This window comes from Vulpes lagopus, chromosome 6 (genome assembly GCF_018345385.1).
Source record: "Vulpes lagopus strain Blue_001 chromosome 6, ASM1834538v1, whole genome shotgun sequence".
Classification (NCBI taxonomy): Eukaryota; Metazoa; Chordata; class Mammalia; order Carnivora; family Canidae; genus Vulpes; species Vulpes lagopus.
This window is the reverse complement of record NC_054829.1, coordinates 67,268,266-67,844,981: the sequence shown is the minus strand read 5'-3', so window position 1 is coordinate 67,844,981 and position 576,716 is coordinate 67,268,266. Positions and strand designations below refer to the sequence as shown.

At 35.1% G+C, this 576,716-nt stretch overlaps 1 protein-coding gene and 1 long non-coding RNA gene across 6 annotated transcripts; one reads left to right on the top strand and one right to left on the bottom strand.

Moving 5' to 3' along the window:
- Positions 1 to 155,262: 155,262 nt before the first annotated feature.
- On the bottom strand, positions 155,263 to 303,793 carry NOVA1 (NOVA alternative splicing regulator 1). 3 transcript variants are annotated; one of them, XM_041759138.1, is made up of 5 exons: positions 303,303 to 303,793; positions 301,405 to 301,548; positions 190,942 to 191,108; positions 180,915 to 180,986; positions 155,263 to 158,334 (listed from the first exon to the last, which is right to left on the bottom strand). In XM_041759138.1, the coding sequence occupies exons 1-5, from the start codon at positions 303,436 to 303,438 to the stop codon at positions 157,330 to 157,332; spliced, it is 1,524 nt and encodes a 507-aa protein (XP_041615072.1). In that variant the 5' UTR covers positions 303,439 to 303,793; the 3' UTR covers positions 155,263 to 157,329. The 3 variants fall into 3 exon arrangements, with proteins under 3 accessions (XP_041615072.1, XP_041615073.1, XP_041615075.1); XM_041759139.1 differs by lacking the exon at positions 303,303 to 303,793 and adding an exon at positions 256,333 to 256,434 and having other exon boundaries at positions 301,405 to 301,517; XM_041759141.1 differs by lacking the exons at positions 301,405 to 301,548; positions 303,303 to 303,793 and adding an exon at positions 255,340 to 255,719.
- An 886-nt stretch (positions 303,794 to 304,679) lies between these two features.
- On the top strand, positions 304,680 to 568,221 carry LOC121493355. Of its 3 annotated transcripts, XR_005988460.1 has the most exons (7): positions 304,680 to 306,223; positions 306,868 to 306,917; positions 370,237 to 370,360; positions 507,159 to 507,216; positions 538,251 to 538,343; positions 565,996 to 566,081; positions 567,043 to 568,221. It is a non-coding gene; the product is annotated as an uncharacterized LOC121493355 (long non-coding RNA). The 3 variants fall into 3 exon arrangements; XR_005988461.1 differs by lacking the exon at positions 538,251 to 538,343; XR_005988459.1 differs by lacking the exons at positions 507,159 to 507,216; positions 538,251 to 538,343; positions 565,996 to 566,081; positions 567,043 to 568,221 and adding an exon at positions 374,991 to 375,226.
- The last annotated feature ends 8,495 nt before the right edge of the window (positions 568,222 to 576,716 follow it).

Below are 576,716 nucleotides of genomic sequence, written 5' to 3'. Positions count from 1 at the left end.
GGCTCAGGTCACGATCTCAGGGTTGTGAGATGGAGCCCCACAATACCATGCTGGATATGGAATCTGCTTAGGACTCTCTCTCTTCCTCTGTCTCTACCCTTGGTGTGCATGCAAGTTCTCTCAAAAAAAAAAAAAAAAAGTCCCTGTTTTCACCACTGTGGTATACTAGCTTAACATTTTTATATAATTTTTCATAAGAACAAGTCTTTTTTTTTTAACCATGCAGATTGTAAGCTCTTTCAGAACACTGTTCAGGCATTAGTTTTATTTCCTCATTGATTAAAAAGGTTTTACTTAAGGGCAATCTCCCAAGATTCTTTCAACTTCTGCCACTATCAAGTTTTCTGCTTTGTAAAATCCTCAGCATTGGAAGAGCTTCCATCAACATGATAGGGACTCAATAAAATACTCAAAAATGACTTGTTTAATTAATGCATTAAGCCCCCCCACTTAAGGAAAAAAATGTCATAACATCAATAAACAATGAAGTCTTCATCTTACTTGAGGAACCCAAAATACTTAAAATGAGAAGATGAATTCAGTTGTTTTTACATTTCATTAAGGAACAAATTTGCAGAGTATTTTATGAGATGACTATTCTAATTCTTTTTAAATTATAGCACTTCCTAGTTTGTATATATCACTTTCTTTTCATAGTCTAACTTATTCTGTCCAAACCCACTTAACATTCCTATTCCTACCTAACATTTTGCAAAAGGCAATGATTCTCAGTGATTAATATATCTCAGATTATACCCATTCTGTCATCATTGTATTTTTGAATCACAAGACCTTTACACAATAAGCTATCATTCCAAAATGATCTCAAGTAACAATTAAAAAATTCCAATCCATTCTGTGGTGCCAATGTATTACATTTCAACATGTTCTATCAAATATTTTAAGAACAAAACAATATTTTTCTGAAAACATTTAGGCTTGTGTCAGTGCTTGAGTCATTTTATCCAATACTCTTGATAATCCAGTAATGAGAATTCTCCCAAACTAAACTGACTTGTTAGTCTCATAATCTCTGTTTGGCTGTAAATAGACAATAATAAGATGAATTTGTGCATAGCAGAAGACCACTGCCTGGCCAAGATTGACATTTAATATTTTTTTATTTTTTTATATAAATTCATTTTTTTATTGGTGTTCAAGATTGACACTTTAAGTAAAAATAATTAGTTGCCCAAGGATTAAATCTGACAGAGATTATATTTCTACTTCAAAAAGAAGAATGTAAACCATAGAGAAATAAAGTTGACCCAGATCACAAAGTCCAAAGATTCTCAGGGAGATCATCCTTAGTAATCAACAACTACAAGCTCTTCAAAAACAGAAGCTGTTATATATTAAATCTTAGCTATACATCAAATTCAGGAACTTTCCTAATGTCTGGAATAAAGGGGCACCAATGTAACCACCTGTCCATATGTGAGAGGCCATTTTGGGTTAGTGAGGGGAATTTGCCAGGAAGTGTGAGAAAGAGACCACCCCCCACCTTACAGACCTCTCTTCAGGGGGCAGAGTTGCCATAGTAACTCAAGAAATCATATCCAACCCTGAAGGTCAGGGCTATAAAGTCAGAGGATTTAACCTAGTTAATTCACGACTCCCTTTAATATTGAAATTGTGCTACTTGGAGAAAACTTTACACTCAGAAGCATCTCTTTGTGGTCACAGTACCATGAGTACAAATAGACTGATCATTCATTTTTCAAATTTGTTGCAAGTCTGAAATACATAATAAATGATCCGTTAGAAAATACATATTAGTTACATAGTTATTTGAAAGTATCTGAATAATGCTTAAGTTTTAGGTGTTCTTTTATTTAAGTGTTTTCCCCTTGGTGAGATCAATAATCAATCTTGACATATACTCTCACTTCTGTATAGGACCACTGTGCTGGCCCAGCTTTCTTCCATCATATAACCTCAATAACATGAGACACTGCTATATTTCAGGACCTAAAGCTTTTTAAGGAAAGTTTCTGGAGTTGGGCTATTCAAACCAAACAGCAAACATTAACACTCAATTGCCTTAAATTCTTAATTAACCTCACACTCCCATAGACTACTGATACTTTCACACAAATGAAGTGTTAATTGGTATGCAGAAATTAGGAAATAGCAGGCCAACAGTTTAGTATCTCTTTCAGAATTTCCAACTAGCTCTGGAACTAATTCCTTGTTTTATTTATATTGAGCCCTTTCATTCCTTCAGACATGAGCTCTGGGGAGCCTATTCCCTAAGTCATTTTCTTAGAAATATGCCTATATTCTGAAAGGAAATCTTTTGAGAAGAGTGCTAAGAATATGAAAGAGAAAGCAGGAATCAGAAAGAAAAGGCATAAAAGAATATCAACAGAATCAGATAAACAAAGCAGGTGGAGTCTAGAAAACAAGAAAGCTCTAGCTGAAAGAAAATCTCTGTCAATTCAAAATAAAACTCCCCAGGCTTATTCCAGGATTCAAACATAAGTACTACATCTGTGGCAAGGAGCAGAACATTATTAAAATTTTAATATTCTAACACAATTTCTCTCTTCTTCCAGAATACCTAATTCCCATTTCCCTTATTACCTGCGTTTGAGAAATACATTAATTTTTTCTAAGTCAATTTACATTTTTATAAAATGGTATAAAATATCTTTCCTTAAATATTTATTGGAAAAAAGTTTCAGAGAAGTAGAGTTGAGACAGTAATTTGTTTTTATATTTAATCAAAAATTTCCTTTTCAAATGAATAGATAATCCAAGTTAAATATGTCTATTGGCTATTAGAAGGGTGAAAAATGGTGAGAGTGCACTCATAGAAAGAGTATTTGGTATTGCCAATAAGCCCTGGGTCTTTATATTGTTTAAGCTTGATTTTTTGTAAAATTAGTATAATAATACTACATTTCCAATTTCAAGTTTAAATGAGGTAATAATACATGGTACCTGAGCAGGCAATAAATTCACAATAAATGCTAACATAAATATTACTATTATTTTTATTGTCAGTATTATGGATATGGTTAAAAAGGTGTTTTTCTAGAGAAAAGGGGTAATAAATATAAAGTTCATTCTGATTCCTTCTATTCTTCACTAGTTCCAAAATTAGTTATATTACACAGGTAGAGTAAAGCTGTTGAAATTCAGTAAGGCTAAAAAAAAAAAAATCAAATTAATGTTTTAGTAACATTTAAATTTTTTTAAAAAATTATGTCTCATTAGACTGACAGACATACAATGATTGATTGTTCCCCAGGCTCAAAGACCTCAACACTTTAATAATATCAAGATTAAAGGAAAAATAAAACCATTATTTTTTATTAGATCTAAGATATTCTCTATTAGAGATTTTTCACCTGGTCAGTGTGAACTACCCCTATCTGGGTCTCCAAATGAATTGCTGCTTTGGTCTCATTTGTTCATGAAATAGAGTATATTTAATTTGGATACTTATTTCCTTAGAAACCTCTGCCAGAACTATTTTCCTTAAAACTCTCCAGAACTTCAAAAGGAAACCTATTGAGATACAAAATAGGAGGGGATCCCTGGGTGGCTCAGCAGTTGAGCCCCCACCTTCGGCCCAGGGTGTGATCCTGGAGACCAGGGATCCAGTCCCACATCAGGCTCCCTGAATGGAGCCTGTTTCTCCCTCTGCCTGTGTCTCTGCCTCTCTCTCTCTCTCTCTCTCCTCTGTGTGTGTGTGTGTTTGTGTGTGTGTGTGTCTCTCACTAATAAGTAAATAAAATCTTTAAAAAAAAAAGAAAAAAGAAAAAGAAAAGCCAGAGAGAAAGGATGACAAAGGTAAAATACATTTGAGAATAAAGGCAGAAAAATAAAAGGTGATAGAAGAGTCAGGATGACAAGAAAGCACAGGGCCTGGGGCGGGGGCGGGGATTGGTCTAGACTCAACACATATTGCATAAGCTGATGGTAAAATTCCAACCCATCTGCAGGCATAGCACAGATATGGCAAAGGATATGGCAGATTTCTAATCAATGGAATTCTAACATGCTTAAAGCTCTATGCTCAAGTTAAAGTAATTTCAGATTCAAGATATCTTTCCAACAAGATCTCTTACCCAAAGCAAATTATCGGCTAAGAACTTTCCATTTTTGCAACACTCTCTTTTAACAGCTTCTATAATTTCCTGAAGAATACATAAACAGAGAACTCAGCTGGATGAGAACCAGCTGCATGAATTCAGTTCTTGATTGATCTCCTATTCCCTCATTTTGCCCCCAAGGCAATTCTAAGTATTACAGGGACAAACAGAAAAAAAGAGAGAGAAAAGAAAGTAAACAAGAGATAAAGAAATATGTGCTATACCGAGGTCTCTTAGGTATAATTCTCCAATAAAAAAGAATAGAGGAGAATTTTAATAAGTCAACTGTTTTTAACCATTTCATAATTACACAGTTCCACACATAAAAACCATCTGAAAAGAGGCCAGCATTACCAGCAGGTCACACAGAAAAGATAGGATTTTAGGTGAGGAAAAAGATGTACTTGTTAAGGACAATTCGGCAAATCACAAACATCTGGAAAGGGGCGCTCCAGAATGTTTGATTCTCAAGATCATGACTCAGTGTCTTGCTACTGCTAGCGAAGTTTTCATGCAAGGTTGATGTTATGAACTGAATTGCCTCCCTCTGATATTCTTATGTTGAAGTCCTTACCCCCCAGTAACTCAGAACGTAACTGCATTTGGAAATAGGTTCTCTGAAGAATTAATCAAGTTAAGTCATTAGTAGGGAAAGCTCTAATCCAACATGACTGGTGTCCTTGTAAGAAGATAAAAGGAGATGAGATGAGGACACAAGCATCCAGAGAGGAGACCACATGAAGACACAGGGAGAAGAGGACTATCCACAAGACAAGGAGAGAGACTTCAGGAGAAACCCACCTGCCAATACCTTGATCTTGAACTTCCAGCCTACAAAATCAGGAGAAACAAATTTCTGTTGTGTCAGCTACTCATAACACTGAATTATTCTGCTAAATGGCAGCCCTTCCAAATTAATACGGTTTGGCAAACGTTAGTATGGTCAATTCTTGTTTGTTTGTTTGTTTGTTTGTTTTTTTCTCCCCTAAATCAGGAATAGTACATAGGTTCTCCAGCTAATTTTTCTCCCTTTCTGTATTTCCCAGAAACTGAATAGGAATTAAAAGAAAAAGGAGTTTGGTGAAAGACTTGTTCAGGGAAGGTTATTAAAGAAAAAATATTTCTCTCCTCTCCTTGAATTCCACTTAGAGTTAGGAACTCTCTCTCCATGCTCATATTATTAGTATATTATAGCTCTTTCCTAGATCAGGAACTTTCAGCAAGTAGGAGCTTTTGCAAGTCTATAGCTGCCCTTATACTGCCTGGTACATGGTAGTCTCAGTACCCGGGGCAGTGCTTGATACACACTGGGCATTTAGTAGATACAACAGGTACTCAATATTTGTTGAATCAGGGAACTCCACCCCATAATCAAATTTCCTATTTTTTATTTATTTCTTTTACTAATGTGGAAACAAAACGTAAGTGACTTTTCTAAGATCACACCAGTTTTGGTGTTTGAAGGGACCCAACAAATCACATTCCTCCTTTCCTTACTTCTGAACCATTAATCGTGACAAAGGAGTCTAAAAGTAGAGGCCAGAATGTTGTCTTTTTTATTAAGATTAAATTACAGAACATGGTAGAGGTGTGTAAGAACCAAGGTCTTCCTAATACAGAAGTCTAAAATTAGATTTTCCTGTCATCCTCAGACAACTGGATTGGAGTGATCATCACATAAAATATACAACATAGAGGAGAAACCAAAAATGACTTATTCCTTAGCAACTGGATCCTATAGAGAAGTAGTAAGAAGTGGCTCTTTGAAACTCATGAACAAAATAAGCCACATTTCATCCTCCTAGACCTTAGTATGCCTGAGAGTTAAGAAAAATCAGGAGAGTTGCTCTAGTGGAGCGCCCTCTCCAGGGAAGGAAATGCCAGGAGCAAGTGTTCCCCAGCCCCTTCCTTCCCAACTAGCACTGTATGTCCAGCACTCACACTCAGACTTCCCTTACTACATTTGCCTTCTTATAATGATTCAGCAGAATTGAGAATAAAAAGAGGGGCAATCTACCTTGAGTTCAGAAGTGTCTAGATTTTAATTGTGCCTTTAAAAATTTCTCTGCTGCCCTAACATAAAAGCTGTATTATATACAAAGCTCCACATTTGGTACATGATAGAAACCAGATAAAGAGCATAGGGGCCATTTAAGAGATCACAAAAAGACTCAACTCTGGAGCATTTCTGACTGGGTACAAATATGAAAAGGAAGAGATTGGAAATGAGGGTTGGGAATGGAAAGAGATTGATAGTTGGGGAAAGGAAATCTTTTTCCTAAGATTTCCTAATGCAGCTGAAAATCTGCATTATTGCAGCAGCTACTTGCTATTTTCAGAAATAAAGAACAAGAAAATTTGTTCTTTGGGTTGTCAAACGATCCTTCCAATTAGCCCTGAGAGCTATAGTAAGGAACTATTGCCTACCACCACCAGTGTGCTGGTAAATGTTTAACAACTGGCTCTTGGAGTGGAAGGGGCCCTGATTTGTAGCATTTGCTGATTTCAACATTTGTTGAATTTGTAGCACTTGCTGATTTCAGTGGTGTAAATACTCAAATGATGGCCCATTCCAAGCTCTCACATGACATCAACAGCTCACAAAATTCCTGAAAATTTAACACTCAGCTTTCACCAGTCAGTACCAGCTTGGTCCAGAACACTACTGCCAACAAACAAAGATGCCAAGGGAAGAAAAGCTCCCCTGGAAAGGGTACAGATTGCCAGCTGAGGGACTCAGCCCTGTAAAGATCAGGCAAAACAAGACTCTTGGGAGCCCCCAGAGTTATCCAGGGAAACACACGAGTCTCATCCTTTAGTTCGGAGACAGACTGCATTCTGGCACACTGAGGAACAGGTCTAGGCTCAGGCTGAGGGGTAATCTTACAGCTCTTCCATCATTTTCTAACTCCAGACATTTGAAATAGGAAAGGATTTAAACAAACCAGTGGGTAGAAAAAGCTATACCATGAAGAGACATTCTCCGTCGATAATAGCAATACCGATCTCAGCTACTATTCTAATGCTGCCAACTAGGACTTGTAGTTTTTACTTGTCAACCACCTCTGTGGTTACTGGATGCTAAGACTGACAGAAGTAAGGAACAGCCAAAGTAATTAGTAGAAATAATACACTGAACATTTCAACTGACCACATGCTGAGAATGCTAAAACTCCTAATTTACAGCCAGTGTGTGTAAAATGACTAAATGCAAGCATTTTCCATATATAAAAGGCTTATATATGCACAGAGGCACAGGATGAAACTTTAATTTTAATCGTACTTTTTTTTTGGTTCTAATTAAGCCAATTGTGGATCTCTTTGTGGGTGCACAGTGACTTTCCTTAGGTAGTTAATTAGAGATGGTGTCTGACTGAGCACAATGGAAACTCGAAAAGGTAAATTAAGATTGGAAAAACCTCAGATGACAGAAGAGATTACAAACGCTATTAAAGATTTAGCAGCAGGAGGGGGTAATGGGATGCAAACTTTTTACAATTCTGGGATATTTGCGTATTAGATTACTATTGTTATACTTGGAAATATGGGGAAGAATACAGAAAGCAGATGAGGAAAGAGTTTTTGCCTCCTTGTGATTTGATATTATCTTTCCTAAACAGTGGTAAATTGCTCTCTCACTCTCTCTGTCTCTCATGTTTAAAACATGGTCAATAAAGTCCTCTTTATTTTTTAAAATTTTTGGATTATTCCACCCTTTGGAACACCCACCCTGCATCTTTTGCAGGTATACCTTTTAAATCTGAACTCAGAGAGTTCCCGTGCAGTTTCAAGATTTTATTTAGGTGCTTTGTGTAGGAGCATTTTAAGAGGTGGTTAGACTTGCAAGGTTTTCAGGTCACGCAGGTCACTCACACCCATAAAGCTTGGGCTTTGGAGCTAGACTGATGAGCTCAGATTATAGCTCTGTTTTGGTTGCCTGTAGAAGCTGGAGCAAGTGATTCAATCTCTGAATTTCCATTTCCCCCCTTTGAAATTTGATAGTAATATGTTGTGAAGTAATCCTTGTGACTTAATAGTAAATAATTTTTGTTTAATCATGTAAGTGTCTAGCTCAGTGCCAGGACCAGAGCAATTGCTCAACAACTGTTGAGTATCCACCCTTCTTCTAAACTTTTCAAAATCTATTTTCCTAATATCTAGTACTACCTAATCTAAGACTATTAAATTCTGTAATTCCATATTTTTTTAAAGATTTTATTTATTTATTCATGAGACACACGGAGAGAGAGGGGGGCAGAGGGAGAAGCAAGCTCCCTGCCGGGGAGCCCGATGCAGAACTGGATCCCAGGACCCCAGGATCAAGCCCTGAGCCAAAGGTAGAGGCTCAGCCATTGAACCACCTGGGCATCCCTGTAACACCCGATTCTTTAACAACTATTAGCAATCCTTTAACGATCTATGTATGGCTCCATATTGATTAGAAGCAAATCTAAGGCAGATGTGAAAAATGTATCTGAATCTCCCCACCCCCGGGGGTTGGGGTTGCAAAGGCAAATCCTCTCCCACCACTGATCTTGGATAGCAGTTGGTTGTTTCTGCCACGCTCTGAGTAAAAAATGATCAACTAAGCAAGACAATAATTGATCAGATATTTTGTTTGAGGCAGAATGCGGCTTCAGCTAATGTCTGAGTGGTGGCATCTTTCCACTAATAATACAGCTGAGATTCTATATCAGAACAGAATCATGCTATACCTTAAATTTATAGGAATTTTTTCAACCTTATGGCTTTCTCTACTTTTATTATTATTCAAATGTCTTAGAGGTCTTGATTTTTTAATTTATTCTAGGAAATTTTGTATTTTTTTCTTTCTTACATATTCCTTTTGTATGTTGTCTTATTTAAGGATTTATGGGTTATCTGTCCCAACATCAAGAATTGGTGATACCTCTCTCATGAGAATATTTAGCATGTTAAACTTAAGCACACTTTATAACTTCTATCATATATTGACATTACACCTGTCTGAAGCTATTGGCATGGTTTTTTATTCTTCTGTGAAACATTGCTCAGACCTTTCATTATTAATTCATGATATAACCAAAGTTTTACAAGTTTACCTACTTCTATTTCCTCATTAATGCTTCCCCTCAAATTCCAGTTTAAAAGATTTTGCTCAAAACAAAATCTTTTTCTAATTCCATTGCCTGGGTCCCCTAAGTGATGATGCAGATCTACCACATTCTGACATGTTGGGCTCTTCTAAACTTTCTTGTTCATTTTCTAAATTCACAACATAAAAATCAACAAAAAAATTACAGTACAACCTGCTTCCTCCTAACCTTTAGCTTCCTCAGAGGACTTCTGATTTGCCAAGAGAATAACCAGAAAAGTTCCTGAGGTCTCATTTAATCGGTCAAGCTGGCTAGTAGTCCGTGAGTTTTAAAAATTTCACTGGGCTCTCCAGCAAACCTCAGATATATGCTCAAGGAATACCCCACTCAGCTTTTAACAAGTCATCTCAAAACTGGATGCAGCAACCTTGTGTGCCTCTGCAGGAAAGATATCTGATGTCCATACCTGCTCATTACATTTGCAGGCTCCTGTGAAAATTCCTTATTAGTCTAATTCGAAAGAACAGACTGGCTCAGGGCCTTCCTTCCTCCTCCTCAGCCTTGGTCTTCCATCCAAAAGCCACTTGACACTGGTCTTCATTCTCTACTGTCTATGCAGAGGATGTGGTTTTCGTTTGGCCTAGCTTTCTTGGATTTCTTATTCCAATTTATTTGAGAGTAATGCTACTTGCACTTATTTACAAAGAACCTGCAGCACAGAAAACAGTTCTCCTTCTTTTTACCTGCTTACCTAGCTGCCAGACTTCCATTTATAACGTGTTTAATTGTTCCCCACCCGAGGCAGAAATCCCATGTGCCGCTAGCTCAAGATTTGGAAGATTTGCCTCAGTTGTGCCTATTACTTCAATTTTTTGCACAAAAGAAGAAACGGAAATATATTTCAGTTCCCTGCCCTCACACACACACACACACACACACACACACACACACACAAAATCATGCCTTGTACACTTGTCAAGTGTTTAATGGCAGCCAAACACTGGATCAATTCACTAAGGAAAACAGGGAATTTACCTCTAAAGACTGGTCACTGAAAAATAGATAAGATGTTGAGCTATGCAGTTTATCACTGGCACACAGCCTGGAACCAAAAACAGAAAATGTTGTGGACAAGTAACACTTCATTAAAAATTGAAAATATATTACTCGCATCAGTAGTACGTTCCTTTCGGCTGCTTACACTGGGCGTGTAATCTCTGTGACAGTGATCCTAGTGAAGCAGGCCGGGCCGTTTTGCAGACCAGGGAAATTACATGAGCTTCTGATGATATTTCCCTCCAAATTATTTATGAGAGAACAATAGCCAGGAATTTGAAGCGATGGTTTGAAAAGGGCATTTAAGGCTCAGAGGATAGCCAGACTAGCAATCTCAGACACCTGATTTGCACAAGCCAGTAGTCTGAATTAGGTTTTAAGGGAAGCTTTCTGTTAGTGGACATCCATTGCCAGAGATGTGATTTTCCTCTGTGCTTTCCTGGGCTAGTGTGTTGGGGTTTATATTTGGCATGAGCCACTCTGAAATTAGCCAGAAAGAGTGCTACAAAGAGAAAGACTTGTACTATGAGCTCAACAGCAAAATAAAAACAATAGCAGTGTCTCAGGGCTATTTTCTTAGAGATTTATTGGGCCTTATTAAATTTGGAAGCAGTCAAGAAGAATACAACAGCTGTTGTGAATCTCAAACAAAAGCAAAACAGCCTCTTCTCTGTTTTCTTCCCATGTAGCATCCCTGTAAGCTGGTAAACTGGGCAGGATCTTACTTATGCTTACCAACTGGAAAACAGTGTTTACATATACAATGTGATACCAATAAGAATTATCCAAGAGATTTGTTTTGATTAACTTCTCATTTCAGGGCATTTAAGAACAGCTTATATTAAAAAAGAAAAAAAAAGCTGAACTATAAAGCTTTCAAAACCTGATTTCCACAAAGCCAAAAGACTTTGGAATTGTTTTCTATGCTATCTCTGCTCTTCTCCACACACCTAAAAGTCTTCACTATGCAATTCTAAGAACTGATTAAAAGGGATAACTGTGATATCTAAAAAGAGGCTTAGGCCTCAGGAAAACTGGAAACAACACTAAAGCAAACTCCCAGTTACTCATTTGAGAGCAAAGGTTGGGGTACAATCTGATTTTGAAATAGTAAAAGAAAACAACAAACAAAAACACCCCAGCAAAAAACGAAAACATTTTTCTATATGAGGAGTATCCAGCATGTGACCTCATGGTCAAGCAGAGATCACCCAGGATCTTAGGGAAAAATGTTTTGTTAATTATATCAGTATAGATTAGCTAATAAGGAGTAATGTCTTTTCAGTAACAAATCTGAGTTTAGTCTAAATATGAGAAAATGAGTTTACTTGCTACACATGATAGCATCTACACATGATAAAAAGGGTTGAAAGGACTTAACAGATAATTAACATTTACAAGAAAAACATCAGCACAAGAATTAGGATTCTAGGCCAGCACACGAGGCTCACTGCATGCTGTGATGGGAAAGTAATCAGGGAGGTGCCTTGGGTTTGAGGCATTAATGAATAAAGAGTATAGGAGAAGCTGGATTGAAGTCTTATGTTTGAGTTTATTTTACTGCAATCTATGGCTGTGCCACTTTATCAGCCAAGATCCACTCAGAAGACAAAACTCATACCTGTTATTTGAACTGTGAGTGAAGAATGTTAAGCTCAGGTATTGGAAAACTCTAAAGTCAAAGAAAGGAACACAAAGGTATCAAAGAGGGATCCCTGGGCGGCGCAGCGGTTTGGCGCCTGCCTTTGGCCCAGGGCACGATCCTGGAGACCCGGGATCGAATCCCACGTCGGGCTCCCGGTGCATGGAGCCTGCTTCTCCCTCTGCCTGTGTCTCTGCCTCTCTCTCTCTCTGTGACTATCATAAATAAAACAAACAAACAAACAAACAAACAAAGGTATCAAAGAGACAGTAACAGCAGGAAGCAGCTACTACTGCAAGGCTGGGGAAGGAAGGAATGGGGTTAAAATTTGTATTAAAAGTTAGAAGCTTGAGATGCCTGGATGGCTCAGTGGTTAGGCTCTGCTTTCATCTCAGGGCGTGATCCTGTAATTCGAGGATCCAGTCCCACATGGGGCTCCTGAGGGGAGCCTGCTTCTCCCTCTGCCTATGTCTCTGCCCCTCTCTCTGTGTCTCTCATGAATTAATAAATAAAATCTTAAAAAAAAGAAAAAAAGTTAGAAGCTTGGAGAATGGAGCCTTAAACGCCACCAGAGTGTGGGGATGCTGAGTCTATGGGGAGGGGTCTCTGACCAGCCGGTACCGGTGTCTCCATTACTCAAAGAAGAGACTATGCAGGGATCCCTGGGTGGCGCAGCGGTTTAGCGCCTGCCTTTGGCTCAGGGCGTGATCCTGGAGACCTGGAGACCCTGGATCGAATCCCACGTCGGGCTCCCAGTGCATGGAGCCTGCTTCCCCCTCTGCCTATGTCTCTGCCTCTCTCTCTCTCTCTGTGACTATCATAAATAAATAAAAGTTAACAAAAAAAAAAGAAAGAAAGAGAGAGACTATGCAGCTGGAACCTAGCTTTTTGAGAAGGAAGCAGCCGCCAGCTGGGGCCGTATCTCTGACAAGGTTCAATGAGGCTCGTTTGGGGGAAGTGTTAGAAAAACAGCAGAACCGAAATACCTGCTGCTATTAGGAAAAAGTGTTGCTTCCAGAGTGAGGAAGCATCACTAGGATAGCAATGACAGGCGCAAGAAACAGAATCAGGAATAGAAAATATAGGGGAAAGAGCCTGTCCCTTCTTGTGTCCTCCAGGTTCTGGTCTCTCTCTAGTGCCTCCTACAGGCCAAGTGCAGCAGGGAATCAAATGGTACAACAAGAATGCAATTCAGAGTACCAACCCCAGCCTCCCAAAGCCACAGGTGGCTGAGTGGGTTTGATGCTGCAAGACCTTAACTTAATAACGGACCCAGGCACTGGAACTTGACAGAGATTCACTGAACTGCTTCCCCAAATCAGGCACTTTTTGAAAGCAGATATTTCTTAGATCTCCAACTTGTTGGCTCACCAGTGGTTCACAGATTGTATTTTTTCCTGATATGATAGAGTAATTCAACACAATGAACTTGAAACTGCAGGGGGAAATGTAAGAACATTGCTGATTTGTTCCAGGAAGTGAGTGCATTCACACTCAAACCGTTCATGTGGATTGGGCCAGTGCCCACTGGAGGCTCCATTCACTTCCACCGTTAAACTTTCCTGTAGTCAATGGAACCGTGGTTACTGAAGAAATGCAGGGTTATTTACTGGAAATGCAGTCACAAATTCGGGGAAGATTCACAATCTTTGAGCATGAATCATGCTTTAAGTTTCCATGATTGCTTTTGGAGTGTGAACCTCTCTGTGTGACTGGATTGTCAAGTATCTGCCATATCAGTCCAAGATGATTTTACTCTGCCTGGTAGAATTAGGTCTATCAAAAAGACAGAGTATCCTGCAACTTTGAATAGAGACAGAAAATTCCAGAACTCTTCTGTAATTGTTGGCTACATACCCACCTTTGACTCTGTAAAAGCATGTTCTCTTTTTTAAAAATAATGAAACTAAAGCTTATAGCCATCTGGTCATTATACAACCAAAAAATAAGACATGTCCTCAGAATCTTAAGAAAAGTTTACTTTATTAAATGTCGACCAGAATTTTTGTTATAGTTTTGAAACTTCAATAACTAGCCACAGAGTTACTCTTATGTATGAACCAAGTGGACTGGGCAGCCCGGGTGGCTCAGCAGTTTAGCGCTGCCTTCAGCCCAGGGCATGATCCTGGGGACCTGGGATAGAGCCCTGCTTCTCCCTCTGCCCGTGTCTCTGCTTCTCTCTCTCTTTCTGTGTCTCTTATGAATAAATAAAGAAAATCTTTAAAAAAAATAAATAAACCAAGTGGGCTATTTTTGATGAACCGGTTTTGTGTTACTTAAATCTACATATTCTATATTTGCTGAATATAAACAGCCACAGTAATGGACAAGTTCACAGACAATGCCAGAATGTTGAGGCTACACATGCTTCAGCATTCAGAAGCTTCTCAATATTAGGGATGCCTGGGTAGCTCGGCAGTTGAGCACCCAGCTTTGACTCAGGGCATGTCCTGAAGTCCCAGGGTTGAGTCCCACATTGGGCTCCCCTTGAGGAGCCTGCTTCTTCCTCTCCCTGTGTGTGTCTCTCTCTCTCTCCATCTCTCATGAATAAATAAATAAAATCTTAAAAAAATAAAAAGAGAGAGAAGAAGCTTCTCAATTAAAAAAAAAAGTAGTATGGCACAAATACTCAAATGCCATTTGAATATTCACATTAACCAAGATCAATACACTATAAACAGTCTCATGTCTATGCATACCAAATCAGGGCTTATTACCAGTTAGTACCAGATGAGCTATAAGGAAACCTTTTGATTTTTAGAACATGCAAGGTTTTGGAATTATGAATAAAGAATTGTATTTATAATCACTGTCAAAATATCTACATTTCTAAATATTTGTCTATTCAATCAAGTAACCTCTAAATATGCCCTTGAGGAAGCTTCATAAATGTGATTTTTTAACAAATAGAAAAGACTTTAGCATGTCTGTATGCAAGAAATCAGTTGAGATTCAAAATATAAAAGGTAAAAGTAATAGATGTCAAAAGAACATGAAAAAATAAAAAGAGAGAGATCCTTCCTCTGTTTTCCTTTAGCCATCATCTGCTGAGTGACTTCTATATGCCAGAATTGTGCCAGATATGGAAAAGACAAAGAAACATAAGACCCAGTTCCTGACATTTTTCACTCTAGCTAAAGAAATGCATAAAGTATGAAAAATAACCCTAGAATGGAAATCCATAGATGTACAGTGGAACAAAAAGGATGAAATAATTGATTCTTTTGAGAAAAAACGAGTCAAAATATTTCATCGATAGATGATACCTGAAAAATAAATAATTAGTGTCCCGGTTGGATGTGGGAGAACAGAGGCGAGGTTACTTTTAGTTAAGAGGAAGATTTTGAGTTGGTGCACATGGTTGTGAGACAGTGTGTCACTAACAATATGATCAACAGCATCGATGGAGTCCTCAATATCCATGCAAAACACTTCTGAGTGCCAAGTATATGCTATCCTTGCACTGCACCATATGGTAGCGAGTAGGCACTTGTGGCTCTGGAGCACTTGAAATGTGACTATTGACTAAGTAACTGAATTTTTCATTTTATTTAACTCTCTTTTAAAGTGTATTTATTGGGGGTGCCCTATCTGGCTCAGTTAAGCATCGCCTTTGGCAAGGGTCTGGATTCCAGGGTTCTGGGATGGAGCCCTCCCGTGGGTTCCCTGCTCAGTGGGGAGTCTGCTTCTCCCTCTCTCTCTGCCTCTCCCCCTGCTTGTGTGCTCTCTCTCTTTCTCTCTTCCTCAAATAAAATGTTTATTACTATACTTAAAGTAACCATACTAAACCCATTATATATTAACAAATAACATATTTCTTATAAAAATAATATTTTCCAAACCACTCAGAGATATCCTACCCTGAGATTATTTCTACCATGCTCATATACCCATTTCCTGGTTGAAAAAAAAAAGAGGTTGAGGAAGCCTGCTGCCTTGGCATCTGATGGTAGGCTTGAAGTCACTGTAGTTCAACAAGGATGGCAGTAAGAAAGAAAACTAGACACATAGCTTGGAAAATCTAGGACACCCTGGAACACATGCAGACAATTGGAACTCACAAAGACAAACTACAAACCATATCTATCTCTCACCATATCGAACCCCAGTGATGCAGATGGCAGGCAGAGAGAGCTGCACACATGCCTGGCTCAGGACTCAGAGAAGCTGAAGGAAGAGATCTAGCTCATCCACATCGAAGAGGTGACCCAGCCTTCATGAGCTTCAACAGCACTTGGAGCCTTGCACCAACCTGGGGAGCTGGGGCCAGCCAATTTTTTTATTTATAAAAATACATAGTAATAGACACAGAATTTATAGGCCATGAAGTTAAACACTTTTAGACTTTGCAGGTCACATGGTCTGTGGTCACTCAGCTCTATCATTGTAGCATGAAAATAGCAGAAGACAATATACAAACAAGTGTGTTTGGGTTCCAATACGACTTTATTTACAAAAACAGGCAGCGGGCTGAATCTGACCCATGGGTGATGCATGATGTGCCAACCATGCTTTAGAGTATAAAGACAACTATTTTGCATTCACATTCCAAATCCCGCACAGATTTATCTAGTGGTCAATGCTGAACTTGAAACATACAGAGAAAAGAGGCCTAGGAGATCTATTTCCACATCAGGAATGTTGACATCTCTATTAAAATCACCAAGCCGTGTTCTCAAATTGTTTGCAATTATCATGAGTTACTCCTATAATTAGGGGAAAAAATAAAAAACCCCAACAACTCATCAACATTATAAAAATATACCTGTGATGTATAGATAAGACACTATTGGTGTCTTTCCGGCCCCAGGGGGTGGGGGGCTGGGGGGGGGTGGTAAATGTTAAGGCGAGGACATGTGTCTAGCCGAATCAAGGAACTTTCATAAGGAATGTCACAAGAGTGATGAACTCTTCAAAGCACTCTGCCTTTCACAGGATAATTCCCACTGGGATAAACAATTCAAATGGGAATCATTAATTCAAAGGTTTTTGGAGAATGCTATTTTACCTCATTCTGTCTGATATAATGTGTATAGCTCAGTGTTTTTTAAAAAATAATTTTTTAGCAGCACAACACTTTCTTCAGATGAAATCTTAATCAGAAGTGGGAATAAATAAAACATAAAGGGGAGCTTCTATGTGGAAGTGTAAAGAAATGAAGAGATTAAAGTTGAACACCATCCAGTTGAAACCATACTGGTGAGGGGAGGTTATTTGCATTACAAAGGTAATTCACTACAGGCCTCACCATTTTTCTTTTTTATACAATTAAAATTTTACTACGTTAAGGTACATCTATTGGTTATCATAAGCACTCCTCTCAGCCTCGGCTGTACGCTGGCATCTCTTTTGCCAATGTGGGCAAGTAAGAGAAAACAGGGAAGAGAAAATGAGAAGCATGGGATCAGGGCAATGATGCTTTAAAGATGAAAGGTGAAAGTTGTCATGTTTGGTTTTTTTTAGTAATTTTTATTTAAGTGATCTCTACATCCAATGTGGAGCTTGAACTCACAACCCCAAGATCAAGAGTCCCATGCTTGACCTGAGCATGCCAGACTGAGCCAGCTGAGTTTAGCCAGGCGCCCCCATACCTTTTCTTAATCCTGATATTAGCTTTTGTCCTGATAAGTCAGGTTACCTTGATATCCTGGTAGATCAAGGTAAAGATATTCCTATACCCAGATTTTATTAGTACTCTCCAAAAGGGAGGCAATTTTAAGGATATGTCTAAAGACTATCATTTCCTGTAGTCTCTAGTCACAAGGGATACATCAACGAAGATGTTTTTAAGGAAGAACCATCCTTAAACAAAAAAAATTCTGATAGCACTACAGAACACAGACGACTTTCTGAAAAGGCACCTAAAGACCTGAAAATTCTATCTCCACATCCTCTAAACACCTAGTAGATCTGCAAAACAATTTGTTTGATTGACAGGAGAGAACTATTTCAAATGCCAGTGGGTAGCCTTCCAGCAAACAAGGCTACAACAAGAATGTTTTCCCCCTACTGCTAATGGCTAATCCTGGCACTGAGGCTTCGGCCGCTGCTTCCCAACATGGGTATCCTTTTCGTAAATGTGCCTGCCACAGCTTGCCTCAAACGGATATGGTGTCAAGATGCAGAGAAAAGAAATGAGTTTAAGAAAGAGAAAACTGGTCTCTATTAACATCGTATCCATGAGGGTGTGGGGTAGAGTCAGCTGGAAGGGCACAGAGGCCTTTGCCCAGACAGAAAGTCCATTTGTTCACTGTGATAGCATAACTAGCTTCTGAAGATGAAATATCCTAAGGCTCTAGGCCCCATCTATGTTAAGTATAAGTGCAATTCTCTTTTATTAGTGCTTTTTTCTTTGTGGGCTTTTAATCTTAAGAACAGAAATACTCAGAAATCAAGGATGACAAAATATCTTAACCAACATGGAACTTATATAGCTGCCCATACCCTAAGATGAAACCATAGAAGACAACAGAGAGCCGCTAAGCTTAGAAGTCATCTCAAAGCCTCTCCTCAAGGAATTAAATAGAAAGTATAATAACAACCATCTAGAATGATACTGTAATGCAAACCAAGAACATGATAGAGGCTACGTAAGTTGCCCTTCTCTAAAGGCCAGTTTTCTAAAGGAGGCTTTGCAATATTTTCTGTACCAATTATTGATATGAAGAGTATAAGATAAAATTGGGTCAAATCTAACAGACACTGTAATCAGGTAAAACTAATGCATGTTCATAAAAATTGGAAAAATATATACTTCTTTAGTTTCAAATGCCTACAAGAAATGGTTAAATGATCTCAGGAAGTAATATTAACTTTTAAAAATAATATATGTCAGATGTTTTTTAAAGGTTAGAAAATTGGTACTTGTCAGACCAGAACAGGTAGGAAATTCAGAAATATGCACACCATCCAAAAGCACTATATTATGTGACTTTGGCATTCTTCCACTAATATATAATTAAATTACATTAGGCATTTATTGAAGCCCACTATGTACCCAGCATTGAACTAGATGCTAGAAATAGAAATACAAATGACATTTATTTCTTGCTCTCAAAGTGGAGCTCATAATTTAATGGAGGAGATAGAATGCATTGAAGATTGAATACAGTGTTGAAATTCCTATTTGGCTGGGCTCACTTGGTAAACCGTACTATGGAAAACTCATCTTCCTTATTATGCCACTTCTGTACTGAAGTGTTAAAAATGTCATGTTATAAGTTTTAAACAACTAGTATGAACCAAGTACTCTGGAAATGTTCCAAACACCATGGAAGGGTTTTGTCAAGGTGGGAAAAACTGAGCAGGGCCTGGCTCAGTGAAAGGCATTTACTCAGCTGAGAAGGAAAGGAGGAAAGGGGAAGTTGGGAGAGCATGATCTATGGGGATCTAAGAATATGACACATTAGAAGAAAGATAGCCCATTTTGAACAGCGTCTAGGGATACATGGAAGGGATGGAGGAGCGGCAAGTAAATAAAGGATTGCAATCAGAGCCTAAAGAAGCTAATTCATCTTTGACCTAATAGGTTTCACTGATGGAATAAATCTATTCTGAATTTTATGTTTTTAGATTTGACAATGACACAGTTCTTTGTTTTATTTAGAGTCTTTCTTTTCCTGAATGCCTCCATGTTTATTTCCATTTCATGATAAACACACCATAAAGGATAAATTCATAGCTATCCATACTGACTAATGTATTGATAATTAGTCCAGTAAGTATGTGTTAAAAAATAGTAAGAACTTGAAGACAAAAGTTCATGGATCTTCTAGTGTATTTCTATTTGGAAGGTTAAAACAAGGCAAGTATTAGGTAGAAGGGACTTAGAGTAGTAAGGGGCACCTGGGTGGCTCAGTCGGTTAAGCAGTTGACCCGTGATACATCTCAGGGTCCTGAGATCAAGCCCCGCACCTGGCTCTGACTTTAGCAGAGTCTGCTCCCTCTTCCTCTGCCCCACCTCCTTCTTACTCTCTCTCTCTCTCTCAAATAAATAAATCTTCTTTAAAAAAAAAAAAAAAAAAGAACAATAGTGAAAATGGAGAAAAAAAGACAAAGTAGTGCTTTGAAATAAGAATCAAAATTAGTATAAAGAGAAGTAGATGCCCTACACTACAAACCTGGGAAAATAGAACTCCCCCCCTCCGCCATTGGGAAAGCTAAGACAAAGTGAGACAAAGCTGTATGAATAGTCTTTACCTCCTTTGCCACCCTTCCATGTTCGACACTGTTGACACATGACAACCTCTCTTGCTGGCTGGCTTCTAGTTAGATTCTGCTGCTCTGAGGTTAGATACTGGAAGAGGAAAAGGAGGGGAAATGACTCTTTCCTTCTTTCAAGCCTTTCTTTCAAGATCACCTTTGAGCACTTCTGGCACCCACAGTGCAGAGTCTCTTCCTCAGTCCTGGTTCCAGTAGTCACATCCTCTCAGCAGTCCTAAAACCTGGCTGCCGGGAACACTCTTGGCATCTCAGATCAGGACTTCCCAAAACTTGCTCCAAGGTTCAAGCACTGACTAGGTGGTCCCTCCCTGGCTGCCAAGGTGTTTTGCACATCAGTCATATGGCAGAGAGGTGTCCCTGACCTCTGAGAACACACCACTCTTCTCCTCCCAGACTTAAGGAAATTAGCTGAATTCTGCATTAATCCCTGGATTATATTACCTTCCCTTTTTTGTTCTCTTAGCTCCTCGACACACTTGTAAACAGCCACCTATGTTAAATCACCTCTATTTGAGAAACAAAACACCATTTCTCTTTTACTGACTAGACTTTAAGTTGTCCAATACTTGTTACCAACAGTGGGCCAAGAAACAGATTCACCAAGATTAAATTCTTAGAGTGAGTTACTGAGCTACGTGACTTTAAATGCTGAGATGTCATAAATCCCACAGGCAAACAGGATACTGGTAATCTATGGCATGCATTAAATCATGATTTCTTAAATTACCAACTGAGGGTAGCCCAGGTGGCTCGGTGGTAGTTTAGCACCGCCTTCGGCCCAGGATGTTATCCTGGGGACCCAGGATCAAGTCCCACATCGGGCTCCCTGCATGGAGCCTGCTTCTCCCTCTGTCTCTCTCTCTCTCTCTGTCTCTCATGAATAAATAAATAAAATCTTTAAAAAAAATTACCAACTGAGATTATCTGAGATGAACTGCCTATAGAAGGCAATAATTTGGGAGAACAGTTGGGTGTTATATTGAATTGTTTTGGTAGTAATGGTGATTTTTAAGTACTATCAGGTGAGATGTCTGCTTTTGGAGAGTTTACAGAAATAAATCCATAAACACAGAGCTTTAAACTCCCAGAACAAGGCATGATCAAAAATTTGTCTAAAGTATCCCTGAAAAAAAATCACTTACTTATTTTAGTACTAGGCAGATATTAGATTACTAATATCATTATTATTATTATTAGATATTAGATTATTAAAGTTGAAAATTAAATTAAATATCTAGTTATGCAGGATGCTGTATTATAACATAACTTGAACTCAGACCTTTGGAAAGTTTGTTATTTGAAAGGAAAGGCATTGATAGGAAAAGACTAGGGATGCTGAGACTTAAAATGGAAACCTTTCGGTGGATGAGAAAAAATCTAAAATATATGAGCATCCCTGGCCAAGCAGAAGAAATGCCTCCCTCCTTGACTAAAAACACTAATCTTCTCTTGCTTGAATGAAGATAAGCTAGCAAACCTTACCCAAGACAGTTGCCTTGCAAGAGGATAACTATTCTCCTTAAGATGACTACACCAGCCATCATTGCCGTTATATCCATAACTGGAATCTGTTTGTGTATTCCCCAACGTGAGCAAGTACAAAATCTGACCCAGGAAAAAAGAAACACCAAAACATTTACAACAGTTCTCTAATTTCTATCAGCAGATATCTGGAAAATATGAATGGACTAAATTAAAAGGGTGGTAACCCAAGGAGACTAGAATATAATATTGCACTGGACCAAATTTTTTACTCTGGATTCACTTATCTGAGACACTGAAATTAATGTGTTAACTTGAACAACTAGAAATGGTTCTGATAGTTGGCTTTGTTAGTTGACAAAACCATGACTTGGTGGTAACCTATATTCGATATTTAGATGAAAAAACTTCCCTAGCATAATATAGAGAAAGAAATCCAGAAATCTAGGCAGATGGAAATGTTAGCATGGATTTACTATATATGATCCATCCTATTTCCCACTTCCCACTGTCTCTCAAGAGGTCCCAAAAGACATTCATTTTTGTAAACACTAAAAAATGCATTACTGTGAGAGGATCAACATCATTGAAAAGTTTTATGGTGTCTGTCCTCTGAAGACTAGAGATGATAATGCTGAGAGATGTCCCACTGACCTGAGTTCCCTGATTTCAATGGGAAACAAGACCTAAAGTGGCAGAGGCCAAATAACAGAGAAAAAATGAGTATACTTTAATGTATGTATGAAATCCCCGTTTGGATAAGAACATTCTGTGGTAGTTAAAGAATTATGGTGTTTTTAGAAATGAAATAAGTAGATTAGTTAATCTATATATCCTAAAAAACTCTAGGAATCCTAAATGTCAGTGTGATACCATGTGTCAAAGCAGGAATTTATGATGCTAAATGTTATACAGAATTTGGGCCTAGATTTTTTTATAATATGTTCAGATACCCATGATTATTTCCTTGGCTCTAGAATATATAACTGAAATAGTCTGGTAGAATTTTCACATTGACTCCCTGACCCATGGAGTGAGACACCCCAGAATATTAAAGCAAAAGCAACACCCTATTTTCCCGGAAATTGACAAAATTACTGTTATCATTAAAACTTCAAAAACGTAGCAATGATGATACCAAACAACTCCCAATATTACCATCTGTACAAAGGACAGGTCGATGTTGAAGAATAACTGTAGATTGTGATACATTTAATTATGTGCTGGTTCTAATTGCATCTGCTCCTCTATAAGCAGGATCTTCAGATACGGTCGAGGTGTGAAGCAAATCAACCCAGAAATTAATTGTGCTATTTCCTCTACACCAATCATAAAGAGCCACTAGAGCAATTTTTTTTTTTTTTTACTAGGAAGGATCCACAATATACCTTCATTTGTGGGTTATATCAACCCTCCTACTCTTTGTAATCTGGTCTTAAAGGACCTTGATCACCTCAACACCCCACAGATACAATGTTAGCGAACTAAATGATATCTAACCTTTATTTTTTTTTTATATTTTAAAAGATTGTATTTATTTATTTGAGAGAGAGCATGCACACATGCAGAGGGATGGGGAGGTACAAAGGGAGACCCTACACTGAGCTCAGAGCCTATCGTGGGGCTAGATCCCAGGACTAAGACCCTGACCTGAGTCAAAACTAAGAGTCCATCACTTAACCAACTGAACCACCCAGGTGCACCCCCTACTAACTTTTAAAATGCAATTGTGGATGTATTATATTCTTTGGAACTGTTTAATTTGTTGGACCCTGGCTCACGGGTGCCAACGTGTCCCGGTGGACGCCCCAGAGACTCAGACCCCAGACAGGCAGATGCAACTAGCAAGAGGGTTTTATTGGACGTTTGCGCAAACCGGCTCTCCGCCTCCGAAGAGGAAGAGAGCCCCGATTAGCAATTACAGGTATCTTTTAAAGGCAAAAGGAAAAAAAAAAAAAAACCGCTTAAAGACAAAAGAACCTCAGGAGTCGCATAGCATTCAGGTTATTGATTTCACAGAGGGTCAACATGAACCTATTCAGGGACATTCCAATCAGGGTGTGGGGGGAAATGGTTTTCTTATTGTAAACAGAATGCTTTTAGTTGCTAAAATTTCAGGAAGGCGCCTGGATGGGCTGCCTCTGGATTAGGGCTGGCCCTACTTACAAGGGGGGAGGTTTCTTCAAATTAGTGTTCATAATCAATTTTTCAAAGGTATGTTAGGAAGAAAAGGACAACTTTCCCTATTTCCTCCATGAAAACTAATCTAATTTTTTCACCTCCTTACTGGTTGCTTTTTGTAAGTAAGTTATACTTTCTTAAAAAATCATTATTTTATTTATTTTTATCTTTTTCTTTTTTAACCACTAGCATGGGCTGAGAGATTAGTTAAGTTTTCTATTACATGTATATTTCTTTATCTTGTAGTTTTTGTTTTATGAAGTAGAGACATTTGGCTCACAGATATTCAACACTATTATATTTTTGTTGTGAATGGCTTTTTAACATTACAGAGTGTTCTTTGTCTCAGTTAATGCTTTTTGGCCAGAATTCCTCCTTGACTAATATCTTATGATTCCAGCTTTGCCTTTGTCTTGTATAATTTGTTTTCCTTTTATTTTCAATCCTTCCAAATTACTTTGTTTTAGTTATTTATCATGTGATATTGTGATTTATAAGAAATGTATATTTGGTCTTTGTTCATGGTTCCTGACTCAAAGCTCCTAAAACCCTGAGAATTTCCTGTGATAACAGCAAAAAGGTGTCTTTTGTTTTGTTAATGAGGTGCTTTTTGAAAAGCCCTTAGGTAACCTAAGGATGGGGGGTGCTGGTTACCAGGAGAAACATTCAGGTGATTAGAGGGTTGGAACTTTCAGTACATTCCCCCCTCCCGCCGCCCCCATCTCTAGGGAGGAGGGAGGGGCTGGAGATTGAGTTCATTTATCAATGACCAATGACTTAATCAATCATGCTTATGTAATGAAGTCTCCATAAAAACCCAATAGGACAGAGTTCCAAGAGGTTACAGGTTGGTGAATACATGGAGATCTGGGAAGAGTGATACACCTGGAGAGAGCATGGAAGCTCTGAATCCTCCCCCCATATCTTGCTTGCCCTATGCAACTCTTCCATCTGCCTGTTCCTGAGTTATATCCTTTTATAATAAACCAATGATCTAGTAAGCAAAATGTTTCTCTTTGTTTGTGAGCTGCTCCAGCAAATTAACCAAACCCAAGAAGGAGAGGTCTTTGGAACCTTCAATCTATAGCTGATTTGCCAGAAACACAGGTGGCAACCTGGACTTGCAATTGGTATCTGGCAGGGGTGGGTGGGCAGTCCTATGGGACTGACACCTTAACCTTTGGGATCTAATGCTATCTCTGGATAATGTTGGAATTGAGTTAAATTGTAAGACATTCAGCTGGTATTGGAGAATTGCTTGTTGGTGTGGGGAAAGTCCCTACCACCCCCCACATCCATACAAACACTCACATGTTGGAATTGGTGACCAGATCTTTAATGTATGAATAGAGAGAGAGTATGTTTATATATATTTGTATAAAGTATTTTGTTTCCTTGAAAACTTTTTCTGAAACTATGTGAGTTAGGTTCATTTATATTTATTGATATGAAAGATAGTTCTGATCTTATTTCTACTGTATAATTTTATGTTGTTCTTTTACAGGTTTTTAGAGACCAAAAGTAGTGGTCTCCTTTCTTATTTTTTTTTTAAATTATTTTATTTATTCGAGAGGCACAGAGAGAGAGAATGAGGCAGAGACACAGGCAGAGGGAGAAGCAGGTTCCATGCAGGGAGCCTGATGTGAGACTCCATCCTGGGTCTCCAGGATCACACCCCAGGCTGAAGGCAGCGCTAAACCGCTGGGCCACCAGGGCTGCCCTCCTTTCTATTTTTTATGTGTAGTTCTTCTGGTAGTGATGAAGGTTTGTCCTTTTGTTCTAATCATTATTTCATAATTATGACTTTGCATGATGTCTCTACTTATCTATGTCTTTTGGCAGTACTTATTCCTATTTTGGATAATGATAAAATAGTGTTCCATTTAATTTCTTCTTCTCTACTTCCTAATTTTTGTTGATAATGTTAACTGTATCAATATTTACGTTTATATTTTTAAATGCATCTATAATTACATTACTGGTTTTCTAGCCTTGATTTAACCCCTAGCTAGCTAATAGAGCACCTTTGTAATCAGTGATCTTATCTTTCATGTTTTTCTTCCTTTCCAATTTTAGTTAGCTGTCTCATTCCTACATATATAAGCACATAACTTTCACATTCTGTTCTGTCACCATAAGCCTCACATTTGAGTCCTGGTTTTATAGTTACATATGTTCAATACTCAACAAAATAATGTCATGAATTCTTTTGCCACAATTTCCCCAGCTAGTATCTTGGTTTAAATTAATTTTCCAGTGGTTTTTCTCAAGAAAGGCTCATGGGAAAATATTCCTTGGTTTCTTACACATTCAAACTTGTTTATATGAGGTCTTTATACTTTAAGAACATCTTGGTTGAATTAAAAAAAAAAAATCCTTGGCTCACAATTTCTTCCCTTGGGTATTTTGTAGCTTTTCCCCTCTGTCTGTTGCTGTGGAGAAATCTATGGATGGCTAGATTTTTTTTCCCCTCACAAGTGTCTTGTGCTTTTTATACCATTGCCCAAAAGATTCCTTCTTTATGTTTAGAGTCCAAGTAATTTACTGGACCATGTCCTAATATTGAGTTTTCTGGGTTTTTTTCTCCCCCTGCATGAAATGCAATATATAGATTCAAGTGGTTTTTTTGTTTTGTTTTATTTATTTTTTTAATCTCAAGAAAGACTTTTTGAATTGTATCTTGAACTTATCTTCTGTTCCTTTTTTTAAATTTTATTTTCCAGATACTACAGCTATGCATCATTAGATACCTATTTCCTGTCTTCTAGAATGTCATTTTCTCTCTAATCTTTTAAAGTTCTTTCTTTAATTTTGCATGGTTTTGTTCCTCTTTGCTCAGCTATTTTGGAAAGATTTTATGTGTATTTTCATGTTTATGAATTTTATGTGTCCCCTAGTTTTAATGAAGATAGAGAATGTGGGTCTTTTTTTAATTTAAAAAAAACTGCTGTGGATTTTGAGTAATTTCCAAAGAGAGATGGTGTCTTATGAATTACATTTATATAAGAAGGCCCTCTAAGCATTTAAATTAAAATCAGTAACAATCTATAACCATTGCTATTTAAAGTTTTACTGCACATCTCAGTACACAGTAACTAGTGAGAAAAAAATGTCACAAAGATTGAAAAGGAAAAAATAAATGGTCATAACTCACAAATGTATGATTTTCTATGCTTATAAATTATTAAAATTAATAAGAGTTTAAAAGAAGCTAGATAAAATACCCCCAAGAAATTAAATTTCATATCTGTACTACAAAAACAAACAGTACAAAAAAACAATTCAAGAAGTTTACAGTAACAAGAAAATATATAAGGTACCTAGGAAGAAGTCTTAAAAAATATAAAGAGGGCACAGACCTATATGTAGAAAATCATAAAACTCTACAGAACAACAGTAGAGACCTAAGTAAAAGACAGTCATGATCTTCATGGTTAGGATAACTCAATATAAAGAGGCAAAACTTGCCCACATTGAGCTAAATTTAATGTTATTAAAATCAGGGGATCCCTGGGTGGCTCAGCAGTTTGGCACCTGCCTTTGGCCCAGGGCTTAATCCTGGGATGGAGTCCCACATCAGGCTCCCTGCATGGAACCTGCTTCTCCCTCTGCCTGTGTCTTTGTATCTCTCATGAATAAATAAATAAAATCTTTAAAAAAATTATTAAAATCATAAGCATGGCTGGATCTTATAAGGAGCTCTATAATCAATACTAAAATGCATATGGAGTCCTGAAGAAGAAGAAAAAGGGGAAGAGCCTTGCCCTACATATTATCAAGACATTAAAATTTACAGTAACATAGTATGGTGTGATATTGGCATAGGGATAGACAAATATCCAACAGAGTCTGGAAACATGCCTATATACATAAATTTGTTATATGACAGAGGTTGCATTGCAAATCAGTGAGTAAACGAGGGACTGTTTAATGAATGGTGCTGATATAATTGATTGTCCATATGGAAAAAAATCTATTGTACTCCTACACCAATTCCAGACAGATTAAGACTTACATGTAATAAGTACAACTCTTTCAAAACTCAGAAGGTAGTACACAAGAATATCTGTATGACTTTAGAATAAGGAATGATTTCCTAAATAAGGCACAAAAACTATTAACTACAAAAGAAAAGATAATAAATACAACCACATTAAAATTTTAAAACCTACATTCATCAAATGACATAATTAAAAAAGTAAAACAATAAGCCACAAAACAGGGAAAGATATTGCAACACATTTAGCCAATAGGGGGTTTTTCTCCAATAAATCAATAGAAAGAACAATCCATGTAACAACATGGAAAAAGCAAATCACAGACTATACACAGTATATAAGCATTTTTAGTAAAGCTCTAAAACAAGCAAAAGAAAACAAATTCTGTTTAGAGTTACATAGATTTGGTATACAATTTTTTTTTCAAAAATAGGAAAATCAATAAAAAGTGCAATCAATATAGCAGTTACCTCTAAGAAGAGGAGATGAAAATGGATAAAAGTGGGAGCATATAGATAAATAAATTCAATGATATTGATCATTTTTAAGTTCTTTATGTGGATAATGCTTCCTGGTACTTATAAGAATTTAAAGAAATCCTTAAAGATATTTTTGTATGCTTTATATCTTAAATATATACTACTTACATCCTTCTTAAAATTAATTATATTTTTGAATTATAATATATACATAGAAAAATGCATAAATCATTAAGTATATGGGTCAGTAAATTATCACAGTGTGGTCACATCCACTTAACCACTATCCAGATTAAGAAATAGGACATTATTATCACAAACCAAAATCCCCCCTTATTTCCCTTCACTTCCTCCCCCAATAACCAATCTCAAATATTCTTTTATATGTATGCAATTGTATACAAAAACTATCATGAAGAATTTTAAGCAGGGAGATCATGCTTCTGCTGAAATCAATTATTTCTAGGAAAATTTTCATTTTCAACCAGGTAAGAAATTTTATATGATAGAGAAGGAAGAGGACACCTAACCTGCCCACAAATCAAACTACTATACTCTAATAGTCAAAAGGGTGGTAAGATAATAGTTAGAGTCCCCCAATATTTCCAGGGAAACTATTATTGTAGTCTGGCCTCAAGAAAAGTATGAGATTAGGACTAAAGCCTTTTCTGCGCAAGAGCTTATCAATGTTTGAACACAACTGTACTATGTCCCCAAATCTTCTCTTTTCTGAGCTATCTATGCTCTAGTTTCTTTAGCCATTCTTTATGCAAGTTCCATTTTTATAGAACCTTGTACCATATGGGTGTTTTCCTCTGGGCATATGGCAATTTGAAAATGCCTGTCTTAAAAACATGATGCCAAGAACTAAATCCAATATATCAGCTGTGCCCATTGCAGAATCCACTGGGACTATTATCTTCTTGGTATTATGTAGTATTAATGTAGCATAAACTTATATTAACCACTGTTTTATACCAGCCTTTCTTATCTCCATGCTTTGCCTTGTCTCTCTCTCTCTCTCTCTCTCTCTCTATATATATATATATATATATATATATATTTTTTTTATTGGAGTTCGATTTGCCAACATATAGTATAACACCCAGTGCTCATCCCATCAAGTGCCCTCCTCAGTGCTCGTCACCCAGTCACCCATTCCCCTGCCCACCTCCCCTTCTACTACCCCTTGTCCATTTCCCACAGTTAAGAGTCTCTCTTGTTTTGTCATCCTCTCTGATATTTCCCACTCATTTTCCTCCTTTCCCCTTTAATCCCTTTCACTACTTTTTACATTCCCCGAATGAATGAAACCATACCATATAATGTTTGTCCTTCTCCAATTGATTTACTTCACTCATCATAATACCCTCCAGTTCTATCCACGTTGAAGCAAATGGTGGGTATTCATCGTTTCTAATGGCTGAGTAATATTCCATTATATACATAGACCACATCTTCTTCTTCTTTTTTTTTTAGACCACATCTTTTTGATTTTCATCTTTCAGTGGACACTGAGGCTCCTTCCACAGTTTGGCTATTGTGGACATTGCTGCTACAAACATCGGGGTGCAGGTGTCTCAGTTTTCACTGCATCTGTATCTTTGGGGCAAATCCCCAGTAGTCTTTGCCTTGTCTCATTACATGATTGTTCACCTTTGGTCTTTTGTTTGTTTGCTTTTTTAAAGATTTTTAAAATTCATTTGAGACAGAGAGATAGAGAGAGAGAGAGAGAGAGAGAGAGAGTATGAACAGAAGGAGAAGCAGAGGGAAAGGAGAAGCAGACTCCACACTGAGCCAAGAGCCTGATGTAGGGCTCAATCCCAGGACCCCAGAGATCATGACCTGAGCCCAAGGCAGATGCTTAACCATTTGAGCCACTCAGGTGCTCCAACTGTCCATCTTTGATAGTCATCTCCTAATGTTTCTGTTTGGGAGATTAATTGACATTGGATCCTAAATGCGTGTGGTGACTGCTTTCCAATTAAAACTAATCACGTGTTATTTTGTTTTCAAAAAGTCCCCTGAGAAAAAGACAACGATTAATATTTCCATTCAAGAATTAGAGAAACCAGAAATCAAGAATGTAGGCAACTTGCCCTGAATCAGGTTTATTAAGTGGTAGATCCCACTCTTGAGCCAACATATTTTGGATCTAGGGTTCTTTTCCCTGAAAGATACTGTATTTCTTACACTAGATTTTTTTAAACTAATTAAACTTATCTTTTAAAGATTCATTAACTATAAAAGACCTAGAATTGAAAAACGTGTCCGGAGAAGAATACCAAAATCAATCACTTTCATAACAATATTAGTGATCCCAAGAATCGTGCAGAGAGAATTATAATAGACATTTTGATAGTGTAAGTCACACAACACACGTCACGGAAAATAATTAGATCATCTTGGCTTCAATTTAGGAAATTGTCAAAGATTTCACAACCCTCTTAACTTGTAATGCAACTCACATGCTGATGTTTCTATCCATTGCAAGAAATAAAGCAGACTGAGATTGGGCAATGGAGTTTGGGTTTACTGGAGGAAAGCCTGAAACAGATGCCTCATGCAACAGATTCCTCAGAGGCAGTTTTACAAGGAAATGTGGGACAGGAGCAGTGCCCTGGAGCTTGTTTAAAGGGCAAGTCTGTGTACATGAAATGTAACAAAGTAGATGTTTCATATATCTCAATAGATATACCGTGAAAGATTGCAATGATCTTTGTGACTTTACCAGTCATCAGGGAACTAAAGGTGATAGATGGTTCTTCAAATTAAAGAAATTTAACTTGAAAATTGAATATTTCTAATTAAAAAGAAGCATAATGTACTAGGATGGACAATGAATAGAAACCAGAGTGTGTCCTTGGTCAAGTCATTTCCCTTTTCTAGACCTTTATTTAGCATCTCTAAATTAAAGTGTAAAAAAACACCAGCAGAACTTTCTTCAAAGAAAAACTGCTAGGAACCTCCCAATATACCCAGATAAAACTGGGGCAAAGGGAGAATGGAAAACCAATGGAGTCCTAAGGTCCAGGAAACAAACGAAAAACGAAAACACGCTGGAATAGTTCCATAGAGCTCTAAGTTCCAATAGCACTAATACATCACACTGTCTTCATTAATTGAAAATGAGTCTATGTAGTGCCCTGTAAGCATTGTACAATTGGGTAAGAACTGGCATAAACAGTCCTGGATGGTCTCAGATTTGTACTCAAAAGGTGACTTCTGGCAGCTGTACATGTTGAAAGAACAAACAAATGAAGGCGGTTTGGAAACTTTCAGCTCAGAAAGACTGACCAAAACCTGACCAAAGAAACAGCCCGTCCTGTGACTGCCTATCTTTGCCAGCAGCACTCATTCATTGCAATTCTCCTCTTCCAAGTTTTTGTTTCCTAGTATTATCAGCAAGTCTATAAGCCAGATCCACAAGCTCAAAATTTCTTTTTTAAAAACCTTAAGAGGCTAAACAGAGATAACAACATATGTTGTCTTAACTCAAATTTCCTCCAGTAAACACAACAGCTAACTGCAAAATTAGGCTTTGGACTCCATCAAATCTAGCTTTGCCAAACATATCTGACATTTTGCTCCTAGAAAAATGGATTACTTCATTTTTTTTTACATTTTTAAAATTATCATAAAAATAGCAGAACCAGAAATATTTTGATTAGCTCCCTGAAAACCAGAATTTTCAGTGAATGAAAATATTCTCATTCTAATGGCTAGAAAGAGTGATAAAAGAGAGTAAAAATATCAGTTTGCACGTGCTGGCTCCATTCACATTGAGTTTCCTAGTTGGTTTGAAACATAAATACACTCCAACTTATTAACTCCAGCCCTCCCTGTATGTGATTTCATATGCCTAGAGGAAGCAAGCAGAGCCAGGATTCAGCCAGGACTTGCATCTGTGAGGTCTGAGTAATTCACATACAGTAAGCACTCGGAAAAGGCCAAGGGATCCATTTCCCCATCAGTGCCAGGGGCACTGGCGGATTCTGCTTAGCACCAGTAGGACCACCTGGACCCCTGAGAAGTCCCACTTAATTAAGACGTTAGGTCCTAACGTACTGAAGAAAGCTTCCTAAATTCATGTGTGTTGAGAGTGAAATGAGGATTTCCTCACTGAGACATGCTGAAATCCGCTTTCAACTCGCTTTTGTGTACAGCAACCTGCACTGCGTCAAGTGTCAGCCCAGCCTTGCTAACTCGGTTAGAGGGAGGGCCAATAACAACACTCAGCTGATTATAAAAGAAAGGGAAAAGGCTGAACGATTATAGAATTCTTATAATGTGCATAGTGTTATTATGGCACTCTGCCCAGGGCTCATCAAAGATAAATGAGGTTTGAAGAGTGGATTTTTTTTATGTTAAACTTAATAGACATTCCCTTTTCTTTCTTTCTTTCTTTCTTTCTTTCTTTCTTTCTTTCTTTCTTTCTTTCTTTTTTTTTTTTTTTAAACTGGCAAGGGAATGGAAAAGACATCAAAGCAGTTTTCCTATAAATCTATACGAAAATGAATTTCAGAGTCAACTTTTCTGCTTTTATTACTTACGGTGTTTTTATTTTTTTGGAAGCTGAAAGGGAACATAATTCAGTGCCTTTCAAATTGCTTTGGAGAAGAAATATAATAAATCCAATATATATGGAAAAGTTTATAGGGTTGGGGTTTTATTTTTTTGCTAAATATATACAACTCTGAGATCTCTCTCTGATATTAAGATTGTTTTCTAAAAAATTTCTTCCAAGTTTTTTTCATGCATATTTCACTAGATTTCCTAGACATTTAGTTATTTATAATTCTGAAGCCCAATGACAGGAGACAGGGTTTAATATTTTGTCTATGTGAAGCTGTTGTCTTTTCTAAGCTGCTACTCCTAAAATTCTCATCCAGGCTTTAAAATACAATAACAATCTCTCATTTTAGTTTCTACGGCTAAGAATTTTGATGGAAATAGGAAGGGGGAGAGTGTCCATTAATATTGCAACATCAGCCTTTGAATGGGCTCCTTGTGTGTGAAATTATATTTTTATGACACTTCTCTGGTTTTGTTTGAATCAGCTCGATTGAAAATCATCTTGAACCCAATTTTTATCCAGTAACTGCCTCTCAATACACATTACTCTTGTAACTGTTAAAGATTTGTTGGTTCAGCTTTTTAGGCAAGGCTATTTGAATGCACAAGGGGGTTGCCAGAGTGTTCTTATGGCTATGTCAGAGTTAAACAAATCCAAAGTTGCTGAGTTCCATCAGTGGCTAAATCTCCATTACAAAACCAGTACTTTCAGAGAAAGTTCCAAGTTCACCATCCAAAAAAAGAACTTAGAGCTAGTCACATACGGTTAAATCCAAATTAATAAGTCAAAGTGCCCATGAATTTAAAGAAAGTTTTTTTTTTTTTTGAGTGGAAGGTAGCCTCAGAGCTGAGAGAAATCCTTCTGAATCCTAGGTAAGGATCTTAATTGTTCCTCTGACTGTCTGAACACTGGGTTCATCATTTTATAAATGGCCCACCATGTATAAAAACAAATACCAGTTACCAGACACATAGGATTCATACCGGAAATCATCAGCTTTCCTTTATCTGTTGGACCCAAGAGGATGCTGTCTGTACTGATTGGAAGAATCATGGGTCAGAGACAAATATTTCCCTAAGTTTTCTTCATTCACCTAAGTTGCACTTGACTTACTGGGGGGGGGGGGGGGGGCGGGTAGGAATTAATAGACATGGATAAGAACATAGTAAAGAACTCCAGTGCTTTATAACAGATTCCAAATCATGAGCACAGCAATGAAAACTTTAAATAGGTGCTACAGAATTGAAAAACATTTACCTTTTGGAAAGCCTACCTTTCTTGAGTCTGCAGAACAAAGTTGGCAGTCATTCAGCAGTGCTAATGGTAGGGAAACTATCCCAGATTTAGAACGGTGCTACATATATGGCTCACAGGATCCTTCCTGGCGGACTAGACCAATGTTTCTCAACCTTGGCTAAACATTACAATTGCCTATGGACTCTACAACTCAAATTGTTCCAAATTAGAGAGGGGTATGTTTTTAAAGTTCTCATGTACAAAGAACCAAACAAATTGGAAATTTTATAGAAAATTTTCAGTTTTTTTACATTTAAAATATAATGTATGCAGGTTCCCCACCACTCCACCACACATAATAGCATCCCTTTCAAAAAAAGGAAGAGTTTTCCAAATGCATGGAAAGAAAATGATGACAGTAGTAATCTGGTAAATAGTAGGAGAATTTTCCCTTTTCCTATAATCTCCACTGCATGTAGCAGTGCTATAAAATTTAATACACTAAGTTAGATATGCAGGGAAAAGACATTTTCTTGATTGTGTCTTTGGTTCCTTCAAGATAACATCCTCTGGTTAACAAGGGAAAAAAAATATGTATTTAGTAGAAGTTTAAAGCTTAGTTTGATTGAGTAATCAAAGTCATCCTCTCAGATAGTATTGTCTTTTTTGAACAAAACAATGAAAAATCTTAATTTCACAGATGTCAATCCTTATTCCCTGCTTCTTCTCCCAAAGTGCTAATTGAGAATATATGGTGTCAGCCTGTGCCTTACTGACATGAGACAAAGGGTGAAGGGAAACTCTAGTATCATATAGGTCCCAAGGGTACCTGGATAGCATCATCTGGTCTCTGGCAGGATAGCCCATGTGCACTGTTCATCAGATAGCATACTTGCATTGTGCTCACCTCTGGCTAGTGAATACTTTGATGTGGCTTTGGTCAACACCCTCATGCTGACTTGGCTTTTTTCATCCTTGATTTCTATAGGCTCTCGGGCAACTGCAGTATAGCCCATCCAACCTCACAGCTTCATAATCCAACCCTATCCCTCTTCTGTAGGTTCAACTCATCCTGCCATACTTTTTAGAAGGCAGCACTCCTTCCATCTCTTTGTTTTCTTCCTGAAAATCAAAATTATTTGATATTAAAGAGATGTTGGAATAAAATAGAATAACATTCAAATATACTTGATACTGGGAAGACTCCAATTTCATTATTTTACTGCAAGCTTCCCTCACTCATTATTCACGTTTTCCTGTCTTACCTTTCTTTTTTTTTACTTCTATTCTCTCTTCCTCCCCTTGAAATTTGAGGATACAAAAGCTTCTTAGAGTTTATCCTATTGTTTAGCTAAAGAGGAAAAAATGGATTGCATTAGTTCTTGTTTTTCCTAGGTCAAGGGTCAAAGCACATGGCAGGACAAATCCCAAAGAGATCTGCCTGCTTGAGACTCCATTCTGTTATAAGAGGAGTGAGAGCTTTTTGAAGCAAAGTGTGTGAAGTTAGAAATACAGAAGTTACCATATAGTTGACATATGTGGATATTTAAAATTATCTATTTAAACATGGGGGTGAGGTTTGAGAGTTATTTTCTGAAAATACTGTCTTGGGGAAGAAGCAGAATTTGTAAAACTGGACACTAAAATTAAATGGCTATTAGAATTTTCAAGGCTATATTTCTTAAAATTCTAAGCAGTAGAAAAAAAAAACCTGTATTCCTATGGTTGATTATTTATATAATTTTAAATTGCACTTTTCTAAAAATATCATAATCTTTCAGAGAACATAACACTTTCGGCAGAAATGCAGTTAGAATTTTAGTAAGATAAGCATATAATAATGTGTGTGTGTGTGTGTGTGTGTGTGTGCATGTGCGTGTGTGTGTGGTGTCTGTAAAGAATGAGATGGAATTAATCCTGGCTGAAAATAAGGAAGTTAAACTACAAAATCATTCAACGAGTCAATATCATGGTGCAAATGAAAACTCTTTACATATTTACTTATTTAAAATCACCCCAGGGTGCAGACTCAAGCAGTAAGAATTAATTAGACTATACAAAATAGAACACCAATGACCAAGAACAATTCAAATCAACTAAAGATGAATTTTTAAATATCTCACTTGTTATCCTAAAAATTTGTGTACAATGCATCTATCCAACCAGCACAAAAAAAACAATGTTTTTCATTGTACATGTTCTATAGTCCATTTTTTGTGGCTCTGGTCTATGCCTCAATTTCTCCAGCTATAATTTAGAAATCCTAAGAAAATACTTTCTCTCTAGCTTCCTCATTGAACCCTCAGTATGGAATTATATTGATAAGGTTTAATACACTATTTGCCTTTGATTTTTTGCTGATAAAAATCATTATATATATATAAAAGCATTATATATAATCACTGTATATGATATATATGACATATTTTATATATGTATATTATATACATAATGTCCACATATCTTTTAATGACCTGAGTTTATGAACCTCTCAAAGTAGTTCCTAAATGCCAAGAATTTTCTTAATCACATGACAAGTTCTGGTTTACTTATAGCTCTACACTAAAAACATATCTTTAAAAATATATAACTGGCTACAAAAATGTCATGAAGGTATCAAATGTCTCTGTTTATCACTGATAATGACTCATAGGAAGAATAAGTTGTGTTCATTGTAAGACTGTCTTTTGATGTACCCAGCTTCTCTATCACTCACCAGAAACCAACCTTAAGGAAAAGAAGTCTTAGGGGGATAAAACAAAAACAAAAACAAAAACAACTAAGAACACATAACTGCAAGATGCACTATTTTCAAAGGATTGCATGGAGTTTCCCGAGCATGCCGTCATTTGCCATGTTCACTGAAAAAGGCTAGGAACAATGGTATCTATCTGCCACCAAAAAGGAGATGCAGACTCAACTATGTGATAAATGATAAAGTCATCAAGTTAGTAAAGCAGAGGAGGACCTGAGGGGGAGGTGTTTTTCTTTTTTTTATCTTTATTTATTTATTCATGAGAGATGAGAGAGAGAGAGAGAGAGAGAGAGAGGCAGAGACACAGGCAGAGGGAGAAGCAGGCTCCATGCAGGGAGCCCGATGCGGGACTCGATCCCAACACCCCAGGATCAGGCCCTGGGCCGAAGGCGGGGCCAAACTGCTGAGCCACCCAGGCTGCCCCTGAGGGGGAGCTTGATGCGATTTCTACATCCTAAGAGATTAAGTTTGCTCAACATTGAAAGAATGAATTTAGGTGCGTCAGATGGTCCCCCACAGTAGGAGGGAGCATGAATACAAGGCCCTGAGGTCCCTTCAACAACTATATTTCCCACTATTTTTATTATCTCAGTAATTCTGCCAATTTCCTTAGTAGGCTGGTGTATGATATTAATTGGATCTATTTTACTGAAGGAAAAACCCCGGGAAAGGCGAAGTGAAATTATGTGTTTAAGGTCATATGAGTCATCAGCCAGGCCTAGAATGAGACATCTATGCAACTTTCATACTAATTTTAGTGTTTGTGGTCTCTCTGATAACAGAAGTTGCAGGATGATTGAGCTCTAGACCCGGTTTTCTCTAAGTTGATCTTTTTTTTTTTTTTTTCAAAAATACTAATGTATTAGAAATTAGTCACAAATGAGCAAACATCATGCATGGCTCCCTAAACCAATTAACATGTCAGGTCTAATTTACTGTTAGACAAATAATTTGAAATATTTGCAAAAGAGCAGCATGAGAATTTATTCTCTGCAAGTAGACAGAGATTTCAGTAAATTCTTGATATTCCTTGAGGGAGCTCACAACCAAGAAAGAACCACCATTTTTTCCTGCCTCAGATGGTGTGAGTAGAGGACAACGCTGGGAAGCTTCACAGATTCCAAAGCCTAGTTATTAGGAAACAAACATGCCATCAGGCTGATAAGCAAACTAGCCAATCAAAGAATTATCTAACCTCGTCATAAAGCTCTGCAGATAGAAGACGAAAATCCTTTAAATGTAGGTTCTGGAGGTGGCAAAATGTTTTCTTTGAGTCTTAAATAGGTTTCTTCTACTACAGTTACAGCCTATTTTTTTGAATTCTGTAAAATGTAATAACTAGAGAATCTATAATTTCACATACAGTTCCTAAAAATATTAACCAAACTGCTCCCATTTTGATTATAGAAAATCTGGAGATATATCATAGTCTCTATCTGTATGATTATAGGCTATTGTCTTTCTACTGTTGGCCTATATGGTTTCCTGACATGAACAGGTGGTCAGCTAAAGGTCAGATTTAAAAGGAACTGAAAGGACCATCAGATCAATAGACATCTTTCTTACCATTCTCTCATAGTGTCAAAAATGGCCATCCTATTTATTTTGGGTAAGGCATGAGAATATCTTGATTAAACAGAAATACTATCTAAAGTGAGTTAAAAGCTCAGCTATTACCCAGAAATTATTATCTACTATTTAGATAATTAGTTAAAAGACTTATATGATTTAGAGGTGTTTTGCCTCCCCCCCCCCTTTTTTTTTTAAACAATGTTTAATTAACTTTAGTCACATTTTGGGCTCTGGAAGTCTGGGAGGGAGACAGAACAAGTATATTTTAAGGGAGGTTGAAGAAGATTCATCACACCCACATGGAAATTTCCAAGAGGCTTGAGTGAGTGCTACTATACCTATTAAGACTCCCCTAAGGGAGACTAAAGACCAGTGAAAGAAGAATAGAAAGATTTTGAAAATAATCTCACTGACTTTATAGTTTTGCCTAATGTTGGTCATAGGTGTTATATATTCTTAACTGAAAGAGCAAATTACACGTTGCACACAATGAAGGTAAAATTCATTGTTTTCTGGTTTTCTTCATTTTAGCTCCAAGGTTTTTAAAATTGTGCAGGTAAAGGAAAAGGAGCCAGATGCTTTTCCGTTTATTTCTTGTCCTCTCTCCATCCATTTCCTCCAACCCAATGATTTCCTGTTGTTTCCATTCCAGGTCCACAATACCGCTTACCAAATACACATCCTTTTTTATAACTTTATCTTCTCTGACACACGTTAGTCTAGGAGATTTACACATCTTGTCAGAAAAATAGAGTGAGAATCTACTGACTTCCAGACCTGAAATCCAAATCCTCACACTGAAGAAAAGGGAACACACTTAAAAAAAAAAAAAAAGAGGCCCAGAACAGTATAAATTGACATCACTCGTAGTTTAAACTTCATCTCTTAAGTCCCTATTCCTTTCTCTCCTTAGTGACAGCCCTAAATAGTTACAGAGAACAAGGTTTCTGGAGTAATTTGGACCATAAAACCAGCAGTTTCAAAGGTAAAAGAAGGAAGATTTCAAGGTAAACCTAGTGAGTTCCCTGTTTCCTATTCTTCCAACTCTCTAAGACAGTCAGACTCTGGAATCTCAGCCCCAGCCACGTGCTTAACCCAACCTCCTCTTATTGTGTACAGAGCAGTGCCTGTCATTAACTGGCCTTCTGCTGATTGGCCATAGGGGAAGGGCTGTCAGGCTGACACTCCTCAGGTCCTTGTTCCTTGATGAAAGTTCACCTCAGGCATTTCGTTAACTACTCCAAAGAATAACACAGGAAGTAATGATCAGATATACTCAGAAATAAAAGCCAAACACATTGTGTACTAAATAACGTTGGACTATTAATGTCAACATTACCCTGAATTTGCTTAGCTCACAGTGAGTGTTATGACATTTTCTCCATTGTCTTCTGTGCATTATTTACATTTTATCAAGCATCAGTGCAGTGCTAGCTATGAGTAGACCCTCACAGGGAATTGAGTGGCAGCCATGTAAGGAACTGACATCATTATAGCATGAAAAACATTTAATAACTCGGTTAATGGCTAATAAAGGAAAGCTTAGATAGAACAAATAAATCATATTGCATTGAAAGATGAGCTTTTAAATGGCCATTTTTCATTAGTTTCCTTTCACATAAGGGCTCATCATAAATTTAATCTGGAGAAAAAGGAAAAGAAGCCACAATGACCATCACCATCTTAGTGGATGCTTAATAATGAGAAAAAAATTATCAAAAGCAGTAGGCCACTGTTCTTTCCCTTGTGTCTACGTGTCCAGTAAGATCATTTAAGTATGGACATTCCATACTCCCATTTGTTCTGCTCAAAAGCACAGAGTCATTTTTTAACTATTCTTTTCAAGCCAGATCCAGTACATCAAGAGATTGGCTCCATTTTTAGAATATACCCATAATGTGGAAATGATATGGATATATTGTAGATTTATACGTGTCATATCCATGTATGCTTACTCATGCATGGATATAATGTGGATGTATTGTGAAGCCAGGGCTTCCTCCTTAATATAATTGATCAACTTTGTAAAAACATTATTCTGAGAAATAGTCAACAGGCTTCATCAGATGGCCTGAGAGATCAACAGCACAAAACATTTTAAGATCTTCTGACTTAGAAGATCTGAGGCCAGTTTCTACAGAAAGCTAATGTTCCAGTTATAATAATCACCACCTCAGCTGTGAAGGAAGGCCTTTTGTTTTATTAGGATATGAACCTTACATTTTAATTCAAATAATCTTACGATCGATTTCACCACTTCCCTAAGACTTTCTGTCTTTGCTCTACATTCTTAAATATTCTTAAAATCATTTCTCATTCAGAAAGCTCTCCGGGGTATTATACATTTTTAAATATATTTATGACCCTGATCTCAGAACATGCCTAAGAACCTGGGACAAACTTTGAATCCAATGTAACTACTGACATAAAAGGAACGTAGACATCCAATCCCAAGCAAGGACAACTACCCTTAGGTCCCTAATGCTCAAAATTTAAATGATTTTATATATCTTTTGCCAATGTGTGGGAGGAAAACTTCCACAGGGGGCATTTGACCACCCACTGTAACTCCACAGAACACTGTTAGCATTCCTTACCAGAAACCAACTTCCTACATCTCTTCAATATTCAAAGAAGCCTGAAATTTCCTTCAGAAATTTTTGTATGGTTACTAAAACCAGGGCCTGTTTTCTATGTGTGTTTGAGTTTTCTATTAACCTTTTATAGGTTCTAGCTTGTTTTCCCACAAAAGCTTATTTCTCTCATCCCCTTCCTCCATTTTAATTCTGATGGTATATGTTTTGCAGCTAGCTTCCTTACGATTGCTAAAGTGGCCTATGAGTTCAATCTCTTCAGTTTAAATTCTATTTGTAACATGCATTTTCTACATTTAATGTTTCCCCCTATTTTTTGAGCAGTGTTCAGCAGGATGTGTGTGTACATATATACATTTGTATGTATGAGCTATAAGCGACTAAGATCCCTGAATAACTGTAGGAATTATCCATGGTTTATATGCCACATCTTAAAAAAAATCACTTCCTGGCACCCTACAGTGTGTGAGCAGGAAGACTGGTGCTTTGTCTTTTCCATCATATGGTTTAATATATAAAAAGTTTCAGTACCACTAGGTAGCTTTGACTTTAAGCAGCTCCAATTTAGGCATGCATAGATGTGACATATATTAAAATGGAACAAATTATATGGAAAATTTAAGTAGAGGCTGTGGCCACATCTATGATGAAGATGGCCAACATTTTTCATTCTAACTTTTTGTGTTCAGCTAACGTCGAACTTTATAAAGAGCTCTAACTTAAAGAGAAATCTTCCTTGTCCTTTTCTTGGCTAAAGATGATGACATTTTGAAAAATTTGATAAAAATTAGCTCAGCCAGTATCATAACTGAAGAGAAGCAAAAGCCCATCTTCTGATAGTAAACTCACGAGCCAATCAAATGTCAACTGACCAATACGGCTGAAAATAAAATGTCAGAATTGGTAGCCCTTGCTGAAAACATGGCACTTTTAACTAGCTGTCAAGAACAGGACTCAGGAGTGACTGTGGACATTCTGTGTACCCGGAAGTTCACTCCAGAAATCAAATAAGTAGATGTGCATTTCTCCTTCTGCAAAGGAGAGACTTACTCAAAAATCATACACACCTGAGTCCCTTGTTTTCCTCCTCAGAATGGACCATCTTCAGGGGTCATCAATATGGCAAGCTCCCTGTCATCAAGAGTGTGTGCTGTAGGCTCTGAACACCTGACACCAGTACCAAACACACACACACACATATCACACACACCATGCACACAAGGGCCCCATGGCCCCCACTCCTGCACCCTCATCCCCCAAAGCCAGCATGTGCTCTTGTTACTAAGTATAGTCAATTTGTTAACTTGTTCATGGGCTGTTTTTCTTACTCTCCCCTGAGGATAGTTAGTGCCTTTGACTCTCTCATGGTTCAAGTTCAGCATTTCCTTGCTGGACCCCGGCCCATTTGTTAATTCCAAGCTGAACAGCTCTCTCTGCAGGTCCCTAAACTCAACTCTGTTTTTCTATCTCTCAACTCTTGATTCCCTTGATTCTCCCCAAACCAATTTTAATCAAGTTTCTTGCTCTAATTTTTAAAAATAATACCTCAAAAAGCAACACTCTGCTGCAAATCTGGCTGAATAATCTAGTTTGTCCTAGCATGATTCTTTGCTCTTCTTATTTCTACTTAAAAAAAAAAACAACTCATGTTAAAATCAATTGGTTCTGAAAAGGATATTAATCTCTTTCTTCTAGAGCCAGTCACATTTTCACTTCCCCTATATCTTATTCTGAGTTTTACCTTTTTTGTAAGAAATATCAAATACGGATTTCTCAGCTTCATTGTCTTTAAGCCCATTAAATCACTATTCTTTTTCTCATATCCAAAGGGGGTTACATTTAATCCACCCAAACTGAGGACCAAGGTGTTCATCAGGCCACCCAACCAATGTTCTTAGAAGTTGAAAATGCATTTATGGTTTTATGAACTAGTCACAGTGCACTTAAAAAACTCATCAAATTCTGCTTATAATTTGAATTTTACCACATAGTTTATCTTTGTTGTGAGTACTAATATTAATACACTTGATTATTATAAAGCAAGGCCCACCTGTAGCTAATTTACAGTACTTTGTGACACTAAAGATAAAGGCATCACTACCCACGTCAACTCTGCTCTGCTCACTTTGTAAGCTAAGGATTCTCAAATGTTTTGGTCTCAGGATTTCCTAAAATTCTTAAAAATTATGGAGGATCCCAAAGACATTTTTTTTAAAAGATTTTATTTACTTATTTATTTATTTGAGAGAGAGAACACATGAGTGGTGGGGGCAGGGGTAGGGATGGGGGTGGGTAGGGCAGAGAGATTGGGAGAAGCAGGCTCCCCTCTGAGCAGGGAACCAGACCTGGGGTTTGATTCCAGGACACTGGGATCATGACCTGAGCTGAAGGCAAATATTTAACCAAGCACCCAGGTGCCCCACAAAGACCCTTTCTTATGTTGGTTATATCTATTAGCATTTCTCATATTAGAAATTAAAAATAAAAAAATTGAACATTTATTAATAGCTCAAAATAAGAATAAATATGTTATATGTTAACAAACAACATACTTCATTAAATATCACTATATTTTCCAAAGGAAAAAATTAGTATGAAGACAAGCATTGTTTAATATTTTTGCAAATTTCATAATTTCTTTAATGTCTATTAGTAAAAGACAGCTGGAAACTCATATCTGCTTCTGCATTTAATCTGTTAAATTTATTAATTAAAATTATTTATCTTTATTTTTATTTGATCTTTAATTCATTAAAATCAATTTTAAAGATGTGCGAGACACTTTATATTGCTTTTGGAAAACTCTACTGCACATACGTGAGAGAATAAGAGTACAAAAGACAAATAACATTACAAAAATGTAGGTTTGACAATTAGGACCTCCTGACAGGGTCTTGGGGCTCTCCCAAGAGCCCCCAGACCACACTTTGGAAACTGCTATTTGTTCTAATTGGAAGTAAAGGCTAAAGAAAGTAGGGCAAAGTAGTGGAAATTGTCATCGTAGAACAGCTTACTGTAGCTTACAGAGAGAAGACAAAGTTATGTTAGGGATGGAACAAATTCGATGGTGGTTAACTGGCCGAGTCATGCTGAGATATTTTTCTTGGGCTCAGTTATAAATAGGGTTGGAAGACTTCTTTGATTTAAGGGATGGGTGATGTGGTGCAGTAGAATGCTGTAGGAAATTTAAGTCTGTCCTTTCTTGTCTCTCTGCATTTCTGTGGGGAATGATCACCACCTTCACCTTCTACTGGCAAAGGCTACCCTGTCTGAAAAAGTTCTATTTTGCCACATCATAGTACCAGATTATTTTCTTAAGGATACGATTATACTTGTCTCTCAGCGCCAAGCACCACTCTGCCCCTTTGTTCGAGACTATAGTGGGAAAAAATACTCATCTTGCATAGGAAACACAAAAATCAAAGCAACAACACAAAGCCAAGCAAGCAAGCAACACATTGACACAAAAAGCCCTTTCATAACCTTCTTGTAGAAGAAAACTCTGGAGCACCATTTGGTTTCATTAATTTCCATTCAATAAATTCCAACTTGACATCATAATTTTCTATTGCCTTATTTCTCCAGTCACTACTTTGTTTTTTGCTATGGAAACAGAGAACACCTAAATAAATCTACCCACAACAGAAATCAGATGTTTTGCTGTGAACATGGACGATGGCTTTCTCTCACCCTTTGATCTTTCTCTTTGTAGGCTTCTGATCCCAGGGAGGACAATGCTAGTGGGGACAGTGATACTTCCCAAACTTGGAGATGAAGGGAGGGCCTCGACTGTAAAATGGGTCCTGTTATGGGTAAATGGGTACAGCTCTCTTTCCATAGCTACTCAGAAGTCATAGGAAACATTGCATATGTCCTACAAAGTCCACTTGCTGGTCCTGGTTTTTTAGTAATACATTTAGAAATTAGTTTCTCCACTGACAAATGAATACACAGAGAAGTTTTTTCCGATAGTCCTCATAAAGTGAGTAGTAATAGATACTTAAAATTTTTAACTATTAAAATCATGTGTGTGAGTGCGTGTGTTTGAAAAAGAAAGGAGAGAGAAAGTGAAGAAAAAAGGATGATTTTGTTGCCAGGATTAAGAAGCTATGTCAAAAGGGGCACCTGGGTGACTCAGTGGTTGAGTGTCTGCTTTTGGCTCAGGTCATGATCCCGGGGTCCTGGGATCGAGTCCCACATCAGGCTCCCCACAGAGAGCCTGCTTCTCCCTCTGCCTGTGCCTCTGCCTCTCTCAATGTGTGTCTCTCGTGAATAAATAAATAAAACCTTAAAACAGAAGAAGAAGAAGAAGAAGAAGAAGAAGAAGAAGAAGAAGAAGAAGAAGAAAGAAGAAGAAGAAGAAGAAGAAGAAGAAGAAGAAGAAGAAGCAGCAGCTATGTCAAAAAAGATTGACCAGACTAACTTACCAACACCATATTAAGGCATGGGCTAACAAAAGCCAATCTTTTGTTGAATAACTTATTGTAATAAATTGCATTTGGAAGGCCTCAGATTTCTTTTTTTTTTTTTTAATTTATGATAGGCACACAGTGAGAGAGAGAGAGAGGCAGAGACACAGGCAGAGGGAGAAGCAGGCTCCATGCACCGGGAGCCCCACGTGGGATTCGATCCCGGGTCTCCAGGATCGCGCCCCGGGCCAAAGGCAGGCGCCAAACCGCTGCGCCACCCAGGGATCCCGGCCTCAGATTTCTATACAAACTTTTCAACCAGATCTAATTGGACGTGCTACTCACATAGCCAGGGGCATTCTAAAAAAAAAAAAAAAAAAAAAAAAGCAGCGGATCAACACCATTTTAAAAGTCAGAAGTCTTTTCTCACAAAGGAGTATTTTCCAGACATTATCTTCAACTGCCAAACATGATAAGGAAGGTCTCCATCTCTCTTTTTCCCTTGATCCTACAGTCTTCCTCCTTCTTTCTATCCCTCCCTCCCTACCTCCCTCCCTCCCTTCTTCCCCCTTCTTCTCACTCCATTCCCTGCCAGTCCTCCACCCCACCCCAGCCATGAGTGAGCACTACATTGGAAGCAAGTTATATAGTAAATGGCTTATCAATCAGCTGTGTCCTAGATATTGTTGTTGAAGGAAGCAGGGATTTGATAACTAAGCTGGTTCCCAGGTAAATAAGAAAATGTTCAAATATGTGTCTGAAGCTTTTGTTAAACTAGGTAGTTACAGGTAAGAATTACAGTACATATGACCGCAAAAACATCTTTTCAGCCTTTTTCCTAACCTATGAACTTTTCTTTTGCAGCAACCCTTGCTTTGCCAATTTATCTGCCTGATCTGAATAATTAGCAATGTTGACATAACCACACTCCAAGTGACCACCTTAGATAGAGATATTTAAATGAAGCACAGCAAAGTCTTCTCTAACCTTTCTTCTTCTCTCTCTCATTCCCACTCACCACTACATCCTCTCCAGATACTGGAGTGGATCCAACAAGTGTCTTATGAAAATAAGAGCTAGGATAAGACATCAGCAGTTTCAAGTGAGCAAAGTAAAGTTTGAAACTGAGAAATAATATATAAAAGTGAAAATTTGTCTTCTAGCATTTTGTGTTTTCTCTTCATAATATTTGCATTGTGTGCAGAGGATTTGCAGTATAGAAACCTGAATATTTTGATTAATCACAGAAAATATAAGAAATGGCAGAGCTTGCCAGAGGAAACTGAATACATGAAACATTCCAAATGTGTGGCAAAAAACCCCAAATATTGATGTATCCTCAATATTCTTAGCACGTATAGATTTTGAATGAACATTTTATTTTCTTGTCAGTGATTCAGAATTTCCACTGCTTCTGTTGAGCAATGAGGGAAAATCATGCCAACTGGGAGAAAGCTTTATTTTAAGTTTGAAGGCATGAAATAAGGACTAAGAAGACAATTGTACACCTGTTTTCAAGAGTAAAAAGGCATCTCAAATCTGCTTTGCTTTTGAAAATTTGGCCAAGGAGTGTATTTCAAAGGCCCAATAGCCCATAACATTATTCCCAAGGCTCTGTGCTCTCTGCCTAATTGGGAGTCTACAAATTTGCATAAGCATGATACTTCATGATTAATGCATAAGACCCAGCATGGAGCACAGTATCAATCCGTCTGTGGAGGTTTTTCCCCCCACTGAAAACAATCATTGTTCCTAAAATATAATCCATCAAATTTGTAGGTATGACTGCATTGTAGAATATCAGGCTACTTAAATGCCATGACAAAACCTTTACAGAATTGTAAACTTCTTCTGTGTAAGAAAGATGTTTTAGTTTAAATGCCCACGGCCTTGGGGCCCTGAGACCATCATTGTTGCCGGAAAAGGTATATTTGCAAAATGAAGTGTCAAGCCAACAGATTTTTTCCTATTTGGCCCAGACACTGAATTCAAAGGGAAGATTATTAAAATAAACACCTTATGATTATGTTTGGATTACAAAATAAGCCATAGCTCTCCCCCTTTGGTAGCTTCAAACACTAACCAACAGCAGTGATGACTTCTAGTGTGAGGACTCCACAGCCATGAGGGGAAACTTAGTCAACAGCACTCCAAGGCAGTGTACTTCAAGAATGAAGTCAATTATGTATGAGATGGACTGGCCCCCCTTTAAGGAGTACAACTCCTTGGTGTGCATCTGGCTGTTCTAAAAGGTGTTGCCTGTACCTTCCCTGGCTGGGTTGCTTAATTAAGCAGGAATCGATTCCCATGGGGGCCAGTGGGACTGTGAAGTTCGCCAACAGATCCCAGTGTGCCGTGGGAATCCATGTAAGAGATATTTGGAGAGACCTCTTTCTAAAAACATCTGAGATGGGGACGCCTGGGTGGCTCAGCGTTGGAGTGTCTGCCTTACGCTCAGGGCCTGATCCCGGGTCTGGGGAGTGAGTCTCACATCTGGGTCCCTGTGAGAAGACTGCTTCTGTCTCAGCCTCTATCTCTGTGTGTCTCATGAATAAATAAATAAAATCTTAAAAAAAGAAAAAGAAAAACCCCTGAGATGAACTTTTTAATGTTTAAAAATTAATATATAATTCTGAGGGGGAAAAAATGAACTGTTTAGAATTTTATGAAATTAAGAAACAGTCTGACATCTCCCTCTTTTCCCACGCAACTTCCCAGGGATGATCTCTTAAATGAGGTGTGTATTCTTCTAGATGTTTTATTTTAGATGCACATGAATGTGTTGTTGTGTATGTCTGTCTTTGTGTGTGTGTGTGTGTGTATCTTTACAAACTTTGGGGTAAAACTGTACTATGCATACTTAATGTGACTTGTTTTTCTGCCTCACAGTAGTTCATGAACTTTCCTGCAAAGCACATTCATGCTTATCTCATTCTCCTTAATAATTCCTTGGTATCTTGTATAGTTTACCAACACACAAAGATTCTCTTGACATCAAGTTTGTTTGTTTGTTTTTAAATCACTACAAACAATGCCACCTTTTATTAATTAATTTTTTAAAGATCGTATTCATTTATTTGAGAGAGAGAGAGAGAGAGCACACAAGCAGGGGAAGCGGCAGGAAGAGGTGGGTTCCTCTGTGAGCAGGAAGCCCAAAGTGGGGCTCCATCCCAGGACCCTGGGATCATGACCCCAGCCAAAGTCAGGCACTTAACAGACTGAGCCACCCAGGTGCCTGCCCAACAGAAAATTTTTAATATTTGTGCTCAAAATATGTCGGTTAATTTTCTTTTATAGTTGATGAGTTTATTCTAAAAGAACTTTCTTCAGTCAGATTATAAAAACAAATTTACTCATGTGCCCTTCTAAATATTTATAATTTTCTTTTTTTTTAAAGATTTTATTTGTATTAATTTATTCATAGAGACAGAGAGAGAGAGAGAGACAGAGACACAGGCAGAGGGAGAAACAGGTACCATACAGAGAGCCTGACGTGGGACTCGATCCCGGGTCTCCAGGATCACACCCTGGGCTGCAGGCAGTGCTAAACCGCTGTGCCACCGGGGCTGCCCAATATTTATAATTTTCATTTATCATTGCGTTTTTTTAGTAATTTGGAATTTATTTTGATATAATGAGAGAAGTAGGGATCTGGATGTATTTAAATTTGTGTCATACAAGTAGCTAATTTGTGTCATACATGTCCTATTACTGTACATTAAGAAGGGCATATTTTCAGATTTGAAAGGTCAATTGCATCATAAGCCAAATTCTCATATGTACACGAGTTTATTTTGGACCTCCTGCTCTGGTTCATTGTCAGCAGGTTTATTCCTGCATCAGTGCCATACAGTTTTAATTACTGTTGCACTCATGACACATTTTATTCTTGGATACAGTTAGACCACCCATATTACTTTTCTTTTTTGATCTCAGTATTCAGCGAAATTTATGTTTTAGAATTATTTTGTTAGAATCAAAAAATTAAAATTAAACATTTTGGTATTTTGATGAGAATACACATATGGTTTTAGTTGATTAATTTGCAAAGGATTGATATCTTTGAAATGTTGAGCTTGCTAACCAAAGAGTAAGATACACCTTCTCATGCCTTCAGTCTGCTTTCTACACCCTGGTCAGTGTTCTAAAGTTCTCTTCATCCAGGCTTGCACATTTTCAAAAGCTTTTCTCTGGTTTTATTTTTCTCCTTGCTTTTGTGACGAAGATATTTTCTTTCATATCAGTGATTGTTTGTAAAATAAAAAACTAATTATTTTATAGATTAATTTTGTAACCAGGCACTTTATTAAATATTCATATTGTGTCTAATAGTTTTTCAGCTGATTCTTTGGGGCTATTTAAGTACATTACCATAAGAAACAAATTTGTCTCCCTCTTTGGAAAATTTATACCTGTTATTTCATTCCCTTGTTCTCCTTCGACATATTGATATGATAAATGACTTTGAGATGAGCCCCAGTTACTCATGATTTATTACTTATAAAAGTATTCATTAAATTCTGTTTTTATTTTAATATTTTATATAACGTTTTATTTAGAAGTTTTGCTTTGACGTTCATTAATAAATCCAGTTTGACATTTCCTTTTTATGCTGTGTTTGTCAAATTATGTGATCAATTTGAGCAGGCTTTATAAAAGCCTGCTCAAATGCTTACCTCTGTATCTGTCAGATTCGAATAAGAAGCACAGAAAGCATTCAAGATATTTCCTGTGGAGAGGGAGCTGAAATAGGAAATTGGGTCTCAAAATGTTTGGTAGGGCTGAAGAGCAAGATATCACCCTGAGATCAGGACCTACAGGTTATAGTTGCAGGCCCGGAAAGAGAGATATCCACGTATTTGTATGACCACCACTGCCTTTGGACTCTGCATCACTGCTACTGTGGAGCCTGCTCATACCTGCCCTGGACCTGCCACCATTGCCAGAAGGAGAACTTTGCTTTTCCATTCCTCTCCCTTCCTAATCTTATATTAGTGCCTCCAATTGGCAGAATTAACCAGAACCCTGCTAGCAAAATCCTTGCAGAAGAGAATTCAGACGGTCCGAGAAGAGGCTGGATACCAATAAATAATAAATAGCACACCATTTTCTCAATGTGCTGGGATCATGTAGATAACATTGGAAATTATCTATTCCTTGAAGGTTTGAAAAAATCAACTGTGAAATCATTTGGACTGGTATTTTTGCAGGAAATTTAATAGTCTTAATTCCCTTGCATGGATATATTTTTTTTCTGCCTCATTTCATAATAAATTTAGTAAATCACATTTTCTTACAAAATCATCCATTTCTGTAGGTTTTCACACTTATTTGCATAAATTTGTGCTTTATAATTTATCTTATGTTTTTCTGCATCAGGAGTTATTTCTCCTTCCTTATTTTTTTACAGTAGGCAGATTAATGCCCTGTCTCTCTGCCCCTTTGCCCAATGCCCATGCCCTAATTCCCAGAGTTTTTAAATATTATGTTACATGGCAAAAGAGAAAAATTTGTGCATGCAAATAGGACAAGGCCATAGACCTTGAGAAGGAGAGATTTTCTTGAATTATCCTGGTGGACATGATCAAAGCACAGAAAGAAACCTTTAAAGGCAGAGAACTTTCTCTATAGTTAGAGAAAAATAGAGAAAATATAGAAAATATAGAAAAATAGAGAAAATAGAGAAAAGAGTAAAAAAATATGGCAGAAGGAACACGGCAGGAAGAACATGGGGGAGATTAGATGTGTGAGAAGGATTTGATGCACAGCTACTGGTTTGAAGCTGCTCAGAGAGTCTCCCCACTAAAAGTCAGCAAGGAGACAGTAACCTACAACCACAAGCAAGCGAATTTTGCCAACGCTTAAATGAGCTTGTAAGCAGACTCTACCCCAGAGCTTCAGAATGAGAGTCCAGGTTGACTTGATATGTTCATTTCATCCTTTTGAGCCCTATGCCAGAGGAACCAGATGATCACCTAAGCCTACCTATACTTCTGACCTACAGAATTGTGAGATAATAAGTTTGTGTTGTTTTAAGCCACTTTGTAGTAATTTGGAAAAGGAGCAATCGAAAACATTCATTTTTAATTGTATATATATTTGTGTTTTTCCTATTTTGCTTCTTGATTACTTTAGGCAGCTTTATCTAGTTTAGGTTTGGTTTTGATTTTTCAAAGATGCAATTCTTATATTTATTCATTGATTCTGCCTCTATTTTTTCCAGTTCAATAATTTCTGAGAAATTGTTTCAAACTTAGCTTTGCATGCAAATAGAATCATATCCTATGTATCCTGCCATGATTTGCTTTGTTTCCCTCAAAATTATGTTCCTGAGATTTTTCCATGTTCTTTTTTTTAAAAAGATTTTATTTATTTATTCATGAGAGACAGAGATACAGAGAGAGAGAGAGAGAGAGAGGCAGAGACACAGGCAGAGGGAGAAGCAGGCTCCATACAGGGAGCCCGATGTGGGACTCGATCCCAGGATCCCAGGACAATGCCCTGGGTTGAAGGCAGGTGCTAAACCGCTGAGCCACTCAGGGATCCCTCCATGTTCTTGTAGTAGATGTAGTTTCTTCTTTTACACAGATTTCTAGCATTCATGGAATGCATCCACAAAGAACTCATTCATTCTATACATGAGTGGTATTTGGGTATTTCCAATGTCTCTGTGTTTATCTGTTTTTACTTCTAGAAAATGTGCTGCTACAAACATTCTTACACTATGTCCTGGGGCTCACGTACATCTTTTCTCTAGGGCGTATCAAGGAAGCAGGGTAGTTTTGATTATTTACAAGATAATACAAACTTTTCCAAGATGGCTGTGCAGATTTATATTTCCACCAGCAAGGCCTAAGAATTCTGATTGCTTAAACCCTTGCCAACACCATCTTTAAGGTGTCTTTTGATAAACAGGAGTCCGTGGTTTTGCTTGAGTCAAATTTATCCAATTTTTTCCCTTATGTTGTACCCTTTTTTTTCTTATTTAAGAACCTTCTTTGCCTAAGATATTACAATGATTCCCTCTTTAATCCATTTGAAATTTATTTTGCCATAAGCATAAAACTGGAGTCCAGTTTCTTTCTTTTCTCATGTCTAATCAATTATCCTACCACTATTGAAAAGTCCAGACTAGGATAGATTGAAAGGTCCATTTCTCATTACTGACCTGCAATCCAACTCTGTCATAAATCAAATTTCATTATATAAGCTATTATGTTTAGAGATCATCTACTCTATTACACTTGTATATTTGTTCCTCCTGTGCCAGTATCCTATGATCACAATTATTCTAGGTAACTATAGCTCTGGCAAGGCAAGTCTCTTTCATCTTGTTCTTCTTCAGGAGTGTTTGAATATCATCCACCCCTTTTTCTTTGGTAGAAATTTTAAATTCCTTGTCAAGTTCCATTTATAAATGAGTTATATATATTATAAATGCATTTATGCACACATGTGCATAAAACCATTCACACAAACTTCAGATTTTTAGTAGAATAACATTACATCTATGGATCAGATTATTTATCCTTGAGGCACATTTCCATTTTCCGAATTTAAAACCTAGGATTTTTTTTTCTTCTGTAGAGGAAGGAGCTTAAAATTCAATAATCTTCCCCAGTATATATATATATATATATATATATATATGTGTTTATGTGTTCTTTGACAACAGTTTTTCCTGGTAGAGAGTAACATGTTTTTGACATACGGTATCATATTTTCTTTCATTTCAAGGGGAGGGGGTTTCTATCACATCTTTGAAAATAGGCCATTTTCTTCCTACATTATTCTGTACTTCAATTATTGACACATATAATCTCTAATTTCTGACCTCCGTATGTATAACAGCCTCTTTTGATACTATTTCTCTATCTTCTCTGCTCTCTTTTGGCTTATTTTCCTAGGAATTTCCCCACATTAGTGATTTGATTGGTACCCATGTTGGTTCTATACTGCTCTATTTCTAATTTATAAAGTAATCCAGTGTTGTAGTTCTTTTTATTGAAGGTCTTATTTTTTTTATTATTGGCTTAGCAATATCCCCTTTCAGTTTACACTATCTTCCAAATTGTTAGTCTTTTTACTCTTTTCCCTCATGTATTTAGTCACCTTAAATTTGACAGTTACCCCATTTGCTGTGGGAAATTTTGTTTTCTGTGACACATGTTCTTCTGGGATGGTCACCTTACCTGCAATAATTATATATTTTCTCTTTTCTCTAGGCTTTTTAAAAAGATTTTATTTATTTATTGGGAGAGAGCATGAGCAGGGTGGGGGAGGGGATGATGGGGGGAGAAGCAGACTCCCCACTGAGTGGGGATCCCAACATGGGGCTAATCCCAGGACCAGGAGATCATGACCTGAGTGGCAGGCAGGCATGCACTTAACTAACTAAACCACCCAGGCGCCCAGCTTTTTTTTTTTTTTTTTTATAGTTGCATGTTGTTTCTTTCACCATGCACATATTTATTCAAAGCTTCCATAGTAGCTATTGATTGTAGCTTCCTCAACACCTCTTACTCTGCTTTTGAAATGTGTAGTGCTCTGCTCTGGAAGTGGACCATGATTATTTTAAACCAATTAGAGCTTTCCCATTTCAGGTGTCAGAGTTATTGGTCACAGGGATTATGTCCGGTAATTGACACTGAACCCAATTTGTGCCAATTAGTTCTAAAAAAAATGTTTCCTGGAGGGTTCAGATCTAGAATGTTTCTCATAACTATGAGAAAGCTAGCAGTCTACAGCCATCTCCTTTCTTCTACAGAATTGTGTGCACGTGAAGTCTAGAATTACTGCAGCCCTTTTGCTGCTATGAGGGAAGACTGATAGCAGACGCAAAGGTGTCTTTGATGACAGATTTGAACCCCCCCCCCAAAAAAATCCAGAAGCCTAGCCCATTTCTGGACTTACCAGCGAATGAGCCAATAAGAGATTTTGATTGTTTTAGTCTGTTAGAAATAGGGTTTCTTCCATTTACAACACAAAGTGTCCAAATCGATGTAACCGTTCCTTGTAGGCACGTAGGTGAATTGTCCTTGTAGCAATCCCCACCCTCTTATGGTCCTGGTTACATGCTGCTGTGGTTGCTTAAACTCAGGGCTCTAAATGATGGTTTGTGTTCTATATGCTACTCTGTATTGTCTGTTTTTAAAAAAATTCTGGACCTGTTCTTTGTGTGTATCTCTGCATGCATGTTTTTATTGAATATTATATACCTTGTATGAAAATGTGTACGGTCTTAAGATAATGTCATCTGTCATCTCCCCACTCAGCTAGGGAAAAAAACAAAATTCCTTCATCTAACCCATGACTGAGCTGAGACTGGATTTCAGTTTTAGTAAGCCTCAATCTACCTCTATTCCCTCTGTCCCCACAGTCCTGGAGAACAGCCTCTTAGAGAGCCTGACCAAAAGCCTGGGATTAAGGCCCTTCTTCAACATATCTTGAACCCTATTTATCCCCTCTCCTTGAGGCTATGAGCCTGTTAACAACTCGACACTTTTCAACACATTTTTGCTGTGCATCTTACATTCTAACACTGAGCAGCTTAAGAATTTAACATGTTCCTGAGGCACCTGGTTGGCTGTCAATTAAGTGTCCAACTCTTGGTTTTGGCTCAGGTCATGATCTCAGGGTCTGGAGATAGACCCCCGAGTCAGGCTCCATGCTCAGTGGGGAGTCTGTTTGAGATTCTCCCTCTCTCTCCCTCTCCTTCTTTCCCTCTCTCTGCTTTCCCCTCCAATAAATAAATAAATAAATAAATAAATAAATAAATAAATAAATCTTTTCCTTTTTTCAAAGAATTTAGCATTTTCCAAAAACAAAAGGCCGGGGGTCAGGCTTATTTATTTGTGCTTTTCTTTATTTCAGGAACATGGACCTTTGAGCCCTAGCTGCTTTGACAGCCCTGAAATCTGAGTTTTTCTCTCCAGCCTCACACAGTTGCCAAAGCTTTGCCAGTTCCTATGTCTCTTAGTAAGAGCTACCCCCAGGTTCCCACATACAAACCTAGCTAATTTCCAGAAGGGACAAATGAAGCAAAAAGTTCTTAGTTACCTTCTCTTTGTAATCATGGTCCCTCAAATACTGACTGGTTCTCACCATCTCCTTCAAACAATTATTTGTTATTTTTTTATCTGATATTATGGTTATTCTCTATGTGAATGTTTGGTTGATGCCAGCTGCTGTCTCACGTGTGGAAGGGCAAGTCTCAACTCTGAACTTCTCAGAACCTCTACTTTTGTGCCTCATTTATTTTTCCTGGCTTATCTCCCACTACTCTTGGCTTCAGCAGCACATCTAAAAATTGTAGAACACATAATCATATAATTGTAGAACTAAAAGAAAAAGATTATCTGACTTAAGTGTTTTATTTTCCAAGGAAGGAAACTGAGACCCCAAAAGATTGTCTTATCTCAGACCATGTAGCACAACTGGTACTCTAGCCCAAGTACACTTATCCCTGTAGAGGAGCTAGCAGAGCAAGATAAAGAGCAAAGCAGAATTGAGAACGGCAAGCTTATCTTCATGCTTCACATCAAGAAGAAATATTTCAATTCCTTTTTCCAGTGAGTCACATCTGTTGCTTTCTAACACATACCTCTACTGACACCACACTTGTCTTCTAGCATAAACTATGATTTTTTCCCCAGTTATTAATTATAACTGTCATTCCTGAGCACAGAGCCAGAGGTAATCATCATGTTGAAAACTAAGCTGCTTCTTATAGCAAGAGTGAGGGAATTTGAGAAGATATCTATAAACCACCTTCCAACCTATTTTAGAAAAAGAAATCTATATCTCTCATATTTGATAGCTAAGCCTATAGGGCTACCAGCAGGATGGTCATATAACTTATTGTCTAAATGGAACATTTTCTGAGAGTGATGGAAGATGCTAATTACACCAGGACAACAGGCATAAACATATACCAACCTGGGCACCTGGGCATTCTAGTCACCAGGTAAAATATCTCTGACTTGTAAGACCAGTTCTTTCCTTTACTTCTTTCTAAAATTTTATTTATGTATATATTTTAGGGAGGAGGGCACAGGGAGATGGAGAGAGAGAATCTCAAGCAGATGACCCACTGACCGTGGAGCTCAACACAGAGTTCCATCCCAGGACCCTGAGATCATGACCTGAACCAAAATCAAGAGTTGGGCACTTAACCAACTGAGCCACCCAGGTGCTTCAAAACCAGTTATTTTCAAATACTTCCCTCAGGGTTCTAATCACTTTTATATGTAGAAGCAAAGCATTCATTGCCCGAGAAGGCATTCCTTTAAATCAATAGACTATTATTTAGAAAATTTTTATGTTTATAGAGAATACAGAGAGCTCCCATACGCTCCCTGACCCTCCAATTTGCTTTCCCCTTTATTAACATCATGCACTAGTGTGGTGTATTTGTTATCACTGATGAACCAATAAGAATACATTTTTAACTAAAGTCCATAATTGGCATTATAATTTAATGCTTATGTTGGTACATTCTGTGAGTTTTGATAAATGTATAATGTCATGCATCAAACATTACAATACCATGCAGAATAGTTACACAGTCCTAAAAATCCCCTGTATTCCATTTATTTATCCTCTCTCCCTCTTTCTAAGCCCCCGGCAACCCCTGATGTTTTTACTGTCTCCATAGTTTTGCATTTTCCAGAATGTCATATAGTTGGAATCATATGGTATGTAGCCTTTTCAAATTGGCTTACTTCCAATCATTCATTTTAAAATTTTAAATCTTCAGTGGTAAATGGAATTTCATCATAATGAAGAAGGCAGAGCATATTTCAAATGACATCATAGGCTTTAAAGATTTCTGTACAAAAACTTAGGGAGAGAGGAGGTATTTTCTAAACAAAAATAGAAGTCTGTAAGACAAAGTAAATGAAACAAAAAGAAAAGCCACAAATTAGAAGACATTTATGATCCTTACATCTAAAAATAGATTATAATCCAAAATATATAAAACTTCCATGAATTACTAAGGAAAAGACAAGTAACCCAATAGAAAAAAAATGAGCAAAGGAATTAGGAAACACACACAAAAAAAACATGACTTGTTGATAAAATATTTAAAATTTTTCAAATTCACTAAAAATCAGGGACATAAATATTTAACAATGAAACACTATTTCATATCCATTAGGTTAACAAAACGAATAGCCTAGTAATACTATGAAAATATGCACATTGAAATATGGAAACTTTGGTGAGAGTGCAAACTGGTACCACCATGGTGGTGAGCAATTTGGAATTCCCTTTTAATGGTACACATACCTTAAGATCCAGAAATCTCTAAATTCTTAGAGACTTATCTTAAAGTCTCTCATATGTACGGAAAAGGAGACATATAAAAGGTGCTTACTGCAGAAATGTTTGTGACAGAAAAAAACATAAACACCCAAGTTGCTCTCAATTAGGAAATGCAATGTAGCTTATTTATGCAATGAAATACTAAACAAGAATGTAAATGAATGAATCAAATGCTCACATCATGATGTTAAAATGAAAAAAGAAAAGTTGCCTATTAAAACATGGCATAGGGATCCCTGGGTGGCGCAGCGGTTTGGCGCCTGCCTTTGGCCCAGGACGCGATCCTGGAGACCCGAGATCGAGTCCCACGTCGGGCTCCCGGTGCATGGAGCCTGCTTCTCCCTCTGCCTATGTCTCTGTCTCTCTCTTTCTCTCTCTCTCTCTGTGTGACTATCATAAATAAATAAAAAATTTAAAAAAAAATAAAAATAAAACATGGCATAATGCCCCCACACCAACACACAGATTTATATACATAATTTTTTAAACCCAAATAATATTTTTATTATAAAAGGCTAAAAGGTATAAAAACATTTGGGAATATATATTACAACTTCAGAATAATTCTGGAATAAGGAGAAGAAAAGGAATGAAACTAAAAACTTTAAACATAAATATTCCATAGGATTAATCGCTGTATTTAAAGATGGAGATGTGAAATGAATTTTGCAAAATATTAAGTTATTTAAATTGATGGTTGATATATAGATGTCTATTATACTATTTTCTGTACATTATTTTTTTCTTAATTTGTTATGTCTCATATTTAAAGGATTGTGAAAGGTCTAACCTCTTTTTCCCCTACACTCCCTACCAAAGCTGCTAATTAAGGGGAAAAAAATGCATTGTACAATGGGATACAGAAAAGGAACACAGAATATTATTTGGAAAAAAGGAAGTCATGAAATTTTTTTTAATAATAAATTTATTTTTTATTGGTGTTCAATTTACCAACATACAGAATAACACCCAGTACTCATCCCATCAAGTACCCCCCTCAGTGCCCATCACCCATTCACCTTCACCCCCCGCCCTCCTCCCCTTCCATCACCCCTAGTTAGTTTCCCAGAGTTAGGAGTCTTTATGTTCTGTCTCCCTTTCTGATATTTCCCACACATTTCTTCTCCCTTCCCTTATATTCCCTATCATTATTATTTATATTCCCCAAATGAATGAGAACATACAACATTTGTCCTTCTCCGATTGACTTACTTCACTCACCATAATACCTTCCAGTTCCATCCACGTTGAAGCAAATGGTGGGTATTTGTCGTTTCTAATGGCTGAGGAATACTCCATTGTATACATAGACCACATCTTCTTTATCCATTCATCTTTCGATGGACACCGAGGCTCCTTCCACAGTTTGGCTATTGTGGCCATTGCTGCTATAAACATCAGGGTGCAGGTGTCCCGGTATTTCATTGTATCTGAATCTTTGGGGTAAATTCCCAGCAGTGCAATTGCTGGGTCATAGGGCAGATCTATTTTTAACACAGTTTTCCAGAGTGGCTACACCAGTTCACATTCCCACCAACAGTGCAAGAGGGTTCCCTTTTCTCCGCATCCTCTCCAACATTTGTGGTTTCCTGCCTTGTTAATTTTCCCCATTCTCACTGGTGTGAGGTGGTATCTCATTGTGGTTTTGATTTGTATTTCCCTGATGGCAAGTGATGCAGAGCATTTTCTCATGTGCTTGTTGGCCATGTCTATGTCTTCCTCTGTGAGATTTCTCCTCATGTCTTTTGCCCATTTCATGATTGGATTGTTTGTTTCTTTGGTGTTGAGTTTAATAAGTTCTTTATAGATCTTGGAAACTAGCCCTTTATCTAATACGTCATTTGCAAATATCTTCTCCCATTCTGTAGGTTGTCTTTTAGTTTTGTTGACTGTTTCCTTTGCTGTGCAGAAGCTTCTTATCTTGATGAAGTCCCAATAGTTCATTTTTGCTTTTGTTTCTTTTGCCTTCGTGGATGTATCTTGCAAGAAATTACTGTGGCTGAGTTCAAAAAGGGTGTTGCCTGTGTTCTCCTCTAGGATTTTGATGGAATCTTGTCTCACATTTAGATCTTTCATCCATTTTGAGTTTATCTTTGTGTATGGTGAAAGAGAGTGGTCTAGTTTCATTCTTCTGCATGTGGATGTCCAATTTTCCCAGCACCATCTATTGAAGAGGCTGCCTTTCTTCCAGTGGATAGTCTTTCCTCCTTTGTTGAATATTAGTTGACCATAAAGTTCAGGGTCCACTCCTGGATTCTCTATTCTGTTCCATTGATCTATGTGTCTGTTTTTGTGCCAGTACCACACTGTCTTGATGACCACAGCTTTGTAGTACAACCTGAAATCTGGCATTGTGATGCCCCCAGCTATGGTTTTCTTTTTTAAAATTCCCCTGGCTATTCGGGGTCTTTTCTGATTCCACACAAATCTTAAAATAATTTGTTCTAACTCTCTGAAGAAAGTCCATGGAATTTTGATAGGGATTGCATTAAACGTGTAAATTGCCCTGGGTAACATTGACATTTTCACAATATTTATTCTGCCAATCCATGAGCATGGAATATTTTTCCATGTCTTTGCATCTTCCTCCATTTCTTTCAGAAGTGTTCTATAGTTTTTAGGGCATAGATCCTTTACCTCTTTGGTTAGGTTTATTCCTAGGTATCTTATGCTTTTGGGTGCAATTGTAAATGGGATTGACTCCTTAATTTCTCTTTCTTCAGTCTCATTGTTAGTGTACAGAAATGCCATTGATTTCTGGACATTGATTTTTGTATCCTGCCACGCTGCCAAATTGCCGTATAAGTTCTCGCAATCTTGGGGTGGAGGCTTTTGGGTTTTCTATGTAGAGTATCATGTCATCGGTGAAGAGGGAGAGTTTGACTTCTTCTTTGCCAATTTGAATGCCTTTAATGTCTTTTTGTTGTCTGATTGCTGAGGCGAGGACTTCCAGAACTATGTTGAACAGCAGTGGTGAGAGTGGACATCCCTGTCTTATTCCTGATCTTAGGGGAAAGGCTCCCAGTGCTTTCCCATTGAGAATGATATTTGCTGTGGGCTTTTTGTAGATGGCTTTTAAGATGTTGAGGAATGTTCCCTCTATCCCAACACTCTGAAGAGTTTTGATCAGGAATGGATGCTGTATTTTGTCAAATGCTTTCTCTGCATCTATTGAAAGGATCATATGGTTCTTGGTTTTTCTCTTGCTGATATGATGAATCACATTGATGGTTTTACGAGTGTTGAACCAGCCTTGTGTCCCGGGAATAAATCCCACTTGGTCATGGTGAATAATTTTCTTAATGTATTGTTGGATCCTATTGGCTAGTATCTTGTTGAGAATTTTTGCATCCATGTTCATCAGGGATATTGGTCTGAATTCTCCTTTTTGGTGGGGTCTTTGTCTGGTTTGGAATTAAGGTGATGCTTATAGGCCTCATAGAACGAATCTGGAAGTACTCCATCTCTTTCTGTCTTTCCAAACAGCTTTAGGAGAATAGGTATGGTTTCTTCTTTAAACGTTTGATAGAATTCCCCTGGGAAGCCATCTGGCCCTGGACTTTTGTGTCTTGGGAGGTTTTTGATGACTGCTTCAATGTCCTCCCTGGTTATCGGCCTGTTCAGGTTTTCTATTTCTTCCTGTTCCAGTTTTGGTAGTTTGTGGCTTTCCAGGAATGCGTCCATTTCTTCTAGATTTCCTAATTTATTGGCGTATAGCTGTTCATAATATGGTTTTAAAATCGTTTGTATTTCCTTGGTGTTGGTAGGGATCTCTCCTTTCTCATTCATGATTTTATTAATTTGAGTCTTCTCTCTCTTCTTTTTAATAAGGCTGGCTAATGGTTTATTTATCTTATTAATTCTTTCAAAGAACCAACTCTTGGTTTTGTTGATCTGTTCCACAGTTCTTCTGGTCTCGATATCGTTGAGTTCTGCTCGAATCTTAATTAACTCTCTTATTCTGCTAGGTGTAGGATCTATCTGCTGTTTTTTCTCTAGCTCCTTTATGTGTAAGGTTAGTTTTTGAATTTGAGTTCTTTCCAGTTTTTGAATGGATGCTTGTATTGCGATGTATTTCCTCCTTAGGACTGCTTTTGCTGAGTCCCAAAGATTTTGAACAGTTGTATCTTCATTCTCCTTAGTTTCCATGAATCTTTTTAATTCTTCCTTAATTTCCTGGTTGACCCTTTCATCTTTTAGCAGGATGGTCCTTAACCTCGACATGTTTGAGGTCCTTCCAAACTTCTTGTTGTGATTTAGTTCTAATTTCAAGGCATTATGGTCTGAGAATATGCAGGGGACGGTCCCAATCTTTTGGTATCGGTTCAGACCCAATTTGTGACCCAGTGTGTGGTCTATTCTGGAAAAAGTTCCATGTGCACTTGAGAAGAATGTGTATTCAGTTGAGTTTGGATGTAAAGTTCTATAGATATCTGTGAAATCCATCTGGTCCAGTGTATCATTTAAAGCTCTCGTTTCTTTGGAGATGTTGTGCTTAGAAGACCTATCGAGTATAGAAAGAGCTACATTGAAGTCACCAAGTATAAGTGTATTATTATCTAAGTATTTCTTCACTTTGGTTATTAATTGATTTAAATATTTGGGAGCTCCCACATTCGGGGCATGTATATTGAGGATTGTTAAGTCCTCTTGTTGGATAGATCCTTTAAGTATGATACAGTGTCCCTCTTCATCTCTCACTATAGTCTTCAGGGTAAATTTTAGTTTGTCTGATATAAGGATGATTACCCCTGCTTTCTTTTGAGGACCATTTGAATGGTAAATGGTTTTCCAACCTTTTGTTTTCAGGCTGTAGGTGTCCTTATGTCTAAAATGAGTCTCTTGTAGACAGCAAATAGATGGGTCCTGCTTTTTTATCCAGTCTGAAACCCTGCGCCTTTTGATGGGATCATTAGGCCCGTTCACGTTCAGAGTTACTATTGATAGATATGAGTTTAGTGTCATCATGATATCTATTCAGTCCCTGTTTTTGTGGATTGCTCCACTGAACTTCTTCTTAAAGGGGAATTTTAAGAGTCCCCCTTAAAATTTCTTGCAGAGCTGGTTTGGAGGTCACATATTCTTTCAGTTCCTGCCTGTCTTGGAAGCTCTTTATCTCTCCTTCCATTTTGAATGAGAGCCTTGCTGGATAAAGTATTCTTGGTTGCATGTTCTTCTCATTTAGGACCCTGAATATACCCTGCCAGACCTTTCTGGTCTGCCAGGTCTCTGTGGAGAGGTCTGCTGTTACCCTAATACTCCTCCCCATAAAAGTCAGGGATTTCTTGTCTCTTGCTGCTTTAAGGATCTTCTCTTTATCTTTGGAATTTGCAAGCTTCACTATTATATGTCGAGGTATTGAATGGTTTTTATTGATTTTAGGGCAGGATCTCTCTATTTCCTGGATCTGAATGCCTGTTTCCCTTCCCAGATTAGGAAAGTTTTCAGCTATGATTTGTTCAAATACATATTCTGGCCCTCTGTGCCTTTTGGCGCCCTCGGGAACCCCAGTTAAACATAGGTTTTTCTTCCTCAGTCTGTCGTTTATTTCCCTTAATCTATCCTCATGGTCTTTTAATTGTTTGTCTCTTTTATCCTCAGTTTCCCTCTTTGCCATCAACTTGTCTTCTATGTCACTCACTTGTTCTTACACCTCGTTAACCCTCGTCATTAGGACCTCTAGTTTGGATTGCATCTCATTCAATTGATTTTTAATTTCTGCCTGATTGGATCTAAATTCTGGAGTCATGAAGTCTCTTGAGTCCTTTATGCTTTTTTCTGGAGCCACCAGGAGCTGTATAATAGTGCTTCTGAATTGGCTTTCTGACATTGAATTGTAATCCAGATTTTGTAATTCTGTGGGAGAGAGGACTGTTTCTGATTCTTTCTTTTGAGGTGAAGTTTTCCTTCTAGTCATTTTGCTCAGTGCAGAGTGGCCAACAACAAGTTGTATTGGGAAAAGGAGAAAAAGAGAGGAGAGAAAGAAGGAAAGAAAAGAGAAAAAGAAAAAAGAAAAAAGGAAGAAAAAAAGAAAAAAAAAGAGAGAAGAAAAAGAAAGAAAAAAAAAAAAAACCACGGGGGAGTATCCTCTGATTCTATATACTTTAAGTCCCTTGACTTCCCCTGGAACTGGTCCGTCTCGCTGGTCTTCTGGGGGAGGGGCCTGCTGTGCTGATTTTCAGGTGTTAGCACTTGGGGGAGCTGTTCTGCCCCCTGCCTGGTGCAGGGCTCAGTGGGGGTTGTTTACCCCGTGGGGCCCCAGGAGGAACAACCCCAGTGGCGGGGCCAGCTCTGCAGCCCTGGAGTCAGCTCCCGCAGTAGCTCCGGGGCTCTCCGTCTGCAGGGCCTGGATGCTTCGGGGCGGGGCCGCTGATCTGCTCAGCTCGGGGCAGGAGCGTCCTCGCTGTCCTGGGCCCTCCCGGCCTCTGCCTGTCCCGGGGGAGGCCGGATCCTGGGCTGTGTCCCCGCGCCCTGTGCTCCGGGGCCTGCGCTGTTGGATTCGCTCCCGCCCCGCAGCCCCCTCCGCGGAGCCGCCGCCCGAGCCCCTCCGAGCTGCTCCGGGTCCCGCCCTGCGCTGCATCCCTTAGGGAGCTCGGCGCACTCTCCCCGGGGCGCAGGTGCCTGTTAGTGTCCCAGGGAGCCCGAGGGCATCCCCGCCCTCCTGGGTCCTGCTCTAACTCCCTGCGGGCCCCTTTCCGCGGGGAAGGTTGGTGCAGCTCCTGCTCCTCCGGGACGGGGCTCTCCTGTCCTGGGGACACTCGCCCCGGCCTCAGCCCGGCTCCTCGCGGGGCCCCTCCCCCTTGGAGGCCTTTTGTGTCTTTATTTCTTTTTCCCCGTCTTCCTACCTTGATAGAAGCGCGAACTCTTCTCACTGTAGCGTTCCAGCTGGTCTCTCTTTAGATCTCAGGCCGAATTCGTAGATTTTCAGGATGATTTGAAGGTTATCTAGGTAACTTGGTGGGGACAGGTGACTCGGGGACCCTCCTCTTCTGCTCTCTTGCCCCTCTCCGGAAGTCATGAGATTTTTAATTCCTGTCTCTTATACTTGCTGGACATGAATCCCTTGAGCAAGTCGCTCCACTGTTAACCTCCTCATTTATAAAATGGAGATATGATACTACTAATAATATTAATATCTACTTCAGAATTTGGAAGGAATCAAATAAAAAGATGAATGTGAAAACATTTAGTAAGCTAAAAGTCAAACATTAACTTCCATTATTGTTATTAAGTATTGTAAGACAGAGTTAAATTGATGGGTTGCACCTTTTTATTTCTTCTGCCTGGGTTCTGGTAGACATGTCTATGATTTAGAGGTGACAAGAATAAATAACAGAGCAAAGAAAGATGAAATTGAAAAGGGATATATAATTCACAAACTATAAATATAACACTAATATATGTTACATATATTATACATAATATATAATATGTACATATTATATAAATTATACTTTATTATATAAATATAATTTTTATTATCAAGAGCCTATTTTATTTTAAGGTTTCAGACCGGCGTCAGATTCTCTTACACTTACCTGCAAAAATTGCCAAATGTTGTCGGTATGTAACATACAAAAGTAACACATTTTTTAGATCTTTGGAAAAGAAACACAAAAAAATTTTCAGTGTTTAACTTGGTTCTTTTTATTTTAATTTAGAATAGTATTACAAAAAAAATTTTAGTAAAAATTAAAATATTATTACAAAAATTTTATTTCTGAATTTTTTTCCGCTATGATTAGGTTTTCATTGTTTATACCTCACAATGCATACCATGATACAACATTTTGAAAATATACATAAATACAAATAAGAAAAGTGAAATATCCTAAAATTATAATTATCCTTTGCGGTACTTCAGATATAAGTTGTGAACCAAAATAACAGTTATAGTAGTAGAAATTAAAAAAACAAAAACTCAGTTGATTAAACAAGGATCATTGAAAGAGCAAGACTTTAGCATCATATTCACTTGCTTTTTTACCTCATATGTTTTTCTTCACATGTCCCCTTCCACTGCTTCCTTTTGCATTCTCTAGGGCAACGACGTCAAAAAGTCCAGGGATTCCTATGATGATTCCTTGGGGTGTGGGAAGAAAATACTAGGTTTTTCTATTTTTTACCTAAAGCTAGAGAAAAAATTGAGTTTTACGTTTAAGTAATATACAAATTTATTCTGTACCCTTTCTTGGTCTGCACATCAGATGTTCAAACATGTCAGATTGGCAAAGCAATCTTGCAGAAACAGTGAGAGTTCTACAACACGGAAGCGTTGATGTTGTAGTACTGACATTTTAATTTACTTTCAACTTACTCCAAGCATCATAGTACTTAACAAGTGGATTTCCATATCATATTATCTCATTTTAACAAAAGCAATTCTCACTGCATGACACAGGGCTTGAAAGGATTACTGCAGAAAACAATAACGGACATAAATTAAGAGTAATCCTAAAAATGCAAACACAAGCAAATCTCAGGCAAATGGAAGTACAAACCATTCCCTATTTCTAGAACCTTGTCAGCTGCATTAGGAAGTATAAACAATGAACATCTAATCACACCTGACAAAAAATCAAAAAGTTTCAAAATTATAAAGACTCTGAAATAAGGATTTACACCCATATCTTCCCAAGATATATATTATGCTTTGAGATTCTGGTTAATTATAGTCAAAAAGAGGATAACAGAAAAACATTGTGAGTTTTTTTTTTTTTTTCAATTTTATGGAATCTTTTCTTATTTCTGTTTTTGTATATGTTTTAGGAAGTATACAGTGTATGAATCCAGTGTGCCACATTTATGACATGTCATAAACTGGCATGTTTGGGGGGGGGGTTGTGAAGTCAAGAGATCTATTCTGATGTGGTATAACCAAAAGTTTTTCAAGACAATTATACTTAACTAGTCCTCTTGACTTACATTTTTCCAACTCATCCTGCACACTACAAAGAGGGTGCTTTCTAAAATCAAAATAAATTGATTATCTGTTGAGTGTCCATCATATGCCAGACCTTGTGGTGGTGGGTACTCAACAAACATTTACTGAATGGAGGAATAAATGAATCGGCAGTGAGGGAGTGGGAGAGGTGAAGAGATGAGTTTTGGAGTCTCAATAATTTGCATGTTGGCTCTAGTAATAAGCAAAAATGAATCTTAATAACATGGGCATAATGAAAATTAAATAAATGGTTTTTACCATTCCTCTTAAGTTTATTTTCTCCTTTGTTTTTAACTGATCTGTCTTCTAACCATATTCTGCTCTATGTTTTTCCCATTTTCTATCAATTAACTATTAAAAGATTAACTGATAACAGTTGTAACTATTCCTAATATTATTTTATTTTTATAAAACCTCTTACGTAATAAAAACCACAAAAAGTAGAAATTTCGGGCACTAATCTCTGGCCCAAGGGATACATAGTTTAATGTATTTGGCTCTGTAAGAGTTGTTTTCTCAAAGCCCTGCAAGTCGCAAGAGGTTGGTAGCTGGCTGGCCAGTTATTTTAAGAGAATAACCACTGCATGATAGAGTTTGGATTCCTTAGTCAACAACTCATAAAGTTTGGCAAATTACCATGGTCTTTAAAATATGGGTGACTATACATTTACCTGGTTCTCTTTTTTTTTTTAATTTTAACCAATTATGAGGAAAATCACTTAATGTCACTCAAACATTCTGTGTCCTAATCCATCTGAAAACAGCGTATACTTTGGACTATTCATTCTCTTTCATTTGATGCATTTAGGGTTTTATATCAGGTCTAACACTTCCACACAACTACTGTATTTGACACAAGGACAGACAACTAGAAGCTAAGACAGTTTCTACATCTTTTCTGAAAAGATTTATTTATTATCGGAGAAGCCATTGTAGTCTTGTATCACAATATATCTAAAATATGAAAAGCTCCATTCACTCTTGCTATCCTTCATTTTGCTTAGGCTGAAATCGCAGCCTTATAGCTTACTAATAGCATGACTTGGGCAAGTCACTTTCCTCCATTTCCTCATCTGCAATATGAGGCAGATGAGAGTATCCCACCTATACATATTGAATAAACCAGTGGATGTAAAGAGTTGTGAAAAGTGCCTGTTATGTAGTGATTGTAGTGTAAACATAACCTCGTTGACGTTTGTACTTTTTTCACTGATGTATCTCCAATACTACAACAGTGCCTGGCACAGGGTAGAAGTTTCATAAATACATGTTAAATAAATGAATGACAAAATATAAAGCAATTAGCCATGTGGACAGATTTACGTAATGTATGGAGTTGTAAAATGAATTATGGTTGGGTCTCTCAGATCTAAATGAGGGCTGCTCAGTGACAGCTGAGGACTCCCAAGGCAGACAGGAAAACAGTGGAAAGGAAAGTGTGAAGGCTAAAGGGAAACATGGAGTCTCTCTCCTCCCCAGTTCTCTTAGAACAATGAAATAAATGTTTTGAGACACTGGGAAGTAGGGAGACCAGGAGAACAGAATATAACTCCCCACATAGTTGAGCCCATGCCTATTCTTGCCAAGGGTCCAAAACAAACATTGGTAATGACCTAAACTGACTTTGATTTCCTGCAGGCTAAGAAGTGTGCCAAGAGAAGTCTTGACAACAGATTTGGCCCAAGAAAACCATTTTGATAGACATCAGCATTTTGGTGCTATCCCACCTCCCCTTTGAACGCCAAGCTTCTTCACCCCCCACTGCCTGTGCTCCTCAGCACCTGGCAAGGGTTCTTTTCTTTGACGAACTCAAGACCCTCTTGTGTTCTACCACTTCACACAATGAAAATCCACCTGCCCTGAGTCTTATTATTATTATTATTATACTGTTTCTGTTGATTGCAAAGGAATCAGTCTCTGCTGAGTTGGCTCATATCCATGATGAAAAGCTGGGAGTGAGGTTTGAACACATAGAAGGTCCTCCATGTTAAGGAAGGCCTTCCTAGACTCTCAAAGCACGCTGCACTGCCAATAATCCAGGCTTCTTAATGCATACCCGCCTGTTTCTGAATATAATCAAATAAGGAGATAAGGAGAGAGATGAGCCTGGACAGTCAGAATATGACCTAGAATAGCGTTCAGATGAGGCCCGCTGAAGAGTAGAAGAGTACAGCACACGCGTTTAAAGTGGACCTATTAAGAATAATGATGCACCATCTGAGAAAGTTTGTCCTCCTGTGGAAGGGAAAATGTACCACTACATCAGTTTTCCGAGCAAAATTTATTTAGAATCTGGTGATTATGAGTTCCTTTTCACAGTTGCGTTTGTATTTGTGATAGAAATTACAGCTGGACTATTTGCTGCGACTCATAATCCTAAGGGCAAATACTGTTGCTGAGACGCTCATCCCCACATCCAGAATGAATTAGGCACATGTGCCTGGAAATAAGGACACTATCAGCCTGAGGCAGGATTCTAGCTCAAAGACAGGCCCAGTAGATGGGAGAATCACCACAACCATATACTAAAAAGCTCAGACTCACTAGAAACCATTTCTAATCCTCAGAAGACCTTTGTGAAGTATTTTCATCCTTATTTATCAGGGGAAAAAATGGTAGCTCTGAAAGTTAACTTACCACTAATCGAACCCACAACTTACTAGCTCAGTGCACAGTCACATCATAAACATCCCTCCTACCTAATTCAGATGATGAGAGGATAAAGCAAGATAACACCGGTAAAAACACTTGGAAAATTAAACTGCTATATAGCCATGAGAAGCATTATTATGTACAAACTTTTCTTGGATGGGAATAGACATTAAAATCTTGCCCATGTGCAAAATTGTTCTTAATTTAGGAAGTTGTTCAACCCTGTTTTTAGCCCCAGGATTCTATGTTTCTATGTATGAAGAGGAAAATGAAATATAGTCATGCAAGAGGCTATTTCTTTAATTTTCTGGATTGTCACATTCATTCAGCATGAAATTTTCTACAGAAAGTCAATTTTGGAAAGTTCCAAACTTAATTAGATCTTGCAGTTGTGATCTTCATTATAATTATCAAATACTGAAGAGCTAATAAAGGATCAACCTCTGGGCTGCAGAATAACCTAATCTATTCATACCTCAGTGACGTCCTGAATTAGAACCGGGGGCTGATGAACTCCAATGCACCAGCCAACCAACCAGAGTTAGCAAATTGCAATACACAACTGAGCCTTGATCAGACCGAGATGAATACATGATATGTAAAATAATCCAATAAAGATTATCAATAATACATGGGCAATTCAGATGAGACATACAGTGGTGTAGTAAGTCTAATTAAGAGCATTTCTATGATAAACTGAAGCCCTATCTCTTGTTATCATGTAATTATTCATTTGAGTCTATTGTTACTAGAACAATGAGCAGTGAGCATCTTCCTTATTAATGATCCTTCTTCCTGATACTTGCAATTTAACCAAATAATACATAGCACCCTTTTAATATTCCAAAGGGTATTTCAATACCCAGACATTCTCTTTAATGTAGATTCTGTCAGAGACAGAGTGGTAGATTTCAGATCATTTGTTTTGTTTTGTTTTTTTTTGTTCTATTTTGTCTTTTTTTCCTTTTTGAAGATTGCTGCAGACACTTCCCAGAAGCATTTCTGTAACTTTTCTTGGCTAACAGCATCTTATAAATCAATTGTACCACAACAGAGCCATTATTCTAGCAGTACCACAAACTCCATTGACTCCTTCAGGTCCTTAGCACCTTGATTTAGTAACACCTCTGCAATTATCTCCCATACTTTTTCCCTCCCCCCAAATTTTTAATGTTTAAGAGCCAAAGGAGTAACCCAAAAATTGCACAGGAAACATTCTAACTTGACTAAATGTATTCATGGACATCAGTGGAAGCTTAGACTTTAATCTGAGGGGAAACTTTGAAGATTTGAAAAGGACTGGAGAAAAAAAGCCACAATTATTCTAAAATTTACCTTTTCTGGGATCCCTGGGTGGCGCAGCGGTTTAGCCCCTGCCTTTGGCCCAGGGTGTGATCCTGGAGACCCAGGATCGAATCCCACGTCAGGCTCCTGGTGCATGGAGCCTGCTTCTCTCTCTGCCTATGTCTCTGCCTCTCTCTCTCTCTTTCTCTCTGTGACTATCATAAATAAATAAAAATTAAAAAAAATAAAAAAGATTTATTTAAAAAAATAAAAAATAAAAAAATAAAATTTACCTTTTCTCCCCTAGAGGTAGAGACTTTACAATTGGAAAAACTAGTTAAGTCTATTGAATAAGCCATTGAGTTGTGCCTATACTGATTGTTTTTCTAAATGTAAAACAAGTGAACTGAATGATGTCTAATATAGGTAGACTAAAAGGGTCAAGCCAGGAGCAACTCCTTAATATTTTATCCTTCTGAGAAGTGAGTAGGAAGAAGAGGTTAGAAATTCTTAGGGGAGAGGGTCATGGCACTTTCTTTGTATATGAATAGAACTTCGTATATGTCTGAACTGTATTTTGATTCTCTGCAACACATATGGCTTGTTTTGTGTTGCTTGTATTTGTGTATCTGTCTGCTTGTTAGAAGTATTCTTTTATTCTTGGGAAAGCATTGAAAAGTTGCCTGTGGGAGCTAAAGAGAGAAGAAAATACCGAAGAGGCTCTATGAAAAAATTTCAGATGTTCAATGAGCAGTATTACTTTGGGTCCAAGAAACAAAGTATTCCTCAGATCCAGGTGAAAGACTGTCCCTCCCATCTCTATACAAAATCCAACTGTATATACCACCCTGAGGAGCAGCAGCTTTAAAGGAAAGGAATAAAGCATCCTTGGCATGGACATTGGCAATCTCATAAAAGCTGTATCAGAAATGGTAAATAAGGAAAGAGAAAGAAAGAAAGAAAGAAGAAAGAAAGAAAGAAAGAAAGAAAGAAAGAAAGAAAGAAAGAAAGAAGAAAGAAAGAAAGAAAGAAAGAAAGAAAGAAAGAAAGAGAAAGAAAGAAAGAAAGAAGAAAAGAAAGAAGAAAGAAGAAAGAAAGAAAGAAAGAAAGAAAGAAAGAAAGAAAGAAAGAAAGTAATCAAGCTGCTTTTGCTACCTTTCAGGGGAGATGACTTTCACCAAGGGCAGATTTAGTAGAAGTAGAAGAACATGACAGATCCCTAAGATGACAGTCAGCTGTCCTGGCTTGTAAGCAAACATGAAGGGCCGATATGGGAACATATCTAAATGAAAAGGTGAGATTTTGTTGGTAGGAGATACTGGAATCAGGCAATACATCTACTTAGTTTCTGAAGTGATTGTAACTGGGCCCTAAAGGTTAGTTGTAATCTTCATTTATAATCATAGGAGGGTTTCATCAATGATTCCAACCAGATTTTCTAGTCAATCTTTATATGTATTTACTTGAGTAAATTCCAAAAAATGGGTAATCTACTAGGCCAAAACATTTTTTATCCACCATCAGTTTCTCTCAATGTCTGAATTTCAAACATTCATGTTTCTAGTGCTTTTCTTTTTTTTTTTTTTCTAGTGCTTTTCATTAATTTAAAAGTATTTTACTCTTCTTGTGAATAAGCCACAAAAACAATTAGTTATTTTGTTGTATTCAGCCAAACTAACCTGCTTGCAATTCCTTGAACTAAACTCACATTTTCTACTCTTGCTGGAAAGAATGTTTTTCCTTTTCTTCCCTGTATATCCAAACCTATCTAATTCCTCACTTAAAATCCAACCCATCAAAAAAAAAAAAAAAAAAAAAAAGGACCAACTGATGATAAATTCCTTCTGTCTCCTCATAACTAATTAATTTATTCATTCAGTATATATTTTAATATAGATGACAATGAGCCAAACCTTCATTAGGCACTCACCAATGCTTTTTGGGTTGTCAGTTATCTTGTTATATGTCTGATTTTGTCCCTTTCAACTAGATTATAACCTATCAGGAAAGGGGCAGTGTTTCACTTATCTTTGCTCACTGTTTTAATGCCTAATTTCTTGGAGGCATGCAACAAAGTATGATGAATTTGACTTAGATTTTAGTCTTTAGGTAAAAGAAAATGGTGGGCAGCCTGGGTGGCTCAGGGGTTTAGCGCCACCATCGGCCCAGGGCCTGATCCTGAAGACCTGGGATCGAGTCCCACGTCGGGCTCCTTGCATGGAACCTGCTTCTCCCTCTGCCTGTGTCTCTGCCTCTTTCTCTCTCTCTCTGTGTCTCTTATGAATAAATAAATCTTAAAAAAGAAAAGAAAAGAAAAGAAAATGGCAATTGAATTATATATTTCTTTAACAAGGGTTAGAAGACAATACTTACCATTGATTGAATCCCTTTTGTGTATCAAGATCTTTTCAAAAGTGATCTCTAATCCTTATGGCAGTCCACCAAGATAACATTTGGTAGACCCAATGTGTCTATGAGGGAAGAGATACTTGGAGAAAAGATCTTACCCTGGGTTTCTCTCCTGGCCAGTTATAGACCTGGCTCTGAAATTCCAGCCTCAATGATTCTTAAAAACCAATTGAATTCTCAGCTAGGGAGAGATTCTGTCTCTGCAGTTGTCACCATGACAGTTTCCTTTATAGATGAGGCAAGGTAAATGCATCTTAATATCATTTGGAAAATGTCATAATCATCCAATTCTTTCTGTTCTTTTGTCTTTTTATATTTCCTTAGCTAAGATTCCAATGAGATGTATCCTTTTTAGAAAGCTGAAAGCCAAGAAACAATAAGTATAAATCTAAGTCGGTAAAATAAAACCACTGAATAAAGGAAAAAAAGTTAATAAAAAAAGGAAAAACCTTCTCTAATCAGTGAACATATGCTAAATAATGAAGTGTTTTCTATATTGCTTTGGCATAAATTTATTCAAGACTACCATACATATCAAAATATTGTATCTAGGTTATAATGATTGGATTTGTTATAATTGTTTCGAAACTGCAAAAACATACAAAGGCATTTTATATAATCAAGATGTATACATTGAAAAGAAGTGAGATACTAAATTGATTTTCAAAATAGCTGCTGCTCTTCATATATGATAATACAGTAATAAGATGGAGATTAAAGATTAAGTAAGATTTTTACCAATTTAAAATAATTCTTGATTATTTATGGTGGAGCATTTATAATTACTGATCATTATTTTTAATGAATTTCTTTTTAAATGGAGACTTTTAAAATGACTGCTCTGTTGCCAATACCTGCAGAAAGTTAACCACGAGGTCTTCAGTGCCTCAAAAGATCTAAGAAGAATGACATAACTGATAAAGGGTTAGTATCCAAAATCTATAAAGAATTTATCAAACTCAACTCCCAAAAAAAATAATTCTGTTAAGAAATGGGAAGAAGACATCAAGGGACATTTGTCTAAAGAAGACATACAGATGACTAACAGATACCCGAAAAGATGCTCAACATCACTCATTATCAGGGAAATACAAATCAAAACCATAGTGAGATCCCACCTCACACCTGTCAGAATGGCTAAATTTAAGAACACAGAAAACAACAAATGTTGGTGAGGATGTGGGGAAAGGTAATACTCTTAACACTATTGGTGGGAATACAAACTAGTACAGTCACTCTGGAAAACAGTATAGAGGCTCCCCAAAAAGTTAAAAATAGAAGACCCTATGACCCAGCAATTACACTACTAGGTATTTACCCAGAAAATACAAATATACTGAGTCAAAGGGGCACATGCACTCTGAAATTTTTTTTGAAGATTTTATTTATTTATTTATGAGAGTCAGAGAAAGAGAGAGAAAGAGAGAGAGAGAGAGAGAGGCAGAGACACAGACAGAGGGAGAAGCAGGCTCCATGTAGGAAGCCTGATGCAGGACCCGATCCCAGGACCCCAGGATCACGTCCTGAGCCAAAGGCAGATGCTCAACCGCTGAGCCACTGAGGTGTCCTGCACCCTGAATTTTATAGCAGCATTATCAACAATAGCCAAATTATGGAAAGAGTTCAAATGTCCATCAACTGGTGAACAGATAAAGAAGTGGAATTTTTTATATATGTGGAATATTACTCAGCCATCAAAAAGAATGAAATCTTGCCATCAGCAAGGTCAGGGATAGAGCTAGAGTGTATTATGCTAAGTGAAATAAGTCAGAGAAAGTCAAATGCCATATGATTTCACTCATATGTGGAATTTAAGAAACAAAACAGATGAACATAGGGAAAGGGGGAAAAAAGAGAGAGGGAGGTAAACCATAGGAGACTCCTAACTATAGAGAACAAGCTGAGGGGGTTGCTGGAGGGGAAGTTGGCAAGGGATGGGCTAAATGGGTGATGGATATTAAGGAGGGCACTTGTGATGAGCACTGGGTGCTATATGTAAGTGATGAATGACTAAATTGTACTTCTGAAACCAATATTACACTATATGTTAACCAACTAGAATTTAAATAAAAACTTGAAACAAACAAACAAAAAAATCCAAGAAGAGATGGGCTGTATTAGGTATATGCTTGGTGAGGGGAAATGGGAAATGATTTGCAGTCCCCAATCACAGCATCTAAGGAGGCACAGAAAACTTGGCTCTATTTGAATAATTTAAGTTTTGCCACTCAAGGACTCTGACTCAATGGGTAAAACTAGGAAATAATTACCTCAAGGTCAATGATCCCAAAATGTAGGAAGAAGACAGTGGCATATTAGAATTACCTAGGGATCCTGGGGACATTTTACCAGGCTATTCTTAGTTCTCCAGAGATTTTGGTACACTCACATTCCTGCCAGTAGCTATTTTTTGTCAGAGTGATTCACTATTCTTAACGCTCTGGTATGTTAGAGATGAAAAAGTTATAGCTTATAATTACTAGTCTAGTCACTAGGGAAATGTGTAGCCAAATGAGTGCCATGGGTAAGAGAATCCAGGTTGCAGAAAATGATGCTGATTTGAAGCAGTCTATATCCTTAGTCCATACTCTACAAAGGAGTAATTGACAAAAATAACAGGACACCAGACCCAGAATGAAAGGGCTCAGGCAATTCCCAGCAGTTTGTGTCTCAGGAAACAAAAGATTTTAGAAGACTGAGGGTCAGAAGCTTTCACCACAGACTCAGGACATGTAATTCCCAATTTACCAAATGTTGCAAAGGGGTCCTATAGTATATTTCTGGGCTTGATGGTAGAGAATTAAATATAACTGATTCTGTAAATTGGAATAGCTGAGAAGGGCTGAGAGAGACAAAAACTTAGAGATAAACAATACAAACCCTTGATTATGATCATTACTATGACAACATAAAATCTCTGGGCAGTAAAATATTATTGTAAAAATGTATGATAGGCCAGAAAATAATGTTTGCTGTCATTACTTCTATACAAAATTTCCCTGGAGGTCCCAGGCACTGCAAAAAGATAAGGTAAAATGGAAATAATTATCATGATTCAAAGGAAAACCAAAATTATTCATTACAGGCAATATGATTTTCTTTTTTTTTTTTTTTTTTTTTTTTTTATATGGCAATATGATTTTCTATACAGCAAATCAGAGAGACTCTAGAGATAAATGATGAGAACTAATAAGAGAATTCAACAATGATACTAGATACAAGATAAACACACAAAGAACACCTGTGTTCCTGAATCCCTGCAACAACCAATCAGAAATATTCCATTCATTAAAGAAACAATAATCATTAGATATGTAGAAGAAAAAATAACAAAAAAAAATGTGGAAAACATGTATAAAGGAAATTAGTTCAGAAGATAGGCCTAAATAGATGGGGCTATTTACATATACTATCATAAGCATGCCGACTCTTCCCAAATTAATCTCAAAAATCAACCAAAAATTCTGAAAAGGGGTATCATAGATTTTGAAGAGCAAAGAAAAGCCAAGAAATGTTTAAAGATAATATTAGAGAGAACTGAAGACTCATTCTACCATATGTAAAGACTTACCATTAAGCCACAATAATTTGATAAGGTGTTTTTGGCATAGATGTAGATAAATAAGCCAACAACCCAGAAATTGCACCAAAACAATCAAACTGTACAGACTTAAATAGTTCTCCCCCAACATACATGTCCACCTCAGAATATAAACCTATTTGAAAGTAGCTAGCAGATGTAAACAGTTGAAATGAGGGCATACTAGAGTGGGCTGGGCCCTAAGCCAATGACTAGTGTCCCTATCAGAAGGTCATGTGAGGACAGAGACAGGAGAGAATGCCATTTGATGATGGAGTCAGAGATTGGAGTGATGCAGCTACAAGCCAAGAAGTGCCAAGATTGCTGGCAACAACCAGAAGCTAGGAAGAAGCAAGGAAGTATCCTCCCCTAGAACCTTCAAAAGAGAACATCACCCTACCAACACTTTGATTTAAGAATCCTCACTCTCACAACTGAGACATTTTTGTTGTTTTAAGCCATGCAGCTTGTGGTAATTTGTTTTGGCAGCCCTTGGAATCCAATACACAAGCAAACACATATACTAGAGATTTACAGAGCTGCCACATTCCATAGCTCCAGGGGATACCATTTACATTATATTCTATATGCTCTAGGATTGTGCCATTCATGTAGAATATGATACGAACGGTACTACCTGAAGTTGCACATAGCAACAGCTCTCTTTATATAGGAGAGAGGAGACAATACAAATTAATGTGAAAAAGGTTTAACTTTTCAATGATATGTGACAGAACTGAGGGATACTCATGTGGAAAAAGATAAAGTCCAAACCTGGTGTCACTCTATGCAAAACATAAACAAACAAACAAAACTAATTCTAGACAGATGGATGGTCTAGATAAGGAAAGAGAAAAATGTAAATTTTAATTTATAAAGAAAATATTAAATAGCTTTATGGCATTGGGGTTGAGAATTATATCTTAAGCGAAACAAAAGAAATCCAAAACATTATTTTGGTAAGTTTGTTTATATTGAAATTGAAAATTTCTGTATGACAAATGACATCATGAACAAAGTAAAAATACAAGCAACAGAACAAAAGATATTTGCATTATGTATCCCTTATCAAAGAGGAATATATTTAAAGAAACAAATATTAAAGAATTCCCATAAATCAATAGGAAAAGGGAAATTAGGTAAATAAACCAAAAGAAAAAAAATCAGCAAAATATATGAGCAGGTAAGCGGAGAAAAGACATCACATTTATGAAAAAGATGTTAAATATTTTTATGTTGAATAAACCTGCCCTATAGTCCAGTAACCTCACTACTGGATGTTTACACACAAAATACAACACTAATTCGAAGGAATATATGCACCCTTATGTTTATCACAGCATTATTTACAATAGCCAAATTATAGAAGCAGCCAAATGTCCATTGATAGATGAATGGATAAAGAAGATGTATAATAATAATAAAGAATGAAACCTTGCCATCCACAACGACATAGATGGACCCAGAGTATAATGCTAAATGAAATAAGTCAGAGAAAGACAAATACCATATGTTTCACTCCTATGTGGAATTTGAGAAACAAAACAAAGGAGCAAAAGGAAAAAGAGAGAGAAAGATAAGCTAAGAAACAGACTCTTAACTCTTGAGAACAAACTGGTGGTTACCATGGGGAAGATGGGTGGGAAAATCTGAAATGGGTGATGGGGATTAAAGAGTACACTTATCATGATGAGCACTGAGTAATATACAGATTTGTTGAATCACTATATTGTACACCTAAAACGAATACAACACTGTATGTTAACATATACTGAAATTAAAATTTTAAAAACTTTAAAAAAATAAAATAAAGTAAATTTTAAAAATACATTTTTATGTTTAAAGAAACATTTATTTAAATACATGAAATTCTATTTTATATCCTGAACATTAAGAACAATTAAGAAAAAAAAACAACTAAGAAGTCTGATAACACTAATAATTTGCTAGCATATGGACACATGCAAATTCTTCTACATTGTTAGTGTATGCCATTTACATCACTGCAACACTTTGTAAGGCCATTTGGCGATATCTGGAAAGTTAAAGGTGTACGTTGCCTATCTCCAGCAAATCCACTTTTAGGGGATCCTAGAAGAGTTTGAACAGGGGCATAAGGAATCATATAGATAGAAGGAATTCATTGAGTGCCACTTTGTAATGGGAAGTACTGTAAACAATATGAATGGTCATCCATAAGGGAGTGGATAAATTTATAACTGAGTATGTATTGTCTGCTTACATGATTATTGTATATTTATAAATGAACTACATTTACATAGAATAAGTCTCTAAATAATAATATTGATTTTTTAAAGGAAGCTGTAAAAATACATACTGTATAGCATCACCATGTAAAATATTAAATCTTACAAAATAATTCTAAACATAGAAAAAATGTATATTGTTTTTGGATAAATATATATGTTTTAGTGTTATAAACATGGACTGGAAGGATACATACCGAGTTCAGGATAATATTCACTTTTTTTTAAAGATTATATTTATTCACAGAGAGAGAAGAGGCAGAGACACAGGCAGAGGGAGAAGCAGGCTCCATGCAGGGAGCCCGACACCAGACTCCATCCCCGGTCTCCAGGATCACACCCCGGGCTGCAGGCAGCACTAAACCGCTGCTCCACCAGGGCTGCCCTAATATTCACTTTTGAGAAAGATGAGCAAGGAATGAGAATGAGGTGCTTTTAATGAAATACGTAATATTTTGATTATATTTGTAAAATCTAAATGAAATATAAAAAATATTAACATCTATAAACTCTGGTGTTAGGCAGTACATAGATATGTGATACATAATTTTCTAATCTTTTAGGATGGTTGAAATATTTGGTCAACAAAATAGAGACAAAGAAGAAAAGGAAAAGGAAGAAGGAGACAGGAGGCAAGAGGAAGAGGAGGGAGGAAAGCGGACATGGTCTTTGGACACAAATAGCCCTGCAAGCTAATTGTAGCAAGCCATGTGGTTTAGTAGAAGGAGCTTGGCTGTGGGCTCAGATAGACTTAATTCTAGCTTTTTTCAGCTTGGACAAGTTAACTATTCTAGGACTCCATTCATCCACGTATAGGAGGGACAGATTAAAATTTAACTGACCGTGTTCTGTGAAGACTAGGTTACGGGAGGTATCTAAAATGCCCTATGCAGGGTCCACCAGGTACACAGAGTGCTCCATGAATAATAGAGCCTCCTCTCTCTCCTTTTAAGCAATGGGAAACAGTAAGTTCTGTGCAGGAAGTATACCACCTTAACTCACCGGATGGAACTCGACTCCTCCTTCTGAGGCAGTCTTTTTTTTTTTTTTTCATCTCAGTAAAAGTAATTTTGAAAAGAGATTAAATGCCTTTGGCATGAACAAAGATGCAGACTATAGAGAAAATTGTAGGGCTTCAGTCTCCACCAAAGTATCCATTATAAAGGTAGGTGAGGAAGTTCCCATGGCTCTGCATTTAAGCTCAAACCACTTATTTAAGGAGATCATGGCACAGGCCCTTCACCTTTGGTTGTTAATGACCTTACTTTGAAGTACTGAATGGAACACGCGGTAGGGTCAATTGCAGACTCAATGACAAGAATTAAAGCGCAAAGCTCCCTAATGAGATCTGTGCTTATTCCTTGTGGTTCAAGGAACACTTGTGGTTAATAGTTTACAGCCTACAGGGTCAAACCCCTTGCAGAAGCAGAGTTAACTTAGGCATTCCCTGGGCTGTATAAACAACACTGTCTGTAGTAGAAAGCTTGACCCTCCTTTTATCATGCCAGGAAATTCTTGGAATGTAGCCACTGCCTGATATTTATGGTTCCATAAGCATTTGACTCTGAAAAGTCTCTAATTCTGGAAAACGACCACTGATCAGTTGTTAATGCACAAGCAGTAGGAAAAAAGTCACCCCTTAAAAGGAGAGAGAGGACAAAAGGAACAGCTTGTGAGGCTAAAAGTATGGCAAGTATGACGTCTACCTATACAGGAAGTGTATATAAGTGTATATGCAACTTTAATACATACATACATACCAAGGTCCTATATATGTATTTCCACATATAGACACAAAAATGGTAAAACACATGCTTAAACATATAAAAAAATTTTTAATTTTCTTTTGTATAAAAAATTGTGGCATATAATATTTATCAAAATAGTAGAATAAGACAGCCTAAATTTGCATAGGCTTCTGTCCCTGTGTAAACTTACTTTTTTGAGCTCTTTGGGCTGAAAGGAACCTTGAGAAGTCCTTTCATCCATTTCCCTCTTTGCATTAACAAGGATCTTCAGGGAAACCCAGAGCATTGTTCACCTTATCGTTTAAAAAAAAGAAAAAAGAAGATTTTTAAAACTTCCTTGGATATATGTATCTCCATGTCTAAAAAAAAAAAAAAAAAATCATCCATTTTGAAATTCCTTACCAATCCTTTCTAAAGGATTTTTAAATTAAGCAAAGAGAATCACATAAGATACCTAATAACTGAATCAGAGGTAGTGGTTTCATACATTTTCCAAACATCTTGTCTCCAAGGTAACCTGTTCCTTCCTGACAGGCTGGAGGGCTAGAGACAAGTGAGAAGATGGAAACATGATGAAGTCGCATCCAAGGATGAGGTGGCCACTGGCTGATGGATCGATTCCGACAAGAATAAAACAATTCATAGAAATCAATGTCAGTGGCCTGCAGGTGCATCTCAGAATTGCTGCTGCGCTAGAGATGAGTTGCAAACACTGCATTCTTTTCTCAGTAACACTAACATCCAGTAGTCAGATACTACCTTTTAAGCCTGAACTCCATGGGGTGGGGGTGGGGGGGCGCCTGAACTCCATAATAAAGTCACCCAGAGATCTTCAGCAGATTATTCTGGTCTATATAATCCAGGCAGGTGATGAAGAAATCAGAGGCATATTGGTGGAAATAACTGGCATCTTGCTAGGAATTTCTGGTATTATTCAAAGAAATGTAGAATCTCCTTTCCAAGAGTATTTGAAAATATCCAACCATACAGGATGCTGTCATCCAGGAAGTGCCCCAAGTTTGAGCAGTGGAGACTGGTTAAAATAGTACTGTTCAAGGTGGAAACCACCCCAAACCTGGCCCCGTGTCATGCATTCAGCACTTTTGGCAAGTTAAAAGACCCAGGCAGGGTTTGTAAGATAAAGATACTCAGTTCTCAACCCAGCAGTTAATGAATTTATACACATTGCCCCTTTTCTGCTTCAGGGCAGCCTCCAGTACAACCCCTGTGTCTCCTTCCTAACACCTTACTCCTACCTGCACTACCACCAGCAATGTGAAGACACAGAGCTCCCAGTCTGAGTGAGTTGGGGCATCCTGGAGACAGCTGGCCTACAGAGGCAGAAAACTCAATAATACCAGCTATTTCTGGGGCAGCCACTATATACCTACATACTGGACACTGGGCTGCATGTCAATATTTCATAAGATCCTAATGAGGGAGTATTATCATTATCCTTTGTAAAAAGATTTTATTTACTTAAGAGATAGCATGAGTGTGGGGAGGAGCAGAGGGAAAGAGACAAGCTGATTTTGAGCTAAGTGTAGAGCCTGATACAGGGCTTGAGACCATGACCCTGAAATCATGCTCTGAGTGAAATCAACAGTTGGACGATCAACTGAGCAACCCAGGTGCCCCTATTATTATTTTCATTTTAAGAAGAAGGAAACTGGGGCTTCGAGAAGAGAATTTATTGAAGGATATGCAGTGAATAAGAAGAGCTGGAAACCTAACCTTGGGACTTTTACCTTGAAGTTCATACTCTTTTTTAAAAAATATATTTTATTTATTTATTCATGAGAGACACACACACAGAGAGAGAGAGAGAGAAAGAGAGAGAGAGAGACAGGCAGAGGGAGAAGCAGGCTCCATGCAGGGAGCCTGACGTGGGACTCAATCCCGGGACTCCAGGATCACGCCCTGGGCTAAAGGCAGGCGCCAAACCGCTGAGCCACCCAGGGATCCCCAAAGTTCATACTCTTAATACCATATTCTACTGCCTAAATGTAATAAGACTGCCACCAGCTAGATGTGGAAAGTCAGGCCAAAGTCTCTCTGAATCTCAACCTTTTTATGCATAAAAAAACCTCTTCTTTTTTTCAAGTGAATTTTAAGAAGTCTATGTGACACACCCCGGCTACTTACTGGCATTAATAAGCAAAGGAAGAAGGAGGGGGGGGAAAGGTAAAGTGACTTAAGAAAGAAAGATGAGAGCTAAGAGTGTGAGGGTGAGAAAGGGCCTTTGTTATGTTAATGAAGAGGCTTTGGAAAGCTCTAGATCACCTAAGTGGAGGCTGGTCATCAGAGGAACCAAGTAATTAGAGGGTTGGAACTTTCATTCCCATCCTCCTAACCCCCAAGAAAGAGAGAGGGGCTGAAGGTTAAATCAATTGCCAATAGCCAATGACTTAATCCATGTTGTCTACATCATGAAGCTTCCATAAAGTCCCAAAAAGACAGGGTTCAGAGAGCTTCCGGGGGATGAACACGTGGAGGTGCTGGGAGAGTGGCCCACCTGGAAAGAGCATGGAAACTCTGAGCCCTTTCCCCATACTTGTCCTGTGCATCTCCCCTATCGGGTTGTTTCTGAGTCATAGCCTTTCGTAAGAGACCATAAACCGAAGTTCTAGTAAGTAAAATGATCATCTGAGCTCTGAGAGCTGCTCTAGCAAATTAATCAAATCCAAGGTGGGGGGTCATCAGAACCTCCAATCTATAGTGGTCGGTGAGAAGCACAGATGCCTGGGCTTGCAACTGGCATCTGAAGTGGTGGTGGAGCACTCAGGTGAGACTGAGACCTCAACCTGTGGAATCGAGGCTATTTCTGAGTAGATTGTGTCAGAATTCAGTTGCATTAAGGGAGACCCAGCCAGAGTCCACAGAATTGCTCACTTACTGGTGTGGAGAAGTGCCTCCTAACTACATACACACACTGGAATTGGGTCCGAAGAGCACAGAAGACCATTCCTAGCAGTGGGGATGCTATATACAAAAGCCCTCAAAACAGGAAGAAGTATGAAAGTGAGAGGCACAAGGCTGGAGGGTCCTGGAGGTTATTCTAGGGAGTTTTTGGGTGCAACTCTATCCCATCCTACTAATTCAAAAGATATTGATCTATTGCCTAAATTTATCAATACTAACAAGATTCTTGGAAACAGTAATGAAAAGCGTCTGATGTAGAAACCTAGAGATGTAGAAATTGATTGAGGGGGAGTGTGAAAATGCTTGGGGAAAGCTCAAGTTTTAAACAGTTTAAGTTATTACTGTGAGCAGTGTTTGAAGGAGGGGAGGTGCTTTGTTTTGTTTTGTTCTTGCCCTTCTCTCTTTCACTGGAGGAAATACACAGCCTGAGGTGGCTGGTGGTAAGGCATGTTATTCCAAGAAGGAGCCCTGAAGGTTGTGTGGAGCTCTAATGCCAGGCTCCTAAAATCTTCATTAATTCATCCAACAAAGTTTTATTAAATGTGTGGCAGTCACCGACACCAACTGGCCTTGTGATCCTTGCTAATGATACCCTGTTATTTTGTGACATTGTATTCTCTGCCCCAAACAGTATGCTCAATCGCACAATTCCCCAGCCTCATTCCCAGGCAGGGAAAACCATATGACCCATATGGAAAACCATCTGACCCAACAAGACATAAAGGGAAGGTATCTGGGGAAAAGAAGGCTTACCTGATACTAAAGTGCCTTGCAAACCTCCAACTATAGGGGACAGAGCTGACTGAGGCCCCATCTGCTACACTGTAAAATTTATCTCAGTGTTTCCCAGGAGTCCATGCTATCCCTGTCTGCTTCCAGATCACAACCCAATCCATCAGGGACATTCTTGGGAGACTGGAGACTCCTGACAGGTAACTGTGACCAAGGGCTCCCTGACACTCTTGCCAAACCGGATTACAATCTAAAACACACCCAACCAACTTTCCTTCTCTCTCTTCCACTCGAAGCAGACTTGTATTGTGATCTGACAACTCTGCTATACCCCTTTTCCCACTTTCTCTTACAGGCATTTCATGGTGAATCCAGTTTTGGCATCTGCTTCTCACAGGACCCAGACTAAGACAGAAAATATGTAATGTATACTGTTATAAGAAAATCTCCAGGATATATTGTTAAGTGAAAAAAATCAAGGTTCTGAACAGTATGTAAAATGTGCTACCTCCTGTGTCAAAATGACGAGGAAATAAGAATATTATGAATGTGTATCTGGTTTTGAATGCAAATAGAGTAGTTATTTATGATGGTGAGTTGAGTAGGGCTTGGAAAACAGATGGAAAATGGAGAAGAGAGGGAGAGATTCTCTATATTTTTATAAGCTTTTTGTTTTTAACTAAGTGACAATATTATGTATACCTTTTTTTTAAAGGATAAAAGAGTCAATGTCTTAAGAAACTAATACGGATTTACTGGGTTCTGGTTGCTCTGGAACGTGTGACACATATTCTTAATAAGGCAATTTAAGAGTTGGAAAAGCTTTTTGTAAGCTATAAGAAGACATCAATTACTCAATGCCGTTGCATGCTAGAGCCCCAAAGCAGCAACACTCCCTGAGAAGCTGAGAAAACTATTTAACACCCTTCTAACAGGATTCCGCCACCACTCACGGTACACACAGCCACGTCAACAGAGCCTCTATTCAGAATCTGAAGCTAACATCTTCTGAATCGATTCCTGCCTATAACTTTAAATACGTGGTCATATAACCTTTCATTCTAATCCACAAATCCTAAAGATGGCAGGTTTCATGATGACCTGTGTTCATTTCCACTCCAAGGAGGTGATTGTGTAACAAGAAGCAATGCTGTTTCCCCTGGTGGGCACACCATCAGGAGCTGTATGATGGGCTTTCTCAACCACCTCAAACCGGCTTGCAAGACTATGATACTTTAAGAATGGATGTCAAATTATTGATAAAAATGCTTTATTAATAATCTTGCTAAAAGTTTTATTAAAGCTTGATAAATATTCAGTGGTAGTGTTTGGAGAAAAAAAAAGTGTTTATGGTCTTTTGTGCCATTTCACATTAGGATTGATGGGAAAAAAATATTTGATTGGGGGAAATGGGGCAGATAACTTATACTGTCAAGCTTAAATCTTTCAAAATTTCAGTAATTCATCTAGTATATTTGGGAAAAGAGACTATAGATGGTTTTAAGAGTAATGGTATAGGAAATTTAGACTACAATTACTCTGTTTTTCAACCCTCTAAAAGTTATCCATCATGTTTCCAAACAGGAATCCTATATATTATAAAGTAGCTGTGTTCTGTAAAGAAAATTTTACCATCTGGAGCTCATTTCCCTATTAACTCTGGTGAGAACTTTAGAAGGTTTTTGAGATGGTATTGGGAATAAGGGCTACTCTTTATTGAGCTTCTACTATGTTCTAGGCCCTATGTTAGAAACTTTACATATATTATGTACAAATTTCATAACTATATTACAAACTAGGTATTATCTTTCCTTTTTTTAAAAGATGAAGTTCTGAAATCAAGTATCCCTGATGGGGCAGAACAAGATTCAAACCAGATTGCCCTGGCAGCAAAACCTATACTCTCTCCCCCATGCTAGTCGCCTTACAGCACAGACAAGGGGCATACACCCCTCACAGTATCTGCCACAAAACATATGATGGGAAATTGTTAGTCTCCTTGGTACTTGTTTTTTATTCTCTAAGCACAGAATTCACCCATCTATCCAGAAGTTGTCCTGACAATTGTATTTCTGTCCACCCCAGTTGGATTTGTGGTGGATCCAGGGAAGCCCAGCGGGTGGATGCATTCTTCCATGTCATTTGGGTAATATTTTCCAGCCAGATTAGAACCAGTACCACTGAGTCTTACTCTTTGAGGTGAGGCCTCTACATTATAGGGAAGACAGCCCTTCAGGATGACTTTCTCCACCAACGTCGGAAAACAAATGTTCCCCAGGCAAGGCTGTTCAGCACACCTCGTGGGCATCACCATGGCCCAGCTCTGGGCCAAGGCTTCCAAGGAAACCTCAGTTGGTGATGTTAATAAGAGCCCCAGAGAGTTAAAAGCACAAGAATGAAATACCTTAGAATTCCATTGTTGGGACACTGGAGACCTTTATATGGTATTTCACTTAAACTTTTACTATATAACACATTGATACATGGCAATAAGAAAGAAAACACAATCCAGAAGGTGTGTTCAACATGAAAACTAAGCACATTGGTAATTATTTTTTTTTGCATATCCTTCTATCTTAAACTCTGTAATCATGTATAAAGACATGTTCTTCATATAATACTCATTATTCTCCATCTTTTCACTTCACGATCTTTGAGATTTTGCTATATAAATGCATAAAAATTGCACCAGTCAAGGTTGCCGGTCATAAGCAACAGAAATCTGTCTGATTGAAACAGATGACATTTATACAAATTAAAATGAACACTTTCAGAATTGAGAAGGCCTGAGTACTAGGTACAAGGCCCTCCCCACAGGGGCATTCTGAAACTTCCCTGTGAAGCTGGCTACTTTGCTCAAAGCCCCACTGCAGGGTGCTTGGGGCCAGCAGGACTTCCTCAGGTGACATCTCTGAGGCTGCCCAGGCACCATTCCTCCTCCAGAAACTTTGCCTCTGCTGCCCCTGCAGGAAGAATGAGCTATAACCTCTATCACCTGTCTTGTCAGAATGGACTCTTCAGTCCTGCTTCTTGGCCTCACAAGCTTCCACTTGAGAGTCTATGGTCGTTTGTTCTGAATAGAAGAGTCTAATATGGGTGCCCACATCACAGTGAAGGAAAACTTTCCAGAAACCACAAAAAGCCACAGCCCCTTACTGGTGAAGATCTTTCCCCCAAATTATTATTTTAAGGCGGTGTCACTGGGAACATATTGCTTTCAAGTCAGGGACCGGCTGTATACCTTAAAGGCTGGATTCCTGGAGAATAGCTGGGGAAGGCAGGAGAATGAGATTTCTTTTGCTGAATCTAACATTTAGCCCTACAATGGGAGTAATTCTGCATAAAAGTGTCTCCGTTATAAAAGCTCTCCAATTATTATCATAATTTTATCTCCTTCCAACCTTCTAAAGTGGGAAAATGAGGAGACATAAGACTGCGCCAGCTCAACAGCAATACCTATAATTTAGCATTTCTCATCATGTGCTTTGACATCAACAAAATATGTAAAATTGGGCAAATAGAGAGAGATGCCTTCATTTAAGGTGGAGTTGTGTTTGCAACATGCATGCAAGCATCCAGATTGGGTGCAGGGTGCTCATAAATCAGTGTGCTCAAAGTGGGGTTCCCAGGCCAGCAGCATGAACATTACCTGGCAACTTAATAAAAATGCAAATTCTTTTTTTTTAAGATTTTATATATTTATTCATGGGAGACACACACGGGGGCGGAGGGGGGGGGCAGAGATACAGGCAGAGGAAGAATCAGGCTCCACGCAGGGAGCCTGAGGTGGGACTCCATCTGGGGTCTCCAGGATCAGGCCCTGGACTGAAGGCTGTGCTAAACCGCTAAGCCACCCGGGCTGCCCTAAAAATGCAAATTCTTGAGGCCCCCCTAGCAAGTCCCCCAAATCCACTTGTATTTATTCATTCATTCATTTTTAAGATTTATTTATTTGAGAGAGAGCTAAAGCATGATCAAGCAAGTGAAGTGGCAGACGGGGAAGAATGGGGAGAGAATCTCAAGGAGATGCCCCTCTGAGCACAGAGCCTGACTTGGGGCTCAGTCTCATGACCCTGAGATCATGACCTGAGCCAAAACCAAGAATCCCATGCTCAACTGACTGAGCCACCTAGGCACCCCAACAATCTACTTTATTATTTTTTTAAAGATTTTATTTATTTATTTATTTATTTATTTATTTATTTATTTATTTATTTAAGGGAGTGAGAAAGGGAGAGCACAAACCCCAGGGGAAGGAACAGAAGGAGAGGGAGAAGCAGGCTCCCGCTGAACAGGGAGCTCCAACCCAGATCCCGGGGGATCATGACCTGAGCCAAAGGCAGATGCTTAGCCCACTGAGCCACCCAGGCACCGGAACAGTCCACTTTAAAGAGACTTCCAGGTGATTCTAATGCAGGTTAAGGTTTAAGAAGTGGGCTGTGTAGAGAAAAGCTGCCGGACTTCAGCTGTTATCCCTCCTATGGCACTCTCTGCATGCAAGTGGCCTTGCAGAAGACAGAGAACTCCCTGCCCCCCAAAAGCAGCCCAGGTAATGATAGTGCCTTGGATAAGCTTGCCCTCCCTAGGACTCAGGGTAAATTGCCAAAGCAAATACCTGGAGTGAATTTGACTTTCACCCAAGCTCTTGAAAGTTTTGCTGTGGCTTTAACTCTGACATACCTATTTAAGAAGGGGGAGTTCAATGCATGTGTATTTACACATCCACATACACGTAACTGTGTCCATCAGTAAAACCACCTGCAGAGCAGAGCTGTCCAAAGGAAGTGAAAGATTTGCCTCCATTAAATTTGCTCACTGTGTTGCAACTGTATTTTTGGACTTCCCTTATCACAGCATGACGTCCATTTGCACAACCACATTTTTTCAGTGACTGGAAAGTGATCGCCACAGCTTGGCAGCCTATACTGCCGCACGATCATTTATTTCTCACAGCACTCCATCCTGGACGTTCTCATTGAGCACAGAGCCTTTGAAGTCCATGGTGCATATAATACAGCTGACAGTGGATTGGATTGGAGTCCATCTAAATAAAGCCCAAGCCTGAGCAGGCATCAAAATATCTCCCCCATAATTGGCAAGCACTATTATTCTACTGAACTTTTTTTTTTTTTTCAAGAGAGACATTTTCTTGGCTACATATTTTATCGACTTTTGCTATAATGATTTTCTCTTTACTTTTGAAGGTGTTTTGTTTTTTCTGAGTCAAAATCTTCTTCCACTCTAACAAGCTCTCCAACTTTGCCTCGGTTTATGTTTACCGATTTGCCCACTGGAAGAAAACAGGTAATATTTTAAATAATTTCTCAGGCTTTTTGACCTATGAAGATCGCTTTGGTCTCCCTTGAGCTTTTCCATCTAATTTGCTTAAATCCTTTTTAAATTGAGGTTCATTTACTTAATGTTCGATGTCTGCATTGACTTCCTAAAGCTAATTTCAGAAGGCAGGGGCAGTTCCAGGAGAGAGCTTCTTCTCTGAATGGCCTTATAAAAATGAGAGAGGACTGGAGGGAAATTTGGAAACATGGAGACCAGGGATGCTAATTTATTGTAATGGTAACGTAGTAAACACCGAAAAAGCCACAACAATAACCCATAGCTTTCTACTTCTTCCCTTCACAGACGCAAAGTTAGGATATGAAACATTCTGCCTATGTGAGTATGTTTAACTCTGTGTTGCAATATAAGTAAACCAAGCCTAAGAAACACCTGGGGTAATTTAATAATAAAGCAGGACACAGAGGATGCTAACAGTTGGCACTAGGGCATAAAAACACAGAGAATATAAAATGTAATAGCAATTTCAAAATGTAATACAATTGCATGAAAATGCAATTAAATCAGGTTGGATAAATAGCTTCCAGGATATAATAGCAAGAAGAGAGAGTTCATTTCAATGAAGTGAAAATGGCAAAAAACTGAATAAATAATTTAAAGCTGGAAATGAAAAAAGTTCCGAGTGGAGTTTAGGAGACAATTGAGCTCCTGTGACCTTGTGCAAGTCGGTTAACCTCCTGAGGCTTTATTTTCCTTATTAGGAGAAGGAGGGGACATGAGGGAGGGTTAGACTATGTGATCTTAAAGGTCTATTCAAGTTCTAAATTCCCCTCCTGGGCATGGGAGGGAATGGAAATGTAGGGCATCAACACAACAACATTAGTGGCTCTGGAAAAAAAATGCACTTACACAAACTGTAAATTTGGGTTTCATATGAAGCATTGATTTTTTCTGCTGAGATTTCTTGTTATTCTTTACAAAAATAAAAGATAAGAACAAATGCCCTCAATGACTGGATTTCCCTGTTTCCATCTTAGTCTGGCTACAGTTTTCCCTTTTCTGGGGTTACAAAAAAGGCAGTCTGCATACAGATAAAACAACTCATGTGGATAATGTGGATAATGCTATGCTGAAGTTTTGGGCTCACTCATTCTCTTCCCTTTCTACCCTTCTGCCACGTTTCATTCAACTGATCCCCCCAGGGTAGGAAAGTTAGCTGGGTGCTAATCAGTGGACAAGGAAAGGGGAACCGTATGTTATTGCAACCTGAATGGATCATGGATCATGGGTCAAGCAAGCAAGGATTCCAGTGAGGGTTGTTAAGAGATATAATTCATTTAACTACAAAGACATGGTGAGGGAAAGAAATGTCCTCACGCAACACATAGACATCAATCACAGAGGCTAAGGGGGAAATGTGTTTATAATGCTTATTTATAATGGAGGATAGTCAGCAAAGGCAGGGAGGGGCAAGCCACAACCCCCACCCCCACCCCCACCCCCCATCCCAAGAGGAAACTACCTTTAAAAGGAAAAAGACCTCATCCTATTATTCTACACCACTCTGGAAGGAGCCCTCCACCTTTTCCCACACAAGCAACTACTTGATAGGTAGATGAGCAAGGGAACAAAACCTGATTGGGTTTTTAGAAGGTTAATCATATTAAAATAGCTCGCCAACAATCTCATGAAAACTCCTAGACTTAGAAACTCCAAAGGCAGTCCTCTAAGGTCCCCTCTGCCTTCCAGAGCTTTGTATTATTACTCAATAAACCTTGCTTGGCTGCCCACTGCTTTGTCTGGTCTACCTCTTCATTCTTCCAAGGGATGTGACCAAGAACTGTGGGCACTAGAGGAAAAGAAATCCTGAAACATTTATATAAATCTATGGGATCTTGAGAAAAAACAAAGAGGTGTCTTTTGGGCCATATTATGCTTTAATAGAAATAAAAAAGCAATCAGTTCTTTGTTCTTCATCGTCACTGGAGGATAGATTGACTTGAAAAGGATTTTCTACCCTTCTCTACTCCCAAGTAGCTAATCAGCAAACATGAAATTTAAGCCCAAACTCTGTAAATGAAAGGCTGTTGGCTATGTCCAATGGTTTAATACTTCAATTCCTGATTAAAAATGCATCTATTTTTCAGTTATGTGATGATTCTAACTGCTGAAGATGATTTAGTAGCATTAATATTTTCTTCTTCGTTGAAGAAAGACAGAGGGTATACTGGTGATGGGTGTCACTGCAAAACTATAGGGAAGAGATTGGGTGATGAATCCTGACATCAGACTACCTGAGTTTGAATCTGGTCTGTCACCAGCTAGACCTCAAGACCTGACCTGTGCTTCCCACATGTCTGTACTCACCTGTCTTTGTCCCACATTTTTTCTTAAGCCCCTCTTCCATATTCTCTATTAATTCAGGCAAATGGAAAGTGAAAACCACCCCTTGAGTTGTAGCATCATCCCTGACAAGACCTTCAGCTGGCACAGACCACCCAGACCAGTTGGAGAGAACTCACATTAGTTTGGATATAGGTTCCTTCTTAGGTATGTGACCCAGGCAACATACCTAAGTATCAGTGTCCTCAAATATAAGGTTGGTAATATTAACAATAGCACCATTCCCATAAATTTATTGTGGTGATTAAATGAGCTGCTAGAAGGCAGATGTTTGGAACAGTGCCTAGAACATAGTTAAGTACCCTGTGTGAGCAATTATCACAATAAAGAGGCTCTGGGAGGAGTTAACAATAGCAATAAGAATAGTCCTGTATCTTAATTCCAAGACTCAAATAGTTCTGAATTATGTGCAAAAGTCACAATTACAGAATATCTGTCTAATATCGTGTCTTTCTAGACACATATTCCCCATCCCCAGTTGTATTATAGATTATTTGCAAAGGAGTTTGAAAAGGAATCCTATGAGCATACATTAGGAGCTATTGTTGGTGTTTTGCTTAATGGGAACCAGACTGGGGAAATTATAGTACATTCCCAAAAGAGACACTTGAGCTTGCCTGGTTCTTTTCAGGAGGCAATAACATACTCAGGTTACCAAGGATTACAGGAGTTAATCTTACAGGAACACAAGGAAGAAATACAGCTCAGGAAGATGTCTAGTTTTAGAAAACAGAGCTTATGAAGAACTGAATCATCATTCAGAACAGAACAGTAGTCTAGAGGTCTCCTTTTCTCATGACTCAGCTTCTCTAGCTCCAATTTCTTTTTCCACTTATTTTCACTACTAATTGAAAATCCCCACAAAATACAATTAGTTTAGTTACGTTTTGTTTGTGTGGTCTGCTTTTGTAGGAGTAAATGCATCCCTTGGACAGTATTTCCAATCCAAAGCCTCCATAATTTCCCCCTCTACCTTGTTCATAGTCTTAAATTCAGTCAGTAGTCCCTGGTCTAATTGGTTGTGCTCAGTAAAAGAGTCTTGTGGTATAAAGCACAGCAAGTCATATGCAAAGAATGGCTCCCTTGTTGAATTTTTCAGAAGGTGGAGATGTGAGTGTGGCAGATATTCATAATGTCATAAAACATCTTTCTAGTGTGAGACCCACAGCATTTTTGAGAGTTTGAACTCAAATTAGGTGCCACATCTTGCCTTATTGATCGTGATAGGCCAAAAGGCTAATATAACTGGCCTATAAATTATTTCTAATTCCTCACTATTTTGTTTATTTCTCCAAGGCCACAACTAACTGAAGTAGGTGCCATGGCACTAAAACTAATGAAGAAAAAAATCCTAATAGCAGTAGCAGGAAAGCTTTGATGCAGATGAGTTATATAGGACTTATAATGTATAAACCAAGTTATATGTATAATGTATAACCAAGTTATATAGGATTATAATGTATAAACCAAGATAAGGTAAGTTAGTAAGCCAAAAATAGCTAAATTACTCCTAAGTACAAATAAATATTATTATGCAGAAGGTTCTTTTCAAAACAAAAAAATCTGCCTCTTAAACAAGTCGAAACTTTGAAGTATAGGAAAAGCCAAAACAAACAGACAAACAAACAGGTGCAGGCTGTGCCCATATTACTAATAAGATTACCTTTCCGGGTTTCACTTGTGTTCATCTCTGAACCAAGTTTCACAGGGTTTCAAGATATGCAAAACTCATGAGATTTGTCCAAGTCAGAAAGCGAAAAATTTACACACATGAAGACACTGAGTATTGTCACACTGAATTTGTAATTTATAATTATATTATGAATAAGTACCTACATGAACAACACAGTTTGTGAATTCTCTAGGACAGTGATTTTCAGTCCTAGCTCTAGCTTAGACTCACCCGAAAAGCTTTTAAACCGTGATGATGGCAGGAATATATGATTTAATTGATGTGAGGTAGTTCCAGACATTGGTATTTTTATTAAATGGGAACATTTATCAAAGTTCTCTAGGATTCTCATATGCAACCAGCACCCAGTGAAGCAGAGGGGATTCCTGTGTGCCCGAAGAGCCTGAGAAGACTGCCAGAAAAGGCTTTAGAAAAGACCTTTAAAGGATCCTCTGGATATAAAAGAGGCAAAGTCTATTCTAAGACAAGGTAAGTTTGAGCAAAATTGAGATTCATGTTGGGATAAGTGATTTGTTTTGTGACTATGTGAGGTAGTTACAGTGGAGCAGGATAATAGAGAAACACAAATAACAAATTGAGAATTTGGAGCTTAACAAACAAACCAGGGAGGCTAAAGGAGAGACAGTAGAAGCCTTCAAAGAAAAAGCCAACAAGACTCTGGAACTGGTTAGATATAATTGCTAATGGACTGAGACATCATCAATTCACTATTGCTTTGAAGATTATGAAACATTTTTTCACTCTGAGGGACTCTGATTCCACTCAAAGCTCAAAAAATATATATAGCAAGTTAATGTTTGTACACCTAGAGCATTTAGTTAATGCTTGGCCACAATGTCACCCCTGGCTGGTGGGTTCTACTCTGAAACAGTATACCCAGTCTAGGAAGTCTTTAATAGGGGAGTCAGGAAATAAAAAATAAATTACAGTGATTTCCTATCTTTCAAGTTCATCTAAAATGAGTAATATCTGTACTATACATCATGTACAAGGACATATTCTTTCTTGAAGCTTTCTGTGTCATTTATAATTGAACTTCTATTTGGGTGGCTTTTGGTCTAGGTGCAATATCAGAAGACAGCAATCTCATCTTTATGAAAACCTTGAAATTGTATGATAGAAGGGAAGTAGCAATGGATTTAAATCAAGTTCTCTCATCAAATAACTGTCTGGACTCTGAGCCACTCAGTTAACCTTTTGGGACTTCAATTTCCTCATCTGTGAAATCAGGAAAGTGACCCAGATGATGTCTAACAATCTTTCTAACTCTAAAATTCTATGATCCATTTGCTCCCCTAAATTCTCTTTCACTGGGGGTTAAAGGTTTCGAAAATAAATATTCTTTGGCTTATCTACTTCTCTTAACATTTTTTTTATCTCCCAGAATTTCTGTTTTCTTTATATTTAACATATGTAAAAGCAAATATTGTATGAGTTTACTCAATGTACTCAAGGGACCTGAGATCAGGGTCATCTCAAAACTTTCCACAGTAAACAGTCAGTTGTGCTGCCACGGCCATTGTTCCAATCTCATCAATATCTCCTTTTCTGGTACAGTCAGAAGCTAAGAGTACATGCTCTAGAAATGCCATTCCTTCTGATTTTCCATTTAGGATTTTTCTAAGTGTTCCTCCCCTGCCAAGTATTTTCCGGGTTCCATGAAAACAAAAATATTGCCTTCATTCAAATAGCAGGAATTTTTGACACTCATTGCCTGGATTGTGACAAAGAAAAGGATAAAAAAACAAGACAGAGTACAGCAATCATTCAGAAATGTTTACCATGACCATAATATAGTACAGTTAGAGCATTCTTACTGTATAACTGCCAAAGTGATTTGGGCCATTGAAAGTATAATAGTGTGATATTGTAATTTGTAATAAGCAATATATGTTTGACAGAGCTCCTAAAACCCTTGGAATTTCCTAAGTGAAGTAAGAGATAAGGGTGCTTTTTTGACAGGTAGACAGAGGATGGGGTAGGGGGGCTTGTTGCCAGGAGAACCACCAGGTAATTAGAGGGTTGGGAGTTTCGATCCCACCTCCCACCTTCACTTTCACACCCTTAACCCCTGGGAAAGAAGGGGAGAAGGACTAGAGATTGAGTTCAACAACCAATGGCCAATGATTTAATTAATCATGCCTATGTAATGAAGCCTCCATAAAAACCCAAAAGGACAGTGTTTGGACAGTTTCCAGACTGGCATACGTGGAGATTTTGGCAGAGTGGTGCCCTGGAGAAGGTACGGAAGCTCCAAGCTCTTTCTATGTACTTCACCCTATTTACATTTTCATCTGGCTATCGATTCATATCCTTTAACATCCTTTGTAGTAACCTGGTAAATAAAATGTTTATCTGAATTCTGAGAGTCACTCTAGCAAATCAGTTGCACCTGAAGAGGGGTGTCATGAGAACCTCCAGTCTGTAGCCATATGGTCAGAAGCATAAGTGATAACCCAGGTTTGCATTTGGCATCTGAATTGGAGGACAATCTTTTGGGATTGAGCCTTTAACCCACGGAATCTGATATTGTCTCCTGGTAGATAGTGTCAGAATTGTGTTGAATCGTAGAACACCCAGCTGGTGTCTAGAGAATTGTTGGGTGTGTGGAAAACCTTACACACACAAACACATACACACACGTGCACACATGTTGAAATAGGTGATCAGAACTATTATAAGGAGTAATGACAAGTTAGGTCATGCTAAGTTATGAAACCCCATAATCAACAGCAAAGGTTTCTTTCTTGTTCAATCTACATATACTCTGCATATCATTTGCATATGAACAGCCAGGCCAACAAAGTAGCTCCCGTACCAAATGGTTACTGCCAGAGTGCCAGAACAGACCAAGACCCTCAGAGTTTGCAGCAGCAAATAAATGCTCAGCTCCAAAATGACACACAGAATTTCCCTTATAATGCATTGTCTAGAACTTGTCACAAGCCCCTTATATCCGCAAGGGCCCAGGAAGGGCAATCCTACCATGTGTTTAGGAGGCAGAAAGCTGGAAATAATCAGAGTGGCACCAAAGACTACTCTAGAATGTAATCTTAGAGATAATTTTTTTCACATACTAATCTCCTAGAGGAATCTGAAGATTTGAAGTCCTACCCTGGTGCTTAGGAGAGTTCCTATATGTCAAATAAATAAATTTTAAAATCTTAGGCTCTAACTCTTTGAGAATCATTTGTGATTATCATTATATTATCATGTCCATGGCTAAGAAGCCCTGAAAAAAAAACAGAGTGAGGCTAGATGGTGATGGATTGGCTTCAACCAGTATGACAGAAAAAAATCCAAATTTTTTACCCACCCTTCAAATGTATTACCCAGTTAGCATTTCTGTATGCAGTGAACAGCACATTTGAATTGCCTTACTTTTAGAATAAATTCATGTAAAAACTCATTAGAAAAAGAAAAGGTACTACCTAGGTAGACATCATTATTTTGTTATTTCATACATCCTATTACACAGAGTTTATATTTTCTGGAATGGAAAAGAAGCAAGATGTGAAACCTCACATTCTGAGCTGGTCTCAAATATGAGAAAACACAGAGAACTGTTTGTCTTTAGCATTAAACCCACAACTCACAAGGACCCAGATATTTGTTGTGTCATTTAGCGTTGAAAGAGTAAAAGCTGAAGGGTAACCATGAAACTGATTTAATCAATATGATTAATATGGAGATTCATGCTATTTCAAACTTTTAAAATCCATATTGTAATAGCAATTTAGCTGGACTAATTTTCTTCATTGATTAACTGTAGATTAATTGCTCCTTTTCTTTTTCATTTTGCATGATCTTAGAAGTGTGAGTCTGGTTAAAGAAAAAATTCCTTTTCCCTATAAGGAAATAAATGGCTCAGTCTAGAAGAAAATACAGGAATAGTTGACTCCAGTGCTTTCTTCTTAGAGTTCCCTATATTGTCTGGTCTGTTGCTCTTCTTGTCCTCTTTTTCCTTGAGTTCTGATGGGGCCTTAGGGATTCCAACTGGCTTCAAAGAAAGGTGATTTCTGACAAGGAATACTGAGCTCTAGATACTCTCTATTCATCTTCAGTTCAACATGCAGTCAAAGACAGAAGCCCAGGTTAACATTGGAATAGTTCGCAAACCTACATAAATTTCTAGATTTAAATAATCCTGGGTCAAATGATGACACCTCAGGGGCTGGGATCCTTAGTCACTTATAGAACCTGTCTTGTTTCTTTCACTTCCTAAACTCTTCCTTTCCCCCATTCACTTTAACCTTTCTCTTTGTAAAAACATTTTGTTATAATTGATACATGCACATAATATATGCAATGTAAATATATAATTAAGCAAAATAATGAAATAAATATTCATGAACCGAACACTATAATTAAAAGTAGAATGTTATCAATCTCACTATACTGCCTGGGATCTTCTCCCCCCATTATCCTGTTTTCTGCCTTTCACCACCATCACATATTTTGTGTTTATTGTTTTATTGCTTTTATTTATAGTTTTACCACACGCATAAATATCACTAAATCAATAGTTTTCCAACTGCAAGTTATGACTATAAAATCAAAATAATGAGTCACTGCCAGAATTTGGTTTTCATCATATATAAAACAATGGAATGGCAATTGCCACAGTACATTGGATATGGTAAGGGTAAGTAATACATGTGCTTGTATGTGTGTGTTTGTGTGTGAAATTATTTCTTACAGTGGTCCATGAATCACAGTATAAAATGGATTTCTTCTTTTGGCCAATTGTCAAATAGTTTTAAAAACACTGCCCTAAACACTATATTATCAATTCTGTTTGTTTTGACCTTTATAAAAATTGAAAAATGTTGTATGTATATACTTTTTAGTTATTTGTTCTTTATGGTCTAGGATTCACTTATGCTAATTGATTTTTACTGCCAAATAATATTCTATTGTGGGACTACAATGCAATTTATTTATACAGTCTTCTGTCGCTCATCGTTTGAGTTATTGCCAATGTTTCGTCACAACAAAAAGTGCTGTTGTGAATATTCTTGTGATCTCCTGATGTACTGGTATAATTGTTTCTGTAGAGGATATAACTAGAAGCGGAATTGTTAAATCTTATGGTGTCTGCATGACGTTGCATATGATAAATACAAAAATATCTTCTAAAATAATATCTTCCTTTGTGTACCTTTTGCTTTTCTATTCCCATATGCACCCAGAAAATACCATCATGGTCTAGAATTCACAGCACTGCACTTGTACTCTGAAGCTACACTGACCCTGAAAGTTTTTTCCTAATGCTTTAATCTGTCACACATGGAAGGCGTTTTCCTGTCTGAGCAATGAAATACTTTCTTTGAAATGGATTCTTTTGTAATTCTGATAGAGGTCAGCTCAAACAGCTCTGGGCCCCTGAGAAGTACCTCCCTGATCCATGATCTGTTTAATTCTCAGGAAAAGTATCATACAACTAGCTGCCATTAAACCAAGCCCTGTCCCTAAATTTAACTTGCTCTCCCTAGTATTTGTCAAGAACTGCGAAGGGTCTGAGACTTGCAAAATAGTAAGATACTCCACTATAGTTTCATGGATGCTGGCAGAAGACATGAGAATCCTGGGTCATAAACAAAGATGTTTCTTACTCACAAAATAGCAGTAGCCAGAGTATCATCAGCATTTTCTTGAAGGGGTACCCAAGTCCCAATTCCCGCAGGGCAACTTGAAGAGGAGTAGGTAACACCTGAACCGGCAGTGGGCTGCATTATAGAAGAGGAACTCTCAAGTTAGGGAACCTGAATCTCTTATATATAATATAATAAGCATGGCTGTCCATTGTTCCAGAGTGGTATACTATTATCTATTATCTTCCAAGGCTGAAAGTAATCCTACCATTTGCTCCAGAGAGGGACATTATTTCTATTTTCCAAGGATGTTCACTCTACAATATCCCTAAAAAGATAGTACAGAAAAAGCCAATCAGTTCCTCTGATCATAAGACATGCAGACATATGGGAGATCCATGGAGGATTGTCTCTCAGTAGTATTCTGTAAGAGTATTCAGGTCTAAATGTCCTTGGAGAAAGATATCAACTTACCTGCATTAAATTACTGTCATCCAATTTTAAGAAGGACATTTCTATGTCATTGGTTTTTTTTCTAAATCCTCTCTATATTAGGATGATCTAGACTATGCTGTAATAACAAACACCTCCCCAAATCTCAGAAGTTTAATATAACACTTTTTAGTTTTCATATTAGTCGGCACAAGGCTCTGTCCCATACCATGACCCAAACTGATAGAACATTACCTTCTTTTAGATGCAACATGTACAGCATCATCTCTTCAATTGCCCTGACATCAGAAGAGAGAAAGACTCATGCATAGGCTTTTCACTGCCTTATTCTGGAGGTGACACATGTCACATTTTATTAGTCCAGATTGTTTACGTGGTCATATCTAATAGCAAAGGTGCCGGCAAATGTAGGAGAACTGATGAATTACTGAGTGAGTACTCTTCTCTCAGCCACGCTTTATTTGACCCTCCAAACATTTTCCTACTTTCTGTCTTATGAGCAATTCCAATATACTTCTTTTTTTAAAAAAAGATTTTATTAATTTATTCGTGAGAGAAACATAGAGGCAGAGACACAGCAGAGGGAGAAGCAGGCTCCCTGTGGAAGCCTGCTTCTAGACTCGATCCCAGGACTCTGGGATCACACCCTGAGCCAAAGGCAGATGCTTGATCACTGAGCCACCCAGGTGCCCCTCTAATCCACTTCTTAGCTTAGATTACTAGATGTGCTTTGTCTAGGTTCTATAGGAATCTTTTTGTTGATATGCTCAGTCCTCAGAACACGAAATCACAATCCTATCCCTATGTATTTTTATTAAATGGGCTTTATGTTTGTCATTCTTTACAAATCCTTTACAAAAATATACTTTCCATCAAAGAGAAAGGAAACTTACTCCCTCAGAATGAGTTTCTACTGGGTTTGATCTCTTACTGTGTGCCATATATTAACCTTGGCTTCAGGAATAAAAAGATTAAAAAACAAAAGTGAAAACCAGAACTCTGAGAGTCCACAGGGCAATGAGAGAGACACACATTAGCCAATGCTGCACAACAACATTGTGGGTGGGATAGTTGCTGGAACTGACTTTGGGAGCTCAAAGCAGAAGGTATGTAGCCCAGGTCAGGGAATTTCGAAAAGACCTGATTCTCCAGGAAACAGTGGCATTCTCTCACACCTCTGCCCTTGGGCCTGTTATTCTTTACCACTAGATTGGCTTTCCAGCCACCTTGACTTTTTCTCCTAAGCATAAGTGGCTATTCCTTGTCCTTCAACATTCAAGCGACTGTTTTTAAAATGCAGTCCTGAGCATATCAGGACTGAGCATATCAACAAAATGAGCATGATGAAGTACCAAACCATACTTTGTTTGGTATGACTGGGAGCGAGTGAGTATTATGTGAGTATTAGGAAGTTATAGGAGTTGCAAATGGATAGAAGAAGCAGAACAGATTCTGCATGAAAACAATGGGGAACTATTGAAGGATTTTCAGTATGATGGGCGTTTTGTATTAGAATGATCACTCCGACAGTAAACTGAGGGATTAGAAGTAAGTGAGACTGAGTCAGTAGAAGTGATAGGAAGATTTTACAATATCCCAGACATTAGAGGCAGTGTGGATAGAGAGGACAAAGTGGATATCTACAATGTTAAATAGATACACTATCAGAGCATGGGAGTTAAATGGAGATTGGAGATGTGAAAGAGAGAAGACTTAAGTGTAACTCCAAATCTCCAAAGTAGAAGAATACAAATTTTAATTTGAAAACATAAGTTGGCTCTTTGATTGGTCGCTATGAAACACTATGGCATATAGTCTTGTGTGGAGCTCAGCTGAGGCTGTGAATGCTGGTACCACCCCGGTCCAGGCAGATGAAGAGAGAAGAGAAAATGGAGATCAGGGATACAGCAGCACCCTAACTGAGGAAAACCACAGTAAAACTGTGTCTACCACTAGTATAAACAAGCTCCTAGTGCACTTATGAGTTAAACAATATAAAATATTTGAAAAAGAATCACCAAAATACTTTTGAGATATTTTGCCTGGCCAACTTTCACCTCCTAAGCATGCTGGGCATGAACTCCATGATGAAGAAAATCAGAAAGTTAAAGTAAGTAGCAAATTGAAAGCACTGTTAGTCACTGGCAAACACTAAACATATTTTATACTTCCAAAGCTCTTGTCTTCTCTGGTGTGCTGCTGGAATAATCATGATAAACCTCACAAAAGTCCCAGGAGGTAGGAAACGAGCGTGGCAGTACTCTGTAGCATTCTTGTAAATAAGAACAGATGCTCATCCATCCACAAAATCATTCTGTGCCAGACTGCCTTAGGTCATAGGGTGGTTGAACAAAGGAAATCCCAGGTTTCTACCTGTCCCGGCTCAAAGACATTGGCATTAGATGTAACTGCTGTTGAACCAACTGGAGTCAGGAAATCTTGCACAGAGTAACACCTTGGGATATTTGAACTGTGCCAAGGAGCTCAAAGCACATCTGAGTCATTGATTCACTAACACCAGGAAGTCCTTGTGGGATAGGAAATGGTTTTGTATACAATTTTAAAAGATCTGAAGCCTTAAAGTCAGCAAGTTAGTGGCCAAGCCTAAATCCCAGTAAAGTCTTCTTTTCCTAAACCCAAATACCTGGCACTATCAGAGAAGTACCTAGAGGGATCTTGGAAGGTGCATGTTTTAGAAACTCCCCCCATGAGCTCAGTCACATCCCCAGTTTGCTTGGTGTGAAACCATTTGACTCATTCTCTAAAATGGCTCAGAGAGGTGACCTTGTCGGCACTACACTCCCCTTTCTTCTATCCTCTCTTGAACTACTGCTGTTCCTTTTAGCCTGGTTCCAAGCCAGAGATCCTGCTGTTTTTACTGGAGGCAGAAAATGAGCAAGAAGAGTGACAATTTCCATCAACAAGTACCATGGGATGTTCACTTGTTGCTTTGGCCTGGCACCTCATGACATTCTGAGCTTCCACTTCACTGCAGTAGGGATTCTGATCACACTATCCTGCCTCCAAGGCATATTCTGTGGTTACTTAAGGACTAATCTAAAAGCAATTAAGCTCGGTTGTCTCAGAGTTTACAACTTTTGATAGAACTTTCTCAAAATATACCTTTCAAAAGAAGAAGAAGGGGATCCCTGGGTGGCTCAGCGGTTTAGCACCTGCCTTTGGCCCAGGGCATGATCCTGGAGTCCTGGGGATTGAGTCCCACATCAGGCTCCCTGCATGGAGCCTGCTTCTCCCTCTACCTGTGTCTCTGACTCTCTCTCTCTGTGTCTCTCAGGAATAAATAAATAAAATCTTTAAAAAAGAAGAAGGAGGAGGAGGAGGTGGTGGAGAAGGAGAAACATCACTTCTTTAAAAACAGAAGAGTGGAAATCACATCAGTCATTGTCTGTTTCTACTCAGGGCTGAAAGTGTTCTTGCAAGTATCTTTTCCATTGTGCTTTTACATAGTGTATTATGCCACTACGTCAAATCCTCTTTTAATGCAACGTATTGATTCTCTTATGGGCTAGGGTATTATCATCTTAAAGAGATTCAAAGTAAATGATTAAACATAGTTTATGCATTGCAGTCACCAGCAATTTAGCATTCTCTTCTGATTGGTATGTTTAATGGCTAGCTGCTCAAGCAATGAGGGATAGAACACCTTACACTCATGGCGATGAAATCAAAGTAACAGACACCCCAAAGTCTCTCGCTGTTCCCACTCCACACCTTTACACAAAAAGCTAACTTACATTAATTTTAGCGATACCATAGGCTTAATTCCTTCATGATAGATTTATTTCACCACTATAGGTATAGCTGAGAAAGCAAAGAGGAGAAAGTGAAAACATCCTTTATTTACTTGATGAACTTCTGTGGCAATGACTAGGGTTATGCTGATGTTCAGCAATCTTCAGTGTGCTCTCACTAAAGCACACTTTATGGTTTTAGAAAGCATGGCTCTGTGGGAAGGCGTTGAGGTAAGAATATGATTTCCTTACTGGCAGTAACATATAAAATGCAGCCAGTGTTAGTATCACAGAAAAATGCTGCCTGGAGAAGATCCGGGAAGGCAGAGAGATCAGAAGCACTGCTCACTGACTTATTTGGAAAGAACTGTCTGAACCAGCCCTTACATGAATGGCACTGTCACCTGTCCTTTGAAAGATACAAAATCCATAAGGGGTAGCTCCCCCCTGGAAATGGTTGAAGACTGGTTGCTTAAGATGGGTCCTTGAGACCAGCTATGTAATTTTTCATGCCAGTTGCTCTTTGGCCACCAGCATCTATCAGATTTGCTAGAAAGCACAGTAATGGAGAAAGAAATAGAATCAATAGCACAGAGGTTATAAAAGTTGAAAATCAGGAAGTCATCACCACATAGAAGACAAAGAGGATGTTGGAAAGAGGCATTTTATCCAGGGCAGGAGTGTGTATCTTTTTGACTCATTGGGAACTATTCCAAAGTAGTAGGAATACCGTGTTCCTTCCAAGGACGATTCTTGAGAGATCATCTAACTCAGCTTCTCAGTTTACGTTGAGAAACACAAGGTCTTGATCAGTTGTGATTTAGCGAAACTCACTCATGGTTCCTTTGCAGAGCTGGGGCCAAGCCCCAAACTGACCATTCAGTGAACCTCTGCTTTCATACTGACATTTCCATGTCAGCTTCGTGCTGTTTGGCTGAAGGCCAATCTCTATTTTTCAAGATATGCAACCCATTTTAGGTATTTAGAGGTAAACATAAGCACAAAATCAGAACGGTTAAGTGAAGGAGATAAAGAAGAATGCCAAAAGGATTGTTCCTAAATTAGCGGGGTATTTAAGAGTATGGGGCAGGGAGGGTCAGCCATTTCTAAGAAAGAAATATGTCCTTTGGTGGGCAGAGTGGGGTCTGTGAGAGAGCAGGAGAACAGGAAAGAATAAGAATAAGTTGGCATGTGACAGCCCGGCATGGCATATGAGGTTTTCCTACTCTAAGACGGGTGTGTTGTTCAGTGGCATTTGGGATGAGAATTGAAGGGAGAAGGAGAAAGTGATGATTTATTGGAATAAGCCCTACAAATCAAGAGATGGGTGCCTTTGAAAAAACCATTTGTTACTCACAGTTCCCAGGAGGAAGGCAGGCCACATGGTGGAGGATCACACCAGGATTTATCAGGATCGGTCAGCAGACAGAGTGAGAAAGGGGAAAGCATGGGCAGGAGCCTTTATTGTAGTTTTTGAGGCAAGAAATGGGCAAGGCAGGGTAAACAGGTTGAGGGTTGGGTGGTTTGATTAATTTTAGTGGAGGGGGTATAGGGTTTATCTTTAGTTGTCTGATCCATGGCCCTGGGATGCCTGGAGTGGGGAATGGTGACCTGGAGTGTAAGTCTGGTTAAGAGGCAGCGCAGAAAGGCCCTCTAGCAAGTGAGTTGCTTACTATCTCTAGGAATTGGCTATAGGGTTAGCTAAGCCCCAGATGTCAAAGCATCAGAAATATAGAAAATAAATAGTTACCTAAGGGTGATGTCCCTAATTTAAATAAAGAAAGAGTTTTCTCATGACATACCAGTAAGTGGTGTCCTGTGGAAAGAAAGTGCTTAATCCGACTGGACATATTATGAGAGGTGATAATATCAGGGAGTGTGAAGGCAATCCTGCGAATGAAAGACGTTGCCCCAGCTGTGGTGGGAGTGGTCACCTGCAGGAGAATGTCCCCCAAAAGAAGTGGATGGACCGTCTGCTGAGCTTGGTGAGCACAGAGGGAAATGCGCCCACAGTAGGAAATGACAAACTATATATCAAATTGTAGGCCAAACAGTAAGTGGCCACCCGCTACACTCAGCACCCTTGAGTGCTGGCTTGGAACAGTTAGGATCACCACCACTCCCTTTCCCCTGGTGTTACAGTCAGAGAAGCAGAGTCTCCAAAGGCAACCTTGCTAGTTGGGGAAGGTGGCATCTACTGGACCCGTACAACAGGGTCAGCTTGTACTTTTGGGTTCACAGCGACGTTCTCTGGGCCCTGATCAAGGAATTTTACTTGTGCTGTGTTGAGCCATTAAGGAAAATTGACTTTTCTATTTATTATTTGCGAAAATCATGAGAAGAAGCTCAGGGGGAGGGAGTTTGTGAAAATAAATAAGGCTTAACAACAACAACAACAAAATTCTCTCTGCTCCACCCTTCCAATGCACGTTTTAAACAGCACTCTCCCTAGGAGAGTTGTGGCAACAGAATCCCTCCGGATTCAAATCTAGATGTGAACACTTGAGTGTAGTAGTTGAGGAAGTGGCTTTCAACCACCTGGTGAATGAGAAGTGGCAGCCAAGGAAACACAGCCCTGAGTCTACTCCCAAATCAGGAAAACTATCGACATTTCATTTATTATTTGAGTGGCTTGGGGAAGTACAAACTACAAAATGATTTGCACTCAGATTTTCACTGTACCTCTAGAAGTTACAGTGGCATAAGGTAGGGCAACATTTGAGACTGCAACGATCTGGGAAGGCAGGTTTTAAGGTGGAATGCGGGGAGGCAGGCAGTGGTAAGCAGAGCCGCAGGGGATGGAGTGATGGACTTTGAGTCCTGGTATATTCACCTCAATCCCCACATCTGGAACCCCCCTCCCCCCCACTAGAAAAATCCTCCCCGGAACTGCAGTATGGCTACACTATATAGATAATGCAGCCCCTGGATACTAGGAACCACTAGGTGGCATTTGTGATTTATTACTTTCGAAGCTGAGATTTTAAAATGTCTCTGCTGATCCTTTGCTTAGACTGAACAAGACATTTAACGTTCCAAAGCATTTCATTCAAGAAATGCATAGTTCATTCTCTTTATCGCACTCAGAAGGGATGGGGGCAGGGTGACTGGTTTGAGAAGCTGAATTTCAGATCATCTACATTCTTCTGCAGGTCCTCTTTGACCCCACACCATCAGCTTACATAAGTAATTACTTGTCTACAATTAAGCTGTAAATAATGCAATCACTCCATTCTTGTCCCGTCACTCCAGTCCCAACCACAACAAATAGTGCTAATCACATACTTATTCAAGTGTGTAATTATTCACAGTTAAACTTCTGTCACTTTCACCCTGTTTGGAAACAGCAGAACACAACCTGTAATTAGCAAATGTGGCTCCAGGCACTTTTGCTTGGGAGTACGCCAGGGATTCAGCACCTAGGCGCTCCTTTGATCTGGAAGCTGGCAAGGCGCCTCACCCTGAGGCCAGTGCTATCAGCACTCTGCAAGTCACCAAGATCAATCAATGTGTCAAAGGCGTCTATCCCAAATCACATGTTACTTCCCTTTCTCACTGTGGTTTCTGGCTTTAGTATATATTTCATAGACTCTCCGTTTCTTTTTGAACCCTTTGACTTCAGTTTAAAGGGTTACCAATAAGGTCTGCAAGTCCCTGTGTTTTCAACTCCAGTTAAAGATGAAAGTCCCGGAAGTCCTGCTTGATGGTCCCTGTTCTTTCTTAACTTTGCAGTTTCCTTGAACACAAGCACAATGGAGGAGGGATGACCTTTGCTGCATCGCCTGGACCACAAGGAAGAGGAAACCAAAGACTTTTGACCAATTCCAGTGTGTATCACTTTTCTCCAAACCCCCACTAAACCATCTAGCATACAAGTACTCTGGTTACAAGGGAGACCAGATGTTTCAGAGCAAATCCCTTATATTTTGTCAGAGGAGCAACTCGGTAGCACAGACCCTTCCCAAGGAGGGCTAATAGTACCCTGCTAGGTAGAAAACAGGACACAGTAGCCAGCTTCTTTCTCTGTAAGAAATTGAGATATGAGGTATGCTTTGAGATAACAAGTAGTGCTTTTCATAAAAGTATATTGGACCCATAGAAAGGAACAGTGAGGCATAAAGTATGTACATCCATGAATTAGACTTTTGTTTGCATGTTATATTAAGAGTGATCATTTGCTTGTTTGAGGAAAGGTTATTTTACCTTCATTAAGACTCCAGCGCCAATTACCTAATGAAAACAAGTTTGCATATCTAGCCTGGGGACATCTTCCTTTCCTGACATATCCAATTAGGACAGAGGTTTTTCACTTCAACCAAAAATGAATACTTTTCACAGTAAAGGGTAAACAGAATTGCAGTTCAGTTCTTTGTACCTACACACTAGTCAGCCTTGGGTTCTAACTGTAACAAAGCCAGCTACAAAAATAGTATTTAGAGGTCTCAAAAGGAAGAACACCTCTGTAAGCCTCTCTATCAGAGAAGATTGTCCTCAAAAGGGCTCCCTAGAGTGGAAGATGTAGTGTGAACAATGGAGGGGGGCTGTCTGGCCAGCTAACTTAACCAAATGAGCCAAATTAGCCCTGGCAAACAGTGTGGTGACAGATGTGTGAGCCAGATTGCCATGATGTTTTTATTTCATAATTTTTTAAAGATGAAATACTATGACTGCTTCTATGTGAGCAAAGTGGAATGCTACTGAGTAGTTATCTGATGATTTTGATTAATCCGGACTGACAAGCAATCTGGAGGATTGGTTTAAAAACAAGACAAGAAGACTCCTATTTTCTCCAATGGCAGTGATCTTTAACAGATCTTTGCTGAAAATAGTATTGAGGATTTTAGGAGCTCCACTTAATTTAGCCCACAAAGACACAAAAGAGACTCTTATTGCTATTTTCAACTAAAGTTTAAAAGATCTTAATATATAGTCCACTAATATAGTAATAGTATGACAAAGAACACCAGCACTGTGGATTTGGAAAAAGAGTGCAAGATGCCTTATCTGTACCACTCTGTATTGCTACTTGGAAGGGCTAAAAAAAAACTTTCTACAAACTCCTTTCCATCCTGACTTCAGGACACAATTAGGGCATTTAGTTAAGAAACTGCTTTCTGCTTTTATGTATAACTCCGCAGAGAAGTCGAAGCAAACTAGGCCTGTTCAGCCCCCAACCAGAACACATTACTAGTCAATGTACTTTCTTTCACTCCCATAGCCACTATCTTGGCTTAAGTCTCTCTCATCTCTCAAACAGTCTCTCCAACTGATCTCTCCATTTGGATTCTAGCACTGTGTCTAATGCTTGCTCACCATTAACAGGGGCAGTGATTTTAAAGCATAAATCTGATCACATCATACTCTGATTTAAAATTCTCCAGGGCCTTCCCATTGCATTAGAATAATACTCTTTGCAATGAGTTATGAGGCTCCACTGATCCTGTTCCTGTCTGATTCTTCAAATTCATTTTGTAGTCCACTCCCTTGTCAGCTTCACTAGTCCTTTAGCTGTTTGATGACGGCAAGTGTCATGCATACCTTGTACCTTCCATGGATTGCTCTTTTCCTAACTTTCTAAAGAACCTCATCTTACAGGGATGGCACTTTGTGACCATCCTCTTTAGGATGGGTTGTCCCCTTGGCCTCTTCAGTCTCAGTCCTGTTGACTCTTTTCATGACAAATCACCATTTGTAGATAGTCTATTTATCTGCTTATTAAATATTGGCACCTACTACAATGTAATCTCCATGGGCAGAGTCTAAAACTATCCCATTCACTACTGGATCTTCAGTGCCTAACCTAGTGTGCACTATAGAGCAGATGCCCCCCACCAAATTCTTTGTCAAATAAATGATAAATAGAACTTAGCTTAATCAAGATAAAGACCAAAGCGTGTAATGTAGAAACTGCCTGTTGAGAGTTCTTTGAATAACTACCAGTGAACTGAAGCAGTAACACGGCCCCCCCGCCATATTTTATTTTGAAAAATACACATGAAAGAATTTTATAGTCAACACACTCCAGATTCTACCATTCACACTTCATTATGTTTACTTTAGCATATAGGTATGGTTTTATCCATTGCTCTATCTATACCTATAACTATCTCATTTTTGTCACCTCTCAAAGCCAATTGCAGATAGCAATACAGTCCCTTCAGAAATTTCAGCATGCTTATTATTAGCTAAACTTCTATATTTGTTTAAAGTTTTTCTTTTGGTATAAAGTTCACAGCTCATGAAATGTGTAACACTCAAGAACTTTTATGAATTTTTAATAAATGCACACATTGCCCACATTGCTTTCCAGTTATAAATAGTATCAGGCCTCTTAATAATCAATTCCCTGCTCCAGTGACAATTATAGTATTTTTTTACCAAGGATTAATTTTACCTTTTCCAGAATTTCATGTGAATCATACAGTATTTATATTTTGTGTGTGGCTTCTTCCCCTTAAAATAATGTTTCTGAGATTCATCGCTGTTGTTGCATATACCATTTATTATTTCTTTTTCCTGCTGAATAGCATTCCATTGTGTGAATACACCACAGTTTGTTTACCCATTCTCCTGTTATTAGACACCTAGGTTAGTCCTGCTTTGGGACTATTATGAATAAAGCTTCCATGAACATTCTTGTACAAGTATTTTTGTGAACATTGTTTTCATTTCTCTTAGGTAAATACCCAGGCATGGAATCATGGGTTATGTGTAATGTTGGACATATGTTCAGTTGTACATGAAATTTATAGAACTTCTACCAAAGTGATTGCACAGTTTTCCTACCAACAATGCATGAGTTTCTTTCTTTCTTTCTTTCTTTCTTTCTTTCTTTCTTTCTTTCTTTCTTTCTTTCTTTTTTTTTTTTTTTATCGGAGTTCAATTTGCCAACATATAGCATAACACCCAGTGCTCATCCCATCAAGTAATGCATGAGTTTCTTTATAGCTTTGCCAACACTTGCTGCCATTGGTGTTTTCAATTTCAGCCATTTTCATGGATGTTTAGTAGTTAGTAGTATCTCATTGTGGCTTTAGTTTGCATTTCCCTGATAACTAACCATGTTGAGCACTTTTTAATGTGCTATGAGTCACTTGTATATCTTCTTTTGGCAAGTTTTCAAATATTCTGTTTATTTCCTATTGAGTTGTTGTTGTTCTTGTTGTTGTTGTTGTTGTTGTTGTTATTGAGGTATAAGATTTCTCTATATACCCTGGGTATGGAGTCCTTTGTCAGATATGTTTTGCAAACATTTTCTCCCTGTCTGTGGCTTACCTATTTTTTTCTTAAGTAAATTTTTTAATAAGCAATTGAGAAATTGTTAATTTTGATGTCTTCAAATTTGCCCATTTTTTGTGGTTATTTTCTGTCACCTAAGAAACCTTTTTCTATCTCCAACTCATGAAGTTATCTCCTGTGTTTTCCTCAAAAACTCTTACCTTTAGATATGTCCCATTTTGAATTAATCTGTGTATGGTGTAAGGTAGGGATGGGGGTTCATGGTTTTTTTTATTGTTTTTCACATGCTATGGATATCCATTTATTCCAGTAACCTTTATTTAAGACTTTCCTTTTCCAATTGCCTTGCTTTGCATCTTTGTAAAAAATCAGATGACTATGTAAGTATGGGTTAATTCATGGGTGCTTTATTATGTTCTATTGATCTACATGTTGACACCAGTGCTATTCTTGATTACTGTAGCTTTATGGTAAATCTTGAAATCAGACAATTTAAGTTTTACTTTGCTTTCTTTTCCCCCTTAAAACCGCTTTGATTATTCCAGGTCATTTGTATTTCCGTATCAATTTTAGAGTCCGTTTGTCAATTTCTACAAAAGTTCTGCAGGAATTTTGATTGGAATTTTATTGAATTGGGGATAACACTTCTTTGCTGCAATTGTAACATGCCTGAAAGGCAATCCCCTTTGCCAGTCCTCTCTTGCACATGGGAAGATGGGTCCAGTCAATTCTCCATTAGAATTTATTTGTTTGGATTAAGATGTTGTGTCATTGGATTTCCTTTGCTACAAGTAATAACCAGTATTTTAAAGTGCACTTAAGAGTATTATATTCATAATCTTATTAAATCCACACATACCAAAAAGCCCCTTAAGTGAGAAATTATTTTCTCCTAATTCCATGTGAGATGCCTGAGGCTCAAGGAGTTTAAATAATATGTCCAAGATCAGGCAGCTAATAAGGGAGGCTTTGAATTCAGATGCCTCTTACTCTGAAGCTGAAATGTTCCAGGACACTGAATTTTACTCTCCTTTCTTACCCATCATCATATGAGTGTGGACGTTTTGTATCAGCTGGGATCCAAATACTGAACAATAGTAAAGTGAGACAAGGTCATTTGGTGAGAGTGAAAAAAAGCAGAGATCTTCCAGGACAGAGCCTGTGTGGCTTTTGTTTCAGAATATCCAGGGTCAGAGGATACCATTAGAGCCTGGGGTCCTGGAGTGAGCAGAACCTTGAGGAGACTGAGGGGAGACAGCCTCTCTCCCAGATTGGCCAAGGGAAGCCCAGACTAGAGGTGATCGTCTAAAAACAGCCTGTTCTAATGCCTTTAGCTCCCTGGGAATATTTATATCTTGAGAAACTCACATGTGATACACTTGGCAATAGCTGCAGGGCACTGGTTCCTCCTCCTCCCCTCAGATGCTCTCAGGGCAGCAGAGAGAACACAGAGATTCACAAATGAGCTTTCTTTGTAGGGCACTGGCTGCTTTGAAATTCTTCATTAAATCTTTTTCACAAATAAATTGCCCAATGTCCATGGGGAATATTTCCATCTTTTAATCATATGCAGTTTGAATTGACTCTAGAGTTGCAGTGTGCAGGGGTTGGTAGGAGGGCCTTGGTAAGGGAGGGGGGCAGACCTTCAGAAGCACAGCCTTGGTGATTTCTTTTGAATGTAAGTAACAAAAGGAGAGCCTCAAAGGGAGCAATTGGGGTGAGCTTATATTTAGGGATGTATTTAGCACCTGTCGCAACTACAGATTTTTGAAACTCTGAAAGTTAATTATGTACCTTACCTATTGGTTTGGTATTGGTTCCAGAATTGAAATCGTGGGCTTTGATTTTCCTCTCATAGGCTGGTGAGCCATTCTAGATTAATAGTTTAAATAAAATGTCAAGTATCTGATTGCCATGGAAACATTAATGCAAAGTGGACCCTGTAGCACTTGTGCTGTAGAATTACAATGATATGAATTACCTTAGTCTCAAGACACCTTCTGAAATGGCCAGAGCTGCATCCCTGAAAAATGAGTCATTCATGCACAAAGCAAGAAATAGTGTGAAATGCTCCTATTCAGTCATGTTACCGTGTACATAGTTATGAGTTGGACAAATGTCACTTTCTTCCAAAGGACAGAAACAGGTGATGTAGGCAGAACATCCTGTGCTGTGGTCATTGCTTATTGTGGAGGAACCTGTGAGGACAGAGTGCCAGCTCCAGGGTCTCCAATCCTAGAGAGGGAAAGTGTCTTGAGGGGTGTGCCAGTCACCTGGGGTCAAGCTCAGGAACGTGCAGCGGCACTTTGGGGACTGCTCCAAGACCTCTCCATGGAACACATGTTCCAACTGCCTCCCCCAGCCTGATTATCAGAGCACTGCTGATTATGTTATGCAAATGATGGGAGATGGATTTCACATTTCTCCCAGCCAGGCTTCACACAGCTTTGCATTTATTATCCCCCTTTAAAAATACAGAGTCCTCAGAGAAGGGGAATGGCTCATTTTTATTTGTTCGCCAGCAGAGTTGGCACAGACCTGTCAAGCAATCATCCTGGGCTGTGATCTGCAAAGCTGCCCTTTGTTGTTTGATTCCCCCACCCCCTAGATTGTTTACAAGACACACACAGACATCTGCACGCCTCAAAACAAGTTATTTCCTGATTCGGCAAAACTTGTCAGCCTGGGTGATGAAAATGTTACAGCATTTGCTGACAAGCCATCAGATAAACCTGGAGTTACGTCCCCAGCACCTTGTCCTCATTCACATCTCAGGATGGTAAACACTTAGCAGGTCCTGGTCCTAGATGATTGTGCAATCAACCATCTGCCCCTAAGCACTTCTGATACTGCTTCCCACTCATAGGTGCTGGTCCATCACCAGGAAAACAGTGACTACATTTCCTTCCTTTTGGAAACAGAGGACTAAGTTTGTTTTGGTATATTACCAATAAGATCTAAAAATCAAGGTCGGGTCTCTTGATTTTTAGATGAAAGTCTAGCCTCCCCAGTGGACATATATCTGAACCATATATCCATGGTAAGATGTTTTCCTCATTCTTACTATCGCTGAGAAAACCATGAAAACATAGTGTAGCTTTCCATTAACCTCTCCTCCCTCCCACACTCTCCCTTATTCTGCCTTCAGCGCCCACCCCAGGGAGGAACTAATATAATCTGTGTAAAATGAGCAACTGGAAATTAATGGGGCAGAGATCAGCTGACATATCCAATTCCTCCAGAAGAATTTGTATGATGATTTCCCCTGATTTACAAGATACAGTCCAGCAATAGTATGAGCTCATCAAAGTGGGGAAAAATAGCCTCTTGTCACAAGTTGGTAAGAGCTCCACAGATCTTCGTGGAGTGGGAATAAAACTATGTGGCTCTAGAAAGGTTTATTAAATCAGAGATTTATAATCCAGCTTTGCAAATAGCTACTCGCCACCTACGTCTGGTGAATCATGACTCATGCCAGATTCATGGCACAGAATACTGATGTATGTGTGTATACGTGCACACACTCGTCATAGATGTACATGGGCATATATATGTGTGTGTGTGTTTTTAACAATCACTGCTGACAATTGCATTGCCCATAAATGTGTAAAGCACCAGGACTTAGTTTAAATTGATAGCTGATGATAATAGCAGCTAATACTGGTTGAACCCCCTCATGAGCCAGGTGATTTATAGAAATATTATTGTTATATAAACTCTGCAAAATTGATATTATCTCCATTTTTTAGATACAAAAACTGGACAGAGACTCTGAGTTTATCTGACTATTCAGGTTATAATGGAATGTAGTCAGGATTCAAATACAGGTCTGTGCTGACTCACAGTCCATGCTGTACACATCAATAAGGAGCCTTGTTTTCAATGGCAGCAAACCCAGTGCAAACTGGCTCAAACAATAAAGAGAATTTATTGTCTCATATACTGAAAAAGCCAGAGGTTGGCTTCAGTGGAAGCTTGCTTCTGCAGTTTAAATGATATCACCAAGAGCATAATTTCTTGCAGTCTATCCACCCTTATCTTTCATAAAAGGGGATTCCACTGGGCATAGCAGCTCTACCTCTTTCACAGGTTACCAAAATGTTTCCCCAGTGGCTCTAGATGGCATGTCTTCAACATGTCAACCAGGAAAGAAAGACTGATTCTTAATTCTCAGAAAAGAGAGAAACTCCTTTTTCCTGAATCCCAACAAATATCTTCTATTAACTCGTTAAATATGATAAGATTACATTTTAATCCTTGAACCAATCCTTTGGCCAAGGGAGGTGGACTAATCAGAGCACACATCTGGAGTTGGGGTTAGGTCAATCTCGCCCAAACCACCAGGATGAGAATGAACAAGAGAGAAGTTTTACCCCCAAAAGTAGTTGAGAAGAACAATAGCAACAGCAAATTTCTCATTTTATGTCAATTAAGGAACATGTAATAGAGATAGATAAGGAAACAAAAGATACACCTATGCAACAGATTTAAGAGCACATACAAGGCAGGGTAGCCTGGGTGGCTCCGGTGGTTAAGCCTCTGACTTCTGCTTAGGTCATGATCTCAGGGTCCTGGAATGGAATCTGGAATGTGTCCAGCCCCACCCCTCCAGCCCCACACTTAGCCCAGACTTTGCTTGTCTTTCATCCTCTCCCTCTCTCCCTCCCCCCCACTCATGCTCTCTCTCTCTCAAATGAATATATATATATATATTTTTAAAGAGCACATACAGGCAGCATTCAGAGATAGTAAGCAAAAATTGTTGGATAAGAAATAAACAATACTAGAGTCCCAGAACAGAAAGTTTGAGAGGTTTCCTTATTCTTGCTGTTGATTTGCTTTTTTAGTAGGAAATGGCTCAGAATTGGAAGAGAAAAGCTAAAGCGTAAAAGCAGAGAAATCTAACATCTGAGGATGGAACAAGGGGGAAGAAACCATGTGCACACACTTTTGGGTATAGCAGTGAGGAATTATTAGGTGAGATTAAGTTATAGCGAAAAGCTGATCAACATAGGCTTTTTGAGAACATAAAATATCAACTTGTTACAGACTTTTAGAGTGAAAAGTAACAGGGAAAATGTTTTTGAGGACTCTTCCATTCTACCATGGGTTGGAGAGGAAAGATGATCAATATAAGGAGAAGACAAGTCAGAGGAAGTAAACCCAGTGCCCAGGATGTGAGGACATTATCTCAAAAAGCAAATGTTAAGCGCATACTAGACCATGTGTCAGGCTGTATACGAGGCACAAAACTAGGAGAGAGGGTACAATAATGAATTAGGTGTAGAATCTGTCTTCAAGGAGCTTACAGTCTTAAAGTGTAGTTTAATATGTAGATATCAATTGCAATCCAGCTGGGTAGATAGGATATGGAGATAAGAGAAAAATACCGTGGGTGTGCAAGAGCAACTGACACAGCCTAGAGAAATTTGAGGAGTCCATACTTGGGCTGATTCTTACAGAGGCGACAATAGCATAAATTAGCATGGTGGCCTCAGAAAGTGAGCAGTGTGTCCCAGTGAAGTTATGATGCAGGGAAGGCAAGTTGATTTTTAGAAGAGGAAGAAGAAGAAAGAGGAGGAGGAGGAAGAGAAGAAAATAGAATTTTTTTTTTTTTCTGATTGCACTCATTGGTCCTGTGGTTTAACAGTCCAAAACTTTCCTTTTTCTGTTTTTAAACTTTTCAGTAGGCTCGGCCTTAAAATATCACCAGTGGGAGCAGAAAATGGTAAGGAATAAAATAACATTTACAGTTAAAGTAAGCAAGAGAATGTGGTTGATTCAGGGTACTGTAACAAAATTTAGTTTGTACCCATTTCATATTTTTCAACCTTCAATCTGTGCCATATAGTAATTAAAAATTTTTATTTAAATTCAATTTAGTTAACATATAGTTTCAGGGGTAGAGTTTAGTGATTCATCAGTTGCATATAACACCCATTGCTCATCACATCATGTGCCCTTCTTAATGCCTTCACCCCCGTCCCCTCCCCTTCAGCAATTCTCAGTTTGCCTCCTATATTTAAGAGTCTCTTATGGTTTGTCTCTCTGTCTGTTTTTACCTTATTTTATTTTTGCCATATGGTAATTCTTGATATAATATGTGATGTCACCTAGAAAAAAAGGGACACTTTTTAAAAACAGAAACATTGGTTTGGCCCTAGGGAGGGAAGACACAGATCAATCAATGATATTATTTTTCCACTAATTGATACTCTGCCAAGACACTAATGTATGCATATTAGACAGAGAAAGGGAGGATAGCAAACTGGTGTTTTGACCTTGTAAAGAAAACATTATAAAGAAATAATTTCAGATATCAATAGTTTCAACTGAGAATTTTTCTCTGTTATGATTGAGGAATGTCACTCTGTCAGAAATTCTGGAAAGTGGATCAGAGGTGAGGAGTAGAGGACCAGCAACAATATTGCCTGAACCTGAGATGTGTCATTCTCTAGCTCTGGAGTTTCTTTTATTCTTACAAAAATTCTTTCACTATAAGGTATTACTAAGAGACACATATACTGTGTTTATATCCTACTGAACACATCACTTATTAATATAACATTAAAACAGTGCCAATTATACGGTTTCATCTTGCATTTTGTGGCCGGCATTACAAACTTTCTGGTCCCTTTCTTCTGCAACTCATTTTTGTTTAATTATTCATTGAAATAGTCTCCCCAGAAATTTGGGAGAAATTAAATGTTATATCCACATTCATACCAAATTAATTAATCATGATTAATGTTCCTACAATGAATACAAAAGGAATTAATCATGATTAGCAACATATTGAAATGTGCATGCAACTAAGAATATGAAGTTTCCCCTGCTTAGTATGTACTGTAGAAGCCTTGAAAGGGCATTCATAGGTTTCTGCTTCTTTGTCCTTTCTTCTATTATTGTAGCTGTTTTAAATCATTGACTAGGGCTTGAGAAACAAACAGTGTGTCAATAAATAAAAATGGATAGTGAGTTTTTTGCTCCTGGGATTCAGGAGTAACTAACTCTTTTATAAAAATGGCAATCATAAGCCTTTAGACTAGGAATTGGCACATGATGGCCTGTGAGCCAAATCTGATCCTCTGCCTATCTTTGTCATTTATGCATTGCCTATGGCTGCTTAGGTGCTACTAGAGCAGAGTAGTATGGTTGTAACAAAGATACACCATATGGTCCACAATATACTATGCTTCTTTATGGAAAAAAATCAACAACTTGACAACCTCTGCCTTAGATGGGCATGAAGGAATAGATTTCTCACTCATGGTTTTGTTGATTATCTCAACTATTTGAGGTTAAGGACATTTAAGTGATTCTAATTGAAACTTCCTTGAATATAGTGACTCTGAATTTACCTTCCATGCCAAATTGGTAGCATAGTGCTTGGCACATCACAGGCCCTCACTCTGTTGTGTTTCAGTGAATGAATGAATGAATGAATGAATGAATGAATGCTTCACCCTATAGATCTTGAGCAAAGACCTTAACACCTGACTTTCATACCTATCGAAAAAGGGAGAGGTTTTTGTTGTTGTTGTTATAATGTATAGCATGTTTTGAGATTAGATACAATTATATAAGATGCTGTACTGTCCTGCAGCATTCACTTCTGCATTAGTTATTTAATAAACATATGTAGTGACAACCATGTGCTGAGCATCTGCCTTGCAAATATTAAGTCATTTAATCTCCATGCAACCATTGGCTACAGAGTTTCAGATAAGAAAAGTGAAATACAGAGATAGGAAATGTGTAGTCAATCACACAAGTATTAAGTGGCAGAACCAGAATTTGGACCCTCGTGTTGTAGGTTCAGAATCTGGCTTTTCTCCACTATGCAAAGCTGCATTGCATTTTGTGTAAAAAGATGCATTACTTTTTAATAATTGGGCCCTCTTCTTTGAGTAATGATGCAAATGCTTTGATATTATCTAGTTTCCTTTTTTCTCTTCTCATTTGAAAGGACCCTATTGAAGGCGCTTGGTACCCCTAAATCTCCAAAAGTACATATGGTACATGTAGTAGCTTCTTTTCATAAGCTGGCCAATTCTGGTCAAAAGAAATTCTCCAGAAAATATTTAATCCTTCAAGAAATGCATTATATTTTATTAATTCCTGTTGTGAAGATTTCAAAGTTAGATAGGTAAAATTTCAGATGTTCATTCAACTTATCCATTTGATTCACTTTAAAATCAGTTTGAAGGATTGAATTAAATGAAGAAAACATAAAGATATATGATAACCTATATCAGCTAGTTAAGCATCAGGGAATAACAAAATTAAGTAGGAAAGAAAATTCCTAAGAGGATAGTAGGTGGTTTATAGACTTGACTCCTGAGAAATTAGGCTCCAGTAATGAGTAGGAGTCTAAGCATCAGGGACAGACTAATTTTACAATCTCATAGCTCTCTGGGTAGGAACACCATCTCAGGTTCTACTATTCCCTGCCACGTCTCATTGCCTGAATTGACTCATAGGAATATTACTGCCATTTGTTGTAAATATTTTCTCAATTATCCATGTGTTTTTATGTTATTATCTCAAGATTTAAAGATCTAGAGGGTCTTACAGATATATATTCATAGATTCACTAGAAGTCTAGTTCAAACTCTTAGTGAAGAATTTAAAAACTGCTTTTCAAGTGTATCTCTGACTCGACTTTTTGTATTTATAATTGGACTATATATCTATTTCCTTTTTCATTTATTCCACAAAAATTCATTGAGTTTCTGGTAAGTGCCAAAGTAATGTGCAGTCAGAGCACCTACTAGTGGCCATATTATGGAATCAGAAAACAATACTTTGGAAAAAACCTGTTTCATAGCATGCATTGTATTTTGATCAAATGTATGTATGATTCAGAAGTTTGGTAGATGGTTAGAATAATGACCTCTAATGAATCGTACTCCTTATAATGTTTGTTGTTGCTTCTTCCATCAAGAGAGGAGGGAGGTAGGAGGAAAGAGGAAATAGGTGAAAGGGGTTAAGGAGCTAAAAAAGAAGTAGGATCTGTTTGCCAACCCCTTAAATCTGAGCCAAACTTGTTATTTTCATTGACCAGAAAGCAACAGAAATGCTGAAGTGCAAACTCTGGAGTTCAGTTTGTGGTAGGCCCTACTGCTTCTTCTTTCACTATCTTAGAACCCAAAGACTATACCTGGCCATGAAGAAGACCAGTTTAGCCCACTTGGCAGCCAAATGACAAATCCCAGCCAACAGCCAGCACCAAATGCCAGACTTGCGAGAGATGCCATCTTGGATCATCCAGTTCCACTCAAGCTGCCAAAGGGCTGCAGCCATGTGAGAGCAGCAGAAAAACTACCAAATCATCCTTTAGAATTGTGAGAAATAATAAAATATTTTTGTCTTAAGTTGCTAAGTGTATGGATTTGTTAAGCAGTAATAGATTACTGGAAGGGGAGGTATTTCTTAAGTGTCCATTAGCACTAAATTTGCCATTCTTAGATTGATTCAAATTCTCTGACAAGATCTGATTTCTCTGTGTGTGCTTTTTTCAATATAGTATTTATTTATTTGAGAGAGAGAATGTGTGTGAGCAAGTATTTATAAGCAGGGAGGAGGGGCAGAGAGAAAGGGAGGAGCACACTCCCCACTGAGCAGGGAGCCCAATGTGGGGCTCAATCCAATCACAGGAGTCTGAGATCATGACTTGAGTGGAAAGCAAATGCTTAACCAGCTGAGCCACCCAGGCACCCCAGATCTGATTTCTTCACATTCATCTATGAGCCATTTCTAAAATTGGGTAGAATTCACTTACCTGATAAAATTAACAATTTCTGATTAAAATGATACTGGGAATTTTGTTTTCTCTTTCTGTATTTACCCCTTTTTTCTTGGAAACTAATTGTAGACTTTTACATAGTCTCATAGATATTTAGAGAAAAAATTATATGTTCATTTTTCCTAATTATCTACAATTATAATTTAAGGGAAGAAAGAATACAGAGATGGAATTGGACAAAATCTTAAGAATGACATTATTATAATTTCAAAAGTTATTTGGAAAGAATACTTGTGAGTCTCTATGTCAGGTCCTGTTTCTAACAATGTGAAGGCTGCGTGTATATCCGTGTTTGCACTTTACCCAACACAAGTCAGAAAAGCCCATAAAGAAATGGGATTTTAATAAAAGCTAAAAGGTTTGTTTAACATAGAAGGGTTGTTATGACCTGTTAAATGATTTGCATGAAAACCACACCAAATACAAAAGAAAAAAATTAAAAATACAAAAAACAATCTTCACAAAAACACACAAAATACTTTTTTCTGCATATGTCTTTCAAAACCTACATATGTATCCTTAGGCCCAGGAATTTCCAATAACTGTGTCGCTGTCTCCAAAGCAGGCACAAGAAAATTGGCTTCTGGAATACTATCTCTAACCCTTTCGACCTGAGTTTGTGTCAGAAATGAATCGTGTGTCTTGGAGCACTTGGCAGAGTGAGTGTGAGCATGAGAAAGCATCAGAACTATCCCTTTCCATGCTGAAGTAAAAACTATTTTGTTTCCTGTAGGTAAAACATTGGAGACTTCTTTCCTGTTCTGTCTTTTTTCGTTTTGAAGCTGAATCATTGTTGCTTTCTGCTCTGTCTTGGAAAGAAGAGTAGGACATCTACACAAACCCAAGCTCTTGTAGTCAGTGTGGTACATGTGAAGTGTATTCTGTACTGTCATTACATGGGGCAAGCCAAAAATAGCAAAATCCCCCCTGCACTACGTCTGACAGGTAAAAGCCTATTAAACAGTGCCTCAAATTGTCTCATGGAAATTAGGCTCAATTTTCTAAAATTGAAAAGATCCACCCATCTTGCCTTATTACATAGCAAATTGATAGGCATATTGAGATCACACTTTTTCTTTTTCAGCTGTGAATACCTAAAGTTCATCACATTTTCAGCTAGTGGTTATTAGAAACCTGCAAGACAATAAAAAATAATTTGAAAAGTTATATTATAAAAGAGAACACCAATTTTAAGCATGATCTTCTAGAATTTGAATTGTTGACTTGAATTGCATCTCAGAATTTAATACATCCAGCCCCAAGGTAAATACTGTTAAGCAAGCTTGAACTAAGCTTAACAGAGTTTAACATGCTCAGTTATAATGTTTGCTTAAGAAAAATTATTTCTAGCTCTTCTTACAGATATGTATTTGCTACAACTCTTTAGAGCTTTGCTTTTCAGATGCAATCCCTATGCTTGAATAAAATGTTCATTACTTTACCTGGGAGGGAGTGTGAGTGCTTTTGATTTTACTATCAGGATAACTGGGCAAATAATTTGTCTCAATCTGTGTGAATCTTTTTAATAGGATGAGTTCATTTTTCAAAGTATAAGTATTTATGATAAGCCATAGTCATTGGATCCATCCAAGCAACAGGAACTTATGGTCCCCATATGTCTCAAAATGACTGGAAGGAAACTTTGAGTTATCATCAAATATACAACATGTCATTCTATAGGTAATCCGGACCAGATACTCTCCATCCTCTCTGAGGAGAGAGTAGTATGCAATTTCTTTTAACGAAATTCAACTTAGACTTTCCTCCTGATGCCTTGTTGAATATTAGAATTAATTGATGAGGGAAACTAACTATATGGTCTCCTTCACAATAGGATGTAAACTACTACTCCCTCTCTCTTTCACTCTCTCTCTCTGTCTGCCTATTTAATCTTATTGCTCAATGGTAATCAAAAGTTCAGTTGAGAAAGATACTACTTAGGAAGGATTGCCAGTAGAATGTGAAGCTCATTATGAAGAAATTCTTCTAGATTATCCAGTTTCCTTGGGATCAAATAAGATTTGAAAGGAGCTAGGTACTTAAAGCATAGGCAGTTGCCACCACTCTCTGTCCCTATAGAATTATTTTACTAAATTATACTTTGGTGTGGTGCTATCACACTGCATAAGAAATTGGTCTCACAGTAATGTCTATGGCGAGGATGTTGTCAAGATAATTGTTTTCTGCTCTACATAGTCTACTCTTTATAAGGGTCCCTCAAAGAAATGACTCCCAAGTCTTAGTAACCAGGATGGTTCCACCTTCTGTAATGAATACTGTTTGTTGAATAAACACCATGATTGTGTAAATCCCATTTTATGGTGACAACTAGAAAACCTAGACCAATTTTGTGGTATACCCATGTGCAGACACTACAAATACATTTCAGCAAATTTTCAAGCTTAGTTTTGTATCTCCATCCTTATTATTCTTTATTTTTTCCCCTGCTTTTAAATTACATCATTTTGTAATAACAATAATAACAATATTTATAATAATAATTTCCATTTATAGTTTGCTTACTATCTGCAAGAATATATGCTAAGAGCTCAATATATACCACTAACTTAATTCTTACAAAATACTAGGAATAATTGTCACCTTTTTTTATGTATAAGGGAACAAAAGGTCAGGACGTTTAATTTTTTTGAGATTTTATTTATTCTTGAAATACACAGACAGAGAAGCAGAGACATAAGCAGAGGAAGAAGCAGGCTCCCTGTGGTGAGCCTGATGCAGGACTCGATCCCAGGACCCCGGAACCATGACCTGAGCCAAAAGCAGATGCTCAAAAACTGAGCCACCCAGGTGTTCCAAGGTCAGTGCATTTTAGTATTTCCTAATACTAAAGGAAGGGGAGGAATTGACGTTTCTTTAAAGATAGGCTCTCGATAGTAAAAACAAACATGTGGAAGATAGAGTCTAGGTACCAATCACTTTAATAAGTGCCTTATACGGGTTATCTTAATTAAAATCAGGAAAACACTATGCCATAGCTGCATATAATAAGATATAGTACCAGTACTACTATAATATAATATAGAATAAGAACTATAGTAGTTCTTATTATAATATATATAATAATATATATTATAATAAGAACTAGTACCAGTATACTATAATATAATATACTGTATTATATATAAGAACTAGTACCAGTACTACTTATTAATAATAAGGACTATTATTATATATATAATAAGAACTAGTACCAGTACTACTTATTAATAATAAGGACTATTATTATCTTCATTTTCCTGATGAGGAAACTGATGCAGAGAGAGTTAAGTCACTTTCCAAGGTCCAAGGTCAGGGTAGAGCTGGGCTATGAACCCAGGTAGTTCAACTCCAGACTCTAACATGATAATTGGGACATCACCATGCTTATATTTTATATATCCTTGTGAACCACCTAAATTCATTCTGGAAGAGGTGAGGGATATCCTTGTTTAAGTACCTGTGTATTTGCATTTATGCCATTTTCATCTTTCCTCTGTGGAAGTGATCTTATTCAGGGCTGAGGTAAAAAGGATTTCTCCTTTTAATGGAAGAAGTAGCTCTGCCTGCAGTCTGGAGGAAGAGCTAGATAATTCTTAAAAATTCCTTTCTGCCCCAATTCAGCTGGGTTAAATGCTCCTTGAGGGCAGAGACTATGCAAATGTGCTTTGAGCAATATTAAGCCTAAACTGCTCTTTCCCCACTTGTTCGTGCCCCTTGGCTTTTCATGGGTCCCAAAGCTGGACAACGTTCATGTTCCTGATGTGACTCTTCATTAACCAAGAATGACTTCATTTCCTTTGTAATGAACTCTGCTCTGCTCTTAGACCACACCCACCAGCATTTTCACTGTGTGACAGCTGCCTCTGAACAGCTCTGTCTTCAGGTTCTGAACTTTTACCTACAGATTGAAGCTTTTGGTCCAAGAATGCACTAGGGCACCTGGTTCTTGTTGACCTGAATGATGTGTGTTGGATTCTCTTCTTGCAAATCTGGGCCAGGTCAAGACAGTGATGTCAGTAAGTCAAGTCTGAGTTAATTAGTACTTTTGGTTGCAAGTAAATACCAACTAGGTTAAGACAAAAATGGAATATAGTATAAACCCACCAATAACATGGAACATCCAAAGTGAATGAATTCAGGCTTTTGGTGATTTCGTTCCCAGGTTTTTTTTTGTTTTGTTTTTTGTTTTTGTCTTTCTTGTAAATTTAACCAGATACTCAGCAAACCGCAATGGACCAGAGTCGCTTGTCAAAAGAGAGGGGGTTTTGCTTTAGGTTTCTTTGTTTGCTTACTTTTTTTGTATAAAAAATAAAATGGGCTAGAGTAGAAATGAATTCCTTAGGGGTAAACTATTATGGTTTGATCCTGGTTCTGTGGAATCTACCACATCCCAAGTAAATAAAATGTTTAATTTGCCTTTGGTGGTTATTTCCTATTTGTCATCTGTAGGGGTGCAGTCAAGGAAAGTGTCTTGGAAGAGCTCAGTATTTCTCAACCCTGGAAAAGGAGCCGGCTCTTCTGGAAAATCAGCAATTCTCTGCAAGCATTGGCTTCTTCATTAGATGAAGAAGTCAAGAAATTCATGTTTCACCAGCACCTAGGCTGCATTTCTCCGAGGGGATGGATATACTAACTGGGAGCCATGTGCTTTACAACTGTAAGGGTAAAGAAGATTGTCCCTCAGCACTTGGCTGTCTGTGAAATAATTGATAATGCCTATTCACGCTACCACATAAAGCTTATAAGTCACATGGGGATGACTATTTACCATGAAGGGCAGTATTGGGCAGGGGTTAACAGCAGGGACTGTGGGCTCAGACTGCCTGGGTTCAGCTCTTAGTTCCATTGTAAACTACTTGTGTGATCTTGGCAGGTTTCTTAAGAACCTTGCTTGTGCCCTTTGTACCTCTCTTTCTTCCTAACAGCGTTCACCTCACAGATAAAAGACGTAAATCTGTGTAGTGTGTATAAAATACTTAGAAGTGTAGTAAGTGCCACATTTGTGTTAGCTGTTACAATCATCAGTAAGACTTCACACAAACATCCTCTGAAGGCTGACCTCATTTCCATTTTCATTGCTTTTACCTCCTGTGGATCCTCATCACCTCACCTATCTGTCTAGGATAATTGCTGCAAAACTGGTCTCTCTTTCCCTCCTCCTTTTGAATCAATCTGCCATGCTGATTTCTTGTTAATCTTTCTAAAATACCACTTTCCACTCTTTTCAATGAAAAATCACTTTCTCCAGGGTAGAGTTTACTTGTCTTTGCCTAATACTTAAGACTCTCTACAGTTTTCCCCTTGCCTCGTTGTCAACTTGTATTTGCAACGATCTTATCCTTTTACTGCTCTACAGAAGTGGCTGTGTCTTTCATGGGGGAAGTAGGGACAGGGGGGATCCAGTTGAAAGGAAGAGGCACAAAATGGATATTCCTAATTTCTATTTAGTAAATCAGTGCTTGTGAGGCTGGTTCTAAACAAGGCCTGGCTCTATTAATATTAAGGACTAAAGCTGGGTCGCTCTTGTGCAACTGAAGAAATATCTGTGGACAGTGGGGCCCCAGTCACCTTGTGACATGTACAGTGCTCCTAAACCACCCTGGGTCATGAAAAGCTGAGCTGAATGGCATGTGATGGGTCAGCAGCTTTTCTGAATGCTTTCTTGCACAGTGAGAGGTAACCACATTAGCTGCAGTTATAACTTGGCCTGTACATTTCATTAATGTAATACAATTTTATAGCTTTAAGAAATATTAAACGGGAATGAAGTCAAGCACTGCATTCCTAATGGGTTTACAACATCTCTTTTTCTTACTCCTCTTCACTCTGCCTACCTGAAATCAAAATTATTTTCTTTTTTTTTTCAGTGAAGCAGAATGGATTCATTTCCAACCTGGATCCTGCTATAGTTTCTGATGGAGTCTTGTGCATTGGGAGAGGCAAAGATACCGATATTATATTGATCTCATTTCTCATCTGCAAAGTGTGTGTGTGCTGTGTATTGCATCTCTGTGTGTGTTTCAGTTACGTTTTAGAGATTTTCATAGTTGGCAGAGGCGCCTCGCTATGCTTCTTGCTTGTCTTATTCTGCTCCCCATGAAACTGATCAGGTTGCCAAGTTCTTACTGACATCAAAGCAGGCCCTGGGCTCAGATCATCTCTGTGGGATGCAGAGGAAGAGGAGAAATAGCTCTTGCCCAGAGAACACTTCTCTGACCAAATTCTTAGTAAATTCTGGAGCTTATCTGATCGTTTTTTCACTGGCCAGGCTCCTAGTGAGGTCAAATATTACAGCTGACGTCAATCGGCTTGTGGCCAGGTACTGGCCTATGCTGGGCAAAATCTCAGGGCGACAGATCCACCCCCTTGGATCTTGATTTTTTATAGTTCCGTTTTGCATGATGTTCTTTGAAATAGCAATAAAACAGTAAACAGATTACAAAGCGCAAGTCACCCATGCGTATATTCCTTTCTCTGAACCCGAATGAATAAGACACCAACCCTAACAAAGGTTAATTAATAGCACAACAGAGATTCTGATAAAAAAAAAATTCTTCCCACAGGCTACAGAGCTAGGCGTCTGCCAGTCCTCTGTTCCTTAGCCTCAGATTTCTTTGCACTTATTCTTCACATTTGTGCAAAGACTCTTGATTACTTTCATACCTTCCATTCAGAGATAGTTGCAAATCTGAGGCTGGCTAAAATGAAGCAAGTGACCTTAATTTCTGTATCCAAGATTTCCCCACGTGGATACATTCCTATGCATTTTGGATTTCTCCCTTATTTTACTCAGGAGCTCAATGGCACATGCTGTTCCCTGATTTTCTAGGCTCAGGAGTGAGAAACAACAAAGCCTTGTGCTGCTAAACGTATCTTTCAAAAATCTCCAAAATCTGTATGACTTCTCATCCCCACAGGTCCTTCCCAATTCATGGATCCTCATTGGTGACAATGAGTTTGTGTTTAAGGAGAGCTACTAGGGAAAACATCTTCTATGTGAGACACTGGAGAGATAGTTCTGGTTCCTATTTTTAAGCAGGAGACACATTCAAACATAGACAGGAAGGTCACCTTTGGGCTTAATGTAATATATATGTATATATATATATATATATATATATACACACAATCATACACAGTGGGCAAAATGATTTAGAACCCTGCAGGATTTGGATTTCCTATGAGAACAATCAGGCATTTATCTGAAGTCTACTCATGACCTGATGTATTTTCTCCTTTCAAGTGGAAGCAGGAAGCTTACCACCCCTGGAAACTCTGTTTAGAATTTTTCCATCATGGATGTTCTCCTTGGCTATGTTGTAGGGATGGAAAAAAAAAATAGAAATTTTACCTTGTTTACTCAGCAGACCCTCTGGTGTCTGTTTTTGGTATGAACTGCCTATCAATAATGCTTTAAAATATTAGAAAACACCATTAAGTGTTATCATCTCATGGTTTTAGATTTTTATAGTATCTCAGGGACCACCTAATCAGCCTGTTTATTTTACAGCTTAGAGAAATATGAGCCAGTTAGTGAAAAGCAAGCCCAAACCAAGAGCTCTTTACTCCCTGTACCACACTCACTTACTTTAGGAAAATTATAAATGCAAGCTATTCTCATGAAAATTTTTCTAAGCCCCCTAAGTTATTTTTAACCCTTTGAAAAGAAAGTTTTGTGCAATTTAATGTTGTGTAACTCCAGATGCCTGGGTGGCTCAGCAGTTGAACATCTGCGTTTACCCCAAGGCGTGATCCCGGGGTCCTGGGATCGAGTTCCGCATCAGCTCCCCGCAGGGAGCCTGCTTCTCCTTCTGCTTGTGTCTCTGCCTCTCTTTCTGTGTCTCTCATGAATAAATAAATAAAATCTTTTGAAAAAATGTTGTATAACTCATTAATTTATTTCTCTGAAGGGTTTGTGAAACATTTTAGAAAATAGTGTGAGTAAAATAAAGCAAAGCAATGGAGCCAGTTACTGCAGCTGACAACAGAAACGTAATCATGTCCTTCGTGATTTCATTGTTAATGCTTTATCCTTAGTCTTCCAAATGTGCCATGGCTATCACATGCATAAATTTTTTTAAAAACTGCCTTATTCTTTTCAAAATGAACTGATATGTTAAAAACTAACTAGATACTATGCAATGTGGCTCAATTTTTTTTTTTTTTATTAAAGATTTTTAAATCTGCCATTGCAGAACTCGATCCCAGGATGCCGGGATCACGACCTGAGCCAAAGGCAGACGCTCAACCACTGAGCCACCCAGGTAGCCCTGTGGCTCAAGTTTTATGTGAGAAATAACATACATAATTACAGTAGCCCTAAATACTTTAAATATTCTTATTAGCCATCTTTCTGTTCTATCCTATCCCCAAACTAATCTAATTGGATTACTCTTTTCACTGTCCCAAATTCACTTTTGGTGCTAAGATCAAGGTTATGTGGTCTTCTTTGAACTGTCTTTCTTTTCCTAATTTGTATGTATTTTCAAGTTCAAGATCAAATTCTATCTCTCCCCCATTAATTCGTCTCTCTAGAAGTTATGCTTTTCTTTCCTTTAAACCCTTAAGAACAATTATACCACAAAATTCCATGCTTAATTAATTATATCCAGTCTGATATAAATTGCTGTTTTATGTTCATCTAGCTAAAATTTGCACTTAGATTGTGAAAATTTTCAGGCAGAGATTATATGTCTTCTCTATCACTACAACATCCAGCACTATAAAGCAGAAATAGATGCCCGGTAAGCATTTGCATTTGATTAGCCTATGACTGAATAAGGGGTTATGTGATATGAAGCACAGATGTTGCTACTCCAAGCATAGTCCACAGACCAATAGCATCCTCTGGGAGCTTATTAGAAATTCAAAATCTTAGATGCCACTTTGGACATGCTGATTTTAAAAATTCAGTGATTTGTAAAGTTTGAGGAGCAACAGTTTAGGGGGAAGGACTTCCCACTGTGTTCTGGACAACATGATGCAGCTGCATAGCTCTTCTGGCCCACTACTGGTACATGTTCATAGAGGGAAGTGATTCAACATTTGTAGTCATCATCTCCTTAGAGAATCTGGTGAAAGCTTCAGACTCTCTTTCAAGAAAGTGAATATAAATACACACACATAATATTTTACATGTAATTTGTGAGCGTAGGAATACATTAAGCTTATAAAGAGACTCTTTAGGGTACAACTGATACTGTTATGAGTCCTTTTAGAAAGTAGAGTATATGGAGGATAAGGATCATTTATCTGTCTGAAGTGCCTGGTTGTGTGTTCTATTTTACTGTTGGAAAGCAAGGAGGGTCTAATTGGCCTTCTTCTAAGGGGGGCAGTCTGTGGTATTTGTACTAAGTGTTCGGATAAACAATAATAATCACGTGTAATGTTGTTCTTGCAGGTGGCATGATCAGTATTAGTGTGTAAAAAGCTAATTTAACCATGAAAGAGGCCTTCATGTAATAGATTTCATTCATCTCAGTAACACAGTAAGCTTTGATTTAAGTAATCAAGATTGTCTTTCTACTTAATTGTGTACCTAATTTTTTAAAAAAAATTCTTTTTGTCTTTCTTTTCATCCAAGCAAAGAGCCATATGCTTTTCATGTATTTTTTGAAAGACCTTTGGGGTGATGATCTGAATTGCTCTTAATTATCAATTAAATTTTCTCCAAGTAGATTGTTAAAAGTTTAGGTGAGCCCAATTAGTGAGAACCTCACTCTACCAGCAAGAGTGAAGTTGGTTATTTTAAGTCTTCTTTATTATATAAAAAGAAAGGATCAGACATCTCATATCAATGTTAAGTGGAGATTATGGAAATAGATGCTAAAAATAAAAGACATAAATTAAAAAGTTATGACCAGGAAAGTCAAAGAAGTGAGCTCTCTTTTTGATATGAGTATTTCCAGATTGTGATAATATTAGTTTGAAAATATGCCCCTATTGGGGCACCTGCGTGGCTCAGTGGTTGAGCATCTGCCTTTGGCTCAGGTTGTTATCCCGGGATCCTGGGATCGAGTCCCATATCGATCTGCCTATGTCTCTGCCTTTCTCTCTGTTTCTCTCATGAATAAATAAATAAATTCTTAAAAAAAGAAAGAATATATACTCCTGTTTATGCTAAAGGGAGTGACAAATTTACAGCTATATTTATATTTAAAAATTATACTGTTTAATATTTACTAGTGCTTTTTTCTTGAGAGAAATAACATCTAAACCTGTATTAAAGGAAATTTATATATACCAGCCAGTAACATATAAAATTGAGAGTATGCTATTTTATCTCTACAGTGCATCTGTGGGCACACTTAGAAAATATACCTGATACTCTTCTATCAGTGAAATCCTAAAAGCAGTGTCCAAGAAAACTTGGTGAACTGTACTCAGAATTTCTCAGAATAGATTGTGCCTCAGGGAAAACTAATAGTTGAATAAAGAAGAAAATTCTCACTAGCCATAGAAGAAATTTTGGAGTTAGTACCAAAGGTTGGCTAGCAATAACAAGGTGTATCAGATTACTTCTTTAACTATTAATCTCCAAAGCAAGTTTTAGACTATTTCACATTCTTTGTTATTAAAGTACTGGATGAAAATCGGGGCTGAAAAGAAAAAACTGAATGTGATTTAATTTGACTCAACTGTATACATTTATAAAGCACCAGGTAAATGTTGGGCACCTTTCTGGGTTAGTGGAGGAAAACAGAATTAGAAAAAAGAAAGGTATGGGGTTGGTATAATTAATGAAACATGTTCTCTATACTTAAGAATATTGTTATCTAGTTGAGCAACATATATATACTAAAGGATTAAATAACTGACAACTTGTGGAATTGTTAACCATTAGGAGACCAAAGAAAGTGAAGAAAGGAGACTTCATTATTGTTCCCTTTCAATTCTTTATGCCTTTTATATATCATATTCTCTTCTTATTTCACTATATTTTCATGGGGGTAAAATTCTTATTAAAGAAGTGAGTCTCTGTACAATATCACCCATACATCAGCAGAGGAGAAGAGATCATTTGAACAGCTAGTTTCCATGGAGCTCCTGAGATCACGTGGCTCAGGAAGTCACATCTCTGATAATGGAGGCCTTGGTAAAATTATCGAGACTGAAAGTCAGATCAACAGCTTGAGGTGTGAATTCTAAAGATGGCTTTTGAGATGGTTTTGAAAAGACCAAGACTGGTCTTGGTGAATTTCTGAATCAGATGAAGTCTAAATTTGGTGTTCCCAAAGGTATTCCTGTTCTAAACAAACAAACAAACAAAACAGTACCATTAGAAGGGAAAAGAGGAGAATGATGTGTCAATAACCTTCTTTTCATCTTTTTCTTAATTTGCCTAATAGTTTAAAATCAGGAAGCACTTACAGGAAACTTATTACAGATTAATCCCATTTCTTTTTGCTTTCCTTAGTGGAAAGAGAACAATTATATACTGTCATATTCAGATACTTAAGAAAACATCTGGGTTAAGTCTTACAAGTGGAATAATGTGACCTGACTTGCTTGAGACGAGGTCATTTTTTTTTACATTTGTATCAGATAGTAGCTTAAGGACAGTCACATGCCAAAACCAAAGGCAAATGATCATTTGATTTCCCACTCATTTTTCAGAGGGCAGTTGGTTCCCAAGAAGGGAGTGATGTTACAAGAGTCCTAGCTTTTGCCTAAACTGCATAATATATTCTTAGCACTGAAAATAAAGTGGGATTTGCACAGTAATGACCACAGTGATGATGGTGATGATGATTTCTATGATGATGATAATGTTTACTACTTTGAAGTTAATATCAATGAAACAGATTTATAACAGTATAGCCTCTGAAATATGAATTCTAAATTGGTTATATCTCTGAGACATGCTATTACTAAAAGCAGCAATGGCCCTACAGGCAGAAGCCTGATAAATATTAGGACAAAAGTAATAAAAAAATTTGCTAGTAGGAATTCAATATATTCCAGCTCTTTTTTTGACTTCCCCTTGGGAAACTATGTTGGAATCAAGGAAGGAGGGAAAATTTAAGGGTAAAGTGGGTAAATGATAGGCCACTTCATCTAGGACTGGAAAGCCAGTGAAATGTGAATGCCTCAACGATAAATTTGGACTATACATGAATTAAGAACAAATTTATATGATGAAATCTAAAATGAAAAATGGTAACTCTATGTAAATCTGTAGGTAAGTATTATGGCCTTTAAGTTAATTTCTTTTTTTTTTAAATTTTATTTATTTATTCATGAGAGACACCCAGAGAGAGAGGCAGAGACACAGGCAAAGGGAGAAGCAGGCTTCATGCCGGGAGCCTGACATGGGACTCCAGGATCACACCCTGGGCCGAAGGCAGCACTAAACCGCTGAGCCACCCAGGCTGCCCCCTCTAAGTTAATTTCTATAACTAAATTTGAAATACTGTCTAGAGCTGTAAGGCATCTTAGAAATCATTTAGATTCTCTCATTATATAGAGACCAGGCTTTTAAAGCTCAGAGAAGTTAAATAACTTGATGACTGTCATGTGATCACTGACTGAGTTGGGGCAGCAATATATGTCTAATTTCTTTCTGACAGCTTTGAGAGGAAAGTGGGTTTTCACAGGGGCTTCCACTCTGTGAACATATTAAGTGGAATGTGACAGATGGACTGTGTTTATTGCTGCTCCCATCAACATGTACAATTATTGAGATGTTACATGGTATAAGATTTAACATTTATTTGTCGACATCTATTTGTTTTTTACTCATTGTTTATCGTGTTGCTTGGAGAATGCTAAACATTTTGTAAACAATAGAATTTATTTTCCTGAAAGGATATGTAATCAAGTAAAACCACAAACTGGAGTTTCAAACTACAGTTCAACTTTATTTTCAAAGTAAATTACTTTCTCTTTTTGGGTGATTTGCTTTTTATAAGCCACATATAGGGGTGGAAAAAAAATCTGTTGTCCCATTGTGGTTTTTGTTTGGGTTCTGTTACTCCAGCATGAATTCTGAAACCTGGATCTGCTTCCTCCCCCACACTAGAAGATTCTAATGTAGTTAGTGTGAATCTGAATATTTTACTTTCTCTTTTGAAATGACATAATTGGCTTAAATGCCTTTAAACTTGTGTTTTTGTTTCTAGGGTTTTGTCTCTTTTATTTCTAAACATACTCATTCTTTTCATTTTATCTTCCACGCTCTTGGCCCTAGAACAAAATAACTGCTACTGCTTTCAGACCAATTAGCCATCTGGCTAGATTCTATAAAATTCTTTTATTCTTTTTTAAAACCTCAGTAAATAAGTTTTATTTGTTCATTCATTCATTCATTCACTCATTTATTCATTCATTTGATTGTTTAATTTACTTATTTAAGCATTGGCTCTATGTTAGAACCACTGTTATTTCTGGGGCTGTGAAGATGAATGAGATAGGGTATCCTACCTAAGAGGGTTCAAAAGTTGGTGGCCAAAAGGTCATTTCAAGGGAGTGTGTAATTGCATTTTATATGATTTACCTCATAAGATCTGACATATACTGTAGGCACACTTAGCATCCTTTTATCATTAGGATTTATCAGTTATGTTTTTTTGTTCAGACCGCTTAGCCTATTTTGATTTTTAAACTGTAATCCTCAGAATAGAGGCTTTCCATGAATTTATTATTTAGCCCAAGAAAAATATATCTATATATCTATATTTTCTCATAAAAAGATCTCAAGGTCCACAGACCATTGGTCCCAGGTTTTTCATGCATGAGAGGAAAATAAATGGCATTAATTTGATTACACTATGCACTATGAAGGTCTTATTTGGTGAAGTTTCCCTTAACTTCTTCTGGTATGTGTTAATATATTCATGATGTAGTCTGGTTAAGAAATCCATTTTGCTGAGAAAGGACATTAAAAGTAAGTTTTTTTATATATTTCATTTTTTAAAAAAATATTTTATTTAATTGACAGGAGCGAGAGAGCACAAGCAGGGTGAGTGGTAGATAGAGGAAGAGGGGGAAGCAGGTTCCCTGCTGAGCAGAGAGCCTGATGTGGGGACTCAATCCCAGAACCCAGAGCTGAAGGCTGATGTTTAACCAATTGAGCCACCGAGGCCTTCATAGTTCACTCATTATAATAGATCTCAACTAGATAAACTGAGGGGCTCAAGCATAGGGAGAGGTACAAACTAATTCATAACAAGTGCTGCTGCTCTGGGAGGTTCTAATTCTTGTCTGAGATGTACAATGTGTGTATAGTGAGAAGAAGGAGAGAAGAAGGAGTTTTCCATTGATTGAAATACTATGGCAACTAAAGATTGCTAAGCAGACAACCAACCAGATAAATTAGTTGTTATTCCCAATGAGGTTTGCATTTATTTTCTGTATTCATGAGAGGACAGAAAAAGGAATAATTCCTACAACACACGGTCAGTGACTTATGTTTGTTCTTACAATGTTATTCTTACAATATTTCCTAATAATTAAATCCAGAATTTAATGGGATAAACTGATGAAGAAAAAGAAAACAAATCATTAAGAGCAATCTAGTAAGATTTAATAATTCATATTCTAAATAAGATTGAGGAGATTCAAGAATTAAGGTTTTGAGGGAAGAAACTTGTTTTCAAGGGACTTATAATTTTAAGGAGGCAGGAAGTAAAGTAAGAGACATGTATTTCATTATGTAAAATGTTCTTTGGCTTGAAATTCACTGACTATAAAAGGAGTTTGAATATATAATTTTTGTGTAGAGTTCCCCAGCAAATAAGTATATATGTATGTATGTATATATATGAAATCTACACCAAAAATTGGATCTTGCACTGTGTACCATGCATTCAAGACAAGACAGTATGATTGAAAAGGTAATGAACTATAATACCAAGAAGTGGAATCTCTCTTGGGAAGCAAAAAATGCATCAGAAGATCGCTTAGTTTCATGCATTAGCAAAGTAGAGCCTATAAGTGGTCTTTGGCAGGAGTTTACATAAGCTAATGAATAAGGAAAATGAAAGCTTATACTTCATTAGGTTGACAAGAAATCAATCACATTTGATGAACCAGTAAGTTAGATTTAAATGCAAGGGAGTTCCCTATGAGTACCCAAATCTGATCCACTGTTGTGTATAGGTCTGACAGGTACCTGAAGTTACTACTCACAATGTCAGTGCCTTGAGTTCATGGAAAGAACATTCAGAAGAAGTCTATTACTTTTTTGAAAATCTGTGTGCACATCTTGGCCATTCTTTGAATTGTTTATAGCAGCAGCAGCTAAATACTGCCTAGCTTCTTGGGTTCTATTACTATCATTTGGAAGAAAATGTTATCCTCCTAAACACAGCATAAAGAGAAATACAACATGTCAAAGGCAAATGCAACATTATACAACATTGGATTGGCTGTTTTGTTTCCCTGGCCTCTTCACAGCTAGCACAGATTAAGTATTTCTTATTCTACTTCATTTATTTTGGTATTATCTCTGAAAGGCAGCTAATTGTATTCTTATCTTTTATTTTAAGATAAATCAAAACTTAGGTGACTTCTTCCAGTAACATACAAGAAAGGGCTGTCCTGAAGTCATTTCTCACTTCTGTGAGCCAAGCCACATAATAGAAATTGGAAATCAAGTTTGGACAAAGTAGTATGGTAGGAAGAACCACCAGAAAATGTATCAAACTCTATTCTAAATGTAATCTGCCATTTTTCTACTTCTAGAATAAGCTGTGTCACCTTGGGCAATTTATTTTATCTCAAACTGTTATCAGGTTCCTCATATGCAAAGTCATTCACTCCTTTGACATATGTTCTTTCAACAATATGTTTTAAGATGTTCTCTTAACTCTAAAATTTTATGACTTTACGTCATTACATCATTTTCCTAACTAAAAAAAAAAAAATTCTTTAATAAAAGAATGTTAATTTAAGGACCAGGAAAACCTTGATGGGTCAGAGGAAGAATGTACTGCTGTAATATTAACAACACTAGAATAGTGAGCCTGAATTCTTCCATGAAGTAGAATAAAATTCCAAGAATTTTAAGATTATATAATTAGAACACCGAAAAAACACAATGATACCTGATTCCAGGATTATTTGTGCTTTCAGTAGAGGATTTGTTGTGAACATAAATGAATTATTATAAGAGGTATAAGCTAACAAGAATTGTCAACTGTAAAATATCCTCATATGGATAATCTTAAAATTTTTTTTTTAAATTTTTATTTATTTATGATAGTCACAGAGAGAGAGAGAGAGAGAGGCAGAGACACAGGCAGAGGGAGAAGCAGGCTCCATGCACCGGGAGCCTGATGTGGGATTCGATCCCGGGTCTCCAGGATCGCGCCCTGGGCCAAAGGCAAGCGCCAAACCACTGCGCCACCCAGGGATTCCCATATGGATAATCTTAGTCCAAGATTATAAAACACACAATGGATTGTAATCTCTCCTGGAATGAATATCCCTGTTTTCTCCTTTCTAGATATATCTTCACACTTCTCAACACTTTATTCATTAGGTATTAATAGAATACTACTGTGCAAGACTCAGCAGAGACATGGATGCTGTCTTTAAGGAGAAATATTGCTACATTTATATGCTCACTAGATTTTTTTGAATGATAGACTAATGGTTGGAAATAATCCTCTAGAAGAAAACTTGTTTGGAAGTGACTTTTTATAGATACTTTAATTATGTAATTTTGTATTGAATTCAGTATGAGGAGACTTTGAATAATTATTGGGGCACCAGAAGATCTGCTTAAGAATAAAATTTAGGGGGATCCCTGGGTGGCTCAGCGGCTTAGCATCTGCCTTCTGCCTAGCGTGTGATCCTGGAGTCCCGGGATCAAGTCCCACATTAGGCTCCCTGCATGAAGCCTGCTTCTCCCTCTGCCGGTGTCTCTGCCTCTCTCTGTCTCTCATAAATAAATAAATAAATAAATAAAATCTTTTTTTAAAAAAGGAATAAAATTTAGAAAGCCACACACTATTTTGCTGCCATGGAAAATCTGTCCTTATAATAACTCAAAAGAAAATATGACTGCTATACTCTTAAAATATTGCACAAGAAGTCATTTATGATAAAATATTGTAGTACTATATATTTCTGACAGTGAATCAGTTTCTTTGACCAGGTAACATCTTTTTAACATTTAAGACTATCCCAATTTGTTCCATTCTAAGAGAAATAGAATATAATTGATTACTCACCAGCCATGGGCATCTAAAGTTAGAACTAGTTACCAAGATATTGCCAGCCATCTCTCCTCCAACATATGTCTTTCCACTTTTCCTAACTAGGACTTTAATTCTGTATTACTAGCTAATTCTGATGAAGAATCTCTTTGGAAATTTTCTACATCACATTTCAGTGCTAGAGGGTTTTTTTAAATGTATTATTTATTTTTAAAGATTTATTTATTTATTTATTTATTTATTTATTTATTTATTTATTTAGGAGAGAGAGTGAGCATGAGTGGGAGGGGCAGAAGGAGAGGGAGAGAGAATCTCAAGCAGACTCCCTGCTGAGCACTGAGCCCAACCTGAAGCTCCATCTTGTGACTGAGATCACCACCTGAGCAGAAACCAAGAATCTGATGCTTAACTGACTGTGCCACCCAGGCACCCCCAAAACACATGTTATTTGAAGAGAAAATAAACAAATAAGGGTAGGTGAGGGCAGTAGGATTTAAAAAAAAAAAGGCCATTCACTCACAAGATGTTCTAGAGGTATTAGAAGAAACTGAGTGTTCCACTATAAATGGTTGGACCTGAGGTAGTTCAAGGAGGTAGCTGGAGCTACCATTGAGCTCATATGTGCTGGAAATTCAGTCTAGATTCTAGAGGCTGTGTGCAGGCTCCTCACTATGAGTAAATTCCTTAGGCATTTAAGGAATCACCACCACACTCACAATAGTAACTCAGTGGCGTGGGAATGTATTTTTGCATGGGGTTTTCTCATCAATTCTTCCAAAGTCAATAGGAGTGCAGTAAAATAGAACATGGTATAATTCTGACCTAAATTCCTTCTTGTCCCAAATATGAATGTTCACTGTAACTTAAGCCAAATGGAGGCTAGAAGGGGGTCCCTTCATTTAGGACTTATTTATCAAAACAATAAACATCATCTAAAAAACGCAAAACCTGACAGTTTTTACATTTGGAGATGTTCTTTTGAAGTTGATATATTTCATATCAGTGTTTTTAAGATTTACTTGTTCAAATCTTTAACTATTATGAAATACTGTTTCAGAAAGGCAAATTGTTGTTAACACAATAAAGAGAAGGCAAGAATTTTCTTTCAGTTCTTTTACTTGACCTCAATGGTCTGTTTTTTATTCTCAGGTCTTCACTCTGTTGTAGTTTACATATTAATATACAGGAAATTTTTCTTTGAATTCTATTCTCTGAACATAAGAACATTAAATTTTTCTTTTCAGATTCTTTTTCAGTCATTTCTGGATTATAATATGTCCTAATGAATGTTAAAAACAGGCTCTCTTTTATCGAGGCATTATATAAACATTTTCCCCAATTGGATTTATGGATTTGGAATGGATTACTAAGAAGGAAACTTGACTGAGGAACAGAAAACGGAATTTCCAGTCACAGCTCTGTCATGGGTTTGCCTATGTGATCACTAACTAATCTGCAATAAATATATACATAGGTAAAATAAAATAAAATAAAATAAAATAAAATAAAATAAAATAAAATAAAATAGAAGTCCATTTAACTTGGTCACTTCTCCATTTACTAGTGTCCCCTCCTTTTGTTTCTTCCTATGTATTTTGTAATGATCCTATCAGAAACTTTTATTATATCAAGTGTTATAGTGTAGCATAATTTTTGGTCTCCTATTATGTTTCCTCTAAAGTTAGGTCAAGATCTATTTCTTTTTTATCTTAATAAACCCAAGACTTATCCCAATTCTAGGCATATTGCGGACACATAATGTTTATTGAATTCAAGAATGAAAATCACAGATAAGATAACTAGTCTCTGCTATGTATTTCTGTGCTCGTCTAAAGATAGAGAATAATTTAACATCCTCTGGTTCTTTCTAACCCACAAGACAGATTGAATGACTTCATAAAAGAGGTCTTGCCATCTTCAACTGGCCGTCTCCAATTCTCCTGTCTAAAGTTGTCCTTCTCCACTTCTCTCCCATGCGATTTTCTCTCCCTTTACCCTATTTTATTGTCTTCATGATTTAGTTTTTTACTTGCCCACTGAAATGTTAGCTCTATCAGATGGGCACTTATCTGTCTTGTTCCATCTAGAATCTGTTATGTGTTATAGAGAGACACACAGTAGGTGCTCAATAAATACTTGAGTGAATAATGGACTTCTTTATGTGGCACTGGGGGGACTCACTCAACAAATGTAAATGCCTTCTATTTTTATGTGACAAAATTGCTATGAAAATGCAAGTTGCTTTTATTATTTTATTGTCATTAACGTACTCTGAGACTTTCCCTTGTTTATAGCAAGAAAATATATGCTAAAGGAAAAAAGAATCTTATTTGGTACTAATTTTTATCTTACTTAGTTTCGTAGCTATTTTTGTTGTTGTTGAAAAGATCGTAAATATATGAACCTTTTAAAATGCAACTTCTGATTTTCTTGAAATTTCTCAGATTCCTTTTCAGGAAACTAAGGGATATTTCTTGAATCCTTAAGTCTTTTTTCAAAGTTGGAAGATAGTATTTAATATGAGAAAAATGTAAGTCCTTGTTTCAGAAACTAAACATATGCTCAGTTTTGTTTGGTATGAGAATTCAACTGGATACTTAATTGTTATGTTGGATTGTGGTTTGAAGGTAGCTCCAGGAATAACACATAGGTGAAGGTGATTTCATGTTTCTTTAGGGTTAGTTTTCTGAATTTGAATCTGAATATAGATGCTTACGTAATTTGTAGAATCAAAATCATGTAGTCACAGATTTTTAGTATTGAGCTTTTGTGTCCTCAGTGTTTTAATAACATCAGTGTAAAAACTTACCAGCATAGATGTGCGTTGATTTGATGCTGCCATCAAGTAGTGTATGACCCACTCATTCCTCACATTTATTTTCACATCTAATCAATGATGATGTTGTTGAGAAATATTTGAACATCACAATTATATATTATAAGAAGTTTTAAGAAAGTTGATCATCTTAATGCTTAGGAAGAGAACCACCATATCTATTTGTATATAATGTGGACTTTGAACTATGTCTACAGGGGGACAGTTTTGTATTTTGTGGCATTATTTAATTTGTTATAGCCATGTTATAGTCTATAAGCAATAAGCAACCTCCAGTGTCTCCTCCCCTGAAAAGAAGAGCTCTTAGGAAGCTTTTAAGCATAAATTTGATTAGCTTTAAATTCAGCCAGGATACTTCATCCTACTGTGCTTCACCATATCATTCAGCAGGAAAAAATATTTAAGACCAAAGTGGGGAAAAAAGGGTGGAGCTGGGCCTCAACCAGTCATGCTTCTCAGATTCAGCTGCCATACCCCCCCCCAAATCTGGGCTTGTTTAATGCAAAAAGGAAACAAATCTTAAAGAGATATAAAAGATTGTAGAGCCCATTTCCCACTTTCTATGTCCTACTTTACTTAATTATGCTATATGAAATATACAACATCAAAAGGCCATTTAAAAATTTATTATGTCAATGATTGATATTTACTTATTTCTTGAAAGTCAGGCCTCTATAATGAACAATAGGACATAAAGAGTGTAATCCAAGCACACTTTAACTTACCTTCTCAAATTCTGGATTATTTCTGAGAGCTGCTGATCTAAGTAGGCATGAAGCAGGTTAAAATTTTAATACATTACACATTTAAATATTATTATTGCCATTTTTTCTGAATAATGTGTCATATTCTTCATGCACACTAAAAGCTAACAGACCCTAAAGATTTGGCCTTACTTGTCAGGTATTCAGCATATATGTTGTCAGAACTTTAGATAAGTATATATACATAAAGATTCATATTTAAAATTATATTTTTTGCCTTTAAGAGAAATACAAGGAAAATTATTCTTGAATGATATTATATACTACAATGTAAAATTATATATAGAAATAAGTATATTTTAAATTAGTTGATATTCACCTTAAGAATTTACACAAAGTAATTTTTGTTTTTGCTTTTTATTTCAATCAAAACAAAATTTATGACATTTTATGAAAGATAAAAATGGTAAAAGCAAATTTTACTTAGTTTTTATTATCTTTCTTGGTTATGCTGAAAGCCAGGACACAAAAATTCCAAATATGTAGAACCTGAAATAACTTTACCAATTTAGAAATGAAATTTGTGAATAGGTCAAGAGAAATATTCTTTGCTCAAAAATTTGGAATTATAAAAGTAAAACAAGCTTACCTATTACTCCTTCAATGTCATCAGTACACAACCCATTCTAGGCTTAAATGTTGGGGAGAAGGGTGTGCTATATGGGATTATTTGTGTTTATTTTTTGGGTACTTTCTTTGATCTTTATTCTAAGGGAAGAGGCTAGCCTGCATAAAGCATTCCTATCTGTTAATTTTGTTCCTCTGATATTTTAAGTTCAATAGTACTAAAGTCAAGGCATATTATAAACAAAAGAAAATTTCATTCTTTTCTTACCGAAGGTTTTCCTGGAAAGGCTTCTCTATAAACAGTGTAAAACTAATAACCGTGCACAAATTTGAGAGAACCCAATTTATGGGCTAGATTTTGAAACTGTAATTTTTTTTATTTGATGCTTTATAAAATCTATGATGTGTGATGTAAACTTTTAATTTTCTTATTAAGTGAGTTTTGCTACTTTAATGGAGTGTTGTGAGAGATCAAATGAGATAACTGCCCTTCATGTAGTAAAATACAAATGGTATGGTCATCTTCATCTTTGTTGTATGCATCCTGAAGATCATCTTCAGTCTTCTCACTGACCACAGTGTAGAACTGCTGTTTCTCTCAATATGTTGGGCCCATATTTCATCTTTTTCATGTATATGCAATTTTCCCTAGTGAATGTTCACACCATTTTTAGACAGAGAAGTCAGAGAAAACTAACAGCAAGAAAAATACAGTTGGATCATTCTTTTCAAGTACATTTCTGTACTATTGCTCCTCTGTTAACATAATAAAAGGTGTTTTCTTATATTGTGTAGTAACCAACTTGACATATAATTTTAATATATTTGGGAAACGAAAATTTTAAAATATCTTCTAATTAGATCAGTAAACATAGGTCTTTTAATTGAAATGCTCTTTTCCTCTTTTGCTTTTGAAGTAAAAAAAAATTTTCTCGTGAATCAAAGAAAGTGTCTTAAGCTTTACATTGAGAATTTCCATTTGAAATGCCCAAAGACAGAGATAGCAAAGGGTTCTGAGTCACAAATAAGGAAATTCTTTCAAAATCACCTCCCCCTTTTAGAATCATGGGTAAAATTTCAGAGTTAAAAAAATATGCCTTCTCTTCAAAATCAGCTCTTAAAAATATTTGGTATGATAAGCGTTTAAATTGAGTCACTATCTGTAATTAATTTTTACTGCACTTATTATAGACTGTTTAGAATTCCATATTCTATTATATAAATCACTTTTGAAACTATGTTTTAGAACTATCTTTATTGGCAATGATAATAAGAGTTGGTCACTATTGCATTCATGCCATTAAGAAATAATGTTGAAGTGTTGATTTTATATATCTAGGTTGTAGAATATTCATTTTCTTTTTCTATCTTCTTAATGAATATAATCACCTACCCAAAATGATAAGATGATTACCATTGCTTATTACACACCAGAAATAGTAATAAGCTTAAATAAGCTAGGCCTTATAGTTTAATTTGGGAATAATTCATTTCCTTTTTTCCCCATTAACTTTATATTCATAGATTTGTTTTTATTCAGACACCCTTTCTTACCATTCGAAAAACAGTGCATTTTGAACATTTATCACAATATTCAATTTAATGCTTTTAAGATCAGAGCAAGCAAAACTCTCTGAGATTACTATTTCCCATAGTTAAATTTAATGAGAATGAAAATCTACTTAATTATTAAAATCTTGTTTTCAAATATCAAGAATTATTAACAATGTCTTGCTTATGTTTGGATATGCATCTTGTCCTTTTCTCATGTTCCTAATGTTTGCTTCTTTCTCATACCATTGGTCTTAGAAAACATTTTAATGGCAACAAATATACTTTTCCTTTACCCAGGAGATCTAGAACTAGGCTCTTATGTAATAAGTTATACTGAATATCATTTTCATTAACCTCTATATAGTGCTTGATACATCCTTCACAGTGAATAATTCCTGCCCAGAGTGGAAAAGCAATCCTGTGTCCTTGAGTTTCCATTTTGTATGCTTTTCAAAAACATCTTTACATCATGTAAATTTTGTAATCAGATTTCTACAAAACTAGTAACATATTATATCCATAGTAAAACTGAACACATTTTAGCAGAAAAAAAAGCACTGAACCATGTTTTAAATCTTTGCTTGAATACCAAATCATATGCGTAATGATGATTGCTTCTTACCCAAATATGGGAACACAACTTAAGAGCCAATTTCAGCAAAGGTATTGATTGTTCAAATTAGATGGGGCAATGAGTATTTTAAAAATATATTTTCATTAGAGTCTTAAATATTCTATAACCAGTAGCTGTCGCTAAAACGATGGATATTTTGAGGATTTATAAGTCTGCTTAATACTAATCGAAGTGCCAATTTTTCCTGTGGGATTGTCCAAATTACTTTGCACTTTCTGTTCTTATGCTGGTGAAGAACCTGACTGCAACTTTTAAATTTAAATATGGGGGTTTCTACCTGCCCAAGAGCCACCTCTGAATACCTCAACATGCCATGTGGCTTGTGTTAAAATTCCCTCAGTGAGTGCACAGTGCAGTCTGCTCTGCCTTTCTCCTCATTATTGAAATTGGGTAGATTATTATCATAGCTTAGGGAAAGAACATTAAATTTGATGCTGGTTCTGCCATTTTCAAGGAGTCATTGTAAAGAAAAAATCAAAATTGATGTAGTGTCAAAAGCACTTTGTAGATTTTTGGAAAAGCGTGGGATTCTTCTAACTTATTAAAACCTTAAATTAGGGATCCCTGGGTGGCGCAGCGGTTTGGCGCCTGCCTTTGGCCCGGGGCGCGATCCTGGAGACCCGGGATCGAATCCCACATCGGGCTCCCGGTGCATGGAGCCTGCTTCTCCCTCCGCCTGTGTCTCTGCCTCTCTCTCTCTCTCTCTGTGACTATCATAAATAAATAAAAAAAAAAAATTAAAAAAAAAAACAAAACCTTAAATTATCTATGTGAGCAGTAAATACACTCTGTGGAGTACAGTATGGATAAAATTGTTCTACAAAAAATACCCTACAAAGACTCCCGAAATTCCTCTCATTTTCCTTGTTGTGTAACTTACCTTTGACCATGTGCAATCTATTCATGACCTGATTTTTTATCTGCTTACAATTCACCCATTAAGGAAAAGAGAGATACCTCAGAATCTTTTTATTAGCTTTCAAGAGTTCTTTTTTAGAAGTAGATACTTATTATCTTTAAATATTTCTGAATAAAATTTCCTTTTACTTATAATAAGACATGTGCACTAGACCTTTTAAATGTAAAGGTCTGTTGTGTTTTTTATTCTATGACATATTAAGTTCACTAAAGATAAAATAAATAAATAAATAAATAAATAAATAAATAAATAATAAATAATTTACAGGGAAATTATTTATTTGAAATGGAAAACATTAAGCACTAAACCCACAAAAACTTTTGCTGAGATACTACGAGTCAGATTTTATTAGTTTTCAATATAGTGCAATTATTGATGAATTTCAAGCTCTTCATTATTCTTTTATTTACATGACATGATAAAGTGGAAGTGTGGTTTTTTTTTGGAGAGGTTTATGAAAGATTTAAATTAAAATAAGACTATTAATAAACAATCTGATAGACTTGTCAGTTCACTAAACTTACTGTCTCAGATAAAGTCACTGATTGCCAGTGTTCATTTCATTTCAGCAGGTCTTTTTTTTAAGTGTAAGTTTTTTCTATAATAAACTTTTAGAGTTTTACAAGAGTTCACTTTCTTTCATTTATTCATTGAAGTCCATGGGCAAAGAAATTAAATAAGTTAAATAACTTATCTATATAATTAAATTAAAAAATGAGTTAAAATATGTTTTCCTTGAGTGTTCTTAAACACTTCCTTATACCTATAATTACGGTTCTAATTCTATTGAGTTAATAAGCCAGAATTAAAAATCTACTTCTTTATATAGTCATTTTTTCCTACTCTTTAATTTAGGATGTTGCAGATGTTTTTAGTCAATATGAGCATTTCTATTAAGGCTTTAATAAAAACCTGTTGTAATAGGCTTATAGGATCACTGAAATGGAAGTATAATAAATAAGTGGATATCAGCAAATATATAATTCTTCTTTTGTGTTTATATTGTACTTAGGCATTTTTCTTTTTCTTTTTTAAATTTTTATTTATTTATGATAGTCACACACAGAGAGAGAGAGGCAGAGACACAGGCAGAGGGAGAAGCAGGCTCCATGCAGGGAGCCCGTGGGGCTCGATCCCAGGTCTCCAGGATCACTCCCTGGGCCAAAGGCAGGCGCCAAACCACTGCGCCACCCAGGGATCTCCTTAGGCATTTTTCTATGAGATCTAAGGTTTTGATTTTAGGTCTTCTCTTTAGGTTCCTTCATGCTCATATATTTTATAAAGTGTATTTACAAACTTTACCAGCTCTGATTCAAGTTTTACTAACTTATAAATTTGTTCCCCTTTAGTTTTAAAGGCAATTGATATTTATTGAAAATCTCTTGTCTCCTTGAGGTTGAATTTAGGTACTAAGAATTAGGTTTTTAGAACAAGTATCTCATTTATTTTTTATATCCTGAGGTAATTGTGATATCCATGTTCTATACATGGTATTGACATCTACAAAATGTTTAGCAGCAGTAGGAGTGAAACTAAGATTCAAATCCCTATTTGGGGACGCCTGGGTGACTCAGTGGTTGAGCGTCTGCCTTTGGTCCAGGGCATGATCCCGGAGTCCCAGGATCGAGTCCCACATCGGGTTTCCTGCATGGATCCTGCTTCTGCCTATGTCTCTCTCTCTCCTTCTGTGACTCTCAAGAATAATAAAATCTTAAAAAAAAAAAACAACCCAAAATCCCAAATCCCTATTTGTCTACTCTAAGACATTTTCCCCCTATATCAAGCTCTGCTGGGTTGTATTCTCTAGATTACGTTTAGCTAAAACTTCTGATAATGAAAACTTCTTAAGAAGAGTCACAAAACTTTTTCTTAGTTATGAAAATAAGCACACTGACATTTATGTTTTAATTTGAGATTATAGATACCACATCTATAACTTTTAAATTCTTAACCATGTTTCAATTTGGATATCATTTATTCTAGAAAATTAATTTCAAACTATACTTCTTGCCTAGGACAGCACAGATTCTGCTTTAGGGTAGATTAAAAATTGGAAGATCTAATAAAATGATTTATATGTCTTTTCATTTGGACAACAAGGTGCAGGAAGTAATTGTTTTGAGATTTAAATAATTGTGATTTTCTTAGTAGGACATGCTATTGATTGATAATTGCTATTTTAGAGAAAATAATTATCATATTATAGAATGGCTACAATAATCCTGAAATTTTTGCTATTATTCTTGAGTGTAAGGCAAATAGAATGTTATATAAGGAGCATTTTCAGTGATAATGTAATTTGCTTTTCCTGAAGACCTTTGAAAATGAATATAAACATATTTTTAATAGTGAATATACAAAGGTTGCTTCCTAACTGGAAAACATCATCATCATTTGATGAAAAAGTTAGAAATATTTTTAATTCCTTTAATACTAATGTTTATACTTTAATTTTTAGAAATTAAAAAAAAAACTTGGTATAAGGAATGTGTGAGCAAAGTAATCCTTTTAAAACAATTCAGCTACTTCTAGGATTTGAAAATTTAAGTGTTGTACTTATTCTACAAAGAAATAAGTATCTGTGGATATGCTGAATGTGATGATCAAATTGTCTATGACAGAGTTAATTCAGTTCTCAGAAGTGTTTTGATAATCCAGTACGTAAGGAAAGATGAAATATATAAAGAATGCATTTGATGAGTAAGGATACTAGAAAAAATTGCGAACTATTAATGATCAGTTTATACCACCTATGGAAATCGCCACATATTTTTAACTTTCCTGACTCTCAGAAAGAGAAAGGACAACAAATGATAGACCAAGAATTATTATTGCAGAATTTAAAAAAATTTCCTTTAGATCTTACTCATATTTTAAAACTAGTCTCTCATGTCATTCCCGAACTTTTTATAACATGTAACTTTTTAAAGTATAAAAACACATTAGTAATGTATTCTATACAATAATGTTTATAATTTAGTACACAAGAATTTAATACATTTTAAAAATACGACAAAATGCTTCTTATAGATGAATACTTGAAAATATAAATTCCCAACAGAATTGTCAGGAAACTGGTATCTTCATGTATCGAAAGAAATTGAGATATAACCTCCACTTTCATTTATTTTTCCATATGTGCTATTTATTCAATTTAATATTAATATGGGTTAATATTAACTAATTAACATTAATTCTTTTGGCTTGAAAATGTGTACTTCTGAAACAAAGCACCTTCTGAATATATTAATAACTCACTTTCCTCCCCACGGGTTTGGAAGATAAACTATCCATGTTAATGTTATTAAATTTTCCATCATTTGATTCTTCTATATCATATGCATTCTTTGATAACTTGAAATAATTTGTTTTTAATTGAAAAAATACACTAAGTGAAAAACTTTTTTAAAAAAACGTCTAAGAGCACAGTTGACCAACAATAGCACTTAGAGATAGTTTTGAAACTCTGTAGTAAATTGCATTTTGTAAGCACTCAAAATGAAATCTGAATTTTCTCTAGGGTCACAAAATTAATCATGCATTGGACAGAGGAAGAGATACACATTTATCCCAAATAATTCCATATGTTCCTATGATGTTATTCCAATTATTTAAATGTGTTATTTCCATAAAATGCTTTAGTTCTCATAAGGCTTATGGCTTTACTTCTCCACTTAAGGTATACCAAAGAGGCAACATATACTGTAACAGCCTTAAAGGTACAATTTAAATGGAAACATGCTTACTAGTTTTTTTTTTTTTTTTTTGCTTTCTATGAAAGCTATGGTTCTGAAATTTCAGACTATTTAAATTTTTTGGAAACAAAAACACAACTTGTGTTAAAGTTATATTTTAAAATATTCTAGAACATTTTTTTTATGATTTTAATTTATAAATTCAAAACCTTTATGTTCTCAGTAAAATGGGATATATCCTCAATTTATTAATTTGATCTTAGTGGCTTGAGGCTCAGTGATTTATATTATTCCATTTTCTAAGATACAGGGATAAAATTAATATCGATACCTTATAATATTGTGAGAATTAAATAAAGAATAAAAGTGTGTTATGTATATGACAGAAAATAACATAAACATCAGTTATTACAATCTCATCACATATTGGGAAATAATTTCTGAAAATGCTTGTCCTAATAATACTTGGGAGAAAAATGGTCTCCTTTTTATTTAATTTTAGAAGTTCACCCTTTTAAATATACTTAAGAATTAATGGCAATAGAGCTTGTACTAATAAGGAAAATATTATAAGGTTTTAGATGTAACTTTGTCTTAAACATTTGAAATGATATAAAAGAGGCATGATACACTTAGTTACACCACTCTTACTATTTTACCGCAGACCAGTGATGGCATTTTTATTGTTAGTGAAAATAATGTATTCTCAGTTCCAAATCAGAATCAGTATATACAGAATATATATTCACAATTGTTAAAACATACTATTCAGAAAAACAGGGGTTTTGTATCTGTACTTTTTTGTCAATTTTGTGCTCTTAAATATAATACTGTGCTTAAAATTTAAAAATTGGTGTAGGTTTCTCTTCTCCAGGATTTCATCATGTTAGGATAAAAAGTGATGCATGAGAAAAAGTGATGAATGAAGAAAGAAAATAATAAAAAGTGTGTGTAAATCTGTAAATATTTGATATAATGAAGACACCTGGGCAGTACTACCAATATAATGTAATAACATGTTTTTTCTGTACCATTACATTCCACATGCCACTTCACTGGTAATTTAATTATTGTTTATCTTTGCTTTTCACTATAGGAGACCTATCAATATAGTAATGATTTGAAAGTAATACTCAAGACATAGCAAACCCACAAAATATGAAGGTGCATAACAGAGATAACCTTACATCGTTATCAACCTCCGTATGCCTAAGGTCTCAGGATGAGGTATCCTTGGTTGGCTCAGGGATCTCTGATTTGATTATTCTGCCACTCTTCAAAAGCCTGGTTCTCCAGTGCTTTGCCTTCTTACACCCCTTCCCCCTTTTTTGTCTGAGTTAAGTATCTAGAATACTTGACTTCGTTCACAATGAAAAAATCCACATGAAGACTAATGCCTAACAGATACAATATTTACCAGCATACTGATGATGACTGGATCCATCAGTACCTATTATTCTTTCCAGAAAGTCTTAAAAAAGCATCATTATAATCATTTACCCAACCTTCAAATATCTCTAATAGCTAGAGAAAACTATTCTAAATAATAAAAGTTAATGCATGAACTAAAAACAAATTGAGAAGCCAATGAAAAGAAATGTAAGTATGCTTTTTAAAAAGCTATTCAATTAAATTATCTTAAATGAAGTAGTTCCTAAATAGGACAGGTAACAAAAAAATTTTTTAAAAATCCTAAGAAAAGGTTTTAAAATTTCACTGAATTTTTGTTAAAAAATAACAACATTGGTGATAATTTAAAGCTTTGAAATTATAAGCATGTTCTTAAGATAATGAACAATAGTTATATTTAGCTATCTGCTAGGTGTAAAATGTTTCATGATTTTGAATATAAAAATTAAATTTTATAAAGTTCTCTAATTTAGATTAAGCCTTTTTAGTGTATACACAAGTAACATTTTCTAGAATTCATAAAATCAAACTTAAGAGGAAGCTCAACCTCAAAGGTTTTTTTATCTACTGACAAAGCAAAGGGGAAATTTCATTGAAACTAGCTAATTGAGAATTTGGCCTTCCAAATAATTTTTTATAAAACAAGTAGTTTGAATGCAAATAGTTCTGATAATTGCTTCTATCCTCTATTTGCCTATGTATAAATATCCCCCACTCCAAAAATGAATCCCACGTATAATCTTGATGTACGTTAGAAATGTTAAAAACTTCTAAGAGTAGTGTCACCTAAGTGGTGAATTTATTAGCAAACACTTTTTACTAAGGACTTGAACCCCACAAAATGCATCCTGTATTGAACTGACTGGGGAGTTTTTACTTTTTATTCTAAGATATTTTGGACAATATGGTGGTTAGGCTTTGATTTATTAGATTCAAAATAGTTTGTTTGGTTTTCTTTTTCACAATGAGGTATGTTAATTTGTACCCAACTATTATTTTTAAAACATTACAATTTGTTTCTTGTCTCTGCTTTAAACTCTAAAAGCAGTGGTTTATTTTACAATAAACAATCTCAGCATGTGGCTTGATCTCACTACAAGTATATTCAATCAGAACCTTTTTAAGCATTTATATTGTAAAATAGGCAATTAAAATATGTAAATAACAGAAAATAATAAAATCTATCCAAGATGTTTTGGTAAATATATATTAAAATATTGTTAATACATTACTTTATGTATTAAAGACTTGATATATATTATTTAAAAAAAGTTATATAACATTAAAAGTGTGGAAATTTTGAGAAGTAATTTTGAAATTTAGGTTACAATAATTTCTTTCAAGAAAAAAAAAGATATAATTACCCACCATCTCAAATATCGACAGAAACACTATTTTTGCTATTGATCAAAAGCTATAAAAATGGATAAGCCAATGAATGACAATCTTAGAAAATGCCTTAAGTTTTCATAAGCCAGATCTCCCAAAACATTTCATGAATAAAATTAAATTTGTAAAGTAAATGACTTCATTATAATTTGAAGGCTCTTTGTAGTTCAACAGTATTGGAATACTCAATTGAGTCCTTAAACAAAAGCTTAGCATTTCTGCCCAACCAGAATGACAATTTAAAAAATATATACAGGGCAGCCTGGGTGGCTCAGTGGTTTAGTGTCGCCTTCAGCCCAGGGCGTGATCCTGGAGTCCCGGGGTCGAGTCCCACATTGGGCTCCCTGCATGGAGCCTGCTTCTCCCTCTGCCTGTGTCTCTCCCTCTCTCTCTCTCCTCTCTGTGTTTCTCATGAATAAATAAATGAAATCTTAAAAAATATATATATATAAACATACATGTGTGTGTATATATATATTTAGTACACTTATCGACAAGACTGTTTTAAAAAATGGGGATTCTACATTATTTAATAACAGAAATAGAAACTGTATTTTATCCTAAAACATTTTCAACAAAAATTATTATAAGGTCACAATGCAAGGGAAATATATGTAATTTATATAACAATTTCAATCATAATGTGTAAATCACATTAAAGAAGATGGAGGCACTGCAGTTCAGAAGAGTTCAAATTTCTTCCTTTCTATATAAAAAGAAGTCAATTATCTATATCAAATAATCTTTTTATTATCAACCATTTCAACATGTGATTTCACTTATTTTTTGTTCTTTTCTTTGATACTGAACTAAAGCTGATACAAATTGGCCTTTTAGTTTTGGGCAGTGGCCAAACTGATGTGACGGGGGAGGGGTGGAGAAGTGTGTCTTTTTGTAAAAATTCTTTAATCATTTCATAGAGGTAAACATACTTGAATGCTAAATACCTGACCTTTTCAAATAAATGCAGACCTACCTTGATTTTTCACAATAAGCTCTATTAATTTCCATGAGACAATGTTTTCACAAATGTAAGGCAAAACATGTTAAATTACTTAAGAGAACTCATAATTTAAATAATTAAAACTAATTTGTGTTTAAAGCTATTTGCAGATTTATTAGAGAAACAAATACAAATATGCATTTCTACAGAACTGTTTTTTTTTTTTTCCAAAATGAGCTTAAAACTTGTTCCACAGTTTTTACTTGTTTATATATCTATGGTAACCCAAGTATTGGCTTCTGTACCACTTGTAATGAGACAATTGCCCTTCCATTGCAATTATAAAAAACTATTTAAAAAAAAATTCGGCACATACACGTTAAATATTTTTCCTTAAAAAAATAATCTAATCAAAATATTGAATACTTTAGATTTAAACAATATTTTATTTACAAATCTGATTTGATTACTTTATTAATTACACAAGGTAATGCTTCAATTTTCAAGAACAGTTTTTTTTTTTAATATATAGACCAGTGGAATGACATCCTACCTAGTAATATGTACTACACTTCATTTTTTTCAAAATTAACATGACAAGTTTTCTAATACTTTCATTTTTTTGGAAAAAATGTTATTTTATTGGGGCACATATCTGATGAAACAAAAAATAACATGCAGAATTCCAAAAATAATCTGTTAAAGTAATGATACTTACCCTTTATGTAATAAGACATCTATGAACAACAGTGCATAACAATATTATGTATTCATGTTTATGAGAAACCAAGCAGGAGGCAAAATGAATTCATTCTGCTTTCTAATCATGTGCAATTTCATATGGCTGTTTGCATCATTTAAATAAAGTGTGTACATTAAATTTCTAAGACTGCATTGCACCCAAAATTATTATGGATAGCCATGCTTGCCCTGTATTTAATGAGTGATGAATTTCTCCTACTAACAGAGTAACTGCTCTCAAATCGTGTCTGTGATGTAAAGAGTATTAAATTATACTTTCATTCTTTTCAATTGCTGCCTTGGAAAGCAAGAATTCCCTTCTTGGAGAAGACTTACAGTAAGTAAAATTTACTTAAGGACTCAGTGAGGAATCAGCACATGAATCAAGAATGCAATATAAGAATGGATTAAAAAAATGTGATTATCAGTACCTTTGTTGAAATCTATTACCACCATTAAAATTTCCAAGGAAAGATAGGGCCTGTAACATAGTGATTCCATTCATTGTTAAATTACTAAAATCTACCAATTTAATGCTTTCATACTGTTTATTTTTTTCCAATAGAAAAATAAATCTCATACATTAGAAGTGGTACACAAAAAACTGGGATAAAATTTATCAGATTCTTGATAGCACCATTTACACATTCTTAAAGTAAACATTAATATGCACTTTCTTAGAAAGCGATATAAATATATAATACAGGACTTGCTAACCTCTGTTAACCATCTGAATACGATGGAATAATCTATCTCTACTGTGCAGGTAGGCTGTGCATGGTGGTGTGGCAATATAATTTTAAAAGTTTGTTACAGATGTGATGGGAAGCTGGAAGGAGTCGAATAAGCAGAAAAAAGAGCTTAGATCTATTGTAAGCAATGAGTCGAAATGAGCCGTTACAGGTTAGAATTTATCTTTGTTTCTGATCATTCAATGAGAAAATGACTTCCACAGAAATAGATACATTTAACTGTTTCAGGAGTGGGGTGGGTGAGGTGAAGTAGGATTGAAAGTCCTACAGGTAATAGCAATAACTGGAAGTGCAGACGAAATTGGTCTTCAGTGCAAAGAGGAAGGCAGCCGTTTTAAAAAGTCTAGGTGCAATGTTGTGGTGCTGAAAGAAAAGCTCCCAGTGATAAAGGAAAAAAAAAAAACTGCAATGCAACTTCAAGCAGTAATTTTGTGGTGCTGAAAGGACAGCTCCCAGTGTTGAGGAAAAGATCTTGGATCTAGAATGAGGTGTCCAATCTGTATGATAAACAGCACACTGTGTCTCAGAGCGCCCATTCAATCTCAGTAAGTAAATGAAATATTGATTGAAAGTGACCCTGAAACAGAATGCATTAAAAAGACATAGAAAGCTGCAGAACTGAGGTAATTCGTATTCAGCATGTTCACCAGCCTCCCTATAGCAAAACAAGTCTATAAATAGTTGCATTTCATAAGATGTTTGGCCCTTGTATCATCAGTTTTCTCCATTTTGGATCAGTATAGCTGAACAGCCATTGTTACATGCCTACCTGTGGCAGTTTGAAGCCATACTAATTTTCTTCCAGTAAATTAAAGCATCACATCACAAATCAATTCTACATGGTCTATAAATTTCAGAGAATAAGTTTTTAGACAGCATGAAGCTGATTTACACATAATGCACACAAACCCTTATCTGTTACCATAAATTAAAATGTAAATATCTTCAATTTAGCTTTCAGATTTAACTAACATATAACCATGCCAACTAGCAAAAGTTTAAAATTCCCATTTACAATTAAAATCGAACTGAGTGCATTTTTAGCAATACTAGCTAATAAAATACACATAATTGTTTAAATGGTTTGGCTTCAAAGTAACATTAAATTCCAGATGAAATGCATGGGCTCCACAGTGGACTACTGGAATTTTGAAATAAAAGGTTGAAGATTTGCTAAGACTGAACAAAACATTTTAAAGACCCAACATTTGAAATGCTTCTAATACACATCCTAGATCACTTCCTTTCTCTTTTTCAACTAAGTGGGGCCCCAATCTTTGCCTTTGTTCACTGCTGACTCTGAGACAGCATGGTGAAAGAAATTTACATAGATATTATTTACTGTTAATGTATTATAAATGATCTGAGACTTGTGACATGCAAGGAAAAAATGAGACGGGAGACAAGTGATGCTACATGATGAACTAAGCACATTTATAATGATAAAATGAGTAAATATAATAGCGGCAATGCTAACCACTGATTCCACGAGATACACTATTTGTCAAAACTTACACAGCTACAGAGTATCGACGATAAATAGTCATTACCAATTAACACAGTTTACTACAGCTTTTCTCTTTCATTTAAACAAGCATATCATTCCCTTTTAAAATCATTCTCTAAATAAATATTTAGAGATAGAGAACTCTAAATGAAATAACAGTCCAATGTTAAAAACTAAAAAAAAAATGAATCTACTCTTACAGTTTGACAGAAATGAATTATTAATAGTGGAAGGGGAAGGGATCAGGAAATAATTTCAAGTTCTCAATGTCCAAAAGTAAATTGCACAGTAAATCAATATGAAATGAAGAGTCCATATAGTTCAATGAACAAAAGGGAAAGTTCATGAGGACAAAGATCACAGTTCAGAGAGAGGCTGGACGAAATTCAGACATGGAGCATCACACTCATTGTTCTTTAATTGGTTGCACAGAAAGGAGCAGCTGGGATGCCATTTAGCTTGCTAGGATGGACGTAATCAATGGGTTGAAGTTGAGATGGAAGTAATTCTCTTTTGTAATTCAGTTGCTCAGCCAGATGATCCAGAGGTAGCCAGCATTTTATTTTTGTCCATTGAATTTAAGACTGCATGCACAGCATGAGGAGGTGCTTGGGGATGGATGCCCCTATGAGTGGCCTTGAGTGGGCAAACTCAGAGGTTAACAGATGGTGTGTCAAATGGCCTGGACAGTTGGCACTCAGGAGAGGTACAGAAGAGGGTGACAGTTGTTGGGTCTTGGGAACAAAGGCTTACTTTGAAATGACCTGTCAAAAAGCCTGACAAAGGTAGATCACACTACCTCTCAAGATAAACTGCCTCTTCTAAATAAGCATGCAGGAAATACTGTCTGGTTGGTGACATAAAAATGCTCCACAAAACATGCAAATTACCGAGTATTAGAAACTGCATTGGCTGCTAGCGCCATGCTGCAAAGACTCCATCATGGGAGCAAACAGCTAAATCACAGATAGCTTCACAGTAAAATCTACATTCACAATACTAATAGGTTTCTAGTGTTAACAAATTATACACAATTATAAGCTCTTAAAATGCAACATACTTATCAAGCAGTTGCAGATAATGAAACATTATCAGCTATCAATAATTTGTTGGCACTTTCACTTTTGTTTATAAAATTTCCAATACACTGTACCACAGTTATGTGTCTAAACAGTGAGGATGTTAATGGAGTAATGACTGTTCTACTGGCCAGGCGATGGGATCAGTAGTGAATTCAGTGCTTAAAAACAAATGTACAAACCTCTGAAGAGGTGGGACTCCATGTGAGAACTTTTGTTGAACTTACAAATGATGAAGAATGGGCCATGGCCAGCATGCAGCATTATTTCCATTGTCTAGTTCAGATGGAGAACAGGTGCTTTTATTGATCTGTAAACTTACCAATATAATTTTCCACAGTTTTAACCTTTTAAATATTTTACAGTGCTTTTATGCAACTATATTGCTTTTTGATCATTTTAAATTTAAAACTTATTTTCAAAATATTGTTTCCTACTTCACTGTGCCCTAAGCAGGAAGTAAGACTTACATGACAGTGCTTTGGCCTCACTCCATTTTAGGTCACTGACCCCACCATACTCAACCTAACAGTAGTTAATTTAGTGTTATCTAGAACTAATACTGAAAACTATACGCATATCCCTGTCTACATTCAATCATTAAACTACAATAATGCTGGTAAAATGGCAGGCTTAAATCTTACACTAGAAACACCTCTGACAAATATACACAAGCAAAGTATAGAGAACAAAACAGATCAAGAAAAAATTCTTTCTATGAAACATCTGGTAAAACACATATTATTTACATATACACATTGTCAACATAGTCGCATTCATTTGCATAATTATATATTAATAACAGAAAAACTTCACTTCTGCAAAGTACAGTACATCCTTCTTGAAAATGGGGTAAAGGAGGGGTTAAAACAATCTGATGTATAATTGGGGCACTCAACCCACTTTCTGAGGATTGGCAGCCCGCACTCCTTGCTCATATGTGATCCTTTGTGTAATTAAATACTGAGCAGCCTGTGTTGCAGCTGGTGTTCCAGTAATGGTTACCTTCCGATTCCTTGTGCCAGGTACGAATTCTCCTTTTTTGGAGATCTGTATCCTTGCACCAGTCAACTCCTGGTATTCCACTAATGTTTTCCCTCCTTTGCCAAGTATTGCACCAACTAAGTTTTCTGGCACTGCTATTTCAACTACATCCTTTGATCCATCTGTGGATTTTTCTGTTCCTAGAATGGCACTGGCAGCTAGGGGAGAAGCAGCTCCAAAATATCCATTGGTTGCAGCAGTAGCAGCAGCCAGGCTACCTAATGCAAATGTCCCCGCCGTACCACCAGCTGTGCTGCCACTGGCTGAGGCTTCACTGGCATAGGTGGCCAACAAATTGGCTGCTGCTGCTGCTGGGTTGGCGCTGGCAGCTGCTGCAGCCAAGGCCCCTGTTGCTGCTGCTTGACTGAGACCTAAACCTAAAGTGTTGAGATTATATCCATAGCTGGCTAAAGTATTAAGTGCAGAGGTGATGGCCACCAGGTCATTGCCTGTGAAGCCAGATAAGACTGCTGGAAAGGCTGCAACGCCAGCAAGGTTAGCATGTCCTAATAGCCCTGCGGCTGCGGCAGCAGTTGGTAACACTTCAGCAGTGTTTGCATAAGGAGATCCGGTTGGATTGGAATTTGCCACTGGACCTGTAACATTGGCATAACTGATATTGAGACAGCTGCCACTCTGTGGATCCTCTTGTATCTTCTGGATGATAAGTTCAACAGCTTTTCGGTTTTGTTCAGGTTCTCCACTCACAGTGACAACCCTCTCTTGCAAGTTGATCCCATCAGGTTTCTGGGAAAGCTGCACCCAAGCCCCTGACTGCTCCATTATAGCCTTCACAGTAGCACCTCCCTTCCCTATTATCAGACCTGCTGTGCTGTTGGGAACTATAATCTTTACCTGTAATTAAAAAAAATACGTATAAATAATACTTCTGTTTTGCACATATACATTATAATACTTTGCTATCCTAAAAAAATAAATTGAAAATTAGTTTAAACATAAGTTATGAAAGAGAAATATCACAACTTCTAAAGTGACTTTTATAGCATTTTAATACAACTATCTTGTAAATCAGAATTTCTGAAAAGCAATTTTCAGCTTAAAATTATTAAAAAATTTCCTGGAGTCTTTGTGCATTGCAGTAGAAGTTATAAGAAATTACTATATTTTTTAAAAAGGCATCATAACTATACATCAATGGTAACATTTTTATATAGCTCCAAAATAAAAACACTGTTGATATTCTTAACCTATTGTAGCTTTAAGAATACCTTCGATCTAAAACCTATAAAAACAAAGAGTGCTGGATTATAATACAAAGTTTGTAAAGATAAAAGTAGTAAAGTTCTAGCTTGAGTCCCTTCAGAAAATTAATTTCATGTTCCTTACCACCTAGCAATTTTTGTATTATTCAAGCCTTACTTGTTTCGTGACTAATATTTTCAGAGATCAACAAAATTATTGCTAGTAGTATTTTTGATTTTTCAACTAAACTGGCACAGAATTTTGGAACTTCATAAAAATAACAGCTATTTCTAAATAATTAATATAAAAAATTTCAATCACTTTAGGTAGGTGAAGAATGATCTGAGAATATTACCTGGATGTTCTATTTAAATTTGTAAAAAGACTATCTTAGATAGGTAATTCTCCTTTTTGGCAGTCACAGCTACATTTTTAAAAAATAGGGATCACCATTATATTATCAAAGGTTACTAAAAAATTACTGAAGTCACAGGAATAATTACAATGATGCAATGTGACCATATGAATAGAAAGGCATTTTAGCTAATTTGTATTGAAACATACATCCCCCAAACCTAGCCTATTTTATTTAATTGCAATCAAATACTATTGTAAAAAGTATAAAATCAGTATGATATTTTCTATAAACCCTAAAATTAAAATATAAATATTAAAAATTTTATTTTGGCAGCACAAAGATACACAGGCACTGTTTTATGACTCTCCAGGTAGATCAAAAACTGTGAGTGTTGTGTCACTGGCAAAGCACTGAAGGGATTGCTTTCCTTGTTCTAGATATTAAAATGGGCAGGTTGAAGCAACTTGTTGAAATGTGAGCAGGGATTTGGTAGAGATATTCTCTGAAATAATGCATTAGCTAGTTTTTTAGCAAGTATTGTCATGTTATCTTGAAAACACAGATCTGGGTAAAAATATATTAAAGAAATGCCACCATGCATTTCTAGCAATTGTGCTCTTGAAAGGAGCAAGCAGTCAGAGTATAAATTCAAATTCTAGACTGGGTCACCTCATAAATATGTTTACATGTATTAACACTCATGTACTCACACACACCCAACTTTTCTTTTCACACATACAGTTTGAGAATGAGATTTTGTTTCATTCTAATTTGTCTATAAAATAATTTCACTTTATTGAAAACAAGCTGAGTTTTCTAGAAACATTTCTTAGGAATGTCAAATATATCCTTCATATTCTTCCTGATTAGGTGCATTGAGTTCCAAGAAGCAGGCTGAGAAATAATTTTTAAAAACATGTTAATTTGTTAATTTTGTTCGTAGGCTCTTTTGTAGAAAATTATTTGTCTAAAATGCTGCAGTATGTTAAAGTATTACAATTAGAAAGTTTAACCATGATTACTTCCTACACTAATTATAAAGATAAATTAGAAACATCCTTACATTTTATCCTGCACACACGAAGTATTGAGAAAATTTACTTTTAAGATTTTAAATATCTGACTGTTAAATATGATTATATTTTATAAATAAGCACTTCTTTTCAAAATCAGAACATTTTTTATATAGTTGAAAACATTTATATATGGCAAACTGTAGTTTTTAATTTAATTCTTATGTTTTAACAGAATTTTTATGAAGAGAAATATATTAACCATAACTTTTAAAAGAGTTGTTTTTGAATTATTTAACATTTTAACATCACTATTGTTTTTGCCCAATATTATGATTACCTGCATGATTATAAACCAAGAAGAAAAGAACACATGAAGGGTTAACTATGGGAATGTTCCTATAGACTGACAATAAAAAGAAATGAAATATATAAATACACAACATCCATCCTAAAATCACCTTAAGCTTCTATGAGATGCGTGAAAATGATACTAATTTCTACTATACTCCACATCAGTCTCCTACTATATTTACTGCATCTCCACAGCTTTTTTTTAAGTCTAGTATTAGTTCTATCCTTTCAAAAGAACTTGCAAACGTGTGCACAGCACTTCTATTATTACACATTTCTTTTTTCTTGCTTTACCCTTTTTCATTTTTCTTTCTTTTCTATATTCAAAAATTCTGAAATAACATATAGTTCAGAAATGGTGTGTGAACCTCTCATATCAGTAAACACCTTCAAAAAAATCTCTTTGGAAATTGAAAGATGACATCATGCCATCTATCTTTATATTAAAGATGTCCTTCTAATTAGAATTATTGTCAGCCCACAAAAAAAAAAAGATATCTTCATATAGTAAGTACTAGTCCCTGGATTTTAGTTTTAACTATCTGAAATGATTTTATATAAAGTACTGTCACCATAACTGCTATTTTATAAATAGTGTTGTGGTTCCAAAATTTTGTTGGTAGACCTTACATTTATCCACATATAACTACGTAAAGGTGTGTTATGATTTAAGAGAAGACATTAATTATTGCATATTAATATTTATAGTAGCACTTCCTAACTTTAGATAGTAATAATTCTGTATAAGGTTACTGATCTCAGAAATTAAATTAACGAATTAAAGAAAATATAAATATAAGTTAATTAAATTCCAAATTTAAAAATATAAATATTTAATAGCCTAGCAAAGGGAGTATGTCACTTAAGTTTTACTTTTGACCCAAGGAAATGAAAAACCTCTCAGATTTATACTTTTTTCCTTGAAGAATTAAAAAAAAATGTATCTATTTTCACACTTAATCTAACATGGACACAAATAGGAAACAAACTCTCTGAAAAGAATAAAGTGAGACAAAAAGAAAAATTAATCAATTTGCATAATATCTCAGAAAAAGTAGAGTTCTAGTTCCATTTTATATGTCAGGTCAGAGCCAAGAGGTGAGGCACCAGTGTGGAAACTTGGAAATGGTGGGCTACTGAATACTGGGTGGGGTATGGGAGAGCAAAGAAGGGTGGAAAATTGAGAGGAATTTTTAAAAAAAAGCCTGGATTCTAATTAGCATATAAATTATATGCTGTCACAGACACCAACTAAATAGATATACTGTTGACAGCTACAAATCAGTTCTCAGAACTATGCTCTAAAGTTGCTACCATCAATTCAATCTTTTATGGAATGCTTACTGAGTGGTCTGGGTCCTCTGTTGGGAGTTAGAGATAAAGGATATATATGATGCTGCTCCTGCCTTTATGGAACTTTTAGATTAGGTGTAGAAAAAGATATGTAAATGTAGCAGGGCAGTGAAGTCTTAAAAGTGCTGGTACATAAGTACATGAAGACTACACAGTAGACACAAAACCTAACTGGAAGGAGAAGGAGTAAGAAAATCTTTGAGACACAATGATTACATTTATCTAAATGTCTTTCACATTTTTGTTCTGTAAGAATCCTGCTCTTTACTATCAGACATTCTTGAAAGATAGGTCTCTGTTCTATGTTGGAGGATTCCCATTCACACCTAAACCCATTTCAATAGTGATCATGTGCCTAAGTATTGTTTTTTTAAGATTTTATTCATTTATTAGAGAGTACGAGAGAGAGACAGAAAGAGAGAGAGAATGCGCAGAGGCAGGAGCAGGAGAGGGAGAAGCAGACTCCCTCATGAAGGAGCCCTGATGTAGGGTTCTGTTGCCAGAGGGAAGATCAGCACTGTTGAATGAATGAAATAACAAATGAAAGGTATCCACTGTTGATAGGCATTGCTTTATAAATGTATGTCCATGCATATGTGGTACATAATATGGCAGCCCTAAATAATCCATACTATTATATACTAAACCTCCCAGGGTCCTGGGATCATGACCTGAGCCAAAGGTAGATGCTTAAACCTACTGAGCTACCCAGGTGCCCCTTAAGTATTATTTTTTTAAGAAAAAAAAATGTTTACTTAAGTTTTCTCTATTCCTAGATTTAAAATTATGGACTATGAGATAAATATGAGCTATGATTAACAATATAATTATGCTAATTTTATTAGTATCAAGTGATTTTTCAGAAAAAAGGTAATAAAATGGCTATTTTTCTATGTACAGCCAAAGAAGAACCTCTATGGGAATCCTATGAAAAGTATTAAAAATTACAATTAGGTAGGTTTTTTTTTGTTTTTTTTTTTTTTTTTTTTTTTTTTTAATTTTTATTTATTTATGATAGGCACACAGTGAGAGAGAGAGAGAGGCAGAGACACAGGCAGAGGGAGAAGCAGGCTCCATGCACCGGGAGCCTGATGTGGGACTCGATCCCGGGTCTCCAGGATCGCGCCCTGGGCCAAAGGCAGGCGCCAAACCACTGCGCCACCCAGGGATCCCACAATTAGGTAGGTTTTAATGTTGATATGTTTCTGATTAAAAATAAATATTAAGCAAAACAAATTCAGTCTTGGCCAAATAAGAATTAAAATTCATTATTGTCTTATAAAGCAATGTAAGTGTCTGTAGTCATCATAATTCTTCATCATCATGACAGGAAAATTATTTATTTCGCAAAGCCATACTTTCATATAAATTCAAAACAAGCTCCATTATAATTTAAACGATCTCAATTAATAGTATGGATTATTTAGGGCTGCCATATTATGTACCACATATGCATGGACATTTATTCATAAAGCAATGCCTATCAACAGTGGATACCTTTCATTTATTATTTCATTCATTCAACAGTGCTGATCTTCCCTCTGGCAACAGAACCTAATTTTCCTTTGGGGAACACCCTCTCACTCTTAGTACATGTGCTTCAGGTAAGGCTGACAACTTTCTAAGACTCTACTAGTGGAAACATAACAGAGCCTCATACATCACAATTTCCATACCCCTGGCAGTTACTGATTTGGGACTATGCACGTAGCCCAGAATGGTCCAATGAGTGAAACTGAGAATTTGGTAAAACTGTTGGGACAGAGATAATTGTGTTTCTAATCTATCAGAGCACAAGCCTGACATTACTAGTGACTATCTTGTCACCCTATGGAAAGAAGAACCTGACTAAAATAAAGTTAACCTAAAAGGAGACTTACAGAAATGGAGGAGAAAAATTTCTGACAGCATTTTGGCATCTGAATCTAACCATGTCTAAAGCTAGCACAGATCAATATAATTTGTGTTGGGTGTCTATAGTTTATAACCAGCCAAGTAGTATATTAGAAAATGTTTTTACATTCTTGTTATATCATATATATTATTTGCCTATCCAAATGAAATACTGACATCTGTTGTACCTCTTGATGCTCTAAAAGTCAAAACATTACAGCTCTGGTAAAGAAACACAAATGCATTCCTTAATTTACCTTTTACCAAGATATACCCTACATGATCTAACAGAATAAGTCTCTATCATTTCCCCGATGTATTACACCTTAAGCTACCGAGGACCATTTTGTAGTGTCCAATGAAGATGTATGTGTCATTTTGGGGATCCATATTGAATTGATGACCAAAGTAAATTGAAAACCTTGTATCTTTTGATTATAGATTTTTTTGATTATAGATTTTTTTGATTATAGATTTTTATACACATAAATAACTACCTTCCTGGAAAGTACTGATTGAACAAAATATTTACAGGACTGTTACATGAACACAAGTATCCAAATAGAATAAAAATAGCAACTCTTCTAACTTTCTACTAGTCTATTTAATCTACTCATTTTTGATAACCAAATCAAAGGCAATACAGTTTTCATAAGCATGCATAATATTATTGTAAAATACCATGCTGTCTTATATATCTTCACCTGTTCTTCCCCCACCACAGCCAATACCAGGTTTCAAACCTGGGAGCCATCTGTGCCTTCTCTTGCTCCCTAGATCCACATTCTGTTATGTACTGTTTTATTTTTCTCTCCCTGAAATGCTTCTTGCCCAGACCAACTGCTTTATCCTATCTGAAGAAATGTGTGGTATAATAAAAAGGATCTAGAATAGGCATTCAAAGATACAGGCCCTCACTTTGGCTCTGCTATGTGACCTTTGTCAAATCACTTCAGTTTCATCATCTATAAAATCAGACAACTTGGTAAGATTATGGATGAAGAGCTTTTATTTTATCGTTATAAAAAACCCTACTCAATAGCTGTCAGTGACCACTCCCCCATTCAGTTATCCACCAAATTATCTAGAATTCTTATGTAGACATTCCAAATTCTCTATATCCTGTCCTTGACTTGTCTTTCCAACCTCATCTTTTAAGACTGGTATACCACACTGAATCCAAACTTTACCTTCTAGTTCTTGGATATAGTCTTTATTAGTCATTTTTCCATGTCTTTGCTTATTATTGATTCATTTGGTCCAATTGACTGAAATGTCATCTACCTATATTCCCACACTGTTCTTTCCCTGCTATATGTTCTCTAGGCCTTTAAGAAAACATGGGGAGTTGATCCTTTGGTCTCATACATGTGAATCTCCAAGAAAGGTGACATTGTGGACATCAAAGGAATGGGTATTGTTCAAAAAGTAATGCCCCACAAATGTTACCATGGCAAAATTGGAAGTCTACAATGTTCCTCAGCATGCTGTTGACATTGTTGTAAACAAACAAGGGCAAGATTCTTGCCAAGAGAATTAATGTATGTATTGAGCATATTAAGCACTTCCTGAAGTGAAGGAAAATGATCAGAAAAAGGAAGCCAAAGAGAAAGGTACTTGGGTTCAACTGAAATGTCAGTCTGCCCCATCCAGAGAAGCATATTTTGTGGGAATGAGTGGAAAGGAGCCTGAGCTGCGGCAACCCATTCCCTGTGAATTCATAGCATGATAAGTGTAAAAAAAAAAAACACCTCAAGACTATAAAAAAATAATTCAAAGATTACAACTATACTGAAATACACAAAAGATAAATGTATAGATGTTTTAATCTTATCAAATCACTGACATTAGTCACACTCACAGATTTATGGTCATTTAAAAAACACTAACATTATGAATGGATGTTGCACTTTGTCAGATGCTTTTTCTACATCTATTGAAAATTATATGGTTCTTATCCTTTTTTAAATTAGTGTGGTGTATCACATTGATTGATTTGTGAAAACTGAATCAGTCTTGCAACCCACAAACAAATCCCACTTGATCATGGTGAACTATTTTTTTTTAATGTATTGTTGGATTTGGTTTCTAGTATTTTATTGAGGGTTTTTGTGTCTACGTTCATCACATATTGGCCCATACTTCTCTTTTTTTAGTGGAGTCTTTATCTGCTTTATCACCTTTCTCAGGGTGATACTGGCCTCATAGAATGAATTTGGAAGTTCTCCTTCCTTTTCCTTTTTTTAGAATAGTTTGAGAAGAACAGGTATTAACTCTCCTTTTAAATGCTTGGTAGAATTCACCTGTGAAGCCATCTGGCTCTGGACTTTTATTTCTTGTGAGTTTTTGATTACTGGTTCAATTTCTTTGCTGGTTATTGTTCTGTTCAAGTTTTCTATTTCTTCCTGTTTCAGTTTTGGTAGTTCATACAAATGGTGTTGGGAAAACCAGACAGCAACATGAAAAGAATGAAACTTTCTTACACTTTCTTATACCATGTACAAAAATAAATTAAAAAATGGATTAATGACCTAAACGTGAGACATGAAACCATAAAAATCTTAGAGGAGAACACAGGCAGTAATCTCTTTGATATGGGTCACAGCAACTTCTTTCTAGATATATCTCTCTAGGCAAGGGGAACAAAAGCAAAAATAAACTACTGGGGTCTCATCAAAGTAAAAGCTTCTGCATAGCAAAGGAAACAATCAGCAGAACTAAAAGACAATCTACAAAATGGGAGAAGATATTTGCAAATGAAATATTTGATAAAGAGATAATATCCAAAAATCTATAAAGAACTTATCACACTCAAAACCTAAAAAACAAATTATTCAATTAAAAACAGGCAGAAGATTTTAATAGACAATTTTCCAAAGAAGATGAACAGATGCATGAAAAGATGCTCAACATCACTGATCATCAGGGAAACACAAATCAAAACTACAATATCACCTCACAACAGTCAGAATGGCTAAAATCAACAACACAAGAAACAACAGGTGTTGGCAAGGATGTGGAAAAAGGGAAACTCTCTTGCCCTGTTGGTGGGAATGTAAACTGGTGCAACCACTCTGGAAAACAGCATGGAGGTTCCTCACAAAGTTAAAAATAGAACTACCCTAGGATCCATCAATCGCAACACTAGGTATTTACCCAAAGAATACAAAAATACTAATTCAAAAGGATTCTTGCATTCCAATGTTTATAGTAAGCAGTATTATCTACAATAGCCAAATTATGGAACCAGCCATGTATCCAGTGACTGATGAATGCATAAAGAAGATGTGGTATAGATATACAATGGAATGTGGTATAGATATACAAGGGAATGTGGTATAGATATACAATGGGATATTACTCAGCCATAAAAAGAATGAAATTTTGCCATTTGCAATGACGTGGATGGAGCTAGACTGAAGCAAAATAAAATCAGAGAAATACAAATATCATATGATCTTGCTCATATGTGGGATTGAAGAAACAAACAAACAAAAAAAAAGGGAAAAGAAAGAGGAGGCAGGCAAACCAAGAAGTGGACTCCGAACTATAGAGAACTGATGGTTACCAGAGGGGAGGGGGCTGGGCGTGTGTGGAGGGAATAAGTAAAATAGGTGATGGGGATTAAGAAGCACACTTGCTATGATAAGTAAATTGTATGGATGTGTTGAATTACTATATTGTACACCTGAAACTAATATTACACTCTATGTTAACTAACTGGGATTTAAATAAGTCTTGAAACATAAAAAACATAAATAGAAGAAAAAAGATATACCCTGAAAATGTAAAAAAAAAGAGAAAAAGATCACTAATATTATAATAATAAAATTTTTAAATATGTACTATTTGCCTTTTTATTAAATTTTCACTGATTATGTTTTTCTATGATAATTTGTAGTTTCTTACTCACTAAGGTTTTGTGGCTAGGCTATTTTAGTCATAAGAAATGTCGTCAAGTTGGTTCTAAAAGTCCAGAATACAAATATATCTGTGTTTACTTAATTAAGTGATGAGCTGGAACAATTAATAACATGACTAAAATGATAGGTTCTACTGAGTCATAATCACAATTCATAACTGGTGCAATTAACTCCTCTCCCTTGTCTTGCTTCAAGCAATCACATTTTTACCTCAGAATAATTAACTCTAAAAGGTTTTTGGAGATAGTACTTCATTTTACATATTCTTTCAAAGGGCCTTACTTTACTTGTCCCTCTGGCTGTTAGATATGAGAGAGAATGACAGACTGTACACTGCTTTTTTGTGTCTCTCTGGAAGACAGAAAATGAATGATAATCCCCATGAAATTTCTAAAGGCAAATAAAGTTTAACTTAACTATTTTTTACTTAATACATTATTTCATGTTGCCCCTTGAAGCATTATTAGAAATTTTTATTTCTTCTGATGACTGCTACATAATTTAAAGATACATCACATCACATTACAGAGAGGAATAAACTTAAGTATAAGAAAAATCAGAAAAATAATCTTTTTATAGGTAAGAACAAGGAAAAGAAAAGCACTTTTAACTATTTCTGTCAAGACGCTAAGCACTCTAGACATAATTATGTCAAAAGAGAAAAATACTAGAAATCAAATAATTATAAATAAACAACAAGGGTTGTAAATGATAAAACACTTTAGGACAGCTTATTTACAGATGAAAATAATGTGGAGCACTGTCATCCTAATGCTTACTAAAATATACTTTACTAAAATGAGGTTTAGTTTCTGGAAGTCCTAATTGTCTCATTGTCTATGTTTCAAATCATCCAAAGTCTCTTAGAAATTATTATTACTATTACTATTTTAAGCCATCTCTTCTTAGATCAGCTCTTGCAGAGTATATATAATATGATGTTTAGTATTCGTAATTCTGATTAGTGAAAAAATGTATTTGAAACATTTGTGTTTTTAATATGAAAACTAATGATTTTAATTTTGTATTTTAAAGGTTGTAATGTCAATTTAAAAAGTGAAAAACAGGGATGCCTGGGTGGCTCAGTGGTTTAGTGCCTGCCTTTGGCCCAGGGCGTGATCCTGGAGTCCAGTGATCCAATGCCACATCGGGCTCCCTGCATGGAGCCTGCTTCTCCCTCTGCCTGTGTTCTCTGCTTCTCTCTCTGTGTCTCTTATGAATAAATAAATAAAATATTTTTTTAAAAAAGTGAAAAATAGCTATGAACATTAAAGTAGGGACTGTGTTCATGGAAGTGAATGATAAAAAGGGACAAGAGATAGGATAGAGGGAATCAAGAATTGTTTTGGATATTTTAAGTTTGAAATCCCCATCAGACATCTAAGTGGTGATACCAAGTAGGTCCAGAGATCAGAGGAAATTTGAGAGTTAACACCGAGATAATTACGTAAAGCAACAGGAATGGATAGGGTAGTCTAGGAGATGGTGAAAGTAAATAATTCATTAAACAGTGAACAGTAAAGAATTGTGTTTGACAAGAAAATACCCTGCTAAAATCAATAAAAAATTTTCAAAGTAGATCAGCAAAATTAATCAATAAAAAAAAGTGAACCAGGACTGGTCTCTTTCTTAAAAAGAAATGTAGGGCAGTATATTGCCTTTTGGAGATCACACTATAGTATACATTAAGTTATAAAATGAGCATAATCTTTACCTTAGTTTCTCTCTTTTTGTGATCCTTCTGGGAAATAATCCAAAACACAGAAAACAACATACGCACAGAACAGTGCACAGGCACTATATGCAGTTGTAAAATAATGTGGAAAATAACACAAAATCCTAAAATATATATAAATGTGTTTGGTTTGGATTAAATAGTGTAAAATTATATGCAGGTAAAACAAATGACAGGAATAATAGAGGCTGAATTTCAGGTGTGTTTTTTTCCTTTACCATAAAAACTTTTCCCTTATTTTATTATTTTAAAAGCAATGTAACAAAAGGAAATAAAAAAATTACTCCCAAATTAGGATGCTGAATAAATAAATCCTGCAAAAGCAAAATAAACGGATGAGCGCTGGTTGTTATGCTATATGTTGGCAAATTGAATTCCAATAAAAAAATACAAAAAAAAAGCAAAATAATTTATTTAAAATAGTTTTAGTACATTTCTGCTATTCACTACACAATTATTTATTCAGTGCCTATTATATACTATGTACTGTTCCAGATATTGAAGATTTTATAGAAGTGAATAAAAAGGATAAGATCTCACCCTTACGAAGGTTACAGTTAGATGATATCATAAAGACTACTTAATATTGAAATTTATATTATAAAATTAGCTGAGAAATGAGAGAAAGGAGATTTAGAATATTCTTTTAAATTTTAAGATAATGAACTTTAAAATAACAGTTTTAAATAAGAATCATGTAATTAAAATAAATGCCTGTTCACAAAAACCACAAAGGTAATTTTGGAATTTAAAGCCTTTTAAAATTCTGAGTTTATTCATGGATTGATTTGACACACCATGATATAACCAAACTAATTAGATATTTTTAGAAATAAATGTCTCAACTATGTTTGAAAAGACTGATGTGCCATATTTCTTACATGATTTAAGATATTACTGAAATCAAATGTCAGTGCTTGCAGGTATTTTAGATTTACTAATCATGCTAATACCACATTTCTTATATTTAGTTTTTATCAACTATTTTTCTGAAGCCATAATACATGTTTGCAGTTCAGAATCTTACTCGTAAAGTTTGATAATTTACTGTCACAAATGACTATTGTTAAGAAAATGAAAATTTCACGAATTATTATTTGATTAACACTTGGGATAAACAAATACTAACTAAACATAAGGCTACAGAATAATGTCTGTAGCTTAACAAACTTTATTATTAGTCACAAAAATAAGCTCTTCCCCTATATATGGACTGAAAAGGTTCACTTCTAATATTTAATTAATCATAAATAATACATTACTTTTATAACTTCTATTATTTGGCTAAAAACAATTTGCAGTTAGTTAATGAAATAGAATATTTCCTTTTTCAAAAAATATTTTCAAAGATTAAGTGAAAAAACTATCATCTAATTGAAGAAAAAAACAATAGCTAAATCAAATGCTTAATAAAATGAATTATAAAGCCATTAGGTTCAGAAGAGAAGATGTAAAACATCAACTTAGCATCTCCTAGAATATTCCTTAATCAAAGATAAAAAATTAGAAAAGCCAACAAGGAGAAGTAATTTTTTATTCTATAGTGAGCAGGAATCAAATTCTCTAATCTGGCAAAACTACTCTTGTTTGAAAGAACGTGTAAAGACATTCATTCCTATTTCTAATGATTGTAAAAAGAAAATTAAAATGTTGAAAATAAGCTTGATAACAATCCCTTTTATATGGCTTTATTTGAAAGATTAGAAAAAAATTCTATTGAGCTGTACACATACACACACACACAGCAAGAAAACTGATACAGGGCAGCCTCTGTGGCACAGCGGTTTAGCGCCTCCTGCAGCCTGGGGTGTGATCCTGGAGACCCAGGATCCAGTCCCATGTGAAGCTCCCTGTATGGAGCCTGCTTCTCCCTTTGCCTGTGTCTCTGCCTCTCTCTCTCTCTCTCTCTGTCTCTATGAATAAATAAAATCTTTAAAAAAAAAAAGAAGAAGACTGATACACATTCTGGAATAAAGAGCATTAAGAGCTTCTATCTAAATGCATGTATAACGTTCTGTCTAGAGAACATGCTGTGGTGTAAGAAGTACTATAGCCACGACTGCAAGGAAAACGTTGATGAGATACATAAACCACCTTTACCTAGGAGGTAGTCCAGAAAGACAGAGTATTACAAATCTGTCACTTTCTTCAATCAAAATAACTGAAAAACCCGAGACTTATCACAAACATGAATATATCCTCAGATGAAATCATACCTCAAAAGGGACTTTGGAAGGTCATATAATCTGGTATTTACCATATAGCATGCTATGAAAATATAAATTATGTGCTTTCAGCAGCAATTCTTAACTTGTCCTCTGATTTATCCCAACACTGGGTGTGAAGAACACTATCTACGGTATAGCAAACTAACAAACTTAGAAGTTTGCAATGGAATGAATATGGTCAGGAAGTACTCATTTAATCCTTTTCCATAATTTTGAGCAAGAGTATTGCTAAATCATCTTAAAAAATATTACTGTAATCTGCATATAAAGATCCCCAAGGTAAGAGAACTCCTAAACATACCTGATAATCGTCAAAGGCTACTACTGGTATCTGAAAAGATAATCATCCTTTGTATAATAACCCTTCAGATTTAAATTATACTAGTTAGTAAATTCTACCATTCTCAATGCTGAACCTAATACCTACCCTTCAGCTTTTGCACGAATCAAGTATTTTTTCTTTAATAATTTTCAGATAAAGTGTGTTATCTTATGAAAAAAGTCTTGATAAAGTTTGAGAGAAGCAGCATTGTATAGGACACAATCATCATGATTTGAGTCAACTACGATGCAGTTTTCATACAGTAAACAGCTTCAGAAAGCATTTCTCTAGCTCTTTAAATATAGACGTCCAATCTTGTGCTAGCCCTGTTAAATAAGTATCTCCATAGGTAATTTTGATTGAAGCTAGGACTGAGAACCTTTGAGAGATGAATTAAGGAAGAATGAAGAAAACTATCACAAATATCAATCATTTAATTTGACATAACTTTAAAATATGAAAGTTTTCATTTCTTTATAGTCATTAAGTGCCTCTTCCAGGCCTGAACCCTTTCTCATGACCCTTCTTGAAAATCCTCAATAAAGCAATCCGCAACTAGAAAAAGAAGGAACCAAGTAGCTCAAACAGATATATAATGTCAAAGACAGTCCAATTTTCCTCTTGGGAAATTCCCACTTTATATTCTTAAAAGCGGAGTATATACCACAACTGAAGTCATTATTTTCTCCATCTTGTTTTACATTCTCATAGTTAAGATTTTAAAAACAAAGTAGAGATATAACAGAATAAGTTAAAAATGTTCATATTTCTTGTCATCACCCTGATGATACATGAACTCAAGATGTTTTTTGACTATTAAACATAGGGCCATATGTTTCTTACCAGCTTAATATTCTTTAGATAATATATTACAAACACTATTCTAGGCCAATTTATGAGGCTCTAACTCATTACTTTTAATAGCTTCACCACATAATATTCTGCAATACCATAATTTATTCAGTTACTCTCCTGTTAAGAGGTCAGGCTGTTTCCTAACTTTTGCCAGTGCAAATAATACTGTGATATACACATCCTTGTCTCTATATTCCTATGTATTGGTGCTTTAAGTTTTACTGGATAGAATCTCAAATGCTGCAATTTTGTAACATTTCTTACATCAACATCGTATAAGAATGATTATTTCCTATATCTGTGCCAGCACTTTTAATTTATAAACAAATGCATGCACATACACACAGACTTTCGTGTTCCCAATATATGGGTATTATTAACACACATAGAAGTCTATCTAATTGTTAAAAAAAAGTATAATCTTGTGATGTTAATATTTCCTTGATGCCTCTTGAGGTTAAACATGCTTTCATATGTTCATTGGATATTTTCATTTCCTCTTCTGTAAAGTGCCTTTTCATAATCTTGGCCCTCAAATAAGAAAATTAGGAAGTGGCAAAGATTTGATTTGAAGCCAGGGAATTAGGACTCCAGATCACAGTTCTCTTAACCCCTAAGTGATACTACCTTTCTTAATATATAATAAAATACTTAAATTTTCAAATGTACTTGGATTTCTGAAATCTCTATTATGTTTCACTGGCTAACTTTGTGTTAATTCCACATTCTTTTTATTATGATAGCTTTATAGTAAATTTTAATACTGAGTGAAGTATGTCATCTCACAAAATATTACTTTTCTTGATAATTCTTTTTATTATTTTCCTTCATAATTCTTTTTATTAATAGCCCTATGGTAATTCTTAGGCACTTATTTTTCATATGAATATTAAAATCACTTGCCTTTGTTTCTCCCACAAAACCAAAAAAAATTTGGAAGAAAATTACAGTACATTTGCATCTTACTTTAAAAGTATTGATATTTCTACATTAAATTTTCTCTTCCAAAATTATTTTAAGTCAATTCATTAAGGAAGTGTTTTATGTACTTTTCTGAAAACTGTACATTCTCTTAATAGGGGTTCTTATGCTTTTTTGGTTCAATTTATTCTTGGGAGTTTGAAGATTTTGATATGTATATAATATACATTAAGAAACTGTGCTCAAATATTAGTGATTTCTTTAATATTGGTAATTTCATAAGGCTCTACTTAGTAGTAAGCAAAGTATATAAACTCCAACGTATATAGTAAAATCAGTAAGGTCACTTACAAAGAACATTTTGATTTCACTGTTTTTCTAGAACTTTCTTAAATACACTTTTAACGAACACTTCTGACATTTCATGTGCATGCGCGTGCACACACACACACACAAACACTGAAGGATATGAAAATTAATTTTGATGGTTGGAGAATTAGAACAATTGAGGTAAGAGATAAAAGCTTGACTGGCTTTCAAACTGTATTCTGAGTAAAACAGAAGTCTGAATAAGGCTATGTCCCTTTCACTTAACCTTTTTATTCAATACAGAAACACATAAATCCAGAGAACAAACTGGTGTTTCCAGAAAGAGGGAGGTGGAAGAACAGGTGAAATAGGTGAAGAGGATTTAGAACTACACACTTCCAGTTATAGAATAAATGAGTCACAGAGATGAAAAGTACAGCATAGGGAATAGGGCCAATAGTATTGTAATAACATTCTATGGTCTATGGTAACAACTGTAACTCCATTTTTCATAGAATTTCCAATCACCATGTTGAGCACCTGAAACATTGTATATCAACTATACTTAAGTAATAAAAATTTTAAAAGCACACTTTATCCAGTTGGTTTATACTTTTAAAGAACTTATGCTGAAAATGTCATTTGAGGGATTTTCAAAAATAAACAGTTTTAAACATATAGGCTATAAGCCTATTTTTCCTCCTAATACTAGTCATTCAACAAATATTTACTGAGAACCTATTATGTTCCAGATTAGTGCTTTTGATACATGAGATAATAAAACAAAGATCCTTGTTCTCATGCAACTTACTTTCTAGAAAAGGGAGAGAGACAATACACAGCAAATATGACAATACACAAAGTATATGGTATTCTATGAGGTGATGGAAAAAACACAGGAGTACTAAAAGAAGGGGTAGGCCAGTTTGTAGTTTTATATAGGGTGGTCAAGTAGGTCTTATTGAGAAGGTGAATTCTGAACTAAGATTTGAGAGCTATAAAGGTATTAGCCAAGTAGATCTGAGATAAAGAATTTCATGCAGAGAGAGAGAGAAAAGCAAGAGCAAAATACTGAGGCTAGACCATGCCTAATGCCTTCAAGGAAAAGCAAGCAGGTCAATTTGGCTGTGGCAGAGTGAATGAGGACGTGAGGTAGGAAATGAAGTGAAAGACGTAATGTGACAAGGGCCAGATCTTGTAAGTTAATGGGTATTATTTTGGTGATTTTGTGTTTTAGTGAGTGAAATGGGCAACTATTACAGGTATAGGCAAAGGAAAAAAAAAAAGACTGATACATTTTAAAAGGAATACAAAGTTTGTGGAGAAAAGACTTTTGGAGACCAAGAGGAGAAAGGCAGGAAACTCTACAAGGAAGCTGTTGCAATAATTCATGCTTGGACTAAGGTAGCAGCAGATGTAATGAGAAGTGATTAAGATTGTATATGCTTTTTTAAAAGTAGAGTCACTATTATTTCTTATAGGAACTGGATTTGGGGTACAAAAGAAATAAATGAGGTGAAACCAAGATTTCTGGTCTAAGCAAGTGGATGTATATAAACAAATTGTTTATATGTATATATATGTTTATATGTGTATATATATGTATATATATATGTTTATATGTATATAGCATTGTCTTCTACTGAGATAGTAAAGGGGGATATAGATGGAGCAGGCTTGGGATAGTTTTTGGATTGTTGAATTTAAGATGTCCATTAGATATGAAAGTGGAAACTTCTGCATGGAAAATTGAATACAGTCTATCATTTCATTGTGATATCTGGATTAGAGAGAAGTACCAAGTTATGTGGAATCTGAATTTTAAGGGACATCTCTGGGAAATATATTCAAAATTTTGAACATAAAATTAGGTATAGCATCTTGTAATAAGTTTGTGGAGGTGAGAAATCTTAAGGCTTAATTAAGCTTCATTGGTTCATAGGAAACCTGCCTCACACTGAAGACATAAATTTTGCAGGTTGTCAGCATATGAAAGCCATGGTATTAGATGAGGAGAAAGAAAAGTATGAACCCAGAGGTCATCTCAACTATTAAGACATGGGGCATTCCCAACATTAAGTGGGATGAGAAGAGGAACTAGCAAAGGATTCTGAGACAGTATATCGTATGATGTAGGAAATAAATCATGAGTGTAAAATATCCTGGAAATCAAGTAAAGAAAGTATATCAAGGAAATGGAAATGATAAATCATGACAAATACCATGGATAGGTCAAGTAACATGTGGATTAAGAACAGACAACTGGAATTAGCAGTTTGGTCATCTCTGGTGTCCTTGGCAAACACAGTTATGGTGGAATGAAGGCAAAAATCTTCCTGGAGTGGATTTAAGAAAGAATGGGAAGAGGGATATTGGAAAACAGTAGAGAAAATAATTTGTGAATTTTGCTACAAAGGAGTATAAGGCGTAGGGCATTAGCTGGTGGGAGAAGTGGGATAAAAAGAAATTTTGTCATTTAAGATGGGAGAAAAAAGACATATATGTATGCTATGGGAATATGTCCACAGAGACAAAAATCATGAAAGTTAAAGGAGAAAGAAGATAGAACTACTGAAGGAATTTCCTTGACTAAGGAAAAAGGATGAGATTTAATGTATAGCTAAAATTACTGGCTTTACGTAGAAGGTAAGATAATAGAAGAGAATGTAGAATATGTGGGTATAAATACTGGCTCAGTAAGTAGATGTGTTGGTGTGAGTTTGTGGACGTTTTCTTTTGATTGTTTCAATTTTCTCAGTAAAGTAGGAGTAAGGTTGTCAGTTGGGAGTGAGGATGGAGTAAGAGATATTAGAAGGTTTGATAGAGGAATTTTTAGATTGGCCCCATGATCTCTGCCTCCTTGGTGCTACATTTTGTGCAATTCCCTCCATGTGAATGAGGGTGAAAATTGTGACTTGATTCTAATCAACAGAATGTGGCAAAAAGATGGAATGTCAGTACTGAGGTTAGGTTATATTGTATGGCAAAGGTGGTAAGAAGTCACTCCTGTGATTAAACTCCATCTTGCTGGCACACACTGGAGAAAGATTCTTCTGCTGGCTTTGCAGGATGAAAATAGCCATGGTGCAAAGTACCTACTGTAGAGAGGGTCAATCTAGAATATGACGGTTGCCTCTTGCCAACAAACAGTAAGAAGTCAGGGTCTCAGTCAGACAACCACAAGGAACTAAATGCTACCATCAACCTGGATCCACTTTAAAGCAGATTAGGCTCCAGTCAAGCTTCTAGATGAGAATGTACTCCTCCAACTGACACTTTGATTGCAGTTTTGTGAGACTACGAACATAGAACTCAGTGAAGCAGTGCCTAGACTCTTGATCTTTGGAAACTATAACAAAGGGGTGCAACATATGAGTTGCCTATTTTTATGTTTTATTATATTTTGGTATATAGTATCAAATTTATCAGTAAACAAACAAATGTCAATAAAGCACATATTTCTGCAATCATTATTTTTCTTTTTACTTGTCATGAAGAATCCCAGGAGAGCTGACAATCAGGAACCTAAAATTAAGGGTGGAATTTAATTTTTGGCACCACTAACTGATTAACAAAACCATTTTGTTGAATTTTGAAGTGACTGAGAAACGTAATATTAACTTAGAACTGATGATCAAACCCAACTCATTGCTTTTTTTTTTACTCATTGCTTTTTAATTTCTTTATAAGTTTTTTGAAAACACATTGCTTAAAGCATCTAATTATATTTATTGTATCTTTTTATTTGCTTCATATTTACAATTCCATATATAAGAAATTTCAATGTTGCACCTCATAATAGGCAATACATGCAAAAAAAAGTCCTAACTTTTCTTTCTCATTAGGGAAATAATAGCAATTTGCTTTATCATTAGACAACACAAAACTTAGTACTCTCACTAGAGAAGAAAATAACTAGAATAGTTTAAACTATCTTAAAAAGCATGTAGAGACTTCTATTACAGAAATATTTTGGAGTTAAAAAAGCAGTTAGATTCTCAGCAACTAGTATCTGAGAATCCTTCTTTAAAGATAAAACTCAGTTTTCATAAGCTACATGTTATTTACCACCTTAAAGAATACTTTCTTTTTCATATCACTTATAAGATACTTTAGAAAAAATAAATTAAATAAACATAAACTATCATTTAAGGTTAACATCACATTCTAGACACTGTAACACGATGAATTTCTTTTTTTCTTCAAACACTATGAGATGCTATTGTTATTTTAATTTCACAAAAGGGGAAAGTGAAAACCCAATTTACTCAGCAAATAAGTGCCAGAACAAGGATTTGGATCATAAGCAATTTGGCACCAGTTTTGACTTGTAACTATCATTCTGCAGGACTTCTCATATGATAGTCCTTCAGTTTTCAGGGGAAAATTATTATAGACCCTCAACACTGTAGTTATAATCTGCCAGTCTGATCTGTGGAAATAGTCTGACCTGTATAAACAGGAGAGCAGAAAAACTAAAATTTAGTATGTACTGAAACACATAATCATTTTTAAAAGAATAGAAAAAGTTTTTGAATTTTGAAACTGCAATAAAACTTACTCCTCAGTGTATTTTCTTTGCTTTTTTACTTTTGGGTTTTTTGCGTATTAGTAGTTCCTCAGACCTTTTTATCATATTATGGTGACAATGGGACATCATTGTAACATAGACAAACTATTCTGAAAACAGAACTCAATCATAACTCATTTAGTTGTTATTGATGAAAATAACACAATCAATTGGACATATTATATATATATACATTTTGTATATATTTATATATATTTATATTGTTTTATAAAAGTTCACAAGGAATAAAGTTTATAGTTTGGTAGTTTATATACAGAGTACCATATTAGTTGTAATACATAAAAGTAATTTTCTTATAGTTTTAAATGTTCATTTTAATTATGGAGATTTTAAGATTATCATATTGGAACCCATTTTTCTATCTTGGTTAGCTTTACAGATCTATGCTAACAGAGTGTGAATTTGAATCTACTGGGAAATACTGAGGGAATAAAATGATTACAAACTACATAAGGATGGGTGATGACTACAATTCCTTTAATAAATTTAAGAATCTTGTTTGGTTCTTCTTTTATATTTTGCCTCATGTTATCCAGGAGATATTATGCTTGTTTGCATAAAAACAGAAGAATTCAAAATATAAATAAAATATATTTAACAAATATAACTGAGTATAGTGGACAAGTATGAAATCACAATGAATTTCAAACAGAAAACTATTAGAATTGGCAGAGGTGGATACAGTATGATATCTAGATGGTAAAAATATTAGTAAGCTCCAATGTATAAATTAGCCTTTTAAAGAAATCATTTAATAAAAATTCTCGTGTTCAAAGAAAATAAATAAAATACAAATCTAACTTCAAAGACAAAATTATTGAGATAGTTTTTCTTTTCAGATCCAGGATTGTTTACATTGTACATTGAGAAAACTCCTTAGTTTTATTTTATTTTATTTTATTTTTTTTAATGCTGCTGCACTCATTTGTCTTATTTTTGTTTGGGAAATAAAGAATAAGGTACAAGAGAAATATTAAAACAATAAAGTTACTTGTTCCAACAGTTTTCTATATCATGTAATTAAAGTTCATTTAAGAGATAAGGTAAATATAGAGAAAATATATAAATACTTTTTAATCTCATGGATTAATATTACAAGCTTCATTCTCACCTTACGTTGTATCATTTCTTTCAACTAGAAGTGCTGGGATTCATCACTAGAGATGTGTAGTATTTTAACTAATTTATTGGGGTTAAAATGTGAGTATTATAAAGTAGGTTTGTCTAAAGGGAATGCATAACATGAAAATCAAGCTCCTACTATAGAATAACATAATACCCTATGTTAGTTTTGCTTCCAGCTATTATTTTAATATTTTTCCTGAGGCTGCAAAAGTATTTGACTCAATAAATAAGCAAAATAATTCTGATAGTCTTAGATTACATGCAAAAGGCACATTTAATATAGTTAGCAAATATAGTTCAAAGTTAATAATTTATTGATCAATTATAAGAAAAATATATTTACAAGATAAGCTTTTGTTTGATAACTGAATAATACCATAAGGCTTTGTATTAGAGAAAAAGTGGAAATATTAAAGAAAATAACATCTGTCACCTAAATGAAGCTCAACTCAGACAAAATGAAAATGTGTTTAATCATTTTAATGAATATATTTTTCAACATTTGTCAAGTACAGTATGGCTCTGAATTACATAAAATAGTTTAGATAATATACTTAAATGTGCCAAAAATAACTACAGTTTTGAAAAATGACCTACAAATATTTAGTACCAAAACAATCATCAAATCAAACTAATATATTTCTAATTGCAAAGTTTGCCACTCTACCAAAGAAAATGCTTGTATTAAATGAGAGAAAATAATACCATTTCCTAAGTTGTAAAACAGAATTAAAATTATAACAAACACCAATTTTCTGTTATTTTTAGATTGCTAGAAATGTTTTTCATTGAAAGTGAGAATTGTTTACATAGTAAGGCATGTCTGAAATAAAAAACAAATGAAAATGCATTCACTTTTAAAGATATACCTTTGCTCAATAAGTCATATTTATACATTTTTACATATATGATATTCTTAACTTATATATCAGTAATCCTAGGAAGAAACAATAATGGAGATTATAAACAGTGACTCAATAAATAACCCACAGAGCTCCATAAAGTCATAATTTTAAGGGAAAATCCAAAATTCAAGGAGTCTATCATCTGAATATATTTTTGTATGTAAGTTAAAAAATGCATATAAATTTTCAGGAATAATTGATATTTCTTTCTCAGGTTATTTGGAATCTGATCATGGTGCACATATGTGAATGAACGAATACATCCTTAACCCACCATTATCTTTTTCTCCAGTGTGCAGGCAATCACCCGTGAAAAGTATGGTGTAGATGACAGGATGATACTGTACCTGATTAGCTCTGGAGGTGGTCATGGGATCAGATGGAGAGGACTTGGTGGTAGTTGGGGAAGATGGCAATGTCTGGGAACAAAGCAGTTCAGGAGCAAATCAACCTTTAAAAGCCTTAAACTGATTATTTAAATAAAACAAAATAAAATAAAATGTAATATAACGAGAACAAAATCCTATGAACAAATTTTTCTCCTACTCATTCAAATTTAATGGAATTTAAGATTAATTAAGTAACTAATGCATGTAAATATGCATGCATAAGCATGTAAAAATAAATTCATGACTTGAAATCATGGTGGTGACTGATAAAAATTCACATGAGTATTAAAGGTATCCTGACCATATTCATGAATAGTAATCTCTTTTCTGTCCCTCTTGTTTGCTTGGGGGAAAAGAGATGTCAAACAAAAATTCAAGAAATTCAATGAGTAAAACTGAAAGAGTCATATTCCTATCAATGAATACAGTCCGGGATTGGAAGAAGTGGTGAAATGAAGTTTACTTTGGCATAAAAGCATCCACCTACTTAATATGTTGAATATCACCAACAAGTTGATTCCACATAAATTTAGGGATCCATACTTAAAAGCAACTAAATTTGTAGTTCTGAATTCTTAAAGCACATTATCTTTTAAAATATTAATTTTTAATAAATTTAGAGCCCATCTGAAAATGTAAACATTAACCTCATATTAATAAACAAGTAATTAATAGCATTTTAACAAATTGCCATATTTTTATCATTTATGTTTAAGGCTAAAAATTTAATATAGATGTGTTGTAGCACCATCAGCCTGTGTTGAAAATAAACACAAAATATTAGGAATCATACTTATTGTTCACTTCATTTTGAAACATTTCTACATACTATATATAATATGCTATATGAGGTCATTAATGTACTTGTTGAACAATTCATTAATACATTTTAAAAACTTCTCAAGTTTGATAGAATAATGTTGAAGTGTACCATGTTAAACTTCTTTCTTTTAAAAAATATTTTTTCACTTAGCAAATAATATTGCTTATGTAGCAACCTCAATAGATAATATTTCCTTATAGGTGAAATGGGGTAGTTTTATAGTATAAACACAATTCTATGTGGACATTTTATGTTAATAAATATGCATCAAAAGTACTCATATATGAGCAAAAGCATAACTTTAAAGGTTCAGCAGCATCAGGAAAAGCAAATAAAATTACTTAATAAAATCACGTTTCTTCATTTGACATTTCAAAAGTTCTGATTTGGATAGAACAAAGCACGTGTGCATAAAAGAAAGAATAAGAAATTCACAGGCTTCTACTTAACTTACTGTTCTCCAGTAACAAAAGTAAGATTGGTTCTAACATCAAATCATGTTATAAACAGTCCGCTCCTCAAGTGATTCCTGGTTCTTCTAAGTTAAAACCTAAAATACTTTGAGGAAAACTAAATGTTGAGTTAAACCAAGGCTTTTGTTAAATCATATTTAAAAAGGGCACAGGAGCTACTTTCAGAAGTAAAACCTCATAAAAGAAGAAACAAAATCTTCGAATCCTTTTTCTATTTTCGCTCTTTGCAAAAAGATTCCCATCATTTCTCCAGAGAGACTTTCATTTTCACTTATTAAAGATTGCTCTAATATTTCCTTTTCAGACAATTTTATGCTGGAATATATATCATTGACTTCACACTACTATATATTGAATAGTAAAGATTTTATTTTCCCATCACTGGTTATGACGTTATTACAGAGAATTCCTTGGAGTAGTTAACATACATTTAAAAATCTGTTCTGTACTTATCTCAGATTATGAGGTTGCTCATGAAACGATGTGAAATGAATCTAGAGGTCATTTCTCCCCAAATAGGTTAGAATTTAAGTATATTAACCTACAGAAGCACTAAGTATGTGTTGGGTTCTTGTACGTCCATCAGGGTAAAATCAACCTGAAATATTCACTATGACACCCACCTCGTCCTAGATATGAATTCTTAATAAGGTACTGAAACACTGCAAAGAATGATGTTGTAAAAGTAGTAATATCAAGTGGCTCAGAATTTGTAGACACTTAGATTAATATTATCTTCTGTCAATTTGTTCAATCCCTTTCTTTTTGCTTGGCATATATATGAAATACTGGACATGTATTATTAGTAACTGATACAACTCATAGTCATCAACACTGTCCTTAATAATTCTGATGCTATTTCTTTCTCACAGAAACAAAAAACAGTAGCTTTGAACTTCAGGGAAAATATTGTCTTTAAACCATTAAAAATTTGCTTATTAAATATAATCTGATAATAAATTAAAGTTTAATATTTTAAATAAACTAGTGAAAATTATATAAATTTGAGCTTCAAGGGATAAGATTATCAAAATATCACAATAAATTGTCTTTAAATATATTTTCTTCATTTAAATTCCTAAATTAATGAACACATAATGAGTTTTGTAGCTATTATTCATTTTGATACTTTAAACACAAAATGTCTCCTCCCTTTACCATTTACTTATAACAATAAAAAGATAGCAGAGAGTTTCCATTTGGGTTGATATTTTAAAGTACTAGCTACAAAAAAATTGTACTAACAGATAAATGTAAATATATTAAAATAATGCCTTTACTTTAAAATGTTTATTAAGTAGTTTAAACAGCTTTGATAGTTTTCTTATCAACAAAAATAGAATCAAAGAATCCATAAGAAATATTTCAATGTATAATATAAATGATATGTTTGTTCCCCTATATTTTATAAACAAAACATTTACTCCTTCTTACTACACAGATTTAAATTTAGTGGTTTCAAGTTAAAGATCATTTAATAAAATTTCTGACTAAATATCCATTTAAGCAACAGTATATTAAAATAGTTATTATAAATAACATGTACAAAGGACACTCTCCTCTAAAATTTTTTTTACATTTATCAAATAGTGATTGTGAAGGGCAGTCATTTTGTAGCACAATTTACTTTTCAAATGGAAAAGTATAACATAGTTTTGTTTAGACAAATTGACTAGCTGTCTAAGAATTCTACTTTAAAGACTGAAGGCTGAGTTACTTACTGCAGAAAAATTCAAAGTATTTTACAATTTCAAAACAGTGAATCCTTTCAAATGGTTTTAAAATATTCATGATTTAACAACAGACATTAAGTGGGTCTATAACTTGGCTTCTGGGAATAAGAACTAAAAACTGATCACAAATTGTAAAATGCGTTCTTGTTAACAAGTAACAAGCGTTGCTGGACCAGAAAATATTACTATAAATAAACTTTGTAATATATGCAGCTTACCTCCAGGCAAATCTACAGTAACAGACTGTTAAGAACCTCTGATATTTATAGGTATAGTGAGAACAGCAATGAACAACAAATCACAATTGTAATTCAAAATCTATTATTAACTGAGTAATATTACTCAAATAATCACTTTCCCAAACCTGTGTTTTGAGTTCTGTTAAAAAAATCTGTATAGTCCTCTATTTAAAAAAAAAAAAGGAAAAAATACGTGAATATGTAATTGTCATCTTTGGTTTTTCATGGTGATAACATCTTCCCCTTCTTCCAACATCTGGACTATCTGGAACCCATCAGCACTAATATGGTACTGGTGTCCAACTCACACAGGTCTTTCAGAACTTATTCTATAGTTTATTTTCCTCATAATTACTATTTTGCACCTTTATCCTTCTTCTCAGCCACTCAATCCCACGACTTTTATCTACCTTTCAACTGATAGTCTTCATTACCTAAAAGAAATCATGATTTTTCAGAATGAACATCCTTATACTTTTTCCTTTTCTAAACCACTTCCTCCCTCAACCAATCTTCCTATTCTTTTCATTATAGACAAAACTGCCTACTCAGACTTCCACTCTTCATAGGTTAGGATCTTAACACCCTAAATATGAACTTTCCACCACTCCTGAGGCATTTTGAGCCATCACAGTAATCTCATCTCTAATTTCTCTGCCTTTTCAAGCTCCTTTTTATTCTTTAACATAAGCCATTTCCTCCTGCAGGGGTCACATGAGCCTTCCTCAGCTAACTTGTATTTCACTCTTTTGCATATCCAAAATTCCAAATCAGCATTTCTACCCTTCACACCATTTTTTTTTTCTCTTTACCCAACTGGCCTCTTTACTTTTAGGAAATAATATTAGTAGGATATAATGGTTTTGCTCTCACCATGTGGTTAACACTAACTTTAAAATCTCCAAATATTTCCTATTAAAAGATAATTCTTGTATTTTTCTCGGGCATTTGATCCTTCTTAGCATCTTTCCTTAAACCTTCCCTCCTTATTTTTTTTTTTCCTTCCCTCCTTATTTTATCACAGGAAATACTACTGATTTCCCTTTTATCTTTATCTCTAATAAAGAGCACTTACTAGGAACTGGGTATACTTCTACTCAGTTAATGCAATATCCTTATGAAATAGATTATTATTACTAGTCCCATGTTATAGGTAAAGAAGCTGAGGTTCAGGGAAGCAAAACAACTCACCCAAAGATATGTAGCTGATAAATTAAAGAGCCAGGAATTGAACCTGGGCAGTCCTGCTCCAGATCTTATGCACTAAACCCCTATACTAATAATGCCTCTGAGTACCTTTTCTGATAAATGCTTCTTTATTTCATTTTGTGCTTTTTTCTCCCTCTCCTACAATGAAGATGGTAAAGTGAAATTAATGCTTCAAATATAATTTAGGACCTATATTTTTGAGTTTTACACTCTCACCTGTACTTCTATAAAAGACTACTTCAAGAGAAAAGTACACTACGTACAACTTACTCAATTTGCCTGCAACACACAAAAATATTATCTCAAACAGGCACCTAACTAAAATTCAGTTATTGCTTTCTAGGCTTCACCATTCTGCTAAGCTCAAAACCATACGTAATCAGTATTTATTCTTTTCTCACCATTTTGAAACGGGAACTAACCTGTCTCAAAGCCTTACAGATTTTACTGAGAAATATCTTTTAACTTCAAGTATTTGTTTCAAGTTCACTACCAAAAAAGATTAGGTGTTCATCATCTTCTTAAAATACTGCCTAGTCTCTTAACTTAACCTTGACCCAAGATATTCTATTTTAAATGAGGTTCTCTTCTTGGATAAACTTATTCCAGATACTGTAAAAGGCCCCAAAGACAGAAATCTATTTGGTTTCATTTTATCAACATTGCTAAAAAGTGGAGACCATATAGTCCAGTGTTAAGATCAATTACCAGTTACATTTCCTTGGGTAAGTTACTCAATTCTTTTAAACATCAGCTTCTATAACTTTAACATGGATTCTGTACTCTATGTGACTCATAGGTTTTTGTGAAGATGGATAAAATATGATAATACATGTAAAGTGCATAGCACAATGGCTGGCACAGAATAAACACCACAGATATCACTATTATATTACTGATCCTTCATTCTTGACCACCAAACCTTTATTTATTTAGCCTGACAAAGCTTAACACTCCTTAAATTTGTGTCGCATAAAAGAAGAAGAAAATATTATCTTACAAACCTTCAAACCTAAAGATCCACATAGTAGATCACTAGGCTAATTGTCATTATTCTTTTTTCATATCCATAATTGCACCTATAGGCACCCTAAGAGTCCATCTGGATTTTTAGCCAGAAGAGAACAAAATGCAGAGGTGCCTCCTTTTGTCCTAACTTTCCAGAGAAAGTGAAAGAGCTCTTTTGGGGAATATTAGGAAGTATCCGTGATCTATAGAATGCCCCTCAGCCAGACATCCAAAGTTCACCATGATCTGGTCCCATCCTATCTATCTAATATTAATTTCCTCTAAACTCTAACACAAATGTTCCTCTTCTGTCACGAGGGTCTCCTTACTATGCAACCATTATATCTTTCTTCTCAAATCCATATTGTTTCACATGCCTAAAATAAGCTTTTTACTTTCTTCTCCACTAATTAGGAAATTCTTATATAATCTTCAAGGTCCGGTTCAAATCTTCACCAATTTTATAAGATCAAGTGTCACTCAAGCCTACATTTCTTTCACATGCGTCTGAACTTTTATGCTACATTGTTTATGTTGTAGTTTTGGTATATAATACAGTCTGACATTTTATTATTTTAACAATTTATGATCTCTCACAAACTAGTTTTAGAGAACAAGAGCTACAACTTAATAAATCTTGCAATTCAATAAGAAGGAATTTAATAAATTCATGACAGAATAGGTGAATAATGAACACATTATGTGCTATTTTTGCCAATTTTTCATGACAGAACTAAAATTCTTGACTAAGATTTCTGATACCTTCATTTGATTTCTTTTTTAAAATACAAGTGAAATTCTCTAAATGCCTATAACCACTTCATTCTTAATGTGGCTTTCCTTAAAACTACATTTGAGGCAAGAGAGAAAAATACTGCTGAAAATCTGTAACAGACACAAGAAATTAACAAATATTAACTATATTACTAATTTGTGGTTTCTACCTTGTTTTAGGGTTTATTGTACTGATTCATTATGTAAACAACCATATTTAGAGGAGGATTTGAGGGACTTAGAAGAAGATTTTCAATAATTCTAGGAGGGGGAAAAGGTATCAAGCTCAAAATATAAAAAGTTGGAAATGGAAAAATGTGTACTACAGAGTCTGAACTAAAGACATGTTCCAGGAATGAGTCCAGAACTTCTACAAATAAGGTTTAAATTATTTGAAGATCACTGAATGTTTCTATTTGTGTGTCATGAAAATAAGAAATAGTATGTTCTATGTTGTAATTAATTATGTTTTATTTTGGTTTACTGGCTCTTGATGCGTATCAGTTTCTTAGTATACTGACTTGTAAAATGAACACAATGATATTAGGTACTTCATAATAATAATAACCTTAATAATTCTAATTAAGGTTATAAGAACAGAATCTACAATATTTTGATTATTCAACAGCTGTTAATTATTACTATTATTATTTGAATATATAAAAATTGGAGTCCCTATTAGTGAATAAATATTTTTAAAATAAAATGGCAACAAGAAACACTTGAGAGGAAACAACATCTAATATTTAAAGTTGGATGTAAGGCTGTCATGCTAGATTTCATCATTCCACTACCTGAAAGATCTGCAAGACCAGTTTGCAGTATATTCCTAAGACACTATATTTGAGCACTCATTCAGTTAATAAGGATATTTGGGTAGAATTTGGGCAGAATATTCTGGTTCATGCAATTTATTCAATTAACAAGTGTATCTAGATTCAGAATATAACATTCTGTTAAAAGTCCAAAATATATGGTTTGAAATAATAACTTTTAAAGTAACTTTTATTTATTTAGAACTAACTTTGACTTCCTGTATTAAGTACGTTACATACACATTATACATTTTTAGGAAGCAACACCTTAAAGTTATCAATCATAAAAAACAATACACGTTAGTAATAAACATTAAGAAAATATATAATTTCATATTCAACATGGATTCATTTCTATGCAGAAATTATATTTTCTATCTCTCATTTTTATATATTCTAATTTTATTCTTTGCAAAATTTAAATAAAATTCTAAAAATTTTTTTAAAATTGTTTTAAAAATTAACTTCAGGACTAAATAAAGCCTAAAGCAGAGATAAATGTTATCAGTTAAATGAAAGGCCACCATTTTAAGAAAATGTTACTGTGATGCTATGTTTATAATCTACAATATATATAAATATCACATGAAATATTTTTATATATTCTAGAGCAATTTATTTTAGACATAGTGTTTGATAATGGATAACCAGTATTTCTAGAAATAAAACTATAGTATTTAAATTTATATACTTGACTTACTATTTAGAGACTAATTCAACAAAAAATCTTTTTGTTAAAATAGAAAAACTTAGAACATAAAAGACTACTGATCTATAATATCTTGGAAACATTTTTGATCTTTTTGCCAGATTTTTCAAGTAAATATTTCAATTTTTAGATTTACAAAGAAAGGGATTAAAGATTAAATATGTTGTTCTACTAGATTTAGTGTACTTGTATGATAATTTTTTAAAATGATACTCTATTTACATACATTATTGATTACATAAATATATTAAAATCAACAATGATTTTAATTCCATCAATATCTACAGGGCTTACAAATGAATGCAAATACACAAAAGTCAACCAATCACTATATTTTTAACACTTAACTTAAATTTTAATAACATTATCTGAACAAGGCAAGTAAAAATAAACCAAACAATTTCAAAATCTAGTTTTCATCAATCTATACTGGTACTGGATATATGGTAGCCTTCAAATTTCATATTGCATAGAGACAACTGGAATTTTAGCAATGATTCATATTCTATTATTTGATGGTACTACCCATTATTATAAAAATAATAAATAATTCATATCATTGTCCTAAATATATCACCAGTAATATCATACTACTCAACTTTACTTTTTAAAAAATAAAAATGTTCACTCTTCTCTCTAAATATTTGAACTTTTCTCACAGAAGTTATAAAACAAGAGAATAGGCTGGAGTAAGGCAGAAAGTCAATAAACTTACACGGTAGTGCCAACTCTGTAAATTCTTACCCCCAGGTGATTTTAACCCAGAGGTCTTTAACTAAACTCATAGTTTTAGAATCTGGATAGAGTCCTGGGGTCAGTTTTAGAAATATTCCTCGTATTCCCTTAGTAGAGACAAACTAAATATTTCAAAAATATAAATGGCTGTGAAGAATAAAAAAATCTACTGATATTTAGAGCTCTAAAATATTTACATTCTGCCATGCATAAATTAAAAGACAACTCCTTGAAAACTTATGAAGGGTATAGAAATTGAACCATTTTGACTGTGACAAAGAGTATAAAGTGATGATTTTATATGGAATAACAGCTACTTGATGTAAACATGGAAAAATATTTTTTAAGAGTAATTAATATAAAATGGAGTGTTAGCCTATAATTTGAAAATATATTACCTAATTATTAATTCCTATGTCTGTATATGATTAGTCAGGCTTATTATTATATATATGTTGGTAAAATTATAATATATTCATAACATTGTTTAGTATAAAATTTCTTCTCAATTCAGAAACATGAAATTAATAAGATTTTGAGCTACATTTCAAATTTATTACAATAAACATAAAATTCTGTAAATTAAATACTCCATGAATTAATGAAGAATAATACATTTTTTGAAGGCATAGTCTATTGATAGCATAATCACAAATTAAGTAGCTAATTAAAAAGGGCAAATGCAGAAACAATAATTATAATCATAAGGTATCAAAAAAATTTCAGAATTTAAAAGGGTTTATGGGGAAGAATTCGCCTAACTTAACATTAAAGAATGTCATTTTTCTCCTACATCATGTCAGCCATTATTCAACCTTAAAAGCTCACATTGTCTTTTATCAAGTAAAATTTCTGTTACAGAAAAATCTCACACATTAAAGATTAACATTGGCCCTTTATGACATATATATAAATACTACATCTTATACATAATGTAATAGCTGATTTAAAACAAAGTACTATTTGTTAGGTACAAAAATTTACTTATACATATTTGTTTATAAAAAATGTTGAATATAACAAATTAACAAAACAGTAGTTTATATGCATAGTAACTATACTGAAGACTACAAGTATTATTAAAAATATGGTAATTGAAATGTTGAGGATATTGTTTCAATTTTTATACTTTAATAATTGAATGTAGTTTAAAATAGATTAAATTCCTATAAATTAATCAATTTTATGTCTATAATTTTTTTAAAAGGCAATCACAAAAGAACCGAGGCACATAATTGTTCCTCAGTGTAATACTAAAAAATGAGTTGTTAAATCAATCAATAAATCAACTGATCAATCTAAGGAAGAGACTGGTAGTCTTTAAGTACATAAAATGACAACTTTGTTATGTATTACGTATGCTTAGGAAAAGAAAAACTTTATATGCTAAGATGTTAATGCTTCTTTTATAAGGAATTCATACTATCCTGTGGATATTTCTCTTTGATTTCCCAACTAAACACTCACTTGTTTGATGCGATCTGGATTAACGGTGGTCTGGGGTTGTAGAATGCTGACTGGTTCTGTCTTGGCCACATTTTGGGGCATTTCTCGAATTTTTTCTGCAATGAATCCATGAACTGCATTCAGTGCTTCAACTGTTCCCTGGATCAAGCATACTCGTTCAGTAGTACCTGTGGATGAAAGATTACTTTTCAGAAAACCTTCCTTATTTTATTACTTTATTTTCAAAAAAGCTATGAGAAAGGATGATATAGTAAGGCCAATAAAATAAAAATGCAGAACTCTTAATTAACTAGAAATGTTCATTTGAACCAAAAACCAAACAGAGTGAAGACACACATAAATATTCCTCTCTTCATTTTTAACTCATTCTTTTCTTTCTCAAAAAGGGTCTTTGGATTCCAGTAGAGCCAGAGATCTTAAGAAGTTCTGAGCATATCATTCATTCATCAACATAAAAAAAATACTTGCTGAGCACTTATAAAAGGACTTAGGGTTAAAAACTGGTACTACATAGATGAAGATTGATGGACCCAGCTTTCAAAGAGGATATCTTAAGAGTGAAAAACTAAATTAACATCAGGCAAGACAATTATATGATCGTATGATACGAAAAATAATGGATGTACCTACATGAATGGCACACTTGGATGATCTGGAGTGAAAAGAGCATTTAAATTTGTGGGTAGGGATGCCTGGGTGGCTCAGCGGTTGAGCATCTGTCTTCGGCTTGGGGTGTGATCCCAGGATCTGGGATGGAGTCCTGCATCAGGCTCCCTGTGGGGATCCTGCTTCTCCCTCTGCCTATGCCTCTGCCTCTCTGTCTCTCATGAATAAACAAATAAATCTTTAAAAAATAAATAAATAAATTTGTGGGTAGAGGAGGTCTTGGAAAGTCCAGATTAATTTCTTCATTTTATTCACTTACCCTGCTCTTTTTCTAATCATAGCAACAACATACTATCATAGCAACACTATTTGATATTTTAATCTTTATTTTTAACTTTCTCACTAGAATGTAAGCGCTCAGAGGACAAGAGATTAGCTTGTTTTGTGTTATAGCTTCCCCAAGCTGTCAACAGTCCCTGGTACAGGGCAGCCCAGTTGGCTCCGCGGTTTAGCGCTGCCTTCAGCCCAAGGCCTGATCCTGGAGTCCTGGGATCGAGTCCCACGTCAGGCTCCCTGCATGGAGCCTGCTTCTCCCCTGCTTCTCCCTCTGCCTGTGTCTTTGCTTCTCTATGTCTCTCATGAATAAATAAAATCTTTAAAAAAAAAAAAGGCCCTGGTACATAACAGGTGCACAATAAATATTTATTGCATAAATGAGTCAACGTGGTCTTTATCATGTAATTTTAATAAGACAGAATATCAGAGTTAAGAACAAAATTTTAAAATAGTTTTGGGGCAGGTGGGTGGTAAGCGTCCAACGCTTGATTTTGGCTCAGGTCATGATCTCAGGGTTGTGAGTCTTTGTGCTCAGCATGGAGTCTACTTGTCTCTCTCCTCTCAAATAAATACAATCGAAAAAAAAAATTTATGAAATTTGAAATTTATGGATAATTGATGAAGATTAATAGTGTTCATCTCACATCAAGTGAATAAAATGTAAATATATGTGAGCATGACTAAGATGAAACTGGTTGGGTCTAATACACAGATCCTATAACTCATTTTATATGATACAGATAAGCCTTCAGACAGAAAAAAAAAAAAAACCTTAGTTTTCAGATAATTCCGAGTCTCATTATAGCAGCTTGGTATTAAATTCAGCATCCTGGGATGCCTGGGTGGCTCAGTGGTTAAGCGTCTGTTTTCGGCTCAGGGTGTGATCTTGGGAGTCCCAGGAGTGAGTACCACATTGGGCTCCCTGCATGGAGCCTGCTTCTCCCTCTGCCTATGTCTCTGCCTCTCTCTGTGTCTCTCAGGAATAACTAAATAAAATATTAATAAATAAATAAATAAATAAATAAATAAATTAATTAATTAATTCAGCATCCCAACACAACACATAAACTTGCATCTCAGGAGTATTTCTTTACTAAACAGTTACCAAAAAGAATGATTATTTTTAAATTTTTAAAATATTTGTTTTTGAATTAATATGAAAACTTCCAGGGCAGCCCAGGAGGCTTAGCAGTTAAGCGTCGGTCTTCGGCCCAGGGCATGATCCTGGGGACCCGGGATTGAGTCCCATGTCAGGCTCCCTGCATGGAGTCTGTCTTTGCCTCTGCCTCTCTCTCTCTCTCTCTCTCTCTCTCTCTCTCTCTCTCTTTCTCATGAATAAATAAATAAAATCTTAAAAAAAAAAAAACTTCCAAGTACTAACACATTTTGGTACTACAGTTTAAAAATTCTAAGCTACTATATAAAACATTATTAAAGTGCATTTGGACAACAAAGTTGCAAATGTACAAATATTTTAAAAATCATAAGGAGTTTACATTGCTTTAAGAATTAGCTGCCTTGATAAGCCATTTTTCTAGTATTTTTGAATTTTTAAAAAGAACAGTAAAGGATTATCATTCTTCTACAAAAAAGATTTATAGCACAAGAATTTAAAGAGTAATATATGGATAAACCTAAATTAAATCTTCATATTTTAAACAATGAGGATTTAAGTGAATGAAAAACTAGGTTTCTTAAATTGTACAAATATTTCAGTAGAGAGCAAGTATGTCTTTCATTTGGAATGTTTAAAAGAATCTGAAAAATATAATGTGAGTTTGAAGATTTAATATTTCCTGTTTCTCCTAATCTGCTTTTTTCATCCTTGTCTACCTAGATGTATCTATGTGGTTCTTGGGTAAAATGATCTAGGGAAGTCTTTACAAGGTTGTATTAACTGTCCAATAAATGACTAGATGCAATAATAATTAATAATAACTGATCAATGTAGTTCATGCAATATATTCTCATCTAAGTCTGGAGGCAAAACAAAACAGATTACATTTCTGCTTTTGGGGACAAATACAGAGTGCTCTTTTGCAGATGGCAAAGCAGGAAAGGAAATCACTTCAACCTCTAGGGATTCTGGAAAAACAGCAACAACATGGCACTAAGTAACCAAAGAGATTATATAATCCATGTTGCTTTTAAAAATTCTAATTTAGGACAGTGTATATCATGTCAGACAATACAATAACCCCAACAGAGTAACAATACTCTTCAGAGTATATAGACTAACAGGAAGTAAGTGGAAATCACTGAGCCATAAAGAAATGATTATCTAAAACTGAGTTTCATACAGCATATAGGAGACAATTTGGAGATTATTTATAGGTTCAAACTTGCAATTTGTATTTTTCGAGAATTAAATTATATCATTGTCATTAGTACTACCAAAAAAAAAAAAAAAAGAAAAAGAAAAAAGGAGACTGTACATTCACCAATGGGATTGCTGTGATCCTCAAAAGAGATGCTATCAAATTCTTTAACTGAACTCTAATGGCCTTTTCATTCAGATAACACAGAAGTATAATTTTTAGGGAAAAGTCACGAAGAGAGAAAACTGTCAGGTATATGACCAAACTGTGTAACAAAAATGCACATATAAATCATAAAAGTTGCTGTTTTTGTCACTTTAAAGGCTTTTAGGCTCCATTAGTGTCTAAACTAAACTGCCAGTTATTTACCTTTTTATTTGTTTAGTAGTAGCATTTATTTCCCTTTGCAATAGACTAGCAACAAAAGCTGAAAAACAATTACATAGAAGTACATGCCCACATTTTTTAAAATGTAAAGATACAGATGTATAAGACACATTAATTTAAAAAGGCACTTTTGAGGAAGAAATTAGAAAAACTCTAACAAGTAGGGTCAATGTCAATATAGGCAGTGAAATTTAAAATAGTTTCCATTCTAATTTCACATACAATATCATATATTGAAAATGCATGATTCTAAAATTAGATACAATTTATCAAACAGGTTCCATAGCAAAATTCTGATAGAAACTTAAAATATATTCACTCTGTATTACTGTAACTTTGAATAAGTCACTTAAACTGTTCCTGCTCCTATCTGAAGTATTCTATCACTTACGCAGTGAACTCTATTCCTTCTTATCTATCAAGTTTGCCTTTTCCCCATGTGTCAGAGTTCTTTCTTATACATCGTAATTTTTCCTTTTCTACTAGATCAATTCCATCAGCAGAAAAACATTATAATTTCTTCAATTTATAAAGACTCCTCCCTTATGACAATTAAAAATTACCCTTTGGTAAAGTAAATGAAATAACTGATTTAGGCAAAGATCATCAAAATCACAGATTAAAGGTTAATAGGTAACTTTCAATGGAAACATAAGGCAGTCACCAATTGACTTCACTGATAATCATTAGCATAAGTAAGAAGATGAAGGTGAACTATGTGCCTCTTGATATGATGAAATAGGACACACACGGCATTGATTACGAAGTATGTTTCCCAAAGTAGATGAAACTAAATCTAATCAAAACATTTACACTCCATTACAGTTTGCCAAGAATACTGAAAACAGAAATAAATGAAATGACACCATGAGGAAGCCAAGATACAAATCAAGAATGTAGATAGTCAAAAAGAAAAAAAAAAGAATATAGATAGTCTACAGGCCTATTGATCTAGCTTCATCAATAAAAGAGGGACTAACCTAGAAGAGCCTTCAGAGATATAATGATCAAATGTAAATTAGAATTTGGCTGGATCTAGAATCAAACTTTTACTTTAAAACAATTATAGCAATATGATAAGAACTAGGTATTAGACAGTATCAAGGAATTACTGTTAATTTTAACAGGTGTGATTATGGCATCAAGTTGTGTAAAAACTGTTATTTTTTCTTTCTTTTTTTTTTTTAGATGCACACTGAGGTATAAACACCAAAATGACTGGGCTTCACTTCAAAATATTTCTGCAACAACAACAAAAATGAGTAAATAAAATAAGTATACAACAATCTAGATATTGCTGATATATGTGAAAGGTATAAGGGGATTCACTGTATGATTCTTTCACTGTATGTTTGGAATTTTTAAAATAAAAGAAGAACATTTTAAAGGCTTACTTGACCTCATACCCCTCTCTCCAGTTATAGCTCAATTTCCTTATCCTTCAAAATTCCTTGAATGGGTTTTAAATATATACATATATAAATACACACACACACACACACACACACACACACACACACATACACATATATATTCTTCACCATGTCCTTTTTTCTTGAATCTACTCTAATATGGCTTTTCTCTCTCACTTCATGCAAACCATTCATCACAGCTGTACCTGGGTAAGTCCAATATTCATGTCTTTATGTTGTTTGACCCATCAGCAGCATTTGACACAGCTGACTATTTGGTTCTAAAAACATTTCACTTAGCTTTCAGGATATCATACATTCAATTCACTCATTCATTTGACAAAATCTATTAAGTCCCTACTAAATTTGGGGTACTATAATAGAAGCTGAGTGACCAGATGAATCCTCTTGCTTTCATGGAGTTCAAATTCTAGTTCATGTAGACATTATACACAAAACAAAGAAAATATATAGAGAGAATACAAAATAAATTCATGCTATGGAGAACATTTGGGAACAGTAACAGCATGAGCAAAGATAAAAATTAAAGTAAAATAGGAAAGGGGCCTTGTCTATATGTTCACTACTGTATCAACTGCCTAGAATAGTGCCCAGTATACTGCAGATGCTTAAGAAGTGTTTTTTGAATAAATGAAAATGTCTAAATGTTCTTATCTGTATATTGAAAACATGTAATTGATTTTAAGAACTATTTATTCACAAAATGTCTATCAAACCAATTACCTTCTTTGGGTTTATAAGATCAGCGAATGTGTGTAAAACAAATATATTTGGGGAAATGATTTTAAAAAGTTTAGTAAGTTATAAATTATCATGTCTATTAGAATGAGTCTAATCTAGAATAATGGGTATATACTAATCATATGATTCACATATTTCAAATTGTTAGGTATAATGAAAATTAGTGAACATTTGGTTTGGGTATAAGAAAATGTATTGGTTTATTTTTTAAAAAATTTTTTAAAAAATGTATTGGTTTATACTCTTATTGAGAATATAACCTAGTTAAGAATGCAAATATATAATTCTTGAAGAAATACCAGTATAAATCTAAAGTAAAAGATCTGGTTGGAGGAATTACAGTAAAACATATCAAAATAAAAAATCAATATAAAAATCTAGTCCAATATTAATAATTCTAGGATAACTTATTGACAATGATTTTGGCCTTGAAAAGGACTGGGAAAGTGGAAGTGTCAATTAATTTTGTAATAGGCAAAAATTGAGATTTAAAATAAGACATGACATACAGATAATTTTTATAATAAGATAATAGCTTCTAATAGTACTGAGAAATTACTTATTCTAGACAGCATGTATTCTGAATAAAGGTTCATTTTTTTCAACATAACATTTAGTTTCTGTCATTTTAAGAAAGATCTCCCAATTTATTATATATTTTCAAATATATTTAACATTTCCACAATAACTTGCACTTAACTATGTAGTTCTGGGCAGTAATAAAATGGTAATCTCAAGACTTATGTGCATCAATTTATCTTAAAACAAATGAACATTAAAGAATTTTCTGAAAAGCAGAAACAGACTCATAAATACACAAAACATACTGATGGTTGCAAGGAGAGGGGGTGGGGGATGGGTGAAATAGGTGAAGGAGATTAAAAGCTACACACTTCCAGTTATAAATTAATTAAGTCACAGAGATGAAATGTACAGCATAGGGAATATGGTAAATACTATTATAATAATACTAATATAGTAACTGTATGGTGACAGAGGATGTCTCACACGTATTGTGATTGAGCACTGAGTATTATACAGAATTGAATCAGTATGTTGTACACCTGAAACTAATACAATATTTTATGTCAACTATATTTCAATAATAAAAAAATTAAACAGCGAGTATCACTTTTTTAAATGAATAAAGCCATTTTCAAGGAGTTTTCACTAATTTCAATATATAATCATGGTAATTTAATTACTTGCATATTTTTGTGGTTTAAAAAGCAGAAACATTAGCTTTGCTTTCCTTCAATTTATTAAAAATATACTACATATTATCCATCATTTGTAATAACATGCATTACAAATTTCAGGTTAGGTAGAATAAAATGTAACTTATTTTAAAAGATGGAAATAACAGTAATAATGATAAATTTAACAGATTAAAACTGTTAAAAGATTTTAATACTTGAAAACACATGCCTTTAACATACCCCCTTTCAACAGATAATGCTACTTTGTATTTAATATGTACCCTCTACAATGATCTATATCTAAGAGATACCTATTCCTATTAATGCCTTTATAAATAGTTGATTTATATGTATTCCATATTTATAGCTGTCATTACATCAGCAAAAGTCCCATTTAAGGGTATTTTAGGAAATTATATCAGCAAAAGCTCCACTTAAGGATATTTAAGAGTCTGGTAGGTGTAGAAATATAGTATTGCTTTTTTTTTTTTCAGGGGAAAATATATACTTTACCAATTCCAAGAAGTGAAGCCATTCAAAGGTCTCCTTTGAAGTTAATCACCAGATATCTTTTCCTTTGGCTTGCTTTCTTTTCCATGTCTCTATACTCATAGGGAAGAGCTAACTTAAAATTTTAAGTAATTTTATAATATGTATCTTAGAATATTATTGTAAGATAAGTGTTTTAAATATTTATTATACTTAGTTAAATTTGCAAGCCATCTTATGATTTATATAAAAATGTTGTAATATATGTACTTAATATATTATTAATGTAAGTGTATATTATATACTATCTAACTTAATATTCACAATAGCCAGAGCAGATAATATTATCTTGAAGTAGTTGGGCCAAGGACATATAACTAACAAATGTAGAGAGATGTAAGCTTTTGTCAAATACCATAGTCTTTCCATTACAACATGTACTTTCTGAAAATGTAACATTAGGGCAGCTACCAAATTACCTCCATTTAAGAAAGTCACATATGTTTCAGCTTGATGATGGGACAATAGTTTTCACTGAAGTCTGATAATTTTTTTTACATACACTGAATCATACCATTGGTATCACTTCACTGATTTATTCCAAATTTGGCATAAAATGAAAGAAATGATTGACCTTTCTTGCAGAGAATAGACAACTACTACAGGAGATGGTTAATAACTGTGTGGACTATTAGAAAATTTTTTAAAATAAGTTTTCAAATCAACAAAAGTACTTAGGAAAATTGTCATAAAATGTAAGTTCAATTTGTAATTGCAGCTTTTATACCATTGTGCAGTTATGCACATTTGATAATGTTTCCTCCTACTCTTCAATTTCTAAGGAAAAAATATACTATTTCAAGAAAAGGCTTTTTTAAAAAAGGAAATCATAGGAATTGACATTTTATGATACAAAGTAATAACTGCTTTTCTTCTCCAGGTAATTAACTCTCCACACAATCCTGTGTCTACTTCTAAACTGTAAAACTATGAAAAAGGGCAGTTGTAACATCCTTTAGTCCCAATATAGCAATGGCTTGATTCTGTTTCCAGAGCATGGTTTAACGTTGATATATACTCAAACCAAAGAATGAAAGTATACTTTTCAGAAAAATCAAAAGTACTCATTCTTCAAATAATTTAAGATGAGAGGATGAATGGGAATCAGAGTAGATGTCCAGCTTCTTATAAACTCATTCTCTGTTCCATGCATGCAAATGGCATGGTCATTTACTTTTAAACAGCCATTCCCATGAAGTAGTATCAGGAGCAGAGGAGATACTAACTTCTGAAGAACACTGAGGTTTGAAAGCAGACATATCTGAAAATTTTAACAATTTCAATTGTTCTCCTGTATATTATAACTCATTTCTACTTTTTAAATTCTGAGGCCACACAAAAGGACCTAGCAACAGTTATAATGACAACTAGTTGTTCATTCATCCTTAGCACAAGTTTGTGTTGAAATTCAGGCATTGCAATCCTAGTTTGGTCAGTATTATTACCTTTGAACTTCCATCATGGATTATAGGAATATAAAACTGCCTTGACTAAATTTTATTAAAAGTTTAATAAAATAGACTTCTTGACTTTCCTGCCACTATCAATCACTGTCACCCCCTTTTTAAAAAAAGATTTTTTAATCTATTTATTCATGACAGACACAGAGAGAGCGGCAGAGACACAGGCAGAGGGAGAAGCAGGCTCCATGCAGGGAACCCAACGTGGAACTCGAACCTGGGTCTCCAGGATCAGGCCCCGGGCCAAAGGCGGCGCTAAACTGCTGAGCCACAGCCACCTGGGCTGCTCACCATTTTTAACATTGATTTTGTACTCTTAAATTTTTGCTATAAGAAAAACTGCACTTAGAATTCTTCTAGCTATTCCTTAGGCATTAACAGGAATTCACTTGCAGAAGTTTGTGGACCATGCACAGAAGCTGGGAAAACAGCTCGCAACAAACATGTAATATCAAATTAAGCTTAGAAACTCAGAAGCAAGACCAATGGAACCATGCATAGCTAATCAAAGTCATCTGAAGGTAAGTAAAGAAACATACCACTGGACATGCAGCATGGTAGAAAATCTGACAAGTGCTGCTGATGTAAGCTGCAAGATGATGAACATCTCTGGTGACAGTTCTGTTCCTAACACGTAAGTTATCACTTTGAGATCCAATATAGATTAATGAATTACTGCAGTTTAAGCAGTGAATTTTTATTTTTTTGTTTTTTATTCTGTATTTTCTTTAAAAAGAGTTATTTTGAAAAAGACTCCCATCTTTATCAGGAATCTATAAATCAAATATGAAGACAAGGTCCACATTTGCATAGGTTTTAAGAGGGAGTGAATTATTCAAGTTAGTGAATGATAACAAATGTCATACTCTTGTTCACATGTACTATATCAAATGAATGTAGAGGAAACATGAAGAATTGTGACCCATTAACTTGCTGGGGGAAGGAATATGGGAAGGCAAATTTGTAAAGTTCGGAAAAATGATAAAAATTTCAAAAGTATATATGCAATCCTTCATTCAAGAGGATTGTTTTATTAAAAAGGTATTAATTTTGAGCACAGTTTTAACTTGTGTTGAGATGATATAAAACAGTAAAATATTTTATAATTGTGGTAAATTACATATAACATAAAATTTGCCATTTAAACTATTTTAATTATGCAATTCAGTGGCATTACATTCATAAGGTTGTACAAATATCACCACTATTTCCAATTTTTTTTATCATTTCAAACAGAAAACATGTAACTATTAAGAAATAAATCCTCATCTCTTCCTCTCCACATTCCTCAGTAATCTCTAATCTATTTTCTGTTTTTATGAATTTGCCTATTCTAAATATTTCATACAAGTAGAATCCTACAGTATTTGCCCTTTTCTATCTGGCTTATTTCACTTGACAAATTTTTTTTTTCAGTTATATTATAGCAAATATCAGGACTTCATTCCTTTCTATAGCTAAATAATTTTCCATTGTGTCTATATATTACATCTGTTCATCCACTCATCTCTTGATGGACACTTGGGTTGTTTCCACCTTCTATCTTGAATAATGCTACAATTAACATTAATGTACAAGTATCTGCTTAAGTCTGTTTTCAATTCTTTTGGGTATATATCTAGAAGTGGAATTGCATGGCAATATGTTAATTCTGTATGTAGTTTTTTGAGGAAGAGCAAAACTGTTTTCCACAGATGCTGCACCATTTTACATTCCCGCTATCAATGTATGAGGACTCCGATTTTTCCATTTCCTCACTAATACCTGTTCTTTATTTTTAATAACTAGCCATCACTTGTACAATTGATTTGAAATCCCCTAATGACTAATAATTTTGAATATGTTTTCACTGCTTATTCACCATCTGTATATTCTTCGTGGAGATATGACTATTCACCCCCTTTCCCCATAATTTGCTTTTCTTTTTGTTGTAGAGTTTTACTTCTTTATTTTACAAGAAGCTCTATCATACATATGATCTACAAATACCTGCATATATATATGCATACATATATTAATTTTTTTATGGACTGTCAATTACATTCCATTGGTCTTTAGGTCTATCACTATATAAGCATCACAATGTTCTGATTACTGTACCTCTGTAATAATGTTAGAAATTGGGAAAAAAAAAGAAATTGGGAAGAGTGAATCCCTAACTCTGGACTTTTTCAAGGTTGTTTTAGATATTCAAGGTCTCTTGAAATTCCATACGAATTTGAAGATTGGGTTTCCATTTGGGTAAAAAAAGGCTGCTGGAATTTTAATAGAGAGTTAACTGAATACAACTGTAGATTGTTTTGGGTAGTATCAACATCTTAAGAATATTAGGTCTTCCTACTAATGAACACTGGATGCTTTTCCACTTTTTTAGGTCTTTGGTCTTTCATCTCCTTGGTTAAACTTATTCCAAGGTATTTTATTCTTTTAGACGCCATGTACATGAAATTGTTTTCTTAATTTCCTTTTGGTATTGTTCATTGCTAGTGTACACAAATACACGATTTTTGTGTGTGTGTGTTGACCGTTAAAACTTTGCTGAATTTACTAACTCTAGCAGTTTTGAATAGATTCTTTGGGGTTTCTTATATACATTTGGGATCATGTTATCTGTTAAAACAGAGTTTTACTTCTTTCCTTCCAATTTGGATGCCTTTTAAAAACTTTCCCTGTTCAATCATTCTGACTAGAACTACCAGTACAGTGTTGAGTGCTGAAAGTAGGTATCCTTGTCTTGTTCTTGATCTTAGCGCTAAAGCTTTCAGAGATTCACTATTGAGTGTAACATTAGCTGTGGATTCTATAAGTGCCTCTTATCATGTTGAAAAAAAATGGCAATATTTTATTATGAAATAAAATGTAAACCAGCACTAAGACATCCTACTAATCTATACTCTCTAACCATACATGATAGTTTTGCTGTGACCATAATGCTGAGAATAGCTAGCAAAATATCTTATTTAATAAATGGCTACAGCATGCCACAACAGATTTGGAGAAAAATGTGGCTTTGAGGCTGAAGGTGAAGTTCAGAAGTTTTTCAAAGTTCTTCAACTCAATTGCTAAGTTATTTTTTTATTCTCTGTTCTGAAAAGGCAATAGAGTAGGTTGACAATTCATTTTTTCAACACAGAGAACTAAAGAATTATAAACTAAGGAAAATCAGAATATATTAGAGTTAAAAGGGTTAAAGGTGAGGTATGAAAATAGATAATACATCTAACACCAGTTTGTAGCTCAAAACAGGTAGCTATGTTCAGATGAGTTTCTGTGATATCATGAACTAAAATTAATTGACTTACCCATTATATTTTTAGTTTCAAAAATATGTCCTAGAAAATGGCAAAACTGTGTCTGTAAGAATAATTTTCTATAATTTCAATTCCTGTTTCATATAAGCCTGTCTCCTATTTGTCTCTGATACTCTGAATTACTAAAAAGTTATGAATAAAGTCTGTCAACTGGAGAGATCTCAGGCTAGATACTACCTGTTGTGTAATAGAGTGATTCCTGGTCAAGATATATTCATGCACTAACATAGGAATACATAAGTCTCCATAGACTTAAACCTCCTGACCCTTTGATTAGTCCTTTTGACTTCTAATCCACTTGAAGACAGATCCTTGGACTCCTGATAACCCACTGGCTTTGGATCCATGTGAGGACAGATGACTGGCTTGCTTTCTCCTGGCCTCCTTTCTTTTAGAAGGGATTTAGATGTTTAGTTTCCTGTCCACTCTACTCTCTATGTAGTTTCTGGCTTCCTGCCTTTACTCATTAACCTGCCCCTGTAAAGAAGTCCTTGAATTTCCTTCAGTTAGTTCATTTGAGCCAACTGTTTTCCTGTCTAGTGATTACCACACCACAGTACCTCACTACCCCTGCTCTTCTCCAATCAAAGACCACCATAGCATTTAAGGAGAAGAAAAATAATAAACTGGGGATGCCTGAGTAGCTCAGCAGTTGAGTGTCTGCCTTCAGCTCAGGGTGTGATCCCAGGGTCCTGGGATGGAGTCCCATCCCATCTCCCCCTCCCTCCCATAGGACTCCCCGCGGGGGGCCTGCTATTTCCCTCTGCCTATGTCTCTGCCTCTCTGCCTCTCATGAATAAATAAAACCTTAAAAAAATAAAATAAAATAATAAACTGGACTAAACTTTAACTGTTCATCTTCTTATGTAGAAAGATTTCTATTCCACATATTCCCATATATATATATATCAGTTACCAGAAAAAGTCTCTAGTCATCACATCAGATTCTTATACTGTCTTCTCTATGTCTCTAAATTTGCCCCAATTCCCTCCCTTTCTATATCCCTCTAAACCTCTTCATTGTACCCTCTGTTACTTCCAACACATGCTTCATATCCAAAACCTCTTTTATGAATGTTCCTTTTAGTTTCACCCCTTGATTATACCTGGCTGTTCCTTTAGTTCTTTATGTCCCACAGAACATTCTAAACTGGGGCAGTTTTTATTCTGTCAAATCCCAGGTTACTCAAAGCCACAAACTATATAGATATTTTCCTTACTCCACTTTGCCACTCCCTTGCTGTCCTTGCCATTACATTTTCTTTTAAAGTTTTTGGAAACAAAGTCTGAACAGGAGTACAGGTATAGAGTTAGATAGTAAATCAGATGCTAAAGTTTTAAGTCAACAAGAAAGAATGATAGGGATGCTGGTAAATTATGCAATGAAGACAAATAGTAAATGGTATAACTATTATGGTATTTTACTTTTCCTCTCCATACAGTAGCCTCGGTTAGCCATTTCTGCCTTATGGAAACACTTCCTTTGGCTTTCTGGTTGCTATACTCTTGCTAATTTAGTTCCCTGGTTGTAAATATCATAAAAATGTATTATGAATTCACTCCCTACTGATACTTCCCTAGTCCAAGCCATCACTGTCTCTAAATAGGACAGGCTGCTTCACTTCTTGCATCTCTATAAATCCACTCCTTGCTCAAAGTAATTTCTTGAATATGCAAATCATATGTAATTTACCAGTTTAAAATCAGTGTATTCTCATCTTAGAGTTAAATCCAAATTTTACTCTGGCTTTCAAAACCCATCATGATTTGGCCTTGGCTTAGTTCTCACTCCTCAGCTCATATTACTTTCTCTTTTTCTTCACTCCAGGGAGTTGGGTCTTTTTTAGTCACTAGAACATGCCAAGGCTTGTTCTCACTTCAGCTTTTTTTCCTACTGACTTCTACCTTAGGAGCACTTTCCTTCTATCTTTTCCTACAGCAGTCCCTTTCTCACATTAAGGCCATGGTTCAGAGACACTTCATCAGAGGTCTCACTCAATAACCATAAAGTAGCCCACTCTCATTCACTATCACTTTAAGTTCTTTAGTTTCTCCATGATTCTTATAACTTTCTGAAATTCTTGTTTGTTGTAATTTGCTTACTTCATTGTTTGCCTCCCCCAATTAGAACAAAGGTCAAACAGGGCAGGAACCCTGACTGTGTTGTTTTTAGCTATATCCTCAGCCCAAAACTTACCAGACTGTTAATAAAGAATGATTTATTTAATGAATAAAAACTATGGCTTTGCATAAACCACATTCTAGTTAAGATTTTATTGATCCATCTTGATTCCATTAAACTCTATTATAAATGCCAAAGGAAGAGGGAATATACATACAGAGAAAAGTATTAAACAAACGAACTACCAACAGAACCATGTACAATAAAGGGCCATTATTAGACTATTTTCTATTTACTAAGGGTCATTATCATACATGGTTTCCTATCAAAGTGAATGAATATATCCACCATACATTTCTATTTAAAAAGATATGTTCTTTCCACCCATTGTTTTAAAAACATCCATGGATGGGAACTCAGCTCAATGTCTAATGACTATTTTTTCTAAAGTACACCCATTTCCACACAATAATTTTATAAAGGGTTTTCCCAGGGAAAAAGATCTAAGTAAGTCAATTCCCAGCACTAGCCAAATAAGGAATATAGTTGAAATTTTCCGATTAAATTTAATAATTATAATGATAAAATACCAAATCCTGACCATAAATTAAGGCTTTCTTATAATATTGCTGCATATCAAAGTGTGACATTTTAAGTTTAGCACCTACCAGAATACCAAAACTATTCACTTCTAAGAAAAAAAAAATGTCTTTTTCAACTAAATTATTTGACCAAATTCTGCTAGATTATATTAGAGCTAAATCAGAGTTTTAATGTATTGATCATGGCCATTTCTATGTAAAAATTTGAGAACATCGAGAACATCTGACTTTAAATAAGAGTTCATCTCTATTTAATAGATGAAAAATAAAGTGATATTATGGGATATTTCTAAAGGGCCATTAAAACATTAAATTATTAAATGAGTCTCGACAAGATCCAATGGAATCATTATTTGATAAACACCTATAATCAACTCAGATATTCTGAAAAAAAAATGCTCACATGTTAATAGTAAAATAATTTTATTTAGAGTAAAACTACCCCTAGTCTTTTTTCTTTTGTTGAATCAAAATTATAGGCATCTGCATGTATTGCAAGCAAATAGTGTATTACAACAAGCTGAAATATCACAGAAACACAAATGAATACAACACAAACTTGGCATTAGGAGCAAAATGTCAGAATACTTTTTCATAAAGAGTCTTATTTCTGAATAAGACTTATAAAAGAGCCCTGATGGGTTAAACCTGGAAATATTGTTAAGAAATTTTCTGTGAATTGATTTAAAAGGAATAAACATTTTAGAAATTTACCTATAGTCTTCTTATAAATTGTTCCAGCATATTTAAAATTAGAGACCAATAATCTAGAAATATACATAACACACTGTGAACGTGGAAAGTATAACAGATTGGTTTTTCTTCTAATTTCTAATAACACTGGGGAGAAAGTCCCTACTGACAGGAAACTTTTAAGCTATACGCTACTATTTTCTTTTAAGATTTTATTTATTTATTTGAAAGAGAGAAAAAGAGAGCATGAGAGAGACAAGTGGTGGAGAGGGAGAAGCAGGCTGCCCTTCGAGCAGGGAGCCTGATGTGGGGGCTCCTAGGATCATGAGAACTCTGGGATCATGACCTGAGCCAAAGGCAGCTGCTCGAATAGGCTGAGCCAAAGGCAGTGCCCTATAGGCTACTATTCTTTACCTGTAACACAAAAAAGGAAAATAACAAAGTGATATAGAACTTCATGGGTACAATAATATGTAGCCTGAAAAAAAATTTACAAGGACTTTGATTACATTTAGTCTAGAGAAAATATACATGACTTTATGTACTCCTATGTTTCTCATACACAACTAACCTATTCCAAGCTTGCTGAAAATCTGTTCTTTTATGAAAATCCAGTTAGGGCTTTCTTTCTATTGCATAGTTGTATGGCTATGATATAGAGAAACAAATTCAATATATATAAAATGTTGCAAATATAGTAGAATACCAGCTTAATAGTTACAATCAATTCCAACATGGTTTCAAAGTTTAGACTAGGGTTCTCAAAGCCACAGCATTTGGTAATATTACAGTACTATGGTAATACTAAATAACAACATAATTATCAATGTCTGCTTGACTATTTCCCTAGTAAATCCATGTATTTTCAAGCAAGTACATCTCTGTTTTTAACTCTTTTCTTAGATGTTCTGCTTGCAGTTTATCCTTTTACCAAAGGAACTTCTATTTCTCTCTTAAAATCTCTGGCCAGTTATTAGTTTCCCAAGTGTTACCACGTTTCCATACTCTAGGTTAAGTGCATCCACAGCCCTCTGTACTTCGCCAAAACAGCAATTATCACAGATTATTATAGTTGCCTATTCCCTAGTCTGTCCAGCCCATGAGAATGTGAGCTCTTTGTTGATACATTTATATTGTTCATCATTACACTCACAGCATCCTGGAATATATGTATGTGTGTCAAATACTCAATAAATATTCATGATCTAGTAAGTGGCTAAATGGAAGTATATAAATAGATAGCGGGTATTAGCTCAGTAAAGCTTTACTGAGTGGTCTCACTTAATCTGAGTTCTAAGTCCTATGAAGGAAGAGTTCACCAGCAGATGTGAAGTAAGAAAGGGCCATTCCAGGAAGAGACAAGTACATGTGTTAAGGTAAGGAAGTCTGAGATCAAAAGGTTTGTCAGAACCACGATGTCCATGTAAGCAGCTCGACAGAGTTGGGAAAAAAGTTCAAGTGAAATATGAAAAGAGATGAAGATGGAAAGAAAGGAAGAACCCAGATCAGACAAAATACTTGTAAGAAAAATAGATATTATGAGCTGAATGATATGACTACATTGGTAAAAGTTTTGAAGTTGTCACCTCAAGAAAACTCAATAATTATGAGAAGTATTTTTTAAAAGAACGAAAAGCATAATTGTGTTATACAATCACCTTTTTTAAAGATAAGTTGAAGAAGAAGATACAAGATTTTTTAAAGCATTAAAACCCCCAAATGCTAGTCTAGCACTTCTCTAAGTAAATTTTACATAACACTTGCCCTACAATATGCTCCATGAAAAAAAAGGAGTTTCTCGTCCAATATTGTTGAGGGGAAAAACTACATATAATAACCTCCTCTCTGAATGATTCATAATACGTACTAGCATATTAAAAACATTAAGTCCTACAATAAAGAAACTCATTTAACTTTTAATGAATACATTTATTTATCCATGACAGTTTTTTGCATGTAACATCTGTTAACATCCTGCCCAAGCAAGCAATATTTTGCAGAATGTACTCTTCAAAACTAAAATGCCACATATCAAATTCATATTTGAAGGGTTCACCTTATAATTTAAAAAAGGCAGCAATCCACTATTATTTGTAAAACATAAGGCCAAGATATTAAAAAAAAAAAGATATATCATCTTAAAGTCGGAAAAAATTTCCATTACCATCATCTAGATATTGTTAAGATAATATTCTTATTTTACTGGCATATCTAGGGCCAGAGAAAATAAAGAGGCCACAGAATGACATCTAGTTGTACAAGTGCTAGGAAAGAGGGGCTACATGTTAGTTTAATTGCATAGGAACAGGTATACAAATCACATATATGAATCCATATACGTGTACAAATATTAAGGGATGATGAATGCTAGCTGTTAAGATTATTTTAATGAAAAATTTCCTGGAAGTACGCTTAACTGAAGCAAACAACAGATTTGTTTTGAATTTTGACACAATTTTTAAGTATAGGGAAAGAGTGGTGAGATTATCCAGCTTCTTGTTAATACAGCTAGGAAGTTCATTTTTTAAATTATTATCTTATTAAGAAAAAGACAGGTATTATTGGTAAAGAATCAGGTCCTATCCTTTTTTGTATTGAGAGTTTTCCATTCTCAATTTCAGTAAACTTTAAGCAAAATTGACATTATATTTGATCTGGCAAATTTTAAACTTTAGTAATTATTTGAGCAGAACAAAATATTTACTATGCTGTTATAAAACTTTTCAGCTATCAAATCTTAACTTGAAGTGTTTCTTTCTTTTTTTTTTTTTTTTTTTTGAAGTGTTTCTTTATTATTAATTCAGTCATTCTTATGTCTCTCATTTACAAAAATGAAAATAAGGGAAAAACTAACATGGCCTAGAAGTTTAGATCATTAAGTGTTACAAGAGCTATGTGAAAACATTTCAAATTAGAACAAAATGAGAAATTTAAAATAATTACAACATTAGCTGCTCAGAGTAATAGTATCAACTAAATTGATTTCTTCAATATTGCTAGTATGATGAAAATGGTTTGTTTCTACTGTTATTCAGCTTTAACAGAAACCAACTACTTTTTCTTCCTTTTTTCTCTTTCATCATTTCCTATGTCTCTTATACAGCCTGCTGTTTATCTGCATTTTATTTGCTTCGCTAATCATGGATATTATATGAATTGTGTTCCATCTTAGAACATGAGCCTTTCTATATTTGTAAGTTTCTTGCTAACATGTCATGGAATATAAAACCTATGGGACTTTGGGACCTTAATTTAAGCCTGTGGTGCTAAAGATGCAGCTGTTCATTTGCAAGTAATCTCTGCTGTTAAAGCCATAGTATAGCCAAAGAAAAAAATTCATTTTATACCACTTTTTATTGTATTTAAGTGCACAACAGTCAGCATTACATAGTATTAGAATATTTTAACTTGCTAAGACCGTATTTTCAGAAGAAGAGAGTATATGGAATATCATTTACCCCAAAGTGTAAATTTTACTACAAGTTATGCATATAATTGACTTTGAAGGTAATGTTTTTCTAGAACTTAAAAAAAGATACTATGTACAGTTAACTATATTGCAAAAGCCGGATAGTTAAAAATTTAAAAATTTACTGTGTGGCAAAGTTCAAGTATAAATAATTATATTTTGTTAATTAAATGGTTCTGACAACTATAACTCTCCTAAGTATTTCGAAAAAGTCACATTTTTCACTTTGCTTGAAAGATGATATATACAATAATACTGTCTTCAAGTTTTATGCTATTTTTCTTAAAATGCCATTTTAGAATCAGAGGTACATCATTTAGCTCTATATAAATAAAGTACTATGTTAAATAATGTTCTTCCTAGCTGTTTTTCTCCTTAACTGAAGATCAGAGATTATAACACATATTTCTTGCCACCTCTGCTTAGTCTCCCTTAGTCTCTCATCAGCAATGTATAAAAGTCCCTGTTTCCATACAGATTCTCCAAAACAGTTCAACATATAATTTACTACTTTGGTAGACACCAAAGTAGAAGACTAAGATCAAAGTAGGGGAATCTACAAAGTATGTGATAAATACTGGGTTGATATCTAGTACTTATACGTTAACATGTGAAGTACTTTGAAAAACCTTAAGGAAAAGATAAATATCAAGCAGAATAAAATGAACTAGGTATACAAATGACCATTTCATTTACTCTCTTATAACACATACACACACATACACACACACACACACACACACACACACACACACTCAGAGCTATGCCAACATATCCTTGTATCATGATCATGCCACTAAAAGGGAAGCCAAAGGAAGGAGTGAAGAAAGACTGATTTGCTAATCAAATGAAAAAATATTCAGTTCACTGTATTTAAAAAAAGCAAATCAATCACATCTGACTATAGTTCTAATTGGCAAGTAATTATAAAGGTTTGGTATGTATAATGTAGGAGTGGGTACTCTAGTATAAATAATCCTGCTGGATTCTTAAAAAAAAAAAAAAAATAATCCTGCTGGAATTACAGGTTGGCACACTCTTTCTGGAAGGCAGTTTAGCAACAAGTATCAAAAATATCATGACCTAGTAATTTCATTTATACATCTTTAAATTTACATGAAACCACTGGAATACACGGATGCAAACACAGACTTGTTCATGACAACATTCTTCTAATGGCAAAAAAATTAAAGTTTAACAACAGAAGTTTGGTTAAATAAATTGTGATTTTTTTAATAAGATTTATTTATTTATTTATAATAGACATAGAGAGAGAGAGAGATAGAGGCAGAGACACAGGAGGAGGGAGAAGCAGGCTCCATGCCGGGAGTGCGACACGGGACTCGATCCCGGGACTCCAGGATCGCACCCTGGGCCAAAGGCAGGCGCCAAACCACTAAGCCACCCAGGGATCCCCCAATAAATTGTGATTAATCATGATAAGTTAAAGGTATGATGAGGACTTCTATTTACCGGTATGGAAATAGATTCAAGATGAATTAAATGAAAAATATCAGGTAACAAAAAAGCAGGGACAACCCAAAACATGAAGTGCCCTGGGTATGTTTGGTACTTCTTTAATAACACATTTTAAATAGTTGTTCAAGGTTTTAGTGAGGGCAATCTTGATACTGGAATTAAGGGATTATAAAATATGAAATTTTCTATACCAGAACTTTCTGGAAGGCATACTAGCCATTCAAAATCAGATAAAAGTAATAAAAAAAAAAAAAAACCCAAAAAAAACAAAATCAGATAAAAGTGTAAGTTAATCATTACTATAAACAACTCATTACTTACATACTATGCATAGCTCACTCGTAGAATGTCAGTTGGCTTTTCTAATGTCAGGTCAATGTCAACTACCTACCTCATGGTCCACAACACAGCGTATAACTATACCATGCAGCTTACATGTGGATATTACAAAAATATTCAACAGATTTTACTTTCATTAAATAGGTATTTATTTCAGTGGTAGTGGTACTACTTACAGTTTTTATACACATTATTTATATGCACATATGAAAACCCAAGTTAACAAAAAACAAACTTCCAATTTTTTCCAGTGATGTTCTGCATATTAAACAAACATAGATGTAACTTAAGGAGAGACACTTCAACACCCTGTTCTTCCTTGTCTCAAAATTACAGAAAGCTATCTTATTGGACCAGAGATTATGAAAAATTCCTGAGTAAGGAAGCTGTTTATTCTTATTAAGCAGGTCCTCTTCATCATAGGTATACACTCCTTTTCCCTCTAGTACTACATTATGTCTTTGTAAAATTACTTATGCTATTCATTATTTGTTCAATTCTTTATCCTTGAGGACAATGGTCTTGTATGACTCGCTATTGCTTGAAGTATGCCCTATACATGCAGTCAATATCCAACAAATAACTGCCAAATGAACAAAAATGACCATGAATGAAACAGAAAAAGTATAACACAGCCCCAAACTTACAGAAAACAGAAGCTATTCAAATAGAAGTAAGAGAGGGTTAGTAGAGCAAGAGATGTTTCTTTGAAACATGTGTAGGAGGGAATTAATCTTTGCGTCCTTCCTTCCTCTCTTCATTCCAAATAGTAGAAAAATGGGCTTCTGATCCCAGGTTTCTGTAGCAGTGACTACAGAAACTTTGGCTGGAGAGGCAGGAAGTGCTTGACTAGACATACTCAAGTAAAACAGATGACTACAGACATACTGAAGCAAGGCCTTAGTAAATCCTATTCAGAGAGGCTAACAGGAAAGCTCATATGTAAAGTATATAGAACTTAGACATCACTACATATTTGAGAAAAATAACAGCTGAACAATGTTTATACAAAATTTATGAATGAGCTGAACAGTAAACTGAACACAGCTTTAAATTCACTTCTACTAAGCACAATGCTCATTTTATCAAAAAATAAAATATACACATATGCATGAGAAAAAGTATGAAATAATATACAGTATATCAAAATTTAAAAGTAATTATCTTTGAACAGTATGATTTGGTTTAATTTTTGCTTATTTTACTCAACTACACTTTAAAATTTTCCTATAATTTCATGTGTTCTTGAGATCAATAATACATATTAATAAAATGACCCCATTGTAAATAATTGAAACATACTGTTAGAAATATCTTACTCAACTCTGTAATTCATTCAGAAAAATAGGATTCAAGTTTAAACAATCTTTTAAAAACTCCCTTTCCTTGTTTTATTTGTATTAAACTATTTTAAAATCTTAAAAATTGGATATTTGGTGAAATTAAAAAAAATGTTAAGTCAGTTGTACATAAACATAGATGCCCATCTAAAACATACTAGTCCAAGTAATAAAAAAATATTAACAAAAGTTAATAAAATCAATAAATAACATTATCAGATTAAAATACATTAAAGGGAATATAATGTTTATATTACAGTAATTACAGCCTTCTTTTTTTAAAATAATCTTTAATTTTTATTTTTTATTTTTTTATTCATTTATGATAGTCACACAGAGAGAGAGAGAGAGAGAGAGAGAGAGGCAGAGACTTAGGCAGAGGGAGGAGCAGGCTCCATTCACCGGGAGCCCGACGTGGGACTTGATCCCGAGTCTCCAGGATCGCGCCCTGGGCCAAAGGCAGGTGCTAAACCGCTGTGCCACCCAGGGATCCCTAATTACAGCCTTCTAAAAAATGCCAAGTTATTCATCATTTCTCAGAAAAACAAATCTCAATTCTTAGAAATCTTATTCTTAGGCCAATGCTGTGTTACTAGTACCTGAATAAACTACTCCTTCTTTAGCTAAACTTTTTTCCAGGTTAGGAATTTAAGGTATTTTTGAATTAGGCTAATCTTTGACAGCATAAAACAACTTCGGTAGGCCTTAGAAGAATAATTTGGATCTGGAGTTCATAAAGGGAAGTAAACTCAACATCAGTAAGATAGACTTGGGGATGAAATTTACTTTAAGAAATCCAAGAACTTTTTATGCTTAACCTAGTTAAGCCTTGCTACATTGCTGGATTTAAATCATAGTCCTCTTCATCTCTCATGAGTCCTCACCGATAAAGAAAATCTTGACCCACTGCTGACCTTGACCCTGAATGATCTCTGCAGATAGGAAGATAAACAACTGTCCTTTAAAGACTGTTAACATATCATATTTGATATTAGATAGGTATTAGATACCAAATAAAATAAAAATCTGGAATAGTTTAAGCAGTCAGCAGTTACCTGAAATTTCCTGTATTTCATTTTTGTACTAATCCAAAGATTATTCACATAAAAAGATTACTTGAACATCACTCATCATCAGGGAAATATAAATCAAAACCATGATCAGATACTACCTCACAACTGTCAGAATGGCTAAATTAACAACACAAGAGTGGGCGGCTGGGTGGCTCCATTGGTTAAGCGCCCAACTCTTGATTTCTACTCAGGTCAGGATCTCAGGGTTTTGAGACCGAGCCCATTTTCAACTCAGTGCTGGGCATGGAGCCTGCTTGAGATTCTCTCACTCCTTGTCCTTTGCCCCTTCCCCTCCCAAATTAACAACACAAGAAAGAACAGGTGCTAGTAAGGATGTGGAGAAAGAGGAATCCTCTTGGAGTATTTGTGGGAATGCAAACTGGCACAGCCACTCTAAACAGTCTGGAGGTTCCTCAAAAAATTAAAAACAGAATTATCTTACAATCCAGCATCTGTACTACTAGGTCTTTACCCTAAGGATGCAAAAATACAGAAGGGGTACATGAACCCCAATGTTTATAGCAGCATTATCAGCAATGGTTAAACAATCGAGAGACAACAACACAGACAACAAATATCCATCAGCTGATGAATGGATAAATAAGATGTGATACACACACATGCAGGAATACTATTCTGTCATCAAAAAGAATGAAACCTTGCCATTTTAATGATGTGGATAGAGCTAGAGTATGTTTTGCTAAGTGAAATAAGTCAGTCAAAGACAAGTATCACATGATCTCACTCATATGTGGAATTTAAGAAAGAAAACAGATGAACATGGGAAGGGGGAAAAGAAAAAAAGAAGAGAGGGAAGAAAGCCGTAAGAGACTCTTAATGATAGAGAACAAACTGAAGGTCGATGGAGGGAGGTGGGTGGAGGATGGGCTAGATGGGTAATGAGTATTAAGGAAAGCACTTGTGATAAGCACTGGGTGTTGTAAGTGATAAATCACTGAATTCTACTCCAGAAACCAATACTGCACTGTATGTTAACTATCAAAATTTAAATAAAAAACAATAAAACCCCAAAAATTCTATATGCAAAAAAAAGATTACCTGACATATTGCAAGAGATTATTTCTGTGTATCAGTGATTTGAGATGCCTTAAAGTTCCAAGTTAGTGTTTTGATGAATATCCGCGAACTAGCAGTACCTGAAGAGCATCCCGGTTGCTATATGCTAAGGTGACTAGCGTTAAGAGATGTGAAATCCCTTAAGTACTGATTTATCATAAGTTACATTTGTTTTAATGTTATAATAAGCAAGAACTTAGCACTATTTCCAAACTTTAAGAAACGTATTTAGCGCTCAAATAAAGGGCACCCCTATCTAATTAGGATGATTGCAAAAGAATACCTCAGTAAAATATGTATTTTATCAACTTGAAGAAATAGATTAATGGCAAAACTAGGTTCTAAAAGGCATGTCTGATGATTTCTGCAAATCTTGTCAGAGTGGTTAACAGATCTGAATTGCTAACTGAAGCATTTCCTGCTATGCAGCCCTTTGTTCATTTTAGGCTGCTACTTCTTATAGTATTGTGGGTAAATACCTGATTTAATTAAAAGCTTGATTTAAATTGTTAAAGAGTGTTTTTTTTTAATGTGTCCAAAATAAATTTTAAAAGTAATAGTAAAATAGCACATGCTACAGAATGTGATTAATCATCATATTTCATTATTTTTATTGAACTTCATGAAGTCTATCATTTGGAAACATACATTTTTAAATAGCTTTGGTTCATCTCATAGTAAAATCATACTATATTATTTGCTTTGTCAGGTCAAGTTAATATTCTAAATAATCAGGCAACATATTCAGCAAGAATGTTTTCTGCTGTTTTTCCATTTTATCATAGCCACAGGTGCGTCATACTGACCTCTACAGAGGAGACCCAGAAACAAAACCAACACAAAATGTGTACTACCATAAATGTACTATGCTAACAATACCACAGGAAACATTTGTGATGAAAATCCCTTCCTTTGATGAAGAAATGAGCTAGTGAAAGGAATAAAATTCTATGTGAAACAAGATCAAATAGGTATTTGTTTATATTAATTTAATAATAAGTTAATTAATAACTAGTAGGGTACTGACTGGTAAGAAAAAAAGGTTATTATTTGGTTTCTTTTACAAAGATGAATATAGCATTCTTACCCTCTTTCTTAAAATAATATTTTGCTTTTTTATTGATAATAAAGTGAAATATTCTTAAGGATTTAGTATATAAGTTTCCTAAGTATTTACAAATAGTGTGTATGTTACAAAAATTTCTGTTTTTGAATCTTGGTGCTCATCAAATATAGGATTGTTATATTCTTACATCAAACCAGCAATTAGAGCCTTTCTAAATACAAATCTTCACATCACTATGAATACTTATTCCTGGATACAAGGAAACTTCTGAAAGATCTCAGTTAATGATATAAAATTATCTGTGTATGCAAATAAAGATGAAGAGTAAAGTGAAATAATAATAAAAGGAAAGTTTAAAATTATGGAGACCAAAGACACATATTTTCTTTTAAAAAGCTCACATATAGTTGGCAGAAAGAAAATATAAAATATTGGATGAGAAGGTGAATAGTATTTAAAAGAAAAAATGAATTAAGGATAAAGTGAAAACATCTAAATCTAGAGTCAGCATGAAGAAAAGTCTTCTGCTTTATCTCAAACATGAACAAACTAATGGCAAAATGAATTTGTGGACATAAAGGTTTCAAATACATTTCATTAAAAGTCTTTCATTTCTTGCTGCTCAACTAGTAATAAAAGACTACATGTCAGCTACAGATTTTACATTTTCATTAATAAGATTGTAAATAATTTTTACAAAATTAGTTAAAACTTTTTTTTTAAACTAATTATTGAAGTATAGTCAACATATAATGTTATATTAGTTTCAGGCACACAACAATCCATACATGACTCAATGCTCATCACAATAAGTGTAGTATTTTTAAAATAAATATAATTTTCAAATAGCATTTCATATTGATATATAATTACAAATAGGACAAATCACATGCTTACCACTGATTCAGTGATTCAATAAACAGATTATATAAGGAAATAATATTTTCTTTTTTTTTTAAGATTTTATTTATGTATTCATGAGAGACACACACAGAGAGAGAGAGAGAGAGGCAGACACACAGGCAGAGGGAGAAGCAGGCTCCACGACGAAGCCTGATGTGGGACTCGATACCTGATCCGGGGATCACACCCTGAGCTGAAGGCAGATGTTCAACCGCTGAGCCACCCAGGTGTCCCAGGAAATAACATTTTCAGATTAGAAAGTCTATAAGAAAATATCCTACTATATTGTACATGTACTTTTAATTAACTTGATAATGTCCCTTTTAAGAAAAAAGTCTCAAAAAGCTAGCATCCAGCATGGTATCTAGCACAATTAAAATGTTCAATAAATACTGTTAAGTAAATCAAGGAGTAAAGAAAATTTCTCACTTGGATTTATTTTTATCTAATAGAATATTTTCTAATATCTATAATTCTGAGCAACATGCAGAGTTAAATTGCCCAGATGTACAGAAAGTATGGCAAACTAATATCCCTAATGCTAAAAAAAATGAGGTATTTTACATTATTTGATGTAGTTGTAGAAAATATACTTAGGAAAAAAATACACATCTATTTGTGTACTTTCTTGGCCACACAAAAATTAATCAATAACTAAAACATAATACCTCTATTCTGATTACATCTTCAAGTACATCTTATATTTTTAACTCATTCATCATAATGAATTTATAGATAGGGTATTAATTAATTTATTTATTTATTTTAATTTTTATTTATTTATTTATGATAGTCACACAGAGAGAGAGAGAGAGAGAGAGAGAGAGAGAGAGAGAGAGAGAGAGGCAGAGGGAGAAGCAGGCTCCATGCACCGGGAGCCCGACGTGGGATTCCATCCCGGGTCTCCAGGATCGCGCCCTGGGCCAAAGGCAGGCGCTAAACTGCTGCGCCACCCAGGGTTCCCAGGGTATTAATTTATTAAAGAAGAGTTTCCCAAATTATACCAGCAGGTTTTTACAGCATATGTGGGAGAGGGAGAGGGGGAAAGCAGGAAAATAAAGATTACAATTTTGACTGACATAGTCAGCTTTCATAGTCTAGCAGTGTAGTAAATATAGGACAGATGTAAACGTCATTACAGAACTGTTTATTGGCTCTCTGTACATTTAACTCAATAGCGCATATCATGAATTCTTGGGAGAAATACAGCACTAGCATGTTTCAAACTTGCTTGACTAAAGAACACCTCTTTTTGTGAAATTTCTCATTCTCTTCCAACTACTGTTCCACAAACTATATTTTTGGCTATATAATGTAAAGTCACTTTAAAAAAGAATATACTTGGGGTGCCTAGGTGGCTCAGTTAAGCGTCCAACTCTTCATTTCAGCTCAGGTCATGATCTCAGGGTCGTGAGATAGAGCCTGGTATCAGGGAGTCTGCTTAAGATTCAATCAATCTTTCTCTCAAAAAAAAATACACTGAACTTTAAATTTGAATATATACTTTAATTCATATCACTGGGAAACTACTTATTCCAGAATTACACTAAATATTTAGTTAACAATTAAGGACAAGTTTATGAGCATATAAGCAAAGTCAGTTCTATTATTTGCATTATTTAGGAATGCTTTTCATACTTTTTCAAAGAAGTCCATCTAACTATAAAGGAGCAAAAAGCAAAACTTGGGGATTGGGGGAGAAAGTGATTCTGAGGAAAAACAGTTTAAAACAGAGGTCAGGTCAAATTCAGCTCACTGCCTGTTTTTTTGAATAGATTAACTGGGACAATATTACATTCAATTCCAGTCACCTTCGACAGTTGCAATGTGATATTAAAATATCTGATTTTCTATTGGTACTGATACCACAGATATCACTATTAACAGGCTTGTAGACTAAATTTACAATTGACAGACATCCTAAATTTCAGATAAGAGGTCAATGAAAATAAAGATGCAATTTTTTACTGACCGGGTTAAAAACCTTTGTTTTAGAAGATTGTGAAAAGATAAACGACACTTTTAATTACGATATCAAAAAAGTGAGAAAAATGTGAAGCTACAAAGTAAAATATGCCCAACTTTTTAAATAAATTAAAAACTAAAATAAAAGTAAAAACACAGATTTAAAATCAAATGGTATTTTGCACATAATTTATGAGATGATGCATGGCCATTAGTGCAAGTTCTAAGATTTCTTACTCAGCAATATTTTCTTAAATTTACATAAAGCTAATATTTTGTGTACAGCAATTGATTATTCCAATAAATGATAAGTTTGTGCTCATAAGTCATGAAAAATTTGCATGAGGCAATGAAAATTTTGCTTCCCACCATATCTTATTCACCATAACTGCTATCAGACAAGCAAAATAAATATAGACAATTAGTATACCTTGACATATAAGCATTATGAACGTTTATGTAGAGGATAAACTACACAGATGACTTTTTTTGAACATAAAGAGAAATAGCATGTATTAAATTAAATTATTAAATTCCCAGTGTTTTAAATTATGCAATATTAATTACATAAATGATACTACAAACTTCATCATACTGCAACTAAATATCCTATTAAAAGCTTTAAAGATTATATAAAGAGTTATACAATGCACACAGTATGATATAATAAATGTATTTATCCTACAGCAAGGTTTCTAAAAATTAGGTTTTATTTTCTCTAGATATACCATGATTTATGAAGCAGAATATGTGTGTAGTTATCACCAGTAAATTTTATTTGAAGAGACATAAACACACCATGTCCAATTAACATACTATAAGATGATAATTGAAATTTTAAATACAAAATGATTTATACTTTCTCCTTCCAGGATGATTTTATCTACAACTAATTTTCTAGTGCATATAAAATACTTTTAAAATGTCTAATATTTAATATTATATCTATCTACTGCTCAATAATTCCTACTGCTTTCAACATCCAGAAAAGTATATACAAAAGTTTATACATTACAGACTGGTTTAAACTTTCCATCTGTAAAACCAGAAAAGGACATTGGGAACTTTATTTAATTTTCTGTTGCACTTTACCTTCTGTATTTTAACAATTAACAGAAACTGATCCTATATATTCTTACAAGAGTGATTTAAGCAGTTAGTAAGAAGGACATTTTACTTTTATGTTTTAAAACATAATAAATTCAAATTGCTTCTGGTGAAGTCTAATGAAAGATGTTTATTTAAAGAATTTGTTAGAAAACTGAGACAATGTGGGATCCCTGGGTGGCGCAGCGGTTTGGCGCCTGCCTTTGGCCCAGGGCGCGATCCTGGAGACCCGGGATCGAATCCCACATCAGGCTCCCGGTGCATGGAGCCTGCTTCTCCCTCCGCCTGTGTCTCTGCCTCTCTCTCTCTCTCTGTGACTATCATAAATAAATAAAAAATTTAAAAAAAAAAAAAAGAAAACTGAGACAATGTGAGTAATTTTCTAGAAATAAGATAGTATAAAAAGGTCTCAAGGGGATCCCTGGGTGGCTCGGCGGTTTGGCACCTGCCTTCGGCCCAGGGCATGATCCTGGAGACCCGGGATCGAGTCCCACATCAGGCTCCTTGCGTGGAGCCTGCTTCTCCCTCTGCCTGTGTCTCTGCCTCTCTCTCTCTGTCTCTCTGTGTCTCTCATGAATGAATAAATTAAAAAAATCTTTTTTTAAAAAAAAAAAAGGTCTCAAAATGCTACCACTATTACATTTAATTTTTTTGAAACAAAGCAGGAACACACTTGATTAACCACTTGGCAAAAACTTTTAAAAAATTATTAACGTATTAAAATAAGGAATCTGATTTTTAAAAATCATCTGGAAGCATGCATGAGAAAACCTGTTGTCATGGAAACAGCCAGTGTAAATGGCAATAAATTCAAAGAAAATGTCAGTGCTTCTGAACAATGAATGAACGCAAAATAATGCTGCTTGTGAAATAAAGCGCCAACAATGAAAAAAAGTATGGTGTTAAGACATTTCAAAATATTAATTTCCCTCTATAAGTGTTCCTTGTTATAGTAAGAAGTCAGATACAAATTTTGATAAATAAGTGTAATGAAACAAATGAAAAGTATTCTCAAACATTAATTGGGAACCGGAAATGACACTATTGTTAAAAGAAACTACGAATTCACCAGTCCTTGTACTTGATAAGTTCAAATCAAAACTATTAGACTGTTCATAAACATCAATATATAAATTACACTTAAGTTATACTTAATATAGACACAATAGATAGCGTTTACCAATAGTAAATCTTTTGAAAGTGCTAATTCTTACAATAGTATAATATACTATTGCAATTCTTTCAGCCAAAATATTCTAACAATTTCTTAATGTAATATTCAAGAGAATTAAAATGCTTAAAAGATAAAATTAAGATGCTAATTAGTATTAATGTCCCTCATTTATTTTTAAAATTATAAGCAAAATAGCTTTAAATTTAAAAATTCAGTTAAACATTACCTAAACAAATTATATTACCAAAATCATATAGCTAAAAGTTTACATCATCAGTTTAAACATAGCGACAATATATAGATTTGATCTCACATTATCTGAATTTTGTCAATATTAAAATAAATACAAATTTCAGATAATAACTCTATTAAACAGTTTTTTATGCATGATATCCATGAGGGAAAACTGATATACATGTTCATAGTTATGGTATACATGTACTCTCACAGATTGATATTTTAAATAATTACAATAAAATATTCAGGTTAAATAAAAGAATGTAATTCTCCAACAGTTGGGCACTGACTTGTTAATATAATACTAAGGAGTTAAAATCTTAAAATTATGACTTTATATATTTATAAATAGATAATGTTTGCTTAAGATTCATTCTTTCATTCTGAGTAAAGGAATGTGTACATTGTTTGACAGTTGACATAAGTAGTACTTTGCCTTTTTCTCTCAAAAGAGTATTCAAATCATGACACTGGGTGATGAATGGAATTGCTGAGATCACTATATCATACACTTGAAACTAATATAACACTGTATGTTAATGAACTGGACTTAAAACTTTAAAAAAAGAGTATCAAATCAAAATCAAAGTTTCCATAGAAATAAACAGGTTTTATACTAGTATGGCCTTACTACATAAAAGTTGCCTTAATTTATTTTCTCATTCTTTTACAAGTTTAACTCAAGTATTTCAAATGAGTTTTGCTAAATAAAATTTAACTCTATTAATTAAAAATAAATATGAATTGGGAAAGAACAGTATAAACTATACTTATTTGCCTTATTTATCAATCCTTTATTATATCTGCCCTTATCTTCAAAAGCAAACCCACAACCCAGCAATATTTCTTTCATTTTCTTCATATATCATTTTACCCTATTTGTTTTAATACACTATTTCATTGTTTTAGTATACTATTTCATTATTATTTTCATGTTACTAATCATTCTACTTATATCTAATTATTTTCCCCCTTTTTCTTTACCATCTACTTACTCTTCTTTCCAATGTCTCTATAAACTTTCATATTTATTTATTTATTTAAAAGATTTGTTTGAGAGAGAGAGAGTGTGTGTGTGTACATGGAGGGGGAAGGAGCTGAGGGAGACTAAGAGAAAGTCCAGCCCACCATCCTGAGCACAAAGCCAGATGTGGGGTTTGATCTCACCACCCCAAAATCACGATTTGAACAGAAAACAAGAGCTGGGTGCCTTACATACTGTGCCACTCAGGTGGTCCCCTGCTTTTTAAAAAGATTTACAAACTTTTAAATAATACTCCCCAAATGGTCAATGAAGAGTAGAAATGGACAATATTTGTTACTTCAAGCTATGAAATCAATCTCAAGAGAAATTCTCATTTTATTCTCCATGTTGTCATTAGGTGTTACTTTTAAAAACTGGCTGGTTAAAAAAAAAAAAAAAACTGGCTGGTTCACAGTGCTCTCCTTTAGGGTTCCAGTTCATACAGCCTATTTATGATGTGTTAACTTGGGCTGTAAATTGTAAGGCCTGAGCTTATATTTATTTAATGCAAAAATTATACAAGTCTAAAAGTTGCTAAAATCAGGTGGTGCTCCTCAGTAAATTTCCTGAAACACTGACTATAGAGAATATTTCTTTATTATATGTGCATTACTCAGTTGATCATAATTACACATTATCTACTTTCTCTCCTATGTTCACTAGATGAAGTTAATTGCAAGGCAAACTCAGTTATTTATAATTTACTCATCAAATCTGTAAAGAGAAACTCCAAGTTGTTATCTAACAAATGATTGGGCTCAAAGATTAGTAACATGCAAAATTTTATGTTACTAATCTATATAGTTATCAGTATGTATTTATACTCTGATCATAGTTATTTTACATTTTTATAATAATAGGAGATCATGAACATGCATCTTATTTTTTAAAATTTTTTATTTATTTTTTTTGAACATGCATCTTCTATTAAAAGCATGATAAAGAATGAATGATAATAGAAAAAAGTATTGGTTAAATTATCATTTACTTTCCCATGATGATTATTGCAATGCTTTATCTGTAAAGAAAACCAGATCATGGATGCGCCTTGGAACACTTTACAAAGTTTGTAAATTTCTCTTCTCATATTTATGTCTACAAATATTATTTGCTATTTTAACACTTATTGAGATACATATAAATATGTACATAAAGTGAACAGCCATCAGAGTGCACCTTAAATTTTTCAAAAACATATCCATGTAACCAGCATCTAGATCAAGAAATAGAGCATTAAAAGTTGTACCACTGTACCCTGTTCCAGCACTACCTGCTCTTACCAAAACTAACCACTATCCTAACTGCTATAGAGATAAGTTCTGTTTGATTTTGAACTATATAAAAATGGTATCATACAGTATTAACTCTGTTATGTCTGGTTTCTTCATCTCAATATTGCATTTGTAAGATTCAGTCAGACTGTATTTGTAGTAAACCCATTCTTATTGCTGTAGAGTATCCCACTGTGTGAGTTTAACAGAATATATTTTTACACTCTATTGTTGATGTTTAAGGACTTACTTTCTAGTTCAGAGCTATTGCTAATAGTGTTATTGTGAATATTTTTGTATATTTTTTGGTGAATGTAGGTACACATTTCTGTTGGTATGTTGTAGGAATGGAACTGCTAGGCCACATGGTAAGTGTATGCTTAGCTTTATGAGATACTCTCAAATGATTTTTTACTGTGTTGTACCAATTGAAACTGCTAGCAGTTTACAAGACTTATAGTTAATTCATATGTTTGCCAACACATAGTATTCTCAGTCTTTTTCACTTTAGTCACTCTGGTGGATATACAGTGGTATCATAACTAATGGATCTGTCCTCTTTTAAGGAGTTTATTGACCATTAGGATCTTCCCTTTTGTGAAATTCCTATTCAATAGTTTGGTCCATTTTTTCTAGGCTATAGTTTTTTGATTTGAAAGTAATCTATGCATACTCTAAGTATAAGTCCTCATGATATATATATATATATATATATATATATGTATATATACACACACACACATATATGGACATCAAATATATGTCATTTTTTGGCTTGTCTATCTGTTAATGATAATCTATTGATGAACAGAAATTCTTAATTTTAGTAATGGTCCAAATGTATCATTTTTCTCTTTATGGTTAGAGCTTATGTTCTACTTCAGTAATATATGCCTACTTTAAGGTCATAAAGATGTTCTGTGTTTTTTCCCAACATCTTTATTTTCTGATCACTGACATTTATATTAGCAGTCTGTTTGTAATTGATTTTTAACAATAATGTGAGGTAGGAGACAACAAATGTATTTTTTTCCCATTTGGTTACTCAATTGACCTAAACTGTATTTCCACAACTGCACTACAGGATCACCTTTGTCACAAATGAACTAACAGTATATAGTCTGAGTTTGTACCTGGTCTCTTTATTGAACAGATTTTTCTATTCTACTGGGCTACATCTATCCCTGCAGCAATACCACTGTCTCACTGGGTCTGGGTATCTGGCAGTGTAAGTCATTTAACTGTGTATGTCTTTATTAGGTTTGAAAAAATGAAGCCCACATCACTTTCTTGATCAGTGTCTTTCCGTATTTAGAATAAAATCCAAACTCCTTACTAGGGCTTACAATGCCATTCAAGTTCTGGCCACTGCCTGCTTCTCTGATTTTATTATCTTATTTTATATCTTAACCTCTTCTCCCCATTCCCCACCATTTGCCCTGTATGCTGTAGCTACACTGGCCTTCTTGTAACACTCTAGCTCTTTTTGCTAGAATGCTCTTTCCCCAAACACTATCATCTTTGTACAGCTTATTTCTTCATCAATACCAGTCTTGAGACAGATCTTTGCTATTCGGTTTACCTACAAATTCTCCTCAAATGCTAGTACTTTAGTTATTTACTGGTATCCTTGGTCACATTCATAAGTTTCATAGGAGCAGGGCTTTTTACAGGTCCTGTTTCCTTATTCTATTTCAAGTGCCTGGGTATGTAAGTGCTCATTAAATATTTGTTTACTCTAAGTATCAATTAATAAAGACTGTACACTATGGTTGAAAGAAAACAAAATTATAAGTCTAGAAGACTAAATGGAATATGTACCTCAGAATGCTAATTAAGATAATTTAACAATTGTAATTAATTTTATTATAAATACCAATTTACTGCTTGTCACTTTCCAGCTAAAACTGAAACGCTATTCTTACCATTAATAGTACATGTCTGAAAAATGTACTCATAAATAGGTTATATATTCCATGTGATGGCATAATTATATGTAAATCACTAGCCCATTTCAACAGGTATATCCTTTGAACTCAAAGAACTTTACAAACTATTATGTTTCCTCTTCCTCAATTTCAGAATAAAGATACTATGCATTTATTTTAAACTTCTCAGAAAATGTCTGTTGAAATAAGTATGTGAAATCTGGGCTATAAACAGGATTGGAAAGACACCAACTATTCTTATGAAATGCCACTTATAATTGAGACTATACAGTTAAATGCACTCCCAAGTTTTAATCTCTATCATAAACATGGCATAAATCTAATACTGTATTTAGGTTAAATAGCTTATTTCAAAGAAATAATAAATCATATTATTTTGTAATAAAAGTTTCTTAAACATGCTTATTCCAAAGTGAAGAAACATTTTATGTAAAGATATTTTACTTCTGATAAAAATTTTCATTAGTGGATCACTTTAGTTGTAGTTAATAGGAAAAGAATATTAAAAACTCCATACTACTTATTTAGCTAAATGTGGACATTAAAAAATCTTAATAGTGTTACAATAAATAAAATAATAATTTTCCCAAATAACAGATATCATAAGTGATAATAAACATTAAGAATCATTAATGATGTTTTACAAAATAAAATAATTGGTGATTTAAGTATTTTTATGATAAAAATTGAGAACTGAGTTTTTCTTTGCAATTTCAAATTCTAACTGCAAAATATAGTCTAAAAGTTCCAAAACCTGGATGCCTAAATCCAAATCCACAAGTATTAACTGAAAATAAAATTTAAAAATGACCGAGTCAGATAGTAACCATACCTCTCCAAAAATAACTTTCAATAAATAACAATTAGGCAAGAGATATAATGTATAACTTACAGAAAAAAAAATACCTAAAATCTGCATTGCTATCCTTGATGAAAAGACTAAATTCATTCCCAATTACATTAAACCAAGGAACTGATAAAAAAAAAAAAAATTCCTATTGGAGTTGATCTTGGGAATCGAAAAGGTGATTTTACTGCTCATTAAAAAATAAGGCATAATTTCCTATTTTTTTTTAAGGACACAGATGAGAGTATACATTATCCTATTAAGTCTAAATCCATAATAATTAGAATATTTTGATATTCATCCACCACTATAAGCACCAACAAAAAATGGGTCAGGAGAAGAAAAAAGGCCTGAAACATATTCTGAAAAATAAATTATGTATATGATAAAGTATTATAAACAAATGGAACTCAGATTATTACTGTAAAAAGGAAATTGGAAAAGCTATTTGAGAAAGAAAAAAAGTGGATTTGCAACATATTACAGAACACGTTACATTATAGATATATTAAATAATTAAAGGTTTAACTAATTTTTAGAAAGCTATTTGACAAAAATTAGGAACTTTAAGTTTTCATATTTTGGCTCTACAAAGGAATACTCAGAAATGCAAAAATTTATGGGGGGAAGGAGTTCATAAACAATGTAAAAATATTCCAAACAAATTTAATTTTCAACAATAGATCGATAGTTGAAAATTTATGTTACGTAGGATATTATGCAGCTTATGATATATAAATAAAAAAACCCAGTAATTTCCTTTGAGAATAACAATTATTTATAAAGAAAAGGACAAAAAGATAGTTTCTGACACAGAAGAAAACAGTTAAAACTTTACCAGTATTTGTGTTGGGATTACGGGGATTTTTGTTTTGCTTTCTACAGTTTTTTGTTGTCCAAATTGTCTATAAATAAGTCCACTTTCAAACAACTATAATAATTACGTAAAAGCATTTTAAAATAAAGGAGTGCCTTTATTCTTATAAGTTAGGTTGAAGATGTCAGCTTATTTTACACAGCCCTCTTTTATTAATAACCATTTCTTTTTACCATTTTTATGACATAATAAATATTTGAAATTTCACTATATTTCTTGCTTTGGAGTAAACATATTGGCATAACAAGATTAAATATCATCTTTTTAATTATATTTGGAAATAAGGAACTATTGCTAAGATTTCTCATGCGTAAAATGTGAGTACTAGATTACATGTTTTCATATTTTTTTGAAATCCAACATTCTGTATATCTACAGGGTTTGTCTATGGAAAGAAATGCCTATGTTCAATACTGAAATAATTACTATCAAAATTTTATAATAGAGAAATTAACACACCAGAAAACATTTTCTCCCTTTAAGATATTACTTTATTTTTAACCTAAATGATTTACTCGTTTTTTTCATGTAAAATGTTCTAATAATGTATTTAGAACATACAGTTCGTCCAACATAACTATATAATGTAGAATTTCAAAAGTAAAAGATATTGTCAATGCCCAAGCAATCAGGGAAGAATTTTTAAGTTACATTTACACATGAACCAATCATATTACAATCTGTGAACCTTCTGAAGGATCAGAAGAGACAGCATGAGTGAAAGAGGATGTGAGTGTAGAGAGCAAGTGAAGATAAACAGTGAGATCGAGGTAGTAGCAAATGATGTGCATTAGAGAATAAATGAAACAGATTAAATATAGGTAGAAGAGGACCGGTTTATAAGGGGCTTTGAAGTTCAGACAAAGGATTTTGGATTTAATGTATAAGTTCTGAGAAAATGAAGCCATTCAAATTTCTTTTAAAAAAATTAGACTGTTAACCTCTATGCAAAAAAATTTAGGAAACACAAAGCCAAATAACTAACAGAGGATGAGAAGTCATAATAAACTATTTTTATAGAAGGACTAAAATAAAATATGTCTTCCTTATAGTACTTTGAATTGTTTTTCTAGAGATGGTAACAGATTTGCAGGACTCAGTTTCTCTCCCCTTGGATTCCAAGAGAATAATGAGAAGTACTAGTAAAACAACAGCCAGTATTAGAGAATCATTCTATGGCTAAGAAAAACAAAAGTTATATGACCTTAAGAGGAACAAATAACTATCTGGAAAACGACACAGGAAAACGTATTTTCTAAAACAAGTAACAGAAGGGGAAATGTTTTTCTTAATTTACATCCCCATCAGCATGATCTTGGAAAAAAATTATGGTAAATTGCATGAATTAATGAATGGGATAAATTTCTCTTGATATGCATATATGGTCAGTTCTTACTACTTGCCGTAGTTATGATCCACAAGGTCACTGCAAACACTAAAAATGAACTAGAACTCTTCAAGCAAATACAGGCTTAGGTTTCTGTGACCAAAGTCACACATTTTCATCAACCTTCAATATATAACTGTTTTTTATCGGTGTTTCTGCTTAGGAAACCTTTAGTATATACTGTCGATTCATAAACATTGAACTTGGAGCCAACAGCCCTGTAAGTCATGCCTGAATAAAGATTACCCATCACACGTATTTTCTCTGTAAAGTACATCACAGCCTTCCTGCACTGAGAAACAGTAGACAGCTCAGACAGCACTCAGCACCATGCTTGAGGCCATTTTAACAGCGTAATCACCAGCAAAAAGCACAAAATTGTGAAAGACGTGGCACTAAACTGTGAAAAGTATACTTGTTTGGAGTATGAGAGCTGAAACAAGAAGGCAAAGTGTTGCCTTGTTTGACATAAGCTGTGAATGTGTGCGCTAGGTGACCTAAATTTTTCAGCACTCCATGGAAGTCTGCAAATGATACTGAAAGCCCCGTGAGTATTAATATTGGGTTTACAAATAAATTTAACAGGTGAGCAAATTTACAAATATGGAATCCATGAATAAATAATACAAATTGACTGTATTTAATGGAATGAACCTTGTTTGACTTGAACTTAATTCCTATTCTTTAAATAACTGGATACATAACCAGGAACAAGAAACAAATTTTCCCATCCAAATAACTGAAAAGCCCTCCACATTTATTTCTAGATTCTTCCAGCTCAAGCACCGTAGAGCTCTTTGATGTAGAACTCATAGCCTCCTTAATGAAATTTTCTTTTTTTTTTTTTAAAGATTTTATTTATTTATTCATGAGAGACACACTGAGAGAGGCAGAGACATAGGCAGAGGGAGAAGCAGACTCCCTGCAGGTCACCCGATGTGGGACTCGATCCCAGGACCCGGTGATCACGACCTGATCCAAAGGTAGAATTCAACCACTGAGCCACCCAGGCATCCCCCTTGATGAAATTTTCAAACAGGCTCTGACAATGGTAAAGTCTAACACCAGATTTGGTAAAATTTATGCATATCCAAAAATAAACAAACTGAATAAAGTTTGATCCCAAAGTACTTCTGAGAAAAGTAGTCAGAAATACTAATTTTCCAAAGAGTAGGATTTGAAATTCAATGTCCACTTGAGATAGTTCAGTATTTCAGCTCACAAGCTGAAAAATGTGTAAAGAAAAAATGACCCGCCTTCTAAATTTCCTAGCATTAGAGTTAGCTTCAAAACTGCCAAAATTGTATATTGCTTGCCTTGTAATCAGTTTACTGGACTTATTATTCTAACACAGAAAACCCATGAGTTATCCATAAACTTAAGGTAATGTTGTTAGCAAAATTAGTATCAATAAAAAGTAAAAAATGATATAAGGATTTAATAATTATTTAACCAATTGCTTTTATGCAACAAAAAGAAACAAAACTGACTCATGATTTACCTCTCAAAAAATGTTTTCCTTTGGTTTGGGCTGGACACATTTGTTTTTTTTTTTTTTTTTTTTTTTTTGCTGGCATTAAATGGTATGAGAGTACTAGCAGATTATTGCTTTTCTCTGTGTATCAGACTTGACTATCTTGTTTTTAAGTAATCAATGTTTGCAAAAACATTTCTTTCTCTATAAATCACAATTTTTAAAATTTTACTCTTTATCTTCCTCTTAAAAGGTATGCAATCAAAGATATAGTATGGAAATATTTATTTAAAAACCTTGTAAGTGAAAGTTGGCATGAGAGAGCAGGGATTGGCAAATTTTTTTCTGTAATGATTTAGAGAGTAAATATTTTAGGTTTTGCAGGCCCAAAGATAAAATCAAGAATATTATGTAGGTCTACATAACAAGAGAGAAAGAAGATTTCCACAATTTTGTATTGACAAAATTCAAATTATAACATTATTGCTACTACTAACAACAGCAACAGCAGTGGAGAACAACATACAGGTCTAATAAAATTCTTTTTTTGGGAGGGAGGGGAATAACATTTTTCTTAATTAGGGTTCAGTCAAGGTTCCTATCAAATCACTTGCAAATGTTCATCTGTTAACATCAATCTAGAATGAGATTTTACATACTTTGTTTTGGAAAATGAAATGCCTTTTCACACAGACAGGTACTGCCAAATACTGATCAATCCAGGAGCATATGATATTTTGATGGCATAGCCATTTCTTAGGAGGCATTTATAGAATTCTAATAGATTTTTCCCTTAAAATTTGCTTTTACCACGTCATTACATTACAAATTAATCATTGTCAATTGAAGATTAAGTGGAAGCTCAATTGCACAGTTAAATAGATTTTCAAACATGGAAATCTACTCTACCTTGCATTGAGGTCTGAAAGATGCTGCAAGAAGTATGGGTTGAACTCAGAAAATATATCTGCTGTAAATCCGTGTGAGAATGGAGATATCACTTCTTATTTTAATTGTTGATTGCACAGAAAAGACATACTTGTGATGCAAAAACTTAGTTACTGTAGGAAAGACTTTACTGCAGTTTTATGTTTTGCACAGGGTTGTTGTTTATCAAGTCCACATCAAAAGCTTGGACATTATCAAGTCCACATCAAAAGCTAATTTTCACAGCTACTTAATGTCAGTAACAGTGGTTGAGGGTCAGAGTCATTTTTCTCAGTCAGAAAAATTTCCACATTGGTCAATCAACTTTATCACTAATTTACTGAACTGCTATGTGGTAGGACAAATCAGGATAGTCATTTTTCATTTTTTTTAAATTTTTTTTCTCTTTTTTTTTAAAGGATTTTATTTATTTATTCATGAGAGACACAGAGGTAGAGACACAGGCAGAGGGAGAGGCAAGTTTCCTGCAAGGAGCTTGATGTGGGACTCGATCCCAGGACCCCAGGAACACAATGTGAGCCAAAAGCAGACGCTCAACCACTGAGCCACCCAGGTGCCCCTCCCTGGGCTTTTATTTCTGATAAAAATTCAAAGAATGGACAATGATGAAGTCCATGTGAGTGAAGAAAGTCAACCAAATTACTAGCTTGACAACACATGATGAATTCAATATATGTTACAAGATATTTGCCAGTTTCATAATACAATGAATAAGGCACAGGTTTTCAACACATCTCCACAAGCCACGTACATTTGTAATACATATTTTTACTACCATCAGTAGTAATTCATCTTAACACATTCTGCTTAAAGTTGTTATGAACTGATGTTTTCTCAACTTCTTTGAAAATAGTCTCAGAGACGATTAACAGAAGTTTACTTACCAACCACATTAATTCCTTGAATGAAAGTTGGCATTAATTTTTTGAATAAAGTTTCTATTCTCTGGACACATTTTAAATTACTTACCATTGAAAAATGCCTTCTTTGCTTGACTAACAAATTAGCAACTCATAAACTTATTTTGGTTGCAACCTCATTTCATTTTTAATTTTCGTAAATAAAATATTCCATTTAAAATTTTTCTAACTGTTGCTTTTTAGTGTGTTGGGGATGTTGTCATGACTGCATTATCTGTTAATGTTGACATTTACTCTTTAACACAGCTACCTGTGTGATTATGTGACACAATGCTTTGTGACCTGATTTGTAACAAAATAATCCACACCCCATGGTGCCTTAAAAGTACAACACTTGAAGTTCATATTTCTCTTCTTTCCTTGTTTTGACATTATGGATATGTACTGGTAAAAACAAGTAAGTAAAATGCTGTGGTACAGCAAACACTGCTGAGTTATTACAGTGTCACTATGATTTGTAGTGCATGGAGAAGCAGTGAGAAGTGATGAAAGTGCCATATGTGATCTCTGTTGCAACTACTCAATTGCCAGTGTAGTGTGAAAAAGGCCACAGACAATGCAGTGGGTTACGTTCTAATAAATTTATATTTAAAACACTGAAATTTGAATTTCATATAATTTTCAAGTTTTTAAAAATACTATTCGTTAAGATTGTTTCAACCACTTAAGATTTTTTAAAAAGATTTATTTATTTATTTTAGGGAGGTGGAGAGGAAGAGGAAGAGGGAGAGTCCCAAGCAGGCTCCGTGCTCAGTGCAGGGCCTGACTCATGGCTCTACCTCTCAACCCTGGCATCATGACCTGAGTCCAAAGAATCAGAAGCTCAACCAACTGTACCACCCAAGTAGGCACTCCAACTCCTTAAGATTTTAAAAACATTCTTAGCTTGTAGGCTGGGGAAAATAACACATGAGCTAGGTTTGACTCACAGATCAAAGTCTACCAACCTGTGGTACAAATAAAACAAAGTCTCCCAAAAAAGGCTTTCTGAAAGCTAGTGATCACAGGTTAATTAGTTTAAACAAGATAGAAAGCAGTCTGTGGATCTGGTGCTTGTGGATTAAATATTTCTGGAGAATAGAACAGACTGTCGACTGGTGACTGAAAATCACATTGCAGAAAGACTTTTACCTGTATTTTTTGGTGTCGTTAAAGGGGTTTATGAGTTCAGATGAACTAACATGAGTCCATCATAAAAATCACTCAAAGGACATGTACCACTAAGATTTTATTCAACGTTAATATTAATCACCCAATAGTAAAATGACATCACACATTTTACATCTGTCAAATCACAGGAAGATGCAGAAGACCTTCTTAGATCAACTTACTAAAGTAGCCAACATGACCTAATAGTCATAGGTCATATTCTGGAATAATAATAAGGTAAATCTCAGAATATCCAATAAGTTCTTCAAAGTGTATTTAGGACACTTTTTTCCCATGCAACATGTGATGGAATCAATGACATGAAATGTCTTTTAAATATGGTTTTGCATATTTATGGGAGTCGCAAGAAGACATCCAAGGGAATAATTCAAGTAACCATTAAATAAAAAGTGAAAATTTGAAGTTAGAGGAAGTATTTAAAAAAAAAAACAAAAAACAGAGAAATTACCAATATTTTAAGTGTAGATATTTCACTACCTTAATAGTACATGAATAATTATTTTCTCAGAAATATTACTACTGAAAATGTAATAAACTGCAATTAGTCCCATCTGCACTTGAAAGTATAATGCAAAAATAAAACAACAACAACAAAATCATTTCACATACACATTTTTGGAAAGATAAAATATTTACTTGACATATATTTGGTTTCAAAGTAACACTACTCATAAGCATCCTAGTTTTGTTAAAGAAAATTTCACTCTTTTACCAAAATGCATCTGTCCAGTGCTATGTAATGAGAAAAACATCTGTCTGTTTTACATTAGCAGTCATTGTACTTTTATTATCAGCCAACTTATTTTGTATTGGATGTCTCAGCTGCAGACATTAAAACAGATGTGGCCAATTCCTATAAGAGCTTTCTCCTGTAGTCAACAAAGAACTTTGCTAACTTCTCTTCCATTTCTCAAATAAAAAGCAAGTTTCTTAAGACTCAAATGCCTACTACTATATTTATAATGAAGAAAAAAATACAAACTAGATTCAGGAAAGGTCCTGTGACAATCTTTGTAAAAAAAAACTTCTTTCTTATCACACTTTTATTAAATGACTATGACACACTTCAGATTACAGTTACATGTCTGAAAGTTATTTGTGAAGTTATTAGAAAATGAAATCACATTCTCCCATCACAGTATCATTTCTGCTTATTATAAATCCTCATTTTCTCTTTCCTTCTCTTACTATCTTAATGATTTGCATCTATCAGTAAATGTGTAACTTCTTGAGTATCCCAATCCCTGAGATAAAAGTATACCCAATTCATAAAATTGCATTTTTCATAAACATCAAAACAATCATTAATACATAATATATAAAACAATCGAAAGTTTTTTGTTAAAAAACAGTTTTGTGGGCTTCCACTTTTAGAAATTTCCTATTCTTTTTACTAGATTAACATGTAGTAAGCAACCTCTTATATTCAAAGCTCTCTAACATTCTTTATAGCATATTTTTCCTAGAGTCCCTCAGCCTTTTCATCCTTAAATCTGCCTCCCTCTTTGTTTCTGCAGCATTTTTGTCTCCATTCTTCATCTGCTTTGTAACCCATAAAGAAAAATGTCAATATATTTGTTTTGGGAAGACTTGGGATTAATTTGAATATGATTGTATAATGGATAATAATACATGTCCTTTAAGTTAAGATTCTAAAATTCGAAGTGTTACTAAAAAAGTGTAAGTTATAAGACTACATTCTTTCCACCTGGTAGTTTTAGTTTACATTGTTATACTGGAAATTATACAACTCTTACTTTTTCTATTGCTTGTTTTTTTTTTTTTTTAAGATTTTATTTATTCATGAGAGACACAGAGAGATAGAGAAGCAGAAACACAGGCAAAGGGAGAAGCAGGCTCCACGCACGGAGCCCGACATGGGACTCAATCCCGGGTCTCCAGGATCACGCCTTGGGCTGAAGGCGGTGCTAAACCGTTGAGCCACCTGGGCTGCCCACTATTGTTTGTTTTTTAAGTTAAAGTTCAGTTTAAAAAAAAAAAAACAAAAAAACTGCACTCTAACTTGTGATGTACTCAGTGGAAATCTTCTTAATATGCTAATAAATGAGAGTTAACTGACAATATTAAGAAATCAATCCTAATATTGCTCAGCAAACAACTCAAATTTGAGAAATGTTAGATATGAGGATATATTTTTAACTTAGTAAACTGGGTGGGGTTTATTGATGACTAACATGGTTCTGTTTTTCATCAATTACTAAATACCAAAAGTGTAACAAATTTGGATCAGTTACTTTTGTATTCAGTCATTCTTCTTACAATTGCAATGCTGGTGTTGCTTAGCAACCTATATAAACACTTCATGTCTTTTCAAAGGAGGAAATAAAAAAATTCATGGCATAATTTTTAAGCTGAAATAACTACAGAACTAGATCAGAAACACCTATATTTATTAGAAGTTCTAGTATTATTTACAAAATTCTTAAATAAATGAAAAATATTTTCATTATTTAAAAATGTGTTACATTTTTTAGTCAACACTTACTGAACATTTACTGCCCACACCATATTAAGTACTTTATAGTCATGGATTTCTTTAACCCTTGGGATAATCCTACAAAGTTAATTTATATATGTCCCTCATTTAGTGACAAAGGAAAAAATCTGTTACATTTCTAATATTAGAAAAAAATATATGCTTACTCACTTTATTAGTATATGAACTGTATATAGTTACTCATATTCCTCTGTAATTAGCTACACTGTACTAGAAACTAACACTTATATGGATGGTGAAAATTGTATGATTAAGGTTTGCCCTGAATTTAGAATCTAGAGAAACAGAACTAAAAGCAACTTGTCTTTATTTTTTAATAATACCTACTCTCTTCAAATTATCTAAAATAATTAATGGGCAAATCTAATTTCAAGACAGTGCTCTTGAAAATGCACATATAGATTTTATGATACTAAAGCAAAACAGAGAAATACCATATGATTTCACTCTTATGTGGAATTTAAGAAACAAAACAAGTGAGCAAAGAGAAAAAAATAAAAGTTGGGGGACCCAAAATGAGATTCATAGAGAATGAACTGATCGTTACCAGAGGGAAGATGGGATGGGTAGATGGGTTAAATAGGTGATGGGGATTAAGGAGTGCATTTGTGATGAGCAGTGGGTGATGTATGGAATTGCTGAAATACTGTATTGTAATACCTGAAACATAACACTGTATGTTAACTATACTGGAATTAAAATAAAATTTAAAAATTCATTGTTTGCCTTAAAAAAATAAAGAAAATCAGAGACATACCAGCTACATAAAAAAGTGGCTAGTCAAGTCTAAAATGTGGCTATCCCAGACAGAGCATCTGTACTAGAACCCGAGAGATCTTGGGAGGACTTCAGTCTTTTGAAGTTCCTAAGGAGGGATCCCTGGGTGGCGCAGCGGTTTGGCGCCTGCCTTTGGCCCAGGGCGCGATCCTGGAGACCCGGGATCGAGTCCCACATCGGGCTCCCGGTGCATGGAGCCTGCTTCTCCCTCCGCCTGTGTCTCTGCCTCTCTCTCTCTCTCTGTGACTATCATAAATAAATAAAAAATTAAAAAAAAAAAAATGAAGTTCTTAAGGATGCCTAGATCTGGTTCACAAAGGAATGAATGAGGTAGGTTAAAATCCAATGGAGCATACTGAGTGTTGCAGCTGTGCAGTTCTGAAGAATATTGTTTAAAACTCAGCATGGAAAAGGGAATTCTGTTCACTGGGTAAAGACATGAGTGGTGATGTTTACCCTGGAAAATAGCCAACGATGTTTGTAACATTTTAAATGGCTCTGGGGCCTGGCAGTGGGACAATTAGATAATCAAATCCCAGTTTGTGTGGAGTTCAATACTATGGTTGCAGATTGTACAAGACCCACATTTCCTGTTCATGATCTATGAGGATGCCTCTAGGAAAGAACCTTTTGAGGATGAACATTAGTAAAATCAACAAGCTGATCAGATCTGTACTGCCCAGGTAAAAAATCACAGCCACCTGGTTATACCATTGTCCAGGGCATAGTCATTCATCTACCATTTAGAATAGGTCTAAAAGACAATGTCAAGTGATTCTAGCACATGAGACCAGGGAAGTCTGGCAAATATATCCAGACAGACAAGTGCACAGTCAAGTAGAAAAAGGGAGCTTTGATGAATACAGCCAGGGGCACCAGATACTAGTCCTACCAACAGGCTATCTCTCTTCTCTCCTATTGAGGATACTGCAGAGTGCTGACTGTATTAGACGCCTTTCTGGTGAGCTACCTACAATGGAGTCGAAACCTTACAGTGTGGGTAAGACATAAGGGAGAATCAGAAAAAAGAGTGAAATGACTGCTGAAGGGACTAATTATGATGTAGAGACTGAATCACATGGCTGGGGAAGAAGAGCAACAACCTTGGCTGTGGAAAAGTGAACAACTTAGCTGGGGGCCAGGGGTAGAGAAAGGAAATAATTTCTCCCAGCTCTTATCCACAGAGCATTTGGCCCAGAACCCAGCCATCATTCTCAACTTGACCACTTACAAACATTAATTCATGAACTCTCAGAAACTTCCCAGAAGATACTGACATCAAGAGTGAACAGAAGAAGATTAACTTTCTGGACACTATTTTGACTTTATTCAGCCTAATCCTATTATTCTTGGTAATTGTGGTCCTCCCTCTGCTACTTAAGACAAACGCTTTTGCATGTTTCTCAGATTATAGCTGATTATTCTAAATTCTCTAGCCCAAGTGGTGATAAAAAAACTGCAGTGCCCCTGTTGCAATTTTTTGCTCCCTGCTGGCCAAAGTGGGGCACGTGTGATTGCCAACATCTCTTGCTACACTTGGATTAATGACATATGTAACTGGCTTGACTATGGATGAGGAGCCTGGCTGAGGTCTTGCCTCCAAAAAGTACTGATTACCCAATCGGGAGTTATATTTGATCTAAGCCCTATAAGGACAATTAAGTGAAGTGTCTAATGAAGTAGTTAATGCTCATAAGATTTGTTATCTGAATATGGAAAGGCTGGGGGCAGGAGTTGTAGGAGAATGGCTCCCACATAATGCCCTGGAATCTGTGAATGTATACTTATAGGCCACATTGGCAATGTCTTAATTGCCAGAATTGGCTCCTCAGTAATGGGATACCCCATTACTCATCTCCAGTCATCTAGCATCTTTTGTTTTCATGTTGTCCTTTTATTGTGTGGGACAAGAACCTGGGAATGTAGTACCTTTGACTTCTCCTCCCTTTGTTTTCTATGTTAGTAATAAACTGAATCTAAAAGCAGCTCATTTTATGTTTACCAGTTCATTTTGTCAGTCAGGTATTGGCCTTACCCTTATCTGTCTGCTGCATGCTTGGAAGAAATGTAAGCAATAGTATATTCATTCTGTTAAATACTATGCAGAAGTAAAAATGAATGAAGATATCAACATGTAAAGACTTATCAGACATGCTGTTAAGATAAAAGAAAAGCAAGTATAACATGCTTATTTCAGGTTTATATTTTTTAAAAAACCCTACAAATAGGTGTGTATATACATATATATATATATATACACCTGATTATATATATATATATCAGATTGTACAAGACCCACAATTCCTGTCCATGATCTATGAGGATGCCTCTAGGAAAGAACCCTTTGAGGATGAACATTAGTAAAATCAACAAGCTGATCAGATCTGCACTGCCCAGGTAAAAAAAAGATCACAGCCACCTGGTTGTGTTTATATATATATAAAGTATTTGTTAGTAAAAATATATTAAAAATAATCAGAAAAGAAATACATCAAAACTTTAACCATTATGTCTGGGAGAAGACCAAAGGAGTAGGTAGGAAGGCATTTTCACTATTTATTCTACATCAATATTATTTGTACTTTTCAAAACAAAGTATTCATAAACTACCCACAAAATTAAAAGAGATGATTAATTTGATTCCGAATGTATATTTATTGGTACCCCTTAACAATTAAGCTCTCTGTTGGGGGGCAGAGGTGGAAAAAACATGAAATATAAAAAAGTATGACAACTATGTGTTAAGTAAATAAATGTTAGAATCCATACCTATCTCATCTAAATATCATCCTCTCTAAACTTCCTCACGTCTGAATGTAATAACAATAACAATATTGGCAATAACAGCACCCAACAACATTTTCTGATTATTTCATATCTGACAAGAACAATGATAATATATTTATATGTATAAATTCATTCAAGACAGAAGCACCCTTTCATTTGTTGGATGGGTAAAGCAGCTAGAATAGCATTTCTTACACAAACCCATATCAAATCTATCTTTAAATTCAAAAGAAATTGTCTACTCATTTCTCTATATTCAAAGCCCATCAAATTTGTGAAGATAACTCTTTCAGCCTTCTATTAAATATACTTATTGATCAAATTTGTTTTCATACCATGGTCAACTATTAACTTAAAACAGATCTTTCAAAAGTTAAATAATAAGATTTCTGGGAGAAAACAGACGAAAACATTTGCAAAAGTTTCTTAAGACACAAAAAGCAAGAAACATAAAAAGGCATTTATAAACTGAACTTCATGAAAAGGCACAGATAAATGAAAAGATAAGCCAATAATGTGGAAGGAAATATTTATGACACATATATCCGTCAAAGAACTTGTCTCCAAAATAAGTAAAGAACTCTTGTAACTTAGTAAGAAGAAAATAATCCAAAAAACATGGGCAAAAGAATTGAAGAGACAGTTGACAAAAGAAAATATATCAATGGCCAATGAGCACAAGAAAGCCTACTAGGGAAACACAAATTAAAACTACAATGTGATACAACTTCATACAATTTATAAAGGCTACATTATGAACTACCACATACTGGTAAGAATATGGACCAACTAAAATGCCCATATATTGGTCATAAAGTGGCACAACCTCTTTAGAATGATGGCAGTTTCTTATGAACTTTAATATTTCATAGGATCCAGCTATGCTGTTCCTAAGTATTTACTTAAGAAATGAAAACACCCGTCTGCACAAAGACTTGAACTAAAAATGTTCACAGCAATTTTATTCTAATAGTCAAAAGCTTAAAGCAACTTAAGTGTCCATCAACAGGTGAATGGGGAAAAAAAAGCACTACATATTCAGACAATAACTACTCCTCAACAATAAGAAGGAACAAATCATTTACGCAGGCAACAACAGGGATGAATTTCAAAAACATTATGCAAAACAAAAGCAGACACAAGGGTACATAATATAAGATTCCATTTAAGTTAAAACCCTAGAAAAGTCAAATAAATCCACAGTGGCAGAAAACAGATCAGTGATTGTCAGTAGCAGGAGTGCATGTAGGAAAGAAGGGGTTAAGGTAACAGGGAAGGTGTAGGATGGTCTGGCAATGGACACAATGAAATTTTTAGCATGATGGAAATATACTACATCTTGACTGAGGTGGTAGTTACATGGACTTATATTACTTATATATATATATAAAGCACATAAAGACTTTGAAATCATCCTTATTAAACATGTCTTACAAGCCTTTCATATCTTTTAAGGACAAAGATACTTCATTTTGATGCCTATATCTCATGTGTCCATATACATTTGCTGAGAAATTACTTCAAACAAATTTCAATATTATATCTAAATTCCCTCACTATAGACTTTTTCATTTCATTTTTCCAGATAAAGATTTATAAAAAATATTACTAAATAAAGTATGATTTTTTAAGATGCTATATGGGTTCAGAAATCTTATTAGGATGTCTATTTCTAGACATCCCACTGGCTTCAGTAGAGTCCTCCATGTTGCCAGTGGACTAATCTTTTAAAAATATGAATCTGTTGATGAAAAACTCAGAATTAATGTTATTAACAGGCTATCTATAGGAAAGTACAAATTTAAGAATAATCTACAATATAGCTTTTAATTTCTATCCATTATTCCTTCCTGGTAGACCTAAATTCTAGCTGTAATGATGTATGCACATCATTACACTCTCAGTCCTTCCTGTATTCAACTTTTTGTGGCCTTGGTGCCTGCTACCTGCATTCATAATGAAATCTTTATCAGAAGTTCTGTTTCTTTTGCTTCCTCCTAGCAAAGTTAACTTTTCTTCTCACTTCAATATACTTCCTGAGATTAAGAATCATATATTCTTTATTTTTTGCACATATAGAACATAGCACAATGCTTAACACATATTAAGAATGACAAACGTCCCTTTGAAATCTTGATAGAACAGACAACTCACTGGGAACAATGTAAATTTTCAAAATTGACTTCAACAAAAATGAAATAACCAAAGAAATTTAAAAGTCTGTCAAAGAATTATGTTCAAATAAGCTCTGAGCTCAGAGCTTTATGTGATCTTTCAAACTTTAAACTTCAACAATTTTCATGCTATAAAAACTATTCTGGTTGATAGAGAAAAATAAAACACCTTTAAATTCATTTTATTAAGTAGCATAACTCTGATATTCCAAATGGAATAGCAAGTCAGACACAAAAACAAACACACATAGATGAATCACATTTATTAATATAAATAATTTAAAAAATCATAAAGGTACTGGTAAATTAGATCCAGCACTACTGAAAAATCGATAAACTAGAATGAATACATCTTAATCCAGAAAAGTAAGTGTGGGTTAATATTTGGCTGTACATGAAAGTAACACAAATATGTCAAAAGAATGGAGAGTGAGGAGATAATGAACAGTGACCAAAATACTTTCCTGTGATTAGAAAAACGTCTATCCTAAACCAACAGCAAATATGATACTTAAAGGGAAAATATCTTGGGCATTTGTATTAAAAATTGAAAGCAGCAATAAGACAGAAATAGAAACAAGAGGCATAAAGTTACTACTATAAAATAGAGAAAAAGTTATGATTACTTATGATTTTGACTGTTCAGAAAATGAACTAAATGCAACCATACTTAATGTAATAGTTCAATAAAATAGAAAAAAGCAAAATAGTATAAACTTAGTGGGATTATCCTACATATAGCAGCTGAATAATAGCCTTTCAAATAATACACATATGCTAATTCATAGAATCTGTGAATGTTCTCATATATGGCAAAGGAAACTTGCAGATGTAATTCCATTAAAGATCTTCAGATGGGGAGATTATCCTAGATTATCCAAGTGGACCATAAATATAACCAAAAGGGTCCTTATAAGAGGGAGACAAGAAAATCAAAGGTGAACGTAGATGTGATGACAGAAGTAAGACTTTGTAGTGATTCAAAGAAGGAATCACAAGCCAAGGAAAATGGGCAACCGCCAGAAACTAGAACAGGCAAAGAAAGGGATTCTCCTCTACAGCCTCCAAAAGGAACCAGCCCTGTCAACACTTTAACTTCAGCCCAGTAAAACTTATTATGACTTTTGGCATCTAAAACTGTAAGAGAACAAATTTGTATTGTTCTAAGACACAAAATTTGTGGCAATTGTCATGTGACCATAGAAAACTAATACATCAAGAACTATAATAATAGTTACATATAGGGCAGCCCCGATGGCCCAGTGGTTTGGTGCTGCCTTCAGCCCAGGGTATGATCCTGGAGACCAGGGATCGAGTCCCACGTCAGGCTCCCCGCATGGAGCCTGCTTCTCCCCCTCTGCCTGTGTCTCTGCCATTCTCTCTCTCTCTCTCTCCCTCTCTCTGTGTCTGTCATGTATAAACAAAATCTTTAAAAAAAGTTGCACATAAATAAAAAAATATTTAAAACAGTGAGTAGGAATGACCTTAAAGAATTTAAATCATTAAAGAATGATCTTAAATGAAATGTGTTGAACAACTATATAGAAAAAGCTTTCCTGAGGCAGAAAAGAAAAAATAATCTCAGTTCATATATGAAATCCTAGATATTTTTTTAAAAGATTTATTTATTTATTTATTTATTTATTTATTTATTTATTTATTTATTTATGATAGACAGAGAGAGAGAGAGAGGGGGGGGGTGGCAGAGACATAGGAGGAGGGAGAAGCAGGCTCCATGCCGGGAGCCCGACGTGGGACTCGATCCCGGGACTCCAGGATCAGGCCCTGGGCCAAAGGCAGGCGCCGAACCGCTGAGCCACCCAGGGATCCCCTGAAATCCTAGATATTATAAGAATATCTGTGCAAATAAGTTAATAGTTTTAACACAATTTCACTAAGAGAAAACAAGAATACCATATTTGGAAAGGATATTTGGCAAAATGATTTTAAATTCATAAGTAAAAGAAATGGAATAATATACTAGAATTGTTAAAATAAAAGATAATAAAATCAGGGGATTATAATGCTAGTAGATAACTCAAAATAAAAAGATACTACAAAGCAATAATGAGTACCATAAGAATTAAAATAACAATGGACCAAAATAAATAACCCTTCCTCCTAAATCCCAGGAATACATAAAAATTTAGTGTGAAAACAGTATAGGTGATTACTTACAAATTATATGGCTGGCATAACTGGATTACTACTTAGAAAATACAGTTAGAACTTTTCCTCTCAAATATCTTAAAATAAATTCTACATAGAGACCTACAATGTAAAAAATTAGACAAAACCATAAGTAATCAAATATATAACCTCAGAATGAAAAAAGCTATTTTAAGTACAGACATGAATATATGGAAATATGGAAAAATGATAGATTTGACCCTAAAAATACTTAATTTTGTGTTTAAAAAACACAAATTATTGTGGCACAGATGGGGAGGAATTGGCCAATATTTTAAATGCACATAATTATCAGGAATCAGAAAATTGGATGAGAAAAAACATCCATACACTTCTACTAGGAGTGTAAACTTATTTAAGTTTTCTTAAATATAATTTGGCACTGAATCCTTAAATATCTTAAAATACTGCATGCATGCCTATGACCCAGTAAATTCATTATTCTATGTTTAATAATTTATGAGATCATAAATGAACACAAAAACTTAAATACAATACTTGTACTGTTATTTAAGTCAAAAAGGACTGAAACAAGTATAAAGTAAGAGACTGATTAAGTATATTATAACAAATGCCTAAGTTGGAATATTCTGTAGACCTCAAAAAATTACACTTCTGAAGAATATATATCCTCTAAATAATGCAGTGGGTCCAATATTAAGTGAAAAAAAGATGAAAAGCTCTCTATATAGTATGAACTCTATTTTTATAAATAAATGCACAGATTAGAAGAAAGCACAGAAACACATTTATAAGGGCTATTTTTATCTTCAATACTTTCCTAATTCATGAAAATAAATGATAACTTTATATTCAGAAACACTTTAATTACAATACAGGAAAATGGAGTATCTCCAGATTGGAAAGTTTTTCTTTTCCTTCTAAAAGTAAGGAAAAGGTCATTTACCAAAAAACGAAAACAAAAACAAAAAAAACTTCACTGATTTGACTCCATGAAAGTAGATAATTCTTCATATAAAAAGTGCCATGAACAAGAATGAAGGCACTTGACAAAAAGGGAAAAACATAAGCATATGGGACAAACAGGTAATATCCTATCCTTATATTATCCACTCTACAATATATATTAATTATGTACTAATACCCAACAATATTCTAGCCTCAGAGGGCACAGCAGTAAACAAATAAGAGTAGATGCTTGCCCTCATGGATCTTTCATTCTCATTGGAAAGAAGAGGTAATAAGTAAGTAATGAATAACTTCAGACAGTGGTAAGTGCTATGAAGATTAAAAAGCCTGGGGGAAAACAAACACAATAGAGGCAGTAATGTAGCAGAATGTGAAGGGTGTGAGAAGGAATGTTATGTCAGAAAGCTTGGGACAGCTCCTCTAAGGAGGTAATGTTTAAGCTGAAACATGACAAGACAGTCAAGCATGTAAAGACTGGCTGAAGAGGGATTCAGAAAATGGAGAGTCGCTAGTGCAAATTCTATGAGGCAAGAAAGAGGTTAGCTTGTTTGAGAAACAGCCAAAGTGTCTAGAGCATAAAGGACATGGGGGAGACTAACATAAGACAAATTTAAAAATCTCAAGGCCGGATAATGTTGGGATGTTTATATCTCTATAGTTAATGTGACCTTTAAAATCAATACGGAAAATAACATCTCAAAATAAAGCTAGAAACAAGTCACAATTAGAAAACCACAACCTGTTAATAAACATATTGCAATTTCAATCTAGCTAGTAAAAAAAAATATAATTTTCTACCTTTGAAATTGACAAGCCATCACAAATCATTATTTATGTACAATGACAGTGAGGTGAAAAAATGATGAAACATTAATGCTGTTTATGTTAGCAAAGAGTAAGGAAAAAATAATCAAAACCAGAGTGTAATTTAAATAAATTATGGTACATTTTTGCCATGGAAAAGTGTAAGTCCATTAAATTGTATCTTCAAAAAATATTTCATGTTCAATTATGTCTGATATTGCTGATTACACCATTTCTAATCCATTCACAAATTCTATCAGTACTCCTCTAAAAACATCCTGCGTCTCATTATTTCTACTGCCAAAAGCCCTAATCCTAGATACCATAATTTCTGGGACTACTGCAATAAACTGCCTAATAATTACCTCCCCTAGACCCTAACTCTTTTTCCCTGTTCATCTTCCACACAGCAAGAAGAGTGATGTCCTCAGTGTTAATTATCACCAAACTCTAGTACCCAATGTCTTCACATTGTAACTATAATACAATTCAATATAATACAATACAATATAATACAACTATAATACAATTCTTACTATGGCCCATTTAATCCGGTTCTTGCATTATTTCAAAGACCTCCCCTCTTGCCACACTCTCTCCTATCTCCCCTCCCAACAATGTTCAACACACACACTTCCATTTCTTTCAATTTTTTTCAATATGCCAAACTCACTCAGATCCAAAGACCTCTGTCCTTGCTCTTCCTGATGCCTGGAATGTGATTTTCTTCCTCCTAATCATTTAGATCTCAATTCAAATGTCCCATCTTTGATATTTCCTCTCGCTATCCTAGCTACAGTACACTCCACCTCAACATTTCTTATTATATGCATTTATTTCCTTCCCAGTACTTATGCCTATCTAAAATTATGTATTTACTGTCATATGTTTCTCTGCCTCTTCAGCCACAAGAATAAAAGCTCCATAAGAGCAAAGACTTTCTGCATTTCCAGCATGTCAGACACTGCCTAGCACACAGTATCACTAAACACATTGAATGAAGAGTAAAAATAATTGATTGTACAAAAATAACCGAATGTTAATTATATTTAACTTACTAAGTGACATGCAAACCATGAATATCATATAATTTATAGGCTACAAAAGCAACATATGCTATATTTTATATAAATCTGGAAAATAGATTAAAAAAACCTATGTAGGCTTTATATTTTATTTTTATTTATTTTTATATAGCAAAAATAAAATTAAATGGATTTGAAAATTTATCAAAGAAATAATTGAGATATGAGAATATAAAAAGGTGAATTTACAAAATTAAAAGCTCATGTATACATGTGTATGTGTATAAATAGATGATAGATCTGGATAAAGGTACATATATACTAAAAGAAACAGGAGAGGAATGAGAAAAAAATAGGAACATACTGATCGAAATAATCAAAATCATAAACTGAAAATATTTTCGAGAACACATTTAAAAGGTCATCTTATTTCTGTATAACACATTCACTCAAATAATTTTATAAAACACTAAAAAGTCAGAATAAGCACATATTCAATCAAATCTGAAATGAGAGCACCTTCATAATGTAAATTTCCAGAAACCAGTGATTATCTTCAAAGACTACAAGGAGAAGAGGCAAAAGGGAAAAATAAGTTCTCTATAAAGTTCTACCACAGGAAGCACTAAAATAGCCATACCGCAGTTATTCCTCTTAGGAAGCCACTGTATCCTCTTACTAGGATAAATTAGATCCACCTGTGGGACTGGTCGTTGGGCTGAAGACTTTCGCAAGACTGCAAAAGAAGCTTCCTTCCCATTTGTATTATGGAAATAATACCAGCTCTGAAAGAGCTAGAAAGGGACTAATGTAAAAAGTGAAGTAACCATAACTTGTTAAATTACATTGTCAAATGGCATATAACTATTTTTTAAATGGTATCAATGAGAAAAAAGACTCAACTTTGAAAAGTTATAGCAAGAGCCACAAACCATCATATATACCAGCATATTGCCAGGAAATTCCATTTTCACATAATTAGGAACAAGCCAAGTGTCCAAGATTATTTAGAATTTACTTAAAGCACCTTTCCTGGTAGCATTAACACTAATATCAAGTTGGAATAATGTGCGATTAATTTTAACTGTGGCACTGCTCTGTATTTTAGCAATCCATCCAAAACTTTTAAGGCTTAAATACAAGGAATCAACTACCTCACAATTAGTTGAGTGAACCTAGAAGGGATTTACTGAGACTATAATACATGGGAAAGCACAAAGGTGAATAAAATTTGGTTCTTATCTTCAAGAAAAAGATAATATAAACAAAGACAAATCTTTTGTTTTTTTTTTTTTTAAGATTTTATTTATTTATTCATGAGAGAGAGAGAGAGAGGCAGAGACACAGGAAGAGGGAGAAGCAGGCTCCATGCAGGGAGCCCGACGTGGGACTCGATCCCGGGTCTCCAGGATCAGGCCCCAGGCTGCAGGCGGTGCTAAACCACTGCGCCACCGGGGCTGCCCAAAAAAGACAAATCTAATACATGATTCTTGGCAAGTGATAACGAACTAGAGTTTATCAATGGATATAGAATGAAGCATACTGATTCAAGATGTATCTTAAAAGCAAAATAATTAAGATCTAGAAATAAAAAAGATGACACTAAAGTCAAAGGAGAGGAGAAAGTGGTATTATTTTGATTCTGGGTCACAGGTATATGGTGAAGTCATAAGCAAGAATGACTGAGTTGGGAGTCAGAATGAGAATTGAGAACTGAGATTTATTTTGTTTTTCAGACATGCTGAATCTGTCATAACCTGCAGCACAAGAGGAAAAACATGGAGCTAGGATTTCAGAGAGAAGTGTAAAAAATATCAATTAATGGTCAATTCCCTTTAAAAAAAAAAGGTTTGTTTGTTTACTTATTTATTTAAGAGAGAGAGAGAGAGAGAATACATGCATGAGCAAGCAGGAGGGGCAAAGAAAGAGGGAGAGTGAATCCTCAAGCAGACTCCCTACTGAGCACAGAGCCCAGGGCTGAAACCGGGCTGGACCCCAGGGTCCTGAGATCATGACCTGAGCCAAAATCACAAGCTGGCTACTTAACTGAGCCACCTAGATGCCCCTGGCCAATTTCCTTATTATGTGCACTCATATCTGTAAAATGAATAAGGCATTTTGCCTAGGAACATTACCTAGGTTTAAGTAGGTTTCAATGAATTTTACTGTTTATAAGATTTTTTTTTTTTTTTTACATTTTTCTTGACCCAGTAAAAGAGGGTTTTTAATTAAAATCCTACTCAAAACCACAATTGAAAAACAAAAAGAGGGCAGCCCGGATGGCTCAGCAGTTTAGTGCCGCCTTCAGCCTAGGGCCTGATACTGGAGACCTGGGATTGAGTCCCACGTCGGGCTCCCTGCATGGGACCTGCTTCTCCCTCTGCCTGTGTCTCTGCCTCTCTCTCGCTCTCTGTGTCTCAAATAAATAAATAAATAAATAAATAAATAAATAAATAAATAAATAAATCTTTAAAAAAAAAAAAAGAAAAACAAAAAGCCATTCAAAAGGAAAAGAAAATGGAATAACAAATACTTAAAAGAGAATTACATTTCAAAAGGCATATTTTGAAAAACTATTTTTAGCATTAATTTTCTTATTTGTCCCTACCAGATGCTTCCTAAAAATTCTCCTGGATTTTAGTTTTCCCAAGTATGCTCACAAAAACTTAGAAAAATAGAACTTTGTTCTTCCTAGTATCAAACTTCTGTCATGTAGTAATATTTACCTTAAACTAAGTGAAAAACAATGTAATTAATTTTACTAATTTTGTAAATAGAGTATCTGAATAACTATAGTGATTACAGAGTGGGGTAACTAACAGGAACAAACAGTGTTTCTTGATATCTAAAGCTGGGCAGCATTAATCACTTGGCCATTTTTTATAGTTTGTTCCTTCTTATGTAAATATATACACAAAAATTTACTGGTATAAGCAATATGACTTTAGATAAATAATAATTACAATTCCTGGCATCTATACTGCTTAAAATTCAACTAACCCTGAGATCTTCCACATTTATTTATTTATATAGCTTTCAACCTGAACCTGCTTGGAATACGTGGTTATCCTTACTTACCATAGTTATATCAATCAACTGTAATAAAACAAGGAAGAAAAATAAAGAATGCAGGGAGCTAAGTGGAGAAAATTGAGCCCAAACAGAACTGAAACCTAGAATGAACATGTCTAAGAATAAATAAAGTGAAATGCCACTGGGATAAAAAACATCAGAGGCATAACATATAATTCTTGCCCCTTCAAATAGTTTTTGAAATATGGACAGAAATAATTAAGAATATAAGTATTAATCACTCAGTAATAATTTTACAAACTTCAATCTCAGGTGTTCAGAAGGATTCATTAATTTAGCAAGTAATGTATGGAGCATGTAATAGAGACTAGATGGTAAGGGGTTCACCATGAAGTCAGTGCCTGTCTCAGAAATGCTCACAATCTAATCAGAATGACAGACAAATTTATAGGTACTACAATAATAGCTTACACAAAGTATCTGTGAGGACACAGTAGAGAAGCATTTATTCTAACCGCAAAGACCAACAAAGACTTCACCTGAATTGGGCATTGATAACTGGAAAGGATTCCACCATGAAGAAAAAGTAGAAAGGGCGTTCCAAACTCACAGAATAGCCTAACACAAGGCATGGAAATATAGAAATGGATGAACCTTCACAGAAATGTATAGAAATGCAAGCTGCCTGTTAATGGCCTCAGTGTAAGTAGTGTAACAGGATATTAAAATGGGAGTTTTCTTGTTTTCTCTGTTTTGGTTAGGACCCAAAGCTGAGAACAACAGGTTCCAAATACTAGAACTGAGGTAACAAATAGACCATTATCTATGCCACATTTGGAAAAATGTGGCCAAAAATTGCTCAGGCATTGTTTGCTCCACTATTCACATAAAAAATATAAATACATATTGGAGGAGAGGAGCTTATACTGTTTGAGGAAGAAACAGAACACCAATTTTCTCAAAGTTTGGCCTATGTCTTTTAGAATATAGAACATTTAAGAGATGACACAGGAACTGGACTTTGGCCTAAAAACAATCTAAGAGATTGTTTAACAAGGCAAGAGATTAAGGTGCCTTTCGTGTGGCGCTACTAACTTAGAAGTGGCCAACAACACTTCAGAATTTGTGAAGTAAAGAATTATCTTTTCCAATGGGACAGGTAAGGATTCCTGGGAAGGGAACTTGCATTGAGACATTTTTAAAGGAATTCTGCACAGAGGATTGCAAAGGAAACAAGATAATCCCAGAAGAAAGAGGTCTGAAACAGAATAAAAAGTCAGAAACCAAGGATAGTAGTCAAAAGAAGACAAAGGAAGTATCAACTGCATCCAGGAATTATAGCTGAGTTGTCTTCAAACAGTGGGAATCTTTGATAAACCCAGAAAAGCAAAAGAAAGTTACATTTCCAACATACCTTTACTATCAATTAGCTCTTCTCTATTTCTAACCTCAGACTCTGGGAGACCAAGGAGTACTACAAGGAGAAGGAGAAAAACTAAGGCAAAAACTAATACAAATGTCTACTACTTCACATGTCCCCACTCAAGTTTTTAAGCCTTCTTTGAACAAAACTTACAAAAAAAAACTTGTCCCCACTCAAGTTTTTAAGCATTCTTTGAACAAAACTTACAAAAAAAAAATTTCACAGATGAGAGTTTGGAATTTTAATTTCTTAGCCTTGTTTTTTTTTTTTTTATATAGATATACCTGAAAAGTAAAGAAAGAATTAAAGAGAGAATGAAAAGAACAAGAAAGAGAGAAGAGAAAGAGGAAGAAGAGCAAGAGCAGAGAAGAGGTAAAAAACATTTGAGCAGCATGCATTAAGGGGGCAGAAAAGAAAATATTCAGGGGGAGATTTCAGGTACAGTGACAGGAAAGAATAAAGTAACTTTCTACTTGTACCCTAGTGAGTTCACCTCTTAATAAATCCATTAAGAGTGATAAATGGTGAACAAAGTAGTCGATTTTAAAATACCAATAATTTCTTAAAGATTTATTTACTTTGGGGGTCAGGTCTGAGGTGGGGGGAGGAGAGAGGGAGAGAGAAAGAATCTCAGATTCCCCAATGAGTGGGAGCCTGGATACAGATAAAGGGCTCGATCTCACTGCCCTGAGATCACGACTGGAGCCGAAATCAGGAGTTGGATGGTTAAAAGAATGAGCCATCCAAATGCCCCAAAAGGGGCAATTTTGATATGATCATTGTGGAGTTTAAAATCTTTTCTATAAATATAGAAGAATTAAAGTTTTTTAAGGAGTATAAATCATATGTTGTGGATTTGTTTAGGGGAACTTAACATCTATTTCACTCTGCTTCCTGAGTTGCAGAAACTCTGTTAAGTACTAGGTAAAATAAGTTAAAGGCAGACTCCACTCTCAACAAGTTCACAAAGAAAATAGGCACAAAGGCCATTGTAATACATGAGATATTTGGTAGAACAGGTATAAGCAAAGCCTATAGGAATATATAGAAGGGTCATCTAACCAAAGTGTAAGGGATGAAGGAGAAATAGAAACATCTTACTTACTTACTTTTAGTTAAGGAGAAATCTAAAAAGTGAGACCTAAAGGATGAGGCTGAATTATACAGATGATAGCAGCCTAGGGATAAAGGGGTGTTGTGAGTGGTTGGAAAGAATGTTGCCCAAAGAAAGCATGACATATTCTGGGAACTGCAAAGTGATGAATATCAATTAACCAATACATGCAGTTTGCAAGGAAAAAAAATGAGGTTGAAGACAAAAGGGGGGAGCCAGATCACATGCACAGAATTTAGATTTTGTTGTAAGATAAAAATGAGGTCCACTAAAGTTTTAGTAATACTCATTTTTCTATATACTGTGTATCTGGCATACACAAAGCACTTTTTCACATGTTTTATTGTTTTTCCTCACAACAACCCTGTGAGGTAGGTGTAGTGATTTCTTAATAACAGATTGAAAAAAAAAAAAAACCCTTACAGTTGTTAAGCAATTTATGCTTTATTAAATAGCTACAAAGTCAGGATTCCAGGCCATGCGTCAGAAAATATATTAGGAACATTACTCACACACAGGCACACAAACACACACACATACACACACACACACACTTTATCTATGACACGTAAAAATTTCAGAATTGAAGGCAAATTTTACGTAATAAATGTTTGTTAACTTAGTATTAAAGAGATTTGTGGCATAAGTAGTCCTTCATCCACACTTAGATTTTATCCACACTTTATATTTTTCAACTAATTAAATTACTTGGGAAATAACTGAAGAATTCATAAAAAATGATAGGAATTAGTTGATATATAAAACAAGAATAACAAACATTCAGGTAATTATATGATTATCTTCTCTTCATATAACTAGCCTGGGGTTTTCGGGGAAAAAAAAAACATTCACATTTATTTCTAAAATATATAAATTCAAACTGCAAGTATTGTTCTATGGATATCAATTATGTTTTGGATGATAGAAAATATTCTGAATACTAAAGTTTATTAAATAAAGTAACTCAAATACTAACCATTTAGTATAAAAAGAATTGTCTACCCAATGTTAAGTTGCAAAAGCATCTCCTCAGTATTCACAATAAAACATCTGAAAGTATTCATTTCCCTATCCCATGACAAGAATCTATTCAGAAAAATTTGAGAAGACAAATAGTTTTTTAGAAATTCGTTTGGGATGAATATAAAATATGTCCCTAACTGCAAAGATGAAAGTATGTATTTTATAAAACTGAGTATCCAAGAATTTTAAAATATAGATTGAAAGTCTCTATGAAAATGTATGCTCTGTAAAATGAGTTTAAGTAAATTCAACACCTAAAATACATTTCCTTATATTTTATTTTCTCACCAATTTCACTATTTCTTCAGCTGGTGCTACATTTTGTTTTAAAGCCTCCAACTGAAAGCTAGATGTTACTAGAACATTACTGAGACACATCTAAGTACATAGTATTAAGTATTAAAAATTCATTTCATCTATATACTTGTTTCATTTTTTTTCCTATTTCAAACAAGAGATTATACTGGGAGAAGATGAAAAATACAGATTTAAGATTTAATTATTCTTGATGTAGTATTTCTGAATTCCAAAATTATTAAATGAATATAAATTATATAATAAGCCCAACCACAATTCTGGTTCTTCAGAATAAGGTGAAAAGCCCCTCTCTTGGAAAACAAATAGAAAAATTAAGTATCTATAAGATACTTTATGCAATGAAGATAATTTCTAAATAAACTAAACAAATGCTCCAAATATACAGTTTAAATAAAATACCAACATTTTCCTTTATTTTTGATTATACAAGTAGTACATGTTCATTTAATTCATATAACACAGAAGTATATTCAATAAAAATGAAGTTTCCATCTAATTCCCTTTTCCAAATAACATATGTTGGAAGTATATTAAATTATAAGATTCATATGGTTAAAGATTGAATCTATTAAGTTGTTAAACTTACATCATCCACAGAAGGTCTAATATATAACAATTCAGTATAAATGAAAAATATATACTCAGATATGCACACAGGTATAGTTTGTACTTTTTCATCAAAAAAGAATAGAAAACATGTGGTCTATTCTGTCAAATATAATTATTTCAGTTAATAAAATAAATGGGATTAAGCAATACTTACAATTACACTGTTTGTAGAAAATGCAAAAGAACCAATTATAGCAAATCAAGTTTTACATATACTGATAAAATACCTTCTTGCTAGATATACATAAGTACATTATGCTATGTCTAAACTATATTCTTTAAAATATTAATGTTTACTTCTTTGGTGATTTAACTGTTGAATGAAGTATTAAGACTAATTAAGGGGGAAATCTCATTAAAAAGTTAGATTTTGTAATATTTAACTGCACTCTACTTTGAATATAAAGAAAGCCTAGTTTAAAAAAAATTTACAAGATACTCCTATGATGAATAGGATATTGAGAATTTTATTTATTCTCAAAAAAAGTTCATTTCAAAACACTAGGGCAACTCCACTATAAAATTAGAGATAGTTAAAAATCTTTTTTTTTTTTTTTTTTGAGATAGTTAAAAATCTTGATAGGAAATCAGACCTCTTTTATTTTTTTTACTCTAAAATACTATCACTGGGCTTTTAATTAATACAAATAATGTTCTAACTAGGTAAATAGTTAGAACATTTATCTAACTAGAACAAAGTTACTTGCACCAAAATATCTGGATTACATAAGTTACAAATCTGAATACAAAGAATTCTGCCCCTGAGTTAAACAGAAAACACATAAAGAAAGGGTCTATAGAAATAATTTCTTCCACCCACCTCGTTTTACAAGTAAGTTAACTGTGGCCCAGAGAGGCTTTTATCTGCTTTGATTGAGAATCTAAAGGCATAGAGATGTACACAAATATCATTTAAATTATGATATAAAGTTACCTAGACAAAGACACTGTATTTCATATAATTAAGGTTCTGTGAAGACTATGAGATCCTAGTTTCTTGCCATAGAAATTCTACAGATGCACAAAAAAATAGATATAAGTCATACTGCTGACTAGAAAAGCAAAAACAATGAAATATAACAATCCATATCATATAGTTTAACAACAGACACAGCAGTTCCTAATGTTATTTTCCTATCCTATAAGACATAAACATGCCAAACTGTTACTAAAGATAGCACTCTGGTAAATGCTTTTATAAAAGGAACAAGTAAATCATTAAAACATGAAATGGGAGAGAAAGACTAAACTACATTAAGTGAAAGTTCAAATATTTACCATGTCTTCTCTCCCAAGCTGTTTCAATGTGTTAAAAAAAAATTCAAACTCATTGCTTCTTAAACAAAGAATCAAAATTAGGTTCATTATAAACTGGCTTTGTTGCAAAGCTTTCACCCAAGAATGAAAGTATTAAGACTAAGACATAAAACAGTGTAAGCAAAACTAATTAGGATGTTCCTGTTGAGTTTTAAGTTGATTTGTTACTTAAGAACACAGCTCTAAAATCTTAGATATATTGGTTTGGTTATTTGAAAATATTTAAAAACAAATTGAGTCTTTTAAGTTTCATTAAAAGTGAAGTATTTATAAAAGCACTTTAGTTTCATATGCTTTTAGAATAAAACAATCGCCAAGGAGTGCATCCATTTGTTTGTTATACCAATCACAAATTAGATGACCTTAAAAATAAAATTTAGAGCCAGGGAGAGCAGCACTAAGTTTAAGTGACCTCAATACATTTTTAAATGATGCTTCCCAGTTATTATTCTCTTATTGGGTTTTCCAGTCTAGGACGGGTACACAAGAAACTTACAGTCTATGTAGTACTCCTAGTCAGTTTCACTCTGCAGATGGCACAGTGGAGAAATACCTTCTGTACAGGACCATGTACAATTTCTTCCGCAGCTGTCAGCACCTAGGGGAAAGTGCGCTGTTAAACAGTTGCTGCGTTCCACCTCAGAAGTGGCTGCAATTCGGTGGTGGGTGAAGTGACTCCTGTACATATATACAGGGATGAAAAGTACTATAGAAAATGAAAATATTTAACAACAAAAGTGGCTGTCCCAAAAACTGTGCCACAGAAAAACAGAATACATCATTAAGTACCAAGAGCCCTTACAGATGGGCTATCGTTCATTTAAAAATTCGATGTTAAGAATGATTGAGGAAAAAAGTAGAAATACAATTATTCAATTCACAACGTAACTATAAATCAATGTTAAAACACATAATGTTGAAAAATTAAACCCAAACATAGTATACTGATTTATAACATTATTTCTATAGTAATTTACCTAATAAAACCAAGCAAATATATACAATTAGATTCTTACTATGTTCAGCTATTTTAATGCTTTTGTTTTAGATGACAATTCAAGAGGGTAAAAACAAAATAGGTGAGATAACAGAACTGAAGTATAAGTGACATGACAAATATCTTAAAAATGTAAGGAAACTCATCCTGAAATTCTAAATTACTTTATATTAAAAAAACCCCACAATTTTATAAAATAGTAAGTCCTCAAAACTAGCAATGGTTATTTTTCACATAATGGAGCTTTAAAAGTGAACTCAGATAAAACGACAACTTTTCTTCTTCAGAGTTAGAGTTATAATCTAAATACAGTCTTCATCCTTAGCCCAAATCAATGTTACCTAAGTACACAATAACTTGAATTCATTCATACAGAAAATTATTACCTCCAACTTTTACTACAACTATACCTTTTCTACATATTTTATATTGATGGAATCATTAGATCAAATTTAAAAATTATTCTCTGAGAATATCATTGACTCAATCACAAGGCCGGAAGGCACTATCTTTCTAATTTTTTATCTCTAGGCTCAGCTATTATGTTTATACTACTATAAAGAAGTAACAGTTTATGTTACTTCAAAATATTCACATTTAGATTCCTGAAACAGATTGAGGATGCTGAGAAGCAGAGCCCAACAAATCTATTAAAAAGCATCCCATCCATCAAACTTCTGAATCTCACTTGCCATACCAGAATTTATGTATTTGTTTTGGCATATACTCAATAGAGTTAGAGATAGTTCACAATTTCATTTCAGCTTCCTTAAATTCTTTCTAGAATAAGCATACTGTAAATAAATATTACATCCTTTAAGTTACAAGAGGTTGTAAAGGAAGAAAAAAGTATAGAGTTTATCGGTCTCTTTATTAAAAGAAGACATAGATCAGAGATTCTCAATCTGAAGTCCAGGTATGGGATGATTTAGGTAATCTAGAAATTCTACAAAATTGCATGCTAAAATAAAGACATATTATATGGGTCCACAAGCATATTTTTCTAAGGCAAGTGGGTCGTTTTTGTGAAGTTCTCAAAGATTCTGTGACTTCCCCTCCAAAATTTAAGAACTACTGATTAGTGATATGAAGATACCCAATTGAGTAGGCATCCGTATTCATTTAAATTAAATGTCTAACTCTGAGCAGCCGTTTCCTTTTTTGTACTATGAATAACAGATACAGGGATGTTCCAACAACTAAATGAAATTATTCACATAAATACATGGTACAGTATCTGATCTATTATTATCAGTAATAGTAATAACTGCTCAAAAAAAAGCTCATCTCAACGTAAACTTCCTTATAGGGTCTCATCTTGTTTACTTCTAGGTAACTTCATAGCTGCGTCTTCTACTTTTATGTAGCTCTATCTTCTAAAAGAGACCAATATCACGAGCTCTACATTTCTATATTATTTTAGATGTTAATGCTAAATACAAGTTTCGGAACACTGCTATGTATTCCTAGAGTCTATATTTCCAAGAAAGTCACACTGGTCCCTTCTATGACATTGTACTTACTTTGAACAGGCTCAGATAATGGAAAATATTCAGCTTCAATTGTCTATATAAGATAATTTAATTTCCTTTATGGGTCTTTCTTTTCATGCATACAATAACATTCAAACAAAAAAAAAATCTAAATTTGAAGAACCCATCAAAAGGGATCACATTTTCTGAAAAGGTTGTACAAGAAACATTCTTACTTTCATAATCATTTTCTTTATTCCTTTCATTTTTGTCTTTCTGAAGGTAAATGATTCAATATACAATCATACCGGTACATCCCTTAAAAAGAATCTGTGAATTATGACATCTGTAGATTACCATACCCTTACAATAAATTCACAATATTATAAAGAGCATTACAAAATAGTGTTTATGGTGCTCTTCAAGATTGTGGCAACTTTTAAATATTTATCAAAAATGTCAAATGAACTTTTACCACATATTAAAGATTCTCAGTGAAGAAATTGAAAGGTTTGCTTATGTATGTACAAAATAGCAGGATATGATGCAACTATATAGTTGGTTCCCAATAATTTCAATTGGGAAAAACGTTTTTCTAGAGTCTTCTCACAATGAGTTACATTTTATGTATTCACACACTAATAAAATACATAGCAATAACATAAAAAGGGAAAAGCCTTCAAGTAAAGTAAAGAGAGAAACCTATTAAAGCATTCAGAGTATTGCAACACAAAGGACAGGAGTAGAACATACAGTACATGTAGGGGTCAGTGAGGAGGAGGACAGTAAACACAGGCCCAATTAGGCTAAAGAGTTTTAGAATATTTTACTCCAAAGGGTGACATGTTGAGAAGCATTTTACAAAAACTACTCTAGCAGCATCATGGAAAACGAGCTGAGGATTGGATGGTTCAACTGGGATGAAAACAATGGGAATATACAATTAGGAATAATAAAAAAAATCTATAAAAAACCCAAAAGTATGGGATCCCTGGGTGGCGCAGCGGTTTGGCGCCTGCCTTTGGCCCAGGGCGCGATCCTGGAGACCCGGGATCGAATCCCACGTCAGGCTCCCGGTGCATGGAGCCTGCTTCTCCCTCTGCCTGTATCTCTGCCTCTCTCTCTCTCTCTCTGTGTGACTATCATAAATAAATAAAAAATTAAAAAAAAAAAAAACCCAAAAGTATACTATTATGTAAAAACTAGAAGAGTAAAAATTGTCAGATAAATCAAAGCTATTTCTAAAGTTTGAGTATAGAAACTAGCATTCCTACATTCATTTATTCACTCAATAAAAAAACTGTCTCCTATGAGTCATTTAAGACACTAGGTAAAACACTGAACAAAGGAGCCAACAATTTGCCCTTTCAAAGATTACATGCTAATGAAAAAGAAGATAAACTATTAAATTATAATAAAATATATAGAAATGATTCAGGTATAAACCAAAAAAAAATGTTATAGGAACAGACTGACAAATATACTATTTTAACAGAGTAGTCAGAGAAAACCTAAAGAAGCAGCATTAAGTGAACAAAGAATGAAATGACATGAGTCCACAGACTATCTGGGGTAAAAACACTACATATAACAATAAGAGCAGAGTTCTGAGACAGGAAAAAGTGATCAAAATTTTAACCTAGTGTCAGATCACATAGAGGCCTTCCTTAGAGGCCATAAATAAGGCCTTTGAACTATTTAAAAAAAAAAAAAAAGTCTTTACAGAAAACCACTGCAGTATTTGGACTGGGGGGTAATATAATCTGTTTTATCTTTTATAAGGATCATAGGAGCTACTATGGTGGAATTGATAGTAGCCAACAAGAATGGAAATACAGTAGCCCCCCTTTATCCATAGTTGTTATAACCTTCTGCAGTTTCAGTTACTCATGATCAACTGCTCTCTGGGAGCATGTGATCCTCCCTCTAGCATATCATCGGAAGGTCAACAGTAGCCTAACACTACACATCACAATGCCTGTCACTAACTTTACTTCTCATCACATAGGCATTTTATCATCTCACATCACAAGATGGCTGAGCTCAGTGCAATAAAATATTTTGAGACAGATCACATTCACATAACTTTTATTATGGTATATCATTATAATTGCAATTCTATTATTAATTATATTGTTAATCTCTTACTGTGTCTAATTTGTAGATTAAACTTTGTCATAGCTATATATGTACAGGAAAAAACAGTATACATAGGATTCAGTACTATCTGTGGTTTCAGGCATCCACTAGGGCCTGTCTTGGAAGATATACTGTATTGGTACTACTATACTAGCAGGACTATGGTAAAATTTACGTAACAATATGAGGTGAGATTAATAACCAGAACTCAAGACTAAGAACAAAAAATCATCAATCACATATTTAACATTCAGAAGTCAGAACATGTGAGAACCAACTGCTCCTCCATAACTGAAACATGTTCACTTTTCTCAGTTTCTTTTAAACCCAGAACTCTCTACTTTTGTCTCATTTTGAGTGAGTCTACCAACTTGAGAATTTGTTTCATTGTCTTAAAATGTAGTTGGGCTGTGTGTTGTCAAAGAATTCAAATCCAGAAAGAGGGGATCCAAAAGACTGGCAAGAGGGAAGACGGTTATCTCATCTCTCTCCGCGGACTTCTGCTTCCATTTACACTGCTTGTCATCCCAAGCCCACTCCCCTTCCCCAAGCTTATTTGAGAGGGAAAAAAACCCTCAAATTTGGAAATCAGGGTAGAGAACCGAAGTCACTACCTGTAATAGCAAGAGTGCTTTGACTGTGAAGGCAGCTGAACTTGAGCCTCCAGACAGCAGGGATCCTAGCAGCCTTTTACATCCAGAGATGTAAAAACTGATAATGAATAGAAGACAAGCCAGAACTGGATGGTGTGACACTCCAAAAGTATCTTACCCCTAAAACAGGTTTTACACACATGCTGCATCAGAATACCGGTGTTTGTCTCTCTTTCCCCACAGAAGGCATAAAATCTAGTCAGTGTTTAGCAGAGAAGCAGAAGTAGAAAAATAGAACAACACAAGTTCTCCTGAAAAAGTTCTCCTATATATAAGCCTCCTCATAGGAGAACTTTTCCCCTTTTCCATCTCTTTCCTCTAGATATCAGAACCCAAGAGGAGAAATAGGAATTTAAATGAAAAAGCAGATCACCTGCCACTCACTGGAGTGAACAGACTGAATGACTAGATACAACTCTTTCTATAATCTAAAGCCCAAGTAGCACTGAGTAGAAGGGGAAAATATGAGTTTTAAATTGGGCTATGACGTTAAAATTCAAATTAGGCAGATTAAACAGACTCCACTAGATTAAAGTCAGATTAAAGTGATTTTCTAAAGTGTCCAAAAAGCTATAACATTTTCTCGAGATGAGTTAAGAAACAAAGTGGCTTGACCAATCATTAACAAAGGTGCTACTGGAGAAAAATGTAACCATTCCATGTTTCCATCCCCACTTAATTCTCCACCTCAATTCATACTGTGTTATGAAACATCGTTAGCGCCAATAGGCTATTGAGTGATTCTGACTTTTTATCGCTCTAAAATATTCTACCAATATCACACTAAATGCCTGCATTAACAATTTTACTTCTTATTCTTAAGAACTAGTAATGACATAACTATAGGCATTTTATAAGGAATTCCTTAGATTTTCCCCTTAAATACACATTAAATATTTATTTTCAACATTTATAATTTTAGATCTTACTACAAAAACTAACAAATACTAGGTTGTATAGAAGCTAAAAAGTAAAATGTCCTTAAATAAGACTTAAAAGCTTGCAGAACAAAAAGGCTCCCATGCAGAATAAAAGGCAAAAGGGCAAAAAAGAAAGAAAGAAAAAAACAAACTAGACATTCACAATGGAGTAATTTAAAACACAAGTTTAGAGAATATTCTGTGCTGACTCATAGCTTAATAACTAGGACTTTCCCTCAAACTGAATCATATTCTTTCCAGTCATTTAGTATTTAATGTTTAATGGGAATTCCCTAAAAATTCAGATAAATCCTTTAACATAAGTTAAGAAGTATCAGTATTTCACATGACTAAATTATACATAACCGTATCTGTTTAAATGTCACATTTTTAGAGAATTCAGGATCCTATTATATTGGTTATTTTATAATACTTTATGTAAAGTTTCCATGTATTTTATAATCATTCATCATCCTAAATTATGCCATGTATATTCAAGATATATTTAATCAATTGGTCCTTCTCAGAGATACAACATAATGAAAAGAAAATAATGTGAGTCAAAATTACAAAACTAAGTTCTATGTTTATACCTTTTTCCTAGGCTATATTTTAATAGGATATAAAAATAAATATTTTGTTGTAAGTTAAATTGAAAAGTAAGGAAAATTGTGCAAACTCAAGTCATCCAAACCTACATGTTAATTCACTGTTAGTAAATAATATTAGCCAGAATGTTAACACAATATTAAGGGGAATAACATAGTTGGAAGACGAACACTAAACAACTTTGAGACTTACTAAACAGCCACAGTAGTCAAAATATGTGGTATTGGTTAAAGAACAAATTGGTCAATGGAAGAGAACAGAAATAAATGCAAGCAAATATAATCAGTTGATCTTTGACAAAGGAACAAACAAAATTCAATGAAGAAAGCATAACATTTTCAACAAAGGATGCTGGCACAACTGGCATACACATGCAAAAAAAAAAATCTGGATACAGATAATAAACCTTTCATAAAAATGAATCAAGACAAAGTTAATAAAACTCCTGAAATATCACATAGGAGAAAATCTTGGCGATATGGGATTAACAATGACTTTTTAGAAACAATACCAAAATCATAATCCATATAAGAATAAAAATAAATCAGAATTCATTAAAATTAAAAACTTCTGTAAAAAAAAAAAAACAGGTAAAAAATTTTTAAAACAAGCCACAGGTGAGGAGAGAGTGTGCAAAACACACATCCAAATATATATTAAAAAAACAAAGAATATACAAAAACTCAAACTCCACCAATGAGAAGACAATTTTTAAAAATGGGCAAAATATCTTAACAGATATTTCATCAAAGATATCTTACATATAGCATGTAAGCATATGAAAAGATGCTAAACATCCTAAGTGTATCAGCCTGTTAGGGCTGCAACAACAAAGTACCACAAACCAGATGGCTTAAGCAATAGAAATTAATTGTCTCATAATTTTGGAGGCTAGAAGTCCAAAATCAAGGTGTTAGCAGGGTTGGTTCCTTCTGAGGGCTGTCAGGGAAGGATCAGATCCCAGGCCTCAATCCTTGGTTTATAGTTGGCATCTTCATGTTTCCATGGAATTCTTCCTGTATGCATATCTCTGTGTCCAAATTTTCCCTTTTCATAAGGACATCAGTCATTTTGGCCTAGAACCCACTGTAATAACTTCATTTTACTAATTCTGTGAAGACCCTATCTCCAAATAAGATCACATTTTGAGGTACTGGTGGTCAGGACTTCAAAATATGAACTTGGGTAGGGAGGAGATAATTTAGCTCAGAATGGTATATCATAGGGAATTACAAATTTAAAAATCAATGAGATACTACTACACACCTATTATAAAATGGCTAAAATCCAAAACATTGATACCAGCAAATGCTAAGGAAGATGTAGAACAGAAACTCTTATGTACTGCTAATGGAATGAAAAGTGGTACAACCAGTTTGGAAAACATCTGGCAGTTTTTTCAAACTAAACATACTCTTACCACATGATCCAGCAACCACACTCTTTGGTATTTACATGAATGGGCTGAAAATTCAGGTCCACTAAAAAATCTACACAGAAATGTTTATAGCAGTTTTCTTCATAACTGCTAAAACTTAGAGCAAACCAAGATGTTCTTCAACAGGTGAATGAATTAAAAAACTGTGGTATATCCATATTACAGAATATTAATCAGTGACACAAAGAAATGAGCTATCATGGCATCAAAGGACATGTAAAAATGTTATTATTTATTTATTTATTTATTTTTATTTACTTATTAAGTTTTTGTTTATTTATTTGTTTATATATTTTAGAGAGAAAAAGAGAGCAGGGGGAGGGGCAAAGTCAGAGGGCGAGGGTCAAGCAGACTGTGTGCCAATCACGTAACCTTAGGTGGGGCTCAGTCTCATGGCCCTGAGATCATGACCTCAGCCAAAACCCAAGAGTTGGATGCTTAACTAACTGAGCCACCCAGGTACCCCAATAAAAAGTGTTTTTAAAGACTCCAAACTCAATTTGAGTTTCACATCTTGTATCAATAGCTATTGGTATACGATAGATAGAGTTAGAAATTGATGTATCAATATCTTTCCATATCTACTTTCTTGTCATTATCTTCCAGTCATTCTTGCCTGACAGAAAAGGCAGAGGTACAAAAGAAATTGAGCAATTATCTTTCTTTCCATCATCTATCATTTTTACTTATTAAAGGACATGTAAAAATTTTAAATGCATATTGCAAAATGAAAAAAAAAAGCTAATCTGTATGAATCCAAATATACAACATTCTGGAAAAAGCAAAACTACAAAGCCAGTAAAACAATCAGTGATTGCCAGAAATGTATGGGGAGGGAAGGAGAGAGGGAGGGAACATAGAGGATATTTAGGAATGTGAAATTGTTCTGTGTGATACTGTAATGGTGGATACATATCACTATATATTTGTAAAAACACAAAGTGAATTCTAATGTAAACTATGGACTTCAATTACTAACATCAATATCGGTACATAAATTGTAACAATTGTACCACATTAATGCAGGATGTTAATAATAGGAGAAACAGTGTTCTGGGGGTACAGGACAAAAAATAAATGGCAACTCCTTGGACTTACTACTCAATTTTTCTGCAAGCCTAAAACTGCTCTAAAAATTGAAGTCTGTTAATTAAAAAAAAAGAAAAGCGGCTGTTATATTAAGACGATCGAGAAGTGAAAGGTTTAGGATAATTACATGGAAATAGAAATAGACCTAAAAATCTATCATGCAAATGATGACAATATTATTTTTGCAGTAATTGTTATGAAAGTAAATTATGCAAGAAATACATTATATCTAATTTTAAAATATGTGACGAGTATAAGGCAGGTAAGAAACAATGGTAACATTGTTATGATGGCTGATATGCAAATAAGCTTATCAAGGTAAAACTTTTTTGTTCTTCATTTTCCCCTGACATTCTTTAGTAAAGCTATTTTTTCTATAGTCTTACCAAAAAACATTTTCATTCTGAAGCTTCTTTTTCAAGTTATTGCACTTGAAATGGAACACAGTGAAGGAGAATAAGCATTTCATGTATTCAAAGTAAGAAATTTAAACATACATCTAAACAAACTTGCTTTCATCATACATAAGTTTGTAGGATCTCGGTACATATTAAGCTATATGTTTATAAAGGTAATTTAAGCCACAAAACACAATAAAATTATAATCTAAATATAGGAAAGCTGTGTCTGGGAAGCAAGGTTTAAATAGGCCAAGACATTTTGTTAGGTTTAATGTGCTATTTTAATTTCAGAAACCCAGATAATGCCATGGATATAAAACAGTATCAAGAGTTCGAGGTTATTTTTTTTAAAAATATCCATGCTATACTTACTTTAATCATTATAAAATTCCCTAGCTTACCTGATGATATTAGGATGGAACAAGGTGATATCGTTTCAGCAAAATGAAACAGAAAACTTCTCACTAAAAGAATGCAAGGATAAGTTTTTCCTCCCTGCCTACATATTATATGTCTTACTTGGACACAACTGAACATTTATATAGACAAGGGAATTTTAAATTAACTATGACATGAATTTTCACTGAGAGGTTAATAGTTCTCTACCCTTTAAAATTTTTTAAAATAAGTTATTGTTCTGGTGTGTAGATTTACAGATCTATCTATACCTCTGTGCAATCATTATTCTATTTTTTTAAAGATTTTATTTATTTATTCATGAGAGACACAGAGAGAGAGAGAAGAGAGAGAGAGAGAGAGAGAGAAGAGAGAGGCAGAGACACAGGCAGAGGGAGAAGCAGGCCCCACGCAGGGAGCCCGATGCGGGACTCGATCCCAGGTCTTCAGGATCAGGCCCCTAGGCTGAAGGCAGGTGCTAAACCGCTGAGCCACCTGGGCTGCCCCTCCTATTTATTTTTAAATATTCTTCAAAAATAAATAAATAAATAAATAAATAAATAAATAAATAAATAAATAAATAAATATTCTTCAGTACATATAGGACTCTAATGCGTCTTTCATAAAATGAGTAATAACCATTAAGCGTATGAAAATATAAAATACCCTGGTAGCTGTATTAAAGATAATGATTAGATAAAGTGTGGTTTGGCTCCAACAATGTGGAATTAATCTTACTCTGATCATTTATTAAATACTCTACTGGCTCCCATAATTCTGGGAAGGATACTGAATACCCATTTACAAAAATATAAGATAACTATAAATTTTAATATCATTTTCATCTGATGTAAACAGGTTTATATTTGAGATTGTCTTATTATCAGTTGCTATTGACATTACCAAATCTAAATATCCATGAATGATATTCAAGATATCATACACCAAATTTGTACTTTATGTGATACTAAAAATAAATATATGCTTTATCCTGACTCCCCTAATTTAAGAATGCCAAAAATCCCCTAATTTAAGAATACCAAAAATGTACATGAATCTCTCAGAACTCCTTATAATATCTATAAAGTATCTTATCATATTTAATAATACATGTCCTTAAATAATAATTTAGTCTACAAAGTTATAGGAATATAATGAGATCATTCATTGTGATAATTTAGTAAAACTTTATTGAATAAAAAAATTTAAATTTATTATCTATGCCAGGTAAAGACACAGCACAGAGACTATCAACAAAGAGATAATCTATAACTTCCCAAGGTTTTTATAGATAAAAATCAAATAATGGCAGTCTTTACCTAATTCAAAGAAAAATTAGATTAAGGGATAAAACTGCCTAATTTTAATATTACACCTAATTCTTAATATTTGGCAACTCCCTCCTATTGCCTATACTAGAATATTCTATTAGTATAACATGGTAGTTATGAATAGAGACCTTATATATATATATGTATATATTTACATAGATTTATGCATATACACATTTCATGTACATATGTACATGTTAAATGCAATTAATGTGTATATACATTTATGGATATGTATATATGCATGCACACACAAACACATACACATATGCATGTAGCGCATATATATATATATATATATATATATATATATACGCTTTGAGCAAATCACTTTATCTCACACGATTATTGTGTGAACTAATTCAGTTAATATACAGAAAGCATGCAGTTATAACTGTCTCTGGCTCACAGAGAGCTCCATATAATTATTAGCTATTATTATTATTATTACCATTGCTGCTGGTCTACTAATGTTAAGTTTAATATACTGATGTTCCCAATGTTCTGCAGAATATGATTTACACATATTCTATCACTTGAATAAGGAGATAAGTTTGGGGACTACTGCCACTGAAACAGAAAAAAAACATGGAATTTTGAAATATACTTGGAATTTTTAGAGGGAGTAGAGGAATAGCTGTGCGCAGGAAGTATCTCTTGTCACAAAATATTTTGAACTCTCTTGAATTTAAAATCTATTTGCATGTCATAGGAGATTTGTGAGTAGAGATAATAGAATTGCATCCTATCCCAAACCTTCTTTATTCTTTAACAGCAGCAGCTGACACAGGAGAATAATTTCCTGCTTCACTGTGCTGACAGTACATCGCCTAGATTCAGAAATTATATCCTCAGCAGGAAGGCAATAGGTTTCTGTCTATACTGAAGAAACAGGAGGATAGAAAAATTACACAAATAGAAATGATTTATTATTATTATAAAAGAAAAACCAAACTATATTGAATAGATTTTTTTAGCTGGTGACTCTAAGTAGAATCAAGTTTATTTTAAAATTCAAGTGTTTGGCCATAATATATTTTCAAAATAAAAGATTTATGTTTTCATAATCTTTAAATCTTGGAAACAAACATCATATTTCTACTTCTCCTGAAATTTTTAAACAAAGGAAAAATTCTAATAAGATCAACTAAAATTTATTGGTCCTGATTTTTTTAGTTATACCTAGTGTGTAGAACACTTTGTCCTTGCTCAGACAGTAAATGTCATTAAAAAAAATAACAACTCTGAAAAATGGTGGTAAAGATAATTTTTTATGTTAATTTTGTGTTACCAAAAAATTACTCTTCATTCAATAGGTAACTTCTAAATGTACATTTGTGAGTGTGCCGATATGCAGTATATTTATAAACTACTAGGTTTTCCTCTAAATACTCTAGTGACTTGCTTTATTTAAAGTGATTTTTAAGAAGTACATTAGTTTCAGTAACTCTAAATGTCATGAAGGTATTGTAGACTTCTTGCCTATAATGATAAAGTAGCAATCTCAGGTTCTAGAAGTAAGTTCCCAGATTCAATTTTTTCTGCCATTTATCAGTCATGTGGTATTAGGCAAATTACTTATCATTTTGTTCCCTCATCTATAAAATGAGGATAATAATAATGTCTTTCTAATGAGATGTTTGAAGATTAAATGAAAATCTACATTACAATACTTAGAATAAATCTAGCACATGGTAAAGCATTAGATAAATGCTAGTTGTTAATAATATTACTATCATGGCTGAGTGTGGCAGATTCAGCATACTCCCTTCTGAAACTTCACTAAAATGACAAAAAAGTACAAAACCAAAGGACAAAGAAAATGGCAGAGAAGACAAGAGTAAACAAGAAATTAAACATAGTTGTGAAAAATAAAAAACAGGCCGAAGACTAAAGACTCAGCACAGCAGAGGAAGCTGAAAACTAAGTGGCAGAAAAAAAAAAGGATAATAGAATTTGCCTAATGGAATTCCAAAAAGACAAGAGGTAATTTTAGCAGTGGATACTGAGGAATTCTCTAAAAGTCTATACAGAGAACACTTTCACACATGGGTTAACTACTGCATTCCACATGTCTTCCACTTCCGGATCAGAGGGCTGAATGTTTTGAACAGAGATATTCCTTAGAACTAACAAGTACAACATAGATAAGGAACAAGGGTCAACTGCATCTCAACTGGTTCCTAAATGTTGGTAGGTAGAAGTAAACTATCCAGAAAGAATATTTGCAGATTCACTGGAGAATATTTAAGACCTCAGAGAATAGACCTATAGATACACACAATCTGGCATCTCCCAGAAAAATTCAGGCTCTTTGCTTAATCATACTCATGAAGCCAGCAAGGCAACAATTCTTGTTCCCAGACACACAGCTTCCAACCAAATCTGCAGTATCTCATTAAGTCAAGGCTTTCAGAAAAGTCTCCAACATTAAGGACTAAAATTGTATTGAATAAACAAAAAAAAGTACTCAAAAGAAACAAAACACAAAGAGCAGAAGAATTCTTAAAAAATATTAGCCTCATAGATATAAAATATACCAATTATAGCCTCAAGGTAAAAACAATGTGCTATGTGAAAAAAAAAAAGAATAGTCAGAGAAACAGTAAGAACATTTAGAAAATAAAGACGGCTGAAATAAAATATTTAATTAAACAAAAATTCTAGAAAATGTCCTAGTAAGTAGACTATAAAGGAATGAGAAAAAAAAAAAAAAAAGGACAGAAAAGAGAATGGGATTAATGTCTTTATAATTCTGAGGAAAAATTATTTTATAGACTATAACTATATACATAAGCCAATATCTAATCAAAAGGGATGATGGGATGAAGATATTTTCAAGTAAGCAAATTTGAATGGCTCCCTTATCAAGAAGCACCTGAAAAATAAAATATACTTCTGAAAAAATGAAAGAGAAAAAAGGAGGGGGGGGAGAGCAAAGCATTTAGGAAATTAACCATCTAGCTCAGAAGAATAGCTAGGCAAAGTCCCAAGATGTTCACCAAGTACTAGAAGTAGAAAGCAACCAATCTAGATCGAGAACAAACCATTTTGGAAAGAAAGAACTCTATAAAAAAAGACAAATTTGATAGTGTTTGAAATCATATTTGAGCATTCAAAAAAATTACTGATATGCATATAAGATGTTGAAACATTTAGGGGGAAAATAGTAGGTACACAAAAAAAATGAGCAAATAAAAATGAGGTAATTACTAACTACTGAAAAAAGTAATGGTTTATCTTACAAGCTGTAGGAGAAAGGAGACAATTACAATGCATCACTTCACTCGGAAAGAGCAATGTTTATAAATATGATACTTTAATACAAAATTATTGGAGAAGTATGTTGAGAAAATGGAGTAAAACTGTGTAAGTTTATGAGAGAATGAAGTGAAACAAATGTAAGAATAATCAACTTCCAACTTATCAAAAGGGAAATTAATAGAGGAAAAAAATGATAAATCAATAAAGAACAGCACCAGCAGAGTGGCACATAAAAAAATCCAGACGTGAATTGAAACTTATGCCTTCAAATGATAAAATTTTCCTTTTTTCACAATTTATTAAAGAGATTTTGTTTTTAATTACCACATATAGGGCAGCCCGGGTGGCTCAGCAGTTTAGTGACGCCTTCAACCCAGGGCATGATCCTGGAGACCCGGGATCGAGTCCCACGTCAGGCGCCCTGCATGGAGCCTGCTTCACCCTTGGCCTATGTCTGTGCCTCTCTCTCTCTCTCTCTCTCTCTCTCGAATAAATAAATAAAATCTAAAAAAAAAAAATTACCACATATATTCTTGAGTGATCAAGTATTATTCCTTACCTTTTGATGATTAGGTGTTATTGTACATACCAATTATCATACTTGTACCAGAACCTCTGGGGTATACAGAATACTCCGTCCTGCATTAAACAGACCCAGGTCTGTCTTTTTTATAGTTTTAAAGTAAGAGTAAAAAATAAAAATAAAAGAGTAAAAGGTTATCATTACTGCTATGTTCTAACTTAGCATTACAAATCTACTGAACAAAAAAAAAAAAAAAAAAACAAATCTACTGAACACAATATATGGTCTTTGATTATCTGGAAAACACTTTAGAATTTTGTAGGCTCTAAAGAACATACTATTATGTACATGTATAATATTATATACTTGTGATATAGAACAAACTATTATTATGAACATATTACAGATATTTGAAAGTGTGTTCAAAATTAATATAATGCCTGGGGTGCCTGGCTGCATCAGCTGAAAGAGCACAAAGCTCTTGATCTCAAGTTCATTAGTTCAAGCCCCACAATGGGTGTAGAGATGAATAAAAAAATAAATAAACAAAATTTTAAAAATTTAATGCCAGATACCAAAATTATTCACCTTATAAATTTAAAATAAAAATTTCTCCCACAAAAATTATAAATTGACAAGCAATATAAGTATTATCTAAGTATTTACATACATTGTCGTTTTCTATTTTGCCCTTGTAAATAGTAGTACCAGTATTATATCTGGTAAAGTCAATTAAATACAAGCAGTATAACAAAAAGAAAAACATTACCTTTAAAAGAATCACAATATGAAAAGCTTATTAAATATGCCTATCTAATAACAATACTATAATCATTGATTCCTAGACACATTTTCTTCTACATTTTTTTTTCTTTCTTGTCACATAAAGTAATGGTTTATCTTACAACCTATGGTACTTTAGACTTAATTAAATATGGTAACTAACATTACAATATGTCAAGCACTGTTCCATTTGCTTTATATGTATTTATTAAGGTAGTCCTCACAATTCTGTGAGGTAGGTATTATTGCTATTCCTATTTTACATATGACAAAACTCAAACCCAGGTTAAGTAAATCACTGGAGTTTACACGGGCTAATGAATAGAAGACAGAAAATTCCAAATTCAGTAGGAAATCTAGTTCCAGAGACTAAGTTTTTAAATATTTAATAGTACTGTCACATCACTATACATAATTTGTCCCTTTCTCTAAGACCTTCTAACTTCTAATGCTTTTTTCTTCTCTGAAACTGCAACTGCTTTTAAATAGAGCACTTTCTGTAAACAGAACCTCCTGTTTCTTTGGTTGTATAAGAATAAAGACTAAAATTAAAAGTAGAACTACTTGGTTGCCAGTGAATAAGGAGCATAAATGGGACAATTAGTCAGCATTCATTCTTCAATTCCCTGCTCAGCTGCTTCTCACCCTTTCTGCTGTAATCCCTAGGGATATAAACCCTCAATATACTTTCAGTTCTGATGGAAGATGTTTAAAAGCAGTGAACTGGCATACATGTGATATAGAATAATTCTTCTCTAAAAACAAAAGTTCCAAAGTTTTCCACTACACGATTTCAAATTCATCCCTAAAGTACAATGGCTACTTTAATTAATAAGGAGTACTGAAGGAGGAAATGTCACACAATTTTAATTACAATTAACTTTACTAATAATTGTTATGTGGATACAAATAATTTTTCTTTGGTAAATAGAGAACCTCAAGCACTGCTAATGAAGGTAAAAATCAAGAAGCCATTCTTACGTAATTTCATAATTTCATAACTGCATGCTGCTCTATACTAAGACAATACCAGTTCCTGAGGGCTTAGCCTGTATTCTGATAGTTTTGACACCATCATTCGTTATAGCCTCTTGCAACCAGTACTACCATAACCATGCATACATTGGGAAACTGTAAAACAGAGAGATAAAGAAACATACTCAAAGATCAAATGATATCAAATGATAAGGCAGGAATTCACACTCAGTTCCGCCTTATTTCAAAGATTCTGTTCTTTCATATACTGAATAAGGTAAGGTAGTTAAACAGGTGAAAATTGTAACAAAAAATTGACATTAACTAATCCTATTAGTATGTAATATATAAACAATACGGTAAAGAATTATTTTTGGTATTAAAATACGTCCACACATGTCTGGTTTAGCGTTTCTGTCAGATAAGAATGTTAAACCTTTCATACACATAATGTTATATGTCCTTTATGCCTCAACAAAAAAATTACATTAATGCACAATTTGTATTTAAGTAAAATGCCTTACGTCCTTTTTGACAAAGTTATTTAAAAATCCACACAATGAGGAGCATCTGGGTGGCTCAGTCGGTTAAGTGCCTGTCTTTGGCTCAGGTCATCATCCCAGGGTACTGGGATGGAGCAGAGCCCCACATGCAGAGCCTCACCCACCCTCTCTTTCCCTCTGCCGGCTGCTCCCTCTGGCCTACTGCTCTCCCTCTTTGTGCTCTGTCAAATAAATAAATAAAATCTTTAAAAATAAATAACTAAATAAAAATCCTCACAATAAAATTCACTTGAGGGTCTCTGCATTACACATGACACATGCAAGGTTGATTTCAGGAAGGGACTGTGTTTTCTTCATCACAGTATTTTTTAAAAAGTTAAACCTTTAAGTACTATACCTGAATATTAAATTCACTTATGGGAAATTTTCTAAAACATTATCACACATATCCCTAATTTCTTAAATGAAACATTTCTTGGGGATCCCTGGGTGGCTCAGCGGTTTAGCTCCTGCCTTTGGCCCGGGGCCCGATCCTGGAGTCCTGGGATCGAGTCCCACGTGGGGTTCCTCGCATGAAGCCTGCTTCTCCCTCCTCCTGTGTCTCAGCCTCTCTCTATGTCTATCATTCATAAATAAATAAATGAATGAATGAATGAATGAATAAATAAATAAATAAATAAATGGAAACATTTCCTGATGCATGAGGGTCATCACTGTGAGCCTCAGTAATTACACTGTGCGGCAAAGTAGTTAGTGTAAATAGTGAAAGATAAAACTTAACAGCTACTGAAATCAATAGTTGTTCTGCAACTTTGTTAAGAAGTCCATACTGAGAGAAATCTCTTCTGTCATTGGTCCTTCTGTTTTGAAAAGAACACAACAGTTTGACTTTGTTCTCTATTTTTACCGACTGGGAGTTTTACTATTTTACAGTGCTGCCCTTGAGGTCTGTTAAAGCACCCTTTCCCTTTCCAAGATTACGAAGATATTTTATTTTCTTTCCTCCAGCGGCTTTCTTTTGTGCTGCTAGATCTGCTGTAGTCCTAGCACCACAGCGCTTGCTTGCACACCTGCTCCCACAGTCCACCCTCTCTGCCTTCTTTCTTTCTCGCACCTTTTTTCTTTCTTGTCTACCTATTCTATATCTATCTTACTACTTCCTCATTTCCACATATAAAAGACCAAATATTCAGTGTGATATGAGGCCAAGACATGATAAGAGCCTGGATAAGATAGGAAAGAAAAAAGGCACACCATGCTCATTCATTTTTGTAACCTAGCATTGAGCACTCTCCTATTTTAAGGACCAAATGACACTGTGTGGAAATGAACTAACACTTAATAAAAACAAATCTCTGACAGATGAAAATAATTAACTTAAAACCAGGACCACCACATTGTCTCTCTTACTGCTTTTTTTTTTTTTTTTTCCTAACTCCTATTTAATCTCTGGTGCTGAAAATTTGACAGAAGAAAAAAGGAGCATAAGAATACAAACTGAAGGTAAAGTTCTTAAGACAACACAAAATGGGCATCCATATAGAAAAAAATATAACTCAGAAAGCCATCTATGATTGTTACAGGGCATTTGAGTGAGCAGAAAGAAAGAAACCATGATACAACAGAAAAAATGGTAAAAAAGAAAATGTTGCATGGCAGAGAAAGATAGAGATAACATTATAATTTGAAAAAAAAACTATATGAATTACATGAATGACAAAGCATTGTTTCAGAGTAGAATAAAAAACCAAAAACGTTATAGGAAGTACATAAAACAGGTCAGCAAATTCTTTAAAATGCCACAATTAAAGAATTTAAAAGAGCTTAAGCTATATTACAGATCTGCAATTTCTAAGAAAATATACCTATTTTGAAGACTATTAACAGAATTATTCTATATGATCAGCTTCAAATTCCAGGTCTAACTCATTGCCATCAGAACAAGAACGATCCCTAAAAATCAACTACATGCAGAGTCCCATACACATATGCTACCTAGTCTAACTCCAATGGTTCGACTACCCAGAGAAAGTGACTTGACTTTTGTACTTCAGTTTTCAATTTATAAGAATACACCTCTACTTTATAAAGTTATTGGGAAGAACAAATCATATGTATGCAGTGTGTTGAATATGGCCTTGTAAATAGTAAATGCTCAATAAATGTCAGCTGTGTAATTACTATTGTTATTATTTTACTATACTCTTTCCCTTATCATCTATTAATTCACTTCTTAACTAATAAGAAAGTTAATCCCATACTATGATCAAGACTGTGGAAGCAAAAACTGTAATTCTGAAAGTAAAAAACAGATACGAGAAAAAGGACCCACCATATTTCTTCTTTCTTATTCAGTATTTCTTATTGATGCTAGTAATTTTTACTATCAATAAAAATTATAAGAAAATATAAGTCATCATAATTAGAGATGAGAAAAGCAAAAAGAAGTAATCCATTTACAAACTTTTTTATTTTTTATTTTTTTTTTAATTTTTTATTTATTTATTTATGATAGTCACAGAGAGAGAGAGAGAGAGAGAGGCAGAGACACAGGCAGAGGGAGAAGCAGGCTCCATGCACCGGGAGCCCCATGTGGGATTCGATCCCGGGTCTCCAGGATCGCGCCCTGGGCCAAAGGCAGGCGCCAAACCGCTGCGCCACCCAGGGATCCCTACAAACTTTTTTAAAGGGCTAAAAGCTACTTTCAAAAATCTTCCCTAGGAGACCAGTTCTTAGACAAACATTGGTGCTTTTTTCCCCCTCTCCTAAAAGTAGAATCTAGTATATTATCTTCAACACTACCTAGAAATATCTCTTATATAGGATGAGCTCATAATAAATAACTAGAAAATGAGAAAAAGATCCATTTAATTTCCTATAAAAAAACACTTGCCTTGCCTTCAATTCAGCTCACTTTTAATAAACTTCACAAGAATATGCTAAGTTATGATTTAAAAACCAATATATTAAAGTCTATATACTTTTATTTAAATTTTAAAATCCAACTTAAAAAACACACAGTATAATCAACTTTAAATGTAATTTTTAAGAATGCCTTCAGAAAAATTTATTTATAGTTCTTATACACATTATCCTGTGACATTCACAGGTCTTGCCTGATTTGAATAGTGTGGTAGTGGTTAGAGTAACCTAATCTGGACAACTGTTAATAAGATCACTTCCATTTCGTACATGGTTTTTATACATGTTTCATCTCTACTCTTCTGCTTCATTAACTTTCCATTTTTCTCAAATCTATTAAATCTGAAGTAGCTATATCAAAATGCAAAACATCTGATAACATTTTAGGTGATGTTTCTCTTGTTCAATATGAACTAGTAATGCTTTTTTTTTTTTTTTTTAATTTTCCTACTTGGTAATCAATAAAAGCTCTCTTCACTACTGTCAGATGAGAAAAGCTTAACAAATACTATATTACGTTTATTTCCACTTGTAGTTACAACACCCGAAGAAGTTTCTTGATATTTACTATGTGACACATCTTAACATAAATACTGATAGGACTGCTAAAGTCAAGGAAAAGGTGGCAATAAGGAAAGGATCTGCTGGGATGTTGGGAAAAACTAAGTAGACAATATTGAGGTAACAGGAGAGATTTAGGGAAAATAGAAAAGATTCTTTTTTTTCATAAGGGAATCACAATGCAATAATTACCTGTTTTTGACATGTATTTCTAACTCTACAGTACTGTAACTATTACATGTTCTTTTTCAAAACTCCTTGAGATAATAATTCAGGATTCCATTTCCTTACATACACCACCAATGATCAACAACATAAACACTATTTAGAACAAATATTTATAGATGAAAAAATCTAACCCTACATGTAGGCAATGCTGTACAATGTAGAGCAAGGACTCTGAAGTCAGATAGATCAATTTGCGTACAGAGCAATCTTCTTCAATTACCAGGTGCATGACGGGTCAGGTAACCTCATTTCTGAAATGGTTATAATACATGTATAGACTACCAGAGTACCTGGGGGAAACAGGTTAAGATAATTTTGAAAAAAAAAATCTAGTATACTTTTATGTTTGGCAATATAATAACGTTAGATAATCAGACCAGTCTTTCTGCCTGAAACATCTAAATATGTTGAGCAAAAATATTAACACATTACTCATTGGCATTTGTTAGCTGGCAAGAAAGTAATAAATATTGAAGTCAAGACCTAAATGAATGCAGGAACCCTGAGGAATAGCAGAGCATTTGAGAGAATATTTACCTTGAATACATTTTATGAACCAATGTAATTTGAGCTTCTATCTTTTTATCTTCCTGAATATAAGGATTAGGATAAAAAGCACAGAGTATGTTCAAGGTGGGCAGCCCACTAAAGAGTCCCCAGTAACCCTGATACCAATTTGCCATGTCATCATTGTAAGAATTAAACAGAAACATCTTTTACTATGACTATTCCCCCAACATACACTCTTGGAAAGAGGGAAATAAAAATTTCTAGTAATTCATAAATGCAAGTCCACCTTCAAGCAGGTTTCAGCCTGAATTTATACCTCAGTAATTTAAGTGACCTCAAGCCAAGAACTCAGTTTCAAGTTGTTCCAACTAGGAGTGACCGCAGGCATCTTACAAAAGTAAATGCAAAGCCACTCTGAAGGGAACTACCTTTATCTGAGGTTTCAAAAACTGTCAGAAAACAAATAAACTTAAAAAAAAAACTGTTAAGAAAAAGTAATAACAAAAATTTATGAAGTGTACAAGGAAGTATGGCTACATGAGTGAGAACCAGCAGAAACAAGAGATAGCAGAATTATCACAGAGAATTTATTTAGTCTTGCAAACACATGAGCAAAGAGATCTGAAAAAGAATCAAACACTACTTCCAGAAATGAAAAATAACCAAAATTAAAGAACCAAGGAAAGTATCTTGCATATAGAATACCATACTATATTTTAATTCACTTCTTTCCCATTTTCCTCCCCAAAACACATTTTGATTAAATGAGCAAGAAATCTGAATTATTTAAAAGGCTGAAGTATAGTTTACACTTGCATGCAGTTTATTAATCATACTTCTTGACAACAAACCAGATGATGAAAATATTAATAAGCACTGAGAAGTGGATAAAATATATTTGAGTGTTAACGTTTCCAATGTAATTTCTAAAAATTCCATGCGCCCTGCCATCTTTCTTTCTTTATTTAGAAAATTCTGTTTATCGTGGAAAGTAACTGGATAAGCCTCAGATCTAGATATACAAACTATCAGAAAGTTCAAAGTGACAAAAATGAAGATGTAAAACTTGCCCATTATTAATAACAAATAATTACCAAACCCAATTGCAATTACTGTAACAGTTGAGAGGATAGCCTAAAGCAATTTTCTAGTTGAATTAGTCCCAGATTGTTTCAAATCTTTACTTCTTCAATAGTATACTATTTCTTTGTGTGGAACTTCCCTTTCAGCATCTAATGAAACAAGCAAAAAAATAATTTTGAAGTTCTGATTCAGTACATACTTAAACAAGAGTCCAGTGTTTTTATTACTTAATGACTTTAAACCTTCCACTCTTGATTCTTCACCTTAAAGGATCTACAGAAGTAAATGCCAGAAAAGATAACAGGAGGAAATACTTCTCTACCTCACTAAAATTTTTCACTAATTGTAAAAGATACAAATTATTAGTTTCTAAAAACTGAACTAAAGTAATCCATCCTCTATCACTGTGGTGATAGCACTAAAAATCCCATCAATGACAAAATTACAGTTCTCAAGATGAAGTTGTCATAGAAACAGATTAGGGAAAAAAAGGGAGGCTTTTACCTATATAATACATATATGTATATATGTATACAGACACATATACATGCATATACACAGACACACAGACACATATGTCCATATGTTTAAAACCAATAGATAAAAGTTCCAGACGCCTTTTGTTCATAAAACAACACATAAAACTAAATTACTCTATCTCCTGAATCACCTCTTCCAATTGTTCAGGAAGCAATGTTAGGATACTGTAACATGAAGAAACAGAATCTTTCATAATTTATACTACATAGACACTTCACCTTTGGAAGGAATTCCAAACCAGGCTTTACTAAGTTCAATATATCATTTATGTTCTCCTTTGTTGAATCCTCCTAAATTCTGTGAAATGCTTCTTCTCCCAGACTGGTGAAGTAGAAAGCAATGACTGGTGATCTATTATTCTGGTTTTAGAGACTAAATAATATAGATTAAAATATTTTGGTAAAATATATGATTAAGGATACTTTTCCTACTGCCTGAGATTTGGAAACTAGGACTCAAAGAAGGGAAGAAGGAAATAAAGATCCTTACATTCTGAATAGAACAAAACAACTGAGGTCAGTCTCTCTTTTGTGAGTATCCTGCCCCTGGGGTGTTGCAAAATAAGGGAATGATCTCTACATACTGAGGGTACTCAAAAGAAGAGATTACCTTTTCACTTAAGAACCCATATTAAAATATGAGGGATACACTGTAAATAAAGATGCTTTGGTCTTCATTGTCATTGAGCTAGCAGTCTACTGTGCTAGACAAGATTTGCAATTACTATGAACACAAGAAGTACAGCATGCTTCATGAACAAAAAAGATGGGTCCCTAACTAGATTTACATGGCCAGGGAAGAATTCCTAGATGATGAAATATGTAAGTTGGAACCTTAATGGTACACAGGAATACTGATGTGTGTGTGTGTGTGTATGTGTGTGTGTGTGTGTGTGTGTGTTGTGTGTTTCATTCAATTAGGGGTAGGTATAGAAATAAAACCAACTATCTCTGGAAGGAAAAGTAAAAGCCCCAATCACGTGAACCATTTAAAGAATTTGTACTTTTAGGATAAGGTTATTTGCAAAAAGATTTTAAATAAGGTTTAAATAGTCAGATTTGTTTTGAAATACATGAAATCTATGATGAGAATTACACAAGTAAAAGTTCAAAACAGTTTTGATCTAAATATATGGACTTAAGGACGACCTAAACAAAAGTAATAATTAAAGTCAGAGGAATCTTTAGGGGCAGGGACAAAATCTCTTGTAACTACTACATCGATGGGATGATTTAAAAGAGAAACTCATCTAAAATGCTTAAGAAGGTACAGTTAGAAAGATAAAAAGAGAAATGGGATCTTTGTCAAGAAAGTCAAAGGAAGCTAATAGTATCAAGAGAGTGCTTATCAACATGGAATGCTCCAGAAAATTAAGAGGGTGATCACTAGATGGCTTAAAAAGTTAATCCAGTGAGTTGAAGAACTAAGAGATAACAAAACTTTAAGAGAACTGAATAACTTCAGGAGTAGCAGATTGCTGAGAAAATTGAAATTCAACATACCACTTATGCTTTCAAGAAATCTGCAGAGGGGAGGGAAGCAGTAAACGTAAGAGAATTATCAGAATCAAAGAAAGGATTTAGTCTTTTGTAATTTAAGATCAATAAAAACTGAACATATTTCTAAGCAAAAGAAATGATCTAATGAAAAAATAAAAAGATCCAAAAAGAATGAGATAATATAACAAGAGTCTAAAAAAGGTAAAAAAACAGGCTAATAGATAGCCTCAAAAGATGAGAGAATTCCCTCTCAAGAGATAAATGTAGGCAAAGAGTAAAGGTAAAGTTATAGAGTAATATGAAGTATAAAAGAAGTTGATGAAGGTCCTTAAAGATGATCTAAGGAAACTGAAGCAAATTCAGTTAGAGGGTCTGAAGGTACTGCAATGAATTTACAGGGTGACAAAGATGAAAAGTTTGAAAAGTAGGCACAGGATAGAAAGCTAAACAGAGACAGCTGAAAGGATAAAAACAAGAGCTAGCTCAATTGGATAAATACATGTTAGACTAAAAGCAAAAAAAAAAAAAAAAAAAATCAAACTGGTCCGATTTTAGTCTTTTATCTAGGGATGCTAAACAACTCCGGAGCAAAAGTACACAAAGTGGATGACAATAAAAGTATGAGGCTGAACAACATCAGATCTTACATTTTAAATACTGACAGTTCAAGAAAAAAAAGGACTGTACATTTTTAAAGATTTTCAAGAACAGAAATGGATATCACAAAATTGAAAAAAGTAAAACAGCAATGATATGTTTAGTGTAGAGTGTAGTACATTCATTACTACCTTGGAAATGTCATTCAGTTTTAATTTCAAATCATTTCATTCTGTTAGTTTCCACACATATCCTCTTTACCAGAGTCTTAATATAAAAATATATTTTGTACAAACAACTTTGGGTTCCAGTTTTAAACAGAGCCACACAAATTAGCGGTTGCTTAAAACTGAAGAAGTTATCAGAAAATAATTACTTAATAACTTCAAACTTTTAAAGTTAACCAGTTACTCCAAACATAGTGGCTTTTTATATTAAAAAATCCTAACTATTGTCACAAATCTTCTAGGTAAATTTTAACTAAATAATTCTCTAAAAATTGCAAATACCCCCTACCTACCATTTAGGAGTTTTGATCATCAATGTAGGTTTGAATATGTAATAACTAGTGATTTAGAAAGTTGTTTTAACATACCATGCACTGAAAAAAAAACATATTATGCACTGTATTAACATATTATGTGCAATCTGATTTAAAATAAATAAGAGTCCAAATTAATTTGACATAGACTAAAAGGTCCTCTAGCCCTTGCCTGACACTCCAGCTTCATTCTGTAGCCTTTCTCTTGATAAGAAATTTGGTCTTAAATGCCTCTGTATATACCAAAATGACCACTACATAATCCATACTTAATAAATATTTGCTACACGGATAAATAAATAAATTACAAATCAGGAATTATGTTAAAATTCAAACATTATTTCCTACTTATATATAACTCTAATTAAATGTGATCATAACCATAATCTGTTTTATTTGCTTATGTAGACAAACCTTAAAACTATTTTGCAAGGATGAAAAGTAAAAGCATGATATGAGTATGTTGAAACCAACCATGTAATAACGCTTTAAAAACAAAACTTCAATAAAAAAAAAATTAAAAACAAGTCAACTATGGGAAAATTGCTTTCATTGAAAGGATTTTTTGACATCATAATAGGATATGTTAAAAAAGAAAATGGGCTTTTGGATCAGAAAAATCTGTATAAAATCTGTCTCTATCAGCTGTGTGAAAATTGATTATTTCCAAAGTAGTATATAAGAATGATGTGCAAACTCGTATCTCACATAAATGAACACTAATACTAACGGATGATTTAAGAAAGAAACACGTAATTAATAAGCATGCCAAAATAAAATGTTTTAAGTTACAAATCTTAAGCTATAATCTTGAATCACAAAATTAAATCTCAAGGTTAACTTAAAAATGTAATCAAACACATACACACGTTCTTACCCCCTGTAAAACAGGAGGCCACGTCCACCAGTTTTTCCTTTTTTACGACAGTGACTAAACAAACTTCTACTGAATCATCTACATATTGACAGGTATACAACAGATTGATTTTGTCCTATTCTGGCAGATTATTTCCAGAGATCAAATATCTTTTGGCAGCAAGACATACCAATGAAATGTATAATTAGAAAAGAAGTCAAAATTGTTATTATATAATTATTTGTTAAAAATAAAATGGTGCTATAAAAACTCAATTATTTTTTCTCCTTGTGTATGAAATAATGTGGTTTCCTTTAATAACTGAGTTCATAATGAAAGACATAAAATAGTAGAGTAAAACCTAACTGATTTATTTTTTTATTTTTTTTAACCTAACTGATTTAAATTATAAAGTGAAATGAAGTCCATTAACTAGAATAATTTTTCATGGGTAGTAAGATGAGGAAATTCCCAGTCGACAAGCAACAAATGTATCTCAAAATATTTTTATAGGAAAATAATTACAACATGAGTAATATATTTTTTAGGCATGTAATTTCTTTAAGGTAAACCCTCAAAAAAAAAAAAAAAGATGAAATTTTGACTTAGCACAACATTCCAAATAGTTCAATATACATTCCCAATGTGTATATATATATATATATACCACCTAACAGTTTGCATTTTAAGTTGTGTCCTCAAGGATTGATACGCTCCATTTTGCTACAATCCAATGAACTGGAATTATTGAGAGCTTTCTTAATTCTACTGCTTCATATTTATTCTTTGAAAATCAATTCCTGCAGGTATAAAATATTTATGCTACTATAATGGATATACTGATACTGATATTCCTTAGAATAAAGATTCTTTCCTATAGACTTCCCTATAACATAAAATTAAACATGAATCTAGATTTCCAATTGTTTTATCTTTTGAAATTATAAACAATTTGAGGGCTCAGTCTGGTCAATCCAGTAACTAGGAGAAGCTACTCTCTGGCATTCTCCAGAGTTTTAACAATGAATCCATTCCAACCACATCTTTAGTTGACTTTCTACCTGGCTAATCAGAACAGAATGCATTTTTGCAACATTTATTTTTGTTTTTAACATGTGCTTTTGACTTTTATAAAAGGTAAATAATCTTGAACAAAATTAGAATCATGATGGATTAAATGTAAAGTCTGAAAGAAAAGAGAGAGAGAAAGTAAGAAAGATTTTTGGCCTTAGAAACTGTAAGGATGAAGCTGCAGTTAAGATGGAGAAGTAGATCTGGTTATCTGAAAGACCAGAATATTTAATTCTAACATATTTATTAGACATACAAGTGATATCAAGTAGGTAACTGCAACATTCGTCTGCAGATCAGGTGAAAGGTCCAGAATGGATATAAACATTTGGTAATCATGGAAGAGCAGATGGTTATTTAAAGCCATGACACTGAATAGGATCACCAAGGGATAAATATGTATAGAAAAATGTAGAGAGCAATCCAAGGACTGAGCTCAGGAAAATAAGAAGATATCAGCAAGGGAAACTTGAGGCTGCATTAGTGAGGCAGAGGTCTGCTGGAAGCAAAATGAAATGCTTCAAAGAGGAGAGAATGATCACTGTCAACTGCTGTTGACTGGTATATTGAAAACGTAAGAAAAAAAAGAAAGAATTGCTAAAACATGTCTGAGTACCTAAGAGGGAATGAAATCCAGAATAAAAGTGGAGGATTAGCGTTTGTTAGGGGCAGGGACAGTTTATCAGAATGAGAGAAAATGTAGACTACAGGTAACTGATGTAGTTAGGTAGATAGATCTGGTGGTAGGAGCTTATGACGTTTTTTAAAAATTACTTTTATTTTCTCAGTGACACAGGACAACAGATCATGAATCAGGATGACACAGAAAGTTTAGGAATTAATACTTAAATCCATCATATATTGTGTAGCCTGCTACCTTAGTTCCAAAGAAGAGTGCAAATGTTCTAAGTGACAAGGAAGTTGGAGCTATTTTCAGTTTTCACAGATTATCTCAAATTTCTCTATTACCAAGACCATACCCTAATATAATCAGAGATAAGCCTCAGTCATCTCTACCCTAGACTAAGTCAGCTTCCTCTTCTATAAACTGCCAACATTTAATATTACTCTCAATCTAATCAGACTTCAAACACTCTGAATATCTCTACATGTTCTAAGTATCTAAGAATAAATCCATCACTCTAAAGATTAGGCCCACGATATTTAATTATTCTGTAATTAAATGACCTTTAGCAAAGTTTCTCACTTTATTTTTTTCAAAAATATTTAGTATTCTTACAAATTCAAAGGTATAAAATTCTAAATAAATAATTGAATTTATACTATGGCAGACATTCACTAAGATTTTATATTTTCGACAAAATAATAAGAATTAGTATGATTTGAATTACATTTATTGTCCTTAAAGGCACATTCACACAAAACAAGATCATATCTACACTTATTCTTACTATGGAATTAAATAGATCTTCAATATTTAATACATAAATAATATTTAATATGTAAGGCATTTGTTTATACACTGATTATAACAAAATGGACATATCATAAAAAATTTTTTCACCATACTGGCAATCAAGAATTTTTGTGATGAGTCATGGAGAATATGATTTTTTTTTTTTTAAGGAATGGAAAGTAATAAACCATGACCCCGAAACATATTCTTAGTAAAACTATACCACTAAATTTTATTGGATCTTTCATGGAAGTTGCAGGAACATGAACTAAAAGTGTTTTATATAAACAATTAAAGCAATTTTTTAAGGTAAAAAAAGGAACACTAAGTCTTGTGAATTATCACCTATATTATTAAACATCTAGCATCATAATTTATACAGTAATACTTCCTTTTTGACTAACGGAAAAGATTTTCAGAAGTCTTGGTATCTAGAAAAAAATGATGAAAGAAGTATTTAACATTCTATATGCCACTTGATTTCTTCCTCATAAAGCTCCAGTCAATATTTTTAATGTTTTATATTTGACTGTACAAAGATGAAGAAGAGATTAATAAATTATGTTAATTTTCAAGAGCCTTATACATACAAAGAAGCCCATATGCTTCACATGAGATTGTAATATCGTTTGGTATTATAAGTTCATATCCCTATTTTTTCAGGTCAATGATATGGGCAATAAAACTCTATCTTCAAGGGTATCATAGAACAGATTTTTAAGTCTGCACACAGAAATATTCACATAAAATACCTGCATAGCTGCGAATGGAAGGACATCTTTGAGTATTCAGAAGTTCTACATTCCATTAACCAACAGAGGTGATGTGCTAAAAACTCATTCCTAAATGTAACAGCGAATATCACTTGTAATTATCTACTAAAACATGAAGTATATGAAAATACATATAAAAAGTGAATTGAATATATAAAAATATAAAAATGTATTTATAAAGTCTAAATGAAAAATACTACATTATTTATATTAATTATCTTAAAGAGGGTGGGATGAGAAATTAGCTTTAACTTTATATTGTCTGCATTTTAATAACAATCAGTTATTATGAAAAAAATTATCTGAAAGAAAAATCCTCACAGTAGTTGTTTTCCTTTTTAGGGTCATATTTCTGTAATTGATTTTACATTAAAATGTCTGTTGTATATTTCGTGTTATTAAATGTAACAAATATAGGAAGGAAGAGATTTTAAAAAGATAGAGTCATAAAATGCTTATTGGGTCAAGTATCATGTGACATACTTTTACATCTTGCCTTTTGTGGTACCTGAACCAACAACTTATAACTATATGAGAGGTACTAATAGCTCCATTACACAGATGAGAATGTGCTAGAGAAAATTTATAGGTCCCAGAAGATTAAATGATTTGACAAAAATCATACAGCAATTGTCAGAGACCAGATTCAAACTCTGATCTGCTACCACATGTTCCCTTGAGGTGTTACATTCCATCCTACATACCCAAAAGGCACTAAAATGCACTGAACTGATTTGATAATTTCTTAATAAACTTCACTATGTAATGTCCAAAACATATTTTCCTCACAAAAATTTTGATCATAGTAAGTATTGTAATAGTTATTTGACTAGACCTTTCTAACCTCAGGTATAATTTAACAAATCTCTATCGATTATGTGATTTAAAAAGTGAAAGCCGAATTGTATAATGCTAAACTAAGAAAAATTAAATAACTTCACATAAATAATCTCATAGGTAAGGTGAAATTTCAAACCATCTTAGAAATTTTTTATCAATACAAAGATGGAAAATTATATAAAAGATATCAAATTCAATGTTTACAGAGGTCTGGTCAGGAGAGAAAACTTGTTTTTATGCCTCCATTTTGCTTATTACAATTTTTATTTTGATGGCAAAATTCAAATTTGTAAGATTTCTCCATTATATGAATAGGGAAAAATTAAGAAGCCATCAAAAATATCTGTTATTTCCCAATGACGGACTAGCGTGGCAGTTCGGTGGATCTTACCTAAATTTTGAATACTGTATTTCTGAACTCAAGTTTGTAAGTAATATGATGGAAAGATTTACAGAATAACAGTAAACAGGTTCATCATTAACTTGCTATATCTCAAATCATTCTAACTTTCACTGTCTGATTTTTCCTGAACTGTAAAGCAGAGGTAAAAATTCTTGCCAAAAACAGAATTCTTAACTACCCTGATATTTAAAGAGTTGAAATGAGATAAAATGTAAGATCTAACTAAGCCATGATTAATAGACTACTTTTATGTATTATTTACTTTATTAAATAACTTTTCGTTATATAGTCTTAGACTTTTAAAAACAAGACCATCACTTTTCTCATTAACAATAACAGAAATAGTTTAAATTCAGACTCAGGCTCTTTAAAAGATACTGCACAAAATAAAATAAAATAAAATAAAATAAAATAAAAGATACTGCACATAGAAAACTGTTACTGAAACATTTCCCCAACTCAAAATTTCTTCAAAGTTTTTCTCCAGCAGAATTGCATTTGCCCTGCATATTTTAAGTGGCCAAAAAATGTACATAGTCTTTGTATTATTTATCCCTTTAAATTACTTAATTTTCCCCATCACATTACAGTTTCCACTTATTTTTAATGCAGTCTACTGAATTATTTGAAGGGCCTTCAGAAAAATCTTTGTTAAAATCAATATTTAAAAAAATCAAACAGAAACATTATGTTCAGGAAAGCTGGAATATGATTTTAAAGTTGAGTATTTTGTCATAAAGGGGCAATATTTATTGCAGTTTGCTTCAAATGGCTTCATTGCCAAGACTCTTAGAGAACCTCAAAGCTTTTCCTATCAACATATGTACATTTTCTAAAAATAAAAATACTGTTTTCAATTCTTAACTATTTATTTTGCTAAACCGCTTTTTTGTCATACAAATATGTCAGCATTATTACTCCTTAACAAAAATACAACGTAAGGATTGCTATTCACATAATCATCTGTCAAACTACATACTATTTGCAATATTTTCATTAACTTTCACAAACTTCAGAGAATAAGTTACTAACATAGATCCCATGTAAATCATTTCAACAGTGAAAAAATTTTTACAAGGGCTGAAAACAGGGATTTACAAAGTACAAAGTCTCTCGGTATTCTAAGCCCACCAGCATGAAACTATATAATAAAAGTAGCAGCCTTCCACTGTAAAATTACTGATCTTAGTAATACAGTACATTAAACATGCCATTTGAGATATATGCCAACCTAAACTGCCACATATGGCATATCTAGCTTATTATCACAGTTTGTGTTTTCATATCCAGAGTCATTCTAGTTCTTAAACAAGATGTCAAATACACCAGTGTAGCTAAAAATGTGATAAAGCTTTCAGAGGAACATACCTTTCCTTAAACAAAATAGGTATATTCTTCAGAAGAAATTTAAAATATTACTGTAAAGAAAATCTGGCTGAAAATTTCTAGTTTAGAGGATAAGGAGTAAATACAAAGGAGAATATCATTTAAAGGCAAGATTCATTAAAGATGTTAAATTCAAATAAATGCTACTTTGAAACGATTCACAAACTCAAAATTTCTTCAAAATTTTTCTCAAAGAGAACCGTACTGCCTCTGCAAAAAAAATGTATGCAGTTGTCTTACCTATATTATTATCTTTTTTAAGAACAAGTCAAAAAAAAAAAAAAAAGGAACAAGTCACATCATACAATGATATGAGTATCAATTTGAAGGCAATGAGACTTTGTGCTTCCTTTTTATGTTGAATTCAACTTTGAGTTATACAACTGGTATTATTGAATTATGAATAGCACTTAAATAAAGATTACACAGTGAATATTTTTATTTCAAATCCCCATCTGGTGCTTAATGTCACTTCAGCTGTTCAATTTTTTAATGTTTCTCTACACAACTAGCCAATAATTTCAATATACTAGTATAAAATGCTAGAAAGATTTTTTAATCTCATTTTCTAAATGGAAAAACAGTACCATATTTTGGTCTTTTAAAAATTAATCTGATTTTGATACAGTATTGATTAAGACTGATTCCTATATGAAATAAGTATCGATTGATGGAGAGTCCTTCTGAATCTCAATAATCAACTGAAATTCCAAATTAAAAAATTACATAGCAGAGAATCCACCAACAATGAGTAACAAGTTTTAATTTTCACTTTCATTGACCTAACGCATACCAATGTGTCTCTCATCTACCAAACTTTAGTGTTCAAATCAGACGACATCAAATTCATATTAAAAAATGTATACATTGTGTAAACCACAAATTTTCATCAAATTAAAAGTGAACATACCTGTTCACATGCCAAGAAAGCTAAAAAGGCCTACATATTCATGTAATTTAAGAAATGAGAAAAGTTTAATCAGATATATGATTCTAAACAGCTATGATTCAAAAGCAAACCAGTAAAAGAAACCATTCAAGTCCCTAACTTTAAATGTACCTGCACAGACAAGATTTATAAAAATGAACAAATGTCAAAAACAGATTTCTTATCCACACTGTCCTGAATACAGCACAACATTCTTCACTGGCAGTTGTCCTTCACTAGGTACCTCTATTTTTTTCTTCTACACTTCGCACATAATTGCTTAATAAAAGACAACCATCATATTTCTTAACATCTCTTTTTTTCCTGTATTCTAGTTGCCTCACCTTTCTCTTCATCTTTTCCTTCCAAAACAAATTAGTCTTCTCTAATCTTACTTATATTGCCTAAGCAGAAAGCCATACTCCTCAACCTCAGCTCTACTTTTAGATAATTAAGGTAATCTTTCTCCAAGGTACAAGTATCCTTCTATATTTAAACAAATAGGTACATAAATTTTAATTCCAGTACCCTGCCAGTCATTTCATAGATGCAACCCATATTTTTTCTTTAAAATAATTTTTGCTAATAAATATATCCAAGATGAGTATTTTTCAGACAAGCTTTTACATTTTCACATGTAATACATTTACTCTTATCTGTACAAATATCTATATCTTCCTACCCGCTTTCCTCACCCCTTCCCAGCAATATCCACTCTTTATCCCAGTAATACCAAACTAACTTTTGGACCCCTGAATATAACAGGAATTTTTCATATCTACATGGATATATATTTTGTCTTTCAGCCTCAAATGACCTTCCACTCTTGTCCAGCCAGCCAATTAAAACTCAACCCCCAAAGCCCCCCCCCCCCCCCCTCTTCTTTGAAGTCTTCTTTGAAGTCCACCTTCTCCTCTCAAGATCTGGTCACAGGTGTAGTTTTACTTCTAGACACAATTATGTCATTATACATTTATTAAAATTTATTATGACCAGGTATTTACATTTCATTTCTTATTGCTTCCTTGCTTGAGAATAAGATCTTCGGAGCATTGCATACCTAGTTCATACCTAGTTGATGCATATAAACATTCATCAAAATGTTAAAATCTGGTCATGGTAGTAGCAGGGGAAGCAGCCAGGTAATGAAACCCTACAACAAAGTTATTTTAACCCACTCTTCTCCACTAGCTTAAAAATAATAGCACTTATAAAAATGTAGGGGGGGCGCTAAGTATAAGACTAAATAGATTTATCTACCAAATCTTGGACGTTTTCATTGGTTTATTGTAGCAGAACTCAATATACTAATACAAGAAAAACGTGAGTATTTCATGCATTTCTCTAAATTTTAACTGTTTAAAAAGTATTTAAAAGACTAAAGCAGCACAAATTTGGTAACTTTCCTAAAATTTTAATTTCAAATAAAGTAACACATTAGTATGTTACACCTTAATATTCAGTTTAGTCAAACTCTAAGCAAACAAAATTCTGCTCTACTATGTAGCACTACGATGGTGAAAAAGACATTAAAATACATTAAAAATAAAACATTTATTAATCATATTTTTAATAATGTAACTCTAACTTAGTGATTTATAATCTTTGATTTTCAGGGTATCTCAAGAAAAGTCATCAGCCAGCAGACTTCCTTACTTGCCACAAATAGCCATGTGGCAGTAAATAAACTATAAAGTGACATAACTATAAAATCTTGTAATGTAGGTATTTTACATTACTTTTATTAATAGATATTAATTAAGCTCATATTGCTTAAGTCAGAATATTTTAAAAGTTATTTTCAGTTTTGGAGATGGCTTTTAAGTACTCTCCATACTACCGGCTTCTGGGTTTCCTTCACACAGGGCAACATGCTAAAATACAAAGCAAAACTCCCTTCTCAAATTCCACTCTTCTTCCTTAATACCTGGCCCATGTCAGGTATTAAGGAAGTTGTCCTAACACTTCTATGACCATTTCCGGTTTGTTCCAATATCTGAACCCATTAGTTCACTTACCTGAAATATAGACTTTATATACACACACTACCCTCTATTCAAGGTACTAAAGATAAAATGCTTTCTCCATCCACTGTATTGATATTATGTGATCACTTCACAGAATAAGCCTCAATCAGTTATTTATTCATTCATACATGCATTGATTTAAATGTAACTACCACCTACGTTTACAGCACTTGGCTCTACACTGAACATATAGCAAAGGCATGAAGGATGATAGAAATTCCTTCACACCAATGGAGCCTAATTTAATTAATCAATGTAAATAAAGAACTATCACAAAAGATTTTTTGTTTTAGTTTAAAGCTGTAAAGAAAAATAATCCTCAGAAATCACATTAAGTATCTTTATAATTATGTTAGAAAGTAATCCTTAAGCTTACAACACAATTCAAACATCATCAGAACTCTGAGAAGCAGACCAATTTAACAAAATGGATAGACTAAAAAGAGAATATAGTGATGTTTTAAAATTAGTAATTACTGGGGATCCCTGGGTGGCTCAACGGTTTAGCACCTGCCTTTGGCCCAGGGCATGATCCTGGAGTCCCGGGATCGAGCCCCACATCGGGCTCCTGCGTGGAGCCTGCTTTTCCCTCTGCCTGTGTCTCTGCCTCTCTCTCTCTCTCTCTCTCTGTCTCTCATGAATAAATTAATAAAAATTCTTAAAAAAAATAATTACTGTGTAATATACCTTCATTTTTACTTAGATTGCCTTACCACTAGCCTGTTGCTTATTTTTTAACTTTAGTATCTTGTCCTTTTAAAATCAACTGTTATGAATACCCAGCCAAATATGTAATACTTAAGGAAATTTTTATATAAGTCATAAAAATATGGAAAATACATATACCCTTGAAAACAGAATTTGAATTAGAAAGTCTATAGATTTTTTAAAAATCAAGGTCAATAATCCATTTAAACCCAAATAAAGAAATAAAAAAAAAAAAAAGTGAGCTAAGGAACATGGAAGAAAAAAAAAAAAAAGAAAAAGAAACTTCGCAAATGAAGAAAAATAACAAAGTGTAGAAATCAAATCACCCTGAAAATACTGACATTTTCAAACTACAACTATGGAAAAACAAAAAATGACCAGACCATCTACTAAGCAAATATAATCTGTCATATCTTTTTTTTTTTCTCATATGTAGTAATGATAAAGAGAACCTGTCAACCTTCAGTTGATTCAGTGAATCAACAACAACAAAAATTGTCCTAAAATAGGTAAAGTGCTTTCAACTTAATGTTCAAAATGGGGAAGGGAGTACATTCATTTTAAAACTAGGGAAGAGAAAAAGTAAAAATGTATTTCCTCAGAGAGTCATATCCAGGAAGGGAGGGGGAAAACAGAGTACAGCACAACAAGAAGAGAACAAAGTACCTACTAAAATTCCACAAAGTACCACAAATTTAGAAAACATATTTAAAAGTTAGAGGACAAGTACTGGCATACATCACTTAATCTTCTGGTATCTTGGTTTTCTCAATGGTTAAATAGAAATTCTAGAAGAGATCAGATCTAAGATCCATTCCTTTCACCTAGTTCCACAATTCCATGATCTTGCCAGCGTCTTCACATGGTAATAAGCCTATTTGCTACTTCTAAGTGTCCTCATTAAGTCTTCCACAGAGATGCCACAGAATCGAAAAAAAAAAAAAAAAACTTAAGAAGACAGAAACAATTAAAGCACAACTTTTTAGGGAAAAATAAAACCTGCCCATATTCCTTTGACAAAGAAAAAGATGCTCTGCAGTACCTCTAAGTCTTGATGACCAAAGAGCTATCTACAGCTGAGCTCATAGGAAGCATCTGATAAATACACATAATTATTAACAAGGGGAAAGCTTCCAGACAGATTTCACACTAGGTTTCTCAAAAAAGTACTTCCATGACTTAAAACAAACAAACAAACAAACAAAAAAAAACCCACATAAATCAGTCTTAGAAGGGCAGTACCAGTGGCGCAGCAGTTTAGCGCCGCCTGCAGCCCGGGGTGTGATCCTGGAGACCCAGGATCAAGTCCCACGTCAGGCTTCCTGCATGGAGCCTGCTTCTCCCTCTGTCTGTGTCTCTGCCTCTCTCTCTCTCTCTCTGAATTTAAAAAAAAAAAAAAAAAAAAGGCTTATTTTTTTTAAAACATTAGTCTTAGAAAAATAAAAAGAGTTATACAAAGAATAATTAAGACTAAATATGTGAATGAACAGTCTCCAAGAAACTTCATTACTTCCAATACTAACTCCTCCAAAAACAAATTATTTCAAGAATGAATATAACCAAAATTGAAAAGTTACAATTCCTCAAAATATTTAGTAACATAAAACAAAAACGTGTACCACATTCCTTACTATATTCAGTATTAACGAAATGTACTACCCTAATTCCTTTCTTTCTACCCTTCCCCCAAATTACTAGATCTTAAAAAAGGTCACTGAATCTAATTCCTAGAGCAGCAAATTATTAACGATTTAAATGAAAACTTTATTCTTTATGATAAGAATGATTTTTTTAAAACTGAATCAACGGAGAGTCAGCATTTATTATATCCTACAGGGAATGCAGGATTTGAAGTCTTATTTAATTTATAAGCACATCATGTGAAAATTTCTCCTGCAAAAGAATTATGGAGTGTCCAATGTAAAACTGTTCTCAAAAACCTTTAAAACAGAAAAATTACTCCTCAAAACTTCAAAAAGTGGTTCAGTTTCACAAGGAAAGTAAAAACCACCACAGTCTAAAATTTAAAAATTACTGAGTTCAGAATGAAATTCATCATAAATTACAAATACACTGAACATCAGTATGACATAGATCTTAAAATGAGAACAAATATGTTAATTTTAGATATCAACTATTAAATAAAATTAGTTTTAGAGTAGGAAAAAAAAAAAAAAAGGTTTATTTTCCACACCAAATAATCTTACCTGAATCATTTTGCTGTTAAAAAACTCAAGATACTGATTTCATTTTTCATCTGGTCCTGTCAACGATGCTATGACAGGCCCTGCAGGAAGCAGCAAAAGATCAATGATGGAGTGTAGCTATTACGTGTTTTCATGATCAAGTTTTGTTATGGAAAAGGATATCCGTATAGTAGTTTGAAACTCAGGGAATATTGAAAATACCTCAAAAAGTTTGTCAGTGTACATAATGTTCTTTTTTTTTTTTTTTTTTTTGTACTCTGCGGTCTTAAATGCTTATTTTTATTCAATTACCTTCTTTGTCAAAAATTTACAAATGATGGTGCAGTATATACATGAAATTTTAAGGAATCATATCTATATTGATAAGAATTGATAAGAAAACAATTATCCAGAGTGTCAAAAATGAAAAATGTTTAAAAGCGTGGAATGATTCTCTCAACTTCTAGAGATAATTATTTTAATCGTATTTCCTGTGATTACTATAATTACCAATAAATTATTAACTATTCATAATTCAATTAAAATAAAAAATAAACTTTAACAGACTTCTTATAAACAGTAACTTCAGAATCAAATAGTTACTGGCAATACTGGTAAAAATTCCTTCAAGAAAAGCATATAGGTTACAAAAAAAAAAAAAAAATTCTGTACAAACTCCAGGACTTAATTACTCTTTGGTAATTGATAGATTATATTCAATAAAGACCAAAATTTTAAAATTAGTAAAACCAATAGAAGAGTCAATACTACAAAACTCCTTCACAAGATTCCAAATGATATTTTAAATTTCAGAATCATTTTAAAATAGTATAGCAGCCTGCCAGATTTAATTTAAAGACATATTTACCTTAGGAGTTAGTTTCTATTCAAGGGCAATTAAGAAAACAGCACTGTAATAAGACCCCTACAATAAGTGGAAACACTATTAGAAGACATAAGAAACTTCTATGTTTGTCATGGAAGTATACTGAACTCAGTCTTTCAAGTAGATGAAGAAATTCAAAACAACAGAAATAAATGATAGATTAATCTTCTCAGAGTTTTTATGCTATGCCTGTCTTGTTTATTGAAACACTTTTTTTCAAAGCATTCAGCAGAGTTTGCTTGCCAAAGGTCCTAACATGCTAAAAAGATGCAACACAATCTTACAATGGGTTCTTTCTCCTATAAGAATGAATAAATGTGAAGCTAAGATAATAATAATTATAATAAATTACAATGTACCTCCACTTATTTTTGTTCACTCATGATTTGAAACTGTACTTGTGGAATAGGGAAATTTAAATACTTCTGACGTAAGATTATTTTCTATTTCTATACAACATCTCTTTTTTTGGTGGATTCTATCAGATTCATAGAAATCATTTTAGTTTCAAATGTTTCCATACAAAGAAGTTGAAAAGCCGATACCATATCTTTTGAGAACAAGATGAGGAAAATGGAAATTTCATCAACTCAAGCATCAGGAAGTACTGAAAAGTACTGCTTCATTTCTTGCATGTTGTGTTTTATACCATGACACTTCAGTCTCTGAGGGTCAGGTTAATTAAGCACCATAGCAGCTGCAGTGCAATGTGAGACACACACTGCTGCGGTTCCCACCAGTCCAGTCCAATTACCTGTAGTATTCCAACACTGGACAAGTGACAACCAACCTCTTCTCTCTAGTCACTTGCTCCCACTGGTCTACTGATAAATGTTAGAACAAACTAACCTCTTTTTGGAAAAGACTGCAAGCTGAATGCACCTGCTGCAGGCTGCAATGATGAGTCCCAGAGAGATGTTTGTCAGTCAGATCTCTGCAGATGTTGTTTAACTTTATGCTAGAGCTGTATCCAAAGATGGAAATGAGATGGCAATCAAGCACAAATCTCCCACCCTTGTCCCCCCAATTTTATTTTGAAAAGCTGCACTTGTTCATAAAAGTGCTTTAAAACAACACTACTAAACTGAAAACAACTAAGACTAAACACTATGGTAAAAAAAATAGTTTATTAGGTACTGAATTTTAGGTAACAAGTGGCGTAATTGTGTTTCAATAAGTGTTATTCATGTTATTGAAAAGCTTAAAAATTAATTCTCTTAAGCCAAAGCAAAACAAAACAAAATAACACAGCTATAAAATAGACAAGTTTTCAATGGGTGGTTTATTGCTTGCATTTTCAGTGATACCACATACTCCTAAGAGTTCCCAAGACACAGACTGTTTTTCCTCTTGTATATTATACAAAACATCTTCCATACATAAATATTGAACTGTTGCACCAATTGCATTCACTACTTTTAAACTATTCCTGAAACCTCTTGGGGAATGATATTTACAAGGCGATGTTGTTAGGTATACCGGATTTCCTTACAACGTCACATATTTAAATGAGTTATTTTTCCAAAATCCAGAAGGCTTCAAATAGCAAATACCAAAGTGACACTGTACATCATAATTCATGAAAACACCAACACTGTACATGATGTTCCACAACTTACTAAATCAATGATAGAAGATATAACATCAGAACAAGATTAAAAAGAATCAAATAAATGGAATACCTAATATTTTTAATGCTAATTCCATTTTTCTAAAAATTCTATGCTAGTAACTAAATATTTGCTTACATGAGTTAAGTATCAAAATTGTATCTTTAGGGCTCTACATTTTAACATAGATTGTGCTAAGCCAGTTAAATTCCTTCACATGTTAAGATTTCCTGTTACTTAAAATGAGAAATAAAATATTAAAAATACAGCAGATTTTCGGAGACATTAATGTCCAGGTGAAAGATTATGGTTCCTCCCCCAACTGAGAGTATAGAGAGACAAAATATAAAGTAATCCACAACAGGTAATATGACAAATATAATACCACAAGTTTAAGATATAAAGAAAAACATATTATGTATTAGCAAATCTTTGATCACACTAAAATCAAAGGTATAGCATGATGTAATGATAACTATCATATTAAACTCAATACTAGAAATTAAACTGCCTAATTTTTCCTTTTTACAACTATTTATCTACTAATTTTGCCTTAAGATATTTATCAACAAATTTCTAAGATGCTTTCCATCTAAAGTGTTTAGACTGCAACTTTTAAAAGCTGTAACTAAAGTATCCCTTTTGTACTACCAATATCATAATAGTCTTCCTTCAACAATATAAACAAAAGAAGTGACCTATTTTAAAACTTCATCAACTCATCTGATTTCGCAAAAAAATGATCATTTTTCTGCTATACAGTCCCGATCCTAAAAGTTAAATTGGCCACTGAATTCTCCCCATGTTAAAATTAAGGCAGTGTTGGGTATTTCCTTCACTAAAAGAAAAATTCACTTACGGTCTGCTTTTTCATGAGTTTTAAAATTTTAACATATAAATGGTTTGTGATTTAAAAAAAAAAAAATCACCCACGTTGGACAATGCTAAGATTATGATGTAATAAATCTAGGAATATAAGTTCAAATTTTACCTTAAGGACCATAAAAAAAAGTAAATACTTTACATCAAATGTGATCCAGTTTCATTACCATAAATATGAAAACTATAAGAAAGACACTAATATATGCTGAGATTATAGTGAAGTATTTCTGTTTGATTGATCTAATGAATATCTCTACTATCATACAATGGAATAGCAATAGGTACCTTACGAAATGTTCTAAAATCTAAGGCACACATGAAAATACACATTTTATAAACCCTTTAGTATTCCCAACCAATAACATAGTCAATAAGTTTTTGGATTATCTATGTTAACCATGCAATACTTTTAACATATAAAATCAGTCTATTCATTAACAAAAACTAAACACATCTTCAGATGCCTAATAAAAGAATAAAAGAGAACACTATCGCCATTCTGAAAATGCATTCAGTAATATATTCCCCCAAATGAGAAAGCTGTTTTTTACTACAAAGCAACAACTTTAGGGAACCCATTTATAAAAAAGATATATAAATAAATAAGCTATTTTAATCAAATAAGAAAAAAAGACATATTCACAAATGACAGGTGGTAAGTGTTCTGTAAGATTTAGATTTTTAAAAAGATAAATGAATTACGAAGCACAGCAAAAAATAAAGCATGTCTACTTGCAGATCTTTTCCTTCTGATTACAGTAATTTAAGAATGCACCTTACAATCCTGATCATACAATTTCCCCAAATTATTTTACTATGAAATGTGAAATATACAATGCAATATACAGTTCTACAAATTCTAAATCATACCAACTAATGTGCACAAAATGTTTTCTTGATTTCAACCATAAATATTAAAAATTACTCAAAAAAGCAAGGTTGCTTAAGATATTTTAAAGACACAGGTTGAGCAAAAAAAAAAAAAAAACCACAAAAAAATCTACAAATATGATAAATATGAATAGACTATATTTGCTCTAATAAAAACAATGGACATACATTTGAGTTGAAATTTGTTAAAATATCCTCAAAGTGTGGCTGTAGTCTGCATTATATATTCTACAGAAAATCTGTCTTACATACACCAGTATTTTAACTAAACCTTCTGAACACAATTACACTGTTTCAAAACTTAGGTAATTTGGGAAAATCCATTAGGTTATACAACTAAAGTACACCTTTCCACAAATACACTGTCTTACCAAATGAGAAACAGAAAAACTCTTCATGAAATAAACATTAAGCATATTCATTCTAATCCAACAGGAGTCATAAACGCATACATGAAACACAAAAATGGGCTTCCCAATTAATCACTGCATAATCCTACAAGAAAGTCCTTATAACTCGGTGATATAAATCACGTTTTTCTAATTTACTTCGTCTGAGATGAGCAGGTAGTTATCCCTTAAATATATCTGAGTTTGAGAACTTGAAAGTAGCTCAGAGGCTGTTATGTTGAGGAAAACCAGGACCTTGGATAATTCCATAGCCTTGTGGTCAAGTGTAAACAGAAAGACCATTAAAATTGAAGTCTATCAGAAGAAGAGAGATGTATCTGTCTGAACAGGTAATAACCTAGTTAATATCATATTTAAATAAAAATTGTTCAGAATTAATACAGCTTCTTATTAATTACAGGCTTTATTTTATCCTTAAAATTGATTCCAGTGTGTACTTGGTTTCCACCTGTTACAGGCAGAGGATAAGCCTTCTTTTATCCAGACATTTCAAATCACATTTGATCAGGTTACGTCACTACACACACAAAATTTTGTTCAACGCGTTCCAGCTTTCCATTTTTTCCAACGGATATTCTTGCTCTATATGAATAACATGCCTCAGAACTATAAATAAGCAATTTCAATGTAATAAAAAATATGCATAACTAAGTGGACTAAAAACAAAAGATCTAATTCTTGGTGCACCCTTTCCAACCCACTGAAAATAAACTATATTCAAATGAAAAGGCATTTAATTTACTATTTGGAATATCCTTGATAAACACCAATTTTCTGTAACATCCCTGCACATCTGATACCACCTCATGTTTAATGCAGAAAAGCTATTTCATTTTCATCTATTGACAGTGAATTTAATTTACCATTGCAGCTCTTTTCCTAGAACTATCACGTTATTAATTCTGCAATCAAGCTCTTCTGAGTGCTTTTATTTGTACTACGGTTTTCACAATTCCACATTGATTTTTTTCATCATAATATATCTTTTAAACATACAAACGTGAATACGTTAGTAAACTTTCTTAACGCATACGGAAAGTTTCAGAGACAAGGAAAGCCATCTACAAAACTACACTCACAGGATCAAACTTTCAAAGGACAGCATATCTAATAAATTACATTTCAGTGTAATATTTGTAATGTTTACCAAATATACTACATTAATTTATATAACTAAATGATATTTTCAACCATCCTAAACCTTATCTAGCACAATGGTCCATTTTATACCACCAATCAATTGGCTCTTGAAAAAGAAACCCTCTGTTAAAGAACCCTTACTGAAATTAGATCATTGAAAGGAAATAAGCTTTTTTTTCCCAACAGGAAAAAAAAAAAAAAGCGGTATCAGTTCCCTCAGCATTGAATAAATATTTTTTTATGGCCAATAAAGACAAAATAACCAAAAAAAAAAAAAAAAAAAAAAAGGCAGAAGCTACACCTGGGTAAAAGCAAATCAGTTCATGTTTTTTTACCTAAGAGAATACTATTCAATTATGCAGATTTTCCAGTTAAAGTCCATATACTGAGTACCAAAACGATAAAAAAAAAGAAAAAGAACAAACACGCAAAACTATGTAACACTTGAAATAAAAAGCACACACTGGAAAGTACAAAAAAAAAAAAAAAAAATTATACCACCTAGGAAACTTGCCATATTCCAGTAGGTTACAGTACCACACAACTGTTAACATAATTTAACCCAATACAGCTCTTCATAACACAAATTCTTAAGTATTATTTTACTTCTTACATAATAATATATTTCCTTGTCACAATTACATTAAAAACGCAGTATTTTAAAAATCTGAAGAGGCAGCACTCGTCCTCTTTACTTCACTCCAGGGCCAACAAACAAAGCAGTGAAGCAGAAAGAGGTACATAATGGATTTAGAAGTAAATGGTCCATTCTTTAAGAAGCCTTCCTACCCCCACTTCTGAATTCACTCTAGACTAATTGTCATTACAATGATGTCTGAAAACTTCAAAAGAACCCTATTTCCTGATGCCAGCTGTCCACGTTTCTATCTTTAAATTTTAGAGTTTTTTTTTTCCTAATTAGAAAAAAGTATTAGAAGTAGTATTTAGAAATACCCAAAAGATGGACCTCGTAATTGTTCTTAAATCAGACACAATATATCCATTGAAACAAAACATTAACACCAACAGTAGAAATGTACTTTAGGATTTTCCACAAATACAACATATAAATAAAGTCTATACTCTTAAGAATTTATCTGAATACAGCATACAACACAGGTAGATGTTCTCTTTCTTTCCGTGGGGATTTATCAAACAATCTCTTCATCATTGCACCTACCTGGGTAAAAATCTTTGGACTTAGACAGCTTGATGGTGGCTCCAGTTTCTTTTTGCAACTGAACAATTGTCTGTCCTCCCTTCCCAATTATAGATCCAGCAGCATAACTAGGTATGAGAACCTTTAGAAAATACTGGCCGTCTTCTGAAAAATGCAAAGAAATATACTTGGTTAACATGATAATTTTAAACTTTGTATCCCCTCTCCACCCTCAAGAGGGAAAAACAGCAATTAAAACATAGGGCACACAGCTGCAGGAAATACGGGGTTAAATTTTTTCAAAGAACAAAAGTAAGCCAATTGCAATGAAAAATAAATAAGTACTAGATGTTTCCCATTTTGTAGGATTTCTACTTTCAAACTTAGAATTAAAAACTAAACATGTTCTATCATTTTGCAGCACTGTAGAAACTGATGACTAAATTCCAGTTGTTATTCCAAACATGGAAGTCTTCCAATTCTATCTGTGGTTACTATGGTAAAATGAAATGAACTGACCCTTTAACAAAACTTCAGAGATTTATATGATGACAAATCTTCACTTAACACACTGCGATATAATAAACAAGTAAGAGGGCTGTAAACAGTGAATGAGCTATGTATATCGGTTTGACACTAGCAAACACCTAAGGACTACAATTAGCCATCGCCTATATTCTACTCAAAGTATGCAAAACAAACATTTCTCCTACCAAATAGTCCACCCAAACTGTAGGGTGTATTCCAAGCCTGCAATAACTGCCAGGAAATAACTCAAAGTGATGTGAACTGGCAAATCTAACTAATCCTGGGGTATTTCTTTAGCACTTCTTAGTCTACCATGATCTCGTTTAAGCTCATTAATTAAAGGACCTTAAGAAGAATTCTGCCAATACTAAAAAGCTTAGGAGTCATTTATATCAAATACACTTGGAAGTGACCCGACAGATTATGTTAGTCCTCCAAAACAGCCACGATTTTTTAAAGCGGAGGGAGTGGATGACCCAAGAAAAGAGTGAAATGAGATGCTCTCGAAAATAAAGCCAACTCCATAAACTTTAATTTCCGACAAACTGATCGAGTCTTAAATAGGAAGCAGCCCGGTAAATCCAGCTTCCTCGTGTGAATAAACGTCCCCGGTTTTCGCGGGTGTGCCGCTCGCAAGACCCCCGTCCGTCTCTAACGTGCATGCTGTAGATGAATTCACCTCTGCCTCGATGCATTGGGTGCATTGTTAAGATGACTCCAGCGCAAATGAAGAAGCGATACCGGTCCCGTTATAACTCATCTTCCCAGGAAGCGCAGGATGTTAAACTAACAAGCCACAGCACCAGACACCCCCACCCTCGTATGCACACCTCTGAAGGCAAATCAATGAGACATTTGCAACGACAATCTAAGTGCGGTAAGAGCATGCACTCAGCAAGGTTTTGCATACTACTTGTGGCCCAAAGCAAGGGGGATGGAGAGAGGAAAACTCTCCGGTGCCCCAGTCATTCGCTATCCGCTACCCAAGTGCCATTTATTTATTTATTTTATCCGACTGTTAAATGCAGCGCGCATCTTCGGGCGGCCATCACCTCACTCGGGGGTCATCCTCCTCCTCCTTCGCGGACCCCCTGGCCCAGGTCTAGGATATTTAAATGGTCAGTCTTTAGACCGATTAAAAGCAAAGATAGGTCTATTCCGAAAACCCGGTCGCCATTTTGATGAATGATAAACAGAGCAATGGAAATGCGTCCGGGACGGCGAGGTGCGGGGCAGGTGCAGGGGAGGGGGCGCGGGGCAGGGGCGCGGGAGCCGCCGGCTTCGGGCTGGAGGTGTCCGGGCCGCGGGCGGGAGGGAGGCCGGCGGGAGGGAGGGAGGCAGGGGCGGGCGGCGGGGGATGGGGCCAGCGGGGAGGTGGAAGCGATACCCACCGCCCGTATTGGTCCTCTTGGTGCTGCCGGCTTCAGGGGGGGCTTCCAGCGGCCTTTTCCGCGAGTCCGGCGGGTCCAGGTCTATGGGAACCCCAGTGTGGGTCCCGTTCTGCTGGATGGGAGCTGCCGCCATCATGTTTGCAGTTCCTGCCGCTGCTACGGGGAGAAGGTTCTCCCTTTTGTTTTGGCTTTTTTTTTTCTTTTTTTTTGCGTTTGGGGTTTCTTAAGGTTTTTTTGTTTTTTTTTTTTGTTTTGTTTTTTTTAATCGGATCAATAGAAATCTCTTTAGGAAAAAAAAAAGCGGTGTTGCTGGTTTGTTCTCACTGGGGAGGGGGCAGGGCTGAGGAGCAGCTGCAGTGCAGTGTCAGAAAGGAGACAGGGGAATGGAGGGGGTGTGAGAGACGGAGGGTGAAAGAAGGAGAAGAAAGGAGAGAGGGGGAGAGAGTGAAGGGAGAGGGGCGCGTGAATGAGCGGGAGGAGGGGAGCGGGGAGGACGGGCAGAGGGAGTGGGAGAGCGCGAGGGCTGGCGGGGCGCGGGAGAAGCCGAGGAGGAGGGGAGAGTGAGGGAAAGAGTGAATGAGCAGGAGGAGGGGAAGGAGGTGGCTGCGGAGAGGCGAGGAGAGGCGAGGCGAGGCGAGGAGCGGGCGGCGGAGGAGGGCAGGAGCCGGGAAGGAGCGCGGCGGTCCCCGCGCCGCGCTAGCGCTGCGCTCGCTCCCGCTGCTGGTGCTGCCGCCGCCGCCGCTGCCGGAGCGGTTCTGCCGTTGCCGGGGCTGCTCGGCGATGCTGCTGCTGCCGCCCGGTCTCGCTCATTATTTCTCCCGCTTGTCGGGGGGGCTGGCGGGGAGGGAGGGGGATGGCTGCGAGGGGAGGGTAGAGAGGGGCTGAGTTCGTAGACTCCCACACACTTCGCGCTCGGGTCCCTGCCTCTCAGCAGCGCCGCCGCCGCCGCCGCCGCCTCCCAGCGCCGGTGCCTCAGCCTGCGGGGGCGGAGGGGGCCGCGCCGGAGGCGGGGGAGGGGGTGTGCGCGCGTGCGTGTGCCTGTGCGTGTGCGTGTGCGTGTGCGTGTGTGCGCGCGGGCCGAGCGCGGGCCGAGCGCGGGCCCCGGGGGCGCGCGCCGGCGACGGGGGCGGGGCCGGGGCCCGGGGCGCTCCTGTGGGAAAGGGGGGGGTGAAAGGTCGCCGGGCCGCGGCAACGCGGCTCAGGCAAACGTCAGCGGCTCGTCGCAGAGACCGAGGGGTCCAAGAAACACGCTAGGCTAGAAGGCGGGAAGCGGAGATTACTGACAGCCGTGCTAGCCAATAGGATGGGAGTGTAAGGGACGCTCTTCAGGCCCCTTCCCAATCAGGACCCTCGGGTAGGAGAGGGATGAAGGGGCGGGGAGGGCGCTCCGGCTGGCGGGGGCCGGGCCGGGCCGGGCCGGGCCGGGGCCGCGACCGCGACGCTTGGGGTCCGTCCGAGAAGGGCGTTCGAGTGCGACAGCGTCCAGGCTGAGGGAAGGAGCCTAACTTTGGGCTCCCGGGACTCCTAGCTAGCTGGGGACGCGAGTCCTTCAGAGTGAGGCAGAAGACAGCGTGTCAACTCCCCGGCGGTTTCGCACCGGTGACGGGTGGGTCTCGTCCAAGGAGCGCTCATTAGAGGCGCTGTGTAACCTCGCTGGGGAGCTTAGAGCCCCTCGCCGCCCTTAATCCTTTCGGGCCGAGCCGGGTCATCGATAAGCAAAGCTACGTGCACGGGTCTTCCCTCACGAGGCGCCTAAAGACCGGCAACAGCTGAGTGGGCACAAAACTTAATTACTGAAGTCTGAATACAAACTCCTTGCGATGTGCACAGCTTACGACGACACAGATCTCGGGTAGACAGGGAATCTGAGCCTCAAGTGTACAAAGCTACAGGAAAAAACAAAAAAATACAAAATTACATACCTACAGTAGACTCTGCAAGTCAGGAGAGACTCAGTTTACGGATCAGTAAACTGATGCACGCGAGCATTGGGCTCAAGGTCATCTGTCAGATTACTCGCCTAATTAATCAGTGTGCTAGGAATCAGGTAGGGATAATCGGGAAAACAAGGGCTTTGGAGCCCAAAATCTTGGTTTCAGGGCCTTGCAGTCAGGTTCTGAAAGTGTCTTGGGCAAATCCTCTGACATGTTGGCTGTTTATTGAGTGCTTACCATGTGCCAGGCCATCCACTTTACATGCGATGCTCTTTATGGCAGTACATCATAGAGTTATTTCTGGCCCTCTTTTATGAGGCAGTTTAGGTTTAGAAATATTAATAATTCAAAGTCACATAGGTATAAATATTGTCGCAATAATTCAAACTCAGGTCTTCCTGAGTCCGGAGTCTGTCCTCTTGAATATTGCAGTACTCTAGAGCTTGGGTTCCTTCGCGCTTAAAAACGGGGGCTGCGACCCTGCTTTCCACAGGTCTTAAACGAGTCAAATGAGATAATGTAAGATGTGAAGTGTGTTGTAACATGGGAAAAGGTATAAACATACTCGCTAGATTCCCAGAACAAAGATGCTCCTTCCTCGTACTTTTCACTATAGCCCTTCAGCCTGAATGATGGCTTCAGTAAAAGCTAGCATAATAAAGAACCTCACTGTAATTCTATATTCTGACCAAGAATACCTGCGTATCTGAGGCAATAACCAAAGAGAGTAGAATAAAATTTAATTCCTGACAGAGAAGGGAGTGGAAAAGAATACTAACCCTCCTCATAGCATCCCTTTATTGCAAGGAACATGTAGGCGGCATTGGGATTTCTGGTGCTTTTTAAGTGATGAAAGATAGATTATAGCCCACTGAATAAGGGAAGAGATAACAGTTTGGGAATAAAAGTTCATCTGGAATTATGAAAAACACTTTGCCTCCAGTCAGAGAAGAAGATGTGCTGAGACTTCAAAGAAAGGGAAAGCAGGTAAGTTAGTACATATTGGTAAAGGTCTGTGAGCCTTTAAAAAGTCCAGGATTTTTATCTGATATATGATGTAATAGGAAACCATGATATGGCCTTCATGACCAAAATAAAGAGGATTTATACACAGAATTGGATTTAAAAAAAAAAAAAGCCACAAGGGAGCTGTGATGAAAGAAAATCAGGGTTTGGAATAAGTATGTGGTAGTCAAGATAGAAAAAGCTGATGCCAGACATTGTGTAATCAAAGTGTTCTGTGAAGTGTACCAAAAATATGCGAGGATGTTTTCAAATGAAAAATTAGAAAAAGGCTGGGATTTGTTACAAGATTGTTTTAAAACAGTGAAAGACAGGGGACAAAGATAATTCAAAAATGAAGATAGTTCAAAGCTATATTGTATTAAAGCTTGGACATAGTATTCAGCATAATGTAGTTTTGAATTGGGGAAAGACTGAGAACTGGAAACTGATGTTAACAAATTTCTGAAAATAAAATATTTCTAAATATTTTATTTTAGAAAATATCTGTCATTGCCACATATAAGTTAAATTGAAAATGAACTTTTTAAGTTAAATTAGCTTCCTGAGAGTCATGACACTGTATTCTTATGATATTTATTTGACCCTTCTCTTATTTCCTTCTTTAGACTTAATATTTAAATGCTACCCACCATTCCATGGGGCCTAGAAGCAGAAGGTATGATTTTAAATGTGGATAGCATGCTTACCAATAGTTTATTTAACTCTGATATGCCAGGGATTGCAGAGACTATCCTAAGACCTGGTTGGACATCTAAGGGTCAGTTAGCTTATGATCTGATTTGGTCAATGAAGGTTATCAGAGAATACATTCTATTCTCCATTCTCTATTATGTTTTATTGTTTGTTTTTTTTTTTAAAAAAAAAACATACTTCTCCATTTCACACAGTGTATACCTCTGCCATTCTGATTAAATAGACACAAACATTTTCTCTCTTATTATGTATTTTTAACAGCTAATAAAACTGGAAAAGAAATTTTAAAAGCAGCTCCCAGTTTATATAGTATGCTATACCTCTTATGCTGCAAATAAACTGAATGAATTTTTTTAAAAAATATAATAGAAATATTTGACCTTTTAATTCTCTGAAAAGAAATATTTTATTTTTTAATTAACCAAGCAATTGGCACTGCAAATTTAATAATATTTTCTAACACCATACAAGAGAATGTGTTCTTTTCCTTGCTTAATTGATGAAAACATAAGCAACTCTGATGGAAAATGATATTAATCTGAAGAACAAAATCCTTGGTCTTTATTAGCTTTCAGAAGGGGTTCTTTTTCTTTTCTAAGTTTTAGAGTAAAATGGACATAAGATAATCTATTTTCAATAATAATGCTTGGATTTTTAGAGAAAACACAGATGGTCAATGTCCACAAATATTCCTAAGCCCATTTGCCTGCTTCCCCCCGTCTTTCTTACAGTGAGTCCTATTAACTATAGAACTTAATGCTGTCTCTACTTGAGTGTCTCTTCAGCCTATGCTTTGGGAAACTTTTCGGAGTTTGTGTTCTACCAAAATCAGATCCTGAGTTAAGTATTCAAGCGCCAATAGTGTATTTTAGAAAGTGATTTCAGGAAACAGTAAGGATTTGGGTAAATGAGACAGGGAATGGAAGGAAGGCAAGGAAGGGTGAATTACCAAGCGCGTTACACTGTGAGCAAACAGAGCTTAATCTTACTGGGATTCCTGGGAAACCATTTAAAACAGTAGCTTCAGAACTAGCCCACTCAAGGTGTGAGAAAACTGAGGTATGTATATATGCACCAACTCTCTTCAGTCATTGATGGAAGTCTTTTCCTAGGGTGCATTAATTTAATGCATGCTGGCTAGTCTTCCAATTGCCAGAGCTGCATCCTTTTCTGACAACTTTCCCTGGCCGCTGGAGTCTATTCTGCCCTTATACAGGCTGGAAATGGCTAGGGAATCAATACTGTGCTATGGACACATCCCCCACCATTGTGGAAAATCAGGCAGGCCACTTGTGCCCTGGGAGGGTAAGGAAATATGGGTGGGGCACTAACAGTTTGTTACAAATATCAACATAAGTGTATGAAAAAGGAAAACAAGAAGACAATCTGTTACTGCAAAGTGTTGTTGGAAGGCCAAATAAATATGAAGAATTTGGAAAGCTGGAAATACTAAAAAAATTAAGATTTTGTAAGTTACACAATCCAAGTATTGTAACCATTGGTTGTAAGAAGACTGAATATTTTTTTTGTTTTAAAAAAAACACATTTTTAATTTTTTAAGATATAGACAGGAAGAATCAATGTACATACTCTATTTTTTCATCTAATGCAGCACAAAGAAAATAGGAGCAAATATATACCAGAAGAGTTTATCACCCAAACCCACCTCTTGAGTTTGTATAACAAATTCTACAATAGACATATTGATTAGAAATACTTTTCTAAGATTGCGCTTCTTAGAAAATTTATTAAACTGTATCTTCTCAAAAATTCAAAGTTTTTATGTTTATGTATTTAATCACATAAATTCATTGTTGGCGAATATGTTTATGAAACAGTCTATGAAAGCTCACCCTAATTTATATGGAAACATAAGTGTGTTATTAGCATTATTCCAAAACATCCCCAAGCCTTAATATTCATCCCAATACATAAAGAGATATGTTAATATTAGAAAGAATCCTAAATTTGTTGGCACGGAGCATATTTCCTTGATTTGTAACAGATCAATAATGTGGCATTTTTCTAAATATTATGAAATACATCTTTTCACACTTACCTTAAAGACAATAAATCTGAACTAATACTTTATACAGTGCAACAAAAATGATTATGTAAATAGTAAACCTTAGGAGAAGCTGCATGAGGGGTATTGGGGAATTTTTATCTTTGAAACTCTTCTGTAAGTCTAAATTATTTTTTTTAAAAAGTTGAAAATAAAAAGAACCTTAAACTGATAATCTGGTTCGGACTCTTACCTACTCAGCTTTGCGATCTTAGGTCTTGGAATAACTCATTTACCTGCTCTGGATTTCATTTTCTTAGTCTATAAAATGGGAGAGTAGGTAGATACTCTGTACATCTCTAAAAACAAATTTCTATCGCAGTATGTTTATGACCATAGAATCTTACAAAGAAAATTGTCAATATCAAAATGCATTAACATGTATTTGCAAATCTGTTAATGATACACATTTTGAAGGTATATGTACTTTAGGCACAATGGAAAATGATATACCAAGGAAAACAATTTTGATACTGTAAAGAATATATTTGATATATTTATTCTCTGTTACATTTTTAAAGCAATCACTCATTGAAATCTATAGTTTAAAATATTTTATTGGGATGACAATTCAAAACGTGACAGTTCCATCTTTCAAACTATTTGGATATGAAAGATTGCTGGAGTAAAAACAAATGATAAAGATGATAAAATGAAGAGAGAGAAAAGTTAAGAAAAAAGAACTTCAAAAGTAGATTAAAGAAGTTGTAATTAACTAGTATTCATATGTAATGTCTACTAAGTTGAAATCACTTATTTCTTGCATCCATAAAATACCTTCCTCTACACATACTTTATTCTGATAATGCCTAGAGTGATCCTGAGTTTCCGTTTGTTCTGGTCCTGGCTTAGGCCATCAATACCTTCAAAATTGTCCTAATTTGATAGTAAATTATATAGTCACCCTAATACACTCAAGAGTTTTGACTTTTTGTCTGCTAATTATAAACCTAAAATATTTTTTATTCATCAGATTCTTTTATATGGCAATTTCTCCATGAGTAATAGTAGAAATGTTTATTATTGTTTACTCTTATATTACATTGTGGTGTAATAAATTAGTATGTCTCCACATCCTCTAGGCTTCATGATGTTTTATTCCCTATCTATACTTTTTTTAGTTTCAACTAAGCTAGAGATCAAGAACAGAGGTAGAGAGTAGGAGGATAGAACTTCAAAATTTATTTTTTCACATTTGAATGTGGAAACAATCATTTTGATAGATTCTTTATCAGGAAGTACTATAGCAAGATGATGTGAATTGAAGAAATAGACATTATAAATATAATGAAATATATCTTCAAATGATAAACCATTAGACCCACAAACAGCATCAGGGAATTGCATACATTATGGATTATTCAGATTTCCTGAGTGTTTACTTCCTGCTGTTCAAATAAGCCTTAGTCCTTCTTGAATTCTAGACAAGGTTTTTACAACTCTAGTCAAGACTACTTTCTAATGTAGTCTGCTATTTCCACTGCTTATTACACGTCAGATAATAGGAAGTTCCATTTTTCTTATAATAATGTTACATGTGTTTATAAGTACAAGAAGAAATTGGTATCCTTGTATATTAAAAAAAAAAAAACTACATTACCATACTCTACCTTGCTGGATTCTGCCTCGCTATTTAATCCTTTGGTTTCACTGTGTAAGCATTTCCGTGGTAGGTCAGAAGTGTCTAATTGACTTGATGTAATTCTAAATTATTTTATCCATGTTTCATTTCATATAATTGAGAATGTGTAGGGCTTACTTATTAAAACCTGCATTTTACATATGGATGTTAAATGTCTGTTGTGCAGAAAGAAGAGGTGCAGGGTGTGTGTGTGTGTGTGTGTGTGTGTGTGTGTATGTGTGTGTGTGTTGTAAAGAGACTGGGTATAGCAGATCTACCTAATGTCTGAAGGGGGGGCTAGAAAATTTAGTAAATGCATAATTTGCTTTACTTAACTTTTTCCTCTCAGAGTCAAATATTTGTAGGCTTTAAGAAAAATTATTTTTTCATTCTTATAATGGAAATTCTTATTCAAAAGGAGATAATATAGCATAATGGATCCCATGTACTGTATACCTATACAATACTATAAACTTCTGATCAATCTTGTTTCATTTAACCTCTTTCTCAGGCTAATTTTTAAAAGTATTTATTCATGAAAGTCACAGAAAGAGAGGCAGAGACATAGGCAGAGGGAGAAGCAGGCTTCCCATGGGGAGCCTGATGTGGGACTCAATCCCAGGACCCCGGGATCATGACCTGAGCCATAGACAGACCACTGAGCCACTCAACCACTGAACCACCCAGGTGCCCCTCTCAGGCTAATTTTGAAGCAAATTCTATCATTAGATTTTTATTCTGAAAAAAATATAGCCTTAAAATAATCCAAAATACCATTATTATATTGAAAATAATTGACAAAAACTCATTATTATCAGATATCCAGTCTGTTTAAATTTTCTGAATGTTATATAACATTTTTTACATTTTGTTTAAACCTCTACCCAAATAAATACATTACAACAGGTTCATATATTACTTAAATCTCTTTTAATCTATGTCAGTCAAGCTTCAACCAGAGAAGCAGACTAGTAGGATATATATATTTTAAAATTTTATACACACACAAAGATACATAGTGATAATGATATTAAGGGAATTGGCTCACACGGTTGTGGGCTTTGGCTAACCAGCCAAAATCCACAGATGGACACTCAAGAAGCAAAGATACAGGAGGAAGGGAGAGCAGTTGCAGGCCCAACTATGCTTTAAGTCTCTGATTTTCAGAGACCTACTTGCTTTGATGGCTACCACCTGATTAAGTCAGTCCCACATACGGTAATCTCCCTTTTAGTCAAATAAAAATTGGAAATTTAATTATATCTCCAAAATCCCTTCACATCAGGCCCTAGACTATTGCTTAATTGAATAACTATAAGAAGTTGTATATATTCTGCAAATGGCTGCTGCTTCCTCTCCATCTTCCAACTCTCACAAAAGAATATCTCTTGTAGACTACCCTAACTACAAACATACTAGACAAGACATTCTGTGAAATGTAGTTCAACCTAACTAAGTTGACATATCACAAAGCTATCACAGCCCACCCCTTTTCACCTTGGCACCCATGCACAGCTTCTTAAACCATTTGAAGTTACCAGGGAAATACAAAACTAAATCATACTTGTAATAAAAAATAATGATATACAGAATGAACTGTCCCATATAAAACAAAACATGCTAGTCATTTCCCCAGCAGAGGATACAAAATCTTTGGGTGATGTTTCCACTTCTCTTGTGATCTCCTGTCCATTAAATATAATAGTAACTGTTATTAACACATTTTATGTTACACAATAAGAGAGAGATAATAAAGTAATATATAAGTACTATAAACATTCACATCAAAAATATTATTAATGATTATAGTCTTCATTTCCTCATATGGTCACATCTTCAGAGATGGTATTTCTAGTCTTCCACAACTTTCTTCATTTCCTTTTCCCACTACCTTTTCAATATCCCCTTTGCCCTCAGCAAACACCTCACCTGGTTGTGGGTCTTTGCCAAGTGGGATGATCCAAATCTTAATTCCTGAAGGAGCTGGGCTAGTAGAAATCCTATCTGAATTGAATTGTTATAGTTTTCCACTGACTTTAATCAAAGGACATGGGGATCCCTGGGTGGCGCAGCGGTTTGGCGCCTGCCTTTGGCCCAGGGCGCGATCCTGGAGACCCGGGATCGAATCCCATATCAGGCTCCCGGTGCATGGACCCTGCTTCTCCCTCCGCCTGTGTCTCTGCCTCTCTCTCTCTCTCTCTGTGACTATCATAAATAAATTAAAAAAAAATTAATCAAAGGACATGAGAATGAAAGAGATGCTCTAGGGGATCTCCTGTACTTCAGACAAAATTCTCTTTACTCTCATTGTTTAATAGCGCCCAATTTTCCTTGATAGCCAGGATCAGTCACTGCATCAGCACAGTAACTCCTTTCTCATTCTGTTGATTCACAAGGTTGAGCTGCCCAAAGTGGCCAGATGGCAGTCTCAACTTCTAGTTCAGTGGAATCTTTATTGTATCATCTGGTGGATGCATTCCTTGCTTTGAAACTAAGATCTCTAGACCAAGGACAATAGTGAGAGGAGTCATTCCCATTTCCAGGCTTTGGATTTACAATGTAAGGATCTATAAATTCTGGTTATGGGAGAAATAGCACTATATGCTAAGTCTGATTTAGAGCATGGATCACTGGGACATTGCCCCATCTCAAAAGGTATTGCCACCTAACTGATACCATGACTGAGTTTTCAAAAGGGTAATCCATAGCCCTATCAAACCAGCTGTTTCAGAATGATGGAGGCTATAAGACAGTGAATTCCATAAGTATGAGCTCATTGTTACACAGTATAAAAATTTTGTAATATAGCAGGATCCTTTCTCAAGGTATCCTTCTTGGATTTGTAAATTGCCTCAGGTCCAGAATTTGGGGGCCATGACTGTTTTGGTGGTTCAAATCAGACTTCTGGTCACTAGTCTAAAATTTCCACCTATATGGATCAGGTAAGAATTAGTAGATTTCCCATCTCAGGTAGGCTTCCCATTTCAGATAGTAGGCTTCTCATCTCAGATCAGGTAAGAAGTTAGTAAGCTTCTCTCTCAGATCTTTAGAAATTAAGCTTAGGTCTTTTTTTTTATATCCTCCAAGTATCCACTTAATATATTGAATAAATCCTATATATTCTGGAACATATGGAAGACAGTTAAAATTGTTATTTTAATATTTTTGTTTATTGGTTGTATTATATGTCATTTCTGATATGGTTTTGATTGTTTTTATTCTCTTCAATATGAATCATATTGTCCTGTTTTTATGCATGTCTGGTAATTTTTATAGGATGTCAGGTATTATTAATTTTACCTTGTATGTTGTATATTTTTGTGTTACTATAAATATTCTTGAGCTTTGTCCTTGAATGTGGTTATGAGGTAGAACCAGATCACCATCTAATCTAGTGCTAACCTTATGAGGTAGAACCAGATCACCATCTAATCTAGTGCTAACCTTATGAGGTAGAACCAGATCACCATCTAATCTAGTGCTAACCTTACCTCAGAACTGAGGCAAAACCATCTTAATACTGTAGCTGATGCACAGTGAATTATGAGGTTTTTCCATTCTAGGTAGAGGGAGCAGGAACTATTCCCAGCTCTGTGTGAGCACCAATCCCTGTTTCCTCATTTCCTTAGATAGTTCCCTCCAATGCATCTGCTGTTTAGTACTCGGCTGAAGACCCAAGGAGACCCTTTCATATATCCAAAAGTCTATTTCTGTGGACCTCTTTTCTCACAGTATTCTGCTACCTTATGAATTTTAGCCACTCTATTGAGTTGTTCTTCAAAAAGCTAAACAAATCTCATATGACCCAGATATTCCACTCCTAGATATGAAGTTATCCAAAAGAAAACAGGATCAAACAAATACTTTTACATGAGTTCTAGTGAAAGCATTATTCACAATAGCCAGGAAATGGAAGCAACCCAAATCTCCAGCTAAAGAAAGGATAACAAAATGTGGTATAGTCACATGTAACATATACTATTTACCATTCCACAATGGAATATTATATAAGCACAATATGGATGAACCTCAAACACATTATACCAACAATATAATATGCATGTTATTTATTGAACATAAAGTATATGTTTATTGAACATAAAGTATATATCCTATATGCTAAATGAGAACATATTTATCATATTTGTGTGGATATTCTAAATGATAGAACAAAGAATACTACACACATACACACACACAATATGTGTCTGTTTAGCTTTCAATACCTGTCAAAAATATCATTTAAGGAAAAGTATAATACATTTCCTTTCAGAAATTCAGTATTTTACAGTGGATATAGCCTTTATAATCTTCTTTGAAAAAATGTTTATTCAAGTCTTTTGCTCATTTTAAAATTTTGTTGAGCTGTAGATGTTCTTTGTATATTCTGGATACTAGTCCCTTGCCAAACATATGATTTATAAATATTTTCTCTGATTTTGTAGTCTGTCTTTTCAGTTTGTTGAAACTGTCCGTCGATTTGCAAAAGTGTTCAATTTTGATGAAGTCCAACTTGCCTATTTCTTTTTCTTTTCTTCTTTTTATGGTGTCATATCTAAGAATCAATTGCAAAATTTGAAGTCATGAAGATTTACTCCTCTGTTTTCTTCTAAGATTTTATTATTTTATGTCTCATATGTAGGCCATTGATTCATTTTGAGTTAATTTTTTATAGTGAATTAGAGTTCCAACTTCATTCTTTTACATGTGGAAATCTAGTTGTTTCAGCACAGTGTTGACTATTCCTGTCATGTATCATAGAAAACATGAGAAGCCAGAGGATCATAGCTATAACTTCCTAATTACCTAAGTATTAACAATACTTTCTTTCTTAATTAAAATTTAGGAAAGTTTATGTATTGGTACCTGGAGGAGAAAGAAAAAGGAAGATAAACCTAAGAAGTAGATGTTAAGATTCTCTTTTAGATTGAACAGAGTTATCAATACCCATATCAATGGTATATTTCAGAGCCTCCAAAATGACTCTCTGTATTCTCCATTTTCCAGAAGCCCCACTACACCACAGGAAAGAAAATCCTGTGGTGCTGAGAGATAAATATTTCAAGTGTTCCAGACTTTTCCCATTCTATGTTTCCACCTCTTTGTTCGACTAGCTCTTAGAGTGCTAAGATAAAATGAATGGTACTACCATCATGCTAAACTTCACACTCAGATTTCCTTTATGCTTAGGGTTTGGTCTCACAAAACATTTTGCGCCTTAAACTGAGGAAAAATTGGACTTCTTTCCTAATAGAATTTTTGGAAACTAAGAAAAGAAGAAACAGAAGGTGTAGAAAAATAAGTTTACTGTGTCCCCTGTGTACTGATAACTGAATTTTATCCATAAATTAGCTTAGTTGGTATATGTTTATGTAACACCAGGGCTAGCACCCCTTTTTCTTACTTCAAATATGCCATGGAGGCATGTTTATCCAGGTGCTGTTAGCTGGAAATAGATATCCCCACAGCTAGATTGTACATTTTTCAATTTGATATTCAGGTTTATTTCCAGCTCTTGGTCCCCAACCTGCACCCTGCAGTCAGTCCCAAGCCCTAATTTTTATGCTTCAACCATTTGAGCCAAGATGTGGTCCCATATTTCCCTAACTAATTTCAAAGATTGCAATTGTTTATTTTATTAACACAACCTTCCACCCCACCCCTGGCCCAATCAGCATCTGAATTTGTCTGAATCATTTTTTATTGATCAGCTATAAAGTTAGTTCTATCTAAAATGAAACTGTGTTCCTTATCCTGATTTTTTGTTTTAAGAATTTATTGCACTATTACCTGCTTTGTATCACCTAGTACATAGGATACTCTAAGGGTGAGAGAGATTTTTCTTATCAGAAGATAGCCAAGGTGAGCAGCCCAGGTGGCTCAGTGTTTGATCATCTGCCTTTGGCTCAGGCTTGGTCCTGGAGACCCAGGATCGAGTCCCGCATCGGGCTCCCTGCATGGAGCCTGCTTCTCCCTCTGCCTGTGTCTCTGCCTCTCTCTCTCTCTCTCTCTCTCTCTCTTTCTCTCTCTCATGAATAAATAAATAGATAAAAATCTTTAAAAAGAAGATAGCCAAGGCTTAGTATTCTGAATCTAAAATCTCTGCCTTAAGTTGGGGGACATAGAGGTTTCTGTGTTTCAAAATACAGCACTGTTAGGTAACTGGAAGAAGAACACCCAAGAGTTTTTGAGGCAAGAGAGGCTCATTCAAAAGAAGAGAGATGTTGGTACTGAGAGTTGAGAAGGAGAAAGTGACTCCTATCTGAGAGGCAGGGAGAGGTATAAAATGTCAGTCCTCTTGCATGCATCTCTCTTAATGGAGAATGACTAAGTGATGCTATGAAAGACTAACCACTTAGTATTGCAGCCTACAGGGCAGTACTCTAGGTCTTTGCAGCTCTGCCCTCAATGAGTGGCGTCACCATGGTAAGCTTGTTGAGACTGCCAGTGGATCAGCATACAGCAGAAGATGAATTGCAATAACAGCATCATGGAGCATAAAGAAATAATAACTGCCATGACATAAAGACTAGCCCACGTCCCCACAACCCCAATTTCTAGATGGGTACCAACTATGCATCCTCCAGATCCTTGAATATTCCTAGGAAAGAAAATAGCTCCTTCCATTAATTTCAACAAATACAATCTTGTACAACTCTAAAGGGTGGGAATTTGGACTATAATTTGGTTTGTTTTAGAATAAATAAAGCATACTACTTACTATGTGGAGCAAATTCGTACTGGCTATATTAACATCCTATCCTGGTCTCTCAAGCGGCTCTGTGGTTCTGATAGAAAATGCCATCATTCCCTGCTGGAATCTGTCTGAATCCTGTCAGCTCTTCTGACATAAGTGGAGTTCTCATCTCTCACAGTTTCTAAAGCCTTTTATATATTGAACTGCCCACTAAATTCCTATCTTTCTGTCAATGAGAAATCTCTGAGTTCCTAGTTTATTTGCAAAACAGAAATAAATGACAGATACTAAGTTTAAGTACTACTGAGGGTCAGGACCAGTTCTGTCCACTGCCACAAGTCATTTTGAAATTCCCCCAGAAGCTCACAAATGGTACCCATCCAGAATTCTTTCCCATGTTGTTACTTGGAAACTGTTTTTCACCAACCATAAAAATATTAATGAATGTCCACTAAAAATAAGGCTAAGCTTTTTTTAGTTAGGCCTCCTAGTAAAATTTATCCAGGTATGTGTGTATCTACACCAGTTGTATATTTTAACTTACTACATATGCTACATTTCCTCACATGCTCTGTTTGCATGTCAGTCTTTTCACAATCTTAGTTTGGAATATTAAATGTTACTTCTTTATGCTATTTGAAAGGATTTTCAGTTCTGCTGTTAATGATCTGTAATATTGGACAAGCACTTCCCCTCTCTGGATCTTATTCATCCATAACATGAAGGGTTTTATTAAATTATTTTTTAAGAATCCTTATAGTTCTGACTTTCTGTAAGGATAATTTGAAAACACTATGCATTATGATTAAGAAGTCAAGGAAAATGCATCTTTATTTTCTAAGGAGTTATGTGGTTAAATTAAGTTTAATCTATTACTTTTGGAGAGAATATTCACTTATAGTTTGTAATATATTACTGGTAGCCAAAAGTAGAAGAATAAAACATATGGAAATAGATATTTTCAAAAAATGTATAAATGTTTAAGTGGCTTTACATATTATGTGTGAGCCTGAATTCTTTACATGATTTTAAATAGTGAATGTATTCTTTGGTAATACAGACTTATATGTGTTCCTGTGATTCATACAAAATGAATTTTGAAATTTGAAATAATTGAGCTTGATTTATACAGTTGAGAGGTTACATACTGACTACTTTGTTTTATTTTGCCAGCATTATATTTCTATTTGGAGCCAACATTTAAAATAAATAGATATCATGTTGTAAAAAAAATATGTTTTGCAGTGTCATTTTGAAAAATCACATATTGTGGTAACTCTGGTCCTACATTTCCCACATTTCCATGTAGCAATGATTGGCCAATGCTAAATAGCAGTTGTCCCTCTAGGTAGGGCATGAGTTTGGGGCCTTGCCCTGGTTCCCATCACTCATACCTAAACTGGGCCACTTCACTCATTATTACCTGCCTGGAATTTCAGCCAATATGTTTACCCCCATTTGTTAAGACTCATAATATTGAATTCAAATACTTTTCCTCTGGATTTATAACCAACAATTTGGATTTCTTGTCTTGTCATCCAAATTTAGCATGATTTCTTCAAGCCTTCTGAAGTGAACAAATGTCAAACTTTGATTGGCATAATGTCTAAGTAGGCAGGCATTGAGTTATATATTCTTCACAGATACAATACAGAAAAATATTAGTATTATAATTTTTCAATTTGAATTTGAATGCCAATTAAATGGACATAATATCTTCATTATAACCTTGTAAGCAACATTAAGTCATAATTATGGTCCTTCAAATTCCCACTTTGACACATAGAAACTTGTTCAGGTATCCAAACACTGAAAATAAAAGCTAAGCTATATATCATATATAATATAGGTTGTAGTTTTAAGTAGAATATTTTTTCTAATAAATATAAAATCTTTTTATAAAATGGGAAGAAAGAGCCTTTTATTAATATAAATTTACAATATGAACTAAAATTTACAATATTTACTTTGAAACTAATTATGGAGAAAAACCAAACCATTTGGTAATATAAAGATTTGAAATTAGAGACTGTAAATAACAGGTTTGGCATCTGATTTATTTCTTTATTTGGTGGCAGAGTAGCAAGAAAATCCTGATTTATAAAGACAAGTTGCAGCTAGTATTAATAGATTTTTAAAAAATACATCTTTTCTGGTAATTTTATAATTCTTTTTATATTATGAAATTTATATATTTATAGCTTTACACATTTATAATTTTATTAATTATTATTATATTATTATTTTATTATATTATATTAATTATAATTAATTTATAGCTTTATAAATTTATAACTCAGATATCCCAGAAAAAGTTTTTTACTAAAGCAAATGCCAAAAAAAAGGATGACAACACAAATGTAAGTATTGCTGGTCACCACCGTACTAAAGTTTGACGAGTGACACATTTTATTAACATGACTTAGAGGTGTTAAAAATACTTAGAAGCTCAAAAATTCAAATTAAGTATATGCAGAACCTCAGCTCTTATGGAAAATAATAGGAGGCATACAGTTTGCAAAATATTGTTCAATAACCAATTAGCACCGGATAAAAATATTTGGAGGAATAGAAAACATTTTACTTAAAACTGGGATCATTTTTCTTTTATCTTTCTCCTTTCTTAAAATATGTTTAATTCTGAAAGAGAAATCTAGAACCAATTGAAGTAGGAAATTATCTTGATGTTTCAGCCATATTTGTGCTCTTTACACTAGAAATTCTAAAATGAGTGGTAGAATAAGAAATAATATGTTGTGTCTATAGAAGTTTATGTAGAAGGAAATAGAGACTTCAGGGTAGATACTCCAAGCTTTTTTGAATAGCATTGTCCAAAAATTACAAAAGTACTTTTGTTTAATATTATAGCATATACTTTCCAGCCTTCAGAATAGGCCACTTGGCATAGATAATTAGTTTTTCTGGGTTATATTGCTTGTTTGTTTGTTCTGTTTTATTTTGTCTTGAGAATTTGGTGGTGATGCTGGAGATAATGAGATATCCTGAAATGTTCCTAAACAGATGTCCAAATATGAAAATCACTTCACTATGATATAAGGCTGTTTCCTTTTTCCTAGTTCTGATTAAAATACCATCAAAAAGTTACATTGGCCTGGCCAGTAGATTGCCATACAGGTTGTTCTAGCGTATTTCACAAAGTCTATGTTAGATATTTAAATTTATTTGTACTATGAGGTTACAAAATCCAAGGCTGATGTCTAGCTAGGTCATAATTACATTGTTATTTCTTAGCACAATGCATGGCAAAAATATGTGTGTGAGAAATATTTTTTGAATGAGTCACTGCTACTATTTAATTACCTATTGATTTCATCTATAGTATGTGAGAACTCAAGGCGTTTGGGGGATACTTTCAGGGTAATGAAGACAGATGAAAACTACTCAGGAGGAGTCAAATTTGCAAGGTTTATGCTACACGTAAGCCAGCTACATTTTGATGGGTAGCCCTTATTTTACTATTTTTAGATCAGTGCTTGTCATTATCTTAAAGCTAAATCTACACAAGCCTCCACATTCGCTAAATGTATAGATTTAGTACTATTTTCCATGTTGCTCCACAGTCCATATTGTATGAGAAACTATATTCACACAGATGCTACTGCCTTTTGTAATTAAAAAGGATGAAAGATGAAGTTTTATTTATTTATTTTTTTAGGTAGTATACTTAGTACACAATTTAAATGTCAAAAATAGCAGTTACTGTTGTTGAAACAAATTTGTAGGCCTAAGATGATTCCTCTTCTGCTTCTGTCCGGAGTGCCATCTGAGCAAACAGACTGAAGTAACTTCTATGTCCCTGTAAATGCTCTTCTTGACCAGTATATCTAGTCAGCTGATTCCCAAATGCCAAGCCAGCTCTGGATCTTCTTACTCTGAGATGGCCCCAGACAATCAGATATTTTCTACTTTTCTCTTGCTTTTCATTCTTTATCCAATAAAAGCTTCCTGCCTTCCACCTCATTTCGCAGTCCTCTGAAATGAGACAGTGTGCTTCACCAAGTGTTTGATTGTTTGTATTATCTAAATTGTCTTGAATCAGTTTTAACATTGTCAAAATAGTGAGCACTAAATTATATGTATGTGAGATCTCAAAAATCAAGATATTATCATATAAACAAATTGCTAATATACTTTATGAATTTTCTAATCAGTAACCATGTATTGGTATTTAAATATCACTATTAGTTAAGTATATCATAGTAGGATCCTTGAAAAGACGATAAAATCACTGCAGAGCTCTACCTGCCAGTATTCCCAAAATAGTTAGTTGCCTAAACATAAGTATACGACTCCCAGAACTTTAGAGTCGTGCCTTGTCCCCAGTAATATCCCCAAAGCTAACACTTCATCTGCGAATTGATTTTTTTGGCATATGAAACAGTCAACAAAATGTCCATTGCTGCCTTCTTTGTGCTGTTTGGGCCATCCTTATCCCGATTTATTATACTCACCTCACTGTCCCATTTTTCTTGCTTCCTCTATGCTCTAGCCGACCTCCTCCCTCTTTTGACTCATTTTTTCCACATATCCACAGAGACACAAATAACAATTGAGTACCGCAAACCTTCTACTACCACCTTTATCTTAGTTACAACTATAGGTGACCTAAGTATTAAGTAGAAAAGAAGGAAATTATTACTGGATTGAACATAAATAAATGTTAATGTATATGTGTATATATATGTACATATATAACGTATGTGGGCATTATTTGCTAATACTAAGAATATTTGTGTTTATAGTCATAAATTAGATTGACTTATAATTTTCAGTTATATCTATAATAGATATCTATAGTATTTTTAGTTTTAGTATCAGGGTAATGCTGGCCTCATAAAATATGTTGGAAAGTATACCTACTTTTTCTATGTTCTAAAAGAGTTTGTATATAGTTGGTGTACATTCATCCTTAAATATTTGATACAATTTGTCTCTAAATCTATCTAAGACTGGAGGTTTCTTTGTAAAACATTGTTAATTTTTGCAAAGTCTGGAGCTGTTTAGACTTTTGAAATTTATTGTTTTATCACATTTGGAATTTCAAGGATTTTGCCCATTTTGTTTGTTGTTGATTTGGCATGAAATTGTTCATAATATTTGTTTACTATCCTGTTAATATCTTTAGGGTCTATGGTGGTGTGGGTGTTCCCTCTTTCATTGTTGATATTAATAGTTTGTATATTCTTTATTTTTTTCTTTTGTGTCTATAGATTTATCAACTTCATTGATTTTTACAAAATGTAGCTTTTCACTTATTTTTTATATTATTTGACTATTTTCTGTTTCACTGAGTCTCATTTTTATTTTTATTATCTCCTTTTTTATATTTAGTTTCGGTTTAATTGATCCTATTTCCTAGCTCCTTATAGTGGAAACTTAGGCCACCGATTTTGCCCAAAAAAGTTGAAGAGGAGGAGATGTGTGACATCTCTGATAGAACTACTGCATATATGCTATGATTGCATTCCCTTTTCCCCTCTCCTATGAAACTGGAGAATTATCCTTTCAGGGGGAATAGAGCATTAGCCAATCCTCAATTGACATGAATGTGATGGAGAAATAACCTTTATTGTCAAAAGATTTAGGGTTGTTTATAACCCCTGGGATAATCTAATCCAGAGTTTCTTAATGTCAACACTGTTAACAATGGGATAGGATAATTCTTTGATGTTGAGGGACTGTCCAGTGAATTGAAGGATTTTTAAATCTTTACTCACTTGATGCCGGAAGCACCCTCTTTCCCATTATGATAAGCATAATTGTGTCCAGACATGGTCAGATGTCTTCTAGAAAGCAAAATCCATCCCTCCCTTCTCTGGCTGAGAGCCATCTGGCTGACTCATATACATACTCACATGGAAATAACAAAGTAAAAATGAAGCACTATATCATTATACACTAAAATCAATTCTAGATGGGTTAAAGGCATATAGATAGAGACAAAACTATGAAACATTTAGGAGATAATATATTAGAATATCTTAATTTCTTCAGGTAGGAGATTTCCTAAGTGAGACATGAAAAACATAATAAAATGAAGGATTAATAAATTTGCCTAATTTAAAAAGATATCTGTTCATGAAAACACACCTTCAAGAGATGGAAAACATAAGCCACAGAGTTTCAGGAAATATTTGCAACACATAAAACCAATAAATAATTAATATCCAGAATATGTAAATATTCCTCCAAAGCACTATTTTAAATTTTTGGAAAAATGTTTCTGCTGTTGATGTCAAAAAGACTATGGCCTATGTTTTTTTTTTTTTTAGGAATTTTATGAAAAAAAGAAAAAGGAATTTTATGGTTTCAGGTTTCATATTTAGACCTTTAATCCATTCTGAGTTTATTTTTATACACGGTATAAGGAAGTGGTCCAGTTTCATTCTTTTGCATATAACAGTCCAGTTTTTCCAACACCATTTGTTTAAGAGACTGTATTTTTCCCATTGTATATTCCTACCTCCTTTGTCATAGAATGATTAACCATACATGCTTGGGTTTATTTCTGGACTCTGGACTCTGTTTTATTGATTTATGTGTCTATTTTCTGCCAGTAGCATACTGTTTTAATTACTAAAGCTTTGTAGTATATCTTGAAATCTGGAATTGTGATATTTCCAGTTTGATCTTCTTTTCAAAATTGCTTTGGCTACTTAGAGTCTTTTGTGGCAAGTTTTAGGATTATTTGTTCTAGTTCTATGAAAAATACTGTTGCTTTTTGGAGGAATTGCACTAAATCTGTAGATTGCTTTGGATAGTATGGGCATTTTAGCAATACTTGCTCTTCCAATCCATGAGCATGGAATGTCTTTGTATTTACTCATGTCATTTTCAATTTCTTTCATCAGTGTTTTATGGTTATTAGAGTATAGGTTTTTCACCTCCTTGGATAAGTTTACTCCTAGGTATTTTATTCTTTTTGCTGAAATTGTAAATGGGATTGTTTTCTTAATTTCTCTTTCCATTACTTCATTATTAATGTATAGAAATACGACAGATTTCTGTATGTTAACTTTTCTAGATATGTCTCCTAAGGCAAGGGAAACAAAAGCAAAATTAAGCTACTGGAACTACATCAAAAAAAAAAAAAAACAAAACTACATCACTTTTCTACAGTGAAGGAAACCATCAATAAAACAAAAAGAAAACTAACTGCATGGGAGAAGATATCTGCAAATAACATATCCAATAAAGTGTTAGTATTCAAAAATATATAAAGAATTTATACACCTCAACACCAAAAAATCCCAGGTAATCCAATTTTAAAAAGTGAGCAAAGGACATGATAGACATTTCTCCAAAGAAGACATTCAGATGGCCAACAGACACAGGAAAAGATCCTCAACATCACTAATCATTAGAGCCATGCAAACACTGAGCTCAAACTGTTTTGAAATCAAAGCAATGAGCAGTCACTTCACACCCATCAAAATGGCTAAAATCAAAGCCACAAGAGATGACAAGTGTTGGCGAGGGTATAGAGAAAAAGGAACTCTCATACATTATTGATTGATGAGAGTGCAAACTGGTGCAGCCATTGTGGAAAACAGTATGAAGTTTCCTCAAAAAATTAAAAGTGGAATTACCATATGATCCACCAATTCCATGCTGAATATTTACCCAAAGAATATGAAAACATTAATTTGAAAAGATAAATGTTTATTTATATATGTTTACTGCAGAAATATTTATAATAGCCAAGATACTAGGAAACCTAAGTGTCCATTGATAAATGAATGGATAAAGAATATGTGAGATATATATGTGTGTGTGTACACACACACACACACACACACACAAATGAATATTGCTCAGCCACAAAAAGAATGAAATCTTGCCATTTGCAGCAACGTAGATGATCTAGAGAATAGAATGCTAAGTGAAATAAGTCAGAGAAAAACAAATACCAAATGATTTTATTAATATGTGGAATTTAAGAAACAAAGGGACAAATGAAAAAACATTCAAATATAGAAAACATTGGTCATTGTCAGAGAGGAGATGGGGATAGAGCCGGGTGAAATAAGTAAAGGGGATTAGGAGTACATTTATCATAATGAGCACTGACATGTATAGAATTGTTGAATCGTATTGTACACTTGAATCTAATATAACATTAAATTATACTTGAATAAAAATAAGGAAAAATTAGAATTGCTTAATAGAAAAATGGAAAAAAATATTAAGAGTAATTTTACAAAAGAATAATTTTGTGTAAGTACAAGGCATGTATCTAGTTGCTTGATCTTATTACTAATCAGGAAGATGCAAATTAAATCTGCAGTGAGAGTTCATATCAAGCAGATTTATAAAGTCTTAATATCACATTTGGCAGCATATGAAGCAACAGTATACTCGTCTTATAGGTGTGTTAATTTGAGCAATCACTTTCTAAAAAGTTTGTAATCATCATTAATAGACATTCAGACTGTTCATAAGTATTTCTTATTCTTTTCCTGAATATATGGTAATATTGTACTACCACCTTGAAGTTAAGTGTGGCTATGTGGCTATCATTTCCAAGTGGGAGGCTTTAAGACCTGTGAGTGAGTGAGTGATCAGGCTTCTCCCCATTTTCCATGGCTACTTCCTTTCTTGAAGGAAGGTGATGTAGAAGAAACTCTCCCTATGCAACCCCCATTTAAGATGAAAACATAACACCAGCAACAAATAAGCCTTTGATGTGTATACTATAAGATTTTGAAGGTGGTTCTAGCCCATTATGATTTCCATAGTATCAATGAGTAATATTGAACATGTTTGAATTTATTAGTCAGCAATTCTAGTAGTTGACTTTTACCCTATTGACTCTGTGCACAAAGAAGGCATTTAGAAGAATGCTTTAAAGAACATTGCAGTTGTACCAAAAAAACCTGGAAAAATGGAATATCTATCAACTATAAAATAATAAACTGTAGTATATTCATGCAATGGAATCCTATAGAGAAAATTAATGAAATACACATAGCCAAATATGTGAACATAAACCTCAAAGTATATTGATCAATATAAGAAATAAGTGAGAATAGATACAGTAAGATTCCATTTATGTTAAATGCAGTGTGAAGAGTCCATGAAAGTTATGCATTGTATTAGAACTCATGCATAGGTTGTAAAGATGTAAAGATAACTTAGCAAATGATTAATACAAAATTTGAGATACTGGTTTTTCTCTGGGAAGTGGAGGAGAAAGTAAAATGCAATTAATGAGGGGCAATAGTGGGATTTTAACTGGTAATATTCTATTTCTTAACCTGGGTGATGTAAATATGGGTGTTCATGTTAGTATTACATTGTCACCTGCCCTTATATATTTTATAAACTCTTCTCCATATATTCCATATTTCATACACAAAACAATTTTTAAAGTTATCAATAATGATTCTGACACACAATGACCCCAAAATAGGTTGAATCATATTTTGATAAAAGTGGCTTATATAACTCCTTTAAGGAAAGTCTGATTTTATTGTCCAAGGATACAGATGGAGATGAAATTGATTATATCCTAATTCTGCTTTGACTTTTGCAAGATGTTAGGAAATTCACTTATTAGCTCTATTTGCATCTTTATGTTTATAGAATAGCAGTGATGTGCCAGCTTATTTATAGATTAATGTCTATAAAACACCTTGTACCTCCAATAGCACCATATAGTGTATTAATATAATAAAAATACACCTTAGCTTCTGAGTAATGGAGGTTTTTTGTTTGTTTGTTTGTTTGTTTTTTAGTGGATACTGGATATATTGGCAATATAGATCATCACTGGCTTGGTTATAAGTGATGATAAACATTTGGCTTAATGTGAGATAAAAATGATAGCAATTAGATTTTTGAAGGCTGAAAGTTTAAACACATAACAAACTATGAAAACACTTTAATAGTGCTTTTTGTATGATGAAAAAATCTTTCAGGGTTACAAGTCCATAGGAAGAGAGTTTTCAACAGAGTACAAAAATACAATCATCCTACTTAGGATGTTAGCAGTGAATGTCAAAATGCCATGCTGCTGGCTTTTGGTTTTAACTCTTGAAGACGACAGGTAACCATCCATACAGCATTAGTTTTTCAAATGGTCATGACAAAAAGTACTGTCACTGCCAAAACCACAGATAAATGACCAGCTGTCCTTTTTTAAAAGTGGGTGAGGTCTAATACAGTGCTTTCTTCAAAGGCAGGCCATTACAGAGAGAAGATTAAGTCAGGCGTGAATGAAACAGGTGTTAGAGGACTGACTCCAATATGAGTGACCCAGACATAATGTCTAAGGCAGTATGACAATATCAGGTAGGATCTGAGGTGGCAACAATACATCCTTGTGATGTGATGGATGGAAGTGCTCTACTAGTATCTAGAAAACAGCCATACAGTAATAGGGCCCTGCAACAAAAAAGTTGCAGATAAGAACTGGGGAGACTGAGAGACTGAGTAGGGCTTGCTATCAGGGAGGTAGAATGTAAATCTGAACACAAATTAGGCTAATAATCATAAATAAAAGATACATAATGTGACTATTCTAGGGAGTTCACATTAAAAACATTATATTTTCATTCTAAATCCTTCTTAGCAAGGAATGGAAATTTGAATAGCCTGCCAGACTTCTATGATTCCCAGTTTTACATAAGGAGCAAGAGAGACCATCTGACCTAGTTTCACATGTACAATCATTAAAGATAATAAAATGGTTATTATTTTAAACCATTAAATTTTGGAATGTTTTATTTTGTGGTAGTAGATAACAAAAACAGAAATTGGCACCAAGAAGTGAGGTGCTGCTATAACAAAAACCTAAAATATGTGGCATTGGCTTTTAGATCAGAAAGGTCTTACAGAGATAGTCAATGGAGGCTGTAAAACTGAAGAAATTGTTATTTGAGCCTGGAGCAAAGGTGAGCTTCTGCCCTATTATGTAGATGGAGAATGTTTGACAATGCTGTAATGTGGTACAATGAAGATAGAAAATATACTTATGACCTTGTGTATTTGGCTCAGGAGGTTTCCAGACAGAAAGTTGTAAGAGTCAACTGGTTTTTTTAGGTGTATATGATCATTAATAGGGTGAAATGAACTAGAGAAGAAGCCATTTAACTTTAAAGTAGTATCTAGAGTTCAAGTCAGCAAATATTTTCTTTAATGGGCCAGATAGTAAATATTTTATGCTTTTTAGGCTGTATGCTGTCTGTAACAGCTACTCAACTCTATAGTGGTAGCATGAAACTGGACACAGACAATTCGTAAGTGAATGAGTGTGGTTATGCTCAATAAAAAAAAATGACTGACAAAAGCAGGTGATAGCCTGTATTTGACCTATGGGCTATAGTTGACCAACCTCTGATCTAGAAGAAACACTTTCAAATAAGGATTTGTTGGGTTGGAACATAAGTTATTCTCACATTCATCTTTTCCAGCCCATATGAGATTTTCAGAGCAAATTAAAACCTGGGGGCAAAGATCAAATCCACAGTGCTGCCAGGAAAACAGCCACAGCATGAAGATCAGATCAATAGTGCAGTTGAAAGACTCAGAGAGATTAAGGATTTGTCCCTTATACCCTCTCAGCTAGACAATAGGGCTTTTAAGAATCCTAAGGGCTTGCCTTATTGACCTTCTCAACTAGACAGAATTTTTAAGAGTCTTTAGATAATGCTTCATAGGTCCATTCAGCTAGAAAAAAGGAATTTCAAGTATCTTAAAGGTTTGTCCCTGTAGCATCCTGATTGTAAGTCCAAAGTAGAGAGGGGTGTGTCTTTAAAAATCTGTCATAAAATGTGTTATAGGTACATTGGAAGTCCAAAAATTTTAACAGAAATTTTAAGAGCTTGGACTAAAAGGGACAGAAGTAGTTCAAAATGGAAAAAGATCTTGGTGTTACTAATCTCATATGAATAGGACACAGCTGAGAAAATAACAGCAACACATTCTACTTTTTATGGAAAAGTAAAGGTGACAGGAGGCAGAACCATGAAGAATGATTCTCAGGGAGCACAGGTGGACCCTAAGTGAGAAACAGTCTCTATCCCTGGAGAAGGAAGAAATGGTGACATGTCCTGCCAGATTTCAGAATTGCTATGGGCCAGTAATTGCTATGTGCTTTCAGTTTTACACTTGTAGAGTGAACGTTTCTGTTGCAGCTACCACGTGCTTTCCTCATAGTTGTATATTAGGTGTGTATGGGGCAGATTACGATTTTGTTGGTGTTTCAGTTTTTAGTTCACAGATGCTCCTGAGGAGCTTGAGGAATCTACCTCATCTGCATTTGATTCTGATACACGTGACAAGATTTGGATATGAGCTGATGCCACAAGGGAATGGGAATTTGTGCGGGTATTGGGAAGTGTTAAGTATACTTTACATGAATTGTTACAACCAGAAAGCAGAATCTGGAGTGCCTTTCCAAACTCCTCTCTTTTTGTATACATGTTACTCCTAATTCAAGTGGTGGAGTTTATTTCCCCTTTCCTTGAATGTGGGCTGCCCTCGTAACCAAATTTGAGCAATCAAATGTACATGAAATTGGTAAAATTACTGTTCTGGGACCTAGAAAACCAAGCTTTAAGAGGATTGATAGTATGGCATATATAAAATGAGCCACTCAGATCATACTTTAAAGAAGAACTTGCTGTTCAGCAATGATGAATGAAGACAGCCATCAAGTGTCAGTTCCTTCAGCATTTGCCTCAGCTACAGAGACCTGCCTCACCTGAGGTCATGCCTTTCCTGAAGACTAAACAAAGATGGTACAAAGGTCTGAATATTTTGTTCTATTTTTAAATTTTTTTAAATTAAATTTATTTTTTATTGGTGTTCAATTTGTCAACATACAGAATAACACCCAGTGCTCACCCGTCAAGTGCCCACTTCAGTGCCCGCCACCCAGTCACCCCCACCCCCCGCCCACTTCCCCTTTCACCACTCCTAGTTCATTTCCCAGAGTTAGGAGTCTTCATGTTCTGTCTCCCTTTCTGATATTTCCTACCCATTTCTTCTCCCTTCCCTTCTATTCCCTTTCACTATTATTTATATTCCCCATATGAATGAGAACATATAATGTTTGTCCTTCTCCGATTGACTTATTTCACTCAGCATAATACCCTCCTGTTCCATCCGCGTCAAAGCAAATGGTGGGTATTTGTCGTTTCTAATGGCTGAGTAATATTCCATTGTATACATAAACCACATCTTCTTTATCCATTCATCTTTCGATGGACACTGAGGCTCCTTCCACAGTTTGGCTATTGTGGCCATTGCTGATAGAAACATCGGGGTGCAGGTGTCCCAACGTTTCATTGCATCTGAATCTTTGGGGTAAATCCCCAACAGTGCAATTGCTGGGTCATAGGGCAGGTCTATTTTTAACTCTTTGAGGAACCTCCACACAGTTTTCCAGAGTGGCTGCACCAGTTCACATTCCCACCAACAGTGCAAGAGGGTTCCCTTTTCTCCGCATCCTCTCCAAAATTTGTGGTTTCCTGCCTTGTTAATTTTCCCCATTCTCACTGGTGTGAGGTGGTATCTCAATGTGGTTTTGATTTGTATTTCCCTAATGGCAAGTGATGCAGAGCATTTTCTCATGTGCTTGTTGGCCATGTCTATGTCTTGCTCTGTGAGATTTCTCCTCATGTCTTTTGCCCATTTCATGATTGGATTGTTTGTTTCTTTGCTGTTGAGTTTAATAAGTTCTTTATTGATCTTGGAAACTAGCCCTTTATCTGATACATCATTTGCAAATATCTTCTCCCATTCTGTAGGTTGTCTTTTAGTTTTGTTGACTGTATCCTTTGCTGTGCAAAAACTTCTTATCTTGATGAAGCCCCAATAGTTCATTTTTGCTTTTGTTTCTTTTGCCTTCGTGGATGTATCTTGCAAGAAGTTACTGTGGCCGAGGTCAAAAACTTACTGTGGCCGAGGTCAAGAAGTTACTGTGGCCTGTGTTCTCCTCTAGGATTTTGATGGAATCTTGTCTCACATTTAGATCTTTCATCCATTTTGAGTTTATCTTTGTGTATGGTGCAAGAAAGTGGTCGAGTTTCATTCTTCTGCATGTGGATGTCTAATTTTCCCAGCACCATTTATTGAAGAGGCTGTCTTTTTTCCAGTGGATAGTCTTTCCTCCTTTGTCGAATATTAGTTCACCATAAAGTTGAGGGTCCACTTCTGGATTCTCTATTTTGTTCCATTGATCTATGTGTCTGTTTTTGTGCCAGTACTGCACTGTCTTGATGATCACAGCTTTTTAGTACAACCTGAAATCTGGCATTGTGATGCCCCCAGATATGGTTTTCTTTTTTAAAATTCCCCTGGCTATTCGGGGTCTTTACTGATTCCACACAAATCTTAAAATAAGTTGTTCTAACTCTCTGAAGAAAGTCCATGGTATTTTGATAGGGATTGCATTAAATGTGTAAATTGCCCTGGGTAACATTGACATTTTCACAATATTAATTCTGCCAATCCATGAGCATGGAATATTTTTCCTACTCTTTGTGTCTTCCTCAATTTCTTTCAGAAGTGTTCCATAGTTTTTAGGGTATAGATGCTAGAATGGATGCTGTATTTTGTCAAATGCTTTCTCTGCATCTATTGAGAGGATCATATGGTTCTTGGTTTTTCTCTTGCTGATATGATGAATCACATTGATTGTTTTACGAGTGTTGAACCAGCCTTGTGTCCCAGGAATAAATCCTACTTGGTCATGGTGAATAATTTTCTTAATATATTGTTGTATCCTATTGGCTAGTATCTTGTTGAGAATTTTTGCATCCATGTTCATCAGGGATATTGGTCTATAGTTCTCCTTTTTGGTGGGGTCTTTGTCTGGTTTTGAAGGTGATGCTGGCCTCATAAACGAATTTGGAAGTACTCCATCTCTTTCTGTCTTTCCAAACAGCTTTAGTAGAATAGGTATGGTTTCTTTTTTAAACGTTTGATAGAATTCCCCAGGGAAGCCATCTAGCCCTGGACTTTTGTGTCTTGGGAGGTTTTTGATGACTGCTTCAATTTCCTCCCTGGTTATTGACCTATTCAGGTTTTCTATTTCTTCCAGTTCTAGTTTTGGTACTTTGTGGTTTTCCAGAAATGCGTCCATTTCTTCTAGATTGCCTAATTTATTGGCGTATAGCTGCTCATAATATGTTTTAAAATCGTTTGTATTTCCTTGGTGTTGGTAGTGATCTCTCCTTTCTCATTCATGATTTTATTAATTTGAGTCTTCTCTCTCTTCTTTTTAATAAGGCTGGGGCTGGCTAATGGTTTATCTATCTTATTAATTATTTCAAAGAACTAACTCCTGGTTTTGTTGATCTGTTCCACAGTTCTTCTGGTCTCTATTTCCTTGAGTTCTGCTCAAATCTTTATTAACTCTCTTCTTCTGCTGGGTGTAGGATCTATCTGCTGTTTTTTTCTCTAGCTCCTTTAGGTGTAAGGTTAGCTTTTGTATTTGAGTTCTTTCCAGTTTTTGGATGGATGCTTGTATTGCGATGTATTTTCCCCTCAGGACTGCTTTTGCTGTATCTCAAAGATTTTGAATGGTTGTATCTTCATTCTCATTAGTTTCCATGAGTCTTTTTAATTCTTCCTAATTTCCTGGTTGACCCTTTCATCTTTTAGCAGGATGGTCCTTAACCTCCACGTGTTTGAAGTCCTTCCAAACTTTTTCTTTTGATTTAGTTCTAATTTCAAGGCATTATTGTCTGAGAATACGCAGGGGACGATCCCAATCTCTTGGTATCGGTTCAGACCCAATTTGGGACCCAGTATGTGATCTATTCTGGAGAAAGTTCCATGTGCACTTGAAAAGAATGTGTATTCAGTTGAGTTTGGATGTAAAGTTCTGTAGATATCTGTGAATTCCATCTGGTCCAGTGTATCATTTAAAGCTTTTGTTTCTTTGGAGATGCTGTGCTTAGAAGACCTATCGAGTGTAGAAAGCACTAGATTGAAGTCACCAAGTGTAAGTGTATTATTATCTAAGTATGTCTTCACTTTGGTTATTAATTGATTGATATATTTGGCAGCTCCCACATTCGGGGCATATATATTGATAATTGTTAAGTCCTCTTCTTGGATAGATCCTTTAAGTATGAGATAGTGTCCCTCTTTATCTCTTACTATAGTCTTCGGGATAAATTTTAGTTTATCTGATATAAGGATGGCTACCCCTGGTTTCTTTTGAGGACCATTTGAATGGTAAATGGTTCTCCAACCTTTTATTTTCAGGCTGTAGGTGTCCTTATGTCTAAAATGAGTCTCTTGTAGACAGCAAATAGATGGGTCCTGCTTTTTAATCCAGTCTGAAACCTTGTGCCTTTTGATGGGGTCATTAAGCCCGTTCACGTTCAGAGTTACTTTGAAAGATATGAGTTTAGTGTCATCATGATACCTATTCAGTCCCTGTTTTTGTGGATTGTTCCATTGGACTTCTTCCTAAAGGGGAATTTTAACAGTCCCCCTTAAAATTTCTTGCAGAGCTGGTTTGGAGGTCACATATTCTTTCAGTTCCTGCCTGTCTTGGAAGCTCTTTATCTCTCCTTCTATTCTGAATGAGAGCCTTGCTGGATAAAGTATTCTTGGCTGCATGTTTTTCTCATTTAGGACCCTGAATATATCCTGCCAGCCCTTTCTGGCCTGCCAGGTCTCTGTGGAGAGGTCTGCTGTTAATCTGATATTTCTCCCCATGTAAGTTAGGGACTCTCGTGTCTTGCTGCTTTAAGGATCTTCTCTTTATCTTTGGAATTTGCAAGCTTAACTATTAAATGTCGAGGTGTTGAACAGTTTTTATTGATTTTAGGGGGGGATCTCTATTTCCTGGATCTGAATGCCTGTTTCCCTTCCCAGATTAGGTAAGTTTTCAGCTATGATTTGTTCAAATACATATTCTGGACCTCTGTCCCTTTCAGCACCCTTGGGAACCCCAATTAAACATAGATTTTTCTTCCTCAGGTTGTCACTTATTTCCCTTAATCTATCCTCATGATCTTTTAATTGTTTGTCTCTTTTTTCCTAAGTTTCCCTCTTTGCCATCAACTTGTCTTCTATGTCACTCACTCGTTCTTACACCTCGTTAACCCTCGTCATTAGGACCTCTAGTTTGGATTGCATCTCATTTAATTGATTTTTAATTTCTGCCTGATTAGATCTAAATTCTGCAGTCATGAAGTCTCTTGAGTCCTTTATGCTTTTTTCTAGAGCCAATAGTGCTCCTGAATTGGCTTTCTGACATTGAATTGCAATCCAAATTTTGTAATACTATGGGAGAGAGGACTGTTTCTGATTCTTTCTTTTGAGGTGAGGTTTTCCTTCTAGTCATTTTGCTCAGTGCAGAGTGGCCAAAAACAAGTTGTATTGGGAAAAGGAGAAAAAGAGAGAAGAGAAAGAAGGAAAGAAAAAGAAAAAAAAGAAAAAAAAAGGGAAGAAAAAAGAAAAAAGGGGGGGAAGCAAACAGAAATCAAAAAAACAAACAAACAAACAAAAAAACAAGGGGGTGTATCCTCTGATTCTGTATACTGCAAATCCCTCCACTTCCCCTGGAACTTTTCAGGGCTGCTTGATCAATAATTTGTTTTTCCCCTGTCTAGCTGCTCTTCTGGACTGTGCTGATTTTCAGGTGTTAGCACTTGGGGGAGCTGCTCTGCTCCCTGCCTGGTGCAGGGCTCAGTGGGGGTTGTTTACCCCCTGAGGCCCCAGGAGGAACAACGGCAGTGGCGGGGTCAGCTCTGCAGCCCTGGAGTCAGCTCCCGCAGGAACTACGGAGCTCTCCGTCTGCTGGGCCTGGAGGCTCAGGGGCAGGCCGCTGATCTGCTCAGCTCGGGGCAGGAGCGTCCTTGCTGTCCTGGGCCCTCCCGGCCTCTGCCTGTCCCGGGGGAGGCCGGATCCTGGGCTGTGTCCCCGCGCCCTGTGCTCCGGGGTCTGCGCTGTTGGATTTGCGCTCCGGCCCGCAGCCCCCTCCGCGGAGCCACCGCCCGAGCCCCTCCGAGCTGCTCCCAGGTCCAGCCCCGTGCGTGCTGCAGCCCTTTAGGGAGCTCTGCCCACGGTGTGTGGGCGCTCTCCCCCGGGGCGCGGGTGTCTGTTAGTGTCTCTGGGAGCCTGAGGGCATCCCCGCCCTCCTGGGATCCTGCTCTAACTCCCGGCGAGCGCCTTTCCGCCCGGAAGATTGGGGAAGCTCCTGCTTCTCCCGAAGGGGGCTCTCCTGTCCTGGGTCCCCGCAGGGCCCCTCCCCCTTGGAGGCCTTTTGTTTCTTTACTTTTTCTTCCCCGTCTTCCTACCTTGATAGAAGCGCGAACTCTTCTCCTGTAGCGTTCCAGCTGTTCTCTCTTTAAATCTCAGGCCGAATTCATAGATTTTCAGGATTATTTGAAGGTTATCTAGGTAATTTGGTGGGGACAGGTGACTTGGGGACCCTACTCTTCTGCCATCTTGCCCCGCCCTCTGAACATTTTGTTCTAATGTGCAACAGATTTGTAGGTTAACCACCTGCATCACAGTTGGATTTCTTCTTTTGCTTAATCCTGTTGCTTCCACTGTTTCTCCTCAGGTGTTGATCAATAATAAACATCCTGTACCCCAAAATTCCCAGAATCTTTTTCTGGAGAGTCCATCTATGACATATAGTTTCTACTATCTGCCCTTAAAATTCAGTAACCATGTTGTCAGAAGCCGTATCTATATGGAAAGGCCAGATGGGGAATACTCTGGTGGATGAATCCAGCTAAGTGTCTTGTTACAAATGCTATTACCAACTGGAAACTGTGTGATCTGAGCCATCTTGGACCCTCTAGCCTGGTTGAACTTCCAAATGACTGTAGCCCTTCTTGACATTTGTGGATTAGAAGAATTACCCAGTAAGACCATGGAAATATGAACAATATAAAATAGTTGTTTTAAAGCATTAAGTTTGGGGCGGCCTGGGTGGCTCAGTGGTTTAGCACCGCCTTCAGCCCAGGGCCTGATCCTGGAGACCTGGGATCAAGTCCCATCTCAGGCTCCCTGCATGGAGCCTGCTTCTCCCTCTGCCTGTGTCTCTGCCTCTTTCCTCTCTGTGTCTCTCATGAATAAATAAAATCTTTAAAAAAAATAATAAAGCACTAAGTTTTGGGGCAGTGTGCTAACCAGCAATAGTTAATTGAATCATTTCCCAGCTCTCTCCTTGCTGGATGCAAGTTGTGCTTCTCTAGTGAGGGCTACATTTCTCTGGCAAATTTCCCCTCTAGCTACATCCTTTGGATTCTGTTAACTGGTAACATCTCCATCTTGCTATCCCTAGATTATTGTGCACCTACTGTGAAAGTCAGTATTCATTCCTTTGTCTTATTTCCTATAAAAAGGGAAAATACATCCCAAATTTTATCAAATAAAGTAGAAATGATTTCTAAATATAGGAGGTTTAGGGGCACCTGGCTGGCTCAATCAGTAAAGTATGTGACTCTTGATCTTGGGGTTGTGAATTTGAGCTCCACATTGGGTGTAAATATTACTTTAAAAAATTAAAAAATAAGGGCATGTGGTGGCTTAGTATATTAAATGTCCAGCTCGTGATTTTGGCTCAAGTCATGGTCTCAGGGTCAAGGGATCGAGCCAGAGTCAGGTTCCATGCTCAATGCGGAGTCTACTCAAGCTTCTCGCCCTCTCCTTCTGCCTCTCTCTCTGCTCATTGCATGCATGTGCTCTCTCTCTAAAATAAATAAATATTTAAAAATATTTAAAAATAAATATGAGGTTTAAGTAGAAATCTTCCAACAGTCTTTCTCTTCTTTTTTGCAAATTTGTCTTATGTCTGAAAAGATGTACTTTGGCTTACCCCTGCTTACAAACAATAGGCAAAAGGTAAAGTATATTAATCTCATTTTCTTTCCCTAAAAGGAAAAACAAATGTTAAATGTCTGTGTCAAAAGGTCTTAGCTTTCAAGTAGGACATGTTCTTAAGGGTTCTGCCAATAGTGTTTGACAGTCTGATATGCTTTTAATAGACTTTGAAAAATGTGGCCTTAAACAAAAGCAAATAATGTTTAATGATGACTTTTTAGTTAGGTGGATAAGTTTGGAGAAGGAAAACCTTTTAAAGATCTTCAATATATTTTTATTTATTATTTATTTTTTTAGATTTAATTATTTATTCATGAGAGACAGAGAGAGAGAGAGAGGCAGAGACACAGGCAGAGGGAGAAGCAGGCTCCACACAAGGAGCCCAGTGTGGGACTCCTGGATCATACCCTGAGCCAAAGGCAGACGCTCAACCACTGAACCATCCCAGCGTCCCTATTTATTCTTTTTTTAAAGTAAACTCTGCCCTTGATGTGGGACTCAAACTCACAACCCTGAGATCAAAAGCCACATGCTGCACTGACTGAGCCAGCCAGGCACCCCTCAACATAATTTTAAATAGTTCCATAAGATAAACAAATATTTTGCTATCTTACATTTAGTCTCCCAGACTTCATTAATAAGCTAAAATCAAGCTGGTCTTCTAATTGTTACGCAAAACAGTATCAGCAGTTTGGCAAATAAATTGCATCTTAAATATCTACAACAATGACAGATTATTATATATGTGCCATTTAATGCTAGTTATTTTGTAAGTTTTGAGTATTTTTGGAATGTTTGACTCAGATTTTTAAAATTAAGGTTAGGCTAAACCCTTTACTGAAGTTTGCCCAGAACAGACTCAGTTTATGCCCACTGTCTCTTCATTACTATTATCATTATTACTGCTTTTTCTTTTTCACAAAACTGTATTTTGGATGATAAATTGTCTGGTTATCTTATCTCAAGTGTCAGTTATATCTAAGACATAACTAAGCATACTTATACCAGATAATAATATTAGTAATGTTTAAACACTGTAAAGGCTAATTTTTTTGTTATTTTTGCCAAATAACAGGGTCAGAATATCTTTAAATGAACTTGAAATCTTTAAAAAGGTTAACATGAATTTTAAAAAAGAATCTATATAGTTTTAGACTTAATTGGTTGAAAATGCACTTTCTCAAGTTGAGATAAGCTTAATAGTAAAATTATGTTCGAGAAACTGACTTTTATAACTTTTGTCTATGGAATATTTTCCTATATTTGAAGAAGACAAATGGGGTTTGAAATCACAAAGTAAATTAAAGCTTTTCTTGATTGGTAGTTACATAAATTAGAGAGAATGTCAGTTTTATATTAATATTTAATAATAAGTTGATTAAACTTTGATTGAAAGCCTGTTTGTTTACATATTATGTAAATTAATTTTGAAATCAAGTTTATAGATTATGTGATGTTTACATTTTTCCAGTTTCTAAGTTTACATGTGCTGTATAAATTTTGATGGTATATGATAGTCCCTAAATAAGTTTGAATTTGGGGAAAAATAGCAAAGTAGTAAAATTAGTGATTATGAAGTTTTTCAAAATTAAATCTTAACCTTTTTTATTCCATAAGCTTCATTCTTTAGTAATTTAAAATGAAAAAGATCATATGTACTGATGTGGACAAAAATCTCTATGATGGTTGTTCTCTCTTTTGGGTTCATGTTTGCCAGTCTACTCCTACTCAAATCTATCTTTGATCTTTGCTTTGTGAGTCTTACCCATATGAACTATACCACTCAGTCTTCCTTAGCCTGAATATGAGATATGGGACTAAAATATTCAAAGACTTCTTAAAGCTCAAACAAAAGAAAACTAATAACCTAGTTAAAAAATAGTCAAAAGATCTGCACACCTCACTAAAGAATATATGATGGCAAATAAGCATTTGAAAAGACGTGCCACTTCATATGCTATCAAAGTAATGCAAATTAAAACAATGAAATATCAGTACCCACCTATTAGAATGGACAAAATCCAGAGCACTGACAGCACTATATACTGTCAAGATGAAGCAACAGGAACTCTCATTTATCGCTAGTGGGAATGTAAAGTGGTGAAGCCATTTTGGAAGACATTTTGGCAGGTTTTCTTTCTTTCTTTCTTTCTTTCTTTCTTTCTTTCTTTCTTTCTTTCTTTCTTTCTTTCTTCTTTCTTTCTTTCTTTCTTCTTTCTTTCTTTCTTTCTTTCTTTTTTTCTTTCTTCTTTCTTTCTTTCTTTCTTTCTTTCTTTCTTTCTAACAAAGCTAAATATACTCTTGCTACCTATAACATTTCCATGACTAGGTATTTACCCAACATATTTGAAAACTTATGTCCACACACAAAAAAATCTTCAAGTGTTTTTAGTAGGTTTGCTCATAATTATAAATAACTGAAGGCAACAAAGATGTCCTTCAATACGTGAATGATAAATCAATTGTGGTACATCCATACAATGGAATATTACTTGATAGTAAGAGAAATGAACTATCAACCCAGTTAAAGACATGAAGCATCCTTAAATGCATATTGTTAAGTGAAAGAAGATATTCTGAAAGGTTACATACATTAAGATTAATTATATGAAATTATTAAAATGGCATATAAGATTAAAACTATATAGACGATAAAGAAATCTAGTGATGACTAGGTCACTAGTGATGAAGAAGGAGAGAAGATGTAAATATTTTTTTATTTGAGGAACTGAAATTACCCTGTGTGATACAAGTATACTTGTACTCTGAAAGTATAATAATATACTATTATATATATGAATATATAATAGTATGCATATGACAAAAACCTTTATAATTTTTTCACACAAAGAGTAACGCTCATGTATATGAACATTTAAAAATTATCTGGAAGGTTGGAGAATCCCAAATTGGAATACAGACTACAATGAAAGAATCTGCCCATATGACAAGTGTGTGTGTGTGTGTGTGTGTGTATATATATATATATATATATATATATATATATATATATATATATTTCACAAAGAAGGAGTTAGGGAGGAAAGGCGCTAACGTAAATACCTGGAAATGAGTGGAGCCTCTAATTCTTAATGCAAAACGTTGTACTTTTAGCTGTTTCCAATGGGAGTATGAGTTAATGCTGATAAAACTACTATATATATATATATATATATATATATATATATATATACTTCAATTGAACAATTAAATAAATGAATAGAAGATAGTGGAAGCCAGGTTTCTCACCGTTAAGTGGAGGTTAGAGATAAGCAAGGGAAAGAGAATGATCCATGTAGTAAAAGGTCAGAGCTGGAAACATCAGTATGAACTCATGTTTAGCTTAATATAGATATATATGGTTGCATACAGAAATATTTATAGATATGTGTATATACACAGATTAGTATACACAATTATATATTTTTTAACCTGGCAATTGAGAGATCCTCAAAACAATGACATCCAGTAACAGTAAGGATATCTAGTACCCAGATTTTGGTTTCTAATACTATCACCAATAAGAGGAACCAGAGCTTCTTGGATAAATGGTTGATTCTAAGACTGGATCAGGAATTATATGAGTCCGGAGCATCACACAGTTAGAACATAGAGAAGTGTAATGGACTGAAAGTTTGTGTCTCCCCCAAATTTATATGTTGAAATATAATCCTCAATGTGATGTTATTTAGAGGGAGGGCCTTTGGGAGGCTATTAGGACATGAAGGTGAAGCCCTTAAATGGATTACTGCACTTATGAAAAGAGGCAGGAGAGGTAGTAGCTCTCTCTCTGCCATGTGAGAATACAATAAGTTGGCAGTCTACAACCCAGAAGAGGTTCCTTACCAGAACCCAACTGTGCTAGTACCCTGATCTTAGACTTCCAGCCTCGAGAATTGTGAGTTATAAATTTCTGTGGTTTATAAGCTATCTAGCCCGTGGTAGCCTTTATTGTAGCAGCCTGAACTAAGGAAATGCCCAAAACAAAACTAACAAAACAGAAACCTACATTGATGAGGTTTGTTGAAGGGATAAGAAAGACAACTGAAAGTATTGCAAATGGCCAAAGCTAGAAAAATTTGAGCAACAAAATAAATAAAGGATTAGATTGTACTCCAGAGTATAAGATAAATTCCCATGAGTCCATGATGGTATAAATATGATTGAATAAATAAATAAATAGGGTAGAAGAGACAAATCTCCTTTTTAGAAGAATTATAAATAATTTATGTAGATTCTTTGCCTTCATGGAGAGGGGCGTATAAACCCCCCACTCCTTAAGTGTGGGATATGTATAGTGACTTTTTTCCTAAGGAAGGCAAAATGGGAAGGGGAGGATAATGAACAATGAGAAAACCTGACAAATACTACCTCAGCGAGGTGATCAACATCAACATCAACATCAGTTTTAGGTTATAAATCAAGTTTGTAGTATATGCCTTTGATATGATATGATAAAATGGCAGTTTACCTCTCTGATTTTCCTTGCGAAAACTCATAACCCCAGTCTAGCTATGAGGAAAAAAAAAAACCCTGCAAATTACTTAATATATATATCCTTCAAAACTGTTAGGGTCATACAAAACAGAGAAAATAAAAAATTGTCACACCCAATAACTGCCTAATGAGACGCGATACCTAAATATATAGTATCCTGGATGGAATCTTGGAACAGAAAGAGAATATAAGGCAATAACTAAGGAAACTGGAATAAAGTATGAACTTTAATTATAATGGCTCAACATTGGTTCATCACTTGTAATAAATGTACTATACAGGTGTGAATGAGGAAATTACTTGTAGGGTATAAATAAACTCTGTATATCATCTCCGCTTTTTCTCTTTTATACTGTAAATCTAAGACTGTTCTAAAAAACAAGCTCTATTTTGAAAAAAGTAGTTTCAGTCTAACACATAGTAGTTTGATTGTCAATGCAAGGTTAGGAAAGGAATACCTTCGTGCATTTAAGAACTGGCTCTTGAGAATAGAATAAAACATTACAGCTTAAAACAACCCAAAGGACCATCTTGTTCAACTTCTGTATAAAGAAGGAAGATGAGGGACTCCTGGGTGGCTCGGTGCTTGGGCGTCTGCCTTTGGCTCAGGGTGTGATCCTGGAGTCCCTGAATCGAGTCCTACATTGGGATCCCTGGATGGAGCCTGCTTCTCCCCCTGCCTATGTCTCTGCCCCTTCTTGCTCTCTCTGTGTCATTAATGAATAAAATAAAATAAATCTTTAAAAAAAACAAAGAAGGAAGATGAGAACAAGAGATGTTAAGGGACTTGCACAGTATCATGGAGTAATGGAAAAGTAGGTGCATTCCACAAACAGTATTGCTCAGCTAATGAGACCCCAAATTATTGGAATATTTGTCTGTGTACCTGTGTAACAATCTATCCTTTCTAATTTGAATAATTTTAACATATTGAGAGGGAAAAGTTGGGACCCACCCACAATTGAATTAGAGACTTTTAACAATCTGGTTGTACAACAGCAGATTTTAGAAAAGAAAACCCTCTCAGTGTAAACTAACTGTTAAATAATTGAAAATTGAAGGAGCTTTTGGGATAGAATTAAAAATATATGGAAGTATGATTTCAGATAATTCCCTGGATGAGAGAAAAAAAAAAACAGCATTGGAAAAACACATTATGCATGCTGTAATGTTCTATTTAGACCTTGGAAAACAGTCATTTGGTGGAGTTACTATAGGGATCATTTGAAGAACTGAAGAAAAAACAACAAAAACTTTTCTCTGATAAGTGCCTATAGTTAGTGAAAGGTTTTACCTCCATAAATCCAAAGTTCAGAATGATTATGGACCAGGAGAAATTCATAAAACATGAATGAATCTCCTCATGTGTTGAGCTAAGCTCTGATTGCTTACAGATGAAGCTATCTGTGGTATTAAGGTATTGATATTTATTGAAACCTTTTATATATTACACATCTTTTTAAGTTTTGGTCCTTAAAATAATGGAGACTTTTTAATCATTTATACTAGAAAAAGCTCAATTAAGTTTAGCATCTTTGCTCCATCTCATCACACCTTTTCCATGCAGGTTTGAAATAGGTCTAAATGTTGAAACAATATTTTCCTAAGTAGATGTCACATCAAACAATGATAAAAACAAAAATCACAAAGGACCTAACCAATTTTCATGATGCTTGTCTAACCCTTTTTTGCAACATGAATAGATCTGATACATGGGTCATCAATATCTTATAGAAATATAATTGGCAGGGATGGTAAATTCTAGTTACCCCACATTCTGATAGCTGACATATGCTTACATGATGATGGCAGTTATTAAATATTGCATTCACATTCATATATATGATAGAACAATGTTAGAGATTACTTGGGAATAGAAGAATGCTTTAAAAAAAGATCAACAATTCGAAACATGCTGTTGAAGCAAAGGTTCAACAAATATAGAGCTAGGTCATAAGAAGTCTAAATGTCTAACAAAATAAACACATGCCAATTCAGGTTTTCAAACTAGGAATTTTTTTAAAGTTCTTTCGTGCAGAAGTTACTTTTTGTTCTCCAATTTTGATCATTCAAACTGTTACTTGTACTCTGAATGTACCTATAAGCTAAACATGGATTATAGTTTACACAGCTTAATTATTAATTTTACATAGCTCAGAAAATAATGTTTTTAAGGAATGAATGCCAAAAGACTGTGAAGCCATATATATGACATACCATTACACCTCTGTTACACAGATGGTCATCCAGATAAGCACATACAAAGAAAATTATCAATATATAGGAAATCAGATGTTTTCCAGTTGGTGATCAAGGAAGTTTCCTTCATCTTCTGCTTTGTATACAATTAGGTTACTCCACTGTATATAAATGGTATCTTTTGTTACACACTTTTCACAACTAGTTCAAATGTTCTTGTCAAATTATTTATTCTGTAAGAATAAAATTTTTTCAAATACATTGACAATATAATTTTAAAAAAATCTAGAAATACAGATCTGCTGTCCCACCACCCTGCATTGTGAAGATAAGCAGTTTTCTGCTAAGCCTGCTGGCGCCCAGCTCGCAGAAGGGCAGCCGCTGGAGTTCAAGGGGCCGCAGGAGGTCGAGGATTTCTGCGTGGCCTTTTGGATGAAGGTGTACAGCTGAGGAGTGGCCACCTTTGGGCACTTCGATATCTACTACGAGGGTGGCTCTTCAAGACGTGCCCCCAAATCCCCGTGGACTGCCTCTTCTCCCCTCCGACCTTTTTGTTCCTGACCAAGATGTGGCCCCTTGACTGGTACATGACGGGGGATGTTTGCACTTCCATTCTCCACGGGCGGCCCCTGGAACAGGGAGCCACCTTCAGGGAGGCAGAACCCCACTCAGAACGCGAGGACTCGGGCAGCCCGGGTGGCTCGGCGGTTTAGCCTCGGGCATCATCCTGGAGACCCGGGGTCAAGTCCCACGTCCGGCGTGCAGGAGTGGAAGGAGAGCCGAGCAAGGGCGCGAGGCCGGCCGAGGAAGCCGCCCGCGGTGCCAAGTGCCGCGTGAGCGCCAGGACCCCGCACCGCGCACGCTCCGCACCGCCCACCCCGCACCGCGCACGCCGCTCCCTGCACCCCGCACCGCGCACGCCGCGCCCCGCACCCTGCACCGCGCACCGCGCATGCCGCACCGCCCACCCCGAACCGCGTACGCCGCTCCCCGCGCCCCGCACGCCGCTCCCCGCACCGCGCACGCCGCTCCCCGCACCGCGCACGCCGCAACGGCCACCCCGCACCGCGCACGCCGCTCCCCGCGCCCCGCGCCCCGCACGCCGCTCCCCGCACCGCGCACGCCGCTCCCCGCACCGCGCACCCCGCACCGCGCACCCCGCACGCTGTAACGCCCACCCCGCACCGCGCACGCCGCTCCCGGCACCCCGCACCGCGCACCCCGCACCGCGCACCCCGCACCGCGCACCCCGCACGCTGTAACGCCCACCCCGCACCGCGCACGCCGCTCCCCGCACCCCGCATCCCGCACCGCGCATCCCGCACGCCGCACCCCGCACGCCGCACCGCGCACCCCGCACCGCGCACCCCGCACCTTGCACGCCGCACCCCGCACCGCGCATCCCGCACCCCGCACCGCGCACCCCGCACCCCGCACCCCGCACCTTGCACGCCGCGAGGGCGTGGGCCCCTGGGCCGTAGAGCGCCGAGTGAGGACGGCGAGGCCAAGCCAGGGCCGGCTGCAGACACAGAAGTTGACGCCCGGGCCCCGCCCCGTACCCTTGCGGGCACCCTTACGGGCACCCCCCCAGCTGGGTGCCGCCCCTCTCCGCGGGTATGCTTTAGCTCTCGCTTTTCTTTTCCGTGTTGGCGTTGAGCTTTCCTCCGCTGGGGAGGGAAGGGACCGCGGCCCTCGTCCCTCGGGGCCCCTTGGGTCCGTGGGAGGGAGAACCTGGCGGCGGCGGGGGGACGCGCACCTGGCAGGAGCCCGAGACTGGGTTCGCAGCTCGTGAGGGGACCGATCGGTTCGTGCTCACCTCTTCTGCGGTTTGTTTAGGATCTAAGTGAGATGACTTTATGAGGACAAACACAAAGGTCACCTCTACCAACGGGACTTTGGAGACTAGATCAATGGGAGGTCGTGGCCTCTAGTCCCAAGCCTGTATGGTCTGGGTGAAGGAAATTGCACGTTATTTACCAATATTCTTTAATTCGTCTTGCGGATTGGGCCACCATCTACTAAATCAAAGAAATCATCAGTGTTGTTGCTTAGTTGTGATGGATTTTCATCCTTAGTAATTTTTCAGTAAGTAGAAAAGGAAAACTTACCTTTTTCTGTCGTTGGTATTTTTATGAAAGCAAAGGGACTGTCAGTGTCTCTTCTTGAATTTAACTCTGATTATTTTACATTTCCCCCCTCTTGACCCATTTTGTTTTGATTTTTCTCCACTCAACTGCCTTTTCTCATTCCAAAGTTAGCTCCTCTATACTTGAATATCTTCTTCCGAAATACTGTCTGGCAATCTGCCAATGTTTTTCGCACTGATATGTGTCAGCTTTCAGGATTGTTCAGTCTGTTGGTCTGTTTCTCTTTGAATTCATCTTTCCTCCCCTTTCTAATAGCTCCTGTATTGTAAGTTTCAGTTTGATCTTTACTGTGGAAGGAGCCATATTCCCTACTTAGCAGATAAATTACAGAATTCCTTCATCTCTGAGAAGCCAGAAAGATCAAGGTATGGTCACAGGAGTTTGATCACCACCTAAACTTGGGGGCAAACTGAGCGGAAAGGAGCTTCCCAGTTCCATTAAATTTTATTCTTGCACACTCAGTGAACCAGGAAGATGGTTTTAAATTTATTCAGCTATGCTTTCTATTATTTGCAAAACTTGCAATTTAAAGTCTTGATTGAAGGTTCTCTAATTTACCCACAAACCACAAAATAGAATTTTGCAGTAGCTACAGTGAAAGCTCAGAAATTCCCAGATTGTTCTGATGATAAGGTCCAAGCACTTGGCCTGTGGTCCATTCCTTCCAGACCCCCAAGACTGTGTTCTATTTACTCAGTTTTTTTAATATAATTCTCAGAAATAGCTAAGGTCAGATATGCTGTCATAAAGTCCTAGCATATGTAATACCCAGTTTGTTCTTTGCAGTTGTCTCATAGGATCTAAACCTGTTATTGTATCCTTCTTTATAATTTATTCTAGTGTTAAAACACTTCCATTAGATACTATATTTTTTATGTCTGAAGAACATTTTCATAATGAATATTTAAATATTTACATGACATTGTAGAAAAGCTACTGAACGAAGTTATTAGGGGATTGGGATTCTTAGCCCTGTTTTGTTTCACCTCATTTGATTTTTACCATACTATGTGCTAATTAGGCTGCTTTTGTTGTTAGGAATAGAAACCTATCCTAGCTTACATAGACAGAAAGTAATTTCTTGGGAGGGAGATATAAGAATCTGTTACTTAAAGTCTGAAAAATCTAAAATCTAAACATCAGGGCAGCTTTCTGAATTCTGGTAGTAACAACGAATAGACGGTCTCATCAGGTGTTGCTGCTAATCATCTTCATTCCTTCCTTCCCACTCCCACTCTCAGATTTCAGAGATCTATCTTACTGGTCTAAACTGAAGAATATGGAAGAAAACGGATCCTATTGATTGCTCTAACTAGTATCTAATGGGAAAAGAGCATTTCCCTGGAAGTAAAACTCAGGTGTTGTTAATGGAGGAAGAAAAAAGATATTGACAAAATAACAAGTTCCAAAAGAAAGTGACAAAATAAAAAATTGTTTATTCAATCTTTAGGCTTCCAAAGATATCACCTCATATTGCTATAGTACGTTTTATATGAAATATTGGGGGAGATGGCATAATAATTTTCAGTTTCGTGACTATCTTTGAGCTGGGGCCTCTTTCCAGCTGTCAGTGTTGTGGGCCAATTCCTCATTCTATCTTTGCTAGGCTACTGTCGTAGCTTCCTAACTGTGTGGGATCTAGTTTTACTCATCATCTTCCTAGTTGCTCCTCCTTAACTGTTAGAGATATATTTCTAGAATACAGTTTTGTCTCATGGAAACTGTAGTAGCTTCAATACTGTCTAAAAGATCCTTAATACCCATTCTTATCACCATGCTGGGCAGAATTAGATGCTCATTTCACTTAACTATTATAGCATTTTGTACATACCTTATTTAGCATTTCTGATTCACTAATTTTTGTGGAAAAGGCGTAAACTATTTAAAACAGTAAATACAATAAATTCTCAGATAAACTCACATAATCCTACTTGTCTGGTTACTTCTGTTTTCTAAAGCAATTTGTATCTGTCCATATAGCTACTTCTCACCCACAGAGCTTGATAGGAGAAGAATAAAAACTTGCGTATATTTAAAGGAAAAAGACCCAATTTCAAAACGTCTGTAAATGCTTTTGCTAAAGAGTTTATATTTGGAGTGAACAGTGTTTCATTTAACAGACCACCTTAATGAATTTGTATATATGCAAAACTGGCATGAAACTAATTTTCTGCATAATGAAGTGACAGGTTATGGGGATTTTGAATATCCTGGTGGTAACATGAGGGAGAGGGGTTTAGGGAGCCTGAGAAGTAATATGAAGAGGAGATAGAAAAATTTTGAAGGGAAGAAAGTTATACAAACATGGAACTCGTTGTGTTGGGGAACCTCAGTTAAAAAAAACAAAACAAAACAAAACAAAAACCAGCCAGTGAGATTTCCCTAGGATAGGAATTGCCAAAGGGCTTATAAGAATGGTTGCATCCAGTACTTAATATTAAGTCATTTGCTCTTCTGTGCATTTATTTACTAGAGATTTTATTTATTTATTCATGAGAGACAGAGAGAGAGAGGCAGAGACACAGGCAGAGGGAGAAGCAGGCTCCATGCAGGGAGCCTGATGTGGGACTCAATCCTGGGACTCCAGGATCACGCCCTGGGCCAAAGGTGAGTGCTAAACCACTGAGCCACCCAAGGATCCCTCTTCTGTGTCTTTCCATGGGTGTGTTGTGCCTGTCTTTACGTCTCTTTCACTCTTCCCTGATTATGTAGCAGACCAGTTGGTTTAGATAGGATTAAGCTTTCTTCTCAGCATATTGGCCTAAACAATCAGGTAATCCCATAATACCATTTAGATGGTGATTAGTTTGAAAGTAGTGTAGACTTAATTCAGGTTTAACAAGTTTCCTGACATTTTCTGAGGCACAGGGGTTGGTTTAGGAAAGATCTATTTAGCAGACACTCAAGACTTTTTGTCTTATGGTTGTGAGAATTGCTCTTCCTGTCCTACTGCATGTGGAGACAGAGTTCCAATTTCTGATGGCAGTTATCCATTGATCATATGGGAAGTCATCCTTTGGAAGACTGACTGTGAATAACAGAGATGGAAGAATGGAAAGAAAAAAAAAATTAGTTTTTGATGGCTTAGTTTAATCACTAAGATCAAATGACCTATATAAACTGATCTTGAAGCCTTCCACACCTCTGGTGTAGATTTCTAGTTAGATGACCCAGTGAATCTCGTTTATTGAATAAAACCAAACTCAATTCTCCCCCTTCGAAATAAACTTCTCCTATAGCATTACTAATTTTATTTATGGATCTATTGATTTATTTAATTGAATAATTGATTTACCATATTGTATTAGTTTCAGATGTACAACATAGTGACTCAGTATTTCCATGCACTATGAAATGGTTACCATAGTAAGTGCATTTACCAACTGTCACCATGCAAAGTTGTTATAATATTATTGACAATATTACCTGCCATGTATTATATCTGTATGTCTTACTTATGTAAAACCGGAAGATTGTACCTCTTCATAGCCTTCACTTATTTCAGCCATCCCCCTACGTTGCCTCCCTTCTGGCAACCATCAGTCTGTTTCTGTTTTGTTTTGTATGTTTATGTGTTTCGGTTTTTTAGATTCTATAAATGAAAAAATATCGTATATCAGTCTCTCCATGTCTGACTTATTTGGCATAATGTCTTCTAGGCCCATTCATGTTGTCACAAATGGCAAGATTTCATTCTTTTTTATGACAGAATAATTTATCTATCTATCTATCTATCTATCTATCTATCTATCTATATATATATCTCACATCTCCTTTATCCATTCATCTGTCAATAGCCAACTATGTAGTTTCCATGTCTTGACTATTGTAAATAGTGTTGCAATGAACATAGGGTGTATATGCCTTTTCAAATTAGTGTTTTTATTTTCCTCAGGTAAATACCAGGCAGTGGAATTGGTGGATCATATGGTAGGTCTATTTTTAATTTTTTTAGGAACCTCCATATTGTTTTCCATAGGGCTGCACCAATTTACATCCCTACCCACAGTACACGAGGGTCCTCTTTTCTCTACAGCTTTGCCAACTCTTGTTATTTCTTGTCTTTTTGATAACGGCCTTTTTGACAGGTATAAGGTGATACCTCATTGTGACTTTTATTTACGTCTACCTGATTGCTAGTGATGTTGAGCATCTCTTCATGTGTGTGTTGGCCATCTGTATGTCTTCTTTAGAAAAATGTTTATTCAGGTTCTCTGCCCATTTTTTTACTTGGATTGTTTGTTTGTTTTGATACCGAATTTTTTGAGTTCTTTACATAATTTGGATGTTAACCCCTTTTTGGCTCTGTCATTTGTGAATATCTTCTGTTGGTTGCCTTTTCTTTTTGATCATAGTTTACTTTGCTCTCTGAAAGTTTTTTGGTTTAATGTGGTCCCATTTCTTTATTTTTGCTTTTGTTGTTTTTGCCTGAGGAGAAAAATCCAAAAAACATCAATAAGACCAGTGTCAAAAGGCTTAGTGTATTTTCTTTTAGGAGTTTTATGACTTCAGGTATTAGATTTAAGTCTAATTCAGTTTGAGTTTATTTTTGTATATGATGTAAGAAAGTGATTCACTTTCATTCTTTTGCATATAGCTGTCTAGTGTTCCTAACACCATTTATTGAAGAGATTGTCTTTTCCTCATTGTATATTCTTGCTCCTTTGTTGTAGATTAATTGACCATATAATCTTTGTTGTAGATTAATTGACCATATACTCTTTGGCTCCATATTCTATTCCATTGATTTACATGTCTGTTTTTGTGGCAGTACTATAGCGATTTGATTACTATAATTATGGTATAGTTTGAAATCTGGGAGTATGCTTGCCTCTAGCTTTAGCCTTTCTCAAGATTACTTTGGCTATTAGGGTCTTTTGTGGTTTCATACAAATTTGGGAATTATTTGTTCTACTTCTAGGGATTGTATTGAATCTGTAGATTTTCAGTAGTATGGACATTTTAACAATATTCTCCCAATCCAAGAGAATGGTATTTCTTTTCATTAATTTGTATTGTTTTTAGTTTTTTTTTCACCAATGTCTTATAGTTGTTAGAGTGCAGGTTTTTCATCTCCTTGGTTAGATTTATTCCTAGATATTTTCTTTTTGAAGAGTTTGTAAATGGGATTTTTAAAAAATGTTCTTTGTGATAGTTGTTTTTGTGATAGTTTATTATCAGTCTATAGAGACAAAACAGATTTCTATATATTTTGTTGCTAATTTTTCTATTGATTTTATTCCTTTTTTTTCTAATTTTGTCAGATGATGTCTTTGTCCTCCCACTTGTTCCCCTTTTTTCTTATAACCCACATGTAATCTGTTAGCAAATTTTGAGTTTTTCCATCAAAATATATCCAGACTCTCACCATTTAATCATTTCTGTCACTACTACCCTAATCTAAACCCACATTATCTCTCTCTTGGTTTATAACCATAGGCTCCCAAATGCCTCTCAGCTTCTACTCTTGCCATCCTTTTCTCTATTCAGTAACTGTAGTGATTCTCTAAAGTTATAATTAAAGCAAGCCAGTCTTCAGTCATAAACTTATACTATCTGTAAAAGTCCAAGTCCATTCACTAGCCTCTGTCTGATATGGACCTCAGTTATAGTCCAGATACTACTTTCCTGGTGTGTCACACTGGCTTCCTTGCTTTTCTTCAAATCTGCCAAGTTCATTGTCTCTGTGTTGCTGTTTCATCTGCTTAGAACTCTTGTTTTTAAAATGTTCCCATGGCTCACTTCTTCAGTTCCTTCAAGTTTCTCTTAAATGCCACATATTTAACAGATTAACTAAAATAAATAAGTAAATAAGTAAGTAAATAAATAAATAAATAAACGAACCATGCCTTGTGCCCTCCTCTCCCCTAATGTTGTCTCTGATATGATCACTGCTTATGTTAATGATCATATTCGTTATTTTTGTCCCCCAAGAAAAATTCATCTTCCCAAGATTTTTTTTTACTATTTTTTCATTACTAATTCCCCAATGCCTGGATCAATAATGCACTATTGAATTAATGAACAGTTTAGCACTATTTGACTTCATTTTTTTTCTTTTATTGATTACAACCAAGAGATCCAAGGAACTATAGTTCTCACTTAATACCCATTCACCGTTCCCAACTTTTTAGAAAGTAAGATAAATATTAAGGTCTTCCATTTACGGATGCTTTGGGAAAGATGAAACGCATAAAAGATGAAACACAATTCATCAAAAGCAGGAAATTGCAGCAAAACTTGAGGAGAAAAACATGAACTTTCAGAGAAACCAATAGATGGGAAAGAAGACAATGATTTCCAGCATACACATGATAGGAGCTTAAATGAGTTCATTTAAATATAAAGGGGAGTATGGTAACCCACAGCTGAAGGAGTTGTTAGTTGGGTTATATTATTTGCAGTTGTGATTTTCCTTTTGTACTGTGGGCTTTTGGTGAACAGGATGCTTCTATTTATCTTTGCTCCAGTACATGGAGAAGGCATTCAGTGGATAGCTGTTGCATAAATGAAATGGCATTGGAGAAGAGGTCTAGAGTTAGTAATGCCAGTAACTAGATGTTAGATGTGTTATTTATTCTGCCTTTGCTGGGCCTTGGTACTTTTATCTGCAAAATGAGAATGCTAGACTTAATTAATTAAGTCCTTCCCAACTATAAAATATTCTATAATTTTATCTGCTTATGTATGAGTGGAGATATACATATACTTTCATCTAGTAGAAATAAAGATATACTTCTTAAAAATTTCCTTTGCAAATATATTTTGGTTAATATAGCTGCCATCAATTTGGCTTATAAAATAGTGTTTTCAATGATCTTTTAGCATGATAGATTAACTTTTATGTTCAGAAAGCCATTTCCTCTGAATGCTGCTGAATTCACACTTCACTAATGGCAAGTATCCGATTAGAACTAATTTCATAGTGATTCTTTGACATTTTCAAACATAGAAATGTGTGCTTTTTTGAGTAAAAGTGAGAACATATCATAAATTGTAAAAGTTCCTGTTTAAGTTCAGTCTAATATTGAAGAATAGTCATAAAATGAAAAGTGCCTTAAAGGCTAACTAGCCTCTCATACAACAAGAGCTTTCTCTAAATTTCTCTATCCCTTTATTTCTTTTGCTTTCAGCTACCACATTCTCCATACCTGGATCCACTGGAGCTCTGTCTCTGGTCTATCTCACCAGCCACTTGGTCAGTTTCTCAGCTTCCCTATTTGATAGAACTTAAAATTAGAGAAGCTGATAGTGCCTCACAGAGAGCATAGGCCAACAAATCAGCTCACTGAGTGAATTTCAAGGCAGAACCTCAACCTGTGAACAAGATCAGCAGAGGAGAGAACAGAGACTTCCTGTTAACTTCTGGGTGACATAGACACTGGCAATTTATCCTTCAGTAAAAAAGTAATGGACCTAAAAGATAACAAGGAAACTTGGGGGAGCAAAACAGCATCTTGACCTTTGTGACTGGGTCACTAGAATCCATTACCTAGGACCTAGGACTTTATTTCAAGTATACTTAAATTGGTGGAGTTGGTGCTACCAGAAGACCTCTACCCTTGGCTGAAGTTAAGTTAGAGACTGGGTGATGGCCTTGTTCTACAACTGGTACCCATTAGTGGAAGAAGCTAGAGAAAGAGAAGGAAGAAAGAAAGGGTTAAAAATGCCTTCATTTTTAGGGAAAAGAATCAGGAAGATCAAGATAGAAAACAATAAGATAAAAGAGAAAAACCCAGAGGAGAATACCTTGTTGAGGCTAAAGAAGGAAGTAGTTTAATAAAGAATATAGTTAGTTACACAGTGAATTTTCATCTTATCTATGGTTTCTATAATTCTTCAAGACATAAGTTGAAAATGATGTAAAGTCAAAATTATTTTACAAAAGTGCCACAGTAGATATAGACACATAGTTTTTCTGTAAAAATTCAACACAAGTAATTTTTTCCCCACAAGTTGAAATAGATGCTCCCTTCTTTTCTTCCTTCCCTTCCAACCTTCTCTTCCTTCCTCTTTCCCTCTCTCCTTCCCTTCCTTCTTCTCAGCATCATAAGTCATAGTTGAATTTCATGTAGGGACCATGTTGCATGTAAAAGATAATTTCAACACTGGATTTACACACTGATCAAGTAGCTCACACTGTATGAGCTACTGAGATGACAGTAGGTTGATGTATCCCATCTGGTGCCGTTTAGGACCAGGGCTCATTTTATGGAATAACACATCAATCACCTGCTTATGTTATATTTTCTTTCCTTTGGTCAACTTTGAAATTTCAGAAGTTCATTGCTTTATGATATGAATATTCTTTTATGCTGTAAAGAGGTCAGGAAGAAAAAATAAATCAATAAAGAGGTCAGGAAGAATAGAGACTGGGAATATGTCATTTTAGTGCCCATTTAGGGAGTTATAAGTAATCTCAATGAATATGTAGACTATATTGGGGAATGGGAGTCAAATTTCAAAGACAATGAGAGGAAGCTTCTGGATGTGTTAGAGTAAGAGGTAATCATTGAGAGCAGTGTTTCTTAAATCATCAATATACATAAGAAGTATCCAGAGAATTTAGGTAAGGGTGACAAATCTGGGCCTTATTTCAGAAATTCTGGTTCGGTAATATCAAAGTAGAGACCAGAAAAGAGAGCTTTAAATGAGTAAAAGATGTTTTATGTGCTGGTATCCTCAGATCACCTGTTGATGTTCTCAGGTCTTGGGGGTGGAAAGGAGAGAAGACCAAGACCATTCACTGGGGTTAGCTATGACAAGGAAGGAAGGGAGTTCTTCCTGAGGAGTAAGGGAAGATAATGAATATCAAGAAAGAGCTGAGCTATGGTAGAATGAAGATGATGTTTTAATTTAAAGACTGTAAGTTGATCTTTCAGGAGACAAGGACAGGGAGAGGAGAGCAATTAAAAAATATTTTATGTATTTCAGATTGGTGTGGGGGGGGATGGGGGGGACAAGCAGACTCTACACTGAGCACAGAGTGTGACTTGGGGACCCTGAGGTCATGAACTGAGCTGAAACTGAGTCGGACTCTCAACTGACTAACCCACGGAGGTGCCCCAACACTTCCATAATTCTTCTACAGAAGTAGTCTCAAACATTTGTCAGCATATCATTTCAGGATTATTATGTACCCTTATCTATAACAGTAATTATTACTAGTATTTTCCCCAGGGAAGGCAAATCCTCCAAAGAATGTATATATTTATCTTAAAGAAAATGGTTTCAACTGTATCTTTTTCCTCATAACCTCCCTCCTGAACTTAAGAATTATTTTCATAGAGACTAAACAGTAAATTAAAGACAGAATTGCTAAAGAGCAGTGATTTGCCAGTTTACATTCAGGCAATACAAATTTTTAGAAAACTGGGTCTTGATGAGTCTAGGACTTTGTCCTATTTCAAGAAGCAAATCATTTAATAACTTGGAGGGCCAAGGCGAAAGTTTGTCTCTAAATTTGTTTCTTTGTTTCCTCCTTATACTCCTGTTTTTTCATTAAGGGCACTGTTTTTATTTGTCTGTCTCCTGTCTACTTATCTTTCGACTTGACTAGTTCATCTTGTTGACATTACCCAATATGAAATAGGTTTTATAGTATGCATGATATATCCTTTTGCACAGTAGTAAAGAAGTTCAGAAGAGCTTTTGGAGGACAGTTAGGATAAAGAATTGTAGTCCATTCTTAGCCAAAGTATGGTAGGTGATCTCTCTCAGATCTGAAGTCAAAGAGCAGGCTAAAATGTACAGATACAAAGCTAACATTTATTGAATGTTTATTGTGAGTCACAATACTACTATCAAAAGGCAGTACTCTCAGAAAGGTGCCCTTGGGCATAAAGAGTATGATGATTAATTTGTATGTCAATTTGCATAGGCCTTGGTACCCAATTTTTAAAAAATCAAATGCTTGTTTTAGAGTTGCTATTAAAACATGTTTTAGATGTGATTAACATTTACATGAGACTTTGAGTAAAGCAAGTCATTCCTATAATGTGAGTGGGCCTTAACCAATCAGTTGAAGGCCTTGAGAGAAAAGACTGAGGTTCCCCAAAGAAAAAGGAATTCTGCTTCCAGACTGCATTTGAACTCAAGACTGCAACATCAGCTTTTGCCAGAATATCCAGCCTGACAGCCTGCCCTGTGAATTTCAGACTTGCTAACCTTGTGTATTACATGAACCAATTGCTTAAAATCCCTCTTTCACTCACTCTTTTATCTATCTATCTATCTATCTATCTATCATCTATCTATCTTTCTATCTATCATCTATCTCTACACAGTTTCTTGTTTTCCTAGAGAACCATAATACAAAAGGAAATTGGTGAATCTTGGTTCTTCCTAATGGTTCAGGGCTTTACCTATTTGGGATGAAAAACATAGTTAAGACGCAGTGAACGGTACAGAATTTACCCAGGAAAATGTGTATACATGTACATAACTGTAAAATTTTGCATACATATACACGGTGCCCAGGGATAAGAGCCCTTGTTCTGGGTTTTGATGTCAAACTGATTTGCTTCTAAGTAAAATGCAATGAGACCTTCTAGGTCAGAGGTTTCATTGAATTTCACTCAGGTCATAGGTAAGAATCAAAGGCCAAAAATATGGTGAGCAAATAAGGATATGATTTGTGTTCTTAAGGGGGAAAAGAAATGCTTCTACCAATGTACTTTTGAAGGACAATAAAATGGCAGAATGCATATATGTCCAGAAACACTTTGCCAGTGTAGAGTATGAAGCCGGAAAGTTAATGGGCAGAGAGGGCTCCAGTATGACAGTTTATTTTTACCGAATCACAAAGATTTTACCAAATTTACCCAGAAACCCAACTACCTGGAGGGAAAACAGGAAATAGGTTGAAATAGGTTGAATTCTAGCAGCTACTTATTTTTAATTCTCAACTATCAATGAGAGGTTATTTAATTCCTACCAGAGTTTAGAATATGCTTATTCCTTATTATTAAGTGGAAAATTCTTCCTTTCCAGATGGTCTCATAGATATTTTACAAAATTTTAGAGAGTTGATGTTCAATGTGCTACTTTCTGAAGTAATGATCTGTGACCCATAAATAAGAACAAAAAGTGGCTGCTAGGGATTAGTACAAAGAGGACTCAGAGTCTGTGAAAGTTAGTAAAAATTTAATAGAAAATAACTTCAACTATAAAATAAAGCAGCACAGTCTCTCAAAGATGTTGTATGCTGTATTTAAAACATCAGAAACTATTAGTTAACTTACTTTGCCAGGTTAACTCATTTCTTATATGTATCAGAAAAAAGCTTGTTTGTCATCTCTGTGCATATATTTGAAACTTTTCATTGAATCATTGCAATATAATTTAATGCTACACTGATACCAAAAAGGTTCAGACCCTTGCATGCTAAGAATTGTAAACTGTGAAAGGAAGGAAATTATTATAGCATGAGTCTGTGTCTTTGCATTCAATTTAATGCCAGGTGAGGATCAGGCATATCTGTGAGTGCAGGATCAAATGATAGGGTAATATTTTGTTGTGGATTGGCGAATAATTATATAACAAACTCTGTATATATAATATGGTGTGATGATTAATCTTATGTGTCTACTTGCCTGGGCCATAGGCTGCCCAGATCTTTGGTCAGACATCCTGAGTATTTCTCTGAGGGTATTTTGGGATGTGATTACATTTAAATGGGCATACTGAGGAAAACATATCACCCTCTGTGATATGAGTGGATCTCATTCAATTCATTGAAAGCCTGACTGAAATGGAAAGAGGCTCTTCCTGGGTCTCTAGTCTGCCTGCCTTCACATTGGAACTACATTATTTGCTCTCCTGGGTCTTGAGCTTGCCAGCTTACCCTGTAGATATTGGAACTTCAGTGTCCATAATCATTGAGCCAACTCCTTGTACTCTCTCTCTCTCACACACACACATGTCTATAATCATCCCTTTGATGCATTTTTTGGAGAACTCTGACTAATACACATAGTGTTAAAATAGTTTTAGCACTTATTTTAAATTTTAGATTCTTCTATGACTGTTTGTGGTAGCATTATAAGCTTTGTATTCTTAACTTTTTTGTTTATTACTTTTTTTCAAATAAAATATAATTTTTAAAGATTTTATTCATTTATTCACAAGAGACACACAGAGAGAGGCAGAGACATAGGCAGAAGGAAGAGCAGGCTCCATGCAGGGATCCCCATGTGGGAATTGATCCCAGGTCTCCAGGATCATGCCCTGAGCTGAAGGCAGACACTTAACCACTGAGCCAACAAGCAACCCTCAAATAAAATATAATTACTTTTAAAACTAAAATTATTGGTAAAAAATGAAAAAAAAGGAAGAATTTAATTATGAATTTGCTCTGGTTTAGGATGAAATAACATGTACTATATTAAACATTATGCCATGATGTAACACATTATGCCGGAAATTCTTCTACAAAGTCATTAGAAATTTAAAGAAAAAACAGAAAAGAAAGTTAAAGTTATTTTTGTTGGGGATCATTTTATGGCAATAAAAATTGCTCAAATCCCCAGTGTGGTATGCAGTGAAATTTTGAAAAGAGTTCTACAATCTCTGCCAAGTTACAACATTATTTGAAACAAAACAAAGTAAGCATAAAAATAAAGCTTTCAAGTTCTTTCAGAATAAATGAAACAGTTTAATGTTATAAAAAATGTATGCAAACACAATTTGAATCTGATGCTGAAAATGCACTTATTAAATGACATTCTATTATATTGTAACAATTGTATTAGATTAGCAGGCAGCTAGGAAAACACAATTAGTGCATTGTCTGAAAATAAAGCTAAGAGACTACAAGACTGTGCATACAAGTTACTTGACTAATTAATTCATAGGCTGACATACATGAAAATCTTTACAATTCAACTGGACAAGAGAAAAAATATTCCAGAGCTCTCCATTACTTGTTTTTCTTTATACTGTGTGAATGTAAAGACACTTGTTACTCTCTAAATCACTTGCCATAGAAAGAAGAAATTGTTTTGAAATTTTGAGGGAAAATTTAACAAAAATTAGCATGTTATCCAAATTAGAAACTTTCTATGTGAATCAGGATTTTCTCATAAATATAGACCAAATAAATAAAATTTAAACACTTTCATCTGAATTATTATTTTATTTGACAAAATCACATTTTATGTAAAACAAACATTTATAGTTATGTCGAATTCTGTATTATCTAATATTCATGACAAAAAGTGATATTCAACCAAAAATCATTTCAAGTTCAGGTTTTCAGATTGAATCCTAGATTCTTATCAATAAACCATGTTGTTTACAGATAACATTATCTCAAAACATCAAAAATATTTAAACAATCAAAGTTTTAAAAAGAAATCAAATAGTAGTGTTTACATAAAAGCAAACTCCTGTCCACGGATAAAAGTATATGAATTATTCATTAGTTAGTGATTTACTAAGTTACCAAAAGTAAAGATCTTTGTTTTTGGTTTTTATTTATTTTAATTATCTAATATATATGTATACTGTATTTCAGTTTTGCTGTAATCATAGATAAAATTTAAAAAAAATCAAATAGAATATTTTTATGATTTTAATTATATATATATTATGCATGTATCATTTTTTGTAGGACTAAATCACACTCTATTTCAAAAAATTATTTTCTGTAATCTGTTATTTCACAATAACAATATCTGGAATTTTATACTTTTGAAAGAAATTATTTTCTTGCTTTTCAATCAGACACAGTATAGAACACTTTATAAACTCTTAAAAACGCTTTTTAAAAAAATTGGTGATAAGTTATTAAAATAAAGCAGTTCTAAACTATTAGTATGTATCAAATTCAAACAACAAAATAAGTACAATAATTATTTTTTTACCTTCTTAATACTGCACGGCAATTTCACATTCAACTGTGTTAGAATTATCTGTGACCAAAATATGCAGAGCATCAATTTGCAATGCCTTGTAAATATAGGCCTACATGTTGTGGGATTAATATTTTCATGCACAGCAAATCAGAACAAGCATATTTTCTTCAGCCTATGTCAGTCAGACCTTGACACTGTCATATTCACATGCCCTTCAAAACCAAGACCAAGAAATTCAGTTTGTAAAAAGACTGATTTGATAATGACAGAAACTGACAAGTATCAGCTTTAGATATCATTTTAGAGATTCCAAATTTATGATCTCGGTGAAAAACATGTCTTGAAATATACAAATCAGTGAATCCAGAATTACATTTCTTGGGTGATATAATGGTAATATACACATCTCCTTTCAAATATAAAGAAAATGAATGCAATTTCCTCTTTCCTTGCCTTAATAGTTAACAATTTAGGCATTTGGTAATCTTTACTATAGCTTAAATATTTATTGATAATAGTAAGGATATTTGCTTTGAGGAAGGAAAGAGGGGTAGACAGAGGATATCTTGGGTCCAGATAGACTTTTTAGCTGGATGACTTTTGACAAGTTTGTCAAACCTCTGAGTGATAGTTTTTTCATCTGAAATATGAATATATTAACTATTAGACATGTTTTTGTGAGTATTAAATTTTAAGTCTATGTGAAATTGCTGGTAAAGTCTGGCTGGCAGTAGGTACTTAGTAAATATTCCTTTCTACTCTCATTTATTGATATTTTCCCTCAAAAAAGATCTATAAATGTGCCTGTCCAATATGGTAACCATGAACCACATAAGGCAAATTGAGCATTTAAAATATGGCTTTTCTGAATTGAGATATGGTATAAGTATTAAGTACACACCAGATTTTGAAGACTATTAAAAAAAGAAGGCAAAATATCTCATTTAATTATTTATATTACATGTTGAAATTGATATATTTTAGATATATTAGTGTGCATAAAAATATTATTAATTTCACCTGTTTCTTTTTTTTAATGTAGTATATAAAAGTTTTAAACTACATATGTATTTGTTCCTCACATTCTGTACTGAGTAGTGCTGATCTAGAAATGAGAAGATATAAAAAAATCCAAGGTTCTAATAAAATTCTAATCGGTATTGGAGAAGGAAAGATTTTGTTATGTTTTAATACTTTAGAGTCCTTGGAGAAAGGAATCACATTGTATTAAAATCTTGTACAAAGCAAATTATGCCAGATAGCAAACATTTTTGATTAGTCTCCTTAGAGTTAAAAGGTGAAAGAAGTTTTTTCTTATTGTCTACTATAATTTTAAAAATTGGAATAAAGTACACAAAATTATGTTGCAATCCCTCTTCTCTGTGCTTTGCACATAATGACTTCATCGGCAACACTTAAGCACATATTCCTTGTAGCTAATGGAGCCAAGTGTCTCTCTGAACTACCTAAGATTTATTGAGGTCTCAACCAGCCAAATTTCTTAACCTAGAGAAGCCTTAGCCAATTTCTCAGAAGTTAGAGAGTGACAAGAGGAACTGCTAATAGCTAGTCTGACCAACTTCACACTATAATAAAGTATACTTTCTAAAAGACAAGTCTGATCATGTCTTTTAAAATTTTCCTCTAAAATCTTGAATAGGTTTTAAGGGAAAGTTGAAGACTACTTTCTTAAGAACTTTCCATTGTTACATTCAAATCTGTTTTCTGTCCCTGTCCCTGTAAGTATGTAGAGCACTGTTGGGTAAGGGTTCCTCTCCAGTGCATGTTTGCTATAGGGTATGCAGTCTAGCAACACTTGGCCTTGCCACATCTCTCCTGGATAGGAGAGCTCAGGAAAAATGTTTGTTTTCTTCTTTCTCGGCTTCTAAGTTGTGTGTGTGTGTGTGTGTGTGTGTGTGTGTGTGTGTGTGTTTTAAACACTCCTGTTCTTTGCATCTGTCTCTCTGGAATTAGTATTATAGTGAAGAAACAGATTATGAATAAGAAAGATAGGTATCTTAAATATATTGAATATTAAATAGGGTCAACTGCTAAGGAAAAACAAATATTTAAGGAGAATGGGGATATATACATCGGTAGAGGTTTGGATTTTAGATGGAATGGCCACAGAAGACTTCATAGAGAAAGTGACATTTGAGAAAAGATATGAAGTGAAGTGCTATTATTCTGTGGCCTCATCCTGTGCCCTTGTAATTAGGAATACTTCTTACCAGGAGTTTCAACCCTTTCCCCCATAGATTCAGTATGAATAAATACAGGAAAATGTTAAATAGGGCAGAAGACGTGTGGATGAGACCTGCCAGAAGGTCTGGGAAAGGGCACATGAGCCCTTTGAGACAAAGGGAACAGTTTTACTTCTCCATGTATTTCATCTTCAAGCATTAATTTGGTCTTTGATTCAGGATTTTTCAAAATATGGCTCTATTCTAGTTTTATTTATTTTTTTAAAGATTTTTTTTAATTTTTAAATTTTTAAAAAGATTTTATTTATTTATTCATGAGAGAGAGAGAGAGAGAGAGAGAGAGAGAGGCAGAGACACAGGCAGAGGGAGAAGCAGGCTCCATACAGAGAGCCTGACATGGGACTCGATCCTGGGTCTCCAGGATCAGGCCCTGGGCTGAAGGTGGTGCTAAACCGCTGAGCTACCAGGGCTGCCCCATTCTAGTTTTAAAAGATGGCTATGAGGTTAGTTAGTAGGTAATACCAATAGCAAGAAAAGAAAAACATAGAAGAATAAAAAATATCATTTGTTGCAGTAGGGATAGGAATTATTTCAAACACATGCATGCACACATAGCTATGTGTTTGCTGGGCAGTGATATAAAACATATTTCTTACCATGGGTCATGGATAAAAGAGTTTGAAAAATACTGTGCTAAGTACAAGAGAACTTCTGAAGTGGTAGTTTCTAAAGAAGGGTTAAGAGAATGAACGAGATGGGGTGCTTGAGTGGCCCAGTTGGTTAAATGTCTCCCTACAGCTCAGGTTGTGATCCTAGAATCAAGTCCCATGGGGCTCCTTGCTCAGCAAGGAGCCTGCTGCTGCCTCTCCCCTCTGCTCATGTACACTCTCTCTCCCTCTCTCAAAAATAGAAAAAGACAATGGATGAAGCAATAAGGAAAGTGTAATGGGCTCTTGTCTCTGAGGAAAATGAAAATATACGGCTAACTGAAGATAATCAGGTATCCATTTACCCCTACTTGTTCAATTAAGACTAAAAACTACATTTAATGGCTTGTTTTTCTAGTCCTTTTTATTTTTGATGTCCCTCATGTGTGCATATGTGCACATGTACAGTTGTGTATATTTCTGTGTATGTTTGTGATTTATTATAGTGGCCACTGAGACTCTGAGGAGAAAGATAAGAGTTTACATAATTTTCAAAGGAAGTTAGAAAGTTGGGGAGACTATGCTACTGTTTAGCTGACATGAATAGAATCCCAAGAATTGGAATGGTGGTGGAAACTACCAAATGGAGAAAGCTGAGTCTATGGGAGCTTCTGCAAAGATGGAAGGAAATGAAGAACACAGGGAGCTAGTAGAGACCATGGAAAGGTCTAAGGGCTGAGCTGTGGAGAGGCTCAAATGGGTCCCCAAGCCCAGGTCACATTGGCAGTTTTTAAGATTGAATCTTAGCCCTGTGTTCTCTCTATACTGCCTGCCTTATTAAATATATCTCTTCTGATTCTTCAGTTACTATTTTAATGCAGATGATTCTTAAATCTATATCCATTGGCATAGTTTCTCCTGAATTCCAATGTAGTATCTTCAAATTCTTGCTGAGCCATTCTTTGAATATGTCTTTTATTATGTTTTCTGGCTTCTAGCCTGAGAGCTTAAAGTACATTCAGTGCTATCCATATATATCTGGAAAGCTGGCAGGTAAATCCCACTAGGAATATCTGTGAATGAGAAAATAAAGCATCTTTTGATCTTTCCTAAAAACATAAATAATGGAAAGTCCCATTCTTCCAGGTTGGTTAACAAAGTAAGAGAAAGACCTCTACAGGCCAGGTTATGAGCCACACTAGCATACATCAGGAAAGATTGCCTCTGGTGGAAGGAGCCATCCATTACATGCAGCACAGAAGAGGAAGGGGAAAGGAAACGAGATTTCCTGATAGAAGGAAGACTAGTTTCTTGAACCAGTGGAGTATGTGGGCAACTGTTTTCTCAAAAGCAGTATCAAGCCATTTTTGTGTTTTTCCTGTGACCCTATTTTACTCATAAATCGGTGTCTTTGAAGAAACATGAACTACTTTTAGATTAATACAGTTTCAAAGATGTTGAAGTCTCCCTCATTTGTTAGCTTTTGTCTTTCCCATTGTATCTACTGATGCCCTTCAATTCTGAGGAAGTTAGTCTTATTATCATTTATAGTCTTATTATCATTTCCCATTGAGTAGAGCTTGGAATTACATCAAACTCTCATACTTAGAATCTGGAGCTCCAACTGTGAGTTTCTTTTTAGCCAAGACCTGAAATCCAGTGATCCGTGTGTATGCCCTAGGTGCCAAACTGATTAAGTTTTCTCTCATATGATTTGAGATCTAATCCTGGATTACAAGAAGGTCCAGCAAGGCCATCAGGGAGCCCTTGAGTCAAAATCACCTCTCAGGGAGTCCCACAATTTCCAGGGACAGACTTGCTTCAGTATCCCTGCCAGGCTCAGTTATTGATTAGGAACAGCCCTTCCAAGACGGACCTTTAGCATAAACACACAGTTGGATTTCAGTACAGCAGCAGGAGCGCTTGGTCAATTAGGCTTTCTGTAGTTGGTCTTTGAGGTACATTCTCATGGCCTCTAGCCACCACCGCTTTTCTCTGCCTAATCCAATCTTATGCAGTATTTTTTTTTCAGATACATTTGATGAGAATGGAGCCTGAAACAAAATCCTGTTCCACTAAAAATGTCATTCCAGATTGTTATGTATGATATATTTTTAGTGCAACCATTCAAACCATTAGCAAATTATAATGGAATTGAATAATTTCTTTTGCTTGTTCATGAATATATCATCCAAGATCATACCTAATTGATAATTTGCCTGAATTGCAATATGTGTCTAGAAATCACTCAGTACATAAATGGGCTAAATCTGTCAACAACAACAACAACAAAATGAAATGAGACATGTATGATTTGTGTTTAGTGAACCCATGTTGATTCCTAATGATCATTTGTTTCCAATTGTTCATAAACCATATTATAATAATAATTTATAGAACTTTCTATGGAATTAATTTCAAACTTCAGTATAGTATAGAATTCTTAATTTTTTCCCCATTTTTAATTTTTTAGCTTCTTATTTTTTATTCAAGTATAATTAATACACAGTGTTACATTAGTTTCAGGTGTACAATGTAACTATTTAACAATTCTATGCATTACTCAGTGTTTACCATGGTAAGTGTATTCTTAATCTCCTTTATTCTTTCACCCATCCTGCCACCCACCTGCCCTAGGCAACCACTAGTTCACTATATTTAAGTGTCTGGTTTTTTGTTTGTTTTGTTTTTTAGATTCCACATGAGTGAAATAACATGTTTGTCTTAATCTGACTTATTTCATTTAACATTATACCCTCAAGATACATACATGTTGCAAATGGCCAAGATTTCATTCTTCTTTACGGCTGAGTCCTTAATTTTTAATTTAAAAAGAAATTAAACATTTTTTCCCTCTCTAGTATTTTGGTTATCTCTTTCTGATTATTCACAGTGCCTCAAGAAATAGTTCAATGGTACAGACATTTTATTTGAAAGTTCCTTTTTTAACCTGGGATATAATTCATCTGGGACAAAAGATGTAAAGTCATTTAGGGAAAGAATTGCTTTCTTACAGTCTTATATTTCTTGGGTTTCAATTTCCCCTCACCAACATTATTTTTGCTATCCTTGACAGAGAAGATGGAAATAAAAGTTGAATGGTATAGCTTTTTCTTTGTCATGTGTTATAAAAATGTTACTCTGAAGCAACATGTTCATTTTCCCTGAGCATAACTTTAAAACCCTATTTTGCGTGTCTTTAGAATTTTGGCAAGTCTCATTGCGTTCTGGTTATTGGCCTTTTAAAAATCACTCTTGTACTTCTTAATCACTTGCATATTTGTTGTTGGTCATACTCTTTCTTCTTTCTTTTGTACATGTTCTCTTTTATAGATGAATTCAACTATCTTTTGTCCTTTTCACAATCTAGTGATTAGTGTGGCCATGAGATGTGAATTATGATCATCAATTCTGTGCTCCTGAGTTCTTATGGAAAATTAGGAGGATCCAGAGAGAGAGACAGAGAGATAACTTTGTCATCAAAATTTGTTATGTCATTCTATTTCTGAATATCTCTCTTCATCCTAATTTTTCTTCACTTAAAAAATCATATTCTTTATGGAAATAGCCTCAGATTTCTTTTGCCATCTTAAAAACAAAATCTTTGTGTTTTTTTATACTTTGTTTAGTTTTTTCTAATAATGCAGGTTTCAATTATAGTTCTAAAATTAAACTGGATTTTGTTCATTATCCAATGAAATGGAATTATGAACTTACAAATGGCATAAAGACAACATTTTTATGATAGTAGTTAAATGGAAAACTACATAGAATTCCATATTGCTTAGGAAGATCTGGATTTAATAAAATGAGGCACACTTTAGAGGATTTAGATATATCAGTTATTTCCCTTATACAGGCAAGAAATCAAGTCAAGGCTTAGAAAATTTAGAGACTAATTTGTCCATGAGAGTAGGGCAACCTCTCACCTCTTTGGGAATTTGTTTCCTGGAAGTCAGCAGCCAGACTTGGGAAATTTCTTAATTCTAAGCTGTTTGTACATTTGTTCTTTTGGTTTTCTACAGTTCCCAAGGTTTTTCTACTACCTATGTTTCTACTAGGGCTCTTCCCATTGGAAGGTATAGAGTTCTAGAGTCGGGACTGTGGTTAGGTGGATGATACTTGTATAAGTTACATAAACTTTCCAAATATTTTTCTGGACTTGGAGGATCAAATGTATTGGTGAGAATATTAATATGTATAAAGCACTTTAAACACACATAAGCTATTTTTATTGGATTATGCAGGGAGTATAAGCTCTATCTGAACCAAGTTGCTAGCATACAAAAATGTTGAGGAGGATTTTTAAACTTTTCAAAAGAAGTGAAAAACCAGAGTATTTGTAAGTCCTGAAACTTCCATTTTCTCAAGTAGTCTCAAGTAGAATATTGTATGAAAATTTAAAGAATAAAAAGTGGAGGATGATTAAATAATTGACCTGCTGATTAGAGTAATTAATAGCTATGGAAAATGATTAACCCTATAATTTAAAAAAAGCCGTAAAAGGTAGTTTGCTTTCTTTCCCTTTTTCTGTATTCATCCTACTTTGATCTTATAAACAATGGTAGGTTTCTTAATATAGAGAAAAGGCCAACAAATACACACTGGGGATTATAGAGAAAGGATAAAAGGTATTTTATTTCTCTTACAACTGAAATCACGTAAGAACCTAAAACAGCAGAGATGAATACACTGGATATGAAATGGCTGCATCTCTCATTAATTTCATTTTTAACAGACTAGTCATTCAGTTATGTTCCATTTTCAAATAGCATTTTGGCATACCATTCTTTGGTCCAAAAGTTAAAGTAATGTATTGCATGTAAATTGTGGAACTAAGTCAAAATTATTATTTAACACCTACTGAACACACTTAATATAGTATGTAGTGCTATTTACAGTATCATAAAAATGACTTATCTACAGTTCAACAAAGTTTCATGTGAGACAACGCACCTTTCTGCATTATGGATAGACAAAAAAAAAATAAATAAAATCCCAAGCACATTAAATCTACTTAGATTTTTAAAAACTCATTAATGTACTCTAAAACTAGTGTTGTATAAGAGTTTAAATTCAGCATTGAAGAAAGTGCTCTGTTGTAAGTTTTATCCTTGTGAAGTTCATTAAATCTCCTTAATGCATCTGTTATAAGTCCTCTACATCAGGCAGAAATTAGTATAAGGAGTTTTAAATCATGTTCATCCTCTTAAAATGGTTTAAAATGTGCTTATGTACAGTTACTAAGTACAATCAAGTATTTTATTATAATAAGTAATTTGAAAAATTCCCATTATAAATCATCTAAAAACATTCTTCCTGAAAACAGAACTTACCATGAGCTTGAAAATGTATGTTTGCTTTTCAAATTCTTAGCCCTGTATTCTAATGCAGGTTTTTAATCAGATCAGTTTTAATAGATCAAAACTACCCTAGCCCTGTCCAAGGTTATGCAGTTTAATAGAGGACAGCACAATGTACTCAGCAAATTTTACAGGGTGGAATGAAAACATGTCTGTGGGCAGCCTGGGTGGCTCAGCAGTTCAGCGCCACCTTCAGCCCAGCACCTGATCCTGGGGACCTGGGATCGAGTCCCACGTTGGGCTCCTTGCATGGAGCCTGCTTCTCCCTCTGCCTCTGCCTCTGTCTCTGCCTCTCTCTCTCTCTCTGTCTCTCATGAATAAATAAATAAAATCTTAAAAAAAGGAAAAGAAAACATGTCTATGTATTAATGATGTAGTATTCTTTATGATTAAATTTTCAGATGAAGAGTTGCAGCATCATGTAGTGGAAATAACACTGGGGCTGGAGTTAAAGAACTGAAGCAGAGCTCATTTAATGGGTTGATTAAACTTGGGAAGTCACTTGTTCTCTGTGAGGCTGTTTTTCTCCTTAGTCTTAAAAAGATGATAAAACCCAACTCATAGCTTCACTGAGAGGTGACTTTGTGAAAGCCCATGGTTAAGTGTCACTTTTTTACTAGCCAGTTAATATTTGTTTGATTTTTTATTTATAAGAAACAGGAAAATGTCATATTCTAGTAATATATATTCAATGCTCTAATTATCACATTACTTTAATGTTTAGCTAAACATATTAAGAGGTCTACTTTGCTCATTAAATGACCATATGAATTCAGTTTTGGAAGGACTACTGCATTTATTTGGCAGAATGATTCTGATTTTATTGTTTGACTTGGTGAGAAAAAGGGTGCATGGCCACTTTATATATACACAGCTAGGTTTAGTACATAAAACTATACAGGTTTATAGAACCTCTAAAATTTAGATGTTTATCGTTTCAGCTAAAGAAAAAAAAATGTAAACCTGGATTTTTTTTTTCCTTTCTACAAATCTAAAGCAGTTCGGCTACTCTATTACTGTAAATATCTGCCATTGGCGTTGCTTGGAGAGTTGGTAGAAATCATATAGAAAAACCCAGCTTGGAAGTGACCTCTAGGTTTCATTTCCCTAGCTACTGGAGGAGGAGCGTATTTGAGAAGCAGTGTAGTTTAGCTCCAGGAGATTAGAGTGTGGGTATGAGCCAAGACATTGTTGGCTGCTGCTTGATGAGGTGACTTATTTGTGGAGTGGGACTGACAACTGTGTTGGAAGCTAGGTGATCTCGGCCCGAGGCACTGTGCTGCAATGGTAGACACATGGTGTGGCAAGATTAATGGGAAACCGGGCTTAACAGAGTGTTGAAGTGTTAAAGAGGAAACTCAAAGACCTTGTCCATCTGGATTGACCTTCAAGTTGAAAGTATGTAGACCTAAGTGCCTACATGCTATTTACCTTGGAGAGCTCTGAGTTGGTCACATGGATATATGATTTTTTGTTTGTTTCTGATGTGAATCAACTCATCAACATGAAATGTTAACAAAAACATCTAGCCTAGGATTTAAAAATGTATTCAACACAAAAAGTCCTGAAAATATTCAATGCTTCAAATAATTTTCCCTAACCTCTGAGATATGTTGCACTAAAAGTGTCTTTTTGTTGAAATATTTTCTAAAATATTTCTACTTTTACTTTTCTGCTCCCAGGACAACTTTTCCTCTGAACCACAACTACTCCTTTATTTTATTTTTTTTTCTGGTTCTGAAATAACCCATCCTGCAGCCATAAACAACTTGCCTTGATGGCTAGCCAAGACTCTGTCCTGCCACAAACCTCCTCCTACTTTTTCATTTCTTTCTCCAAGGAGCAATAAACATGAATCCTGACCCACCAATGGAGCCCCAGAACTGAGAAAAGATAGACTACCTCTAAACAGGTAGAAATAAAAACAATGCCTCACTTCGATAATACTAAATGTGTTAGGAAGACAGTCTCCAAGAGAGAGGATAAATAATCTACATAATGAAGAATTAGTTAGCAGTGTTATGTAAATATTGTAGCAGCATCAATGAGGAGGTAAGCAGAAGTATTTTAAGACACTATATTATACAATACCCTGTGCACTGTTTCCTGGTGATAAGGTTTTTAAAGCATCTTTATAAGCTCTTCTTCTCTGTTGTGACAGGATTATTTTTGCACATTTGGAAAGCAACTGAAAAAGGAAGCTTGGAAAAAATCCTGCCTAACAAAGCAGCCATACTCAAATAGCTTGAACTATAAGAAAGAACTGATTTAAGATACAAGAATGGGTAAGATATGAGATTTAAACATGATAAAAAGTGATATCTTCATTTTTTCAATGCTGTGTATTTTGTTGTGTAGTAAAATGCTAAAATAGTAAAGGATTGAATTGTTTTTCATTATTAATACCTTGAATTTTAAATAGTCACTGAAATAGATATTTTATATAATAACATCCAGAAATAAGAACACAAATAAGGATAAAGTTAGTGAATGGAAAATGTAATGTACAAATCACCAAAAGGAAATCATACTAGTTTTAAGAAATGTTTTAGCCACTGGCATCAATAAATTGATTCCCCACTACTTCTCAGAAAAAGTTGGCATACGTTTTTATCACTACTACACCCCTAAAAAGCTCAGTTTTAGAATGATGAAATATTTAAATCTTTTGGAATTATCTAGATTTTAGATAGTTCCTCAGAGAGTATTGGCTCTTGATTTGACAGTGTTGCACAAATCACCGAAGTTCATGAATTCTAAATATCATTATAGATATTGGTTTAAGAAATGTTAATGTTTCAATTTAAAGAAATGGTGAAAAGGTAGATACTAGGAAAAAAAACCAAAAAAATGGACATGTTTCAGATGATAAAAGAATAATTAGGTGTGGTTAATCAGCCCCTCAATGCAACTTTTTTTTTTTAAGATTTTATTTTTATTTATTCATGAGAGACACAGAGAGAGAGAGAGAGAGAGAGAGAGAGAGGGGCAGAGACACAGGCAGAGGGAGAAGCAGGCTCCATGCAGGGAGCCAGATGTACGACTCTCCCCGGAATCTAGGATCATGCCCTGGACTGAAGGCAGGGGCTAAACTTCTGAGCCACCCAGGGATCCCAATATACAACTTTTGATTGTCTAGCAGTATTAGTATCATTTGTAGGCTCTCCACAAATAATGTTTGATTGAAGGATACCTTTCTCGCTATATTCTTCCTCTTGCCATTATTTGTTGTATATTCAAGGCAAACACATTTTAGTATTAGTCATATTTCAATCAAGATGCCACTAGAGCAAGGATATGTCTGGGAGTAGAAGCCAGAAGCCTAAATATGCTGAAAGAAAGTAGGTGAACGTAGATACAAGGAAAATCTTTAGTTTCAAATCAGGTTAAAAAGGAGAGTAAATATAGAAATGCAGGCACAGGCTAGAATGTAGGAGTTACATTCAGGTAATCAAAGAAATTGAGCAGGGAACAGATAAAAACAATGCATTTAGCAGTGGCAATCAGGTGTCCAGAAATGAATCAAATTTCTGAGGGCCTAGGACAGCAAGGTCAAGGTCAAGGACTTACAGAAAAAATATTTTTCCATATGGGAAAAATCCTACTTCAGATGGTATTTATGACTCCAGACCCAAGAGATGTTGAATTCAATTCAGTTTATGAATAACTGGGATGTGTAAAGTCAGTCTTTGTGTGCTCCTAGTTGATTGCAGTTCATATTCTCTCATTTCATTGTGACTAAAAGTACTGTAAGAGATTGTATGTGATGAGAGGCATTAATCTTATAAAGTCTATCTTCCATGCTACCAAAATGTTTACCAAACCTTATTATGTATATTTTTAATAATAAATTTTTTATTCAATTTTGTTCAATTTGCCAACATAAGGAATAACACCCAGTGCTCATCCCATCAAGTGCCCCCCCCAGTGCCCGTCACCCATTCACCCCCACCCCCCGCCCTCCTCCCCTTCCACCACCCCTAGTTCGTTTCCCAGAGTTAGGAGTCTTCATGTTCTGTCTCCCTTTCTGATATTTCCTACCCATTTCTTCTCCCTTCCCCTCTATTCCCTTTCACTATTTTTTATATTCCCCAAATGAATGAGACCATATAATGTTTGTCTTTCTCTGATTGACTTACTTCACTCAGCATAATACCCTCCAGTTCCATCCACGTTGAAGCAAATGGTGGGTATTTGTTGTTTCTAATTGCTGAGGAATATTCCACTGTATACATAAACCACAGCTTCTTTATCCATCATCTTTCAATGGACGCCGAGGCTCCTTCCACAGTTTGGCTATTGTGGACATTGCTGCTAGAAACATCGGGTGCAGGTGTCCCGACGTTTCATTGCATCTGAATCTTTGGGGTAAATCCCCAACAGTGCAATTGCTGGGTCGTAGGGCAGGTCTATTTTTAACTCTTTGAGGAACCTCCACACAGTTTTCCAGAGTGGCTGCACCAGTTCACATTCCCACCAACAGTGCAGGAGGGTTCCCTTTTCTCCGCATCCTCTCCAACATTTGGGGTTTCCTGTCTTGTTAATTTTCCCCATTCTCACTGGTGTGAGGTGGTATCTCATTGTGGTTTTGATTTGTATTTCCCTAATGGCAAGCGATACAGAGCATTTTCTCACGTGTGTCCAAACCTTATTATAGTATAAATACATGGTTAGTTAATACACTGCAGGAAAAGCAGGATGGAAAGAGATTGGTGGAGGGGATTTATGAGCTTTGTTAGTGGTGACAGAGTTGGAACTTGAGATGCCACTGAACATTTGAGCTTACATTTTTACTGAGGTCAGATATGGAAGTGGAACTGGAACAAGGTCTATAAATCTGTTTTCCTAAGTTATGAATTAGGATTTTGGAGACATTAATGAGGAGCAGTGTTCTCTTCAGATCTTTGGTAAATCATTGAATTTAAGCTTAATTATTTAATATTTCACTTTTGGTTTCATCTCAAGTAAGGTGAAACCATTTTGTTTATTTTGCTTATGTGGTGAACATTTTTAATGGAAATACACTGTTAACACTGAAATCTAATCCATAGTCACTTATGTAAACCAATCATTCAGAGCTCTACAGACTGATTATAGCCTCAGAGTGAAAAAAAAATTTTTTTTTTCAAAAATCTAAAACGACTAGTGGAAAAAGGACTTCATCTTGACAGGAGGGTATATTTAATAATAAAGGACAATGTCAGCCACATTTTTTTTTCAAGAAAATGCTTTTTTCAGTACTTGGTGTTATCTGATTAACTAATATACTGGGTGTCTTCATTATCAGATTTTAGATTATCTTAAGAAATCACATTTCTGGATTTACCATTTCCCAATAAAAATTTAATTTTGGTCCTAGGAATTTTATATTTGAAAGCTTTTAAAAAATTAAATGTATTAATAAAAATTAACCAAATTAAATATATTAATCAAACTGTTGGCTTCTTAATTTCCCTCTCTACCGCTTTTTTCCATTTCTGCCCTCCTCATTTGGGGGCATTTTCCTTTCTATGCCAAGTGAAATTAATGACTTTGACTTAGAGATGGACATGTGATGCAAACAGTGTCAATCAGATTGCTTCATTGGAATTTTATGTGGTGGCTCTGGGAAATAAATGTTCTTTCCTTCCTCTTATGTGGCTAGTATAGGATTTGTGAGCATGGAGTCAACTACAGGCAATGTCCATCTCCCAGTACTTGGAAGAATCAAATCCTCAACAGGAAAAAATGAGGGGAAAAACCAAACAGATAAAGATGGAGAGAGCAAAAGAAGTAGAGACAGGAGGAAGATGGCAGTAAGATTGGGGAAAGAGCAAGAAGGAAGCAGACACCTATTCCTAACTTAATCTGGTTTACCCCATTCTTCCCAGGAAATAGTATCAATTCCCCAACTCCTTTTATTTTCCTTAGACTAGTTTGAATTATGGTGGTTCCATGATGTAATGGTGAGCACTCTGGACTCTGAATCCAGACTAGTTTGAGTTGGGATTCTGTTATTTGAAAGTAAAAGTGTCCCAACTAATATGCTGCTCAGGTCGATTTTTTTTCCCTCATAAAATGTAAGCCTAAATTTCACTAACTTTCCAATTTTTTGGAGTTAACTTGTTGGCTTAAGATTTGTGCTTTTCAGTAATTAATTTAAGCAGATAATGTTGTTGTTAATATCCCAGTTTATCTCCTTGAAAGGGCACCATTATGAAACTTTTGGAATTGAACTAATTTATTTTTTTAATTTTTAAAATATTTTATTTAAATTCAATTTGCCTACATACAGTATAACCCCCAGTGCTAATTTAAATACATTAAATCATGATTTTCATTCAAATACTTTCTGTGGTTTCAATTCATTTAAAAATTTGTTTGTTATAATGTTGAATTTTATGAGGAATAAATTAAAAGTCAAATATGTTTAAGATTCTAAATGTCATGTTATTTAAAAACTACCCTTAAAAAACCCTAAACTGTCTACCCTATGTTGCAGCTTGATTTTAATTTTAATTATTTAAATGTGCTTCTATGCTTCTAGCAAATTAAATCATATATACTTGAAATTCAAGTACTTTTTAAAAAATGGATTTAGAGCAGTGTTAAGTTCACGGCAAAATGAAGCAGAAGTTACAGAGATTTCCCATTTATTCTCTGCTCCCACATATACCCAGCTTCCCCTAATATCAGAATCCGACTATGGCCTGGTACATTTGTTACAATTGAAAAACCTACATTGACATATCGCTATTGCCCATAGTCCATAGTTTACGTTAGGATTCTCCTGGTGTTCCACATTCTGTGGGTTTGGACAAATGTGCAATGACATATATTCTCCACTATAGTATGAGTCAAGTAGTTTTATTGCTCAAAAAATCCTTTGTGCTTCATCTATTTAACCTTCCCTCCCCCCCTCCCACTTCTTTTTAGTGTTGAATAATACTCCATTGCTTGGATATACCAGAGTTTATTTATCCATTCACCTCCTGAAGGACGTCTTGATTGTTTCCAGCTTTTGACAATTAAGAATAAAGCTGTTATAAAACATTTGTGTGTACATTTTTTCATGGACACAAATTTTCAACTCTTTTCAGAACACACCAAAGAAAGAGCTTAATTGCTGATCATATGGTAAGAGTATGTTTAGTTTTGTAAGAAACTGCTAATCTGTCTTTCAAAGTGGCAATACCATTCTGTACTCCTACCAGGAGTAAATGGGAGTTCCTATTACTCCATACCTTGCTAGCATTTGGTGTTGTGTTTTAGATTTTGCCCATTCTAACAGGCCTGTAATATCTTGTTTTAATTTGCAATTTCCTAATGACATATGATGTTGAGCATCTTTTCATACTCTTATTTTCCATCTGTGTATCTTTTTTGGTAAAGTGTCTGTTCAGATCTTTTGCTTGTTTTTTTTTTAATTGCCTATTTTTAAATTGTAATGTCTTGTTGTTTTAATTTGCAGTTTCCTAATGACATGATGTTAAGCTTCTTTTCATTTGCTTATTTACCATCTGTGTATCTTTTTTGGTGAAGTGTCTATTCACATCTTTGCCTATTTTTTAATTGGGTTGCTCATTTTCTTATTGTTGAATTCAAATACGTTTAGAAGTAAAATAATTTATTCTTGCAATGTGTTATTTCTAAAATAGAACTATACAAATGCAATATATTCTATTCAAGAATATGAATTGTTAGTAGCAACACATATACATAGGAACATATATATGTGTGTACTCACACACACAGACATCCCAAATCTTGGAAATATTCTTTTTCTCCTAAGGATTTTATGTGAATTTGTCCTTTTAAGCAATGATCACTCTAATACCAATTACTCATTTAGGTGCTTTGCTGCTTTCAAGGCAGGTCTACATCAGGTACCATGAAATTAAATGAGATAGCTTGCTTTTATCAGTGGTTACTCACCCCAGTTTTTAAAATAAAGGAGCAGAGATTCAAGGTTATTTGTTTACCCAGAGTTCCAAAGTTGGTTTGTAGAGATGGACTTCAACTCAGACCTCTGACTCAAAGTCTCACTGCTAGAAGAGGTTTAGAGAAGTTTGTTTGTTTTTCCTTCTTCAAGGAGGGAGAGACTAGTTTGTGAGGGATATGTGAGTCTATGTTAGTGCTGTGAGTAGGCTTTGTTCACGGAGTATACAATAGCAAATTTGAAGAAGAGCAAAACACTACTCACTGTTTACTAAAGACATGTAATTTTATTTTCCACCTGGAGAATATTTTGTCTTAGTTTTGCCCGTGGAGGCCTGTGGTTGTGCACAACATTTGTCTACTTGAGTATGCTATATGCTAGTCATTTAACCAGACCTTAGTTCATCTGAAAAGTCTGCTCTTTTCACAAACTTCATTTATAACAATCTTTAAATTCTGTAGTGGCACATTAATCTGTTTATTGACTTCTGGGCCAATATCACATCATTCTAATTATTATAACTTCAAAATGCATATTGAAAATGATGTGTCGATATCATTTAGAAATATGACATCAATATCCTGTAGAATAAAGAGGTAATTTCAAATCTTCTGATATTTACCTCCATACAAAATAGTGTGTTTCTATGGCTATTTATTTGTGTGTTTTTAAAAAATATTTTATTTATTTGAGAGGCTGCTTACAAGAGAGCACAAGTGGTAGAGAGGGAGAAGCCAGCTGCCCATTGAGCAGGGAGCCCAATGTGGGGCTTGATCCTAGGACCCTGAGATCATGACCTGACCTAAAGGCAGCAGCTTAACAGACTGAATCACCCAGGTGTCCCTATAACTATTTATTTTTTTTACAAAATTTTAGGTAGTATCAATTGGCTTCCTGCTATGAATGATTGCACTACTTAAGCAAAAACGGGAATTCTGGCATTTCAGTATTTGTTTTGCTTAATATCTTAGTCCATGAATTCTTTTTTTTAAGATTTTATTTATTTATTCATGAGAGATACACAGAGAGAGGCAGAGACAGAGGGAGAAGCTGGCTCCTCACAGGGAACCTGATGTGGGACTTGATCCCCAGACCCGGGATCATGCCCTGAGCCAAAGGCAGACACTCAACCACTGAGCTACCCAGGCGTCCCTTATTCTAGGAATTCTAAACATAGTTTTCAAAAATATCAAACTGCTGAAAGTGTTCAGGTTTTTTTTTTTTTTCTTTTTTTTTTTTTGTGTTCAGGTTTTATAAAATAAAATTTATCAGTGAAAATGAAAAACTTTAAATAGAGAAAATTTATACGTATTATATGTTCACTGTTTTTTTACGACTTTCTTTGATCTTCGCTCTCTCATTTCCCCCCCCTCCAGTGATGTGTCTGAGTAAATTTGGGTGTGGCTGGAAATTGGGGGAGAATCTCAGGAGCTCCAGCAATGTTGAGTTGTCCTGAGTGGAACTCTGCAGGTCTCCACCTCAAGGAAAACCCACAGCTTTAGCCCGTGGCTCTAAATGGCAACAGTTTTGATTTCCCTTTCAAATAGCCCGGGAGGGTTGGTCTTCTTGGTCTAAATATTTTCATTCTCATTGGGGAGATGAAATTCGTTCTCTTCGGAGGGCTTCCTCCAGCATGTTCATATATAGCCTTTTTAGTAAAGGAAGGCGTCAGGGGAGTTGCAGGAGCCGAGTAGTCAGAAAGGACTGAGTGGCTAAGACAGTGTCCGGGATGGTGGATGGAAAGTCAGGGAAGCGGGTATGAGGAAAGACTGCTCGGAAAGCTGAGGAGGATGAATAAAGCCACTGATCAATGTATGAAATAATGCGTCTTGGTGCTTGAAAATTGCAGAGTATGGAAGTCCGAAAATAGATTTTGTTATTATCACTCTGAAGGGGAGGAATTAGTTTTCTTATAAATTTTTCTTCTGCCAAATATGTACTTTCCCCCTCATTCTCAATTCAGAAATCTTATAAAGTCAACATTCAGAATTTACATGATTATGATCATAAATATTAGTCATGGCTAAGCCATGTTCTATACGTTTATTTTTTTGAACAACTTTTTGTCCCCTAGGGTTAATGTTTTCTGTTGCTCTTTTCCTTTTTTTCTCTTCTTCTCTTCTCTTCTCTTCTCTTCTCTTCTCTTCTCTTCTCTTCTCTCTCTTCTCTTCTCTTCTCTTCTTCTCTTTTTTCTTTCTTCTTTCTTTCTTTCTTTTTCTTTTCTTTCTTTCTTTCTTTCTTTCTTTCTTTCTTTCTTTCTTTCTTTCTCTTTCTTTCTTTCTTTCTTTCTTTCTTTCTTTCTTTCTTTCTTTCTTCTTTCTTTTTCTTCCTTCTTCTTTCTCTCTTTCGATTTTATTTATTTTTTCATGAGAGATGCAGAGACAGGGAGAAGCAGGCTCTCTGCAGGGGAACCGATGCGGGACTTGATCCCAGGACCCTAGAATCACGACCTGAGCTGAAACTCAACCACTGAGCCACTCAGGTGTCCCTCTGTTGCAGTTTCTTATTTCTATCTATGGTTTTTCTTCTTCAAGGCAAACAAGAGGCAAAGCAGGTCGGCTAGAAGACAGAGTCTTATAAAGTATAATGTAATGACAGGAGTGACATCCCAACATCTTTGCCATATTCTTTTGATGAGAGGCAGGTTACTGGTGCTACCCAAACCTAAGGGGAGGAAACTACATACACAGAAAGGTATGAATACCAGAAGACAGGGATGGGGGCCATTCTAATTTAATCATTTAATCATTTAATTATTGTGTCTGCCACATAATGATCTCTTTGTTTTATTCTTTTTCTAGCACACATTCAGCCCCATACTAGCCAACAGAGTAAAAAACACTATTACCCTATTAAGTACATCAGTCCTCTTTCTACCCCTTTATGAGCCTCTGACCTCTTGCCTCAGTTTGGACTGTTGCTTTCTGGGCCTGCTGCACAACAGTTTTCCTAGGATTTTCATTCACCATCATACATGGGATTCCCTTTTTGTAATATCTGTTTTGGATTGCCTTTTTCCTGGACCCTAAGTCTTTTTGTTCCTATTTTTCTACTACATCATAGAAATCTTGTTTGGGGAGATTATGCTAGGAATTTTGACATTAATTCTATCTCTAATCTCTACCTATTTCTAAACACTTCTCTCTTGGTATTCCCTAAAGCTTGATGAGTTTTGGAGAATTTTTTGCTTCTGAGGTAGTGGAAATACAATTTTATACAGCAAAATGTACTGAACTGCATAGAAAAGGCAAAAACAAAAATAATGGGTAGGTGCATAAACATAGCTATTTTAACATCTTGCATGACTAAACATAACAATTTTGACTCTCCATTTGATGTGATATTTTGGCTAGGTAACAAATTATAGGTTGGAAATAATTTTGCTGTAGAATTTTGAAGGCTTTGGTCCATTGTTTTCAATTATACATATTACCACTACTGAGCATGATCTTATTCTGCGTCTTTGTATGTGACCTTGTTATCTCTATAAACTTTTACTACTTTCTATTTTTTTATTTTAATATTTTACAACATTGTGCTTTATGCATTTTCATTATGTTTTTTAACTCAGAAACTTAGTTTTTTTTTTAAATTCTAAATCATTTTCTTGTATTGTTTCTTTAAAAATTGTATTTATTTTCTCTTTGTGGAACTCCCTTGAGAGGGAGGTTGATCTCCTGAATTAATCTTCTGATTTTCTTATAATTTTTTCTTAATTCCCATTTCTTTGTCTTTTTGTTTAATTATCCAGGAGATTAGCTTGACTTTTTCTCCAGCTCTTCTATTAATTTTTTAAAAATTCTGCTTCAAGAGTGGTAATTTCTAGCATCTCTTACCTTGTTAAGCTTTGTCACTTTTTTTCTCATATCTTTCTAATATAATTTTCTTGATTCAGTGTTTTTATGATCTCTCTGATGTCATTCATTGCTTATATTTTTGAAGTTTATTTCTTCCTTAAAGTTCTTTTTGCCTTTTGTTTTAGTTTTTTTTTTTTTTTTTCATTTTTAGGCTTTCTATTGATCCTAAGCTGATAGTTTTAAGAGTGAGATGCCAAATAGTTGTTTGAAAATTGTGTGTATGGCTTAGGTTTGTCCTTACAGTATAGGGTTATTGGGTGAGAAGATGACTCTGTCATTGGGAATCTAAATGTTAGTATCTATATGTCTTTTCTCTTGAGTTGATTATTTTTTAGAGATAAAGCATCCCTTTTCCTTTCTGGGGATTTGTCTGGCTGTCAGCACATTAGGACCACAGGGGTCTCTTTGTTCAGAATACAGAATGTCATTAATTGCTTTGAGTATGGCCATATGTTGGCCTATAATTTTGCCTGATATCCCTAGGTCTATAGATCTATTGTTCAAACTCTCTATAAATTAACTTGATCAATTATTCCTCCTAGATAAGGGAGAAGCAATTTCAGAAGGAAGGAGAGGAGCTAGTTTTGAACTTTTGAAGCAAATTATTTAGCATACCTTTTGTTTTCAGCCTCATCCTTCATTCTGGCTTTCAGAGATAATCTGGTGCTTCGCAATCATAGCTTCTTTGAGATTTTACTACCAAAGTGAGATTTTTCCATCAAGATTAGAGTCAAGTTGATTCTCATTGGTATTTTCCTTCTGCAGACAATTTTCACCTTTTTTTTCCATCTCTAAGTGTGTCATAGCTTTTACTATTGGTTAATGAATCAAGGGTCCCTACACCTCACTTCAGACTGCCTTAAATTAAATTAAAAAATAAGGCAGGGTAGATTATATTTCAGCCACCTGTCCTATCTGAATTCCTCAGGATATGCTTGGATTCATTTTAGGGTTTAGACAAGTGAGTACTGATGACTTTCCAGATTTAACATTTTTATTTTTTTAAAGATTTTATTTATTTATTCATAGAGACAGAGGGAGAGAGAGAGGCAGAGACACAGGCAGAGGAAGAAGCAGGCATCATACAGAGAGCCTGACATGGGACTCGATCCAGGGTCTCCAGGATCACGCCCTGGGCTGCAGGCGGCGCTAAACCACTGTACCACCCAGGGCTGCCCTTAACATTATTTTTATTAGCCAAAACTAATTTTTTATTTAATTTCTAGATTTTTTTCTTAGGAATTCTTAGACAACTCTTAGATTTATGGTACTAAATTTTCTTTGAGAATAGACTTTTACCATAATATGCCATCATGTTGCAAACTCTTATTTTATTTTTCATTTTAATTGCTTAAAATGAACTGCCCAGTTACTTAATATTTAAGTTTCCCCAGAAAAAAGATCTTAGATAATTAGCTGTTTTTCACTTAGTGGAGTAAAAAAAAGGATTAATTAAATAATCTAGTATCTGTAACATATAGTATAGGGTCTACAAATACTGATCAACTTGAATTGATAGTTATAAGCTTCCATAAGCTCAAGAAACAGCATTTCTCATCTATTTCACCTGCAGTAGTCCTTTCCAAAAATAATTTTCTATAGCACAGAGGTGTTTCCTTGGAGGATCTAGCCAAGGTTGGTTGCTTCGGGTCCAGTTAGTCTTAGGCATGCTCTTTTCAAAACATCTCATTAATCTTTAATTCCTATGATAATGACACTGAGCTGTGAATACATTGTATTCATTTCATTGTTCCTTTAACTCTCATGTCTAAGATTTTACTTTGTTCAGTATGGGTATATATATTTTTTGAACCACTTTCTTAAGGCATATCTTGCTTAGATGATTTTATGGCTAATCTACAAAATCTATAGTTCAAAAAACTTATAATATTCTTTTAATAATCATTAAATCAATAATCAGTACTCTTCTGTTTTTACTATTATTAAAAATTATCAGACCTATTTAAATATAAAGTTTTATATCATATATAACTTTTAATTTATCTTTGTGTCCTAATATCCAAGTAAAGAGACAATATAGCCAGCTTGGATCTAGAAATAGTTAGGGAGTCAATAAAATTCAAGATTTCAACTGATCTTGCAGAGATAAATAAGGTTAAATCAGACTCAGCCAAAATAATGCAAACAATGTTTAAAAGACCTTAGGAAAGACATTGCTAGTTGCCTATCCAATAACTATTCTCCCATTGTTTAGTGATAGAATCTAATATAATTAAATATTCATCTCGCAGTTGTAATGATATGACACAATTCTGACCAAAGAGATACATTTAGAAGTTGCTGTGTATGGGAGAAGAGGCTTCTGAGGAAGTACTTTATTTTAAAAAGGACAGGACTACCTGCTTCTTTGACTCTTTTTGTCTTTTGACCTTTATCCTTCCACTTTCTTTCTGCCTAGAACACACATACCCTTGGTGGTGGAATAACTACCCTTTGATTTGAGAAAAGACCCTAGAACCATGTACAGATAAAAAAAAAAAAAGAAATCTGCAATGTGCTTTTAAACATCTCTTAAAATGAATTATAGAATGGTAGAGACACCCCTTAACTTAAAAAAGCACTTTTTTCTTTGTAGTTACCACTTTTTAGAACATTTTTATTATGTATGTTTTTAAGCACTTCTCTAAATGTATTAGGGAAGAAGTGTCATATCCATTCCCTGAAATAACACACTTCTTTTTTTTTTTTTGAAATAACACACTTCTTAAAGTATTCCTCATGTACAACTAATAAACACCATTATTACATGTGTTTTTAAATACTACTCTAAATGCATTACAGAATGGCAAACACATCCCTTAACTTAAAAAAAAAACACCTTGGGATCCCTGGGTGGCGCAGCGGTTTGGCGCCTGCCTTTGGCCCGGGGCGCGATCCTGGAGATCCGGGATCGAATCCCGCGTCGGGCTCCCGGTGCATGGAGCCTGCTTCTCCCTCTGCCTGTGTCTCTGCCTCTCTCTCTCACTGTGTTCCTATCATAAATAAAAATAAAAAATAAAAAATAAAATAAAAAAAAAACACCTTTTTTCATGATAGAAGGTGGGAATTATTTTATAAACACCATTATTATAAATCATCAACACTTTTCTTGAGCAGCTAAATCAATCCTATATTGCCTTTTTTATGTACCTTAATTACATGAGAAAAATCATTCCATATTTTGGTTAAGTTACCCTACTCAGATTTTCATTGATTCCTGCTGACTATAATTCCTAAGATATCCTCCATACTCTCTGAGGAGACTCCTTGGCATGTTGCTTACATTCTATACTGCTGAGTGGGAGACTTCTGTGCCAAACTAGGTCTCTCAGTGAACACTGTTTAGTTTTCACTAATATCTGTCTCTTTTGAAAAAAAAAAACAGTGGTTTTGATTCCTTTTATCTTATCAAAATTTGGAATTAGTTGAGAATACTATTGGCTATAAGAGAAAAGTGAGCTTCCTGCCATAATGCATTCTGTTCTCTGTAGTATGTAGAAAATCAGAGCTCTCGGTGTAGATTTTTTCTTGCATTGAGGAAAATCATAGGGAATATGTATGCAAGGGGACATGCATGTCTCACCACTCACTAGTCATCACTCTTCCAGTCCTTGGCATTTTCTTCCAGTGGTAGACCTTAAGTACATCCATTTCAACCATGGCATATGATTAAATTGATGTTTAAAAAACAGCTAATTATGCATATAAGGTATATAACAATTTAATATTGTGATCAATTTCCATGAGTTGTACTACCTTTCTTAGGTACACTTGAAAAGTCTGACAGACTTTAATATATTTCAGAGTAAGATACATTGATAATAAGCTAGTTATACCAAACTTAGAAGTGTGAATGCATTCCAGGAAATGACAGCACTAAATGAATCTGTGCTGTCACAGTCAACTTAGGATAATCCGTATGGAATTGCCTCCACAACATCATTTATTCAAATCAATTAAGATGCAATTATGGGCGTATTGGTTGATGACTTTATGTCTCTATGTTTTGGGATCCCTGGATGGCTCAGCGATTTGGCACCTGCCTTTGGCCCAGGGCATGATCCTGGAGTCCTGGGATAGAGTCCCACATCGGGCCCCCTGCATGGAGCCTGCTTCTCCCTCTGCCCGTGTCTCTGCCCCTCCCCCCGTGTCTCTCATGAATTAATAAATAAAATCTTAAGAAAACAAAAACAAAAACAAACAACAAACAAAAAATGTCTCTATGTTTTTTAAAATTGTGCTATCAATGGGTTTTGCTAGGGCTGGTGTATTATGTACCTTAATGGGAGTACTTGAGCGATTTATAGTCAAACTGGCATTTTATATTTATTTATTTGTTTATTTACTTATTTATTTATGAGCATGTGGAGGGGTAGGGACAGAGGGAGGGGGAGACAGAGTCTCAATCAGGCTCCACGCTCAGTTCAGAGCCCAACATAGGGCTCAATCTCATGACCCTGAGATCATGACCTTAGATGAAATGGTGCTTGGGGCTCCTGGGAGGTTCATTCCATTACACGTCTGTCTCTTGATTTCAGCTCAGGTCATGATCTCAGGGTGGTGAGACTCTGGACTGAGTATGGAGGAGCCAACTTGAGATTTTCTCTCTCCCCCTCCCTCTTTGCCTTCCCCCCTCTTGCACTATCTCTCTCTCTCTCTCTCTCTCTTAAAAAAAATAATAAAAAGTTGGATGCTTAACTGGCTGAGCCAAGAGCTTTATGGAGAGGAGCTCCAGAAGTCAGCATGGGGGTCTTTATGAGAACACTGGTGCCCCTGTGCAGGGCAAAACTATGTTGCCTGAATGAGAACATCTGCTGCAGGGCTGATAGCTGAAGGGAAGTACCAGAGGTTATGCAGTGCAGGAGATGGTTGGGTTCATGACCAGGTGAGTGGAGAGGGGCCTTGGGAAACACCTCAGACATTTAGCTGGTACTCCAGAAAGGCCATGTTTTAGGAATAACCACTAGAAAATAAAGTAAGGACCATATGACAGGACAAAGGACAAAGCCAAAATAGACCCTCTATAGTAAAGTATAAAACAAATCCTTTATGATCAAGAAGATCTGCCAGGAGTTTAACTGCTGGCCAGATCAGGACTGGATGGACACCCTTAAAGGAAGGTAGTATAAAGTAAATGATTCAATCCAAACTCTTGAGTGAGGAAAGTAGCTGTGGGGTGGGGGGCAGGGGATGATGGACTTGAACAAAGAAGTGGCCTTGAGTGAAATGTTGGTCCAGAGGAAGAAGGTGATTCGAAGAACATGACACAATAGGAGTTGGAACCCTCATGAGGAAGGTGACTGATTTGGAAGTGACCCACTTCAGCCATCCTGGACTGATGGAAATTTAAGATCCTGTCACACATTGAAGAAACTTGAATGGGGATTCTAGGTAAAGGACATATGGCCGTTCTTGCAGCTTTTTGTACATTTAATTTTTTTCAAATGAAAAAACTGATATTAAAATAATAAGAAGCCACACTTTTTTGATAATATTAAATCTGATGCAATACTATGGGATAAATTATTCCAACTCTCAAGTTTTCTTCCCACCCCTCCCCATGCCATCATGTTATAAAATAGCTGTGTGCATGTTCTGGGTGAGCATGAATTTTAATATTTAGGTCCTAGAGATATATCAATGTTATACAGGTATAAGAACATGATAAATACATATAGATATAAATATTTGTTCTAAATAATAGGTTACTAACTCCAGTAATTTATTCATGTCTAGAACTGGGAGCCAATAAACTTGCAACCAAAATGAAGGCATATTTAATGACCAACAATATGGGAAATGACCATGTCTTCAAATTCATAGCAGATTGATACTCAGTCACTTATCGATACACTGTAAGCAAAGCTGGCAAATTCCAGGGAAGTTTTTCTTAGAGGTTTCTAAGCCCTTGGGAGGTGTTCCAAAACTTGACTCAAGGCACTGGCAGGAAGTACAGGCTCTTGAAAACTACTTGCTGCTGCTCCAAGGGCCATTTTAGGTTGTTGGGGCTTATCCAGAATAATCTCCTGAAGTGACCTATGAGATACATGGAGCCCTATCGTGGCTATTCCGAGTATTTGTGCAGCTTTCTCCTTTACAAAAAATCTTGTGCCACTTGACAATATGAAGGCAGTGATGATGGCTATGGTGGTGTGTATGTGTGTGGGCAAGGATTTTGTGGGATGTGGGTGTGGGGAACAATGTAATTTGATTAGAATCACTGAGAAATGATTTGCCTTTACTGGAACCTAGCAGATAGAAGTTGGGTATGAAGTTTCCTCTTGTTGACTTTATGTGCTGAAACCTATACACTGTTTAAAAAAATCATATGAAGACTACCACTAATATTTTTTAAGGGGCAAAGCAACTGAATAATTTTTTGGGAAAGAGAACACATATTGATGATAATATGTAGAAGATAGAAGGTAGAAGAAAAGATAGAAGATAAGAAAAAGAAGAAAACAGGATCAAGCAATAAATGGAACTAACATTTTTCATTTCAATACTTCAGAACATGTATATTATTTTCATTTTAAGTCCAACATTTATATCATGAATTCTTAATGATATATTTTATTTGATATGGTGTATGTACTTTATGCCTATCATGGAGCAATACTTATGTTTGTGAAGGGATAACTCTATAATGTGTAAATAAACAATGATACCCCAGTTGCTCCAGTCAAATCATCTTTTGATTATTTTTCTTTATTTCACCTTCAGGGACAATAAACTATGTTACTCAGTATCATTGGTTCGTGATACGTTTATGTTCTTAATTATGCCTTATTTGTGCCTTATGTTCTTATTTGTGCCTATCTAAAAAAGTTCAAATTTAAATTGTTTTTGAATACAGAGTGTGGCTACATTATCCTACTTGTTCTCCAAGTCACCTCAGTTATGTTTATGCCCAGGATTCTCTGATTTCTGTCTTTCTTTATGCTAAATCAAGAGCTTATATGGTACTATATACAGAATCCTAATATTCTAGACCAAGCAGCTTGTGGCTATAAGGAAAGACAGCACTTTCTTGTTATACCCAAAGTGTAATGGGATGCATCCCATTGTATTGACTGCTTGCTAATAGCATCCTCAAAATGTCTCCCAATTTTTTTGAGTTTCCTTTAGGAGCAGTATTGCATGGTCCCTAAATTAGCTATCAGAAGAATTTATTATGACACAGTGCCCTTATTCTCTGCTGCTTCTACTTCAGTTTGCACTTTTCAGCTCTGTTTTCTACAGAGCTACTTACAGATATTTCACTGCTATCAATACCCAGCACAAGAGCACCAAAACACAGGTATAAAGCCAAAGTTCCTGTTTCAGTTGATTCCACATTTCTAATCCTCAGGACATCTGAGCAATTCATAATTCCATGCGAAGTATGATGTGATGATTAATTCTTTGTGTCAACTTGACTGGGCCATGAGGTGCTCAGATATCTTATTAAACATTATTTCTGTGTTTATCTGTGAGGGTGTTTCTAGGAGAGATTAACATTTGAATTGGTGGATTTAGGATAAATCAGATTGCCTTCCCTAATGTGAGTGGACATCATCAAATTCACTGAAGGCCTAGATAGAAAGAGAAAGGCAGAGGATGGTTAAATTTACTACTCAATGTCCCACTTGAGCCAAGACATTGCTCTTCTCCTGTGCTTGGTGCTTCTGAGCCTCAGGCCTTTGAACTCAGACTGGAATCTACACTATTGGCTTCCTGGCTCTCAGGACTTTGAACTACCACTAGGTTTCCTGCTCTCTAGCCAGATGGCAGAAGGCAGAATGGGACTTCTCTGCCTCTGTAACCCTGTGAATCAATTCCTTATAATAATTTCATTTCATATATATGTGTGTGTAAAATTTTATTTTATATATAATTAAATATATAAATATATTTATTTACATGTATTTAATATATATATATACATATATATATGTGTATATATATATATATATACCTATTTCCCCCTAATACTCTCTATTGTTTCTGTTTTTCAGAACCTTCACTAATACATATGGGAACTTGTTTTTTTCCTACTGTGTGCTCCACCCTGATACCTGGGTCCAAAGCAATTTTACTTGTGCCGAGCACCTGAAAATATTATCAGATTCTGCCTCAATCTCTCTGTCCATAGAAGTTCCAAAGTAATCCCAGACAGTAGATTGGGGGTAAATGCTGTGTCATCCCTTTTCTGTCCTCCTCTGTTCTAATGCCCTGACTCCAGTCAAAGTTTTCCATACTTTCTCAGTTACAAACCAAAAAACATTCTATGCTTGTTAATGCAAATGGATACCAGTACCTAAGAGTATAGGGAGTCTTTATACTAGTAGCTTTTAGCTATTAGTGTAGCTTCTACTTCTAGCTATTCAACTAGCTACTCGGTTTCAGCTCAACTAGCTAAAAAATGCTGTAAACTTTTTTTTCAAATTCTGATTTCACAGTTCACAACCTAAAGCAAAATGTAATATGTAGAACAAGATAAAAGAACTCTTAATTTCTCATTTTAAGGGAAAATATAATACTCTGACAATGCATCCAGTAGACATAGGGTTCCTATATCTCTGTGCATAATTATACCTCAATAGGATTTATGAGAGTAAAGTACATAATGGATACAGTAAGCTTCTGACCAGAATTGAGAGCACATGTGTAACTTAGAGCAAGGCTGTAAGGATTTATTCTCCCCAGTAGAGAACATAGGCCTGTCTTGGATTGCTTTTGGGGCTTGCTGACCATGCCAATAGCTTCTGCAGTGGAAAAAAAACCCAGTTGGTGCAGATATCATTTTCTTGAGATTAGAAGGAGATACTTTGACAGACATCATGTATAGTGTGGGCAATGGCAAAATGACGTGGATAGGCATAAGCAACACTGTCACACCATTACCACTGATCACTTCAGGAGTCTGAGCCAGAGAGAGAAAAATGGCCAATACTACCTGGTGGTTGAGAAGAGATTCTCAATGAGCACAATGGTGTCTCTTTCCTGATGATTCTTTGACACTGGGATGATGTTTTTGGCTTTATTTAGTTCTCTATAGGTAAGATGTCACTGATGACATTGCTAAGAACAAAATGCCACATAAAATTAGAGACACTTGGCATGGTCTTCTTGAAATTTTTGAGTTTGTTTGTGATTGAAATCACAGAGGAAAATAGAAACAAAGTCTTTAGCAAATGACATCATACACATCAGACCTGCTGATATTTTTTCTAATACCCTGAAGTAGGGAGAATTCACAACTGTGTCATTTTCCTTTTAGTATAAAACTAGGTAACACTCCTATTATTTTTCTGTGCTACCAAACCCTGGTTTTCTGATTTATGTACACACTAAAACTATCAAAAAGAATGTTCTAATATTTGTACCACTTTTAGAAATGTCAATGGCCATAGATACTTTCTAAATGGTGAGAATTTTCTTCAATGAGAAAGCCTTTGGCTTGGGGCAGAAAACAGCTTATTGTACTCCAGTGAAGCATCAACAGGCTTGGCTACCACCTGGATTTCCTATTTTGGAGAAGTCCCATCATTTTGACTTTTCATTGTTTTGACACGAGGATGCACTGCTGTCAAAGACCCAGCCAGCAGTCTTGAAAAGAATCTTGTTTATTGTTATGAACAACACCAGTTTCTTCAAAATCAGATTGTTTATTTATTGTTTTCAAGGCCAGATTTTTAAATCATGTCTTTTCAAGAAATCTGTCACAAATTCAAGCATAATGGAAAGTTTTTGAGCACCAAAAAGTTTGCCGCCTTTTTAAGTGTTTGACTAAACTTTAAACAGAAGTTTTACTTATTTTGCGAGAAAAAGAAAGCCCAAATCATAGGAAAAATGTATTTGTGAACTGATTCAGGGGCAGATAATTTGGACCAATAAAAAGGCAGATCTTCTGGTTTTAGGCCCTTACATTACCTGTGAATGATGTCGAAAAAAAGAAGCTCTTTTGGCCACATTTTCATTCTGCAAGAGGTGAGCAGATTTGACAAATACACAAACTTTCTAATTCCAAGCAAAATGCTTCTAGAGCCTGGAGTTGAGACTGACAGTCTTGTCGTTTTATCCATTGGCAGAAATCTTTGGATATATCAAAGTACTGAAAAACTTCTTTGAAAGTTACCCCTGCTTCTATGACCTTAACATCAAAATATGGATTTATTTTATTTTCTCGCTGAAATAGACAGGATCAGTGATGCAGTACTTGGCAAAGGTGACCTTATTGACTGGAGGAAATTATGTGACTAGAATTTCTTCAAAGGGTCTTGGAGAATGTTTTGTTTCTTAACGCAATCCTATCCTTGACTTGCAAAGAGAGTAATTAATGGTTATTCTAATTCTGAATAATATGGCAGTGACATCTTATATAACAAGCTAGGATTTTTCACTGCTTCCTGCTCCCAAACTAAACAAAGTCATAAATCTGTTGAATGTCCAAGATATTACCATGTTAAAGTAACCTAAATCAGGTTTCTTATTGAAATTTGCTGTTGAGCCATGTTAGATTAGTGTTCTTTTTACTTTCACAATACAGTTCACTTGTCTTTTATTTCAGAAAGTGATTTCTAAATTTTTCTTGAAAAATTAGAGGCAGAGGGGATCCCTGGGTGGCGCAGCGGTTTGGCGCCTGCCTTTGGCCCAGGGCGCGATCCTGGAGACCCGGGATCGAATCCCACATCGGGCTCCCGGTGCATGGAGCCTGCTTCTCCCTCTGCCATGTCTCTGCCTCTCTCTCTCTCTCTGTGACTATCATAAATAAATAAAATAAATGTTTAAAAAAAAAAAAAAAAAAGAAAAATTAGAGGCAGAAAGAATTGTTTATTCATATATTTTTAAAAATATCTGCTTTATGTAATAAAATTACTTCCTAATACAATAAAATGAAATTTGTGCAAAAGGTACGTATGTGTTCTCATGTTCACCATGCTGGGGAAGGGACTGTGGCTTACGTAAATTTTACAAAAGAATTTAGTCATTTTAAAAACTACTACACCCCTAAAAAAAACTACTCAACTACTAAGAAGTTTTCAGCTTTAATACTGTGTGACTCTGTTTCAGAATACAGAATCAGAATTAGACTTCATAATCTTCGTTTGGGGTTTCATACCAAAACAAATATTTAAATATTGTCACATTAGGATTGCTATAACAAAATGTCACAGAGGAGGCAGCTTAAATATCAGAAATTTATTTTCTCATAGTTTGGAGTCCAGAAGCTTAAGTTCAAGGGTGGGTTTCATTCTAAGACATCTCTCCTTGACTTACAGATGGCCACCTTCTTGTTGTGTCCTGACATGGTCTTTTTTCTGTGTTTGCTTCTTGCTGTGTCCCAACATGGTCCTTCTCTTGGTGTCTTTCTGGGTGTCTAAATCTCTTCCTCTTTTGACAACAGTAAGATTGGATTAAGGCCCATCCTGAAGACCTCATTTTAACTTAGTCATTTCTTTAAAGACCTTATCTCCAAATACATCCACATTACCAGGTACTGGGGGGTTAGGACCTTAACCTATGAATTTTGTGAGGACACAGTTCAGTTCATAGCGAGTATCTTCTCATTGTAAGGTGGGGATGGCTTCGGTGGAGGGGGAAAAGAATTTAGATCAGTCTCCAATCATGGATTTCTTTGGCTAGGAAGGAAGAGAAGTTCATGTATGATATTTATAAGTATGCTAGAGATACAAAACTAGGTCAAAGAAAAGTGATGAGTGGAGAAAATAGAGACCTTCAAAGAGATCTTTATTTATTTATTTTTAAAATTTTATTTATTTATTCATGACACACACACACACACACACACAGATTGAGAGAGAGAGAGGCAGAGACACAGGCAAAGGGAGAAGCAGACTCCATGTAGGGAGCTCAATGTGGGACTTGATCCTGGGTCTCCTGGATCACACCCTGGGCTGAAGGTGGCGCTAAACCCCTGAGCCACTGGGGCTGCCCCAAGGACGTCTTCAATTAGCCTTTAATTAGCCATGTCAAATGATGAGACATCAGATAAGCTAAGTGTAACAATTGTCCACTCTCTGAGAAATGTCGACATCAGTATGGAAAATAATTTCAAAACAGCTTAGTTTTCCCTTTATTTGTCTAATATTATTGAGGAAATTTATAACCACAATCCTAACCTCCTCACTCTGTTTTATTTATTTGTCTCACTATAACTGCTCTTGTAGCACCCTTTAAAAAAATGTTCTCCCAAATTTCCTCCACTATTTTTAGCTCTTTGTCTTTTATCCTGTACTCTTACCTATTTCTTTCTGATCCTTCATCATAAAATCCCCCCAAAAAAACATCGGGCAAGAAGAAACCTTCTTTAGAGGGAAAGTAAGAGAAACAGAGAGGGAAAATCAGAAACCTGGGAGGGGAAATACCTAATAATACTCATTAGTTAATTGTTTTGGATTTGTCAGATGAAGAATATAGATTTTTGGAAATGTAGGATTTGTTACTGACCTTCCCAACAATGGTTGTAGTCAATGGGATCAGAGGCTGTTAGAATGGGTAGAACCATGTTGGAATTGAAGCTGTGAAAAAAAGCTCCTTTAAGATGTTAACTCTGAAGAGATGCATAAGTAGAGCAATAGCCAGAGATAAGCTAGGGGAACATTCAGGGAAAAAGGTTTATGATTGGAAAAATTTAAGCAGATTTGAGCAGGTTTGGATTCTGAAGAAAAGCATCCATTGAGAAGGAGAGGATACACATTTGAGTAGGATCCATGAGAAGTCCATGAGAAGGAGGTAAGAAACAGCTAATCAGGGAAAATCTGAAATACAGATACATTTTTAAGCAGGATATTGAGGTACTTAATGCATAATTGACTATATTTTTCAGGGAAGTAGGAAGAAAGGTTTCTCCAGAGGTAAGAGTTGTTAAGGTTTGGAATATTTGGGGAGACCAATAGGAGACGGAATGAAAAAGTTTTGGCTCTGAAGAATTTTAATTTTGAAAGTAGAAAAGGAAATGACTTCAACAATCTTAGTGCAACAGTTACTTCTCTGGTCCTATAACTAGCAGATAATGATTGTTGGTAAGAACTGTGAAGAAGCTGAACTACGTTTTCATCATGAAGATGCGTTTTTACTGTAGAGCTTCTTAAATTAAGCTGTTTCAGTTTGAAAAGCAAGGAGGTGTCCTAAGGCTCAGAAGATCACCCCCCCCCCCCACCTTTATCCATTGTTGCAAACTATCAAACACGGTAACATTAGCTGCCATAACAATTGTGAGAACTTCTCATTTCCTTCAAGTGTAGGCAAATGGAGGATGTATGCTCTATTTTATTTTTATGGTCCTACTTTCAGGCAGTGTCAGCTGTTTTTAGATTGACAATAAAAATCCTTATTGCTGGGAGAATTGTATTTCACAAGTTACTTCTCTCAGTTTTTCTATTTTCCCTTGTAGAGTTGTTTGGCAAGGATGAGGAGAGAGAGAGAGAGAGAGAGAGAGACAGAGAGAGAGAGAGAGAGAAAGGGGGTGATTTGAACAGTTACATTAGAATTTAAGCATCCAATGTCTTTAGTGGAGAGTGGGACACAAACTGCAGATGCAGACAGATTGATTTTTTATTCTTTTTATTGATTCCTTAGTGTTGCAAGAAGTATGGCTGAAAAAAAGCTCAAAACAAAACAAAAGTTTTGTTTTCATAACTATTTCTGATATCAGAGTAATGCAATTCTGTAAAATTCTCAAGAACATGGATGATTTTTTGATATATGATTTCTTTGTCTTTTGGCATAAAGGTACTATCAAATATGAATAAGTCTTTACTCACTTTTAGGCTTTTTGGAATATCAAGCAATACATTTGAAATTATCAGTACTCTACATCATTCTTTTATCAGTTGATCTATCCATAAGCACCTATTTCCTGAATGCCTATTCTATAGGTCTTAATGATGAGAGCTTGAAGATGCAAAGCCGAACGCATAAAGCTGTTCTTCTTCCCATGGTGCTTTCAATCTAGCCACCATTTCCTCCAAAGGATAACTTTGCATATTATATGTTTGTGCTCAGATCTGATATATGGAGTTTACCTGGGGAAGCAAGTCACAGGAATCCTCCATGTGTCATCAAAGAACCAGCCCAATGTTCTAGGTGAAAGATTAGGGCTATAATAATCAAAATAGCTACACTTACAAAATTGCATGCAAAGAGGAAGATGATGTTCTTAGTACTTTCTATACATTGATCCCCTAATGAACACTATGAAGTGGCTATTACCATTCTCGTTTTACAAATGAGTAAAATTAGCTGCCAAAAGTAATTTCCAAGTGGTAAAGAGAGATTTTACCCCAGGTACTCTGACTCCAGACGCTATGCTCTTTACTACTTTACTATATATTACTTCGGCATATTAAACACATATAATTAGAGAATGAAAAAATTACAAGTAGCAGGAGGAATGCTACTATATCTAGTGGTAAAGGCCAGAGATGTTTCTAAATATTCTGTAATGCACAAGACAGCGCCTCATAACTAGTTATTTTCTAGTTAAAAATGCAAATAGTTCCAAGATTGAGAAACCCTTCCTGAGAGAGTACAACTTGGAAATGAGGCCGCAGAGAAGGAATGTGACCTTCCAGAATCACCAGATTAATTTAGTCTTCTGAGGCCCAAACCAGTTCCGCCTTTGTTTTTCTATCATTAGTTATGTCGCACCATGGTGCGTCTTAAGGTTTCTGGGTACAGGGTTCTTCACAAGTGTTCAATGAGTGTTGTAGCTCACTTCGTGTTGGGGGAGGGCTGGCTTAGTCATCAGTAGAATCTGAAAGTTTGCATTTTTCCTCACCTTTCTTTTCTGTTGCCTTTTGGTCACCTGGAATTCCTCACATACATGCTTTCCTATTGTCATTGGCTGTCCAGTGCCTTGGGTGTATGCCCTCTTTTCTCTGTAGTGCTCCCAATCCAAAATTACCTTTTCTTTCTTCAGTCCCTTTCATCAAAGCTCTCTCCATGAACTTTAACTATTGGGAATAAATCTGAGTAAACATAATTAACCTAAGTTGAAATGTTTGGCAGTCACCCACACACCATCCCTTATCCTTTCCTGGAATGTTTACTTTCAACGTAATGATTATTTGACTTAGTGTGGGGAAAACATTGTAGTTGGGAAGCTTTCTTGTTGTCCCTTGAATTATACTGTGATTATGCATTCATAGATAACATTTGCATTGGAAGTAGGCATTGATAGCCTTGTTAGTGCTCCCAGGTCTGAGGGCATAAACACCTCTGCTTTCCTTTCCAATCTCTCTGCAAGCCAAAAATGTTTTGTGTCCCAGGAAACCATTCTAATCAGTTGGATCAGTGTACTATCCAACTTAGAGTGCACTTGTGATCTATTACAGACTAAATGTTTATCCTTCCCTGGGCCCCCAAATTTATATGTTGAAGCCCATTCCTCAATGTGGTGATATTTAGAGGTGGTGCCTGTGGGAGTTTATTAGATCCCGATGAGATCATGAGTGTAGGACTGTCTTCCTCTGATAAGAAGAGGAAGAGACAAGAGCTCTTGTCCTATCTCTGCCACATGGAAACACAGTGAAAAGACAACTGTCTGCAAACCTTCAAGAGGTCTCTCAGCAGAAAATGCATCTGCTTATACCTTGATCTTGGATTTACCAGCTTCCAGAAATGTGAGAAATAAATATGGTATTTAAGCCACACACTCTATGGCATTTTGTTTATAGCATCCTGAGCTGAGACATGATCCAAGAGGTTTAGTCACCTTAAGAAGTATCTGGTGTACCCTTCTAGACAAATCAGGAAACACGTCCTGGTGTTTGGATCTAGGTAAGTTGTAGAGTACTTTTAAGTCTCCTGTGCTCTACTGGGTGAGCCACAAATGATTCATTTCTCAATATCCCCCATAGGTCATCCTGTGAATAATTAGGTAAACATTGGTCTGACTTTCTGATTCCCTGGGTATGTGTCCAAGTGAGGCAAAACCCTGGCAGAGAAAAACTCTTGTATTGGCAGCCACCTCTTCTTGAGTCCATTAGATCACAGAGTTAAATCCTGTGACATCTGGGCAAGATTAGGGCAACTGAGCCATGAGCAAGGCAAAACTAAAATTTACCTTTAGCACCCCTCTTGCCCCAATTATGCCTAGACATCTGGTAGTTTTCCCAGTACATTATTTTAGTGTTGTTTAATCCAATTTTGTTTTGTTTAATTATAAATTTCAACTTTGTGATTACGTGTATTGACTTATTGTTTTGTTTGTATGCCATGATCATCTAAATTCTCATGGGTGAAAATCTTGGAATATAACATTAATATACTTAAAAAAAAGATTTTATTTATTTACTCATAAGAAGCACAGGGAGAGAGAGCGAGAGAGGCAGAGACACAGGCAGAAGGAGAAGTAGGCTCCATGCAGGAAGCCTGATGTGGGACTTTATCCTAGGACTCCAGGATCACGCCCTGGGCCAAAGGCAGGCACTAAACTGCTGAGCCACCCAGGTGTCCCAACATTAACATACTTTAAAAAAATATTTTATTGGGACGCCTGGATGGCTCAGCAGTTGAGCATCCGCCTTCAGCTCAGGGTGTGATCCCATGGTCCTGGGATTGAATCCCACATTAGGCTCCCTTTATGGAGGAAAATATTTTTAAAATATATTTTATCTAGTTATTTGAGACAGAGAGAGCACAAGCAGTGGGGAGGAGTAGAGGGAGAAGCAGAGTCCCTACTGGGTGTGTGTGTGGCCGGGGGTGGGGGGGGCTCCATCCCAGGACCCTGTGATCATGACCTGAGCTGAAGTCAGCTGCTTAACCAACTGAGTCACCCAGGTGCCCCTACTTTTTTTTTTAATTGAACATCTGCATTTAGAACTTAGCTTGGTTTTCCTGCAGGCAAAGAGATCATTTGTGTTCTGTGATGCTGATATGGAGGTGGAGAAGGTATAAAGATAAATAGGACTGTCTACAAAAGCAAAAGAGTGACACCAATAACCATCAACAGGCTGAAATTGCAGCTCAGGTCCTTAATATTGTCTTCGAATGACATGCACAATTCGTAGATGTAAGTGCTCTATGCTCTTTTGAATGCCATTTCAATTATAATTCCAATTTACAAGGTACTCTATATTATTGTGAGCTTGAACAAATCAGACTTGAGCCTTAGTTTCTTAATTTTTAAATTGAGAAGTTTGGACACGATAAAACTAAGATCTTTTCCAGAAACAAATGATAACTTGTTGTGGTTTATAATGTTTTTCTTTTAATTGAAAAGTTATATATTACATTATTTAGATTCCTATGCTGGCTATCGGCAATGTGAGGTTTTGTTAATATAATAGCCACAAAGAGTGAACTCTGTAATCACCATATAAAAATGCGGAATTGGATTAATAATGGATTTATGTTATGGTTGTTTTACCCTCTTTTTTGACTTTTTTTTCTTAGCTGTTTTCAAATGGAAGAGTGTTGTAGCTCAGTGTAATCTTGTATATTAATGCGTGTTAATGTGGGACAAATCCAAACCTTTCTATCATTCCTTGGATACAGGTTGAAGTAGCATTGTAACCTGAGCTTTAGTACTGGTTCTGTTGTTAACTCTAAAACTTGGAGCACGTCATTCCATCTCTGCTTCTTGATTCCATGTTTATAATACAATATCTTGTTTCTTTTTATTTTTTACTTTATCTGCTTAGAAAGTTAAATATATGCTTATTGTATAAAATGCAAATGTGAAAAGGTGTAATAAAGGGGAAAGAAAAAATAAAAATTCACACACACGTTTGCAAATACATGTGTATACAAACATATGATATATATATAAATTCTATTTTTCTTAAAAAGATCTCCTAGAGACATATCAATGAATAAGGCATCGCCACTGTTAAAGGACATTGACTATCTCATTTAATGAGCTCTATTTCACTGACGAAACATTTAAGTTAATTTTTGTTTTTTGCTATTGCAAACTACTATGAATATATCCTTACATCTTTATTGTAATCTCTATTTAGAATCAACTCCTAGAAATAGGCTTGTTGGATCAAAGAATATTTAGATTTAACATTTCACTCCTGCCATTATGTTGTCCCTTACAAAGATGTTTGTGTTTTGCACCATTAGCAATTCTGTTTCCTCACACTATTTATTGGTAATATCTCTACCTATGTCAGTCTTATTATGACAAATGACATCTGACCATTACTTGTTATTACACTGTTTTGCCGTATAAGATTTTATTTTGAAAATACAAGGTGTTATAATTATGACAATTATAATTTTTATAATTTTATTTTTTTCATCATGATAAGTTGTACACTTTAATTCCCACCCCCTACTTCCCTTATCCCTTCACCCACCTCCCCTCTGGTAACCATCAGTTTGTTCTCTATAGCCTATTTCTTGGTTTGTCTCTTTTTTTCCCTTTCACCTGTTTGTTTTGTTGCTTAAGTTCCACATATGAGTGAAATCATATGGTATTTGTCTTTCTCTGACTGTCTTATTTCATTTAACATTATACCCTTTAGCTCCATCTATGTCATTGCAAATTGCAATATTTCATTCTTTTTGATGACTAATATTCCATTACACACACACACACACACACACACACACCACTTCTTTATCTCGTCAGTCTGTGGGCACTTGGGCTCTTTCCATAATTTGGCTCTTATAATGTTGCTATAGATATCAGGGTGCCTGTATCCCTTTGAATTAGCATTTTTGTACCCTTTGGGTAAATACCTTTTGGTGCAATTGCTGGATCATAAGGAAGTTCTAATTTTAACTTTCTGAGGAACCTCCATATTGTTTTCCAGAGTGGCTGCACAAGTTTGCATTCCACCAAGAGTACAAGAGAGATCTCCCTTTCTCCACGTCCTCTCCAATACCTGTTTTTTCTTGTGGTGTTGATTTTAGCCATTCTGACAGGTAAGAGGTGATACCACAGTATAGTATTAATTTGCAGCTCCCTAATGATAGTGATGTTGAACATCTTTTCATGTGTCTGTTGGTCTTCTCTATGTCCTTTTTGGAGAAATGTCTGTTTATGTCTTCTGCCCATTTTTAAATTGGATTATTTGTTTTTTGGGTGTTGAGTTTGATAAGTTCTTTAATAGATATTGGATACTAAACCCAACAAATATGTTATCTGCAAATATCTTATTCCATTCAGTAGGTTGTCTTTTAATTTTGTTGTTTCCTTGCTGTGCAGCAGCTTTTTCTTTTGAAGTAGTCCCAAAGCTTATTTTGGCTTTTGTTACTCTTGCTTCAGGAGACATATCTAGAAAGAAGTTGCTATTGCTTATGTCAAAGAGATTACTGCCTGTGCTCTCTTCCAGGACTTTTATGGTTTCAGGACTCACATTTAGGTGTTTAATCCATTTTGAGTATATTTTTGTGTATGATGTAAGAAAGTGGTCATTTCATTCTTTTCTATGTTACTGTCCAGTTTTCCCAACACTATTTGTTGAAGAGATTGTTTTTTTTTTTCCCATTTCATACTCCTTCCTGCTTTGTCAAAGACTGACCATATAGTTGTGGGTTTATTTCTGGGTGATAAGTATAATTTTTAACTTCTGCTAATAATGAGACTAACCTTAGGCTAGAATGGTTGGGACAGAAATGTGTTTTTGGTTGTTGTTGTTGTTTTTGTTGTTCTTTGTAGATTACTTTCAAAGGTGTTTCCTTTCCATCCTTTCCAGGGATTAAAAAAATGCATTTGCTTCCTTCTGTATGTAGCATACAAGTTCAAGGTCTTTTCCAAAATGCATTTTCACTTTGTTTCATGGTGTCATAGCACCACATGATTAGGTTGTATTCCTGTAGAGATAATGTCATACAATCTGTACTCTGATCTGTGGAAAAACTAGATATTGCTCATTTAACTGCCTTTTTTTATTTGTTAGCCTATAAAAGCATAATATAAAATGTTCATTTCAGCTTTAACAATATCTAATTAGTGACATTTCCTTCACCAAAGTTTCTTTCTTTTTATTGGCTCCAGACAAACTGTTTTTTATGTCCTACAAAATGTCTCATCTTTTTTATTTCTTTTAAACTTCATTATCTTTTTGATGACACAGTAATTTTCTTTCCATCTTTTATCTCCCTTCAGCTGACATCTTTACTTTGTCTTTCTTTACAACTATGCAAGCTTTTATATATGCATTTATTTTGGTACCTTTTAATGGAAAATTCAGTTTCTATGAAGTATATGCTATTATATTTAGAAATACTTAATTAAGTTCTCTAAAGTTTAGGTGAGCAGCTTAAACAAAAAAAAAATGTATACATGTGGCATGACAGCACCCTTATGGGACTCCACCAGGGAGGATTTGGAGGGGAGTAGTGACAAATTAAATTAAATGGAAACCTATTTTTCATTAATGTCTTCTCAAAACATTAAGGTTCAGGGAATCTGTTTTGTGCTCTCTAAATTTGAGATTTAGAAAGATTCATTCATAGTGAACTAAAGCAGACAGTATCAATAAATGGGAAAAAAGAGAGAAACAAAGATTGAGAAATGGTAGAATTCAGAATTCAGGATAACATACTGGTTTTGCAAATAATAATTAAACATTTTGCAAATAAATTTTCAGAAATATGAGGCTCATTAAAAGAATTTATTTGATCTGTACAATTAGTTATTCAGATTCACTAAGCACCTTGTTACTGTAAAAAGTATATTGGATGGGGAGCTAGTGTAAAATAGTGAAAGTAGAAAATAGTGTAAGTCGTTATTCATCTGTATTGTTCCTACAGAGGTGCAGTTCTGTGTTAGTCATCTTTTTCACTGGTCCTTTTCTTTCTTTTGAATCAAGGTTATACCATTTTGGTAAGAGAAGGCAATTAAATACATTGGTATCATTTGAAAATATAATCATATACCTTCCAGAAATACACAATTCTTATTAAATTTAAACCAAAAGAAAATAGAAAGGAAAAGAGAAGCAGGTGCATGGTCTCCTTTGTTTATGCTGGCACTATTTAATACATTCTGGAAACCTTGGGTCTTTTGGAATAAAAATGGTGACCCAACTAAATGAAGAGGAAAGAAGCATGATTGAAAGTTGAACTACCCCATGGGAGAAGATTTACTAAGACTGTCCCCACCAGTGATAAAATGTGGGAGAGAAAGTATAGCATGGCTTTTAAGAGTTTGGACTCTAAAGTTGAAAACACCTTGTTTTATACATGACTCTTTAATTTACTAGTTGAGTTTGCCTGTCTGAACTCCAACATCCTCATCTGTATAATGCAGATAATAATAGTACTGATCTCATAGGGATATTGACAGAATAAATGAAGTAATACATTTTTGCTATTAGTAAATTGCTAATAGTAAATTGTTTAGCATAGTGACGAATATAGTACTGCTAATAACAAACATTCATTGATCTCTAGATGCCAGTAACTCTTATAATGGCTTTCCATGTACTAACTCGTTAGTTAATGTCAGAGAGAGACAGTGCATGGGAGAGGGCAAAGGGAGATGGAGAGGGAGAGAATATCAAACAGAGTCCACACTGAGCATGGAGCCCAAAGCGGGACTGGATTTCAGGACCCTGAGATCATGACCTGAGCCAAAATCAAGAGTCAGATGCACAACTGACTGAACCACTCAGGTGCCCCAAGTATGTTTTATTTTATATCTTGTTATTTTATTACTGCCAATGCTTCTTCAATATTTCCACTGAAACATCCTCAGAGCTGAGAACACTATACCTTCAAGTTTCCAAGAGCATGGTCTGAAGAAATGCAACACAAACAAATATTTTCTGGAGTCACTTGTATATCTTCAAATTAAGCAAATTTTGTTTTCTAACCATAATATTTCCTTGTCATAAATAAAAACAATTATTTCCCTTAGCTACTGTTATAGGCTGAACTTGTCCCTTCAAAATTCATATGTTGTCCTAATCTCTAGTACCTCAGAATGTGACTGTATTTTGGAGATAGGGTCTTTAAAGAAGTAATTAAGGTTAAATAAAGTTATTGAGGTGGACCCTAATATAATATGCATAATTCTTAAAAGAAAAAAAGATTGGGGGCAGCCCCAGTGGCTCAAGTTTAGCGCCACCTTCAGCCCAGGGTGTGATCCTGGAGACCCGGGATCAAGTCCCACATTGGGCTCCCTGCATGGAGCCTGCTTCTCCCTCTGCCTGTGTCTCTGCCTCTCTCTCTCTCTGTGTCTCTCATGAATAAATAAATAATATCTAGTAAGAATAATACTCATGAAAGATATACTTTATTTATAGTAACTTCATGTATCTTTAGTTATTTCATCATATTCTCCTATGAGTCTGAGAAGGAATCATACCTGTTGCTTTCCTTGGAATGAAGACTCAGTGTAGAAACAAAAAGATTATAAAACTTTGGGGCACAATTCAAAATATTTATTAGGTTAATTATCTGTATTAACTTATCATTGGTAGTAATGATTTCCTGGTTCAGAAATTCAGGCTATCAGCACCAGGACTATGAATTTATTTTAAAGCACATCCCTTGATGCCTATTTAAAACTTGAATATATAGTTAGTGCTGCTATCAGCCCCTTTAGATTAGACCAAAGCCATAAAACTGAAGTGATAGTGAAGACAATGCAATATTCCTAATCAGAAAAGAATGTTATCCTTATGTATAGAATATCAGAACTTTTATTCACTTAATTTATAAACAATCCGTGAAAACATCTGTATACTTATTATAATTACTGCCAGACAATCAGAACAAAACATTTCACTCAATTGCTAAATTTTATTTTTTTTCTGGGCTAATTTCAGTGACCATATGTGCTGGCCTCATATCAAAGTAGTCTGAATATGATGGTAACATATAAAAAATCTATTGGATAGAAAAATATTGAATATAAGTAATAGCACTGAATTGGAATGATATTCAGTGTTGTAAAAGTGAGTCAAATATTAGCGCTACAAATATGAGCAATATTTCATTTGGGTTTATTTCACAAAATATAGATGTAAATTGGTTACTACTTCTCCAAAATGGAGTGAAAAACCTAACGTTCCTGAAGACTCGGGAAATTATTCAGAATATAAATATAACAATTCATCTATTGACTTTGTATCCTAAGAAATATCAAGGAGAATTGTCTGATATAAATGCAGACTTTGGGCTTGCTAAAATCAATATTTATCTCTCAGGTCAGTCAATTTATTGATATTCATCTCAATGAGAACTCAGTATGTATGTATATCACTGTGGACTAAATTTCAACATAGAATTGTTTAAATCTTGAATTTAGTTTTGCTTCCCTGAGAATCCTTGCCCCTCGCCCCCGATTTTATATGGTTTATATAAGGTCCAAAAGCAAAGAGTTTAAATCTATTAAATATTTTAGGCTTTTTGTCTGTCATACCATTTAGCAAAAATGAAAAGTGTTGCCTATAAATTATTTAAAATGATAACTTCCAAAGTAAACTCTCACCAACTTAATTTCTCAGTGAAATTTTCACAGAGTGCATAGAAATTATTTAAAGCTATAAATTACAATTAAAGATTTTCTGGAGAAATGATGTCATGATTTTAAAATCAGTTAAGTGCAAAGAAGTATGGTAAGTAAAGGTTAAAAGCTCCTAAAATACTTCTTTTATGTGGCAATCATCAACTGGTAATTGTTGTAATGTAGAAAATACACATCACACATGAATATAGAATTCAGGCTAATGTTACAAGCTAATGAAAAGGAGCAAATTTGCAGTACAACTACTTCATACATTTGTTGTTTGAGCTAGTCACTTTTTCTTTGAAGCTAATAACTACTTCATTACGGAAACTGGTGCCTGTCTTTAAATATATTTTATTTATTTCTCCAAGTATACTTAAACTGCACTTATTTTTATTTTTATAGTAGGGAACCAAGTATATTGAATGTTTTTATATTGCAATCAATGTATATCTTGCCTAACATACACATGATAATAATACATAATTGACATAATCATATCTGATTTATTAATTACCTATTTATATTTTTCTTTGCTGTGGACAGTGGCCTCAGTTCAATTGTTAGCTGTAACATACCCACCAAAATTTTACCATTTCTACTCTTTTCTATGGAATGATGTTAGCTGTTAGAAAATCAAAATATAAGGTTTACCCACTTTCAAGAGGTCTTATTTATCTGGTATACCAGTAATCATGAATGTCAGGGCCCTCAGGTGAGGCCAGTGAATTTGGCATTCACTTGAATATTTCAAGTCTTTTGGCAGTAAAGACATCCCCCAACTAGAATCAGATCCTAAAGTTTCTCTTCCTTCTTTAAGCGTCAAAGCTAAACCATGGCTATTGTCTTACTTCTCCCACCTCCTGCTTTTTGGCAATCTCATTTAGAAAAAGGAAACCAACCCTCTTGACTTAACTATGAGACTTACATTTCTCTTTTTATATTATTGATTTTGATCACTGGTTTAGTCAAACTTGCTCTTTTTTACTGTTTCCACTTCACCTCAAAATCTGAAATCTATAATCTCACCATAGTTTTCCAACTCTTCTCTTTGAATGTTTTAGCATAGATGTTTTTTTATCAGTCTTAGAGGCTAATTATAATTAATCTTCCCATATTATATCAGCAAGAAGAGCTAAGAACCTTTTCCTGACACTTCAGACAAAATTATAGTGATATCTACATGACAGATATTATACAAATTAACTATAATTAGTTGTCCTTTCAATATAAAGTTTTGTTTCCTTAAGGTTATAAATTTGGTAATTTAGCTTTATTTTTTTATTTATTTATTTTTTTAATTATTTATTTATGTAGTCATACAGAGAGAGAGAGAGAGAGAGAGAGGCAGAGACACAGGCAGAGGGAGAGCAGGCTCCATGCACCGGGAGCCCGACGTGGGATTCCATCCCGGGCTCCAGGATCGCGCCCTGGGCCAAAGGCAGGCGCCAAACCGCTGCGCCACCCAGGGATCCCGGTAATTTAGCTTTAGATTATATCTTCTACATAAACTAGTTGAATGAAAATTAGTTAAAACATGCAAAACTCATTTTAAGGCCTTTTAAATTTTTTTGTTGACTGGAGCACCTGTGTGTCTCAGTCGGTTAAGCATCCAACTCTTAATTTTGGCTCAGATCATGCTCTCAGGGTTGCGAGATCAAGTCCCATACTGGGCTCTGTGCTGGGTGTGGAGCCTGCTGAAGAGTCTCTCTCTCCCTCTGCCTCTCCACCTAAAAAATCTGTTGACTTCTTTAAATGGAATTTATTACTTTTTAGTTGATTAACCTGTCTTTTATAGAAACAATCTTAGACTTCAAGCTAAGATTTTTCTGGTGTTTTGTTTTTTGTTTTTTTTTTTTCGCACAGAAATTCGAAGTGTATAATGTATAATAAAGCACTTAAAATCTTAACTAATTGAATTGACTGGCAATAAATAAATTTTGGATGACTATTTTTAGAAAATTAAGTAATACTCATGCTTTAAAAATTTGGGCATTTTTTTTAAACTTTTTTAAAAAAATTTATTTATTATTTATGATAGTCACAGAGAGAGAGAGAGAGAGAGAGAGAGAGAGGCAGAGACACAGGCAGAGGGAGAAGCAGGCTCCATGCACCGGGAGCCCGATGTGGGGTTTGATCCCGGGTCTCCAGGATTGCGCCCTGGGCCAAAGGCAGGTGCCAAACCGCTGCGCCACCCAGGGATCCCAAAATTTGGGCATTTTTATATCTCCATTTAACTGTCAGTTTTTCAGAAAGTCCTTCCCCTGTTTCCACATTAGAATAATTATTTGTATCAGTCTATTTTCTTGCTTTTCACTATTTCCTTTCAATGAAATTAACACAATTTATGATCATATTTATTTATATTTATATACAAATATTTTTATATGAAAATATAAATATATTTTTATTTTTCATCATTTGCTTCTGTACTAAGTTTGCAAGCTCAAAGAGCCCAGGAATCATGTATGTTTTGTTCATTAGAGTACATCTAGGGCATAGAATAGTATCTGGCATATAGTCAGTTTTAAATAAATGTTTTTTGATGGAATTAACTAAGAATTATAGTGAAGTAGAAGAAAGAAGATAGAGAAGGAGAAGGACAAAGAGAGCTGGAGGAAGAAAATGGTGATTAATTTTAATGGCTCTTATTGTGCACCAGCAATTTCACCTTCATAGCAAAACTGTCAGATCAGTGTCACTGAAAAAAAGGAGGCATAGAAGGTTAAGTAACATGCTTGTGCTTATGGTCACACCCAATACTGAATAGGATGACTATGGCATTTTCCCTAGCTGCTCATCTTACTGACACAATCTTTTTCCAAGACTGTTGGTGTTTGTGAAAGTTGACTTACATGAAAGTAGTGTTATGGTGTGTAGTTCACCGAGCCATGTTATAGGAACTGGATTTTTCAGGCACTAAATAGATTCAATTCAGTTTATCTTAAATAAAAGGTATTTCCTAGGATGCCTGGGTGGCTCAGAGGTTGAGTGCCTGCCTTCGGCTCAGGATGTCATCCTGGAGACCTGGGATCGAGTCCCACATCAGGCCTCCTGCATGGAGCCTGCTTCTCCCTCTGCCTCTGCCTCTCTCTCTCTGCATTTCTCATGAATAAATAAATTAAATCTTTAAAAAAAGGTATTTCCTAAGGAAACCTAATTGCAGTGGTAATAATTATTTTTCTTGGGGCCCATTTATCTTCTGGGTCTGTGAGCTATACCCTTACCTTCCTAGTTATGTCAGGTAACTTCGTCCACCCAAAGGTTTCTGAAATTTCACAATTGTTCTGTGAATCACCATTGCGATATAAAATTATTAAACCCATATGTTATCTTAAGCCATAGGGTTGCTCTATGCTTTGGTAGTAAGGCAACAGGCCAACATACTGCTCTCAACTTCCTTCCCTTACAATAAACTGATTTGTTCTGGACTTCCACATCATTTGTCCTTGCTTTACAGAAAAAGTATTCCTAGTTTCCAAGGCTGGTTCCTTTGTCCTTGATTGAATTCATTCTTGTTATTGATTGAATTCATTACTATCCTCAGTTCCATAATTGTCCATAATTTATCACTCAATTTATAACTAATTTCTTTATCTTCACTAGATTTTCTTTGGTCAACAGATTGATCAAAGTCTCCCATATTTTAAGTGTAAATAAATAAGAAAAACTCTTTCTCAGACCTTGTTTCTCTGCCAAATTGACACCTCATATCTCTTCTTAACTTTATTAAAATTTTTGAAAGACTGTTTTAAATTGCTGTCTCCATTTCTTAACCATCCATTAAAATGTTTCTTTATGGCTTTTATCTTCCACATTTTACTGAAACTGCTTTTTTGGAAGTCATCAGTAGTGTATTATTTGCCATTTCTAGTCATTCTTTGTAGACTTCCTCTTTCCCAACTTTTCTGCTATATTTGACCACTGTTGACTACTCCATTCTTTAACCTTTCTGCTCCATTTGATTTCCTGACATTGTTCCTTACTTAGTTTTATCATAGTACTTATATTCTGATCAAATAAGTAAGAAAGATGATATTTTCTTCTTAATTTTACAGAATTATAGTTTTCCACATATTATCTTTCTCCTTAATTGTCTCTACCACTGTTTCTGCACCTTTGATTAACCTTCAAAAAATGTAATCTTTCCCTATATTTCTGGTCTAGGACTTTTTTTTATTGTTTAACACATACTGTTTAATATCCTTCTCTGGCTTCTGGGTAGTAACTATCAACTTTACATATTTTTCCTGAAATTCTCTTAATTCCCAAGAATTTGCATGATGTCTTGAAGCCATATTAAATTTAATCCAGTAGAGCTGGTACTTCATCTTCTCACTTGCTTATAACAAGGAAGCTGAGTTTATCCTTGAATCTTTTGTTGCCCTTACCCACACTACTGGTAAATTACTGAGTTCTGTTTGTTCTTGAGCACACTGGTGCTTCATCAGTTTATCATTTATTTTCACTTGTTCCTTTCATATTGCAGGTGGAGACATCATCTCACAACCAAAATATTCCAGTAACTTTCCAACTTGTATCTGTCTTTAGCCTTTCAATACACTACTCCAGCTTTTATGCTCAAAGAACTTAGATGATTGCCTGTGGCCTATAAAATACAGTCACATTTCCTTTTTTTAAAAAACATTTTTTAAAACATTTATTTGAGAGAGACAGAAAGAGCACAAGCAGGGGCAGAGACAGAGGAAGAAGCAGCAGACTCCCCACTGAGCAGGGAGCCCAACAAGGGGCTTGATCCCAGGACCTGGAGATCATGACCTGAGCTAAAGGCAGACACTTAACCATTTGAGCCACCCAGGCACCCCCAGTCACATTTCTGAAAGTGGTATTCACAGGCTGCTAGGACTGACTGCAGTTTGCTTATACAGACCACCCCCCAATGCATTCTTCCATTAAGCTTAGTTTTTAGCCATTTTTCTGGGTACACGGTGTACTTTCACGCCCTCATGCTCTTGGTCCTGATGAACTTGGAATACCTTTTCCCTACTTCCTGTCACTGAAACCTATTTAATCTTCAAAGAGTGATGTTAGTTTATTCCACTGTGCATTATGATTATCTACATTTCTACTTTGTAAATATTTCTAAAACAATTTTATTCCCATTTGTATCCTTCACTTCATCCAATACCACCTGTGCAATACACAAACTCTTTCTCTTTTGTGCTGATACATAGACAGTGTTCATGAAAAGTTTCTGGAGTGTCACTATGAAGTTACAAGATTTAGACTCATGAAAATCAGTTTGGCACTTTAGTGTTTCACTTTTTCATGCAGGGATTGTTTTACATAGAAGTATATAGTTTGGCAAGAAGGACAGAGTTAGTCATTAAAAAGCCTCTATTCATCAGCTCTCTTTTTAAGAGCCTGTATAAAATGCTTGGTGTTCACATGTAAGCTGGCCTTCACTGTTCAGGGCTCTTTACCTAGATGCTTCACCAAGAGCATTTCTTTCAGAATATTCAGGCTGCAGCTGATTTTTTTTTTTTTTGAAGAATTTAGCCACCAGATCTCTGAAATCTAACAAGTGGTTGCCATTGCTGCTTATTTTTTGCTAGTGAGTGGTGAAAGTAGTGAGCATAGGGTATTTGTAAAGGCAACAATGGAAAGATTATTGAACAGAATATTTACCCAATGTCAGAAAAGGTTTTGCAAATGTAAAGTTAAAAGTGAATAAAATTCAAACCTACTTATAAACCTAACACAAGCTATTCCTAATACAACTTCATTTGTATCACCTCAGAATATGTTTATTCAATAAGCCTTTGAAACTTTTAATTTACTTAGTTCCTTACATATTTTCTTAAAACAGTAAATAGAAAAAATTTAAATTATAGATGAATAAAAAACTAAAAAATCTGTTTTTTATTCATCAGAAATAAAACTCTTTTTTTAAAGTTTTTTTTTTTAATTTCAGTTAGTTAACATACAGAGTCATGTGAGTTTTAGATGTACAATATAGTGATTTAATCCTTCCATGAAACACTTGGTGCTCAATAGGACGAGTGCCCTCCTTAACCCCAATCACCTGTTTCACCCATCCTCTCACCTACCTCCCCTCTGGTAACCATCAGTTTGTTTTCTATAGTTAGGAGTCTGCTTCTTGGTTTGCCTCCCTCTGTTTTTTATTTTCCCCTTTGCTTGTTTGTTTGTTTCTTAACTTTCACAAATGAGTGAAATCATACGGTATTTGTCTTCCTCTGACTTATTTCACTTAGCATAACATACTCTAGTTCTATCTATGTTGTTGCGAATGGCAATATTTCATTATTTTTTATGAGTAAGTAATGTTCCATTGTGTGTGTTTGTGTGTGTGTGCGCACGTGTGCACACCACTTCTTATCCATTCATCAGTCAGTAGGCATTTTGGCTTTTTCTATAATTTGACTATTGTAGATAATGCTGCTATAAATATTGGGGTGCATGTATCCCTTTGAATTAGCATTTTTGTATTCTTTGGGTAAATACCCAGTAGTGCAACTGAAAAGTAAAACTATCTATCTGCACACATGCATTTTTAAGCAAAAATGGGAGTGTACACTGAATTTGCATTTTTAGTTAACATGTTTTTAACATCTTCCTGCACCATTAAATGCAATATTATTTTTAATCATTGCATATTAATCTTACTACAGTGATTTACTCTAGTATTTAGTGGATCCATGGTGATCAGTATCTAATATTGCTCTCATGTAGATTGTCTTGTAAACATTTTGGCTGAGAATTTAGTAGAGTGTATTTGGGAGGACAAGAGCAACAGGGAGAGAGGGAGGAGCTGAGAAGGCACCCTAAGTCCTGGTCCTCCCAGGGCATATTTCTAGCTCCAATATCCTTGACTCACACTTCTACCCAAAAAGAAAAAAAAAAGTATAAATATATTCAGCCTGAACATTCAACGATTTAAAGTCCTTTGATGACTCAAAGAACAGTTGCAGACATCAGAAATGAAATCTTAATCTGTGCCAGTTAAAAGCTGAATAACTGTATTTCATTATTAATATCAATAATATTTTATTCATTACACATACCAAAGAGATCAGAGTTCATTCATTCTTTCATTCATTAAACACAGCTATGACAGCCTTGCTGTGTCTCTAGAATGGGAGGAAAAGAGAAATGAATGTCCTAAGTTTTAGCGTATGAAGTAGGAAATGGAAGCAATTTGGATGGTCAAGTGACTCAGTGCAAGTACTCTTACAGTTTCTCTTTGAGTCCCCAATTGGTCCAAATTGCTTTATCTGGACCTGCTGTTTATCTAATCAGACTGTTCTACTTCCTATGCTCCAAACTGCCTTGTGTGTCTTGCCTCCACATTTTTGGTCTTGTTCTTTTTTTGAAGAAAAGGGAAACAACATACTATCAATGAAGACTCCACTACTTGTTATATTTTCATTGTTTTCTTTCTTGAGAAATTTTTCAAGCTACATTCTGAGGTTTGCTCTTTATTTAAATAATTTTGATAAATTCCACAGTGGTAGGATTTGAATACATTCATGTGTGAGTGACAAGGGGACTCCTCAGGCTTGATTTGGCCCCCTGTTTTACACATTCCTGGACTTCATACTACTCATTTGTAGAATTATCCCAAATATAATTTAAATAGGTATTTGTTTGATTCTCTCTTCAGAGACCATGTTCATCTTATTCAGTTCTGTATTCCAGAGTGAAACATAGCTGATGGCACAAAGTAGGAACTATAAAACCTACAAAGTAGGTTGAATGAGTAAATAATTGAATAGATCTTTAAGAGCAGGATGCAATATATAGTATTTTTCTAGATGTATCTGACCAAGAAACCCTTCTTTTGTGGATTATCCATTGAATCCCATAAAGGCTCTTCAAGTGCATAAAGTCCATATTAAGGAGATCTTCTTATATTCAGTATCTAGTTTTCCTCTTTTGTTCTGTAAGTCAGAAATGTTGTCACTATTGTTGCAAGAGTCCACATCAAAACCAGGGGATGATCCTTGATTTTTGTTTTCTTACTCTCATTCACATTCCATCAGCTCTTAGCCCTTGCTGCTTCTACTTTCCTTTTTTAACCTTATTTTTAAGACCCTGGTCTAAGCCAAGAAAAGTGATCTCAGACTATAGTCTCATCACTGGTTTTCCCTATTACCCCATAATCCCTTATTGCATCATCACAGCCAGAGTTTTTGTCGTATTCACATCTTACTTAAAATATTTTCATGACTTTAAAAAATTTGTGTAAATCTCTGCTGCTTACCTCTTGATTTTGACATCTTATTTCCTGAATTACTCTACACTCTAGTTGAAGTGAATGTTTGTTTCCCCCAAACCAGCATGATTTTTTTAGCTTCTGATTTCATCATAGAAGGCCTCACATCTGTGCACTGCATGATGCCAAGACTGTGTGTTGTGAGTGGAGCTCCCTAGAGTTGTGCAGCATGACTTCCCTACCTAATCACTAACCTTTATATATATATATATATATATATATATATATATATATATATATATATATATCATGGAACCCTTTCTGACCCTTCTTGTTTGTTTGTTTCTTATTCTTCTTATGTTCTGACTAACCATCCTGACTTCTGGAGTATCTATCATGACGACTTGATGATGGGCTCCTTTGCTTTGTATCTCCAGAGCCTCCCTATTTTTCTTCTGCCACAGCACTTATCACAGTCTTTTATCCTGTTTCCTTCCTTTCTTTTTCCCTTCCTTCCTTCCTTCCTTCCTTCCTTCCTTCCTTCCTTCCTTCCTTTTTTTTAGATTTATTTATTCATGAGAGACACACACAGAGAGAGAGGCAGAGACACAGACAGAGGGATAAGCAGGGTCCATGCAGGAAGCCTGATGTGGGACTCGATCCCGGGACTCCAGGATCACACTCTGAGCCGAAGGCAGACACCCAACTGCTGAGCCACCCAGGCGTCCTCTTTGCTTTTTTATTAATTAGGCTGAAAGAACTATGGAAGCAAGACCTCTTGTATTCAGTTCAGTATTTACCATCTGGCTGGTGTCTAGCAGGGCCTGTATCTTCCTTGGGGTCTTTGTCTTTGCTATTTACCCTGCCTACAGTACTCTTTCCCAGGTGTCCTCCAAGCTCTCTCCTTCACCTCCTTCAAGTTTATTCAAGTATTACCTTCTTTGGTTTCTGACTACATTATGGTACTCCTTCCCCTGTCCCGGCTTATCTTATTTATTTATTTATTTATTTTTGCCTGTCTTTTGGACTGAACATTGTGTCCCTCCAGAATTTACATGCTAAAATCCTAGTCCTCAGTGTGATGGTATTAGGTGGAGCCTTTGGGAGGTAAGTAGAGCATAATGGTGGAGTCCTCATGAATGAGATTAGTGCCCTTATTAGAAGAGATACAGGAGAGATCATGCTGTCTCTCTCTGTCTTGCAAAGATACATTGAGAATATGGCCAAGAACCTGACCATGCTGGCACCCTATTCTCAGACTTCCAGACTCCAGAACTATGAAAAATAAATACTTGTTGTTTTTGCCATCCAGTCTTCAATATTCTGTTACAGCAGTTGGAACTGGCCCAGATAGTTTCTTTGTTGGAGCTCACTATGGGGATAGCTGAACTTTCAGGGGTCAAAGTAGTCCACTATGACAATAAGCCAAAAGGAATAGCTAAACATTTACACTAACTGCTATAGTGTAAGCAAGAAGTTAAACTGGTGGAGATATGGACTTTCTCCTCTTCCATTTTCCCCATGGAAAGGCACATTGGTTGAGGGTCAGGCAGCTCCACACAGATGTAGGGATTGTTTCACTGAGGGAGCACTGATCAAAAGGTTCCTGCAGTCTTGTGGACCTGAAAGATAATGGGAGAGAGAAAAAGACTGGGAGTGGTAAAGCACTGAGTGCTGATTCAGAGTGGAGAAAAATGTCTTCATATATAGTTACATCCCATAAGAAGTTGTAGGCAGAGTAACCGAGTAACCTGGAGAAAGCCTAAGATAAAGACCCCTGATAAGCAAACCTTAAAATGAAGGTACTTGGGCTAAGTATGTGGATGAGCTTAAGAGCACGGCTGACCATGAGGACCTGAGACTGATGTAACTCCTTCAGATTGTAAGCACTGGCTGTATGTACACCAGGTCTGATGTGGAGAGGACACCTTTTCCCCATGAGACCTGCCAGATAAAGCCTTTGTAATTGCCAATGATCAGGCCTGAAAAATCACACCTAGGTTTTTAAGCAGGAGCCAGACGACTCCGTCTTCTTAGAAGTTACCACTTTAACATGCTCTATGTTACTACTATATATTTTACTTGTTTTCTGTATCTTTCCATGAGAATATGAGCTTTATGAGGGCAGGCAAATTTTATTACTGTATTGCTAATGTGTAGAAAATCATAAGTAACTAATATTTGTTCAATGAATGAATGAATGAGTTTTTTTCATATCTGCATTTTTGCCTTCACAATTAAACTGTAAATTGCTTTGAGGATTGAGACTTTGCCACATACTTTATTTCCCTTAAGTATATCCTACTTTTCATTTAAATTAGATAGTTTAGCTGCTAAAAATATTCTTCTCTAGATTTGTTTGTCATTTTTGCCCTTCATTTTAGGATAACACTTTAGAGTTATAATGGCTGAGTCTTTATTTTAAAATTTGAAATTTTAAAAAACAGATTCTATATATCTATCTCTCCAGCTTTTCTCTCTTCTAAGTTAAATATTTCTATTTCCCTTAACTGTTTATTGTAGGACAGTGGAGTCGAGATGGTTAATTTTATGTGTCAACTTGGCTAGGGCATGGCACTCAAATATATGGTCAAACACTAATCTAGATGTTCCTTAAAGATATTTTTTAGATGATATTAACATTTAAAGCAGTAGACCAAATACAGCAGTTTGCTCTTTATAATGTGGGTGGGCTTTGTCCAGTCATGTGAAGGCCTTAAGAAAAAGACTGACCTCATCCAGAAAGAGGGAATTGTACCAGCAGACTATCTTCAGACTTGAACTTTAACATAAACTCATCTCTGAGTCTCCACCTAGTCAGCACACTCTGTAGATTTTTCCAGTCTCCATAATTGCATGATCACATGAGCCGATTTCTTAAAATCTCTCTCTCTTCCTAATACATAGATAAATATAGATCTAAATATAAGTATATCCTATTGGTTTTGTTTTTCTGGAGTACATTGAGCAGGAATGCTGTCTTTTCACTGTTTTATTTACTGTGTTCTGGAACCACTACAATTTATCAGTGTTTCGCTTAATATATGGCTCCCAAGCAGACACAGTGCTCCAAATATGATCTTATCAGTGTAAGGGACAGGGATATTATCGACTTCCTTGTTAAATACTGTCTTTAGTAAATGCAACATAAATGTGCATGACTTTTGTTGGCTCATATTAAATCTCTCAGTGATTAAAAATTGTCTAACTCTAGCATCTGTTTTGTTCCAGTTGTGTTGGGAACTGTGAATATGGATCTACAAGGTATAGTCCATTATTCAAAAGACATGGCTATTTCTTTTCTGTTTATAATCTTTGCTATCCTGTGTTTGTGAGGTTGACTCTTTAACCAGAAGTATTAGACTTCATATTTATCTTCTAGAATTCCTTCTTCTGAATTTGATGCATTGTTCCAACTCTAGTAATGAAAAGAAAATACCAATTTTTCAATCATGATTCTGTCATTCAATACTTGACTATTTCTCCAAATTAATACACATCTTTTCTATGTCTATATCAATTTTTTTTAACTCAAAATTGTGATTAAGGCTCACAACAGGTTCAAAAATGAGCCATGTAATTGTCATGGTTTGAGGATAATTGTTCAACTAACACATATCCACATAATTTACAAACATCCTCTCTGCATATATCTTGTCCAAAAAGACATCAACAGAACACTGCATTATATGCCTCATTGAAATGCAGATTCACTATGTCTATATAATTTAATTAATTTGGTATAATTTATTCTTAGTGAATTTAAAGTGGCTCTTGGTGATTACCACTTCCTTTTCTAGGTGTTCATGAGCCATCTGTCTAATTATATGTCTTGGAATTTTGCTGGTAATTGATAGAATGCTTTAAGATGTGAGATTTTTATATGTACATTTTAATTTTACATGGAATTCAATAAAATATATCATTTTTAGCATCTTTCTGTATATCTTTTTTTAAAACAGTTTTCCCAGTCACCATTACATGGGGAATATCTTGTGGTCCCAAGGGAGGAATGCAACTATATTTCAGAAATGAATCCCATATTAGTCTATTTGAAGGGAACCCAGTAAGTTCTCTCTGTTATCTCTGCCTCACTCTTCATATCACCTTTTTAAGAGAATATTTATAGTTTTCTAGTTCAGAAGTAGATCATGGTGACTACCAATAACATTCAAATTTATGTCCTCTATCAATAAGTAGTGTATTTTAGGTTGAAATCCTTTATTCCATATTCCATGCATAAAATATTTTTATTTCTCTTGTTTAAGGTTTCCATGTCTGGATTAACCAATGTTGTCAGGAGATGGAGTTATAGTGTATGAATATGACTACTCTATTAATATGTGGATAGCAGGAGGTAGAATGAAGTTTCTAGAACTAGAGATGATGTACAGATAACCCAGTAGGTATCCACATTACACTTCATGTGTCATTTAGGTATTTAAGGATCAGAACTGGGCAGCCTGGACCCAGGAGGCCTAGAATTGGAAAGCCATTATCTGAGGCAGTATAATTCTTGTCTTTCCTGGGATATCAGGTCCCTCATCTACACTTTTCTCTGTATGCATGCCTGATGATCTTGTTGCTTTCAGAATACTTATACACTTTGTCTACTTGTGACTTTTGCTTCTCCATGATGTCAATGTGCAAATGGTTCAGACTTGCCATGATGCTAATGCTGGTGTGCCTTAAAATGACTCTTCAATTCTACTACTTACTTTTTTCTGCCTAGTTACTATTCCTGAGTCTCTTAGTTTAGACTCTTAGAAAAAGAGAATCTACTTAGTTACTAGTTGGCAGTGGATTGGCTGGTGTGTGTGTGTGTGTGTGTGTGTGTGTGTGAGTGTGTTTCTTATCTGCTGAGAAGGGGACAAAGGCAAGGCAAGCATATTGACAGATACTTTTGCTTATACAGAATATAATGTATCAACAGACCCTTAAATTTGCTTCTTATTATAGGTATGTCCATAAGTGTCTTTTATTTGCATTTGTTTTATCCTTACTAGTAAAAAAATGCATTTCCATCATAGAGAATGTAAACATTAATTACTTATGCTTATTTACTGTTTTTGGTTAATATAAAATAATTAGCATCAAGTACTGGAATTAACCATTTTTCTTTTTTAAAAAATGTTTTCACATGGCTGCCAATGGCTGCCAGAGCTTTTTATTATCTTTAGTTATTTTAATAACTCTATACTAGACTTTGTATTTCTAGAGTCTATATAATCTCCTTGAGCCTCAGTTTCCTCATCAGTAAAATGGATATAGGAACATATTTATGTGAACAATTTAGCATCTTTTATATGCATAAAGATGTTCAAAATTACAATCCTTTCCCTTTGTCCTCACAATGAATGCAAGAAAATGTATGTAGCTATGTTAGTTTCCTTTATATACTGTTCCCTTTTGTTTCTACCTTGTTAATGTTTATAATTTTCTTATCAGAATTTGTTTTTCAAGGCTTCCAATCCTTTTAAAAGACTTGAAGTCATGGAATCACTCAGATCTACTTTCTGAAATTTTTGAAATCTGCTTTCTGAAGTCCAAGCTACCTGTCAGACTGTGCTGAGTGTTTCCTTTCTTGGCTATTTCAAGCACTAAGATGACAAGTTGACTTTCTCCCAAGGTTCCTGTCACTTGAATTTCATGAACCAGTTCTTTCTTTTTGGTCAAAGTTAAAACTAGAGAAATAGTCCCTCATTGCTTCATCACCTAGCTGAGAGAGAAAATTTTTGGCAAAATGAGACTTCTAGCAGATGCCTGGTTCATTGACATCTCAGCTAGAACCTGCCTATCTCTACTTCATTCTCACATCAAAATCATTTATGCTTTCACTCCTTTAATCATTGCTGTGATAATAGTGCACTGTTTCTCAAACTGTGGTAAGAGGATGAAATTTCATGAACCATGAGTATTCTGTAGAAATTTAAAATTTTGTGCATTTTATTTTAATAATAATCTAATATCTTAATGTAATCACATTCTAGGTTATTATTTCAATTACTGTATTTTCATACATATTTATGACTTCATAGATGTCAAACGATCACCTAATGTGACACTATTAAATATTATTGTGCTGGTAAAATAAGTAGGGCTGCCATTAAGCTAGCATATCTTAATGTCAAAATGAGAACAATAATCTCTAAAAATTGTTGCTGAATTATTTTATCTGGTATAAACTCCCAACCTTTATTTTGCCAATTAAATTTGCAATTAAAGATATTCTATTTTTTGAAATAATAACTTTTAAAAAAATTCTAGTATAGTTAACATATGGTGTTATTTTGATTTCAGATGTACCATATAGTGATTCAACAATTCTATACATTACTCTGTGCTCTTGATAAGTATGCTATTCATTCCCTTCCCCAATTTCACTCATCCATTTCTTTCATCAGTGTTTTGAAGTTTTCACCTCCTTGGTTAAGTTTATTCCTAGGTATTTTATTAGTTTGATGCAATCATAAATAGGAATGTTTTCTTAATTTCTCTTTATGCTACTTCATTATTAGTGTATAGAAATGAAACAGATTTCTGTATATTGATTTTGTATCCTGTGACCTTACTGAATTCATTGATCAGGTCTAGTAATTTTTTGGTGGAGTTAGGGCTTTCTATATTTAGTATCATGCCATTAGTAAACAGTGAAAGTTTTGCTTTCTTTTTATTTCTTTTTGTTGTCTGATTGCTGTGATTAGGACTTCCAGTACTATTGAATAAAAGTGGTGAAAATGGACATCCTTGTCTTGTTCTTGTCCTTAAGGGAAAAGCTCTCGGGTTTTTAACACTGAGTATGATGTTAGCTGTGAGGTTTTCTTTTCGTTGTGTTGTGTTGAGGTATGTTCCCTCTAAACCTACTTTATTGAGGATTTTTTTTAATCAGGAATGGATATTGTTCTTTGTAAAATGCTTTTTCTGCATCCACCTAAATGATATTTTTAAGATTATTTCTCTTGATGTGATGTATCTCATTGATTTTTTGCAAATATTGAACCACCTTGCATTCCAGGAATAAATCCCACTTAATGGTGGTGAATACTTTTTTTTAATGTATTGTTGGATTAGGTTTACTATTATTTTATTGAGAACTTTTGTATCTGTTTTTTTTTAAACTTCTTTTTTTTGAAAGATTTTATTTATTTATTCATGAGACACACACACACACACACACACACACACACACACAGAGGCAGAGGGAGAATGCACACAGGCAGAGGGAGAAGCAGGCTCCATGCAGGGAGCCCAATGTGGGACTTGATCCCAGGACTCCAGGATCATGCCCTGGGCTGAAGGCGGGTGCTAAACTGCTGAGCCACCCAGGGATCCCCTGCATCTATATTTATTAGAGATGTTGGGCTGTGGTTCTCTCTCTCTCTCTCTCTCTCTCTCTCTCTCTCTCTTTTTAAATAGTGTCTATATCTGGTTTTGGTATTAGGGTCATGCTGGCCTCATAGAGTGAATTTGGAAGCATTCCTTCATCTTCTATTTTTTCCTCTTTTTTCCTTTTTTTTTTTTTTTTTTGTTTTTTAGAGAGAGAGAGAAAAAGAAAGAAAGAGAGAGGAGGATGCTGGGGCAGAAGGGGACAGAGAATCTTAAGCAGGCTCCATGCCCAGTACAGACTCTAGCCTCAATCGGAGGACCCTATTATTACTATTATGGCTGAGCTACTTTTGCCTTCAGTCTAGTTTGCCTGTTTTGGGGAGGAATCGGTCCCTGTGGTGTTAGTGAGCCAGTCTGGGGCCACCTTGGGCTTGAATTGAGTCAGACCAGGTATTTATTTGCCAGATGCAGTAACACTGAACTGCAGGGCACTTGCCCCATATTGTCTCTCTAAAAAGTTTTCCTTGGTGCGAGAGGCCCACAATTAGACTACTGTTTGCCCCCAGTTTATTCACTGGGGTCACAATTGAACTGGCAAGTGTTCAAGAGGATTATCATCCCCTCTCCCTGAGGCAGGGGCCACTTTGGAGTGGTGCTGGCCCCTGTTAGGGCTGCTTGCACACTGTCAGGCTTGTGGTTCTGCTTTGGATGAGTTTTTACCCAGGCCTCTTGGAGAGGGCAGGTCTGCAGAAGATCTTGGGGGTGGGGCTTGTAGTGCCAGCAAGGTCTGTGTTTGCTCTCTGAGGGGACCTGCAGCCACCTGAAAAACTCTTGCAGAGGCTAAGTTGGAGGGGGTGGATTCACAGATACACACAGAATGGGGGGTGGGTACACTGTTAGCAAGCTAGGTGGAGAGTGTTGTGCTGACCTAGTTCCTGCAGGTGGTTAGGTATCTAGGCTGGGGGCCAGGGAGGGAAATGTGTCCTGTCAGCTTTTTGGTTTGGATAAGTCTCCTAAAGATATCTGATCCTCTAGCTCTGAGATTAATAAATAAATCTCCTTACTACATATCCCAAGAGTTTTTCAAACTGCCACTTCTATGCTGTATCTCTTTGGGGCTCTTGGTTGTGCTGTCTCTGTAAAAGCAGTGACTCCATTTTCTATGGCCTTTTAGTTCTCCCAGAGTTGAACTTGACAATTTTTAAAGTTTCAGGTGTTAGGCCCCACTGATTGTTGGGCCCCTCTGGTTTTCAAAGCTAAATGTTTGGGGATCTGCTCCTTTTCCCTTTCTGAGCCTGCACTATCCCTCCATCCCATGGACAGTTCCTTGGATCCATTTGGCTCCCCAGTGCATCTCTGGCCTTTCGACACTCTTTGATGCACTTCTTCTCTACATTTAGCTGTGAAGGGTCTTCAGTTCATTTTCTGGTTTATTTACACTGATGTCAGTGTTTTCTAGTTGCATCCATGGGAAGAGGTGAGTTTAGGATCCTCTTACTTTGCCAGCTTCTCCAGAAGTCCTCTAGTAGTAAAAGACATTTTTATTGAATAAAAAATTTAGTTTTTTAGATTAAAACATTGAGTTGACTTAATGCAAAAGACAGAATACTTAAGTTGTTACTGGCTAATAAGAAAAGAATATAAAAATAATGCATCCTTCATCAAATGAGAGCCATACCATTCTGTGGGAATAATGATGTCATTGAGTTTGAAGAAAAAAAGTGGAGAAAGAGTTGAATCATTACATGGCATATATAACCTAAAGCATAACAGTACACTTCATATCTGCCTTGGTTTTGTTTAAGGAAAACCAATATTCTATTAAGTAATGTTGTTAATTATTATTAAGTAATGTTGAATGCTGTTGGTGGTGTTGGCCATTATTCTAATTTAGACTGTATACATTTTAATTTTGTGCTAGAGTTGGGATAAATGTTGGAGCTTCAACAGTGAGACAGAGGAATTCTTGTTCGTACTTTAGTGGAGCTTTCAGAGCAAAGTCAGGGACGTTGTTGAAGCCTAATGACTGACTATTGCCATGGTGCTTTTAAGCCGATGAGATACAATAGTATCAGGTGAATGAAACAGCATCTTTCCATTCCCCTCCTGACACTTATACAGCTCCCTGAATTATGTAGATGAACATCAAGCTTTCAGGTTACTAGTCAAAGAGTTAAAATAGAAATATAGCTACCTCTGGGTATATGTTTCCTTAAGAAAAAGTCTTAAAAGCATCCTGACTCTCTTTGTGGATGGTCTCAGATTGTGTGTGACAACATGGGGAAAGAAGGTGAGGCCAAGGTGGGTAAATAAAAAATTCAAGAAGAGAAAGAAGAGAAGAAAGAAAGAAAAGAAAGAAAAAAGAAAAATGAGAGAAAGAGAGAAAAGAAGTGAAAAATAGAATGCAAATCCCAGTGAAGTTGATATTAATAATATAATCTAATTCTAAAACTACAACATTGTTAATTTAACCAATATAGTATGTATATGTATTTGATTATTTTCTAGTATTTTCTTTCAATACTTTTTTCTATAACTGAGTATAATATAGTAATTTATTTTAAAGTCAGAAATATTTAGATTATGAGATAATCATTATATTTCATGGTATGAACAGTTACTAGTTAAAATTTCAAAAGAGGCATGTAGCAGGTAATAAAGTTAAATAGAAAGGGAAAAACTTTAAAGCTGAACATGTGAAATGTATCATCAGAAAAGTAGGTTCCAAAATATATCAATTTATATTTTATTTTAATACTAGACTAATATAACTTCAAAGATGTTGTTGAATCTTACAATAATCATGAATAAAATTAAAATAAAATATATTTCATCTAAAGTACTGGAGAATATAAAAGTAGAAAAAAAGTAGTCCATATAGAAGAAGTTGACTGAAATAAAATAACACAATAATAAATATGAATGAGATAAATTTACTTACTAAGCAGTTGGAGGTTAGGTAAAGTATTTTTTAAAAAACTTCATGTTGTTTACAGGTGATGCTTGAAAAAAGTGATTAAAAATATAATTACATTAAACAAGCAAATGTTAAAAAAAACATGAAATTGTATTAGTAATATAATATCAAATAAATCTGGTGATTTGGCTAAAGTTTAAATCAGAGGAGTCATTGAACTATGAATGAACATTCTTACAAAGTGGTCTGATAAAGCATTAATATGTAAAAGCTAACTAAAAAAAATTCAAACCAGAAAATCTATACTACACATAAAGAATGTCTTTGATAAAGACTAGCACAAAAATCTTATACAGGTATAATAAACTAAACAAGAAATGTAAATATTATTTTGCAAGTGATTTCTCAAATCTGTGGGAAAAAAACCTGACTTTGGAAGAGTTAACTATCTGAAAATAATATTAATCTATATCTGTTTTTAATGTTCTTACGGTATAAGTTAAATTTAGGATGAATTAGTGATCTACCTAGGTCAAATAATTAGGTGAAAAATATCCTACAATATTATATTCTAGGAGGTCCAAAATAAGCATTACTTTAAAATTCTAAGCTTTTTTTCACTAGTGAGGCTCACCTAATATAACAACATTTTTTTTCAGACTTATTTGATCATGGAATATTTCTCACATAATAATGTTGTATTAATTTCCCATGTAACTAAAACTGTACTGGTAATAACCTGAGCAACTGCTGTGCTGTAGAAAATGTTGATAACTATTGTCACTAATATTTTTTTTTCCTGGAAGAGGTAACTGATGAGATACAAAATGTCTAGATTTTGAAATGAATATTGCCAAAATCATTATTGTTTTGATAAGAAAGTCACCTACCTGAGAAAACCTATTGCACCTAATAAATAAGTTCCATTCATGGCCTCTTAGAAAATCAATTTCATTTCTATATACCAGTAAGAAACAATTAGAAAATTTGATAAACATCCTATTTATGATATTACTGGAATGAATTGAGGTTGATGAAAAAAATTTTGTCAGACTCTATTATTAAAATAAAGAAAAATCTTGCAAAACTGTACTTAAAGAAATTATAAACGTAACCTCACTAAATGTAGTGACGTGAATGGGAATGAATTTCTAGAATTTTATTCTCATTCTTCCTAGCTCACTTTCTTAGTTCAAATCAAAAGTCCTCTTTTTAACGTAAGCCATTTAAGGAAAAGATAGCAGAGTAAAGCTAACATCCCTCAAGTTTTTCCCACCAGAGGAGGATGATTCATCATTCATTGCAATCAGAGGAGTAAGGGTCTAATTATATTATGAATTACTTTACCCCACTTAGGGACACAAGTTCAATAATTCAAACCTTTTTTTTTTTTTTTTTTTTTTGGCTAACTTGTACTGCTTGGTAAAATTGGTCATTGTTTTATAATTTATTTTGAGTTCATACATTATATTTCTTGAAACATCCACAAGCAATATGATTTTTTTTGTTTCTTGTTTTTAAAAAGAGATAAGTGGGATCCCTGGGTGGCGCAGCGGTTTGGCGCCTGCCTTTGGCCCGGGGCGCGATCCTGGAGACCCGGGATCGAATCCCACGTCGGGCTCCCGGTGCATGGAGCCTGTTTCTCCCTCTGCCTGTCTCTGCCTCTCTCTCTCTCTCTCTCTCTGTGACTATCATGAATAAATAAATAAAATCTTAAAAAAAAAAAAATAAAAAAAAAATAAAAAGAGATAAGTCATAGTAGTATATTGCAGTGGAACTCCATAATAGTCATTATTGCCTTATCATTATTTATTTCACCAAAGTAAAACAACTCAAAAATTACTAATAATCAATTCAAATATAAATTTTTCTGAGTAGAGCTTTTCAAAATGATTATATTTTATACTTTGAAGAATATTCACAGTAGAATAACAAAAGAAACACTGAAAAATAAAGGTATTTAAATTAATAATTAAAAATATGTAAACAGAACAAGCATGTCAGTGAAAACAATAGTGCATGGTTTCATAGAACCATGTATATAAAGAACTTACTATATATTAATATTGACTTCTCAAGCAACATAGATTAAAGGATAAAATGTTCAATAAATGGTAGATCAACCTGATAGCCATTTGGAAAAAAAAGCACCTTTTAACACCTCTTCTCTTTATCATAAACATTAGAATTAAACAAGTACAAATGGCTTTAAATAAGAGTGTAGTCCATAATATAATATTGTCATTAGCTCATAGGCTATGTGTATCTGACAGTTTTCTTTGTAGAGAGCATGTGTCAAATAAAGTCACATGTATGCACAGGGGTTGGTACATGTTGGTTGTGGTAGCATACACACTGGTACAATTTTATACTGAAGTAACATGCAAGCCAGCATCTAAAATATACATATGTGAACCATAATCTTCCTAATCAATGATCTCATCATAAGACATTCATTTACACACTTCACTGTGAAGGTTATACAACAGATGGGTTAACTTAGCTACACAAATCTAATCACCGGTGTTTCAGTGATTTAAAATTTTAGCATGTGTAACAAACTTTTTTATTTAATTAAACAAGTAATTTAAACTTCACAAGCTTCAGTACCCCCATATATACACTGCAAATAAGACCTTTCTCATTGGGATTATATATGTCTGCATGTGTAAAATACTCTGGCATGGAGTAGGCATTTAAAAATATGAATATCCTTCTGGGTTTCTCTTCCATGAGTGGTCTGCTCTCTCCCTCTGGATGCCTAGTAAAAAGTAACAGATTATACTTTATCTGAGACTGTTCCATGCAAATAATGGATTTTAATTTTTGATACAGGACAAATGGACACTAATTAATTTGTAATCTTTTTCTCTTAACCTATTAGAATAACTAACCCAAAGAATTCACATAAATAGCAATATTATGCAATACAGCAAGAAAGACCCACAAATCTAACACTCTGATTTATTTGTCTGTGCCTGTGGCCCTGACCTGAATGCTTTAGCTTTACTGAGATGAATATGGTATGCACCATATTGAAAGTACAAGAGTCAGAAAATTTGCAATTAGATTTCTTTATACTCAGTTTAGTTTTGTTAACCCAGAACTGTGAAAAATACCCAGTCACTAAAGCTATTGTTTCAGTTCTTTGCAAGTGCTGTCTTCTTCTGCAGTATTCTTCTAGGACTGTCACTCCCCTCAATTTATCTCCCTAAATCCTACTCTATCTTAATTTCTTAATTTAGACATTATTTCCCAAGAAGTCTTTTGTGATTCTACCAAACCTAGGTAATATGCTTATCCTTTCATGTAGTTCCAAAGCATCTTGACCTTCCTCCTCCAAGACATTTCTCAAGTTGTAATGAAACTACTTTCCTCATGTATCTGAACTGCATACTAGACATAAACTCCTTGAGAGCAGGGACCTGCGATATCGTATACCATTGTCTTCTTACTGCTATGCATGTTTCATGGCACAGTGTAGGTATTCAATTAATATTTTTTAAATTGATTCATATGGGTTTTAATCCAATGTCAAATCTGGAAAGAAAAATATGTAAATCTAAATTATAGACTCATTTCAGCCATTCAAAGCCTACTTAGACTTTTAAACTATTTTAACATATTAAATTCATTCTCTGTAGTGAGGATTTGATGTTTAAAAGAAATCTAAGTAATACCTTGTGAAAAATTTGCCAGTATGTAAATATTTAATGGACAATTGTATTACCAGCAAACTTACCAACTGTGATATTTGGAATCAAATACTAGACTAGCTTACCATCACTTATAAACACTCAAGAGACTCCAGAAGTATCTCAGTTTTCATGCTTTTAGCAATAGAAATTAGCATAGTAGACTGAAACAAAACAAACCAGTAATGAACAGAGGTGGAGTATAATCTGTCAAGAAGCCATGTGCTGGAAACAGTAGTGTTGAAAGGCTAATTGCAGTTTTTCAGATCTTTGCTGAGCAAAACCTTGTCTTTAAGGAGATTTGATTGTTTGCAGAGCAAATGATTTTTAGCTTTCCAAAACATCAGTGTATTTGATTTCTGATCTAGGAAACAAATACCACTGTATTCAAACACATTTTAGCAATTCAATGATTGCAACAATTCAAGTAGGAATATTAAGGGGAATTAGACTGTATTACCACTTAGCTTTAGGTCCATGGATTAGCATTCTTAGTCACTTTGTCTTTTAGTATGTAAGGAACACAATTATTGAAATATTGAGCTAATTTTTAAAGTCTTTTTTGCCATTAGAATTGACATACCAGTTTTAGACACTTGTATATAAAAATTTCCTGTGAACATTGTATTTGTCCTACTGCAGTTGTCCTTCTGGGTGATTGGAGTTTGTGAAGATAAATGGTAAACTTACACATTGATCTTTTTTTATACTTAGCCAGCACCCACGCTCTTCATTTTATTCTATACTGAAGCAAGTTGTCACTAAAATATTGAGGCAAAATGATGAAATTGATCAACATGGAGCTGAAAGAAATCTACCAAATACTAAATATTTATGATTGTAACATCAATTAAAGAAGGAAATGACTAAGTGACCAGGAAAGTTCAGCATCTCTCAGGTGCAATTGTAAGTGCATTAGTAATCTATTAAACATGAGAGATATATTACTAAATGATTATCTGTAAAAAAATAATCCTATCATTTTCATTGTTCACCCCTTTTATTGGTTTTTGAGATTTACTGAATTTGTGTTTTAGATAGAAATGTGGTGTGTGGTTCTTGAAATAAAAAAAATACAACAGAAGATTTTCATTGTTTTTTTAGAAGCTTGTAATGTAATTAGGAACATTTAAAATATTGAAACCAATTTTCTGTAATTTAAATTGCCATTAGTATGGATTATTCCAGATTACTCTAGTATTATTCCACTTAACAGCTGAAGAAGGGATAAATAGAACAGAAACAGTCAGGTGGGATCAAGAATGAATGGCTTCCTAAAGAAGATGAGGTTTACAGTATGTGTAGTAGATAATATACTTTCCATTGCAAGTAATAGAAAACTCAAGTCTAACCTGCTTAAAAAATAAAGAGGATTTATTGGTTCCTGTATCAAAAAAATCCAGAGGTAGATTTGGTTTTTGAAAAGGATTGATCCTGCAGTACATAATGTCATCAGGATCTGGCTCCATTCCTTTGCAATCTTTTGTCTCTGCCCTCCTCGACATGTTGGCATCCTATTCTGGCACCCTTCATTTGGTGCCTAAAATAATGATTTCAGAATTCTAAACCTTATACACTCATCCCTCTTTCCAGAGAATGAGTTATCCTGGAATGCAGTCTGAAATTCTCAGAGCACCTTTGAATCTGAACCAATTACTGTGACTGGGGAGGATGGAATGCATATGCTACATCACTGCCATTGAGAAAGAAATTAAATTCCTCAGAAGTACCTGTATCTTAAATGGAAACAAGAGGCTATTAGGAAGGGAAAATGGGGAATAAGTGTTGAGAAGGCAACAATGAACATTGGCTAGACTTGAATTTTAAATAAGTGAAGAACATAGACTTATAAAGAAGATAGAGTAGGATTGATTCCAAACAGAAGGGGTAATGTGGCAATCCGCAAGTTATGTTGGATCATGAAGATTACCTTAACTCGAATGTAAACAAATAGTGAGATATTGTTGAATTAAATGATTGGAAGTTTGGGATGTTCTTGAAGATTAGCTTAAGGATGTTAATTTTAGAAGTATATCATCTGATGGGTCCCTTGCTGTCTAAGTTTCCTCAGGTGAAGCTAATTAATCTTTCTCTCTAACTACCTTCCATGCATATGGCAGCCCGAAAAAAAGCTACGTCAGAAATCCAAGTAAAATTACTAGCATAAACCTTTTAGTTATGAGAAAAACAATAGGTTTAGGGAAGGCAGAAATTACCTGAGTGCAGATGTCATGGACTAAGAGATTAAGTATAGCTTTTTGCAGTATGAATTTGAACAGTACTGATAGTTGTATGTGCAAATTCCTCAACTCCCACTAACAAAAATGCCATTGAACTGATCTCTGATCTCACCTTGGCATAAGCTGTGTACAGTTTGGGTTGTTGATGTCTCACAATTGATGGTATTTTAAAGTTGAGTAACAGAGAATTTGCTGAGCATCATCTTAAAACCAAAGAGTATACTCCCTGTGAAAGGTAGAAGGGCTTTGATGGAAAAGAATGTATGTTTTCCCTGTCTACCATCTAAGAGGGTCTCATAATACAGAGAATAAGATCTAATGAGACAGAACTTGGACTTTGTTGAAGAAAAAAAAAAGTCTTCTTGTATCACTGTGATGCTTCCACTTTAGACTAGGAACTGTTGATTGATTGATTGATTCATTCATTCATTCATTCATTCATTCATGAGAGACACAGAGAGAGAGAGGCAGAGTCATAGGCAGAGGGAGAAGCAGGCTTCTCACAGGGAACCCAATGCAGGACTCAAAACCTGGACCCGGGATCACGCCCTGAGGTGAACTGCTGAGCCACCCAGGTGTTCCTGTAGATATATTTGACGTAATCCCAGTATTGGGAGTAAGCTGGTTCTTTAACTCATCGTGACAGCATTGGAGATGAAGGAGAGTCTGATGAAGACTACTGAGGAAAACATTTAGCCTATTTCCTCTGAGAGTAATGACATCTAGTAGTCCTTATAAGTAATTCACTATATTTGGCTTCCATTTTACCCAAACCTTTAGTAAAATATATGTATTTTAAATGTATAGTTTGATTTTTGCTGAACTATAGTGAATTGGAATGGACTTATGTTAGGCCTGGAACAGAGTAAGCCAAGGGATTCTTCTGACTTTGCCCTTGATGCCAGAGCAATGTTATAGTGGTGGTTCCCCATTGTAGAGAGATATGAAAAATGGAGCCATTATCTTAGAAGGATCAGTAGTAGCAACGACAGTGGTGAGACAACCTGGTGGGGAGACCAAGGGAATGAAATATCCCTGAGTACAATAAGGTATTGCAGGAGTATCACTGAGTAGAAGCAAGGGGACTCTCATAAGTAGCTGAGGACACTCTGATAGGGATTATTAAATAAGAATGTGAATTTATAGTGTACCCAAAGGCTGGTGGGGCCAGAACATTTTGCTAATATAAGGAACCTAATAATGACATAATAATAGTAATGGAGGAACATTGTACAATACTATTAACCGTGTATAGAGGTGATCAGAGGGCAAAATAAACTAAAGATCAGGAGGATGAGTGGAAGAATGAATGAGAAATATATCAGATTCTTGAATTTTAAATTCCTCTTTTTCTAAAGAATCTGTAGGATTTAGAGTTGACTATAATATGTGTTGTGTGTGGTATTAAGCTAACAATAATTGAAAACAAAGAGTTGAATCTAGAGAAGAAAAAGAAATGAGAGAATGGGTTGTATGTTTTTAGTTATCTTTTTCATTGGTTGCCCACATATTTCAATCTAGATCTGGAAGTGCCATAAAGTCTTCCATTTCAAGGACACTGCCATTATTCTTAAATACCCCCTTCCACATGGCCTTTACTTTGCCTAGAAGCGGAGCTTGATCAAAAAAACAAAACAACGATAAAAAAACAAAACAACGTTTCCTTATGCCAGCCGTGTTAGTAATTCCTTTACATTATAGAAGTAATTTTAGGAGATAAATAGAATATCCAACACCATTTCTGTGCCCATTTGTATTTCTATATGTAAGATGAATTCAGGCTTGTGTGTGTGTGCGTGTGTGTGTGTTAAGTGTGTCCTGTATGTTTTTTAGTCAAGTACTGTGCTGAATCAGAGGGGTGACTGAAGAGTTGGGTGGGCTTGCTATGACAAGAAGACAGCAGTTTGACATGTGGCGATATCTGAGATTTAACATCAACAATTACTTTTGACAAATTTTGAATCACTTGTTAATTTACAGCTATCCACGTGCTTCATTAGCTAAAGAATATTTAGCTCCAATTTCAGGGATCATTTTCAGTTTTAGTAATTATAATCATTCTATGATTAAATTTTGATCATTTATCTCTAGGTCCATGTTACAGAAAAATGGATTAAATATTATGTGTAATCATAGTAAAGTGACTTTTAAATAATTTATTCACAATAGAAAATTAAAATATATTTCCAAATAGAAGTCCTTTTATTGCTAGTATAAGAATTTTACTTTTTAATTAGCATAAAAATATTTAATATATTAGCCAAAAGCTATTTCAGATAAGATTCTCCTTTCAGATTTTGCTTCTTTAGAAGATTTAGATATTTTTTGCTAAAATATCTTTATTAAAGATATAATCTTAAAATTCTTTAAGTTGTTGAATGATGGTAAGTTGATTGTTCTTATTTTATCTAATGTTAACATGTGATAAAAGATCTTTCAAGGTATTTAAACTTTAAATTGTGCATGAACATTTATTTGAACAGCTTGATGATATTTTATACTCATAAGTATAGCTCTCTAAAAAATGAATTTGAAGATTTCTTTTGCTAATCCTTTTGTATTTATTGTATTTGGTAGGAAAAACTCAACAAAAGCACACATTGTTTACAAATTTCACATAAAACTTGGTGGCCTAGTTGCTTGTTTAGAGGTAAAGTTGTTCTCTCTTCTTTCCTTTCTCTTTATGCCCCTGTCTTCTCCCTTCTTCCTTCCCTCCTCTTTTCGTTAATTGAAAATCTCCACTGCTATTGGGAGATAAGAATGCCAGTCACAATGTTATAATATAGAGGTGTCTCAGAGAGCTATGATTTTATATTGTCATGTGGAAGCATAGATCCATGCATTAGAAGCATGGATGGCATTTTCCTTGAGGGCATGGGGCCTGTCTGTTTTATGTATTGCATGCCCTGTGCTAATATACAACATGATGAGCACCTTCATTATAAACTCCAGTAAAATAACCATGTAAAAATGATCCTGAGTCTCACTTTTGATTGCTAATGTAAGCTTATAATAAAGTTTAGGAATTTAGATTCCTTGATTCCTTTATAAGTTACTTTCAGAGTCTTTTCCTTGGTCATTTTAATTATATCAGTTATTTCTAGTATTTTTTTTAAATTAAGATTTCATTTCTTTTTAAAAATATAACCTTGGAATTTCCTGGACCTTGGCATCTGGAAACAAATTTCAAAATTTTGAAGTGGTCTTTAGGTTTCCTTTTTTTTTTTTTTTTAATGTTAAAGTTCAATTTTAAGTGCATTATAGTTTCTTCCTATGATAGAAGACCAATCAAATTGCTTGTAAGAATACATCACTAAAATGTTTAGATATTAAAATACGAACTTATTTCCACAGATACCTGATAATGAATAGATGATTTACTTTCTAAAGCCTGTTTTGATCTGTTCTTTGCTTTGCTGGAACAAACATCTAAGCAATGAGTCAGTACAAATTATAAAAATGTACTCATTTTCCTTATGCTCTTAAAATGAAAGTATAAAAGTGAATGAGTTAGATTAAAAATCAGCTCACAAATTAATGTAGTTGACGTATTCATCACTTTCTTTATATGAGATCAGTTTTCTAGTAATCCAGAAGTTTGGGATGTGCTTGACAATCTGTGTGTAAGTTTGAATATCTAATTACCCATTTAAAATACCAGAAACATTTTTACCTTTTTAAAAACATTGTCACCTTCTCATATTTAAGATGTTTATATTCAAAGTTTATTCAGAAGGTATAGATTTAAAGGTTGTGGAGTTATGTCCATTTGTTATTTCTTTAGCTCAAAATTCCTAGTAAAGGCAAGTAATAATTGGGATATTTTTCCCTTAGAGCCAGAGAAAATAATACATATTGTTATTTTAAAAGTCCCTTCAGACACCAAAACTATCAAATACTTGGCATTCTAATTTAGGGTCTCTAGTATTGAAAACATTTTAAGAACATGAATTACCAAAAGACTTAGAATTGCAAATGCTGAAGGAGACAGGAGTTTCTGTAATTCAGAATAAAGAGTGTTAACATTATCACAGCCAGTATAATTATAAATAAGAAATTTTTGCAGATTTTATTTATGAGAACAACGTTCACAATAGCAAGGATTGAAAATTCAACTATCAAAAGTTGGGAAGTTGGGAACCATCTGAATTCCCTTTACCTAAGCAATAGCCAAAATACGCATCTCCAAAGACTCAATTAAATTTTTATTGACATTTCAGATTTATTGGCAATGTATGTAAAACATTCAGAGATGTACCATGTGAAATTCAAATTTATTTATTTATTTATTTATTTATTTATTTATTTATTTATTTATGATAGAGAATGAGAGAGAGAGCACGAGGAGGGGAGCAGAGAGAGGAAGAAGCAAGCTCCCTCCTGAGCCGTCAACTCAACTCCAGGCTGGATATAGGACCCCAAGATCATGACCTGAGCCAAAGGGAGATGCTTAACTGACTTAGCCACCCAAGTGCCTCTAGCATGTGAAATTGTAAATAGTGCCTTCACTATGTCAAGGGAGGGAGGATATAGAGTTATAATAACAGTTACTATGCAAAATTTTTGAGTATATATATATATATATATATATATATATATATATATATATGTTGTTTTTATGATTTTATTTATTTGAGAGAGAGAGCTTGAGCAAGCCAGCACAAGGAAGTGTGGGTGGTGAGGAGCAGGGAGAGCAGGAGAAGGAGAAGCAAACTCCCTGCTGAGCAGGGAGCCTGATGCAGGACTCAACTCCAGAACCCCGAGATCATGACCTGAGCTGAAGACAGAGGCTTAACCAACTCAGCTGCCAAGGCACCCTTTAAGTATATTTTTATACACTTGAAAAAAAGATCTACTTTTATAATATAAACACAATCTTTAAATATATTTCAGTAAATCCTATATATTCAAATAATCATATAAACAGTTTTTTCTTCTTTTACCTATGCTTATTAGCACCCAGGCCTTCCCGCAACTTATTCTGGTGGATTGAATTTTGTAGTTTTCTTAAAAATCTCTGAAATAGCGTTTTAACGCATGAGAAAGAATAATTATTTTTTGGTTAATGTGGAAAAAGTACTAAGTTTCAAATTTAGTTTTGCTTTGTTCATCTTATATTTTGATAATATGATATATATATTGTCACATTTAAAAAAGGAAGAAAATATGTGTCCAAATTTGTACTTCTGATAGTGTGTGCCTCAGTTTTGAGATAGTGCATTAGATTATGTTAGTGTGTGCATGTTTACCATCAGGTAGGGAAGTTAGGTAATTCGATTTCTCTTTGGGGTACAGGTGACTCCTTACACAATGCAGAGCACAGGTAAATATGAACTTGGAGACATGATTCTGATAGAACAGATTATTTATCTAATTGCTTGAGAACTATTTGCAAATAGCAGTAAATGTGTTGGGCTGCTATTATCCTCTATCAGTATGCTCTCTCTTTAGACAAAGGTTGTGATAAATTCGAATCATGTCACATTATTTGTACTTCCTTCAATATGCTGTGCACTTTCTTTTCTGCTGTTCCATCCAAGTTTCTTCTTATCTCTAATAGTCAGTTATACATATTCCAAATTGATTTTTCTTAGATGAAGTCATCCCTGATCCAGCTGCGGGCAAAATTAACTAAAATTTATTTATTTAAAAAATGATTTGTTTACTTTTAGATTATATTTATTATAAGGTCATTTTCTATATCCAATCTCTTTTTATTTTTATTTATTTTTTTTAAGATTATTTATTTATTTATTCATAGAGACACACACAGAGAGAGAAGCAGAGACAGGCAGAGGGAGAAGCAGTCTCCATGCAGGAGCCTGATGTGGGACTTGATCCCGGGACTCCAGGATCATACCCTGGGCTGTAGGCGGCGCTGAACCACTGTGCCACCTGGGCTGCCCCAATCTCTTTTTAAAATACCTATGCCATTTTCTATCTCCAGTCCCTCTTTTAAATATTTATTGAATAAAATAATTTAATGTCTAATAATTTTGTATTACTTGCAACTCACACGTATAGTTCTAATTTATTTCTATTCATTGCTTGCTATTCAGTTTTAGTATTTTTCTATAGAAAATTGTACCTTTTTATTTCTCAATTTTTTTTCCTAAGTCTTGTCTTAGACCTTTGCCCTTGAATTTCAAAAGCGGAAAATTTTCCTTTGCTGTTCCATTATAAAAACAAACAGGAGCACCTGGGTGGCTCAGTTGGTTAATCGTCCAACTCATGATTTTGGCTCAGGTCATGATCTCATGGGTGGTGAGATTGAGCCCCACATGCAGATCTGTACTAAGTGCAGTCTGCTTGAGTTTCTCTGTCTTTCCTCCTCTCTATCTGTTCCCTACTGTGTTTGCTCTTTCTCTCTTTCTTTAAAAATAAATCTTTAAAAAAATTAAAAGAAAATTTAAAAATAAACAAACAAAATCCCTCAAACTCTTTCTTAGAACCTGTAAAAGTCCTTGTATTCCAATAAGAATTCAATCTTAAAATGGATTATTGGCCTCCCTTTTTGTATGTTTGTGCACCACAAACTAGGAAGACACTTTTTCCTTGTTTCATAGCTTCATGATCTAATGTCAGCTATAGTCCCCAAACCAGTTTTTCAGCAGCATGCTGCTTAAACCTAATGCCCTTAACTCCCATTCATCTTAGTTGAAACAGAATTATTGACAGAAATGATTTCTGGAGGGAAATTAAGAATAATAATTAATGTGATGTCCCTTACAGTTACTAAATAGCATGTCTATCTTTATTTGTTTTGTAGGAGACATGGTAACTCCATCCAATTTAAATGAATTGGTGTAAAATTTGAAACAGGGACTCTCAACTCAGAGACCTGATTATACAAGGATGATACTATGTTACATTTAAGTAGCACCTGTTGAAAATTAACACTTAATAGGGTACAATTACTTAACAGTTTCCTCCAGAGGAAAACTGCCTTACCTCTTTAATTCAATTCACTTTGCCTAGAAGAATTTGATGTATATTATTCAATCTCTTAACAGAGGCAAAAATACTTATTCATTAGAAAGTAAACACATTGGTTGTTTAGCAATCATGTTACACAGCAGAAACTTATTTTTCCCCTATGGACTTTTGTTTCAAATACTTGTTTGCATTTTGAGTTTATACGTCACAGAATGAATTCTTCAATCCCAAATATATCTGTTAGGGTTAAAGGACTAAATAAAATCGGGATCCCTGGGTGGCGCAGCGGTTTGGCGCCTGCCTTTGGCCCAGGGCGCGATCCTGGAGACCCGGGATCGAATCCCACATCAGGCTCCCGGTGCATGGAGCCTGCTTCTCCCTCCGCCTGTGTCTCTGCCTCTCTCTCTCTCTCTGTGACTATCATAAATAAATAAAAAATTAAAAAAAAAGGACTAAATAAAATCAAATTTTTTATTCTAAAAATTATTTATATTTTAGTTGACATATCCGTACAGATCATTTAAAAGGTCAGATATTACTTCAAAGCTTGTAACAAGACCGTAACGAGTCTCCTAACCCACTGTTTGCTTCTAAATTCCCCTCCCCAGGACCAATGTTCAGTGCATATACTTTGGCATGGCCTTACCAGTTGTTTATGGACAGAGAGTATTGGATTAATTGGTGTCTATATGTTATTGGTTGTTAAATATTTTCAATTCAATCATGTTCCTATCTATCCCCAATTCTCAGTCCCTAGAACCAATTACTTTCAATTCCTTTGTGAAGAATAGAGATAAGTAATAACAAACCACACAAAGGAAAAATGAGGCCATTATTTATTCCAGAAAAAAAATCAAAAAGTTACACAAGAAGGAAAATACAATTACGATAGAGTTAGCAAACTAACATCATTTATGTAGCTATAATAATGTTAACTCTGAATATTGATTTATCTCAGACCTAGTGTATAACTATATAGAGAGAATTCAAGAAAGGGTATTGTGTGGGGATGACATAAAAGTGGCAAGGTAGCTTAAGTCGGTTAATAGTATCTAAAATTGATGAAGTAGCCAAATAAACATGTAACAAATTATTTAGAAATATGAAAGAAAATAGCAGAAGAAACATCTAAAGAATTCATTTCCTCTCTGCTCAGTTGGAAATACACTTTTTCTATTCTTTTAGTGATTACCCTAGAAGTTGGAATTTGCATACTTAATTCATTAATGTCCAGATATACTTAATACCTTTGTTTTCTCAGACACTATGAGAACTATAGAACATTCTATTTTCATTTACTGCTCCATCTTCAGACTTACAGGTTGTTGATTTGTGTATTTTAATTTTTAGCCACAGAAACATGCTTGTTTTATATAGCCATTGCTCATTAGTCACTTGCTTTGCTCTTCATTTCTGGGATCACTATCCTTCTGCCTATGGTACTTCCTTTAGAGGTTTTTGATGATGCAGTTGTGTTTTGACTGGGGTGAGAGACAGAGTCATGCTGGACTTGAGACTCTTGTACGCAGAAAGAATCTTACATTGAAGCATTTTTAAGTAAAATAGAAGAGCTTTTCTGGTTGTATGTGGTTAGACACCTTGGATTTACTTAGGCTGTGATCTCTGATCCTGTTTTGGCCTCAGTTTTCTCATCTGTAAACTGAAGCTACAGGAAAAAAAAAAAAAAAAAAACGATCCTTTTCTAGTCAGCAGTTCTCCATTATTTAAGATCTCTTTAGTCTGTAAATATAATTTATCAATTCATCACTATCCATAAGCATAATGATCTATTTTTTTGATTCATATATAATTTCTTTACCCACTATCTCCCCAAAGCAATATCCAGAGGTTAAAAAAGAGAAGGGAGTAAATTACCAGATTTGGGATGTAACATTTTGCCAGTGATTTCTGCCTTTATTTCATACTTCATTATTTGTAATGTTAGAAGGAGGGTGGTAAAACTAAGGCCTGTATTTCACTCTGTCCCAAGGGTTTGAGGGGCTCTCATAGTATCACCAAGCAATACTAACATGTCTCTCAACCCTAAGGGGCAGCATTCACATTGTTTTCTATGTGCATAGTACCCTCTGGAATTCCAGGAACTTCAAAAAATTTATATCTTGGCTTTTGATACATTTTGAATGTATAGTCTTTGGAGTTGTATAATATGGCACAAGTCTCAAGTGAGAATTCACCTGCCCAAGGTAAAGCCTTGCACAATTTTTTTTTCCTAATGATGCTAAAAAAGAAAGCCTCTAGAGGAGAAAGATGACAAAGAAAGAGTAATGTTTATTAGGAGTGAGAAACCAAGAGATTTTGATTACCGTTTATAATTCTGGTTGTTGAGAGCTAACTTCAGGCAAGCATGAGATACAACAAGCTTAATTATATAGCATGGTAATCTCCTAAAATCATTATGGCAGCATCCCATAACAATAGGCATATAGTACTTGTCACATCTGTGTTTTCATTTTTGTGAGTTTACCTAATCCCCAAAGGGGGAAAAATACAACAAAATTTCTTGCCCCCCCCTTTCCACCTCCTGCCTGAGAACTTTTTTTGTTGTTGTTGTTTTGTCAAGACAGGAAAAAAGCATTGTTGATGCAGCTGTGTCCTCACAGTGGATGATGCAACTGAGTCAATTTTTTACTAGTAATTTCACCGAAGGGCATTTTTTTGAAGGATGGAATTTTTACAATCAAATTGTGTTTTTTTCCTCCTATGCTGTAGTTAGAAGACCAGGTATACTGAAAGGCTATGCTAGTGATACACTTATTCCTAATTTTCTATCTGTGGATTTCTTCACAGTTGTGGGCTTTTGGAAATATATGGCAATTATGTCATTGATTTTATTCCATTTTTTTTCTGAAGATTTTTCATAATCTCCTTTAGAAAAAGGTGAAAGAATTTGATGTGATATATTATAAGGGAAAAGTAACTTTCCCAATCAAAGTTACTATTCCTAGCTCTTAATCCTTATAGGGGAGTAGAGCACCTACTTTTCTATTAGCTTTGTTGCCACCTACATTTCTATTCTTTTTTTTTTGTAATGGTACCTCATTTGATTTATCATTTATCCATTCTGGAGACACCTTCAGGTCCTTACATTTATGTAATGAGTTTTCTATCCATTTCTTCTAATTCTATACTGATCCATTTTCATTTGAACAGTTAAACAGTTAAAAATCTGACTGAATTACTGGTGCGTTTTTAAAATAAAAAAATACGCACTCTTGTTCTGGCTAAATAAAGTGAAATAGACATACTTCATGATGTCTGTTTCCTTATTTTTTGCTAAGACAATGTATGTTTGAATATGCAAGAAATTTAAACAGAAGTGTTTTCTGTTAGCTGTGTCCATTACTTAGTTTATTTGAAATGCAGTACTAACTCAAATATGTGTACAAATATCTAGATTTCCTTCATAACCTTCACACTGTTTAAAGCATATTTTTTTTTTAGTCATTTTTGTCTCAGACTACCCTTTAGTGGTTAAGTGTGTAGTGGAAATAAAATTGTAATATCTTTCTCACTTATTAGCGTTTTCCTTTTTTAAAAAACCCTCAAATTCAGATTTATTGTTTGAATACTATATATGATCCTGCCATTATGAAATTTTACTGCTTTACTCTTACTGAAATTAGTGCAGTCATATTAGGGATGACTAATGTGCCATTTAATGACAATAGTATATTTTATATTTCTATCCATGTCTTAAACATTTTCAAATATAAATTATGCACACGTTGTCTTTAAAATTTTCAATATTGTTTATAAGGGTACATTAAAAAGTACCTTCTTTCATAACATGTAAATATTTGTTAACTGTCTTCTGATAATTTATTTCCCCCTTCTCAGGTTCCAGTAGTTCTAAATTTTGGTTCAGTGGTCCTTACAGTTTTAGAGAAACTGCTTTCATTCTGATTCCAGGAATGGAGTATGTAGGCTAAAATAAATACCTCATCCCATACTCCTAACTTAATTCAGGGTTAGTGTGTGACTTAAGCTGTTCCAATTTCAGTAAATAACAGGCATTTTGCTAGGGATACTGGGATTAAGAAGCTTAATCTCTCATTATTATTAGTTTTTAACAAGTAATATATAATATATAGAGGTATCTGATCTGAAGAGGTAGGATAGATCACAATGAAGATCAATACCACACGTATTAAGCTGCATTAATTTATGATGTATAACATCTCTCAAATATAGTTGCTATACCAACAAACATAATGATTGCTCTCGTTACATGTCAGCTTCCATTCACTGCTGATCAGTTGACAACTCTGCTCTTTTTCCATATGTCTTTTTCATTTGAGGATTTAGACAGAAGTTGCAGTTCCAATTTGGGTATGCAGTTCTCATGGTATAAATAAGAGCTTGTAAGTGAGCCCAACCACTCTAGTGCTCAGAACTTATTCTCGGTCATGGCATACTTTACATCTCCACTCATCTTCCATTAGCCAGAGCAAATCACACAGCTAAGCCTAAGATTAATTGGACAGGGTAATTAGGATATTAATGAGTAAAGTCAATTTTCCTTTATGTCTAGCTAGTATATAACTTTCTGGAATTTTGAACCTACCAGGAGGTAATGGTTATTAAAAAAGTAAAGTACAGTTAAATGTTATTAAAAGTTAGATTTTAGTTTTAATTACTGGAAGAAAAATGATGTCATTTTAAATAATGATTTGTCTTTGCTTTTAATGAGAGAAATATGCAGTAAGGGGTTCTGAAACATCCAGTGAAACTTCTCTAAATTTACCAAATGTTTCTCCAGATGTATATAAGTGTCAAATTAAACTTGCAAATTATTTTGCCTCATGTAGGTTTTTTAATTGAAGAATCACTCATTTTCTTCTTCCCTCAAAATTCCTGATGTTTGGCAGCTGATAATCCTGTAGAGGAAAACTTACTTTCAATAAAGTAATGTACTTGTCTTTCTAGTATAGCAATGGTCTTGCAGCTTCTAACATATAGATGTGGTGGTGAATGGCACCTATTTTAAAGAATGCTTTTATGTTTTTTTTTTTTTTTTTTATTTATGATAGTCACAGAGAGAGAGAGAGAGGCAGAGACACAGGTGGAGGAAGAAGCAGGCTCCATGCACCGGGAGCCCGATGTGGGATTCGATCCCGGGTCTCCAGGATCGCGCCCTGGGCCAAAGGCAGGCGCCAAACCGCTGCGCCACCCAGGGATCCCGCTTTTATGTTTTTTTATCAATGGTTTATATGAATTAAAATTTCACTTAAGTCATATTTTTCCTTTTAAAATGAAAAGAAAAATTGAAATGCAAATTTAAAATTCTTAAAGCATATGCAAGTCCAGACTTAATCTCTTGCTTGTTTAAATATAATTTCCTAAAGCAAACTCGCCAAATATCTGTCTGAAAATTGTGCCTGAAATTTTGTTACACGAATTAATGACAGAAGCTGTGGAGAAGATGATTTTATTGCTTTGTATATTAGTTTTTTAAAAAATTAACAGTTACATAATCAGATGGTGGGAGGTTTGGGATTAGGTAAAAGGAAAAAAGTCATGGAACTAACCAGGAAGTAGAGGGATAAACAGAAGTTGATTCTGCTTAATTTATGATGATAAAGGTATCAGGTGGTTCACATAAACAACGTGAAGGATAAGAACCAGAACTGAGTAAGATCTAAGGAAGTCTACCTAGCCAAGATCTTGCTACAGGAATCGTTTGCTTACGGTATCACTACTGTCATAATTGCCACTGGGCATGTGACACTGCTGGCCCTGTTGCCATTGGACCCACTAGCTGATACGCTACTGAACTCCACATCTTTGAATGTTTGCTTTATGCCATAGAACCTCTAACTGACCCATTATCTTTATGTAACTCCTCCAAAGTTCATTTTTCTGGATAGCAGCTACTAATTGGTTGCATTGTGTCACATGCTTAATTCTAGCTGATATAAAAGAGACACATTTTCACATATTGTAGTTGTGGGAGGCAATTGCTTGACATACTGTATATTTGCACATTGGGCAGACAAGACAACATACTTGTCTACCACTGTCATTTGTAATTTTATCACACAAAAATAGGATCATTAGCATTTTTGTTTTATTCCAGTCATTTTTATTATAATCAGCACACCAAATGAAACAAGTTTTCATAAAAAAACTCATCTTGGTAAAACAAATCAAAGAAACAAATAAATGGAGTTATCTACATCATATACGACAGACCAATGTTAATAATATCAATATGTAAAGAAATTTTAAAATCAATGTCAAACATTCAGTTAAAAATTAACAAAGGATCTGAACAAGCAATTCATAAAGGTAATTAAAGTAGCTATTAAACATGTGAAAATATGTCAACATAATTTATTATGATATTGAAGGAAATACATGCAAAACAATGATGTGGTAGATGACACAAGAAAATATTAAAAGATTAATAATATTCAGTGCAGATAAGGACATGAAGAAACTGGCATTCTTTTTTTTTTTTTTTATTTTTTTTTTAAATGTTTTTTTTTTTTTTTTTTAATTTTTTAATTTATTTATGATAGTCACAGAGAGAGAGAGAGAGGCAGAGACACAGGCGGAGGGAGAAGCAGGCTCCATGCACCGGGAGCCCGATGTGGGATTCGATCCCGGGTCTCCAGGATCGCGCCCTGGGCCAAAGGCAGGCGCCAAACCGCTGCGCCACCCAGGGATCCCCGAAACTGGCATTCTTATAGTAAACTGATACTTCCTTTTTTTTTTAAGATTTTATTTATTTATTCATTAGAGACACAGAGAGAGAGAGAGAGAGAGAGAGAGAGAGAGAGAAGCAGGCTCCATGCAGGGAGCCTGACGTGGGACTCAATCCCGGGTCTTCAGGATCAGGCCCTGGACTGAAGGTGGCACTAAACCGCTGAGCCACCCGGGCTGCCCTATACTGATACTTCCTAAGAGAAAGTTTGTTAATAAGATTAAATCACTAAAATATATGTCTATTTTAACACAGAAATCAGAAAAAATGTGATTTTATTTTTTTAATTTTTATTTATTTTTTAGGAATCTCTACACCCATTGTGGGGTTTAAACTTGTAACCCCAAAATCAAGAGTTGCACACTTCACTGACTAAGCCAGCCAGGCACTCCAGAAAAATGTGATTTTCGATCACAGTGAGCTATCATAACATATGCATCAAGTTATCATAAGTTAAGTTGTCAGAAATACGAAGTGTTGGTAAGAATATGAAGGAGTGGGACCATGTGTATACTCTGTTGGTGGTTTTAAGCTAGTTATAACCACTGTGGAAAAGAATTTGACACAATCTAGGAAAATTAAAGAGGTATACATCCTATGAGTTTTAACAATTCCACTTTTGTTTGTATACTCTAGAATTTTGTATATGTGTGTCATGTTTTCTGAGTAGCCTTAGGGACCCAAAAGTGGAAACAACTCAAATGTCCATCAACTCAAATGTTCATCAATAGTAGAATAATATTTTGGAATATTCATGAAATAGAATACTATAGAATACATACCCTAATATTGATGAACACATATGTAAAATGAAGTGAGGGAAGTAAGTCAAAAGGATGAGTGCATCATGATTTAAAGTTTATACAATTGAAAATCTGGAAAAAATAAAATCATTATTTAGGGATTCATAAATAGCAAAACAGAAAAAATAAATTATTCATAGAAATCAAAATAATAGTTATTGCTAGTGGGAAGGAAGAGAAATGTAATTACGGAGGGACACAGGTTTCTAAGACACTGACAGTATTCTATTTCTAAAACCGGAGCTGGTTATAATTATTTTGTGATTTCCTCAATGCTCTGTATACATTATTAAAATATATTTTAAAATTAAAAACATTTATAATAAAACTTTGGAGGAAAATGCAATAATTATATCTGTAAGCTCCTCTCACTTTTTCTTTATCTGGTACTGATGGTTCCTAGTAGGTGTAGAAGGGTTGTCTTTTGGAGAAAAGGAAAGTGGTTTTAGTTAGAGGAGAATGTACAGCTGAGATACTCCCAGACAGTCCCTCAACTCAGTTGAGAAATGGGTAACTAAAATTCTCAGTCTCTAACATGAGAGAACACATGTGAGAGGCAAACAGCAGACCGAAATTATAATACCTACACCAGATAAAATAAAAAAAGATATTAAGGCTATATATTCTGAGTTGTTTGGTGGAGTGTTCTATAAATGTCAATTTGATCCAATATGTTAATGATATTTTTTAGTTCTCCTATATCCTTTGTTTTTCTTTCTACATATCATTGACAGAGAAGTCTTGAAATCTCCAGCTATAATTGTGGAGTTATGTGTTCTTTTAATTTTGTCAGTTTTTGCTTCATGTCTTTTATAGTTCTGTTATGAGGAACATACAAATTCAGGATTGGTATATCTTCTCAGTAAACTAAAACTTTTATTGCTATATGATGTTCTTTATCCCTGGTAACTCCTATAAAGGTTACTTCATCCGATTTTAGTATAGCCACTTTGATTAGTAGTTGATAGTTATCTTTGTACGTTATTTTACTTTTAACCCACCTATATTATTTTATCTGAAGTGAGTTGTTTATAGACAATATATAGATGGGTCATGTTTATTTATCTATTCTGACAATCTGTCATTTAATTGCATGCTTATATCATTTAAATGTAATGTAATTTTTTTATATGTTTGTTTAGGTCTATCACTTTTTTATTTGTTTTACTTTTATTCTTTTTGTTTTTTCCCTCTGCTTTACCTTCCTTGCCTTCTTTGGGTTATTTGAAATTTTTAGCATTCACTTATATTTTGTGATTTTGACTATATATCTCTTGTTTTTTTCCCCCCCAGTGGTTGCTCTAGTGATTATAAAATATTTACTTTTCATTTTACTTAGAATCCATATTTTACTATTTCCATTGTAATATAGGTTCTTACTATCCTATTGTCTCCGATGTATGCTATAGATTGCTTATGTATCTACATAAATTCAGAATATCTTTAGTTCACCTTTCACTCCTGCAAGGTATATTCATTGGATATAAAATTCTGGGCTGACAGTTCTTTTCTTCCAGAACTTTAGAATGCTGTGGCTTTTTTTTTTTGGTTTGTGTGGTTTCTGATGAGAAATCCCCTCTGTGTCATTGTTCCATCAATGTGTTGTTTTTTCTGGCTGCCTTCAGAATTTTTTTGTCTTTAGTTACAGTGATTTGGTTATGACACATTTGGATATGGATTTCTTTGGGTTCATTATGTTTTAGGCTCACTCAGCTCTTTGAATCTATAAAGACCCTTTGCTTAATTTGAGATGTTTTTGACAAATTTCTTCAAATATTTTTTCAGGTCTACATATTCTCCTCTCTGTAACTCTTATCACGCTAATGTGTCTCTTTTTGTTGTTGTTGTTGTCCTGTAGTTTCTATGACTCTGCTCGTTTTTAAAAACTTGATTGAATAATTTATGTTGATAAGTCTTCAAGTCTACTGATTCTTTTGTCATCTCCATTCTTGCTATTGAGTCCATTCACTGATTTTTTTTCTACAGCTATTATATTTTCAATTCTAAAGTTTCCATTTAATTCTGCTTTATATCTTCCATTGCTTTGACAAGGCTTTCTATTTTAAAAATCATTTTAAGAGTGTTCAAGATTGCTAATTCAAGCATTTTATAAAGGTTCCTTTAAAATCTCTGTGAGATTATTTCAACATCTGTGTCATTTTGGCGTTGGCATCTGTAGTTTGTCTCTTCCCTTAAGAGATGAGCTTTTCCTGATTCTTCATATGCAAATTAATTTTGGATTGCATTCTAGACATTTGGAATATCATAAGATTCTTGATCTTATTTAATCCTATTGAGAGTCTCAAAATGTATGTTTTAGCAGAAAATTATGTTCAGGCTACATGTTCTGCATTGCCTTCTGTAAGCTGTGTTTCTAATAGCAGTTCCATTTTTGAAGGTTTGTAATTCTTTTTGAATATCTTCTCTGTACCATCCAGTGTTCATTTTGGAACTTGGATAGTGGTCTGCCCATTACTAAGTTCTCAATTTTTGTTTTCCTAATAAGGATAAGAGTCACACCTGTACAGCTGGGAATGAACCTTGATGTTCATAGACAACATTTTGGGTTGTTCTTTGAGTTCTTTTTTTTTCAGGCCAGAAATTTGGTATTGCAGTTACTCTACTCATTGCACACTTCAAGTTCTGAGCCTGTATTCAGTTCCAAGTGATGTGAGGACAGAAAGAAAATACAAGTAGTGAGGGTTAACCCCACTCACTTGGAACCACAACTTTACCAAACAGAGTAAGGCCCACCTCCTTCAGAATCTTTTCGTTTTTTAAAATTCCAGTGTACTTATTGTACAGTGTTATATTAGTTTCAGCTATACAATATAGAGTGATTCAACTCTTCTGTACATTATTCAGTGCTCATCCTGATAAGTGTACTCATAATCTCCTTCACCTAAACCTCTCTTTTTACAAGTCTCTTTTTTGGCTTGTTCCTTTTTCTCTTTGTTTATATGCTTCTTAAATTCCACATGAGTAGAATAATATGCTATTTGTCTTTCTCTGATTTATTTCACTTAGCATTATACTCTCTAGTTTGGTCTATGTTATTGCAAATGGCAAAATTTCATTCTTCTTTATGGCTGAGTAATATTCCATTTTATATACATACCACTTCTTTATCTGTTCATCTATTGATGCATACTTGGGTTGCTTCCATAATTTGCCTATTGTAAATAATGTGATAAACATAGGGCTGCATATATCTTTTTCAATTTTTGTTTTTGTATTCTTAGGGTAAATACTTAATAGTAGAATTATTGGATCATATGGTTCTATTTTTTAATTTTTGAGGAAACTCCATACTGTTTTCTACAGTGACTGCACCAATTTGCATTCCCACTAACAGTGTGCAAAGGTTCCTTTTTCTCTACATCCTCACCAGCATTTGTTTCTTGTGTTTTTGATTTTAGCCATTCTGGCAATGGTTTTGATTTGCATTTCCCTGAGGATGACTGTTATTGAACATCTTTTCATGTGTCTGTTGACCATCTGTATGTCTTCTTTGGAGAAATGTCTGTTCATGTCTTCTCATTTTTAATTTGATTATTTGTTTTTTTGGTGTTGAGTTTTATCAGCTCTTTATATATTTTGGATAATAAGTCTTTATCAGATACATCATTTGCAGATATCTTCTCTTATTCAGTAGGTCATCTTTTAGTTTTGTTGACAATTTCCTTTGTTGTGTGGAAGCATTTTATTTTGATGTAGTCCCAGTATTTATTTTTGCTTTTGTTTCCCTTGCTTCCAGAGACGTATCTAGAAAACTGTTGCTATGGCTGATGTCAGAGTAATAACTGCCTGTGCTGTCCTCTAGGGTTTTCATAGTTTGAAGTCTCACATTTAGGTCTTTAATCCATTTTGAGTTTGTGGTGTATAATATAAAAAATTGGTCCAGTGGGGCACCTGGATGGCTCAGTGGTTGAGTGTCTGCCTTCTGCTCAGATTGTGGTCCTGGGGTCCTGTGATTGAGTACCCCATTGTGCTCCCTGTGGGGAGCCTGATTCCCCCTCTGCCTATGTCTCTGCCTTTCTCTGTGTGTCTCTCATGAATAAATAAATAAAATCTTTTAAAAAAAGAAAGAAAGTGATACAGTCTCATTTTTGCATATCACTGTCCAGCTTTCCCAAACCATTTGTTGAAGATGAAATAACCATATAATTGTGGATTTATTTCTGGCTCTGTACTCTGTTCCATTGATCTATGTGTCTGTTTTTGAGCCAGTATTATATGGATTTTGATTACTACAGCTTTGTAGTATATCTTGAAATCTGGGATTGTGATACCTCCAGTTTTGTTCTTTTTAAGATTACATTGGCTACTTAGGCTCTGTTATGGTCCCATACAAAGTTTAGGATAATTTTTTTTTTAGTTATGTGAAAAATGCTGTTGATATATTGATACATATTATATTAAATCTGTAGATTACTTTGGGTAGTATGGACATTTTGGCAATATTTATTCTTCAAATCCATGAGCATAGAATATCTTTCCATTTTTTATGTGTAGTCTTCAATTTCTTTCATCAGTGTTTTATAGTTTTTGGAGGACAGGTCTCTTACCTCTTTGGTTAAGTTTATTCCTAGGTATTTTATTGTTATTTTTACTATTATTATTATTATTAGTAGTAGTATTTTGTTATTTTTGATGCAGTTGTAAATGGAATTGGTTTCTTAATTTCTATTTACGCTACTTCATTATTAGTGTATAGAAATTAGACAGGATGACAAAACATGAGTGACTCCTAACTCTGGGAAATGAACAAAGGGTAGTGGAAAAGGAGGTGTGGGTGCAGACGGGGTAGCTGGGTGATGGGCACTGAGGAGGGCACTTGATGGATGAGCACTGGGTGTTATATGTTGGCAAATAGAAAATCAATAAAAAAAAACGAAATGCAGTGGATTTCTGTGTATTGATTTTGTATCCTGTGACATTACTGAATTCATTGATCAGTTCTAGTAAGTTTTTGGTGGAGTCTTTAGGGTTTTTCTATATATAGTATCATGCCAATAGGATATAGTGAAAGCTTTACTTCCTTTCCAATTTGAATGCCTTTCATTTCTTTTTGTTGTCTGATTTCTGTGGCTAGGACTTCCAGTACTATGTTGATGAATCAAAGTAGTAGAAGTGGGCATCCTTGTCTTATTCCTGACCTTAGGGGAAAAGCTCTTAGTTTTTCACTATTGAGTATGATGTTAATTGTGGGTTTTTCCTATATGGCCTTTTTTATGTTGAGATATGTTTTCCCTAAACTTACTTTGTTGAAGGTGATGGATGTTGTACTTGGTCAAATGTGTCTATTAAAATTATACATTTTTAATCCTTTCTCTTGCTGATGTGATGTATCTACACTGATTGATCTGTGAGTATTGAACTACCCTTTCATCCCAGGAATAAATCCCACTTAATTGTAGTGAATGATTTTTTTAAATATATTGTTGGAATTAGTTTGCTAATTAATATTTTTGTTGAGGACTTTGCTTCTATATTCATCAGAGATATTGGCCTGTAGATTTTTTTTTTTTTTTTGTAGTGTCTTTATCTGGTTTTGGTATCAGGGTCATGCTGGCTTCACAGAATGAATTTGAAAGAATTTCTCCTCTTTTATTTTTTGAAATATTATGAGAATGGTTTTTTTTTTTTTAAATTTTATTTATTTATGATAGTCATACAGAGAGAGAGAGAGAGAGGCAGAGACACAGGCAGAGGGAGAAGCAGGCTCCATGCACCGGGAGCCCAACGTGGGATTCGATGCAGGGTCTCCAGGATCGCGCCCTGGGCCAAAGGCAGGCGCCAAACCTCTGCGCCACCCAGGGATCCCATGAGAATGGGTTGTTTTTTTTTTTTTTGAGAATGGGTTTTAACTTTTCTTTAAATGTTTGGTAAATTTCCCCTGTAAGGCAGTCTGGTCCTAGACTTTATTTATTTACTTATTTTTTTATTATGGAGTCAATGTTGTTGCTGGTAATCACTGTTCAAATTTTCTACTTGTGACTCAGCTTTGGAAGGTTATATGTTTCTAAGGATTTATCCATTTGTTCTAGGTTGTCTCATTTATTGGCATATAATTTTTCATAACATTCTCTTATAATCCTTTATATTTTTGTGGTATCACAAGAATGTTTTCATAACATTCTCTTATAATCCTTTATATTTTTGTGGTATAATCCTTTATATTTTTGTTATTTTGCTCTCATTTCTGATTTCATTTGAATTCTCTCTCTCTCTCTCTCTCTCTCTCTCTCTCTCTCTCTCTCTCTGTTTTTGATGAGTCTAAGTAAAGGTTCAATTTTTGATCTTTTCAAAGAACCCATTCCTAGTTTCAATGATCTATTCTATTGTTTTTGTTTGTTTTTAGTTACTATTTTGTTTATTTCTAGTATAATTTTTATTATTCCCTTCTTTCTACTGATTGTGGGTTTTGTTTGTAATTTTTCTGGTTCCTTTAGGTGTAAGGTTAGGTTGTTTATTTGAGATTTTTCTTGCTTCTTGAGGTAGGTCTCCGTTGCTATAAACTTCTCTCTTAGAACAGAAAATCTTTTGCCAAAGATTTGAGATCATTGTGTTTTCATTTCCATTTGTCTCCATGTATTTTTTTTATTTCTTCTTTGATTTCTTGGTTGATCCATTTGTAGTTTAGTAGCATGCTATTTAACCTCCATGTGTATTTATATTCTTTCCAGATTGTTTTTGTAACTGATTTTTGGTTTCATAGTTTTGTGATTGGAAAGGATGCATGGAATAACTTCAGTCTTTTAAAATTTGTTGAGACTTGTTTTGTGGCCTACTATGTTATATATTCTAGAGAATGTGTAGTCAGTGTTTTAGGATGGAATGTTCTGAATATATCTGTTAAATTCACCTGGTTCAATGTGTCTTTCAAAGCCACTGTATTCTTGTTGATTTTTTGTTTGGATCATCTGCCCATTGTTGTTAGTGGGGGTATTGAAGTTCCCTACTATTTTTGTATCACTATCATTTACTCTCTTTATGCTTATTTTTAATTGTTTTAAATGTTTGTGTGCTCCCACATTGCTGTATAAATATTTATAATTGTTAAATCATCTTGTATTATCCCCTTAATTATTACATAGTATCCTTCGTTGTCTCTTAGTACAGTCTTTGTTTTAAAGTCCATTTTGTGGGATCCCTGGGTGGCGCAGCGGTTTAGCGCCTGCCTTTGGCCCAGGGCGTGATCCTGGAGACCCGGGATCGAATCCCACGTCGGGCTCCCGGTGCATGGAGCCTGCTTCTCCCTCTGCCTGTGTCTCTGCCTCTCTCTCTCACTGTGTGCCTATCATAAATAAAAAATTAAAAAAAAAATAAAGTCCATTTTGTCAGGCAGCCCTGGTGACCCAGCGGTTTGGCGCCGCCTTCAGCCCGGGGTGTGATCCTGGAGGATCAAGTCCCATGTCGGGCTCCCTGCGTGGAGCCTGCTTCTTCCTCTGCCTGTGTCTCTGCCTCTCTCTCTCTGTCTCTCTCTCTCTTTCTCTGTGTGTGTGTGTGTGTGTGTCTGTCATGAGTAAATAAATAAAATCTTAAAAAAAAATAAAGTCCATTTTGTCCAATGTAATTATTGCTACCCTGGCTTTCTTTGCACATCCATTTGCATGATAAATGCTTGTGCATCTCTTCACTTTTAATTGCATGTATCTTTAGTTCTGATATGAGTGTCTTATAGGCAGAATATAGATGAGTCCTGCTTTTTTATCCATTCTGTCACTGTATATCTTTTGATTGCAGTGTTTAGTCCATTTTCATTCAGAGTAATTATTGATAGATATATACTTATTGTCATTCCATTACTTGTTTTGTGGTTGTTTTTGTGTCTTCTCTGTTTCTTTCTTCTCCTACTCTTTTCTCTTGCGGTTTGCTGGCTTTCATTAGTGATAAACTTGTTTCCCTTTCTCTTTATTTTTTGCATTTCTGTTACTAGTATTTGATTTGTAGTTACCATTAGATTTATATATAACATCTTATCCATATAGTAATTTATAATAAGTTTGAAACCATTCTTTACTCCTCTCTCTACCATGTTTTAGGTATATGGTGTTATGCTATACATCCTTTTTTTGGTGAATTCTTTGACTGATTTTTATAGATATACTTAGTTTTACTGCTTTTGTGCTTTCTACCTTTCTTACTTCTGCTTATGAACATTCCTTTACACTCAGAGTCCCTTTTAACATTTTTGGTTTAGTGGTGGTGAATTCTTTTTTATTTTTAAATAAATTTATTTTTTATTGGTGTTCAATTTACCAACATACAGAATAACACCCAGTGCTCATCCCATCAAGTGGCCCCCTCAGTGCCCGTCACCTATTCACCCCCACCCCCCGCCCTCCTCCCCTTCCACCACCCCTAGTTTGTTTCCCAGAGTTAGGAGTCTTTATGTTCTGTCTCCCTTTCTGATATTTCCCACACATTTCTTCTCCCTTCCCTTATATTCCCTTTCACTATTATTTATATTAGTGGTGGTGAATTATTTTAACTTTTTTTGTCTGGGAAACTCTTTAATCTCTCTTTCCATTCTGATTGAGAGCCTTGTTGGATAGAGTATTCTTCCTGGTTGTAGGTTTTTTATTCTCTCATCACTTTGAATATATCATGCCAGCTCTTCTGGTCTGCCAAGTTTCTACTGAAAAATCCACTGACAGCTGTGTGGTGTTTCCCTTGTATGTAATTGGTTTCTTTTTTTCATGATGCTTTTACTTATTTTTAAAATATTTATTTATTTATTTTAATGAGAGAGAAAATGAGAGAGAGGAAAGAGAGAGAGAGAGAAAGAGAGAGGGAGAGAGAGAGAGAATGCATGCCAGCAGGGGAAGGGCAGAGAGAGAGAATCTTCAAGCAGACTCCCCACTGAGCTCACGTCAGATGTGGGGCTTAATCCCATGATCCATGAGACAACGATCTGAACCAAAAATCAAGATTTGGTCACTCAAATGATTGAGCCACTCAGGTGCCCTGTTTTGCAGCTTTTAAAATTCTCTTTACTCTACTTTTTGCCATTTCAATTACTATGTGTCTTGATGTGGACCTCCTTGGATTGATGTGTTGGAGCCTCTTTGTGCTTCTGGATCTCGATTTCTGTTTCCTTCCCCAGATTCAGGACATTTTCAGCTATTATTTCTTCAAATAAATTGTCTATCCTCCTTTCTTTGTCTTCTTATTTTGGGATCCCTATAACGTGAATGCTATTATTCTTGATGGTGTTGCTGAGTTCTATTAATCTATTTTATTTCTTTTTATCATTTTATCTCTGATTATTTTTTGTTTTCTATATCTTTGCTGAGATCTCACTGAAGTACTCTACTCTTTGCTCAAGTCTAGTGAGTATCTTTATGATCATTACTTTAAATTCTCTATCAGTCATATTACTTATTTCTGTTTCATTTAGCTCTCTTGCTGTGATTTTATCCTTTCCTTTCATTTGGGACATATTCCTGTGTCTCCTCATTTTCTCTGACTCTGTGTCTGTTTCTCTGTGTTAGGAAATCAGCTATGTTTCCTATTCTTATAAAGAGGTCCTGTAGTTCCTTGCATTGCAATGTTTTCTGCTCACCACAACCCAGCACTATAGAGATATCTCCTATGTGTATTCCATGAACCCTACTATTGTGGCTGAGCTGGATTTGTTTTCAGTTAAGTCTGCTTTTGCTCTTTGCCTGTTCTGAGTGGGGTTTGGCCCTTGTATTGCTAATGTTCCAGATATTTTTTATATTCAAGAGGAAGAATTTATGCATAATTTATTTATTTATTAGGAAATCTTGATTATTTTGTAGAAGTAAAAAATATACATGGCTTATTGTTCTATAATAGACAATATCTCATATCTATTCATTATAATAAAGCCAAATCATAGGCAGAGGAAAATATTTTGTTTTCCATTTTGGAAAAATACATACTTTCACTTCACCCATTTTATATATCCAGTACAGAGGTACAAATTACTGAAAAGAAGAATTGAGAAACTTTGTGTATTTGTGCCCTTGTATTAGAATCTTGTCAGTTTACACTTGGTATTCATGTAGGGATAAGTGATGAGACTGCATTGGTGTTAGCTATTTCAGTTTCAATTATTAATCAGCTGTGGGGACTCTTAAGATTTAGGCCTAGCTAGTCTCAGTGGTTTTCACATTTATGGTTTTATCTTTGAATTTTTGTGGCAAACATCTCATTAGTATTGATTATACATTATTTAGTAATGACTCTTTATCATGAGTTATAGTTGCTTGATTAGGTAGATAGTAGCCTTGGTCAGATATGATATTTTTTTTAAGTTGCTGAGTTACTGTTCAAAGAAGAATTTGATCAAGTCCTCAGGTATCTTTGAAGCTAGAGAAATGGTTACAAACCAACTGTTAATTTTTTTCCAATATTATTTTGTTTCTCTTGATTATTCTTTCAACAGGAATAGATTACCTTAAAATTCTTAATATTAATGCCTAATATTTCACAAATGATGGAACTGAGAAATTATAATTGTTTACTATCACTGATTTATAGGAAATCCTATAAACAGAGACAGGGTATAAATATAGATTGCTTCCTACTATATTTAATTGTTTTTTCTAATATTTTATTTATTTATTTATTTATTTATTTATTTATTTATTTATTTATGAGAGACACAGAGAGAGAGACAGAGGCAGAGACATAGGCAGAGGGAGAAGCAGGCTCCCAGCAAGGAGCCCAATGTGGGACTCGATCCCATATCCCTGGATCACGACTTGAGCTGAAGGCAGATGCCCACCGCTGAGCCACCCAGGCATCTCCTTACTGTATTTAAAATAGCATATTACTGGCAAGTCAAATGAAATAGAAAAATCCTTATATAGATCCAGGTATATGTGAGGATTTAAAGGATACAAGTTTCATCTCTTAATTAGTGTAGAATAATTTATTCCTTAAATGACAGTGGAATAACTAGCATTTGAGAACAAATGAATGTAGTTTTTTAAGTTCTCTATACCAAAACAAGTTTTAGGTAAGTTAAACATTTACTTGTATACAGTAAAATCACAAAGTATTTGAAGAAAATGTTTTTTCTTCAATACTTATGTAGTATGAAAGGCTTACCAAACCATAATATGAAACACATAAGTGATTTAAAAAGTTAAAAACTTAACTAAATAACAATTAAAAATTCTATATCACAGCCACAACAAAGAAATAAAGCAAGACAATTTCCTTTAAAAAAAAAGATTTATATATTTATTCATGAGAAACACACAGAGAGAGAGGCAGAGACACGGGCAGAGGGAGAAGCAGGCTCTCAACAGGGAGCCTGATGTGGGACTCGATCCCGGATCCTGGGATCATGCCCTGAGCCAAAGGCAGACTCTCAACCGCTGAGCCACACAGGCATCCTAAAGCAAGACAAATTTCAAAACTGGAGAAATGTGTCACAAATGTAAAACCACTGTAATAATTCAAAGACCTCTTAAAAAAATCAGTTTAAAAAAGCAACTCAATAGGAAAATATGGAGAAGACAGAATCTGACAATTTATAGAAGTAACTTAAATGTCAAGTATTAAAACATAAATTCACTAATTAAAAAAAAAAAACCTTCAACTGAGATAAGCTTTTACTTATCATGATGATACAAATTAAATAATTGACATTTATTTTGGGGTAAAGATATAGGCAAATGATTGTAATAATTTCATGTTGGTTGAGGTATAATTCATTATTATTTTTGGAGGACAATTTGGCAATAATTTTAACCTGAAAATGTTCACAAGTTTTTACCAGCAATTCTACTTCAAGGAATGGATCTTACAGAAATTCTCTCATTACTGCCATCCAAAATTGGTACATTACAATAAATATATATTGCCACATATTTTATAACAGCTAAAATTATAAGTAAATTAAATTAATCAGAAGGAGGCTAGTTTAACAAATTGTGGTAAAACTACTAAGAGCATACAATGCAACTATTAAAAATACTAAGGTGGCTTGAAATGTTTGAACATGTAAAAAAACAGGCCAGTAATAATTTAAATGAAAAAAAAAAAAAAAGGTGCAGGAGTATTTAGAGTGTGTGCTCACTTTTGAAGATATTGCAGGTATCTAAAATTTAAAAAAAGTAGATGAATCTAGTTAGATAGATAAATATGTACCAAAATATCAAAAGTTTTTACTTCTGGAGAGTAGGGTTGCAATAGGAGTACTTCTGTTTTTATAGTTTTTCTATTTCTGTATTACTTAAATTTTTATAGCCCACGCAGGTTAGTTTCATAAGAAAATATGAAAGGGATGAATTGAAAAGAAAGAGGTGAATGGCTTGTTGCCATCTGGGAGTGCCACAGGGCTCTGTCTTATGCCTTTATACTGTTAAAGAAATGTTACCAATTAGTTGAGTAAAGTCATATATGAGAAGCTTATCATTTTTTCGAATGGAAAAAAAAATTGGGAAGGATAATTAAGGTAGCTGATTGAGTCAAGTTTCAACTTCCGTAGAGCTGGAATATTGAATTAAAACTAACAATTTAACAAGGATAAATATTATTTACTCCTTTTAGACATAAATAATTGATAAATTATTTCAAGATATGGGGATACCTGGCCTGTACTTCACATGGAAAAAGACTTAGTTTCCATGGGCTCTATATGAACTGAAGATGTGATACCCTTTCAATTTTAGATTATCTAGGTTTCAGGAGTTGTTGTGGTGCTCTATTTTGGAACATCTGGATTATTTTGTTCTGTTAAATGTACTATCCTTTTTGGAGAAACATTGCAAGTGATGTACATCCAGAGGACAGAGATCAAGATGGTGAAGGATGTATAAACCCTGCCATAAATTGAAAGTTCTTCAACTTAGAGAAGAGGAAATTAAGGGGAGACAGCATAGTTGTATTCAAATATTTGGAGGTTGTCCTGTGACAGTATTTTCCTTTGCTGATTTGGAGAGTAAGTAAGGTACCAATTAGAGAACCAACAATGTGAATTTGCCTTTTATAATAAAAAAAAACTTACAGTTCTTGAACATTGAGTAAAAGCTAGATAATGTACACAGACACAATACAATGTATTCTTTACTTGGGCAGGGTGTTGACTTAGGTATTCAAAACAACTACTCCAGTTCAAGATTCTAGGGTAATAATCCTAGACTATTTTCATATATAAGCAGAGTAGATAGTTACATGTGTAAGGATTTTAAACCCATACATTTTATAGCAATCTATGACTGCGTATCAGAAAATTTTAATAAGACTTTTACCAAATGACTGGTTTAAAATGATTTTTCCTGAACTTTTCAAAATAAAGAATAAAATACAATCGAAATAAAGTTGAAACATGTTTTAATTTATATACATATCTGATAGAAGGAACTATGTTGAAGAATACACTCTGCATAGATGGAGACTCTCTTTTGTATCCCTTGTATACCGAATAGTTCCTGGGACATAGTGGTGCTTGACTTTTTTTTTGGTAAAGATTTTATTTATTTATTTCACAGAGAAAAAGAGGGAGCAGGGGGAGGGGCAGAAGCAGACTCCTTGCTGAATGAGGAGCTTGAGACTGGGCTTGATCGTTGGGGCTGGATCCAGGACCTTGAGATCATGACCTGGATTGAAGGCAGACACTTACCTGACTGAACCACCCAGGCACCTCTATTTTTATCAAGATGTAATTAACATAAAGTGTTAGTTTTAGGTGTATAATATAATCATCAAACAATTGTATACATCACTCAGTGCTCATCATGGTTAGTGTATTTCTTTCTTTTTTTAAAGATTTTATTTATTTATTCATGAGAGACACTGAGAGAGAGAGAGAGAGAGAGAGAGGGAGAGGGAGAGGCAGAGACACAGGCAGGGGGAGAAGCAGGCTCCATGCAGGGAGCCCGACGTGGGACTCAATTCCGGGTCTCCAGGTTCAAGCCCTGGGCCACCCGCCAAACCGCTGAGCCACCCCGTCTGGTTAGTGTATTTCTTATCTCCTTTATCTGTTTCACCCATCTGCCTACCCACCTCCTCTTTGGCAACCACCAGTTTGTTTTCTGTATGTAATAACAATGTAACAGGATAGATGGTAGCTGCACTTGTGCTGAATGTAGCATAATGTATAAACTTGCCAAATCACTAAATTGTAAATGGGAAACTAACATTGTGTGTCAACTATATTCAATGTAAAAAAAATGTAAAAAATGTTTTTTGTCTCTTTTTTTCTTTGTTCATTTGGTTTGTTTCTTAAATTTTACATACAAGTGAGATCATATGGTATTTGTTTTTTTCTGTCTTTAATGGATGGGGAGGCAAGTGGTTTAAATTCTTAATCCCTTGAACTTGAGCACTTCTAACATTCAGGGTTCTTTCTCTCAAATAGTTCAGTTTCCTGACCATGTTTATGTATTGGATATTTTGCAGGATCCTTTCCCCTTTTAATCCTCATGGTCTTCATTTCAATTATTATGTTCATCGCTCTAGGACTCCCCCATTTCCAACAGAATATAAACAGTCTCAGGTATTTCCACTTTAGGAAAAAACACATCTGTCTCATTTTCCTTCCTGGAACACCTTTTTAAATATCACCCCAATTCAAAAAGTTTAGCTTTTATGGAAAAGGAACAGCAATATAGCCTTTATTCTTCGGTACTTCTTCATTGCTTATTCAGTCCTCTACTCATGTCAGCCTGGAATTTGTTTTCATACACCCTTGAAATTCTCACTATGGATCCAAATGGCATCAGGTTGTTAATTTGGTAGACCCTTCTCAGTTCTTTTATAGACTTCAAAAGTGTGGTTCAATTACATCTACAATACAACTGCTTTTTTTCTATTCCCAAGAATTGTTTTTATCCAATTATATCAATAGCTTCAAACTTGCTTTCTTGCTACTAGTCTTGTGATCTCCAACCTATCCTACAGACTCTTGCCAGAGTCATCTCTGAAAACATGTTTGATCATTGCAGTATTCATTAAAAACATCTGATATTTTGGGATCCCTGGGTGGCGCAGCGGTTTGGCGCCTGCCTTTGGCCCAGGGCGCGATCCTGGAGACCCGGGATCGAATCCCACGTCGGGCTCCCCGTGCATGGAGCCTGCTTCTCCCTCTGCCTGTGTCTCTGCCTCTCTCTCTCTCTCCGTATGACTATCATAAATAAATAATAATAAAAAAATTAAAAAAAAAACATCTGATATTTTAAGGATCAAATTTAAGCTCATCTGGCCAATAAAATTAGTCTTTTCAGTATCTCGCCCTTTCCTCATATCCCATCTCATCTTCTTTTATACCACTTTATACACATGTGCTTAAATGTGCCAGGCTGTCAATTCTGCACATTTGTATATCCTGTCTCTGTCTAGAGCGTCCCTCTGCTCTTTCTATATCTGGTTAACTTCTGTATATTGCTGTGGACTCAGGTCAACTTTCTTCTCTTTTGAGAAGTCTTTATCCCCCCCTATAATCCATGTAGGAAGTGCTTTTCTGGGCTTCTGATGTATTTTGTGTATACTTCCATTACAGCATTAATTTCTGTTATGTTCGTTTATTAGCTTAAGTCTTTCTTTTAGAGGACAAGAATCATGCTTTTCGGTTTCTGTGTCCCCATTCAGTCCTTGGGACTTGCTCGTATAGAGCAGGCATGACACATAAAGGGATACAACAAAATTATTTAAATGAATGAATTAAAGGATGAGCTTATTGTCCTCTAGCATGAAATTATGACTGGTTTTATATTCTTATTATGTTTTCAGACGATGATCATAGTAAGAATTGATTTGTCAGTGTTCTAGCTTAGATAAACTTTTATCCTCAACTCCAACCTATTTTGTATATATACTACTTCTCAGTGAAACTGCCCCCCAATTTACCATGCTCTACTACTTAATAACCTACAGAAATCTGTTAAATTACTTTCAGCTTTTGAGTTACTGTATGCACATTGTTTAATCAAACCTCTCTCATATTATGCCCCAGTATGAGTCTCTGGGCAGAGATGGAATTTGTTTGGGTATATGGTATATCATTTAGGATCAAATTCAGTAGCATTTAACCAAAACTCAAATTAACAGTGTCCTAAAATTTTTAACATGAGAGAAATGTGTTTTTTTCTCTCATGTCTAAGAATCTCATTAATGAGCTACTAAAGATAAATATGGTGGTTCTACAAAGTGATCAGGAACCCTGACTTTTTTCAATTCATGGCTTCCTTATCTCTAGGCATGGCTCTACATGGTTACTAGATATATAGTTATCACCAGTATCTTTTGGACTGCAGAATGGAGTTACTGCAGAGTAACTGCAGTTACTCTCTCTCTCAAATCCATTTTTTTCCATTTCTAAAATGTGACTAACAATGCTTATCTGATAGAAATTCTCCTGAAAATAGAAGTATGCACTTGAAGCTCTAGTTTAGCAACAGTCACATAGCAGAGTCTCAATTAATAGTAGTTCCTATTGTTATTGTTATTATAGATGAGATTATTGAGATTTAGAGATATTGTAGCTACTCCAAAGCCCCACAATTAGTAATAGTGAAGCCAGTAATCTAGATCTATCTGACTCTGAGATCTCTGTTCAAACAAATATAGTGAAATATGGCAGAGACTAAAACCAAGATCTTCTATTTTCTGGTTCAACCCTCTGTGCCCTGAATGGTGATATTCTTTTAGTCTAAGTTTTTAGGATCATTGAAGATATTATTGAAACAGAAAGTCCTAGTTTCTTGGGTTTGATTTATCCAAATACTTGCCTTGCTTTCCACTTATTTTTGTGGAGACTTGGCTGAAATCAACAGCATTAATCGAGTGTGTAATTCTGGAACCATCTAAGAAAGCTAAAATCATTTAAAATTAGTTGGGGTTTAGTAACTAGGTTGAACTTTGCCTTTGTCAAGCAGTTTCCAGCTGACTCACTGCAGCTGCAACAATTGACATCATTTTGTGCCTTTCATGCAAAGACTAATTTGGCAGGCAGCACTCCCAGTGGAGTGGGTTTCAGGGCCTCAATGAATCTCAGGGTTGGAATGGACTTGAAAGGTCATGAAATCCAAACCTTAACGTAATGATTGAATTGGATTACATCAACCCCACCAAGTGGTTTTCTAATCTACACTTGGACAAGTTCAGTGACAAAAAATAGTGAAGATTTTCACATGGGCTGAATTGTGTAACCCATTCTATATTTGAATAGCTCTGACTTCCTATATTGAAATGAAACCTATGCTCTTTAACCTTCTAGCTACTAGTACTAGTTCTTCCCCACTCCTCTACATACTATCCCTAGTATAATATAGTCCCTTTTGGAACTTTTCAGCCTTTCAAATGTTTGAGGACCCTGACCTTGCCTCGTTCTTAGAATTTTCTCACTGCTAATAATTACTGATTCCTTTAACTTTTTCTTATTTAACATGGCTTTAATTTCTTTCACAATGCTGAGTTCACTGCTAAATTAGTTTTGATTTGGCTAGATACTTTAGTGTTTCCTTCTAATCCCAGGAATGAATGAAATCCTGCAGCTGTAAATTGGGGGAATTGCCTAATGAAACAATCTTGGTATAAACTAAGAAGGGAGTTGCTTGAAAATTATGGAGACTGGTGAGAGGTTAGAAAGTGATCAAATTGTTGAGGCTTTGGTGGCCCTCCTACAGCTAAACCAATGTGACATATTAATTTTGTACTATGAAAAGCTCAAAGGCATGACAAAGTCATAGAGCTCTTTTAGCACAAAGTAGAGTAAGTTGGGTTATTTATTGTGATAGTTTGGACTCCATATGCTTTATTTTATTTGTATAGGTCCCTTATTTTCGTGCTGAGTGATCTCATTAAGGATAAGCAAGATGGATACATACAAAGATGGATGGGCAGCTTCTTAGGGAGATTGTCCTTCAGGGAGTGCCTGGATGACTCAGTTGGTTTCCAACTGTTGGTTTTGGCTTAAGGATCTCAGGGTCCTGAAATTGAGCTCTGGGTCTTTGGGCTACCAGCTTAGCGGAGAGTCTGTCTCCCTCCCTCCCCCACCACCTGTCACTCCCCCTGCACGAGTATTCTGTCCCTCTCAAACAAGTAAATAAAATCTTAAAAAAACAAAACAAAACAAGGTTATCTTTCAGTACATATAGATTTAAAGGGGACCCCTCAAAATCTTTATTTCTGAAACTGGCAAAGTTCCAAGTTCTGTATAGAATTAAAACAGCAGTTTCACGTCATTTAACAACATACATACATCTTTAGAAACTTCAGAAATCTGGCTCAACTCCTGAAGAAAGAACACTTAATTAAATTAGGACTTGGTAATGTTTCGTGTCTTTGACTGTACTGTGTGTTATTTGATAAAAAAAAAAAAAATCACTCACCATTTCTGTTTTTGAAATTGATGAGAATGATCTCTTTTTATTGTATAACAAATATGTAGTGAGGATAAATGATGTATTTTCTCCATACCAACTGGTATTTGTGAAATGATTTTCATATTTTATTTAATGTTATGAGAACTGAAGATTCAGTGGGGAAAAAGTTAGATAAAGGCTATATCCTTATATAGCTTATTTTTTATAATAAGACTTCACATCAGTTTTATGGGCCTTGCAATACAAAGTACTTTAAAATAGTTTTTGAATCCCTACATTTTTTCTTTTGTATTGATTTGTCATTTCTTTCTGATACTCATTTTAAAAATATCCCTAGTTTTAAACTAGAGTTTCCTCCAAATTTTTAAAAAATCGTGTAAAGCTTTTTTTTCTACATGGAGAAAAGTGATTTATGTTAAAGTTTTATTTATATCCTAGAGAGATTATTTTGCTTTGTTTGGTAGTCATATTCAGTGCTTAACTGACACTAATTAGTAAAAATACCACATCTTCCTCATATTCCACTCAGAAGATATGCTAACATGCTTAGAATATATCATAATTCAAAGAGCTGTAGGGCAGCACTGATTATGAAAGTCTTATGGATCTGGAGGCCTAATATTGCCAAAGTTGACCCAATTTTTTTTACTTAATATATTGGAATGATTCTTACTGAAAAAGAAGCCCAAGTAAGTGATTTCCTTTTGTTCTTTTTTCATAGATATCCTAGTAAATACAACAAAAAATCTGCAACTTACAGATATATATTTTCTTTGTAAAAAACAAAATTTTGTGTTTGAAAATGAAACTTCATTTTCATTGAATCACATTTTTATATGTTTGAAACTTTGAAAGTTTTAAAAGCTTTTTACATAGCAATATATGACATCATTCAGTTTATCTAAGTTCTAAATATCATATACCTGATAGAGATGTTCTAAAGTGGATATTGGAATTGCATTAAAGTATGTCTTAATTCTTATGTATCTTCTTTGACATGAGTAAAAAGAGCATTGATGTCGATTTCAATTTGTATTTGGCAGGATCATATTTTAATATATTAACTATTTTGTTTCCCCCAGGAATTTTTGCTGCCCCAAACCACTATCCCTTGTCCTCCTTATGGGATATACATTGCCTCAAAGAGATACATTACAGATTTTGAGCATCTGAAGCCTCAGTAAATATAAGAACATGCTACTTTTGGCCAACAAAAACTTAATCCTGAAGAAGTTTTGGACATACAATTTATTTCATAAACAATAAACATGAAAAAAAAATGACAATATCAATTCAGAGAAAATTCTGTCCCTGTCTCCCTCCCTCCCAGACCAAATAAAATTTCCACTGCCTTTTAGAGAGCAGAGTGGGAGTAGATGAAGGAAGGGACACTTAGGGATGTATGTATGTTTGTTTGAAAAGGTGGCCTTTGCCTTGATTCTCTTCTGTGCAATAGCCAAATTATCAAAATGGATCTGGTCTCAGGCTTTTTCCTTAGCATGCATGGTGTGACAATATCTTTATTCATGATTGGTGTGTCTAAGGAGGTCTGTCAATGTGAGGCACCCTTAGAATTTCAAATGTTTTCTGTGTGTTCAAGAAGGATACAGACATTACTAAGAGAAAGCATAATCCAAGAAGTCTTGTGTTCAGGAATGTGGGATATACATAAATGGCTTGGACCAGAAAATGAATGAGGACAAGGTGAATCAGGAGTGGCGACCTGTCAGCAACTTGCATGGATTGAAGATTTAAATTTAGTCTAGGATGGGATAATAGCTACCAGTAGCTAACATTTATTGTTAACTTGGCAGATGCCAAGTATTCTAAGCATTTCCTATGTACTATCTCACAAATTCTTCATGAAAATGCTATTAGATAGACTACAATTTATTATTATTTCTATTTTATTTAAAATAAAAGTAAAGTACAGAGAGATTAAGCCACTTAGCTGCACTCTTAACCACACATCTACTACTTATTCATGAGGGGATGTACATGTTGGTATGCAGATGACAATGATCTAGGATTAGATGGTTTCCCCACAGACCCTCAGACTGACTCCATAGAGCATAGACTCAAGCTAGTGTATGGTATTGAGGCCCTAAAATGACACTGGCGGGTATTATGCTGAGTGAAGTAAGTTAATCGGAGAAGGACAAACATTATATGGTCTCATTCATTTAGGGAATATAAAAAATAGTGAAAGGGAATAAAGGGGAAAGGAGAAAAAATGAGTGGGAAATATCAGAAAGGGAGACTCCTAACTCTGGGAAATGAATAAGGGGTGGAAGAGTGGAAGAAAGGGAGGTGGGCGCGGGGTGGGGGTGACTGGGTGACGGGCACTGAGGGGGGCACTTGACGGGATGAGCACTGGGTGTTATTCTACATGTTGGCAAATTGAACACCAATAAAAAAATAAATAAAATTAAAAAAAAATAAATAAAATGACAGAAAACCATGAAATAAGTGGAAAACTCCAGATAGACTGGGTAACTCTGGGTAACCCCACGTGGAATATGTCTAGATAGAAAATGTTAGCTTATAGAAAATTTAAGGTACATTTCTTGTGGCCAGAGTTTCATCTCTATTTTATATTATTACAAAAAATGGGGCAGAAACATTAGCAAAAGGAACTAAAATTATGACCCAGTATAAGTTCACAAACTCCAGCACCCTTTTCAGGATCTCTTGGAAGAGAACATCTTTCAGTGTACTTTTTAGAGAATTCTCCCAATAATAAAGTGAAAATTTTACCATAGTTTTCTATATAGAAAGGCACTCACAGAAGTGTCTTGATAATTTGTTTTTTGGTTTTTTTTTTTTTTTTTTGCAGTGGCTTCAGAACAATCTCTTCAATCACACCTTCATATGTCCTTGAATTTTGCATACTACCTCTTATGTGAACCAAAGATTAAATGTCATTGAAATTAAAATCAAATTATATATAAGATTATCATTTGGTTACAATTATCACTCCAGTTTTTCTAGGTTGGATATAGGCTTGTTCTCTTTATAAACTTTAGTCATTTAATTTATTTTAGATTTCATTAGAAGTACATTGCTATTTAGGAGATTAGAGGTTGAGGGTCTAGTCTTTGAAAGTATAAGAATCAGATGACTTTTGGGTTTTGCTAAGTTTTAAGAATCTTAAAGATGTGGGTATATTTTGACATGATAGAATGTGATTTTTTATTTCCACGTGAGAATACATGTGTTCTATTTTAGAAGGCAACATGAGATATAACTATATACCTGTATGAATAATTGGATTAAAAAAAAAAGAGATATACGTATTACAAGAGCAAATAAACTTTTAATATACAGAAGATAAAATGATTTATATCTTTTTACTTAAGAAAGACCAAAAAACTGAATCCCCTATAAATCAGTAATGCTTTACTGTTTTAAAAATAAAACAATAGGGGATCCCTGGGTGGCGCAGCGGTTTGGCGCCTGCCTTTGGCCCAGGGCGCGATCCTGGAGACCCGGGATCGAATCCCACATCGGGCTCCCGGTGCATGGAGCCTGCTTCTCCCTCTGCCTATGTCTCTGCCTCTCTCTCTCTCTGTGACTATCATAAATAAAAATTAAAAAAAATAAAAATAAAAATAAAACAATAAAAAATTTAAAAAAATAAAGCCTCATTTTCAGCAGTTAGTAAAACAAAGACTTTGAGAATACAATTGCTATGTCTTCTAAATTAAAGGGATGTTTATTAAAAGAACTATTTTGATGCATTACATTTATTATCCAGATTTTTTGACTTTCTGGATTATGAACCAATTTCATGGTAAGTAAAAATACAGTCAATCCCAGAATATTTAGATTATTGGAGGGAACATAGCCTAAATCAATCATTCAAGCATTTCTACAACACAAGTGCCCCATTGTATGGCAATCTAGGCAAGAGCATAAACTGGAATAATAAGTAGTGATCAGAAATTTATCAGCAAATCAGTTTTTTTTTTTAAGTTAATGCTTAGTGAGGTATAAAGCTTGTGTTTCAGTTTGCTCCTGGGAATAAATTAATATGTTGAACTGTGTCTTTCAGACTTCTTAATCATATTCAGCACTTTTCTTTTAATTTATCATATTCCTTGTGTGTTGTAGGAATCATTGCCTCTTTCCAAAGCTCTTTTGGAGTGGTTTGTGAGCTGAAGATTCTACTTCATTAAGTCAGAAAGCCACAGGGCATTCTTATTATTACAAGATCCAAATTGCAACCACACTTTGACAATTTGGTAACTCTTTGCTATAGCATCAGTAACACTCTTGAAATATTTTTAGAGGAATATTTGATCTTTCACAAATGTGAATTATAGGGTTCTTCTGATGTCACCTTAGAAATGTTTTTACCTCTTGGTAATTTTGCAGTGTAAGCAAACATTACAAAAGATGATATTTTTTTCTAATAAAATTGTCTGTGTTAGAATTCCATATGTCATGTTAGATCCTTTTCATGTCTATTTGAATAAAAGTAGGGCATATTAAGTGTAACTATCTCATTTTAAGACTGATTGTATACATTCTTGAGAAGGTCAACACTATTTTTGCTCTGGTTCAAGATAATATTATCTATACCTTTGCAGAGAACAAACACACACGGGAGGTTATTTATATGGACTTCCCCCCACTCTAATTACAGAAAATTTGAGAAAATGAACAGGAATGTAGAATCTTTCTTGAAAAGTAACACAAGACTGCAGACCTCAATTCGTCATAGAAAACAATGGCATTTTGCCAGTAGGATTATTTCTAGTAAAACAAACAAGTGAAGATACCCAGATGTTGGGATTGGACATATTTTATTAGTAAATTTGTAACATCTGTGGACTATGAGAGTTCCCCTAATATGGCATAATTTACCATTTAAAATATTTTCTTTTCTTTGTTAGGGCATTTCTTTTTTTTTTTTTTTTTAAGATTTTATGTATTTATTAATGAGAGACACAGAGAGAGAGGCAGAGACACGGACAGAGGAGAAGCAGGCTCCATGCAGGGAGCCCGATGTGGGACTCGATCCCAGAACCCCCGGATCATGCCCTGGGCTGAAGGCGGGTCCTAAACCTCTGAGCCACCCAGGGATCCCCTGTTAGGAGATTTCTATTGGATTTTGCCAGTTCACTTTACTAAGATCATCTGGACTTTTCTGCCCAGGTTCACTCAAATAACAAAAATAAATGTATAGAAGATTTTTTATTTCCTGTAAAAGAAATGTGCAAAGAAATATGTTGGCAGGTAGCATGATATGAGGTACTGTGACTCTGTCTCCTGATAACTCTGATATTGTAGGTGTGAGGGTGTCAATGACAGAGAAGGTATGTGTGTGTGTGTGTATATACACAGGTATTTGTGTGATGAGCTTCTTCCTCTCCCTAAGTATCATGATTTTGAAAAGAAGTGGATTCTGAAATTTCTATAACACTATCTTTCCATTTCTATATTTATCAATCTTAATCTTGGTCTAGGCCAACAGAAAATACCCTTCCTGATGAATTTCTCTCTATTGCTGGAAAAGAATGGGAAAACTATTACCTATTGCATTATACAAAGACACTCCTACAATTGCTGTGTAATTTCCTTTACTAACAATAAATACTTAATTGGCAAAATGATACAATGAGATGCTTCTCTATAGAAAAAAATGTAAATTTGGGGGAAATATGTCAAAATAAAAATCTCTGGCAAGGTTGTCTTTAGGTAAATTTCATAATCTGTTGTAATTTTCATTGGAAGCAAGGAAATATTTGGCCCTACTTATAAAAGGGTCCCTTTTCATTTGTTTATATAATATTTTGTAGTACTTGTTATGTCCTGATTAATTTTATGAATTTTGGGGAAAATACAGAGACAAATAACATACTATACAAGAGTCACTATCCTATAATGGAGGAATATGGAGGCAGGACTGTTTCTCTGTGACAAGAGTTCTGATCACTAAAGTGATACTGCAGTTAGGAGTTGGAGAATGCAATATGTACATTAGGTGGAGAATATTATTTCATATAGGTGGACAATTTCATTTTTTAAAAAAGCACCAAATATGAATATGCTTGGTGTATTTAGGGAATGACACAGTTAAGAGGAATGTTTCAGATAAAATGTCAATTGGGGCTATATGTTTGTTTGTTTTTTTTCCTGGGGTCATCTATTCTATTAGTGGAGAGAGGTTTTTTAGTAAAAAAATATTTTGGTGATTTCTGAATTTCTCTATTTCTGGCTCCTAATTTTAAATTAATGATACTATTAACTCATTTAGGAGAAAGCACATCTATTAATTAGTAGTCTTAAGGACTAAGGATATTTTATAAGGATAAAATACTAGAGACAGAGTGACTTAAAAGATCAGTTAAAAACAGAACATTTTGATAACTTCCATTTATTTGGACTCAATAGGTAGAAACTTATTATGAGATTCAATATGAATAGTGCAAATGGGGCATGAAGGCTTCAGTGTATATGTAGAATTGGAGATGCTTTCACTTTCCATTTGATGAAATTGAATTTCTCAAAATGGACTCTATATCTTTTTAATTCAAAGATTTTCAGCAAGTAGGAGGAAGATATCCTGTAATTTATGAAGATCGTCTTTTTATTATTTTTTATTAGCTCTCAGCTTTAATAACTGCTTATTTATTTTTTCAGCCATCTTGCTGCTGGTGATCCTTATAAGGCAAGCTGCCTTTCATTTTCCTCTTCCTTAGCACAGCTGGTGCTTACACTACTCTGAACACCCATTGAGTCATTTCCTGCTGATAAATGTCTATATGTAGTCACGATTGTCACCTATGTATGTGATACAAAACTGTCCTCTCTTTTAAAACCAAGATAGCATTTGTACCAGACTCTAATCTTATGTACCACTTTCTCCCCTTTCAGAACCAAGCTGGCAATTCTCATCTTGAATAGCTTTAAAATTGCTCATAGCAATCAATGACAACTGAGGCATCACTAAAGAATTTCTTTTATCTCCAAGCTCCAATTTAGATCTGTCATTAAGCTTGAGTAAGCTTGAACTGTCAGAACATTTTCCCTCATCACATGCTCTAAGCACAAAAAGTCAACTTCAAAATCAAATTTGTTCTATCTCTTACTATACTTTGTAATGGTTTCATGTGAACAATAAACTTCACTGAAATAGTACTGTCAATCTTTAGTAACTCAGATAACTGTGGCTTTAGAAAAGTAGTGACATGCTGCCAAAACTTAAGTATGACGTATGGTAAATCATTGCCTCACATTCAGTTGCTTTTTGTTGTGCTCTAAGGGAGGAGCATTGTGATAATGGGGGAAAGAGCACTTGGCAATGAGTAAGTAAGGAGACGTGGGATCTCTTTCCTCCTTTTGCATTAAAGATTGTGTAATATTTGGTAAGTCACTTTCCCTTCTCTAGGCCTTAGTTTCCAGGTCTGTAATGTAAGGTGGTTTTTTTAAATGAGTTCTAAGGACCCATTTCTAATATTTAGCATCTTAATATATTTAACTTCCTGTCCTGTCCTAGGACAGGTATTCTAGGTATCCTTCTTCTTGAAATGGATTGGAAACAGTTACCATTAAGAGCTGTAAGTCATAAATTAATTAGGAAGTCCATAATCCAAGCTTAATGCAAAAATGCTTTGGCTTCATCCCCTCGAACAAAATGGGTCTTTGTGTTTGGGTTCTGTTGCTGAACAGAAGCTGTCTTTGAAAGATCACAGTTTCTATCTTGGAGATCTTTTCTACTGACAGATTCTTCAGCCTCAACCACATATCTAAATGTACTTTGATCTTCCTTTGTTTTGCAAATTTCATTTTGAGACAATCTGTGTGAACATTGGAGGTGCCAGACTGAGACTAAAGACCACAAAAATCTGAGGTACACATGCATAACTATTCTTCAGCTCAAAAAAGTTTAGAGTCCTTGTTCAAAATTAGAGTGATTGTTTTTTAATAATTTTAAAACCTTCAAATTGGCTTGTTGCATTTCTTAATCCTTAAAGGAAAGAAACTTGTTTCTTAATCCTTAAAGGAAAGAAGTTTGTTCATTCATTCATTCATTCATTCACTCATTCATTCATTCATTCATATTATTAAAAGTATAACTGACATACATACAATATTTTAGGTGTACAACATAGTGATTCAAAAATTTTATATTTTTCAGTGCTCACCAGAAGTGTAGTTACCATACAAAGTTATTATAATATAATTGGTTATATTCTCTATATTGCACTTTTTCTCTCCATGACTTGTTTATTTTATGACTGTAAGTTTGTACCTTCTTAAACCCAAGTCGACTGTTTCTTAATAATTTTTTTTATAACTACTATAGTTTTCAAAGTAAGTTTCTTTCACTCATCTATCTTCCTGTAAAGATGTGACCTTAATGGAAATATAATCCAGGTCATTATTCCATGATGCCCTAGAATGAAGAAAGAATTTGATGATCTTTTTAACTCTCAAAAAGCAAGGTTTTAATAAAAAAGTATACAAGCAGATATTCACTAGATCAAGGTTACCATTTTGTGATTTCTAAAACTCTTTTTAGTGCCAGATCTTGATCATGATAGTTCAATAATTTATCCCAGAATACTTGGAGCTTTCTTATCACCCATGTTTCATTGTTGTCATTCTGATATTTCTTAGCCTGACTAATTGATTGAAGTTAGATTCTGATATAAATCTTCTTTGCAATTTTGAGCACATTTCCTTGCTCCTAATCAAAACATGTGTAGTTCTTCAGGAATTCATTTGTTAATGGCCAACCAGTCTTTTAGACTATTCTATCTTAGTTGTTTAGGAAATGGCTAGTGGCAGTTTAGGAAAAGTCATCTCTGATAATTACAGCATTTTAACAAGCAGTGCCTTAACCAGATGGATTGAGGATCTGAGGTACTGTGGCAGAGAGACTTAGGCAGATTTGTGGTAAGTTTTAGCTTTTCATGATCTTTTGCAATCTTTTGACACAGGTTGCTGTCTTAAAATTATATTTCTTTTGTAAATAAGCACCATACATTTCTCTTAGATGCACACTAACCTACAGCATGATTTTTAGACCTGGGAGGCAGGGTTAACTTGCAAAATTATTTGGTAGCAAATGGAAAGTATCAAACAGTTTTTTCCATCCCTAAGTTATGAACAGCCTTCAGATTAAGCACAGGACATAGGTAGATATTGCAGTATAGATCTTTTGCATTTATATGCCATTACTTTATTTTTGTAAGTGAATTTTACATTTCACAAAAAAAGCATCTAATATTTAGTACATTTCTTAATATGTAGTGTGAAATTATGATAACTTAATGTTTAATTCTCGTTTTGTGTTAATTTTTCTACATACTGCATGATATCACAAAAGAAATTAAAATGTATATTTGCTTTATCTTATATGCCAAATAATTTACTTCAATGCAAGATGACTTCAGTTGTTGGATGCACCATTGTTATATATCACTAATAAAAACAGAGAACAATTTTGTCCAGGTGTGAAATGTCACTGAATATAAGTTTCATACACGTGTAGAAATGTTAAAACAAAAATGTGTGCATCTTGCAGTTAAGGAATTGTGGTAATATTAGAATATATATAATTAGAATATAACTATTCTAAACAGTTATTAAACTTTTGTCTAAAAATATTCAAAATATATTTAAACATATGAGCTCATTTGTTTTCACAAAATCATTATAGTAATCCTTGAGATAAAACTTGTTTCCTTTTACATACTGGGAAAATTAAGTAAACTAGTGAAATAGAAAGAGAAAAAAAAATCCTTCAGTCTGCTGTGAACTTGAAACATTTCTTACGTTTTCTTTTTAAGATTTTATTTATTTATTCATGAGTGATTCAGAGAGAGGGAGGCAGAGGCATAGGCAGAGGGGAGCCTGATGCGGAACTCAATTCCAGGACCCTGGGCTCACACCCGGAGCCGAAGGCAGATGCTCAACCACTGAGCCACCCAGGCAGCCCATTTCTTATGTTTTCTTAATTGCCGTTGGTGAAGTACTAGAAATATTTGAAATTGAGTTCTGTACTGGAAACATTTCCAAATTTAGCTTGGGTTATACTGAAGCAGACATATTTATATATACATTATATACAAGTGAGAATTTAGTTTATTTGAATTTATATCTTTTATGGTGGTAAATATACACATTAATCAATATTCTTTCCTTAGCCTTTCACTATAGTATATATTTACTTCGAGAAATTCTTTGTAATAACACTAGCGTTGTTAAGTATTTGTATTGGTTTGCAGTGGATCATTCTGCTGTCCTAGTTGATTTACATAGTCATACATAGCTCCCAAACTGGAGACACGAATTCAGTGACACAGAACAAAACAGTATTTACCTACATGAGAATTTCTGAAACGTGTATTATTATAAAAGTTAATTCCTCCTCTGAATAAATGATATTTGATTTTCCTATTAGCATAGTAGTTTGAACAGCTGCACAAAACTCAAATAAAAATTACAAAGTTTCAGATCCAAATTTTGCTTTCAGATTAATAGGTGCGAAAGATCCCAGGACATGCAGTTTTGTCAGAAGGAAGCATTTTGTTTGGGACACATATCTATTAGATTTGCTGTCACTGATATGCATATAGTAATAGGAAACACTTTTACAGGTGTAAGTTTTCACATCTGTTAGATTAAATGATTGAGAGGGAAAAAAGCTAGCCCTTATGACTGGGCAATATAAATACTTTTAACAAAGAAGTTACTGGACAAGTTAGCCTACGAGATAGCTGATTCAGGTGCTATCATTTTTATGTGTATGATTGTGTTTTAAAGAAAAGTTGATTGTTGACGAGACTAAAGCTTCAGTGAATGTTGTCTTTTCTGTGTAGAAAAGGGAGATAGAATCATTTGGGGAGTATAAAGGATTTGGTTCTAAAGATGAGAACTCCTCCTTTAATTTGACTATTGATTTTTGGTTCTGTAAAAACAGTTATAGTACTGTATGTGTAATTTGCTTCAAAGGATCATTGCTTAGAGTATATAATAACACAGCAGAAGTATAAAAGTGATATCTTTATTGTGTATAATGCAGTAAAATGCATTTTGTTTTATTTTATTTACTTTTTCTTTGAGAGAGAGAGAGAGAGAGAGAGAGAGAGAGAGAGAATGATGAGGGGAGAAGCAGAGAGAGAGGGAGAGAAAGAATTTAAATATGTTCCACACCCAGTGTGGAGTTGATGCTTAGCCTCATGACCCTGAGATCATGACCAGAACTGCAATCAAGAGTCCAATGCTTAACCAACTGAGCAACCTACGTGCCCAAAATACATTTAAATATAATTTATAAAATGTGTTAAATAGATTGCTTTAAGACTTAACTTAATCCTATGCTTATCTATAAATGTTATAGATTTAGGTAACACAAAATGTTTACCTTTTGTGATTAAGGTCTGTTTAAAAGTTATGAATTGCACAAAACTTTGATTTTATTCTGGCTGCCTTTTTGTGCCTTGCCTCTTAAATGTGAGCAAAGTTGGCCAAGAAAAACATAAAATAATCTCCTGAATAAGTTAATTTTTCCTCCTTACACTGACCAACAATTTATTAAGCATTTGGGGTAATCCGTTTTCTTCCTGTGTCTCCTCAAATTGTTTTTCTCTGCTTGGCACTCTTCTTAAGTAATTCATTCTTTCATTCTCTCTTCTTTTCAACAAAATTCATCTTTTCAACAAATATTTATCAATGAGGCAACGTGTCAGCCATAGGATACAAATATGAACAGGCAGATATAGATCTTGATGTCATAGACTTTCTGTTTTGTGGAAGTGAGGCAACTAAATAATTTAACTCTAGAGTATGTAAGAGATGCCATAAAAGGGAATTGCACTATGCTGTGCGAGCACATAACATGAGAGATACCTAACTAAGGTTAAAGAATTTGGGAAAGCTTTATTTCTTGTTCACATCTCTATTATTTGATCCTTAACAAGTTTCTATTTAATTAGACATTTCTGATTGTATTGGTTTCCTATGGCTGCTATAGTAAGTTATTCCTAATTTACTGACTTAAAACAACAGAACTTTATTTTCTTGTAGTTCTGGAAGCCAGAAGTTAAAAATGGGTCCAAAAAACTGGGCCAAAACTAAGGTGTCAGCAAAGTCATACTCCCTAGAGAGGCTTTATGGGAGAATCTGCTTTCTTGCCTTTTCTAGCTTCTAGAGCTGCATCCCTTGTATTCCTTGGCCCATGGCTCTTCCATCTTCAGGGCCAGAAGCATGGCCATATTACCTTTCCTCTTTTGTTAGCAAATTTCCTCTGCCTCCTTCATATAAAGATGCTAGTGATTACACTTAAGATCTGTCTGGATAGGGACACCTTGATGGCTCAGTGGTTAAGTATTTGCCTTAGGCTCAGGTCATGATCCCAGGGTCCTATGATCAAGTCCCACATCAGGCTTCCTGAATGGAGTCTGCTTCTCCCTCTGCCTCTTTCTCTGTGTGTATATCTCATGAATAAATAAATAAAATCTTAAAAAAAAAAAAAAAGATCTATCTGGATAATGCAGTATAATCTCCCTAATTTAAGATTCTTAACTTATCATCTCTGTGAAGTTCCTTTTGCTATATAAAATATAAACATATATAACAACATTCACAGATTTCAGGGATTAGGACCTAGATATTTTGGGGGGCTCATATTCAGCCTACTGCACTGGTCCATCAAAAATTAGTATTTATAAGTAATTGAATGTGTAATCTAAGAGAGTTCTTGTAAATTCTGTGATCAGATATTTTATGACTTATTTTTGGAGAAGACTGTTCTTTATGAAGTACTAAATCTTTATGCTTTTAGTAAAGTAATGAAATTATATTTTATAGTATTGTAAGGTGTTTTGTATGTAATTCAAGAAAGTTGGCCTACTTTTGTTTAAATACTGGAGGTATAGTGAAAGTATATAGACAGGATTTGAACCTCTGAATGTCCTACGTGTCTGATAAAAACAGTTGCAGCCCTCCTTGTCCATCCTAATCTGAGTCCCATGTGATTGAAAAGTAATTAATTACTCATTTGGCTTTGAAATGCTTATGTGTCCATCTCTAGAGAACAAAGCTGTACTTCATACGTATCACTAGGACTACTGTGTCTCAAACAATGGGCAGGCTTAAGCAGCCTGCACCTTAGTTCCTTTCCTCTGTGTTCTTCCTTTAGGGTTGTGAGTGTGGAAAACAATGCCTCTTCTAATAGGAAAAAGATCCTTTCAGGCACCGGGAATTCTAAGGAGAGTATTTCAAGAGAAAAGCCATTCAAGAGGACCAACTGTATGTTTACCTGGGTCCAGCTATCTTTAAAATTTCTTTATTCTTTCCAACAGAAGCTTTACCTTTTAGTACAAAAGCCTACTCATGTTGATTCCATTGGCCATAGTTCTGTTTTTTTCCCCCTAATCCTAGGGAAGAAATGGAATGAGATGCTAGGGAGAGAAAGTTTTTAGGACTTTTAAATAATGTAGTATGTACTCAAAACTTGTGATAGCCTGGGAGTAAAGTAGAATATAAAGAATGAAAGTCCAGATCACATGAAGGAACTCAAAGTTTTTGAGTAGCAGCTGATAGCATGGAAAATTAGAGTGGAGATAATGCCAAAGATAAGTGAGGTGATAATTATTGAGTACCCATTGTCTTCCAGAAAATCTGCTGGATTTTTTTCCTTCAATGGTTCTATTTGGGTAGGGAATTCTCTTTACTGTAGAAAGAACTGAGTCTGAGAAAAGTTAACTGATTTTCTGAGGTAATTCACTTAGTGAATGGCAATGCTTGTATTTAAAGTCTAGTTTCTCTGAATCCAAAATCCATTGTCCTTTTGATACCCCACCTTTTCAGGGTGCCTGACTTTATTTTATCACAAAACTACATGGAAGAGACTGGGAAAATAACTTAAAATGTCAAATCTTTCTCCTATAAAGGATTTTGCCACAGCTGTGGAAATATGCCCTGAGGGTGTATGAACCAGATCCATGGAAAATACATCTTGACTCTGCTCTTTTCCTTCCCTGCTGAATCCCTACTAGGAAATGAATGTCTGTTTCTTTTCTGTAGATATTGATATTTTTCAGTGTTGATATTCACAGTGTTGTTTTTTCCCCCATAGGATTGTCTCATGTAAGTGATGTTTCTTTTAAATTGGGGGTAAAATTTAATAGGGTTATTTCTGAAAGAGTTTGCTCTTCTAGCTAACACAAACTGAGTAGGTATAAGTTAAATTAGTTTGGCTGCTCCCAAAATGCTATCAGCTATTAATAGGTGGTCTGCAGATTTTCTTTTTTTAACCGAAAGATTGATTCTCTCGTTCCCTTCCTGAAAATTAGAAAAGCTCTTCTGATTTCATTTGCATGTTGAGATTTTCTATTATGACTTGTATTCAATTTAACACACTAAAATACGAAGCAAATCTGTTCATTTAATCTGCTGATGCCTGAGCCAGTATCTCTGCAGCAGGAGATATCGTTCCTTCTTGTGTGCATGTGCTCAAGAGCAATTGTTTGACTATAGCTCTTATTAATATAAATCAACATCTACAAAGAAAGCCTCCTCTATTCCTGCAATTCATATTTATATAAATAGAAAAGTAATGGATTTCGAAAAGAATCCAATAGGTTTGAGCTTCTAGAATTATCCCAAGAGTATAGACAGGATTGAAATATTTCAAGGTGTTTTGGAGTAGAGTGGTGATAAAGTATTTCCATGTTTGCTGAGTGCCTCTGAGCTGGCGGATTCATACTAATAAAGGCAGAAGCCAGGAATAGTTATAATACGCTTAATTAACTCTAAGCTTATTTAATGCTATGGTCCAGATGAACCCTAGATAGGGAGACATAATACATATAGCTCATTAAAAAATAATTTGGACTTCTCTAATCTATATTTGCATAAAGTTCAGGTCCTTGTCCTGAAGGTATTAATTATTTTCTAATATTATTGTTGAAAAATGAATTCTCATGAAAAAATGGTAATTAGAGAAATGCTAGCCATAATTCAATTTCACAAAACATACTCATGCCACTTATACCATGAGATACCTTTGTCTTGAGGAAGCACCCTTTTAAAAGAAGATTTTAATAGTAATAATAATAATAATAATATTTGTACAAATGAGATCCTGACCGAGAGCCATTAAAAAAACAATAAACAAAATTAACCTATTTGTCTCTGTTTATATAAATTGGAAAGGCACTTGCTAGAGCCTTTGTGTTTCCATAGGGAATAGGTTATTTTTGCTTTGATCATATTTTAGATCTCATTTTCTTAAGGATAGTACATGTTATTTTGAGAAAATGTATGCAGAAAATTAAAAGAATCTGATTAACTCTTATATTTGATGAAATCTCACATGACATGCTTCTGGAATTTTATGGTGAATTGCTAACAGTGAACAATTCTAGAAATCAACATTCTAGCAAAGAAGCTATAATAGCATCCTAAATAAGAAACAGCAACTTGAGCTGAATGCACTATGGGAACTTTTTCTTCTAATTTTATGCATGGTATATGTTTCTTAAAATGTTTTCTCTATTCCATATGTATGTATTAGGGCTAATGTATGTAAAGGCACAGGTCAATAGCCCTATCCAGTATCCTTAATATTTATAAACAAAGTAAGAAAAGCTGGAGAAGTGGACAGGAAAGAGATTACAAAGGAGTAGGAGTGAGGAAACCAGCCTTCAACATTCACTCCCCTGTTGTTGCTCTGTGCTGTGTGCCTAGCCCATTTTTACCTCATTGCATTGGAGGATTGTATTTTGACCCTATTGCCATTTGCTGATTGTAAATAGCAGACTAATCCAGGTGTGGCTTGTACTCTATCCTGTTCCAGATATTTATTTACTTTTGTATTGTTGGAACCTTTCTGGATTATACTGCTTAATTTATTTCTTATTTTTAGATTATACAGAAAAAAGAGAAAACCTTAAAGGCAAAAAATAATTATGTTTTTTGTATTTCCTTTAACTAATTCTTGTGGGACCTACAGCTCCTCTTGAAGTTTCCCCAATTACTTTAGGATCACTGGCATAACTTTTCAAATTTAATTAAATTATTATATATATATATTTTTTTTTTTTTTTTGAGAAAGAGAGAGAAGCAGGGGGAGAGAGAGAGAGAGCAAGCAGGCTCTACACTCAGGCTGGAGCCCAAGGTAGGGCTCTTATCTCACAACCCTGAGATCATGCCCTGAGCCAAAATCAAGGGTCAGACTCTTAATGAACTGAGCCACCCAGATGCCCCATCTGGCATAACTTTTTTCCTTTTCCTTCCTGATTTTGTTCTTGCTTCATATTTTAAGGTAATATACACTGTTAAAATAGTGCTGCTAAAATAGTGCCGACATAGTCCTTCCAAGGAACTTTAATGCTGCTGATATTGTGATGGTCTCTTGATGATGATCATGCAAACTAAGTTATGTTGATGCTCTGCTGAACTGAAGCTGCTCTACTGTGGCAAAACTAAAGTCACTGTTGATGCTGAGGAAGCTCCATTCAGCTTTATGTTTAGGGCAGTGAAGTTCTTTCTCTCACTTCTGTAGTGTGCTTGGATACATGTGTTCCAGGGTGTAACTGCCTCATGCTCTTAATATCTTTGGAAATTTTGGTGAAAATAGCTTTCATTTCCTCCTGAAGCCAGTTTCCCTAGAAAACAGATCAGAGACTAAGACTGGGCTGAAGAATAAAGTACCTGTTCATAACTTTCTCTTCTTTCTAACTTGAGACATGATTCTCAAATTGAGCTGGCATGCCTCATTTTTTTAGGAAAAAGGATTTTATAATGGAGAAGATAGTAAAACAGATCCCTGGTTGGCTCAACTAACTAGTTCTCTGGGCAATTTTTTTTTTTTTTAAGATTCCATTTATTTATTTGTGAGAGACACAGAAAGAGGCAGAGACACAGGCAGAGGGAGAAGCAGGCTCCATGCAGGGAGCCTGATGTGGGACTTGATCCCGGGACCCCAGGATCATGCCCTGGGCCGAAGGCAGATACTCAACCACAGAGCCACCCAGGCATCCCTTTTTTTCTTTTTTCTTTTTTAAAGATTGGGCAGTTTTAATAACATCTTATTTCTCTCTTTCTCTCTTTTTCTCTGTAGTTCATGTGCCATAAAGCTGATGTACCATACCAGTTCTTATAGTTTTAAGCCAGTTCCATTTAACTAATGTTATTATTATCAGGAAATGAGACTAGGTCTTGTAGAAAATGGGGTATTTGAATATGTTCCTATAAAATTTCTTTTGTGCATGTTGTTCAGAGATAGTTCACTTTAGCTCAGGACATTTCTGCCATTTTTAGGTTAGGTGTGTGATCTGTACCCAACTTCCAGGGAGCATTGTAGCGTATAGACTAAACTTTGAGAGTTTAGTCATCTGAGAATTAATACTGCAGCAAGGTGCAGGAAGATGTCCAAATGCTAAGAAAGAGGTACAGAGAAAATATCTGAGGTCAAGGCTGTGTGTCTTAAAGTCATGAAGATAGGAAGCAAAGTCAGAAGAACCATTCTGACTAATATGAGGCTTCTGAGACAAGCAGGGAGGTTGTTGTCTGTAAAGCTCAGATAAGCAACTAATCAATATGGCAAAGGGTAGCTTATTAATAGTAACAGATAGGATTTTTGCTGGACAGTGACACATATGAGACTGTCAATAGAGATGAATATAAGCCAATGCATGTTGAGAACAGAGGGAAGCTTCAGACAAAGTCTCCCTGGCAACAATCGAAGGGAGGTCCTTTATCTAGAGTATTGAAGGCAGTTTTTGTTTGTTTGTTCCTTTTTTCCCCCTGCACACAAACTTGTGTGATGAAAGTTGTTAAATGGACCTTTTAAAAATAAATTTTATGCATCTTTTGGGGAAGGGTGAATCAGTCTCAGGTTAAGGATATGCATGTATCCACACCAGAAATCACATTTAGTCATGTAACAATGAAAGCATTTTTTTTTTCTTTTTTACAATGAGAGTATATTTACCAAATGGGGCTCTTAAAAGCTGAAGTACCCAAAATGGAAGTTGCCTCTTCTGTCAAGGGAAAACATGAGGCAGACAATAATCTTACTGTTGATAAAAAAAATTTAAATCCTCTTTTTATGGGTAGCATCCTCTCATCTATATTTAACCCAAAAGGAGAAATAAACCTTTACCTTTTGTGTAGTGCATGTTGTTACTAGAAATATCTCAAAGCTGGCTTGGAAAATAAAATATGTAAGAACATCCATTGTGTGCCAAGTATTGTGCTAAACAACACTCTAGGGATAGAGAAGATATGGAAGATATTTTATAAAATGTATCTGTGGTTACCTTCTAATTTTGTTTTTTTAAAGATTTATTTATTTATTTATGATAGACATAGAGAGAGAGAGAGGCAGAGACACAGGAGGAGGGAGAAGCAGGCTCCATGCTGGGAGCCTGACGTGGGACTTGATCCTGAGACTCCAGGATCATGCCCTGGACCAAGGCAGGCGCTAAATTGCTGAGCCACCCAGGGATCCCAACCTTCTAATTTTGGAGACTGGGAGATTGTATCATCCAAAGATATTTTGGATCAACCATATTTCCCATTCTATGTGTTCTTCTGTAATGTGATTTTACCACTCTCTCATCAGGTCGTGGAGTCTTTTTCTCTACTACATGTATCTGAGCAGGCACCATATCTACTTTGCCTAATAGTTTCCAGTAGAAGAGACAGTGCATGGTTGGGGGTCAATGAATATCTGCTCAATTCTGTAGAAGGGTGATTCTGGGAGAAGTGAACAAGTCACTTCTTCGAATATTTTTAATTCTGTAATGCAAGGTTTTGAAGTCAGGGTATATCAGTTGGTTGAAGTCTGAGAGTTAAAGAAAAACAAATACTGGTTAGCAAATATGTTAGAGAGACCATCTTAATGTCATTTGTATTTTTGTGTGATCATTGATTTATGTATGTGGCTTAACATATTTCTTTAATCTTAATGAACAAAGAGGACACTTTAGCATATCTAAGACAGAGATGATATTATTTTAATGTCACATTTCTCTGGTAGGCTAAGTACTACTTGGGGATATTGACCCATGATGGAGAAAAATCTGAGTTAATAGTATTAACAGTTAAGATAAGGAAGTGGAACAGATGAAAATGATTTTGAGGATTTAGAGCAATGATCCTGGTTATATTCCAGAGAAAAATAGACTTGTAAATTCTTTTCATTACAAACACATGTATCTACTTTCCCACTGCATTATAAAGATACTTCTCGATGGTAAGAAACAAACAAACGTGTTTGGATCTCCACTCCTGATAGGAGTTCATTGTATGTTAACAGAAAAAGAAAGGAAGCCCAGGAAACTGCTTCAGCAACCAAATATCCAGGCCTTCAGAAGTTCTTTGAGTGTGCCTAGAACTTTTAATTGCCGCATTAGAGGCAAAGGTCCATTGCCCCCATTTTTAGTCACTCTGCTATTCCATTTATTTATCTGGTTTTATTTGTGTTCACATATTGCTTTTCTGTTTTTACCTCCTGGCTTTTGTTTAATTGTGGCTCTTGCTTATTTATTTATTTATTTATTTATTTATTTATTTATTTGAATCTCTTAAATTCCTTTACTCTCTACTCCTTCTCTAATTGGGATGGATAGTCACTACCAATTTTAGTAAGACCTTATAAATTCAGAATACTTAAGCTGGACAGCTTCTGGAAGCTTCATTCAGCAGGAGACAATGGGTATGGATGAAATTCAGGCTCATGGTCAGTTCTCCAGAACTCCACTATGCAGTTCATTGTTAATTATTCTCAGGTGGTATATTCTGATTTTAAAATATGGCAAAACTGAGTACTGATGTGGAAAGTTGGGGTTCAGTGCCACTAGCCAAGAATTCTTGAGATGTCTAAGGTGCAAAAAGGTAGTTTTTTAAAGCACAGGGACAGGACCTGTGGGCAGAAAGGGCTGTCCTGGGATTGTGAGGAACAAGTGATTATGCACTATGGAGTTAAGGGAGGTAAAGATAAGGAAAGTTTCCAAAAGGATTTTCTTATTCTAAAGAATGCTCACAGAATCCTGGAGGCTTTGCTATTGCCAGGCTAAGATTGTTTTTCCCTCTAGCAAAGTGTTAACATTAAGATAGTTGGAAGTGCCTGGAGGAAAGTTATACTCGGCCTGCTTCAAGTATTTGTCAATGGACTGTAGGTTATAAGGAAATTTAATTTTATCTGCATTACTTTTTTGCCTTTTCCCCCCATATCATATACTATCTGTTTCTAATGATGTGCTATGCCTGTTATGATAAAGATAACACAGAAAGTGGAAACATAAAGGGTGGAGTGAGAAAGGTAGGAAACTTGGAAGGAAAAAGACTCTTCAAAGAGGCAAAATTCTGAAGTTACCATGTCACCATTTTCTGCTTTGCTAATGAATCTGGCCATTCTTACACAGAGGCCCTGAGTGGTATCTAAATTGATACCATTTAAATGAATATGTACATTTTGTGGAGTCAGTAAATATTTACTATGGTGTACTGTATTTATTAAATTTTATTTTAAATCTCTCATCTTCTTTTGTGTGCGTTTCTTCATTGTTAACAATATTATTGAGAGATCAAAGGGGTTATCTCTGAGTGTAGAATAAAATTTCTAATGATTAGTACTTTTCAAGGCAAAAATATTCTTATTTTAGCACTTGGCCCCTCTATTGTAAATTGTGCATTTGAAAGAATCAGGCCACAGCAAGGGATAGTTGACATTTTTTCTTTCTTTCTTTCTTTCTTTCTTTCTTTCTTTCTTTCTTTCTTTCTTTCTTTCTTTCTTTCTTTCTTTCTTTTCTCTTTCTTTTTTTTTTTTCATCAGGTATAGGAAGAAGGACAGCATTAACACTTCCATGCTGTCATTATTGACGAATTCAATACCATCTGGAGAGCTGGCTCTGGCAGTTACTCTGTAAGACTTGTTAACCAAAGCCCTTTTATACTTCTGGAGAGAGTTCTAAGAAGAAATTACTGATTGAAAAAGAGTGAATGGCATATTTCCTGGAATATTTCATAATAGGGTTGAGAAGGATTCAAGCTTAGTCTATTTTCTTTAATCTGTCTTATTCAATACCAGGAGATATATTACATGCATCCTGGGTACACATGTAATAATATTTCTTTTTCAACTGGAGACTTTTCCTACTACCTGTCTCTGAGCTTATTCAGACATCATGTCTATCACATACTAGAATCTGGGGTTATATAAATGAGTAAAAAGTCATCAAAATAAAGTTGACAATAATCTGAAAAAAGTAGAGATAAGCAGATAAGTACATTGACGTGCTATGCCTGTTATGATAAAGATAACACAGAAAGTGGTGGAAACATAAAGGGTGGAGTGAAAAAGGACTCAAAGTCATTTAGGAGGGATTTCAGACAGTAGATGGTTTTTGAACTAAGATCTAACATATTTAGCCTTCATTCATTAAGCATTTATTAAATGCTATGTATTATGCTGGGTGTTTAATGTATTACCTTTATCATGTCCAGGAGCTGGTATTATTTTTTATAAACATAGTTATTGAGATAAAGAAACTATGTTAAAGAATTTAGTTCACATGCTCAAATCTACATTACTAGTAAGTAATGTAGCCAGTATTCAGACCCAGCTTTTACTCATTCCAAAGTCTGTGTTCTTAATGATTACACTGTACCAGGGGTAGTGGTGGTGGAGTGTGTGTGTGTGTGTGTGTGTGTGTGTGTCTGTGCTTATGAATGTGTGTATTTGTGGACATAAATAAAACATGGAGATCAAATGAGGTATATGAGTAAAATCCAGGCCTGTCAAAACAAGACTAAGTCATTCAACATTAATGTTATTATAAATTAAGGGTAACTGAATTATTGGAAGAAATCAGAGTCTATATCATGAAGGGACTCACATTTCATGTCCCATTCGCAGTGAGGTATCATTTAAGATGTTTAAGCTAGGATATCCCTATGAAAATATTTGTTTAAGGAAGATAATTTTGGGGCATGACAATAGGAAGAGAAGTAAATAATTTTAGCAGTTCAGTATAAGAGGTGAAGCATAAACTTAAGACTGAGGCAGTAGGAATAGAAAAGAGAAGATAGTACATAAGAGGAATTTGAAGAAGTAGTTTTACGGCATGCTAAGCATTTGAAAATGTAGAAATAGGATGTGCAAGAATAGAATTGACTGTTCTGGCTTAGTTGACATGGTGCATAGTGGGATCAGTTATAGAACATAGAAAATAAGGAATCAGGAAAGAAGTATGTCAGTATTGGTGTGGTGGGGAAAAATGAGGAAATCAGTAATGAAAATAGTAAGTTTGAGAAACCTGAAAAAATTTAGGCAGCTGAAATAAAGTTCAGGGTAGTGGGGGCACCTGGGTGGCTCAGTGGTTGACCGTCTGCCTTTGGCTCAGGTCGTGATCCTGGGGTCCTGGGATCTGGTCCCTCATTGGGCTCTCCATAGGGAGCCTGCTTCTCCCTCTGCCTATGTCTCTGTCTCTCTCTCTCTCTGTGTCTCATGAAGAAATAAATAAGATCTCTAAAAAAAAAAAAAAGAAAAGAAAAAAAAAAAAAAAAGAAACATCCTTGCCTGGTGACTTTAAAGTTACTCTTATTAAAACAGGGAGTTTATTTCTCTGCTCATTGATTCTAAGTTCAGCCATCATAATTTGATTCAGCCAATGGGTCAGCAGGTGTAATGAATGAGGAAGCTTGAAAATACACAAGTGCAGTGACATTTCTGCTTTCACTCCTCTGCCTTTGCTGTAAAAACACAACCAGCATAGCCAGCTGGATGATGGTGAGAGATGCACAAAGCACAGCTGAGTTGCTCTAGCCAACACCCAGCTAATCCATATGTATAAGCCCCAAACTGGCAGCCAGCAGAACCTCAGATGTGCAGGTGAGAGCTCATCTGAGACTAGAAGAATTATCCGATTGAGCCCATCCTAAACCATCTACTTATGGAGTTGTGAGCTAAATACCTGTTTACTGCTGTAGTCCTCTGTTTCACAGCATTATGGCGGGAACAGGTAACTGATATGGGTAGGAAAGATGAAGTTGCTTTGTTATTAGATTCATAGGGGTCACAGTGTCCTGAAAATAATCTTAATTTTCTGCATTCCTCAGTTTGTTATAGCAAGAGTCATCATTACAAGAAGAGCCTTTGCCAAATTTTAATGCTTTTAAATATATCAAAAAAGCACAACAGATTCAATATAGACCATGAGATACTTTTGTTTAAGGGAACCCACAAGTTTCTGTCAAAGGAGCCTAAAAGTCATAGTACCACATTCGAATTCAAAGCTAATTATGGCTTGGGTACTTGTTGAAGGCTTGCTTTCAGGTGATTGCAATGATTGCAGGGTTTGACACCATATGTCTTCTCATTCTGACTGTTCTCTCTAAGCATAGACATTACTTTTTGGAAACCAAAGCACGTATGTTGAACATATAGCTAGATATATTCCCAAGTTAATATACAATTTATAGTATATGGAAATGGTGGGAATTTCAGGACAGATAAAAAAGATGGCAATATGGTATGTAGTGCAAAGTGGGGAGTGTTATGCTTAGATGTAGGTTGGTAAGCACTTTCTCCCCGTATTGACTGTGTATTTTTTATGTGACTTTTTTTTTTTACTTGATTGGGGACTAGGCATATGTAAGTATTCCTGATATAGACCCACAAATTTTTATGTTTTTTTCCCCTCAAAAAGTCCTTTAATGCATACACATACTAAAAGTAATTGTAGGAGGGCAGCCTGGGTGTCTCAGCAGTTTGGCGCCGCTTTCAGCCCAGAGTGTGATCCTGGAGACCAGGGATGGAATCCCACATCAGGCTCCCTGCATGGAGGCTGTGTCTCCCTCTGCCAGTGTCTGTTCCTCTCTCTCTCTGTCTGTCTCTCATGAATAAATAAATAAACTCTTAAAAAAAATAAAAGTAATTGTATATTGTAAGTCAAGGTAATTAATGTCTCAAACATCCAGGTCTGTGTTGGGAGATACAGTATCATCTTATTAATTTCTATTTTCCTGTATTCTCTTTTATGTCCTCTTTTAACAAAAAGAAACTGGGCAAAACAAAAGCTAAATGCTACTCATTGCTATTTTAGTTTCTCTTCTCTCTTATTCTCCCTCCCTAGGCTTATTCTCTACCTCTCTGTTCCCCCATAGTCAAAATACAAAAAAGCATGGAGTAGCCAACATACTACAGTTCAAATGGTGAAAGGCTTATTGAAACCTAACTGGCTAGTTTATGAAGTATGTTTTTTTATGTCGCGACACCTTTCCCTCTGCTCTGAACTTCTAAGTTCCTCAGTCATACCTTTTTTTTCTTTTCTTTCTTATTTTTAAAGTTTTAAAAATATTTTAAAATATTTTTATTGATGTATAGTTGATATACAATGTTATGTTAGTTGATATACAATGTTATGTTAGTTTCAGTTGTGCAACATAATGATTCCACAGCTTTTTGTATTATTTTGTTTTCATCACTCTAAGTGTGGTTACTGTCTGTCACTATGCAAAGTTATCACAATATTATTGACTATATTCCCTGTGCTGTACTTTTCCTCTCTGTGACTTATTTTGTAACTGCAAGTTTGCACTTCTTAATCTCCTTCACCTATTTTGCCTATCCCTCCACTCACTCCCCTTTGGCAATTACCAGTTCCCTATATTTATGAGTCTGTTTTTGTTTGTTTGTTCATTTGTTTTGTATTTTCGATTCCACATATGAATGAAGTCATATGGTATTTGCTTTTCTCTGATTTGTTTTACTTAGCATAACATTATCTAGGTCCATTCATGTTGACACAAATGGAAAAATCTCATTCTTTTTTATGGATAATATTCAATTATAAACACACACACTATATCTTCTTTATCCATTTAATTAAGGAAGCTTTGGTTGCTTCTATATCTTGGCTATTGTAATGCTGCAATAAACATAGGATTGTATATGTCTTTTTAAATTAGTGGATTTTTGTTTGTTTGTTTGGGGTAAATGCCCACTAGTAGCATTACTGGACTGTTTGGTACTTCTATTTTTAATTTTTTTGAGGAACCTTCATATATTTTTCTACAGTAGTTGCACCAGTTTATATTCCCACTAACAGTATGTGAGGGTTCCCTTTTCTCTACCTCCTTGGCAACACTTGTTATTTCTTGTCTTTTTGCTGCTAGCCTTCCTGGCTAGATTTAGGTTATATCTCACAGTGGTTTTGATTTGCCTTTCCCTGTTGATTAGTGATATTGAACATCATTTCATGTGTCAGTTGGCCATCTATATGTCTTATATGAAAAATGTTTATTCAGTTTCTCTGTTCAATTTTTAATTGAGTTATTTGTATTTTTAATGTTATAAGTTCCCTCAATCATATACATATTTTTTAAGATTTTATTTATTTATTCATGAGAGACACAGAGAGCGAGGCAGAGACATAGGCAGAGGGAGAAGCAGGCTCTATGCAGGGAGCCCAACGTCTGTCTTTCTTTCTTTCTTTCTTTCTTTCTTTCTTTCTTTCTTTCTTTCTTTTTTCCTTCTTTTCTTTTCTTTTCTTTTCTTTTCTTTCTTTTCTTTTCTTTTCTTTTCTTTTCTTCTTTTCTTTTCTTTTCTTTTCTTTTCTTTTCTTTTCTTTTCTTTTTTTTTACCAATTTATGTACTCATCCACAAACTCCTTCCTAGTCAAGTTGTTACTGGAACAATTCTTGCTGCTCCATCCTGTTTATCCTTGCAACGTGATTAAAGTATTCCCAGCAAGAGTAAAGCATTCAGCAAGTTTATGTGTTCATATATTAAATGAACAGTTTTTCTATGCTTATTATTGACTAGGTACTTTTCAAGTACAATGGTGGGTTCCGAGATCCACCAATAAGACTTTTAAATTATTAAAAATAACAAAATCTAAAGGTCAGGTATAAATATTAGAACTTTTCTTGGACACCCATTTAGCAAATGAGAGTAATTTCTTTATGGCACTAAATTTCAAGAGGAAAAAAAACCCCATGTATTGTAAAGCAATATTTAATTTAAAATTAGATTTTAAGTACAGAAATTACTAAATTCATCTAATGACTTATGTATAAGAATTAGTCCTTAGGTAGTTTATTGTTTTGTATTTTAAAAAGTCAAAATTGGAGCCTCAAAGCCCCCTGTTCCAGGAATTTTCTTACAGTGGGTGCTTCTTAAATGTCCTTTGAAAACGTGAGCATTCAACTTCCATTGGCATACCTCTACTACCAGAACCTTGATGTGGCTATCATTGCCTTGATGAAAATAATTATGGTATGACCATTTTCCCCCCCTATTTAGCTCAAGAAGACAAAATAAGCCCTACATCTGTCTGGTTTGGTAGTTTCAGGGATACAATGATTATTTATTGTTGTGTTTTGCAACAGGCAAATATGAGCTAATCCTTTGGTAGTCTAGTAGCACTTTAGCAGCCACCGCATAAAAGGGACTTTCTAAGTTAATGTTCTTTCTTATTAACAAATGTCAGAAATTGAGATAAGGAAGGAGTTGAGGTTGGAACTTTTCTCCCATAGGAACACATCGTTTAGCTCTTATGGGTTTAGCACACTTTTAATATTTTAATGAAGGCTTTTTATGTGCTTGTGCTACTTAATATTCCAAATTAAGGTCTATTCTCCTCCTGATATGCACATGCAGCTCCCATTATGCACCATCAAGAGGAGTGTAGTAGAAAAGCCTCTATCTGCATGGAACAGCATGTGCCTTAAGCACAGAAGGTCAACAATCATTCTTTGACTAAGCTAAGGCTACTTAATGAGAGCTTCAATGCTTCAGTAAAAAGTGTTTTACATTTTAGTCAAAGCACAGAGTTGGATAATGATAAGTTTCAATATGTTCTCAGTCAAAAATAATTTCATAGTTTTTCTATTGTTATTCTCTACTTCCAAAAGGACAACACATGCAATCCATGATGTGAGGGTTACCTCAGGTATTTCAGAAAAGCACAAATTTAAACTTTACTGGGTAATATAGCTTGGTTGATTGCCAGTCTTTCCTTTTAGGTCCTATTGACCTGAATTCACTTCTGTTTGTTTGTTTTGTTTTGTTTTGTTTTGTTTTACTAATGGCTAGTGGTCCACCACTAGGAAGAAGGGATTAAAAAAAGATCTACATGGGACATTTTCAGCTATCTAACACTTGATTAAATGAAAAAATAACTAGGGATAATATTTATTTGAGGAAGAAAAAAATTTAGCAATATACTGTGATTTCTAAAGATGAACAAGAGAATGTGTTTGGGCACAATTTTGCCTGAGCAAATCTGATCCCTAGGAAGCTGCATGCATTTTTATTTGCATTCCAGAGCAAACAACCAGAAATATATCTCTGCTAATATTCTACCCATTTAATGCTGTTAGAGAGAGCTACTTCCATGCACTATTGTGAAAACAGAAAGTGGATTTCATCCAAAGAAATTACACATTGTATTTAAAAGTAATTGAGGAAGTCACATAAACATCTACCTTCCCCTTAAGAAAGTTTAACTGACATTGTCTCTAGACTAGGATTAATCTTGGAGAAAACTGATGAAGATGACAACCTAATGATACAGTTGAGAGATTCTAAGTTAAATATTTGGAAATCAAATTATATCCCTACATCTACCACCATTGTTGCTTCATTATTCAAAGACATTGCTTATGAGGGCTTAAAAGGCCAAAAGTGAAAGAGATCTAGAATTACAAAACACATACCCTTGGTTTTATTTTAAAACAAGGGAGCTGGAGACTCACAGGCTTATCATGAGTTATCACCTATTACTACTTCACTGTGAATGATATTTATCAGATCCTTTACAAATGATAATCGGCTATAAATATATTGTATATATAGTGTAGAGACTGTTCAGAATTCAAAAGAAAGAACTACTGCCTTGGGGTGTATTCCAGTTATCTACTCTTGTATAATAAACCACCAGAAAATTTAGGAAAATAAAGCTATATTTATTATGCTCATGGGATGATTCAGTGACAGGGAGTAGTAGTTCAAGGGCTGAAGACTGAAACAGTTTGGGCCAGAGGGTACCCTTTCAAGATTCTTCACTCACTTGTTTGGCACCTAACAGGATGCAGAAGAATGGGCTCCGCAAGGAGTGTTCATTGGTAGATCTACATGACTTCACTCCACATGATAGTAATATAATTGTTAAACTTGCTACATAGTTGTTTAGGACTCCTAGAGCATGTGTTCCAGTAAAGAAAATGGAAATTGCATAGATCTTTTATGACCTAGCTGTGGAAGTTACATGAGCATATTATATTGTAGGCACAGCCTTGCCCAGATTCAAGTGGAATCACCTGTCAATGAGACAAATGTCAAAGAATTTGTGTTTTAAAACTGCATCAGTGGAATGGATGGGAGAACAAGGCAATGGCATAGTTTAAACTTCAGATGAGCAGTGACATTAATCATAAGCTTTCTCTATTGCTGTCTCTAATTGTTACATATCATTTTAAATTTAGAAGAAATAGAAGTAAAAGAAAAAGAGATATCAAAGAAATGAGATCTCTATCTTTAAAGTTTTTTGTAGTTTTTCTTAAATAATGTTCTCTCCCGTGGCTTATGTAAAAAGTTGTGGTTTGGTATCTTTATGACAACCAGAGGTAACAGTAAGAAAATAATCATTTAGGAGGTAAGAATGGTGAAGATTTAGTCCATAGTAATTTCTTTAAAACTGTAATGAGCACTGGGTGTTATATACGATATGTCAGGAAATCAAACTTCAATGAAAACAAAACAAAACGAAAAAAATTCATTTCATGCCACCATCAAAAGAGATACATTTCTACTTACTTTCACCTATTAAGATTTGTCACAAATATGGCTTGGAAACATTTTAAATAAATTACTTTGCTCTGTTGGGAAAAAAAAAAAAAAACACAAACTGTAACTCAAGATATCTTGCCTAAAGGTTTTATAGTAATATAAGTGAAAATTTGGCAGATATACTTTTTTGCCAATTGGGTTTAAAACTTCTTTTTATACTTATCTTTCCATTTATCTCTATTATCAACATGCAAGGTTATAAAACTTAGAGTAGGACAAAGTAGATTGGCATAAATTTTAAAGAAAATGAGTGATGAATAGGACAAATGAATTTATGTAATTAGTCAAAATTACATTCTTCAACCCAGTCAAGATTTCTTTTATTAATTGCTTGAGTGAGTTGCTCAATGGTTGCTCCATTGGCAGTATCTGCTGAGCTAGGCAGGTTTTCTGGTAAGAGATCTGGGCCTATAGCTAGGGCCATTTAAATTATCAGGAGAAGGTGAGTAAAATTTGTGAGGTTAAATTTTTATGGTTCATCTTAAGTTGAGGCAGAATGAACTAGAGATCTGTAGATAGCCATCTTTTGTTAGGAATATGAAGAAGCAGTGAGAGGTAGAAATAAAATTAGAGATCGAGGATAATAGGTGGAGAGAGGGGGGGGGAGAGAGAGAAAGAGGCAGAGGCTGCCAGAAATGTAGTGAATGTGCAGAGAACCAGAGATGAACAACTACTTGGGTGCACAGAGAGATAGACAGGGGAGGCTCTGTCTTTCCCAATGGCTTTCCAGTCTCTAGTTTTAGGTATTTATTAAATGTGGAGAGGAAGTATCTGATAACTCTCATTTTAGTGAGACATTCATACACTAAAACTTAATTTGCCTCATTTTAAAAAAATAGCTTGTTTTTTAATTAAAAAAAAAGCTTGTTTGAATTTGTACTCTTCATACCAAAATAGTACTAAGACTTACATGCAAACCAAAATGCTGAACATTGTGAATGGCCATGTGGTTAACAAAGATAAATTAGACACTAATCTTCTCCTAATGGAGACCACAAACCAAAAAAGGAAATAAGATACACACAAATAACTGCACTATAGTGTGTAATATGTAAAATAGCTTAAAAGAGGGAAGAGTCATTCTTTCACCTTTGATCTAGACGCTTGAGATATATTTGTGATCAAACATATTTAAATAATGCTATTATAGATCTTGCATCCTAGTAGGAAGAGATGGAAAAATAAGCATTGTATAAGTAAACTAAATAACATATTAGAAGGTGATAAATACCATGGGTAAAGAAATCAAAGAGATAGAGGTAATCAAGAGTGTGTGGTGGGAAAGTTGTAATTTTTTTTAAAAAGACTTTATTTATTCATGAGAGACATATACACAGAGAGAGAGAGAGAGAGAGAGAGAGGCAGAGGGAGAAGCAGGCTCCATGCAGGGAGCCCGACGCAGGACTCGATCCTGGATCTCCAGGATCAGGTCTTGGCTGAAGGCAGCACTAAACCGCTGAGCCACCCGGGATGCCGGAGAGTTGTAATTTTAAATAGGATGATCAGAGTAGGCTTTATGGAGAAGGTTGTATTTATCTAATGACTTGTCAGAGGTGAGGAATTTGGTCATAATGTTCTTGATAAAGAACACTCTAGACAAGATAAACCAGTCACTTAAAATGCCCCAGAATGGAGTATGTCTGGTGTATGTGAGGAATAGCAAAGAAGCAAGTGAGACTTGAGTAGAATGGACAATGGAAAAAGGAGTAACTGATGGGGTTAGAGAGGTAATGGAAATAATGATTCATGTAGATCTTTGCAGACTATTACCTATTGTATTGTATCATGAATAATAAGAAAAAAGCTTGTTAATCAGTTAGGAAAATGTTACAAAAATGCACACAAGGAAATAATGGTGGGTAAGACAGAGTGATAGCAATTGAATTGTTGGGAATTAATTTGATTTTGGATGAAGTCTGAAGGTAGAGCCAAAGGATTTTCTGATGCATTGTATAGGATTTGCAAAAGAGAGAGAGAGAGCTAGAGATGTATAAAACACTATTTGAAATTTTTGGTGTGAGCAACTGCAAGGATGGTATGTTTACCCTCTAAGGTAGGGAAGAGCAATTTTGGATGAAAGATCAGGAGTTCAGTTTGGAACATGTCATGTTTGAAAAGTTTATTAAACTTTCTGGTGGAAATATCAAGTTGATTACATAGGTCTGAGACGCTGAAAACAAGACTGCGTAGGATAAGTCAATTTATGAGTCCTTGGCAAAGTGGTATTTTAAGCTATGAGATTGGATGACTCACCAAAGAAGTGAGTGCAGATAATGAAGAGGAGGTGATCATAGATCGAACCTTCGAATATCCAAAATTAGGGGGTCAATTCAAGGAGAGAGTGGTTCATGTGCAAAATACAGAGAGATTGGTTTGTGTAAAATAAAGAGATTAGTTTGAGTAGGGAAAACACATGAATGAAATAATATTTCAATTGAGTCCTGAGAATAGGAGGCATTTGGAGTGTGTAAAATTGGGAGAGAGTGTTACATTATAGTAAAAGGAATAGGATAAGCAATGTATGAATGAGAAACATCAAGTATTTCACTTGGACTGTAATATCATATATTAAGGTTTAGCAGTAGGTTACATAGTTAACATAGTAAACTGCAGGATAATATACTATGTTAATACATACCGTAGTATACTGCAGCCAGGAAAGAACTGTGGAAGGCCTTGACACAGAGTGACATGATGAAATGGTGTTTTAGGAAGAGTAAACTAGCAGAATAGTGTGGTTAGACTGAAAGAGGTTGGGTTTGGTTTCAGAGAAATGAGCTAGAGATTAAATGAGATGATATATGAGAAAGTGTATGTGTGTGTGGGTGGGGTTCACTCATACTTTGTCACTATGATGGTTAATTTTACGTGTCAACTTGACTGGATCATGACCCAGACATTTGATCAAACATTATTCTGCTTGATTCTGTGGTGATGTTTCTGGTTAAGATTAACATTTGAATTGGTAGGTTGAGTAAAGCGGTTAGCTCTCCCTAATGTGGGTGAGCTTCATCCAGTCAGTTGAAGACATGAGTAGAACCAAAAGGCTGACCCTCCTACAAGGGGGAACTCGCTCTGTCTTTGAGCTATGACATTATTTTTTTCCCATTCTTCAGACTGGAACTACCTCATTGGTTCTCCTGTTTCTCAGGGCTTCAAACTTGAACTGGAACTAACGCCCTCAGCTCTCGTTGGTCTCCAGCTTCCCAACTACAGATCTTGGGACCTCTCAACCTCTATAACTGTATGAACCAATCCCCTATAATAAGTTAGTCTCTCTCTCTCCTTCTCCATAAACACACACACACCCTTTTTGTCTAGAGAAATCTAACTAATACACTTACTAAGAAATTGGGGCAATTATTAATCAGATGTGACTAATGGCAAAAAGGGAAAGTTATTCTAGTTGAATGTGGCCTCATACCAGGCCATAATTTTGTACCAAAATTTTTAATATCTTCTCTCTAGATTAGTAAATTTTTCATATCAAGGCTTATACTAACAGCTGAGAGCACCAGTCTTTCATTCTTTAATTGCACAAAGCTTGCACTTAAAGTTACAGGTTCTGTTTTTATAGCTCAAAATACAACTTTAATTCATATATTTTTAAAGAATTTATTTATTCATGAGAGACACAGAGAGTTTTAAATAAAATTTAAAACAAAAACAAAATTAGATGCAGACTGACAAAAGTGTTCATAGTTTTAACCCTAAACTATTTAACCCTAGACTATTTCCTTTTTTTGCATGATTATATATTTTCCCTGGAGGTAACAACCATGGTTCCATTTAAAAGTTTTATATATACTTTGAGATCTTGAAAATTAAGAGAAGATTAGTGTGTTTAAGTTATATGTTCCCAAGTAAAAACAAAACAGGATCAAGAAGAGATTTGAAAGGTGTTACAGGGATCCCTGGGTGGCGCAGCGGTTTGGCGCCTGCCTTTGGCCCAGGGCGCGATCCTGGAGACCCGGGATCGAATCCCACGTCGGGCTCCCGGTGCATGGAGCCTGCTTCTCCCTCTGTCTGTGTCTCTGCCTCTCTCTCTCTCTCTCTATCATGAATAAATAAATAAAATCTTTAAAAAAAAAAAAAAGAAAAAAAAAGAAAGGTGTTACAAAAATATTTGAATGAACATGAGGTATTTATGCTAATGTTGACAAAACCTAAGGACATGGCATAATAGGCAGGAGATAGAGATGGCAGTAACTATGAAAAGGACTATATGGGATAGATGTGAAATATTGTAGTGGGAGGATCAGCATGGCCTCCCAACTGACTCCAGGTAGAAAGCAAGATGTCTGAACTAAAAATTGAAACTATTAAGTTTCAGGTATGAGTGATTGGCCTTTAGCCATTAGCTGAAAGGGAAAATGTAATAGGAGAAGTCATTTTAACTAGGAATCTGAGAAGTTCAGCTTTGTGAATCTGAGCTTTGAGATTTTGTTATGGTTTGAAAGTAGATTAAACAAATAGGGAGCTAGAATTGAGGATGAAGAAATAAGGTAGTAGGGGCACCTGGCTAGCTCAGTTAGTAGAGCATGTGACTCTTGATTTCAGGGCTGCAAACCCCATGTTGGGCATAGAGCTTATTTAATTTAAAAAAAAGAAAAAAATAATGTAGTAGATATAGACTTACTACTGGGCCACATAAGTAATCCTGAAAATCATGAAGTATGGTGAGGAATAGCTAAGAGAAAAGAAAAAAAGTAATAAAAGAGAAAGGCATAGGGGAGAAGGGATAAGGACACCTTTTTGGAAACTGGATTGGGGAAAAAAGAGCCAGTAATGTAGATAGGAGAAGAAATAGTTGTAGAAGATCAGAGGGGAATCAGAAAAGGACATGGTCAGGCAGTGATAATCTGAGAGTCTCCAGTGGCGCTTACAGGTCATAGAAGAGGATGAAGAAAAAATATATTTGAATTGATGAGTAAGTTATTGTTAAGCTTCAGAACAGTTTAAATTCTGTGGCAAGAATTAAAAGAGCAAATGGCAAGAAAGAGAAAAAAAAGATGGAATAAATTAGTGTTTAGAGAAAAGTTGGCTGTATATAATGCTGGAGGTATGCACAAAAAAAGCACTCACTGAATCTCAGTAATGATTTTTTATTTTAAATTTTATTTCATTGTGGTAAGAATATTTTACATGAGGTTGATTGATGCTTTTAATCAATTTTTAGATGTCGAATACAGTTATAATGTCCTAAAACAGATCTCTAGAACTTATCTCGTTTAGCTGAAGCTCCATTTGAGTCTGTGCTAAAATATTTGGAATAGTTTATGACTTTTTGACTCCTTGGTCTATTTTTCTGTCTTGAGGAAGCTTGTTTCTCTGGTTTTCAAACAGTTATTCTTCTCAGTTAATTTACAGGATAGCAGTGCAGAATTCACCTGAATAGACAGACAAAATGTAGAAGAGTTAATTAAAGAAAATATTGATAAAAATGTGATTTGTTTTTGGAGCCCATCGGGCAAAATGAATATTAATCCAAGATCTTGCACAATAGCAGACTGACACATTTATCTCTTGGTGTATCAAATCATATTTATTTTTGATACATTGTTCATAATAATTCTTTGGATTCAGTGCAACTGTCTTTTTTTTTAAAATTCAGGTTTATTGAGGTATAATTGACATACAAAATTGTAATATATTAAAATGTTAGGGCACTTGGGTGGCACAATTGATTATCTGGCTCTTGACTTTGGCTCAGATCATGATGTTGGGTTGTGACATTGGGCCCTGTGTCTGCCTCCCTGTTCAGTGAGGAGTCTGCTTCTCACCTTCTCCCTCTGGACCTCCCCCTGCATATATGCATGCTCTCTCTCCCTCTCTCTCTCAAACAAAAAAATAAATCTTAAAAAAATAAGTGTACATTATGGTGATTTGATATACATATTTTTGTGAAAGGATTTCCCTCCAATCAGTGCAACTGTCTTAATGATATTATCCATAAACTTTTTTGTTACATGAGAGAATATACTCATATTCTCAAGAATATAGCATTGTAGTGAGTTACCAAAGTAAAATAGAGGCCAGAACCACAAATGGGTAATAATTTTTGCAAGGTAATCTGTCATACATCTTACTTGCATGGAAAGGGGAATCTTCTTTTAGATTTTAACTATTCTAAGATTTTTTTTTTCATTAATATCTCCAGGATATGTGTGAGCAAGTGTTTATTGTTTAAACTTTAATTTTTTAAGGACTATTAACACTTTTAAGCAACATCTGGAAGATATTCCTTTTTTTTTTTTTTTAAAGATTTTATTTGTTTATTCATGAGAGACATAGTGAGAGAGAGAGGTGGAGACACAGGCAGAGGGAGAAGCAGGCTCCTTGCAGGAAGCCTGATGCGGGATTCAATCCTGGGACTTCAGGATCATGCCCTGGGCCGAAGGCAGATGCTCAATCACTGAGCCACCCCGGTGTCCCATGGAAGATATTCCTTAATGTTAAATAAAAATGTCAGAAAGAAACTTGCATATTTATGACCTGAAGTGAAAGCTAAGGAAGTTTTACATTCTTCCTATTGTAGTGAGTAATATTGTGAACTGAGTTTTCACTACTAAAATTGAGCCAATTTCAAGGGCAATGTCACCGTATGGCTGACATATTCTACTTTTTTAGCTTTCTTCTTTGCTATAAGTTTAATTAAACTTTTTCATATGACTTCCATCCAAAAAAAAAAAAAAGGTGATCTCATCAAATTTTGGCATAGCAAGAATTTGAAGTGTTATTTTTTTTCATTGTTAGCGTAGTAAATGAATGACAAAAAATAGTAGATGTTGTCATGATTGCTCTTTCTTTGCTTTTGAGATTAAGAAACTCTCTTTTATAATTAGGTTATTTTAGCTAAACTATTTATGTATAATCGTTCATACAAGTGACTTCTGGAAATACAAACTTGAGTCATTATTAATGAAAAATGCTTTGGAAAGATATAGACATTTATGTGAACCTTCAAGAATAACTTTAGTTTTATCCTAATAAAATAATCAGAGAAATGTTAAAGAATATATCAACCTTATTTTTTAGCCCTCAGAAGTCTCATTCATATATGAGAATTTATGTTGATGAAAAGATACCTCAAAAGATGTAATTTAACTCCGTATTCTTAAAGAAACTGTGTTACCATAGGAAATGACTTTCTTGTTTGAAGAATTAATGCTTAACTTCTAGAAGAAGTGATCACAAATAAAACAAATTAAAAATAATATGACTTATGCTTTAGACAGAAAACTTTTTAAACAGCACAAACATCATTTAAGTAGGGTGGTGTAATTGCTGATCATGCACGTACTTAATGAATTAAATAATTAATGGCAGTGGATATGTAGGTAAAGGAGAGAAGGTGGAGCAGCAGGAAACAGCCAGAGTTCCCCCAGGAGTGAAAGGCAATAGATAGTTTCCATAAGAGAACCAGGACTTGGCAAGTCTCTATGGCCAAGCATGTGATTATGATATAATTTTTAAAATACTGTTGATTGTATCCTTAATATTTTAAATGTTTTGAGCCTTATCTGTACCCATTAAATTGTAGCTATTTATGCATTTTTGGGAGAAAAAAAACACATGACATTTTTATTTGTCTGTATGCCTGCTTGCCTTTTATCTTCACTTAAATGCTTTAGAGTTTTTCCATTTCTACTTTTTTAACTAGAAAAATATATTTTAAAATTATTCCATATTGCTCTAAGTAAGTCTATTGCTTCTATGTGGTGCTTAATATATTATGGTATATATTTTCTATTTTTTACTCTTGTTTTCATGAGTATAACTGAACCTGAGAAGTGAGAATTTTTTTTACCTCAGTGAATTGCTGGTCTGTTCCATAAACCTAAATATTTATTGAACGTTATTTGAATCTGAGTTCTTTTCATGAAATATTGAAGTAATAGGGGCTATTTAAATGAATTTTAAAAATATTTTACAACCCCTGATGTTACAGACTTGATTTTTAATTTAAGGAAATATATTTACAAGTCAAACATTTGTGCAAGATTTGTGATTTTGTTATACTATAGATAGAAGCATTTCTAGGGGCACCTGGGTGGCTCAGTCTGTTGGATGACTGACTCAATTTCAGCTCAGGTCATGATCTCAGGGTTGTGGAATCCAGTTCTGCCTCAGGCTCCACATTTAGTGGAAGTGCACTTGAGATTCTCTCCCTCTGACCCACCCCTCATGCTTGTTCTCCTGTTCTCAGTCTCTCTCTCTGTCTCTCTAAAATGATAAATAAATCTTAAAAAAAATAAGCATGTCTAAAGTCATGTTTATCCAGATTGATGATGAACGTGATAGATAGACAACAAAAGATTTTAATGTAATCTATGTTTGGAAAACAGTACATAGAAGGTTATTTTTCAAATATATTTGATATAAATCAGTGAAATATAAGCAAAAATTCGAGTGCTAGTGTAGAGCCTAAGAACACCTTGATTGGTGATCCCTGGGTGGCTCAGCGGTTTGGTGCCTGCCTTTGGCCTAGGGCTCAATCCTGGAGTCCCGGGATCGAGTCCCACGTCGGGCTCCCGGCATAGAGCCTGCTTCTCCCTCCTCCTGTGTCTCTGCCTCTCTCTGTCTCTCTATGTCTATCATAAATGGATAAATCTTAAAAAAAAAAAAAAAAAAGAACACCTTGATTACTTAGATTCTAGAAACCCAAGTAGAGCTTGGGTTCATATCCTGGCTCTACCATTCACTAACAGTCCCACCTGTGGTTGGGCTCCCTATGCCTCTCTGTTTTCCTTATCAGTAATAATTTAAGAAGTGTGTTATATTTATTAAAATTGTCTAACATATGCTAAGCAATATATAAATGTATGCTGAATAAAGAATCATTTACAAAAATACCTTTAACCTCTTGTGATTGATTCTAATTGTGTGTGTGTGTGTGTGTGTGTGTGTGTGTGTGTGTGAAGGACCCATTTATTTTCATCTATATCCAGAATCAAGTTTAGGTAACTTTTTTTTTGGTCTGCTCCGTTAGGCAGACTTTCTTCTAATAATCTCTCTCTCTCTCTCTTCCCAGAATCTGGCACTCAGCATGACCTCTAGTCAATCTATCTCTGTGAGGGTGCAAAACCCAAACCACAGTTCTCTCCCAAGTTTTAGGATCTCTGGGTTTTTCTTTTTTCTTGTATATTTTTTTATTGGAGTTCGATTTGCCAACATATAGCATAACACCCAGTGCTCATCCCATGTGCATGTTGGCCATGTCTATGTCTTCCTCGGTGAAATTTCTATTCATGTCTTTTGCCCCTTTCATGATTGGATTGTTTGTTTCTTTGATGTTAAGTTTAATAAGTTCTTTATAGATTTTGGATACTAGCCCTTTATCTGATATGTCATTTGCAAATATCTTCTCCCTTTCTGTAGGTTGTCTTTTAGTTTTGTTGACTGTTTCTTTTGCTGTGCAGAAGCTTTTTATCTTGATGAAGTCCCAATAGTTCATTTTTGTTTTTGTTTCCCTTGCCTTCATATATTGCAAGAAGTTGCTGTGGCCAAGTTCAAAAAGGGTGTTGCCTGTGTTCTTCTCTAGGATTTTGATGGATTCTTGTCTTACATTTACATCTTTCATCGATTTTGAGTTTATCTTTGTGTGTGGTGTAGGAGAATGGTCTAGTTTCATTCTTCTGCAAGGGGCTGCCCGATTTTCCCAGCACCATTTATTGAACAGGCTGTCTTTTTTTTTTTTCCAGTGGATAGTCTTTCCTGCTTTGTCAAATATTAGTTGACCATACAGTTGAGGGCCCATTGCTGGGTTCTCTATTCTGTTCCATTGATCTATGTGTGTTTTTGTGCCAGTACCACACTGTCTTGATGATCACAGCTTTGTAGTACAACTTGAAATCCAACATTGTGATGCCCCTAGCTTTGGTTTTCTTTTTCAATATCCCCCTGGCTATTTGGGGTCTTTTTTGATTCCACACAAATCGTAAGATGACTTGTTCCAACTCTCTGAAGAAAGTCCATGGTATTTTGATATGGATTGCATTGAATGTGTAAATTGCCCTGGGTAGCATTGACATTTTCACAACATTAATTCTGCCAATCCATGAGCATGGAATATTTCTCCATCTCTTTGTTTCTTCCTCAATTTCTTTCAGAAGTGTTCTGTAGTTTTTAGGGTATAGATCCTTTACCCCTTTGGTTAGGTTTATTCCAGGGTACCTTTTTTTAAGATTTTTAAAAAATTTATTTATTCATGATAGACAGAGAGAGAGAGAGAGAGCGAGAGAGAGAGAGAGAGAGGCAGAGGCACAGGAGGAGAGAGAAGCAGGCTCCATGCCGGGAGCCCAATGCGGGACTCAATCCCGGGACTCCAGGATCCGGCCGTGGGCCAAAGGCAGGCGCTAAACCACTGAACCACTCAGGGATCCCCTATTCCTAGGTGTCTTATGCTTTTGGGTGCAATTGTAAATGGGATTGACTCCTTAATTTCTCTTTCTTCAGTTTCATTGTTAGTGTATAGAAATGCCACTGATTTCTGGGCATTGATTTTGTATCCTGCCACACTGCTTAATTGCTGTATGAGTTCTAGCAATCTTGGGGTGGAGGCTTTTGGGTTTTCTATGTACAGTATCATGTCATCTGCAAAAGAGAGAGAGTTTGACTCCTTCTTTGCCAATTTGAATGCCTTTTATTTCTTTTTGTTGCCTGATTGCTGAGGCTAGGGCTTCTAGTACTATGCTGAATAGTAGTAGTGAGAGTGGACATCCCTCTCATGTTCCTGATCTTAAGGGAAAGCCTCCCAGTGTTTCCCCCATTGAGAATGATATTTTCTGTGGGATTTTCATAGATGGATTTTAAGATGCTGAGGAATGTTCCTTCTATCCCTACACTCTGAAGAGTTTTGATCAGGAATGGATGCTGTATTTTGTCAAATGCTTTTTCTGCATCTATTGAGAGGATCAATTCTAAAATTCTTATTTAGTTTTATTTTCCTATGATCAGTAGCTGGTCCTGATGAACTAAATTTATATTATGATAAATTATATATAGTTTGAAAAACAGAACATTTATTTTTTGGTAAATCATAATGTACAGAAACTGCTTAAGCATGTGGAGATGTACAGAGAAAAGAAACATATTTATCATTTCTTAGACAGTACTACTTTTTTACTTGTCCATAGACATCTCTTCATTTAAGCCAAGTATAGTAGTTTGGATTCTAAAATGGACTTCCAAGATTTCCTACCTTGATCCCTGGGATAGTGAATATGATGAGATACTCTATCCCTGCTTATTTTATCTTACACCGAAGAAGAGTTTTCAGATGTAATTAAAATTACTAATCAGCTGACTTTGAATTAATCAAAAGAGAGGATACATGGATGGTCCTAACCTAATCACATGAACCTATTTAAGAGCAGAGTTTTCTCTCAGTGGTGTCAGAAGGAAAGTCAGAGATACTAAAGGTGCAATAAGGATGTGATACACTTTTGTATTGCTGGCTTTGGAAATGGAAACAGCAGGTTCAAGGACTCAAGTATGCCTCTAGTTGCTGAAAATAATGCCTGGCTAGCAGTCAGCAAGGAAATGGGAACCTCAATCATACAATAGCAAAGAACTGAATTCTGCCAATAACGTGAAGCAGCTTATAAGTGGATTTTTCCCCAGAGCCTCCAGCCTGTTTGATACCTTGGTCATGGCCTTGTGAGACCCTGAGCAGACAATGCTGCCCTGCCTGTTTGGACTTCTGACAAACAGAACTGTGAGATAATGAATATATGCTATTTTCAGCTGCTAAATTTATGGTAATTTGTTACACAGTAATATAAAACTAATATACTAGAATACACAACTACAAATTAAAATAAACTAATGATAAGAAAATAACTATAGTTTAAACACAGAAAAAAAGGTATAAGGGAAGATTTTACATTGATTTTAAGTGTGGTTATGTCTTATTAGTACAAGCAAGAAAAAAATGTTAATTTGTGGATGGTTAAGGTTGTTCCATATATCTTGTTTTTTTTTTTTAAGATTTTATTTATTTATTCATGAGAGACACACAGAGAGAAAGGCAGAGACACACGCAGAGGGAGAAGCAGGCTCCCTGCAGGGAGCCCGATGTGGCACTCCATCCCGGGACTCCAGAATCACACCCTGGGCTGAAGGAGGCACTAAACCGCTGAGCCACCCAGGCTGCCCTTCATATATCTTGTTAAAACAACATCTTGAAAAAGCATCAAAATGAGAAGGCAAAAACAAATGAAATTCTTAAATCTTTTTCGTGAGCTTATGCTATTTTTCATGTCTGGAAAGCTTTTTCCTTTATTTTATCACCTCAGAAAGAAACCATACCCTTTAGCCCTCATACCCTAATCCCATCATCTGTCTCCCCAGCCCTTAGCAATCACTATCACTATAAATTTCCTTATGATGGAGATTCATATGGATGGAATTGTGTAATATGTAAATTTTCATGACTGAATTCTTTTACATAGCATAATGTTTTCAAGATTCATTTATGTTGTGTGTATTAGCACTTTATTTTTATAGCAGAGTAATATGCCATTGTATGGATATACCACATTTGTTTATCCCTTTGTTGATTGGCTTTTGGGTTATTTCCATCTTTGGGCTTTTATGAATATTTCTATAAATGCTGTGTACACGCATTTGGAATATGTTTTCATTTCTCTTGGGTATATATGTAGAAGTAGAATTTCTAAGTCATATGCAAACTATGTTTTTAATCCATGGAGGAACTATGTGATTATCCTCCAATGCAGTTGCACCATTCTGTGTGTCCACTGGCAGTGTATAAGGCTTGTAGTTTCTCCATATCCTCACCAACACTTATTATCTGACTTTAAATATCACCCATCCTTCTAGGCCTGACTCATATGCTGTCATTTCTGCAGAGTCATTCCTGATTCATTAGCAAAACATAATAATTTCTCCTGTGGACTTCCAAAGGATTATGTTTGTTTGTTTCTTGGGGCTCACTTCACATTTGTCATTGTATCATTGTTAGTACAAGTCTTACCTGCCTACCAACTTCATCATCTTTATTTTAGAATTTGTGTCTAATTTCCTAATTTCACCCTTCAAAGCACAGCTGTTCTAGGTGGCTTGAAAATAAGTTCAGAAAGTATTTACTGAGGGTTTTAGATTAAAAATGAACCAGATGAGCTAATTCACTGTAATATATGACAGTTTCCACCAGTGTGAGCCTAGAGAGCTTGTCTGGCTTAATCATACATGCACAGAGTTATTCAATTTCAAATTTTGTGCTACCACTTATTACTTATGTACTCTTAAGGAGATTTCTAAACTTTCTAGGATGTTTCTCTATCCACAAATGTGAATTTTAATATTGTATAAGGTTATCATGAAACATAAATATGATAATTTATGTGGAACATTTAGTATTATTCCTGACACATACTTGATGCTCATTACATGGTAGCAAAATATTTAATAAATAATGCTATATATAAAAGTAGTAATCCCTCTCATAGCACATTTCCCTTAATAGAATTATGATATATAGATTTAATTCTAGTTACATTTTATCAAATTTCAGTAATTTTTGGATTAAATTAATGTGGATTACAGGTCACTTACAATTGTAGAATCAAACACATTGGGTCTGGTTGTCCCATCTACAGCCTGCTATAAGACAATATTGCACATCTGTTGTCTTTTGCATGTATTTTGTTGCTCACCTTAAAGTACACTCCATTCATGTTAATATGTTTCATAAAACACCCTTTACTTTGTGATGTGCATGTTACTGTCTGGTGCTTAAATTCCACATCGTAATACTATATGATACTCAGTGATGTAAAATTTCAATAGCTCTGAATCTCTATTTAAACAAGTGTGCAATGGAGAGGTACAATCACCTACAGTAGGAACAAATGGATAATGACAATACTCCAAGAGAGTAAGACATGTAGAGTCTTTAGAAGGCAGTAATTAAAGTATATATGCAGTCTCAGGATGCTATTAGGCATACAAGATGAGGCTGCTGTTAGTCCTGCTGTTGCAAATTCTAATTGTCAAACTGAAAGATCAGTGATAAGTGCATTCTTTAACTGTTTATTTGAATGGATATAAAGATTTTTACAGATTTCTTTTAATTTCTATATGATATCTAAATATTTACCTGTGAGTTCAAATCATATTTTTTAAAAAAATTTACTGTTGTGTGGGAGAGATATTATGTGGAGAGGCTGCACTGTACTGGATAGAATATACTGAAAACCAAAAAACTATTTTTATACAGATTCTACTGCTTGCAAGTTATTAAAATCTCTTTGAGTCTCAGTCTCCTTGTCTACAAAACAGATAATAGTATTACTTATGTTTAGCTCAATTTTTAGCTCAATTTGTCTAGAGCATAGCTAAGATAAATGCTCAGTTTCACTTTGCAATCTTCAAAGTGCTCTATAAATATGTATTATCATTAAATACTAGAAACTGATCCTTGGTACCCTTTGGCTTCCTATCCCCATCAGAATCTACTAGTAAGTTTTTAAGCATTACAGTATTCCCTACCAGGAATCTCCTTCCCCAGTATTTACTACCTAAGTTGTCTTTCTTTGGAAGATCCTTAATAAAATTATGACTCTTCCATATTAACTTTCCATGTTGATGTAGATATGACCATTCCATAGTCCTCTGCCTTATGGTTCTAGTCCATTTACTTTCCTATCAAACATGACGTTCCCTATTCTAATCATTGGTACAATGATTAGATACAAAACGTAAAGTTTTGTTCAGAAAAATGAAAACAAGGGATCCCTGGGTGGCGCAGCGGTTTGGTGCCTGCCTTTGGCCCAGGGCGCGATCCTGGAGAGCCGGGATCGAATCCCACGTCGGGCTCCCGGTGCATGGAGCCTGCTTCTCCCTCTGCCTGTGTCTCTGCCTCTCTCTCTCTCTCTCTCTCTCTGTGTGACTATCATAAATAAATAAAAGTTTAAAAAAAATGAAAACAAGCAAAAAGGGAATTAGGTGTTTATGGGGAATTGGGTATTTACAGAAGTATTTCAAGGGGGTTGCTATTGACCTTTTTGTTATAAGATCACAACACAGTAGCTATGATAAAGACAGAACAAAACTCTGCTGTTGCTCCTACTACTACTTAACTACCACTGCCACCTCATACCCAGATGGTTAGTGACAAGGGGGCAAGAACATGCAGCCTGTCAGAGCTTGCTTTCTAACCATCACTACCTCCCAAGTAAGATGTGAATGTGACTAATTACTTCTAGAAACCTAGTTTATAAGGGAGTTGAAGTAGTATGATTTTTGCCTTCTAATCTCTCCAAGAGGAGAGTAAAGTGAAGTATAGGAAACCAAGTCTAAGACACCACCACAGTTTCTCTGTAGTTAATTTCACTTCTTTAGTTCTTCAGTGAGCTTGGAACTTTTCACCCTCAAACCCTGTGTCCCAATATACTCATGAGATACTGGAGCTCCACCTTGGTCCTTTAGAAATTATGTGAGGGAAGACAAAGGGGCCTCACCTATGGAGCACTATCATTAATTAAGATATCATTCCTTTAACTCCTCTCGGTTAAGTTGGTATGTATTTGCAAAAGTAACAGAATGGAATTCTTAGATATACATATTCTGAAGAAGCATGTAACTCTTACTGAGAAACTGAAAAACTCATTCAAAGATTTATTTCATCAATCAAGAGAAAGAGAAAATGAGTATACACTTATAAATGGGTAAGTAGGGTCATTGGGTTTTCTTTTAATTTCCCATGTGAATGAAGAGATATATTTATTCAAATACAGTGTTTGTCATCAGGCAGTATGCATGGTATCGATTTCATTCCCTTATCACTGTGAGAATGATAGAATTCTTATCTCCAATTGGAGGGTAATTGATATACATATTCTTACACACTTTTGGACATTTAAAAGTGTCTTAAAAATAAAAAAAAAAGGGTCTTAACATTCTAGGGCAAAATTCAGACCTTCTTTCAAAGATGCAAGAGGAGTCCAAAAGCTACTGTGACGCTCATGGAAAGGGACCTCAGATCTCCTGTTGTGGGGAGCATAGTTGAAGACATATCCAGCTGTCACCTCTCTGGATCCACCAGTATGTCTACAATATGGTTGTACTTCCCTAAAATATTCTGAGTCACTGATTAAGCACAGCAGGAATACTAATGTTGGCCTATTCTGATAGCAGATTGGATTCTTCTAGTGGGCAAGTCTGGGTTGGGAATCCTCCATCTTTTTGGCTGAGATTTTCTTAGAGTTGCTCTGCAACCAAATCTTCCTTCTTGCTCTTCTTCTTTCATAGATGACAGAAGTGAGTCACAATCTGAAGGTTTTCTTTGCATATTCCTGCTTCCTCATCTTTATTCTTTTAAGGTGTTTCTCTAAGTTTCTTAAAAGACTGGTGTCATCTCAATATTTACTTGTCAGATGACCTGAACAATACAGTGACTTTGAAGATTACAAATTAGAATTTTAGTTTTGAAGATGGTAGACATAGAATTTCCATAGTCATGGAGAATAGGAGTGGGAAAATTGATTAAATTTTAACAAGTGAAGTTACTTCAAGTAGCATTGTCAGATACAAAATCTTATAGGTCCTGAGATGGGATAATATTGGAAGACAAGTTAGAAATACACTTTTTATATAGCTTTGGGAGGAGAGATTGACTTATTATATTCATAACATATAAATATTGCCTAAATCTATGAACATTCTCCCTGAGTAGTAGGCCCATTTGTTTTCAGCCTTGAAATCGTGCTGTTGAACTGTTGATACTATTCCTAATACTAGTTTTGGACAAGTGAGCCACATTGTAGGTTCAGTACACTCAAGGTTGCCAATTATCATTTATGGTATGTGTCTGCATACTAGAGTGAATGAATTTGGGGTTTCAAATATGGAACAGAAGCTGGTAGCAATATAGAAACTATTTGAGTTTTCTGTTAGTGATTTAAATAAGAAAAAGTTACCTTTATTATAGCAAGTGCTGCTATCAGGGTTGTGGTAGCTCTAGTTTAGAAAAATTTCTTGTTTTCCCTAGTCACTCCCCAGTATTGCCCATCATTAATCAACATGTTTCTTTAGTATAGAACCCTGGCAGTTTTGCCCCCTCCTTAGGATCTGCTCCTGTATTATAGCTTGCTTAAAAAAAAAAAAAAAAAAAACATTTCCCTTTTTCCCAAAGATCTCCATTTTAGGATGTGGGCAGAGTTCTGTGAAGAGATGAACATGATGTCTGTAACATGTAACAAGAGCAAAGAAAAAATTTTAACTATTCACATTTGATATTTCATATTAAACTGTTATCTTTTTGCAATAATCATAATTTGCGAGCCTGTTCAGAATGTGTGATTATTTTTCAAAATGTTTGGTAACTCATTCTTTGCACAAAAATATCAGAAACTTAGATGGGAAATATTTTAAGAAATTACATATTTTGAATGCCAATCACTAAAATAACTCAGATTTTAATGTTTAAAGTTTTCTATTAGATGACTATATGTTTTTATACTTAGTATGATTTCAGAGATATTTTTATGTACATATTTTATATACATAAAATAAAATATAAGATTATTTATATATTTCTGTACTCAGTTTATCTTATCCTAGGTGTATAATTGAGGCAGTTTTCCTTCAATCTGAGTTTTATGACTTCTAGGAGCCTCAGCTTCATAACTATTTTCTTAGGAAGGCTGTATTTGTATAAATATATTAAGCTTGATTTTTCACTGAAAGCAAATATGACTACATTTATTATTCCCAGTTTGAAAATAAAACTGTAAATCATAATCTCCAGATAAAGGACTTTCCTTTCATGGTTCTAAGTAAAAAGAAAATCTGTTTCACTGTTTACTTAACATTTGATGGTGATGCAATAAATAAAACATTAGCCAAAGAGTGACTGTGTCTTTCTCTGCTTTTTCTTTCTACAGGTTGTATTTCATGTGGATGTGGGTATGATGTGCCACAGTAACATGATGTCTTGATTAGGTAAGTCTGCTTTAAAGAACATCCTCACAAAAAAAAAAAAAAAAAAGAACATCCTCACTGCAGAGTTCCCAGGTCATGACATTGTATTGTTGGTATTCCTAGCCTAAATGGTGACGAAAATGGGATCTTTTTTCTTTTCTGGTGATCTTTGGTAGAGAAAATTGAGTTCCAGTTTCCATGGAGATACTATTTGTTGGTTGGTTTATTTATTTATTTTTATGGGACTTACATTAAAAGTGCAATCAGGGGAATCCCTGGGTGGCGCAGCGGTTTGGCGCCTGCCTTTGGCCCAGGGCACAATCCTGGAGACCCGGGATCGAGTCCCACGTCGGGCTCCCGGTGCATGGAGCCTGCTTCTCCCTCTGCCTGTATCTCTGCCCCCCTCTCTCTCTCTCTGTGACTATCATAAATAAAAAAAAAAAAAATTAAAAAAAAAAGTGCGGGGGACGGGCAAGATGGCGGAAGAGCAGGGTCTCCAAGTCACTTGTCCTCAACAAATTACCTAGAAAACATTCAAATCATCCTGAAAATCTACGAATTCGGCCTGAGATTTAAAGAGAGACCAGCTGGAAAGCTCCAATGAGAAGAGTTCGCGCTTCTATCAAGGTAGGAAGACGGGGAAAAAGAAATAAAGGAACAAAAGGCCTCCAAGGGGAGGGGCCCGCGAGGAGCCGGGCTGAGGCCCGGGCGAGTGTCCCCAGGACAGGAGAGCCCCGTCCCGGAGGAGCAGGAGCTGCACCAACCTTCCCGGGCGGAAAGGGGCCCGCAGGGAGTTAGAGCAGGACCCTGGAGGGCGGGGATGCCCTCGGGCTCCCTGGGACAGTAACAGAGGAACTGCGCCCGGGAGATGCGCCGAGCTCCCTAAGGGCTGCAGCGCTCGGCGGGACCCGGAGCAGCTCGGAGGGGCTCGGGCGGCGGCTCCGCGGAGGGGGCTGCGGGGCGGGAGCGCGGATCCACAGCGCAGGCCCCGGAGCACAGGGCACCGGGACACAGCCCAGAATCCGGCCTCCCCCGGGACAGGCAGAGGCCTGGAGGGCCCAGGACAGCAAGGACCCTCCTGCCCCGAGCTGAGCAGATCAACGGCCCCACCCCGGAGCATCCAGGCCCTGCAGACGGAGAGCCCCGGAGCTACTGCGGGAGCTGACTCCAGGGCTCCAGAGCTGGCCGCCGCCACTGCGGTTGTTCTTCCTGGAGCCTCACGGGGTGAACAACCCCCACTGAGCCCTGCACCAGGCAGGGGCAGAGCAGCTCCCCCAAGTGCTAACACCTGAGAATCAGCACAGCAGGCCCCTCCCCCAGAAGACCAGCGACACGGACCAGTTCCAAGGGAAGTCAAGGGACTTAAAGTATACAGAATCGGAAGATACTCCCCCGTAGTTTTTTTAAGGTTGTTGTTTGTTTGTTTTTTTTGTTTTTGTTTTTGTTTTGTTTTGTGCTTTTTTTTCTTTCTTTCTTCTTGATTTCAGATTGCTTCCCCTACCCCACCCCACCCCACCCTTTTTTTTTCTCCTTTCTTTCTTTTTCTTTCTCTTTTTCTTCTCTTTCCCCCCTTTTTCTTCTTCTTTCTCTTTTTTCTTTTTCTCTTTTCTTTCCTTCTCTCTCTTTTTCTCCTTTTCCCAATACAACTTGTTTTTGGCCACTCTGCACTGAGCAAAATGACAAGAAGGAAAACCTCACCTCAAAAAAAAAAGAATCAGAAACAGCCCACTCTCCCACAGAGTTACAAAATATGGATTACAATTCAATGTCAGAAAGCCAATTCAGAAGCACTATTATACAGCTACTGGTGGCTCTAGAAAAAACCATAAAGGACTCGAGACTTCATAACTGCAGAATTTAGATCCAATCAGACAGAAATTAAAAATCAATTAAATGAGATGCAATCCAAGCTAGAAGTCCTAACGACGAGGGTTAACGAGGTGGAAGAATGAGTGAGTGACATAGAAGACAAGTTGATGGCAAAGAGAGAAACTGAGGAAAAAAGAGACAAGCAATTAAAAGACCATGAGGATAGATTAAGGGAAATAAATGACAGCCTGAGGAAGAAAAACCTACGTTTAATTGGGGTTCCCGAGGGCGCCGAAAGGGACAGAGGGCCAGAATATGTATTTGAACAAATCCTAGCTGAAAACTTTCCAAATCTGGGAAGGGAAACAGGCATTCAGATCCAGGAAATAGAGAGATCCCCCCCTAAAATCAACAAAAACCGTTCAACACCTCAACATTTAATAGTGAAGCTTGCAAATTCCAAAGATAAGGAGAAGATCCTTAAAGCAGCAAGAGAAAAAAAGTCCCTGACTTTTATGGGGAGGAATATTAGGCTAACAGCAGACCTCTCCACAGAGACCTGGCAGGCCAGAAAGGGCTGGCAGGATATATTCAGGGTCCTAAATGAGAAGAACATGCAACCAAGAATACTTTATCCAACAAGGCTCTCATTCAAAATGGAAGGAGAGATAAAGAGCTTCCAAGACAGGCAGGAACTGAAAGAATATGTGACCTCCAAACCAGCTCTGCAAGAAATTTTAAGGGGGACTCTTAAAATTCCCCTTTAAGAAGAAGTTCAGTGGAACAATCCACAAAAACAAGGACTGAATAGATATGATGACACTAAACTCATATCTATCAATAGTAACTCTGAACGTGAACGGGCTTAATGACCCCATCAAAAGGCGCAGGGTTTCAGACTGGATAAAAAAGCAGGACCCATCTATTTGCTGTCTACAAGAGACTCATTTTAGACAGAAGGACACCTACAACCTGAAAATAAAAGGTTGGAGAACCATTTACCATTCAAATGGTTCTCAAAAGAAAGCAGGGGTAGCCATCCTTATATCAGATAAATTAAAATTTACCCTAAAGACTATAGTGAGAGATGAAGAGGGACACTATCTCATACTCAAAGGATCTATCCAACAAGAGGACTTAACAATCCTCAATATACATGCCCCGAATGTGGGAGCTGCCAAATATTTAAACCAATTAATAACCAAACTGAAGAAATACTTTGATAATAATACACTTATACTTGGTGACTTCAATCTAGCTCTTTCTATACTAGATAGGTCTTCTAAGCACAACATATCCAAAGAAACGAGAGCCTTAAATGAAACACTGGACCAGATGGATTTCACAGATATCTACAGAACGTTACATCCAAACTCAACTGAATACACATTCTTCTCAAGTGCACATGGAACTTTCTCCAGAATAGACCACATACTGGGTCACAAATCGGGTCTGAACCGATACCAAAAGATCGGGATAGTCCCCTGTATATTCTCAGACCATAATGCCTTGAAATTAGAACTTAATCACAACAAGAAGTTTGGAAGGACCACAAACACATGGAGGTTAAGGACCATCCTGCTAAAAGATGAAAAGGTCAACCAGGAAATTAAGGAAGAATTGAGAAGATTCATGGAAACTAATGAGAATGAAGATACAACCATTCAAAATCTTTGGGACGCAGCAAAAGCAGTCCTGAGGGGGAAATACATCGCAATACAAGCATCCATTCAAAAACTGGAAAGAACTCAAATTCAAAAGCTCACCTTACACATAAAGGAACTAGAGAAAAAGCAACAAATGGACCCCACCCCCAGCAGAAGAAGACAGTTAATTTAAATTCGAGCAGAACTCAATGATATCGAGACCAAAGAACTGTGGAACAGATCAACAGAACCAGGAGTTGGTTCTTTGAAAGAATTAATAAGATAGATAAACCATTAGCGAACCTTATTAAAAAGAAGAGAGAGAAGACTCAAATTAATAAAATCATGAATGAGAAAGGAGAGATCACTACCAACACCAAGGAAATACAAACGATTCTAAAAACATATTATGAACAGCTGTATGCCAATAAATTAGGAAATCTAGAAGAAATGGACGCATTCCTGGAAAGCCACAAACTACCAAAACTGGAGCAGGAAGAAATAGAAAACCTGAACAGGCCAATAACCAGGGAGGAAATTGAAGCAGTCATCAAAAACCTCCCGAGACACAAGAGTCCAGGGCCAGATGGCTTCCCAGGGGAATTCTATCAAACGTTTAAAGAAGAAATCATACCTATTCTACTAAAGCTGTTTGGAAAGATAGAAAGAGATGGAGTGCTTCCAAATTCGTTCTATGAGGCCAGCATCACCTTAATTCCGAAACCAGACAAAGACCCCACCAAAAAGGAGAATTACAGACCAATATCCCTGATGAACATGGATGCAAAAATTCTCAACAAGATACTAGCCAATAGGATCCAACAACACATTAAGAAAATTATTCACCACGACCAAGTAGGATTTATCCCCGGGACACAGGGCTGGTTCAACACTCGTAAAACAATCAATGTGATTCATCATATCAGCAAGAGAAAAACCAAGAACCATATGATCCTCTCGTTGGATGCAGAGAAAGCATTTGACAAAATACAGCATCCATTCCTGATCAAAACCCTTCAGAGTGTTGGGATAGAGGGAACTTTCCTCGACATCTTAAAAGCCATTTACGAAAAGCCCACAGCAAATATCATTCTCAGTGGGGAAGCACTGGGAGCCTTTCCCCTAAGATCAGGAACAAGACAGGGATGTCCACTCTCACCACTGCTGTTCAACATAGTTCTGGAAGTCCTCGCCTCAGCAATCAGACAACAAAAAGACATTAAAGGCATTCAAATTGGCAAAGAAGAAGTCAAACTCTCCCTCTTCGCCAATGACATGATACTCTACATAGAAAACCCAAAAGCCTCCACCCCAAGATTGCTAGAACTCATACAGCAATTTGGTAGCGTGGCAGGATACAAAATCAATGCCCAGAAATCAATGGCATTTCTATACACTAACAATGAGACTGAAGAAAGAGAAATTAAGGAGTCAATCCCATTTACAATTGCACCCAAAAGCATAAGATACCTAGGAATAAACCTAACCAAAGAGGTGAAGGATCTATACCCTAAAAACTATAGATAGAACACTTCTGAAAGAAATTGAGGAAGACACAAAGAGATGGAAAAATATTCCATGCTCATGGATTGGCAGAATTAATATTGTGAAAATGTCAATGTTACCCAGGGCAGTTTACACGTTTAATGCAATCCCTATCAAAATACCATGGACTTTCTTCAGAGAGTTAGAACAAATTATTTTAAGATTTGTGTGGAATCAGAAAAGACCCCGAATAGCCAGGGGAATTTTAAAAAAGAAAACCATAGCTGGGGGCATCACAATGCCAGATTTCAGGTTGTACTACAAAGCTGTGGTCATCAAGACAGTGTGGTACTGGCACAAAAACAGACACATAGATCAATGGAACAGAATAGAGAACCCAGAAGTGGACCCTGAAATGTACGGTCATCTAATATTCGATAAAGGAGGAAAGACTATCCATTGGAAGAAAGACAGTCTCTTCAATAGATGGTGCTGGGAAAATTGGACATCCACATGCAGAAGAATGAAACTGGACCACTCTCTTTCACCATACACAAAGATAAACTCAAAATGGATGAGAGATCTAAATGTGAGACAAGAGTCCATCAAAATCCTAGAGGAGAACACAGGCAACACCCTTTTTGAACTCGGCCACAGTAACTTCTTGCAAGATACATCCACAAAGGCAAAAGAAACAAAAGCAAAAATGAACTATTGGGACTTCATCAAGATAAGAAGCTTTTGCACAGCAAAGGATACAGTCAACAAAACTAAAAGACAACCTACAGAATGGGAGAAGATATTTGCAAACGACATATCAGATAAAGGGCTAGTTTCCAAAATCTATAAAGAACTTATTAAACTCAACACCAAAGAAACAAACAATCCAATCATGAAATGGGCAAAAGACATGAAGAGAAATCTCACAGAGGAAGACATGGACATGGCCAACATGCACATGAGAAAATGCTCTGCATCACTTGCCATCAGGGAAATACAAATCAAAACCACAATGAGATACCACCTCACACCAGTGAGAATGGGGAAAATTAACAAGGCAGGAAACAACAAATGTTGGAGAGGATGCGGAGAAAAGGGAACCCTCTTACACTGTTGGTGGGAATGTGAACTGGTGCAGCCACTCTGGAAAACTGTGTGGAGGTTCCTCAAAGAGTTAAAAATAGACCTGCCCTATGACCCAGCAATTGCACTGTTGGGGATTTACCCCAAAGATTCAGATGCAATGGAACATCGGGACACCTGCACCCCGATGTTTCTATCAGCCATGGCCACAATAGCCAAACTGTGGAAGGAGCCTCGGTGTCCATCGAAAGATGAATGGATAAAGAAGATGTGGTTTATGTATACAATGGAATATTACTCCGCAATTAGAAACGACAAATACCCACCATTTATTTCAACGTGGATGGAACTGGAGGGTATTATGCTGAGTGAAATAAGTCAATCGGAGAAGGACAAGCAATGTATGTTCTCATTCATTTGGGGAATATAAATAATAGTGAAAGGGAATATAAAGGAAGGGAGAAGAAATGTTGGGAAATATCAGGAAGGGAGACAGAATATAAAGACTCCTAACTTGGGGAAACGAACTAGGGGTGGTGGAAGGGGGGAGGAGGGCGGGTGTTGGAGGGGAATGGGTGACGGGCACTGAGGTGGACACTTGACGGGATGAGCACTGGGTGTTTTTCTGTATGTTGGTAAATTGAACACCAATAAAAATTAAAAAAATAAATAAATAAATAAATAAAAATAATAAAAAAAATTAAAAAAAGTGCAATCAGGGAAATATCTAAAAAGCCTATTGAGGTAGGGGAAAAGAAATATCAAAACAGAAGTTATATATATCATCCTTTGTATAGACAGTCATAGCAGAGATTTAGAGAGCTCTAATAGTGGACATGTCTTATGTTGAAACAGTTCATTATTTATATATGCAAGAAATAATATCTTTACCCAATTGTACATATGTAATTTTTCTGCTAACATATATTGGCACCAAATACATAATTGTGAATGTTCACTTCCAAAATTTTCTTGATTTGAATGTAGTCACTCTAGCTGATTGATGTTTTTCTTATTGTATGGACACCAAATGTAAATAGGTGAGCAATCTTATACTATGGCTGGTTAAGGTGCTACAAGAGCAGTCAGGTGAACATCTGAACAAATGGCTTCTCCTGTCTCCTTCATGACCCAGTGGGTAAGATCTTGATTCTCTTTGGCCAATAGAGGAAAATGTCCCAGACTTTTCATATTCCTGTTAGTTTCTGCTACCATTTAGGTGTTGATAATAAGTAATAAAGGGAGTCAAACAGTTAGTCTGATGTAGTAAAGTGAATGTTCACCTGTCAGGTAATCAGGCAACATCTCTTCATATGAATCTTGTTTTTTTTTTTCTGACTGTGTGCGAAACATGTCACTTTTTACAGTCATAATCTCTTTATCTGTAAAATGAAATACTCCTATAAGGTGATTCTACGTTTAATTCTAGGTTAGTGATTCTATAGATTTTTAATGAATGAACTTTTTATGTCTGATGAATGATAGTAGTGATCTGGTTGCCAGAATGATCACACTGTATGCAATTGGACAGATCGATTATTAACATGATAAGTATTTAAAGTAATGTGATTTTCTCATGTCTGGAGTATTTCTAAATAAAGCCAGAAGCTAGTGAACTGCTTTGTTTGATTCAAGATGCTATAGTTGTTTTTCTCCTTTTTCTAATTCTCTTTCCAGATGGCATGGGTGTTGAGTGAATGAAATATTAAGAACCCTTCCAATTTTATGATTTTATGAAATATTATTTGATATTGAAATAGATGAGAACTATCTTTGTTATTGAAAGAGATGAAAACTTTCCTGATTTCTATTCCTCTTTTCTCTTCTTTTATTTTCCTCCTAGGAAAACAACATTTCTTTTCTAGATGACCACGTCTCTTTGTAGTACAGAATAATTAAAATATTCAAAAGCAAAGTGTCACTTACCACCATCACCTTTTATGAATGTTCAATCATATTTTAGTTGAACTTACGGGTTTATGAAAATTTCCTTTTCAAATCACTCCTCATACAATACTGAAATATTAATATTGACCATGGTGTGAATTTGTTAGTTTTAGTAGGAGTACTTTCAGTTGCTAAGTAGTCTTATAAATAACTGATAAAAACCACTGTCATATCTGTAAGAATTTAAGCATCTTGTGACTTTTCCTTTTGTTGTAATTACATATTCAAGTAGCTGGAAATTTTTTTTAACTTTTATCAGTCTTATTATTTTTAGTGAAAAGACACCGATCTCAGGATATTTATACATTTACCTGGAACATATAGAAGGAATCAGTGATATATGTGGTACCAAGCACATTGTATATCTTTAATGCTTAAATATTTCAAATTATATGTATATCCTCCCCAGAGTGATTAGATCCTTTCTGGAGTTACAGTAACAAAGGCTTTATTTGCCTAAAGGGACAAAGGGAACCATTTAGGAGAATGAGGCAATTAATCAATTATATAACATTTTGAAAACATTTAGTATTTCCTACCATTTGATTTTTACTTCTGGAAGCTGCTTTTCTTACACTAGCAGATTAGAGTAGTTAGATCCCCATGCCCCCACCCCTGTCATTTTTTTCATTCTTTTTTTCACCATGAAATTATATGTTCTTTTATAAAAACATTTTCTGAAAAATTAATGCTTACATTGAATTTTTAAAACTTAGCAAAAATGATTTAAGATGTTTTACTACAAAGAATTAACATAAAATAATTTTAAAATACAATTTTGTGAAAGTATTATCACCTCCAAATTGTATCTTGCAAATCATGTCTGTATTATCACTCTCATATATTCAGGATAAGATGTAAAGCAAATGAATGAGGGATGCCTGGGTGGCTCAGCGGTTGAGTGCCTACCTTCCACCAGGACGTGATCCTGAAGTCCCCGGATCCAGTCCCACATCTGGCTCCCTGCAGGGAGCCTGCTTCTCCCTCTGCCTGTGTCTCTGCCTCTCTCTGTCACTCGTGAATAAATAAATAAAATATTTTTTAAAAAGTGGATGAAACAAAACAAAACAAAAGGAAGAAAATAATAGGGGAGAATACTCTTATCATAAAAGAAGAACAAGGGCAGCCCGGGTGGCTCAATGGTTGAGCATTTGCTCTCAGCCCAGGGCGTGATCCCAGAGTCCTGGGATCGAGTCCCACATCGGGCTCCCTGCATGGAGCCTGTTTCTCCCTCTGCCTGTGTCTCTGCCTCTCTCTCTCTCTCTTTGTGTCTCTCATGAATAAATAAATAAAATATTTTTTAAAAAATTAAAATAAAAAATAAAACAAGAACAAAAGCTCTCAAAGAGAGCAGAGAAAAAGCAAGTGGAAAAAGTAGATAAGTAAATACAATCTGTGGTTGACCCAAAAATCTCAGTATAGTCTAATGTATTGTTATGTAGGAATACAAATAGTTGCCAAAAATTGTTAACAAGTGCTAACACTAACCATATTAAAATATGCAGTTCTCCCTTCTGCTGGTTCCTCTTCCTTACAAAAATAATTAGCAATAAAATTGAAGGCAATGGAAATAAGAAGTGATGAAGATCTTGGAAAATCCAATAAATGGATTATCATTTTCTAACAATTGTTTATTAGGCTGTATTTCTTATGTGGTTATGCAGGAACAGTTTTTCCTTGCCTTCCTATATGTTAGGTACTGTGTTATACTTATCTTAGGCAGAACATCTAACATCTGATAAGAATTCTAAACATCAAATGATAAGATGATAGTTTTTTATCTCTGGGTCTTAATAGCCCTGGAAATCGCAGATAACAGTATTTCTTTCTTTCAGAGAGAAGAAAAAAAAAAACAGCTAGAAGAAGGTTAAGTGAATGAGTTATGTAATATGGTCACATAATCTTTTCTAAGTAGTAGCCTATTAGGGAGTTGGCAGTCTTCTAAAAAAGAAAATGAATTATGATGAGGAAACCGGGATTTGTTTCTCAGCACTGATACACTCTTGAGGAAGTTACCAAACTTCTTCCTGTTTACTTAACAGTAAAATGAGATGATATGATTAAATGATCTCAAAACTCCTTTTTAGTTCAGATAGTTTATGACAGAATAATGGTATATAAGATTTACTTAGGACTTAGTATGTGTCAGACCCATGGGATGCTATCACACTTAGAGTTTTACATGGATTGAATAATTGTCAAACAACCCAGTGAAGTAGATACTATTATTAGTTGGCGTTTTTTAAAAGCTTTTTTATTTTTTTGAAGATTTTATTTATTCATGAGAGACACAGAGAGAGAGGCAGAGACACAAGCAGAGGAAGAAGCAGGCTCCCTGCAGGGAGCCAGATGTGGGACTGGATACGGGGACTGCAGGATCACACCCTGAGCCAAAGGCAAATGTTCAACCACTGAGCCATCAAGATGCCCCTATTAGTTGGCTTTTATGATGATACTAAAGCTTAGGGATTCAAGTATCTTGAGCAATGCACATGTTTAGGAACAGCATTGTTGAATGTTTAAATGAGGCCATCTGACTCCAGAGTCCATCAGCTTAAGGGCCATGTTGTACATCCCTAACATTATCCACAAGCCAGTCAAGACTTAGGAAGTCACATGTGTGTGAAACCTGCATTCTTTCCAACTTTATTTTTCTGGAGTCATTAGTTATTTGCCTATCAGCCTGGCTTGTGCTACAGTAAAACATAGTTCCCCTTTGGTTAACATTTTCTGTTCATGCTCACTCTTTAACTATAATCTAGAGAGTAGCACTTCTTTCAATGGAATATTTCTACAGAGTATTTTCCAGAGACTGCCCATGCAGTCATTGAACATGAATCAGAGGGAAGGTTTATGGAAATTATAAATGAACAGTCAAGGGAGAGTCTTTTGTAGCAAAATTATAGGAGTGTCTCCTTAGGTCAAAGTCAAAGTAAGGATGAATTAACTCCCGAAGCAATTTCGAAAAGGTGAAATTCAATGATATTGCAGTTGTTGGACCAGGTGTTAAAATGTTATTGGGTGTTAATTTAATTTTCATCCTGTCAACACTCATCTGAACTGTAACAGCTGCTAAACACGGTTCCACAAGAGCAAACCATCCACAGAAAGGAAGCAGATGCCTAATCAATAGGGCCAATAGAAATGTATGGCTCAGCTAAGCAACCTGCACAAGGGGGAATGAATCCCATAGGGCTTCGTCTTACCTGAATGGAAAAGAACTTTAAAGATAGTGAGACTATTTAAGCAGTAAGAACAGAAGACTGAAAGTCCTAGGTTGGCTTCCTATTGTATTGACTCTTTCTTTCTTTTTTCCTTTTTTTTTTTTTTAAATTCTGCATGACCTTGGATTGACAATTCCTTGGTTTCTCAGTTCCTCTGAGGTTTCAGAGGTATTGAGACTGTTGTTTCAGATCTGTTGCTATCTTTACTGCTGTTATCATCACACAGTCCTTGCAGTCCAGAGTAAAAACTGCTTCTTTACAAAAGTTGTAACATAAAAGATATACCAATGATGATGTAATAGTATTCAATAGCTGTTCTTCATTCCATCTTAGGCAGATAGGAATAGATGACTTGTGACTGAGAAAGGCATTTTGAATTTGAATAATTTTTTGACTACTATACTTGCTAACATGATAGGATATGTAATTTCCCCTATTGGAGATTTTCAAATAGAATGGTAGATTACTGTGTTTATGCCAAGTGAAATCTTACCTAGAAATTGTAGTTTGACTATATAAACCTCTTTAAGTGAATTAATTTGCCATGCATTTAATAATTTTTTTGTAAGTTAGTATGCCTCTTCAAAAATATCACCTTCATTTAATGCATCTCAGACTTGACTATAAATCCGTCTCGGATTATATGATTGTGTGCCAGCAATTCTCTAAACTCTCCTCCACTGGAGAGTTGCGGCATCCTGGAGCTTCAATATTATTAGAAGGTTTGGGAGGGTTTTTTTGGTTTTGTTTTTGTTTTAATAAGGGAAAGCAACTGGATTTAAAGGAATAGAATGCAAATTTTACATAATTTTTAAAATGATTCATCTTTCAAACAATTTGAATGTTGAGATACACTTTTTTGGCCTATATGCAAACACTTGGTGATTGTTCTCCTTCTTGGGATCAGCAGGGAAAAGATTCACTATGGCTACTCATCTAATATGTTCTGCTGCAGGAGAAATCTTTCATTTTCCTGAGCTTGTTAAATGTCAAATATAGCAAAACATCGCAAAACAAAGAAATACCTGTATTCTACTTAGAATTTCACAGTGCTTATATTATTCCCCTTCTTCTGTTTGTATTTCTGTAGTAAGTAAAAGCTTTAAGGAAGTATGCAGTGTGGGCTATTTTATCCTTTATTGGAATAGTAGTACTGTGACCTTACTGCAAAAAAGGATTAGTTTTGAGGAGATAGAATAATTGTGGCATTTAGGCTGATGAACCAGCCTCTTTTTTAAAAAAATATTTTGGAGATAAGGTGAGTTATTATTGGGGAAAATTCAAAAGACCTTCAGAGGCATATTGAGAATTTTGTATTATGAAATTCTTAGCCCAAACGTAAATGCAAATAAGGCAGATAAAGGGAACTAAGCCTGCTTTTTCATAGAACAATAATTTTGAAATGGCTCTTTGGAGATCTTAGTAGAAAAACAAAAGGTAAAAGCAAGAATTATATTTCTTAGCATTTAACCAAAACTGGGGATAAGAGCCAGTATTGGCTATGTTTAGTATGATAATATACTACATGGTTTCCATTTTGTGTTAGGTATTTGAAAAGCCAAAAATTTGGTACAGGAGTATGATGTCAGATATTCATTCTTTCCTTCCTCTCTCCTCTCCTCCTCTCATTTTCCTTCCTCCCTGCTCCTCACCCTTTTTCCTAGTGGTAAGAAATGAATGTAGATGGAACACTTTGGTGACTGGATTTTGTACAATTTCAGTGAAGAAATGTATACTTAAAGGTTAAATTGGGCTTCTAAATGTGTTCACACATTATCAGAGTTATTTATTATATAACCTGTATTCTTATGGCTGTGGATGAATTTCATTATACAATTTATATAAAATAGATAATAGATTAATGAATGTTATTATTTCCTTACTTTCACTAATTAGGTTATTATTAAATGAGATCAGCTAAATTCTGAAGCTTTTAATGGAAAATTGATGTAGCTTTTGTGAGCCCTAGAAATCTTATTTCTTTGTTCTATCACTGTAATATATGGAGAGATTCATCATCAAAATTTGATATTTAAATCAAATTAAAGGGTATGATCAGCCTTATAAAATTTATTTTAAAAATTAAAGTTCATAGAGAAATTAATGTTTTATCTTTTCACTTACAACTAGCAGGCTTTCTAAAAGAAAACTGCTTACAGCCATTCACTCTATTTTTGATGATTTCAGTACAAAATGAACAATTTCGGGTACCACTTTATTTTGACTATGCTGTCTAGTAACTAGTGTGATTGTTTGATAGAGCAAAGTAAAAAATGAAAGACAAAGGAGGAGACAGAATGCTAGCAACTGATTCTGTGATAACCCCTGAAAGATTTAGACATGATTTAATCTTACTTGGTTAGTTCACATTTCACTCAAGAATATAGTGGGGGAAGATATTGACATATATAACTATTTATTTTCCTATATAATTTATATAGGGCTGTAAGCTTATTGTAATTTCTTTGATATAAAGTTATAATAATATGACATCCTACTACTGTTATCATACAAATAAATACTCATTGCCTTTTTTCTATGGAACCTTGAAGAGTTTAGATACATCACTTAGTAAATACACTGTCATATACTGATTCTTTAAGTCTATACTTAAGTTTTAGAGTGGCATATCTTTCTTCTAGAATAGGGTAGGGCTCCACTTTTCTAACACCTTTAATGAATTATTTAGTGTTTGTTGTCTTCCTCAATGTACCTCTATGCTTATCATAATACCTGGTACAAGATGTGTTGAATTAAATTGAACAGAATTTCTCAGATACTCCTTTATATTTATTTGAAAGAGCTTATCCGCATTTGCTAGTTGGAGGAAACCAACAAAAAGAGATTAAGATTTTCTCATGATCTCATGATCTCTTGAATCACTAGAATCCTCATTTACTGAGTTTTATTCTAATGCTCTTCTTAAGGTAATACCATAATCCTTAAACCTAAATGTAGCCTATGGCTAATGAAAGCTGAATGCTAAGACATATATCTGAGCATAGCCTAGAATTCAAAAATGTTGGATCCTGCACTAATCCTGCTACTAATAAGTTTGGAAAAGTTTCTTATATAAGTATGAATATAAATGATCTTTGCAGAAATTGTTTTCTTGTTTAATAACTCTAAAAACATTATAGTGAAGTTATTTTAAATTATATTTTCAAGATATTTGGTACAGCATGGTCATTTGAGAATTCCATACTTTGCTTTTTCTCCAGAGCACTTAGCATTATTTTACATTTATATATTTTATGTATGTTTTTTCATTCCAAGTGGAAGCTCTGTGGAACTTTGTTTAGGTTATTCACTTCTGAAACACAACCCCCCACCCCCACCCCCCTGCTCTTAGAACCATGCCTAGAGCAGTACTGGTGCCCAGTTAACATTGGGTAAATCACTGAATGAATGAATCATACTTGTGGGTGATCAGCAGTGGCTCTACAGCTGATCCTCAATCTTGGTGAGCTATACTTTCTGGCAGTATCTTTGTTTTGATCTTGGCTTTGGCTTAGGTTGCTTCTTCATTTTTGTCTTTTGTCCAGCTGAATTAACTGAGATTATATTGTGGCTAGACATAAATGTAGGGGCTCCTTCCACTGTTACTGTAAGATTTTAAGATTGTGGCAATTGCTGTTGCTTATAAGGAATGGTTTTTGTAGGGCAGACCAGTCAAGGATGTTAACTTGCTAAGGTGCTGTGATCACATTCAAAGATCTATGCTCAGGTGGCTCACTTGCGTAGGCCATCTACTGGTGAGGTTTACCTCAGCAACTGGTAACTGAAATGATACCTATATACCATACATCAAATAAAATAATGGTATAATGCCTAGCTAGTCTCAGAGAAAGAGAACTGTTTTGTGGAACAGAAGGAACCAATATAAATGCAATAGCTTATTCTAAGCAGTATTTGTTACTCATTACTGTAATCTAATTTTGACTTTAAATTCCAAGCCTAAGTGTCTTACCCTGGATCTTTTGATAGTGTTAGATGGCCCTTGGCTTTCCTAAAAGTCCAGACTCTTTCCATGTCCAGGTGTTGAAGATTTACTTTACTTGGTAGGCCAAATGACTGAAGAATCAATTTGTATATTTTAAAATATAGGAAGTATCACAAGAATAACATAACTATGGCATGTTTCCAAGACATGATTTGGGAATAGATTTTATTGGACAAAATATATTCATAGTATGTGAGTGCTCTGTAAATTTTGGCCTACAGTAGTAGAATATGTGTCCATTTGTAGATGCAAGGGAGAGGAAAAATATAATTTGCTGCTATGCTGTGGTAATAATAAGTTCCTAGAGGGACATCAGGCTAAAAATAATTTATTGAAACTGCCCTCGATTTCTAAAGACATTTCTGAGTTGCATTTAGAACATAGCCATTGATTACAAAGTGTGATTTGAGAAGGCAAAAGAGGCCAATTTTCCGGCAAACAAATTAAGAGATGCATATTGACTGCAGGGAAGTATGTCATCACTGAGAAATCGAAAGCAATGGGACTTTAGGAAATCAATCAGCAAGCAGTCCAGTCAAATTAGATTTTTTTTTCTCATACGTAGTTGCTAGAACCCTATGTGGGATGTATATATTTTTAACAGATATAAACTTTTTGCTTTTATAGTAAACCCAGGTTAATAAAATGAATGGAGGGACAGGTTACAGGTTCTAACTCATTCACATTGCATATTTTCAGAACCCTAAAAAAAAAAAAACCACAGAAGTTCCCTGAGATCCTATGTAAATGTGCATTCTTCTATAATGAATTTTGTCCCAATGACCCATTTTTCTTAGTAGTTTGGGTGCCCTTTGGGAAAATATGACTCTAATCTGAGGCCAATAACCAGTTGCCACATTTATTTGAACAGTTTGGGGAATGAGAAAAAATTCAGTAATTTTTTCAATACAGTAGCATTACATCCTAGTCAATTCAACATGGAACTCTATGCTATAAGATTTAAAGTTTTTTTTCCCTTAAATCTGATAGGAAAATATTTTTAAAGATAAAATTCAAAAAATACTGTTAGATCTCAAGTACAATGATTCATCTAAGCATATACATTTGCTCATTTTGATACTAAATGCTCTTTGTTTTTTTAAGATAATAAAACAGTTTATTTTTTTAAATATTTATTTTTTTATTTTTTTAAAGATTTATCTATTTATTCATGATAGACATAGAGAGAGAGAGAGGCAGAGACACAGGCTGAGGGAGAAGCAGGCTTCATGCAGGGAGCCCGACGCGGGACTCAACCCTGGGACTCCAGGATTGCACCCTGGGCCGAAGGCAGGCGCTAAACCGCTGAGCCACCAGGGATCCCCCAATAAAACAGTTTATAATTAACAAGTGCACAATATGCCACAAATTTCTTATCTTCAACAGAATGACATACATTCTTTCTATACATTCTTTTTAAAAAGTATTTTTAGGGAATTGAAACATATTCCCCAAATATATCAAGTTAGGATATATTAGGTGGTTAATAAAATAAGACTTACATGTGAATAGTAAGCCAGTTTTAAAATACCTAAGTTAAATTCAACTTACCTTTCATTAAGTACTATGTGCAAAGTCCTATGTTAGCTTCATTAGAGTATCAACATGCCTTTGATGCAGTTTTTATTTCTAAAGATATACTCTAGTAATGTGTTTATTTAATTAACATAATATAGCCTCATAAATAAGTAGTGGCACAGATCTGAGTGAATTTCTTACTAGACAATGCCCATTTTCCTTCTATAACTAATGTAGAACAATAAAAGTAAAAATACTTTTAAATGTTTTTAGTTTTTCTTTAAACTAGAAGATATGACTAGGGATATTAAAAATACTAACACATTGTATATTTTATAATTACAAAAGTAATACATGCCAGGAGTAGAAAATTCAGATAGCATGAATTTTCTCGAAAAAGAAAATAAAAAGGATTTATGATTCTCCTACTTAATAATGAACACTGCAACATAGAGGTAAGCCCTGTTGACTGCTATTGCAAAATATATTTCCAATATTTTCTCCAGTTTCTTTTTAAAATTTTTTTTATAAATTCAGTTTGCCAACATATAGTATATGTTCATATATATGCTCATATAGATATAGATATAGATATGTCACCATCAAGTGCCCTCCTTAATGCCTGTCACCCAATTACCCCATCCCCCCCCACATCCCCTTCAGCAACCCTTTATTTATTTCCCAGAGTTAGGAGTCTCTCATGGTTTGTCTTCCCTTTCTAATTTTTCCCCACTCAGTTTCCCTCTTTTCTTATAATCCCTTTCACTATTTTTTATATTCCACATATGAATGAAACCATGATGATTGTCCTTCTCTGCTTGACTTACTCTGCTCAGCATAATACCCTCCAACCCCATCCATCCACATTGAAGCAAATGGTGGGTATTCATCCTTTCTAATGGCTGAGTAATAAGCCATCCTTTGCTGGCTCAAGCCTTAGTTAGCAATGACAGGTATAAAAGTAAATAAATGAGTGTATATGCAATATATAAATATGTCTATGTATTATACATATATGTATATATATATAAGCATATTGGTAAGTGGTGGACAAAAATTGATTATATCCTTGAAAAAATTAAATGGGATCAGATTAAAGAAGGAAACATAAACTGACATGGGAGGGGCCAGTTAAAAATGTTGATATTGTTTGGAGACCTGGATGGCTCAGTTAAGCATCCAACTCTTGATTTCAGCTCAGGTTATGATCTCAGGGTAGTGGGATCGAGCCTGCTGTTGGGCTCTGCACTCAGCAGGGAGTCTGCTGGAGATTCTCTCTCTTCTTCTGCCTCTCCCCTTGCACTCTCTCTCTCTCACATAAATTAATAAATTTTAAAAAATGGTTGGGATTACTCAAAGACTGTTCCTCAGACAAGATAGTGAATTGTCCTCTCCACTACCACCCTAAGAGATTTATCAATCTGCACCAGGAAGCAGTGAGGATTTGACCCAGTGTGTTTCCTAATTAAAATATGCATAACTTATAGATATCTAAAATATTTTCAAAAGAAAAATCATCATTATAATATACATACCATTTTGTAACTAATCTGGCAATGTATTTATTGTAAAAAGGAAATATTGCCTGATAAATCATAGTCATCAGTTGCAGTGTAATTTATTTAAATATTTAAATAATTGTATTTTTTTTTCACTTTTTTAAACAAGGCTGGATTGACAATCTTTATAGGAACACTTTCAATTTATTTTGTCTTTTATCAGTATAGCCTTTAATAAATTTTAGCATCATTTTATAAGATTAAACAAAAATAGGGCAAACCCGGTGGCGTAGCGGTTTAGTGCCGCCTTCAGCCCAGGGTGTGATCCTGGAGACCCTGGATTGAGTCCCACATCAAGCTCTGTGTATGATGCCTGCTTCTCCCTCTGCCTGTGTCTCTGCCTCTCTCTCTCTGTCTCTATGAATAAATAAATAAAATCTTTAAAAAAAAAAGATTAAACAAAAATAATATTGAGATTTTTAATATTTTAATGTTAAATATTAAATGTACAGTATTTAAAAGGTGAAAGGTTTATATGATTATTACATTTTTATTTATTTTTTTAAGATTTATTTATTTATTTATTCATGTGAGACTCAGATAGAGAGAGAGGCAGAGTCATAGGTAGAGGGAGAAGCAGGCCTCCCACAGGGAGCCCGATGCAGGCCTTGATTCTGGATCTTGTAAGCCAAAGGCTCAACCACTGAGCCACCCAGGTGTCCCTAAAATTTTAGTCTTTAAGAGAGAGAGAGCACCAGCAGGGTTGGTGTTATGTGTTGGAGGGACGACAGGGAGAGAGAATCATAAGCAGGCTCCACCTCCAGTGGGGAACCTGAGGGTGGGACTCCATCTCACCACCCTGAGCTGAAATCAGAAGTTGGACACTTAACCAGCTGACCCAATCAGGTGCCCCATGATTTATATGATTTGAGAGAAACCAGAGTATATTTAAATCTTTACCATATTTACAATATTTAAACTTACCATCTATGTACAGTGATATCTCTTACCTTTTCCAAGTGTTTATATTTTTCAGTACTTTTGCAGCTTTCTTTATTTTAATTCTAGATTTTTTTGGACAAAGTTTTTATAAGTATTTTCACTGTTATTATTTTTTTCTATTTTCTAAGATATATATTGAGTTTTGCATATTAATTTTAACTATCTTCCTCAGTTCCCTAATTTAAATAATTTTTAGTTGACTATATTAATTATAATTTTTCATGTACTCTCAGAGTGTCTTCTCATTGCCAAGTTGTTTTTTCAACACACGTCCTGACTCAAGCTGTATACATTTGCAATATCTGATTTTTAACCACATACTCTTCATCCTATTGACCCAGAGTGAAAATTGATACTCTTGTCTGAAGGACTGTTCCCTTGAGTATATTTAAACCAGACCGATCTCTGTGTTTAATCTGGGTTCATCAGGAACCATTAGCCTTGATTGGTTTGTTTTTCTCTCCCTCCATCTCAGGACTTGATTCTATTGAGTTAACAACTATTCTCCCCAGAGAATAGCTACCACAAGCCTGTTTCAAGTAATTCCAATCTCTTACTTATAGAAATTGAACTGATCTTTTTTTTTTTTTTCCTTTTTAGTTTTATTTGAAGACCTGCTGTAATGAATTCTGTATTTGTTCAAATCTTTGAAGATCTGCGAGGACAAAACAGTTATTCAAATCTCTATCATGTTAGCATGCTATTTATCATACTTTCCAATCGTTGTTGCTGAATTATGCAGTCCAGTTGAAAAGAATAAGCATTATTTATTGAAGACTCATATGCTGATATCCAGTAAACCTCGTTAATCATGATTTGACCAACTGAGATTTATGGTATTTCATAAAAGAACTAGGTATATGTTTATTTTTTGCAAAATATCAGAGAAATAGATTAGTAAGCATTTTAGTGATGTAATAAATAAGACTGTGGAAGAATTATTTGGAACAGACTGTACTTCTTTTAAAATATTATAGTATAACACATTACTCAGAAAAAAGGTAATCTATTGAATTATTGAATTTGCTAGAGAGCAAATTACATCTATGAGCCCCATCATAGCTCTTTTATAATCATGTTTAATTAAGTTGTGTTGCTAATATGTGTAATCCATCCCTGAGTACAGTAAAACTCTCATTCAGATTTTGCTACTATAATTCTGAGATAGAAAAGCCATTGTATTATCATTCAGAACATATAGTTCTAGCTCTACTTTTGAGTATCTGTGACTTATGACCTCAAGTAAATAATTTATCTCTTCTGAGTCGACTTGCTTATCACTTAAATGAAAACAAACAAACAACACCACTGTGCCTACCTCACAGTTACTTTGAGAGTTAAATGAGCTTGAGTTTGAAAGCCATCTTAAAAATCATAAATCAACAAAATCCTAACTATTCATTATTATGTATTAGATTACTTTTATTATAAATTCATAAGATGATTTTGTCCTCAGTTTTTGATTCTTTATAGGAAGGAGCACAATGGCTTGTGCTAGCTTGTCTAAATTGTAATTTGTATGAAACAGCTTTGATAATTGCCTTGGCTACAATATTCTTGAGTAATTCTCAGTTTCATTTAAAATATTTGAATAAGTGAATAAATACCACTGATATCTTGGAAAAATAGTAAGATTCCTCATTTAAGCTCTCAAACCCTTTCCATTGTGTAAATTAAACTCATCACTTGTATTTAAAAGTACATTCTTATAAGCCCAAATTTACTCCAAAACTGTTACAGCACAGATTTTACACGTGACAGGTTTTTAAATAGTGGTTCTGGGTACCTGGGTGGTGCAGCTGGTTGCGTGTCCAACTCTTGATTTTGTTCAGGTCATGATCTCAGTGTTGTGATATCAAGCCCATGTTGGACTCCATGCTTGACATGGAGTCAGCTTGAGATTCTTTCTCCCTCTCCCTTTGCCACTTCTGCTTATGCTCTCTCTCTCAAATAAAATAAATAAATAAATTAGTGAATGCTGTTTTTCCATGAAAACAAAAAGAAATCTCGATGTAAAGCAAACTCAAAATATATCCTTACAAGAAATTCTGTAGACAAATAACATAAAGGTTAATACTTGCTTATTAAGCTGTCATTAAGTGATTAAGTTCAGAAAATTATAACTTATTATTGAAGACTAAATATGGAAAAAATTAAAATATTTAATATTAAGTCTTCTTGTATACTGAGGCACTTTTCTTTTTCTAGATAGCCACTCACAAGATGCACCCCTCGTTTAGGGGAAGACTTTCTCAAGAGAATAGCAGAACAAAGGCAAACCCTAATGTTCTTGCCTTTTATATTTTAAAAGATACCATCCAGGTATGAGACTACAAAATTAGGGAAAGGGTACATACCACTCAGAGGCAAGTTTCCTTGCAACCCCTCCCCACCCCACCAGAACCTTCACCAGACTAGAGAAAGATCCTTTGAGCTGAAAGAAGTTTAGCAAAGAAGATAATATGTAACTTTCTCATCTCTTCTTGTTCCACTTGAGGTGATTCTAAACTGATGGAGAGAAAGTAGAATCCCCTGATAACTTTAGGGATTTGCAATTAGGTAAAAACCTGTGCTGCTATGGTCCTATGTGTCTTCTTGGCAGAAGAGAATAAAACGAAATAGCTAACTGGGTCCTCCATGCATCAAGACTTAGGGTATAGGCGAATGACTTTTCTAAATAATACTGGCATAGCTTTTTTGAGTCAGAAAAATTGGAGGATACTAGCAGCATCTTTTGTGGCATGAATCATATGATGAGACCACATGAGAACTGAACACCTCAGATGATACCATTATGAGGATTTTAATGCCAGAAGCTAGATTGTAGAATATACTTCAGTGGATATCACTATAGCAATGGTGATGGAGGACCAAAATGCCACTATCTCACATTCCACATCTCACCAAAATGACCTGAGTATTTATATACAATACCAGGAAGAAAAGGAAAGGTAGGAGGAATCCTTGAGTCTACCTTTAATTGACAAAATGATACCTCTTTTTGGTCTGGGACAGAATGGGATTAAGATTGAAACTAGGTTGAGTTCTAGAAAATAAAGAAAATTGCTGTTTTTTACAGTTGAGTTTGACAATATTGTACTTACTACTCTTGTGTCTTACTATTCTATTGATTGAGCTCTCTTCCTAATATAGAAGAGAAGAGTCACCACAGTAACTTATTTTTATGTATGTAAAACACAAAAGAAAAAGATAAGGACCCTGGCATCACCTTAACAAGTTTTCTCCTTTTTCTTTGACATATGCTAAATTTATCTACAAGGGAGGGGTCTCGGTTCTTTCTAGTGTTATGTTTGGATGCCAGGAATAACAGTTTATTTTCCTCTCTGCTTTTTTATCCACTTGAAGATGATTTGAAGAAAGTTCTCACTTTGTCTAAAATGGGTAGAAACTTTGTTCTTATTAAAATCCTTTCAAGGTAATGGCTTCAGTTCTAGGTAATGATTTTTTATTATAAAATATTTTTAACCAATGGTGGCTACTAAATTTCCCTCAACGAGCTTAGGGAGGCAATCTGCTTGGAAGATGGGGAAGTGGCTGCATTTATAAAAACATATATATATGTATATATTATCTGGATAGAGGTAAAGGAAAAATTAACAAGGCTTACTCATCATCCTTCACCTAATGGAATCTGCAGATGAGAAAACATTTCATTATTAGTTCTGTGTGCTGCTGTCTGCAATTGCTTGTATATTTTTTATTTAATTGCTAATATATTCTGCTTCAAATTTGGTCAAGGATTAAGTTGAGAAGATGATTCTCAATGGTTTTAGCCTAGCCAAGGAAAAATGTCCATAGAAAGTTATTGGATAAGTTAGAACTGAGTTTATGTCTGGAAGCCTCAAAAATAAACATAAAACTGGTACCTTTGATCTTTCATTTTTATTTTTAAGGTGTCTTAAATTATGTCATAGGGAGCATTCTAGAACTACCTTTCATTGCTCTTCAGTGTATTGTACATTCCCTAATCCAACTCTCAGACTTAATTCTTCACTTAAATAAGACATGAATGTATCAATGTATTTAATCTTAAAATGGCAAGATAGCATTCTCCTATTTCTGGGGTGATTGTTTTATATAATTCTGAAACTTGGGGAGAAATATATTATAGGACCTGGAAAGTATATGACTTCATAACGTTGATTTAACTCTTCAACAAAAATACTGAGGATTTTGGTCCAAGTAGTAGAAAGTTTACCAGCCTATTCATTTAACAAATATCTATTTAACACATACAATGAAAAAGGCACTTGTTCTAGACATAAGGATGTAGTCATTAAAATGCCAATTCTTTTCTCTCAAAATCCTAGTAGAGTGAGTAGACAACAAGTAATACGCTAATAAAATAAATAACCAAATTATGTTTAGTACTATGAAAGCAACAACAAACAACAACAGAGTTTTCTAATGAGTGCCTGGATGATTATTTTACAATGATTTTCAGGGAATGTTCTTCTGAGAAGTTAGTATTTAAGCTGAGTCCTAAATAATAAGAAGATAACTGTGAAGATTGGGACAGTTTGGGAGGCAAAGGACAATTATATGAATAGAAATTGTGGAGTGTCAAAAGTCTGCTAGATGAGAGTGATGGCAGCATGAGGGGAAATACATTTAGAAGGGTAGATGTGGGCTGATGCTGTAGGTATCAGGGAAATTGGATTTTATTCCCACAGTGATAAGAACGTAGGGTAGGTTTTAATACAAGAGCATAAAGTGATTTGTTTGATAATTTAAAAATACTACTGTCTGTATTATAATCTCAATGATAAAATAATATATCTGAAATTTGCTTTAAAACCATTTGTAGGGATGCCTGGGTGGCTCAGAGACTGAGTGTTTGCCTTTGGCTCAGGGCTTGATCCTAGAGTCCTGGGATCGAGGTCCACATTGGGCTCCTGCATGGAGCTTGCTTCTCCTCCCTCTTCCTATGTCTCTGCCTCTTTCTCTGTGTCTCTCATGAATAAATAAATAAAATCTTTAAAAAATAAAATAAAAACATATGGAGAAGTGTTGGGTGGGAGCAAATGAGGTTCAGATGAAATAAGATTAGTCATGATTTTGAGACTAATCGAAGTACATGAAATTCATTATACCATTACCACTACTTTATATGTACTTGAAAATGTTCATAATATAAAGGTTTAAAAATATATAATAACCTCAACTTTCCCCTCAGTGTAATAAGCAATCTAGTGCCCAGATGTAGATCTGTAAATACTACCCCTCACAAAAGGAGGCAGTTAATAGTATAGGTTTTGAGAGAGTGTTGGGCAGAAAATATAGACTGGATGGTGATATATTTATTAAGACAGGAAAGATAAGAGTGCAGCTTGGAGAGGGCCCTGGAAATTTAAACTTCGTTTTGGACATGGTAAGGGTGAGATGTTTATTAGACATCCAATTGGAGTTATTGAGTAGCTTTAGTGTGTATATGAATGAGGAGTTCAGAGAGAGGGTAGTGCCATAAATGGCATTATTCTTTCACAGGAACTTGTCCCTTCTTCTCCCTTACTATTTCTTCTAATAAGGTAACATATTTTTTACCCTGTTACTTTGGATTTAGCCAGATAAATAACTTTGGTCAATAGGATATGAAGAGACTTGAAAGCTGATGTATCTGAGCAAAATCTCTAAATGTGCTAGCATGTTTTAGTTCCATCCCCTTTTCTGCTCCCTACTGTGAGAATAGCATTCTTTGATCTTCTCACTTGGGATCTGAGGAGATGAAATGACACTGAGCTGCTCCTAGTCAAGCCTATCAGAGTTGTTAGCACTAGAGAAGTGGGCACAAGAAATAAGTGTTGTTGAAAGCCACTGAGATAATTACAGATATGTGTTATCTCAGTAAGGCCACCTAATATAGTCAGGGATAGAGATATGAATTTGGGAGTCATTGGCATATTGATTGTATTTAAAGCCATGATACTAGGTGAGATGATCGAAGGGAAATGATGATCATAAATTGTTTTTTTACATTGGAAAATGGGCTTGACAAAACAAGACAAAACAAGACAACCCCACAAAACCAAGAAGTTCTTGGAAATTTATGACTAAGAGGGCATTTATTTTTTGTTTCTGTAATGTTTAGGTTAGTAGGATTTCAAAAATTGGCAAGTAGATATTTTAAATCAAAATTTGAAAAGGATTTTTTCGTGATATATACTGAGTCAAATGGAATGTGAAATGCCTTACCTAAATTATACATCACCATAAGACAAAATTTCTGATAGTTTTTCAAGTTTCACAATATAGTTGAAATTGGAATAAGTTCACTTGAAATGAGTTGATTGCTCTCTGCCTAAAGTTAGGTCACTTAGCCTTAAAACAACAAATATGATTTTAGATTATATTGTTTCTTGGTGTAAATTTCTATCACAACACATATTAGGCTTTGTTTTAATTAGATGAAATAGGCATTTCTAAATTGATGATAAATGTCTCTTTAAAGTGCATATGAAATTATGCTGGTGGTAATTTGTTAAATTATTATGGAAATTTCACACTTCCACAATAAAATGTTTCATTTGCTTTTGATTTAGGTAAGTGTCCTGTTATAAACTACCCACTCCATCTCCATATCCACTCTGCTCAGCAATTTTTGGGCATCTACACAGACTTGTATTTTCCCTAAAACAGGGTCCCAAACAAATTATAGTCAATGTGGGGTGGTGGGGTTAGTAGAAAATTATTCTTAAACCTAATGCATCTCTTTTCAGTTTTCATGTTGCATTATTTTCCTTTGAGTGGTTTTTCAACTACGGTTTTAGATTTTATTATTATTAGCTAGTATATTTCCTTAAGGCAATCCCTTTCCTTAATCATTTTTATAACAAATATGGAGTTCCTCTTACTTGCTTGTTTTTATGCAGTTATTAAAATCCTAGAAATAATACTGAATTGTGGTTTTATACTACTATAATCCATCCTATCTAAATTTATTTGACTGGTGGTAGGATTTGCCTCAATCCTTTGTTCTCATATAAAAATTTTGTCATGTTTCATTAAGTTAAGGAGGGATTTTTGGGTGACCTCATGAATTCTGTATTTTCAGTTATTTCATTAGTTAACAACAACAATTTTTATAACTGTCATTTTTATGCTCTTACTGTGTTTCAGGTATCACTATAAAAACATTACTTAACATATTTAATCCTCATACAGCCACCCTATGAGGTGGGTTTTGGTCATATTCCTACTCAACAAATGAAGGAATAGGCTAAATAATTTGTCCTGTGTTATGCAGCTAGTAAATTATGGAGTCAGGATTAAATCTTAGCTCTGTCTAATGCCAAATTCTTCATGCTTAACTCTGTTTTATATAGTTGCTATTGGAGTAGACTAACAGCTCTATCATATAATCTCCAAATCTCAGCAGTTTAAGAAGGTAAAAAATTTTTTCTCATATCATAGTTCAATTGGATAATTGGTATCCAATCTTGTAGGTTCTTTCTATCTAGAATCTTTGTCCTTCCCTAAAACCATAGTAATGGTGTTCATTGTTCATGTGGCTATTAAATTTCAAAGGATTAAAATGAAAAATTCAATTCCTAGGTTACCGTAGCCATATTTCAAGTGCTCAGTAGCCACATCTGACTCATTAGTATTGAAGAGTGCAGATATAGAGCATTTCCATCCTCACAATAATTCTACTGGACATCCTTGTCTAGAACCTCTGGTTCTTCCTCTGGGACTTCAGTTTCAAGCCTTACTGTAGTTTTTCAGGGAGATTTTTTGAGCTAGACTGAGGTTTAGTATATTACTTGATTCTACTTTCCACTGGACAGAATTCAGACAAATGACTGCACCTAAATGTAAGGGAAATTGTAAAATGTGGTTGACCTGTGTATCTAAGAGCAAAAGGGAAATGGCTAGTGAACAATTGGCCGGATTCTGTCTTGGTGTTGCTCTAAATCTCTCTCTGTTCTAAACATTAGCTGAGCGCTTATTGAATAGCAGTCTCTAAGCATCTGAAATGCATTTTAAAACCCTCACAGGAAATTGCGGGAAGACTAGATTATGTTCAGATAATTGTCTTTGCCTCTTCCCTTACCACTTCTGGGGGTGGGGGGGTGTAGTTTTCTTTCACACCTCCTTGATGTTGGGCCTGCTATATCATTTGCTTTGATCAATCAGATGTGAGCTGAAGTGGCATTGTCATTGTGTAGAACCTGGGTCTTAAGAAGCAGCACATTTTACTACTTAAATACCTAGAAACTTCAGAAATCCACCATGAAGAAACCATGCCTCCAGGTAGCGACTGCCCATCCAACTCAAGCCCCAGAATGGAGTACATATAGCTGACCTGGACTTAACCCATTCACCAAGACATCTTGCAAACCTTTGAGCTAGAAAATAATTATTACTCTATGCCTACATGATTTTGTGGATTTTGCTATGTAGTGAAAACTAGTATAAATTTTTGAAGAAGCTATTATAAATAAATTGAAATCTAGACTGGTTAAGTGTCCTACATCACATGGCTAATGAACAGTAGAACTGAGATTCATGCTAAATCCCTCTGATTCCAATATCCATACCTTTAATCATTATTCCATGCTACCTCTAAGTAAGCATATTATTTTCAGGTCCAAGGAAACCTTATTTAGAAAATATGGCTTCTTATACTTCTGTTAAATATTTGTTATTAATTAATTTTCTCACTCCACTCTTTAAGCTCTCCATATTTGTAGACTCAATTTATGTGTATATTTGTACATATACATGCATGATAACTAACAATGAACAAAATTTTGATATTTTCTGAAGAACATAATTCCTCGGGTGAATTGCTTGATTTCCAACAAGTTTCTCGTTTTGAAAAATGGCTATCTCTTGGAGAGGTGATCCTAATGGGTCATCACATTGTGGCAAACTTGAATGAATACAGTGCAGGAAATCAAGTTGGGTTTGAACAACGATCTCAAAGAGGTAGCACCTTTTGGCAAGAGCTCAAAAGAGATGCTTTTAAGAATGCTCATTTTTCCATTTGTGCAAAGAGGGTTTGTTATTACTTAAGCAGCATATGGCTATGAAATGAGAGATGAGCTCTTGCTAAGCTGCCAAGAGCACTTGTGGACACTAAAAATATGAAAAATAAATAAATGAGCAAGATGCAAGGAAATCTTGTGGTTGAGAAAGTCTTAGTGTAGTTGTAAAGTGTTAGTGTAGTTGAGAGTGTTGGCTACTGAACTAGATTGTTGCATAGTTAGGATATGCAAAACATGTTCAAAGAATATAAAGGGGGGAATTTAAGAACTCTAAAGTTATTACATTTCCTTTTGTGTATTTTTTTTCTTTTCAGATGTTGTTGATGTTGTAAGTTAATATTATATGGCTCTGTAATCATTGTAGCCAGTATGAATTTAATGAAATGCAAATTGAATATTCCCCTAATGTGATACAACCTTGTTATTTGAAGTGTGGTCCATGACCCCGCAGCATTTGGCATTTCCAAGGAAATTTTTTGAAATGTATGATAACTGTCCCTCCCCAAAACCAACTGAATCAAAATAGTTATTTTAACAAGGTTTCAAGGTTTGATGAAAGACAATGACAGAGAAATTAAAATTTGTTGTCCGGAAGTCACCAAATTGCAATTCTGTTATTAACCAGGCTAATATTTTCTTTACACAGTAGTCAGGAAAGGAATTATTTACTAACATCAAATGGAAAATAAGATGAGAAGAAATGCAAAAATATTAGCTCTCTTATCATCTGATACTTGACTACCAGTTAATGTCCAGAGCAGTGTGAAGAGAGGTTGTTGTTATAATTGGTGTTGTTACTTTTAATGGTAAATAGGGAAGAAAATGTAACAATTCCATATCTTTCTTTAGTTTAAAATCCTATCAAGTTAGCATACATATTTTCTTTAGGTAAATAAATAAGGGAAGTATTACACTTACTTCATTTGACTAAAACCATGCCCAGAGCATTAAAATACATAAAATGAATAGCTTTGGAAATTAGAACAAAATTAACATATCAATAATGTGTTAATTGTCTTTCCTTTCTGTTGACTTTAGGAAAATTTGGGCCATAATATATTTATAAGAATGTGATTTAGTTCTGCTATTTGATGCCATACTTCCATATCTTTGTAATAAGCCAAAAACATATTTGTTCCAATAATCTTCAATTTAAGATTGATGTGGATTTGCATAAATTATACTAGAACTCATGTTTGTTGAAATATCTGTAATAAATATTCAGGTAAAAGTATTTAAGATTGTAGAGATTACAATGAGGTCATTGATATATTTTCTTTTGGTGAGGATTTTCATAAGAGCAATTGACATGTCCCTACTGAAATGGGTTTTAATTTATTTTCTAATTTATTATAATTGAGTCAAAAGATTGACTGCCATTTTACTTCCTAATTTATGCTGTTGTCTTTTTTTTCTCTTGTTTTGGTGGGTCAGTGTAAAGGAAGCTCTGTTTTGACCGAACATCCAGTCTCAATGGGGTTCTTTAGCATTGCTTCTCGTGATATCTCCTTGTTTTTGTGTTTTAATTTATATGACCATTGATGGTCAAACTAAAGAATCTAACCTTGTATGGATGGGCACACTGGGCAAGAACAGAATGTGACCTGCTTATCTTTTCAAAATGAGGATATAGGTGGAAGTTTAGCACCTTTTCAAAAGTCAGTCACTAAAAGAAAAAAAAAAAAAGTCAGTCACTACTGGATGCCGTTTGTCCAAACTTGGAGACTGCCTATAAGTCTTGTTCAAAAATATCTATTTCCTCGTCAGAGGACACCTTTATTCTTCCTGAGTGCTATCAATTTAGTGCTTCCTGATGCTGTGTTTTTTTTTCTTTAAGGAAAGCCCCTTTGTTTTCTACTGCTGACTAATAGATTTTTTCTTTCAGTTATATGACATTTATCTATTTCATTTTATTTTTCTTTCGCTTTTTAATTAATTAATTAATTTTTAAAATTTAAATTGAATTAGCCAACATATAGTACCTCATTAGTTTCAGAGGTAGAGTTATTTATCTATTTTAAAAATTGACACATTCTATATCATTTAGAATGAACTTTAAAAATGACAAATATAATTCTTAATATTCATCTGTGTGTTCACTTAAAATATTTTGATTACTATAAATTTTGAAACATTGACCTTTGGTCTGGGTAGCATTTTTTCTAATAACGAAGTGTGTAGCATAACTTGAGAGCTTAATCAATTGAATAGGCTAAATGTAGTAGGAGGTTGAATGGTGGGACCTAAAGCTAGTGACAGATGTCATTAGAAAGGCAGGGGAATATTTGTGACAGACAGTGATACAAAGGAGAAATCAATGTGAGAATGGGCATAGAGGTTAGAATGATATATAAAAGCCAGAAAATACCAAGGATAGCTACCAGCCTCCAGAAACTGGAAGGGGCAAGGAAGAACACGCCTCTAGAATCTCAGAAGGGAATATAACCCTGCAGATATCTTTATTTTGGGTTTCTGGCCTCCAGAACTGTGAGAGAATAAATTTCTGTTGTTTTAAGCAACCAAATCTGTGGTAATTTGTCAACTTGATTTTAGGAAACAAATATACTATACGAAATTTCAAAACCTAATGACTTAGCAAAATGCATGTTTATTGCTTATTTACATTTCACAGTCTATTGTGTTGGCAGGTGTGACTCTGCTTCATGCAGTCATTCACAGACCCCCCATTGTGTGACTCTGCTATTCTCAAGAAATAGCTCCTAATATCTCTAAAAAAGAGAAAAAGGAGCATAAACAATCATAGATTTCTGTTTTTGTTTTTCCATGTGTGGAAGTGGCACACATCACTTCTACTCTCATTTCTTTGCCAGGTTTCAATCATATGACTCACACCCCTAACCACCAAACAAAAGGATGGTTGGAAAATGTAGTCTTCCCATGTGTTAAAGAAGAAGATATATTTGGTGAGTACAAGATGTTTTCTCTGCCAGAGTCAGTCCTTACAGTATGAAGTATGTTTAAGTATGTTTCACTGTTTCTTTTAAACATAGAGAACATTAATGACCTCTCCAGTGATGCAGACAACCCAAAGTTAATCCAGTCACTGCCTCCAGTTCAAAGTCTAGAATCTCTAGGTGATGCACTGTCTGTTCTACTGGACCAGCATCCTATAAATTGAAAAGCATTTATCTGACCCCCTTCTCTCAAAACCCAACAGTGACATGATACATTCTCATATGAAAAGGTGAAGAATGGCCTCCACATAATAGACTCTGGAATAGAGAAATACTGAAACCTGCTTAGTGAACATTGTAAAGGCCAACAATCCTCCATTGTTTTAGACCAGCCTCATGTTTTCTCTTTTTGTCCATAGAATTCTGTTACAAATTTTGTGTCTTTCTAGGATGTTTTGGGACTGGATATTTGTTGGGTCTTTCTGGGCTGGGAAGAGATGTGATATACAGTGAGGTGATCTCTAATGGAGCTCCTTCCAGTCCTTTGGGAAACTCCCCTCACAGGTTGGGAAGGGAAGTTTTTGATCCTATAGGGTTTGTACTGGAAACTCATGGTACCCTTTCTCCATGGTGGGGGTGGTTAATCACAATGCAAATGCATTATAATGAGTCTAGGGATTACCCAGGGGCAGAGGTAGAAGAGAAGAGCACATACTCTATACCTGTGACTCTAAGGCCTTGGAAGCCACAAGATCAGGATGCTGTACCCCTGGACTTCTTTTTTTGTCTTTTAAAGATTTTATTTATTTATTCATGAGAGAGACACAGAGAGAGGCAGAGACATAGGCAAAGTGAGAGACAGAGACATGTGGAACTCAATCCCAGGACCCTGGGGATCATCCTGAGCCAAAGGCGAATGCCCAACCACGGAGCCATCCAGGTATCCCATGCCCCTGGGCTTCAAAGATGTACCCTATTTATCACCACCCTTTCCTCAAGCTCATGTCTCTGTCATTTCCCTCTGAGGGACTTGGGATTTGCCTTGTGGTGTTCTTCCACTGCTCATATCTTGCTTCTACCTAAGAGCTCTTGCTCACAAATCTGTTTATCTCCTTTCTTCTTTATCTTCAAGCCACTGACTCTCTGTTAATACCAGCTCAACTCTTAAAGCTGTCAGTCTTTTTAGGAAGGTTGGATTACAAATTTGAATTTGGGCACAAGAATGAGTCACAGAGTGACTCATTCATAAAGATTTTTATGAATTCCTTCTCTTACTAGTTGTGGTCTAGAGACATATAGCAAGGCCCAGCACTTCTAGATTTTTATCCTTTTTAATTTTTGCTTGCAAACCTAGACACTTTTTCTTAGTCCATCTCTTTATTAGAACTATTATCAAACAGCAGAAACAACTGGCACATACTATTATTGGCTTTGTTCTCTAATCTCTTGCCTAGAATAAATTCAGCAGGCGCAGACTGCAGGTGGCAGTTTATAAAACATGTTCCTAGCATTAAACCTGTGATATATGTTTCCTCATCATCTACCATCTGACCACTAAACCAATTCCATACATTTAACGCTTCCGGGATGGCAGTACCCCATCATGAATGGTCATGATCCATTCATCCAGCTCTTCAGGGTCCAGGCTGCAGCAGCTTTATCATCTTCCAGGTCACTCTGAGCTTTGATATCTAGCCAATAGATAGTAAAGGAAATGGGGAGAAGGAATACCCATTTTTCAAATATCTGGGCCAAGAAGTAGCACATTGCTTCCATCCATTTTCTATTGTTTAGAACTGGCTCCATTTAGATACAAGAGGGGCCTAGAAGTGAAATTCTAGCATAACAGCCTGTTTCCTGGTGATGATGCTAGAAATGAAAGAAAGAAAATTTGAAAGACAGACTGTTGTAAAGGGCCAACGTGCCTATAAATAAGGGAAGCTTCAAGATGGAAAAGCAAAGTGAGGCTAAAGGGCTTACTCACTTATATATTTGCCTAGATTTTGTCTTATGTGATTGATTTTTAAGTCTGTGATTGCCAGAATTTATGACACATTATTATCTTAAAGGATTTGTTTAATTTACTAGTGTTTTTATCACATTGCCTCATTGTTTAGGTGAGTGAGTGTCTTACCTTCTCAATTAGCTTTGGGTGTAACTTTATCTTTTGAATATCTGGATGTGAGTGCACAAGGCTAGAGTGTGACCTTTCTAGACCACACAATGAATCATTTTTTAATTTGCAATTTTTTAAATGTAAATGACCATGATGAGTCTTTTTTAGGACTGAGAGAGCAAGATCCATGGCAGCAGTAAACACCAGGAACTTTTAAAAGCAGTTTCCACTTAACAAAACCACAAGATCAACCAACCCATAGTTGGAACTTCATTGCTAAATTTTTTCACCTGTGTCTGAGGCAAGCCGAAATCTGACTCAACTGCCTTAGCTACTCCACCAGTTAAGTTGTACATTTACCAAGATTCAGCTTGTGTGTTCCTAAACATGTTTATGCTAATTATGGATTATAAGATATTATTTTTGTATACTGTTAAATCACTGTTAAAATAGTTCTATTAAATACTGTTAAAATACATGACACAGAATTAGTTGAGGGTAAAATGACTGTAGAGGCTTGGAGAAAACAAAATTATGAAAACTAAATCATCTAAAGAAATTTGCACTTTGCTTTCCAAGTATCTTTAATTTCCCACCCTACTTTAAAAGAATGGAACACTATAGAAAAAAGAGAATAGCTTTGGTTTAATCAAGAAAAACAATGAGAAATTCCACCCAGGGACCCTGCCCTGCCACTCACAATAATAGCAGACACTGGGGTTGCTTGATGGCCCATTTACATCCTCTCTGTTTCCCTACAGTTTCAGTGCAGAGTACTCAGCACCTTTACAGAATCCATGCCGAAGTATGTATTTCTCTGACTTTCTGTCTAAGGAGTCTCCCTGGGGCTACAAAATCTTGCTCAGTCCAGCGCCATTTAATACTTGGGGGTCCTAAATCCCAAAGTGCTAAGGATTTAATATTCCTGAATGCAACTCTGATTCAATGAGGCATAGGGATCAGTGAATAAAAATACAGCCAGGGTCTATCTCTTTTTAGATGTACCACACAGTTTTTCAGAGGGTCTTCAGTATGATTGGGTTTCAAGAACCATGGCTAACACTACACATTTTTGTTTTTTCCACCATCTCTGAATTGCTTTTACTGCATTCTTTCTGGGATCACCTTCAAATAAGCCACTTAACATCTTGCTCAGTCCTGCTGAACACAAACTAATATACCTACTGAAAGAAAAAGTTTGGTCATATATGAAAATATTGTCACATCTGTGAATATCTCAATCTCTTTTTCTGTATCTGTTTATCTAATAAATTGCTTAAGGTATTTTTGTCCTCTAAGTGACCTTTTTGATTAACTGGTCGACTTCTATTTACCTTTATTTTAGATAAATACCTTCTACCTGTTATTTTAGATAAGATTTTTATCAAAGTTTTTTTTTTTTGTTTTGTTTTTGTTTTGAGATTTGGATTAAGCATAGTGACTAAAAACTCATACTTTGTATACTTCACTGCTTTGTTGAACAAATATATCTTTTAATATCATGGTATTTGGGGACGACAATCAGCTTTAAGTTCTAGGAAGACATTTGATAAAATACACTTTTGTAAATGAATGTCAGGGGTAATTAATTACATCCATACAACAGGAAATTGTGGGATGTTACCTGCAAGACCTAAAATTCTTGTCATCTCCCTCTCTCCCCTCCACCCCCCCACCCCTCCACACACACAATAAAACAACTTAAATTTGTTTTCTGGTCAGTGTGAAAATCAATATATTTTACTTTCTTTTCAACCCCTAGATTTTGTAATTTACTGACATAGACCTTCATAGGTGTATTTTTATAGCTTTAAAAAAAAAAAACAAACTATGCACAGACGCCTGGGTGGCTCAACAGTTGAGCGTCTACCTTTGGCTCAGGGCATGATCCCAGTTTAAGGATAGAGTCCCACATCAGGATCCCTGTGAGGAGTCTGCTTCTTCTCTGCCTATGTCTCTGCTTCTCTCTGTGGCTCTCATGAATAAATAAATAAAATCTTAAAATAAATAAATAAATAAATAAATAAATAAATAAATAAATAAATAATCTATGCATTAATAATATGGGGCATTCACTTCGTTTAGGCCAGGGCTGAGCAGATTTAAACTGAATTTTATATCATGCTGGTTTTATGTCATGTGAACACCTACGCGATCCACAAAATTATTTCAAAATGATAATGTCCCTGATTTCAAAGTTTCTCAAATGAAGAGAACCTTCCTGGATTAGCATACAAAAAACACAGTAATTTAAGGCCTAGAATTCACCATCTATTTTGCATGAAGCATTTGTAGCTCACTTTATGCAAGCACCAATAGCAAAGTGCTACAAGCATTAATCCAGGAGTGCTTTTACCGTATGGTAGAAATGTGCTAGGGAGAGGAAAAAGATTTAGAAGTGGAAAGATTAGCTTTCTTTCTTTTGGATTTCTTAGTCATGAGGATCTTTGTTAAGGAAGAGAATTTTAAAAGCCTTCGGACAAGTAAAGAGAGGAAGAACGACAGGACTGAGCAAGAGAAGTTGAGCAGGGTTTCCTGAATGTTCCAGAGTGAACAATTGGAGAGACCGAGGAAGTCATGATATTTCAGTGCAGTCACACAGTGTGTTTAAGTAAAGTTTTCTTTGCCTAAAATAAATGTGAAATGGAATTTAAATTCTAGCTAGGAATTAGGCATAAAATACTCTCTTTTTCTATTCAGTTATTTTCTGAAAGTGTAGAAAACCTTTTTATGCACCTGTAAAATTGAAGGAGCAGACTATACTTTCTCTGTCTATTACACGTTGATTTTTACATAAAAAGAGAAAAAAGGTGTTCAGACTATTATGAAATATCCACTGATAGATTTCAGCAGTCTTTGGGGTAGGATATTCGAGAACATAAAGCAAGTTTTAGATTACAACCCAGAGTGGCAAAGTTATTCTCAAAATTTCATAATTCTGGGTCATTTTAGGCAAGTTATCTAAGCTAACCAATAATATTTTAAATTTAATAATAGCCAATTCCTCTACTGTTGGAAGCAGAGATGCTACCGCTTTTATAAAAGTTCTTACCTTATTAACAAATGCTAATTATGAGTAATGGAAGTCAAATTAGTTTCCATTTCTCAAATAGCTGTACTGTAGTTGCAAAGAATTTTAAAGAAATTGAATTAATCTGAGTTTGTTTTAATTACAATTTGTTTTCATAACAACCAACTGACAGGTGATACTTACACTTGCTTGAATTACATCCACGAGTAATGTTTTCATGTTTGTAGCTGTATAAATTTTTAGCTCAATGATAGTATTTAGTCATAAAATAAAACATATAAATATTTTTAAAACAGACTGAAGGGGTTTATTCCCTAAATAGATTATTACCTATTGGGCATGCACTTAACATCTGTGATAGCTAACATAAAATCCAAATTACCTTGAACACTCTCTGCTACATTTCCTGAAGAGTTTACATTTTCCTCTCGTGAATTGGGCTGCCACATTTAACAAATAAAAATAGGCAATGCCACTGTATTTTCCTACATTTTTTCTTCCCCATCTGACTGTTAGCTCAATTAATAGAAGATATATATTTTTGCTTTTTAAAGTGGTAGAACTTAAAAAAAAGAAATTCCTTTTTCAGGGCAACTAATCATCAAGCTAATGTGGAACAGATGTGCCTCTTACTTGCTTTAAAAAAAGAGTTCCTTATTAGACACACTATGAATATTTCTAGATAAGGTTCTAGGTGTAATGCAGTGGGGGAAGCAGAGAGAATTACAGCTATTAAAGGAGGTTTTATGAGGGCATATTAACACATACTTAGGGCCAGGAATCTGAAAGGTTTTGTTTGTTACTGTAATTTTTTTTTTTTTTTTGAACTTCCTTGAAAGGAATGCCCCATGGACAGGAAAAAAAAAAAAGAAAGAAAGAAAGAAAAGAAATCATAGGTTATAGGAGTTAAAGAGGAAGTCTAGTTAAATATTGTGGGATAAATCATTTAATTTCCTTGAAGTTCAAATGGTGTCTCTGGGAATTCTAGGTATTTTTGTCAATCAACATTTAATGATTCACAGTTTTCTTGCTCTTTCTTTCTTTCTTTCTTTTGTATTTTTTTTTAATTTAAATTCAATTTGCCAACATATAGTATAACACCCAGTGTTCATCCCATCAAGTCTGCACTAAACTCCAAGACTCATAGGAAGACTTGATTTCTATCAGCAAGCCCTATTGATTGCTAATCCTAATACTGTAAAACAAAATCTCAGTTGTTCAATGTGCCCTGATTTCCTCATCTGTGATACTAGATGGGACCAATCTGCTCTTAACAAAACAGAGGTAACATTTCTTACTTGTGCCCAAGATTGTGAATCCTAGAAACCACCAAGGGGAGCCGACACCGATGCAAGCGCATGAGGGTTTATTTACAAGCTCGAGATTGGGTCCAAGTGCACCCAACACAACAGAGCAGGGACTTGGACCCCGAGGTAAAGAGGTGTAGCAGTTTTATAGGGGCTGGTGGCCAATGGGGATTGTAACACATACAGAAATTTACATGGTCACGTCGGTCCACTTGCAGGTGGCCAATTGAATTACAATTCATCCTATAGGGTCCGTTTGAACTAGCCTGTTATTCTGGTCAGCACTGGGGCGCGGGTTTGGCTGGCAAAGGGTGGGGTTTACATTCTTCAGTGGTTGCAGGTTCCGCATTCCTATGTGAGCCGGTGGCTTGACTAGAGTGGGGGAGTGGTTTCTTCCTGTAAAGTCCAGCTCTTACTCACAGGGGCCTGAGATGGCTGTACTTGTACTAATGCTAAACTTGAGGTGGAAAGGCCTTAATTTTCTAGGCCTCCACATTACTGAATATTGGTCTTAACATGACACAGATTTTAAATGAATTACATCAACATTTATATCAACCTTCTTGTCTTTGCATTTTCTTCTTTTTGCGTTTTCTTTTTATGTTCTTGTTTCATCTACCCACTCCAAGGTTTAATTTTGATCAGATGTTTGAATATAGAATTAATAAAAATTTTGTGAGGTTCATTTTTCCCATAGAGTAGAAGTTTGGCACGTAATTAAATAGCTCTGTTTATTGCTATAAAAACTTCTTTCTCCTCCATCTTCTACTTCTTCTTCCTGTCTTCTTCCTTTTTAAAACTCTTATACTCCTAAATTAGGGATTACCAGTAGGTCAGTAATTTTTACTTTGTTGGCTATATGTTCTATTACACATTTTTACAAGTTTTCCCTGACTGATAGGAAACAAATCCAAAGGGAAGTTCCTTCTGTTGGAGTTTATGCTTTTGCTTATTGGGTCTTTCTTTTGAAAATATTTTATTTTAATTCCCGGATACATTTCAAAAGAATACCATGCAAGAGAAATTGGAAGAGATTAATTGGGTAGGCTTGAAATGTATAAAAGCATTACCTGCAGACCTGAGCTAGTATAATAGTGTGTAATACTTCTAGATGTATATGTCATTGCTTAATAATCTAGACATAAAAAATTTTTTAGAATACTTACAATGGCCAGATAAAAGATCTTAACATCCTTTATTTCTAAAATTGTTTCATTATTTTAACCAGATGGTGTTTTTACTACAAATACCACTTCCTAGTCTCAGATGGCTACTAACCAAAACCTCATTATTCCTTAGAAGATGACTTAAATCTCACTCTCCCTGAAGTTTGCTTCTGGTACCTGCAGTGAAAATCAGGAATACGTTTTGTTTTGTTTTCTTTTGTTTTGTTTAAGATAAGAAATTGATCTCAGCAGTCTATGTTGTGGCTGACTGCAGTGTCCTTATACACTGGGTCAGCTGGACACACTCTTCTATCTATGTTGACACAACATTTCAAGAACTCATCTCTGAGCAGCATTCATCTTTCCTTGGAAGAAGGAATGGATAATGTTTAAGAATAAAAATAATGAAATCATGATGGGATCTGGATTACTTTAATGAATGAAAACAAAACAAAGCAAAATCTCTGGAAGAGAGATCTTAATATTTTTCTGTTTGTTTATAAGTTTCTATGACATTCGGGAAATACTAGAATCACAGCCACTTTCTAGTGACAGTGCCCTCCCAATAAATGTCCTTCCCCGGCATTATGAAAGCATGGATTACTAAGGGTTTATTATCAATTTAACTTAATTTCATGTTATATGACAATGATAACATTAAAGAATCAAATTTTCCTTCCACCTGCTTTTTCAGGTCTTCACCATTTATCAGAATCTCATTTTATTTGAGACATAAATAATTATATGGATGCTTTATCAGAGAAAAAAAGGCAATCTGTTATCATTTTTGGATTTCTTTATGAAGGCAAAATTAAATAGAAAGCTGAAATTATGATCTTGGAATTCTGCCAAAATTCTCCTCTTGAGAAAAATATTTGGAATCTGGGTTGTCCATATTGGCTGTGTTTATTTTCACATACATTCCACAATTACTTTTCTGTCCACATTATTTTTCTTGAGTTGATATATATTTAAAGACACTGTATTTTATGTAGTGTTAATTGTTTCTTAGTAGCCAGCTTGCATAGATATATTATTATGAGCTTAGTCATTCACCGGAAAACCGTTCTCTGAAAATAAGCACTTTTAAATACAATGGGCTACTTGTTTGCAAAAATTTACTACTGCATGACCCCTGGGATATTCATGTTGCTGAGGAAAGATTCTTGAATGCTATTGAAGTTTTATCAGTTTCTGTCTGACAAGAAATAGCTTGGATTGGCTGTGAATGGAATGAGCCAATAACCTAGATAAACATCAGATAATACGTGAGTTCTTAAGACACTTTTGAGATATGATAAAACATGTCAGGGGAACCTATCTCAGTAACCTTCGAACCAGAGAGTATTAGTTTTGAAAGATTAATCTTAATAGATTTTGAATCAATTTATGCCATTCCCTCACACACAATGAGACAGCAAGGTGCTTCTGTCTATTCTATTTATATTCCCTGAAGGTTAACTTTCAAAATGTATGTGTACTTTGCATTTGGAGAGCTGTCAGATGATTTTTAAGACTAGAAAACAGATTAGATTTTGAGACTGAATTTCTTATCCCAAAGGGAATTTAAGCAGAAAGTCAGGTTTTATGTATAAAAATGAAAGGAATTTGAAATTTCTACTTAATTTTTTGCGGGATAAATAACACAGAGTTTGCATTAGTTAACAAGCCATAGATAGGAGAATAATTCTTTAAAGTTTTAAATATATTTGAAAACAGCCTGTGTACTCTAATTACATTGGATGTACAATTTAAAATACATGGTTTTAAAATCATCAAAAATTTTCTGAGGCACATATTTTCATGGAAATTCTTCAACTAGTATGTATGTTTTATGCATGAACACTTGCAGTGGCAAGCCAAAATGACTTATTGAAAAGGGTGCATTTCCTGTAAGCACCTGAGCACTTGGGTGATCTATGCTTTTGGTACAGCACTAGCTTAACTAGATGTGAGAGGGTTAGATATTTTGGGAAGTAGGGTTATTAGCATAATGTGGGTTCTTCTGAAGCCAGGGGAATATAGGTGATCTAAACGCAATCAAGGTCATGAAGCAGCAACTGATGTTCAAGTCAGCTAACATTTTTTTTTTTTATTTCGGCCACCTTGATAGAAGGATTTTTTCTCCCCTAAATATATGTAACCATGCTAAACCCATTATAAGATTATATAAGGAAAGTGATCATTATACTAAAAATATGCCTTTGTAGAGCTAATCCTGTGAATGTTTGTGATCTTACACATATGCAATTAAGGTAGCAAATAAGCTACTTTAAAGAAAAGGCAAATTCACTGTTGCAGCATGAAGTCAGTCTTCTTTGTTTATAAAATTTCTTTCTGAGTGGTAATCCTTAATGATGGTGAATTAGATGTGTTGTCTTTTTTTTAAGACCAGGGAATTGGCAAGATAAGATGGCAACAACATGATTTGTAATTTTCTGTCTGGAGCTTTTATAGTTAATAAGTAAACCTAATTATAACTCTCCCACAGTAAATTATGACAATATGAAGTTGATGACTGCTAAAACTCAGTAAGTTTGCAGTGTTTTCCAGCAGCTATTTCAGGCTACTTTATGAAGGGTGTGAAACAAAGATCAGTCAATCAAATCAGGATGACATTCATTTATAAGACTTTTGAGAAAACTAAAGATACAGCTGAAATTGTAGCTCAATTATAAACCCGATTTAGAGAAATTATATGGGCTTGTCTACTCTTTTTACTCCTTGTCTTCTAGGTCAGACATGGTTTTATGTATAAGTCCAGAGTTGCAATTTGCCATTTAAAGAATTACATAGAAAATTGCAAGACAGAAAAGAAATTCCTAGCTTTGTACTTCTTCCCTCTGACATTGTCACAAGAAAAATGTAATTTATGTCATTACCTTTAGATTATATTCCATGATTCCGTCCCAGGCTCATATGAAAATTAATGATTAACATGAATATTATGTTTGAGGGAGGATTTCAAATATTCCTTGAAGCCTCTCTCAGGTTTGTAAATATTTGGATTAGACAAAACTTAGATGTAGGCTAATAATATATATATATATATTTATATAAATATATATATATTTACTTGCAAGATCTAATCTGTAATTGCACACGATTTTATTTCTAGGCCCTTATCAATTATTTTGACCTTTTCTCACAGATCTTGACGAATCATTTCCATTATTCTATTCTGAACACATTCCAAGGTTTCCACAACTCTCTTAGTAATGGAGACACACACAACTATAGTGATCTTTTTATGAACAAAGCTGAATGGAATCTCACTTGTTTTTCCCTCTGTTGCAAGACTCTGTGGGACTGTCAAGGAGAAAATAAATATTTGTTACTTTTGGTAACGAAAAAGTATGTGTGACTCAGCAACACATGGGGAGCAGATGTGTTGAGTAAGAGCCCACTCTTGTGCATCAGACCTGTCACTGAGTGAGTCTAAAAATAGAGAAAAATTAGGGGAGGATAAGCTGCATCCCTGATTCTGCTCAATCACATTGATTGGAAATGCTAAAGTTTGGGTTTTGGATGTAACAATGATCCTGTTTGTATGGATGACTGGTCAACACATATTAAGTGAGCTATGAGGTGGAAAACAACTGTCCTTCAAGCCCCACAACCACATACAAAGGCAGTCTGAACACTGAGGGTCTTCTGGATGTCAAAACACAAAAAATTCAGTGGTAGATGTCTTGCTTTAGAAATTGCTAGATTTGCCTGATTAAGCTGAGCATCCTGCCTTTTCCATTCTAGTAGGTGAGAGCTAAAATTTTATCTTGCCCATCATGGATGAGTTGGACTTGCTCTGGCACTTTTCATCAGACATGGTACTAAGCTTCTAGTTTGCAAAGTAAATGCTTGCAAAACACATTTCTGCTGGATAGAAATCTGCCCTAGCAAGTTAGCCATATTTTTTCCCCAGGTCATTTGTTCAGTTTGGGAATTGACAATAAAACTATATTTGGATTAGTAACTCTAAGAATTTAAATGTGTAGTTTACTAAAGGACCACTACTTAGTAAGTATTCTTTTTTTAGGCGCTGATTCCCTAGAAATAATATACTTGTGATTTTGCAGTATGATTGTTTTCAAGCTTGTATTAATACTTTGATACTTATAATAAACAATTTTTTTCATAGTACTTATAAGATGCAATGGAACATATTTTCCCTTATGTCTTATAATTTGTTAGATAAATGATCTATAAACATAAGAAAAGCGGCAGGGCAATTTGAGAGATACTATGAGAAAAGCCTACTATGTTATCAAATTGAAGTCTAGGAACCAGCTTTAGTCATATCTGTATTTGATAAAACACTAGTACATTCCTCAAACATAGTATATACTCTGTATTTTTGTCAGATTACATTAACAGTTCTCTCACAGCTAGCCACTATTAGAATGAAATTTTGAAACTTTCTCCCAAAACCTAACTCAAGAGTGTTTTCTCTCCCAAGCTATCTCTTGGTCATGTCATAAAGTTCTCTTTAGTTATAATAAGGTTCTCAAAAAATTGATAAGCCTATTAAAAAATCTACTTTTTGTTTTTTTTAAGCAGGCTGGAAAGTTTGCCTGCATCAATAAAGTAAAATTTTAACCCTGGGCCTTGATAGCATATAGCATATGGTCTTTTATTTCAAAGTTGAAAATAGAGTAATAGCTAAATGAAATAACTATCATCACTAGATTGTGATGGGTCATACTCACTTTCTAAAACAGTCAGTAACTGAGACACTGCTTTGTTATTTGTACTGCAATGAAAAATTGATAAGAAATTTGTGCCACTTAAAAAATGCTGATTAAATCTCATTTAGGTAGGAGTTTCACACAGCTATGGGCCAGCATTTATTAAAGTGCCATTCTTTCTTTTGCTTTCCACTCCCTGATTTTTCTTTTCCACTTGGTTGCCAGGACTGCTTATTCACTGAAAATTACTAACACTTTGACCTCTTGTTTGAGAATGACTTACTGATAGACATGGGAAAGATGGATAATTTGCAGAATGACCTAACTAAACTCAATTGCAAGGAAATCAAGAGGCCAATCTGTCAATAGTGGATACCTGAGTTCTTATCCTAGGAAGAGGTGTTTTTGCTCCTTAGGCTCATAGATGGTAGACAGTTTATAAGTTCTTTATCCAAATGCTGTAAAGTTGAAGTAAATAAACTTTTGGGTTAGCTACAGTCAGGAATACTTTTATTTTCATTTATTTCCCAGGGAAATAAAAAAATACTCTTTGTAAATGTAAGCTTTTCTTTTTTACAGCCCCAGTTTTTCAGCCCCTTTTTAGTATCTTGAGTAAACTTCCAGACTCCCATCTCACTTCTTTTTCCTCTCTTCCTCTATTTATCTTAGGCATCAAAATCTCCCCAAATGAATATCTCTTTCCCATAACTTAATGCACTGTTTCACTGGCCTTACTTATGAATCCCCTGTTTTCTTACTATATGGAAAAAGAATATAATACAAAATAATTATCTATATACAAATTAATTACATAGAATGTGGTAATACATTCTACCATAATTATTGCTTATTGACATAAAATATCTGGCCCAAATCAGAAATTTCACTTGCAATTTTAATGGCTGTTTTATTTTCCTCTTAAGAATATATACTCTTATTTTCCTTACTGCTTCATTCTTAACTCAGTTTTATTTTAAGGGCTTGATCTATTATTGAGCCTTCTTGGCATATACATGTGTGTTCTCTTTACCCTAATATTTTGTAGTGTATAATGTGTATCATCACCAGTTCCCCATTTGTCATATATCTTGTCCCAAACCAAGTCTTGCCCATGTTAAAAATTCTATAACTGCCATCATCTTGGAAATGTCATGACATTCATGGATCAATAAAATCCTTTCCCAGAGAGGATGAGAAATATATGAAAAGAGCTTACTAAATTCAAACGGTTTCTTTTAAAGGTCCGATGGATGAGTAAGAGATTTGTATGAAAGTGATTTCAGGGAGGGGTTGTTGGATGAGAGTAGGATGACACTGACAAGATAGGTTATAGTGGTGAGGAATGGTGGGGGGAGAGGGAGTTCAATTTGAGATGCCTTTAAGATTCCTTCAGCCTAGAGATTATTTTCCTTAGAGTAGTGCAAGTAAAGGGGTGAAGAAATCAGGACTGCAAAGTGCAGAGGCTCCTCAGTGGCCATCACATCTCTGCAGTTTACTAGGCCACAATGAGATATAATGAGGTGCTTTGTATTCACTGTGTGTAAGAGAGAAAATCAGTTCACCAAATGCCTTTTTCTTGGTGGGGGGGGGGAGATGAATTATAGTCAGGGGGCAGCTTTGTAAATTTGAAGGAACATAAGGATGCTGGAAGGAGCCCTGTGTGTCCAGGGAATTGGATAGAAAACAAAAAAGGATTTTGATGTCTGTGCCCTCAATGTCACCCTAGAGCAAATAAGGAAAGGGAAGAATTGTGTGATAAAGGCTGTGACATCAGAAAAAATGAGCAAAGTAATTTTGCAGTTATAGTTAGAAAATCATTAAAGTCTGATGTCTAATAGGTAACTGAAATGAAGAAGGTAAGCAGAATGTCAAGGTCCTTTTAAAGAGCTTAAAGATTACAAAACAAATAAAAGGTTCTGGCAGCTTCTTAGACACTTGCAAGCTGGAGAATTCACAGAGCAACAAGGTGCATGGAGTTTCTCTCTTTTCCATTCCTTAAACAAAAAGCAAATTTAGACAAAAACGGTACAGTGTATGTAGCAACAATGCTGCCAGATGTACATGATGAGACCTTTAAAACTTACCCATTTTCTAAAATCAAACTGAAATAGTTTGGTCTATTACTTTCTATGGATTCCAATAGGAACAATTCAGATAGATATGCTTTTTCAAAGCATTTTTAAAAAGTCAAGGTCAACCAAAAACATAAGACAGTCCTAAAATTCAACAAGATCTTCTCCAAAAGGCAAAATTAATATTCTATACTTATGTTCCAAGGATTACAAAACACATGCTCTTTTACTAATATATTATTAATGATGTATTAAAAATTAATTTTCAAAGTGATTAAAGAAGTTAGAAAATTAATAATTGGATTAAAATTAACTTTTAATTTTTCAAGGTAACATAAGTATAGAGATTTTGCTTTTCTGTCATCCATTGAGTGGAAAGAGATAATGAAATTATATTTAATTCTAATTTCAAGATAAACTTGATAAATTCATTTCTGTAGGGCTTACTTAAAATTAATCCATTTAATAAACCTACAATAAATATTTATCATTTTTCAGTACTTGGTTTTTGTGAATTTCTGAGGTAGAAAAACAAATCCATTTGCAGAACATAAAGGCTTCGTGGACCAGATATCCTGGATTTGTTATAAAAGATGAGGATAAATACCAGATGATCTCACTTTTATGTGAAATCTTAAAAAAAAAAAAAAAAGAAAGAAAACTTTTTTTTTTGAGATGGCCATTTTCAGATTTTTGAATAAGAAGGACATGATTAAATGTCAGCCTAATCTGACAGTAGTATTGTACTATAGTTTGGAATGGGAGAGACTGAGACATGGGAGACAATTAAAAGGTGGTGATGAGAGAAAAGAGCACTTTCAGCTTTCAGTGCATTCACAAATGTTAGAAGTGTTAGGAGAGTATAGGGGGCCTGTGAACAATTTTGATTCAAATAATTTGATTCCTGTAGGAAAAAGAACATCCAGAGGAGAATGGGAGAGCTTATTTAAAAGTCAGATTAGGCAGGACCACTAGAAGCCTTGAATGATGTGCTACAAACTTTGAAACTCATTTACTAGAAAGTTGAAATGGAATTATTGAAGGCTTTTCAGTAGGAAAATGACATGATTAATTGATGTGTTTGTTGTCATGGAATATGACTGCTAAAATATCATTAAAATGTGTATTGACTGCAAAAAACACATCATCGTTAGTGTATTAATGAAATTGGATTATCTGAGACTTGAGGGTTTCTTTATTACTGCTCCATTAGCACAGAACTGAACATCAACTCTGTTTCTATTCCATGTATCTGTATGTGCACGTTTTGTGTTTTGTATCAGCTCTCAATTTCAAGAGATATTATTGAAACTAATGTGATCAATATTTGGTTTATTCAAGTTTGAATACATAAAGGCATTTGATTAGTGTGCTGATATTACTTCCTTTTCCGGTTGCCATTTTTGACTACATGCTATAATTTTTCCATCCATTTCAAAGTACCATGTGATTTTTAATTGCTATACACCAGGATCCTCTTACAGACAGTCTTGCACACAAAGTATGTGATCTTTAACTATATTTTACCTAGACATTATTCTGCATGGACAGATTATGTAGATATTAGACTTTCTTCAAATTTAATTGGTGTCATCCTGTATTCTAGAGAGTTGTTTTGTGTAAATTTGAATCTACTATTATTTTTTTTTTAAGTAATCAAGTGAAGACTTGAGGAAATACCAATGAAAATGCTAAACAAAAAAAATCTATCTGTGCACTGGGCAGCTCTGTCCTCTTAAAACATACATCATTTTTGTCAAAGCTCTGAGTCACAATCATTGTCCTTAAGTTTTATTGAATGAGTTTTTGTTCATCTTCGTCAGATGTGCCTTCCTTGAACTACGTGAAAGCTATACCCTTCAATGTGATGAATTGTGGATAGGTTTTACAATACACAGGAAGACCCAACAGTACTTAAACTGGAGAATCTTTATTTTTTTTATTTTTTATTTTTTTTTTAAATTTTTTTAAATTTATTTATGATAGTCACAGAGAGAGAGAGAGAGGCAGAGACACAGGCGGAGGGAGAAGCAGGCTCCATGCACCGGGAGCCCGACGTGGGATTCGATCCCGGGTCTCCAGGATCGCGCCCTGGGCCAAAGGCAGGCGCCAAACCGCTGCGCCACCCAGGGATCCCTGGAGAATCTTTATTGACAAGAATTTACTTTCACTTATACAGGAACATACACTATTAACCAACATGAGTAAGCTTGGCATTTGAATCCTTGTTGAGGTAAAAGCATTGTTGACTTTACAACTTTAACAGGACTCCTGAATCCAAATGTTATAAATACTTTCCAACAATTACAAAAGTATAAAGAATAATGTAATAAAAATGGTATATTCAACATGAAGCTTTGTCAGATCTTAACAACATTTGCATTGGCTGGCATCTTAAATAAATGTGTTTTTTTCTTTATTTATTTTTATTATTATTATTTTTAATTGGAGTTCAATTTGCCAACATATAGTATAACACCCAGTGCTCATCCGGTCAAGTGCCCTGCTCAGTGCCTGTCACCCAGTCACCCCAACCCCTGCCCACCTCCCTTTCCACTACCCCTTGTTTCCCAGAGTTAGGAGTCTCTCATGTTTTGTCTCCCTCACTGATATTTCCCATTCATTTTCTCTCCTTTCCCCTTTATTCCCTTTCACTATTTTTTATATTCCCCAAATGAATGAGACCATATGAAGTTTGTCCTTCTCTGATTGACTTATTTCACTCAGCATAATACCCTACAGTTCCATCCACATCGAAACAAATGGTGGGTATTTGTCGTTGTTTTTTTCTTTAATAAATAAATAAATGTTAAGTGTGGAGATGGTAGACTTTTTTCCTCTCTTTTTCTCTCTTAATGACCTGCTGTTTTTTGCTGGGTTTCTTGTGATGTCCCTTAGCATATGTGTGCACAGTTTGATAGGCAGCCACTGAACCTGGAAGAATTTGATGTCAGGTTTTGGAGTTCACTTTTCTGTGGTTCCATCTTCTCTGGGAAGTTGCTCCTCAAACTGTAGTCGGCGTGATTGTCTCAGACTCCAACCTATGTTACTTATCCCAGAGAGATCACTGCTTTCTGTAAAGGTGATGTTTTCTACCATCTCAGTGAATTGGAATATATCCTCAGGAAAAAATCTAGGATAAATGTTGACCTCCTGTCATGCCTATCTTCTGTCAGTGATAATCGCTCCTTCAGTTCCTTCTTTTAGGGACTCTTTAGTGCTTTTGAAAAGTTATGTCTTGCATATTATATAGCTCTTATAATTTTGGTAGAAGATCTATTCCAATAATATTTAGTCATTACCAAAATTCAATGTCAAATAGCATCTCTTTTAAAATTATATTTTCCTATTGCTTGTTACTAGTTTATGAGAATTCTATATAAGAAATTTTTATGAACTAATGAATTATAAGAAAAATGAACAGCTTTCTCATTAGTTCTAACATTTTGCCTTTATATCCTTTTTCATTTTTTTATGTAGGAAATTCTTTTTTTTTTTCTGTATATAATGGCAATGCTCTGGTTCATTTATAGTCCTTTTACTTAAAATTTGTTTTTCTTTGTTACAAGTTTACCAGGACTTCTCCTTCAATGTTGAATAGATGATACTATAAATATACTATAAATAAATATCAGAGTGAAACTGTGAAGAAACAAAGTTAAAAAAAGAGAAGCACAAAACAAATGATGCACTGCTTTTAAAGGAATACCAGCCTATAAAGACTGATTATGAAAAAAGAGTAAAACAAAAATTACCAATATCAAGAATTAAAGAGGGCATAACCCCAATTCTTGTTGACATCAGAAAGAAAATAAGAAAATATTATTAATAACTGTACAAATTTGACCATTACTTATAGATTTCTAGAAGAAATAAAAACACATCTGTATAGTCTGATATCTATGAAGAAATAGTATATGCTATTTAAAAATCTCACATTTTTAGGACTAAATGACTTTCCTTTATATATTTAAGGAAAGAAATAACATCCATTCTGTACAAACTCAGAGATTAGAACCAAATTGAGACCATTAATAACTTGATTCAAAAGTGTGACAAAGAGATTGATAGATGGAAATTTTAAGATAGTCACCTCTTCTAAATATTGATAAATAAAGTTATTTAAAGATGATGTGATTATGTATAGAGAAATTCCTAAATGCTCTATAATCAAACTGTTATAAATGACAAATGAATTTATCAGGTTGCTCAATAAAAGTCAATGTAACAAAATGGATTGTATTTTTTTCTATATTATAGCAACAAATAGGAAATAAGTAGTAATGACTGTAACAAAACCATTAGATACCTAAGAAGTAATATAACAAAAATATGCAAGAATGATATGTTGAAAATTTTAAGGCCTAATAAATAAAGGATGTATACCATGTTCATGTAATTGGAAGATTCATTATTGTAAAGATTTTTAATTATACCATAAATTCATATAGATTCAATATAATTCCTGTATTTGAAGAAATTGATAAATTGATACTAAAATTTACACGCAATGCAAGTAGAAAAAGTAATCATTGAAAACTTGAAAAAGAATAATAAAATAGTAGGACTTACACAAGGAGATATAAAGATATATATATATATATATATAAAGACATTTTAAAGCTATAATTTTGGGAAGCCTGGGTGATTCAGTGGTTAATAGTTAATGCTTTTTGTGTCTTTCTGAAGAAACCCTTGTGTACAGTGGGACCACAAAAGAGTTCAATATTTTCCTCTAAATGCTTTATTGTTTTGCTGATTGCATTTATATCAGCAGTATATCAGTAATTAATTTTTGTATCTGGTGTGAGGTAAAGATATACTGAGTTGTAGTTTTTCCGATATAGGTACCAACTGGCACAGCATCACTTATTAACTGTTAAAAAATTGATACATTATAAAATGTTATAATTAAGAACTGCTATTGACTAAAAACCCACGAGGAGAGTTAAAAGGCACCCAAATAATGGGAGGAATTATTAGTAATAGGGTATATGACATATCTATTCAGAGTAGTTTTTAAAAACTACAATAGGAAAAAAGACAAAAGCTGCACTTGAAGAATGGGGGAAAAGGTTGAAGAAATATATAAAAGAGAATTTCCAAATGAAGATTAAATTTTCAACTGCAGTGTTTACCTGGGGAATGCAAATTAAAACTCCCACCTATCACAATGGGGAAAATTGTTAAAAACTATCAAGTACTGGAGAAGAACTGAAGCAACTGGAAGTCTCAGACTCTGCTAATGAAAATGTAGTGTATTAATTTAAAAAACTGTTTGGCTATATCTACTAAAGTTTAATATGTCCACATATTATGGTTCAGCTATTCCTCCTATGAATACACCCTGAAAAAAACGCATATATATAATTCCCTTAAAATATGCTATGTAGTTTGTGCCATCATTAATAATGATAAAAAATCTATAAAGTACATAAGTATTCATTTAACAGCAGGATTGATAAGTATATGGAACTATAATTGCACAATAGAACACTGTATAGCAATGATAATGAAAACACTGCAAATATACAACACTTTGATCAATTTGGTCACCTTATAAGTGTTTCAGATTAACTTGGATGTCGCTTGCAGGTTAGTTATAGATGCCTCTTATCAGATTGAGTGATTCCAACTTATTCCCAATTTTATTTTTTTATTAATTTTTAAAGATTTTATTTATTTATTCATGAGAGATACACAGAGAGAGGCAGAGACATAAGCAGAGAGAAAAGCAGATTCCATGGAGGGAGCCCGATGTGGGACTCAGTCCTGGGGCCTCCATGATCATGGCCCTGGGCCAAAGGTAGGCATTCAACCTCTGAGCTACCCAGGTGTCCCATATTCCCAATTTTAAAAATTCAGGTTATATGTTATATTTTAAATCAAGTTTATTGTACCATAAGTTACATACAGAAAAGCAAATAAATCATAGGTATACAGGCATAGGTATATCTTTCACAGAGTTAAAACATCTGTGTAATTAGCCCCCAAAAAAGTATAACACTCCAGTAGTCCCACTTATGCCCTTTCTCTTTTGCTTCTCACTACTTGTATCTGCCTAGAATAACTGATATTCTCACTTCTAACATTGTATGCTCATTTTGGCTGTTTCTGGAATGCTTATAAATGATATGATACCATATTTATTGATTTATGACTTCTTATACTCAATATTATATCTATGAGATATATCCATGTTGTTTTATATATCAGTAGCTGTATCTGTACAGTAAATTAAAATACTATTCTATATAACACCTGGCTTTTAATTCCTAGGTACTTTTAATTCAGTTGTGATGTACTTTTTTTGTACATTGAAATAAGTTTTCTAAATCTTAAGAATCATTTCATTTTTCTTAAGAAATATCTGTCTATACTCTTTCTCATTTTGCCCTCATGTGATTATTGTATTCATGTAATGCCCATTGTATCAAGTGAATTCTTTCTTATTTGAGCCTCAGGGACAAACTTTTTAAGAGAGAGCTCATTTGTTAATTTGTGGTTATAGAAAGCTTATATAAATTGTCTTAGGCAATAACATTTTGGGTGTGTGTGTGTGTGTGTGTGTGTGCGTGTCTATCAGTGTAGACTAGTGGTTTCAGTGATTCTTAATTGGGAAGCCATTTTCCCCCAACGGGACATTAAGGTGATGTCTGGAGACATAATTGTCATAACTCTGAGGGTGCTACAGGCATCTAGTTTATAGAGGCCAACTATGTTGCTAAATATTCTGCAATGCACAGGGCAGCTTCTGGCAGCAAATAATTATATCAGTAGTACTAAGGATTAGAAACACTTGTAGACTGACTGGATTATTTTAATGGTTGTAAATCTTTTACTGAGCCATGTTTGCCAGAAACATGTTTTTGGGGCACCTGGGTGGCTCAGTCAGCTAAGCATCTGCTTTCGGCTCAGGTCATGATCCTGAGGTCCTGGGACTGAGGCTGGCTGGCATCATGCTCCTGCTCAGTGGGAAATCTGCTTCTTCCTCTCCCTGAGACCCTCCCACTGTATGTCCTCTCTTTCTCACTATCTCTCTTCTCAAATAAATAAAATCTTTTTTTTTTAAAGAGAAACATATTTTTATAGAAGTGTGACCCTTTTATTAAATGTTCATAATCATTGGCTATTTTGTTCTTAGTTTCCTTAGCTATTTTTAATCTCTTTATAATTAAAGCTATGTTTGCTATTTATTGTTAATATTAACAGTTTGTGGGTGTTTGCATTGGCTTATGCCTTGTGCCAAAGGTATGCTAATCAAACTGATGCTTTTATATTAATTTTGTAGCTTAAGATTTGTGGGACCATACAGTTTGATAGTTTGATTTACAATCTCAGATCCATGTTAGGCTCTGGCCTATTTTAAATTCTTAGAGAGGGCTCTTTATTTAGCCAAAGTCCATAGTTTGGATAGTCCATCCAAAGTCATATATGTGAGTATACATATATCTCCCATCTTTTACTGAAGGCACACTCTCAGCTTTATGAGGGAATATTGGTGATAATTCCTTCTCTTTTTCAAACATAGAATGTTATCCCCACCTGAGCATTGAAATCCACAATCCTTTATTTGTTAAGGAAAGGAGTGAACTGTTTCCCACCACACTCCAGCCAAGTGATCATTCATGTATCTCCTGTTTTTAGTTCCTTTTCCAATTTCAGTTCCTCCAAATTTCTCATAAGGATCATTTAAATATTGGCCAGGTAGTTAAAAGTATGCTTTAAAATTTAATCCTACATTTCTAGCTACTTGGGATCAGGTGGGTTTGCAAATTACTTAGATACATCATATTGCTGGAAACAGAAGTCGTTCTGCTATTTAAAATAAATAGCATTTTTTGTAAGTTATTTGAAGTAAATTTCTCATCATTTTGACTGAATTTATTTTTCACATGCCACTTGTGATTTCAAGAGAATACCTTGATTTCATAGGATAAAGCTATAATAATGAAATAGAATAACATCTCTGAAATGTTTCTTCGATAAAAACAGTTTTGTTGATGTTCTAGGACAAAAAAGTCAATGCCAGGCCTTTTTCATTCTCTTATGTCAAATCAAAAATATGTGTCAGTTATCTGATGTTGAGGCATTTCTTTTCTTTCTTTCTTTCTTTCTTTCTTTCTTTCTTTCTTTCTTTCTTTCTCTTTCTTTCTTCTTCTTTCTCTTTTCTTTCTTTCTTTCTTTTTTAATTCTTCTGGAGAAGTTCTCATTATAATAGGCAGCTCCCTCCTCATGAATTCTTGTCAGTCCTGGAAAATACAAAAAGTGCTAGCTTTGTTACTATCTAATGAATTTATTTAAGTATTAAAAAAACAGAGTCTTGGGATCCCTGGGTGGCGCAGCGGTTTGGCGCCTGCCTTTGGCCCAGGGCGCGATCCTGGAGACCCGGGATCGAATCCCACATCAGGCTCCCGGTGCATGGAGCCTGCTTCTCCCTCCGCCTGTGTCTCTGCCTCTCTCTCTCTCTCTGTGACTATCATAAATAAATAAAAATTAAAAAAAAAAAAAAAAAAAAAAAAAAAAAAAAAACAGAGTCTTTGTAAAAGTTAAGGTTTTTCAATTATCAGCAACAGTGAATTAACTGCTAACTTAAGTATAAATGTATGAATTTAATGAATAGGTACTAACTTAAATAGAATAAAGGAAAAACCTGAAGAAGTAGGTTTTGAAAAACCAAGAACTACAGCAGTTTTAGGCATGTAGGTTTTAAGAATTATTGTATAGTTTCTTCAGAACTCACAGAATGAAACAGCTCCAACTCTTTTCAGTGTTGTCACTCAGGCTGATTGAAATTCTCTGGAGAGGAAATCAGATTGACCTAGCTTTGGTCATGCGTCCATCTCTTACCCAGCATAAGAAAAGCATCTTTATGAAACGTCTCACAAGGACTCACAAAGGGAAAGCTTGGTTTTTGTATGTATTAGATACAGTAGCAGTGATACTACATAACAAACAACTACAGACTCTCCTTGTCATATAATGACAAAGAATTATTTTTGTTCATGTCTCAGTGTGTTGGCTGGTGTTTGGCTGATCTTGGCTGGGCTTATCTGGACTTGGCTTCAGGACAGATGTTGTTCTAGCTCTACTCCACCCACTTCTTATTTTTTGGGACTTGTGCATGGCATAGGGACATCTGTTTTCCATGGCAATGGCTGAAGAACACGAAAGACACTGATACAAGTGTCTTTGAAGCCTCTGTGTCTTATCTGCTATCATTCTTCTGACCAAAGGAAATAACAGCCTATGCTGCATCAGTGAGGTAGGAAACTATACTCTGCTCACTATTGGAAAAACTGCCACAGTTAAGAATATAAGTAGGAGGAAATATTGAGAATAAAAAAAAAATATGGTCTTCTCCTGCTTCCTAAAGGATGATCTGAGTGATTTAGCAAAAGATTGGCAAAAAGATACTAGACTGGAAAAATTTCATATGTACACCACAATGTCTAAGATATTACTCAAAAAGTGCACTGCATGAAGAAGTGAATGTAGGGAAACTTGGTATTAACTGTATTTTAGGAAAGAAAAGTTTTATTTTTTTAAATTGTACATAGTTTAATTTTGTAACATGGTCAGGTTTCAGTTTAGTCTCTTTGTGGGAAATCTGGTAATATAATTTTCAAAGGTCAAACTAGGGGGCATCAGGTTATTTCCCATGTGTGTGTTTTTTTAAAAAGATTTTATTAATTTATTTATTCATGAAAGACACACACAGAGAGAAAGAGGCAGAGACATAGGCAGAGGCACAGGCAGAGGGAGAAGCAGTCTCCATGCAGAGAGCCTGATGTGGGACTTGATCCCGGGACTCCAGGATCACGCCCTGGGCCAAAGGCAGGTGCTAAACCGCTGAGCCACCCAGGGATCCCCCTTCCCCTGTGTTTTGCTGTACACCCTCCCTTTCTTTGAAACCATTTATCTCTAGTAGATTAATATGTACATGGTTTCAGTCATATTGGAGAAAAGAAATGTATTTTGGGGATTTCCGAGGTACAATACTGAAGTCTCTTCACATTAACTTTATTCACCAATTCTCCATTATGCTTTAGTTTCCTAATTCATAATGGTATATGTAAAAAACATAGGGCCATTATAAAGAAACTACAGGTAAAAAGATGACAGATTGCATTTAAGGTTGTATATGAGTACCTATCCCTTAAAAGAAGTGTTTTCACGGGTTCTGTCCTTAAGTAAGATTGAGGGAAAGAATATAAGAGTATTGATGTAGGAAATACTACATTGATGTAGGAAAACATCAAAATGTGTATCTCTGTAGGAAGAAAGCAAAACTCTTAAAGGCACCGTTTTTAAAATTACTGAGATGGTGTCTTAATTGCCTGGACTCTGTACACTTGAGGTTTGTTACCCTTATTGGAATTTTTCTATATTGGGCATAGTGTCCACCCAGCATCTGCTTGCATTCCCATGGTGATGTGGTTCTTCTTAAATATTTCTTAGGTTTCTTCTCTGTTTAGTTTTCTAATATCTGAATCTGGACCTAATATCCAGGATACTGTCTAGCATGGTATGTGTGCTCTTTAAATTTTAGAGAATGAAGGAAAGAAAAAAAAAAAGAAAGAAAGAAAGAAAGAAAGAAGGAAAGAAGAAAGAAAGAAGAAAGAAGGAAAGAAGAAAGAAAGAAAGAAAAAAGAAAGAAAGAAAGAAAGAAAGAAAGAAGAAAGAAAGAAAAGAAAGAAAGAAAGAAAGAGAAAGAAGAAGAAAGAAAGAAAGAAAGAAAGAAAGAAAGAAAGAAAGAAAGAAAGAAAGAGAAAGAAACTTTCAGTTGCCGGTGTATTCTGAAGGGAAAACATTCTATAAGGGCCCATCTGTGGAGAACCTGGGTTTTCCCAGGAGTACACAACACTATACTGTTAGATGATGAGGACTTGGCAGTAGATTTCCACTTTAGAGATTCGGAGTTCTTGTTTGTTGTGACTATCTCCTCTTGGGCTTGTGTGCCTCTTCGTTCTTCTAAGCATGACGGTGATATCAGCTGAATTTCATTCCAACTCTTCTGAAATTGGAAAGCTTTGAATTTTCCCCTTGGCTGTGAGGATCAAGTTTAAATGCTCTTTCAGCCTCTTGCTGCATAGGGAGCCTACAGGATATATTCTGTCCTTGCCATGGAGAGCAGGCCTATCAAGCACGCGGTAGAAAACCTAAGGGGGTTGCTTGTATACTGGACTTGGCCAGTGTAGTGAGCAGCTTGCTTCAGCCCTCATTGCAAACATGTTAATTCAGGCTTAGTTATGCTAAAACCTCGAAGGCCTGCCCTTTAAAAATTAAATCTGTTCTTTCACACAATTATTGGCTGAATATAAATTATACTGAGGCCCTAACTAAAGCTTTGCCACAGCTGTGAGAATAGTTAAGCACAAATCAGCTAGTTTAGCCTGAAAAACCGCCCATGGCATGGGAGAAGTAGAACTTTGGTCACATGTGTTTTGCTTTGCAGTGTGTCAAATTGCTGTCATGGCAAAGGACTGTTTCCTGAATACTATTTCAGAGCTCTGGGCTACTGCCCTTATGGAATGATCCACCTGCAAATTGGCTTATCAGAGAGATTTGAGGGGTTCAAAACTGTATTTTCAAATGATCCAGGGTATTAGTAAATTTGAATACTTATTATTTGGGTCTTTTATGTTTGGATTAGCATTAACAACTTAATAATATATTAAATTTAACCATACGGAATTGACCATTGTTCAGCCATTTTTGATCTACAAAAATGGCATTTTCAGCATACTTCAACCTAAATGCTTTGATTTCTAAAGCCACTTAAATAATTCTTATTTTAGTGTTCTAGATATTTTAATCACTAAATTATCACTCAGTTGATAAATATGAACAGTGGGGAAACTGGCTTATCTTGATTCTCCTTTTGAGGCCTTAGAACTTTGGGGCACATTTTTGCTTTGATTGATACAGTCCTTTAGAAAAGAAAGGAGTCTTCATGCTGATGTGGGAAACAAAGGCAAAAGAAAAATTAAATTTCCTTGCTACCTACAACCCCACTGACAAGTCCTTGAAACAGGCAGAGTGACATTCCTCCAGGAACTCAACTGCCTTGATGTTAATACTTTGCTAAGGGCAAAGAGCAATCTTAGCCCGACCCCCAGGATCCTGTAAATCGACTTTAACATATAAAAATTCCTTTAGAAGCTTCATTTATGTCTACTCATCCCCTCACCCCCCACCAAGATACATGTTGGCAATCCTCCCTTAAGCAAAGCACCCATTGAAATACATTGGAAGGGTCTCATGACTAAGGTTTTATTAGACAGTAATAAATGACCTTTTCCTAACAATTACTAACCCCCTGAAGGTCGTGGAAACCTTGCTTCCAAAATTCCTTGGAGTTTTACCCTATCCCTAGCTTGAAAGTATGTAATGGGCCACTCCTCATAATCCCAGGGCAGCTCTTTCTGCCCACAGATCCTGTCCCTGTGCTTTAATAAAACCGCCTTTTGGCACCAAAGACGTCTCAAGAATTCTTTCTTGGCTGTCGGCTCTGAACCCTAACATCTTTCTACATCAATGCTATCCTTTTTGTTTGTTTGTTTGTTAATATTTCCCAAGGCAGATGTCCTGAGGGTTAGGTACTCCCAGCTTTTCCTCCTTCTCTGGCTCTTCTCTCTCTCTCTCTCTTTCTTTTTCTTTCCTTTTCCTTTCTTTTTGAATATTTATTTTTTTGAGAGTGAGAGCACACATATGTGAAGGGGGGTCAGAGAGAGAGGGAAAGAAGCAGACTCCCCACTGAACACAGGGCTAGATGCAGGCTGGATCCCATAATCCTGAGATCATGACTTGAGCCAAAATCAAGAACTGGTTGCCCAACAGACTGAGCCACCCAGGCACCGCTCTGGCTTTTCTCTTTCAAGAAAGGTCCTCATCTTGTTCTCTCTTCTTGGTTGATAGTCTTGCATTAGGTAAGAAGAAAAAATTCTTTAAAGTTTTACTTAGAGTTCTGAAGAGGAACCTAGGCTTCTCTTTCCATAACTCCTAGAAGCCAGAATAAGCTCAAGCAGCTGCTGCTTGCTTCTGAGCCAGGGTACTTTATTGGCAAGAGCTGCCACTGAGTCAGCCCTCCTTTTTACTGATGGTGTCATCCTGAACAGGTTAACCTACCCTATTTGAGGAATAGTCTCAACACCAGTAAAATGAGGTTAATACCACCTTCCTCACAGGACTAATGCAATGACTATGTAATTTATAAGCTATGAAGTATGCTCTGTCTATAGTAGATACTCAATAAACATTACATCCTTTTTATTTCTTTAGGTTCTTCAAACCCAAGAGAAATTTCAAGCAGAAGACTATGAATGTTGCAGACCTGCTTTTCCCTTCTTTTGTCACAGCTGATAGGGGTAACTAGAGAAATTGCAAGGAGTTTTATATTCACTTTTTTCACTTTTTTATTCCCCTAGTCTTTGGACTCTGATCTAGGAGGGTGGTGTTTGGTGCCTTTGTTGTGTTCCATGGACTTCCCTGAAAAATTTGGAGTAGTTTGTGGAATATGCGGGAAAAGGAACTTGACCAACATGATTTTCCAAAAAAAGTTCAAAATTCAAAAAAGAGTATTTGTGATTGTGCGTATTACTGGTATGAATGCACTTTGCAATATTAGTTATACTATAAATTGAAACTGGTAGTTATAAGTAATACTATTACCATTCTCCAAATGCTAATGAACTCAATTCAAGTGCAGATTTGTGTGATATACTTGTAGGTATGTCTATGTTAAATTCATTCTGAAAGTCTTGAGGATTGTTAAGGAGAAAGACACATGAAATACTCTTAAACTAGTGACTCTGATTATAGAATATATAAGAAATATGAATGGTTTCTATTACCTAATTTAGCATTTTTTCGAATATCTACTAAAAGCACAGCTCTGTGCTAGGAGCACATAGTCTCTCTTGCTGTTCCTTGTCCTGCTCTGTACTTACCTGTATTTCCTTACTCAACCTCTTTGAAAGAGCTCTGAGAAACCTGTAAGCTTTCTTGGAAGTCTCTGCTCAGAAACAGCTCTCTGTTATATCTTTAGGGAACAGAATGGCTGTGATAGTTGATGGCTGTACTGGGTGCAAATACAGCTATAGAGCTGAGTGAACTGCCAACTGGAAATAGCTCCTTCCTTATTCAAATGAATTTCTTTATTTGTTTAATATTGCCCTCAACTATTACTATTGCTTTGGGAAAATTCTATTCTCATTGGAAATACAAGGTTAGAAAGGAGCCTAGAAGTGTACAATGTAAGGATGGAAATATCAAAGAATCTATAATGTTTATTGTTTTATTTATTTATTTATTTATTTATTTCTGCAGGCTGTGTATTCTCAGTCCATGAGAAGAGCTAAAGAGAAGCAAATTTTCACTTCAATGCTTGAGAATACATTTTACACATTATTTATAACATTGGCGGGATTTAAACTATTTTGAATTTCTGTATTTATTTACTTTTTTTTCTCATAATGTTAGATCTTTATCAAAAGTTTTCTTGTTAAGTGAACTTTGGTATAGAATTAATGTTTTCTATCCAGACTTCCCTAGAAAATATAGCAGTTGTGTCACTATGGATTAATGTTATATAACCATGATATACCTACTCATTTGTTGATGACCAATTTTAAAAAGATTCTATAATGTGGAATCCATTATGGAGAATGGGTATAAGAATATGTTTCTTGCCTTTTTCACAAATGAATTGAGAACATCCATTTTGGTTGAATGCAATTAATTATTTTTACTAACAGTTAAAATATATGGCATAAAAATATAAGACTTAAATAAAAGCAGATGTATATTTCCAAGCAAAATCCTTTTTACTTTAAAAGAGTTATACTCTGACCAAAGATAACTCAGATAATTGGACTATTGTCTAAATAGCCAATCTACTTTTTTAGATTGATCTTTTTGTTTACAAAATGCAAGTATTCCTTTGGAGAAATTTTCACTAGTTGTTCTGTAGACACACTTATTATGATTACTGATCTTATTTTGTTAATGGTGCATAAAAAATATACAGAGGCTTTTAGGTTAGCTAAATGTTGCACCGTAAATTTTTGAAAGACAGGTACTAGAATCTGCAAGCATATTTTATATAAGCATTAATTTATTCTACTGCATGGTTTTCAGATTATTTATAGTTTTTACCTATTGAACAAAACAAAGAACATTGACGATTGTAAACTGTTTTGGTAAAACTGCATCCCTATGTCTTCAGGGTCTCTGTAGCTTTCACATATGTACAAGTGGTAAACTCAGTAATGGAGGTATGAAGAGTGAAGGTGATGAAGAGGGAGAAAGTCAAGAATGATTTGTAGAATGATTTTGTGATGGCAGAAGGGACAAGCGGAGGCTATTTTACTGTCAGAGTTGTCAATGGATGCGAACAAAAGTAAATTTGTTACTGACAGAATTATATTTGATACTGACAGAATTATATAAAGCTTGAATTATATAAAGATTGAATAATATAAAGCAAAGGGGTTCAGAAAAATAAAAGAAAATAATAAAAAGCAATGGACAGATAATATGTGGTTTCCTGGCCTCTTTCCTACTTTGTTATGGTTGCTTACAATGATTTCATTAAATTCCATTGAGGAATGAAGATAGAAAAAAATTAGGCCATTTAGTAATTTAATAATACTCCATTTATTTTGGTCTATAGTATTCTAGATCTAGGTCTTGGAACAATTCCCAGTGGATATTCTACATACACTCCTAAACTCTTCATCATTCAATAGGAATAGCTTTGTGCCAATAAGCCCTCGGACAAAGATTTATGCCAAAAATTTGTGTTGGATTGGTGATACAGATCTCTAGTCATCATTAATTTCATTTAGAATAAGAATTCCCCCAAAGAGGTGAGTTTTAGCATCTGGGTAGCAGAATCCAATTTAAATCAAGGATACTTAAAAAGGTTGTATTAAGCATGAAATTTATAAATAAAACAAAAAGAATGAGGTGGAAATCTTGAGCGCCTCATATGAAATCATCTATATCAGTTATTATAGTGTTACGTTCTGAGCTTTCATCACTGAGATATTGCTGACATCCCTGGAAAAAGTATGGATGGGACAGTAGTGTTTGGGATTCAGTTCCCTCTTCTGTTACCCTCCGATATGAATTGTCTCTCCTCCATTGTTCTTGGAGAAGCCACACACCTTTAAGTTCCATCTTGTATGAGCTTTCTGCCTCGCCAACACAGATTTTATCAATGCGACTAATATAGTTCTAGGTTTACCTAATGCTATTTACTATTCTACAAATGTACACAATGCAAGAAAATCTTGAAGTCTGGAGGATTGTCTCCCTTTATCGGCAGATAGACTAATGCTTACTAAAAGAACCCCCTGAAAGAAATATCTCAGTGCTGGAGCTACCACTGGAAGGAGGAGAGTTCTAAGAGATTTTCTAGGTATTCAGTAGCTCTAAAGGTTCCTCCTATTTATTTACATAAACATTATGTCTATTCACATAAGCATGTGAATTCACTTAAACATTATAGTTCTTGTTTCTCAGCTTAAGCAGTCATTCAAGCGTAGGGTTAAAAACTATTTCCCTTGCAGTATAATAGTGTCTTATTCAGCTTTCACATTGAACTATTTTATTTAAGCTTAATTTCAAAAATATTTTTTAACTCCTTACCTGTGTGCTATTTCATGGCCAAAAGTAAGTTAAAGGGGCTTAACATTAACATTAAGTAGAGTATAGTACTTGAGTTAAGAAAAAAAATGACCACTATAGTGAGACATAGCAAAAAGTGAATAGTAGGAGCAGGTCAGAATTGGTTGTAGTCTCATTATAGAAATATGTGTTTGAACTTCACAAGATTTCAATGTATCAACCCAATGCCAGTTTCACAATGAAGTGACAATGGATACTTGTAAAGCATGAGACATAAGCCATTAAGATAGATTTAGAGCATAACACTGTAAGTAAAATAAATACATAAAGTTAGGATTTCCAAATTTAGACTTTTATTTCCTAATATTTAGGCAGTAATACCAGAGACAGATAGTAGACATATCTTGACAGGAAAATGTCTGTTTCTATACTAGGACTCTCATAGATCTTCATAATTCTGGGAAAAAATATGTGATTTCCTCTAACCAGGAGGTTGGACAAACCAGTAGTTTCAAACAAATAACAATGCAGATAGAATTCCAATATCACCAGCTGATTTAAATGAAACCCAGAGATGCTGTAGGATTCATTTCTTGTTCACTCTTGCCCTTGGTCCACCTACCAACTCCCACCTACTCCTGAGAAAATACAATTTATAACATCTGTAATAAGGAGAGTAATGCTAATGTTGTGTTCACAATGAGTTTTTACTAAAGAGTTGTTGATTAAAAAAATGAGGACTGTTAATGCAATGCAAATTACATGGAAGGCTTGCGTTAGTGGCATTTATTCACTTAGGCAATGGTTAACTAATCTTTGCTTTTACAAATTAAATCTCCATTCAGAAAGAATTGTTACAAGTTTGGCTGCCAAAGACTTTTTATTATATTTATTCTGATTAATTGAAGGGACACTTATGATCTAGGAACACATTTTGAAATCACTTTTATATATTAATTTTATAAATATACACTGTATCTTCCATTCTGTGAATGGCTCAGATACTTCTTATCTCCTGAAAGTTCAGATTCACTATTCTAGATTGTATTTTTTCATTATTTATTTTATAGCAGCTATCAAATTAACTCAATTATTTTCTTTTACTGGATATTTGAAAAAAAACTTAGTTATCCTTTCAAGTGAAGTAAACATATGCAACAGTAGCAATATCAGTATCATTTACTGTTTGGAAGTTTCTTTTCTGGATTGAAAGTTACTTAATAGTGTTCTAAAGTCATCATTTCTGCTGCATGTCATCATCATAATCATTCATATTTAAATACTATTATCTATATCTATATCTATATCTATATCTATATCTATCTATCTGAAACCAGAGTTTATATAATCTTAAATGAGAGAGACAAGTGATGGAAAAGATCATCCCAAGGAAAGATGCGTTAATAGTACATTGATTGGGACTGTGGTCAGCCTTAATAATAAAATTCTTTCTAAGGCTTTGAGGTCTGTGGCCATGGGAACACCCATTTTAACTTTCTGCATCTCAGTTTCCCACTGGAATGAGAACCCCTCTGAAAAATCATAACAATTTTTTTCCTACAAAATACTTACTCAAGAAATAGAATAACATTTAGAAATTTTTTAAAAAGTTATGTTCTTAATTATGCTAAGTGACATAAGTCAGAGAAAGACAAATATCATATGATTTCACTTATATGTGGTATCTACAAACCAAAACAAATGAACAAATAAATAAAACAGAAACAAAACAGAACAAACAAAACAGAAACACTCATAAATACAAGAAACAAACTGTTGGTTGCCAGAGAGGCAAGTGGGTTTCAGGGCAGGCAAAATAGGTGAATGGGACTAAAAGGAAAAGATAATCACATTGGTCTCACATTTCTCATATAAAAGATTTGGATTAGTATCCAGAGATTTTCCTCAAATCTAAAATTTATCTCTGTGTGAAGACAACAGAAAAATATTCTCAGATTTCTTACATCCTCATCCTATTAATACATTCACATTAAAGGAATAAAAATCATGACTTGATGACAGAATAAGTTGCTCCTAGAAGGCATTAAAGCCAATTAAATAAAGATCTGTCTTATAAATTTATGTAGTTTTCAAGAAAATTTCCAAGCTTGAGAAAAGATGATTCCATAAAAGTAATTACAAAGTACTAACATTTCACTTTTTTTTTTTAAACATGGGAAAAGAGTGATAGTCAATGGGAGAGGTTTATGAGGATTGGCATAGTAAATATTGGGTGCTATGCTTGGCAGGTTAATAAATTATTTTTTAATATCACTGATAACTAGACAAAATAATGTGAACTAAATATAAGCATAATAGATTACAATAAAAATATATCTTTCAAATCACTAAGGGTAAAAAGTAATGAGAACACACATTGGAAAGTTTTTAAAACAGAATGTAATGGATAATCCCAGTTTTACAGATACATTTTATACATATGTAAATATAAATTATTCATATACGTTTATTAACTTATTTGATTTAAAGATAATTACTTTTAGGTTGGTTGGCAGATTCTTACAGATTTTTCATTTGTTTTTATTTTACACATTTTTGACAACAATTATCAATTGTATAATTATACAAAACAATAAATTTTTACTAGTCATGAAATGTAAACTAATTTTATAAACATACAATGACATGGATTAATACTTCTAGAGAATTTTAGCTACTAGAGTGTTCTCAGTGACAAACTTAAGAGAAATTAAACTTGATTATTTGTGAATTACTTAATTTAAGTCAATTACCTTTATAATATATATAATGAAAACAACATTAAAGAAAGGGAGGTTTAGTTGTGTATTTATGATGTATTCAACTTAATACACAATGGAAATTGAATATAGTCAATATAACATGGGAATTGAGGGAAAATAGTCAAGGTGAGCCTTAAAATTGTACTGTAATGTAAACGCATGCATTCAACATTATCATTTTTTTTTAAAGATTTTATTTATTCATGAGAGACACGGGGAGGGAGAGAGAGAGAGAGAGAGGGAGAGAGAGAGATAGAGGGGCAGAGCCAGAAGCAGGCTCCATGCAGGGTGCCCAATGCGGGACTCAATTCCGGGTCTCTAGAATCATGCCCTGGGCTGAAGGCGGCGCTAAACCGCTGAGCCACCTGAGCTGCCCGCATTCAACATTATCATAAAGAGGCAAAGATCTCAAGATCTCAAAGAAGTCATATTGAAAAAAATGTTCAAAGCAAGGGCAAAATTGGGTTTCATTTTGTTTTGAGTCGTCCTTAAGAAAAGTACACAAATGCAGGAATTAACATTTTGAGAATGAACATATCTGATATTGATTTTAATAATTTTTAAAACTCAACTGTAACATACAGCATTATATTAGTTTCAGGTGTACAATGTAATGATCCCACAGTTCTATACATTTCTCAGTGCTTATCAAGGCAAGTGTACTCTTCACCTCCTTCACCCCCCTCCCCTCTGGCAACCACTGATTTGTTCTCTGTATTTAAGAGTCTGGTTTTTGTTTGTTTGTTTTTTGTTTTTTTGTCTGTCTCTTATTTGTTTATTTGTTTTGTTTCTTTAATTCCACGTAAAAGTGAAATTGTAAGATATTTGTCTTTCTCTGACTTACTTCATTTAGCATCATACCCTCTAGGTCCATCTGTGTTGTTACAAATGGCAAGATTTTATTCTTACAATAATTCTTATCCACAGATTTATAATTGAATGAGAAAGGATGTTAAGAACTTGCCTACTGTTAGAATTTCAACAAGAAAATTAGTAAGAGATGACACATGTTTGCACTTTGGGCAAGAAAGAGCTTACCTCCAATTATGGGCTGATTTAAGGGATATTTAAAGTTGATTTGCCTGGGCAGCCCTGGTGACACAGCGGTTTAGCACCGCCTGCAACCCAGCGTGTGATCCTGGAGACCAAGGATTGAGTCCCATGTCAGGCTCCCTACGTGGAGCCTGCTTCTCCCTCTACCTGTGTCTCTGCCCCTCTCTCTCTGTGTCGCTCATGAATAAATAAAGAAAATAACTAAAAAATAAAATAAAGTTGATTTGTCACCGGGTTGATGATTCTTTACTAAACAGTTGGAAGCTCATCTTAGGAGAAAAGTTAATCTGTTTACAATTGAAATTGGATTGAGAAATCAAAATATCTTTAGATTTCAAAGTTATGTTGCAATAGAAACAAGGATTACATCCTAACTCATACAAGTACTCTTTTATAAAAAATCTTGTATGTAAACATTTTTTATTCCAAATTTTCCTCAGCAGAGTTAAGTAGAAGAATCTTATGAGCTAAATGTGCTAGAGCCTATTTTGGTCCTTGGAAATTGCATTTGTCACCCACTTTTCCCTTTCCAATACCCACCCACCACAGGCTGACTCAATAGGTGGAGCAGGTGTCATGAATTCCAGTGAGCTCATGAAGTGTTGAACGTTGTTCCCATTGCAGTCGTTACTGCACTCTTGTTCTTCAATCCTTGTGGGAACTCACCATTCTGTGTTGACTTAAAAATTTAGTTGATTTGTACAAGAATTTAGACAATACTCATTGTGAGTTGCATTATTTTGTTCTGGTCTGATTATATTAAAGTGAATGAATCAAAGTTTAAGAGAAATGATAATGCTTTTGTGACCAGATATTTCAGGTACTGAAAGTCTCTTGAAATTGACTTCTATGTTACATTGGCTAAGCATACAACTTTCACTTAGGAAGCTTAAAAGCTTCTAAAATTTGAAGCCATTTTCTTCATCATAATACCATATATGAAGTTAGTCTCTCGTATGTAAAGTTTTAGGAGAAGAACTGAGGAAAGTCTTTCAGTATCTTCTTACACTCAGTTATAACAAAGTGTGGTGAATTCAGGGTTTGAGGAACACCTGGGTGGCTCAGTGGTTGTGCATCTGCCTTTGGCTCAGGTCGTGATCCAGGCGTCCTGGGATTGAGTCTCAATTGGGCTCTCCACGAGGAGCCTGCTTCTCCCTCTGCCTGTGTCTCTGCCTCTCTCTCTGTGTCTCTCATAAATAAACAAATAAAAATCTTAAAAAAAAAAAGAATTCATGGTTTGAAATCCATTGGTTCTTATTCCATAAATTAATCTCCTCTTTGTTTAGTTAGACTCATAGGCTAGCAAATGATTTTCTCTTATGTAGGTTAAGTATTGTTATGAAATTTTGTTGTATAATTAAAAGAATAAAGCTAAATCACAACTATCTGTATGTGTAGGTAATTCATTTTTCCTGCTCATCCCTAAACTTAATTTGAGCTCACTTAAGTTACTGAACTTACATGAATTGTAAAGAAAGTCTGGTGTAGTGGAGGAAACATGGACACTGGGGAAAGACTCCCTCAGTTTTAAGCCTGGCCCTCCACCTCTTTCATATATTAGTAGTATATAACACTGGAAAAATTAATAAAAACTAAAAGGTTCATATTCTTCATCTATAAATGGGGAAAAAGATAAATACTGCATAGGAACATTTTGAGGGTTTAATGAGGCAATGTATTTTAAATACCTGATATTATTTAGTTCATGATTGGTATAACAAAGTCTTTTCTGCTTCTGATCATCTTTTGTTGAAAGTTCTAACCAGCTGTGAAATAAGTGTTCTAAAGCAGGCACAAAGAGAAGAAACCTAGATAATTCACAGACAAAAAAAAAAAAAAAAAATCTTGCAAATGACTTTGAGAGAATTAATCTCTTACAAATGAGCATTCTGGGATCCCTGGGTGGCTCAGCGGTTAAGTGCCTGCCTTTGGCCCAGGGTGTGGCTCTGGAGTCCCAAGATCGAGTCCCACTTTGGGCTCCCTGCATGGGGCCTGCTTCTCTCTCTGCCTGTGTCTCTGCCTCTCTCTCTTTCTCTGTGTCTCTCATGAATAAATAAATAAAATAAAATCTTAAAAAAAAAAAACAAATGAGCATTCTGTGACATTTAGGATTTATGTATGTACCCAAACTCATCAAATTGTGTGCATTAAATATGTGCAGATTTTATATATAAATTATACCTCAATAAAACAAACAAAAAACCCCATAAATAATTATTCAAGAGATTCCTTGGAAAATATGGTGAAATAATAATGTGTTATCCAGATTATCATTTTTAGTGTTAACTCATTTTCTTATACCTAATTGTACTAGATTTCACAATTCTGTTAATAGTTATCAAAGTAAAGCAATGTGTAATGTAACAATACAGGCAAATACTCCTGAGAATTATGTTCAGTGAGATATTTTTAAATTATAATTACATCAACTGTTGAAGAGACTGCCATGTATCTGTATCAGTTAGCTGCTACTTTAATAATGATATATAACAAACAGCACCACAGCCCCACCTGTCCCAACTCAGTAGCATATAACAACAAGCTTACTCTTACATTCACAGGTTTGCAAGTTGATCTTGGTTGGGCTAAAATGAGTTGCTCTGATTCAGGCTATGGGTTGGCTGGGCTTGCTTCCAAACTCCTAACTGCTCAGGTTTTGGTCTATTTCACATCTCTCTTATCCTCTTCAGGGCGTGCTCTTTTCAAGGTTAAGGAAGGCGTACAAAGGCAAGCCAAAAATCTCTAACTACATTAAAATTTTTGCGTTCATCACATCTGTTAATTTTTCCTTTGACCAAAGCGAGTCATATGACTGAAGCCAATATCTTTTTTAAGATTTTACTTATGAGATAGCACATGAGGTAGAAAGCATGATTCGGGTGGGGCGGCATGGCAGAAGGAGAGGGAGAAGCAAACTCCCCCACTGAGCAGGGATCCCGATGTGGAGATTGATCCCAGGATCCCTGGATCATGACCTGAGCCAAAGGCAGATGCTTAACCAACTGAGCCACTCAGGCACCCCTAGCCAAAGCCACTATTTTTTTTTAATTTTTTTTTTAATTTATGATAGTCACAGAGAGAGAGAGAGAGAGAGAGAGAGAGAGAGAGGCAGAGACATATGCAGAGGGAGAAGCAGGCTCCATGCACCGGGAGCCCGACGTGGGATTCGATCCCGGGTCCCCAGGATCGCGCCCTGGGCCAAAGGCAGGCGCCAAACCGCTGCGCCACCCAGGGATCCCAAAAGCCACTATTAATAAGATGGGGAAATATATAGCGCTCACACTTAAATCATATTTCACTTGTAGGTTATTGGTCTCAAGTGTCTGAATAATGCCAATGCAATGTGGTTAGAAGTGATGAATACCAGTTCCATGCTTGGCTCATATAAAATATTCTCATGCTATTCTCATGTATTCTCTTTACTTGTTTGCTGGCTAATTGTGGAGGGCACCAAGGCCTGAGAATAATATGCCTGAGTTAGACAACGGAATGAACCTGGACCTTCACTTTATATAATAAAAGTCCCTAAAAAGCCTCACACTGGTCTATGGCATT

What these genes read in the sequence shown, in the direction of transcription:
- NOVA1 (XM_041759138.1), bottom strand. Translation starts at nt 303,438, where the DNA reads ATGATGGCGGCAGCTCCCATCCAGCAGAACGGGACCCACACTGGGGTT. An exon ending in GTCCAAAGATTTTTACCCAG is followed by an intron (nt 191,109 to 301,404) that starts GTAGGTGCAATG and finishes TTTCATCCACAG; the next exon opens with GTACTACTGAACGAGTATGC. An exon ending in ATCCAGATCGCATCAAACAA is followed by an intron (nt 180,987 to 190,941) that starts GTGAGTGTTTAG and finishes CTTTGTTCCCAG; the next exon opens with ACATTGCCATCTTCCCCAAC.